The following is a 525,271-nucleotide window of genomic DNA, read 5'->3' as shown; positions in this document are numbered from 1 at the left end:
ATTAGCTTTTTTCCTACCTTAGAACAATTTTTGATCCTAATGACCAAACTTGGTGGAGGTCTTCAATTTTTATGTTCTGAAAAATACAGTTAGTCACCTCTGTGTACCACGTACTCAACCTTTCTCTTTATGTGAGAGGATCCATATGGAGAAGCAAGAATTGTTGGAAATGTAACTATCTGATCCTTCAAATATAAGGTTAAGTGAGAAAATAGCACTGTCCTCCATCTCTGAGATTCTGACATCTGTGGCACACATGCATGCCCAAGCATTATTGCCTATATTGCCTGTTTCCTACTTTTTTTACTCTATCTTTGTCCAGGGTAAGATCTAACTTGACAGATAGTCCCAGAGGAGGAATTACTGGGTGGAGTGATTGTACTGGCACAGAGGCAAAAGTATGGTTCCTTCCCTCTCCATTCATTCACTTTTTGAATGATCTGAAGTACATACCGATATAGTGGAGCCCTGTATAATCTTGGTTCATTAGATACTGCTCTGCTTATCTCACCTTGAAACTGGTTCTGCCTGCCTTACTTGCATATTAAATGTAGTTTTTTAGATTTGAGTGGAGTAGTAAACAAATGTGAGCACAACTCATTTGTAGTTATGCTTTTGTAACTTTTCTGCTGCCTATGTCCTGGAAGTTTTATATGTCAGTTGTGCGAGAAGCAGGGAGACCAAGTCAGTTTTACTCACTTTCATCTCCTGCTTCATCCAAAATGCACTCCTTGGGACATCCCTGCTTGAGCAGTAGGGTTGGACAAGATGACCTCCGAAGGTCCCTTCCAACCTCAGTCACTGTCTCTGCAGTTCTTCCCCATGTACAATGACAGGAACAGGTAAGAAGACTGAATGCTGCTTTCCCCATGTTGTATGGTTTCTGCCATTCCTTAGTAGCCCAGTGTCTGCAAAAAAGAGCTCATCCTTCAGCTGCACTATTTTTCCTGTGGTTTTAGGGAGCTGCCCTCTCTTTTGTCAGCTATAGCCAGAGAGACTTGCTTATTCTTCTGACCTGCATGTTAGCAAACTTCTGCTTTGACAAATTTCTGTGTTGAAGCTGACAAATACAGAAGGTAACTTTCTCAGCCTGGGAACAGTGGTTCAAGTTAGGGCTGTTCTGGGGTTGGTGAGGTTCACTCTGTGTCAAACTGTATGAGACCATCATTGGATGTTTTATACCATCAGGAAAAATGCAGAAGGGAAGGAGTTTGATCATTATTTGGAGGTATCTCTGCTTGCCTCACCTCTTTGTTTCTCCCCCCACACACCCCCTGGTCTGTGGTGGAGAGTTTTCTAAGCAAAGCAAATTAAAAAGTGTTAAGATCTCTCTTGCGGGAACCACATCGGTCTTCCTGAGCTGGCGGTGATTCTGCGCTAGTAACAACGGATGGTGTCATCCTGCGGGCTCACTGGGGGAGATGCTGAGAGGGTGAACGCAGCCTGCCCCACGCTCTGATGAGGTGGTGCTTGTGGCCGGAGCCTTGGACAGGTGGGGGGGGGTGCAGTCATGAACTCGGTACCTGCTGCCAGGCGTTCCGCTCTTGTGTGAGGTGCCAAACCTGCCTCTCTCTCTTGGAAACTGAGGCTATCTCAATTCCCTAGGCTTATTAGACCTGCCGCTTCTAATTCCTCTGCAGGGCACTGCGGGGATGGCCATGGGGCAGGCCTGGATGGAGCTGTGAGGTAAGTGCAGCTTCAGAAACACATTCACTTCATCACAGGTGGCTCCGAATCTGTCAGACTTCCTGCAAGGGGAAGGAACAAAAAGAATGGGGGCCTTGGTGAGCAAAGTGTGTTGTGCAACTGCTGGGTTCATAGCGCTTTTCCAAATGTCAGGTCTGAGGTGGTTTTATAGAAGGTGATGCTTATTAATGTCTGTTGGAGAGGAGAGTTTGAGTGCTAGGCAGTGATTGTTGACTAACTGCTCTAAACCCAAGGGTCTAGAAATTTTATGATTTGTTGTAATGATGACTTGGAAAGTTCTCACAAAGAAATACAAATGTCAAAGAGCTGCACTAAGCAGGTCTTTGCCGAAAAGTTATTTCACATAGCAAAAAGTCTCCTTTTTTTCCCCTATGAACTCAGAGATGCATATTCATTAATAGAACATAGCGTATTCAGTCCTGCAATAAACAGGAACTGTTCTTCATTTCAGTGACAGTGGCAATTTAAGATGCAGATTCTGCAACATTTAAAATATCACTGGTGGATCTGATGTTTGTTTCAAGGAGGTTTTTCTACCAGTGGCATAAAAAGACTTAGGCAAGGAGTATAAATTACGTGAGAGTCTTTTAGACTCCTTGTGACCAGAGGAACCCCAGATTTCCTCTCTGTTTGAGATAAGCCACGTGCAGGTCCTGCTTCCAAGGAAAGACACTGTTAAATTGCAAAAACCAAATGGTGATTACTGAAGATGTGTTATTTTATGTAGAACTTGACAACCTGTTTGGTAGCTTGGAAAGCCCTTGGATACTAAGATGGAAAGTGTAAGTGCAAAAGTTTGAGTGATTCATTTCAAAGGAAAACAATTGTTCAAAACCCAGTATACATACGGAGATGAGTAAGACTTGAAACTACAGCTCTGAGAAATTATGTGTGTGAAAAGCTTTGGAATAATTAAATATTTGAAAGTATATCCTCACTTGTCTTTCTGCCCCTTTCCCTTTTTTGTTCCGGCATCCCCCCCCCCCGCCCTGTGTTGTTTTCAGCTTCTGGCACAAGCGCTCATTATGCTCACTCAGTCATGTTAAATTTTGGCTCAGAACGATGCACTGCTGCTCAGCCCAGCAGACCCACTACTTCTCACTACATCGAAGTACAAATGAAATGGCAATCTTCAGTCTTCAGATAAAGTTTGCTTATCATTAAATAACAAAATTTAACGAGGATTATAAGGCATAAAGCAGTTTTTATCCCAAATTTTCAGACAGAAGTATTCAACTCAGGAGATCAGGTGGAGAATTTCTGGAGCAGTTTTTACATCCAGCTGCTCTGTGGCAGCTTAGCCTCAATCTCTCGATGTGAGGCAACTTAAGTGATACTTGAAGTGGAGGGCAGGGGGGAATTGGGGGATCTTACCTGTATGGAAGAGTTCCTTTGGAGCAGCAGACAGTGTTCGTAGCAGTATTGTGCTTCTGGCAGTCCAAAGAGATCCAACAGTGTTAGCAGGAAGAAGTTCTAGGTGTTGCAAGATTATAAGGTAGCGCGCACATTGGTACGATAGGAAAAAGCAGACAAGTTTTCTGATGTGCAGCCTTTCTCCAAACATAAAGCACCTAAACCTCTCTCTCCCCAAAACGTTTGTGAAACATAACTGAATGGGACTCTGGTCCATGCAACACTGAGAAAATTTAGTTCAAGACTAGAATGCTGTATAGTATCTAGACGAGCAAAAAACTTTGCTCTTGGTTTTAGGATCAGTATGCGTAATGTGTGAAAATGTCCTGTTTGCATACACTTTTTGCAGATACTTCCCAGTAGCTATTTTCCTCCCTAAAACTTTGTGATTTTATTTTATTTTTAATTGCTGAAAAAAAAGCCTAACAGTGGGCTATTTGAGGTCTATTCCTGTTGAACTGCCCCTGGTATGTTTGTTTTTCTTTCATCATACTTAACTTCTTGCTGAAGTTGAGTCTTAAGAATTTTTCTAACTTCTCTCTCCTAGGAAAGATCTTCATACCCAGCATGGTCAGCTGTCACTGTGACTCTGTAGTTGAATAGAAATAGTTAAAAAGGCTACAGAAAGACATCCGAGTTGAGGTCTGAGCTTCTGTCTCTTTTGTGCCTTTCTTTAAAGAGATATTTTAATGGCAATTCTTCATCATAAACAAGTGAGTATTATATGTGAAATAATAGCGAGGATCCTTCACAAAGCACTTTGAGATTTACGTATAAGAAATGGTTTCATTAACCAAGACAGATTTAATATTCTTGCTGTTCGTTTTCCAAGCTGCGTTGAGATCTTTTGATCCAACTCAGGGACGCCGGATATTTATATGTCACTTTATATTTTAGTTTACAGAAGTAAATAGGATGCTTTGCTTTTACTGTGTCTCAGAAAGCTTTAGGTGTTCGGGTGTATGGAACCTTTAGTTGTTTGGGTATATGGCTCTTCTCTTCAATGTCTCTTACTGTTTTTTCTGCTACGCTCTTCATATGTAGATTTTGTGAAATCTTGTGATGAATTTTAGTTAAATTAATATTGGTCAAGTTCCTTGAGGAACCTTGACTGGAAAGCGCCTGAAATACGTCACAGCTTTTCTGTGAGGTAGCTGGTAGTCACGTGCATTTGGGAGAATTGTTTGTAGAGACACCTTGACTGATATCCCCAGATGAGAGGTGTGTGGATGTGCGAATTCCCATCGTAAGTATTAGTGTTTATTCATGAGATCATGGAAACTATCGGGAAAGTCTTCATTCATTTATTACTTTCTGTTGGTAAGGGGAGACTTGGGGTATGGTGCGGGGCTGGAGAACCCTTGGAGTGTTTAATGAGCAGCTTTATGCATTTATAGAAGAGTTTGACTAAGACTGAAGCCGTCCAGGAGATACAATGGGTTGTTTCTCATTGGATTTTGAAAGAGAATTACTTTGATCATTTCAAAAGCAATGAAGCCTGATGCTCCAGCGCGGAAGGAAAGTGGTAATTTATAGCTACCATTAAGGAAACAAAGACGAAGACTGAGGGAAAGTTTCACTCCGAAGATTTACTAATGTGTATAAACCACCCTTACAACTAGAAGTAGCTTGGTATTTCTCGCAGAACAAAACAGAAGAGAAAAGGCAGCGAAATGGCGATGGGAGGGAGGGGCGGAAAAGAATACAGCCCGCTTTCGCTTGCACCCTGAAAGGTCAAACGGCATTTAGGAGGTTATAATTCCAGCGAGTAACGGCTAGGCCACTTTTACCTGCCACAGGAAGGACAGCTGTGAGAAATCCCTGGCTGGGAAAGGAGGTGGGCCGGGGCTGGCGGTGCGCCATGTGCGGGTTCTGGTCCGGCCTTCGGACGGGGACTTCACGCGCCGCGGTGGGGTGCAATTACTGGGTGAAAACGGTAGCGCTGTATTTCTGAAGGAACGCGAGGAAGGCTGGCGCGGGTTTGTCTGTGCCTGGGCCGTGACAGGATGCAGGCGCAGAGGGTCTTTGCTCGGGCTTGTCTCTGCTGGAAAGAGGCCGTTTCGCGGGCCGCTCCAGAAAGGGGAGCCCCGGTTCAAATACACTTGCCGCTGGCAGCCACCCTCTGCGTGTGAGGTATTTTCTGTACCGTCAGGAAGCACCGGCTCTGCGGGACACCTGTGTTTGGGGTGCCGTGCAGGTGCTGGACCGCCAGTGCCGCGGGTGGGTGCGCTGGCGCGGTCCCTGGAGGGTTTTCACGTGGGATGGGGCGGTTCGCGGGCGGGGGGTGCGGGTGGGTGGGTGTGCGGGTGGGTGTGCGCTCGCCGCCTGCGGGTGCCGCCGGGCGGCCCGCGGGGGGGCAGCGGGGCGGGCAGGGGAGGCCCGGGCAGGGGAGGCCCGCCCAGCCCCCGCCGCCCCGCGCCCGCCGTCGGTGCGAGGCGGGCCGGCCGCCCGCAGACGCCTCCCTCCGCCGCCGCCGCCGCCTCCTCCCGCCCGGCGGCGGCAGCAGCAGCGGCAGCGGCGGCAGCAGCAGCAGCGCAGCCGCCGCCGCCGCAGCGCCATCGATGGGGTCCGGCGGCCGCCGCGGGGCGGCGGGGGCGCGGGCGCTGCCGCTGCTGCTCCTGCTGCTGCCCGCGCCGGGCGCCCCCGCCGCCCTGCCCCTGCCCCTGGCCCTGCCCGGTGAGTGCCGCGCCGCGCCGCCGGCTCGCCTTCAGCCCTGGACAGCGGCTCGTCCCGCGGGGCGCCCGGCCGTGGCGGCGGGGCGGCTGGGTTCCCCCCCACCCCGGGGCGCCGGGCCGGCACCCGGCGGGGTCGGGGGGTGGCGAAGGGAAGGGGAGCCGCGGGCGAGGTGCGGGCGTTGGTGGGGCGAGCGGGGGACCGGCACCGGAGCGGGGCGCCGGAGACTTCCAGGGGCCGGTTTGCAGGCGGTCTCGCCCGGCAGCGGGGCTGACCCCCGAGGGACAGGGCGCCCGGTTAACGTCTCGCCTTTGCCGAAGGAGCGGGGAAGTAAACTCTGCGTCTGTCGCGGCTTAATCTGCCGTTGGTCGCCGAGGAATAAACCCGGTAACTCTTCCCGCAGCCTCCTCCGCGCCCGCCTTGCTGCCAAGTTTAAGGCTGCGATGTTTGCTCGCAGCCTCCCTCCTCCGGGGTCTCTCTTCAGCTCAGGCTGCTGTCACTACACGAGGAAATCTTGCTCCCTGCGCCTAGTGATTTTTTTCTAGCCCTCTTTTCCGCGCTTCTCTACGCGTTAACGCTTGGGGCTTTTGCTGCTGGTCCGCCCCGCGTGCTGCGGGCCACAGAGGATTGGCGTAAAAATAAACCAGCAGAACGGCCGTCGTGCCGCTGGCGTGAGATCTAGTTGACGTCTCTGCGCGCCGTGGCCTTGAGAGAAGCCCCCTCCTTGGTGCGCGTCTCCTGGGACCCCCTTGCCGGGCCAGGCGTCCCCCCGCCGCCGCCCTGGCCCGGGCGGGCAAGGGCAGAGCTCGCCGGGCGGGGGGCACGCAGCCGCCGGGCCCGGCTAACGCTTCTCTCTGCCCGCTGCCTGTCCTTCCCTAGCCGTCGTTTCCTCCTGCCCCATCTGCCTGAATCCCACTCGCTGGAGGCCCCTCAGCAATTCCCCGCACCCCACCTTGCGTGACTCGCTCCCTCAGTTCGCTGCTCCCGCTGGTTTTTAACGGCTTGACTTTTCTGCTTTGAGAGGCAGCAGATTCTGCCGCTCTCTCCGGCCGTTTTCCACCTTCCCCTTGCTTTCTGGAGGTAGTATCGGAGCAGCCCATCGCTGTTACCGGTTCTGTGTGCACCTGAGAGCTGGGAGAGCACTGCTGCTGGAGCACTGGCTCTTTGCCTTGTTTCCCCACTGCCAGACACCATTAGGAGTTAAAACTACGTGAATACTTTCTGAAGCTGGTAACTGCTGCAGTACCTCCAGGCATATTTTGTGATTGGGGGAAAAAAAAAAAAAAAGGAAAAAGAGATGAATGCTATAATTGTAAATGGGAGTGGTGCTGGCTGAAATTCCCCGTTAGACAGGGATCCCCACTATGAAAAGTGGCTGACTATTTAAGTAGTCACTTTCTGCTGATAGTCCTGCAATTCATCCTGTTATTTTAGGAGTCGCTTCTTGTACCTATGTGGGGTGCTGCTTCTGCAACTCTTCCTTTTAGCCAGTTGCTGGAAATCTTCCTGTTTCTGCATTTGAATTTTCTTCTGCTGTATGAAAAACTTCTGCTGATGTCTTCTGCTGCCCATAACTTTTCTTCCTCTTCTTCTGTCTACGCTTCGTCTCCAGGACTTCCTCCTGTTGGTGTTTCCCTTTCTCCTCATTTCCTCTGATCTGAAGTTTCCACCTGGATATTTTGCTTCAGTATGCTGTGCTTTGTGATGGCTGGCCAGGTGATTTGGCAATGCTGCTCACCAGATACTATTCTTGTGTTAAAAAAATTGGCTTTATTTATAAATTATACATCTGTTCAATGGTAAGTGTGTCTTTGAATGCGTTGGTGGTGACTTTGGAAGTACATTTCTGTAAACTGCCCTTGTTAGTTTAAAAATCATTTGGCCTCCTGAGGGTGATGTCATGAATGTCATCAAGAACTCTTTCAATAGTTGTTTTTTGTTAAGCAGAAAGATTAACAGCCTCTAATGAACGTCTGTAAAACTGTCAGCTAAATCTGACGGAGGATCTAGCCCGTAATGGATTATTTTGGATGTATTTATAAGTGGGTACAGAAGCTTAACACAAGCGTATCTGAATTGCATACAAATACATCTATATGCAGGTAGAGCATTATACAAATTTAAGTTCAGATGTGGTCTCTGCATGTTTCTGTCCTGACTCTCAAATACATGTAATGTGCACACATGCACCACAAACAGGCATTCAGCCTTACATCATCTCATCAGTGATGTGTACAGGAGACATGCCCTGTTCTCCACCTGCTGACGTCCCTTCTGAATCTTGTCTTTTCACAGATGTGGATGAATGCGCCCTGGGGCTCGATGACTGCCACCCAGATGCTATTTGTCAAAACACCCCGAAGCTGTACAAGTGCATGTGCAAAGTGGGTTACACTGGCGAAGGGAAGAAATGTGAAGGTAAAGTGATGGAAGCACTATGCTCTGCCTGTGTCAGCATGAAGTATTTCTAAGAAGACAGAGCCATTAAAAATAATTACTTAAAATATGGAGGATGATTTTAAATCAAAATAGTCATTGTTTCTTCACCTGATTTACTCTTCGTTTACAAAATCAAAGGCAAACAGATTGCATGGCTTTTCACCTACTAATATCACTTGGTTTAATAATTAGTTTGTTGTTTATCCAGCAGCCTTAAAAACTATAAGGTAAAGCTACATGGGAATTTCGGGGCATTTTGTCACCCTTTAGAAACATTCAACAAATAATGTGTGAAGTAGTCAATTTGCAAGACAATGATGATTTCGGACAGCAGTTGCTGGTCACGTTTACACAGTCGCATCTCTGACTGTCTATAACACCCAAGTAAGCATCCGTCATGTTGACTTTTGCTTTATTCCTTAGACATTGATGAATGTGATAATGACTTCAATGGGGGCTGCGTCCACGAGTGTTTCAACATTCCAGGAAATTACCGCTGCACTTGCTACGACGGCTTTATGTTGGCTCATGATGGCCACAACTGCCTGGGTAAGAAGAGTGTTCATGAACATTGTTAGTGGTGATGCTAACATAACCATTTAACTGCATCCAGGGGAAATGCATGGCGATCTATTGGGCTGAATCAGCTCAGCTAGAGAAGAATGTTACCTATGGGACTAAGGATTACCAGGTACTGATGCACCATCCCGGTGTGGCTCTTTCCTCCCCTGTAAATGCGGAGGATAATTGTGCTACATTTCTAAGTTAAGTGCTTTGGGTTAAAATGTGTGAAGTGCCATCTATTGTTACGCTAAATGAGTTTATGTAAAAGAACACGTGCTATCCTAGTCTTTTCTGTTCCCAAGTTAGTTTAGGATCAGTTCTCAGGTGTGTTTCCAGGCTTAGAAATCTTTCCTCTCATACATCTATAACGTGTGGGATTCTCACTCTTACTGTGTCTGAGTACTTCCTGACCTGCAAGCTGTTCGGAAAGGACAATTAGGAGTGTGCAGTAGCTGTATATGATAAGAGGCCACTGAAGCACAGAGGGACTAAGCCAAATGCTTGGCGTTTCCCTGGGTGGTTCTTGTGAAGCAAAGTATGCAACTCTGGAAACGTGTTCAATCCTGGCAACGGTCCCCTGAGCCTGCATCCACACACTCTCTCTCGCCCTCTTTTTCTTTGTTTAAGACCTTGGTAGTTTCCTGCTTTTTGTGCGCCAGCAGGTGAAAACCTTTAAAAATGGGTAACGAGACCCTGTGGTTTTACCGTGATAGTATTCTTCAGCACGCGGTGCAGCAGCGTACAGAAGGGCGTGAGCTGGCAGCCTGTTGGCAGTGTGGTATGCTGCCAGTGTTATTTCCCTGGGACGGAGCCTCGCGGTGATGAAGCTGTCCTGCTTCCAGGACCCACGCTGGGTACCCTGGATGGCTCTGCCCTGCGCTGTGGTACCTGTCCCATTTACTTCTTCAGAGACGGCTCAGTTTTTCTCTTCTGCTGCACTGAGTGTGGATGTGCCCGGGCAGGCTTCCATGCCCACGTCAGTCAGAGGGAAACTTGCTCTCGCAGCATAATTTTAAGATTGTAGTTAGCTTGGCCAGGGGTATTTCCCACTGGCGTATGGCATATCAGGTGGGGGATCAGACCACCCCTAGGCTGTATCTTCTGCTGGGACAGATCAGAAAAGCTCTGGAGTCTCCCGTGGAATTGTGTTGGGTTTTACTTGTTGGGAGCCTGGTGCCTGCCCACAGGTTAACTTTACTACAGTGTAAGTGGATGAGAAGATGACGTCACTAAGTTCCAAGTATTTCACTCAAGAAAGTAGAGAGGGAAGCAAAATATCTGCTGATGCTTTAGAATAATAGGAAGGCCATCTTATTTTTCTCTAGTACCTTTGTGTAAACACAGTGGAGTTCAGTTGAGGTTACCGTGAAGGGCTGAATGTGAACGAACGCATTGCCTCTTACAGTGCCACCAAAGGGTGTATTCTCTTTGTATCCAGTAGCCCCTCTAGAGCATACTTCAGCTGACTTGTTTGTGATCGGTAAGACCTAGACATAACTTAGACCAAAATTTACCACCTGCTGTGTTACTGGGAAGCTGCTCAGTATTGCATGACAGACTTTTTAAAATAAAATAAAATGTCATTGACATACAATGAAGTTTTTACCCCTGACCTGCCAGTTTTGAGATGTGATGTAAACGTTAAATAAATATTTTGGCATGCAGCAAATTGGATCACATCTTCTCTTAATCTGTTTGTTTACTTTATTCACGCCAGGGTTGCCCTCCTCTCACCCTTGTTTTTGAAGATCTCGGCTGTGTGCCTGGGTTTAAGCCAAATAGACAATTACTTGTTGGAAAGAGATGATTTTTTTGAAAGCTTTCCAAGGTCTGTAAGACAGAAACATCTGCTGGAGTTCAAATCTGTAGTACTAAAGACTCATGGTGGCTGTTTATTCATGATTGTTTGCACATTCACATCGCTGTAGAACTCTAAAATACTCAGCTTCTCTGTGATGGAGATATGTCAGCCGCTCTTTTTGCTACAGCAGGTCACATTCTTTTGCATCCAATTGGCTTACTCATTGCCTTCAGTAGAAATTAAATCTGTTGTAATACTGTGTTATGCTTCTTACTAAAAGCCTTTCTCTTTTTCCTTTTTTAGAAGACAGCTGTTTTATGCCAGAAATGCTACAATGTTAAATTAAAAACACTGTACTATTAGCACAGGAACAATGAACAGAACGGGGAGCAAACGTGATGTTCCATACGAATTTGCAAATGAGACCAGTGCTTTGCCTCAGCAACATTTTGTCCTGCTTTTTAAGGGACTGAGCATTTTTACTTCCTGTTCAAATTGGCATTTCTGAAAATTAGGGGAGGAAAATTCTTTGCTGGTAGTGGTTACAAAAACCAGTGCTTATGAAGGGGTAAAACTGCAGAGAATTGGAGGTTGGGGTGAGCATCCTGTTGTTCAGAGGCTTAGCTGAAGTTTTTCTACTCTTTGTTTCTCTTGGTTATCTTGCAAGCAGAGCCTTTCTATATTCTGTGGTATTGTTAAAGCTCTGAATATTGCAAAATCAACATTAAAAGTATTTCCAGAAATTCTGCTCTTGTCCTTGACTGCAGTCAGGTGACACAGCAGCAACCTTGATGGTAAGTGGTGATGACCAGATCAAATGTAATGTGTGAATTCTAGCTAGAGTGACAGTAAGGAGCAGGGGATAGGTTTTAAGCTACATTTATTTTGAGGTTTGTATTTTTCTTGTTCCACTGTTGCTTCAGAATGGGGAGCTTTCTGGAAAAACACCGTTTGTAGCTTGGAAGGGTTTGGAGCCAAAGTTGCATCCCACTGAGCAAGAGAGAGCCATGTATGGATGCTCAACCTAAATGTAAACGTGCCGGGCTGCTGAGTGGTAGTACTCTCCAGCTGCACTGCGAGGCAGAGTACGTTCACGTAGGTGGAGTGTGGAGCCCTGCTTCTGGCTCCACCGAGGCTACTCTGCCTTAGTTGTAACCAGTAACTCTGGTTAGCTGGCCAGCATTTCTTGGGAGCCCTGTGACTGATCGGGCAAACTGCGAACAGGGTAAGAGCAGCAGCAAAAATACACTTTCCCAAGGGTGGCAGCACAATAACAACAACAACAGGCTAGCCTGGTGTGTCTAAGCTGCCTGGATGGTTATGTGCTGAGTAGATGGATGTCTGTACCGCATATTGAGCGGCTGCTGCCAATATGAGTGTATTGGTGCTAGTACAAAGCTGATATCTCTCTTTCCTCCTCTCTTTCTCTCTCTTTCAGATACAGATGAATGCATGTTCAACAACGGTGGTTGCCAGCATGTTTGTGTCAACACTGTGGGGAGCTATGAATGTCGCTGTAAGGAAGGGTTCTTTCTAAGCGATAACCAGCATACGTGCATCCACCGCTCAGAAGGTACTGGCTGCTTCCCTCCAGGCACCAAGCAGGATTTTTTGACAGAAGCTAACTGCAAAATCTCTAAAGCAGCTTCAAAAGTATTTTTAGGTTGAGTTTTTCGAAGCTGTGAAGGGTCTTGAAGTCCTCACTCGTTTTAAAAGGAGCCGTGTGTCAGAATCTTCTAAGTGACTTTGAAGACTCTTTACATCCCTTCTGCCCCTTTGATCCCACCAGTATCTCTGCAGTGTTGTGCTTGTTAAAGGCTGTACTGCTGTTCTCCCAGGGTACTTTATGCTCTGTTGTGCAGCTAAGCTGTGTCCTGATCCAGGGAACGGCAACAAATTGAAGGACAGTGAGTTCTGGCCGTTTCCATCGGCTTTAGTTACAAGGCAATACCTGCATTACCTTCGGGTACCTTTTAGATTCCCCGTACAGTGTTTAGGTTTCAGCTAAGAGATTTATTGTTTGTCAGCCCCAAAGGTATTCAAATCACATTCTTTGTTTTGAGTGAAACCTTTATGAAGCGACCTTTGAGAGATCAGAGAGCCTTGGGTGTCCAATTAGACATCGGATTGAACAAAATTATTTTGGGTGCCCTTAGGGAATACTTTAAAGTGGTTGCTTAGATCAGGGAGTTGTCCATTGAACTGTACAGTGAATATCTTACTAAGTAGTATTTAAAGCTGCAAAGCTTTCTTTAATCTATGGCTTATCGTTGGCATGACTATAAGAGGAATCTGAGCATGAATAAACAAATCTCCCTTTAAAAATCCCCATAGTGAAGAGATCAACATTTATGGCCAGCCACAGATGAGTGCGCTGAGGTGGCTGCCATCTGATGTAGCTGAATTGATCTTTTGTTTGAATTAAGAATTTGTATTCTCAGCTTCTCTGGTACTGGGCTTGGTCTCACGGGGGTCTGCTGATGCATGGTGATTTCTCAGGCCATTGCTCAGCTTGCCACTGCAGGAGCTGAGCTGGGAGTGGGGACAAGCAGGAAGGCTGCAGCAGTGGGGCAAGGCATTTCCCTTCATGTTGCCTTGCAGGCAGTGATGTGCGTTTGTGTGTGCGCGTGGATGATGAATCTAAGGATGAAAATCAGTTGCTGGAACTCCTTGTCTTGGCCGATGCCAAGGGAGGAAAAACTTCCAAATCTTTTTATTCTTCCTTGCTGCTACTTGAGTACCTTCTACTCTCCTGAACTAACAGCAGCAGCATTTCCTGTCATTAATATTTGTTCCCAGAATTGTACCTTTGGAATTCTACCTCTGTTCTCTTATTTTTTTAAGACACAGTTAGTTTCTTTTAACCTTTTGGCAAAAAAGGCCTTTTTTCCATAATACCGAATTTCCACTTAATGTAGTCTTCTTTTTTTCATTGAAAAAGAAAAGCAAGAGGAAAAAAAGATGCATTCTTTCCTAAAAACTACTAAATAAAAAAGTATTTTTATGGAAACCAGTCTTAAGAAAAAAAACCCCTTACTGGTTTTGCCTGAAATGCTTTTTTTCTTCATACTAAAATACAGAAGTGTTTGTTTTCTTTTCTTTAAAAGCCATTTTTTTCAGGTTATCATCCTGTGACTCTTTCCCTCCTGTCTCCCCCCATTACTGTGAAGAAGTGCTCCATGGGATTCCCCACTTTTTTTTTTTTTTTTTTTTTTTTCCCTTGGGTGGGCAGGTCTGTTGTAAGCCAAATCTCATTGCTTTATCTTTCCCCTCACTTTGTTCTCAGCTTTTCTGTTCATCACTAGGTCTTCTGTGCTCTGCCTTGTGTATGCATCTCTCAGTGTATATACTTTATTAGTTCTCTTTTGAGACCTCGCAGCGTTGATTGAAACAGCATTTGGCACCTACTGCCTAGACCATCTATTCAGTTTTGCTGCTTATCTGTAATACAAGGGAGTATTTCTTTCCCTGACTGCCAGCCCGGTTAAGAGGGTGCATACATTAATGCTTGAGAGACCTTCCTAGTGGTCTGCAATACTGGCCTTTACATACACAGAAAAAGAGTGAACTGAAGTTGAGAAAGGAGGAATAGAGAGGCTTGGGGCTGTTGTATTCCTCCTGATGACCAGTGTAACAGGGGAGCCGAAGAGTCATCTGCCCTTCCAAGTTTACCTGCAATAATCCTCTGGGTTCCCTGTCACCTACTGTGACATGGGACTCAAGGTCACGTAGCTATTAGGGGAGAGTTTGATAATTGAAGTTGATGTTTCATCTGATGTGACTGTGTTGGTCTGAAGCACAGGGGTGCTCCGAGTGGCTTGATGGTTCTGCCTAGCCCCTGCTTAAACTACAGGAACTCAGAGTGTTGTGGGAAGTTGTGCACAATCCAATTTTTTTCCCTGGCTGTCTGCTCTGAATGAGCTCTTCTTCATCTATATGTGGGAGAATGGATTTACTTTGGAAGGCTGCTACAGTAGCTGGCAGGGCAGCTATGCACATGTAGCTTATTTCTGTGTTTAACTTGTTTCATATTAGAGAATACAAAAATTTGAAGGAAAACAGAGTTTTTCATGAGTACATCTTGTGGTTGCTATTGCTATGGATGACAAATCTTGCTACTCTCCCTTGTGGTGTTTCACAGTCGCAGCTATCTACTGGTTGGGCTGAATCAATGGCAGCGAATTGGACCTGCAAGATGAAAGCCACATTTGAAATCACTGTGTGGACTGAGAGCTCGTACACAGGGGACCATCTCAGCTGTTGCTCTTAGAGTCCTTCTGACTGTGGAGAACAGTGATAACTAGAAAGCTTTTTGGAAAAAGTTGCCTTAACACAAGGATGTAGGAAGCATGTAAAAAGACTAAAGCGTTCCTGGGACGTCCTGTCCTGTTCTGCTGGTTGTGCTGATGCTCCTCACCATTTGGCTATTAGAGGATGCCTCTGAGAATCTCTGGTAGTTCTTTGTACAATTGCATCCTCTGCCTCTGTCCTACTGAGCACCCATTTGAATGTGCCTTAAATGGAGCCTTAAAGTTCTTAGCAGGTTGGTGTTGATGTCCCTCATCTTCTGTGTAAAAAAGACAAAGATTTAGACACAGATCATACATGCAAGAGATTAATTTAACGTGACCTGGTAGGGAAATAGCATGCTGGCTTTTTGCCTGTATCCTGCCAGTGACAAGAGTGCTCAGATCTCACTGAAGTTTGCTGGGTAACTTCAGGAAGGTCCAGTCATCAGGAAGGACTCATGTGGCTTGGGGTCCACTAGGCCAGGCAAGCACTGGATTCCGCTCTCTTGGCTGTGAGTGTGGCCATGGAGAGACTCATCCATCCCAAGACACTTGTGTGCCAGTAAGGCAGGGTCTCCTGCAAGAGAAATTGCGCGTCTGGGAAGCATGTGGTGGGATTTGACCAATATTTGTTTGGGGTTTGGTTCTCGACCACAATCTGCCATTGCAACAGCTCTGGAACAATGTGTCTTGGGAGACTTTGTGTCCATGAAGGAGTTTGCAGTCACACAGCATTTATGGTTTTACAGACATGTCTTTAATACAACCTTATAAAATGGGGCTGAGTAGAAATCTTCTACCACCTTTGGAAACAAGCAGCAGCCTCACAGTAAATGCTAGAATGTGTGGATGTATGTATCTTCTATGAAATGCTGGCTCTTGGGTCAGCTAGATTTTGGTGGGTTTGGTCATGTACCTTGTTACACAATGGGTACTTTGTTATTAAAATGTGCCCTGGTTTGGGAAGTGCAGTTTTAGCTTACTGTGGAGACCTGATTGAATTCTGCTCGCTTAGAACAGAGCAATCCCAACCTGAGCATTTAAACCATTTGTCTGATGTCAGTGAACTTTACCAAAGTACTTGCTTGAACAGCTTCCCCTTTGGTAGCTCAATAGAGACAAAAGAATAACTTTGTTAAGAAACTAAGCTGCTAATTCTCTTAATGCTTTCTAACACCTCTGAGCTAACAGACCAAATCATATTGCATGCTTAAGAACAGAAAAGTCACAAAAACACAAGAGTTAATAGGCTAATTTGTGGCCTCATAGGTTGTCTCCTTCCTTGACTGACAGCACAAGAATGGATGACAGCTTTCATGGGGGCTCCTTGGGCTGTGTCTGTGTGCTGCTGGATTTGAAGTGTCATTGTCTTGTTAGACTTCTACAGAGTCCTCACTGTGGGAAAGGAATCAAAAAGCCAGTAGAGCAGAATAATCTAGGCTCTGTAATATCCATTCTTTTGTTGCTTAAAGCTCTCTTGATAGAGAAAGGATACTGTGGCTTGTGCTTCAGGTGGTGAGAATAGTCGTGTGCAGAGCAAGGACCTAACTGAAGTATAGTGGAATAATGGTGACGAGCTGACCTCTGCTTGCCAATACAGTGTTTTTGTTTCAGTTAGTAATAAGGCTGCAAAAAGGGCTGTGTAAGTTTAAAAAATATATAGGGTGTGGAATTGTTCACACAATCCCTTTCTAGCAGCATGGTCACCCTTTTCATTCTCTGATTGTGCATCTGCTCAACTCAGTAGAAGTTCACTTCAGGTAATGTGGGATAAGACCTTGCAGCCAAAGTATGCTCCACTTGCTCTTCTCAAATGAAGTGTTCTCACCAAAAAGAAAGAGCATCTTGGTGTAACATATCTTAGAAAAGCCAAATGCACCAAGGCAGAGAATTTGATGGCAAAGGTGTGTTCTCTGTATACCTGAGGAGAGCATTCATTTGTCTTCTCTCCCTATTTTGTAGCTCTGTATAAGACTTCAGCAAAAATCTGTGGTGTATTGTTAGACTATTCTTTTAATTTGGTCTAATCATCCCATTTGATAACTCAGCCAGCTGCTGTGTAGTTTTAAGTTGTGTGTGTACAAATTGCGTCACTGTCTTGCCAATGGCAAAGGCATTGATTTAGCTGAACCATGGGGCAAGGTGAAAGAAGTTTTTACAATAATTCTAGGAACAATTCCTCCCTGTTTAATTGAACTTTTTGCAAAGGCCAGACAAGATACTCTGGCAGTCATTGAGTGCTAGTGCATGAACAGCTTGTAACTGTCAGAGACAAAAATGAGAGGATGTTTCTAGGAGGGGCACCAAAAGGAAGAAAGTCACTAGTGTCACATTGCTTTTTCATTTGGTTAAAGCAGGCACTGGCACTAAATTCTGTCCAGCTGGGAAGGTGTGTAGAAATACAGAACTCTGTGATAATCCCCAGTGGGGTTGTTTTGGCAGGTATTTCCTGAAATCAGAAAAAAAAAGAAAACAAAATGGTTAACAAAAAAAGAGAATTGGCATACAGCATACATACAATCTGCATGTCTGCCTGGTCACTGCTTGGTCACTGCTGAGGTAGGTTATGACTTTGGGAATAGGCTTTGTAGGCCAGTAATTGAAATAGGGATGACTTTTGTGACTGTCAGCCTAGGCATTCCTGTGTCTGGTAGCTGCTCTTTTAAGCAGAGAAATAAGAACTTCGTTGTAGGCTTTGATCTTGCCAGGTATCAGCCACCTTGCAATTTTTGTAAAAGAAATGAGGAGGTTTTATAAACACTGGTATAAAGTGAAAGCATTGGATGAGAATGCACATGCTGTACAAATCTAGGGACACTGCTTTTTGACCTTGCAGTCAAAGAACATGAGCACAGAAAAGATCATAGATGGAGAAACCTTGGGGCCATTGACTTTGCAGGATTGGACTTTCTACCTTTCCTGTCTGTAAGCTTATACTTCTTGTCCTAAAACTGTAGAGTCTTCCCAGAAGTAGCAGGCTGTTGTCTCTGTGTGTATTGAACTGACTTTATTTGACTGTTGCCTGCACACAGAGACGCTGAGGATGCTGATGCTCTTGCACTTGTCCTGTTTTGCAGAAGGCATGAGCTGCATGAATAAAGATCATGGCTGTGCCCACATCTGCAGAGAAACGCCCAAAGGAGGAGTTGCCTGTGAATGCCGACCAGGATTTGAACTGTCCAAGAACCAGAGGAGCTGCATTTGTATGCAACATTCTGCATATGCTTATGGTTTCCCAAAGTGAACAAATAGTGTTCTGTTTGCAGTGATATGGGATTTGGTATGTTATAGCTAAACTGGGATGACACGCCTAACTTGTGTGCATTTGAATTAAACTGGAATCAGTGGCTTTGCTGGACACTATCACACCAGTCTATTGGTTGCTGCAGTATCTGTAGTCTGGGAGTCGTGCCATCATTCATAACGGAAAGTTCAGCTCCACAAGAGAGCTCTGCAGGGTTTCAGTCTCAAAAGTTCTTCAGGAAAGGGGAGTGTTAGGAAGGTTGTACTGGATGGTCAAATGGAGTCAAAATTGCACACTGTCTTTCAAAGAGGCTGGAAGTGCTTGTGAGATGTAACCAATATTTTCTTCCTAGTAACATGTAATCATGGAAATGGTGGCTGTCAACATACATGTGATGATGCTGATAATGGGCCTATTTGTGGATGTCACCCCAAGTACATCATGCATGTGGATGGGAAAACCTGCCTGGGTCAGTATACAGTGGAGGGAAGTAGTTTTCTATTGATGACTAGCTCCAGACTGGTGTGGCATTGCTGTGTGTGCATGATTAATGCTCCTCATAAGAGTATGGCTAGAAAATGTCAAGGAATGCAAAACTAAGAAACCTGCTAGTGCATGAGTGAGTTGGTTGGGTCCAGGCAACTTAACGCTTCCCTACATAAGTAGCTACCTAATGCTACTGCAGCCTGTAATTATCACTGGTGCCTCTGACGCACAAGGCCCATCACTAACCAAAGAAGATTCCCTGCCCTCTAGGATATTTTAGGTTCAGTTTCTTGTATAGCATGAGCCAGAGTGTAACGTAAAGCAGTACGTCTGTTAAAAACAGACGTAAAGCAGTATGTCTGTTAAAACCAGAACTCTGAATTCAATTAAAGTACAATTTTTGCAAGGCACTTATCCAGTAAAGAAAACACTTAAGATTTACAAACTCTTCCAGTCTCTGGAAGAGTTTGTTGTCTGTTGATTGAAATCAAATGCTTAGGCATAACTGGCTGGTCCTTGTATTAGTCCATGATAGATGATAACAGTGTGCTTTTAACAGAACAATTCATGACAGTTCAGTTAGTTCTTTTATCTTGTTTCTGTTCACTACATCCATAGCACATCTTCTGTTTTGTTAAGAAAACTGAAGCAAACAACGGAAGCAACAAAAGCAAAGTATTCTCATGGTTTTGACTGAAGGGTCTTCGTGATTTTCATTCTTACTTTCTTTTAAAAAAAAATTATTTCTGCCTAGTCAGTTCCAACTGTCTCTGATAATTCAGCATGCAATCCAGCTGTTTGCATGTGCGTACATACTGGTGTCCTGGTTTCAGCTGAGATATTGTTGATTGTCTTCCTAGTTGCTGGTACAGTGCTATGTTCTGAGTTCAGTATGCGAAGAATGTTGATAACACACTGATGTTTTCAGTTGTTGCTCAGTAGTGTTTAGTCTGAAGTCAAGGGTTTTTCAGCTTCTCGTGCCCAGCCAGTGAGAAAGCTGGAGGGGCACAAGAAGTTGGGATGGGACACAGCCAGGGCAGCTGACCCAAACTGGCCAAAGGGGTATTCCATACCATGGGACGTCATGCCCAGTATATAAACTGGGGGGAGTGGGGGCAGGGAATCGCCGCTCGGGGACTAACTGGGTGCCGGTCAGCGGGTGGTGAGCAATTGCACTGCGCATCATTTGTACATTCCAATCCTTTTATTATTGGTGTTGTCTTTTTATTAGTGTTATCATTATCATTATTAGTTGCTTCTTTTCTGTTCTATTAAACTGTTCATATCTCAACCCACGAGTTTTACTTCTTTTCCCGATTTTCTCCCCCATCCCACTGGGGGGAGGGGGGGAGTGAGTGAGTTGCTGCCTGGTGCTTAGTTTCTGGCTGGGGTTAAATCATGACAATTGGGTATCAGATGAGGCTTCTGGTCAGGGCACCTTTACTCATTTGCTTTTTTTCATGTTCCTTACAGAGAGGGAAGAGGCTGCTGTTGAAATTTCTGAGGGAAACACTACAGCAGGAGCTGACGTGGACAAGAGGGTGAAGCGACGGTTGCTTATGGGTAAAAGTGCTTATCCAAAATAATTTTGATGTTTGCTGAAACCTTTTAAATTGAAGAATTTTTTTTTTTTTTTTATTGTAAACATTATAGCTCTGGGCTGAATTCTGCCTGAGATGCTTCACTCCCTTTTAAGAAAATAATATTATTCCATAATGTATAAGAAACTATGTACATTGTTTATGATGGTCAGTAGGAGGTGTCAGGAACTTGCCCTTGAAGTAGCATATGTTTCCATGGTTCGAATTCATCATGGCAATGCAGTACAATCCCTTCTATGCTACAGTTCTAGCCAAGCGATTGTGGAGGAAGCAGTGTTTTACCTGCTTCTCTTCAATTGAAAGTATAATTCTGCATGGAAGAGAATTGGGCCCAGTGGTGGATTGCATCTAGAAAGACATGTTAGGCTACAAGGCCATCTTACTCTTCCTAGTGGTGTTTGCATCTTGCCCAGAATACCAGCCTCTGAGGGTCTGTTGCTACTGGGAAGGCACTGGCATGAGAAACCATCACTGTGGTCTCAGGGCAGCTGGGTCAGTGGATGTCCGCTTCCCAAAAGCCCTTACTCCAGGTGTCACGGTGATTTACTGTGCTTATTAGCGTTTGCCACAGAAGTGGCATGGAGCATGGAGGCTGGAAAAGGAACTACCAAAAGTATAGGGCTAGCTCTGAGCTCCTGAATCCATATTTAGACATCTACATGAATAGCCTCATTTTCAAAAAAATGACATTTCTGTGGAAAGAGGAGGAAAGAAGAGGCACTCTGTCTTCACATGGAGGTTGGACACAGCCTCCCAATATTGAGTGTGAGATGAAAGACTGGGAGGGAATAAACCAGTAAAGGTCTCAAAACTTGAGAAAAAGTAGCATATGCTTGACGCTGCAGAAAACTAGGAGACAGAGCTAGAAAGAGAGGATTTCAGAAAGCAGACAGAAGATGATCTTAGCAGCTCTCTGAATCAATATGTGCTGGATAAAATTGCATTTGTCCAGCCAGTGAACTGACTGAGGTGGTTAGACTGACTAAAAGACGAATACCGAAGAGTTATTTCTGTTTAGTTGGATGTGAAGAGCTGTATTTTAGGGGTATTCGCTAGAAAGGTTTGGTGAGATTTAGGCATAGTTTGCATAGGAGGGAAGTTAGGGGAACATGAGGTTGAGGTGGCACCTGGGTTACAAGCCTGAAGGAACCCTCAGTGTGGGTGTAATCCACCATGACTGGGAGCACAGGTAGCATGTGAAAGGGTGTTGGGGAGGGATTTAAGAAAACAGGTTTAGAAGTGCTGAGTGTAACCAGGTGTCTGAGCATTTGTGGGAAGTGTCAGAGGATCAGCCAAGATTGAGTGTGGGCATAAGGAAACAGACTGGCAGGAACAGATTCATCATCAAGGAGTGGGGATTTGTGTTTAAGGACAAGAATATCCAGAGACAATATTTTAGTTTGTAGTCTGTGCAAAAAACCTCCACATAGCTGAGGCAGGGATTTTGCCAACACATGTATTTAGTAGTTGAGTAGTTGCGCATGTATACTAGACTAAATTCAACTATGGTTGAATAGCAGTGTGCTTGGAACCGTGCCTTGTATCACGTGGTGTTTCTTGTTACCATTATAATACCCCTGAGCAAACTTCAGCTTTATCTTGTTGGCTAGAAACGTGTGCAGTTAATAATGGCGGCTGTGATCGTACATGTAAAGATACGTCGACTGGAGTTCACTGCAGCTGTCCTGTTGGATTCACACTCCAGTTTGATGGGAAGACATGTAAAGGTAAATTTTATACTCGTGGACATGTTCGTACCAACACCTTACTGTAAGGTATTAATCTCCAAATGAATGTAATTCAGTGTCCAGAGGAAAGCCAGTATGTGTAATCTGACCTAAGAAAGGACTGCAGCCAGGGGTAGACACACAGTTTCCATCGCATCAGGTGCATCACGTGCAGAGAATCTCTGCCTCTCTGCCCTCCTCCTCACCACTTCCACCCCTCCTGCCAAGATGGCTTCATTTTTCACAGATGAGCTTTGGTAGGAGGTAACACAGGTCTGTGGTAAAGTAGAGCTCAGTACTGGAAGAGGTAGGCATGTAGATTCTTACAGGCATACAGTCCAATAGTCTGGTATTCTACCTGCAGTCAGCTGGGTATTAGAGCAGTTTGTAAGTAAATACCAGTGTGTAAACAGGGATGTGTGAGTAGAATTACTTATACAGGTCCAAGCAGCTCTAATGAGAGTACTGGAAAGGAGCAAAGGGACATTTAGGTTGTATATTAGAATATATTTTCCAGTAATTAGATGTTAAGACTGTTCTACTAGGCAAAAATGATGGAATACCCATGCCTGAGTCAATATTAGATAAAGAACTCATTCTAATATTGGCATGAAAAGGACAGGGTAGCTCAGGAAGTCTCCTCTGTCTGAGCTTTCTGTAGGGCTTAGGAAGAGGAAGTGGAGAGAATGTTTAAAAAGCTAAAACCTTAAGAGAGCGTTTAGTCAAAGTGTTTCCAAACAGAACTTGGGGAAATGGTCTTTTTTGAATACATGTACCCAAATGTAACTGACAGCAATATGTTAAATAACATTGTCACGGGGCTGAATGGGCCAGATCATTCTTAAGAGCTGGATCTGATCTTCCTTAAAATTTCTAGTATTCTTGCTCAAGTTTGTTTCTGGGCTTCTCTAACCAATTGGATGTGACTATTTTCTGGATCTGGCAGTGGAAGTATGTTGAATGTACTGTATTTATTTGCTGAAGCACTTTTTTTGTTACAGATATTGATGAATGCCAGTCCAATAATGGAGGCTGTGATCATTTCTGTAAAAACACTGTTGGCAGTTTTGATTGCAGCTGCAGAAAAGGATTTAAATTATTAACAGATGAGAAGTCTTGTCAAGGTATGTGCACTGGAAAGGCAGAGAAGTAGAACAAATCTGCATGGCTTGGACATCTACTACAATGATGAAGTGATAATGGACTCCAGAATAATTTCCATGCCTCAATTTTGTTTTTTTGCTTTCTGAAACAGCTGTTGACTTAATATAGTTGGCTTGATACTATTGCAGGAGGTATGTTTAACAGCACAGTGAACTATCATCTGGAAGTGACAGAGTTAGCATCATATTGAAAAGCTCTTTATGAGCATAATGTGTCCCCCCCTTCTGTTAATGATCTTAAAATATTTTACAGGGAAAAATAGACAATATCTCTCTGTCCATTTTACTGACTAGTTCACCATTGCAGTGAAATTGTTTTTTCTTAATGGGACATTTCGATGACATGACTTCATTATTTAAAGAAAAAAAGATATAACGTGATCTATGAAATTATAAGCCTGTTGACAGACTGGAATCACTATTCCCTAAAACTTCGTAGAGCATTTGATTTTTAGGATGACATGGACTTCTCCTGTGAGACTTACAAAAATTATTTGCTTTTCTCTAATGGTTTGTACATATAGAGTTAGCAATCCTGTTTAAGCTGTTTAAATACATTAAAATGTAAAGATCAAAATGGTCTGTGGTTTTGGAAAAGCTACAGTATGAAACAATGTAAAGCCAATCAGCCAACTGGGGAGGTGAGTAATTCCATTTCCTAGACAACCAGCTGACATTAATAGTGAATTTCAGAAAGCTGAACTGACCAACAGAAAATAATTTTCACTTGGGGTTTTGGTGCATTCTTACCCTTTTTAAATCGGACAAAGAAGGACAACTATTTATATGGAACAACCTCACTATAAAAACATAACATAAGATTTCCAAGATAGTTTGTGGGTTTTTTAATGGAATCTGTTTATGAATGTATTTTAAAGACTTGTGTCTCCCTTTTGTCCCTGTCACTTCTATTACTTTCCCTAGATTGTTTCAGAAGTTGTTTTTTGAAGCATGCCAAAGCCTAAGAAAAAAGAATGATGTAGTGTGTCAGTGATGTTGATGTGAACTTTTTTGTTTTTTGCAACATTCTTACATGGCATGCATAATGTACTAGCACAGAAGTTTTAGGTGCTTTTGATGGTATAATAAACATTTAGGGCCTCAGAAAGTGATGGAAATTTTACCATTTTACCATTCAATTCACTGAGATCATGATTAGGCTATTATACTAACTGTGCTTTACAAAGAAGATGTGTGCAAAGTGATTGTAATGCCAAGGAAAACTTTCACTGGAGAAAACAGATATCTCAGCAGCTTTTAGAGACAGACATTGAAGTCTAAATATACAGTATCATGGATCCGTGGAAGAATTCACCACATTATTCCAGTCATCTGTCTTCAGGTATATCTTGAAACATGGTGATTTTCAGCAGACTTAAATCAGGCACTGCATATTCATACAGAGTTAAAAATGTGGCCTTCACTTTCATTTATGGGGAAAAAACAAAGGCAATACTTTGTTTTGTAAATCTATTTTTGCAGACCGTATGTAGACTTTTTTTAATGAAATAAGAGTTTTGTCAGCTTTTGTTTTCTCCCGTAGAAGAGAAATACTTTATTTTAACCATAAGTTTTAAAAATGTAGCAGCAGTTTTCATGTTTGCCAAGAAAAAGCTTGTTTGGCAAACTAATTGTTCTTTTGAAAGTTGTCATTTCATTATGTTACATTATTTGCTTTAAAAGAATTTGCTTAGTTTACATACATCTGCACATCTCTGTGTCCAACTTTGTTAGCTCATCAGTGCTCCCTTGTCAGGCTGAGAGATACTGATGTACCCCTTTAAAACTTGCAGACGTTGATGAATGCTCTTTTGAACGGACATGCGACCACACGTGCATCAATCATCCAGGCACCTTCGAGTGTACTTGTAACAAAGGATATGCTCTCTATGGCTTCACACATTGTGGAGGTGAGTTATAAAAAGATGCTACAGGCCATGCTCAGAGTGCTGTTGCCACAGGTCTAATTAGTGTCTGTGCAAGACACAAGCCTATGTATATGCAGTAGGCACATAGAGTAAATTTTACGCTTTGCCATGATAAGGAGACACAGCAAAAGTAGAAACTTATCCTGCTCATTTCTGTCTTTGCTTAAATGATTTTGCCTTCCCGCCCTGCATCCAGAAAGAACCTGTGACTATTAGAACAAACGGATGCGTTTTGCACCTGGATATGAAAGCCATAATTTGATAGAGTTTTCACATGCAGAAGTCTCATTTGACTTCAATGAAAAGTCAGTGGAATATGACTTAAAGAACAGGAAGCTCTGGATGACCTAGAAATACGATTTTGTGGGTTGCCCTTGTGCATATGCCAGATGCTCATGTGATGTAGATTGTAATTTAGCTGATGTAGTACCACTGATTTACGTTAGCCGAGATTAATGCTCTTAAATCTTTTATGTCTTTCCTATAAGAAATGTTCAAGGAAAGAGAGAAAGATGTTCACAGAACCTCAATGTGTGTCAAGTGTGAATATTTGTATGACAAATTCCCCAAATTAACATGAGGAAACATGAATAACTGGACACTGATGGAATTAAACCTGTTTTATATAAGCTGTAGGCAAGACCTTACTGACTCTATATGCTTACTTAGTTCTGAGTAAGACCTATTTATTTCTGAGGCAGGATGAGCACACTTCAACTTGGAGATAACAATTCAGAGATCTCTGTGTGCCTGATCTGTTCTAACCTCTGCCTCTAGAAAGTCTGCAAAGATTACAGGGCTACAACGTCACTGTGTTTTATCCTGATGAACAGGGAAACCTGTCTGAATGGGGAGTAACACTGCTCTACTTGCTAAAATACGTTTGTTCTCATGAATTCCTCTGCATTAGCTCTATTTCTCTTGGCCACTAATGATGGAAAGGAACTGTAATTTTACTGTTGGCTGCTAATTGGCCTCTTCATATCATACCCCTGTGCAGAAGATGTTAATCCTTGTACCATAGTAAATCCTTCATTTACTGGCAATCACAGACTGTGTCAAAGCTGGTAGGGATACTGAGTATACACCTTCTGACCTATATGGAAGAAGTCAATAAGTGCTGGAGATAATAGGTTGCCATTGCATGCAGCATCCTAACAAAAGGTCAATGAAAACAAAAGATTTGGGCTGATTTGGTGGTATCTTAGGCAGCAGTACCAATTTAAGGTGTTCCCTTCTTTCTCCATTATTCCTCTGCTGCTCATTCCTACCCCTGCTGTCTCAGTTCTGTTAGTAGCATGGTTTTCCCCTGAAATCAGCTGGGTTTTGTAATCTGTTTCACAGTGTTTTCTACCAAATTGTTACCTGTCTAGAGGAGGGAACAAATGTTTGGGGAGAGTGGTGACACGAACTTGTTATTACCATTGAGAAAAGTACGTAGAAGTGGCTACCCTCAGTTGCACAAACTTTCTGGGACTTGCAAGAGATTTCTTGATGACAGCTTTCTAGGTTTATGTGTAATTGCCGTAAAGCTACTGGACACAAGTGAAGCAGTCATCAAGGTGGATCTGAGAAGCGGAGACGTAGAACTTTGCATTTCTCTTTGTTGAAATTCATGAGATTCTTGTCGGCCCATTTCTCCAGCCAGTCAAGGTCCTTCTGAATAGTGGCACAACCATCTGGTGCATCAGCTACTCCTCCCAGTTTTGTATCTTCTGCGAACTTGCTGAGGGTGAACTCTTGTCCCATCATCCAGGTTTAATGAAGAGGATAAATAGTACTGGCCCCAGTATTGACCCCTGGGATACACCACTGGTGAATGGTATATACTGCACCCGCATGCAAGTTTGCACCAAAGGCAGTATGTCGTGTTGTCCGTAGTTTCTCCTCCTATTGGCATTTATTGGGTAGGGCAAGGCCCTGCAATTGGATAATTGGCCAAAAGGGACATTGGTGATACAATGGTGTTATTTGCCCACATAGAGTCAAATAGTGTTCCACAGCAGTTTTATCTGTCTGAGCACTTGGAGGATTGATCAGTATGAATCCTGTTCATGTTGTCTGTCTTTATTCCAAATTAGAAATATTAATTAACCAGACATAGTGCAATGCAGACTTGATTTGGTCTCCTTTTCTTTGAGTTAATTCATTATCATATTGCTGAGGCTGGATATTTTGTCGATTATGTGGTTTAAGGAAATACCTAATATCTCCCCTCTGACAACAGTTGATCAATTTTGACATTTATCAAAGGATTTCCATGAAGACAAAACTATTTCAAGGTGGGTTTCCAGAGAGCATTCCTAAAATCTTTTCCAAACCCTACTAAGCAGTATTTGTTTATGTATTTACCTAGTGGAGTTTAGAGTACAGAACTTTGGCAAGAGTAACTTTTAAAAAGTATTTTTACCTTTCCTCTGTAGATATTAATGAATGTAGCGTCAACAATGGTGGTTGCCAACAACTGTGTGTGAACACACTGGGAGACTATGAATGCCTGTGTCACTCTAACTACAAATTACACTGGAATAAAAAGGATTGTGTTGGTAAGGTGCCCAGTAAATACATTTCTGCTCCTGATGTGTCTGATGGCCTTGTGATTATAGTCAAATCTGAAAATCTTGATCTGTCCAGTAAAGTGGTATGAGTCATCGTTCCAGGTATTCCGCTTTACTTTTTATTGAGGCATGATGGTACTGATGTTGAAACTGGTAAAAACAAGCAAAAAAACCAACCCCCAAAACAGGAGATACTTTGAGGGATTTTGATGCTTTCTTTCCTGTGTTTTTATCTAGCTCATTCTTCTGTTTCCTTTTGTTTCTCTGCATGAGAAGTTTTGCTGATGATAGCTTTACCTGAAAGGAAATTACTTAAGTGGTGTGATCTTCCAGTGATTTTATTTTGCTTTGATTTTCTGTCTAAACAGCACATTAATTGCATGGGTGCTCTCAGGTACCAGCTTACCAAAGCAGCTGCATGCTGATTTATTAGTAGGGTGTATGTAGATCTTTTACTTCTGTGAGTATTTGTTTTATCCTATTTAGAGACAAAGGGTCCCTTGCCTGATAATATGTCACCCAAGGTATTGCTGCACTGCATTAAGAGTGGTGGGAGTGATAGATGCTTCTTAAGCTGCTCTTCGGATGTCCAGGTATTTTTTGGTAAGTCAAAACCAACAAAAACAAGCATGTGATTCTGCGGAGAGTGTAAGAGTAGTAAACCTTCTAACTCTCATGGAAGCCCCAAGAAGTAGACAATCAACAGGGACTTCTCCTTTTTCACTATAGAAAATAAAGGGCTATATCCCTGCCAGTGTCCCAGGAAAGCCCCCCTTTCCTTGTCTTTTATAACCACTCTACCCTCAGATTCCCTTCTCATGACAACTGTCTTTTTGAAGCTGGGGAGGACAGGGCAGAATTCTCTGTGCTCCCTGGGCCATTCCTTAATTGGCCCTGAGAGCCGCTGCTGAATGGGGTGAAGGCATTCCAGCCCTGCGTGGGGTCTGAGATTTTGCCCACACGGCCCCTCCACCCCACAGGACACAGCATGCAGGCTCGGCTGGTGCTTATGGGACAGATGCTGCTTTTCTTCCTGAACCCTTTAAACTGCTTAGGAAGAGACAAGCTCTAATGTGGAGTATTTTATGCACAACATTGTTGAAAAAGGTGAAGATGATGATGGCGATCAACAAATTAAAAATGTCTTTTATACTACAGGAGTCTTCAGTCTGTGCACAGTGCCTGTGTCTTTACTGTCTGTCTGTATGGTCTGTCTGTTAGGAACACAAGATGCCTACACCCTCACCTGTGGCAGGTCATCTCAGCTTAAGAAAAAGCAGCAAAATACAAATGCATCCAGCTGGCTGGGTAATCACTAGATTTACTGTTGCATGATTTGACTGACTGATTTCTTTTAATAGATAACTGTGAAGTAAGGGTGTTTCTGTTGACTTTCTATTTTCCCTCTCCATTTTACTCCCTCTGTTTTTTCTTCCTCTTCCTCATGATTGCAGTTTGTGATTACAACAGAAAATTCCCCTTGTACTGCTTCATCAGCATCGCTCAAACTAAGACTTAAAAATAAGGAAAGAGAAAAAGATCAGTAGTGAAATAAACAGCTATGCCAGGAGCGTCATGCCTCTTTTTAGACGTTAAAACTGGACATTGGTGGCAGCATACAGTATGTTTAGGTTGAGCTGTTGGACAGTAAAGTTTAGAAAGTATTTAAAGCTAAACAGATAAGAGGTGCTATTTTATATAGACATAAACTACTTTCTGAACTGGTTTGCAGTATCTCCTTTGATTTCAGCTGACCTTTGTTTCATTTACCCAATAGCAGATCTAGACTTGATCATCATAATCATCATCCTTTTTTTTTTTTTTTTTTTTTTAAATAAAGTCTATCACACTTTGTTCCAATTCCAGTTGTGAACCAGCTTCACAGCAGGAGGAAGCTGGCATCCCTTTAGGTTGTCTGTGATGACTGCTTTTTCACTTTATATCAGCATATTTTTTGATGTCATCGTTATGCTGTGACATTAGGGTTATCTAAATTTTCTGTTCGTTTTTTAAAATAACATGTCATTGTTTCTTCCTGAAGATACTTCAGCCATCAAGATAAGCGTAACCTTTAAATTAAATGAAAGAAAATGTAGTTTGAAAAAGACTGAGATGTTTCAAGAAAGTCTGGAACACATGATGCCAGGTATGAATATAATAATGCAGGTAAGCAGGTTAGAGCCATAGCTGAGGCGTTAAGTGCTTCCCAGATATGAAGTACATCATAAGCAAAGCATAGAGGACTGCAAACTTTCTGCTCTTCATTGACATCATGAATCACACTCCTTCCCAGCCACGATTCTTGCCATAGTTATTTCAGATCACAGGACTTCCCTGTGGCAACCTTACAGTCTTGCTAGGAAAGCTCTTCTCCCTTTTTGTTTGTACCACTGCCAATAAATTCTCAGGGAAATCAACCATTCTTTTCATTCTTTTGATTTCTTCCTTTCCCTTCTCTCTATCCCTTCTTTCTGTTCTTTCCTTTCTCACCTGCTCCTTACTGTCTGATGCCTCAGTGAAGAATCTCCCGGCCTTTTATGCTGCCTCTATTGCGAAAGGGTTATTTCTCTTTTCTCTTGTCTTCCTTTTATACTTCAGCAGCCCCAGATGGACACAGTGAGGGTAGCTCTTCCATCTGTTCTAAGGCAGAAAATGAGGAGGAGTACATTTAAACAAAAAAACAAACAACCAAAAAAAACCCAAAACAGGAGCTGGGGGAAGAAGTCACTATGATGAATCAGCATGTCAGTTTGTCCTTAGAAGAGTGACAGTGAGAAACTACACTAGATGCTCAGAGAAGAGTTATATACTCCAGAACCAAAGCTTATTCTGGGTGTTTTCTTTAAGTAAATCTTATTTCCTCATTGAAACCTTGAAAATGGTCTCCAAATGCCCTGTGTACGCAGCCACTACTTAATTTAAACACCATTATAAGCTAACATGTTTTTCACATGCTTCATATGAGTGCAAAATTTTTTCCCTTGAGTAGCCTGCCTGATGCAGGCAGTGTCGTGCTTTTAAGATGCTTTGCCTAGTGCAAAGGCAGTTCGTTAGAACCTGCTGGCAAAACCCAGGGGAAGTGGGCTGAGCACTGCAGCCAAGCTCTCATCCTCCCAGTGAATCGTGCCTCAGACCTGCTGCAGTACTGGAGTCTCAGCCCGGCAGTACATCTGTAGGTGCACTGGAGTCGTGATTCTGTGTGAGGGTGTACCAGTTGAGAAACTGGCCGAACTGTTTGTTTACTGGCATGTGGAGTTGTTCGTTTGCTCCCCTTTAACTCTTCATGACAACATTATGTGCTGAGCACTAGTGAATGTTCAATAACATAGCTGGCCAAGCTTTTGCTTCCTTTAATTTTGTTCATACAGAGAGACATAATTCAGTAAAGGAGAGCTTCCACTATGTAAACCTAACATGCAGCTCTGGCAAGAAAGTTCATGGAGCCCTCAGTAGACTGACTGCGGCTAGAGAAATTTTTATCACTGCGGACTTTGAGCTTGAAACAAGCCGAAAGGAGGTGACAGGTTGGTTGGAAAATAATCCAAGGTGCGGTTTGAAGCTTCTTGCCGTTTGCTCCTTAATTTCTGTATTTTTCACTTCTATCTGTATGCAAAATATTAATAAAAAGTATCTCCTGTTTTGAAAATGAATTTTACTGCTTCAAAAAGAGTGAGGGATGGGGATAGTTTCAAAGATCAAAGAACTGCCCATAGATTAAAGTCTTGTGGTCTGATTAATTTTCTTCTAGCCTGGTGGTGTTGTCCTTAAGGATTTTAGACTTGTACACAGAAGTTGCTTTCTCACTGATTTGCATTGGTTGGTCTTTTGGATTGGGTGGATTTTTGTGCCTGATCACTTATAGCAGCTTTCACCCTTGATACTTTTCAGACACATGTGATGTGCGCTGTGCTCGGAAAAAGACTGAAAAGAGGTTCCGTAAAACCGTTCGAACCTTACGGAAGACCGTCAGCAGGGACCAGTTCCGCGTTCGTGTCTCTGGCATGGACCACGAAGTGGCCAGAAAGTCTCTCAAGCTATCAGAGCCGCAGCAGGCTTGTGGTGTAGGACAGATGTATGTGGGTAACAGATGTGGTAAGTAAATGTAAATTAGGAACAAACCATCACATGTGTTTTACTGTTTTGCTGAGGCCTGGTGAGCTTGGAGGGATCGTAGGATGCTTGTCCAGGAGAGAGGGGGGCTGCACGTGAAGAAGTAGGGGTTACTGTTTGTGCTACTGAGATGTGATCCTTTATGTATTTATTGTCTGCAATTGCTGTGTTATAGAGTAGAATAAGGGCTCAGTGCGTTGCACTTTGTTACAGTTGATGCACAGCCTGCAGTAAGCTCAAAGGTAGAAAACGTGAGAGTAACATCAGGCACCAGTGGCCTTGACATCACCAGTGTTATTTTTGAGACTACATTTAATATCCAGTGTAACACCCTGTTTCTGAACTTGTGAACATTTCATCTCTTCCTTTTTCCAAAGAAAAGGCTGAGCAGAATTCGATAGAGTTGTGTTCTCTTTGCTGATTAAGCTCTGAGTCCCAGGGAATCTTCATGACAGAGTTATAAATTCATGGAGAATAGGGGTTTTATAGGCCAGTACTGCAAAAAATCTTAATTATCATGGCACCGGAGGGCACCACCATAATGCAGCCCATAATAAATGCTTCCAAAGCACAAAAGTTAAGGAGAGGGGTCAGATGTTATCTTAACAGGGTCCTAACAACCATGACAGCTAATTCAGGCTGCACAGGTTAGGCAGCATGTAGGTGGTTTTGTGAATCAGCAAGCCTTTAAAATGCTTGTCAGATTGAATTAGTACAGTATTCCAGCAGCAACCCATTTGGCCTCTGTCGTGGTTTAACCCCAGCCAGCAACTAAGCACCACACAGCTGCTCAGTCACTCCTCCCCCCTCCCAGTGGGATGGGGAGGAGAATAAAAACCAAACTAGTAAGACTTGTGGGTTGAGATAAAACAGTTTAGTAATTAAAGTAAAATAAAATTAATAACAACAATTTTTAAAAAAGTAGTAATGAAAAGGAATATAACAAAAAAAGAGAGAGAAATAAAAACCAAGAAAAGGCAAGTGATGCACAGTGCAATCGCTCACCACCTGCTGAGTGATGCCTGAGCAGCGATCTGCCCCTCCCGGCCAACTCCCCCCAGTTTACATACTGAGCGTGACGTTCTATGGTATGGGATATCCCTTTGGCTAGGTCGGGTCGGCTGTCCTGGCTGTGCTCCCTCCCAGCTTCTTGTACACCTGCTTGCTGGCAGAGCATGGGAAACTGAAAAATCCTTAACTTATGATAAGTGCTACTTAGCAACAGCTAAAACATCAGTGTGTTATCAACGTTATTCTCACACTAAATCCAAAACACACTGTACCAGTTACTAGGAGGAAAATTAACTCTAGCCCAGCCGAAACCAGGACACCCTCAGAATAGGTTTTCCAATCTAGTTTTGCTAACTCTGGAAAAACTTGGATTCATAAAATAGAAAAATGAATTGGTGTTGTTTAAAACATCTGTGTAAGCAAGCAGACTAGGGAATTACTCAGGTATTCTGTCGGAAAAGCTGTAAGTTTTCTTTTCTCTCTCTCTCTCTTTTTTTTTTTTTTTTTTTTAACATTGTAATGGATCTGAAAAACTTTGGAAAATTCACCAAGATGAGTTTACATGGATGTTTTCAAGCTGTTGTGTTGGATGCTGGAGGAAGGATTAGAAAAACTCTGCCTCGGTCCATTGTACAGAGCACAGTATGGCTTTCAAGCCATTTGTGATTTCATCTGGAAAAAATAGAGTAAGCTAAAGAGCAGGTAGAGAAGGCAATGTGAGTTACAATTAGGAATTGGAACAACAAAGAACCAAAATTTTTTTTAGGTAGCTGCAGAACCAGTTTAATTCCTCATTACAAATGAGAAGCTTACATGGCACTTCTGTGCTAGTTCAGAGAGAAATGGGGCTTTTGGAGAATGCCTGGAAAACTCTTTGGTATGGTGAGCACAAATAGCCTGTCCATGGTTAAAACGGAGACACTGAGCATATGAAGACAAGTGTTTTGAAGAACAACTTGTAAAAGTCAAGCCTCTTCTGTGGCTGAATTGGTGCTGCAGTTTGCTCTGGACATCTTAACAAGTACTCTTGTGAGCAGTGGAACTAGAGAGAGATGATTCCCTGTGGGTCTCGCACCTTACGGTTCAATTTGCTCATGCCTAAAAAGGTACAATCACTGAATGACTCTTCCTTTCTTCCGCTGAAGTATTCAGATTGTATCCTTGTGTAGATTTGCTGTGGTCGAACAGGAGATGGAACTTGCACCACAGCCTTTTACTTGCCTGGATGTTAAGAAGGTCTCTCTCCTCCACTTGCATGTTTCCTGCTTACATTGAATGCACAGAAACTTCGTATCTTTGAAACCTCGCCGCATCCTTTGTCAGATCACTGGGAGTTGGACAGAAAGTTCACTAGTTGCTGAGGGGACATAAAAGTACGCACAGAGGCAGCGTTACGTACGCCTCATTTCCTCAGAACAAGCTGACTGTCCCAGTGTGTATGGTGAAGGCGGCACTGGGCGGTGGCTGCTGCTGCGACCGCCAGTCAGAAGGAGCTAAGAGACAGACTGGGGAGAAGAGAACGGAGTGGGAACAGTGTGGAAGAAGAGGAAGAAACTAGCTCAGGGATGTGCGTGGGAGAGTCAGGGGGTTTTGTCTGGTTTTGGTCTGAGAACTTCTGAACAGGATTGGGGCCCTGCTTATCTAGACATGCTAATGATTCTGGGGAGAAAGTGACTCCATAGCAAGAGATACCAGGACAGCAGATGGATTCAGTGCAGGTGGTGGATCTGGTCTGTGGACAGGCGGAGAACTTTAGCAAAGGGATTTTTCTCAGGCTGACCAGAGGAGCAGGAAGCAGTGAGGCAACAGAGTCAGTCTAGGGACTTACAAGTCTCCTGTCTTGCAGATAGTGGGTGAAGTGCAGGTTCAGTTCATTGTTTTCAAATACATTTTTTAAAACAAAATACTTGGAGTATGGCTAGGTTAGATACAGTTTTATTGATTCAGACAGTCTTGTGCTGGTCCCCTTCCTGTGGTAGGCTTCTGGCACAGCACTGTCTGAAACATAAGCTGTATCTGAGCAGTGTAAGAGGGAAAGTCCAGCTCCTGCTCTGACAGCTTTTGTCTTCGGTAACTTGCCTGCAATTGCAGGAGTAAGCTAAACTTCGTTTAGTTTCACGCTTTTGGTGAGGTAGTACTTTTTCTGATTTTCCTGTCTTAATTCCTGCTGTCTGCAGCGGGCCACAGCACAGAATAAAAGCTCCAGAAAGGCACCAGGAACAGATTCGACGTGAGAATTCACTGCTGATTCTGAGGGGTAGTGTATTTTATTTCAAGTTTGCTGTTTAACATGCAGTTCTGTTTGGGATTTTCTGATGCTTTAGAGGTTCAAGTGTTGCATTTGTCTACCTTGTTATGTGCAACCTCTGTATCAATAAGTAAGCGTATTTAGCATTGGCTCACATTGATTAATTCCATGAAGTCCTGTGAATGGCTTCCAAGGAGCAACCAGCAGTAGATCTCTACTAATGTATATCACAGGAAGTACATATAGCAAAATGGAACCTTCATCAACCTTCCCAGAGAACTGGATTCTCACAGCAGGAGTGTGATCTTTCCACACTGAAGTAAATCTTACGGTAAAAAACATGCATATTTGAATGACAGTGCTTCAAGACTGGATGAACCATCTGAGGATGCTGGAAATGCTACATGCTGCTTTGAGAGGAGAAGATTTGTCTTGGGGAGAATGCAGTTTCATTCACTAACCTGGCTACAAGTATTTATTCTCCAGTATGAACTAGACTTTAGGCAGGTTTAACAGCCGAAGACCAACTCTAAATACTAGCAATTTCTTATCAGAAACTGATTTACCAGAAACCTCCGCACTGAAAGAGAAGTAGTTGATATCTGTTGGGACCCTTTTGCCCTCAGGCACTTTCCACTGAGGGAGAAACAACAAACATTTTAGCTGCTTTTCCTTTGCTTAAAACTCTGTCATACCTTGATCACATCCCATGGAGTTGAAAGTACCCCTTGCCTGTTCCATTTGGTAATTTTTGTGTTGGATGAATGAATACTTTAAGAGATGGAAGGAGGCAATGAAAAGTACCATTCCCTGAAATTGCTGTGTAAAAGGACATGTGAGTGTGCCCTTGCTGCATGGTAGTTGCAAGTGGATTCATCCAAAGAGCTGTCACTTCAGAGAACAACAAGCATGAGCAGCACTGGTATAGGCACTGCTCTGATGTAAATGCTGAGCAGCTTTATCTTGTGTGGGAGGTGTTGATGCATTTCATTGCTCAGCATTCAGCAGTTTTGTCCCCTTAGTTAGGAGGATGCAAATAAAATATTAACATTTCATACAAACTTATGAACCACATCGCAAAGTTCAGATGTGGTATGATACTGGCATTATAGAAGTACAAGGGAGCTATTTAAAGAGAAAAGCAAAGTGCTGCCTGCCTTTGCAGTTTTTACAATTAATAGTTGTGTTACACAACAGAGAACTGTATGTTGCTTTTTTTTTTTTTACAATTTTATAAAAATCTGACAAGAAGAAATGAATTATCAAACGGGAGAAAGGGTGCTATTTTTATGCTAACCTGCTTGTTCTGACAATCGTAGATTTAAGACATAAATCCTTGAGGTGCGTAACCATCTCATGTGACCTAAACGCGTGAACCACTAAACCACAATAACTTGAAGGATGCCGCTTCAGAATCAATTTGCATCTGTTGTTGGTGATTTTCCTTATAAAGTCAAGGCATCATTCTTAAGAAAATGGTGAATTGGTGGATCATGACCTCCTTTATGAGGTTCACCTTCTCAGCTACTGAGATACTACAGCATTTGTCTATAGGAGCAAATGCTCAAAGGCTAACATGTTGAAAAGAGGTGAAGAGCCTTTAAATGTCTTTGTAACTGTTAATCCTGGTTCCCCGTGGGCCCCTCTCTTCCCCCCTCCCCCCCCTTTTCTTCTGTGTTTTTGCATTAGAAAAGCTTTCACATATTTTTTTTTTTTCTTTAAAACAGCTGCATGAGTCTCAAGACCAGGTTTTTAATGGGTATTGAAGACAAACAAAGACAGTGACTGCAGAAATGAAGTCTACTAAAGGCAATTGGTTCTTTTGTTCATTTGGAGAAAAACAATCAGGTTTCTGAAAAAAGAGCAAAGCCAGCCAGTGGAATTCTGATTTAATGTCATTATTTGCGAATGTTCAGATCTTGTTTCAACTGGGTATTTTCCATGTGTCAGGTGGGACCATGCAGTTTCTAGCTTCGTGAAATGAAGCTCATAAACTTTTTTGGTTTCATTTAAACAAATGACAGGAAAAGTTTGAACTCTTAGAGGTGTTTCTTGGTTTTTTTGTTGTTTTTGTTTGGGTTTTTTTGTTTTGTGTTTTGGTTTTTTTTTTTTGGGAGAGTTCAATTGTGTCATCCTAATTTCATACACCATCCTATGGATTTCCATAGGATGATTTCTGTGTTGACATAATGTCCCTATAATTAATGTTACCATAATTGAACCTAACACCAAGTCTGTTTGTTATGCTAAATTTGGCCCTGGTGAGTGCTGTGAGCTTCTAAACAGGCTTTCCCCATTACCCCTGCTCTGTGCTCTAGTGGGGTTAGATGAGTGGTCTGTGTTTGGAACATTTCAAGTGGAAGATGGGGAGGAACTGGGAGCAGTTTACAGGGAATATGTTTGTGGATCGAATTGCCTGGACACTTGTACCACTTTGAAAAGCTTGGTTTGATGCAGTCGTGAAGAAGCTGATATATGTAAGAGCTTGAGGCATTAAAGCTTGGGCATCACTTGGAGTAATTTTAATATTTGCTTTGAATAATGAGTATTTGTTAGACTGTAAATAGCTAAATCTGTATCTGGATGTATTAACCTCTTTTCTCATATGCACATAGGATCTGTTAAGACTTGAAGTGTTTGATCTGTCTCAGAAGTCATAGTGGGGGAAAGATAGGGTATGCGTTTTTCTAGGCAGTGCAATATTTACAACTTAATTTTCCCAGTCTCTGTATTTTACATACTTTATAAACTTAATCCAGAGTTGCTTGCTTTTTTCAACTCTCATTGTTTTCAGATCGAGCATGGGTGCTTAACACCCTTGAGAATAAGGCCCATTATTGCACGTAGTAACATCAGGTATGACTACGTGTGGAGTACCCTCGTAGGCCTATCCATCTAAGCATAGTCTCTCCAGTTCCAGGAAGCATGCCACGTATGCTGCTTCGTAAACCAGTGACGTCGGTTGTAAAAGCAGCTAGTGTTCCCCTCGCCCACTCTGTCTTGCAAGGCCACTGCACGGGCGGGGGCTCTGGTAACGATGTGAAGTGATTTCTGAGCGGAGTGGCCAGCTAGGGTGGTGGTGTCCTGTGAACCCAAACCCCATGGGCACACAGAACAAGCCCATTGCTCGTCCAGTTGGAATCCTCTGTCAGCCTGGGTTGTCTCCAGCAAGATGCTGTTGCCCAAACAGATATTTTTAAGCAGTAAAAAAATCTCTCCCCGAGCTAGTTCACAACTGTAACCACCACACCCTACACAGGATTTTTCAGCTGGTTTTGCACACCCTATTACAGTGGTGGTAGCTAGTTGGACTGTTTTTTACAGTTTTCCTTCTCTTGTTGCCACCTGTTAGGAAAATCAAAATGAAATACTTGAATTGATTGGTTCAGATCAAATGGAAGAGTTTCGTTTTGCCCCAGGTTGATTTTACACAGTTCCTGCCTTTCACTGTCTCAGCCCTGTGTTTCTTCTGTGGGCACTGTCACCGGCAGAGCCTACCGTCTTGCTGACCTGGCACAGCGCATCCCTGGGGCGGCCAGCGCAAGTGGAAGGAAGACGGGGGAAAAGGGGCCTGAAGCAGTTGGAGCGTAGCTCCAGTGCAGCTTCATGGACCTCAGATTAACACTGAGCAAAGCTGAAACAAAACGTCAGCCTTCTTTCAGTACACAGAAACTGCCAGATTGCAGAAGTCCTGACAGTTGATCAGCTCTAATACTGGTGTAAACGTAGTCTTTGTATCACCTTGCACTTTATCTAGTAGTCTAGCTGCTGACCACTTAATTAGGCTTTGAACGCACAGGCACAAAATGTTAGTGACTTAGTATTTTTTTTCTTGTTGTTAGTTAGCTGAAGTGTGGGAAGGTACTATGATGGGGAGTGAGAAAGTTGTGGTTTATGCCCTAATAAAACTTAACAGGATGAGGAAGGACAAATAACTTGTGACTCTTGTCCCCGTCCTCAGAATCCTGGAAACCAAAAATTAGCTGGAGCTCACAGTGTGTCTCAATGTGGAGGCAAGGCACAGAAACAGACCATCTGATGCTTCTGCCCCATCTTTCTCTTGCTCTCAGAATTAAGTCGTGCAGTGTGTCTAAGAATGCCCATGTTGAGGATCTCAGTGATGTCTGAGGAGATCTGTTTTAAGTTTACCTCCTCAATGCAAATTTTCAAAAATTAAGCACTTTGCTAAATAATCCTGGAAGATTTAGATTAACTCAGTTTTATTCCATAGGGAGATCTACAGTTTTACAACATGTGGTTTTAAGGCAGGTAAGGTGCAGATGATAAAGTTGTCAAGAGAGATCTGATGGGATAAGGTCTCAAATGTAACATTTCCATGTAAGTGGTGGGTTTGATTCCTGCCTGGGACAGGTTTCCTTTGAGCTCTGTTAGCTGACCTACTGTTATGCTGGACTCTCAGCAAGTTCAGGAAACCTGAAGTACAGATTTAAGGTTGAATTTGTATGGTTTTACATGTGTCAATGTAAAGTAGCATTCTGTTCAAAACAAAAACAAAACAAAGACACATACACCCCCCCCCAGTGCAAAAAAAAAAAAAAAACCAAACCACCCCAAACTTGGCATGTGATTAAAATGAAGGGAGCAAGACAGGTTAAGGGGAGATAGCAGAGAGCAGATAGTCTCTAGTGAGGCCACTCAGAGCATTCATTTCTCATAGAGCCATAGAGTTTTTTGAGGGAAGGAGATTTGCACTGGTCTTTCCATTACTTCTGGGGTTCTGAAGTCAGTAGCCACTTCTCAAAATCACATTTACTAACCTCGATTGTCTTTCCTTGTCACGGAATTGTAAATAGTGTGTTTTCCTTACCTTATTAGGAGTGCTGCAATGAAAGCTGTAATTCAGTCATGTTTGTTGAGTTGCACAAAGAGTACAGAGATGAGTGTTCTGTAGGAATGTTTATAAAATGAAGAAAGGCTTGAAAAGCGTGGGAGCAAATGAACGTGTGTCCTTATGGAGCAGAAGTGATGTGTGGTGGAAAAAGCTAGAACCAAGAGCTAAGACTGCCTCACTAGCTTTCATTGATAAGCTACAGAGCATTGCTTAACCTGCTGTATTTTATTTTTAAGCTAAGGAGGAACACTCACTATTCCACTCAGTGCATCAGCCATAAACAAAACTCTTCATCATTGATCATGACCGGTAGTTAATGCCCTGCTTGTTGTTAGTCATATATCCTGAAATGAAGCCAAGGCCAATTTAACTTCCTAACAAAACAGCTATTCACCGAGTGATTTATTGGAGCTATAAACTAAAACTAACAGTTTATTATCGTAACAGGTCTTTAAAAGGACAGAATTTTTCAGCGTAGCTGAACAACTGCAACAGTGTTTTGTGCCTTTCCGGAGCAGGGTAATTATTAAATACTGGCACTGAAGCCAGTTCTTTTGTGAAAAGATAGAAAAGCAGAATTTTTCAAAGATACCCAGAAATATTGCTGGGCTTCTTAGATAATATTGAGGTGTGTGTTTAAGTAAGATCAGTCGGATTGAGTTAGTGCTATCTATGCACCGTACAGAACACAGCGATCCAGTGCACAGATAATGATTATCCAAGATCCAGCATCAGAGGAATGGCAAGAATATTTCTGCTTTAAAAGTGTGAGGCACACATAATGTTTAGTTTAGTGAATTTGTACAATTAGTTGTTGCACTTGAGGTTTTCACGCAAGTCAGTAACACCACTGGTTATGAAGTATGAATATTCAATAATATTAAGATTAAAATACTTACAGAAATCTGGAAGTACATTTTTGGCAGCTTAGGTTCAGTACTAAATTATTTCATTTAGGAGGAATCCAAGAGTTCTTTAGCTAGAAAGAGGAGATAATCACTACGTAATCGCACTGTGCAGATTAACAGAGAGTATTGGACAGGCCTAGTGTCCAGTGTAGCCTTGCAACAAAGTGTGAAATCCATTCCAGGTCACAGAAGAGCTCCCTAGCACCAGAGGTTATCAGTGTCTGTTTCAGTTTTACAGGGTACATTGCATGTATTAAGTACTATCTGTTGCTAGCATTCAGTTTGAAACCCTGGCTCCCACTTGCCAAATAAAGAGGAGAGCAGTTTCACCATTGGGGTTTCAGGTCCCGTGCAGGCTCGCTAACATACCTTTACCTGTAATGTACAGGTTGAAGCAAGTGTGTTCTTCCTCTTCTAGATCAGTGCTCACCAGGTGAATATTCTCCTGATGGCTTCAAACCCTGTCTGCCATGTCCCCTTGGAACATACCAGCCTGAAGCTGGGAGAGTATCCTGCTTTCCCTGCGGAGGAGGTCTAACCACGAGACATAGCAGTGCATCCTTGTTTCAGGACTGTGAGACCAAAGGTAAAGTCAAGATTTATTTGATGAACTGCATTGCTTCGGGGCAAAAGTAACTGCTGCTGCTACAAGTGGGGCATTCAAAGAAGGGTCATTCTGCTTTCAAGGATCTCTCCTTCCAGGGTTCTCATAGTTGGCTGGCCTGGCCTGGCTGCAGGGAAACTCAATAAAGCCTCGATTCTTTTTATAACTGATTTCCCACAAGACTTGAGAAGGGGTTGGGAGATACGTGAAAGTTGGTCAGTGAAGTTGTTGATCTGTGAAGAGTCATATAAAGGAACAGCAGGGAGAAAAAGAGCCTCGGGAAAAAAAATCAAGACCAGTATGCCTTATTGACATTTTGGGTTTGAGCACAGCAGCAACATGAAAATGTGAGGGAGGGAATTGCAGTCCTGGAGGGGATAAGTAAGAAAATGGTTTCTTCATGTTCGTAATGAGAAACCGGCTTGGGTGCCTTGGGATATACCTAAAAAGCTAGCATTCAGCTTAACCCTGCAGTACCTCAGACAGCCCTCTAAATTTGATCACAGTGGAGCTGACATGCAATCAGCTCCCAAGGTTTTTCTCACAGGAGTGAAAATCGGGTAGGGATCATATCTTTAACAATGAAGGAATTTCGTTAGCATCTTAGTTATCTAAAATGTAAAAAGCTGAAAGACAGCTATGAAGTTGTCTTTGAAAATGCTGATAAAAATGTGACCATGGAGAGAGATGAAATGCTAATCAGTATAATGATTTGCTCAATGTCTTAAAGCATGGGTAAAAGAACATCACTTATATCCAAATCGCGTGAAGAAAAATTGTTAATAGAAAATCTACTGCCGTAGAGTAGAAATAAGGGTTAGAAATAAGGTCCCGATGCAAACATTTGGGTAGTGGTTTGGATTAAGAGATCTTTCTAGTGTCAGTTAAGATATGTTTACTATTGAGAATTGCAACATAATAGAAGAATTTTGCACTATGGTTGAAGAATTAATATTACTGGTAATACTGTGATAGGTAATAGATTTCTTCAGTGAAGAATCACTGAATCCACAAATGCTGTTGTTTCATACTTAATTTCACAAAGTTAAAGCACTAAAAACCCACGTTAAAAACCTTGGATCAAGATAAGAGGAACTGATTTCTGTTTTATTTAACATAAACAAAAACAGGTCTATAAATGAGGTTCAGTTTTCAAATTAGAGTAGAGATTAAAGGAATTTTTTGTGTTAACTGGAATGAAGAGCTCAGGGATTTGCGTGTGGAAGAGGCCACACGAGACATGGAATCACAGATGCAAAAACTATTTGGAACTTGTATCTGAAGCATTTGGATTGGGGGGTGGAGCATTTAGGGAAGGACTCCAGGCTGAACTAACTTACAAAGTTCAACAAGACTGAAGTTATTTGGGAGTAAGCAGAACTTAAAAGGTATAGAAAAAAGGGACAATGCAGCACAGAAAACTGCATTTGAAAGGCAAGGAAGTAAATTATTTTGATGTTGAGCTGAGAGAGGTAAACTTGCCAAATGAGGTGTAAGGAATAGAAAAAGATTTTACTTTAATTTTTTTTTAGTTCCACAAAGAAAAAGGGCAAGTTAAACAAAGCAAGGTGGTGATGTGTTAAGAGCAAAGATAATATATGGCTGATGGTCTAGACTGCTTTCTGTCAGGTTTCAGTACAGATGATGATGGGTATAGATGCAGAATAGCTAAGCAAAATCAAATGAAAAGAAGCATGTTAGAGATGTAAGCAAAGGTGTTTGGGGTCCTGTATTCTCAGATTGCAATGAGAGAAGAAAATCTTCGTGTCTGCATGCAGGGAACTAGAAAAAAAGTTGCAAGTCTGCTAGAAAGGATTTTCCCCCTATGTCTGGCTATCTTATGTCTAAAACTTCCATAAAATCTGTTATGTTTATGAAAGAGTTTGTATGTCAGAATGGGGTCTTGCTTTGGTGATGCATGGAGGTAATCTCAGCGAGCCCTGTGAGGGCTATAGCTTATGTGTCTAGCTAACATGATGATTTGCATGATGTAATGAAATAAAGTAGCAGCGGATCTGGTGGAGGTGGCTGTACCCTGAGTCATTGCCTGCTGTTGCAAGGCAATGTGTGATCATGAGAGAAGGCAGTATACCAGTTTAGTCACTAATATTGATGCAATGTGCCAGCTGTGGAGGGCCAAAGTCTTTCCCTTCTGCTTGTGGTGAGCTGATCACAGAGGTATACCTAGGATGCATCAGCAGTGCTCATGCTGCTGGGCATAAGCTGGCAAGAAAGGAAGGTTTAATTAGTATTTCCACATACAGTTAATCTTACAAGTCAAATCTCAGTGGCTAGACCATCTGTAACACACTGTTCTGCTTGATATCCTGCTTACAAAATCATGGTGGTTATACTCATTCCCTCCTATCTTTTATTACTGCTTCCACACAGAACTGCTCTATAGTGTTGCGTTTGGGACTTTTGAACTTGCACAGTGACCTGATAAACTAAAATCTGTTCAATTACCTCTGCTTTATTATCCTCATAGTTTATGAATATGGCATTTCAGTTATTGAAACTATACTAGGTCTTATGAAAATGCATAAATGCATAAAATAGCATTCTAATGTGCTACTGCCACTTTTTTAACAATGCTGCTTATTTAATTACTCTCTAGTTCAGTGTTCACCTGGCCATTTTTATAATACCACAACTCATCGGTGTATTCGCTGCACAGTTGGGACATACCAGCCTGAGTTTGGACAAAATTACTGCATTTCATGCCCTGGAAACACCACTACTGATTTTGATGGGTCAACAAATATAACACAGTGCAAAAGTAAGTATAGCAGGATAGTTTTGATGATATCTTACAAATAAAAAGACGGGGTCATTAATATTCAGAGTGGCCCTAAGGGCAAAATTTAGCTTTGCTCCAGGAAGCCTGGGGAGAAGGCAGTGGTGTTGCTTCTCTTTTGCTGCCTGCCTGCGTCTCATCCCATATGGCTTACTGAGGTGCATGAGAGACCATTTCTGCAGACTGGTTCCATCATTCTTGTTAAGGTAAGCGATGGTTGTGTCTTGCCAGTTGGTGCTGGGTCACTCTGGCTCTTGCTATTAAATCTTTTCTCCCATGATATAGCAGACAGAGTTTGTGTTCTCGGCACTCTGATTTCTTTCCCTTCTATTAAAAGGAATGGAAGTTGGCTCACAAAACTGAATAGCTCTAGTAACCATTTCTTCTTAATAACAACCTTTTAAAGAGGCAATAACAAAAGGAGCCACTGTTCTAGATTATGGTAGCTGTAGTGTGGGAAGCTGAGGGTAAATTAAAGAGGGAAAACAGAGGGCAGAGAGACGACTCCTCAGAAGAACTTCTGGAGACACTTCTGTACACACAGGCATATTTACACGTACATACATAGAAATATGTTTCTGGGAACTTGTGGCCCCACAGAGTTGGGGAGCATTGGCAAAGCATCTTTCACTGGGGTTTGCCCTCTCTTACTGCCAGCAGTGCTAATCTGTGCGGAGAAAGGGCCTGCTATACTCCCTATTTTGTGCTGCTGCAGGCACAGTGCCTGAGCAGAGCACCTCAGACTCCAGTTAGACTTCAGCTGATACTTCTGTAAAAACGTTCTGTCTGGTACAAGCAAGTGGAGTATCCTTACTTTACCATTTCTATATCCTCTTACAACTGCCTTGCTGCTTGGCTGTGGCTTGGTCAATAGCACCTGCTGTGTTAACAGGGACTAGTCTGTATTTTTATGTCTCAACATTGATTAAAACATAAAGGCAGAAACAGGCAGCAGTGTGAAGTGAAGCTGGCAAAGAGAGCTTGTAGCTACATCAGATGCAAACAGAAAAGTTTGTGTGTCTGTCACCCGTGTACTATTTCTGACAGTGACTGTAGAGAGAGCTGTAGGATGACCTCACTAGTCTTGCATACCCTATTGCTTTTTCAGATAGGCAGTGTGGAGGTGAACTGGGAGATTACACTGGATATATTGAATCACCAAACTATCCTGGGGACTATCCTGCAAACACTGAGTGCACTTGGAATATTAACCCACCGCCAAAGCGCCGTATTCTCATTGTGGTTCCAGAAATATTTCTACCAATAGAAGATGAGTGTGGAGACTACCTGGTGATGCGAAAAAGCTGTAAGTCTGAAGTATCTACTGAGGCATATGGTATCTATCTCAGTGTGCAACACAGGCTTCTCACATGCATTGCTGTTTACATAAACTACATGTAGCCTGGCTGGCCTCTACTTAAGAGTAGAAATTTCTTTAAATGACAAATTGAGAAATCCTATTTGGTAATGCTGCTCCATAGGTTCAGGTGAAACAAGTGTGCAAGGCTATGATGTGACAGTGAACTCTGAGAGAAATATTGTTAAGAAGGGCTGGATGGTTCAAACTAACTAGTCATGAATTATGCTAAGCAATTCTAGCCTGTGTTAGGAAAGAGGAGATGGTTGCTAGTCCCTACAGGTGCCTGATGGGTGATTAAACAGCTTCAGTTTCTAGTATAGGCACATCCTTCAGAGGAGACTGTTTTTTAGGAGACTGTTTTTTAGGAAAAGCAAAAATATTCCTTGAACAAGAAGTCACTCATTGATGGCCTGCCATCCACTGATGGCCTGCCACATTTTGAGGAGTTTTCTTAACACCAGCAAGCATTTCTTGTCATGGTAGTTTAGCCTATTTTCTAATTGTTCATTAGTATAAAGCATTGTCAGATAACTGCCTATTGTGTGTTTCTTTGAAAGCTTCTTCCAACTCAGTGACCACCTATGAAACCTGTCAAACCTACGAACGCCCTATAGCTTTCACTTCTAGGTCTAAGAAGTTGTGGATCCAGTTCAAGTCAAATGAAGGGAACAGTGCCAAAGGATTCCAAGTTCCTTATGTAACGTATGATGGTAAGCGGTGTGAGCAGCTGAGCCTATGTGGACTAGCGCAGCTGCAGCAGTGCCGAACTCCTTGTGGGCTCCTTGACCCTGCTAAGCAGCTGGGTAACCCAGCGCTCTCAGCAGTATCATTATGAGACTACTTCCAGTAGCTGTTTTCATTTAAAGCTAGTTTAAGGAATTCTGCATTGCACTGCATTCTTAAGTGCCACCGTATTGCCAGTCTTTCACAAACCTAAACAAAGAGCTGGAATTCTGGGCTCTGACCTGCAAAATGCAGACGTAAGAGCCAGAATCCGGGTTTCATTCATTTTTATGCCTTCCCAGTTCTGGGTTGCTTCAGGTGGCAGCAGAATGCCCCCTGTTAGGAACTGGGCAGAGCCTAAGTGCCTCTGATTTATCATGTTGCTGCTACCATCTGTAATCTAATACCAGATAGCAAAAAATCTATATTGAAAAGTAGCTTGAGGAGCAAGAGTTTCACCCTCTCCTTGTCAGTCACCAGGAGTGAAACTGGAGCTGAGGCTTTGCTCTTCAGCATAAGTGATGTGAAAATAATGTGGCACGTTTCTGTTCATTGTGAAGGAGTCATCCTCACTGTGGTCTGCAGAGTTTCGTCAACAGTGGATAATTAATTTTTCAGGGGACACTCTCCTTATGATGCATTTCAAGTTTTGATTGACTGGGGGTTTGCCTTTTAAGAAGGCTTCCTCTTACCTCTTTTTTGTCCTCCTTACTGTAGAAAGAAGTCAGTAACATGTTGTGGGTATTTACAGATAAATTTCTGCAGTGCAGTTGGTTTGGAGCAGGCTACTTGGTTACAGTATGCACTACGATCCTAGATGCATTATGATTTCTTTTGCTTTTGACAAATTGATGCTGAGCAGCTCAGCAGAGTACACTGTTTTCATAATAAACAGTATTTGTGGTTTCTTTACAGAAGAGAATTTGGAATATTTTCTGACTGCTAATATGAGGGCCAAGTACCACTGGTTCTTTTGGGGGTAGGGCGTACATGTGTAACCAAGGGAGGTATTGAGTATGTAAGTGAAGTGAACCTGCAAATTACTCTCTTGTGCATTCCCCATAGAGGATTACCAAGAACTAATAGAAGACATTGTTCGGGATGGTAGACTTTATGCATCTGAAAATCATCAAGAAATACTTAAGGTATATTCCTTCCACTGAACATGTTGGGTTTGATTGAAAATGACACTATTTTGTGCCAGTGAGGTTGCCTCCTGCTCTGCATCAGATCTGTTCCTTGGTGTACTAGATACATGCTAGTTCAGGGAAGTGGGATGAATCAGCACATCCTGATTGTGCGGAGCAATGGATGTGAGACCCTTTGCCCAGGGGATTAAAGGTGGATCAGACCTACTAGGGAAATCTATGGTGAAGATAGCTCCTCAAGCCTCGTGTAGGCTGTGCTGGAAGGAATCAGTGGAGCAAACTGAGGGACATGGGATTTAATCTCTTGGAGAAGCACTTGGTGCTGCTACTTGTAGCCTGTAGATTAGCAAGGCCTTTTCTTCCTTAGCCGAAAAAAAATCTCTGTGTGGATTTCACTTCTCTGACCTTGGTTAGGGGACAGTTGCATGGGCAAGTTAAGTGGATGTCATCCCAAGTAAACCTTTCTTTTGCTGGATATCAGATCCAGTGTTTGGGTTTTTTGTGTTTTGTTTTGGTGGGTTTTTTCATTTGCTGTTCTTGGAAGTATGAGGAGAGGAGAAATCATGGTGCCGCTAATGATAAATGTGAAAGTCCAGTGACTTCCCTGGGGCCTGAATGTCAGCCTTGCTCCACCAGTTTCTGAGCCCCTGAAACATTAGTACTTGAAAAGTAAAATGCCCATAATCTTTTCTGAGTTAATCAGTCATTAAGCTTTGGTAATACTGACCCTAACTCCTCTTTGGAATTACTGTAGAATCTGCTTTCCTTTTTCTAGGACAAGAAACTGATAAAAGCATTGTTTGACGTGTTGGCGCATCCACAGAACTACTTCAAGTACACAGCCCAAGAGTCAAGAGAGATGTTCCCAAGATCCTTCATTCGGCTGCTGCGCTCTAAAGTTTCCAGATTTTTGAGGCCTTACAAATAGTTGGCACTGTACTTAAAAAACTAACCAGCCCTGGGCATGCACAGAGGGGTTGTGGTAGGTGGGGCTGCTTTCTGTGTTTTACACACTGGCAGAGAAACTCCAGGGAAGCTCGCCAGCTCTGTTCTTGGCAGAGTTTGGCTTTCTCAGCTAATATAAATATTTTGGTGAACAGAATTGTGATTCCTTTCCAGATAATACCTTTTGGGTACCAAGGATGCTTCATAGGTCTCTGAATTAGAGACTGCCCATAATTTCTGTAACTGAATGGTGCCAAGCAGAAGTTTGTAGAGATCTGCCCTGTTGCTTCATCAGTAACTCTGAAAACTAATGAGGACAGACAGGCTAAGTAGTGTGGTTTGGGATGAGCTCTGGGCTGCCATTAATGCATGTTACCTCAACAAAGCTGGGTTCATGTTTGGTCTCGCTGAAAATGAGAACAAGATTGATGTCTCTCTTAACTTTTGCTACACAGGAGGTTCAGAGCTAAGATTTAAGTAGTTTTAGTCCAAACCAGTGAGTCCAAGAGTTGCACAAGGTCTAATTTTTCTCTGAACTGTATGCTGTGTGAGGCATATGGAGGAATAAGCAAAGGGTTGAATATTAGCTTGAATGCTCTGGGTCTGGATCACACTGTGTTCATGCTGATGACCTATTGGTTTAAATGGAGTGATACCAGGGCACCACAGTAATGGAAAACAGACTCTGACCCACTGGACACTTCTGGTTTTGGCCGGCTGCAAATGTTACAACAGAACAGATTCTTTGCTAAATCCCAGTGTGCTCTCTGTGCATAGGCCTGAGACAGCATGAGGCATTGGCTTCTCCAAGTAGTGTAAAATTCTGTCCTCTGAGCACCTGCACTTCAACACACAAGTCCTGTTTTAAATGCAGGCTTTGCATAGATTATGCTCTTGTACATCACTGTTTAAACCTGTATAAGGTTCTTATATGAGCCTGAATCCTTGTATTCCTTATGTTGTCTGAGCACCTTGCAGTGACCTTGTTGAGCAGAGAAGGGCTGCTTTCCCTGTCTTGCTGGAGAGTAGATGTACAAGGATATTTCTCAACCAGACTGTGCCTGCAAAAGTCATCTATGGCAAAATGCTGTTCAAGATGCTGAAACTCTGTGTCCTTTTCCTCTGGTCGTGTTTCTTATGTGAGAGAGGGCTATTCTGAAAGGGCCCGTAGGGAGAACTACGTTGATCAAAATGTTGTCTCAGTGCTTTTCTGTCCACACTTACATTACATCGCTGTCCTCTGGCCACGCAAACCGTTTCCTCAGCGTAACGTACCTTCTGGGCCTTCTGTCTTGGAAGGGAGATGGCCACAGTCCCGCTCCTTTGGAGATGGACTTACGACCTCTATCTTTCGGTCACTGGCCATGCCGAGCGGTGCAGTGGGTGCCAAACTTCCTCAGTATCCCCCCTTAGGAAAGGTACTGAAATTTCGCAGTGTAGCCAGGACAAATGCTGCCTTTCCTAGGGCGTGGAGTCAGATCTCCCTGGGTTTCATTGCACTGGTATGTGGTATTTAACGGTTGTATGGGAGTAATACCACATCCACAGTGTGACAGAGGAAACCCTCCTCATCAAGAGCCAGGGTCTAAATCTCTTCCCTACGCTGTTAGGAGCAAATAAACACTACCAAACGCAGCCTGGCTGAAGTGTCGCGCCATGGCAGCCCCGCTCTGCGGCACGGCCGGCAGCGCAGCCTGTCGCGTGGTGAGGACGTGTCTCGGCCATGGTGGGACGGAAGGGGCGGCGGCGGCCTTAGGCCACAGCTGGGGAGCAGAGCCTCTGGGGATGGGGTGGTGTGACGCCGTGTTCCTCTTGCTGCTGCCCTGAAGGAATTGCCGCGGTCTGGGCGGAGGAGGGGAATGGCTTGTGTTGCTGCCAAGAGGGAGAGCTGTGTCCTAGCTGGCTGCGCTGGGGCTCCTGCTCCAGCTCAAGAGCTGCTCCTGGGTTTCTGTGGCAGGGCGGTGAGCACCCGTTCCCGGGACGGGGCTGCCGGGCCTGCGGCAAAGGGGAGCGCGCAGGCATGGGGGAGACGGGGGGAGGCCGGGGGTGAATTAGCAGAGCGGAGGGGCAGGAACCCAGGAGATCGTGCGTTCCTGGTTGGTGCGCTTCATCCCGAACGGGGTCCCCGCTGCCTTTGTGGGGAGGGAGGACGGGGGTTATCTGGAAGAAGGTATGAGGCAGCGTGATCGGTGAGAGGAATGGCTAAGGGATGCCCAAGCAAGAGGAAGGGTGGTGAGAAAGGCTTGCTGTGTCTGTGGTGAAGTGTACTGTTGTGGTGAGATCCCAGGAAGGTATTTCAAGATAGTTTCCCTCTGGCTGCACATCCCAAGCCGCTCTACTGTTCCTGGCTTCCCATGCCAGATGCAGCGTGTCAGTGAGTCGCAGTGACCCACCAGCCATCTCTGTGGGGCAGTGGAGCACTGGGGAGCAATGGGGGAGATGCTGCAGTTCTGCTCCGAGTGCATGGGTGAGTTAGAGGCCTGCTGGTGGGGCACTGGGAGGAGAGGACCGTGCTGTGCCAGCTTCTGGGCTAGGCCCGGCAGAGTGGCTTTGCTGTGGTCTGTGCGCTCTCTGCCAAGGGAAGCAAGCCAGTTCTTGCTGTACTCCCTCCCAAGAAGGCTACGGATCTCAACATTTCTGTTTCACATTGCTGAGTGACACACAAATCGGAGCGGTTGGTTTCAGCAAGGGTTCAAGAAAACAAAAGTTGTGAAACATCCAAATATTTTTAACTGGTGAAATTGGGCTTTCTTGCTCTGTGCATGAGTTTGCGCGTGAGTTACTGACTTGAGCTCTGGGTTCGTTGCACTGCACCTCATGTTGTAGGCATGCTGTTCTAGCTCTGCACGGCTGCTCTGGGACCGGCGTCTCGCCTTCGGTCTGTACAGTGGATCTCAACTTTGCTTCCCCCACGTGCCCAGGCCCTGTTCATTGTTGTCTCTGGAAGGAGAGGAGTGTTATCAGTGTGGTGTATGGTCCGAGGCTGAAGAGAAAAATCTGCCCTTCCTTGAAGAAGAATCCTTTTTGCTCCACAGCCCTGTTTGTTTTCTACATAAAAAGTAAATGACTCTGAAGCACTTCTGTCACCCTTGATCTAACATTATTATGAATCAAAATTTCCTCTTTTACTATAGATCCTGTGTGTGCAGTGAAAAGTGAAGAGGGGATTTTTGCCATCTTAAATACTGGGAGAAGTGATAACTGTTGCAGAATGTTGTACACTTGGCATTGTATCTTCATAGTGATGGTAGTGGCTCAGTAGAAATTTTAATTTCTACTTTGTGGTTGTAGACTGATGTTATTTTTTGACAACAAATGATTCAAAGAATGTTTAACCTTATAAAGCAGGATTTAACTTTTGAAATAATGGTTAGCGTTAACTGGATGACTTAACGTCACCTACATGAGATAAGCATAAGGATCTTTTTCATGATTGTAAATTAATGTAAAATGTTTCAGACTGTTACTCTTAATAAGAGAAATAAACCAATGAACTTTTAGTTGCATGAAAACCTTGGGTAATATTTTTAGTTGTCTTTGCTGTGCTAAATAATAGTTTTGTGACAAAATTAATGGTTGAGTAGCGAGTTATCGCACATCAGATAGACTTTATCCTGGGAACATCTGCTTACTGTAGCATTCTGTTTCATGTAATATATTATTGGCCTGCATCTGTACCCATAAAGATATACCCACAATTCTTCATATATTTAGTGGTGCACATATTTCTGGCTAGTATAATACCAGAATTACCCTGGTATCAATTCTAATAATTATACTAAAAATGTCTCCTGTATGACCAGCTGGAGTCAATTGCCCTGTTGTAACCAGCTGTATGAAGACAGAATAAACTACTTTAAGTACTTTAACTCCATCGTATTTTATTACTTTGTAGATTAATCTTAATTTTTTTCTAAAAAAATTTTTAAAAGCCCCAAATCCCCTTGTTTAAACTTAAAAATAGTAATAAAAACCCCCCAAAAAAAACAACAAGGTGAAAAGCTGTGTTAAGACACAAGTCCCCAGAATATTTTTAAAATTACACCGGTTTCATCAGAGCTTTTCATCCACTGACTTAATTTCTTAGAAATAAAAAACAGACTTGTATTAAACTGAATGTAGCCATCCAGGTTCATTTGGTGCAGTTTTAGAAGATACAGCTGTATAAGTCAGCTGTTAGCTGTAGAAAGCTGACATTGGTTTATATGGAAAAGACAGCAAAGCAAATGACATACAAGAATATAGAGGTCATGGAAAAGTATGATGACTACAGGCTAATCACAACAGAAAACTGTTATTCAGATATTCTTCCTGATATTGTGAATGCTGCCACCTGCTAGATTGCAGTGATGGATGCAGGAGCGCTCAGATACCCTCCAGGACACGGAATGTCAATATGAACTATCTTGTGAAATCCCAGAACAGTAGGAGCTGAAATTCTGGCTGAGACCTTTGGGTGTTTATGTAACAGAAATAAGTAATAGCGGAATATAGAGTGCAAGACTTGAAGCTTATTTAAATCCAAGGAATCAGAAGAGGTCTGATGTGGGTAAGCAGGAAGGAATGGTATTATGATAATCCTTGGAAACAGAATGCAAGGATAGTGGTCCGCAAATATTTCTGAATTAAAAAAACTTAAATGCAAATGCTTATTCTGTTATGTGTATAGATGACATCCTGTAAATGCAATAGATGCTGAATGTAAAACCTGTCCCAACTAAACTGTACATACACTCCCTGTCTTTCTTTTAATGCTGCTCCTTGCAGACTGTGTTTGTGCAAGGCTGCTGCTGAAGGAGACAAGTACTTCTTAAAGAGCTTGAGCCACATGCAGGGCTGGTACAAGTAGGTTTGTTTCTAGGCATCCCTGGAACCAACCTGTCCTGCAAGATATCTTGCTACTGCCCATTTAGTTTGAACAATTCTTTTGCTCATAGGCAGATTTTCACTCTCTGTTGTGGAGCTCTGCTTTCCACACTGTGTATTCTGCTGTCACTGTAGAACACGTGTGAGCAGTGATGCAAATATAGCACTTGTGGGGAAAACATAAGGAGTTAGAGTATTCAAGGGACAGATTCCACTCTCAGAAGGTAAGTTCATCTAGTTTCTCTCCAAGTCAGTGCAAATTATGTATGACTTTCTGTACATTGCTCTTTTAAACTACCTTATTAAACCACTTTAAGTGTTAAAAAAAGAAAAAAAAGAATCTTTCTCTGTTTAAATATATGCTATTGCTCTGATTAAACAAATTTTGAAGAGTAATAAAGTTTTTTGAAGTCCGTGAAGTAAAGCCTGTTTAGTACACAATGAAAAAAATGTCAGAAAAGATGACCTTGAAATTTTTTTCCTTATTGAACATGTCTATAAGTATAGAATTCATTAAGGAAACTCCCTCATGCTTGCTAGCTGCTAAACTTGGTCTGATGTAACCGAAGCCTGATTTTTTTCACTGGAAAGTTTATTCAATAGGCAGTGTAGACTTACAAACCTGGATATTAATCATGTGCCATGAAATTTCCTGTGATGATTCTAGGGATCAGGAAATAAGGGGTTCATAGTTTTAAGGAGAGAAAAAGTTGCATTGGAAGTTGAAATATTCTGAAGTGGTCACTTGAGACGCAATTTGTTGTTTAGTAGTTCTTAGTTCAAGTGTTTCATGTTATACCAAGAACACTACGAACATCCGTGAAAACACTTAACGTACAGACCAAGTTTATGCTCGACTGGGTTTAGAGGAAGCTTCATCTTCTGTGCCTGAATGTGGTTTTTGTGCATTCTTTCCCGCTTGCTGTGCGAGAAGAAATGGAACAAAATACTAAGCATGGACAGGAGCCTTGATATGAGTTGGATGGAGAACCTCTATCTGGAAATAAGTTCAGGAGATGGAGAAGTGTGGAGGTATGTTAACTACACACATATATGTATGTGTGTGTGTCTGTATGTATTTGACTATAAGATAGCCTTGTGTGCAATGGCTGTCATGAAAGGAGAATGCAAAAAATACGGTTCTTGAGCAGAAAAAAATGAGTGAAATTTTTAAAAAGCAGCGAGCTGACCCAGGATGTAAACTTGGGAGGAGTGAGATGCCGGGCAGGGTGGGCGCAGCGGGGTCTACGTGTGGGTGCCTGGTGGGGCGCAGCACTTGCTGGAGGCACTGCCTCTGGTTGCCTCTGTGCCTGCCCAGGCCTCCCCTCACCCTTTTCGGGGGCAGCCACCTGCAGCACAACGACGAGGGGCTTTGCTTCCTGCAGCCCTCCTGGGCCTCCGATGCTCTGCCCTGGCAGCGGGCCGCTGCCTTGGGGTGACCCGGGGGCCCTGCATGAGCACGGGCAGGGCTGGCTGGCCTGGAGGGGCTCCGCGGGGGCCCTGAGCTCGGTGCAGGGCACGTATGCCAGCTGCGGGCATAGCCAAACGTGTGCCTGGGCAAAGATGAGGAAAGGAAGTCTCCGAAGCTGCAAGCCTTAGAAGTGTGTAAAAGGGTGGGTAGGGCAGGGAGCAGACAGCACAGGGCTAGGACAACATGGGGCACTTGAGGCTGGCCGGCGTTACAGGTCAGAAAAGACGCTGGCTCGTTGTTGGTGTGCTGGCAGCCCTCAGGGGCTGCTGTAGGACCTGCAAGGCTGGGCATATGTGATTTGCAGTTTTCTGTGTTCATCTACGTGCCCCCAAAACAGTAGGAAAGAGTTGGGGTTAAGCAAAAGAGCAGATGAGGCTTCAAACACACTTCACGTTTGCATTTGGAGGTACCAAAAGTCCTTTAGTTGTGCACTATTTGCTGTCCGCGTGGTGCAGCGGGGAGCCACGGAGTTTGCTCTGGATTTAGAGGCAGAGGTTAGGAGTTGCTTGTCACTGCATTAGCACTAGCATCTGCCTCAGACCCTCTTTGTGACCAGGCTCTGTAGCTACACAGGTCCTGTCACCAGTTGGAAGACTTGTTGCAAAATGCCAGCTCAGCTGGCTTCTGGAGGTGCTGCCTGGAGTAAAACCCAGCCATGGACAGCAGCTTAGGGTAGGAGAGATCATGATTATTCTGGGGTTTAATGTGGAATTTAAGCAAGCACTCCAGAAAACTGGGAATTCAGCATCTCTTTGTCCAGCAGACAAGCCTGTCTGTGACACAACCCTGCTCATGAATTTGGGTGGCCCCCAGTTTGCTGTTAGTGATGTGGTGCTGGTGTGAGGGGCTGTGTGGAGAAGCTGAGAGGTACCAGTTATTAAAAACAGGACTGGCAGAAAAGTGCTCAGGGGGCCTGTCTGGCTTGCACAGCATAACTATTGCTCCCAGGCTCCTGTAGGTGCTAATTCTCTCAGCAAACTTACAAAAATAAAACCCTGAAAAGGCTCATCCATGCTGAGAACAGCAACTTCATTCAGTGGAAGAAGGAAGCTTAGCTCTAGGAACTGAACGCTTAACACTGCAGGCATTGCTGTCTTCCTCGGCTAGTCCAGAAAGCCCCTCAGCCAGTGCCTGTGGCGTGAGATGGATGCAGCAGTGCTGAAATAAGCACATTACAAATACCTGTCCCAGCTCTGAACAGGACACGCATCCAACTTGACATTTGCTCTTGGAGGGGATAACAAAGGCCCATAGCTCTCTGTCCCAGCAGGATGTGTTTCCAGTAATGCAGTAATGGAGAAGTAAAGTGTGATGCAGAAGCTGGTCTGGCTTAGGGATGCTGTGGACACGTGCCCCGGCACACCTTCATATAAGATGCTAGAGCCTCAACCCTTCCTCAGTCCCTTCTCAGGGTCCATTCTCGCCTGGCATACTGGGGAGGGGCTCACGGAGACGTTTGAGGATTTGGGGAGCTGTGATAATGAGGCATAGGTTGTGGTGGCCTGCATGAAGCTGCTGGTCCTGGGGGTGTTGGCAGACCGCAGCTGCCCGTGTTCCCTGCCCCGTTTGTGCTGGCTGTGCCACGGGGCTCAGGGCTGTGCCAAGGCAGCAGGGTACCAGCCGCAGGGCTCCCCACGAGAGGGCAGCATGTGGCCCTGAGAAAGGAAAAAAAGCTGTTAAAACCCACGCTGACAAAGAGCGGTAGGTTTGCGTTAGGTCTTCTGTAGCAGGAGGCCTAAAACAGTCTGCTGAAACTTGGAGGCTTTGTTAACACGACAGCTCACGGTGTGCTTCTGTCTTCCCGCACAGATGTGTGAATGTACCGAGAAAAATCATCTCGCTGTCTTGGGCTGGCTTCAGCAGCTTTGGTGAATTGTGAAGGAGTATTTCCCGGTCCACTGACAACTCTCTGCAGGACACATGCACCAAAGAGTGAAATGTTCTTCTGGGTAGCTGTAACAGGAGCTCCAGGCAGCTTTTCTGACGGCATTGACACCCTTGGCCAAAATACACAGTTCGGATTTTCATTGTTTAGCAGCTCTTGGTCGCAACCACTGGCTCCGATCAATCTTTTTGAAGAAGAGGGAGTGATTTTGTAAATGCCCTTATATTTTTGCATTACTCTGCATTTACAAAATGCAAATATGGGGCTAGAAAGACCCATGCTGCTGGGCAAGATATTCGTACCTCTTCAGTTTGATGGGAGGAGACCCTCTTCTGAACCAAATTCTGACCATCGGTCAAGCCATTCCCCCTTCTTTTTCAAATTCCTAGCGAGGAAATTTGTGGGTTGCAAGTTGTGGATTTCCAGGCAGAGTAAACCTCAAAGGAAGCTGGAGGAAATGGGCTGTGAATGCATAACTTCAGTTGCTGTTATTTACTTCTGAGAACAGTGAGTGATTCTAGCACTCTGCCTGACCCCATCCCTCTTGTGACTAAGTTCTTACAGATGTCAGTAATGGACTTTGAACATTTGTCTTTGGAAATAAAATCGTGTGTATAATCAGCTACTGATTTCCTCCATCATTTCAGGGGAGGTTGCTCAGCTCAATCACAGCTTGACTCCTATCAGTGGTTGGACAGATGATCTTGAGGTAAATTATACCCAAGGTAGGGCAGAAACACCTCAAAGCACAGGTAATCAATAGCACCTTGTGTCTCATCATTCATAGCCGCAGTGCACATGTTCCCACTCTCCTGGGGCAGCTGGCTTCCTTTTCAGGCATAGTGCGAGCTAAAGTATCTTTCAGTTGACTAGACTTGAAGGTGGAGATATTTAACCAAACCACAACATGGCAAACACAACCTCTGTGTTAGGAGAGTTACATTGAAGTACTGTTGACGATTCTGTGCGTTAGCAAACATTAGCACTGAGTATCCAGTAACGTGTCCCACTAAATCTTAGCCGTTATGAGTTGCTGCAGTTTTGCATGTGGCGTGTGGAGGGGGATACAATGGTAGCTCACTTATACTTGCAGCACTTGAGAGTGTTGGAGTCTTGGCTTCGTAAAATAAACATAAGAGCTCCACAGAGGTGAGAGATCCTGTATTTGACTAACACTGTGGTGACCTCCTCTCTAATGTTGATGTAAATCATATTTTTATCTTAAATGGATACTGTAAAATATCTTAGGTTCAGATTTTGGTTTATCTTATATTTAGATACATTCCATGAACTCAGGATTTGAATGCTTTAAGTTCCATGTTTTGGTTTTGTTTTTTTTTTTTTTTGAACTTAAAGCATTCAAATCCTGAGTTCATTGAATATTGGTCTGTTGGGAAACCAGAGCAATTCCAGACTTGATAAAGAACCTATACAAAACAACCTACCCCCTCTTCCTCTCCTCTGAAGGAGGGGTGCAAAGCTGTCTTAGATCCGAGCTCCATAAGAAGGTGGAAATGTTTGTCGAATGAAATCCCTCTATGAATACTCCTTTAACGGGTAGAGGCAGAAGAGGTTCACAGTCAGTCTTTTAAAAAGTATAGTAAGAATGTTGTTCCTTGGTGAATCCCACATTGGCACGAGTTGAAGTAAGCACCTGTTCTCAGGGCTTTTGCAGAAGAGCTGGGAAATTCCAATTCTGTTCAACTCACTTGCTTACTTCATCACTAGAGATACTCTGTCATTTTTGTCACCATCACCTGGTAAACTGGGTATGCTACACAGAAACTTTTCAAAAGGCAATACTGTTTCAGAGTTGACCTGTACTAGTCCTGCTCCAGAAACAAAGTGATCTTTTTTTTTTTTTTTTGCTTAGCCTTAAATTATATTCTGAGATTTATGTTCTCTGGGAGGTAAATTTCACAGAGCTTGCCTGCGGAGTTCCCCCCCCCCTCACCCTAAGTACTGCTATTCAGGAGTCGTACCACTCCAAAGCATCTGGAATGAGAAATGCCTTTGCAGTGGATTTATACTTGGGCAGAGGAAAGTTCTCTACCTAGAAAGTGAGAAAAAGCAGAAAGCTTTTAAAAGGTTTGCATGACTCCTTGTAGGACTAAGAGTTCCCCCCTGTGGCAGGGAGCTTTCAAATACCTGTGCTTCACTGTGCCTGGACACTTCAGTGCCAGCTCTAAACTTGTCACCCAGAGACAAGAGATTTAAAAGATCCCTTCTGCTGTATCAGCTGCCATACTTTTCTTACCTTGTTCCTGCTTAGGCCTTCTTTGTTTACTGTCATCCCCAGTTTAAGTTTCAGCAATGACTTCGGTCCTGTCATTGTGTGGTGACGGCAGAGCACTGAGGCTGTGGCCTCACACGCTTCCATAGTGCAACATCTTTTATCCTGGAGCCAGCATGCATTTCACACTGGTGAAGACACAGGGTTATGGGGAAGATAACCCTGGACATAACCACCTCGGCTAACAGGAAGCAAGGCACTTTTTAGATCCCAGTGGAAAATGAAGGTGATGTGGTCTTCTGACCCAGTGTGGGCACCTACCCATTGTGCCAGTTGTTTCTGAGAATAATTTATTAGTTTGCAAAGAATGTAGCAGGGAGAAAATGACAACCTATTGTTCCCTGTTTGCAGCAATTGATGGGTAAATATTTAAAATTTCTTGCTGCCAAGTTAGGATCAGGTTAGTAAACCACTTCCCTGACTGTAGCTAGGCATGGATGTCATTCTGGGCGTCATGTATCCCCACTGCATCTCCACTAATGTTCAAGGTGTTGACTCAAGGTAAAATTTTGCCAGCTGCTTTATGATTAATTAGCCACACAGATCTAAAAGCAAACACAGATCTCCTAAGTTTCCCAGGGTAATATATACATTAAGCACTGAAAAAGCTTCGCTTCAGTACTGCTGCTCTGACAAATATCCCATGCAATTTTGTGTGCATACTGATATTTTGTGTACTAGAGTGACTTTTCACCATGCTGGGAAGGAGGAATTTTGTCCAGAGAGCCATCTGCTTGTATTCCCCATTCAGCAAAGCATTTAAGCAGGTACTGAAGTTCGTTGGTGGATAGAAATGGATTGCTGTTTTGGAGTATTTAGACGAAGAATGGACTCCTTTGTGTCCACAAAACACTGAAAGATTGCTAGCTGCTATCATAAGTGGGGCTTTGTAATGGGTGCTGTGCAGAGCCTTTGTCCCTTAGGCTGAAGAAAGTGAGAAAATTGCTGATGGGGCAAGGAAAATATGTGGGAGGTGAAAACAATGGCGTATCTCTGTTGGAGCAAATTCAGTGCTGTTCTTGCTCTTGCAATGGCTGTTTATCGATGTCTTAGATACTCTGCTTTTTAGGTGTCATTAGTCCAATGGCTAATGACAGTGAAAGCATCTCGCAGCTCCCTTGATGTGGGGAGTCCATAACTCCTTTGTTAGGGACAGCTGTGAACTCTTTCAAGAAGTCAACAGGAGCAGACTCAGCAAAATTACACAGCAGCCTTGTGGGGAGGTTGCTGTTCAGCCCAGCATGCCCCTTAGGTACCATCTGAAGCTCTGTTTTTTACAGTTTGTTGTCAAGCTCTGCTTTGTCCAGGTGCTCTGAGCTTGGTCTGCGAAGAGACTCTGAATCTAGCTATTGCACGACATCTTCCATTGACTCTGCCATGAGCCAGGGCACCCCAACCACACTGCCTGATTGTAAATGTGATCTTTTTCGTTGCAGAACCCCGCTGCGAGCCTTTGTCTCCTGGGTCTCCCTGCCGTCTTCTACCCCTCAGAGCCAGCCCCGTGCCTTTCGGGGAGCAACAACAGGCTCCCTGTTATTTCTTAGCAGTTCCTGCTGGACTGACATAGGACCCGATGTGAAGAAGAGCAGCGCCCTCTTCCTCCTGCCTTTCAGAGCTCAGAAATCTTGAGCAGCAGCAGCAGCATTCCTGCCGCTCCTTGGTCTCTGGGTGTCAGGCTTCTGGAAAGTTAGAAAAGGAGTGAGAAAATTGTGTTTGTGTAGTGTGAAATGACTCGTGATGGTTTAGCCTTAACAAGATCCCTCCTATATCTTTAATGACCTGAATCTAAAATTTACGGCGTGGAATGCCCCAGCAGCAGAGGAAGCCTTCAGCACACAAGCTGCCTTTTGCAGGACAGCAGGGGAGGTGAGATCCCTCGAGGTTTGGGAAGTCTGAATGATGTAGTTATGGTTGGCACTTTGAATATATGTGTAGCTTACTTCAAAATCAATATTTGCAGTTCCACTCTAGCATACATGTGGGAGGGTGAGAACTAGTATGTATTAATGTTTCTTAAAATTAATAAATTTGAAAATTTTATTCTGGAATAATCTTATTATTGCACAAAATAAACAGAGGTTAGCATGGATACATACCGGGGAGAAACATCACCTGCCCTCTATGTACACCATTTCCTACCCACCTGCCCAGTTGAGTTCCTGAAGAAAGCCATGCAAAGGACATTTTGGGAGAGAAAGAGGTATGAATTTGTCTTTTTGTTTGAGAGGAAAGTTTCCTGGTGTCTTCAGCTCCATGGAAAGCTCTGAAATACCCAGTGGCCATGTCCGCGCTTGCGTGTGCAGCTGGTTTCATAGCAGCAACACCTTCTGAGTTGCACTCGGATCTTGTCTTGGAGGAAATCAGCTAGTGATGCCAGGGGCATGATCAGCCCCTTTTTCCCCCACCTGTGAGCAGGAGTGGTGCACAGCAGCCACTGTTACCTCCGTTAAGGGCTGTGGTTGTTCCTGCTGCTTCTATGATGTTGGAGGTCAGGGGAGGCCAGGCTTTCTGTCCCCCACGCCAGCCCCCATGCGTATCGTCCTCTTATTCCCTCCCCAGTGCTTGGCAAGTCACCTGCCAGCTTCTCCCCTTCCCCTTGGTACCCTGTCCCAAATCCCCCTCCTGCCCCTTTGCCGGCACATGGAACCTGCAGCTTCTTCCCTGGCTCATGTGGGAACTGGAAGGGGCTCAGCCCGTTTTCCCAGTGCAGCACAGTTACCAGCACGGCTTTGCAAGCTCCAGAGGCAGGACCTGTTCTTATGCTCCGTCAGCCACAAATAGCTCCCAGCCAGGAGTTGGCTGTCACTGAGGTACGTGGTAGAAGGAAGTGTACCATTTGTTTCCCTGACCTGTGCTTTTATTTTTTTTAGAAGTGTGTTTCAGCCTCTTTCAAACAGGAAAACTAAAGGTAAGGGAGCTCTTGCAAGACTCGCCATTTTAATCTCTTGGTTTGAAACGACCAGTTTTTGTGTCCTGAAACCATGGTCCCCTTGTTGTCTCTGTATATGAAGAGAACTAGACAGATAAATTCAGTTCAGTCTCCTATGAGAAGCTGCACAATGTCCGATTCCTCTCCTAGCGTCACCAGTGCCCCTGCTCCGTGCCTGCTGCCACCAGCTCACGCACCGGACAGAACGTGCACAGGGGAAAGGAGGTTGGAGTTGCACCCAGGTTAAATAGGGAGAGCTGCCCTGGGAATAGCTGTCTCCGTGAAGTGCTCGTGCTTGTGATGGGGCCTGTATCCCAGCCCGGTCCTTTCTCTCGGTCAGCACTGGAAACATTGACAGTGGGTGTGGAGTAACTGTATGAAATGGGCCACGTCTCTCTGGAATCTCAATCTGATTCTACCTTTGTATGTTATAGGATTTCTCCAGCGCTATCTGTAGTCTTTGTCTTGCTACAAATGATGATTAAGAAGCTCACTAAATCCTTCTGGATTTTTGTATCCAACCTTTTTAGAAAAAGACTGTTTTCTAGTCTCCAAATTATTCCAGTTATTTGCCTGAGTATGCTGGAGCTGAACCTTATATCCTACGCTGATGGACAGAATAACTTATTTTTCTACATCAATGATTGTGGTTTTGTTTTCTTGAGATCTTAACAGTCTTCCCTCTGGAAACTCTTTCTCTAAAGTTTTCTCTTTGCGCTGGGGTAAATTATTCTTTGTGGGACTCTTGCCTGCTGCTGCCTCTCTTTCTGTCAAATTATACCGCTCTGTCCTTTCTTCTGAGTTTTCTGGGGTGTCTCTGAATCTCTTCAGGATATGGCAACCACTAACAAATCACTTCTTTTTAAGGAAAGATGAGAAATCAAAGAAAAGAAAAAAATAAAAAGGACCGACCCACTTCCTGCTTTGCCTGCCGCTGCTTTCCTTTTCATGGTGAGAAGGTGAAATGGGGGTGTGAACAAAACTCCGCAGCTCTTCTTTCCTTACACTGATTAAGCTGCAGGTGTGACTGGGTACTAAGCCAGTACAAATCAGCTGTAAATGGGGGTATAAAATTGCTGGGATTCAGCTCAGTTTACATCACGTGTAAAGCAAATTGTGTTTGCAGGCAGGACCTGTGTCGCTTCGTCTTCCATGTAGTGTGGCTAACGAGCTTCCGAGCGCTGCGTGTCCTCTTCCCTCCCTCCAAGGGCGTCTGTGATGCTGTTCGGCGCTGCCTTCCCCCGGCCCCAGCTGTGATGGCAAAGGGCACGTTGGCAAGGCCGGGGAGAGCACCGTTTCCCTCTGTTTTCTCTTTGCAGTGACTTTGGAAACTGAGGAGAAAAGCCCCCCTGTCCTCGGCTTTGCTGGACCAACGGATGCCCTGGGCGCAGGGCAGAGCCCGCGTCAAACGTGCGGTGGCTTTGCTTGTAGCCGCCAGGGCCATCTGCCTCCGGTCTCCAGCACGTGCTGCCTGCCGTCTGTCCGTCCGTGCTGCCTGCCGTCCGTCCGTGCTGCCAGCAATGGGCATCTCAGCTTTCTAGCAGAGCCAGCCTGTCCTGGAGGGCAGGGCCACTTCTCCCAGGCCGGAGGGGTTTTCTCGACCGCAAGCCTTGCGAAGCCTCTTTTCGACATTGGCCTTGATGTGATACTGTGCAGAGAAACGCGTGTGCTGCTCTGGAGTCAGGAAGGAGCAAGAAAGGCGGTTTTGTCACTCAGGGCTTTTCTCGGGTGAGGGGCAATGGTCATGCACAGACCTGTCCCCAGTGAGCGGATGGGAATTTTTCTGAAATGTGCCCCTATTTAGACACACCACACGGGGCAGGGGAGCAATACCCCTGGCTAATCCGTTGCAAACAAATGACCAACTCAGAAGTCAACCACCAGGTTCGAAGTATCCAAACTGAGCCCCTATTTCAGTGTGGATCTTGAGTAATTTGAGCAGATGATTTACTGCTCCTCCCACTTTCCTCTTTCCCAGGATTAAAAAATCAAGAGGGGAATTAGGACCTTTTTCTCATTTGTAATTCTTGAGCACTGGGCAGATTTTCTTCTGATCTGTTGGCACAAGGAGCACTTATAACTTAGAGCAGAAGTGAAATTGTAGGGCTCAGACAAAATGCTTGTTTGCTGAATTAAAACGCAGGCTGCAGTCTTGGAGCTGTAGCGTGAGGGGGGCTTTTCATGCTCCACCTGCTCTTGCAGCTTTGCTCTTCTTGCTGTAAGCCAGAGCTGACCCGGCATTTACTAGTACGCCAGGCAGACTGCCACTCCTCCGCAGAGCTTTTATATTAAAGATTGTCTCCTGGTTTCAGTGGCAGTCCTTCTGCTTTCTTCTGTGCCTCCTTGCCTTTGGGAGAATGTGGATGTAGTCATACGTCTTTATTTAATCAGCTGGGTAAGTGCCAAATAGCTCCCAAGGTGAAAAATAAGGTGCTTTTATCCTCTTGGGCATGTTTGCCTGTAGCGGAACAATGGTCCTGTCGTGTAATGAGCCGAGTCAGCGTGGGGAGAAAAAATTATATCCCCCTTCAGACTGTCAGCCCTGTTATCCTTCTGCACACCGACACGTTCACCGAGTTCGGGCTGGCTCACGCGTAATGGCCTTTATGTGAGGCTGTGAAATAATGGGTTTGGGTTTTATTGTATTTTGCACTCTCATCTGATTTTTTTTTTTTTTTTCCTCCCCCCTCTCTCCCAGGTCAGATGGGGAGGGTCTGAACATATATAGTCTGGCCGTGGCTGCAGAGCTCAGATGTATAAGTTTACCCACAAAGCGTTGCCGCTTTGGCATCACTGCAGCAGCTGGCATCAGCCCTGCTCAGCGTCAGCACCACTCCCCATGCGAGGAGCCGGGGCTGCGGGGTGCTGGTGGTGCGGGCACTGCTGTCAGCGACCCTCCTGAAAAGGGGCTGCTGTCAGCCTTCAGAGCCCTCATGTCAGCGAAGCTTTACGTTTAAAAAGTGCCAAGATAAAGAAATAGATGGTTGGTTCTGCGCTGTTGGGGCTGGCCTCATTGCGTGGGTCAAGGTGAGAGGACAGGGCTGGCTGCAGCTCACGGCTGCTGGGGGCCGGATCCTGCCCGGCCTCTTCCCCGCTCAGGGCTCCGCAGCAGCCCGCAGGGGAGGGAGGAAGGAGAAACTGTGGTGCTGTGGTTTAAAGCGACTCTGCCTGCTTGGCATTTTCATTGTTTTCATTTATTTTTTCACTGTATCTCAGTTGCTGCAAGAGGAATGTCTTTCCTTGACTGCTTTCAGGGGAACCCCTCTTTTTCCTCTCTCTCCTGCACATTACTTTGGGTCTCTTTCCGAAGTATTTTTCCCTTGCCTTCCCTGTCCCTTTCCTGTCAGAGACAGGAGTGTTTCCCTGAAAGTGGCCAAAGGCTGATGGTGTCTTGGTGGGTGGAAAGTGTGAGTCCAGGCTGCGTTGGTGGGGGAGAACAAAGTGGGCTCAGGACCCCGGCTCCTCCCGAAGGTTAGGAGTGCCCTGGAAGTCAGGCTTGGCGTAAATCCTGGGCTAAGCTCTGCTTTTCTTGTGCTTTATCTAGCGCATCAAAGGTCTCTGTTAGTTTAACAAGAACCAAACCCATGTAGGGTGTTTCCAGAGTCGTACTGTCTCTCTAAGGCAGAATTGTTTTCTCCTGCACCTATTCCTTGCAACAAATTACTTGGAAAGCGGAAGGTTCAGGCGAGTGCCTGCTGCCCCAGCTGTGCTGCTGGAAGTGTGTGGGCCCCTCTCGGGGGGGGGGGGGGGGGGGGGGGGGGGGGGAAGTGTTTCTTTCTGGTGAGACATGATATATCACTTAAAAACTCACTGTTGTAGTGAAAGGAACGCACATGCGCTGTGAGTCCTGTTAAGAAAATCCCTTTCCCTATTATTTCAGTCTTTATAGTTGGAAGTGTGTTAAGTTTGTTAATATGTATTAGTTCACATTATACACTGTAATGTAATGAGATAGTGGAATTCTACGGGATGCTTTGGTATTGTTCATGCCTAAGTAAAACAAGCTAAAGTACAGCCTGGTGCCAGAAATAAGGACTTTGCTTCTTGGAAGCCTAGAGCTGCCCATGAAGGATAAAGGATACCCCTGGGCAACCAAGATAATGTCAGCATCCTCACCCTCTAACATGTCTTTGAAACCCTCCCAGCGTCATTGGGCATCAGAGATAAGTAACTATAGCAAGACTAACTCCAGTGATGTCTGGATCAATGGGCAAGGAGCAAGAATGCTGCAAAACTATAGCTGCTTTGCAAAGTTTTACTCCACTTAGTAATCAGTTATGTAGATGCTAGTGCTTAGTCACATCGTGCTGTACCTGAACGTTTGACAGGTATAGGAACCCTGTGTAAAACCACATTTGGGGTGCCCCAATTTGGCTGGGACAATTTTTGTGACAGTCCTTACCCTTCCTGGGGACTTCAGTAGGCAGCGATGATGCAGATCGGTGCCTGCAATGCTTCAGTGAGGCCAGTGGCATCCCAAGCCTGCCCTAACCCTGCTGGCCCCAGGCATAATGTAGCAAACCCCAACGTGGCCAGCTGCGCGGTCCCTGCAGGGCTGCGTCACCCCAGCCCTGTGGGGCAGTGGCACCCAGGACCACAGGGGTGCTGAGCAGCCGTCACCTGCCATGACACTTCGGACTCCCTATCCAGGCCAAAAAAGCTGTGCCTGCAGAGGTTGGCTGGGAGGTACGCTGGCTCCTGGGGCTGTTCGCAGCTCTCGAAGCCCCCCAGCAGCCTCACGGGCAGAAAAGAGCACCGGAGCACCATGCTCCAGCGCTCTCTTTTCTGCCCGTGAGGCTGCTGGGGGGCTTCGAGAGCTGCTGGATGCCTGCAGCTAATCTCGCTTTCAGGAGAGGCAGCGAGGAGGAACGGTGCCGATTTATTCCCTTAGACCGAGCCTGAGCTCACTCGCCGTTGTTTGTGCAACGTATTGCAACGTGCCCAACCCCTCCTTTACTCGTCGGTGCTGGCTGGAGTACCTGCCGGTCTCCAAACGTCACCAGGCTCCGGTTATAAAGCGCAGGCGATAGAGTGTTTCTCTGGCTCCATCTCTCAGAGAGGCACATCTTTGAGAAGCGAGCCGTACGTGGTTGGAAAGATGTTTTATTCGGGTATCCTGACAGAGCCGAGTAGAAAAGAAGTGGAGATAAGGGAAGCTGCATCTCTCCACCAGCAGAGGAGGATGAAGCAGGCGGTTCAGTTTATTCACAAGGATTCTGCAGATCTCCTCCCTCTGGATGGGCTGAAGAAGCTGGGGACTTCAAAAGATACTGTAAGGCTTTATTGTGTTTACTGGAAGGAGACTTAAGAAGCTGGTAGGGCACTGTCTATTGTTTTTCTTCGTGATGTTTTTCTGTTAGGAGAAGTTGGTTGCTCGTGGAAATGGATTTAAAAAATGAGGCTTTTGTATGTAAAAGGAAGGGAGTAGAAATATGATGCTAGTTATCACCAGGGTTGCTTTTTGCTAGTAGGTGCTTTCAGATGCCTGGCACTCAGATCTAAAAGCTTTGAATTTTTTTTTACATTTGCATGAAAATGGGATATTGTTTTCAGTACAAAAATCCTCTCTGAATCAGAGTAAATCAAAATGGCTTCATATAATACAGACATATATACACATATGTTTGTCTGTGATGCATACATGCGCACTAGATATAATCATAAAAGATTCGGTAAAGTGCAGTCACTAGTACTTCAAAATACAAAACTGCCAAGATTACACTTTGATAAAGGCTTATGCATATTTTTTTTTTTAAATGAAGATATATAATTCCAGGTCTTAAATATTTACATATGCAATGATCCATGTGATCCTGTAGCTGACATACACTATTCTTCATCATTTCCAGGGGCTGGAGAGCATTTCTAAATACTAATGTGCACAAATGTTTGAGCTTTCTCTAAAAGGAAATGATACTTAAATGTAATACCAAAAGTTCTGATGTAAGGAGCAAAATCTAGAAAATACATCCTACTGAGGAAAGCTCCTTTACTTTTTTTTTGCCCAATTGTTGCAAAATTCATGCACCTTGTAACACAATATTTGCTTTTTTCAGTCTTTGATACAGGTACATTGAAAAGTGAATCTTTTTATTTTTAGTGGGGTAGTTTTGTTCTGTTACAGCCTTCCTGCTCAGCTGGGTTAGGCTCGGCTCTGCCTGGCTGAGGTAAGTGGAATGAGTTGGCTGTTCTCTGCAGTGCACATGGAGGTGATTTTTTTGTCATCCCAAATGTTTTGCAGTTGTAGGGAGTGAAGCTCCTGCCCAGGGAAAGGCTCGGAAGGAGCTTTCCTGGTGACCATTGAACGGCAGCTCTCCATCAGGGAGCTACAACGTGCCTTTCAGAGCGTGATGGTGGTGTTATTACTATTATCTGCAGAGTCTAAATAACATGTCATGGCTCAGCGACCCACATTTTGCGGGACTGAGACCCTGATGACAGGGGTTTCTGCTCTGCCCAGATGAGAGAGGCAACAGGTAGCAGGACCCGGGGGCACCGAGCACTGAAGTCCTCGTCGCCGCAGCGGCGAGGACCAGGTTTGGCCCCGGCGCCGGGGGCAGAGCGTGGGGCTTCTTGCCACAGCCCTGGTCACAGAAACATCACCCGAGGTTTTCTCCCTGCTCCTGAGCCTGCGCCGGCTGAGCCGTGGCTGCAGCATCACCCCTGCTGCACCCGCAGCCCCTGAGAGGAGGGTCTGCGTGCGGGGGCTCTCCCCAGGGATGCGCCGAAGCCCTGGGGAGGTCCGCAGCTCCTGATCCTCTCCAAGCACAACAAGGAGGAGCGGCGCGGCAGAGGCGCGCTGCCCGCCCCAGCTACCTACCCTGGCTGTGGTGGGTCTCTGGCCGGGGACGGGGTGAGAACCGAGCTGGTATGGGCCACCCCACCGCAAAACCACCCTGTCCCCACACCACAGCGAGGGGTGATGGCACAGTGGGCACACGTGGCCAGGGCTCACCTTGGCCACAGCCTCCTGCCCCGTGGGACGTATGGGGAGTCCCCAAAGCGACAGCACTGGCACGTGCCCAGGCTCGTTCCCACAGCCTCAGCGAAGATGCTGTGAATTTCAGAGTTGTTGCGGTGGGTCGTGTTGCGGCGAAGCAATGCTGCCAGCACCGCCGCGCTCACACCGCACACGGCCGGGACTGCAGTGAGCATCGCTTCAAGAGGACCCACCGTGTCTCCCCGGTGCCGTGGCTGCCTGGATGTCACAGGAATTGTCCCCAGGAGGAGCGGGGGATCATGCGTCTCTGAGACTAGAGAAGCACCAAGAGCCTCTGAAATGTGGGACTCCGCTTTGTCACGGCCCCAGACTGAAAGGTCCAGGTCCAGAGGGGTTGAGCTGCACGGTCAGGAGGCCCAGGGCATCAGGGGTCTTTGCCCAGGGCATCAGGGGTCTTTGCCCAGGGCGTTTGCATGCCTTTCTTGTGAATAACTGCACACCTCCTAACAATGCAGCACATTTTCGTGTCTAAAGCTGCGCAACAGCTGTGGTGACGTGGGTGGAAGGGCTTTTGACGTGACTGGCATTATTAATGCAGGGTTTCCCACGGGGGTTTTCCAGCGGCCTTGGCAGGAGAAGAGAGGAGGTAACAGCTCCCCAGAGACGGGGACAGGTGGTGAGGAGAGACCCTCTCTGTCAGGGTGACAGCTGGGAGCGACCACTCCAATTTTGGGGAGAAATCCCTTTCCTTTTGGCCGCAGTGCAGGGGGTGCTGCGCACGGCGAGGCGGCAGCAGGTCCCCGGGGCGGGTGTGCTGGCATCCCCCAGCTTGTGTGCCATCGCTCGGCTCCTGAAGCCTCTCTCCTGGTGATGTCCCTTATAGCCAGGTTTGATAACTACTTGTTGTAATTACCTATGTTAAGCCTCCAGTATTTTTCAGTGTATTATTCTGGGTTGGACCGAACTCTTCCAGCTCCTCACTCCCTTTACATAATCCACTTTGTTTGCCTAGTAGAAGACCAAACTATAGCATAGCATACATTGGATTTGGCAAACGTAGGGCTGGATGTACAGAGCAGAAATGGTTTTGGTTTGATGCCTCACTATTAGCCTGCTCTCCGTAGCCCAGAAAATTGGCACGAGATGGTCGTTAGCTGGGATTTGGGCTGGGATTTGGTCACACGGTAACAGTGACCCCCTGCCTGACTTGGGCAGGGCGTGCTGGCCGTTGGCAGCTCCTCCTCGTGCTCTGACACCTTGTCCTCGCCCCGAGAGCCAACAGACCAGTTTGGAGGGACTTTGCCTGAAACAGTCCCGCATCACTTTATAAGGTGGGAAACAAAGTTATAAAGAGTAACAAACAACAACAACAAAAAAGCATTTCCCTCTCCCAAAATGCCCTCAGAGCCTCCGCTGGGTGCCTGGGTCCTCAGCGCAGCTCTGGGTGTCCCCATGGCCCTGTCCCCTGCTCCCGTAGCTGGTACAACATTGCAGTTAATTTCAGTGCTTTCAGTTTTCCCTGCTTTCCCACTGTGCACTCCGTAGAGTTTGTTGTCTTGGTTAAAATGCAAAAAACTTTGGTGTCACGTGTACTGCCTCGGTCAGAGACCTGGCCGCTGCCTGGGCACCCAGGGGGCACAGGAGAGCAGGGGGCATCTCTTGTCCCACCTCATCCCCTGCGAGAGGGGCTGACAGCACGTGAGCACAGGCTGCTGGTAGAAGAGGTGGATTTGGATGAAGGATGGGAAGAAGAGAGAGAAATTGGTTATTTCTTGGGACAAGCTCCATGGGTGTGTTAAAACTCCTCTCTTCTACTGTCTGGGTACAGAAGAGAGGGCAAACCTCCTGAGGTTTGGGGGAGGAGCTGGCGTCTTCCCTGACTTTCATCTCCACTTGAGTGAAACTGTTGTTGATGGGTTTTGTTATCCCTAGATCTAGAAGGCAAAACTGTGGGAAACCTGCCAAAGAGATGGATACTGCAAGCTGCAGCGATGTACTTTGTTATAAATTAGAGAGGAACAAAACTGGACAGAATTATTTGTGGTTTTGACAGACAGTGGTAAATAAGTTCAGCAATAGCTGGCATCTCCACTCACTTCTTTTAGGTTTCTACTGTGGATTTTTTAGGGGATTATAGGTTTTTGCAAAGTCTCAGGGATAGAAAGGGAGATACCTTATGAAAAAAATCCTGGTTTGTGTTTATGTTGTGCTGAATGATACTAGGAAGTAACTTTTTTTTTTTTTTTGTACTTACACAGCAGTATGTAACATTTTATTTTTTTATAAAACTTTCAACAGTTTTGTGTGATGCATAGAAAGACGGTACCAAATAATCTGAGTTACTTCAAACACCGGTCCTGGCTGCATGGCCAGGCTGTGCTGGAGGGAGAACGTGGCTGCCTTCCCCATCGCTGTCACGGGGAGGTTTTCCTCCTCTCCCTCCCAGACATGGTCTGCTTGCAGTTTTCCAGCAAAATGTGCATTTGCAAATGTCCCCTGGCACATTAGCTGTTTACCAAGTACGTATCCATCACTTGAGTCATCTCCATGACTAACATCCCTCACTCTGTTGCACACGAGAGTCAAGGGAAATACAAGTTAAAGGAAACTAATTAATACCCTGGGACAGGATGGTGCTGCAGGGAACCTTTTCAGCCCCCTCTTGCTAGATTATTTCTGTATGGGAGCACAACATAAGCAATATTTGTCCCCTCGAAGGCAGGATTCGCTGCAGCTTTCAGAAGAGCAAGCGTCAACAAGACAGTCCTGTTTGTGGTGGTAACTCATGGTGGCTGAGGAGTGCTGGATTTTTTTCCTTTTGGTGGTGGATCCCATATAGGATTCATAAAACCAGGGCCTGAGAAAACCCATATATGTAACTGGTTAATGATCCACAGGAGAACTAGTAGTTAAAAGAAATTTAGGTTTAAATCAAAGGTAGACGACAGTTAAAATAGCAGTGATGAGTGTGCTGGTGACTTGTTCTTCTCCAGCCTATTCTTTCAAAAGTATTTGGCAACATGACTGAGGGCAGGCAGATCAGAAGAGCACCCAGACTGTCCTGGATGACACCATTCAGAAATTTCTCTCGGTCCTAGCTGAGCAGGGCTGGGCATGAGGAGGTGACCACTGTGTGACAGGCTGTATTCTGGCCAGCTGGGAACTTCACCCATCCTCTTCTCCAGCTCCCTATCCCCTCGTTTGGTTTTTTTTGTGATGTGAAGAATTAGTCCTCCAGATGTGTGCCTGAGTTGCAGGCAAACAAAGGGTAAGAAGGACGTGCCATGCACTGTCAGCAAACCCTGGCTTGCATTTTTGCTCAGATGAGGAGCCTCGGAGGTGCTGACCGTGCTGACTGTGCACCTATGGCTTCTGCCTCATGTAAGGCAGCCCTCGCTTCCAAACTGATTTGCTCGTGTCTTAGCACAGGGTCCATTACTAGTGGAGCCAGTCTGCCCGCCTTTAATCTAGGTAAGTGATACTGGTTTCTGCTGTTCAGTCTCACTGGGAAGACAGTGGTCACCACAGCAGTGCTGGAGCTTTGTTATGTTTTGTGTGTGAAGGAGACAGCACAATGTCGGATCTGATTTCTCCCGCTCACTGGAAGCGTGGCTATGTTATCGCCTTTACACAGGACATGCTCTCTAGCGTGCTGGTCAGACATAGCACCTGCAACCAAAAATGGTCATGGAATTTTATCTCCTTTCAAGTCGCAGGTTGTATGCAGAAGTAAGAACAGTAAAGAGTGGGGAAAAAGGAGATTACGTGTCCTGATGACCACCTGATCTCATCAGTCAGGTCCAGTTTAACTGCCTGCGCTATGCCTACAGCAGGATCTGAAGCACTAACGTGGTTGCAGTTATTTTAGGATGATGCCAAGTTGCATTAGCCTTTTGCAAGTGCTGTTATTTAACATGCCACACAGATTATTTTAAAGATGAGGCGCTGCGCACGAGGGTGCGCACTGGCCAACTCAGGGAACCATGGCCCGAGGTTTTCGAAGTTATACTGATGCCATTGAAATTCCCTCGGGATGAGGAGATTTACTGGTTTATATGGCTCTGCAGACACACAGGCATATTTAATATGAATGCAAAAATTCAGGAATAAGCCAGTAAGAAGGTCTCACTGTGGACAAATTAAAATCAGAAGGAAAGGGCAGTAATGGGGGGGAGATTAGCCGGGCAGAGAAATGAGCAGATAATCAAGCAGAGTCATTTCACCTCCAGCAGAGTATGTGCATCCATCCATGACGAACATTAAACATAAAAAGGCTTTGGGGAAAGCAGTTGGAGATTTTGAGAGGCAACATGCTTCTCGCAGAGCAAATGGAAATGACAGAGAAAGAGAGAAGCCGCCATACGAAGCATTGGGTGTTCCAGGGAGAATACCCACCTACCTCAGATGATCTTACCTCTTCCCCTCCTCTCCTTTCCCTTCCGCAGCATGGCACCCAGGACTGGTCCCATTTACTCACCCTTAGCAGCTAAATACAAATGTGGAGGGAAGAGAGATGCAGGGCAATTTCAGAACAAATTCTGGTCTAAAGGCCAGCCCAGGTCTGACAATAGACACCAGCTGTAGCTCTCTTCTTGCAGTTGTGCCTTGTTCACTTGCACCCGTAAAAGCCAATGCACAGACACCCAAATCAGCTGCTTAAATTCTGGGTTGATTCACACAAAAAGCATCACCACAGGTGGAGGCTGGACATGGGTATTTCCTATGCCAGCAATGCCAGTGCTCAATGAAAGCATCTGTGTTCATTCAGTAAGCCCATACACCTTTTTCATAGTTAGGTGGTGCGTGTAATTGGAAAGGTAATTTGTTACCTCTTAACTTTTCACATCCCTGCAGAATTCCTGATATCCTTATCAGCAGATGAAGGCAATGATGGCTGAAACACCAGCTTGGAAAAGGCCGACTTGTTTTGATTTCTATATGAGATCAGATCTTGAACTTGAGTTTGGAAAAAGAAAGGTATCCCCTCCAAATTCTGGTTAATATTTTGAAAGGATTATTCTCTTGCCGATACAAAGTAGTTCTCTTTAGTCAAAGCCAGGTAAGGCAGAGCTGGCAGAAGAGCAAATAGATGTAGGCTAGGAAGAGTGCATGTAGTCTGGGAATCAGGGAGAGTGAGACTTTAGGGCATCCCTCCCACAAGAGAAGTGCTGGCCCACGGGCACCACAAGCAGGCTGGCATTGCAGGTCACTTCGTGGCTTTCCTGACTTCACCCTGCTCTTCTGTGTGTGTGTTTTTTCTTAAAGCAACCACATAATATCCTGCAGAAGCGCCTGATGGAGACAAATTTATCAAAACTACGAAGCAGCCGAGGCAGTTGGACTCCGAAGAGTGATATCTCAGCGCAGACCAATAAGCTGACTCAAACAAAACTGGGCATCTCAGTGAAAACGGAGGACGAGGAGCTCATAGTGGTGAGCTGCCAGGTAATAGTCCCTCCCCAGCCTTCTGAGTTTTTTTCCCCCAAATTTTATTTCTGACAGCCTCAAGCTGTGCTCTTGTTCTCCATGTTTCCCGATAAGGATTGCACTCCACTGGGGCTGTCACAGCTGTGGGGATGCTGTGCCTCTGCAGCTCAGGGCTGCTGTGGCATGGACACCTACCCCGGTATCACAGAGAAAACTGGTCTGGTGGATGTCTTCTCTTGGACATCAGGGCAGAGGGAGCAGCCAGGCTGGGGCAGCATGCTGACACACTGGGGAGTAATTATCCATGGCGAATCCCTGTGCTCACAGCCCTTCCCCAAATGCTGGAATGTGCCCAGAGAAGGGCAACCAAGTTGGTGAGGGGCCTGGAGCACAAGTCTTATGAGGAGCGGCTGAGGGACCTGGGGCTGTTTAGTCTGGAGAAGAGGAGGCTGAGGGGAGACCTGATCGCTCTCTGTAACTGCCTGAAGGGGGGTTGTAGTGAGGTGGGTGCTGGTCTCTTCTGTCAGGTGGCTGGAGATAGGACGAGAGGAAATGGCCTCAAGTTGCAGCAAGGGAGATTTAGGTTAGATATTAGGAAAAATTTCTTTACTGAGAGGGTTGTCACACATTGGAATAGGCTGCCCAGGGAAGTGGTGGAGTCACCATCCCTGGAGGTATTCGAAAAGTGAGTAGATGGGGTACTCCAGAACATGGTTTAGTGGGCATGGATGATGGTTGGACTCGATGATCTTGAAGGTCTTTTCCAACCTAAATGATTCTATGATTCTAAATGCCATCCCTCTTTTCTTTCCCCAAGAGTAATTTCACATTTCTCCTCCTTACCCCCACGCTTTTTTATATTTCCAGCTCTCCACAATATCCTGGCTGCCTGGGGCTGCCCCTTCGGCTTTCTGCAGGGGCAAATGCTGCTGGGAAGGGCTCAGGACCCAACACCATGTTGTTTAGTAGCACCACCTTATTCAAACAGCAGCTCAAGAGCCAACTCTTGGGTGCCTGGGGTGGATGAGGTGATACCCTGCAGGCACTGGCTGTGCGGTGCAGTGGGGATGGGCTGGCACGAGGAGGTGTTGGTATTTTGGCAGGGACTGGTGTGTGCAGAGCAGAGACCCTGGACACCCTGTGCTCATTCTGCATCCCACGCATCGTCTCCTGTCTCTGCTTGCTCTTGCAGTGTGCGGGGAAGGAGCTGAAGGCCGTGGTGGACACTGGCTCGCAGCACAACCTCATGTCGTCCGCCTGCTTGGACAGGCTAGGGTAAATATCCAGCCGGATTTCTGTTTTGTGGGAACTTGTGGCACCTGGCAGCACAGGCAGTGTTCCTGGGGCTGGGGCTTCACTGGTGCCAGAGATGGCCGTTCTGGAAGGGAGTGCTCTGGGCTGTGCCTGGGCAAGCCCCTGACCCTCCTGTTACAACCAAATCCTGGCTTATTCTTAAATGTCCTTGCAGGCAGCTGAAATAGAAAGCCACTTATACCAACCTACTCACCTCTGAGTAAATCCCTTCGGAGGGTTGGATAAATTTGTATTTTTTTTCAGTGCCTGCCTGTTGTCACTCAGTGCCTCGTGAAACAGCTGAACCCCCTCCCTGGCCTTCTGCATCCCCGGGGCAGGCGTGGGGCTGGGACAGCGCAGCCCAGTCCCCGGGGCAGGGACCTGCCTGCGGGCCACGATCCCGCTGGCGGCTGCGGCACTGCTGGCCCCAGCACCGGTGTAAAGCAGCTGTGCGGTTGTGTACATGCACGTGCTCGAAATTTGGTGTCTGATACTACTCCCAATAACAAATTTCTCCCAGTTGGAGGGAAAGGAAATGTATTTATGTAGCGTTAGAGAGCTGCCAGCCATTTGCAGCAAAACTCCCGCTGATCTCCGAGGAGCAGGATCAGGCATCAGCTCACAGCGTACCAAGGAGATTTTGGCACTTTATTCCTATGGAGTCATTGCTTTTTAACACCAACTTGCAGTGATTGCGCAAAAACCAATTGCAGTTGCTCCCTGAGCGTTACCGCATGGCCCTGAATGAATGGTGCCTGTTTTCTGACCAGACAGTAATGACTTCTTTGCGCAACAGTGTTTAGTGCCTGGAAGGTGGCTGCGCTTACTACAAACTTGTCACCAACTGTGGAGCTGCTCAGCCTAGCTTACGGATGATAACAGTCCGTTTGGAGGGGCCTCATCTTGCAAGATGCTGTATTGGCCGCTCAACACATCTGAGTTGCACAGCGATGCTCTGTGACAGTTCACCTGCTCTCTGTGTTACTCACGCGTGTCCCGTGCAGTTTTTGCAGAACCAGTCTGCTTCAGGAGTCCCACCCTTCAAAGCGCACTTAAGAAATAGGTTAGAGCCAGTTTCTGCTCTCGGGTTATGGGGATTCCCTCCTGATTTGAGCAAGACCACTTTCGTAGCCATCGGCCGGACAGCTGCAGTTAAAAGGCCCGCGTCCTTCCCCAGCGTTGTGCAGCAGCAATGAGCGAGCTTTGGCTCCTGCGAGGTGGGAGCCCACGGGCACCGGGGTGTGCAAGAGCCACGTTGCGTGCGCAGGCAGACAGCGTGGCCGGAGTGACGCCCCGTCCCGCGTGCGCTGCCAGCTGAGGTCTGCAGCAGGCAGGACTGCCTTGCAGGCAGCTTCCTGCAGCTCCTTTGCTGTTTGCGGGGACAGAAGCTAAAGCCAGATTAACAAAGCGGGTTAAAACCAGGGCTTTGATGTCTGGCTCGCTCTGCCGTCGCTGTGGTAGGTCCTGTGTGACAAGAGGCGCCGCTCCAGGACGTTTTACTTCAAAGCAGTCCCGCCCGCGTGCCAACGAAAAAACACGAGTTTTGTTTAAATCCAGCTCTGGAAAGCAGCAGGGAAGAGGCGTGCTGGGCGATTTTGCTCCTGTTCCTGCCAGGGCAGGAGGGGCCCCGCAGTGTGCTTTGCCGGGTGCTGCTGCCTGCAGTTGAGGCTCAGCGGCTCTGGGGACGGGCCCTGCTGCTGAGGTCTCTGGGCGCTCAGCGCTTAAAAGCAGCGTGTGTGTGCCTGAGGCACAGGCTCAATTCCTCCCTTCGTTTTTTAAAAATCTTTTTGCATCTTGTCACGGTGCCGTTCGAGCTCTTCCTCTGAGCAAAGCGGTAGGGTTAGCTCGCAGGTTGCCACAGCATAAGAAATCCCCTGCGGAGGGGCAGGTGCAGCTGTTAGGTGAGCAGCTCTGGTCACCGCACACTGCTGGGGACTTTCCACTTTCAAACCCAGCTCCAAGATGTGTCACAGCATCGTGCATCAGTGGTTCTCACCGCGCTGCAGTTTCCTGGCCGGCTCTCAGCCCACGGGCTATCTGTCCGTCCTCGGGTCAGTCCCAGCTGTGACGAAGCTCTTCCTTGAAGGTGGCTTGACTCTGTCCCTCCCCCGCAGCCTCTGCAGCCCTGGTCACACCTGGGAAAACCGTCTGGGTCAGCAGATGCTGGAGCGAGGAGCCATCTCCAGCTGTATCTCCGCTCTGTTCAGGTCCTGGCTCCAGCACCGCGGCCTGTGCCCTGCGCTGGGATCAAATGGGGGGAAACAAAGACCACAGCCAAAGACCACGTGTCTTCCCTTGAGTGGATAGAGAAGCCACTGGAGTTGACTGCACCCAAAAAGCCACTCCAACCTGTCTCGGACCAGAGTAAAGCCAGCTCCAGGGCAAGGAGGGCATAAACTTCTTCTTGATACGTTCCCACTGCTTTTTAAGGCCGGTCCCTAAGGGAATAGCCAGAGGGGATCCAGCTCCTTCTCTCTGCTACCTCTCCTGGTCATTGTACCTGTGCTAAATGGCATGGGCAATCCCCACCGCAGCCCAGGGCCTCTGCCTTTGAGGGGGGCTGGTCCCCCCGGACGCATGGACAGACACACACACGCACTGCTGCAATGCAGCTCAGCAGAAAGGTACCTCAAATAGCCTAAAAGTAATACAGCTTTTATCCGAGGGAGGGATCACCACCTCAAACTGCCTTGCCATTAGGTTCTTGTTCAGTTTAAAAGAGAAACTGAAGCTAAATAATTAATCAGTGTTGTCAGACTTGTTCATGGGGCATAGATAGAAAAAACAATTGTACCTGAGATATCCCTGACATCCTTTTTTCCTTTTCTCGGGCTGAATGTGATTGATCTGTCCCCATTTCCTCTGAATAAACTCAGCAGCAGCACCTGCTAACAACCATGGGTCGGGCGCGCTGCCCCAGCTGTGAGGGACGGGCACGCGGTGTCGGTGGCTCTGCTGGTGGGAGCTGGAGCAGAGTATCCCCGCCTTACACCCACGCTGCATTAGAAGCAATTTTAGATCAGCAGCTTCCCCAAGTCTTGAGGAAATGTAGGAATGAAGATTCCTCAGCTAAACAGCAAAATCCAGTAAGGAGCTCTGCTTGGGGCAAGGGCTGACGTGGCCCCAGGGCTGTGTCGTGGGTCATGCTATGGTCTGACATGGGTGTAGGCTGCTGGCTGTACGCAGAGCATCACAGAAAACCTGCCAAGAAAGTAGCTTTCCAATAAAGGTGTGGTAATATGAGCAAGCGAAGAGCACTTCAGGTGTAAGTACCCTCTGAACGCCATTTGCTCCTTGCCGGAGCAGCTGAACCATGGCCGTTTCATGTCAGAAGTGTTTTCGATGCGCAGGTTAAAGGAGCATCTCAAAGCACTCCCTGTCGAGGAGGAGATGGTTTCATTGCTGTACAAGGTGAAGGCAATCGGCCAGATTGAGTGTCTCACCCTCACAGTGGGAGCAGTCCCCGTGGAGTGTGCTGCCCTCGTCGTGGGTGAGTGTGTGTGTGTGTGTGTGTGTGTGTGTAAAAATGAAGCTTCAAAAACATGTTAAAATTAAAATAGAAATACTACTTTTCTGCAGCAAAAGTCTCTTTTTGGTCCTTCGGAGGGAGGGAGGGAGGAGGATGTGTTCAGCAGGGCTGTGCTGGCGGCCCCAGGCTCATGCTCTGCCGTGCCGATGGAGCAACCACCGTGTCTCCCTGCAGGCGCGTCCGCCTGCCCTCGTCTGATCAGGTTTCCCTCCGGAGTAACTCAGTCCCGTTGTAAACAGGGTTTTATTTAGCAGAGCAGCCATGAAGGAAGGATGGCGTTACTGACAAAAAGCACGGGAGAACATTTTGAATGTATAAATCTGAACGTTCCTATTTTTCAGAAGACAATGAGAAACCCTTCTCCTTTGGGCTGCAGACGCTGAAATCTCTGAAGGTAGGGGGGTTTCCAACAGGGCTTTTACCTATGCTGGGGGAGCGGGGACCACTATGAATTGCAGTTTTCCCTCTTACCTAAAGGCATTTATTCTCTACAGTGTGTCATAAACATGGAGAAGCACCACCTCGTTCTGGGGAAGACGGAGAGGGAAGAAATCCCATTTGTGGGCAGTGGCAGCGCTGCGGTGGGCGAGCAGTAAGCTGGCTGGGGAGGTGAGCTGCATCTGCACCACTGAGCCTGATGGCAGTGCCCCCCGGCACGGTCACATAGGAGCCCCCAGTAGCCCATTGAGCTTTGAAACAGAGTCCCTGGCTTTTTCAGAAGCGTTTTTCAGCTTTTGCTGCTTTTTTTCCAGTAAGCGTTGTACGGCAAAGGGGGTGCCTGAAAAGACACACACAGGGAAAGACCTCAGGAAATGTACTTTCTGGAGGTCACTAGGAAGACTCCTTGAGTGCCGCTTTGAGAGTGTTCCCAAACAAATCTTTTTCTGGAAAATATTTACGAAGCAAGGCAAATAAACCCACATGAATGTTTTGCAAAGCGCAGGAGAGAGAGATCCTGCCTGGAGATAAGTCTTGCCACTTCTCCCTGCATTGCCCCGGCTGCCCTCCTGCCACCTGCTCCTGATGTCCCGGACTTTTTCAGCCTTATCGTCCTATAGAAAGAGAAATCTGTGCTGTCTGCTCTGGTACCTCCTAAACGTGTGTGGCTTGTGATGGCTGGCTCTGCAGGCAGGCAGGCAGGCAGCAGGCAGGGCAATCCCCCTCCTTCCAGACACTGCGTGGGGCTCTTCCTCGCTGAGCACTGCGAAAAAGAGATGTATCGCTGGCTCCTGCCTCTGGCTTATGAAACCGGCAGGCACCAGGTGCCTGAGAGAGGGATTTGCACTTACGTGCCTCTCCGGCTTCGCAGGCAGCGCTTGTGGTTGCTCAGCGATGAGCGCTGTGGACGCAGCCATCTAAAAAATGTTTGGGCGCTGCATAAGAAAGCGTCTTTGGCGAATGATGTAGGGCAAGCACCTTCTTTAGCTGCCTGTCGTGACCAGCCGCAGTCATTTTGGACGTCCTGCAGCCCCTGTGCAGCTTGAGCAGGCTGTGCTGGGCACCGCTGAGCTCGAGGAGCCTGGGCGGCAGCGGAGAAGGAGCAGACCCTCCTCAGCTCGTTGTATTCGTGCTCCTTGGGGAGTACGTGAGGGATGTACGCGCTAGTGCGGGGAATCAGGACGAGAGCGCGTGTGCACCCGCCGCGTGCCGGCCAGCAGCCGGCCATGGGTGCTGCCCGTGTGCGAGCCCCGGGACCACCTGGTACAGCCCCGCGGGGAGGGCACGCTGCAGCGCGAGGCACAGCGTGGTTTTCCCCGTCTCCTCTGAAATAGGGATGCGAGAGGCGTAGTGTAGTTCTGTTGCCACTGCAGTGATGAATTATTTCTTGGTACTGCATTCAAGGTGAAATTTTGCTGCCTTTTTTTTTTTTTTTTTTCATGAAAGACGCCCATTTTATTGAACGTCTTTTCCTTCCTGTTTCAGCAGTTCGGCGGCATAAAGAGAAATTGAAACACCGTCCCCACACAAGAGCTTGACATCAAAGAAATCCTGTGCAGCTGTTCCAGATGAAACAGCAGCTTGCTGCTTTGAAAACATTTATACTAGGCTACAGCTTGAGTAGAGCTAAATGAAATCCTGTTCAGTAGCCAGTAATTTAGAGATATTGTCATGTTTATCTATGGGTTTTGAGAAACAAACGTGTGCTTATTTTCTGGACTTTTCTATATAGTGTCCTCTTTATTACAAACAGTTGGGAAAACCTTATGAACTTCTTCTGATGAGAAAAATACTTTTTATAGTGGCCTCGTATGAGTAATTGTATTTAGCTGTGACTAGAGGCTATCAGAATGAAATTTTTATTAATGATTTTTCCAGGGGTTAAGCATTTATATTCACTTAATTGATATTGCCACATACAAATGGCCATTACCAGGAAGTTACTCCGAGTAAAATAACAATGCTAATACCACCTAGGAATTATAGCTCATCCTGTTAGCATAGTATTGTTGCCATGTAATTAGGGATACAACTGCTGGCTTGATGAGAAAGAGCAATTACAGAATTATTAATGGGTTATAGGCTTCTCTGCAGTGCTGTGGCAGAGGCGCAGAAATAGGGTTTGGGAGGGCTTCTGGGGTGATCTCCCGCAGCTCCCAGCTCGCCGTGGGGTTGGTGCCGGCACAGGGGCAGCCCATTGCGGCGCTGCCTTGCTGGGGCACGAAACCCCCCGAGGAGGGATCCTCCGGGCAGGTCTCAGCTGCCTTCCTGGTGGGAGTAGTCAGGAAAATCAATCGTTGTATTGAGCCAAAAAGCAACAAACAAGCACAAAAGGATGTTGTTCGGAAAGCAGCAGATGCAGAGCCTCATTGGTATACCAGGAACCAAAGGGCCCCAACGTGCCCTTGGTTCTCCCCTGCTGCCAGGACTGGTGCCTCCGCCCGCCCGCCCAGCACCCAGCCTGAAGCACCAGCAGCAACTGGGCTACGCGCTGGTGCGAGTTACCGACTTCGCTTGGACTTTAGTATTGCTGCGAGAAATGCCATATTTTTTATATCTATTTACAAATTGCTTGGGATCTTAAGTATGACACTAACCTTGATCACACTCAGGGCAGGTGGGAGTTTTCACCAGGACAGACATTTCATTCAGCGTTACTGTCCCGTCGCAGCAGGGTTGCTACTTCACATGCTGCTTGCTTGCAGACCAGAACAAATGTACGGTATTGCCTGGGGGAGCCTGGCCTCATACAAAAGCAGCTTTCTAGATTTTTAAAAGCTAATGGGAATTAATTACTGTCATCTGCTGAAGAGGCATCTTTAAAATTCAGAATAATATCTTTGTGATGTTGTGCATCTGCCGATGGCCAGTCCTGCTGCAGCCGGATCCGCGAGGGCTAGCTGCGTGCCGCAGGAGCGGGAGTGCGGCTCCGGCAGCTCTTCCTTAGCAAAAGCCCTTTGGCCGCGGGCAGGCGCAGGCTGCAGCGCGGCGCAGCTGGGCTGCGGGGTCTCCGACGGGATCCAAGCAGCTGCTCATGCACTTAAGCCTCCCCGCAGACATGAATGCACCGCTCGCCCAGGCATCGCGTGGTGCGTAGCATCAGCCGCGAGCACCGACATCGTCGCTGGCATTTCCACTTAGGAAATGTGTTGACAGTCCTGGGCGAGGACCAGTAACTCTTGTCATCTCGTGGCCACCGGCTCAGGTCTGGACCCTGTCCCGTGAGCCAGGCTCCTGCCAGCTTTGGCCAGTCTGTGCACAGTAACGCTATCTCATGCCTGCCGTGGCATCTAAGCTGGAGCTTTATCTCCCGCAGTGGGTTTGAACCACTTTTCAATATTGGGTATGACTAGCAAATCTGAACTATCCGTATTTTGAATTATTTTCTATTTTGGTGATAAGTCTCAGTGTTTTCTCTACATACAGTATTTTATATAACGCAGCTCTCTCTATATATATATTTACAGGGTTAGGCTGCCCAGGGCAGTCCCACTGCTATGTTGTAGAAATATTTCACTAAATGTGAAATATATTTGATTATTTTATATGCTGTGAGTTTGGTATTTTGGTACTTCTTTCTTTCTGTGCTTATTACTGTGCTAAATGTCAAATTAAATCTAAATAAAGTTACATTGTTATTGCTGTTTATTTGCTTGTATTCTGGATGTGCTGTTTATTTGTTTTCAGTGCACTTCTCTGTTGAGAATAGGAGTTCACTTCACTCTTTACCCTGGTGGGGCTCCGCAGTGCTTTTGTGCTTCGGTTGGGAATTGCTATCGGACTGTACAGAGAGCGGCAGTGGAGACGCGCTAACCAGGCAGGCTAGATGGCACGCAGCACTTGTGGTAAAATGTGAGCGTTTGAAATGCCAGCCTTTTGTTGCCATGTATCTCTCTCCCAAAGGGGGTGTGAGATCCTTCTTGTGCTGCTTCGAGTTTTACCCTTTGGAAAGCTGAGCTCGTTTCTGCTGTGTTTGGCTAGCTCGCTGGGGCAATGCCAGCCAGTGTAAGGGAATATAAAGGCGATTTTGTAAACTTAATGAAGCTAGGAAAAGAAAGTGGTCAGAGCAAAAGACAGGTAAGGCATGCATGCAATAGCTATGTGACCGCAAACAGAAGAGCAGAAGCCCGAGATCAGGGCCTTCCCCAAAGCTTTGAATGTGGGTTTAGGGGCTTGCTGTCTCTGCCCAGGTGGGCTTTAGGCTTAAAGCATCTCTATCTTACCGATGAGAAATTATCCTTTACCCACTCAAAGTCCCACAGCAAAAACCTTTGGTGGAGCAGCAATACTCCAAGCCCAGTAAAAGTGGCTCTCAGCGCCTGGCTGCCTTTCTCCGAGTGTCGAAAGAAATCAGACTCCAGCAGTAAAGTGGAGAAAAAATGAGGAGGATAAACGTACAGGCAAAAATAACGTCTTGCGCTTCCTGGAGCTGCTACGAGTTTCTAGACTTACTCAGACTATTCCTGACGCTAGAGAGCAGAGTCCTAGCACACGCAAATGAAAAATCAATGGGGAAAATTTCATCCCTTCTGCACAGAGCGGGTCTAGCCCTGGTGCTGGTGGCCCTTCAGAGGTGGCTCCTGTGAGCAAGATGCTCTATAAAACAGGACAGCTGCTATAGGAGACAGGCGCTCGCCTCGGTCCAGAGGGATTATAGACTATGGGAAGTAACATCAGATCTCTGTATCTACACGAGCACTTGCATGGCCACAGAAGTAAATAGTAAAGCAGCCGAGTATTGCAGACCAGCTCAGCAAGTCCTGGGTGCCTGCTCCTGCTTACCTCCAGCACAGTCGTGCGTCTATGCACCTTTGGCAACCTCTCCCTGACATGGGTTTGCAGGAAGCCCGGGCACGGCCCTGCAAGCAGGGGACCTGCTGCCTCTTGGCAGGTGGCTGGGGGCAGAGAGGAGGGCAATGCCTGAAATGATCTGGGAAGAGAAGGACTTGGGAGATAAAAAGGCAGCTGCGAGCAGATGTTATGAGAAGCCCCTGGGGTGGCAGAGGGTTTTGTTGAATGATTTATGCCCCAGCTGGTGAATGCCGTCATGCTGCAAACAAGCATCTCGCAGGTGAGGACAAGCACAACCCCCCCAAGCAGCCTAAGGGAAAGTGAGCCAGCTGCTCCTTGGCCAAAGGGCTCCCCAGCACTATCGCTTGTGCTCATGTAGTCAGCAAAGCGTGGCGGGACAAAACACCTTCGCCCCCTCCAATGTCTCATCTTTATTTTGGTCACGGCAAAAGTGGAGATGAAGCACGCAAAGATGTTGACATGAGCCTTAGCTGGTCCATTGCAGCACTTCAAAAGGTGGTGGAATGTGCAGGATCTTGATGCCTGGGGTCCTGCAATTAAGATGGCCCACGTGATTAAGACATTGACGCTTGCTGAAAACTTTAGAGATCTGGACAGCTGGTGGAGAGTGGCTGTCGGGTTCCCAGTTCATGTCTATATTTCATTGTAAGTGATGCACCCGAGGCCACGCAGGCAGGCAGCAGCAGAGGAGGAGCACCCCAGGCCTATGGAGAGGGGCTCTCCTCGTGACCCCACCACCTTCCTCTCCACATTAGTCCAAGCAGCTGTGGAGCCGACCGTCCAGTTTAACTCTTTCTGGGCTGGCCACTCTGCAGCAGCACTTGCTGCTGATCTGAGTGGAAAGTCAGAGGACATTGCCAGGAGTAGCCCTACAGCAGCATTATTCACACACATTTTGTATCCTGCTGAGAGCCACCAACGTTTTTTTCATCGCCTCTGCCAGCAGAGCAGCTGATTAGACAAGACCTGCTGGGGCATCCCTCCACAGCTATCTGCAGGGTAATCTGTTATCTAATAGTTCTCTAGGGAGGTCCTTTTTATGGGCTTTTCTATTGCTGTTTTGCTGATGATAATGTGATGCTCAACATGTTGTGAAAACAAATCTGATTTGTATGTCTCAGAAGCAAATAACTAGATGACTTATTTCGATATAAACGTGTTTTAGGGCTGTACGTTGCTTGGTTTGTTTTATGGGGCAAACATCAGTTGAGGTCTGTATTGCTTTATCACCTGCTCGCTTACTAGATGGAGGTGAGATATTGGGTTTCCATCAATTGAAAGTCTGCTCCTTTTCATAAGCTGAGTTTTCTCTTTTTTCTCTTTTTCATGGGCTGTGCACTGCTGGGGCTAGCTCAGCCATGTGCTGGTCGTCTCCTCCTCCTCCTCTGTTAACAACCACATCGCTGATGAAAGGCTACAGACTCTGGAGATGACGCTGTACGTATTGGTGACATTTCACTGAAGCTGGCATCGCTGAAAAGGCGATTGATTTAACGATTTCGATACTAGAGTGGCGCTGCCACCACTTCCCCATGATGAGACTTCATCACTCTCAAAGTGGGTGTGAAGACAGTCAACAACCTAAAAATACTGGGAGTTCAGGAATAACAGGAAGCCTTGGCAGCAGGAGAACTAGCTGGGGGGACGCTGCAGGGACTTTCTCTCTTTCATTTTTTGAATGCCGCAGGATCGATGCCTGGAGCTTATGAGAGAGCGATCGGCACACTGGCTGCCCCCGCTGTGAGATGTGGTTGGACTCTCCAGAAAAGCATCTCAGCTCGCACAAGGGGAAGAGGTGCAAAGCTACGTGCTTATTAAATGTAAAACCGCCCAGTATCCTAGAAACAGGTGGTGTATCTGCAGAAGGTGGGGAGCTCTTAATGCCACTTCAGCCCTGCGTGCCTCGCCTCTGCTGTCCACGTGTGTCCCCCCGGGCAGCGGCAGGGCCAGCACCGATTTACTGCTCACCTCCTTTCACCTCTTTCTCAAAGACCAGGAAAAACAACCTCCTCCCTGCAGTGGACATGCAGACACTGCTACTGCAGGTGAGGAAACCGCTACCACGCCGAGGTGCCTTGCAGGGGTTCACCGCCTGCGGGGCTGGCACAGCCTGCACCGGCCCCGTGCCCGCGCCGTGGTGCCCGGCAGCGCTGCGCTGCTGTTTGGTCCTGGCTTGGCCGGGCTGGCCCGTGCTGCAGCCGCAGGGACCGCGCTGGGGCACAGCGGGCTGCAGCTGCAGTGTCCCCACGCTCTTGCTGGGCAGCAGCCCCACGGGTGACGTGGGGGGTGCGGAAACCCGGTGCCCTAGCTTGGTGGCAGAAGAAAGGCAGCGGGTGCTCCTCCCAAGGGATGAAGCCCTAAGAGAGGGCTGCCAGAAAGACTGGGGCGAGAGACCTGCAGCCAGCCAGCTAAAAACTCTCTCTGCTGTAAGGAAATGGTAGGTAGGTCTAAGTACTGCTGTCACCTGCAACCCTGGGGTGCACAGCTGGCCACCGCGTTTTCCAGATGTTGCCAGCTGGGGAGAATCTCAATGTCAGTGCAGGCAAAGGCAGCGTTGAAAAATACTGCTTAAGGGAAAGAGCAATATTGAGCCCTGTGTTCTCAATGAGAAAAACAATATATTTTAAAGTGTTGCTATAAATCCCAGTCCTCTGTTCCTCCACAAACAGATCAGATGAAACAAGGTGAGTGATCAGGCACTCGATAGCTGCAAAACACACTGAGTCACGGAGAACAAGGGCAAACAGGCTCCATCTGAGAAACTGCAACACCAGACAGTGCTGGCTATTAATTTGGAAAGAAAAATGTAATTGGGGGTTAATCATTGGTCTTCCCTGGAGTACAAATCCAAAAAACACTTTGAAATCCCTGAGTGGAGGACAAAGCCCAGCACGAGTGCATTGCATCCCAGTGACTTGGTTTTATCCAGGCCAGTAGAGACCAGGACACACGAAAAATGATCAAGATTTTGCCACTAGCCTTTTTGGGTGCTGGCAGAGAAGGAGAAAACCCATAATTGGGCAAAACGTGACTTGGAGCTGGCGTAACAGGGGAACAGGGTCTCAACAGTGCAGATGTCTGAGAACCCAGTGAAGTGGGTTTGCTGTGAGTGATGCCCTGGGAAGGGCTGCTTGGCCTTCTGGCTTGGCATGTTTAGGGGGGAAATCTATGGATTTTAAGCTCCTTCTACTTACAGAGAGCTCCTCTGCTGAAAGCACGATGATGCTTCTTGGTTTAGGTTTCAGTGACATTTTTCGGATTGACTTTTCAGGCTAACAGAAGGGGAAAATGGGCTTTTGTTTCTCCAGAAGGAGACGACAGTGTATTTTTAAAAACAAATTATGTATGAGGGCTAATTAACTTGGCATTTACAGCTTAGCATTCTCCTAGATAAATTTGCTCCAACTGAGACCGCATTTTATTGTAAGAAAGCTTCTGCATAGCATCTCTTTCCTCCTGCTGCTTCGTATGCTGTGATATTAAGGTCACGAGCTATCTTCCAATGTCCTGTTCAGTGCCTTCCAATTAAGTAATGAGTAAAGCGAAGATCCCAGGTACGGTTTAGCTGTGAAGGCTGACACATCTCTCCGTGGGGCTCCTTATGGTCCTGGTCAATGTTTTAACAGCTAGAAAGAGCATAGTGGGACAGGATCCTAGAGAAGCTTACTACAGAGCAATGATTTAACCAGTGGAGACACTTGTTTTTGCTCACCATAGAGATGAGCTCTGAAAAGGTCATACTAATGAGGGGAAGGAGACTATGTAGGTGAGGAATTTATCTCCTCATCCGGTGCTAAGGCCGTGCCAAATAATTTGCTCTCTAAGCATGCTGTGGTTATGGTTAGCAGGCCGGGGGGACGGACAGCCCGGATGCATGGGCAGGATGGGGCAGGCACAAAAACTCTTGTCCTTGCTGCCGCAGGCCCCCCCAGGCCCCTGCCATGGTGCGCAGGACATCCTCATCAGCAACCTGTCCCACCACAGGAGCTCCAAAATCCTCTTTGCTTGTGTTGTGCGTGTCCTTCAGGGCTACATGGCACATCAGGGCAGCGCTCGCTCCACTCAGTAGGGAGGTGCAGCTGCAGAGAGAAAGCCCAAGCTTGTTTCGACAAGGGGTGGTGACTATATGTTGACATTATTTGGGTGTTTTTTAACTCTCAGCAAAGTCCTCCCTCTCCTGCCAAGACTATTTTCCATCCCAGGGAGCATCCCCTGCCCCGAGGAGAGCATCCAACAGTGCGTTACTGGGAATTCATGCATTACCTAAGTAGTTACCGTAAAGAAGGGAAAACGAGTTCACCTGTACCTATCCAGAGAGCAACTGAGCACAGTGGCAGCTGAAAAAAAACTACCTGGAGAAAGTGCTAACGTAATGAATCACCATAGTCTGTATGAAGGGGGAGTTAATAGGACGTTCTCATTCAAAAATTGTATTAGAAGATGCTGATGGCAACGAGCCCACATCAGTTGCTCTCCCTGCACTTCCACTCTCTGCCATCCCAAATTGAGTTAAGATCATCCAGATGCACCTCTTATTGCTTTAGGAGAAAAATATGGCATATTTTTTCCTGAGGGTCACGGGTAACTAACAGGCCAGGCACAGCAAAGGTAAAGGCCCATCCTCAGCGGTGCGAACTGCCACGGTTGCAGTGAGATCAGTGGGCTATCCCCAGGGCCCAGCTTTGGGACAGAAAGTCTCAGGACCGCTTGACAGGATGAAGGGATAAAATGCACCAGCCATAAGACTGGTTTGCGGGAGGGCTGCAGGTCTGCACGACTACATGCTCATGTGCAAACGGAAACCGTGAACTTCTTTCACTCTTAGATTGTCTTCTCTTAATTCTTAAGCCTGAATTGACACATCTTCAAATAACAAGGTCAGTTATTCACTTTCCCCACTATTCCCATAATACCAAACTATAAACATAAGTGGTGGTGGTTGGTAAGCAAACAAATGAACCCAAAGACACATACACAAAACTCAAACAAAACATTCAGTTGTTGTAAAGCCCAGAAGCTCTAATCAGGGCTCCAGTATATTAAACACGATACAAACAGAATGGACTCAGCATCCAGCTTTTGAGGCTGGCGAGTTAAAATTAGGGCAACTTGGCTAGTGAAGAAGACAGGCCGGATGGCAAAAGGAAGGACATGAGGTTTTATTAGGAGTAATTGTGTGCTAAAATAATCCATAAGAGACTGGTGTTAATAACCAACTGTCCCCACAGCCCTCCCACATGGAATGTGCTACCTACCTGAAAACCTACCACAGTTGCATTTAGGTGGGTATAGAAGAAGCCTCCCAGGGAGCACTGCTCAGAGTGGACTGCCTCCAGGTAAGTCCCACTCTACAGGAAGAAAAATAAGGCTATGTATTTAGTAGAATCACCTGCATGTGTTTATTGACCTCCCCAGAGAGCATGGCTGCTTGGCACCACTAAACCACAGGCTGTCTTTCAAAAAAAGCCACCCTCCTCTGTTTGAAAAAGGCTCCAAATTTTGATGTTTTTCTTGATGCAGCGAAGCTCCTTTCTGCCCTTGAGCTGAGAGAAGCAGGTGCTTTTGTCAGGCAGAGGACAACCAGAAGCACATCTCAGAAGCACATGATGTACTGGGCTCTCTGGAGACTGCTAATGAAGTTTGATTAATTTTCATTATCAGTGTGAGCAATCTTTGGGCTCTCTCTGCATTTGTCTTATTTAGAGTTGTCTTTTCTTTCTTCTTAGTTAAATGGCAGCTTCTACAGACAGTGATCTAATTGTTCCTCAGCACCTGCTTGAAGCCCTCCAAGTTAAGGATGGACATTGTGTAATTTGCAGTACACGTGATTTGGTCTTTAAGGCTCAGATCAAATCAAATGGAATAGCAGATTAGCCAGTAATTGAAGGAAGCGGAAGGTAATATGCAAGCTGATGCTGGGGTCACAGAAATGCTTGGGCTGGACAACACTGAATAATAGACCAAATGAAAATATGCACGTTGCGGTCACCACACAGCAGGACGAACAGCCTTTCAGCAGATACCCTGAGCTCGTAACATACAAACCACTTTCTGTCTAGCAGGGCAATGAGCTTTTGCAGTGGATTTTATACCGAGTCTTTGCAGTGCTATAAAACTCAGATGCAGCAGCCAGGTCACAATGGGTTCAGTTGCTGCTGGTGGGGCAAATGCCCGGGATGGGTTATGTGCTGTCACCCATGGGCCTGTCACCATCCTCCGATGTGGCGCGGGGAGCACCTCGTGCCCAGCCCTGAGGGTGGACCCGGCTCCTGAGTCAGGGTCATGCAAGCCTTTCGCGTCACACACAGAGGCGGGAGGCGAGGGATGCTCAGAGGACTGCGGTCGAAGGAAGGGTGCATAGGGGCCGGCTCACTGACGCAGCCACGATGCCCTCTTACAGGCACTCGCCGCTCCAGGGCATCAGAGGTGGTAAGTCAGCCCGTTGCTCACCCCTCAGAAAACCCGTCTTTGGTGTGGCCATGGCCGTGCCAGGACAGAGCACTTGCCAGCGCCCAGGGCTGTTCACATGCCAGGAAGGGGATAACTTTGTCAGCATTCAGCTGCAAGTTCCTCTCAGTCGGGCAGGCTTGGAGAAGCCCCTTTGTGGGCTCCAGCCCTTCAGTGGGTCCCAGTAAAGATCCCAGCCCTTTCTTGGTTATCAAGCCTAATTTTGATTCCCTCCTATCTGGATGACAACATGCACTCGTTGAGGCAAATACTGAGCACCTGGAGTGGTACAGCCAAAGCCACAGACTGAGCTCTTGGTCTATACATAAAAAGCAAAACAAACTTAGAATCTGTACTGGAAAAAATGTTTTAAAATATTTTTAACTTAAAAAAAAAAAGAATACCATCCTCCAACTCACTATAGCACTGCACTGGACTGGCAGGCAGGAAAACTTAGCTCACTTTCCTCCACTGCCACCCAGCTTCAATGCCCTGAACTCATCTTTGTGCTCCACATTTCTCATTTATACAGCCCAAAGCATCAGCTCCAAAGACTTCTGCCTGGGGAGCTGCTGGCTTTACCAATCTGTATTTGGCCCTCATGAAGGCCTCGCTCTTGGGGCACCCCCAGGAGGCACACAGCTTTTGGAGGATAGGCAGGACGAGGCTCGCCCCCAACAAAAGCAGATCTTCTTCTTCACAATAATTAGTCTGAGCAACTCCTTGCCTTCTACTACATGAAATCAGGAGTTACTTGAAGTGCCGTTGTATTTTAATGCACTTCAGCATACATGGAGAATCAGGCGCACTGTACCCAGCACCAATGCAAATGAATACAGTCCCTGGAGCAAAACCAAAAGTCATTCCTGATTACATTACCAAGCAGCAGTGAGCAGTGTAAAATGGCAAACCAAACTCAGCCATCCTCCCGCTGTTTGGGTGGTGGAGAGCTTAATATTCTCTGCTCTGACAATCAAAACATCGCTATTTCAAATAGACCTTTTTTTCCTTGTAAAACACTTTTTGCTAATTGAAGGAAGAGGCGTTGTCTGGGGTTGAAAGTTGCAGCCTGGGCACGGCTGCCAGATATGATGAGGCAGTCAGAGGGAAGCTCGCAGGGAGCTGCTTTGCAGGGTGTTGTCATGGGAACAGAGCAAGTAGGGCATCCACCGACTCGCGTCTTCCACGCAAACTCTGGCAATGCGGTGGCATAAAATCAATGCCGTTCAGCAGCACTAGGAGAGCCAGCTATTAGGTTGTCTCTAGTAGAAATTTAATCTAAATGAAAAGCAAAGGCCAGAACCTCCCTTTGTGTGAAAGTGGTGTCACTCCTTCTGATCTGAATGGAGCAAGACTTTACGCCAGCCGAGTTAGCATCTAGGCACAGATGTCAGAGCAAAAGGACTGACATTAAAAATATCTGGTGGAACCACAATTTCTTCTAAGAACCCTCTGAAATAAGGTGATGTTAGAAAGCAGTTACCGAGGGCCTTGTTTACTTAGGTGACTTTGCTTGATTTTCACTGTTTGTGCACATTTTAACAGCCTATGAATTTGGCATCCATAATGATTAATGGCAGAAGACAAAGGGTTGAGCCCAGTGCATATGTCACCATGGGCTACAAGCTAAGAATACAAAATACTGCCATAGTGTCAATACTTGTGGTCATCTGAAGCATCTGACTCCCTTTTCACATTGCTGTCTTTGAATGCAACTTACCTCCTCTGTGCAAGTCTACAGATGTGGAATTATTAGAATTTTCTTTATGTTTGTAAGAAATACCTTGTGTGATATTATGGTTGCTAGGAATAAGCAATGGATAAGAATGGCTTCCTGGATAAAGAATACGGAGATTCCTGCTCTTGCAGTTATAAGGGATGATGTATCTAAAAAAAAAAAGAATATTGTTAATGTTACACTGCAGAGACCAGTGAAAGTAGAATCAAATGCAATCGGTGAGCCAAGACCTGAGAAAGGTTGAAAATGCTAACTGACAAAAAGGCTAAAAGAGCAAAACTCAATTCATTGCCTCCAAGCTTTCACTTTGTCTTGCCCAGGTCTGCTGACAAAGTAAAGAGCTCCTAATTAAAACAGGCATCTGCAGTGTAACCACATTGCTGCTGCTGACCCAGGCCAGCAAGATGCTGAGTGTATGCTCCTCATTTCCTATTGACACTGAAGTGTGAATGAGGGGCCCACATCCATCCAGGGCTCGCTTGATGTGTGCTTTGGAAAGCAACCAAAATAGCAGGCAGGGGAAGAAAACGGAGCCAACACATGGAGGGGTTCCCAGTTTACTTGTTGAGGTTATTGATTAAAGCCCCTCTGCTTAGCAACAAGTTTGAGAAAAGTAATGACAAACTTTACCACAAAAAGGCCCATAGTTGTATCGTAATCATGGTCTTGCCTTGCCTTGCCTTTAACATAGCTCTCACTGGCTATGATGTTTCTATGCAGGTCGCAGCAAAGACTGGAATGAAATGGCTGGCACTGGGTAGAGCATGTTCTGGATTCATAGTCACTTTACACTTAGTGCTGATCCCTTTGAATATAAAAGAGGGAGCACAGATTTATTAGAGTAATCCCAGTGGATTACTCTGTATGGGGAAGAAACTGTGGTTCCTTTTTGGGCATGGTTGCCTCCATGCAAACATGCCTCTAGGAAAAGCTCTCCTGGGGAGAAGAAGAGGGGGTACAAGACAAAGCATGTGGAGCAGCACCAACCTTGTCTCTCCCATGGGCAATGCACGCAGGATGCCCAAGGTCCTGCTGGCTCAGCCCTGGTGGAGGCTATTAATAAATTTTGGATTAAATAAACAAATGCAGAAGCTGTTCTTCATGCTGCAAGGGTTGAAGTCAGAGTTGTGGACTTACAGATCATGGTTAACCAGCTGAAGCCCCCTTCTTATCTACAAGCTGCTGTTCCTTGTATTTTCAGCCTGTCTCCTTTGCTGAAGGAAGGGACATGCACCAGGAATTACATTGATAAGAGTATGACATATGTCACTAATTGAAACCATACGCAGAACACAGCATGCTCCCCATGTATGTGGTATGGGGAGTCAGCTGGTACTAACAAAATGCTCCAGCGTGCGAGAGTACCGACTGACCTTGCATTAGCAGAGAGGGACCTTGAACTCTTATGCCAGCAGAAAAGTCGAGAGTGGATTCACTGAGACAGAAAGATAAAATAAATGCAGAGCTTTTTCAGCACTTCCCTCCATTTGCTTCATATCATAAATATCAATACAGATATAGAAATACAGAGGTAGACAGTTTGTCTAGCTTGTCCTTTCCATATGCATATATTTCTGTTGTGGAACGCTTTACATAACTTCTAACAGCAGATTGCAAAATAATGCCTCCGTTATGGAAGGAAGCCACCAGCCACTACATTGCATTACTGTAATGTAATGGGTCTCTGAGATTAACTATATTTAGAGAGCTTGCTTTTATTGTAAACTTTATGCCCCATCCACTCCGCTGGCATCGATTTCTCTTTGTATTCTCCAAAGACCTCGAGGTCAGAATACCAGCTAGACCTGAACAGAGCTACTGGGATTTTGGCCCAAAACAGAAACTCATGAGACAAAACTGCACTGTTTATTTTAAGGGATACAGTACCAGTGACAGAACGTATTCAAACAGATGCTGATGACCAATCTGCTGAAAGGTGAATTTCTCATTAGCCTAGAGAAACTGACATTGTAATTAATTGCTTCCCACACTTGTTTGCTAAGTAAATGTTGCTATAATAATAAGTGCTGCCATCATTTTAATTTTTTACCTGAACATAGGGAATAGACAAAAGAGAATCTGTATTTACTTTGTTTTTCTTTTTGTGCAAATGTCACATTGCTTTCATGATGGCAATGACTGCAGAAGTGCTGATTCAATCACTTATTTACATAATCCCTTCAGATTTTTCTTTTATATCATTGTTGATAATGAAAAGATTTTTCTCAGCTGAGAAAGGAAGGGAAGCAGGCAAGTTCTGAATGTGAATAGGCTGAACTGACATAAAAAGATGGTAATTTGCATTAGTAAGAAATAATCATAATGCAGATGATCAAAATTATGGTAAATACTGTCTGCCCTGCTTGCCCTGAGGCACTTCCACCCTGTGACAGCGAATGCCCATTCAGCTGCAGAGTGCAAAGCAACCCTACAGAAATTGTTTGACACAGCACAGTAGAGTCCAATGTTATTACCACTTAGTGCATAAAGTTATTTTGCAGGGAAAAGGCTTTAAAATACTCTTATTTGCATGTGAATCAGTACAGCACAGTAAGGAGGAGCAGAGACACGGCTTAGTGCACTGTTGGCTACAGAGATGATGCAACTTTGAGAAGGCTCCTGCAACAAGACAGAAGAAGCAGAAGCCCACTCTGCATGTACAGTGCCTGGAAATATGAAGCTCTTTATAAGCTATTTTTATAAGATGACTGAGCAGAAAAGATACGCCCCTGGAGTGGCTCCCTCCCCCCACCTCGCAACACCTAGGGATGCACCACTTGTGCTGTGCCTTCATTGCACAGTCTTGCCTTTTGCTCCCGAAAGCCCTGCTCAGGCTGTGCTCCAATGGCCCAGGGGGATTTGCTGTGCCCCACGGCTCACCCCCTCTGTGCCCAGGGTGGGACCAGGATTTGACCCTCCCCAGAGTCTCAGAAACAGAGCCTTTGAATGATCAAAGGGACTGCCAGCAGCTCTCGGGGGGACTAGCTGGGTGAGTATTGATGATGGAGACAAATATGACAGCAGCTATAGAATTGTAAAAAGCTCACGTCTAATTCAACACTGTGCACGGATAGCAAAGTGCAAGGTTTAGGTTAGAGAGGCCAACGCATAGCTGCAACTTTTGAAGCAAATCTTGTTATTAAAGCACATTCTATGTTATTTTAAAAAAGCAAAATAGATGTGAGAGCTTAGCTCCATTAACCTGAAGAGGGTTGGTCCAGTAAGGACTGAGTTAGCAGCGCAGGGAGCAGCCTGCATGCCGCTAAAGCTCAGAATCCACAGATAAACCTTCGAGAGCTCTCTTGAAGATGAAACTCATCTTCAGCCCTTCTGGAAGATTAGATAGCTGAAGAGCAGTTTTGTTCAGGGCAATTGTTTAATCAACTTTTTTGTTAACATCACCTTTTCTTTACATTTTTAAACTATTTTTTTTTAAACTGTAGTTTAACAGTATTGCTTCTGATACTCGTGTGCTGACAAACAATTTAAAAAAAACCCTGAAAAAAATCTAAATGTTAAGATAAAAACTTCCAGTACTTTTTTCTTAACAATTCATCCAGCAGTTTCGCTTACTAAATCACTGCTTAACTGTTTTCTAGGGGAAGAAAGGACTCATCTTCTAGAGGAAGTAATCTTTACCACTTGCAGCACGAAAAGCCTGTGGCTTACAGGCTCCCGTTTCCTTTTTTTGGTGTCCCCGGATTTGAAGAAGCTCCAACACGGGGCTTGAAGGTCCCAAAGGCCGTTCCAGTCATCTAAAAAAAAAGTGCATTTACTACCTGTGTATTAGAACTCTTTGAGTGTGTTAGAAAAATTAGTCTCTCAGATTACCTATTAGCAATCTTTTCCTACACTGAGGTGTTCCAAATGCAGTGATGCCTCTGAAACTGCACATTATTTACTTCAGCTCAAAACTCAATCCATGTTTTTCTAACGATTCAGCATGTTTTTCAACTCAGCAGTTGATTCGCCCATTGCAGACTACGAGGGTGGGTGGTGAGGAAGACACAGAGCCACCTTCACGCTTCAAAACACTTTCATTGCAGATACAGTCATTAAACAGACAAATTGTTTGGCTAAGGCTGAAACCCGATGTACGCTCATTACACTCCGCGGGTGATTTTCCCTGAATTTTAAATAAAGGTGTTTTGTGTTTCCATAGTAACTCAAGCTCCTTTACGGAGATGCCTAGTGCACCGTTAGTATTGCACAACTCACCGTATTAAAACAAAGGGTAATAGCACAACCGGAAAGCGTACTGTATCTAAAGGATTATTTTAGTTCCTATTGAATTACAGCTACTTACTAGGGGCTGGGGAAGGAGAGAGGGAACAGAGCAGAGCTTTTGACAACGCACAGTGTCGCTACTTAGCAGTTCAGGCTAGAAAAGGGGTATGAGGAAGCCACAAGGCACAAAAAAGAGGAGCGGGAATAAACGGGCTGGGTCCCGCAGCCCGCTGTTCCTCCGTGAAGCGTGTCAGACAAGCTGAAACGAGCCCGAGCGGTTTCCCCGGCTGCGGTCGAGCCCTTGCTCGGCACCGGCGGCCGGGCCAGGGCCAGGGCCGGGCTGGACCCGGCCCCGGCAGCACCGGCGGGGCTCGGCGGCTCCCACCCGGCTCGGGGGCGCTTGGGAACCCCTGCCCGGCCTGCAGGGACCGCGGCCGGACACGCGGCCTCTCCCCAGCCCGGACCGCCCTCCGAAGGACGGCGAACGCCGCTCCCGGGGGGGCGCCGGGACCCCCCCGCTACAAACAGGGAGCGGTGCTGGAGTTCAGCGGCGTTTTCTCAGAGACACCCCCGTCCGTCCCTCTAGCTGCCTATGGGATGTACCAAGAGGTACGTAAATTGCCGCCGTAGGCTCAGTTATGGAAAACCTGGGCTGCCCGCAACGCGGCCGCCTCACTTCGAGCGCTGCTTGCCGCCAGTTTTAATCCGTTTCAGTACTTCTGCGTTTTTCTGCGGAAAACCCGCCCCCAAAGGCTCCGCTATTCGTCGGCCTCCGCAGGCCGGCTCCCCCGCTTTCTCCCGTGCGCTCCCGGTCCCGTTACGGCTCGGGGGGGGCCGCCGGCACCCGCCGGAGGAGCCGTTCGAGCCGTGGGGGCAGGCGGGTAACGCGCACACCGGGCCCGCCCGCGCCCCGCCCCGCCCCGCGGGGGTCGGGCCGAAGTGCCGGTGCGGCGGCAGCGCAGGCCTGCCGCCCGCCGCGGCCCTGCGCCTGGCGGGGGAGCGGATCCCGCGGGGGCGCCGATCCCGCGGGGGCGCCGGCCCCGGCCCGCCCGCACGGCCACGCCCTCTCGGCCCGGAACCGCTCGGCGGCGCCGCGGTTCCCGCGGGGGACACCGTCGCGGCCGGACGGGCGCCTCACGTGAGGCCGGCGGAAGGCGGAAGTGATGGCGGCGGGCGCTGGGGGGCCGGCGGCGCGGCGGCGATAAGCGGTCGGGGCCCGACATGGCGGCCCGCTGCGGGGGCTGGGCGCGCCTCTGCTCGCTGCTGGCGCTGGCCGCTTTGGCGGGGCTGGGCGCCGAGGCCAAGGTGAGCGGGGCGGGGGGGAACGGGTCACGGCGGCGCTCCCCGGCCCCTTCCCGGCAGCGGGGCCCTCGCCTCCTCCGCCCCGCCGGTCGCTCGGTGCCCCCCGCCGCCCCGGCCTGCTTTAGGGGGAGGCCGCGGCCGGTGGTTTCGGCCGGGTACTGCCCCGCGGTCTCCGGGAGCGGGCGGCGGCTCCCGTGGGGCAGCCGGGAGGAGCGGGGGGGGGAGCGCTTGGGCCCGGAGTCGCCGGAGTCTGCGGCGGCCTCCCGTTCGGAGCGGTTTACGTGGTTTTGACGCGGTGCCCGGGGACGCTGTCGGGCGAGAGTGGACGCGACAGCCCCGTGTTCGCTGCGAAGGCCTTGCTGGAGGGAAGCCGCCGTTGGGGGGTGGGGTGGGTGCGCTTGGGGTCGGGGTCTTCGGCGCGGTGCCCGGCTTTCTGAGCCAGCTCTTCTCGGTGGTCCTGCGGGGCTCTGCCGGCTCCCGCTGCCGGCCTGACCGGGGCTGAGTGCTCGCAGGCGCTCTGCTGTCGCTCCGTCCCGGTTAACGTTTGGGACTGTAACCTTAGCGTCTCTGTGACCGGCTGAGAACATCGTGTCTCCTGGTAGTAAAAGTCCTTCCTGTTGTCAAAGTGTCTGAATCGTCTCCCTTTTAATGATAATCAGCTATTTGACTTTTCTAGGGCGAGACCAGAAGTGACTTGGTATATTGTGTGGTCAAGATTTTCCAGCTGACCTATACCCACTTAGTGTTAATCTGACCTGACTGCTCAGTGTAGAAGTTTATTACCAATACTTCTTAAGACGTTCTTTTATAATTTTACAATTTAGAAATTGCCTCTAACTTCAGATAAGCCATGTTTATCCTCTGTCTCTTATTATTTGCTCAAATAAGTTACTCTGATTTGGGTTTGAGAATGCTTCCACCGGTAACCCCTTGCTGACCATCTCTGTTCTCTCCATAGGGTTTTCAGTTCTTGTGCAATTTGGGAAAGGAAGGAATTATCCTATTTTAATATACCACACAAAGTGATCTTTTTATGAAAATCCAATTTCCCCAGTAGTGGTCTAAGTGTTAATTTTTGGTGCTACTTCTTTCTCACTGTCCATAACAGTTCGTTTTCCTCACTTCTATCTGCAGTGCCTCTTGTTGGTTATGCAAATTTTAACTTGTTTCTCTAAAACTGGCTTTTACAAGTTTCTGTCATTTTTCACATTTACTTTGCCTTCGTTTGGAATTCCAGTTTTGTACTTTTTTTGTATCTTTTTTTTCTCTACCTTACAATATCCTGGTGCTGTTTAAGAGAAGAGGACCATAGGTTGTACTAGTCCCTGTAATAGTTTTCCTTACAGAATCGTTTCTGTTGTGGTCAGGGAGGACAGAGTTACCCATAGAGGTTTCTTTGCCAGCTTCCATTTGGGGTTAATAATTTTTCATCATTTTAAGCTCATTACTATGTCTGTGTTATACAGTTGTCCTCAAATTGAATAGTTGAGTATACCAACATCAATAACTTCTGAATGTGTGTTATTTCTTAAAAAGAAAAGTGAGCTTAAACTCCAGATTTTTTTCATGAAGAATGTGCTTGCTATCTAAAATAATAGTGTTACTTGACAAATGGCTCTGCTTGCTTATTAATTTTGAAAGGTTGTCCTTAAACTTGAAGGAAGCGCTGAGTAAGACTATGCAAAGATACTTGGAAGTAGTTTGTGTTAAATATTTCATGTATTATGTGAAGAGTGCTTTCTGTATCCGGCTATGGTTACTGATGATAATTTGTCCTAAGCATGTTGTTTACTTTACAGAATTCTGAGGATGTCCGATGTAAATGCATCTGCCCTCCTTACAAAGACCATTCGGGCCATATTTACAACAAAAATGTTTCACAGAAAGACTGGTGAGTGTGTGTGGCATAAAAAGTTATAATGAGTCTTACTAGTTAAAGACTCGTTCCACAGTGATTGTATGTGAGTCTCCTATGGTGATGCCAGGAGAAATTACATCCCTTGCATAACTTACTGGAACTTTTCTTTTAAAAGTATTCCAGAATTCAGCTCTAGCAAGGGACAGGGCTTGAAATTCATAGTTTTTGCTCTGTATTCTGTTTTGGTTTGCTTGCTTGCATGTTTATTTATTTATTTATTTAGACTTGGAAGTAGTAGAAGGGAAGAGGGTGTTGTAATTTGAATTCAGTGATTTGAAATGATGTAAAGGCAAGGGAGCACAGCCATGGAACTAGGACTCGGGACTGTTGTCTCCTCTTTCTCTGCTCTTGAAACCCATAATATCATTTAGAGACTATTGTTTCTGGAGATAATCTGTTCCTCAGAACTGCAGCCAGAGAGGGAGAAAAAAATGGATTTTTTTTTTTTCAGTGGGTACTGCTTAGCCTGTGCCTTACTGGCAGACAAGACCCTGTTTCCCTTTAAATCAATATTGGTACTGATTGAAGGAAAAATTATCTTTAAAAGCTTGACTAATTTTATGGTGACAGATACTGGTGCATACAGAATCTCAAAAATCTATTTTCCTATCTTAAATCTCATTTTGTTGAGAGCGTTTCTTAAGTGACCATCTGGGAACATTTTATGACTCTGATCTTCTGTTTGAGATGTCGTCTTGCAACTTCTAAAAGACCTGATTGCTGGTTTATGTACAATAAAATAGACAAGTTTAGTGCCATACTTTGGCTTCTGCATCAGTGCAAGTGGCTTGTTATTGAATAGAACTGTGATGTACACCATCCTTTAGGTATTTAGATCAGTTACTCATGAGACAAGAGCCAGATCAATTTTTAGTGTCTTTATGAATTATGTACAGTATAATGACCACTTACTGCAGGCTTGTCTGGACATAAAACGAAAATTTAATTCTTAATGTTGAACCTGTACGGTGTGTCATGATACTCTTATTTAGATGTTTCAGTTCTTTGTCCTGGGTTTGGCTGGGATAGAGTTAATTTTCACAAGAAGCTGGGAGGGTGCACAGCCAGGACAGTTGACCTGAACTAGCCGAGGAGATAATCGATACCATATGACCTCATGCTCAGTATATAACTGGGGGAGTTGGCCAGGGGGGAGGAGGGATCACAGCTTGGGAATGGGCTGAGCATTGGGTTCCAGATGGTGAGCAATTACATTGTGCATCACTCGCTTTATACATTCTTTTATTAGCACTATTGTTATTATGACTTCTCTCCTTGTGTTGTCCTGTTAAACTGTCCTTATCTTAGCCCCTGAGGTTTCACCTTTTTCTTCCGATTCTCCTTGCCATCCTACCTGGCGGGGAGGAGTGAGCAAGTGGCTTTGTGGTGCTTAGTTGCCAGCTGGGCTTAAACCGTGGCATCTTTCACTTGTAGTGGTCTGTTGTCTGGCTTCAGACTGGCAAACAGCACGCTATGCTAACGTCAATATGGGCTGGGGTGCTTTGACACCAATTAGAGCATTCACCCTTCTGGACTCAGGTCAGGCAGGCAATCCCATCCTGATGGACAATGCGCTAGGCAAGCATAGTGATGCCTGAGCCGAAGCACCTACAGGGTTAAATAACCCACTTGGAAAGTGTTGGTATTTTGTACTTTGGAAGTATTGGCGTACAGAGGCCGACTGCAGTGGTAGTCATGGATGTGGAGGGAGGGAGGGAGGACACCCTGTCTACAAGCTGAATGAACTGGAAATCTGTGCAGAAGCTGCCCTTCTGACTAGCCTAGCTTGCCTTGGAAGAACTGCTTCCTTGGTGCTGTTGCTGTGGGCACAAGGGAGAAGGTGGTAATGTAGAGGCAGTTGAGTGGGAAAATTGTTTAGAAAAGGATCAGTCTTTTCTACATTTTCCTCTAAAGTTCCCATGGAATCGCAGTCCAAGGAAACATATCATCAGAATTCTAAGGTTCTGATAGATTTTACACTTCCTAGCAACTTGAAACACTGAACTGGAGAGAAAAAAAGAGTGCTGATGTTAATATTTGATATATTCATAGTAACAGACTTACTACTGTACTTAAGCTACATACAAGCTTTCTGCTATACTTCTCCAGCATATTGATGCAAGCTTTCAATCATATGAACAGAAATTGTGTAGATTATAACTTGCCTGTATTTTTTTTTTTATAGCTTGAATGCTGCACTCCTCTACAGAGGAGAATGTAATTCTACTTTCAAATAAATGAAACAAATAAGCCTTCCACTCCCCTCCAGAGGATGTGACTTGACACTCAATAGTTTTAGTTACGAAGAAGAAATACAAAGAAAACAGAAGAGATGAGTTGGTGTCTGGCCATGTGTTTGCAGTGTTGTAGTCTAGCCCAGTAGAGTGTTGAATCCTAGGCTGCTGCTGTCACTTCAGGCATTTTGTTTCATTACCTGCTTCTGACTGTGCTAACATTGAGTTAACCTGGATAAAGGCGAAACATGATTTTTGTTGTGTCAGTGCTCTGTAGGGACCCTGGGGTTTGAATTCTGAACATCCCACCTGAGTCAGCAAAAAGACCAAAATTACATAAGTTACTGGTGGAAGCAGTTGTCTCATGGTAGCTGGATTTTAGTGCTGTGGTATAGAGTGCCCCTAAGATTGTCAACCACGCTTTTTGGCATGGGACTGACTTACATTTTGTAATCCTTTTAAGTCAAATTATGCTTTTGCATCTGAGTCCAGTGCTGCAAACTGAATGCTATTTGTTCACTATCTTGTTGCCTAGAGAAACAACTGGTCTGACTTCTTTTTTTTCTTTAATGCCTGTAACTTGTGATGGCAAGAAAAAAGAACTTCTGTTCATGAACACCAAAGAGAGGTTAATCTCCCATCAGATAGTGGAAGGATAGAAAAAGGCTCTTTTGAGTACGATGAAAAAAGAAGTGTATAGCTAGAATTTACTTTTGTCCACAATGTCAGTGTCAGATGGTGCATTTGTGTTGGGATTCAAGTCCTTGGACTTGTTATGCTAACAGCTTTAATACTTTCACTGAAAAATGAAAACGTTCTATTGAGTTAGAAAGGCCTTAAAACTTGTTTAGCAGCTTGTCAATAGCTGAATTTCTTGTTTAAGTAAAATAATTGTAGAGTATTGATTTATGTTGTTTTTTTTTTTTTTTTTTAAATCTTGGATACCAATAATTTAGAACAGCTGAACTTAAGCAAAGGTGGCTTCTCAGCTCATGCAGCTGGGGTCTGCATGCATAGTGGAACATGTAAGCTAAAACCAGCTCAGAACTGACTGAGCAGTTTCTGTTTTTCTTCAGTGATTGTCTTCATGTGGTTGAGCCTATGCCTGTCCCTGGACCTGATGTAGAAGCATACTGTTTACGTTGTGAATGCAAATATGAAGAGAGAAGCTCTGTCACAATTAAGGTATACAATGTAATTCTGTTGGCATGTATTAAATACTTCAACTGATGAGTAAGTATGTCTGTTTTCTTTTAGGGCAATACTCTTTTTAAAGGGGAAATTTTTTTTCATGATATGTGTTCACAGTTTATCTTGAGTAGTAACAATAAGATCAAACAATAGCTGAAGAAGAGGGCTTGAGATCCTTTATTGAAGATCTCCACTTTTGACATTAAGCTGTACACCTTGTTGAAATTCTGAGCGTTCTAGGGCATTTTGTCAAGCTTTGGACTTTACGTTTTTGTTATTGTTTTAGAGGGCCTCTCATTATTCAGCTGTCTTACTTGCTTACTAAAAATTTTCTTTGTATGTTGGCAAGCTAAAAAGAGCAAAATTGTCCATGCTTGCTCTAAAAGATGATTTCTGTATTCTTCACATTCTTATCCTGTTGGAGCCATTGAGCCCTAGGCTGGGATGAATAGATCGTGCAATGCATCCTTTCTTCTTTTATAACACAGACTCCTTTTTTTGGTCTTCTAGAAGTTTGGTATTTCTTTTTGCCGTCCCATTTTTCTTAGTGACTGTTTGAATACAAATCTATGCTAGAGAATGGAGACGATGCAGGAACCCCCAAATTTTGTCATTCCAGTTTAATGGCCAAACTGAACAGTTGTCTTGGTTGAGTGAGATTTGTAACACCAAGTTGTTTTAAGAGGGATAGCATAAGATTTTTAGCAAAGCCTCACGAAGAGAAACTCTAAGCTAACATCTGTCTGGCCCAAACCCTTTTAATACCAGGTTGTGGTTTGGTGTTTTTATTCTGTTCGTGGGTTTTAAGTCAGCTGGTGACACTACCAAAGATTGACAGGCTCATCACAAACTTTGCATGTGCTCTTCTTTTGGTCCTTGCTGCCTGCCAAGACATTGTGGGTAGTAATGTCACAATTCTGGTATAAACTGTGCTTGCATTGTGTAGGTTACAATCATCATATACCTGTCTATTTTGGGCCTACTTCTTCTGTACATGGTGTACCTTACACTGGTGGAACCTATACTGAAGAGACGTCTCTTTGGACATTCACAGCTCATACAAAGTGATGAAGACATTGGGGTGAGTTCACCAGAGTGCTTGTGTGCTTCAGTTAACCTAAAGATTGGGATGGTTGGTTGTTCAATAACTATTTGGGATGAGCAGCTTTTTTTGCCAGGCAGTGTGAATGCTTTTCTTGAAGGGAGAGGAAAGTAAAGCTGTGAATGACTTCTGTGAAGCCACTCTTTCATTTTTTGCTGGGCTACAAAGTAGTAGGATGAGGACTGCTTCAGTTATTCCAGCTCTAGACACGGTTTATTTTCTCGGAGAAGAAACAAAGTAGGAATGGAGGTACACATATATAGGAGGTACAGCTTCTTAAGTGTTAATGGTCCATACAGTCTTACTAGTGACCACATTTATGCAGATTGTTTACTGCTTAGATTTCTGTCTGCAAAAAGGAAGTAGAGGGGTTGCATCTTCTATTGCTCCAATTTGAATTTGTTGCTGCTAAAAGTTCAAGAAGAAATTATTAGAATTAAGTAAAATAGTGATTGATTCTGAAATAATTTCTGAGTATTACAGCTAGAAACCAGAATGTGATAGTATATTCCAATGGATCAGAACAGCCTTTTTTGGGAGGAAAAGGGGAGTAGTCCATTAGTGACTTGGTTTGCTGTCATTACTGGCCTTCCCAATCTCCAACAGTGTTTTTGACTTCTAATAAAATGTGTCTTCGGTACCATTACAGGAAGGGAATGTAAGACCTTATAAAACCTTGTATTGGAAAGAGCGAGACACTTTAGTACCTAATGAGTGTGGATAAGGAGTACTGGTTGGTGGGAGTAAGTCATCTGTGTATTGAAGGAGGACTTAGAATAGTATAAAAATACGGACTATGGCTCTGCATCTGATGAATCTGTGTGCATCTGAACTGATGAATCTGCATGCCTGGGAGAAGTATCGCCATAAAGTAATGTGGGGAAAGTTTGCTAAAGTAGCAGCTGGATTGGTGGTAAAGTGTCAGTGTTGAACCACACAAACTGATAAAACAATTCTGAAATCTCAGCATCAATGTGCTTTCTGTATTGAGCCCTCAAGCAGTGCTGCTTTTACCGATAAAGTATGCTTCAGGTGTGGCATAACCTTAGAAAGAATTTCTGAAACCAAACCCAGAGTATGAAACAGGAGGATTGCCATCTGCTTAACCTAAGCATTTCAGCAGACATGAGCACTTTATTACTGTTGAAGTAAATGAGAGCTAGTAAAAAAGATTTACAACATGAATGTCTTACAATAGAATCGTTAAGAATATATTCACCATTCCTTCAAATAAATAGGAGGTTAATAGGAAGAAATAAAGAAGTTTGTTCTTGGTGAAACAAAATTATGATGGCAACACTTTTAAAATCTGTTTAAAAGCCCTGTAGTTCTGACTGCCTGTTGCTTCAGTGGATTCTTAGATCTCAAAGTATCAAAAGTGGTAAATGCTATGCTCTGTTATGCTCTGTATGTGCAGATTTTAATGTGACTTACACTCAGTTTCTCCAGGTTTTTTTTGGTGTGACAACTGTCATTGCTAGTAAACTGAGGAAAAGCATATTCTTTAGTTCTACTGGTTTTTTTTCATCAATAGTGGCCACATCAGCCACCTTGACTTAAAAAGGTGTTTCTGTTCTGCAGGGGCGTGTATTAAGTATTCAAAATCAAGCATTTTCTTAGATAATACTTTTTGAGTTGTGCATTCTTTATTTACCTTGACTTCACAACAAAAATATGTGATCGTTACCCAAGTTTGAGTTAACATTGTCTGGAATGAAGGTTCTTCAGACAGAGGTATACTATTGCTATTGTGTCCCACTGTTTCTGCACTTCCTCGTGTATTACACCGAGTCATATTCCAAATGTCTTTGTATTGACATCTTAAGACTTTGCCAGTCAGTTCTAGGAGGCTATTGGTGAGTGGTTTTCTTGTTTTGTTTTGTTTTTGAAAGGAGGGATTTGAATGACCCTTGTTCTGTCTACATTCTTATAGCAAATGGGGCAGTTTCCTACTTGAATTAAATGAACTTGTGCTGTATGCTCTACCTTAGACAAATTATATTTATTTTATACCTTATATAAATTATATAAACTCAAATCCGGGTTAGAATCTTCTGATTGTAGGTGGAAGAAGTGAAATAAGTCCCATGGCAGAGCTCAATTTAACTGTGGAATGAATTTACCTTAAATTCTGGATCCATCTTAACCAATTTCATGTTTTGCTGTAACTGTTACTGTGACCCTTACTTGTGCTTGTAGAGTCACTAGTGCTTATATCTGCAGTAGTGCTTGGAACAAAATGCATTTTAGGTCATTGCTTAGTTCATGTTGCTCCTTTCCCATTTATGTTCCTTCTGTGACAGTGAACATGAAATTATTTAAGGTGTCTCATGGCTTATCCCCATCCTTGCCTTCCCTCTTGCAAGTTCTTGAGGTATCGATCCTTGTCGCAGTTTGGAAATAACCATATGCATTGATTTTGTTGCTGAATTTCAAGCCAGTATGTTCTTTCTTGTTGCCCATTGATGGCAGTGACAAGTCATGAATGTAAGCTGCTTCTATAGACCTCTTTCCTCTTAAATTCTTTTTTCCCCATGTTGTCTGCATAGAAATTGGCAGTAGCTGACCTTTGAGCTGAGATTGTTGTTTATCAGGAAAGCCAGTACCATCTAGCTTGTCCTGCGCTGTCCCTTCCAGCATATATTTTATGGTAGAAATGTGTTGCTGGTGTGATTTTGTTACCCTCTGAATTAAGTGATTTGTCACCTGTTAACTTTCCATTCTAGGTATATCCAACTGCATAATTCTTTATAGTGAGATTATAGCTGTTTGGGTCAGAGATTGTCTCTTGTTTGCTATTAGCATATTTCTTAGCCTAATGAGGCTCACGTGTGGCTTTGGGACTTGTAGGCATCCCTACACTGGGTATCATTAATGATAGTCTCTGTACTACTAAGAATTATTGTTGAGCTACTCTACACAGTCATGTCACAAATAAGGTATCCATTAATATAAATGTCTTCAAAAGTGTTCTGGGGGCAACAGAAAGGGAACATGAAGTGTAGACATGCAAAAATATAGTTATTTAATACAGGACATAATTATGGTTTTTTTCATTATGCATTGTATATACGATGCTTTCTGCCATAGCTCTAGCAACATGACTTTGTCCAAAACAGTTTGATAGCCAAATAGGAAGTTCAGTTCCAACTCTTACTGTTTATAATTTGGTTATATTTACTAGACAAAAATAAAGCTTTGCAGGTACTGTTAGAAAACAGAGTAAATATTAAACAAGCACTCAGTTATTGTTGAGCTCTGTCACTTAAACAGCTGTATTGACAGTTTGCTTTTAGACAGCTCAGTACAATAGGTTTAGTTTGGTAAACATCAGAGTATGTTGGCTTTATATAGAAGCTGGGTGTGAACATCCTGAACTGCCTGATGGTAAATGGCCATGAGCTGGCAGAGAACTGGCTCTTTAATTCAGTTTTAAAGTGAAGTGCATTCATGACAATAACAGGAGGCTCCCAGTGCCTGGTTCTGTTCTAGGCTTCTGTCCCATCAGCTGCTAATGGATGCAAGACTGTGGTTCTGATCTTACAGCTCACCATGATGTCTCTGGGCAGCAGATAATTGTTTGACAGTACAATGAAGTTTGGTCTATTTGGGAAACCTGTGGAAGTTACTTTGAATGAGAAACTGAAGTACAGTTCTAACTATTCAAAAAGTTGCTTGGTCATAATTCTGACCAGCTCATTGAAACAGCTTGTTTACCTTAAAACCCGCGCCCCCCCCCCCCCCCCCCCCAACCCCCACATCCTTTGGAATGTAATAACAAAGACTACTGTAATTGCTTGGTGGAGTTGAGATCTAACTAATGATTTTTGGCATTCCAGGATCACCAGCCTTTTGCAAATGCACATGATGTGCTGGCTCGTTCTCGGAGCCGCGCCAATGTATTGAACAAAGTGGAGTATGCGCAGCAGCGTTGGAAGTTACAGGTCCAAGAGCAACGCAAATCTGTCTTTGACCGTCATGTTGTGCTGAGTTAATTGTGTCTCAGTAAAATAACTCCAGGGAAGTGAAGTGGACTAATTGAAAGAGCTGACTTGCGTCTTCCTGATCCTGCCAATTCAGAAGGGTTTTCTTGAATGGTTTGTTATTGATTTAAAAAAAATAAAGAAAAAATTATTTGAACTTTGAAGGAATGTACTGGAGTGGAAGCAACTTAAAAAGGTTAGTTATAACCAAAAGCTAAAATCTTTACGTTTTCGAATGGCTTTTACTAACAAAACTGAAAAGAAAACAAACTCTAAGATATCTTGGGTTGCCACTGTGGTACCTTATTTACAGTTGTGACTTTATGGTGGTTTTTAACTATATATTTCTCTCTACTATTTATGTGGTTAAAAAGTACCTGGGAACACAGTAATTACAACTCACTAATCACTTTATGTAAAGACCTTTTGTAAATATACTTGGATTTTCTGCTGACTAATGCTAGGTACTGGAAATCTAAATCATGCAGTGTAGTTTCATGTCGGGGAATGAAATCCTGATTGACTGTATTCATCATTTGGTTTCTTGCACTCGTACTTCCAAGATGCTTGTATGTCAAGTGATGTTTGCAGATTTAAGGCAAAGCTTAAATGGACACTGACTCTTTGAGCTGCATACTTAAAGTACTGTGATGTAGATAACTCAAATGCAGTGCATATCAAGAAGGTGTTGGCATTTTGTTCTATTTTGCTTTAATAGCTTAATATATTGTATGTGTATGATATCTCTTAAAAAAATCTTTTTCCCTTTCTCTTCATGGGTAAAGTCTCAGGAGTTAGTATATGATGAAATATTTATTATAAAAATCTTTCTGCATTTGTCTGGATTGATGGTGTAAGGCACATACTTTCTCTAGCACCTGTCATCTTGGGAGTTAGGTGTATTTTTTTATCTGTGATTCTGTACTCATCTCTCTTAAGAGGTATACAGTTGCTAGATGACTAACTTTCGTATATTGCCTTTGGAATGTAACAATTAAAGATAAAACTGATTTTTGAAACATGGATTTGCATTATCTGTATATCATCATTTTTCTCCCTCATTACCCTGCATTGTGAATTCCATCTATGAAAGCACTTCTGTGAAAATGCTTCACAGTAGAAACATGCACTTGTTCAGTGCTTAGAGAAAGGAAAGAAAGGCTAACCAAATTGCTAATTGAAAAAAGGTTTTTAATCCCTGACTCAAATTTAGCTATGCATATGTAGTTACATTATTGTCTTACACAGTTTTCATTTCCAACGTGGAAGGAAATGGTACATGGAACAGTGCTATATGTTGCTGGGTGCAGTTTTGGCTTGCTTAGTCCACAGCCTGGGGGACAGAGTACTGTGGGAAATAAACTGTACCTGGACGCATAGCTCTGCCACATCAGGAGTGTAAACATAGTTGCCCCATAACAACATTTGCACTGACTGCAGCTCTTCTGCAGATACGGAGCAGTCAGTCCTGTAGTCTTCCAAAAACTGAGTTAATCTGGAGGGAATTATAATGGGTGGCTAATTGGTGGAGGCACAGGAGTCTTTCTTTAAATTAAAAAAAAAAAAAAAAAATTCAGACTTGGGTTCAGTTATGGTGTTCAACATCCCACCCTGATGAGTCAATAACTGGTTATGACAGTGATGTACCTAGGGTCCCCTAAAGAAAAATACTGTAACTTTTTTGTTGAATACATACTTGTCTACCAGTTCTAGTAGATCTTCTACCTCTTGACTGCCTTTCTGATGGGGCCTGAGGCTTGCATGGGAAGGAGGATGCAGAAAACAGCATTGTTGTGGCCCCATGCAAGGGCAGCAGAAGCAGAACGCTTTCTTTGATGGCTGACAGTCCCAGGAAGACAAGACCGGGTGTACGTAGCTCTCTTGGTAGTAGATCAAGTGTTTCTAATCTTACAGTATCTTCTGAAAGTTTTAAGCTAAACTGGTTTGGTTTTGGATTTTTTTGTGTGGTTTTACTTTGATCAATAGAAAGGCCAAATAGTGAGATAATCTAAAGTGTCAAGGTAATGGTAGAATGTGGGAGTTTTGAAGTTAGGTGTCGTATTTCCTTGCACCTGTACAATTGGACAGCTATATATTGAAATATGTAGCATCTATATACCTATATATATTTGATTATACAGACTGATTGCTCCATACTGTTGTTTCTAAGTTTAAGCAAAACTGCAAAACATTTGTCTTGCTACTGATTGCTCACTGTTTTGAAATCTTGTCTACCTCCATAAATGCTTTATTAGAAACCTTTTATATGGTGTTATACTTCTTAACACTAAGGGAATTTCCCAAAATTGCAAGTATAATGAAGATTATATTTGAGGGTATTAAGCTAACTAATGTGTGTCCTTGCCTCTAATCTGGAGACAAATCCATCACAAGTTTCTTCTAAATAAGTGCTGAATTTCTGTGTTTAAAATGAAGCTATGAAAATCAGTTTGCTTCTGCCTTGATGGTAAATATTTAACTAAATTCTAGCTAATTGCTATATTTAGACATTAAAGTATGAAATGCCAATAAATGAAAATACTGCTTTAGTAAACTGTAACAGCATCCATACAGGAAGTAAACCAAGTACATTCCTGATTACTTTTTCAGGCAATCTGGTTGTGTTCAATACAGTTTTAAAATTTCTAGCCCTTAATGCCAAGTTTTGTTGCCATCATAGCTGTGGTGTGGGTGGAAAAGCCAAACCAGAAATGAGCAGATCTAACTGTAAGCTACTTTGCATGTTGTCAGTTAACTATAAATTGCAGCAGTCATTGACTCAGCGGAACAAGCTACATAATTCAGGTAAGAGACTTGCGTATTGCTGTATCTAGCAACAGATCTTCACTGAATATTAGTGGTTTTGTAAATTAGTTCTACCAGCTATTCATTAACAGTGCTTCTGTAGCTTTTTAATGAATTGTATTTAATATAATCTCTTATTAAATAAGGTTTAAGAAAAATGGAACATTAATTTCTTTTTTTAATATCATTCAGATATTTTCAGGTATTATTCATCAGTCTTAAAATAGCACGTCTTGTTTCCTTGGATTTTACTTTCATCTGAAGATTGGTGAGTCTAGTCTAAAAGGAAAACTATCCTAACACTTCCATTTTGAACTTCGTGCAGGTAGTAACACAGCAGATAACTGTTTTATGTAATGCTGTTATGCAGCAGAAGTGTCAGTACTAAGCAACAAATATGGCAAGTATCTCTTCTTGAGGGGTTGTGTTGGTTTTGGTTTCTTGCTCTATAGTGATGTTTTGCTATAAAATTGTTTTGCTATATAAGAGACTTTGTTCCTCGGACAATGTTTTAAAGTTGTTAGTAGTAGAAAGTTTTTAGACAATAACCTAACCTGTTTAAGTAGAAAAGGGACAGGTGACTGTCTACTAGTTTAATTTTATGAGTGTATATATTCACCTCTGATTTTTCTGCGTGTATATTAATGTAAAATGGATGTGTGTTCATGCTTTCAGCCTACCTACAGAAGTACCTGTTCAAGATGCATGTGACTTTCTCTGTTGTCTAACAGTGTGCTCTAAAAGAATTCTTAACTCGTAGGATTTCTGTTGTGAGATCTATGTGCATTACAAAAAGAGACGGCGCTGAATACAGAGGCATTTTGATAGAATATGTTGTGAGGATAGGTCCATACTGAGTAAAAATTCTTTCCGTATTAAACGTGGCAGGTATGAATTCATTAGAAAACATCAAAATATCCCCATATCCTTGTGAAGGATTAAGGGGATCCCCTTTATGTTATGGAACCGTGGTCAGAACATTGGCAGCTTTGCGAGGTTTTTGCAAGTTTGGAATCTAGATGTTTATAGTAACCTAGTTTAATGTTCAGGTGTGTTTTCCTTTTTAGAGGGTGCAATAACCTAAGTGTTTTAGACAGCAATATATAGATGTGGAAGTGGATGGTGAGTAAGAACGTTTTTTGATAGATTCTGTGTAGGCAAGTATTGCTTGCAATCTTTGAGGGTGGATCACAGTAGTTCTTTAGAAATTAACTAGTTATTTAAAATTTATTTTTGAGTAGCTATTAGGTAACAATCATTACAGTTATGCTGATATTTAGCTGTTTGAATAATGATATTGGGAAGGCTCTATAATGTGGCTTCCTGTAAAACACTGCAAGATTATCTTTCTAGTAAATATATAGGGGTGATTTGAGTAGTTACGCCTGCTGTAATGCTGCCCTGAAGAGAGGGTATGTGGTTTTAGTAGGCCAGTCTGAGTTACAGGTTTCTAGCAGTGCCCCAAAGGCTGTGTGCAGTCCCTTCTTAGTAAAACACTTTAAAATTGGAACAATATTATTAGGACATGCATTTTTTCCTTTCCTAAATTGATTATTTCATAATCCTCTGTCAGTAGGACTGTATTTAGTATTTCATATCTGTGTTTAATCTGCAGGTGAGTGCAGAAGGAGCATGAGGACCCAAGGAAATGTTAGGTTTAGCAGAAATTCATCCTTTAAATTTCTTGTAAACCTTTTTATGTAGAATGGATGTAATACCTGACAGACATAAAATTAAGATTGAGATCCATTCCCTGCACAGGTTTTCCATCTAATTAAGATACTATAGCAGATGAGATATCAAATGAATAGAGAAAAAATAATTAATCTTGGAAGGCTTTTTGGTATGGATAGGGAGTCTGCTACAGGAATTGTAGATTTTTTTTTTTCCTTTTTTTTTTTTTTTTTTTTTTTCCCCAGGGAGGGGAAGGGGGTGGAGAGAATGCCTCAGATGTTGGCCTGCTTTGTTTAGTCTCTGTAGAGATGTAAGTTTTGGTGGATTTGGAGCAAGCTAGACCTATGTGGAGTACATAAAGGTAGATTATCTTCATTTCTAAAGCTGAGGTGAAAGGAAACTGCTGTTTCCTTTAGGAAGCTTTAGTGGCTTTATTTTCTTAAAATCTGTTGTGAATTATTTTAATCAGCGTTGCTGACTTGCACTTTCTTGTATTTTCAAATGGGACATTGTCTGCTCTATGCAATGATCTTCCAACACCATTCTGAAATGTCACAAATGCATTAAATATCTCTTCTGGAAAATGCTAGTAGTGCCAAGCGTTGGTAAGTCCAGGTGAGTTTTTTTTTCTACTGTTCAGTACAAGTTGTTTAAACTTATGTAATTATGCATTTCCAGGTTAAATGCAGAATCTGATGGATGGCAAAAGCTACTGTAACCTCATGGACAAGTTATCCATCTGTACTGAGACTCAGCGCATACAGCTGGCTAAGCCTTTCTGTGCCGACCCAGTGGTCATGTTTCATGTGTACCCAGAAACACCAAACCAGGTCACTTGCTCTGAAGATTTGTCATCCCTTCCTTTCATGTCTGAGCATCTCATTGCAGAGAACTTCTACAGTGAGCCCTGCATGTTTCCCTACCAAATGCCCCATTCCAATTACTGCAGAAGTGAGTACTCCTATGGACCAGCTTTCATCAGAAAGAGGAATGAGAGGGAAAGACAGAGGGTTAAATGTGTCAATGAAGGCTATGCTAAACTGAGGCATCACCTACCTAAGGAATACTTGGAGAAACGCCTCAGCAAAGTAGAGACACTCCGTGCTGCAATAAAATACATTAGCTACCTACAGTCTGTTCTGTACAATGATTCTGTGGTGGCAGAAAAAAATGTCATGGAGCTAGGCCAAACACCTAAAGCAATTAACAAACAAAACCAGTTTCTGAAGACAATCTAAACTGTTTCAAACCAAGCAAAAGGTATCCCGTCTGGGAACCTAGTAGCCACTATATTATTAATGATGTGCATGTTCCTGGCACATCTTAGGAGCAGATCATAGCACGCGTCACTATCATCCCACAGAAAAGAATCCTAATTTTGCAGATAGTAACTACACTTAGATATGAAATAGGCAACTGGGGAAATATCATCTGAGTGGCTTTAGTTAATTCATGGAAATCAGAAAACATTTCTAAAATTGTCACCAAACAAAAAATGTAATACCTATACGTGTAAAGTAATTGTATGTATCATCACAACCTGCATGCTTTAAAATAAATTCTTTCCACTGATGGGACTGAGATTCCTCTCATTTTCTGTAATGTTACTGGTTTAGTCTTACATGCACTTTCTTAAAAGATTTTTGGTCTAATTGCCAGTGTTTCTCTTAAAAGGCCTTTTAAAAGTTTCCCAGGAATGTTGTTAGATGCCAACAGAAAGGATAACTTGGTTTAAAAGGGGGAAAATAAAAAGAGGAGGGTAGCAGCTCTCTGAAGCACGGTTACTAAACATAGGAAAAGCATATGTCTTGCAAGTGCTGTTCCATCCTTTTCTGATTAATGAATATTTTAATCCCTTTAAAAACTGTTGACTTAGCCTAATTTCTGTTGAAAATTGGATTCATCTTCAGCTGTTGGTGCCCTTAAAAATTACTAGGACTGCTCACACATCACACAGTCTAAAGAGAGTTGGCAAGGTCATAGCCTTGGGGGGAAAAAAAAAAGAAATCCTGTGACAGATATTTTTCAGGACTTTCACTGGTAATGGTTGAGGTGTGGTGTGGTCTTCCCTGACCTCCCAGTCTGTTCCTCTGTACTATTGATGGTTTCAACGAAGTGGTATAGAATAGATTTATGTGAAGGTGGTGAAGAGAGCTTAGCTCGTAACTGGCAGAGTGTTCTTGACATTTGCTGTATGTAAGGGAATTGTATTTTTGATATGAAACAACAGTTCTGCTGACAGCATGAGAGTGGTAGTATGTGGGTGCAGCAGAATGGACAGAAAATGGTTACAGACTTCCGAAGTGCTGTATCCTTGTCCCTACTTGCAATCATCCCCTCTGTTACCTTGTTTTTATAGCAGTGAATTGAAAAATGCCTACAAAATGCAGTTAAGTATTTCCCCCCCCCAAAAAAAAAAAAAAAAAAGGAAAGAAAGAAAAAGAGTTAACATTTGTTAAGGAGAAAATGAAGATTAGGAGTCACAGCAGAGATTACCAGGCAGATTTCTGCATTGTATTCTGGCATGTTTTTGATATGTACTTTGCAAGAAGAGGATACAATTAATTATTTTTCTCTTTTACTGTGAAAAGGGAAAGTTTGTAAAGTGATTCGATCTCAGTTGGTCTCGGCTTCAACATTTCTTACCGCATTTCAAATTGATCTATGTGTCACACCGTGTGGTGGTGGGCTTTGTTTTCTAAATCTGAACTGTAGCTTTGTATGATGCTATTTTTTGTCCTGCAATAGTAGGCAGAAAGCCTAGAGGACACTGTGCCCTCTTATAATTCCTTCTCTGCCCCTGCAGTCTTTCAGTGCAATATCTAGATCAATGGGGAGTTAAAAATTGAGTGGACACGTGGCAGACAAATGCTCCTCTCTAGTCACATTGCACTGGTATTTAACCGGTAAGGTCAGGATGTCCTATCCTGGTAGTAACAACTGTGGCAACTTCCGTAGCAACTAGGAAACACTGGCAGCAAATGGCTTCCCGTGTCAAACAGCTAAAAGGGCAAGATTTCTGCATTGAGACTAAATCCAAATTGACCAGAGGTAGTGTTATCAATAGCTGGTAAGTTTGAAACACTGCTGTGTCAAAGTACTTGGGAGTTATCCAGGAAAAAAAAGAAACAAAACCCAAACAAACCTGAGGGTTGCGCAATTGCCTTTGTCAGTGCCCCATTTTATACCAAAATAGGGGACCTGGCTCTCAGCAGTAACAGCGCTGAATGGGATTAAAATGTGCTTTAATGTAGAACTGATGCATTTCTTTGCAAAGTACTACTGATTCCATCTTGGTTTGGTTTATAATAGGGGAGTTTATGTAGTTGTGAAACAAGTGAATATGTTGTGTTGATTTGCTGACTTAAAGATGCATTTTGCAGCAGTTAATCCACTCTTCTTGCTGGGTTTGGTGTGCTGGTTTTCTGAAATTATGTATGTCTGGGAGTCCTCGTAAAAAGTACTCCCAGATCGTATCTCTCAGATAAGAGACAAAATAACATTTAAACATAATATGAGCGCTTAAACTGTATTTTGTAAAGTAAATTAGGCACTGAAAATTTATATGTTGTTGAATTCCCATGCAAATTTTACCCTAAGCATGCTAAACACTTCTAACCAATATTTTAAAAAAAGGGGCATGGAAGCTTGTCTACTACATCTTGTCAGACTACCAGAGATAGCATCGCATCATCAATCTTACGTGACAGCCTCTGAATAGTTATCACTTGTCAAATCTGAGCATTTCATTCCTTCTCATGGCAAGCCATAATCCTGCTGTTATAAAACATGACAGGACAGCTGAAAGATCAAAATATGTCGTCTTAATACATCACTATAAATAAAACAAGTAACAGGCAACTGTAACATCACGTTCAAAAACTGTCACATTTACTCAGCTTGTCAACTTCAGCTGTAGTTTCTGTCTCAGCTTGTAGAATAGAGATAGTTTGGCTGGGACTGTGCACAAGAAAGATTTAAAAGAGAGCGTAGGTATAAGAAAAGGGGGCTGGATGTTACAGCGGGAAACAAAAGTGGGAAGGAGATGAAAGCTATTGCTTTCCTGGGGATTTTCACAGCATTTCTAGTTTCCTTGGGTGTTTCTGTCCCTCTACCAGGTTGGGATTTGGGTGACTGAAGATCACAGAAGTCAGTGATGTGGGTTCATCTGACCAAATGCCAGTCTGGATATTTTGAGTTCATTCTTTTTAAATAAAAATAAACAACTAATAAAAGCTACTGAGTTCTTGATGTACACTGGAAAGCAGTTGCTTGTGTTGGAAAATACCAGTACATTGTCTCTTTTCTACCAGCAGATCATGACTGAGTCCCGCAGTTAGCTCCTTTTGCAAGAATGGCTTGTTCGGGAGGGTTCTTGCCTACGGGTCACAGGTACTGCAGTGCGATGCCAGCTCTGGACAAGTTCTCGTGCTGCAGTGTCGTACCTACTGTCAACCCCTGCTGCAGGAGCTCTTTTGTAGTGCATCCCACCCACATCGCTGAGCTCCTCACCCCCCAGAGGTAAAATCAAGTTCTTGTTTGAGTCTGTGATTTGTTCTTTTTCGTGATACCTAATAGGATAAAACAGGCTGGTGTGTCAGATTAATAAATTAGCAGCTGGAAGATCATTTGAGCTTTCTTCTCCCCTGCACTGGCAGTTTTTTAGATTGTATTAACTAAAGTGATTGCTACCCTGGAGATTATGAAAAGCAAAGCCTGAGTAAACCTCCTATCAAACATTCCTCTAATATTTGGATAAATAAAAGCATCTTGCGTTAGCAGCCATCTTCTGTGAAATGTTTCTAATGCTTTGTGACAGGGCATTATTTTTCCTGTTTTGAACTTGAACCTGTCATCAACCAGCAGCTTTGTTGTTTACTTTTCTACTTTTCTTTTCCCTGAATGCCCCAGTGTAAACCGTCAGCTACAGCGCTCTCGAGCGCACTTGTGCTGTGCTCTGTGCTGGAGGTGGATCCGTTCTCCTGATCTGAAGGTTGTGGTGGCTTGCCGTGTAAACACCAAAGGGGCTAGTGTGGCTAGTGCTGGCCCAGGATTCCAGCGTACTCCTGCCTTACTTCCTCTAAACCCCAAACCAAGAAATCTGGGTAAAAGCAGGCACTGATGTTTTGGTGGGGGTTTTTTGGTTTTTGTTTGTTTGTTTGTTTGTTTCCAAGAGCAAGGAATTGTCCCTGCACAGGCAAGTTTTCTGTTTCTCCCCACATGCTTTGGCCTGTGGGAGTGCTACAAAATGAGGTGGAGTGATCCAGTTCTTAAATCTTACAGGATTTTTTTTTCCATGACCTACAGAAGCTGTTTCTCCCAGTGCTGACCCATTTTCTTTTTTTCAAGGTGCCAATGGATTAGCGACTGCCTCCCCTCCCCTGGCCCAGCATGGAAGAAGCTGAGCACATTGGGGAGATCAGTGAGCTTAGACAGCAATGTCCCTGTGCTGGTGAGAGGGGAAAAAGATGGATTTTATTACCGTGGTACAGTAAAAGAAGAGATAGAGGTGAGTGACAGTTGCTGTGTGGAAGTCATGGGTATGGGTAATAGGATGGGTGTCCAGTCCACCAGCAGTCCTCATGCACCATCTGAGTTTAGTGTAGCAGTTTTGATTTCAGCTGGTGCATGAATTAGAAATCACCAGGACAGCTGATGCTCGTGGTTATGTCGATTCATAAAGCTCCCGACGTGCCTGATTCCAGGCTGTCCTCGCCTCCTGCTGCCTGGCATACTGGCTGAGCCTCTTGCATGCAGCACAGCCTCAGGCACCAATAAAGTAATAATGATCAGATCCTTGCTCTGCTCAGCCTCCTTTACTGAGCTCATTTCTAGGAGTGAGCAGATGTGTTTTGGGGATCCTCATCTTGTGCAGAAGATGGGTGCCCCCCAAACTCCCAGTTCCCGGCGAGAGCAGTGGTGTTGCGCACCTTGCAAGAGCAGGCCCTCTGCTTCTGCTGGCGCTGGGCATTGAGCCAGGCTCAGGCAGCGTGAGTGGTGCTGTGAGCAGTGTACCGGCTGCTGTTGTGTGTAGACACATAACCATCAATAGCACAGGAAAAGCATTAGTGTTTTATGTACACACTTCCAGCTTGAGTCAGCTACAGACCAGTGGCTCGGTGTCTTTTCAGAAATGTTAGTGAAAGCTTTAATTCATTAGTTTGTTAGCACTTCAAACTTAGCAGAAAAAAGAGCCTATTCTTTCTCAAGAACAGGGAAGTACCTTATTTCGTTGTTGATGAAAAGCCTCTTGACAGGCCTTAATTTAAAAGAAAACAAAAATTCCTAACAACCCCCCCAAGAAGCAGTGTTAGTGTGGTATGTAATGAGGAAGGACTTGGGCATGACTGAAGAACAGGTCTGAATGGCTTCAGTGTCCCTTGTTATCTGGTGCACATGGCGTGGTTTGTGAAATCCAGTTGCAGTCTATCTGTAGCTTTTTCTCTTGGGGAAGAAAATACAGGTCCTAGCAGCAGTGAATCCGTACATATGGTTCACTCAGCCTGCTTTCTGGTGAGCCTCACGCAGGTTTTGCTGGCTGTCTCAATGCCAGATGAAGACCGCACACTATTTAGTTACTGTTCAGGCTTGCATGGAGTTTTGACCTAGCCACACAGCCACAGAATGGCCTCCTGGTGAAGGTTGTATGACCTGACACATTACGGACTGCTTTTCAGAGGAACTGTTATTTTGTTCCTGGTAACAGAGTGAAAGAGGCACGTTCCTGGTAGAGTTTGCCAAACCACATGTGTCACGTGGAAGGCATCCAGTGTGTGTGCAAAGAACAGCAAAGGATGACATCCTGGAATACGTGAACAGAATGAAGCACTCCTTACTCCCTGGAGACAAAGTGCTGGCACCCTGGGAGCCAGATATGGCCAGATATGGCCCAGGAACTGTCCTCACGGGCATTGAGACGAGAGACCCCTTAAGAGGTAAGAAAGATGCTGCCGCCTTCTTCCTCGCCTTGCTCTGGAACATGAATGAGACTATCAGGATAAACGCTTGTTGCGGTGCTACTGCCAGAGAAACACCAGTGCACAGACTATAGTTTAGCATTGCTTAAAGCTTGCAGGAGCTGATAGGACTTGCTGATTGTCGTGGTTTAACCCCAGCCAGCAGCTACGCACCATGCAGCTGCTTGCTTGCTCGCTCCCCCCATCCCAGTGGGATGGGGGAGAGAATTGGGGGAAAAAATAAAACTTGTGGGTTGAGATAAGAATGGTTTAATAGAACAGAAAGGAAGAAAATAATAATGATAACAATAATAAAATGACAATAATAATAATAAAAAAAGAATTGGAATATACAAAACAAGTGATGCACAATGCGGTTGCTTACCACATGCTGACCGATGCCCCGTTAGTCCCTGAGCAGTGATCCACCCCCCTAGCCAACTCCCCCCAGTTTATATACTGGGCATGATATCACGTGGTATGGAATGTCCCTTTGGCCAGTTTGGGTCAGCTGCCCTGGCTGTGTCCCTTCCCAGCTTCTTGAGCCCCTTCAGCCTTCTTGCTGGCTGGGCATGAGAAGCTGAAAAATCCTTGACTTTAGACTAAACACTACTTAGCAACAACTGAAAACATCAGTGTGTTATCAATGTTATTCTCATACTAAACCCAAACTATAACATTATACCAGCTACTAGAAAGAAAATTAACTTTATCCCAGCCAAAACCAGGACACTGATGGATATCTGCATGTAACCTCACCAGTCTGACCCTAAGGAAGTTGTGACCCATAAAAATGTCATGTTCAGTGTCTGCGGCTATGCTGTTTCCTGTCTGCTCGGACAAGGCTGTGTCTGCCATGTGAAAGATGATGGCCTTTTCATGAAGGATACAAGTGAGGCAGCTCTCAGGAAGCATCCATCTGTGCTTGAATGCTCACATTTGTACCAAATGGTACATCTGGGGGTGATTTTATCACCCAAACATAGGAGATTTCAACAGCTCATTCATTTTTCCCATGTCTGACAGTCAAGCTCCACTGACTTATCAAAATACTATTCTGAGACCATTACTGCTAACTTTGGCAGTAACAACAAAAGTTACTCAGTCAACGTTTTCTTGTTCATCTGATGACAAATTGGGAGGAAAGATGCTCCCAGGCCTGTTGTCACACTGATGGTGCCCTAGCTGCCCACTCCACCCTCCGTGACATGAAGGTGAGGTGTTACAGAGAGGGGTGATTGTTGATCCTACCGCTTGACAGGAGTAGAAAGTGCATAAAGCTGCAAAGCGTGATCTGTCTATGTGCACTGCCCAGGCAGGCCAGCTGCTTATGGCTGCTTACCTTTTCTCTCAACAGCCTCAGAAGATGAAGAAATTACGGTCCATTTCTGGAACGACAAGGAAGTGAAACTCCCGCGAGGTGTGGCTCTGTGGATCCCTCCTAGCCTGTGGGAGAGGATTGTAGAGATGATCCACATGCCCTTCGCCAGCAGGGTGAAGCCCAAACAAAGTCCGGACGCTAACTCTTGTATTTTTTCCTGCGGTTCCAAAACAGCCCTGGTTCCTGTTTGTGCTGTACGTAGCCTTGCCAAGCACTGCTTGCTCTGCTCACCCTCCTGGCCACATTTCCACTATCACTGTGATGGTATATGCTGTTCTTCAGCATATGTAAGGTGCATCTGCTGCTGCCATCCCCATGTTGATGCCTGGTGGCCTCTTCCATCCAGGTCTCTGGTCTTTCAGAATGAAACTGAAAAGGCGGAGTCCAGCAGTGAGCCCTTTCCATGCCTTCTAGAACTGAAAGGCCCCAAACAAGAAGCAGCAGCAGCTGTGGCAGTGTCTTCCCCCTGTGTTGATGCAGAGTGGGACCTGGAGGCGTCCCCCACTGAGAGTACTGTGGTGCACGGTGCTGTTAACACAGACTCCAGCTGTCTTGAGAAGCCCAGGCTAAAGGATTCTGCAAGACCCGAGTGGAAATACTGGAAAAGAAGCCACCACAAGTCCCATCCCAGTAATTCAGGTACCTTTTAACACCCTCAAAGGGAAGCAGCAGCCAGAGGGAAAAAAATATGTTCTGGGCCCCCCTTCATCTGGGCAGTCACCTCTCCTGTAGTTTATTGATATAAATATTACAAATTTGCATATCAGTCTCTGATACAATACTTCCCCCTCCCCAGCGTTTCTGCTGCTTCATCTTTCAAGCTAGCTCTTCTTTTGGCAGCTCCATCCAATGCAAAACTACCAGAATAAGGAATTTCATTTGGAAATGTAGATATCCCTCTCTGAGATTGTTCCCCATCATTCTCCTACGCTTTTTATGATGCTAGCATCTTCATTAACCTTCGTAGCTAGTCCATGCAGAATAACCTGAAAGAATTCCTTTCAGGCTTAAAGTGCATTTTCCTTTCTTCTGAAATGAATGTTTTTCCATTTCACTTCTGGTTTCATTCTTAGATACAATTTTACTTCTTCCCAGGACTTGGCAGTCGCAGCAGCACATGTACAGAGGGCAAGATGGAATCCAAAGCCATCTCCGTTGGGAACATGTCCCACGTTGCCCCAACTTATCGGAGTGCAATGTTTGAAACCATCGAGCAGTCTCCCAGAGGGCAGCTCACAATGAAAGAAATCTTAAGAGACCAATATTTCAAGCTGTCATTTGGGGTAAGGTAATCTATATTAATACTGTATTTATGTAAGCATGGGGTTTGTCTGAATGGAAGAAATATTCTTGTTAATGGTCTGGAAGTTGGCTAGAAAAATACATCATTTCTAACTTAAGTGCTTGCTAAGGCCATCCACCAGTTTTGTGATAGGCAGGAAACTTCTCCACTAATTCAAACAAAACAAAAATCCCAAAATCCTAAGGAAGGGCTGAAGCTACTTGGTAAAGTGGAAAAGATTATGCCAGTAACTGTGTGAGCATTCAGTAATGCAGATTTCAATTCAGAAACTTGCCAAATGCCCATTGACATCAACCCAATGAAGTCCTGTGGAGGTAGGGACCTACATGAGTGGCCCTGGAAGTGGACAGATGTGACTGTCAGCAGCAATGAAACACAAGAAAAGATTCAATCTGGAAAGGTGCTGGACCCTGCCAGTCAAACTGTGATAGTCATAATCTCTATCTCTGAAAGATACAAGCAGATTTTTTAGTAAACAGTCTTTACTGAGTATCTTTTACTCCCTCACAAGAAGCAAGCAGTTTAAACAGCAGATCCTTACCCTTAAGCTAGGGGATACAGAGTAAGCAAACTGTGTCACAGCTAGGAACAAAGACAACACCCTGATTTTTAGGCCTGGTTTCTGTTGGCCATGGTCTCCTCCTGCTTTAGAAAAACTTGGGGGGTGGGGGTGGGAATCCAAACATGAATGCCAAAAAAAGCAAGCACAATGTATTGGGTTTGTGTGGCAAGGTTTTGGTAGTGGGGGGACTACAGGGATGGCTTCTGTGAGAAGCTGCTAGAAGCTTCCCCTGTGTCCGACAAAGCCAATGCCAGCCGGCTCCAAGATGGACCTGCTGCTGGCCAAGGCCGAGCCCATCAGCGACGGTGGTAGTGCCTCTGGGAGAACAGATTTAAGAAAGGGGGGGAAAAACTGCAGCTGGAGAGAGGAGTGAGAACAGGTAAGAGAAACAACTCTGCAGACCCCCAGGTCAGTGAAGAAGGAGGGGGAGGAGATGCTCCCGGCGCTGGAGCAGAGATTCCCCTGCAGCCCACATGGAAGACCCCGGTGAGGCAGGCTGTCCCCCTGCAGCCCAGGGAGGTCCACGGTGGAGCAGATCTCCACCTGCAGCCCAGGGAGGTCCACGGTGGAGCAGATATCCACCTGCAGCCCAGGGAGGACCCCATGCCAGAGCAGGTGGGTGCCCGAAGGAGGCTGTGACCCCGTGGGAAGCCCGCACGGGAGCAGGCTCCTGGCAGGACCCATGGAGAGAGGAGCCCAGGCTGGAGCAGGTTTTCTGGCAGGACTTGTGACCCCACGGGGGACCCACGCTGGAGCAGTCTGTGCCTGAAGGACTGCAGCCTGTGGAAGGGACCCACGCTGGAGCAGTTCATGAAGAACTGCAGCCCGTGGGAAGGACCCACATTGGAGAAGTTCGTGGAGGACTGTCTCCCGTGGGAGGGACCCCACACTGGAGCAGGGGAAGAGTGTGAGGAGTCCTGCCCCTCAGGGGAAAGGAGCGGCAGAGACAACGTGTGATGAACTGACCGCAACCCCCATTCCCTGTCCCCCTGTGCCACTGAGGGGAAGGGGGTAGAGAATTTGGGGGTAAAGTTAAGCCTGGAAAGAAGGGAGGAGTCCAGGGAAAGCATTTTAAAATTTGGTTTTACTTCTCATTGTCCTACTCTGATTTGACTGGTAATAAATTAATTTCCCCAAGTCAAGTCTGTTTTGCCTGTGACGGTAATTGGTTGGGTGATCTCTCCCTGTCCTTATCTTGACCCACGAGCTTTTAATTGTATTTTCTCTCCGCTGTCCAGCTGAGGAGGGGAATGATAGAGTGGCTTTGGTGGGCACCTGGTGTTCAGCCAGGGTCAACCCACCACACAGAAAAGAGGAAGAAAAAAGCCTGCAGGAAGAAGGGGAACATGAAAGAGAATGGCAGGATGAACAGAAACACTGCTCTGCACAAGAGCGTCAGGGGTACAATAAATAAATTATATATTGGAAATCAAACATTAGCTCCTTTGTACCTTCATGCTCTTGCTACTGTGAGCTTACTGCAGGGTAAAACTTTGAATGTGCTAAACTTGCATGATTTTCTTTAGGAGAAGATGAATCTGTTAATGACATGTCTTGGTGAACAGAGAATATACTGGAATATATCTTGTACTCTCACAATTATATGCATTAATTTTAAGCAGATGCCTACTGACTTATTAACTATACGGTTCCTACTTTATTATTTAAATAATCATAATTACACACCTTTGTAATTGCCTTCCTAGGAATTTTTAGGCCAGTATGGAGCTCCAAGCAGACATGCGCTATGTTAGCAAGTGTCACAGCTATGCCCTGAAGTGACATGCTTTGCCTTTTGGTAAAACTAAAAAAAACCCCCAAAACCCAGAGTGGTTTCATTCTAGCCCTAAACTGGCATCATGAATCACAGTAGTGGATGCAATGTGTTAATACAGAGTATGATGACATACTTTTATTCCTGTGAAATGGCCCTTGGTGTTTTTAAACCCAGAATATACATTGCCACTCCTTCAGACTGCAGAGAAGCAGTTTTATCATATAATGCAGACTGCATCAGAAATAACTTGAAACAAACAAGTGAAGCTAGAGAGCAGGCTTCCCAGAGGTGCTCTCTGTGGAGCTAATGTTCTCCCACTGTAGTCACCAAAAATTCTCCTAACTTCTAAAGGAGCAAAGTTTTTGGTCAAAGCCTAACAGCTGCTGAAAATCCTTTGGTCTTGTACACTTCTGTGTTTCAGCAGTAAAATTTGTACTAGCACAGAAATGATACCATTATTAAAGCTATGTGAGGCAGAGGTACCTATCTTACAGCCAGGAAAGCAGCAGTTACAAAGACACTGATGCTTTTTTTTAGGTTAGACTTCCAAGGGATTTGTTTTCTGTCCTCCAGGAAGAAGGTTTTGCAGCATCAGAAAAACAAAGATATAAAACAGCAAGGAAGAAGACAGAGTCGGATGATAACTGTAAAGTGACTTGCACAGAAGGCAACAAACTTGACGATACAGACCATGTCAGAAGAGGACAGACAAAAAAAACAACGAAGAGCTCACTTGCAACAAAGGAGAGGGAGAGACACGATCAACACAGAATTCAATAAATGGACAACTGATGAAGTTCAGGAGCTGAAATTTCAGGTAAACTGCTTAGACTGTATCAGTGTTACGTTTATTAAGCAAATCAAATTCTGATTTGGGTACTGTCTCTGTAGAATATCTTATGGATAACTGTATGATTTTAATAACTGAGAAACACTGTTTCTACACACATTGAATTTCAGCATCCTCATTCTTTACTCCAAGGTGTTGTATCAAATTCCTAATTATTTGGACTTGACTTTACAATTCTGGAGAGATCAGGTAATCTAGTGCGAGCATTAAAAGCCTGAACAGATGCACAGCAAGGCTCTACAAACCTCCAGTTTGTCTACAGTTCTCTTGAGTCAGCCAGAGGAATTTAGCATAGCAATTTCTTTTTGTAGAAAGCCAGAAGGAATGGAGAAACAATACAAGCTGACAGCTGAAAATATTTCAGGATTAAAGCAGAAGAGAAAGTAGCCAGAGGGTAAGGGACCTGCTACTGTAGATAGAAACAACAACGTGCTTAGAGATCCAGCATTCAACTCACTGAATTTTGTATTCCCATGAAAATTAACTGAAACCTTAATCCCATCAGCTACAAAAAGATTAGAGATATATATAGGTCATGTCACTAATTCTAACTGTGGATGGAATCTGATCCTTTGGGAGAGTTAAGCATCCATGGAGTCTCATTAATAGGACTGCTCATGTTTGGAGTGTATGAACTTGGCCAAAAGCTGCAGTGTGCAGTTGCTCAGCAGTACTTTTCCCTTGCATGAAACAGCAAACAATTCAGGGTAACCTACAGCCTATGGAAGAAGGCAGCTAACTGGTGTTTAGTCTAGGTAAGAGCCTGCAAAGAGACAGTACTTGAAGTATCAATAGTTTATGTGCCTATACTGAACATCTGACACACACTCAAGCACCTTCCTGAGTTGGGGTCCTAGATAGATAGTGAATTTCATTTGCATTTTATTTCTTTATCAGAATAATAAAAGTACAGATAGGAGAGATGCATTGTGAGCCAAATGCTTTAAAATCAGTGCCAGCCCACAGAAGCTAATGTACATCCATATTCATACCACACGATCATGCTGTCTGTGCTCAAGAATGTGACATGGACACTCTGTCTGAGGATAATAAAAAAGAAGCTGTCATCACAAAGACTAAATTATGTCTTTTATTCCACTGATTGTATCTTAATTGTTTAAAGCATAAGAACCTGGAACTGGAGTCACATAATTGGATTTAAGGCACACAATGTACAAATATTTATAAAATCAGTGTACAAAGTGGGCTGCATATAACTGCATTAAGTAGAAAACAAATATACAGGCCATAAAAATGGAGTCCCAAAGAGGATACTATTAAAGTGCTAACAAGAAAAAGATATACATAGTTCATGACATGCATTAAAACAGCCTTGTATTTTATTCCTGTGATTGCCGAGAAATAACAAACTTCATAGAACAAAAGTTAAATCATAACTTTGTCCTGCGTTGACATCCACCACATGGGTTTGCTGCACCATGTCCTCTGAGGTTGCTGTGACAGAATAGGTGCCAGGAGAAACTTCAATGTAGATGTCTTCGGAAGCTTGTCTGGTCTTTAGAGGGGGGAAAAAAAGTTTCATTACTGTTTAGTCATCTTAGATTTCCCACAAAAATAAAAACTTTGAATTTGGGTAAAACCCCCTACATTTCAGCTACTATATAAACGTACTAAGATTTTTTCAAAATATACAGGCAGCATGGACAAAACTGTAAAATGTTTCTGTCAGTACAAAAATGAGCAAGTGCCGTACTCAAAGTATTTCATCTAATGTTTCAATCAATGGAAATAATCAACATGCTGTAATCTCTGCTTCACAAAACTGAAAGTTACCAACCTAAATGGTTTTGAACATACACCTGGAAAACATCCATACAACAATGGTGCTCCCACTGACTTGTACTGTGGTATAGATTCCATGTTTCTCATCTTTTGTGGCTCAGAAGTTCCTGAAATTGATTTGGTGAGGTGCTAGGCTTTGAAAAATAAAGTTTCCTTCTCCTTGAGGAACAGGAGTCTTCAGAGAGACTGTATGAGGGCCAAACATACATAACTGGCTAAGCAACTGCCAAGTGCCTTGCTGCCTGCCTTTCCTCAGCACGGGGAATGCGTCAGGAGCACAAATGAGGTGAGACTGGAGAAGTGCTGCATTATTGTTGCTGATGCAATTCACAAGAGCCGAAAGATTAATCACAGTGTTTGACATTCTGTATCAGTCCAAAATATAAAGTAGACTCTTAACTGGTTATATGCCAGAATGCCAAAATCTGGTTTGCAATTAATTGTGCAAGTCTCTGTATGCTCATTCTACTGCCCACCTATATGTACATTAGGACTGTGAATGCACCACTGGTTAATCTTCTGTGCCATCATGAAGTCTCCACATCTGATCACCAATTTTAACCAGCTTGATGATAAAGAAATGCTATACCTCGATTTAAGAACAAAGTATTCTATAAACTTACGTGTTGCTCGCAAGTTTGAGCTTGACTGAGTGCTACAGAGGCTTCCGTCCTCTGGAAAGAAGAAGATATGTTTTCTAATGATACAACACAAAAGGCAAATTCAGCCCCTGAGAGAGGGGATGCTTTATGTCCTTGAAATTTTCCCCTCCACAAAAGGACTGATGTGACACTGATTGGTGCCACCAGGAGCTATTCTGCCTCCTCCCCTGCCCCCCAACAGAAGGCTCAGATCAGTCCAGGTGTTCATATGCCCATGATGTTAAACCACATACATTACTGTAAGCGTCACAGACACTAGATGGATACCAAGTGTCCCATGGCAAAGGAAGGAATAACCTTTAATCAAAACCAAAACCACCTACTTACCTCTTCTTGGGAGGACTCTAGCTCTCTTTGCCCTGCTTGCCTGCTGTGGTATCTGCAGATGTGTTTGATTTCATGCTCTTTGCATCTACAGGCTGCCATGAAGCTATAGTACTTCTGGACAACAATAGAAACAGACAATATTATGTGGAGAAGCATCAAAGCCATGGTCACAACTACTGCAGATTTACAATTAAAAGTGAAACTGACCTTCTATATTAATTGGCTGGTGTGTTCTCACGTGAGGATGAAAACAATGCCTGGATGTCCACAGGACATCTGCCTTCTGGTATAAAACTGTTAGCCCTGATTGTAGATGCCTGTCTCCCGACACAATACATAGGGACTCCCTGACACCTCAGAACTAAATTAATGAAAATATCAGAAGGAACGCTCTGGAAACATCTAACTGATCAGGCTCCTTGAGAAAAGCTCTGGTAGAAAAAGGCATAGTTTATAGGTCCTGAACAGGATGTATATGCAAGCCAGGTGCTTTGCAACCTAGCCAGTGAAGACTGGTTCTGCAGGGCATGTGCAGGAGCAGTGCTCTAAAAGCAGAACACGTTAATACTGAAAAATGAGTTGGTGAAGAAGCTAAAGTGTCTTCAAGGCTGGTATGAGGAGCACAGCGGTTTCGAGAATTGTATTTAAGTCCGCAGCAGCCCTTTTCTGGCTCCACAGTAAAGGTACCTGAATCTTCCCCACTGCAAATTAAATATTTGAGTATAGCTCTGCTGCCATCTGTTGTCACCTCTCAGGGTTACCTTTTTGATCACAGGGACCAAAAAGTTCCAAAATACCTATTTTATTTCACTTCCATTTTCCTTGTCTCTGACTGTCAAGACTAAACTTAACAAAAATAAGGCCAGTAGCAATTCTTATTTCCAAATCTACTGCTGTGTTTTATTCCTTGAGGTTATGCACACATCAACAGATTTGGTTGCTTGTATTGTGGTTTACTGTGGAGCTACGTCCCCAAATACATCAAATACTCTGACTTTATTGCGTAACGCTTCACTGAGCATTTCTGTATCACGGGAGGTGAGCTGGATTCTTTTACGTGATGTCACAGAGCAAAGAAATGAAAACAAACTTTTGGGGTAAGAAATGTGGGTAAACTTTGGTCCCTTAGTAACTCTAAGCAACTCATCCTAAATCACAGTTTTAATCGTTTGCAGTCAAGTGCCTAAATGGTTATGTTGGGCTGTGGATTTTTATTTGCACTTTGTAAACTTTATTCATGAACTTGTGGGTCTGAGAATTCCCCCCACCCCACCCTTTTATGACTCTTCTTGTCTACAGAAGATGACTGAAGCAGTACTGTCTCAGCTGATGCATAAATATGGAAGTCATCCACTGCTTGCTCCAACTCTGATACTCCTAACAGGGAATAGGATGAGTCTCTATACACTGTTATATTTTTGTTTCGTGTTGTGTAAAACTATTCCGAGTTGTTTTAGTATGTAGTGCTTTGAAATGATAAAGGAGTTGTTTAAGAACTAATCATCTGGTCTGTGTTGAACTACTGTTTTCTCTAATTTAATTGAAGACTTAGCCTCTGTTATTAACTCTGTGGACAATAAGCTCCCTGCTGCATTATGCTAACAGATCCCAAAGGGCATAGACAACGTAAACTGTGATGGAGTTTTCAAAGACTTCAACGCAGTAGTTGGGCTGCAGGGCTGTGTTCACAAGGATGAGCTGGCAGAGACAGGCTCCTGGTCTGTCTACCCAGAAAAGTAATGACACGCAGCAGTCAGAGCCAACATGAAAGCAGTGGAGCTGTGCATCTGTATGCCATACCTCTCACTTTCTGCTTATCACAAATAAAGATACAGTGCTGCTCAGAACTGAGCCCACACTCCTTATCCAGTAGCAACATCCCAAATCAAGTTTGCTTAAATGATACTGGGGAGGTTAACTCTACATTCAGAGCGAACGCGTGACACAAAGCAATCTCTTTGCTCAAGATTCAACCTTTCCCTTACTTCCGCCACCCAGAACACACTGACTCCATCAGCTAGCATGAGTGGTTCGTGCTGGCATGATGAAAACAAAGGGTTACTCTGTTGACAAGCCACTCCGCAGAAGCGCAGAAGTAACCTGGCAGCAGCGGAAACAACTCTGTACATTGTGAGGCGCCACAAGCCTGCGCAGTGGCTGACACAATGTAATTTGTGATGCGGTCCCACATTTCTATCTCTCTAACCACATTGCCTTTCTACCAAGAAGCAGAGAAACCCTCTGCTAAAACGTGTACCGGTCTAGTAGTACTGTCTAGGAAAAATGCTGATGGATAGTGGTGTTTATCAACCAAGGTGGTACCAGCTGGCCAGGATAACGCTGGTGAAACCTACCCTGTAACCTACCACATGATGGCGAACGCCCCAAATTTCTTAATCTAGGCCAGCACCGCAGGCTCGCTGGCTAAGCTCTTGCCATGCAGTGAGCAAAACTGAAGTCTAATTTTTGCAGTTTTAGCAAAAGTAGCGCAAACAGGCCTCTGCCGGGCACATCATAAACGTTCCCCTTTGCACGGGTCTGGGGGTGAAACCTCACCTCGCATTCCTTTGTGGCTTGGTTCATCAAGTTCACAATTGAAGCGAATGCTGCACTGAGACGTTCTGAATCTTCTTCCTGCAATTAAAGACATTTTTTGTAAGTCATAACGTGGCGCTCGATGCTTAGGGGTAGAAAGTGTCCGGTGACTGAACAGCAGAACACTCGCTAGTGCCGGAGGCCGTCTCCGGGGTGAAGCAGTCGCGTGTGGCCCGCCGCCGCGGTGCTTCAGTTTTAAGGCAGCGCGCACGCCGGCCTCCCGAGGCCCGCAACGCGCACCAGGAGCACCGAGGCACTCGCTTCCCCCGGGGGTCACCGGATGGAGCGACCGCCCCACTCCGCCGTCCGGCGAAGCACCGGCCATTTCTCTGTCGGTGCCCTCGACCCTTTCGCACCGGCTTTGACTAGGGAAAACGCAGGGGGAAGCCACCAAGCGTGAAACGGTTCCACGGCTTTTAAAACGCCTCTAGCTCGTCAAAGCACGCCTAAGGCTCGCTCCCACGCACAGGTACGTACACGCACGCACGCCCTAGGCCCCCGCAGGACGCGAGCCGTCCTGCCACCGTTTACGGACGCAGCTCCTCGGCGCTTCTTATTTATCTCGCCGCCTTCCCGCCGGCGCGGCCGCCCCCGCCCCGCCGCCCCGCAGCACTGACCGGGGCCGAGGCCGGGAGCCGTCCCGCCGGCCGCCGCCTCCGCCGCCGCGCCCGCTCCAGCACGTCGCGCGCCAGCCCCGCCGTCCGCCCCGCGCGCGCCCCCTCCATCCCGCCGCCGCCGCCGCCGCGCGCCGTCACAGTGCGCACGCGCCCCCGCACCGCCCACTCCCCCCTCACCCTCCCGCTGCCGTCAGGGGGCGCCACCGCCCCGCCGGTGCTGCGCTGCCCCGCCCCGCCCCGCCCCGCCCCGCCCCGCCGCGCGGGTGAGTGCCGCCCCCGCCCCCGCCCCGCCCCCTCCCGGTGTCGGCGGGGCAGATCTCGCCGGGCGCCCGGTGCCGCCGACAGGTCGGGGATGTCTGTTTTCCCCTCACGCCACCAGCCCTGCCGGGCCCGCGCCGTGCCCTGCCCTGCCCTGCCCTGAGGTAAAGGCGCCGCCCCGGGCGGGGGAGGGGCGTCCGGACAGGCTTCCCGTGAGCTTCCCCCCGCGGCGCCGCTCCTGGTGGCGGCGAGTCTGTGAGGCGACCGGGTGGTGCCCCGCGGCTGTCCCCGCCGGGCGACAGCGGACAAGAGCCGAGAGAGGCTGGAGGGTGCCGAGCCGCGGCTCGCGGGCCGGTGCTGGCGCGCCCGGGGGGCTTCACCTCATGGACTCTCTGGTGGAAAGTGGTACTCCCTGGTTTGTTTGGGTTTTTTAAACTTGTGAGGTACAAAATAATAATTACAGTAGGTACTGATGGTTGGCTGAGTGAAACAGGTATTGGTAAGAGGGCAGAGCGCCTGCAAACTGCCGCTGCGCCTGCTCTCCGAAAGAAAGCCCTTTCACTTTGGTTGGTAAAAAGAAAGCACAAAGTGGTTTGGCCCGCTGCGAGGAAGATTTGCCGAACGAGCAAATCTGCTCCCTGGAAGCTGCTTCTGGCCCAGGAGGGTTTTCCAGCAGGGCAGCGCATACGCATGAGGCCTTTGTCAGCCCCGCAGCGTGTGTGTGAGGAGCTACCAAACGGGCTTGGAAAGAGACTGCGGCTACATGTAAATTAGAGCCACTCTGTGGCTTTGCTAACCTCGCTTGCACTGAGGTGACAGTAGGAAGGGCAAAATAAGCACAGAAACTTTCTTTAAGTGCAGTATGGCCAAGGTTAACAAGTAGGCCCTGATTTTTCAAGTCCTTCATTCTTGTTTGTGGAGCTTTGCTAGCTGTAATCTGTTTGGCAAACAAGACAAATAGTCCTCTCCTAGTTTACATTTTATTATCATCTTCCAGTTGCTTAATCAGAGCGGCAGCCAACTCCTGTAATAAACAAGCCCTTCACAGGCTGCTTGTTCATTAAAACACATTAAAGGCCCCAATTTACTGTTCAAATATAACTTAACTTTAGGTTGGGTCTCTTGTACTCAAAGGAAAATTTAGGCAGTTGCTGGGGTGCTTGAGGTCTGGGGGACTGAATGCAACCTAAGTGGGGGAGAAAAATAGTACTTGATAAAAAAACAGTGTTAGCATGTTTCAGATGTTTGTTTGATGTCCTGGAGAAGCAGCCAGAATAGACTGCTTCCTGCTTAACTTGAGCATCTATCTTTGAGCATCATTCCTTCTTATCATTGGTCTCCTGGAGAGGTGGATGTGTTTGCTATCTTGCTGCACTTGTGAAATATACTTGAAAAGGCCCTCCTATGTCGTTTTCATAACAGGGAAAGAAAATTGTATTCATTTGATATTTCTGCCAGGTACTTGTAGCAGTAGCTTGTTGTTCAGGAGGTAAATTATTCCTTGCGTGTTGAAATTTAAACTGCCACCATTTTTTGATGTTCGGTGACACAGTGCTCCTTTTGCAGCTGAGTAAATACATCTGTCCCAAGAAGGCTGACAGCTGAAATAGCTTTTGCTTTGAAACGCACATTCATATCAGAATCCAGATGAGAGTTACCCTTATTTCCTGTACATTCACTCTTTTGAAATATAATGGAGGTTTGTGAGATCGCTGGACATTTACACCAGATTTCCTTGTCATGTGGGATAATGGATCAGGGTGTCTCAAGACAATATATCTTATTTTGTTGATGAGGTGGTGAAAGCCAAGAATAGTTTGTCCTGAGTACTCGGCTCTGGGTTCAGAGAAGTATCCTTGTGTAGGAAAGCTCATAAGCAGTTGCCTAACGCTGAGCACCATTTCGGTTCCATTTCAGTCAATGAAAAGAAAGTAAACATGTGCTTAAAGTTCAAGAAATGCATAGTGCTGGAATTTGTATTTCCAGTTGCAGAATACACGTGTCGCTCTTCTCGCTATTTTTCTTCTGTTCCTATTATCATTTGGTTAATATATTGTGAAGTGACTTGTTTTATAAATGCTTACATAACACTTCAAGATTTAGGTGCAGTCTTTGTATTTTGCAGTACTCATGGTTCTGCTAAGAGCTAGTATCCTGCCTCTTTTGTATGGTTTTTATATCAAACGACTTGTGCGGGTTCCTCATCGGTTACGGCCGCAGAAGCACGGGGACAGGCGCGCCGGGGAGCTGGCCCCTGCGATGCTGTTCGTGGCCTGCGTGGAGTATGCCTGCCTTGTCGCTTGCGCCACGCAGAGCCCTGCCGTGCGGAGGGACCCTGGCCGCGGCGTGCCTCCGAGCGGGGCACCGGGGGCTCCACTCCCCCGGGAGCAGAGCGTGACAAAATCGCTGTCGGTAGCTGGTCCCAGTAGGCTGGATTTGAACCGAGGGAGCCGGAATGAAGTTCGGAGGCATGCCGCTGCCTCCCTCTCCCCCACTCTTTCGCCACAGGTACTGTTACTCCGAAGCTACCCCGGGGAGCTTGGAAAGCGCGGCCGCCCCGCGTCCCGCCGCCCCGGGCGCTCGCCCATCCCCGGCGCTCTGATTGAAACCATCTGCTCGGCGCCCGAGCGCAGGAAGCGCGCCGCTCGCTCTCCTCCTTCCTTCCTTTCTTCCCCGCAAGCGGCTCCGCGCGGAGAGGAGCCCAGCCCTCGTAGTGTTTTAAATAAAAAAACCAGCGGTGTCGCTCCTCCGGGGTAGAGGGAGGAGGAAGATTGTCAGACGGGGGGCTCAGTTCTCCCCTCCTCCTCCTCTGCCCATCGCATCTCCCCGCGGACCGGCCGGTCCTGCCCGGCCCCGGCAGGCTGCTTCCCTCCCTCCTTCCCTCCCGCCTGGCCAGGACACGGGTCTGGGGCCGTTTGGGGGGGCGGCGCCCACCCCTCCGCGGGGCCGGGGCCGAGCGCTGCCGGCGGGAGCGGTGGCTCGGCCGCCCGGGTCTGCCCGGCCGCCGCGGGGCTGCAGCCCGGGCCGGGCTGCGCTGGGGGAGCAGGTTTCTTTGTTGGCTGCCGGGTGACTGGTTCCCATTAATCTCCCGCACTGGCCGTGGCCGTCTCCACTTCCTGCCTTTGCATACTTCTCTCTCCCTCGATCTCAGTCCCTTCCCTCCCCCTTCCCTCCCCCCTTTCTTTCTCTCCCTCTTCCCAGCTTCTCCAAAAAAGCTACAACCGCCCGGGCTGCGGGACGGGGGCTGCAGGCGTCCGGCGGAGGGAGCGCATCCCTGCGCGGCTCGGTAAGGGCCGGGGAGCCGCGCTGCCGGGTCGGTGGTCGCCTCTGGGGACCCGGGCAGGGGAGCGGGGCTGGGGAGGGGGGAGAAACGATCGATCGTGCCCCGGCTCGCCGTCCCTGCGAGCCGGCCGCCTCCCGGGAGCGGGGCGGGCCGGGGATGCGGGGGCTCCCCGGGCCCTGAGGCTCCCCGGACCGCGGAGCCCCCGCGGCAACGGAGCCGGCGGTGGCCGTGCCGGTGCGGGCCGGCCCCGCGATCCTTGCGGGGGTCCCTGCCCTGCCCGGGGGGAGCGCGGATGGGCGCGGGTTCCTTGCGCACGGGCGGAGCGGGGAGTCGGTGCTCCCGCGCTGGTGCGCCCCGTGCCACCGCCGTGCCTCGCGGGACGTTTCTTCTCGCGTGGGTGGCGAGGGCAGAGGCACCCCGGAGGGACAGAGCCCAGGAGACCACCTCGGTTAACTATAACCGGGCTGCAGAGCCATCCCGCCGTGCGTGGGGCTCTGGTCTGGAGAGGGATGGGGAGCTGTGGCACTTCTTTTCCCTTCCACTGCCCACTCGAGTCGTCTATCCAGCCGGCTGTAATGTTTGCATGCGTGTTGAAAAGAGTAGAGGAGCCACCTGGACTCCGGCGGAAGACTTTAGGATCCCAAGACGCATTTAGCTGAAGAGCTAAGGGAGCTGCTTCAGCAGTTCACTTGGTGGGAAAATCAGATGTACTGCTCTTGGCTTGGTACCAAGCGTTTGCTTTACTAAGGAGCAGCGGGTCACCGCAATCAAAGAGTAGCGGCTACATATGAGAGAGCCTTCTTATGTTTACTTCAGTTTTATCACTGAAATGTACTTTGAATTTTAGTAGTCAAGCTAAATGAAGCCGGATGCATAGTATTACTGCATGGAGTATGTCAATAGTAGTGTTTTCTACACCCTTGTTTTACTGTTGCACTGACTTTGGGGAATAGGTTTTCTTTAATTTTTTGTTCTGAGTAGTAAGTCTTTAACTTCAGCCAGATATTGAATAATCCAGTAAAAACCACCTGTAGTGATCAAAACTTGTGAAAGATAAGGATGAAACTGTTCATTGTAGTCTGATTTCTGATGATGCAGGGTAGGATGAATTGAAGTGAGGATGATTTGCCTTTAAGACTTGATAATGTTTTGTTTATACATGATTAATAGATAATCAGTAGATGAAAATATTCCATATAGTGGAAGGGTAAGTTAACAGAGCAAAGGTAGGAGTAGCTTGCATTTAAGGTGAGATTTGAGAAAATCATGCATGTTTAGGAATTTCAAAATTTAACTTTCATTTTGATGATCAGGTTATGCAGGTGGCATAGTGGAAATCTGTTACCATGTTGGTGGGTGAGTAAGATTTATGGCTTTGACCATTTGTTTCCCTCTTGCTTCAACATTAGTTATTTAAAGGAAAACTGCAACACATTTAAGCAATTATGATTACTTTATCAAGTTACCTAAGAATATAGCCGAGCACCTTTTAAAGCTAGCTACAGTCTATATACATTGTTAAGAGCAACTAGACTGACAGGGAACTGCCATCTTGCTTCTGGGGTGGAACCACTTTCCTCTGAGAGTATGGAGGGGTGAGGAGCGGGGCTCCTTGGGAAGGGGTGATAGGGTGGGCGGTGCTGGGCCTCACTGGGGCACGGAGAGTGTCCTGCTCCTAAAAGTATATAGCATGTGTTCTTTCGTGTGCAGAAATAAGAGAGTCCTGGCTGGCCTGGCTTTCTTTTGCTCCCTTCAGGGTGCTAAACTCCACCAGCCAGCTTGCTCAGTGTAGTCACTGCCCTTCCTGGTGCTGGGGAGGAGAGGCGCCTTTTGTCCTCTCCTACCCTTACAGTGCATTCATGCTGTGGCTGCCAGAATTTGCTCCAAGGAGCTCAGGACCAAGCATTGCTGTTTCCCTTTAAGCAAGTGACTTTTAACGTATGCTGTAGCTCTTTAAGGAGTGTGTGACCCCTTATTATTGGTGACCCTGTAAACCATTGTGTAATCTGTTGACTGTAATGTACCATGCCAATTTATTCTTGGTTGAGAAGTCTTGCCAAGGACTTGATGGAATAGCATGATTTTATCCACTTTATTGTTTTCATTGTGTTTCATAAACATCTAAGACCCTCTGGGAAGAATCACTGGGGTGGCTGGGCCTCCTTTTTTTAATTGCTGGTTAAATAAATGTTGCCAGCTTAAAAAAAATAAAGTGGTATGCAAGATCTCAGAATGCCTGGAACTGCTAGGCACTCATGTTTAGGAAGCAGGACTATTTTTAGTGTAGGGGCATTTAAAGAAATGATACTAGCCCCTTGTGAAGAGGTCACTGTGAAGTGTGCTGAAGAGCCTGCTTTTAACTGGAGAGCAAACCCAAGTTTCCCACAGTTGAGTAAAGCTAAAGAACCAGATTTGTACTTTTCCCACTTAACTAAAGAGGGAGAGGATGGACATTTTGTTAGTTTACAGTAGTGGGAGTGAGGAGGCCCAAATTCTTATCATACAAAAAAAAAAAAAAAAAAAAAAAAAAAATCCTGGTCTTGGTGACATGCTTGCCTTTCTGATTCCCTCCAGTGAGTGTCTGCAATGGAGACGTAGGACTAAAAGGCATTTAACACTTTCTGAGAAGAGCTGGGAACTGGCAGCTGAGAATACAGTGTATCCCTTGGGATCTGTGTGCGGGGGAGGTCTCAGCTCTCTTGAATGGATCCCTGACTGCCATCCTTACCTATAGCTAAAAAAACTGGCATAAAACTTAAAAAAACCCCCAAAGCCATGGGTGTTGAGAACTCAAGGTGATTTGGTATCCTAAATCAATTCTGAATATGTGACTGAGGTTGCTAAATAAATTACTTTGCATCCAGAGAAGACTTTCCTCAACTCATCTGCCCGGAAGATAGAAGTACTTGCTTTTGATGGCTTAAGAGAATGTGGTTTAGGTCAAAGTTACCACTGGTGCTAGATCCATCATGTCGTCTATGGGGTCTTGAGTAATCTAGATATGGTTAATGTAACCTAGACTCTTGCAGGGCAGAGGACCAACATTTGGACTGATCACACTTTCAAAATATACCAAATGATAGCTGAGTCAAGTTGAGTTTTGGTGTAAACTTCACTGATGTCTTGTTTAACATAAGTTCAGTTTAGATTACAAATTACTTCCCCACCCCCAACGCTGAGTGCCATGTGTGTTAGTTTTGTCTCTATGCTGTAAAGTGTGTGCAACTGTTGCTTTTCAGACTTTTTGGTCTGCAGTTGGGATTTAGTTGGCAGTACAGATAGAGGCAAGTTTGGGGAACCAAATCCAAATATTTACATTCTCAATTTGGTCTACTCCTTGTGCTTGTAAACACTCATAGTCATATTGAACTTTGGTGAGGTTATATGTGGCTTTGCCAAGCCTTGGAGAGTCACACCCTACAAGATCTGAAATTCCCCTTTTTGGGAATAGTTTTGGATATGTTTTTCAGGTGTATGTACAGCTGAGAGTTAGTACTGGTCACTCTTACCCCTAATCCAACCACAAAATCTTTTCCTGTATCTTGCTTCTTTTTCATGTAGAAATGCCTTATGCTGGTGAGATGTGTCAAGTTAAATGTCACGGAAGAGAAGTCCTGCCCACCTATGAGGTGCTGCACAGACTCTGGAAATCCTGGTCTCCTGTGCTGCTCTAGAGCTCTGCCTTGGTAGAGAGGGGCCATGGTGAAGATCCTCCTCCCTTTGTAGCTACTGTTTTCCTGGTCCTTGCTGTTCGGGTGTGCAGAAATAAAGTTTGAGGACTGATTTGAACAATGGGTATGCTTGCTCATGGAGTTTCAGATTTAAGTCCTCTTTTCATTCATACAGGCTTTGAACAGCTGTCAGATTTTGTTAAAAAGTTTTTATTCACTAGGGACTGAGCCTGAAAGATTTATTCTCCATTAGCAGTTGAACTTTCTGAAGTCTATCTTACTACAAACTGTAGCAATAGGGACCAGCTAGTACATTAACAATTTATGGCCAAACCAGCCTTCTGTTTGGGTATGCCTTTCTATTTGGGTCTGTTGCTGTTAACCAGAGTTTGAAATTAGATATGATAGTTTAGTTGCAGAGAACTGGAGATGATAGATTGAGGTGATTGAGTTAAAATGAGTTACAATAAGAGTTCCTACTTATTAGTTGAGGTCTGTAACTTTGTATTCTTAGCCAACCTAGTCTGGAAGAAGACTGCATTAGCTTAATCCACAGTGAACATGTTTAGAGTAACCTAATTTGTTCTCTATCTGGAGTGTATACCCAGATAGAACTGTTTAGGTAAACAAATGCTACAATTCATATAGCCAGTGCTTTTGATATGTTCTGCTGTAAGCTTCTGACCTTGGAGATGTGTTTGTTAGGTTGAGAAACATAGGACAAGAGTAGGTGTTCATTTTTAATGCCACCTTTCACTATTCTTTGAAGATAAGCTTGTTTGTGCTGTATCTGTATGATGAAAACCTGTCAGCTGCTGCAGTGTAGCTGAGACTTCAGTGAATTTGTGCAAATGGAGAAATCCTTAAGGACACACTGAAAGCACAGTGAGTTTCTGTCGGAAATGCAGCCTGTGTGTGTTCACACACAGAGGAATGGGATGTAATATCAGTTTAAGTGTATATGTCTCCTAATTTCTCTTTAAAATGAAGATGTAAAAATGATTTATGAACATTTAGTGTTAGCGCTGGTGCCAATGCAGGAAACCAGGTCTTTGAGTTGAAACATTTAACATTGTTCCCTAACTCCCACGTTATTAAAAACAGTAGTTGTGTGAAGTTTTAGTGCTATTATTCATTTCATCATTTTGACAGGGTTGTCACACTGAATTACTGGTTTGCATTTTTTCCCCTTAAGAAAAAGATTGGTTGTCTTCATGGGACATCCAGTCACAATCATAGGGGACAGATGCTAACTGGCTAGCATTGTGCAAAGCGCCCTGCTCAGCCTGCTATTCCAAGTACTAGGGCAGAGATCAAAGTACTTTAGGAGAGCTGCCCCGGAAGATCTTGCAACCCTTCTTCAGGGAGGAGCAGATGTTCCAGACACGGACTCTGTTCATTGTTCTGAGAAGTCCTTCAAGTCAGGAGATGGATCTGTCTCTTGACATTTTTGCTTTCAACATTGTTAACTTCTTTGAGGGAGTACAAATAGTTTTTGCAAGACAGGGTGGAATGAATGAGGAGCTCTAATGATTTTGATCATTTGTCCTGGTGGAAACTCTTATCACTCAAGGTCACTGGAAAGGGCCTGAAGTCATGTTTCTTTCTGCATGGGCACAGTGTGCTAAAGAAAAATGGGGCATATTGACTTGCTGTGTGTGAAAGTGCTTCTCATTTTTGCTACAGGGTTATAATGATTGGAGTTTCCAGTTTGCCTCATCTCTTAATCCCAGCTCTAGGCTGACAAGATTCTATTAGCCACTGTTGTTCAAATGAGGTTTATTAACCAGGAATATTGTTTTGAAGATATGGCAGATCAGCAAAGTGCAAAAGCTTACCAAATCTCCTGTGTGATGGCAGAGTCTTATTATTTCCACTGTTAAGTTGCAAATTGGGCAGCAGTTCCACACCACAGCTTGTGTTTTACTGCCTGCTATATCCCTGCTATATTGTTAACTTTAGTCTTTTAGCAGAACATCCCCCATGCCACTCAAACTGTGTAAGAAATGGCTGACTTGAAAGAGAGGTGAGATCGGAGTAGGAAAGAACAGAAAGGGATCAGAAAGAAAAGGCCTAAAATAATCTGAACCTCCCTATAGGCCTTTTGTAAATTTACTTAACAATCTCCAAAACTGTTAAAATAGCATTCAGTACTTGTCAGTACAATTCATGCACCTTTAGGTTTATATGCATATTTCTCTCTTGGTGTTTTATGGATGTATCCATCACCATTTCTCCTGTGGAAACAAGTAAATATCCTGAATTATTCAACTGTAATGCAAGAAAAACCAAGGGCAAGCACTAGGAGCTCATGCTGTCTCCTTCTTGGCACCTGTCTTATCTGAAAGCCCATGTGACACTCATGGGTGTTCCTGACCTTTAATGGCACAACCTTGATTGTCTGTTTCTGGTATTAACAAACCTCAGGATATCTTCTAAGCCTCCCTCCTTGCTTTCACAGGAGTTGTGCTTCAGCTCTGCCCTCACCAGTGCCAGGGGTTGGTGCTGAGGGTTTTCCTGCTGATTGGCTCAATGCTTTATTATCTTCTGAACCAACATCTTGAACAGGACTCTCGGAGGCTTTTGCTGTTGTAGTTGCAGAGCAGCCAGCAGAGGAACTGGTCTTTCTCTCCAGAGATGTCCTTGGGCCTGGGAAGTAAAGGGCGATATTGCCAGGTGGCAGAGCTATCTTCTCATCCTTCCAAGGTGAGTTGGGGATAATCTTCATTGGCCTGCCCTGCTTTTCCTGTGGCTACGTAACTTGGACAACACAGGTAACTCCCTAGAAAAATTAAATTCAAAAGAATCAAGGGCCCTCAGACTCTTGCCATTTTACATGCAAGTAAAGCTTCAACTAAACCCCTGTGCTTTGGGGAAACTCACCTGTTAGCTCCCAGGAAAACATTTGTCATTCTTTTCTCTTTGGCTTTTCTTAGTGTGTTTCTTTTCTTTCTCCTTTTAGCCCTTGAGCCTCCCTCAAAGCACTCTCAGCCCAGCAGCTGGGCTTTAATGAACTGTATGTGTCATACCCTATAGTTGTGGTGCCACTGCGTCCAGGCTGTAAATGGATGTGAGACTGTTGTGGTTTAACCCCAGCTGGCAACTAAGCACCACACAGCTGCTCGCTCACTCCCTGCTGGTGGGATGGTGTAGAGAATTGGAAGGGTAAGAGTCAGAAAACTCGTGGGTTGAGATAAAGACAGTTTAATAGGTAAAGCAAAAGCTGTGCATGCAAGCAAAGCAAGGAATTCATTCACTACTTCCCATCGGCAGGCCGGTGTTCAGCCACCTCCAGGAAAGCAGGGCTCCATCATGAATAACGGTTACTTGGGAAGACAAAATGCCTTCACTCCGAATGCCCCCCCCCCCCCTTCCTCCTTCTTCCCCCAGCTTTATATGCTGAGCATGATGTTATATGGTCTAGGATATCCCCTTGGTCAGTTGGGGTCAGCTGTCCTGGCTGTGTCCCCTCCCAACTTCTTGTGCACCCCCTGCCTACTTGCTGGTGGGGTGAGAAGCAGAAAAGGCCTCGGCTCTGTGTAAGCACTGCTCAGCAGTAAGGAAAACACCTGTGTTATCAACACTGTTTTCAGCACGAATCCAAAACATAACCCCATACCAGCTACTATGAAGAAAATTAACTCTATCCCAGCCAAAACCAGAACAGAGACCTAGATTTTGTGTGTACCACTTAACTGTGGCTTGGGGTTCATTAGGCCCTAGAAAGGGGATAAATGGTGACGGAGAGATCTTCATTTGCCTGCGAGTATCGAGGCTTCTTATCTGTCTTTGACAGTCCATGATAGCAGCTATCTGAGCTGCAAGAAGTCAGCTGGTGACATATTCCTCTGCTTTGCCATTTCTTCTGGTGCTCAGATTTGTATTTAGTGGAACACCAAGAGAGATGTCAGATTGTGCTTTGCACTCTAAAACCAGTATCACATAAGATTTGTTTGAGATTTAGCTTTAATTCTGGCTTTGTTTGCCCTTGAATTCTCTCCCTGCAAGACAGTTATCTCTGAGTTGGAGAAACTAATGGAGAAGTTGATGAATGTGCAGCTAAGATGATGTCTCCCAAATGAAACAGTGAGAGAGCCATCAAGTTTTCAGTGGCAAACACATGTTTCAGAGAGAGAGTAACAGTGGAGGGTAAAAAGTTATGAGAAAAATACACTATTTGTTTATCCATCTACCTCCATGAGATTGTACCTGGAGGGGACGCTCCAGGATACATGGCTGAAGGGAAATGATTGTCTTATCTTTTCAGTTGAGTGGATTGTTGTATATTGTGATATTTCTGGCAACTGAAAAACTGAAGAGGTTAATACCTACCATGAAAGCACAGCTTTTAAGAAAGATGAGAGAATTTACTTTCTGCGCTGGGTGAAGCCAACTTCTCTTTTGAAGATTAATGGTTCAATCCGTTATAATTATTTTTAGTGGAGAGCATAATTATGCACAGAGAGTATAAGATGAACCAACTGTAATTTTTGACATACTAGTATCAATCCAGAACTACTGTGGATAGACTGATGTGATAGAGGAAAGAATCTGGCCTATTAAGTTTGGAGAGATAGTAGAACTTTTTGCCCTGTAGAAGAGTATCTGAGCTACTGGGCTGGAGGTATGCTCTGGAAGCAGAATAATTAAGTTCACTGGCATATTCATGTAAGAAATTAAAATATGTAATTAATTTTGAGGGACACACATATTCGTGAGCCCATGGATAATGGAAAAAGCAGCAGGAATCCAGTCCTGGATAGCGTAGTACTTTGTCTTGGACTGAAACTTCCTTTTCCCTTTCCCCTATGCTTTGCAGCAGAACAGGTTGGCAACCGCATCTGCTTGTCCAGCCCAGGCAAACATGTAGTCGGAAGGTTAGCTGGGGCGGACACCACACAAAACAGCATCATTTGGACCAGGTGAACTATCCCAGCATATAGGCAGTGTCTACTCAGCTCTTCCTCACCTGGCACTTTTTTTCTGGCTGTGGCTTTTCAAATTGTTTCTGAATCCAGCTCTTTGCCCCTGCCCCCCCGCCCCAGTTAAGCAAAGAGTAAAAGGCAAGTACATGTCAGCTGTTTTGAAAGAAAGTTTTTTGTGGAGGCTTAGCATGGCCCTGAATGTTGGATAGTCAGAGAGTCAGAGTCAGAGAGACTTTTTGATTCAAGACTCATTCACATAAATTAGATATATGGGGGGGGGGGTGTGTTGTGTTTTTGTTGTTTGTTTGTTTGTTTTCCTTCAGTATACAACAAAGGGACTTAACCTCCATAACTTCTACAAACTGGATGCAGGAATCCTATACCTGGGGCTAATGGAGATAATGTTATTTTAATCTCTAGGCTTTATCATGTGGATCTTAAAAATCAGAATGATGAGAGCTTCTGAATCAAATTAGGATTAGTGGTTTCTGGAGTAGGGCAAATGACAATAAAAACCAGGAGCTGAATTCAGACAATGGCAGAAAGATGATGAGATGTTGCAGCAGTGTAGCATCTTTCATTTGTAAATCTAAAAACACTTAACAAAATGTGAATGAATGAAAGACTGCATATAACTTTGGTAGATGAAGGAAGCATCAATACTGATGAGAACGTTCAAGAAGGTAATCCTGGGAACAGATAAAACCTTTTCTCTCCATTTTCAGTTTAAGTCTTAGGAAAATCAGAAATATAATTTTGAGGCAAAATGTTTTCTTTCATCTTGAACTGTAAATAAATACCCGGAGTAGTGCATTTGAGATGACAATACTGCTGCTGCCCTTCAGTGTTTCAAAAGGCTTTTTTTCAACTAGAAGGTGATTTTAAGTGAAGTTACTTAATTTCAAAATTTGTGTGATTAGGTGGTGAGACTAGCAGGATAGTTTAGGCTTTTAATACTGTGTTTCTTAACTACTTAATCTCAAATATTTATTAATGGACTAACGTATATAGAGAGATACGCTGTTAATCCATTTTTTTTTTCCTTGAAAAGCATGAGTTCTTCTGTATCTACTGTTTGATTTTTGAGACTTAGCCATAACCATTATTTCTGGTTACAAGGTGGCAGTTATTTTGTATCTACTCCCCCCCCACCCCCCCTTATAAATCTATGCCAAGAGGCAAAGATACACTCTTGTACATCAATGTGCAGTCCAGGTTTACATCTTATGTAGAGTATATTTAAATTACTATCTTTTGAATAGTTATGATATCCATACCATTTCACAAATATTCCAAGCAGCATTTTCTGTATGCTGATTAAATTGGCTGTAACACCCTTTTTATTGATGTAAACAGAGGTTAGTTTGATACACAAATTAGCACAGCAGATGTTTCAGTTATCCCTAAACATTTTGACCAGGGAGTGGAGGAGACAAAGACCCTTTCTGCCTTCACAATTTCCTATCTTTATTTATGGGTTCTCAGCTCTCTACAAAGCCTTAACCAGGCTAGATTCAAATAGAATAAAAAATGCTCTGGCCTTTTGTACAACTATGCTGAGTGTCACTTATGAGAGTTAGATGCTCATTTTCCATTAAAGTCAGTTTGAACCAGATACAAAAATCCTCAGTGTGGCTTTGGCCTAATTGTTTAACAATAAAACATCCACATGTTCTTCGTAGAGGGAACTCAGGAACTTCACAGTAGGAATGTGATTAAGTATTGCAAGCAAGTCAGCAACTTATTGTTTCAGTGTTTTCCTTGTATTAAAGATACTTATACATGTCTGTATATATCTCTACTGAAACAGAAAAGTACCTCTTTCTTAAAACAATTTTACCCCAAAATATCTGCTTTACTTTTGTTTTCAAACTCAGAAGAAAACAGCTTTGCTCTGTAACATCAGTGGTTTTGTACTCTTATCCCTTTGATTTTTATCCACTCTGGGAATAATTGCCCATAAAGAAAAGCACGGTGTTCTTTATCCAAAAGAGAATAATTTCTTTTTCAGAAGCAACTACTGCTAAGTACAATGTCTATAGAAAGACGTAAACACAGGTAAAGAGATACTAGCTTGCAAATCTCTTGTCCTGTTCCCTGCTTTGTTGTTCACTTGCTCAGAGGTCCTCTAAGTCATTCCGTTATCTGCAACCTCAGTTTCTCTGTGCCTCTGTAAAGCGGTAACTGGTATCTCTCCATGTATTCCTGAGATCTGCATGTTAAAGAAGCAAAAGTTACCACTAGATGTTCGTATTAAGCTATTTGTTATGACATGTACCTTTGAAGTTTGTTGCATTTCTTTCCTAACCTGGAAAAGGTGTGATGGGCTGAACTTGCACTCTGAAGAGTGATGCCAGTTACTGTAAAGTTTCAGTGAGCAGAAGACTGAGCCTGAGAAGTGTATGTGACTTGGGGAGCTCTGAACTTAGGAAGGCAGTACCTTGTGTTTGTTCTGCACTGACACCTCTAGCCAAGCAAAGAAAAGGTGTTGACATTGGAAGGAGCTGCAGCTATGCTCCTTTGCCAAATATGAGGTGAAGCCCTGAAGGGAAGGAATAGCAATGATGAATGACCCAGTAAACAGTATTCAAGACTACTCCCTTGAAGTAGCTGGACCCTCCAGGGCACCTGAAAATTCACCAGCTCTCAGCTGGGCAGTCTTGTTAGAGGCTCAAAGCATATAGGTTTTATAGGCCTGTTAAAGCAGGACTGTGCAAGGGCACTGTTATGTTATTTTTTGTGATGCAGAAGCAGTTCTGACTTTCCTTTTTCTCATCACATTTCCCATTGTCCAGTAATTGTAGCATCTATCAGGTTACACTTTCATTTAAACAGAATAATACAAATATATTATACAGTTAAACATGCTACATAAATACCTTATTTTTCTGCTTTATTAACTGTGTAACAAATCTGTTTGGCAGCCACCTAATAGGAAATGGTGTATAGGTCTCTCTTGCACATTTACTGGGCTCTAAAGTTTTCAGGTTCAGGTTAAATTGGGTTTTAGATAACACTTTCTCTGAAAAACTTGTCAAATAATCTTATTTCTTTCTCAGTCCCTTGGATTCTGTAGGAACTCTGTTAGTTTTTTATACCTGCTGCCTGTTTGAATTGCTAGGGCAACCTGAGTGCCCTGAAGTAAACCTTGCTGCAACTTTTCCAAAATACTTTTTTGTACAGGGTAAATGGATTGCACTTGGGTCTTTTTTTTTTTTTTTTTTTTTTTTTTTTTAAGCTACGTGGACAAAATACAGAAGGGGGAGAATAAGCAGGTAACAGAAGCCTTATTTACATCCTCAACTGTACTTTGGTTTCCACAGTGTTTTTTTAGTTATGCTTGGTACCACAGCTGCAAGTTTTTCCCCTGTTCCCTCTGTTGTGGAGGGAATGCAGGCTGGCTAAGTGAGCTGCTCTCTTTTCCTCCCCCGGTAATTTTTCTGGTCCTTTTCTACATTCATGTAGATGTTTCCACAGAGCTTGGATGATGAGCTGAGTTGGCTGATCTTTCATGACAGCAGTTTATTGTATTTACCAAAAGTTTCAGTACCATAATAGATTTGTTGCTACTCTGGAAACTCTTTCCCTTCCTTGTAAGCTGATTGTGGGAGACAGAAGGAGAGACCAGGCTGGGTGGCAATTTCTGCCTCGGGGGAAGAAGGAACACTAAGGGACAGAAAGTGGTTTCAACTCACGTATAGTGAGACCGAATAGCGGTGATTTTAGTATACTTGCCACTTGTTTTCCTCAGAGCTGTTCTCTGGCCTGAGGGAATCACTCCTGTAAAGTCTCCTTGGTTTAGGCAGTTTGTGACCTGCCCCCTGGCCCCACAGCTGCTCCGTCCTCAGGCAGTTTGGGCATGTCTTTACACCGGGCCAAATGCCAATTGCATATTTGGGACTGAAACGCCATCTGGTTTTTTTGAGCCAGAAAAGAAATTCCTGAAAATGTGTCTGTCTCTTTTGTAAATGATGTTGTTCAAAGTAGGGGAAATAGAAGTTTAAACCTTGAACCATATAAATACTTGAGTTATCTCAGCAAAATGCAAGTGCATTAAAGTGCATGCAAACAGCATGATGCTGTGTTTCTTAGAAGAGGATAGTGAAGTAATGGAAAAAAAACTCCCAACAAGGTGAAAATAAAGTTAGATGTTCCCAGTGGTTTTGTTTCCCTTTTGGAAACCTGATCCATTGATTGTTTTCTGTACTGTGCTTAGTAGCAACAGCAAGTGAATTGAAAAGCAGGGACAAACATACATTCTTCCATGGCTGATCCTTAGCAAGATGAGGGTTATATGTCCTTCTCTAAGGCTGAGTGATACCCAGTTGTTGTCCACCTGGGAGTGCAGTTGTAAGAAAACCAACGCCTTTAATACATTGGTTTTCTGCTCCATTTGTCTAGAAAGCAGCTCCTGGGGGATCACTCCACTGAGGAGCATGCTCCTGGTTGGAATTTGCAACGACAACCTACAATGTTCTTCCTTACTGTCAGGCTGAATCTCAGTCTTTTTTGCAATGATGTTTGAAGGACTGATTAAGAAAAGTAGCCTGCATCCCACTCCCCTGCTTCTCAGAGTATTTCTTACTCCACTTAATGTAAAAGGGTGAAAAGAATCCCAGTATGATAATGTTTTACCCTTGCTTAAAGAAGAATGTAAATTTTTCAGCAGGATTGGAAGCAGCGTGGAATCTGCCTTTGAATTAGGACTAGTGGGTTTGGCAAAGCAAGGCATGTGATGCGAAACTAGTTTTTGCAAGGTCCTCTAAGACTTTCTGACTAAACAGTTTCTCATGAGCTAAACAGTACTGGGAAAGGCTCAGTATGCGGGTAGGAGACCTCCCAACAGCATGTTTGCTTCTGTGATTCAGTGTATGGCATCTGTCCCCTGAGCAGAGAAGACATGTATCATATCAGTGGTCCAGGAGGGAGCTGAGGGCACATGTTTTCAAATGAGATGTGGATCAGGTGCTGGACTTAAAGTGACTTAACACTTGTGCTTGTCTGCCTGAGGAGTTATTACATCTCTTAGATTTAAACAATTGTTCTACGAACTCTGAGCTCACAAGAATGTAATAATGATTGCCCTGCAACATTAAAGTGTCATCTAAAGATAACACAAGGTCAGCCCACCAACACTATTAAACAATCATAAACAGTACAGATTAAGTTAGCCAGTAAATCAAACCAGGAAAAAACCTCCCTTCTACCCTTACCAACCCCTACAGAGACTTGTTTTTGACTCCTCCTTGGAAGATTACCAAATTTAGAAATATGGGGTATTTCTGACCAATTTGGCATCAAGCACAGGGTGCTATTTAAATTCTGGTTTGGTTAACTGCACTTTTGCCTCCACAAACTTCCCCTCTTGCTCTAAATGGATACAATAATATTTTTTCCTTTGTGCCCTCTATACTTCTGTGGCTTTGTACTGTTAAATGAACAGCTGTATTTCAGCAGTAGATGAAGCAATTTGTGTGAGTGCCCACTTTTCACTATTTATTTTTCAAAGGTGTTGGAAGGTTTTTAAATGCTTTGAAATTCTTCCTTGAGGAATATCATATGACTTGGAGCAGTGTCTGAGTCAATGAAGGCATAAAGATGTTTCTTGTATGTATTTTGAAGTTTTCAGGTCATATTTGTGCAAGTGATAATACCTAGCTCCAATGCAGTGCTTTTCATTGCAATTCTCCAAAGTGCTTTGCAAAGCTAATCATAGCCATTACTAAAGCTAATTGAAAGTTTTTGATTAAATGAAGCATGATTAAAATACGTTATTTTGGTGGTGCTGAACACTTTGTGGAATTAAGCTGATGCTAAGAGAGCTTCCTAAGGAGCCAGAGTGGGCTAGAGGCCTAACTGAAATGGAAACAAACCCAGCAACTGCTTTTTATGGGAAAATGGAAGTATTGGCACAACTAACTTATTGTGCAACACAAGTTTTTTTTTGTTTCATTCAAACAGTAGATAAAAGCAAAGAATGAAACTGTGAATATTGTAATGTCCTTGAATGACTTTAGCCAGTATCTCAATTTTGTAGATCAAGAAATCAAAGCAGAGGGAACTAAAATTACTTGCGTGACTGGAGTTGCCTAATAAGCCAAAGATGGAACTGGGGTTTTGAGTCCTCTGGCCACAGAGTTGCATCTCTGATACTTCACCATAGTTTAACAAGGTACTTGCTATACCACTTTTGCATAAGAACTATTATTTTCTTCCAGAAATTAAACTTACAGTTCCAAGCAAAGTGAAGTGTGTAGATAAATAATAACAGTGAATTTCTCCTGTTCAAAGAAAAAGGAAGATAGGTCCACCTTTAGCTTTAAATGCTTACACTGTAAATGAGAACAAAACATTAACTGTTTCACTGCATATATATTGCAACACTTCTGACTTTCTCGGATTATAATAGGAGTTTAGGAACAGAGGTGGAACTGGAATTAATTTCCTCAGATTATAAAAAATAAAATGGATACCTGCTATTTCTCAGTATCTCTAAAAATGTACCTGTTATAACACTACAGAATAGATGTCAGGAAAATACTAAAATATACCTGTGGCAGGATGGATTTCATGTTGAAGTTTTTGAAAGTAACTGATCCAGCCAAGATCTCTATCTTCTTTTAGGTCATTCTAAAAGACAAGTCTTACTCTGCATCGCTTTGCTGTTTATGAAGTGAAAACAAGGTACTGCTTTCAAGTCAGAAAAGGCCTTCCTCTAACAAATGGCAGAAATTCAATGCCCCATTTATTGTCTTGACATTTTGTTTTATCGTTCCAGTTTGCAGAGCAGTCTCTGGAGGTTTCTAAAGTATGCATGAATAAGAGAGAGAAATGCACTCCTATTTTCTTCTGGGAGCATTGGGGATGTTAGCATGGAGACAGGCCTGGCTGTCTATCTAAACCCATGTGTCTCATTCCTACTGGCATTGGCAGGAATCCAGGTGGTATAGTACCCTCCTACCTCATCCTCTACCATCATCTTTTCCTTGCAGTACCCTTCTACCATCATCTTTTCCTTGCAGTTTGTCTCTATACCTATGTTCATCGTCCATGCCATGCTGTTTGCTAACAAGTTTGGTCTCCTCACATGTATTTTCCATTGGCTGACTTATTACCTTTATTCATATTCCAGTGTTGTCTACAAGCACCAGTTAGTGATTAAAGTCAGTTTTCTTGGTCTTTCTACATGCATAAACTGTGTGTAAGCAATAACAAAAGTCCCTTTTTGATTGGAAAAAGGCAGATATAAGAAGTGGACAGGAAGAGGAGAAATACATGTTAACCTTCATCCATTTATTGGTAGTGTACTAAAAAGTGGTAAAATATGTCACCCTCTAAAATTTCTCAAAGGTTGTGGGCTAACTGGGCTCTAAGCAGGTTTATGCAGCATTGGCCTTGAAAAATTATGTATGGGAATCTTCATTGCCTATGGGAGAGAAGTTATGTTTATATCCCAGAATATAAATGAGATGCTAACTTGAATAGCTTTGTAGCATGGAATGTCTCTCCTTCATAGCTTTACATAGTTCAGCGCTTCCCTTTCTTCATGTCCTCATGCCCGAAGAATGCAGACAAATAGCTGAAAAAGGTTTGTCTCTAGTGCTGTTAGGTCATTAAGGTTCTTGGCCAAAAAATATCCCTGACCTCCCTGGTCAGAGGAAACTGCATCAACAGCAATAGCTTTAATGAGATTATAGCTAGCATGTCTCAAATGTTGTGTATGAGGCCTAAGGGTGCCTAAGGGGATAGAGCAACCTGCTGTAACTCTTGTTCTCATCCTTAAGCATGTGTCTAGTGAAAACCTTCATGCTTCATTTCATGCAAGGATAATGCCTGCAGAAGATAGACAGAGGCATTCTTCCTGTGTCTGTGTTTTTGTAAAACTTCAGGACATTGCCCATCAAAATCCTGAGAACAGAGGGTCCGTTGGCCTCTCCAGCTGAAGAAGTTCAGCTCTTTGAAGGAGCTAGGTATCAGTTATGGAAGTGTGTAATTGACACTGAATTGATTGTACCACAAGTTTTTGCCTTTCAAATTTCAGGGCAAACTACTTCAAACGAATCCATCACGTGGACATGAAGCATTTTCATTTTTCTGTCTGGGAGCAATCAGCACAGCTTTCTGCTGTACAGCTAATGCCTCCAGCAAATTTTCTTTGAACTGGAGCCGCCCTGTGGCCTTGCAGCATGAATGAAACTTTGACAGGTGTGATCTGAGAGAGACTGTTTACTGCAGACACTGGAAATGTTGTCAGGCTGTCATCAGGGGAGCACCTGAAAAGCTAATACTTGATCAAGGAGAAGCATCAAGAGCCAAATCCCAGGATCTTGAGTTCCAGCCAGCAAATCAGAATTCTACAGGAAGCAATAGAAAAATTTTGTGGAATATTCTGTATTCTGCCTGAATTACAGCAGGCTGTTTCTATATTTCTGAATATAATCAAATACCCTAAATCACGTAAGTTGTTTGCAAAGAGGTTCATAAGAAAATAGTGGTGGCATATGCCTTATCTTTCAGTCTTCCTTGTAGTGGATGCTCCTTGTCCTTCACAATTCTCACTGATCTTTTGGAGTTGTCTCTGCAATTATAACTCACTGTGGTCTGTGCCCAGTCATGTTTTAACCTTGGGACCCAAAGCTTCTAACATTGGATTTGATGGCAAGAGAGCTCTAGGGGAACAACTTTAGGGTTCTTAAAAATTCTTCTGTTTCTGTTTTCTTGTTTGTAACACTCCCCTTTGTATACAGACCTCTTCCAAACTGCTCCAGTTTGATTATTATTTTAAATTTTTTCTCCCTTGTGTTTTCTGTCATCTTTCTTTTTGCCTTTGGCTTCGCACTCCTCTGAAAAATATTTTTATTCTGTCTTCACATCCTCCCATTTCAATTGCCTCATGCACCTCCACTAGCTTTTCTTGTGTTATTTGTACTGTGAGTTGTTGGATTTATTTTTTTTAAAAATTGTATCAAGAAAGTACTTGAATCTTACTGCTTCATTAGAAAAGCTCACAGTAAAACACTTGATCCTGTTTCCATATGGAAGGTGGAATACACTGACTATGTGTAAACTGAGCCCTCATTAGAGAGAATCCTCTTCCATTGTCCCTCTGAGGAACCTGAGAAGAGTAATTGAAGAACAAGTATGTTAAATCTAAATCAATGTGCAACTCGCATTTGTTATTTGAGAGTATAGTGCTTCAACCTTTTCCGATAAAGAACCCCATATATGGGGAGCTGACATAATCTTCCTCAAATGGTTAATGATTAGTTTCAGGTAAAGTTTATTTTCTTACAGTTGTTGTTGTTCCTAGTCCCAACCTTTTCTGTGTTGTGAACCTTGTGGGAAGGTTTGCTGGTGTGATAGGGCCATGCTAATTTCACCACATCTGAAAACCTAATGATTTAAACTTCTGGATTCAGTTCCAAATGGCCTAAGCTCTCATAAGGCTTATGTTCATTGCTGAACATTGTTTTACTTATTTTCTTTATTACGTTAAAGACCTTTTGAATGTGGTCACCATTACGTACAAGTATCTGCAGAACTGAGTATCCTTTGGCAAAACCGAGTTTCGGTTCTTTGAGCAAGTGTGTAGTGTTGAAATGGAGCAATGCAGACTGATGTTAGAGCCCTAAAGGTGTCCTCATGGAGAGAACATACAGGATCCCCTCCTGGAAACCTGGACTACCTGTGAGATTCCAAGAGCGCCCATGCTAGCCCACTTTCGCCCTTTATTATTGTCTCTTATATTGTCTTCACACAGAATGTGAGCGTGTCTTTTGTAGGCACGTGGACCAGAATGGCCACCAAAGGCTTGAGAGGCCAGTGTTGGTGAGCAAAGCCCCCTCTATATCTTCTGGGGAGGAAAAAAACCCTCTACAATCTCCCCCCCCCCCCCCCCCCCCCAAAACCCAAAAACCGCCCCCAAAACACGATATGTAGGCAGTGACACTGCAAGAGCTTTTGCATGGCTATTTACAGAGACAACACTTCTCTGAAAGAAAAAAAAAAAAAAAAAATCCATGGTATACTTTACGTATATGCTTTGGCAAGAAAATATAAATTGTCCAGATTTACCAAGGAACAGTAAAACTCCCTGGTTTCTCATGAAACCATTGTGTGTAATGACATGTAATACCTAAACACAGCATTTGAGCTGAAGTCTGTTGAAATAAGGGACTGCCATTGTAATGGTTTGAGTAAGTAGACTTTGGGTAAAGCTCTTGGGAAACAGCAATGTTGCCTGAGACTTGGAGTATAGTTTGTTTTCTTTTAATGAACAAGGCTTTCTCCATGGCTTTTCTTTTTGAAAAGCAGTGTTTGCTATGCAGGATATGAATCACTGCAGATGGACTGGTTCACTGTTTTTAAAGGTGTTGCCACTTTACTTGACTAAAAGTAAAACTTTGCCAGTAGCCAGGTGATGGCTGAGATTGTCACAGGCCTAACATATTTAATGACATAAATCTATGTTTTTTAGCGGAGGGATATTCTAATTAAAAGGTAGAGTTTAGATTCTGCACGTGCACACTACTGCTAAGCATAGGAAAAGTAGTGAGGTTAGCAGTCATGTGCTTTGCTAAGAGGTATGGACTTCACTGACTTTTGTGGACATCCCTATCTGAATTGGAAAAGAGGAAGGAAGACTGACTTTGGGATAAGTTTTTTGTTTGTTTTTTTTTTTTTTTTTTTTTTTTTAATTTCTTCTTGAAATACAACTTGAATCAAATGAAATGTATTTTTTTAAAAATTTGAAATTAATCTCCAGCTAAACTTCAAAGTACAACTTTTGTTTTGAAATGAAATCTCAATACACTTCATTTTAGAAAATGTTGCAGAAAAAACATGTCCTTAATTATTTACAGGCAAAATATTTCAGCATGGATTTTGTACCACCAAATCTTACTTTTTTGACGAGCAAAATGTTTAAAGCAATTCAACTTGCTTGAATATTCTTGTCCATTTTAGCAGTCATAGAAACATCCAGATCATTTACTCCCAATCTCTTCTAGATCCTGGTGGCATAGCAATTTTTAAGGCAATCTCTGCTTTCTGAAAATTGAAACAAACAAACAGTGCAGATAGCTTATTTAGAAAGCAGAGAGCTGTATGTAAAATAGTACTTCCCCCAAAACAAAATTATCTATATCCAGAAACTGTATCTTGGTTTTCTGGTGGCATATAGTATAGGAAACCACTATAAAGGTGCCTATGCAGTTTATACCATTTAAAAAAAACCAGATTTGAAACTCGCATGTGTAATTTCTCTGTTGATCATATGCCCCATTTCTGGCTTGTGTTAGTTTTGCACAACACTGTTCCACTCTGCAGAACCTGCAATAACTTCTGAAAGTTCATACAGTGCACCTGATTATTGGTGTCTTTCTTCAGCAGAAATCAGCTCTCTGGATTTCTCTGCCTTTACCTATGAACAGGAAAGAAATACAAAGATTTTTTTGTTTTGTTTGAAAGGATGGTGTGTAAAGAGGATTGAATCTCCAAAACCAAAAATAAAACAGCTCCAGAACCAGACTCCACTTTTCTGCCAGTGCCTCCAGCCTGTGCTCCCAACAGGCAAAGTAATGCGAGGCCAGAGTGTTCACAAGGATTGCTGTGTATCCTGAGGAAACCTCTCTGTAGTAGTTCTAGCTGTGCTGTGGGTCTTCAAAGAAGCTCCCTGCCACACTGCATTTGGTGAAAAAGGCAGAAGTTTTTGGTAATTTGTTCCCCTGGGGACAGCAAACTTAAAATAAGTTTTTGTTTTTACCCTCAGGTTAGCTAGGAAAGTCTGCATAGCTGAGAACCTTGCTCAGTGTGAATAATTGAATTTACCCATCAGCCCTTTTTGTAAGCAGGAAATTGTATGTTTCTGTGATGCAGTATTTCTGTTCGAAGGAAAGATGCTAGCTTGCAGAAGTGCCTTTCCTGTTCACTAGATCTGATTGTGTAAGCAGGGATGTTTTGAACTCTGGCTGAATCAGCTCGGTATCTTACCCTGGAATTAATCACCAGGAAAACCAGTGACCCAGCTCCCCAAAGCTGCTCTGATACAGCATAGCTGCTGCTTTTTAGCTTCTCCATGGGTCAAAAGCAAGGTGCTGAATGCCTCCTGAAAAGATGTTCTGATACCTCTCCTTCCTCTAAAATTCACCTTTAATGCTAGCCCCCCTGGCTATCCTGTGATGCTTGTCCTAATCATGCTTCAGGGTCCATTAAGTCAGGGAGGATGATCAGCAAATGGAAACAGAGCATGGTGTGTTTGGTACTGTCAGAGAGCAGAGAGCAAGGGCTGTCCCATGAGGAAGGATGAGCCAGAAGCTGAGGGTGACCACAGCACAGGCAGGACAGTGCTTTCACCGACCATGGCACAGTCTCACAGCACCTGAGTGGGACCAGGTTGGTGACAGTGACAGGTTTCACTGGCAGCCCAGTGATCACTGGGCAGATGCAAAGGGAAGAGCCGGGACCAAGTTCAATCCAGGCAGCAAGTCAGGCCCAGCAAGGACAGGGCTGGGGGTGGGCGAATCTGCAGCATGGCTTAGCCCAAGCTTGAACCAGGCTTCTTGTCCCTTGGGCAGTGGCTGTGTGGGTGCAGGTCCCAGGTCAGGCTGGTCAGGGCATTTAAGGGCTGTGGGTGGACTCGGAGCCCTGACAGCTACTCGGATGTGGCCCAGATGCTGATGTGCTGATGGCATGTGTTATTTACTATGTAAGGAGTCCTTCTGGGCTCTGTGAGACAGCACAGTGAATAAAGTGCTACTGAGTATGACTAAGGAACAGTAGGGCTTCCTTTCTGGAGGCCAAATTGTGAGTTATGAGTGTACCCCAAACCAAAGCAAGGGAGAGTTCAACGTTTCACTTGCAGAGGGGCGGACTGAAAAATCAGTTGAGTCTTGATGGGCTGGAGCTGCTGTCTCCTGACTGTTGGTGTCCTCTGCAGTCCCAGGGTAAAGTTCTCTGCAGCTGGGGTGGGTGATCCACTCCCTTCCTCCCTCCTACGGTGTTCCAGGACTGCCAGCGCTCTCCACTGTCTCTTCTCACTTGAGTGGGAAAAGATATGCTGAGTTAGCAGAAGCCAGTGTCTCCTCTGTGCATCTTGTAAAGGCACAGGCGGGCAGGGAAGGGCATTGTGCGTCTTTACCTGAGCAGCTGTTCCAGCTAGTCCTTGTGATAACACTTCACACGTGCTTAAGGTTGAACTGTAAACTCCTCTGCCAGCATATTGTTGCCTGCTGAGGAATGGGGACCGCTCCTCTCTGGAGATCCTTACTAGTGCAGGTTAGGCATATTCTGCCCTGCAACATCTTTCATTTAAAGCTCTCCAGCCATTGCTTCTGTCTGTCAAGATAAAAGAAAGCTTTCCATTAAGGTAGCCTCCCTCTGTCCTGCCTTCTGTCCTGCCCTGTTTTGGAGAATGTGTGGGATGATTCCCAAAGGTCCCACAAGACTGTCCTTGGGTGATGGCACTGGTGAACTTTGTTGAACCAAATACAGTGAAGTGAAAAGCACAGTGTTGTATTTGTATTTTTATGGTATCCTGCTGTCTTACCCTTTGTGCGCTAGTTACATTTACGTATGCCAAAGAGAGGGACATTTTTGTGTTAATGAAGGGTTTGGGTGAATATAAATTTTGGAAAAGGGGAGAAAAAGAGTGTTTTCCCTGAATCTGTTTCTTTAGGACCAGTTGACATTCTGCCTACACACTAAAGGACCATAAAAATAAATGGGGTTCAGTGTATGGTTTGGTTTTGAATTTTTAATAGAGCTGCTGAAAAGCCCAGGTGCAGAATCCATGTGGATGAGAAAGCTGGGGAGGGAGAAGTGTTAATCTACTGAGCCAAGCATGACCCCTTAGGCGGCCTTTCCACTCTCCGATACCAGCTTCAACCCTGGCTTCGTTGGCGTGTGGCGAATTCCCAGGGGCTGGTATTTCCAAGCAACACGAGCTCAGAAAACAGTACCTCTCCTCCAGTTTTCTCTTGTTGGGTGTTGTATATGCGGTGCTCGTGAGCTGTCCTGGCAGGAAGGGCTTAGGGTGTGGTGAAATCAGGTTTCTGCTGTGGGGAAGTTACCTGCCTGCCCCACAGCAGTGCAGTGGTGCCTCAGGTGTCAACAGCCCTAGAAAGGTCCTCTTGAGCAGTCAGAGCCAATGCCTTGCTATTGGGAGGTGGGCATATCCCTTTTAAATGATGCAGCAAGTACCGTTTTGACCCTGTAGTTCTGGTCGTTGGAAAGCTGTTTCAGTACTTTCCTAGTCCAGTGGTTAGAAACGTTTTTCTAATTTCCAGCATAGAAATTTCTGGCCAGTTTCTGTCTAATTTGTCCTCAAGTAAATGAGAAGAAAATGAACGCTGAGTGCAGTGAATGAGGTCTGCCTTGAGAGCTTGTGGAAAAAGCTGGCTGAGCAGGTCACTCTCCTGGTCTTGCAACAGTAGCCTGGTGACTCTACACTTGCCTGAAAATATTCAGTGCAGTTCTGATGTCCTTTAAAATGAAGGAATGAGGCTCTGGTCCCAAGCTTGGAGAAGCCTGTGGAAAGGCCCGTGTTGACTTCAGTGGTCTTGAGAATTAAGCCTCACAAGGTTTGCATAGAGCCAGTGCCAGATGCATCTCCCACCCACAGTTCAGGCAATGAACATGTGTGCACAAGGCTGGTGCAATTATGAGAGAGTTCAAAGGGAGCTATGCATCCAACGAGAAATATCTATAGGCTGATCTGTGCCTCAGCAATATACTTCCACACAGCTGCCATCTGTAGCGTGGGGCCTCTCCAGAGAAGGGAACATCAGATACACTCTGGTCCCCCAGGATTATGAGTTGTACACACATGTTCCCTGGTGACTGGGATGAAGTTACTGCATGTGGGGTTCCTGGTGTTTATTTTGTGAAAGTCCTGATCAGGTTGTTTAGGCCAGGAGTACACAGCACCTTGCTTGCCTGCAGTTTGATCTGGAAGAAAAGGTCTTTGGTAGCATGTGTTTTTGTAGTCAACACGGATATTTTTGGGAGTGAAGCTGAAGTGTAGGCAGCACATTATGATTCATGTGGAAACAGTAATTGCAGGAATGGCTACAAAGAGGGTTACAAGCAGAGCTAGTGAATGGGAAGATGATGTTCTCAAACACCATAACCTGTTGAGAAAAGCCTGATGTGCAGATGAGTATGCTGATACTTGCTCCAACAAGATACCAGAAAGTTTTGATGATGTGAAACCTTGTGCCCTGGGTTGGTGGATCCCATCTAAGTTGTTCTTGTTTTTCATCTCCAGAAGTGCCATTTTGGGGATATGAATTCCTCTGATTTCTCAAACACAGCAGGTATGGGGCAGGGAAGAGTTGACCTTCTATAGGTAGGACGTGGTGTCAGAACATGGGTTTGTCACATCCTGAATCTCTGTCTCCCCAGGGAGACTACAGCTGTGTCACCCCCCCCCCCAACGTAGTGGCAGCACCCTGTAAGAAGTAGTTGTCAGCTTTCACACAGGGAGGGAAAGCTATCATTGAAACTACAAATCATCATCAAATGTGTCTCATTTGTGTCATTAAATGTAGCATTGCAGACATTTGGGTCAGGGTGTGCTGGTCTGGCCTTCCAGTATTCAAATTCTAGTCTGGTTGATTTCTTTCCACTCTTTATGCATCCTGTAAGGGCTGCCATGGTGTAGTCCACATGCTGCTGTGTTTTGCTGGCAAGTGAAGCAGTTCTTGTTTGCTCTGTATACAATCACAGTGACTAAGGACATTTAAAGTGAGAGCTAGAAGTGTTTTGTCACAGTGTGATTATGTGGGAGATGGTGGGTCATAAATGCAAAGAAAAAACTAACAAACTTTTCTTTCTTACTCTTGTCAACTCTACCAATTTTAATGTGGGATTTTTTTTTAAATATTAGTTTGGTTTTTTCTTCTTTTAAGGCCCAGGTTCCTGGAGTTCAGTGATTATAAGAAATCTTGACCCTCACTGGCTTTTATAGGTACTTGGGGAAAGCTTGGAAACATGAGTCCCAAAGGCTTGAAATCTGTAAAGCTAATAGGAGTTCAACGTTTATTTATACCTAAAACTTTGTGATTTGTTTAGGTCATCCCACAGCATCTCAGGGACTTGTTTCAAGGCATTGAAGTACTTAAACACAGTAGTACGAGTTTCTTTTTATTCTCACTGTCCACATGCTGGTACAGTGTCAGAGGGAGAGCAGGAGATGAAACTGTGACTCAGCCTGTCTCCCAGCGAGCTGATAGGCATGACAGGAGAAAATTGCATCTACCTGGAGTGATGAAGCAATTGCATTCACTGAATGGAAAGGAACTGGCACCTTGTCTTGGGGCAGGGGTGAAGTGTTATCTTTCATTATCCTTAACATGGATGAGTATCTACAAGGGATGGTCAAACCACACCTTTGTGTAACCGTTATTATTTACAGCACAGTTACTTTCCTACTGATGTCACTGGAAATATATTTAATATTGCTACCACCTCTTAGCATGGCCAAAGATCTTGCCAGAAGAGAACCTGGTAGTCCAGAATTCCAGCCCTGTGTAAATAAACAAATATTTCAGTAAATCCCTGAGGATGGAAGCTGGGAGCCGTAGCATGACAAGCAAACCCATCAAAAATGGATTTTTTTTTTGTTTGTTTTGCATTTGATTTTAATAACAGTCAAAAATTTCCAAGCAGGAGGATTTCACATACGGTATGCAATTTGTTTAAAGAATACTTTCTCTAGAAGGAGAGGAAAAAAAAAAAAACCCAGGAGAAAAGGAATAACTTTTCAGAGAGAATCTCTTACTGCTTTTGTCTGCCATTTAAAATGAGGTGCTAACTCATAAGCTGGAAGCTTTCTCCTGCATCAGGACAATACAGCTTTATGACCATGCTTTCCACTTTGCTCCTGTTCCAGTGACTGCACTGAGGTCTGCAATGAAGGTGAGCAGGGGTGTTTGACCAGGGCTGTTTGCTACCCAGGCACTCCCCTGCTTTAATGCCTGTTTTTCAGAGCAGAGCTTTGCAGGAAATCAGATGTGATTGTACATTGAGTCTTTTTTTTCTGCCCGCCACCCAGATGAGGCTAGTCTAATTTGCTTCCAAGGTTTTTAATTGGGAACAAAGTGTTTTGAGGTTTCATTTTCAGACCCTTGAAGGTTTGATTGGTCCTTGGCACCTTTCAATGCCTATCCAGTTTTATTTGGTAGAATGCAAACAGGTTGAAAGCATTGAACTGTTTAAAAAAAAAAAAAAAAAAGTTAAAAAAATAATCCCCCCCACCCCCTGCCCCAAAAAACCCTTCCAGGATTTGAAGTTTCATAGAAACTTGCCTGTTGATTCAGACGGTAAAGTGTGCAGGAAGAAGGTCTTTGCATCAATGATAACCAAGTGAGTGGGGTGTAGCTAGTCACTCTGCTGTGTGGTTTTTGGGCAGCCTGTTATTTCACTGCATTGTTACAGCTTTAAAACTGGGCAGATTACCAGGGTGCTGTCTATTATTTAAATGGCTGTATGCTCTGGGTCAGCTTTGGAGCCCAGTGGCTGGTATGGTGTTTGCGTTTTTGTGGACACATTAATGACAGGAACAATCTTTTGCCTCCAAGTGTCTGTGGATAGAGTTTCTTATCAGTCATTTCAGCACCTGATTAGCAGGTGCAAACAGGTACTTGGGTATATAAAAACTTGGCTAATTGTAGGCATGAACTGTGACTTCAAAACTAGTTACTACGCACTTAACGAAGCAGCCTCTATTTGGTAGGTGCTGTACCTTTGTAGAGAGCTGGCATGGTTTACCTTGCATTACCTTAAGGTTACAAGGTTAACCTTGTATTGCCTAATATGTGTTTGTTTTATTTAAAAAAACTTTTACAGGGCATTAATTGTTTCATCAATGGTCACAGTCTGCAGGTAGTAGTCACAGCTTTATGGGCAACAGAAGAGCATTAGTCAACTACAAACTGTAACAATCTGGTTTATTAATAACTACACCTTTATGATAACCCATGAATTAGGCAAGCAAGTGTTGTAATCCTGCACTGAGGCACTGAGATTTTGATGTAACGTTGGGTAGGTCGGTGGTATCATGTTAAAATTGAAACTTAGGGTTTGGAAGGTCTTATTCTGCCCGCACTCTCACCAGAAGGCAATAGACTGCACCTGTACGGATGTGATGTGCACTTGTGGGTGGGCAGCGCAAGTTGGGTGAGAATGGGGATGGCAGTGCCTGGCTCCCAGCTCTGAGCTTGCCTCCAGGTGACCTTTCTTTCTAACTGAGGATTGCAGAATCTTTTTCTTCTGATATCTACCACTCAATGATTTTGAGGAAAAGGGGCAGCAGATCAGAACAGTTAAAATAAGCTAAATATAACATTGCTGGGAATCAGAATGGCTTTACTTTGCCAGAGAAGAGTCATGCTTCACATGTGAATGATCTTCCTTTGACCTAAAGTTAAACCATGAGTTCAGGGAACAACCATTTATAGAATTGGTTAGGTCTGTAATTCGCTGTCTGAATAACAGGATGGTCTGAAAGAGAAAACAAAGATCCTTACTTCTCAGCAAAGATGCAGAATAAAGACTATCAAATTCTCTTGGGTTTTCTTGTTGTTACTGGTGTTTTTTGGTTTTGTTTTGTTTTTTTTTTTCTTTCTTTCTTTTTGTTTTTTTTCTTGTGGAGCAGAATTTGTGGAGTTTCAGAAATACTTTTAGTCAGTGTAAACCATTTCCTATTGTGGCTGGCAGCTGCTCTCTCAGTGTTTGCAGATGAGGGGCACAGCAACACTCCTTAAGAAACAATTGCTTGTGAAGAACAGATGAGTCTGAGGTTCTGGTTAAGAGAGAACGCACCCCCATAAATTACTGCATTATTATATATCAAGAATACTTTTGTAGTCTGTCATTGGAGCAACCATTGAGTGGGATTCTGCATCCCACACTTGAAAATGGTCCCAGCTCAGCCAAATACTTGAGCATGTGCTAGACAGCCAAGCATTGACTTCAGCAGCTTGCCTAAGGGCTGACTCAGGTTTCATGCTGGTCTGGAAGGCTGCTGTATTTCTCACAACTGTTCATGTACAGTGAATGCTCCGGTGAGAGTGGACAGTGATATCTGCATGCTTCCTGTGCTTGTGAAATACAGTGATCATTCCTCCTCCCTAGCAGTGCTAAACTCTCTCTTTTGCAACGCGAAGAAAAAACTTATTATGTGGCTGGGTCACTGGGGAGGTGTGTGTGTGTGTGGGTGACATCCACTGATGCGGCGGTGTTGATCTGGAATGAGTTGGCCCAGATTCACATTTGCTCTAAGTTTACCAGTTGTGTTGTTGTGTGCATGGCGCAGGGACAAAGTTGACATGGAGCAAGAAAGTTATGCTCACTAGCGTAGCTGCCTCCCGTTAAGCAAGGAGAGCCAAATCAAAAGATAGAAGATGATTATTCAGGATTGAATAACGCTCTTGATTTTCCACGCCACCTTCTGAGGCTTGTAACATGTGACTAGTCCAAAGCCTGCTGGGCAGTCTGCTGCAGGGCTGATATGCCTTAGTCACGATGTCTCACCCTGAATGGGCTGGGATGTGGTATTACTGTGCTGGGTATGGATATTGTCATAGCCTCCCCCCCCCCCCCCGCCATATTGTTTTATAGTCTTTTTTTAAGAGGAAAAGCACTAAATCAGCCTCAACATGTCTGACCAACTGACATCCCAGAAAGTTGTGAAGGGTAGGAAGCTGGTGATGGTTGGGGTCCATGCAGCTGTAGGGTAGGAGGCTGAGTGCAACCTATTGAGCATAGCTATGCTGACTCAGGTTTTCATACAGATTGCTGGGAGATCAGAATCACCATGCGTGTTTGTTCCTTCTGTATTGATTCAGCGTGCTGAAGTGGAGACAGTTCAATACAGAGGTAAGAAAGAGAAAAAACAAGGGCTGACAAACATTTTGCCACTTTTGGCAGAAATAAATGTACAGTATAAACAAGTTCGCCGAGCCGTACAGTCCTGCCTTTGTGTTTTGTAAGTGCACATGATTTACTGCAGAAATCAGTTTGGCGTAACATAGCTGTGCAGATTCAGCAGGACCTACCATTATCTTGTCATGTTTTTTACCAAATTAACTTTTACAAGGCAGCAATTCAAAAACATGAAAGAGAAATATGCTGAACAACCCACCCTTTCTTGTGCCCCCCCATCCAGTGTGTGCTGGCAAATCTGCCACAGCTGCACCCACGGACGTGGTGGTGCTCGACTCCCTTGCTTGTAGGCTTTGGGCATTCTGCGTGTGTGAGCTGGTGTGGGTCTTGATTTTATTATTGTGCTCTCAAACTCTCAAATTGCTGACTTTTCAGCTAAGTATGGCAGTTCAGACATGGCTTTCTGTCATGTTTCACTTTACAGACTTAATAGGATTTCATTGGTACAGCAAGAGTAACAAATGCACTGTTAGCAAAATTTTGCAAATCTTACTCCTTTTCAGCTTTGCTCACCCACAGCCTGCAGTCTCAGACAGACAAAGAAAAATGGCCAGAAAGCAGCTAGGTTCCTGGGCTTGCCCTGACTAGCATTGCCTTTCACTGCCTCTGAAGGCAGAGTATTGAGCTACAGGCACTGCTGGTCTGACCCAGAAGGGCCTTTTCTGTGTTTTTAAAGTATGTCTCTATTCCAGTGTCAGCACTGAAGTAGCCATGGATACAGTATTTCTGCATTCTCAGATGTTTGGCAAATGTGCCTGGATTTTTGTTTATTTTTAAGGGGTTAATTTAAAATGTGTAAAACTTTCCTACCTTCTGGGAATTCAGGACATTCAGCCCATGTATGCCTCAGCAAATGGCTTCTATTTAATAACATCTTTGTACATTACCATTGAGAGATGGCTATCTCGGAGAGCTAAGCTGTGGATGTGCCCAAGGGTGAAAAAAGAACAAAAAAGTAAGACTGAGGGGAGATGGGAGAAGGAAAATTCTTTTTTTGTGCAGGTTTTTTTCAGTGGATAATGTGTGTGAAAGGTAGGGGAGGAGATGCTCTGAGGAGTATTCTGAGATTACAAAATAACTTGCTTAGTTAAACAGGGTGGATTGAAATGACAGCCCTACCCATCCTTCTCTCTCCCTCTTCAGCGAACTAAGCAGTGCTCAAGCAGCAGTGTTCATGTGTGGAGCAGAGCTGTGCACAGCTCCTTTTCCTCTTCCCTTGGGTTTTGAGATGAAACTGCAGGGCTAGTGGCGTTTTCTCTCCAGCTCCTGAGATTAGCAACTTCTGTGTGAAGGAAGTTAATTGGCCAATACCACTGCCCACTCCTCGCAGTTTGACAGGTTCTCTGGCACCAGTGTGTGCCTGTGTGTCACCACACTCCATGAACCTGCTCCGCAAACCCTGTCTCAAGCCACCACAGTCATTTTCTTGAAGACGTGACTATTTCCTCAACAGAACTTTCCTCTGTAGAAAGTACTTGTTTCCTTCCCTTTCCCTTTCCCTTTCCCTTTCCCCTGCAGAAACTATTTGACACTCAAAAGACCCATCTGGTTTTGAAGATTAGCCAGGGAGACCAGAGATGGCAGTGAGGGAGACCCATCCTGATGCAGCGGGTTTCAGATCCCCCTGCAGCCTGTCCCTTGTGTACATTTTACTTCCTGTCACAAGTAATGTCTCAGAATCTTTTGAATGGCTCACCCAGTAGAAAAACTCTACTCTGTATTAATGGTTAATGGGTCTTTCTAGCAGATGTAAAAATCCAGTGAAACTTATACAGTTTCTTTGGTTTTAACAGGAACAGATGATTTAATAAGCAGCTATAAATCTCTTGGGAATGTACAGACATAGTCAAACACCACACTTCTGCCAGATTTTTCACTGACTAGACTTATAGCCTATGAGTCATAGTGGTCTGCTCCACTCTCCACCTCAAATGCTTGTTGTTGTTTTGGCTTTTAGAGGTGCTCCGTGCTGCATATGGGGGTTTTTATCACCTTCTCCTGTTAATGGGCTTGCTCTTTTATCCAGGATACAGCATTCAAGCAGTTGACTCTCATTCTCTGTGTGTGCATGACAGCGCATGGCATTTCCTTGCCATTCCCTAGCCCAGCTTGTGATTTTAAAATTGTATAGTGAAAATGTTTCTGAGGATTATATTAATACAGCCTCCTAAATGGGCTTAGTAGTGGGAATCTGCTTAAATTAAAAGAGGTATAGTCAGCTACTTTCTTAATACAGTAATGCATTCCTTCCAGCAGTCTGTGGCCAACTTATGAAGTTTAATAAATTTATTCTAACAGTATTTCTTATAGATTCAGTTATTATCAGCTCTTTAGAGATAAGGAAACCAAGGCAGAAAGCTGTTCCAATTACCTTGGCTCATGCTGAATTGCAGGGGAGGGTTGTATTTCCTAAAGTATCGAAGTGCCATTCCAAATGGATGTAAAATGGCACTGTGTTTTCCAAATGTCTTCTTTTATATTGTGCTGGTCTGCTGGCTTTCCATAAGTGTCTTAGGTGTCGAGGAACTGGGGTTGCAAGCTCCTGATTTATTTTACAGTTGGTTCGCAAGCCATGTGAATTACACTTGGGAGCCACTCTAGAGAAGGTGAGATATTAGAATTGCTAAGATTTGCTCCAGGTCACACCCTGGTAAACCAGAGATGAATCTAGTGATAAAATAGATTCTTTGATAAAAGATAAAATACGAGACTTTGTATGGAATTTTTCACCATTGTGGAGGTTCTTGCAAGACAGGTGCAGTGCAGTTTATTTTGAAAGCAGCTGGATGGAGGGGATTTAAAAAATGGCCCACAACATAGTTGTGTCTGGTTTTTTGTTTGGTTTTTTTTTTTTTAATCTTGCAGTGCAAGTGTCTAATATTTTAGAGTGTGACAAGATACAAAATGTCTAAGAAAAATTGCGCGAAGTTCTGACATTGTCATACACAGGCAGGAAAAATCAGGCTGTAATCTTTCACTGCCTCAGGACTGCATTTGTGTTTGTTGTACTCTGGGCCTGTGTGAATTGTGAGGAATTTTCTTATTCCAGTGGTAGGGATGACGAAGAAACCCTGTTCATGTTTGGCTTTTTTTTTCAGGCTGGAGGGAGTATAAAAAATGCATAGATGTGAAGTAGGTTAAGAAACTGGAAACAGCTTTGGAGGTTGATTAATGTACAGAATTGTATAACGTGATCAAAGATACATATTATTTGAAGTTTATGGTGAGATTGCAATTTACTGCATCATTCCAATAGTTTGCTTCTGATTTCTCAGAGCTTCAGAAAGCCAAACAGGTATTGCGTTACTAGGTGAAGAAAGGTCATATAACTGGATGGTGTCAAAATCAAGAACAACATTTTATTCTTCTGACTCCTTGTTAGGTCCCTCCACACTGTGCAGGAAGCAGAGTAGAGGGTTTCAATCTTAGGCATATGCATAAAAAAAAAAAAAAGCCCTTTCAGCTTTTTCTGGCAAACTGAGTGTTGCTTTATGCTTTCAGTAAGCACGGAGCTCTCAAATTTACTGATGGGACTTTCACACGTCAGGAAATCAGAAAACTGGAGTCGTAATCAGCATGTCTGTTCTTGAATGGGGAATTTTCCCCAAAGCAAGTTGTGATGCATGCTCCTAATGATTTGAATCTTATGGTTCAGACTTTCCATAAGTTGCTTCCAGCATTGTAGGCGCTAACTTGTGTTTGCACTGAACATACACACACCCAACTGCAAGGGTAACAGCCGTAAGTTACATGTCTAAATCTCGGTGTAACTCTGTGTGATTAACTGGGAATGGCCAGTGCCTTTAGAAGTCTGATCCTACTATGATGCTTAGCTGGAGATGTTGGTGCAGCATTCAGTGCTTGTGCTGTTGCAGGCCAGGTTAGAGGTTAGTGAGAAATCAAGACTTTTAGCAGAGCTTTTGCTAGCACTTTTTCACTGGCAGCAAGGTCTTTTGCAAACTTTCTAGTGTGTGGTCTTTGTGCACTAAATGGCTAACAATCAGCCTGTGTTGTGGGATTTCACCATTTTCATAGTATGAACAGCAAGCAGCAGCAGCAGTTCCAGAGAGAGAGTTGTCCATCCCCTTAAAGCAATGTACATAGCAATGGGGAACATCATGTGACTACATGGACCTTATCCAGTGTTTTAAAGAAAAAATATCTATAACAGTGTCCTGGCCTATATAAGCTGTATAGTTTTCCCAGACTTGGAAGAAGAGCACTGGTACTTTCCAAAGTTCCACCCTTTTCAGTTTGATGTAAAAAAAAATGTCGATTCTTGCTTTTCTTTTGTCTCTAAAATGGGAAATACTTTAATTAAAAGAAGAAATAATGCTTTTTCATGGCAAGAGGCAAAATCTTATTTCTGAGCCATCTGTTTTGATGAGAGTAAAGCAGAATGTGTACTTTTTTTTTTTCTTCTTCTTAAATAATAGCCTCTACTGTTAGCGGTGAAGAGGAGACAGGTAGGTGTGTGATTCCCCAGCAGCCTAAAAGGGGGCGTTCAGAGAGTCCTTCCTTGGATGTGGGGCTGTTTTCAGAGGCTTCCCCAAGCCCTGTTTGGAAGGGCGCACAGAATCGAAGGAGGAGGAATGACCTTGCTTTTAAGGCATTCATCTGGAGCTCAGGCGCTGGGAGCTGAATTCTCAGCACTGAGACTGGCTTCCTCTGTGGTCTGCAGTATGTTGCTCAGGGGATGTCTGTGCAGCACAATGGAGCTTCGCACAGAGAGCCCTGGAGCTGACTCCAGGAGGTCTGCATGGCCCTACAGAGCAGTGGGGCACTGTGTGGAGGCATGACCCCCTTCCCCCCCAAAATACAGCTGCACTAGTTTGAGCACTGCCTTGTCCTGTTGGGGCTGTGCTGCTTCCAGTTCTGGAGTTATGATGGTTGTGGCTGATTTGGGCATCTTTGTACCACACTCCACTGCTAAACCCAAGAAGCACTGAGGTACTGAAAAACTAACACAAATTTCACGAAGTGTTTTTGAACTGTCTGCATGGTCTGGTTTTGGCTTTCTTTTGTTTTGCACAAGCTTGTCCTAGTCAGTCCACTGTCACTGACTTTCATTTCCTCCATGGCACCAGAAGGAAAGCTTAATTTCAGCTGTTTCCCATACCCAGATTGTTTTCCAGGAAGAAAAAAAGTTCTGATATCCCTTGGAGTTCAGCTGACCCCAACAGCCGTCCAGGTCCTAACTATGATCTCAGGGGAGGCAGCAGACCCTGGTGCTCAGAACCTGGTCAGTCACACAGTGTTTCTGAGGGGCCACTCATGCACAAAGCCACTTAACTCCTCTTTTCCAAGCAGCCACACAGAAGTGATATTTACTCAGCTTTGTAAAGCACACTGAGGACCATGAATGAAAGAATGAAAGGAGGTGTGCATATTCAAAACAATACTTTATCTGCTCTATCCAAAATAGAGAAGAAAATGGCTTTATTGTCTGTGGCTTGAAAAATCTGCCTGCTGTGATGATTATGACAATATGAAAGACAAACTTGTTATATGCCTAAGAAAACACATGCTGTTGCTGGCTTTGATTTCAATGGGGTGTAGGTGATGAACTAGTGCTGGGCTGGTGCTTGCAGTACCATTCCTCCCCAGAGATGCTAAGCAGGGCTCACAGGCATCCCCTCAGCATGTTAGCAGAAGTTCATAGGGTCTCCAGGCCAACTTGGAGGTTCAAGTCATGACTAAAATAAAGGAAGCCAACTGCAGAAGTCAGCACACAGATAAGTCATTGCTTTTTGTCCAAAGGAACATCGGGCTGACACTTCCTTCTTAGAGTCTCTTGGCTAATAGTCTTTGGAAGATAAGATCTATCCAGTCAGAGGGGGTTGCATAAACTTCCTGTGAACTTTCATAGTTGAGGATCAAAAGGAATCACAAAACATGTTGTCATTATTAATCTATTTATTTATTTATTTATTTAGAAGTTCAAAGAGTGCTATTGGTTGTGATTTTTCTCATGTAAACAAGGTGATATTGTACTGGATGCTCAGCCTTAGGCTCCATCCATATTCTGCTTCAGAAACCACCACTGCATTATTGAATATACCTGTCCTCGTGTCCATTGCTCTGCTGAGACCCTCTTCCCTTTATTGGCTCTGTAGAGCCAATGTAACAATAGAGATGGTTCCCAACAGCATCTTCTTTGTCCCTCTACCTGAATGCGAGTACAGGAAGGGCTACCTTAACAACAACATGAAAAGTGCCTCTTCAGGTGAGGATTTGGCTTAAAGTATCTCTATTCCCATCATTTAATGTGCTCTGAGAAGTGTTCTGCCCCTCTGTTCCCATTAAGTCGAAGCTTTGCAGCACTTGCTCAGATGCACACAAGATTTAGTCTTCTCAGAGTTATATTCTTTTGAGTCCTGCTTGCATTGCAATTCCAGGTGTGAGGGGATCTGTTTTTTAAATTGCCTTCTAGTCCCATGTGTAGCATCTTGTGTCGCAGGATGTGTACTGTGAACGAGGGCAACAGAAACTTGTCCTTTGGCTTTTACTTAAAAAAACCCAGTAGTGAACTAAGACAAATTGAGATATCTCGCATTCATGTAGGGTCAAATCAGAATTCCTGTGGAATTTCAAACAACTCATTGACATCTCTCCTGATATGGCTAGTTCCCAGAGGAAGCCTGCTTGTCTCACTTGCCCCACTTCTTGGGACATAAATCCACTCTTGATGGGGATATATGCAGTAAAAAAAGGTATAGGAAGAGACTAACACCCATAAAGGGCAAAATTTTCTTGTTTTGTCCAGACAGGACAAACAGTCTCCCCCTTGGCGGCTTCCCCCCTCCATCAATTTTGGTCCTACAACTTCCTCTCTTTGCTTTTCAGGCATGCCTGGGATACAGCACAGCCACCCACAGGAAGGGTGTTAGCTGGGGTGCAGATGGGTTGCAGACAGGGCTGGCTCCGGAGAGTTAAGGAGCAGAAGGACTTATTTACATGAGGTTCCCACCTTTTGGTTATCCCTATGGCTTGGCTTGTGCCTTGGCCTGGTGCCATCTGACACAGTTTGCAGCACTGGGATGTTGAGGGCTGGCTGAATTGGCTGCCTGGGCCCAGAGCCAGTTTATATGGCTTGTGTGGCTTTGCACCGCTTTCCTAGCAGCCTGAGCTGTAATATGTGTCTCCTGTCATGAATCAGACTATAGGTATGGATAATTTTCAAAGCAGGCATTTACATGAGTTAATTCCACACTGTTCAGGTTTAAAGTTGTTTTATTAAGGAATTATTCAGCTTATTGCTCAGCAGATTTTCAACCTCAGTAGTAGGTTTAGCATGGGGAGCATGTCCTGGTTATATCACCAAACAGTGTCTTAAAGCTTTAATTGCCAAATAAAACCTCTGTCTGTCTCTCTTTTCTGAAATATACAACATTACTAAAGCACCACTTTGGTAAAATATTGTAGCACATTTGGCATATTTTAAAGTTCTTTTGAAGTCAATGTTTAAGTGCTTTGCTGAATCAGGGCCTAAACCAATAATAGCCACAAAGTTAAGCCACTTTATTTCTAAATGAGTGTTTGCACAGGATTTGAATGTGTGTCAGCTTCTTGTCATGACTGCCCAGGTATAGATACCCTCTTCATTTCTCTGAATCACTTAGCAGCTTTTGCAAATTGCTGTCTTGCACCCAGTTGAGACACCAGGGTCAGACCCAAGTATGGCAGGCTTTCATTTGCAGAATGAGATCAAACTGAAATGGGATATAGAGCTGTAAAGGGATTGGCAACATCTCAAAGAGTGCACAGCTATGATTAGTCATTTCCTATACACATACAGAGTGTGTGTGTGTGTGTGTGTGTGTGTATACACACATACTTTTTTTTTTCTGGGTTAGTTAAATCAGTACAGTGCTTCAAACATGATCCTTGTTGGGCCATTAAAGAGGTCATGGAAATTTTTAATTCTCCTAGAAGAGAGAGTTGTGGAAATACTATGGTTAATGGAGCTGATGCTGAAATGGGGGAAGAAAACAAGATCATAGCTTACTGATCTTAGACCTACATCTGTGCAGTCCCATTGCAACCGGGGGGCTCATATGTTGGGTCAACTCCTTTGCTATTGTTTGCAGGGCTACAGTATACTTTTGCACTACTTACTATGATACAACAATCCTAGCAAAACATGATGCAGTGAGGCAAAAGTGAAATTAATGTGCCACTGAAGTCAATTAAGGTTTTATTCACTTCAGTAGAATGATGCTTTTGCGGTCAGAGGTGTTATCTTGTGGCACTTGCTTTATTGCTGTGCTCTTATGCTGTTGTGTTGGAGTGTTAACAATAAAGGCCAGTGCTGTGGACTATTAATTCAAAGAACTCAATGGTGTCGTGGGACTGCTTCAAAGAGTATGGCGGCTGCTGTCCTGAATGTCATCATCTTGTCCCACCTGGTAGTCACAGAATTCCCTATGCAAAAGTATTGAGTGCTGGGCCTCTAAATAAAGTGCAAAGAGCACAGTTTTTGTAATGCATGCACGCTTTATATTATGAGCTGGTTGGGGCCTTTTCCCTTATTTCCATACCTCTGCAAGTCACTGCCTGGTGATGAGGAAGTACTACTGCCTAGCTCTCTGCCTCTCCCAGTGAGGTCAGCAGGAGCTGCAGGCACTTGCCTTCCTGTGGTACTGGGTTAAAAACATACTGGGACAGGGTACTCAAGCTTCACTTTTTGCTGTTGAGTCTTAATTTTATCGAAGTTCAAACAGGTACATATCCATTGATGTCACTGGAAAGATGGTCAGTAACTGTGGTGTAGAGATGACCTGAGAGGAAGAGAAATAATGTGGTCATCTTCTATGGGAAAGGGGCAGAAGCCCTTCTGCAGGGCAGAAAGTTATTTGTGGAGGGGGAAAAAAATCATAAATCATTTTACAAGACTGTTTTTATGTGGAACTTCATTTTATTTAAAAAATGCAAAGGAAAATGTCACTGAAGTTGGTGCAGTAATTAATCTCTGTTTACACCTACCAGAGATTTGTGCTATTGTTGTGGGCAGCTTAGTCTGTAGCTCATCTCTTGTTTTGTCTTTTTAAATCTCAAAGTTGATGTTGTGTTTTCACCTACTGAAAATGATAAAATTTCGTGAGTCATTTAGGAGCAGATCTGATTTTTGTTTCCTCTGCTGTTGCTGATGATGGCTGCTTGACTTGGAAAGTGTTCAGTAAAGAATCTCAGACCGCGCAGCTTGTGGAGAGAGTGGCTCAGATTTCCCTTTCCAGTCTCAAGGGCAGAGATGCCAGGTATGCCTCAGTGACGACTCTCACACTGCACACTCATCTTTTTCAGTGCATGTCCGCTCCTGCGTGCGTCACGTGGCTTCTGTCTCCTGCGCTTGTGACAGCAGGGCATAGGAAGGAGTGTGTTCAACCAGTCAGAAATGGGAAGTGTATCAGAAGTAAGAAACTAAACATCAGCCATGTGTGAGTAATGGATTGTCTGTCTCCTGCAGGGGATGAGGATACATATTTTAATGCTTTTTGAGCGCAGTGTAGCCATGACACTGTAATTAATATAATATCAGCTGTTCATCATGTCTTCTGTTTATGATCCCAAACTCTGTCCTGATCCTAAATTTTGTTCTGAGGTGTTGATGTGCTCGTAGAAAAGCCAAGTGAGAAAACAGTAAAAGGTGGGAATGGTTCTTGTTTCACTGGGGCCTATCGGAGCAAAATATTTCACTTTTTGGCAAGGAATTGGTTAGGACTGTATTCATGAGGCTTAGAATAGAAATGTGCTTGTCTGGGGTCTTCTGTGGTAGTCACCTGCCCAAGACCAAAGTGTGGGCTGTAGTTCTACTACTGTGATTTGTACCTACATATTTGGGCATGCATAATATATTTTAATGACTTAGTATGTTTTGTTTGGAACTTTAAACTGTAACTGAGTGTATATGTAATGCAATGAGCATTTTCGATTGTTTATAAATGCTAGCTTGCATGCTCCCCTGACATCCTTGCCATATATGCAGATGTGGTCACCTAATGAAGTGCTACAGAGCCTTGTGATAAACTCGAGTGGGATGTGATGCAGACGGTTGGTATATACTCCCATGCTACAGTAATGGGGTCTATAGAAAATTTGAGACTGATCAGCCGTTTCACCTCTCCATTGGTCAATTCCTAGGTTGTTGGGGATTTTTTTGTTTGTTTGTTTGTTTGTTTTCTTTTTTAATTACTTCCATGTCTTTTGAGCATTCCCTTTGCAGTGATGTGGGTAAAACATTCCTTTCTTGGGAGGAGGTACCCGTCTCCCTCTTTCACCAGTTACACTGCTGAAATTGTGCCCACTTGCAGCATGCGATCAGTTTAACTCAGTCATATGCCAAAAGGAAATTCTCAAGACAAAAACATGTCATAATTTTTTGGATTTAGCTCCTATGTTTCTGCTGGGCCTCACTCGTGCATTTTTAGGGGAACTTAGTGTGAACTTGCAAGCTTAGCATGTGGCGCTTTAATGTCTAGAAAAACTATTTCATGTGATGTCATTTCAGCATCTTCTGGATTCTTAAGAGCTGAAGTAGCTGTCTTTATATTCATGTACCTGTGTATAGTCTGCATGTAGTTTTTGGTAACTATAAAATATGCCTCATGTATATGCCTTTGGGTAGTGTTTTTGATAGAAAGAGAGGTTGTTTAAGTGTACAATCTGCTGGGAGCTCTGTCACTCACAAAATATGGAGTTTTCAGAAATAAAGTCAATAATATGCTGCAGTGTAATTTATATTTTGCAATAGCTATATGGAGGGACAGGTGTTCCCATAAGACATCTCCCTGTCTAGGTTTTTTTTAATCCCACCTTCTCTATCATGTTACAAACACAACCAGAAGAGTAATACGTTGGAACTCTTTTATAGCTCCTCGTGTATAAACCTAGCTGTGTTGCTTATGTAACGTCCATAGACATTTTCTTGTGTTCAGCTCCCTAAATAACATATAAAGATGCAGATGCTAATTTTATTTTTTTAATGCAGGGGTGGGATATCATAACAGCACAGTGAAGTGGTTGATAAAGAAACAAGCAATTGATTTCTTACTTAGTATGGCATAGTCAGCTTTGCAATTTTACGCCCACTAGAGGGACTGTTGCTTATAGTACTCATTGCAGAAAGCAGAGTCATGCAGTCCCTTTAGTATCTTTTACAAAGTTTTAAAACTTTGAATGACTGACTACGTTAAATCCTCTAAAGAGTAAGTCTCAAGCTATTTCTCAAAGTGTAAAAACTTTGGGCAAAGTGCTGTTCTTCTGAGTCCAAATACTTTTTACTGAATTTCCTTCCTAAATGTTCTTTTTCTTTATTTTTTTTTAAAAGTATTTTCTGTTCTCTTGATTTATCAGTCCAGGCTTTCCTATATGACATTGCTGGGGATTAATTTAGAATTTTTTTGTCAAGGAAAAAATGTTGTGTGTCTTTATTTATGTTTGGGATAAGTTTGTTTTGCAACCATGGTGCCAGCGAAGATGGTAAATTAATCAGTTCTTGTATTTGCAGACGTCATTGAAATAGGTTTCTCCTTTAACGGGGAGATAGTGAGTTTTGGGTAAAAGGCACATAAACTTATAGTCAGTATGAGAAAATTTCCAAATGTATCTGTTTTTTCTTGTTTAGCTGGGGGATTTTTTCTGTTTGAGTTGCATGTTCCTGACCTGCACATTTTTCTTCTTAATTACAGAAACATGAAAGAATACAGGAAGTCCTGCATGACCACAATGAATACCTGTGCTAACTAAGTCACTGGCTGGGTACTGGGAGAACAGCAAGGTAAGCAGTCAGGCCATGCCAGCAGCATTTCTTGTAATCTGCATGATTGTATTTCAACAAAGCCTTAGTGCTTTCAGATATCAAATTCATAACAAGTCAGGTGAAGACTAATAGCCCGCAGGTTTGAATGCAATAGATTTACTTGTAGTTCAAAGCTTTGGCAAGCAAACACCTCTGTTTTCCTTCCTGGGGGAAAAAACAGTGCAAGATCTGTGGTGAATTTCTTTTTTTAAAAGGCAGTATCTCTAATTTCAACAATCGATTCATGACCAAAGCTCAGCTTCCTGGGCTGACTCTAGGGAGGGCTTGGAGGAGGGGTGGAATGCTTCAAAAACTTAGCTGATGAAAAGGCATGCTGTTTTGTGGATGCCTCCCAGAATTGTTTAAATCTGTGTGTGTGTATGCGCGCGCGTGCGTATGAAAAGAGAGAGAGAGAGAGGGAGAAATCTCCATGACAACTGGCCTGGCCAGTCTGTGTTCTCTGCAATCATTTTAGCTGGAATCAGTGCTGCGAAAGGTCATATGAAGGAGTTGTGGGAAGCACAGCAGGTATTAGACGCTAAACGACTGGTTTTCTGATTGCCTCAGATAATAAGACAGAGTTTTGTCTGAGAAATACAAATCTGAGAATGGAGTGGAAAGGGAGATGCTCCAAATTTCAGGTAACAAAAATCGCCTTTTTAATGTTATTTCCTCCCATTTTAAAGTTTGGTGGGTTTTTTTTCCCCGTGGTGTTTACTCCCAGCCGAGCGTCTGAGCGAGCTTGGATTCCCTGGCTCTGGGGAATGATGTCATGCGGCAACAGTTGGATTCTATTAGCCAGAGAAAGAGGAAACATCTTTTGAAAAAAAAGATACTTTGGCTCTTTGTTGAATCTTGTGCAAAGGCTGCAAGAAGTGTTTAAAAAAAAAAAAGTTTCTAACAAATTAATTCCCAGAAAATGTCATTTAGGACCTAGACAGCACCAAACTTTAAAACCACTGCAACAATTACTCCTATATGCAAGAAAATAATTATGGAAGTGTTACAGAATTCAGAAGACATTTCTTTCTTCTTGGATGCTCCTATATTCATCTTTAATGAGAAAATTAATTGCACCATAATTAAGCAGAGGATTTGGAACCTCCACACACTTGGGATCCTTTAGCAATTGTTTAGAGAATGTGCTGCTAAAGAGTTTCTTCTGGTTTGGGCTCTGTCTCAAACTGCTGCTTATGAATAGATGATGCTGGCAGCATTGTTCTTAATAAGGTTTTCAGTCCTGGACTGTGTTTTTCATAGCTTTAAACAAGCCTTTTTGGGAGAGGGTAGCGGGGGAAGAAAGGAGAAAACAAGTAATTTCAGCAGTTGGAAAGGGTCTTCTTTTCCCCCTTTCCTCAGAGACGTTTGCTAATTGCTGTATTCAACACTCAACATTAGGGTAGCATGCATAGCATTTTAAGCAGAAAAATACCTAATGATTAATGTACAACTGCTGTGTCCTAATGAAAATTCTTAGAAAATTGATATAATCCTACTTCCTCGAACATCACAAAAATACACTGTACTGATAACCATGATGAAAAGATTAGGTCACCCCTATGCTGTTTAAACGCCCTCTAGCAGATGCTTGTTTCTACTTTTATGCTGCTTTGCTCCCTTCTATGCGTTTCAGGCATGATCCAAAGCTTGCTGGAGTCCATGGGAGGTTTCCCGTCAACTTCAAAGGGCTTCAGATCAGCCTCTGCCTGAGAACTTCTCAGTCTCTGTTTCAGTCTTTTGACTGTAGGATCAGGCCACGGGCTCTCACTTTCTTTCTTGAACTTTCCAAACAGAAGGTCTTTTATGTTCCTCCAAACAATGCCAGGCGCTGCTGACTGGCTTCAGCGTGGCTGCTAACACACGCTGGAGATAATGATAATGCTTATTTCCGCTTTCTCCTAAAATCGTCCTAGAGGGGGAAAGTGCAGTGAATGGAAATTGGATCCTTCTATCCCACCTCCCCTTCTCACAAATGGCTGTTGTTTATGAGTGTGTGTGTATGCGCGCAAATTGTTCCTTGATTAAAGGGCAGTATTGGCTGTGATTCAGGGAGGAGTTCCAGGAAGAGTTTAGGGGGAAAACACTGTTATCACTGTGATCCGCCAGCAGAACACTCATGAGGGAGAAGCAGGCTCTCCTGGAGCAGGCAATCTTTCTACAACATGCATACAGAACTGACAGGTGTCATCTGTGAACTGAGGGCTGATCAGCACAGTCTAACACTTTGTGACCCCCTCTTGCCTACCAGCTTTGACCAGCTTGATTCTATAAATAAATTACTGCTGTTACTGAATATCAGTTAATAACCTGGTTAAGAAATCCTTGTGCCATTCTTGACTAGAAATGAAATATCTGTGGAGCTGGCATGCTCATTCGAACCATCCCCCTCCTTAAGAAGGAACATTGTGATGATTACCCAAGTTTAAGGCTCATTTGCGGGAAAATGCTATTAGACCCTGAAATTTCTGAGAAAAAGATTATGATTTTCAAAATCAGAACCACTGCTTTTGAGTGCTTACATTTTACCGCTAGTCAGCTTGAGACTCCTGAGAGATCTCTGCAAGGTGTTGCAAATTGGGCATTCCAAAGGCAACAGTTGCTTTTTGGCATTTATCTGTGGTGCGGTGTGATGCAGTGGGAAGCCTGGTGAGTTCTCTCTCGGTGTTTCTGGCCGAGTGGCATTTCCCTTAATGGTCTGTGTTGTAGTATTTACATGTTACTTTGAAAAGTGATACAAGGCATCATTCCCATAGTCCTTTAATATAACTTCCATATGTCCTAGCATTCTGAATGGTTCCAAATGAAGTTTGCATATGTTATATACTACATATACCTTACCAGTAGGAAATAAATAAAAATAATTAAAAATCAATAAATCATAATATATTTATAACTACACTCACAATACCTTATAGCTGACCTACTATGGTTGGGCATAAATGTAAGCAGCAGCACATCGGCATTGGCATATTGTTTTTTTCATCCATTAAAGATGTAAGCAATTCAAGAAGGCTGCTGCTATACCCAGTAATGCATGTGAAGTTCTTGCAGCAGTCTGTGCAGGAGTAGCGGCCCTGTGCTCAACACAGCTCCAGTGGACAGCACAGCTCCGTAGCCCAGCATTTGCAGCCTGCTGTAGTTGTCGCTTTATAAGTGGATTCATTTCTGTATCTTGAAGGCAGTTCCTTTATGTTCTTGTCCTGATAAATCTCCTCATTGGTCCCATGCATCCACCATGTTTCTGCCAGTGGCTGTATGCCCACGTTCTGTCTGTGGATAGTCAGTTAGTCTGAGTTTTCCAGAGAGATTAATGTGGGTTTTTTGATAGGATTAGTTGTGTCCTTTCTCATTGCACTTAGAAGGAAAGTGAAAGGACATGGTAGAAATACTTTTTTTTTGTTCTCTCTCCCTGACTATCTAATAAGTAATTTTTATTCTGAGTTATGATGTTTTAATTGCTTGTTTTATCTTGCATGAGATCATCTTTTGTGGAACTGCTCATACTCCCTCTATCCATAGGTTGACAGTGTTTGTTTCCCTGTTGTCTTTTGTGGTGAGTTCCAGGTTAATTGCTATGTTGACATATTTGTCTTTATTACTTGGAAATACACCACTTTGTGGATGAGCTGAGGCTATCTAGAAGCCTAGGACTGACTTTGTCTGTATCATTCAATACTTGTTTCTGCTCTTACTCCCTTCTCTAAATAACTCCAGTCCCTTTGATTTTTCTTCTTAGGGAAAGTCTGTGAGACACTGGAAAAACAGTGTAGTTGTCTCAGTTTCTGCTGTTTTCTTTGAAGATCAGGTGATCTTCAAGAGCACCTGGCGTTACAGTTGTGGACAGATGGACCATTAAATTCTTGAACACGAGATCAGTATTCTCCATCTGTAACTTTATGCTCAAAATAGATGGAATTAATTGATTGGAAACAACAGTGCTGCATATTTAGAAGAGCTGCTCATGGAGATGCTCAAACCTTTCCTCATTTTCTGTAAGTTAGTTTCAATTCCAGCAGTATGAACAACTAGTTCTCACAGTCATTTCCTCCCATGTACTGTTTTCTGGTCATGGTGACTGAGTGACTTTCTAAGGTGTAAAATGTGACATGCAAAAGGATTTGTTCTGAGCAGTTCACACTGCATATGAGCGTGGCTACCTTTAATTACAGCAAGAACCTTGAAATGGTTGCGCTGTCATTCTGCTCTGCAGTGCAGGCTATCATTAGTGCTAATCAGTTATCTCTGTTCTGCCTTTGCATCTTTGACCCACTTATTTTGTTGAACTTAACACAGTTGCTAGTGTGACACAAAGCAGACTCTTGGCACAGCCCTGATCACATAGCAGGGAGAGATCTGGCAACTTTCACACAAATCCATTATAATTAAGGCTTCCGGTCTGGGATTTAAACTTCTTCTTTCGTCTTAAAAGCCTGAGAGGCTTTTAAAAATATTTTTCAGGCTGAAAATGAACCTACTGCTGGTAGAGGCAAAGTCCCCTGATGGTACTAGCTGCAGGCAGACCTGGAAGATGCGGGTGCTGCTCTTGTTCCTTCATCAGGCTTTGCAAATGTGCTTCCACTCTGAGTGCTTTTTGAACAGAGCCTCCCAGTTGTTCCTCAGTTTCATGTGACAACAACAGAGTCCCCCAGGCATTTAGAGGAGTGTTGCACAGTTGGCTTTCCTCCAGTGCCAGCTCTTAGTCTGAGTTCAAGCCCCATGTATTAATCCTCTCTGTCCACTTGGAGCCAAGCTGTTGTATGCAAGGGGCTGTTCAAAGGAGTCCCATTTCCCCATCCTGTCAGAGGCAGTGCTCCCCCCTTCAACCTTTTTTTTTCCCCATCCTATTGCAGTTTGATGACAAGGAGATGAATCGGAAGCTAAAACTTCTGCCAATGGCAAGAACGCAATTTGGCATCCCTTCTGCAGCTGGCATCCAAAGGATACAAGCCATCAAATTATCTGTGCTCCTGGTCCAGCTGAGCCTGTTTGTTTATGACCAGAACATCCCTCCCCTCTTTAAAGCATGCTTGAAAGTTAAAAGGCATCACTAAGCATTTACCACATTATGGACATGCTGAGGACAGTTGGACAACTTTGACAGACCTGCTTCCTGCAATGCTATTTCATGCCTTCTTGGTAAAGAGCAAAAATCAATTTGATTGCTGCAGCAGTATGGAAACATTTGTAGCTGCACAATTCACGTTCCCATGTTTCAGGCTCTCACAGGCCCATGCAGACCTTCTAGTATTAGTTTTAAAAGGAGAATAGCTGACAACCAATTAATTTGAACGTCGTATTCCAGAGAGTGCTGTTTTATGACTGAGTTGTCAAAAGTGGCAAGCCAAGAAAGTATTGACTAAAGTTAAAAAGAAAAATCTCTGATGTTGAGCACAATCCTGTTTATCCAAAAGATTTGTAGGGGACAAAATCGTCTTCATACCACTCTACTGTCAACATGTTCAAACCCGTGCTGGGGGAGGTGAGAAGCTGAACAGCTCAGCCTGTTGCGTTCATCCCCTAGCAGTTCTTGGGAGAGTTCCATGGGGGTTTCTTGGCACATTGTCGCAGGGAAGGGGACATATCGCAACTGAGTCTTCAGAAACCTGCCTAAAAAATAATTTCAAGTGACTCCTTCTGGTGTTGGTTTTTGGAGAAGAGTCAAGCTGGTTTCAGAGGGAAGAGTGAAAAAAACCCACTTTTGAACAATGGATGTGCTTTCTGTAATCAGCTGATGCTCTGGATTAGAGCTGCTCCGCTGTGCATCAGACTGGGTTTCACTGTTGTACTGACCCTGCTACACTCCTGCTCAGGGCAGCAGATTGGCTTTTGGGAATGTATGAAGACCTAAGAGCAAACATTGGTTTTTCAGTGCTCTGTTATTAGCAGCAACACATGACAGTAGGTTGCAGGTTGAGTGGTATCACCCTGGGACATGCACAGGCAGCTGTGTGGCCACTCCTTTTGTTTCCTGTGGAAAGCACTGCCCTTGTGTGCCACCTGTAAGCAAGACCCTGCTCCCAGCCTGAGCCGCTGAAGCACAACACTCTTCCTGATCTGAGGCTTTAGTGGAGAAGGAGAGCCAGTCCTGTCCCTGGAGCTGCGTAAGATGGTCCATTTAGGTCTTCTGTCTCCTACAGCAATGAGCCTCTGCCATGATGCTGTAATGACACCTGCTTTCATGGGACTGTTCCCTCTGCCCCGGCTTGGGTTGCTCTGGGGGGTGGGAATCCCAAAAGGTGAGAGCAAAGAGTGGCATGAGGCAAGAAGGCTAAACTGCCCCCCAGTCACTGTGGGCAGGAGAGACTGCGTGTTTTTCAGCGCAGAGAGCTTGTGTCCTTGAGGGTGATTGGGTGATCAGCTGGGCAGGTACACTGTTCCCTTGAGCTAGGCCAGAGCTGCTGTCAAGGCATGGAGGAGGTGGTCCCAAAACACATGCAGAGCTGAAGTCCTTACAGACCCTGCCTGTTGCCATGTCCTGCCTCCACCCTCCTTCTCCTCCTCCTCCTCACTTTAGGGCCCATGGAGACAGGCGAAAGGGTAGCAATGAGAGTGAGGCCTTTTCACTTTCTATCCAGCAGTTGAAGCCAGGTTATGTTTTCAACAGAAGTCTCCCTGGAAATGAGTTTTGTTCAATGTAAAGGTCAGGTGAAGGCAGAAGTTGAACCTTATTGCATTTAGAAATGCTCATGTCCACATGTTTGGAGCTCTTGTGAGTGGTGAGGGGGCCACTATACAAGCTGGTTGTACAGGGGACCCTATCAGCAGGTTATAATCTCTTCTGTGCCAGGCTCAGTGGATAGTATAATATACTGTCAAATCTGGCATTTGCATCAAGATCTGCTTTCCTCTCCTATACAGACATTATCCAGTTTTCTGCTGAGACACATCAAGAGCTAAGGTCCCTGCTGTGTTTTATTTACTATTGGCTGACATGCATGGACAGTAGAAAACAAATGTAAATATGGCTCAGTGCTGTGTACTACAATAGCACAGAATGCTTCCTGGGGATTTATGACCATCTGGAAGAACAGGACATCCAAAAGGCAGCCTGAGGTCATCAGCTGCAGCACCTTGTCAGCAGATCCCAGAGCAGTTCCTGTGCCTGTGGCACTGATGGCTCTGATATGGGTGTACCTACCTGTTCTAAATGGCCAGATCCTCAGGAAGAGGAAGATGAAGCTAGTGGAATTATGCTAAAAGTTTCTATGATTTCTCTGGAAAATCTATGCAGTTTGTGTTCTGGATAGGGCAGACTGATTGCAAAGTGACCATTTATCTGGAGATTTCAGGTGTTGGTCAATGGCTGCTCTGGTCAGGCTGTGTGATGTCCTGAAATTCTGAACAAATCACCACATTCCTCTTTCTCCACCTCAATAAAATTTCCATGTGCAAAATCAGGCTGCATTAGGTGAAGCTCTCTTGTGCATCAGCCTCTTGCAGAGTTGTATCAGGTGTGCAATGTCATTTTGGCAGTTGCATTGTTGGTGAGATGTATGACCTTGCCTACAGTAGCAATGCACGTGGGCTTATTGTATTCTGAGATCTGGCATCACATGTGCCTCTCTCAGTGACAGGAGGGACGCCAAAGTGAACTGCCACTGGTTCTGAGAAGGATGAGCTCCTGCTGCATGTATTGGTGCCAAATGGTATGCTGGCTTATGGAAGTATTAAAATGTTTACTATTTATTAAAAAATTATTTGTCATGAGAAAAGGAGAAACCTGTTGCTTGCAGTGAGGTAACAGTTGGCTACTCCTGAGTCTGAGTAGAAAAGGGAGATGCTAGGAATAAGTTGGAGGAAGAGTGCAGAAAAAAGCTAGCTGATTATCTGTGAAAGAGGAAAGAAAACCTTGTTAAAAGGTAATTATTCTTCTGGATGAGTGGTTGGCTTCCCGCAAGGTGGGCAGAAGAGGAGCAAAGTCAAAACCCAGACTTCTGGCTCAGCATAACACTTATCATTTCAACATTTGCTTACAATCTGATTTAAAAGCAAACCAACCAACCAACCCATCATTGTAGACTGGGAATTGTATAAAATATTTTTTTGGTAACACAGACACATGGTGTTCCCAAACCAAAACAGTCCAGGATACTTGTGGCAGCGGGGGTGATGTTGAGAGCCTGCTAGGCTGTTTCACTGCTGCCCACTACTGAACAGAAGCAGCGAATCTGTTGGCTTGGACAGATTGCCCTTGTGACAGTAGCTCATTAATGGTTGTCACATCAGTTATGTTTCCATGACAGCCTCAGGTCTGACAAATGTGACAAAGCTGTGTTTTATCAGCAAATCCCCTGCTGGCCCTAGTCAGGAAAGCATATGGATAAGAAGACAAAATTATTCTTTCTGCTCTTTGTTACTGACCGATTCTGCTCTTTGTATTTGAACCAGCCAGCTAAGACTAGTTGCATTCCTCTGTAATTTGCAGTACCTCCTGTATGGGGCTGAACCAGTGATGAATTAATACCTTTTTCCATTCGTTAAGTTTTATTCATTGTCTCAGCAACCAAGGAAACTCTGAAAGTCAGACTGAAGTTTTGGGGAATGGAGCAGAAGCACTGGTGTTCTGACTAGTAAAGGGCAGGCTTAAGCACCCTTGAATCAAACTGGCTTTTCTGCAGAAGAGTTACGGAGATTCAGATAGGTGTGTTGGCCACGGTTGAACCTGTGGGATAAGCAGTCAGACTTGTTCTGTTGCAGCTGTTCAAACCCCCCCCCCCCCAACAAAACCAAAAAACGAGCAGGAGCATTTTATTTATGTTCAACTAATATCTCCCTTTGAAATTCCTCATTGAACACTACAAGGTGAAGCAATCTGCAACAGTTCGTTATCTGTAGGTTATCTACTAATATGTTGTATGCCAAATTATAATCATACATAAAATGAGGAAAAAAAGGATAAAATTACAGATGTGCAGAGGTCTTTTCTGTCATGAATGTATCAATCTTGAAATCTAGCAGGATCTGTAATGTAAGTATTCGCCCCTCTTATGCAGGGAATGTAAAAGAAGGGAAATGCTAGTTGGATAAATTAGATAATATGACATAAATAAGAAAATGAGGAGGGCTCCAGAGCTTTGTGAAGTATAACATGATTGCCCTTTCCTGAATAGGATCAGATCTGCTTACAAGCATTCAGTCCACCTCTGCAGGGAATTGCAAACAGGATGCAGCTTTGCTAATATTGGCAGGAATGGGAGGGTTTTTTTAACTGAAGTGATAGACCCCGGATCTCTGTATCAGAAGGTCATGAGGTTGAATGCTGGTGCCACACACCACTCTTGTGCAGTTTAGCTGATAGCTCTGTGTGTACACGTATAATGCATGTATGTATGAATTACTGCTCGCCTCAGCTATCTCTATTAGCAGACTCCAAGTAGTAAAACTCTCACCAGGAACATTTTATCTCTAAACCAGGTAAAATCTTCTGTTTGGGAGACCCTAACTTTGCCCGAGAGAGGTTTCCAAGAGAGTAAAGGCAAACCTACTTAGTTCAAGACTATGTTCTGGGACTTACCATCTCATTTGACTGCAGCAAGCCTGTGCACAGGCAATACTGAGTAACTCCCTGGCTTGGGATTTCCAGTATTATCTCTGAGATAGAGAATGGTGATGCTTCAGCTGCTCACTAGTGCACTGTTGTTTATAGTGCCACAGTTGTGTCATTCCAAACTCGAAGGTGATGACTTTGACTGAAGCACACATAGGCGAATATATTTATTTTAAAACAATGAGTAATAAATCTAATTATTATTTATGCAGTTACTGCTATAAATTAAGTCAATGCTTTTTCAGGCATTGTTGGATATTCTAGACAAAGCTGCCAAGTGAAATGTGAATCCTATTTTATAGCTGGTGTCTGCTAGGCGCAGAGGGGCAAGCTGAATAAAAAGAAATCAGGATATACCTCAGAAAGACAAAATTTGTTATGTACTAATGGCAAATATCTAATCTCCCAATCTCCTTGGGATCAATGGCAGCGAGAGGGAACTGATCATCTTTATGACTGCTCAAGCATAGTCAGCAGGAGAATGAAAGACAAGGGATGGAAATGTGTTTGTTCTCAAAGAATGCCATGTACCTCAGCATAGGTGGGTATTTTGTGAGGGAATGCCTTTTGTTTTACATTTTTAAGCAGAAGCAAATCTCTATTTTGAGAAAGAGGGAAAAGACTTACAATGAAGGCGAAGGCGATGCTTAATGAATGAAGTACTTTTCTGCAAGATTTTAGATTCTGTTGTGTCTGTGGCACTGAAAGTGGAAGAGGAATCATTTGAGGACAGCTGATCAAAAGGAGGTGACAGCCATTTTGTACTGTGTGAATTTTGCTGGTAGCCTGACTGACATAAATATGACTGTTTCCAGAACTTCAGTCAGACTTCAGGGGGGAGCCAGTCACCAGAGCAAGGACAGACCCAGCTGTAGTGAGCCTTTCACGGGGAAACTTTGCTGTGAGCTGAAGGGCAGCTGGTGGCAGGGTGCAGCATTACCAATTGTATTGTGTATCCTTTTTCAAAACTACAGCAAAATGAAACGTTACTTAACTCATGAAGTTTACTGCAAAGTTTTCTTCCTCTCCTAGTAACAATCGGTCCCAGCAAGTTACCTCTTCCATTGCACCTTTCTGAGGTGCAGTGATGGTGTAAGAAACTGTGAAAACATCATAGCAAACTCAGGTTGCCATAATGTTTGAAAAGAAACTACTTAAGTGAGACCAAAATTTTGGTTTTTGTTTGTATAGTGTTCAGTATGCTAAGTCCTAACCTGTGGCTAAGTTCCTCAGGTAGTGGGTGTAATAATAACAACTGGGTTAATAAAAATCAGGCCTGATAAGCATCACTGTTGAATTGAGTAGAATACTGCCTTTTTCTAGCTGTAGCTCTCCAGAAGATACACATATTTTGATTTTGAAGAGCCATTAATTTTTTTTGGTTAAAAGGAAAGGAGAACGAGTCAATGCATATCCATTTGCTCATTACTTTCTCCCAATCTCATCACAAATCTGTGGCTAAGAATGCAGTACTTACAAAATCTCTCCATCCTGTATCTCAATGGGAAGTCTGCATTTCTGTAGTGTTTCTGTAGCCAGCACATTCCTGCAGGCAGTGCAGATGGGAAAGTGGAAAACCAGCTTCTTAAAACTGTGAAAAAGTGCTTTGACTCTTAGCTATCTGCATCCTAGTTTGGAATTTTTATTCTGCCTTTAAAATCTTCCCCCAGAAAAATGAGTTTGAAGCCCAGGCAGTATTCCCATATAAATGACTGAGTCATCTTCCTTGGGAATTGAAGGATCACTGTCGCCTGGAGTTATGGTCTTAAAGACTGAGATGAACAGATACATAGGAATTTGTTGTAAATTTATATTATACCATTCATTATTGTTTCTTTTGAGTGTAGTCATACAGGGAGAAAAGAGATATCATTATTCTGAGACAGGTTTTCTTTGTATTCATGTAGTAGCAGCCAAAACAAAAAATGGTGGGACTCAAAAGGAGTAAGATGGAGAATTAATATTCAGGATGTTGTAATGCTACATCTCTTGGTCCCTGTAGTAACATATTCTACAGTAGCCAGAGAACAGCCTAAATGTGATGACCCAGTTTGGAGGCAAAATCATTCTTCAAATTCACAGGTGCCCTCTAAAGACACACAAGATCATTTTTCTGATGTATTTGAACACTCGGTTGTACAAGGAAATTTTAAATTTGTAAGAAGCAGTTTAAAGTTATATTGAAATAAAAATTAATTTAGTTTGTTGATGGATGTGGCCATTCCACTAAACAGTCAGATACCTGGAAATCTCCTCTAACTGTGCTTTTGGGGTCTGAGGACAATGTTCTCAAAAGCCCTGAGGTCCCACTGACTTCCAGAAATGTTGCAGTCCTGAGTGCTCTGAAAGCAGAACTCAAATCCTGTAAGCACATTTGCAAGGTGTTCCTGTATGCATGCTCTCTATCTTCAAACTGTTTCTAAAGACATTGGTCAAAAAGAAATTGTATTTACTTTTTTCAGATAGAAAAGTTTATTTTCTGGTTGGCAACTATGTAGCCATTTCACTACTGCAAGAAATTTAAACAGTTTGCATTTTCGATCGAAAGAGAAATTGAAACCAAGTTGTCCTTCCGAGCTGTGCAGAAGCTGGGTCAGCAAAGGCAAAGTAGGCAAAAAGTCATGGGGCTTTGAGCAGCATTGCTTCACAGTCATGAAACTGAAGACCAATGAGAAGAAAACAGTAAGAGATGGAAAAAAAAAAAGTGAAGAAAGCAAAAGGGTAAGGGGGGAGCATATGCACCATACAAATTAAGAGGGATGTTCAGTAGAACGACAGCTGAGAGAGATTTTTTCTCTTTCTCCATCATCAAAACCTTCCAATTAATACACTTTTTGAAGCAGTTCATGTTTTACAGTTAATTTTTAAGTTTCCCCTACTTAAATATAGCTAGGTGGATCATATATTTGCAGTTTCATATCTGAGGCTGTATTAATAATCCTAGATATTCAGGTAAAGGTAAATGTGACAAATATCTTTGTGAAGGAGTTAACTTACCCCTAGATTAGGGGCAATAGGTCTGCAATATACACAAACAGCAGATCAGGTCTCCGAAAACTGTGTCTATGAGTAAGTGACTATATAGATTTTTCCTCTCCCTTTCTGCCTAGATAAAAAGGAGTATATCCAAAGGGGCTGTGCAGGGTATTGTATTCAGTTCTCTTCTTTATCTGAAAGCTCTTAATGGGTGGGAAAGAAATTGCCTGCACTTCCAATTGTGGAAAGATGTGAGGACAAATGCCCTGAAGGGTAAGAGGTGTGTAAGGCTGTGAAGAAATAAGGAAAGGAAAGGCTTTAGAAATAATTGAATAATTAGATCTCATTCAAGTGATGATTCATAGAATTTGGTCTTGGCTGTCTTTGGACATAAACTTTGGAAGAAGCAGTAGCCAACAGGTGAATGAAAATGCACCACAGTTCTTTTGGCATATTGCCTTCCAAAACAGATGGTGAAGCTTCTGATGGAGCTATAGCTGCTATGCTAAAAATATTTCTTATCTTAGTCACAGACAAAGCCTCTTAGAGCTGTGTTTAAAAAAGGTACTCTACAGCAACTGTAGTCAAAGCAGGATTCATTTTAAATTGTGATCCATCCTGTAAAACAATTGCCCAGTGTCAGTCAAAGAGTTTGAAGACTTGAAGACCAAGTAAGTAAAATGTAAGAATGCTATGCAAAGGAGACATGATGGTGGTTTTACACTGGGCAAAACACATCCTTTAACTTATCAAATGGAAACCTTTTTGCTGGCATGTGAAAGTTTAGTGAATAGTTAACAAATTAATAAATGTTACTGTAGAAGAATTCTGTCCCTGATGGCTCTCATAATTTCCTTTGACATTCATGTTGAGTCTAGTTTCTACTTCTCCATGTACTGTGGAAATCTGATTTGTGGTGTGGTATGAGCATATCCTGATCAAGTTAGAGATTTCTAGTGCAATAAACATTGAGAGAAAAATGAATATTTAGAAATGACATGCTAAATCACAGATTGGATTGCTGGATCTCATCCTTGGGCTGAAGGACCATGTTACCGATTTTAAAAGGTTTGTGCTTTTTTTTTTTTTTTTTCTTTTCTTTTCTTCCTTTTCCCTTCCCAGAGGTGGAAATTGTGCTAGCCCAGGAGTTGATGGGGGTTTTGTTGTAGTTATTTAAATGACTTTTAGTCTGTGGTATCCTGGCATCGGATGCTTCTCTCATCTTGCTGTATGCAGAGAACCATTGATGAAAATATTGTCAGCTCTGTTGCAATTTTTGGTGTCGTCTTTTTACCAGAGAAATATTTTAAGACACTGTAGAAAACTGGAGACAAATGCTGCAAAAAGCAGTGAGCCTATAGGTTGAAATTGGTCATACTGACCAGTGTTGTTGGATCCCAATTTCCCTTTAATTTGAATATCAGGGGGTAGTGACCTCCTAGAGAGCCTAGGGAGGCTCCTGAGACAGCTCTGCAAATTTAACAGGTGTAAATAACTCTGTACCTTTGTGGTACATCTCAGCTGCAGAATATGCAATGAATGGGAAGCACTGGTTATTTATTTTGGAGTTTTGAAGCTGTCAGGGAGCATTACCGTGGTATTACATAGTAGTAATACAGCCAGCCAGCTGTATAGACAGTCTGCTGGTGAGTTAGAGGCAGAGCTGAAGTAAGTACATTTGAGATCCCTCTTATGCTATTACTAACCAAAGGACCTTTCTGATGCCTTTCCAGATTAAATAGTTGAAGCTGTGTGTACACAGTAGGTCTCCTTTTCTTTTAGTCGTGTGGTACATAACTGGACTTGCTTCTTTGTGTCTCTGGGCAGTTGGATTCTGATGCATTTCCCTTTATGGATGATCCTGGTTGAGAAGTCTGCTAATCTCCATTGGACTTGACAGGGAAGAATATTAGGGACATGGTTTTGAAACTGAAAAGTGCAGCACTATAATAAATGGTGGCTCTCTGGTTGAACATGAGGATAAAATTCATTCCAGACCCTGTGTTCGAATGCAACAGTTTATGAATGGAAGCACAGCCCCTGGATTGTATTTCAGCATTAGTCTCTCGTTTGGAATTGTGCTATTTCCAACATAGACAAGGATAGGTATTTTATAAATTTTCATTCTTCCACTGTTCAGATTGTTCAAATATAAAATCTCTTGTGCTGGAGATGGCTGTGGAGTATATGCCATAGGAAAAGCATTTTGGTTTTGAAAAGAAACAGGTTAGTAACTGTTGTCTGCAGTTTATATATTGAAAATAGCTTTATATTTGGTGGAAGGAGAACTGGATAATGCTCAGAGGTATTACAATTGTATTTCTGCTTTACCTCCATTTCTCACTATCCATGTCTTGTTTTATGGTCATCGCCTCTGCCTCAGCTATGTCACCTGTCAAACAGGGATAACTGCTTGACGGCATCACAGCCATGTGTGTTGCTTACTATCATCTGATACAATCAGATGTTTGGATGAAAGCCACTAGCTGTAGTAAATGTGAATTAGTATTGGTTATATTCATATGGACAAGCTGAAAGACAATAATGTTGTAGTTACCAAAGAAACAAACAAATTAAAAGAAAACATGCTTAAGCAGCATGTATTAGGAAATTAGGAGTCTTGGACTGAAGTCTATAAACTTTCTAGCCCCTGCTGCCGAGAAACAGCAGCTGAGAAATAGATGCTTAAAGATGAAGAAGGAGCCAAAACCTCCTGTCATTTAACATACTGTGGTTTCACCCACTGCTTAAAACCGCTTAGTTTTAAACCTCTCAGATGGATTATGTTATAATGTTGACAGAAACAAAAATGAGATGCAAAAAGAAAAGCTTAGGCAAAAAGTTTGAGGTGTAGTTTTACATCTGTTAACCGGCAACTTAAAAGTTTGTATTTATTATTTCTCACTGTGATATTTGAAGATGCTGAGCTCCTATAACTTTGGCTGAGAAAAGGTAAATGTCTCTCTTCATTCTTGCTCGTTTTGCTAGGTCATAGTTTTAGAGCACAGAAACGTCAGATTTTGTCTTTGGGCTAATAAAAAAATGTTTTCTAAGTAACAGTGTGCAGAGCATTGAATGAAAGCTGAGGCATGGGCAAGATTTTTAAAAGCAGCTGAGTTGCACCGGAGAGAAGTAGAAGGATATGGGTAATAGAAGCAGCTCATTTTGACAAGTTTGCTAATGGTGTCTTTGTGCATATTGGGCAAGCAGAGGTAAATGATCGCTTGCATATTGGACTCGGTTGAAGTATGCTGGCCTACCTCTGCAGAGAATTTCCTGTTTCCCTGTTGTTCTCAAAGGGGTGGTGTTGCCCATCCCAGCAGAAGTCTAGGAGTGAATTGTTTCATCCTGTCTCACCAACTGAATTCAATCTACCTATACTGAAATCAGCTGAGTTAGTCTGCATTTAGTCCAGGGAGCTGGAAATAGACACTGCCTCTTTGATTTTCAGTTAATACTAAAATTATGAGCACAGATTATGGTATTGTTGAGAAAGATTCTTCAGAAAATGGTAATTTATGGTGGTCCATGCATCATCTTTGCAGCAAAATAGAAGAAAAATACTACTAATAACACAGGGCCCACATGTTTATTGATGTCTAGGAATTTCTTCATCTCTTAACTAACAAGAGAGTGTTTTGGTTTTGCTTTGGTTTTACTAATTAATAAGGAGATGTAGGAGCTTTGGTCAAATAGAACACTCAAGCCATCTTTTAAAACATGAATTACTCTCATTTTTAAAATAAATGAGAAGAATTAAAAATGGCTCTGTAACAAGGTTTCTTATTTCAAAGAACAAATTGTGGTAGAGCTATAGCAACTAGTTAGTAGCATGACCTGGGCTGAATTGGACAGGTACCTAAATACAAAGTAGGCCTGGAATTTCCTGAAGTTAGGGACTCTAGAGCCAATCGGTGTCTCAGGAAGGGAGTCCCAGGGAATAGCCACGAAGAAATAGGAAAAGTCTGCAATGGAAGGAGAGAAAAACTCATGGGGAAATAAAGGTGCATTTTTGAGGTCAAGAAGCATAAATACAAAGTGAGGACTGCCAGAGGTGAAGTTGGATTAGACACTGCTAAGGATATTAAAACAAAACAACGTATTTTTTTCCCTCCAAATTTATGAAAACAGAAGTAGGAAAGAGGCATGGGATAGGTGGGATAATTAGCATGAGAAGAATGGTTTAGTGACTAGTGACTGCACAGAATATGCAGAAATTAAACCTATGCTCTGCCTTCATTCCCAAGGGAGTGAAAGGGGATGATGAATATTGTTGACCTGACGGGTAAAATTAGCCGTGGAGGCAAAGAAGAAATACTAGAAGAAAAAGGGACATGAAAAGACCTGGTCCAGCAACAAACCTTTAATGGCAGGACTTCTACCATGTGCTTGGAAATTGCAAATATACTATCTGTGTTGCAGAAGAGGAAAAATGCAGGTCAGTGATTCTGATCATGATAAACCAACTTGGAAGGAAAGGATATGTGGAGTGTCTTGGAGTTTAAAAGTAAAGATAGATTGTGCTGACTAATCTGATAGCTCCCTCTGATAGCTCTATTGCAGAGGCAGAGAAGTGGCAGGTCTGTTCTCTCTGGACTTCTGCTTGATAGCAGAACCACAGTGGAAACCACTAAGTGAAAGAAATTTGGAATCAGTAGAGCAACTGGGAACTGTCTTGGTAAGGACGAAGAGACAAGGCTGGTGTTGAGAGAACAATATCATGTAGGGAGGTTATTAATAAACTGCCATGAGACTGGTTTTGTCCACTATCTTCATTAAAATGTTCATTAAAAGGAATATGCAGTTAAATTTGCTCCTACACAGCTGAGTTGGTGATTTTTCAGACTGAAGTAACTGAAGATGAGGACAAAAACCTGGGTGTGCTAATTAGTGACAAAATGTGGTGAAAATGGCAAACCTAATCTAATATGCATATTTTTGGTGAAGATAAGGAAGGCACAGAGGATGCTCCCTCTGGCATGCTGTGGGTGATTCTGGTCATCCACATTCAAATGGGTGATATTTGACCTGCAGCAAGCACAGAGAATAGCTGTCGGGATGCTCAACATCATGGAGGACCAAAAAATGGACAGAGGAGTGGAGATTTGCAAAAACAAAGGAAATGAAGGCTGGGAGGAGCTTTGATATCTCTCTATAAATTAATTGGGGAAAAGAGGGACAAGAATCAGAGGACAAGCAAACAGCAATTTAGACTGAAAACAATGTTGTCACAAGAACTAGGGACTATCTGAAGTGGCAGAGGAAGCTAAGATTACTGCACTGGCAGATCCTTTGGGTCCCTTATTTTCTATGTAGAAGGGTTACTTACACCTTGCCTTTCAACTGATAATTATGATTTTGAATTTTGCTTGTTTTCAGCTTTAGTTCAGCTTCTCTTAATAGCCTTCACTGGTAAGGAGGTGTTCAGGCAGCAAAGTGGGAAAGGATGTTGCAAGTCTTTTACTGAAGCTTTGAAAATTGTTACACAATTGACATAAATTCGGAGAACCAACATGCTTGTGAATTGTTCTCAAGAATGCTCTCTTAAAACAGAGGGTAGGAATCTGGGTCAAATCCATTTGTTAAGTGGTGTTTTAAAATTCTTTTATTGCCAAAGCATTAGTTATTTGTCCATACATTTCTATTTTTGGTTTCTTAATGGAAGTACCAACGTAATTTTTTTTAAATGGTTTTCTGTCCATAATCTATAACTCGACTATTTTCCAACAGAATTTTTAATCATGGTTTCTTCTGAAACTAGTTCTTGAGGGGTCCACTCACTGTCTGAGAGAGGTGGTGTGGGGTTTTTTGTTGTTTATAGTGCCCAAAGAGAACTTTAGTTTTTACCCCTAACAAACCCCAAGCCCCATGTTTTGCCCGTGTTCTAAGGGATTGCTGGGGACTTTGGTGAGAAGAACAATGGGAAGCAGCTAAGGCTAAAGGTGCTGATGAGCTATCAGAGATCTGTACAGAAAGTAGGAGCTTGTTTTAGATTCAGTCAGTGTAAAATTGTCTCTGTCATCCTTTGGACAATAAACCCGATGAACTGTCTGTCTGCTGTGTCTGTACAAAGCAGGCATGCTGGTGTTTCTACAGCCATGCCTATCTTCATTCATAACATATCCTTAGGAAGACCCTGCCTCACCTCCCCTCCTCCTCATGTCTGTGCAGAACCTTTCATCTCACCACAGCCCTGAACGAAGGCACATAATAAAACAGCACTTGCCAGCTAAGAAAAAGACTCAAATTACTTGGCTGGTCCAAATAGGGCCTTTGGATCCCTTTGTTCAAAGTCAACATTTCTTCTCCCCTCCCCAGTTCCTGGGGTTGTTTTTTTGAGCTTGTAGAACTCACTGGTGCTATTTAATGTAAGCCTTAGAAATAAGATTCAAACTAAAATACAGTGGCCCTTAGCCTTAAGTCCAGACGCTTGAACTCCCTTTGATGCCTAGTGGAAGCAACAGGGGCCCTTAATCATTCAGGCAAAACTGTTAATTTCAGGAATAAATGTACTTCAGGATTCAATGTGTTGGCACAAAGACTATGTTTTGTAAGAACATTACTGTCAAATAGACAGGTGTTGAAACAGTGCACCTTTCCTACTTGCGAACTACTATTGTTCACAGAAAAAACTAATAGAAATGCTGCTTCTAATTTTGAGTTTACTGAGCAAGCAAACTAAAATGCTTGTTTTTTGAGTAAGCTGACTTCACTGAACTTTTGGGCTGACAGCTTTATTGGTAGGGACAATTCTGTAAATTAAAAATCAGGTAGTTCCTGACTCTCTGGGCATGGTGTTTTTCTATAATCCTGGTCATGTGCTTTCCCCATCTTCATGTCTCTGTAGCTGTTGATTTCTGAAACATGAACCTGCAATCTTAAGCTCAATAACTGATTACAGAAGCAAGGTGACTTCTGTGCAGCCCATTTCTAGACAAGAGTATTTCTAATTTAGTCTTTGTTTCTCCTTAGATGGTTGAGTTTCCAGGTGGCTGGATGAATCAGGCAGTAGTAATAACAGAACATGGAGGTTTTGCAGTATGTAGTGCTAGACAAAATAAAATAACAATCAAAGGTTGATAAACTTCTTGGGTTTATGTGAAACAAGCAAAGCTCTTGACTCAATTAGAACTGGGTAAATGCTTTTTACCTTGGTTTACCCTTGACCTTACCACTGAAATTTTCAGACAGATTATGGTGTTAAATCTTCGGTATGATCCATTGACATCAAAGCAATCTTGTTGTCTAACAGCACAATGAATAATGGGGCTTGACTGAAGCAGGATAGCTTTGAAAGAAAAGATTTAGCTGGCAAATAGCTTTTATTTCTTCCATTAGAAAAAGAAAAGTTTTCATTTAAATAGATGTGCTGCTGCTTAGCATGGGTAAAGTAGCTTGCTGACAGTGTTTTGAAAGATTTCTGTAATACTTTTAAAGAGATTACTAAGGTGTTTCCTCGTGGGGAATTCTGGCTCTGTGTTTTCTGTCTGTTTTCATTGGGCATTCCCTTGTGGAGTTACTCTGAAAAGATGCTGTATTGAAAAGGTGCTGTATTGAATGACATACACTTGAAGTCCCCCTCTTGTTTCTTCTAAGAAGTGTGATTCCTTCTTGATACCTGAAAGCCTCATTCTTTGCGGTGGGAGTGAAAAATATCTTTTGAGAAACGTGAAGCTCAGCAGATGTTCCCTCGAAGGTGCCTATGCACGTATACCCTAGGCTGACTGCCTAGCTTAATACTTTTGCATTGAATGAATTGCCTGCTTAAAGCAGATAACATCCAGTTCGTATCAGCTGTGTTGACGGTGATTCACCTTTTCAAAAGCACCTAAATGATTTACACAGTTGCATGCTATTGACTTTCAATGATATTTCAGCTCCTGAGTACACAAACCATTGCTGGGCATGGGAATAAGACTTCTTTAAGTGTTTCTGAGAATTGTATGAAGGTAGTGTTTGGTAGTTGCCTGGAGCAGTGGTGTCTGGTGGAAGTCTGTTTTCTTTCAGCAGGAGAACAGATGCTATGCACCAAGTAAAATGAGCGGGAAGGAGATAAAAACAGGAGCAGTGAGAGGTTGGAAGAAGTAGAAGCCTGGCTCTGCTTCACCTGTAGGCAGATACATGCGCATATGCGTTCCCTTGATGCTGAGCTGCTGTACTTACCTCTGGGATGTTCAGCCCATGCTGTAGTTCCTGCACAGAAGGTCCATTTGGTGCTTTACAAAACTGCCTTTGAATAGTCCCACATGGAGACTGTACTGTTTGTGTCAGCAAGTCAAAGGCTTCTAAGCAGTGTTGTCTTTCCTTTCAGGGACCATCTCTTTCCTTTCGGGGAGCATCTCTACATAGGCACAGGTATATTGTACCTCTCACGTAGCAGTGAAAACAAATGCTGATTCTAGGACTCGTATAGCACCATTAAGTACACAAAATGCAGAAGAAACTACTCTCTTTTCCCTAAAAATTATGTGTGGGGAAAGGATGGACTGATTAATCTCAGCATAGTAAAACAGAAAATGCTGGATACATCATTGTGCATTAAATCTTCTTTAGTTATAGATTTAAGTGTTGTACTGTCATGTAAGAGTGTAGCCAGAGTTAGCATCTGAAAGAACTCGCTGTCAACAGTCTGTTCAGTTTCAGCTACGTTATTCATAAGATTCATTCCTCCCTCCAGCTGTTTCCACAAACTGAAGGACTTTGTTTCAGTTTATAAATGCTATTTCCCCATTGTTCATGCCTACAGCTATTTTCCATGCCCAAGTATCCATCCCCCCAAGAAAAGAAATCCCGACCCTATAAAAGAAGCCATGTGGAATGATCCTTTGAGGAGAAAGTCCAAAATGGTACAATATGGGAGTTGCCATCTGCAAAGCTTCAACAGCTGATATTTCTCTGTTTTGTATCTGTGGCTGGGTGGGGATATTGGGCACAGAGCAGGATATGAGTGGGGTGTGGTTGCATTATCAAAGGGTTCTCATTTTTTGTGTTGGGGCTTCAGTTTTCTCATTAAAACTGGAAGGGCCAAAACTTGCTTCCGTGAGAACTGAATGGAGCAGTTGCTTGATGTTTTGGTGGTACAGCTACTGTATGAGGTGAATTTGTCACTCACAGAAACTCCAACTGTATTGGCTTTTTAATAGGAATACTGGTCAAATGGTTAAGAGAATGCAGACATAATACCTTGAAACTGTGCCATAAAATTAAACTGTGGTTTGAAAAAAAGCCCTCAAACTTCAAACCATCTTCACGCATGTATTTTCTTTAGAGCCCCACCTGGAGTATAGCTGCTGTCAAAATTTGGCTAAAGCGAATTTCATGTTTTTCACACCCTTAGACTTCCTAGGATCAGAAAAAGGATCCTTAGCATGACTCCTGCATCTAGAACATAGGATAAAGAAAACCTGTTGTATATGGATGTCCCACTGTGCATTCTTCCTTCAGGTTAAACAGGAAAAGATTGTTCTGGGGAAAATGAGGTAAGAGTTCAGATTATCACAGATATTGGGCGCACACCAGAAAAGAGATGCAGTTATTCCATCAGGAAACCACAGGAATTTGTGCTCTGTAGGAACCTGTGAATCCTGGTGCATTTATAATACCTACAAATTTCAAGGAAAATTATCAGTTAAAGTGCCTCAGCCCCAAATCATCAGATGAGTAGATAGTCACAAAAGATATTTGAAGTGTATTCATAATCTCATAAATCATTACCTTTTGGAGTTGCAAAAGGCATTTTGTTCTAGCAGGATGAATTCTGCTGTTAGTCAGCTTTTGCCCACTGTGTGCTAGGCACAGGTATGATTCTATCTGTCTCTGTAATACAAATCACCATCCTGGCATCATAAAAAGTTTCACAGGTATTTACCTACCTTTTGGAGGACTAGGACTGAGTTTTGAATGAACTGTGGCCAAGTTTGTGGTATCAGCTGGAAACCACATGGAATTTGGTAATGCAGACTTCATGCCAGACAAAACTGATTCATTTCTGTCTTGAATGTTTCGATTTGTTTGTTAATCAAACCCAGGAAAAAATATATTCACAAGAAGCTGCAACTGAAGAGTTTTCGCTTAATAGATTTTATAAGCCTCAAAGGCCATATTTGTTTTATGATGCTGGAATTTTTAGTAGGAAAGCATTATTTATACTCTGTGTGTATACTTTATTCTAGCTAATTTACTTACTGGAAGACAAGTTTTGTTTGTGAAGTTTATTAACAAATTATGTGTACAGTATTGTGCATATATAATTGTGTATAACTGCACCTATGTATCTGTAATAATTTGTCTGTAGATGCACATTTTCAATTCTCTGCTTATTGGTACAGGAAAGATCAGTGTGCACACAAGTGAACTGAAGGAGGAACAGTGAAGGTGTAGGAGGCAGGAGAAAAGTCTGGGATACCATTTCATTTCTGATATTATCCTTTATGAACACTAGCAAAGGAGTGTCTGAAACTAGAGTTTAGCTGACAACTGCATAAGCAGAAACTATGAAAGCAGAGTAGAATTCAGGTTTGCTCTTTTGCTAGGTGAACTATATGTTATGTTGACCGTAACAAAATCTGTTTTGACATTTTTGTTTGTTGATGAATTGTGTTGGGAGTAGACAGGTGTAATTCTGAGGGTCAGGTTGATGCAGAGTTACTTCTCGATAGTAATCACACTTTAAAAGAGACAGTAAAAATATTCTTGTATAGGGAGCAGATCCAAATTAGACCTCTGCTGCATTCAGCTTAAATCCATAAGAAAAAAGAAAAGGAAGATGATTGCCAGCTTTAGTCCTGGGGTGTACAACGCTACCATTCAAAAGTTTGCTCAAATGTGGACTTCCATGAGATGGGGAAAGTTTGAGTCAAACTTTGCTGTAGGCTCATTCACTTTCGGAGTGAGAGAGCATATGTGTTCAGATAATAGATTTTACACCCTGGCCTTGTCTTGAAGAAGATATTTCCATATGGGTGCTGTACTGAATTTACCCTACTGTATGTGGAATGCTCTCTGCTTGGCAAGAGGCCAAAACATTCCCTGCAAGGGAGAAGGGACTGAAATTGTATCTGATCTGAGTGTTAATCTATGTCCCTCAGGCTTATCCTGTGGCCATTTCTGTGTTGCAAGGGCAATGCTGGATATGCCTTTTCAATGACATCATTGCAAAATCAAATTGCTATTAAATTATATCTCACTCACAGTCTTGAATTGAGTTAAAGTAGGAACATGAGTGCTAAAACTTTGGGTAGAAATGCTGGTGCCAGAGTGACACTCCAAATGCTGTCTGGATAAAATTAATCATTTCACACAAATATTTCAAGTTCTTGTTACATGTTTTAATATTGTTAAACATAAGTGATAGCACATTATGGCACTGTAGCCAATCTGAAAACAAGAAAGGGGACCCTATTCCTGAACGCACTGGCTACTTGTTCTTCCTGGACACATCCAGCTGAATGGAAGGGCATGGGATCATGCTTTCTTCTTGACATATTTTTGAAGCTGTGTACTCTTGTGCCCTTTCTGGCATTATACCTGTTAAGACTTGCAATGCGAGCAGAGGAGTGGGATTTGGGAAGAATGAATCACCCATGCAAGATGCAACCTGGGAGCAGTCTGCACGAGGCTGTGTGACAGGGTCTCAGTTGCAGGGCTCATGGGCGGCAGTGCTTGTTTGACTGTTCCTGTAGGTCTTGGTCCTCTCCAATGAAAGAATGAAACGGTTAAGTCTGTAACACTGCTCTGCATCAGGTTTACTCCTGCTCTGTGGACTGTGAAGAAAGATTGTTCCCTCAGCAGAACTCACCAGTACAGTGGGTCTATTCAAGCCTGCATCTGGGAAGATAGTTAGTGCCTTCGTTTATGAAATTCCTATCATAGAAGTGTAAGTTCTTTGGAACAGCGGCTGGTCTCTTGAGAGGTCTCTAACATGTCATGTACACAGCGGTATGTAAATCATTTTCATAAAAGGAAAGAGGAGAAGCTCTTTCAAATCATCAAATACCATCTCATAGCCTGGAAAGTTTTAGAAGATATGTGATATCATTCACGGTTTGTTTGTGGGTTTGTTTTTGTTTTGCCTCTGTCTAAAACCCCCTCGCCCCCTTTTGCCACTCTGAAGGCAGTGTACATGGGAACAGAGCTAGCGTGTCTGCGGCTGCTGCCCAGCTTCCTTGCTCTGCTGGGAATGGCTGTTGCTCCAGGAAGCCTCAGCAGAACCCTCTGTTGGCAGGAGCCACAGTCCATAGCGGTTAGGTGGCTGCAATTGGCTCCGGTGGGTGGGTGGGTGGGTGTTTCGCTGCCTCCTACTACAAGGAATGCTAAAACAGGTTTAAGTGTTTCCAGTTGTTTCACTGTCTAGTGGTTGGAGGCCTGATGAAAGGAGATTTATAACACTTATGCTTGTGGTAGCTTGTCAAAACTTTCATGCAGATGACAAAGGTCAGTGCTGTGGGAGCTGAACTCTTGAGAAAAGCGCCTCTTCTTCTGACGGCTGTGTACACCTGTGACTGAGCAATAGCTGGGAAGATGCTCTCTACGAATTCACAAACCAGCTTGTAGTAGTAAGGGAAGAAAGCTTATTTACACAGTAGTTATAAAGCCAGTGGATGTAACCGAGGATCATGGTACCATTTCCTTTGCAATAGATTCAGTTCTTCATCATTTTAGCTTATAAAAAGATCCCTTCTAGGAAGAAACAGGTCCTTCTCTATTGGATCTTATTGGTGTTTTTTACATTTGTGAAGGGCAAGTCGTGAAATTCCTTATGTTTCTTCTAATGGCTTTTCAGTGTTGATTCACACTTTCCTTTTTTGTTTTAGTGTGGAAGGGTGAAATTCCAGCAAGGCTGACTTAGTGAAAACTGAATTAGTGTTGATGGCTGGAGAGAAAAGTAACTTGATCTTCTGTCTCCAGCGCTTGAATCAGGAACCGAAATAATTGTTCTAAGACCCTGGTCAAGTTGCCAGAAAATGGAGCAGTGCTTCTGCCAGACAGTCACCGCAGAAGTGCCAGACATTCCTCCCCTCTTTGAGCTTGCGAGTGTGCGTATTTGAGAAGGAAAATACACACAGGCAGCAGGGGACTGAAATGCTTTTCCCTCCGTGGTGCTTGCTGAGTGTGCGCTGCAGTGCTGTGCTGTGGGCAACGCCCGTAGGGGTGTCAAGTGTATGACAGCTGGCAAGCGGTATATGCACAAGGACTCGAGCCCAGGAGTTTTTTCCCTGATTTTCTCTGTTGAGGAGTGGCATTAGTCACTCTATCACAGGGCTTGACAGAGGATATGAGGTAAAGCCACCAGATACGGGACTGAAGGGCACATCACACAGCAAGAGAAGCTAGTTCAGTTCCTTAAGAAGTCGTGGCTCACTGGAAGAGAGGATGCTGTCTGCCAACTACTAAGCCCAGCTGCACTGGTTAATGATTCGTGCTTTTAATTGAAACCATTGTGCACTACTATAGCCCTGCCTTGTGGGAGCTGCTGGTGCAATAAATCTTGATTTTTCCATATTAGAAATCTGTGTTCTTTGGGGATTTTAAAAAGTCTTGGGCTTTTTTGCCCCCCCCTTTTCTGTTGCTATAGCTACTATAATTTTTGTTAACAAAGGCAATAAGAAGTAGTTTGCTGTGCTTAGTTTTTGTTATTGTGATTCTAGTATAGCTGCCAATGTTCTCTCCGTCCTTTCTCCTCTCCCCTCTTTTTTCCCCCTAGAGTCAATTCTCCAAAGAAACTGCAGGAGTCTGGGAACTGCTAGTCTCCTGCAGTCACTACAGGGCTGTCTGCGCGTGGGGGATGAGGATTCTGCCCATGATTTTGGGACTCAAAAACTTGATTTTGGATTTGAGTTTGGGCTTGTGTATTGAATGAGCAGCTACCCAGAGTTTGGACACTTCCCACACTCATGGAGTGGCACCGGTTTTGCAGGACAGCAGGATTTTCTGTCTCTTTCAGTGAAGTCTCACGTCAGGTTACCACAATATCACAGATCCATTTTTCTTGAAGTATCTTTGGGAAAATTCAGAGTATATTCCATGAGGAAAATTTTAGCCATGGAATGAAAACATCCCTGAGCGTGAGGAAAGATAGGCTGTTTTCTCTGGGGGACACAGAGTGCATTCCCACCATAGAGGGGAAGAAGGGGGGCACATTTCTCTTCCCTCCTGATGTTTCTTATTGCCTTTTTTCCTTCTAAAAATCTCTTAACTTCCTTGTTTCCCACCTGTGGTTTTCTGACACAGTATGTTAGCTATCCTTCACCTCACCCTTGTTCTACCAGTCTTCAACTCTTTTGATGTTTGTCTGGTCCTCACCCCTCCTCCCTGTTTCTTCTTTAGTGTGCTTCCTCTGTTTCAGTGGCATGGCTAGGAGGAAGGTTGAGGTTCACTCATTTTGCTGGTACCATACTTCTCTCCCGTGTTTCCTTTCTGTCTGTTTAATCGTCTGAGATGGGAGATGGAGCTTAGGCAGGCAGGGCATGGACTGCACCCTCTCAGTCAGCCTGCTCGCACCCCGCTGTGGTTTATCGTCCTGGGAGCACAGAGGGCTTGGTTTTATTTGTTTTGGCTTAACATGCGTAGATTTTGAAGGAGATGGAGGCAGTAGCCAAGAGGTTCATAAACATGAAGGGAATCTGAATCAGAAAACCACTGTGCACAAAACAGGTGCTCATTGCCCCAAGAGATGCCAGTTTGCAGGAAGGCAGCTGCAGCAGACAGGAGAGGGTGGTTTTGGTGACCGCAGAAGCTGGTGAGAATGGCTTGTCTCTATTACTGATGTGTTTACCATTGGTGATAGCCACATGTCTGGGCCTCACCATGTTTTTGGAGAACTTGGACTTACTAAAGAACATGTCCTCACCGCTTGTGTGTGAGCAAAGTCATAAAGTTACTCTTGGCTCATTGGTAGAGCAGTGATATTTGGAGAGATCAAACTATAGATTTCTGAAGTAGAGTAGGAAAAACACGAGCAGCTCTGGGAAAACGGGCCACTCAACCAGATGCCAGAATGTGGGTGATAGGGTTTACTCTCTGGCACTGAATTTGAGGATCTTATCTCTAAGCAGCTTTCCTAAGACTACAAAAGAAATCCATGTCAGAGCTCAAACACAGCTCAGAGCTCATGCATCCTGCAGATGTTGCTTTAAGTGCAAGAACATAATTTCTAAATGTAAACAGATACCTCTCCTGAACTGTTCTTGCACAAATCCCTAATACAAACAATGGACTTGCTTGCCATCCCATTTGCTGCTGCTAATGCCTGTGTCCAGGGTCACTTCTGGATGTACTTTGGATACAGGGGAGTTAAGATCTTCTCTGTGGCTTTCTACGGATTCCCTGGGTAACTGCCAAGAGCAAAAGAGACAGGCCCAAGGTTGTTCTCATCTCTTTGTACAAGCCAAGATGGTTTTGGCTAATATTTTCTACTTACATCCATGAGGTCTCTAGCCAGTTCCTCATCCTCCCAGGATGCTTTTGTATCATCATATTGAGACAGTCCATCCAAATGAATAGTTGCTTCACTAGAACTGTTAGCATTGGCAGCTTAGGTATCATGGACAGGACTTGCTTCTTGGAGATACTGACTCAGAACAGTAACACAATTACTAGGACATAGTGATCTAAACAGAAGGAGATTCATAGTAACACAATGTATCAGTTCTTGACCTTACTGAGGCACTGGTATCAAAGATCTTCCACTGCTGCTTCAAACTTAAAACAACACTTTGTGACGATGTCAGCTTGCCTTCTGCTTACACTGTTTAATTTCGTTTTTTTTTTTACTGCGTTGTATTAGAAGTCAAAGGACTTTGCGCAGGACAGCATCAGTAGTTGCCATCAGTTACTTCTGCTGAAGACCTCTATTTTTCAGTCCTCCTGGCACTCATGAAGCATCCATTCCACATCCTTCTCCAGATGCTCCTTGCCACCTTCCTCTGAAGTTAGTTTTCTTGGTGACATCTGCATTGGCCAGGAGAGTTGGTTATCCTCAGACTGTCCTTTGCTGAATGCTCCTTGCAGCCTTCTCCGGGAGCAAAACACTGTTTGGATCTCTGTACAAGCTTGGTCCTTAAGTGGTCTCAGATTTTCTTCTACTCCTGTTAGCCTTTTTGCCTGTTCCCTTCTGCTTAGCACTGGGGAAAGGCAGTTACATACACTGGATGCTGATCCAGGGCTTTTGCTTTTTTGCTCTGACTTGAACAATGCAACCACATTGTTTCTCTATTTACAGCCAGGGCCAGCATACTGAAGGTCACCTCATCTCCTAGGAAAGCATGCCTGAACCTGAATACTCAGTGTGGCAAATGACCTAACCTGCCTCACTGGATTTGAGAGTAACATGTTCATCAGTCCTTGTTTTATTTCTCATTTTGCTGCTTTGTTTGCTTTTCCACTAAGACCATTTCCCTTTTTTGCTGCTTACTCTGTCAGGGGAGGAAAGCCAGGATGAGGTCCCTGTTTGTCCCTCTTCCCTCCCTGCCATCAGTGACCACTTACCTGTGTGTGGGTTGGAAGCAAAGTGTCTCCCTGGCCATCCTGGTCTTTCCTCCTCTCTGCTCTCAGGAAGGGCTCTGCAGAAGGAGTCTGAGGCAAACATGCTAAAAGAAGTTTCGTGGCCTTCTGAAAATAGATCAAAATAGTGCAACTGACTGCAGTGGCCAAGCTGGCCATTTAAACCCTTCAATCTCCATGCTTTTCTCAGTGCATTGTTTCCCACATTGTCACAAATAGTCAGTCGCAAAACTAAAGGCCACTTCAAGGGTTTTCAAGCTGTGTGTCAACTTCATTGCTGTCTCTCAGAATATGGGAGAAGAAGCTTAAGGGTCTGTTTGTACAGGCAGTGGGAATCCAAGTTATTAATTTATAGCTCACTGCCTGCTCTGAGATAATTCACTGGTTATATTCGTACTCCTAAGCATGCTCTTATACAAGGTAATTTGGAAAGTGTGTTACCCACCCTAAACATGTACTAAGAACATCTGCATGGAGGGTTCATGTGGAGTATTTAGGATGCTGTAAATTCTCCTCTGTGTACAGGCAAGTTCTGACTTGTTTCTGCTTTATAGAGTACGAATTGAGAAATGAAGATTAAAGTAATTGTCTATTCTGGAAAGTTAATTCAGGTTTAAAGTACAATATAATAGAGATCTTGTTAAGCCATCCTCTGTATGGGTGAGTTTACTTCAGACATTCCTGGGTAGCACAGCTCGCTTCTAGAAAAGATGTCCATACACAGAAGTAGTCAGGAAATAGCTCAACTAGCATAACTCAAGCCATTTACTCAGTGACTCATAAGAAATGTATGGCAAAATGAAGACTGAATCCGTCTCTCAAGTCTCTATGCAGCTGCATTAAGATTCCCCTTCCTCCCATCACGTATTATTAAAACCTTGTACGAGGCATATAACTGCTATTAATTTTGCAGTTTGCACTCTAGTGGTGCTCTGAGCGGGAGCCACATGTGTCTGGCAGGAAGGAAGGGAGGTGGGCTAACAACACTGGACAGCAGCTTGCTCTGTATTATAGCTGTGATGCATGTTTTGCCTCGTATGATGCTCTAATAAATCAAAACCTACAGTAGTTGCAAAGTCAGGGTGCTTCTCAGCTCTTTGGCAGACTTTGTCAGTCAGCCTTGGGGTGAGGAAGGTTCAGTCATCAGTGTCAGCTCGACAAGGAAGTTCCTTTTAAGACTTACTAAGACTTTCAGCTTGGTTTGTTCACTTTGTGTCTCCCCTGCAGCCTGTGCTCCCAGGCAGTCCGTACTAAGCAGTGAACAGTGCTTTGAATTGTATTGTGATGTTTTTAGGGACTGGTGACACCCTGTGGGAAATACCGAAGGACAGTCCATTTTTTCATTTCTCATATTCTTTGTGATGCAAAAAATATTAATGAAAATGAATCTTTGTTCCTTAAAGCTAATCTACTTTCATTCCTTAGCAAAATTATAATCTGTTTTTTGTGTCACAAGAAACACTTCATTATTGTGCAAATGACATTGATGTTGCAATTAGAGGACTATGACTTCATTGAGGAATAAGCAACAGGAGCAGGTGAGCTCCCGAGATGTGAAGAGGTATTTTCATGCAAACATCCCGAGGATGAAGGGAAAGGGCAAAGGAAGAATAATACCGAGGAACTGTGGTATGTTAGGTGCAATTTGTAAAAGTAGGCTGTTTTCATAGCTATGTCTGGTCATCATGGAAATGTTTGTGTTGCAAAGGCCAAAATATATATGCCTCTGATTATTTTGTACTAAGCCTTTATTGCAAAATGTGATTACTGAGGGCTTTCAACAAATCAATGTTCATAAAGTCTATTACAGGGCTTGTTGAGGGGACTTACCAGGTTGTGACTGACACCCAAGTACAGCAGAAGGAGACTTGAAGTCACTTTTCTGTAGTAAAGCCTGATCCAGATCTGAGGTGCATACATATTTTGGTTGCTGAAGCCATGTGAGAGTAATGTGGATACTTTGCATGTAAACCCAAATTTTAGTGTATGAAATCTAAGAGGTTTTGTTACATCAAATGCGTGAGTTTCTGCTGCATTCATGTCAGAGAGAAGGCAACCAAGTCCACTACCACTGTTGGTTATATTAGGAAGTTTGTGCTGGAAGTAAACTTGTCACCCAGCTGTGAAAGCCTAGCAGAGAGACTGTTCATTGACTTGATTGGAAACAGGCTGTCTGTGGATTGTAGGGAGGGAGACTGTGGATGAGACTGTGGTGTTAATACCAGTTAAAATCTGTGCCTTTTGTAGTGTCATAAAGATGAGAAGTTTGACAAACCCTCTTGCTTTGGCTCTGTTATCCACAAACATTGTCAATTGTTCTCAATCGGGAACTTGGATATACGTAGCTGTGTGAATGGCTTGATCCTGTTTTCTCACTTAGAGATTACGCTACAGTGTAATATGGCTCAGGCATGTACACACTGCTGATAGCACAAGGTCTGTTTCTCCAGTCTTTAGGACTAGCCTTGAAGGCAGTTAATTCTCATGTCTTGCAAGAAGCCTGTTCTGTGATCATAGTTAGGCTATCTGTGTGCTGTAAAGACTAAACTTGGCATGAGATAGTTGAATTAATACTTTCTGAATATCTCCATGGAAGTCCTTGCTGAGCAGGTCCTTCAGCTCTTTATGTTAGTTTGTATGGTATTGCATGGCTAAACTTACAGTGGCCCAGCTTAGAGAATAGGTATACCTGATAAAAGCATGTAGTTCTTATAAAAATGTTCTTTGGAGTCTCTACAGAAGCCCTCTCAAGGCAGAAATCTTTAAAGATTTTATTGGACTTTCCAGTTCATTAGAACTGACGTTGTTCCGGGAGGACATAATTATCTGTTTTACTGGAGGGGAATAGGCAAATTGCCACGAAGCTAAGCTGTGACTCTTAAAACAAAAGTTTAGCTATACAACACCTCTTGAAATGTGGGCAAGATTTCCCTAAAGCACTCAGAAAAGCATATTAATGTTTTAAACTAACTTCTCAATGCCTAGAGACATTCTGTTGCAGCTACTGTTAAGAGAAAAATAAGTAGACCAAATCAGTTATTATTAATAATGTATTTCTGGGCGTTTTTCTTTATTACAAGGTACTTTTTCAAAAGCATGAGTTTGTCGTAGCAGCCTGTAGTTCTTCGCTGTAATGCCTTCCTGTTATGTCTCCAGGTCTCTGCCCTATGGGGCAGACAAAAGCAGTAATATTTCCCCATATTTTCCAGGTCCCAGATCAGTGGAATTTCAAGAGGAAAATCATCTACCTTTAAAAGGCTTCAGAACATATGCAGATCTCAAGAATCCAAATTATACCTTATAAATTATATTTATTGCAGTACAGATTGGTTTGGTCTAGGACAGTTAAGTGTAGGTTAATCTTTGCAACATGTAAGACAACAATGACTTTACATGCAGTGAACTGTCACCGACAAACCTCTCTCAAAAATAACCGCAGAAGTCCAGAGCAGAGAAGTCTTATGAACATACTTGTCATCCTTGCTGGATGTACACATTTTCTTTGTAGAAAGGCTCCCTTCTCAAGTCATTAGAAAACCTGCATGTATTCTTCTTTGCCACCTTCCTAACTTCATCTGCTCTGTGCTGCAGCCTGCGTCCCAGCGAACGCCTGAGAGGGCTGGAGCCACGTACACATTGTCTTCTGCTTGTGTGAGTTCAGCATTCATTAGTAAGCAGCGGAATCTAGATTCCTCTTAATTAAGCTGCCAGATAAACAGTGCTAGTGTTCCTGATGCTCAGAAAACCGACTTTGAAGCATTGCAACCTATTCTAAGGACTTTTTATTGGAACTGTATATTTAATGGAAAATATACTTTAGAAATGAGTGCAGAAAATGGAGGGCAATGAATCTGTTTCAAGACTAAGTAGGGAAAAGGACCATATGTGTAAGAAGAGATATTGAGCACGGTATTAAAAACAACAAAAAACCCCAACAAACAAATGAAAACCCATGCATGTCTGTTGAACTGAAGAAATTTCAATTGAAAAGTCCTCTTCTGCTCCCATTATATTAACAGAATGGAAGATGTCATGATTCAAATTATGAAAATGTTTTCTCTGAAACAACTGTTGATCTAAGACATGTATAAGACATCTGAGCCTAGACGTGAATAACTACGCTCAGTGTTATTCACCCTCCACAGAAGGAGAGGAGGGAATAGGTTCTTGCAACATGGTAACTGTTGGATACATTGTGTGTAAGAAAGCAGAAAGTTTTCTTGAGACCTTAGAAGGCTCTCGGATAGTACAAATAAAGCACTCTCGATTGCCTTGACTTTTCAGGTGCTTGCTCCAAGCGTAGCTCTAGCCCCGAACCACTCGGGAATGGGAATGGGCTGAGGAAAAACTTGCACTGTAGTGGGACTGAGAGTGTGTGCTTCCAAAGTGTTGGGATGCTTTAAGAAATAAAGAATAATTTTGAACGGCACTGGGAGGAGCATAGGATTTATACCTCCCCTCCTAACACCTGTTAATGGAATGAAAGATTCAGTAATGCCATAAGGTGCACTAGCACAAAGTGGGATGGTTTTCAGTGCCCCATCTGTCCATAAAAAAGTTCCAGACCACACTTTCATTTTGGAATTGGAAGGAAACCTTTAAGAGCAGGGGAGATCTTCCATAAGGAATATTCTGTCACTGGGGCTTCCTGCAATGATAAAAATCTGTTAGGAAATATCTGCATTGCAGCAGCCATTTTCAGTCAGGATGATGAACCTTGCCTGATACTAGCAGCAGATCCCATGTTGCTATCACACCATTTTTTATATTTGTCTGCCGTCTTTAGTCTTTGATCCTGCCAAATGGTTTGTGGAGGTTTTATAAAAAATGGATGTAATAATGAAGAAGGTCTAGATTCTACCAGCTGGGCTCATTAAATTGCCAATTTGAGAGTTGTCCTAGTGAAATTAGTGAGACCACACCTGGAGTAAAGCACAAATTATGGCTAAATAAGGGTTTCAGAGTAATTCTTTACATTTACAAATAAAACAGAATTCTGCATTTTTAGGCAAAGTAAAGTTAGATGGTCAACTAGGGAATGCAGAATCTGTGTGACACGACTATTTTTGGATTTGTTCTTAACAGCATGTCACAATACTTGAGAGATATTGGTTTTCATTGCTTTGTGAAGAATAATTTGCAAATACTATGATGGAGAATGCTCTCACACAAGCCCAAGGGATGTGATTCTTACCGTACAATGATTCATATAAACTTACAGGGCTGTCAGACTCATTCAAAGGCACTGAAATAACTTGCTACATGACCATAAAATTTAGGATTTTTTTTTTTTCTCTGTCTCTGTTTTTTGTTTTGGGGCTGGGGCTTTTTTTTAGTGTTAAGCCCTTGCTTCCAGGCACCTCTGTAAATTGTTGATTGACTATTTTCCTGCCATGTTCAAGTTATCTAGATTTTCTCTGCATATGCTGAAATGAAACCAGCATCACCTGCAGTAAAATATTAAAGCAAAATAAGCATTAAAGAAAAATTGCACAGAAAAGTCAGTTGTTATCACCATATATACCAGAGTCTCAACCGCATGGGAAGAAACACACTTATGTCACTAAATTTTATATATCATGTGAAAATGTCTTTTAGAACTCAGTTCCTCTTTTGCTGAAAACAAACCAGTTTGGCCTATTTGACATTTAAGGTAGCTTTGAAATGTGAGGTTTAAATAATCACTTTTTAAAATATTGATCACAATGATTTTTATTAAGCTTTGATGTACAAGTATGTGTACTTTTTCTACATCAGATTTTTGGTATGGGAAACGTGGACTTTCAGAAAACAAAAACATAAAAGCACACTATCTTTTTTTATGTGCCCTGTCAGTATCCTATCTTTTTGAGGGTCCCTTCAGCTTATTTTGGTCTTGAACAGAAAAGCAAATCTTGGAAAATGAATATAATGCATGCTAACAGTTGTTGTTTACCTTATGCCACATCTATATCTCCCATTTTTCTCACCTTAATTGCTAATAAGTGATTTAGACAGATTTAACACAGTAGAAGTATTGAACTGGTGAGTGGAAAACATTAAAAAAGCTGCTGGCTACCTGTGGAATGTACGGTCCTAGAAAGCTTGGCCAGCCATCAGTGGGTTTTCTTTCTTGTCCCAAGCAAGCCCTTTCCAATTGGAACAGGCAGTTCATTAACAGTCCCGTTATCCTGATAACATAACACTAACAATAACAACGAGACACTGAAGGAATGTGGGGAGCTTCAGTGTAGAAGAAATGTTACCAACTGGGAAAAAAATCTCTACTTAATCTGGGAAAGTTGATACCCACAAAACAATTGGAGAAGGACAAGTAGACCTGGAGTCTGTGGTCAGCATGATTGACTCTGCTTCTGGAGCTGCAATCTGCAGGAGATTTTCTGGCCTCATTTGTGTTTGGAATAAAGTGGTTTAGAGAACGTCCCCTTCACCACGATGGGTCTGTTAAAACAAGGGGTTTGCGGGTTGTAAGTACCCAGCTAGCTTTTCAGTATCACATTACAGTTGGCTTCTCAAGCTGTATGGACTTACTGTGGGTTTGAGTAAACAAGAAGTTTTGTAATACTCCTTATTTTTGCATTAGCTATCCCATTAATGGTCGTTAAAATTGGTAGTTCTGGTCAGACCCCGGGTAGCAGTGCTGAAAACCATGGTAGATATTTTAGCCTATAAACTAAGCAGCATCTTAGAAACCACCCAGAACACATGCCAGCAGAACCACAGAATCCTTGATAAATAACTCGTGTAGAATCAGGTGGAATAAGTACTGTTCCATTTCTTTCACAAGGGACTCTGCTGGCAGTTTAGAAATCTTATCATGACATGAAAATACATATCTCCCTCATTTTGCAAAATATTTCTCAAGTTATTACAATGACAGAGGAAATTGCCACTAAGAGCCGCGCTCTACACCAGAAAAACATGGGATATAGTCAACAGAGGGGCATGATGATAGAGGTTACCACTTTTGCGTCCTTGGGATTACATCCTGGCCTACATCCATATCATTCTATTCTCCCTTCAGTCACAGCATGACATTCTTTTTAAGATAATGGGATGAAGGCAAAATAAATTGTGGTACTGGGCTGTTTCTTTGCTGGTATGCAGCAACGTTACAGAAGTAAGGCCCATCTTTTGGGCACATAACTGGATATACAGGTTTTTTTACCATGGCTGAAATTAAATTTACAGCTTTTGGGTTGTTACCAAATTTAGGAATTAGTAATGATTCTTTATATTACCTGAGGTCTTAAAAGTGTCCTAAAATAGTTTTACTTAAAGAATCTTGGGGCCAATAGAGAAAATAATTTGTAGATATTTTCATATCACAAGCAGATTTGAAAATTATATTAAACAGATTTGCTATTAAATATATTTCACTATTAGAAAATATTTCCATAATAGAGGTGCCCTTTAAAATTGAGAAAAGTTTATTCATTCCTTGGAATAGCTTTTGTGTGGCTGAAATGCCAAACATAGCTATGGTATTTGCAAGTATCAGCCAGTGCTGTTACTGGGTTTTCCATGTATACTGATGGATGGAAGAACCACACCAAACCTGTGATATTTTGTGAACTCTGTATCAAGCTCTGTTCATCAGACATGTCAGAACCTGAAGCATACACCTAATTCCCATAAGGTATCTCCCTTTATAGCACTGGGCTCTAATAAACTTGGCTGTGGATGTGAAAGGGCAGCAGTAGAGAGGTAAGGTTTAGTTTTCAGGATCATAACTAGACTGATTGCATTTTATAGAATGAAAAGTAGCCCGGAGTTCTGCCTTTACAAAGCATAGTACTTCTAGCAGTCTTGAAGGTTAAAAGTCATTTGGGCTTGTTGAAGCTTAATTAACTTTTCTTCTCACAGATATCCACATTTCTAGCAAGCAGAAATGACCATGACTGCCAACAAGAATGCCACTGTCAACAGCAGAGCTGGAGGGAGTAAAGTGCCTCAGGACACTCTGGATAGGTAAGTGGTGAACTGCAGGCTTTGTAGATTCTGAGAAAGGTTTGTCTGTGTTTGGAACAAAATCTCTGTTCAAAGGTAAGCGACCTCTATTCTGACACAGAGAGAGCTTTGCTGGGCTGAGAAGTTTTTTGTAGGGACTGGAGGAACTGAGGTATGAGAAAAAATCTGCTTCTGGCATATTTCTGTTGAGATATTGCTGCTCGCCAGCAGGTTATGCTGAAAGTGATTGCAAGGAAGGACCTGTATGGAAGGCACCGTGTAGGCCTCAGGAGGTTTGGGCTAAATTTCTTGGCCGTATGACTACATGCCAGTTTTCCTTCATTGCCAATCTCCGGTTTGTGTTTTGTACTGGTTTCTGTCACATTTTCTTTGCTGTATCTGCCTTGACAGACAGTGGGCAGAGACTGCCTCCTTTTGCAGGTCAGGCAGCTAGTGTGAAAGGGCTGCATGTAAAGTACAGGGCTCATCTCTGTTGCTTTGCTTATTTGTCCTCCTTTCTGTAGCATTAAAGTAATTTACAAAGTAGATCAACTTTATCATTCACAGCTAGGGGAGAACTGTAGCCAAGGACACCTTAAGCCTGGCAATTCTAAGGGAATCAGTCTGTTTAGACTAGACCAGAAAACAAAGTGCACTTGCAAATTTGTGCATGTTTACTTGTGGCTAAGAAACACTGTCCTAATAAAGTTCCAGTCCATCAGAAGAAGGCTGTGACATGACTGCATGCAGTGGTGCAGGTGCCTGTAAATAATAAATACCTTTGACTCATTAATTAGTACAATGAAATGGCAAGAAGAGTAGAGTCAGTTACTGCTTCCTTGTTCTTCAGTTTACAGTGATCAAAGGCAGTGTTTTGAGGACAAGAAGTTTTCTTTGGGCAGCTCTGCTTTGGAATATTGCTTTGATATGCAAGTAAACAACTTACCTGCAGCTAACAAGTTCACGTGTCCATGTCAGAAGGAGTCTTGCTCTCAGCCACAGCCTTTACAAAGTAATGCTGACTGATTCAGCCTGTGGCTTCACACAGCACAAGCCCACCAGCTGCTCTCATTCTGGGACTGACAGTTGCAAAACCCTCACTTAACCTGCACTCCCACTAGGGCAGCCTTGGTATGCTTTAACTGGGAAAGTTTAGACAGCCATGGGGTTAAAAAGCCTTTATGAATTAACCGTTTGAACACAGGAGCAAAGCTCTAGACTTTGGATGTCATCTTAGTGAGGTGAGAAGAAAGCCACACAAACCGTGCAGGGTCTTTCTTCAAATGCATGAAAAATCTGTTGACATATCTCTCTGTCCTTGCTGTAGTATTTTGTCCAGCTCTCCAGGGGATTCTTGCATGGGTATATTGTCCTATTCTGTTTTGAGGGGCTGTTCTACACTACCTTACACAATAACATGCCATGTCTTCATTTTTCCTGTGTTTTGGCTCAAAACAAGACTTTAACCCCATTATAAACAGCATAGAGGAGGAACGTGCAAGTAACTTGCACCGACCTTATAGAGTCTCTGTACTGCATTAACAAGTTTATGCTTGGTATTGGACATAGAAACAAGGAGGATGCTCTTTGCCTTACAAGTTCAACAAGTAACTGTAAGGCATTAAGTAAGCTGCAGTAAAATGGGTCTGTGCCCAGAAATGACTGTTGTAGCAGAAAAAAAGCAGTGGAGGTCTTATTTATTTGTTGGACACTTTGGGAGAGGAGCGTGGGTTGTACCAATGTCAATGAAATGCACCAATCACTTTGGGCAGGCCAGGCGGCATCTGTTCTAGCCATACCTGACAGAGGGTACCACACCTGATAAGCTGTACCAGGGTTACTCTTAGCTGACAGCAGTGCAGTATGTGCATAGAAGGTTTATATTGGGAGAACTTTGCTGTTTCAGATACATGAGTAAAGACTGTGATTCAGGTGAGTAGATCACAGAATTACCGTTTGATTTTATCCACTTGAAAAGGAAATGTCAGAGGCAAAAAGTCCCTGTATTGGCAGCTGCCAGGTAGAATAGCTGGCATAGATGGAGAAGTTCAGACAGATAAATTGAGGAGATTTGGCTTTGATCGTAGCAGGGAGCTGTAGGTCAACTTGAAAGTGATGTTGAATACTGGCTTGGTTTGGTATACCTGCCATTGTATTCTGAACGTTTCCAAGCACAAACAATGGAAAAGCGAAAATATAAATTAAATTCTGAGATTTTCAGGAGGGAAGCAATGGAAGACATTTTTTTGAACAGTTATTTCTCTTCTGTTTTTATTTAAAGGAAAACCTCTTTTTAATGACACATCTCTGTTTTGCATTTAAACACTATGGTTTTGTTCTCAGTTTCGGTTGTCTTTCCATATTTCATGCACATATGGCTGCCTCTGCATTGCCTTCTGTATCTAATAACTTATTTCTCTCTTTCAGTTCTCTGCCACACCTACCCACTTATCTACACATATTATTGAATCACAATAATCCCATGCAATTTTCCTGAGTTGGATGAAATGACTTCATCCTGATTACGAAGGGATAGGTTGGCCTACAAGTAGTGGTGAATTAATAATCAAGAGCCTTAGGTAGAACCCTGACCCTAGTCCTGTATCTGCTAGTGACCTCCTTTGTGGCATTGTCACACGCTTCCCATGTCTAAATCTTTCCTTAGGTTGACTTGTCTTTCTTCCTCCTGGTGCTGTTATCCTTTCACTTTTTAAATTGTGCAGTTGACTGAAGACATAGATAACTAACATCCATTCTAGTGTCTTTTATTAGGCGTATTATGCTGTGTTAAACTCAGCAGAAATGGACTCAATATCCTTGTATGCTTCCCAGTTTGTTAGTTTGTGTGTTTGGCATCTCTTCGTACAAAACAGTAAAACCATAAAATAAAGTGGGGCGGGGGGGTGGAGGGAGGGCAGCTAGAGGAATTTCTAGAGAGATATTCATATGTAGATATTAAAACCAGATCCCTAATGATATCTGGCATTGTCAAGTTGTTTGTCATCCTTCCATCAGTGCAGACAGATTGGTGCTGGGAACTTGGGTCTAGACTTTAGCAAACTTTGGACCTACTCTTTCGTTTTAAAGTCTTCCATTCTGAATAGCTTAGAAAGTACTGTGGGATACTAAGTTATTGGATAATAACTGTCAAATAAACTGTCTTTCCTTATCACCACCATCTGTTTTGATTAGAAGTTGTCAGGAAAAGATTTTGTAAGTACAAGTATGGACCTGAAGCTAAGGAAAACCTTTGAGTTGCACTTGCGTGACAAGTGAGGAGATGAATAGGTTGTCATGCACCAGTTCTCCATCCATTATTTTGCCTTATGTAATCTTCTTCACCTGCCTTTCTGAAACCCTGTAAGAGGATGTTACTTGAGTCAGCCATGAGGATTCTTCATTTTAGTGAGACTGTAAATCACCGGAGTAAGTGCTGGCATAATAAAAGTTTAAGGGTTGCAGGATTTATTGCAAACATCTTCAAAGATTCACTTAAACTGAACAGTCATTGTCTCTGTTTAGTATGCGATTTGACTGGAGATTTGGAAATCTGCAAATGTGCTTTCTCTATAATTTGTGGGAGTAGAGTTTCAGTAAGTGCTGATACTGGCATAACACAGATATATTAGTCTCCTGGTGGCTAAGACATCTTTTTAGTGTTACTTTCTTGTCAGTCCTAGTTTTGGTGGGGTTTATAGTTGCAAGACTGTTCGGTTGGACTCAATGATCTCAAAAGTCTTTTCCAACCTAAATTATTCTATGATTCTAAGACGCAAGGTGTGTTTCAGTGATATAGTGTCACCATCTGGTTCAACCTTTTGTGATTCCTTATAGGTGAGAAACAAAGGTCAGTAAACTCTATAGGAGTCTTTCTAATTACTTTGGCTGTGAATCAGACCCTTGTAGATCATGGATTTAAATTTTAATAACAAAAATCTTCAGTGGAAAGGAGGTGCCTACAAGTAAACATCTGTACAACTGCATGCTTTGCAAGCATCAAGATTCTTGTAGTAATTCAGATTCCCTTAGTCCCCACCAGAGTGTGGATCCACTGGCATGAGGAACCACTGCCATTTTTCCACCGGAGTTGTGCTAATGGCAGTTTGGGAAATGAAGGAGAGACAGAGAGCGGAGTGAGGACATTATTTGGGAGGATAACCATGAGTCTCACCTGAGAAACTGCTTGTGGAATTCACAGGTTTCTGCTGTGAGCACAGGAGGGAAAAACCTTTGGATCTGAAGAAAGTGAAGCAATTTAAATAAACATCCGCACTAATGCATTCTTTCTGAAGTTATCTGAAGTTCATTCACCACTTGTTACAAATGGAGATTTTTGTGTGTCTTAGGTGAGATAAAACTGACTGTGCTCTGAATAGGAAAAGTGTAAAAAGATGACGAGGGTCGTCAAAGGTGTGGAACTTTTTCACTACAAGGCAAGAATAAATTGACTGGGACTCTTCATCCTGGAAAGGAAAGTACTGGAGGGGAAGAAGGGGTAATAGAAGTATCTGAAATAATACATGGAACAGAGACCATAAATAGGTGTTTTGGGTTTGTGTGGTGGGGTTTTGGTAGCGGGGGAGGAGCTACAGGGGTGGCTCCTGTGAGAAGCTGCTAGAAGCTTCCCCAGCTTCAAGTCAGACCTGCTGCTGGCCAAGGCTGGCCCAATCAGTGACGGTGGTAGTGCCTCTGGGATAACTTACTTAAGAGGGGAAACCTGCAGCAGAGAGGGGAGTGGGATGTGAGAGGAACACCTATGCAGACACCAAAGTCAGTGAAGAAGGAGGGGGAGGAGGTGTGCAGAGGAGGTGATTCCCCTGCAGCCCATGGTGAGAAGGCAGACTGTCGCCCTGCAGCCCATGGAGGTCCATGGTGGAGCAGATATGCACTTGCAGCCTGGGGAGGTCCCCACGCTGGAGCAGGTGGATGCCCCCGAAGATGGCTGTGACTCCATGGAAAAGCCCGCGCTGAAGCGGTCTGTTCCTGAAGGACTGCAGCCCGTGGAAAGGACCCACGCTGGAGCAGTACGTGAAGAACTGCAGCCCGTGGGAAGGGCTCACACCGGAGAAGTTCATGAACTGTCTCTCATGGAAGGGACCCCACACTGGAGCAGGGGCAGAGTGTGAGGAGTCCTCCCCCTGAGGAGGAAGGAGTGGCAGAGACAACGTGTGATGAACTGACTGCAACCTCCATTCCCCATCCCCCTGTGCCACTGAAGGGGAGGAGGCAGAGAATTTGGGGGTAAAGTTGAGCCTGGGAGGGAGGGAGGAGTGGGGGGAAGGTGTTTTAAGATTTGGTTCTACTTCCCATTATCCTTGTTTTTATTTGATTGGTAGCAAATTAAATTGATTTTGTTTTTTCCCCAAGTTGACTCTGTTTTTTGCCCATGACCATAAATAGTGAGTGATCCCTCCCTGTCCTTGTGTCAACCCATGAGCTTTTCTTTATATTTTCTCCTCCCCATCCCATGGTGGGGGGAAGGAGTAAGTGAGTGGCCTCGTGGTGCTTTGTTGCTGGCTGGGCTTAAACCACGACAATAGGGAAAAAAACTCTTTCCATTTAAGAACTGATATGAATCAAATGAAACTAGAAGACAACAGCTTGAAATTCAGTTGAAAAGAAGGTACTTCTCTGCAGCATGTTTTTAAACTATGGAACTTAGCTGCCACAGGATATTGCAATCAGACAAATTCATGGAAGAAAAATCTACCAAATGCTTTTAGCCACAGAAGCAAAATCTGTGAGTCAACAGACTGTTAAGCTGGTTAACTAGCACTGCCTGCTCATCTTGTTCTTACTCTCTTCTCTAGGCACCTGCTGTCACAGTCAGTGAGAGAGCCTGGACTAGGAATGCTCTTTGGTCCAAGCCAGTGGGGACATTCTAATGTTGTGTGGAGCAAGAGTCAATTACAGGAAGCGAATGTTAGAGAGTTTGCAAAAGGATTGTTATACTTACGACATGAGACTCTCTGGCTTTCGGTGAGCTTCAAGGACACAACTTTAATCCTTCCTTGTGAGTCACTGAGGTGAACGCCAAGGAACAGGAGGTTAGGAAAGCACCTTACGTGTAGCTGAAAGCAACTTCTTAGCAGTTCTGGCAGGAAGGAGCTCTGTGAAATCTTATTAACTCTTCAACAGGAGACAAAGGAGCCCATAGTATGGTTGCAGCTAGTGCGTGACCCTTTTGCATCAAATGGCTACCTGGTTTGATTGCACCATACTTAAGAGGATCAGTGTAACTGAGGAAACCTTAACAGAACAGAAGTCAAAGAAAAGGCATAGTGGTGTTTGTAGCTCTCTCCCCACAATGTGGCTTGCTTTGCCTTAGCAAATGATGTAATATTTTTCTGGAGTCTTTGTGTTTTATGCAGAAACTTTACTTGAATTAATGAATTAATTTATAAAGTATTTCTCCTAATCTTGTGTTTGCTCCAGTGCAAAGGTAAATGTAGAAATGGCACTACCAGCTCTGACTTAAAAATCACCTCAACACTATACTGTATTAAAATGGACCTATAGTTATGTCTATGAGGTCATGCTCTACTTAACAAAATATAGGTTTTGAACTTATAGTCTTAGTCTAACAGAGAAAAGGAGAAAAAAATTCTGAACAAAATAATTATATATTAATGTATCATTATACCTTAAAATTGCAACTTAGCTTGAGATGCTAGGTGCGACAAGCACCAGTCCAGAGCTGAAAAATGTTTAGAGCACGTGTGCCTACATAACTTCTGTAAATCATTTCTAACGTCTTCAGCTCTGGCTAATATGTTGTCTCTTAACTTGGGATCTCAAGGCATTTTTTACACTTAACTTGAGCCTTCTCACCTGCTGCAGTATACTACTGGAGTACAGGAAGTGTTTGTTTTTAGAGGACCCCATTGATTTACAGTTTTTTATCTGAGGGTATTGCATGAAGCATAAGTAATTTCAGAATTTGGAGATACAGACTTCTTCCAATGTATTTGTAAGTAAGTGATAGAATTTCCCTTTACTTCCAACATTTTCTGTGGTGCAGGCTGTGACTTATGAGCCCCACCTTGCAAGCTGGATGCAGAGCTGGAAATAGTAGAGCTGTGCTCCTGCCAGGTGGTGTTGCCCTGATACAGGCAGTTTTGGAATGAGAAACAGAATAATTATTATAAGACACATTTTTACTATAGGATAGGATTTAAAAATAAACTAATTACAATTTTTTTAAAAATATGAGCACTATCCTTCTGCTGTAAGCACAGAATATATCCCTGCAAGCAGGATTACTTAGATGTTGATTAGATGTACTTTCTCGATTAATAGCTTTTAGCTAAATTTCTGTTAATCTGGAAAAAAATTATACACATTAATACCTATTTTTGTAAATGGAATACTTAATGTAGACAAACCTAGGAAGATATTTTGATTAATTAAGCAATATATGCACTTTACAAGACATCTCAGAATAATGTTATTACAGTTATTCTCAATTTCTTGAAAAGCAAGTAATGGTGATTGTCCTCTAATTTCTTACGGAACAGTACAAAGTCTATCCCGTGTAAAGCATGTTTAAAATGTGTGCATACAAGTTTCACAAATCAAGACTTAGGAGTGAGCTTTTGAAAGCTCAAGTGCATTTGTATATCATTTACAGTGAACAAAAATCAAGTTTGTTGCAAAAGTTTTACTAGCATGGTGACTTTAGTAGTATATATAGAGGGACTGCCATGATGAGCTAGAACAAACATCTTTTTAGTTTAATGTCTCTGGGCTTGATCTGGGAAGATAGCCAAAGCAGAAACTGATCCTGGTTCCAGTTGTGCAAAAGGACTATGCATCTGAGGAAAACTATTCTCAGAGGATATGCGTCTGTGGAAAACTACATTCACCAGAATCATGTGAGTTTCAGCACGGATTGGATTTTGTGATGTGGGCTGTCGTCTTTCCACCCAATCTGCACAGGAAAGGTGCCATCCTCAGTGAGTTGGAGCATGTTCTCCAGCTGAGCAATCATGATTTAATGACATGATAAACTGAGGATGCTGATGTCAGTGGGTTGTATAGCAAGGCATTAGAAATTTGTGCTAGCAAAGGATTACATCTGCAAATTGTTGTGAGCACAAAGTTGCAAGTTGTTAAGTTCCTAGCCTAATAACATGCATAAAGCTTCTCCTTTCTAAATACTTTTAGTTGAATCTTTGAATCAAATATACTCTTGCTTGATTAAAACTGAAATCTGACCTCTGGGTTTCATCTTTCTCCTTGCCTGGGAAGAATTGAGCTGGGTACCCACAAACCTCTAAATACAGGCTTTGGTTTTTATCTCCCAGCAGTGTGTGAGGACATTCCTGCTGTCACCGACAATTTGTCAGCCCCATTAGTCTAACATGCACTGATATGTTTGCACTGGCTTTGTGGCTCAGACCTTCTTCAGAATTTAAGTTAACTGGACAGAATTTTAATTGGCAGGAGCTAGCTTACCTCCAGTGAAGGCAATGGAGATGCACCACATAAACCAAATGACTATCTGGACTAACATAACTCTAGAGGTACCTAAGCAGTGTTTCAGCTGAAACTTATAATTCTTTAAATATCAAATAAAATAATGACTTATATTTCCTAACCAAGCAAGCCCATGGGGTAGTGTTTTGTCCAGCTTTATCATGAGTCTGGGATTATTTGCTGTTGTTATTTGTAGGTAAAATCGCTATTGGAAATTCAGAGAGAAGGCTCCTCAGGCTGATGCATTCACTTGCTGCTAGCTAAACCAGAGGCAAGGTCTGGACCTGCTTCTGCAGGGCCTCAGCTTCTGTGTAGCCATCATCAGTCATGTAGAGGGGAGGCCAGATGCTCCCCTTTTGGAACAACAGGTCTTTGCACGTGCTCTGTGCTTGCTTCTTGCCTTTTGGGGTTAGAGATGATGGCAGGAGGTGCGAGACTGTGGAGGACTGATTCACGGTATTAGCAGAGCCAGCAGAGTCCTGGGGCAGTATTCTTGCATTTGACTTCCAGTATCCACCCTGATTCTTTTGTTTGGGAACCTGGTAAATAATCACTGCATTTGCGTAAGCAAACAAAACCTCTCTTGTCTGTTTTAATAGCAGCCATCTTGATGTTTGAGCATGACAGAACACAGCAAAGCTAGGCTGTGTAGGAGAAGTATTGCTTGGGTTGGTTATTAGGAGAAGTATTGTTTTGGGTTGTTTACCTGTCCCCATCATGCACACGTCCATGCTCAGCTACTTCACGTGCACATCAAGGTCCTGTGTTTTATTACTCTGTTTCTCTGATGAAGGCAGAAACAATAAGAGGTTTAAGAAAAATCTTAGTTAAAGGAAGACTTCACATCTGTATTTCAGCCTTAAAAAACTGAGATGTACAATCACTTCCAAAATCAGTCCTAGTCAAGCCAAATTCATTCAGTTTTACAGCAAATATATGTATTTATTTATTTTTAAGTGACATTAATTCTTGGTCCATATTAATAAACCCAACTGAAATACTTTGTTTCCTTTGAAGAAAGGATTATGTAGTTGTGGCCTGGGCAGAGGACTAGAAATATTTTGCCTTAGGAATTGAGACCTCCAGAATTCTTAAATAAAAGAATGTGCAGGTATGTCCAGTGTTGGGGTTAAGCAGTGCCAGTGGCAGTTATTTGTTCTGCTGGCTTGTCATGGGACTGCTCTATTCTCTTTCCCTCGCCACAGTAAATTTTTCATTTCAAAGATGGTCTCATGTCCGGAGAAAAACCTGTCTGTATAGGGAGAAGTGTCTTCAGAGAGGCAATGCCTGTGCAGTACTTTTCACTCATTTAGAGAGATCAGTACATGGATACAACTGTAATGCCTTTTGCTTGCTGTTACTTCATGTGTAACAATATGATTTAAACTTAATTCACATAATTTCAATCCTTCTGCTATTGTAACTCCCCACCCCTAAAAAAAAAGAAAAAACCCAAACCAAACCAGTACCCTTCAGCTCTCTGTTAAAGTGTAGACACTGTGCAAATTTATTGTCAGGTCAATCATTCAGATGCGGTCCAGTCTGCCTACACTGACAAATGAATTATCTCGCGACTAATGCAAAAAACCTGTGTTCACATCTGGGGCTGGATGCCTTGGGGGGCAGATAAGGCAGGATGATGCAGAACAGCTCCCTCGCCATTACTGCAACAGAGCGTGGTGAGGGAAATAACTCTGCATCCACCACGATGGACCCCTGATCCTACTGTAAGAAAAATAGTAATAGTAAGATAAACACAATGTATTTTTTTGTATTTATGTATTTAATGTAAATATAAAGACTATGATATTTATTACATATCCTGAGTTTTCTGAATGGAGATCATTGTGAAGAAAGCAATAACTTGGAAATCAAAGGATGCATCTTCAGCTCCCTTTGTTGCTCTAAAACAATGAGGTTTTAGTCTTATTTGAAACTCTAATGTGTACAATTTCCCCACTAATTATGTGTGATTGTCATTGTCTTAGCACAATTATGATAAGGTATTCTTTCATCTCTTGCTCTCTTTGCTAAGTACGTAGACAGTGTTGCTGCAAGTGACAGAAAAGCTGCTTCTTTCCCTTGTGGACGGCTGCATTTCAATTACCGGTGAAAGGCACTCTGCCTGGGCTCTACAGTTAGTTGCATGGTTTAAAGGAGTCTCCATAAAACATTGATTATAGATAACTGTACTATTCTTCACACTTGGATAAAATTTTCTGTGTCGATGATGTTCCCGTCCATGCTTAATAGAAAGTTTAGTGGGATGTTTGGATGCCAATTCAATTTGTGTTATAATGATACGCCATGGGAAAAAAATGCTGGTGTGTTTGCTGCTGCCTCAGCTGTGCGCTGAAATGCTTACCAAAACAACCAACCAAGAGTGGTGTGTCTCAGTGAATGCCTTTCTCTGGAGGAGACATGCAGGTGTAGATGCAGAAAACAGTGACAGAGAAGGCAGCGGGTATAGAAGTGGTTGATGGTTTTGCACAACTTTAGGAAGATTTGTGCATGGTTTGGCAGGTTAACGGTTGCTGTTTCATGCATATTTGGGTGTACAAGTTCTTGTTTTCAAGGGACTCTGGTGGGGGAGGAGTGAGACCAGCTCGGAAAAGAGAGTGAGCTATGTATGCCTAAAGCAGGGAGCCAAGTCTTCATTTTATATGTTTTAAAATAAAAACTTATTTTGCTCCATCAGTTGTGGGGTAGCCTGGGCTAAAGCAGCTCCCAGTTTTCCCAGTCAGTGCAGCCCTCGGGGACTTTGTTAGAGCACCAAGAGGCCAGTGGTGTGAGTTCAGCTAACGTGCTCTTGACATGTCCTTGCCTCTCCCCGCTGCCTTTGCCAGGCAGCAGATGAGGCAGGGCCAGGACCGCTCGCCTCTGCTGTGGGAGAGCTCCTGGCACCTGAGCGTGGCTTAAGACGACGAGGCACTCTGCACTGGACTGCTGAGATGTATTTTCCTGCCAAAAGTGGTTGCCTACTGCTCAGAAATATTAGTGAGAACCTTTCAAGCTCTTTATGAATTTGTGAAACAAACCCCGTAGAAAGCGTTTGTTACTTTAAAAAGAACCAAGTTTTAATATTTTGACAGGGAGCTTGAGAATAGGAAGAATAGTGGTTCAATAAAATTCTGCTAGGAGTAAGCAATATGCTAAGTTATTGGAGCCAAGATGAGACACTGCTTTTTTTTTTCTTTTTTTTTTTTTTTAAACCATTGAGGTTTAGAAAACAATACAAATAAACTTTAGGCAAACAACTGTGAAAACCAAATAACTGATGTGAAATCTATTAACAAGTATTGTACTCCTTTAAAAGCAGAAATAGCTCTTGAACTATGCAGCTGACAAATTTTCAGCAGATCAGTTTCCAGCAGTGCAAAGTTACATTTGGTTCAGAAAGGAATAGGAGCTGTTATTTACCCTGTGAGGTTGGAGGTGTGTTTGGAACACGGAGCTCTGGCAGCTCTGAACTGGGCCATGGGAGGTGGGAGGGCAGGCACCTACTGTCGTCAGGAGCAGAAACACCAACAGTGGGAACAAGTCAAAGTGCTGATTCAAATGACGCTGAAACTGGGAAGAGCTTGAATACAGGCTTTAACATTATTGCTGTCCTTCATCTGGGTAAGTGGCATCGGTGGGGTGCTGATTTCTGATGGTCTGAGGCATAGTGTTCCCCTCCCTTGCCCTGCGCAGCAGTGACCTCGGGGTGGTGAATCAGAGGGCATACTGAAATCTCTTGAAATCTCTTTAGCAGGGTTGCAGAAATATTCTTGTAAGCACAGTGGTCTAGAGACATAAGAGAAGAATGGTTTGTAAGATGAGGTAACAGCTTCTAATTAGATCAAGAGACAGAATTGAAGAAATGGACCTAATTTTGGATACAGCCTTTGGGCTTCCTCAAACAGTTGATGGTGGGGGGTGGGGAATTTTGCTATTCCATTTCTTTGTTGGCTATTTTGTATTGCTTTAGTTTTAGATGTCCATTCAGGAAGAAGCATTACTTACTTTACATGCACTTGTCAGTCAGGCAAATCACTTTTTCTTAGATGGAAGTTGTGTTAATATATCCCTCCCATTTGCACAGGTTTTTAAGAAGAAAAAAAACCAACCAACTAAAATTTGGTTGCATTTTGCTTCACGCAGCTTCGGATCAAGTTTGCTTTATTATTACTTGGAGGCTGCAGGAATGTACCCTGGCAAATTACTTCCCATTGCAATTTAATTCTCATGGCACTTTGAATGCTTTATGCTTTTATATGCAGCAAATCATACATCATCATTAAAATTGCCTCTTCTATTAAGGTTTATATTTGCTAAAAACACTGGAAACTAACTAAAAAATGAAAAGTAACAAGTCTTTTAAAAAGCAGAGAGTTAATAGTTGAGAGGTTAGACTAAAAGTGACATTTTTAATGCAACTGTTTTCTGTTCCAGTACGAAGATTACTTAGACTAACACTGCAATCTTTATTTGTTTAATCACTATATTTACATTAGTGTACTCAGTAATACTGAGACCTGAACTAAGCTGTTACATATTTTTGCAGAAAATTAGTACAACAGCATGGTTTTGGAAATGTTTCTGATGTCTTTCTAGTGTTTTTACTGCACTGAAATGTAGTGAATAAAAGCAATGAGGAAGATACTTGCTAAAACACATACAAGAGTCCCCATCAGTGCAGTATCGGAAAATCAGAGCAGGAGTCTTATGTGAATTTGTTTTTTGTGTGGTGATAAGAAGTGAGACAGAAGTCCACAGGGGAGATAGCATAGTAGTCATGTGCAAAACATTTTTACATCATAATTCCAATATTTCAATTTTTCTGGAGAAAGTCATTCTTAGGAATGAAAAATCTATTGCCTTCTGGACCAGGAAGATGCTGGCAATCTCACTGAAAAGACCAACAAAGATACAAGTCATGAGCGTTACTAATGATGTTTCATGTTCTGTGAGTATCTGTCCATTAGGAGCTGGTCTAAGACCCTCATCTCTTTACACTTGAGCTGTTGAAAAGCCATCAGTATGGGAGAACAATTTCCGTTCTGTGCCCTAATCAGTCCAGATTTGAATCACTGGTTTAGAAATGAAAGAGTCTGTGTTCTCTTACCGGTCTCCTGCACTGTTTATTTATCCTAAAAAGATATTTTCCACTTGAGCAGAACAGAAAATTAAAAGACATAGCAGAATTTGTAAAGAGTAAGATTGAAAGGAAGATCTGAACATAATGAAATAAAGATAAATGAAAGAATTATTGTGCGTTTCTTCTGTGATTGGAAAAAAAAGCTTGTCCAGAAAGCAAAAGCAAGTGCATTGACATAGCATCCTTACAGACTTTATCCTCTAAATAGCATAATAACTATTCACCAGGTAATATTGTGTACAGAAACTGGGAATTAGCTGAGTGCTTGATTCAGTCTCCACACTGAGCATCACCCTTATATTTGCACTTGAGGAACATTAACAGCAAATGGCCTTTAAAAGCAAGTGAAACCGTAAGCATTTTCCTGCAAGCAGGAAAATAGGAGCTAATGGAAATACACAGGTGCCATCTATATTATTACAATATGTACATGCAAAAATGCCCATAGTCCCTAGGAGACTTTGAGCAAGAGATGTGTCAGTGAGAGCCCTCTAGGAGAGCAACAGGTCTTTATTCTATTGTCGCTGTCAGCACACAGCCAAAGACTTACAAAAGTGTGCCTGTAGACTTCAGCTATGCATAGGGCTTTCGGGTCATCCGTCTTCATCTTTTGCATTAGATGTGGCTTTTTCAAAACTTTTGTCATGATTCACATCACGCACTCTGAGATTCTTTCCATTTTGGCCAGCTCCTGTGTATAGAACTGGCCCTAAAATAAGGACTTAAAATAGGGGTGTGCTACAAGGGATTGTAATAAACATCTACCCGCTGGAGCTGTTCAACAACAGGCAGCAAGGTGCAGGCATCTCATAGGATGAACTTCAGTCTTGAAAGCACAAATAAATATAACAATTGTAAAAGATATGATGTTCCTAATAGTCAAGTATCACTCTTTAAAAAAAAATAAATGTTTATTTATTGAGCCAATTCATAAAATTCTATTATAGTCAATGGGAATGTCAGTTCCTGTGGCAACTTGACTGCTTTTTTGGGGAGCCTAAATATCTTGCAAGTTTGTTATTATCCAGATATGGGAATTTTGTCCAGGGTGCACAAATGTTGCTCTTGAAGCACTCTGTTAAAGCAATATAGAGAAAAGTTAAGTAGGGGGGGGGGAAAGGAAATATTTTATGATTGCCATATTAACAATAAGCTTTAATGCATATGTGTGTTAATATTTTATTATAAGGGAGCTGTGGGAAAATCCTGGAGTAAATCAAAAGGATTAATTTGTTTTCTTCTCTCCTTAACTATAGAAAGAAAATGTTAGGATTGCAGAGGAAGGTAACTTCTTCAGCATAGGCTGTCCACAATACTGTACAGCAAGTACACCTTTATGACAAACGATTAACAGCAGCTAATAGACGGAATTGGTATTTTGCATTTTGGATTCATAGGATAAGCCCATTTTGCATCAGAATTTCTCAGAAGTAATCTTTTTCCAAGTAAAAATGTGACTATTTGAACTGTGAAAACAGAATTCATTGCAGTGGCAGTAGCATAGAAATACTTTGTGTTTCAAATTCTGCTAGCAAAACCTCAGGTCTTTTTTCAGCTACTGCTGGCAGGTAGGTGGACTGCTCGTACAGGGGTTGTCTGTGGATTGGCATGGGGTGGTATTGATGACGTTCAGGTGTGGGTAGTGTTGGTTAATCCTCCTGTTATCACAGTGTAGGTAACTCCAGCTGACTCACCTTTTTTTCTGTGCAGCAGGACACTTAGCCAAGGAAGCAGCTATATGGCTGCGGAGCAGCTGAGGCCGTCAGAGGACTTGTCAGTGCAGACAGTTGAACAAATGCCAGTGATCAGACTGCTCTCACATGAAACCTCTATCCCCTTGATTTGCTGCTGATTTGGAAAACCACTTTACGTCAACATAGGCAGACAGGGGAGATGGCGGATAGCCTGTGTCTGTTTGAAACTGTTGGCAGAGATCTGAAAGCATTTTAATGTGGATTTTTAACCTCTCCCTTTCCTTTCAAACAGTACTGTCACCCATGTGGGCTTCAAGATACATATTGAGTCTGGCAGGCTTGTTCACTGTGTCTGTGTGAGTGTGGTTCGGTACCTGATACAGCTTCTATGATTTCTTTAGCAACAGGCAGCTGGATTGCCTCAGTTCAGAGGTTCAGGAATGAATTGTAAACTGTTGCTCCCTGCAACTTTAAAATAAAAACCCAAACAAACCAAGATTTTTTCCAAGCAATGGGCAACCAGGAGAAAACTTCTGCCTTGCCAGATTTCTCGCACACCTGTCTTTTCAAAGCCAGCATGTCAGATTGCAGACAAAGGCTTTGCTACTGTTAGTTTTGTTAAACATTAATGCCAGTTTCCTCCCTTTAAGCATACAAAGGGACAGAGGTTTGACAAACACACTTGGACCGTGTGTCATTTATTGCTTGACAAGTGAAGCAGGCAGCATTCGGGAAGTGCGGAGGCTACAGCAGGGCATGAGGGACCGTGAGCAGAATTCCTCTGTCTCCATTCTGCATCTTTCCAGGAGGGAAGAGTTTCTGAGTAAGTCTGGGATTTGTAGGCTGAACCGATTGTAGTGATGGATAGTTGTGTGCTTGTCAGAGGCACGAGAGGAGGAAACTAAATGAAGCAGAAGTGAAGAGCATGAAGTGTCATAGTACTGAACTCTTTAATGTCCTTTCGTATAACCAGTTTTGCAGTAGATGGGCTTTCTACTCATAGGCAGGAACTTGACACCAGCCTTCTGCTTACTGAAGATAGTGGTAGGAGTAGCTTTGATTTCCAGAGTTTGCAGCTCTGGTATAGGACAAGGGACTTTGTGGGACTGAAATTCATTTTTACAGACCCTCCCTTCCCCTCCTCCCCCTACCTCTCTTGCTCTCTGACAGAAACTAATTTCTCTGCATGGCTAAATGCATGTTCCTTGTCTAGTCTGATGAGATTCCTTTTTCCCCTCTTTAATTCTTAAAGGTGATTTTTAAGTTATGCAACAGTATTCATACCCAGGCATTCTGCCACTGCTCTCCCCGCCCCCTGCCGCCCCCCCATATGCCCCTGGATGACAGCGTGTATGAGGAATGACACCCTTTTTTCTGGCATACTTAGGGCGCATACTTTGGACATACTACGCTAAATTTAGTTTTATCGTACAGGAAGTGTTAGTCTGTTAGAGAGAGGCAATACTTACTTATACCTAGGCTGAATATGGCTTACAATGACTGTGCTTTTCCAAATGCTGGCCAATTGCTGAGATGGAAACCCGGCCTTAAATGCAGTGCTGCTGGCACACTTTTGTGTGTTGTGTTGATTTTGATGCCTGGTTTCTTTTTTTTTTTTTTTTAATATGTTTTCCAGAAACTTACTTTCTGGGTATGAGACAGCTTGAGGGGTTTTTTTTGCACTGAATAAATAGCAGAAGTCTTATGGGTTTGTGCTTTTCAAGAAAAAAATCAGTATTGCAGGCCAAACTCTGCGAGGCTCTGAGTGATGTAACTTAGAGTCAGAATCTGGACTTCAATATGTTGCTTCAAATATTCATTAGTTGAGAGCCCACAGGTGAGTGCAAGAAGTTTGTTGTTAGCTTTTGTAGTCTTTAGAGAGCAAATATTTTCACAGCTGATGAGCTTATAAACTTTGCTAGTTGCTTTTTCTTGCTGCCTTATACACAGATGTTGGTATTGCCTCATTTACTCCATAACATTTTTATTTTCTTGATGCTTTGCCTGATCCTATCTATGTATCTTCCTGCAGGGACACAAGGTTTATTTTTAGCTCTATCCTGAAAGGAAAGTATGGGTGATAGAAGAAGCATCTACTTGCTTTCAGTTGCTCTAAGTTAAAGTTTAGTTGCCCTAAATTAAGTAAAACTTGCAGTTCCTCATTACTGTGCAGCATTCCTGTTGCATGTCAGTGGTAGTAAAATGTTTTCATCCTCAGGTTTATAATACATGCAAATTCTCTCATAAGATATGAAAAGTAAAAATGTATTGTCCAGCTCCTTATAAAACCTAATAGGCCAACAGAAGAGTGTAAAACTAATTCCACAGTTTTATAAGAAGCCAAGGTCTTGTGAGAATGAAATGTTTATAAAGGATATATAAATCCCCCAGATATTATCCTGATTCCAAATTTAGGCTTGAGATCCCGCAGCTCCTGTAGGTGTGGTGATGAAATGTGGTCTGGGAGGCCCATTTCAGCTGGTTGAGTAATGTACACGTTTATGTTACCCTTGATCACAGTGAAGAAAGTGATGGGGAGTGTCTTTGCCTGACCTAACTCTGCTCCTGTTGACAGTTATGGTCAGTAAAAAGCAGAGAGAAGCCAATGTCTGAATCTTTTGGAAAGTTTCCTTTAGACCATGTTTTTGAATAGTGGTGTGTGCAGTGCTTGAGCACTGGCTGATGGCTCTTTTGTTAATATTCAGTGACACTGAATTAGGGCCAGATGTAGCCTTTGGTCAAGTTAAAATTGGCCTTGTCTGGACTCTTAGGTAAATAAGTATGATAGCAACAAGCATTGCAAGTCATAGCTTGGCTTTTTTTTTTTTTTTTCCTTTTCTTTTTTTTCCTTTTTCTTTTTCAGTTTATGTGTGTCTGCCAACAGATTGGGGAATAAATAGATCAAAGATTTTTTCAAAGCTGTGTTCAACTAAAAAAAAAAAACCCAACAACTCTTGCCTGGCAAAGTCTTTCATATGACACAGTTGTGGGTATGCCCAACATATTTCCTCATTTTCCTTTCTTGTTTAGCTAAACAAAGTAGAGTGAAGCATACAGTAACCAGTCAGATATAGTAACCTAATATAATTTTCAGTGCAAATGTTATTTAGACTGAAACTTTGTTTTTCATAAGTGTGCATTTGCACCAGGTCAATGCTTTAAATCTTCCTATAACAACAGGTTTTGCATCAGTTTGTATCTTTAGCAACTTCTCTGTAGTAACTCTTGATTTGCTGACATAAGCCAGAAGAAAATCAAACCCTGATTCACAGATATTTAAAGAAAGTGAATGAAAAAGGGCCATCAGTGAAACTGAAAGTAAATTCCCTCTTAAATTCAAGCAAAGTATTCAATTTCTTCTTAAACTGTACAAATCTATGCATACTGTAACGTGTACCAAAGATCATGTTTGTCTGTCATAGCTGGAATTTATTTTGAATTCTATAAGGTCAGAGCCGCTGAAGAAAATAACGATGATAAGAGAGGCCAGGGTTGTAAACCTTCAAAACTTTCCTCCTTCAGAGGCAGGGTGCAGCCTCCAAAGATGAGACACGTTGTATACTCAATTAACATGTACAGGGTAGACTCTTAATGTGTGTTTTATGTTATTTCAGCCGTAGTTATGTTCCTTTGCTCCTCTCACCATAGCGTCCATAAAACATAGAGTGTATTGGTGAATGTCAGGCAGCACAGATGCGGTCTGTTGTATAGGTTTGGATGGGTTGTATGTGATGGTATGAGGGATGTCAGCTCACAACTTACAGGTCAGTATAAGTCATGGCAGGCAGTGGCACTTTCTGAAATGCTGTTTGTACCCTCAATCTGTCCTGATACCAAAACTGTGCTGCAAGACTGTACTAGCTGTTTCTTCTGAACATACAAAGCATGTATTTCTGTTATTTGACAAAGCAGCAAGTATCCATGTGTTTCCTTCCCTCTCCCTTGATTGGGCTCCATGAGCCATGTTTCACTTATCAACTGGTTCTTCTCTTTTCTGCCTTTTCAGGTGCTGAAAAAAATCCTGCATCTAATTTTGTTCTTGCAGTTGTTCACATAAAAGTCATGTGTTATAAGAGAGAGCACTAGTGCTCCCCTCTACAAAGTCTGTTATGAATGTTGGACTTATTCTAAAAAAACAAAAAAGTTTAACTTTTGTTAGGAATACTGTTTTGGCCATCTTCAAGGGTTGCAATGAATGTCAACATATGGGTGAGAGACAGACAACTGTCAGGGTGCATTTGCATAACTAAGTGACTGGGAAGTTCACAGAGGAAGGTAATACCCTTTATCATGTTGGAAAAATAGTCCAGGTTTTAGGCACAGGCATCTTTGGAGATCTAGGCAGGTGGAAATCCACTCTTCTAAGGAACAAAAGACAGAGGATAAAACTTATGAAATGAAGCTAAATATGAAGAACAAGGGCATATTTCTCTGGTCTTATTATTATAAGAGTAATACAGTAACAAAAAAAAAGTTGTCAGACTGCTTCATCCATATTATAGAAACATGTACAAAAAGTGCCCTTCAGAGGAAAAATAAACTTTCTTAGTGTCATGTAACTCAGAGCGTGCTGATTGTATGCTATTGCTTCAGCTTTTTTCTTGCAGAGGAGAAGTTTGCGGAAAGTTGAACTGAGTTGCTGCAGTTGACTTGACGACAGGATGGCACCCAGTTACTGGTCAGAGATGAGACCCCGCAGAGGCCTGAGCACCCTTTACACAGAGTTTAAAATCAGAATTACTCCTTCTTTTCCCCTGCCTCAGATAGTCCGTATTACTTGTGAACTACTTTCACAATACATGAGCTTCAAATGCATAGCAGTAAGACAGGGTTGGGTTGGATAGGCTGTATTCAGACAGGGCTGATGTTGAGGTGGTTGTTGATTCACAGAGATAATGCAGAAGCTTCTATTCTGCTGGGATTTTAAATTTTTTTTAATTTTAATTTTATTTTATTTTTTATTTTTAGTTTATTTTAATGTTTATTTGATTTTATTTCCTTTGCAGTGCAGTAACTCCAGAAGCAGCACAGACGTTTTCAGATCTTTTCAATCACTTTGGTGTTATCCTGTTGTGACACACTGTATTTTCTCCAGATGTCTCAGGCCTCAAACTTGCTGTATTGTGATAATAGTAGTTGAAATGATGACAGAAATTAAGAATGCCTGTTTCATAGCAGACAGATGGATAATGGCTTTCAGCTTTATGACCTGCTCTTCTAGGATGCTTTCTCACTGTGTTTAAATAAACTACTTTACAAACCCAGAAAACTGGAAAAAGCAAATCTCTACAGAAAGACCTCACTGGACATTGGCAACACATTGGGGACCAGAGCTAAGCTGGTGGGTCTGGAAGGAAAATGCGGATACTTGTAGGAGAAACAAAGAATAGATTTTGTATTTATTTTGTAGGCAACTTCTCTGAGTGGATGAGATTGAGAATGATTGTTAAAGATGGGATGGAGTCCTGAGTTCCCATTCTTTTTCTGTCCCTATTAGATATTTATTCTTATGTCTATCTGATGAGGTTTTGCATGACCTAAATGTTGATTTATATGTAAAGTAGGGAAAGCAGGCTTGGCTGTATTCTGGATCAGTGTGCAGCCAGGAATCATGACTTTTGGCTTCCAGTTCAGTTCTTTTCCCTTTGGGTATAGAGTATTTCAGTAAAGTATACAGTGACCTCATAAGGTTTTCTTACATTTCAGAGCACAAAAGGGATGAGCCTATTTTACAACAGCTTTTCCAAACCAGAATTCCAGACTTGGAGGTTGCCAAACCGAGAACGGCCTCAGATATGTTAAAAACAAAACATCACAATTTATAGAAATAATTTTTAACCCTTCCCAAATTGTGTGCATATAAGTGTAGAAAACTTGCAAAGCTGTAGCAGAATTAGTTCCACAGAAGTTATTGCTTTGAGATTCCAGGGCAGATAAACAAGCATGTTGAAAAATCACCTGTGCTTTGAAAAAGCAAAGCTGAGAGCTTCCATGTGCACCGGGATTTTGAACAGTCATGTTTAGACATGCTGGTAAAGAACAAGTTTCAAGGACTAGCAGTTCTTAAATAGACAAATAAGAGCTTATGCATTCTGCCTGATTTAAGAAAATGCTATCATTTGCTGTGTTGCCATCCTCTTTCCAACAAACACCCAAGATCTTAAGAAAGCAGGTGAGACTTAAACATGCTGAACTGTTTCCAGAACATAATAAAAATAAGTAATAGTGGAAATATCTACTGCATAAATTATTATTCAGAACATGTTATGGGAAGAGAGTAACTGTGAGGGAGGCTTCCATTTGTCAACTTTGAATCATATGATTTTTTTGAGGAGAAAATGAGAGATGGTCCTATGAAACCAGTGCACTGTACTTCAGTGGAAAAGAGAGAATGACTCTCTCTGATATTTCAGTTCTTGCTTTTGATTTTTTTCTGTGTGCAGTCAGCTTCTGATCACTGTGACAGAAGGTACAGCACAAGCTAGTCAATCTTCTGTGCTTTGCATAGTCATTTGTATCTGGGCAGAGGGGGTGAAAAAGGCTTAAACGTGGCATTGTTTAAAAACCATCCTGCACTTGCTTTGTAACAGAGCAGAAGACTGCCATAAATCTAGAGCGGCAGGGAATCTAGCCCTCTCAGTCTAGATAATTTCACAATTTCCTGTTATCTTCTTCACCCTTAGAAATTTCTTGGCAAAGGCATGTACCTAGTGCACGTTGATTGATCACATTTTATTTTACAGTCATTTGCCATTGTGCGATTTTCTTGCTGTCTTTACAAATCCAGTCTAATTCAAGTATTGAGGACCTGACTCAATAGCTCTGATTTATTTGCCCCTTTTTTTGTACAGTCATAGACCATAGTTGCCCCTTTGCTTAATTTATTTTAGCAGAATGACGCCTGAATTTCACTGGTGTAAATCAGACATTTTGCTTCTAAGCTGTAAAGACACAGTTCAGCTGCAGTCAGCTGCATTTCTGTGTACTTCTCTTCATGAGCCGACTGTAAAGACCCAGAGCTCTGGAGGGGTTTTATATGCAGGAATTCACCACAGCGCTCTCGCGAACATGTCCCACAATTGTTATTAACTCAGTACTTCTTGAAATCTTTTTTTTGTTTCCTAGTGGCCTATCATTTTGTAACTAGTTCTGATATGGTCTCAATATTTATTTAAAGGGAAAGTATCAAAATTCCTCGGGGAAAAAAAATTCAGAAGTACAAACAGAAAATAGAAAAAGAATTGGTGTTTCTATTTTTGTTCTGTCTTTAAACATTTCGTGGTATTCATCCACTTTGATTTTATTGCCTCATTCTCTCTAAATGTTGGGACTTTTCCATCACTAGCACATGTTCACAAGAGTGAGCCTATTTCAAACAGTCTTATAATGCAAATTCACTTTTCAGTTTGGAAAGTATTTTCTGTCTTGTTTTTGTCACAATCCCAAAGTCAACAATAAAGGGAGGAGATTATCTGGAATGCAAATTTTCAGGGATTTTGAGCCATACTCCTGGTGAGAGCTCAAAAATCCTAAAGGGTCTGGTGGAAGAGGGGTTGTTCTGTTGCCACTTACCTCACTTTCCTTTCCAAGCGAGAGGCAAGATATGACAAGTTGTACTACCTGCTTCACTACTAAGTTGAATCAGCTAAAAAACCACCTTACTACTGTGTGCCCAGCACTGAGTGCGAAAAGTTCACCTCCTTTACTCGCCATAAGCTCTTATTTAGATATAAGATAATCAAATATCTTCTGTAGTTATCTACTTGAGTTGTGTAGAAAATTACAATACTGTATGCTATGCCAGAGAGCAGAATATATCATAATAGAAAGGTTTACTGCCAAACAAAATTGGATTTAAATTCAGTAGTGCAGGAGGTCCCTTTTGTCTAGTCTTAATGTTCCCATAATCCCTAGTTAACAACAAGTGACAATAACATTGATTTTAAAGGCCTTTTCTACTCCTGGTACAAGTAATACAATGAAAGAATCAATTCATCTTCTTTGATGTAGTATACAAGGCAGTTATCCAAGCCTAGATGCTCATTTATATTTGAAAAGAAAATGTCAAAACTCAAAGTATCATCAATACATGGGATCCTCTTGGGCCATCTCAGCTAAGCAACAAAGCCATTTCAGACCTTGTATTTTGGTGATGGTTGTATGTTTGACCCTTATGCTAACCACCTAGCAACCCAGTTAGACCAGTCTGACTACCTGCATTTGTCCTCTGAGCATTCCCTGTTGCTGCCTCACAGTAATGCCTTGCTGAGTGCTTTGCAGCGATCACTGTTAATGCCTTTCTGTCCCCACTGGTAAGGACGTAGCTACGGGTGAGGAAATGAAAGGAAATGGCAGTGTCACAAGCAAATTATGCTGAATCTTTGCTTCTCTGTCCAATGGTTTGTTTCATAACTCATCTCAAAATGCAACCAAACCACTAACTGGTAGTGTTTGATAGCTAAAAGTGGACTTCTCACAGCTCTTTGAAGGAAAGCGTAGAGGAAATTATTCCTAGTTCTTGTATAGAGAGAGGAAGAGGGAATTTTTTGGGAAGTGTCCCTCGACATTGCTTCAATCAAAATCATTAAGGTTTTTTGGCCTTCTTCAAATTACTCTGCTTTTTTGCACCTGAAGAGGCATGACTGGAAGATTGCTGTATTGCAGTAGTGTGCTCAGTTTTTGTTTGTGCAAAAGTATCGATTCGTACCAGGAGCTTTCACAGGCATGTGTCAGACAGAGGCAGAAGAGTGCTTTTCTGTTTATTTGCTGGGTGATTTCCTGGCAGCAGTGCCCTTAAGGTGGAGTGAAACTGTACTAGTTACAAGGAGCTGTCAGTACTGAGCCTTTTCAAAAGTGCTTGTTTTGTCCAGGTCACAGAAGTAATGACATAGAAACACTGGTTCTAATTTGAGCTTCTGTTGGTCTGTACACATTTTCTCTCCTCTGCCTACTATGTCAAATCAAGTGGAAGTTCAATGGAAATGAATACCATAGAAAGCCATTACATCTATTCTCAGTAGTAGTGCATCAAAACGTGCACGGTGCACTTGGTTCCAGTTGACACGTGAGCAGGGTGTGCCTCCTTCTCACTTTGCCTTGCTCTGGGAAGGATGGATTCCAATGTTCACACTCATGGTGGCTGGCATGAAGTAGGAGTTGCACCTTACCCAAGTGAACTTTCTGTGCGGCTGAACCACTCACACTGTTACAGTCTGACCGTACAAGGCTCTGCTTTTGGGTGGACATCATCTTGCCTCTCGCTCAGTTAAAAAAATGTGCATCCTCATTTTTGTTTCTGCATCCTGAATTATGGGTAGAAGTCAGGTCTGAACCCATAATATGATCCATTTTTAGTCTGACTACAAAAATGCAAGTACAGCTTTTTTATGTGGTGAGAAGTTAAACTTGCATGGGAGAAAATACCGTTTTGAAAATCCGAGATTCCAATAAGTTATATCCTGTTCTCCGAGTTGCTTATTTCGCTTGCTTTTCAACTACTTGGAGGCTTATACTGGTTGAAGATCTGGACATAGATAAGCTCATCTGGGCACACAATAAAATCCACAGGATTTAGGGGTTTTTCAACTTTCAGTTATAAAGATAATTTCAGTTTTTCATCCTGAAGTCTGAACACATCCATTTTGTTTCCTTAGTAGCCAAAAAGGCTAACAAGATGCCAGAAAGGTGTGGTCTTTACTATTCTTTCCAATGAAGTGTTAGCAATGGATATCTGAATTAGTGCTTCAGATGATCATTTTTGTGCAATCTTTTGCTTGGGAGAGGTTCTTTATTTAAAGAAATGAAGACAATCATTAATCATAAAATATTATTAATTTGTAGTGTTGTATGAAATAATTTGGAAGTTGGTAGATGAGCATTTCCTAGCATTCTCTCTTACAAATTTCTGGAGAATTTTGGAGTTACATCCTCAATTACCTGAAATCAGGGCAGCTTTAGTGTCTGTATTAAAAGTGAGTTTTGCTGCTCTTGCAAGGAGAAATTTCTGTTGGTTTTTTTTTCAGATCTCTTTAAATATTGGCTAGAGCAACAAGAAGTCTCTAGTCTTGTGTGGCAGGCCAAATCTGCTCAATATACAAACTAACATGCTTATGGTCACAGCCGATTCTGATGTTGTTATTGTTATTCTGAAACAGGGTAGGTTGTCCTGATGAAATGGCACAATGCCCTGAGAAAAATCAGGGATAAGCAGAAAACCTGAATAAAATGCTAAGAAAGCAATATTTTTCTAGCAAAAGTGGAGAGGAAGTCCTGAGGAATAAAAACAGCGCTGTGTGACTTTGTGTGAGCTCACCAAACATCAGTGTTACTGTGAAATGATGGGATGTCATCAACAGGAGCCTGGAAAGACCCAGTACCTTTTTGTCAACATATTTCTTGCTCTTTTTTCAGTAAATGAGCTCCTGAGCATGAGCATGTTGAAATGGGAAATTCCCTGGATCAGAGAGCCAAAACCTGTCTTATTATTCTGTAAGTGTTGGTTTAAGCAGGGCAGACGGGATTTGCAAAACTGAAAGATTGCTGAGCAGCTTCTGCCAACTTGTCTTTCCTCAGCACAGGATGATCTGTGGAGTCACTCCTGACACTTCAGGAGAGCTAAAACAGCTCTGTGGAGTCTGAGCTGCTTAGCTCAGAGGTCAGAGCAGGGCAGTGGGAGTTAGGAGTCCTGTAACTCTTTCAAGGCAAGTCACTTAACCACCTTCCAGTCACCTTTAATCCCTGGTTTGAAATGCAATTTAATATTGTTATTAGTGTTTTATAAAAAGCATGTGGATCATGGATGCAAACTCCCCAATGAAGGCACATTCTTCTTACTCACCGTACTTTGATTTCCAAAAGATGTATAAAGCCATCTCTTTGGCCACCATTCTGGCTGCCTCCTGTTGTTGAAAGCTATCTCATGAAGTTGTAGGAGATATCTGCACTCATTTCTCCTCTTTTCTGGAGATGATGTTTGGCAATGGAAGCAGGCAGGAGCTTGTACTGATTTTGTATTGCCCTTCTCCAGAGTGGTCTCCAGGAATAAAATTCTTCCTCTTCTACACACAGCCAAGTGGTAGCACCCATGTTTTGCAGGTAGGAGAAGATTTGTGTCTTGTCCAAAATCAGAGACTTTCTGACCTTTGGGTCAGATACTGGGTGAGGGCTCAGCCATTTATGGCACCAAGAACCAGCCCTTCTCCACCACCATACATTTTTAGTACAAGTCAGCCTTGCTAGAGGCCTCACAAAGAGGGCAGGAATTCAGTTTTTTCATCTTTTGCTTTGTGATGAGTAGGGTGCAAATTGTCTCAAAGCAATGTGGCAAGTGATTCTGTTCTCTTCTTGGTGCAGATGAGATACAGCTCCACTGTCATGCACAGGTGTTCATTGAAACTGGTGAAAGGAGATGCATGGTGATAGTAGCCTTTACTAGAGAAAACAATATGAATACATACATTGGTCCATGGAAATCATATCTTTATTTGAGCGCAGGCCTGGAGAATTCCAGTTTTTGTAAATTAAAAGTTTTTTCTATGTTTGGGTAAGAAAAAGAGAAACTGGAGAGAAGAGACTGCATCAGAAGTTAAAGATCAATTGTATATCGAGTTAAAAATCCTACAGAGTGTGACTGGTATTATCAGTTTTCTCCTACTGCGGGTAATTCTGCTGATTTCTCAGGGAACAAATCACAGCAGCAAAGCTAAGCATGGTCTAGAGGGCTGGAAACCACCTCTCAGATTCTGTCTGCTCCCCTCGCTGTGCAGCAATGAGTCCCACCAGGAAGGTAGTTTCAGGTCTGTGACCTGTTTACAAGACATTGTGGGCTGCTTGGCAGGTGATTTGCCTTTGAGACTGCAATTCACTGCTGACTTGCCAGTGGTTTGAGAGCTGTGCACCTAAGGCTGCATGTTGGAAGAATACCCTTATCAGACAGGGAATCGGAGCAACTTATTCCAATGTTTTGTGAAATGCTGATATTCTCAAAGAAATGTCATTGCCCAGAAAGAAGGTGCTCTTCAAGTGAACTTGTTAAGAAACCTAAACTTGATTCCATAATCTTTATTTATGCTGTTTATGCATAATATTTTGAAAGTGTATGTAATGATATGCTTTGTAAGGTGCTACATGTATCATTGTGTACGTAGAAAACATCAATAAAAACATTTTGCTTTACAATCTTTGTATGGAAGATAGCAAGTTAATTAATTATTTGTCTCTGTCCAATAATACTAGTTTTAAAGTCTGTGGAACTATTGCGCCTTCAAGAGAATATTCTTCTAATGGAAGTATGTTTCTTGGGGAAGGACCATTTTATTATCTACTGATCAGCTTTTGGACTTTTTTTTTTTTTTTTCATTCTGTTATTTGTCTCTGTCATTTAGAGAACATATGCCTGAAGCCATATGGACAAAGCTTTGTTTCTCTTTGTTGTTGAATTAGTACTATAGTTTCTCTCTGGATTACTTGAATTTACAGTACAATGCAATGTAAAAGAGAATATTTTTCTTAATGGTGGTACACCAAGTACTTAACAGCATACACCTCCAAAGGGCCTGTTGCTTTGCAGCCCCAGTCTTGCACAGTGGAAGTGAGTGGGAGTTTTGTAACTGAATTCAGGGGTTTCAAGATCGAGCCTTAAGTGCAGTTACCTTACCGAGGACCCGGGATTTTAAAGAATGGCTCATATCTCTATGAGGAAATGTTTTGCAGCTTCTGCAGGTTATGCAAACCATGCTTTTCCCCTTTTCCTCCTCTCCTGATGAGTCAACAAACCTTTTCCTGGCAGTGGAAACAACTGAAAAGATGTATCTTAGCGTGTAAGGAGATGAGGGACTATGTCTACGGTATTTTCTATATAGCGAATCAAAGGCGGAGAGAGGATATTCAGCAAGTCCTTCACCTCAGCTGTCCCATTACTGACTTTACCCTAGTCATTTTGTATTTTATTCTTGCTGTTGTCAATACAGATTACCATTTAGGATCTAATAAGTAAGATTTAACATGTAAAGCATTCTGCATGGCCTCCTTGCAGGGTCTGTCCCTATCCCCTAGGTGAATCCTGACAGTGGATTTAGCCAACATGCAGCTTCAAAGGCTGCAGTGGAGGCTGTAGTCTTTATATGTAAAATACACTTCCACCGGGTGATACCTGTTTCATTGAGATAAATGTCAGTGCAGCTCTGGAGCAGGCCTGCATGACATACAGGAATTAGGAGAACACGGTCTCAAGTCTAAGCTAAAAAAGTCTTAAGAATGATATAAAATTTTGACCTTGTGGTATTAAACTGAAGAGATTGAGGTGAGACAGACAGAAATAATGAAGAATCAGGGCACCTCACCAAGTCTGAGGAGGCTGATTTAGGTTGCATCTTCAGGCACTGTAAAGGTATGTAGGCCAAGGTAATTCTAGGTAATTCACTACAAACTCTATCCTGCAACAACCAGCCAAACCCACTCACCATCTGTCACCTGCTTTTGATCTGAGATCTCTTAAGACACCTGTCTGAAGTTGTATAGAACAGCAGGAAAAGTAACTCCTAGGATGAAAAGAGTGTATTCTGACATGCATCCTTTCTGTCCTGAACTGAGGAAGCTTTAAGCAGTTGTTGCAGTATTTGCCATTATCTTTGGCATGAGGTCTCTCTTTTCCTATGGGCACATTTATTTTTCAAAACAATGAAGAAACAGAAGTCACCAAGCAGTGCAACTTCTGTGCTAAAAAGGCTTGATTATCACAGGACTCTGAAAAAGAGATAAGTTCCCTTTTGGGATAATTTGATCATTGTCCTTTTCTGACCAGAACTTTTCTCTTTTGTGATACTTCTGAGTTTTTCTTGCAAAGTATCCACTGTAGGAAACCGGGATGAAATCTAATAATTTGATCTGGGGATGTGTTTGAAGGAGAAGAAAATATCTCCTGTGTCAAAGTAAATTTTTCAGAAATTGCCCCAGTGCTCTGGATTTTTTGATTAATGCACAGAACTTGACGCCTGTGCCTGTAGGTATTGGCTGGCTGTTAGGGAGAAAACTGTATAGCAGCAGGGTTCTTCTGAAGCTTTTCTCCCCTTGCTGTAGCGGAGACATCTGCTCCCGTGATTTCTTTTGGTCAAATAGTTCTTTCATTTGGATTTTATGTGTACAGGACAGTTTATAAAAAAACAACTTGTCCACAATCTTCACAACACAGAAACTTAACTGCATGTGCAAGGCATTACTTTTGGGTCTTTCCTCTTCTTTCCATACTGTTTGGAACAGAAAGGTTGCTAGGGCAAAATGTTAAAGGAGTCATGATTATTTCTGCTATGGTTTGTATGTATGTATTGTGGCAGTGCAGTAAACCCCCTTTTATGACATGGCTTTTGGCTTAATTTTGTTATTGCTGTCTCATAGGTGATAAGCCACCTGATTAATGTGTTGTTTAATTTCCTTTTGTCTTTTTGTTCCTAGAAGTCTTTGCAACAATGTACAAAACCCCAGTAACAACAGCTGATCTTGCAAACCATGGCAAAAATTTGTTCTGAGGGTTTTTTCCAGGGTAATACTGAGACATTAATGTGTTTTTTCAGTCTGTAATATTCTTTCGATAAGAAATTACTTCTGTTTGATAAGGAGAATTTAATCTGTTGGCCACAACATCAGACCAAAGACAAAACAGGTCTTCCTTTTGCTGTTTTATTTAATTTACTCTATACATTGGGGATTTGAAATGCTGTGGCTAAAATACTGCAGCATCTGACCACGGCGCTACTTTGCTTCAGATGTTATGAATTAAAAACTGGCATCTTTTTAAACTGGTTTGCAACCAGTGAGTAAACTGTGCTCCTTGTTTGTCAGTCTTTCCCATTTTTGTTGCAGTGGGCATCTTCTCTCTGACAGTTCCCTTTTCCTGCAGAGGAACTCCTTAATCTGGGAGGCCAGGGAACTATTCTGTTGGAGGTGGTAGGTGCACTGAAGGCAGTGGTTTGCTATGAGAATCTCAGCTGTCTTTAAACTCGGGAAACTTGGAAAAGCTGGGGGTCAAACAGAGGTGAGAAAACTGGCTTTGGACGTGCTGAACGCCCTGCTCATCAGCTCATCACTGACATCAGTTAATTGCTGCCACCGCCCCACCCCCTGACTCTGTGGCTGAATGGTATTTGGTGTCTTAGTGATGCTTTGGGGTAGTTTTGCAGTGTGGAGACATCCTCTGCTTTACCGGCAGCCAGAAGAAATTTGGCAAATAAGTCTAGTTTCCCCAAGGCTTGATTTTTTATTTCTTTCTGCTTCTAGGTGTCAGTCAGTCTCTCCACCGCCTCTTTTGTCCCCGCGAAGAAGCCCAGCCTACCCCCTCAGCGATAGTGAGGACTCTTGCCGCTCTACTCGGCTCACCAAAGTCTCCAACTCCAGGCTGCGCCTCAAGGACTGGAGCAGCCGCACGTCTACGCTGCGAAGCACCTCCACGAGCCCGTCAGACACCGACTCCCCGAGCCACCCTCTCAAAGCCATCAGTGTGGGAGCTTTGGATAAAAGGCTGTCCGTGTTCAAGGCTGACGACCAAAAGGAGAGTCCAAAGGAGTCTCAAGATGGGAACGCAATAGGGAGCCATCCGCTTGCCCGGAGCACTCTGTCCTTGGGCACTGCCACCAATTTGAGGAACCTCTCCCTCAGCCGGGCAAGCGTCCGCTCCCAGGCTCTGGACATCAGGCAGAAGATCACAGAATGGGAGTGCCGCCGGGAGCCCTTCCCCAGAATGAGTGCATGTGTGGACAAGAGGGATGCTGGGGAGAGGTCGGGCAGTGAGAGCTGCCCCAGCGTGCTGACCTCTCCCTGCAGTGACAAGACGTTTGATTTCAAAGGGCTCAGAAGAATGAGCCGAACATTTTCTGAGTGCTCTTACCCGGAAACGGAGGAGGAGGAACTGCTGGACAGGGATTCCTGCCATCGGTTCGAAAAGAGATCAGGCAGGAGTGACCCTTCTTCTGCCGCTTTCCTCAAGGGTCACATGAGGAAAGAGTCCTCTGCCGTGCTTAACAGAATACAGAAGATCGAGCAGGCACTGAAAGAGCAGCCTGGCAGAGGCCTCCCTCAGTTACCAAGTAGCTGTTACAGTGTTGACAAAGGGAGGAAAAAGTCTGTGACGCTGAGTACTGTGGAGGGACTGGGTGAAGGCCTAAGTGATAGCAAAGGGGGGAGTGTTAGTTTGGGGAGTGAACCAGAAACACCTACTGAGGCTGAGAAAAGCAGTAAGACAAAACAGGGGGTTACTGCAAACTCGGCTGGCCCTAAACTGCTCCTCGAAAGCCCAGCTAACACTGCGGTGAATCCTGTCCCCAAGCCCAAACGCACCTTTGAATATGAAGCAGACAAAACCCACAAAAGTAAACCAAGCAATGGCCTACCTCCATCTCCTACACCTGCTGCTCCTCCTCCTCTCCCATCCACTCCTGCACCTCCTGTGACCAGAAGGCAGAAGAAAGAGTCGCGCTTTCATAGAAAATCCCAGAATAGGTAAAATTGAAGGAAATGTCTTGTGCTCGATCTTCAAACAAATAAATGTGCTGTATTTTTTTAGTAACACTATTTTAAATTCTCCCTCTAATGCAATGCTTTTGACCTGAGAAATGCTAGGAATTGTGTGCAAGACAAGTATTTTTCTGCTGGACTGTGCTGATGGGGTGCACTGGTACAATACCTTTACATGGCTACAGTTTTGGAATTCTCTAACCTGCATTCCTCAATCCCTGGGAAAGGCTCTAGGTCACATGTGCTAAAGGTTATCTCGTTCATTTTGGCACAAATGCCCTTACTTGAGATTTTTAATGGAGCATGATTTCATTATCCTCCTGTAGCGGGACCATAGCTGATCTGTCATAGTCCTGTCTGCCTGTTCACTGCAAAACATACCCGCAGAGGCTTTGTGTTTCCAAAGCTTGTTACCACAGCAGTCCTGTCAGTTTTACGCAATGTTGGTGATTTTATTTAATTTGGTGCTTAGAAATGTTTTCCTAAGTTACTACCAATGGCTGTAGAGTATTAATGCTGAGAAAACTATGTTTTAGCACAGAAAGGCCTTTATATCCTTCCCAAGCTAATGATGAGCAGCGTATATGGCTACATTTCCCCAGCAGTCTGGAGTTTGGCTTGTTTTAGCTACATGATTCCCCTTGACTTTTTGGAAATGGTAAAACTCATTCTGCTCACCACTTAGAAAATTGTAGGCATAGTTGTTGATAAGCATTCAAAGTATGGCATTTTTAACAAGTTCACCTATCTGTGCACATGTATGATACACATACACTTTTGGTATTTAGTGATGAGCTTTGCAAGTAACTGCTAAACAGCATCTCAAATGCACACTATCATTTCAGTATCTGGTGCTTGATGTTGGCTCAATTAATTAAAAGTTTATGTCAGCACAACCTGACCTGAAGTACACTGAGGCAGGAAAAGGAGAAGAGGAGCCTTCAGATTCCGCTGTTTACTTTCAAGAGACACCTGCTTCTGAAATGGATCAGATAGCTCTGCTGATGTGCACTGTTCCTCTGAGAGAGGCGGCGGGGTGGGGGTGTGTGTGTGAAATGTGGAAAGCAGTGATTACCAGTGCTTATCTTTGAGTTCTGGCAATAATCTCAGAGGAAGTAAATCTAGATTTTAACAAGAATTTGTGAAATAAAGCTGACTTCATTTTGTTCAGCACAGCATTTCCAATGTACAGAAGACAATAATTTTTAAATGTTCTGCTATAAATGACAGCCTTTATTGGAAAATTAAGATGGCAAGTGGTAAAATGGTCTCTGGGGTGGGTGACAGAGAGGAATGAATAACAGGAGATAATTCTTGCACAGAATCACTGTGTGACCTGTGGCTAAGTGATCAAAGTCAGTCTCTGAGCGCACACTCACACTGAGTTTGAGACCATACAAGTCCTCTAAGAACCACAGTATTTTGTTACAATGAGTTTGTGAGATGAAGTTTTGAAACTTCTTTCAAGAAGAGATACAGTTCATGCTTGCACCTGCTGTTCTGCGGGTTCAGTCTCCTGTCACAGGGAAGTTGGACAACAGCACAGTTCAGCAATGGAGCCTCAGTCCTGGGTGGAGCTAGTAGGTATGAGCCCAAAAAAAGAGGAATATTTATCAATTGAGATAATCAATTATTTGTGATTAGTGGAGTATGAGTTGTAGGATTTACAGTGTTATCATGTGTACCTGATGATTCTTGCAAATCAGTTTGACATTGTACAGGTAGGTTTCCGTTTGCCTGGAACAGTTTTAACCTGCTGTAGTTTAATGATTTCTCTGGACTTACCTCTGATTAATGATGATCTAAGCAAGTTTAAATCAACCTCCTAAAATTACAGGTTTGCTGGCTGACTTCAAGGCTGGGTGGAAATCCTTTATGAAATCTTAACTTTATTGTCTTTGTTGTTGTCCTTCCTTTAGTTACAGTAAGGAGAATTCCAGCATTTACAAAGCGCTTGAGACCATACCAGTAATCTAAGAATGACAGCCGTTTTTTAATATTAGTAATTGAAATCTCAGTCTCTCAACTCTTCTCTTTTTGAGGACAGACATAATTCATTAACTCTACAGCTTGTAGCTGTGTGTTTCAGATTGAACATACGTGTGGTTTGCACTCACTGGAATGTCATGAGAACGGACTGTGAATATTTATTCTTCTAATATTTTAGTTGAAACCACTGGTTTTCTTTGTGGTGGCTAATTCAACATTATAATAAAATGGAGAAAGTCTCTCGTGTTTGCCTGCTAGCATAGAGCCAGTCTGTATTCAGAGGACCTGGTGCCTATGGTAGCTTCTACACTTTAGATTGATATGAGCTGGCTGTTCCCTGGTGGTTGGAGATCCTCTGGCACAGACACAGCACAGTACAGGAGTGTCACAGGATAGGCTCAGGACACACGGACCACAGCTGAGTGCCAGTCCACAAAACCATTCCCACAGTCCTATGCAGTGTCACTGCATCGTAGCGTTTCCTTGAAATCTTTGAGAGTTGGGTATTGAACTACTTTAGAAAGTCTCGTTTCATACACAGGTATGTCTTCAGTGCCTAAGCATCTTTTATAACTGCCAGTAGGTATGGAGGAGCAGATGTCTGGATCTGAAATGCACATCTTGTTTCTGCCACTATCCCGATGTGCGTAACAGGGACCTGACTATTCTTAAGATTACAGAAAGGAGGGAGAGGGGGCTCCTAAGCCTGCCCCAGACCCATAAGTCTGCTCCAGCAGACAAATACGAAATGCTCTTGTCAAATGCAGTGTCTGTATGATAGTCACCGTAGTGCCTGTAGGCATACTCTTGAGCCAATTAACAGACTGAAGTATGTCTCATGAGACTCTGCCACTGCCATACGGATACGCTGTCAACATATGTTTCACTCCAGCTGGGGAGAAGAGGAAAGGGTGTTGACGGCAGGGTGATTTACCGTTAATCTAGTTTGGGTATCAATGAGTGAAGTTCCGGCATCAGCACAGCCTCTGCAAGCCTTACAACACCCCAGGATTTACACTTCTGAGCCCAATTTTCATACCATTTCATCCTCAGCCCTCAATCAATCAAACAAATGCTAGCCTTCATACAGCTGGCAATGCAATCCATGCACCTCCCAGCTTCAGTGTAGGTGTGGCCTCAGGCAACAAGTGCTGGGCAAACTGGAGAATGGGGAGGACTTGGGCTCCAGTTCACCCAGAGCTGCTCGGCAGCACTGGGACAGGTGTGCGTGAGAGGCGGTGAATTGCCTCTCCTTCGAGTACCTGGGTAGGAGACAAGTTATATAGGTTCATCTGACCCAGTTGCCCCTCACCTTTCTGCCAGAAAGCCTGAACCTTCAGGCCCCCAGCCATCAGCCTGAGCTGCTCGTCTATCCCAGAGAGCCTTAACTTCCTCCATGCTTTGTCCTTTGCTGCCAGTGCTTGACGCAGGGTGTGCAAGGGAAATGGCTGACTTTCACACGAGTCTGCCTTTGGCATTTGTACACTGACCTTTATGTGGGAACATATCTGGAGGTTCAAGACATGTGAGTGTTTTCAAACTAAGGGCTATGTCTCCCAGAGCAACCGGTGGAGGAATGCTTTCCAGAGAAATGTCATTTTCTTGAGGAGAGATGGCCACATATTTCTGGGGCCCCTGGCAAGAGCAAAGCAATTTCTAATCTGAGGACTCTGCTGCTAACTTACTCTGTAACCTTTGAAAAATAGCACATGCTTTCTTGGTATTTTCTCCCTGTCTGCATAATGGGGATAACAATACTTCCAGCCTCATAGAAGTATCATGGATTGCTATACTAAAGACTGCTGTGAGTACAGGACTTGAGGTCCTCTGAAAGTTAGTCCTTAAAGCATGATGTGTAATTTTTTTTTTTGTCATTTTACATATATTTCTTAGCAAACAATGCTCAGCTAAGCTTTTGAGTCATTTTGCATTCTAGTTGCTAATTACTTATTGTTTTAAACTTCAGAAAATCCTTTGAGTTTGAGGATGCGTCAAGTCTGCAATCCCTGTACCCTCCCTCCCCAACTGAAAATGGGACTGAGAGCCAGCATAAATTTGGATCCAAGAGCACTTTAGAAGAAAATGCCTATGAAGACATTGTAGGTAAGAACCTGTTGCAGTACGTGGGCTCACAGCGGGATGTTGAGCAGTTGTGGTCAGACTGTGTATTGTTCAACATGTGCCCTGTGGAAGAACATTCAGTGCTGTCAGTAAAGAGAGATTAAACGGAAGGTAAATGAGTTTGATGCATCAGTGCAAACATAACTGTCAGTCTGCATGCAAGAGGTTTTGATTCCTTTGGAGTTCATCGGGTGGTATTGGAAACAGACTGTTTGGTCAGCTTTTTGCCATGCTTTTCAAGAACCGAATCATTCTTTTTATCAAGGCCTTGGCTTGAAGCCTTGAGTGGTGTAAAAATGTAAAGAACTGAACTCAAGATAGTGTTTACAGAACTATCCAACAGCAAGATTAACCTCACAGGCCTTGTGTGGTCAGCCTGGGATGTTCAGGACTCCTGTGTGAACTGCCCCAAAGCAGTTGTTTGTAGCACCATTCCTGGTCTCCCCTCAGTCCCAGTTGCTGGTTAAAGAAAAATTAATTTCCTTTAGCTATACAGCCATCAGGAATGTGTGACAAAAATGCTGTTTTGATTAAGCTTCACAAGAAAAACATGTTTCTTTTGGTCTTACAAGGAAATGTATGGCCTATGCATACATTCTTTTAACATCAAAAAAGTTGTTATAATTACCGAAAATTGGGCAGCCCTTCAGAGCACAGATTTTCCACACAAGCGATGAATATCTGCATTGTTTTTAACTCTTTCAGTGTTGTATTATTACAACAGATACAAAGGGTGCTTCATTTTACTTTGGACAATGAATCTTTATCTACTGAAAACTGGAGGGCTACCAAGATAGTCAGGGGCCCTAGAGCATATGTCCTCTGAAGAGACACTGAGAAGCTCGGCTTGTTTAGTCTGGTAAAAACAGGACCAAAGGCACTCTAATAATGCTTACAAATGTTTGAAGGGCAAACAAAGATGACAGAACAAAACTATTCTTGGTCATATCCGTTGATACAGCAAGGAGCAGTGGCCACAAATTGTAGCTTGGGGCTTTTTGTCCTTATGCCCAAATTCTGTCTCTGGCTTGTCAGCCTCAGTGAAAACAGAAATTTACTCTTTCCATTTTCAGCTATACTCTCCCTTTATACCATTCAGAAAAATGCTTTCAGAACACACAAAAATGCTGCTGTTCAGTGTCTGTTAATAAAAGCGAGAGCTTATGTACATACTAGAAAGTTTTTTCTGTGGAGAGCATCCTTATATGATCATCAGCCTTTGCCATGAACAGTCAGACCACCGTTCAATTCACACTTCAAAAAGTATTGTACATTAATTACAGTTCTTATCTTTGCTCAGGACCTGTCAACATGCTGCCAGATGTTAGGTGGTAATGCTTCTTTTCCTTGCTTTGGTTTGTTAAATATCAAAATAAAATGTGCAGGACTGGTAAGAAGCTTTCTTCAAATGAGAAGAAATCTTGCTTTCAGTAAAACAAAATCATAATGGGCTCTTCCAACTCAGGGGAACTATAAGCCAGCTCCCTGCAGATTATAATTTGGGCATTTTGGCAGGGCAGTGGGAAGAGAATGCAAAATTTCAGATCTGTGGACAAACACAGAACTTCATTGTTTTGTACTGCTTTTTAACAACCTCTTTCCAAAACACCTCATTCAATACAGGCAGTGCAGGGGGAATACCAAAGCAGTATAATTCTTATAAACTGTCAAGCATGATTAAAGACAAGCCAAAGTAGTTTGATCTCTGGCTTTAAAGAAACTATCGTAGTTTTGTGTATCACATCTGCATAATTTATACCAGTAGTGCTAGACCCCAATCTCTAAGTGGTACTTTTGTACTCATGCAGACCAGGTGTCTGTAAGACTGAGTTTATTTTATAGATTTACATCTGCTTCAAAGCTATAAAGGACTCTGTCACTGCTGCTTTGGGTTTTCTTTGCAAACATTTTTCCTAAAAGGTGGTAGTGGGTTTTTTGTCTATACTTGGTTGAACGTCCTGCCTCCCTAAAAGTTTGTAGGTAGTTACAACATTGTTACTGTAGTAATAAACTCAATAAAGTCCCCTCCCACCCTACCCCCTGTAGAATTAAAACTGTTAATGCAAGTAAGTGTTAAAACACAAGACAAAAGGCTGTAAATCTTGAGCAATGCTCTAAGCACTCTACTGTGAGACAGAATCATAAAAAAAATTCAGGTTGGAAGGGAGTCCAGAGTCAGCTGGTCCAACCTCTGCTCAGAGCAGGGCTAGTTTCGAAGTTAGATCAGGTTGCTCAGGGCTACGTCTCGTTGAGTTTTCAAAATATCTTAGGAGGGTGGTTCCACTGCCTCTCTGTGCAGCCTGGTCCACTGCTTAACCTCCCCTGTGAAGAATTTTTTCTTGATATCACTGTGAAGGAGTTTTTCTTTCTATCCAGTCAGAATTCTCCTTGTTGCTGTTTGTGACCATTGTCTTTCATCCTTTCACCATGCACCTCCAAGAAGCGTCTGGCTCCATCTTTTCCATAACCCCTTCTAGGTAGTGGAAGACAGCAGTTACGTCCCCCCCATGCCGGACTTCTCTAGGCTAAACACTCCAAGTTTTCTCAGCCTTTTCTCATTTATGTTGTGTGCTCCAGCCCCCAACCATCTTAGTAGCCTTGCTCTAGACTATCTCCAGTCTGTTGATGTCTCTCTGATACTGTGACCACTCCAGATGCAGCCTTGGAAGGGCCAAATAGAGGGAAATTACCACTTCCCGTGGCTTACTGGCCACACTCTTGCTAATGCAGGCCAAGGTGTGGTTGACCTTCCTTGCCACAGGCACACACTGCTGCCTTATGTTCGGTTTGTTGCCCGCTGGGACCCCAAGCCCGTTTTTTTTGCAGAGTTCCTCCCTAGCCAGTCAGCCCTGGCATGTACTGTTGCAGGGTTATTCTGACCCACGTGTGGGACTGTATTTGTTGTTCCTAAACTTCCCAAAGTTCCTGTCAGCCGTTACTTCAGCTTGTTGTGGTCCCCCAAGACAGCAGCCCAGCTCTCCTCTCTGTCACTGCATCCCCCAGCCTGGTGCCCCTCAGCAGGACATTTCTCCCTCGCTGGAAAGCAGAGGAGAGCTGTGGATAAGTTGTGAATTATCTGTCAGAGACTATCTTCTAAAAAGCATATTTAATGTTAGATATCTACAAAATACTGTGTTGGGGTACTGAGTGCTCTCACCCAGACTAGTACAACGATCAAAATACAGCTTCTAAACACCTAAATGCTAGGACTAGAGTCATTGATTTTGAGGCTACTACATGACATCATCTGATGTGCATGCACACTAAACCTTTGTCTTTCTCCTGGTGCCCTTACACTGTTTCCTTCTTTAATGACCAGGACACTGATGAACTGCTATGGCTAGTTCATGTTATTTTGAAAGCTGACTTTAAAAAAAAAAAAAAAAAAGCTTTAAGGTACACTAAACCCCAAAATTGTTGTGCTTTGAAATCCAGTGACATCATGAACCAGACGCTTTGTTTATTTTTGTAATATTTTTGTACACTTTAATAGATGAAATATCTGCATGTTAAGTTTGAGACAGATCTTGGATTGGAACATAACGATCCATTCTGCATTAGTCAAGAAGCAGTTGTATAAAGGGGTACACATTCCTAATATTAATCAGAGCTGTATTCCATGTGCAAGGGACCATGTGGACTTCATTCATCTCCTGTACTAGCACTCACAGGAATGTGGCAGTCATAGTAAACTTAACATTGTTTTGCTTCTTGTGGTTTTGAATGAGTCTTTAATCAGACCAAAATTGATGTGGCTTTATGAATCCAGTTGGGGAAACCATGCTCGGCTTTGTGTGAATTCAAGAAACTATCATAGTATTAAGAGATGTCTGAGACGGTTGCTTCTGCTATGTTTGTGGACAACAGTATTTCCTGTCATATGTACCATATGGTTTCAGTTTTCCAGTCTGTTCCCCTAAATGCAGTTGAGATATTTGAATATTGTTATTTACCCTCTGGTGTCTCTGAGGCATTTTTCACTTGACATCTAGAAGAAAGCACTTGTTATCATCACCAAAAGCTGAATGCATAAAGTGAAGGCAAGGTTAAGGGCACAATATTAAGCTTACCTTGAGAAAATCTAGTAAAACCATTTAAATTGTAGCTTGTGTTTGTAAGAGAAATTGCATTCACAGTTTAGAAATTAAATATAGTGGAAGAAATCTTTGACAAGGAAAGCCTTCTTACTCTGTTTGTAACTCCTTAGAGTGCTGGACACCGTAGAACAGGTGGAGAGTTCCTCTCAGAGGACACTACGTAAATGTGTAGGAGACACATTGCTCAGTTCAGTTGTGCATGTTGCATCATAGTTTGAGAATGTTTAATTTGATGTCGCACAACTCCATCTGCCCTGTCCAAGCAAGAACCATTTGCTTTTATAGCTGCCTGGCCTTCATTTAAAACATTTTTTTTTTCCCAAGAAGAATGAAAGTGATTAAAATGCTTTTCCTCCCTGATGATCTGTGACTAACGGGATTTCTTGCTTTTCTGCTGTTTTTGACGTCATAGGTGGACTATTCAGCACATAGCCCAGGTGCATGAGTACCAGATTATTCATCTTCTGACAGGTTTAGTATCTTACTGCTGGTGTAATAAGAAGAGCAGTTTGTATAAGAATGGGTTTATTTATTTCAGCTACATATATTAGTGCAGAGAGGTCTTGCCCCAGTAAGGTTCCCATTCTGTCTGACTGGCTCACATGCAAGACTGGTGCCTGCTCACTAAATTGCAATGGTCCAAAGCACTCTTAGAACTCTGTTAATTAACATGAAAGAAAACACTAATGAATTACCCTCTTTTAGAATCCCCAGCTGGTATTAGGCTGTGCTTTTCTCTGGGACAAGACTGGCTTGACTTTGTGGCCGGAGCTCTTTTGAGTGCTCATCGTGCTGGGTTGCAGCGGACAAACCCATGCTCTGTCCGGCTTGGCCACATCCCAAAATTGGCCTGGCAGTTTGGAGTGACACTAGCCCTTCCTCTGTGTCAGTTGACAGGCCTCCTGCTGTGCCTTTTCCCAGTTCATAGTTCTGCTGGAATTGCTCCAGGGCTGAAATAGATCTTTTAGTTTAGTCCTTTCCATCAAATTCCTGTAAGGAGGAACGTAAGTGTCTGCTACTGCCCTGGGGAAGTTTTGGTGTTTCACTGGCAGCAGAGTCCTTAGGAGCACAAAGTCTGGGGGCACCAGCACATGCCAGTTACGTACAGCCAGGCCTGGTCTCTGTCAGAAGTTAGGTGGCATGCCAAAGGCACAATAGGTATCAGTGCCAAAACTTGTGTTAGAGCTACTTGGTGGCAGGTCCTGGTGCTGTGTAGATCACTAGGCCATGTGTCTCTCCTTTAACCTTGCGGTTGATAGAGTCAGCAGTATGGGGCTCCTTCATTAAATGCAGGTATTTTTTCAACTGACATTTTAGGATATACTGTAGAACATGGAGCCCATCAAATACTCCCTGGCTGAGGAAGTGCTCTTCTCAAGGAGACTCCAGCAGCTGGAATGGGAACCTGGGCAGATGGGTTAGCTGTTAAAGAGGGACAGACAACCTGGGCAAGAGGAAGGATAGTCAAATGTGTATGGTTCAGGCAAGCAGCACAAATTCCTGTGAAAAAATCTTTTCTCCAGGCAATGCCACAGTTATTATGCAAAGTTAAAAGTTGAAATGTTTTTATTTTAAAGCTGGGATTTAGCAGTTGAGTTCCGGTTCTAAAAGAGCACAGGCCTTTGGATCTGGGGTTTTCATAGTGTCCATGGTTGTAGAAGCCTGTGGCTGTAGAGGCTGGCTTGAAAACTTGCTTTGGAACTCAGTTCCGTCTTCTCCTTTCTCCCTGTCCCCACATCACAGTTTCCCTGTGGTCCATTGAGGAGACCAGAGTCAGTCACACGTTCTTGATGGGGATACAGACTTCTTCGCAGCTCAGAAATAAATGTTCAGAGGCAGAGCTTGGGTTCAGGCCCGTCTCTGGTTGTATTTAAGTTTGTTGAGAAGTAATTGATGAAGCCAGTCAGGATGCTTTTCTGGAGTCTGTGAAGCTCTCAGTCAGCAGAGTCAGATCATTTCAGATTGGCTTTAAATAAAAGGTGTTAGTTAAATTGTGTGGGAAATCCATCCGGGGTGGGAAAAGCAAGAAAAGGAGGCAAACAGCAGAACTGAGACAGTTGAAGGAGAAGCAGTTGCTGACAGCTACTGTGTCTGCTTTGACAGCTAGAGCTGAAGCAGTCTAGCAAGTAAAGCAATGCTCCAACAAATATTGCTGTGTGCTGTCTAAAACCAGGATGAATTTCTGAATGGGATCTTGCTGGTAGACTCCCATTGGGAGCGTCCTACAATCCATGGTCCCAGGGGCAGCTGGCCCTCCTGGGGAGGGTTTCTTATGCACCCTTCTGCTCTCTGGACCTGTTCAGTGTCACGTTTAGAGTTTTTGAGCCCTTTCAATAGCTGGATACTTCTCTTGACAAATATTTTTTGCACCTTGAGTGGAGTTAGACTGATGGTAGCAACTTAATCACTGTGCTTCTGGAAGTATTGACCTTGTTACAATTGACACCCAAGTGAAACAGTGTAGTTATACACAATTGTTTAGCTGTTTTCCTCTGTCAATTTGAGTATCTCACTTCATTTTGGGGAGAATCAGCTTCTTGTTTACTTCTGCACTATAACAGGACAACTAGTTCTGGGTTTGCATGGGATTTCTTCACAGTCAGAGAGAGTCAAGTGAAAAATAAATCAATATAAAGCCCCAAACCTGTCAGATTGATACCAGGCCTAGAAAAGTTTCTTTTTTTTTTGGGGGGGGGGGGGGGGGGGAAGTAAAATCATATCAACATAAGTCTTGTATACAGGTTTCAGGTAATCACTCAGGAAGCAAAATGTCTGTCTTTTGGTGTAGCCGTCTCTCCTTGAAATTTTGAGGGCCAGTTGGTGGTTGTACTTGGGTGAATACAGTCTTTTCCAGAGAGATGAGAATAGATGAATCTGGGTCTCTGAGCTATTTCCCAATATGTCAGAACTCATAAGAGAGGAGATGGAGCAATATGTCTCAAATCAGCATTATTAAGTGGAGTGTCAGGGCAGCCTAACCCAGGTGGGTGCCTGAGCAGTTAAAATAGGCAGGTGTGGACCTACAACCAAGATCCTGAGTGTGGAGGGAATGTCGATGGCTTAACCTTCCCTGTGGAGTCCAGAACAGCATGTTACTCCTTTTATCCCTCCTGCTAAGTCAACTCATCTCTCTTAAACCGATTAGTTGTTTTGAATTCTCGTGTAAATTGGACATAGTGCATGTCATGTAACAAATGGGATGATTTAGCTGTTTTACTGAATCCACCACTGTGTGTGCCAAAAGCTGCAGAAATGATGACTGAGGTCCTGTTGGAAGATGTTCCAGCTTGACATTGCTTTCAAATGAGAACACTTGCAAAGTTCTTCCAGTAAATGTGGAAGAAGGTTAAAAAGCCAGCGAGCTGATCTTTCCAGTAAAATCCGATCATCACATGCCACATTATTGCCTGTCATGCTTTCGTATCACATTGTTGTCTGTCATATTATCATCTTGCATCAAAAGGGTTGTACAAATCTGGGAGGAACTGGAATTGCTGGGCTGCTGTGAAGCTGAAGCAAACTTGGAGAGATTGCACCTTTGCCACCAGTGCTGTGCTAGTTGCTTCTCTGAAAACATTTTGGGTTTTAGTCAGACCCTTACCAGGATGTCTCTGGATAGTTGTTACACAGACAGAGCTAGGATTGATACAAAATGATGGTGCAGGCAGTGATCAGGGAAACGTATGTTCCTGTCTTCTTCCACACCCCCAGTCTGCCTCTCACAGTCTAAAGCATGTGAGTTTTTGGAAAGTGTAACAGTGGCAATTTTAATAATAGACACTTTAGGGTAACGGCAGCCAGAGCACATTAAATCAAACAGTATCCATATGGGCCTGTCAAAGAAAGGCCAAATACTCTAGCTGTCTGATCCTATTGATGATCAGCCTGCTGCTTTGTTGCTACATTGGGATATGTGGATTTCAGTTATTTTTAATAATCATGGTTTATTTAGATCCCTATTTTTCTCTGTGGAGTCTGTCTCACAGCTGTACCATCCACTGCAGTTTCTTTCGACAATCTCTGTCAACTTTATTGCCTGGTTTTCTAGTCAATGCTGCAGGTTAGTAAAACAGAGACAAAAACAACCACGAGGCTGCTCTCCCAAATCCCAGTTTAAATTCAGAGAGCGTATTGAAGTCAGCAGGGTTAAACCTCTGTGAAGTGCAAGCAGTTTAGGCATGCTGATGCTGTACTGTGCTAACAGTTGCTCATCGGATGTTTTCATGCACATGATTTTGGGTTGAGGGTTAAATGGATGATTTTGGGGGGCAAAATTCTTATTCATTTATCAGCCATGCTAATTCTTCTCTACCTGGTGCTTCATTATGATTACAACTCTAAGCTCTTGCAGTCCCTGCAGAGATAGCAGAGAGCTGAAAGTATCTGCAGTGTTTCTTCTGCTTATTGCAAGGCAAAGCAAAGCTGGACAAGTTCAGTAAGCACAGGCTGTTGCCTACAAACTCCATGGATCAGGACTCAAAAGGCTGATGGCATTTTAGACTTCTCACTCTGCATGTTGCAGGTGTTCTACTACTTTTCGGAGAACATGGTACTGAGCTGATACACTGGGTGGTAGGATTATAAGCAAGTAATGGTCTGTAACTTAGTACTGTTCAGCAAGAGCTTTTCAATGCAGCTATAATGTGTCTTAGCTGTAACGTGATATTGAAATAGTTCTTCTTTCTACAGATTCCTGGGGTAAATTCCTCAGCTGAGAAGCACAGTTGCAGCTTCTCTGATGTTGAAAGAGCTCATCTATATACTGAAGATCTAAACTCAGATACTTTATGAGAGTGTGGAGATTTTGTGGTTTTCATCCATTTGATCTGAACATGCTCGTAAACATCCCAGTGGCTGAGTTTTCCTCCAGCACTGGCAGTGTGAATATGCATTTGTGTAATTTTATGAATAAAATGAATGAGTAATTCATATGCAGAATGCACCTGGATTCTCACCATTGAGCAGTTCTTTGGACTGAGACACTGGGGAGCTGTAAGTCTGCACAGCGCATGAATCCTGTGCTGTTCCCTCATGCAGTGCTTGCACTCAGAGGTTCATTCCCATTGCTTCCTCTTCAACAGCAGCAAAAGCAGAATTCCCCAACCACCCTTCTCTGCTTGCTTTTTCCTTGCCCAGTTGTATTTTATCTTAATGTTCTGCAAGGGCTTGTGCGCACCAAATGTGTGTGAGCTGGATGAATTGGGCTATATCTACAACTGAACAGAGGTCATGGGCAGAGGGCCAAAAAGGTGGTTCAAGGATCTGTAGATGCCACCAGGGGGATTGTGTGTGGAAAGGAGTTGATGTTGCACCTTGTGTCTGTTGTTACAGAAACACTGCAAAAGTTTGAGGGGATAGGTGCCACAAGCATCAGAGGTTCTTACAGGCTGCTCACTTGGGTATTTCTACTTGTCTGTTATTCAGTCCTGATTCTGCCTATCTGGGTGTCTTTTCCTGCCCATTTATTGCCACTATTTCCAGCTCCTTGCCTCTGGAGGTACGTGCTGCTTTTTCCCAAGTCTGTCCTGGGATGGCAGCTGAAGCTTTCATCTTCCAGTTCATTATAATGTAAAATATATTAATTGCCCTATATTTTGTGCACGTGCTCTAGTATGCAGGAAATACACACTTTGTCATTTGTGAGGTGCTAACTCTGTCTAACTCAGCCACACAGCTCAGGGGTCTGGGCTTTCTATGTAGCCGGCAGGGAAGGTGGTAGGCTCCTAGCTTGGGCACTCAGCATCACCCTCTGGAGACAGTATCTCCCCTGCAAACATTGGCTCCTAATTTAGGCACCCAAGTTAACACAAATTGATGAGCCCTTTCCCTTACTGTATACCTGCTGATATTCTTGCTTCCTGGCAGTGTAAAAGGCAGGAGTTATAATCAGCATTCAGTGAATCACTTCATTCCTCTGATAATTATTTCTCCCATCTAGAAAGAAATGATGCATTTCCCTCCTTTCTGCCATTTATAGAGAAGTGTCTGCCTGCATTTTTTTTCCCCCAGCCTTACTTTTCACTCCTTTCTCAGCACCAGACAAGCTTGCTGAGTCTGCCTCTGCTTCCCATTTGCCACGTGTGAGAGGCTGAGCAGAGGAACATTGTGTGCCGCCTCAGGACTCGGTGGGGCTGACTCGCAGAGCATCACGGAGTGAGGAATTGCAACTGCTGGAGGAAACTCATCAATGCTTAAGCTCAAAGCACTGCATTCCTCAGGACTTTTCTAAAGATCACTGGTTATTTTATCTTTTTTTTTTTTTTTTTTCCCCTTTCCCCTGTGGACCAATCATTAAATTGCCTCTGGGATCTTCTGGACATAAATGTCGTGTAGATAAGTGTCCCGTGTTAACTCAGCAGTTCGGTACGTAGAATTCAAGAGAATGGGAAACTTGAAAAAAAATGCTTATAAAGGGAACTGATCTGGAAGCAGGGATGGTGATTAGAGACAGTATTTGCCAAAGGCTTGCTATTTTGTGTGACCATATCCATTCTGGGGGTCTGATTCAGCTTGCTTTGAAGTCAGTGATAGTCTGCTGTTGTCTTGTGCGGCAGTTGGATCAGCCTCATTAACACAAGCCTGGCCTCTGTACTGCATAATGTTTCTCCTTTTGGCTTCCAATAGAGACATCCATATGGAAGGAACAAGGACTTTTCCTTGCTCTTTCATTGTAAATGTGTTTTTCTTTTGCAGCAAATCCAAATGAATGCAAAAGCACTGCAGCTTGCAGATTGTGAACATTCCTTGCCTGGATCTTGGGACTAGAGAAGTGATGGTATTGAGGAGAAATGCAGAGATCAAAGCTGCAAACCTCAGAGCCAGCCTAGCTATATGGAAGCTTTCCTCCGTTTTGTGCTGTAGGAACAGTAGCAACCACCACTGCAGCCCTTTCCCAGAGCCTCACTCCAGTGTGGGACCTACACCTGCTGGTGGCCATGAGTTCCCAGGTCTTTCTCCCATGGAAGGGAGTCACAGTGCAGAGCGATAGGGTTAAATGCTGCTCTAAGGCAGTTCAGGGTACCCTCACACAACTTTTTAGCTTGCTGGCCAGCTTGGGTTTCTTGTCACTTGTCCTTCCTACTCTTGGCACCCAGTAACCAGTTCGTCTGGGCGGCCTAGTGCTCTTTTTGCATATCTGGTCTTTTGGTCTCATCCACCAGAGAGAGCTTATGTAGTAAAAAATGGTGGTCATCTTAAGGTTTGAAAATTACTGAAGAGCTAGACAAATAAATTCTTTTAGTTCACTGGCTGAACTAAATACTGGGTTCAAATGCCAAATCAGCAAAACCAGATGGTTTTGGATTGATCAGACTATTTCATTATCATAGATTTGGTGGGGAAGTTTATTCTTTTAAAAAAAAAAAAAAAAAAAAAAAAGATGAGGCATATTTGGTCTCAAGGCATTATTACAAAATGAAAAAAACCCCAAACCCTGAAATAATTTGATTTTTAAGCAAATGAGAAAAATAAAAGAAACAAGTGTTCTTGAACAGCAAGCCAATCATCTGAAGAAACTCTCACAGCTGTAGGGAAAGGGTTAAAATCCCTGTGGTGTCTCCACTGACCTCCACATTACACTGAAAAGGAATTTGGCCCGAGCTTTCTTTTGGTAGAGAATCTGTGTCAGAAAAGCAGCCTCTGCTCATGGTTCCTTGCTCCTCCCTCTCCTCTCATCCAAGACTTTTCTGGGCCTGTTTCTATACTTAATATTTTAGGTCAACATTAGTAATGTTGAGTTTAACTGGGTTCAGGCAATTCTGCTTTACATTGTGTCTTGGAAAGAGAATCACCCTAAAACTTTTAAATGCTTTACGTTTTAAAAAAGGTTTCTTTTCAACTGATGGGCTTGTTTCTTCTCAGGAGTTTGGATACTATGCAGACTAATGTAGTAACATTTGTTTTCACAAGGAAGCATATGTTTAAGCACTGCCTAATGTAGCCGGGTATTTTGAAATCTGTTAATCCATTCTAAAATGCTTGCTTGACCTATACTTGACTTGGGCTTACAAGAAATGTTATTATGCTAGTACAGTCCAATTAGCTGCAAGCAACAGCATTTTGCAAAATTGACCATTTATTGTTGTTATGATTATCATATCTAGAGCTCTAGAGTTTACAAGTAACAGAATTAGTGTGCAATACCTATTTATTTTTCTTCCTGCAGAAGGAATCAATCAATTCCATAGTCCGCCCAGAACATTTGTAGCTTTAAATTTTTGTAGGAATATTTGTTGCTTAAGATTTATCCTGTTCATTGCATTAATCAAAAGGTCTTTCTTCTAAGTAACCCATGCACCTGAAGGTGTTCTTTCCATGTGGCATGTGGAACGACTATGATGATAGTGCAGCCTCTAGAATCAGATTCTCTCTGGATGAAATAATAAGCTGTGATTGCCAATTCAAACATTCTTCAAGAGCAGCAGTTATTCAGGCTTTTAATTAAAACAAAGCTAAAACATTCACTCTTGTGCTTATATTTAACTAGAAATCTTAGTACGATGCACTACCAAAGCAAAACTGTATTTTTACTTGTATTGTGAATACTTGAATTTGCTAAGCGAGAGCTCTTATTGCTATAATTGGTGAATCAAGAAGTCTCATGCTTCCAGTCTTAACAATGAAGTAGAAAGCACAAACTACTTCTGGGTTTTTTTTTGTGCAATGAGGAAATGTAGTATTCTGTCTAGAACAAAAAAACCTAGTAGCCAAACGAACTGAGTATTAATCCAGGCCTTGCTCTCATTGAAAACACCTATGCCTTAACTGTCATTTCTGTAAAAGCAGTGAATATTTTCTGTAATAGTGTGAATAATAAACTGTGCTATAGCTTTCGGTCCTCAATTCTTAATTGATACAGTATGTAGTAAAATCTGAATTTCTTATATTTAATAGCTTGTATTGCAATATATATTGTACTAAAACCATGAGTTTTAGAGTAATGTTTAGATATAAAACCAAAAGCATGTTGGTTCAAAAGCTTTGAACCTGCATGTTTCAAGTTTCTGCAAATTCAAGTCTTGAATTTGAGTAGATCACTTTTTTGGTGATGATTTTCTGTGTAAGATGGTTGGAAAATTGGAAGGACCCTGTGTTCGAAAAACTTGAAGTTCTAAACCAGTTGCTGATTATGAACTGTCTGAAGAAATGGATACAAAATGTTCATTTACTAATGGCAGACATTCATCTTCTTGCTGCTTAGTTCAGTGGGAGGTTTAGGGAGTTCAGGAGTTTTCAGAAGATGGTGGGTTATTCCACTGGTCCTTCGGCTGCCGAAGGGTATTTGATCTCACTTAAATCTGGACTATAAATTTTGGTTCTGGTTTTCACATGCTAAAAATTCAAAGATTGCTGTCTGCTTTTTGATGTATTTTTCATTTATGTCATATTTAGCGATTAACTGTTCAAGCTTCTATATATTACTGGCAGGATGAGTTTCCTTCTGGGAGATATTAATTTTACACAAATTGAAATGAATAGCTGCTTAATTAGAAGGTATGATGTGTTTTAAAGAACACTTTGAGGATTCAGTATGGTCAGGGCAGCAATTCTTCCCTCATCTCATGCATTTTCCAATCTTCTCTCTTGGCACTACTGAACTGAAGTGTTTATTCTTTCTTTGTCTTCTCTCAGGGAAAGAGAAAAGTGAAGGTAGCATCAAATAAAAGTTGTCTTATTGTGTGTAAAGGTGGTATGTTGAGAACAGTTACTTACTGCTATTCATTTCACCCTGTGAGTGGCTGCTATAGATCTATAAAATCTACTGATACACTTTAAAGTAGTTATGTGCCTTAGCTTTCATATATCAATAAATTTTCCACAGCTGCGGATGCTCAGAAGCACGTCTTGTGAAATCTTTGCATTTTATTAAAAAAAAAAAGCAGTAAAAAAAACCCCAAAGAAACTTGTCGACCTTGTAGCCAAGTTCTCCTCCAAATACTTCCAGCTGCAGCTAGAGGGATGAGTCATGCTGAAAGCTGAGGAGCTTTTCTAAAAGCCTTTCACTTGGTTCACATGATTTTTATTTTTTTTAACTTTACATTCCTGTCTGTTTTTCTTTTCTTAACCCCCCCCCCCCAAACCAAAACAAAACCAAAAATGTGAAGGCGAGTCACCCAAGGAAAACCCATACGAGGATGTGGAGCTGAAAGGCCGTCACGCGGGCCGAAAATCCCATCAGCTCTCGGAGAATTCCCTAGATTCTTTGCACAGGATGTGGACGCCGCAGGACAGGAAATACACATCACCTCCCCAGGTAACGGCGTCGGTCTTTCTGTGCTTGAAGCTTATTTAAAACTTTTGCAAGAAAATCCGTCATGGCACAGGAAGAAGAGCAGCTATACCAAATGAGAAAGGGTATCTGGAAAAAGAGTGCTATCAAATGCATAAATCGTTGCAGGGAATGCTCTTGGCAGCTGTAGCTCAGCTTCTCAGCGCTGTGCTGCAGAAGCTGATGGCTCTTTGTGCTGACTATGGCCTGATGAGTTTAAGCAGAATCCTTCCATCGGTTGTTTGTGAGCTGAATCTGGCCCTAAATTATTTGTATGGCTGCACCTCTTTGTGAATTGCCTCTGTGTTTGCTGCTGGGCTTTTAGCAGGGACGGGAGGGAAAAAGTCAGCTGCTTCATCTTGCCCATGTATTGTTACATGAGGCCTATAGAGACTTTGCTAATGTGAAATATGTAGTGTGGCATGTTTTATTGAAAAATGGAGAATGCCAAGTATGCCCCCCCAATAAATAAATTAATAATAAAATAATCAGAAAAACCTGACTGTCTGCATTTAACAAGGCTGTATAAGTTGTGTTTACAGCATAAAGTAAAAGACCAGGAACTTTGCAGACTTTCCATTTTGTGGTAAATTTTCCAAAGCAGTCTGTTTTTTGTGAATGCTATGAAATGCCATGTTGCTTTGTTGTTTATGGGATCATTGTGTTCATAAGGAAAAATATAAATTTCATCATATACTTAATTTTGAGATTCAAAACGCATTTTAAAGGACCTTTGTTTTGCACTGAATCAACAGAAAATTTGCAGTTGAACAAAAGATCACAACAATTTAAGTTTTTGTCTTGTAAAGAGACCTAGAACAAAACTGAATATATTTTCTTTTGCTTATTTTGTGTGCATGTAAGCATCACAGTCCAAGAGACAAAAGAACAGTCCAAGAGACAAAAGAAGTATCACCAGGATTCTTAGTGTGCACCTAACATATAATTTTTAAAACAGCAGTGTTTTCAGCAAAGCTACTGAAAAGGGAACAAGTGGAAAGTAGTAATTAGGCAGACCAAGGAGAAACAGAAACTGCAGCCATGAAGATAAGCTCTTAGTGAGATACATACTATGCATAACAGGCTGTGTGTGTGTTAACAGGAATTGTGCAGCATCTAGACACTCCAACAGGGTGTACCATTAGGGTAGGAACCATATAGGTCCATAGTAAGATACTGTCCATTGTTCTCTGTTTTACACAGGGTCATCAAAGAATATACAGATTAATATACTTCTGTAAAGTTGCTCAGTAAATAAGTACTCTCTGGTATCTTTGCAACAGGGCTATCTATTCTAGTAGCTTCTTTTTGAAATGCTGCCAGGAGTTTCCTGCCAGGAGTCAGTCCTGCCTTAATTGCACTGTCATCGTGCTGATATATAAAGCAAAGAGACACTAAGAACAGGTCAACTATGGGCCTGGGTAATTCTTCAATGACCAGAAATAGAAAAGTCTCAATTTCCTGAAGAATGGCAGCTTCGGCGATGATTTATCACCCAGTTTTTCCAGCATAGCAACATAGCTGGATTAGCAGCATGACTTTTTAGTCATGGATGATGATAAACAAGATGGCAGAGATCAGAAGGTCAGCAGGCTTTCAACAATCATCTCCAAAAAGAATTCCTTTCATGAAAGTATAGACTGGTGCATATTTTCCTGGTATGCTAACCTGTGGTAAGCAGAGACCTCAGAAACACTGGCTTGTGGTCATCTTGAATTCCACTGTGTCTTCTCCTTTCCCATTCATTACTTTCAGTTTTTGAAGTCATCAGATATAAAAAGAGTGTTTTAATGATGACATTGTATTTGTGATGCAAAACCCACACATACAGACACACCTATGCTTAATCCCAGACAGCATGGCACTGTAATAGGTAAGTCCTCCAAGTAGAACAAATGGGACATTTATTACTGCAGGTTTACAGCTTGTAATACTGCTAATAGAATATTAGCAAATGCCAACTGACAGCTGTTTGACGTAATAGTACTTTTTTCTAGACATGCTGGTTAAGCTTCTTACATTGTTTCTGTTTGGGAGGAGAAGGCAGGGACCCGGCCTTCCCAGCCTGCCAATTAACCTTCCTGAGAGCTGGGCAGAGCTGCTCGAAGGACTGCTCCAAAACAGCCCCAGTTTTTTAAAGATAGCTGTTACTTGGTGCTTAATCCTGTCAGAGAGATTTTCGCTTCCCCTGCAGTGATAACAGTTTCATGTTTTAAAGGGAATTCTTTGTAAATGCAGGACAAAGCTGTAGCCGCCGTCTGCACATTGGCAGATCTTAAAACATCTTAACACCATGGAAATACAGCAAGCTTGATTTTCTGTGTTCTTTCTCTAGGCTAAAATAGCAACTTCAATGTAATTGCTCTTGATTTTCACCACTGTAACTGAAAGAGACTGATCAGGCCCATCGGGTCAGTGTTCTGATGTCAGCCAAGCCTTTAAGTTTGAAGGCTCGTAAAGTCGATGTGATGTGGGAGCACGGAAATGCACTAAAGCCAAAAGTACCATTGTTTTCTTTGAACTTTGAAGTCTTAGCTATTGACCCCTGTCTCTTCGTTTTGACCTTAAACCCTCTCTTCGCACATATCCCGCAGAGCAATGGCTCACCTGGTATGATGTCCTTGTGTAGCCACCACTCACTCACAAAGAGCTGCTTCTGCACTAAGTGTTGCTGAGGAGGGGAAGAGCTCAAGCTGTTCTTGTTCCTGCAGCTACCTTCGAAGCCCAGCAGCCAGTCCCTGCGCATCGGGAACTGGTCAGAAAGGAAGAGCCACCGCTTACCACGGCTGCCCAAGCGGCACAGCCACGATGACATGCTGCTGCTGGCTCAGCTTGGCATTCCCTCCTCCCCTTCCAGCCTCAATGAGGACAGCCTGAGTACCACAAGTGAGCTGCTGTCTACACGGCGGGCCAGGAGGATCCCAAAGGTACTGGCAGGGTGATCAGGCTTACGCAGAGGATAGGTCACCTGTCTGCAAGAGCTTGCAAATTTCTATCCAGCCTTTAGCGATCACCGAAAGCTTTTTGTATCCTAAAGGAAAATTGAGATCAAAACAGAAACAGTAACTCTAAGGAGCCAAGACATACTCCTTTTTTACATCCAGCTGTACTGTGAAAATCCCTTCCCTGAAGTGGTTAACTCTGACTCTGCCCCGGTCCAAGAGTAGCAAACATCTGATTGCCATCTTTGCAGAGTTGATTTTAAGCCAGTTCTGTTTTCCACACTTTTCTTTAAGCTCTGTGGGCCAGAGCATTGTTGTGTACCTAACTTTATGATTTTGAATGGGTGATGGTCAAGCAATTTTTATTTATAACATGCAGCAGCATCTGAAGTGGTATTTTTTTTCCTATCACTTGTTTACTGGTCTCTGGAAAATAACTATTATCGGCCTAATAGGTTTCCCTTCATTTACTCACAACATACCCCATCCTGATAACCCTGCTGTCTTGATGGATTTGAAGTAAAAATTAATTTTCCATTTTTCAAGAAGTTTTCCAATTCAAAATGGGATGTGAAAAAAATACAAGCCGCCAAACAACAATGAAAAAACCCAACAAACCTTTTCTAGTACAATAGCAACAGAGGAGGGGAGAACTGCCAATATATTTATTTTTGGCTTGTGAACAAAGTTGATTTTTACTGTGTATTCAGCTCTTTCCTGTTCTTATTAGAGAGCATATTTTAAAGTACATGGCTGTAAATACTGTGAGTAGAGGGAGATTTTTATGTTCCTGTCAATTAGTCTGAAATTCTGTCTAAGCTGGAAACAAGCAAAAAGGAGGAAATTAGTCCTATGTCCTTAATATTTACTATATTTTTACTTTCTTGGAATATACTATTTTACTGCACAAATGAGCATACATCTGTGAAGGAAGTTACAGAGTAACTTACAGAGTAGCTTACTACTTGGTTTTGAGTAAAACTTGAAAAGTTTGGCTGTTAGTTTTGTACCCAACTTTTTTTTTTTTTTTTTGGTGGATTTAAGGGACAGACATTCTCCTTTTCAGCATATGAATGTTCATAGTTTTATCATAAATTTTGTGATAATTTCCGGTTTTGACCACTCTAGCTCCTAGCATCACATATTACTGGAGAATCTTAGGTTTTTATTTATTGAGAAAATGTTAGTTATTAGAGGGAAAAACTCGAACCTGAGAAACTCCTGTTCTGTACCACCCCCAGTGATGCTTTGTGAAGCATTATCCAAATGCTTTAAACATCTGGGCTTTCCTCACCACAGTGCAGGTATTTTACCCCTGGTAAAGCAGCTGAAGCAGACAAAGCGCCAAGCAGCACAGCAAGGGGAGTGAAAAATCCCAGCAAGGCCCCTCACTCCTGGTTCCTGATGCCTTGTTTAGTGCTTACGTGCAGGAATTTTTAGGCCAGCGCATGCGCTGGAGCCAGGCAGGATTTCATCCTGCTGCCTCTGCCGTGGTGCTGTGCAGATTCCCAGTGGGCAGAGCCAGGCACACAGCCGCAAGCAGAGAAGTTCAGCTGAGCCTTGCGGGTGGGTTGCACATGGCTCAGTCAGCATGTAGAGGCAAAATCCCTAATACTGCTTCAAGTGGGAGAACAAGCAACGATTTTAACACTTCAAACTATTTGTTCTGGGCCAGACCCTCTTCCTTTGCTGAAGAGGTTGCATGAGTTTTTGTTCCAGTCTGTGCTCTGTTACTGACTTTCTACTGTGTCTATGGTGAATTAGTTCTCTCACTGAGTTTATTTCTTTCTGCAAGCTGAGGTAAAACAGCTTTGTAAATTGTATTATAGTTCTATGAGTAAAGCTGCTATGGAATGAAATATACTATTCCTTACTCGTAAAATCATTATGAAGATTAATTGCTACGTATTTATGACTCTCCAGAAGTTACAATATTCTATTTAATTATGAATTCTCTAAACACAAGTTATCTCATTAATATTTTCCATCATCTCAGGTTTTTTTGGATAGAGAGTTATTATCTGCATTAGCCCTACCGAAGGAAGTCATAAAGATGATTACCAGGAGTTAAAATTCTGGCTAGACCTGGTTAAAGCCAGCACGAATAGCTAACTTCAAAATACTTTTGTAGAAAAGGATAAGATTAGAGAAAGTAGATATAGAACCTCTGAAGTAAGGTAAGTAAGGCATGAGTTGGAAGGGTAAGGGAGGAGAACTCCATATATGCCAGATCCTCAGCTGATACGATATAGCTTCAGAGCAGCTGGTTCACTCTGTACCTGAAAAGGCTTTAAAAAGTTAGAGCCATCTCCTTCTGTGCTTATTTGAACACACTAAAATCTCAGTTCAGAGAGGTACTAACACACAACACACATGTTACTCATATGCAAAATAAGAATATGTTCTTAAGGCCCATGAGAGTTTGGCAAAGTTGGATATTGCTAATGGATCACTGAGACAATGCAAGTGAAGAGAGAAAAAATAGTATAGAGACAGAGAAATGAGGTGGTAGAGGATAACAGCTACCTCTGAATCCTCAGGCTCATTGTGCTCTTATTGCAAGTGTCTATGAGATTTCTGCAAATGGGATTTAGGTTTCTGAGTGATTTAATTGTTTTTTAAAATACGTCCATAGGTAAAGGAGTGAGATTCAAACAAATGGGGCTCAAAATACGAGAGATTAAGAAATGCACTTTGAAATAGTAAAGGCTTTGGGGGGTTCAGCTGGGCTTTCATGTGCGGTCAAATTCTTTGTTTGGATAGTTTATTTAAAAGTCTCCTGGCAGAAAAGTGTTTGGTCTTACTGATTCCTCATTTTCTTATTTTGCAGCTTGTCCAAAGAATCAATTCCATCTACAGTGCAAAAAGAGGAAAAAAACGACTGAAGAAACTTTCTATGTCCAATATTGAGACAGCATCCCTACGAGGTATTGCCCAAGCATCACAGTTCAGTGAATCCATTTGGATGTTACAGGATTAACAGATTCCCTTCTTTCCTTCACATCTACCCCAGGCTCTACTTTGTTTAGAACTTTCTTCTACAAACGATGATAACTTTCAGTCTGTAAGAGAAAATGGGGATGAGCTCAAAATAAACAAGATTCTCAGCATTGTCTATCCGATTAATCCCATGATCAGCTAGACTTATCCAGCTTCTTCTTTAGTTCACTTTTTGAGTAATTTGCATCTGTAAGTTTTGTCCAAAATTCACAGTTTTGACCTTGTAATTCATTCATGCTTTTTCCTGGCATGTGAATGCTACTCATACTGCGCTTCAGGCTGCTTCTGGAAAAGCAGAGGCCAAAAAGAAATTCAGGCCATGTCTGTAATAGGAGTTTGATAGAGCTTTAATGTGAGTACACCTCAGAAATACGTCTTGTCATAAGGTTACTTCTGCACGTTACTCTCACTCAGTTTGGTGAGTTCTGGTAATTGAACATGTTGCCCACACAGACAAAGCTCATAAGGCTTACTTTGACTTTTCAAGTGCTGCATAATTTTTTTTCAAAAAAATTAAAATCTGAAAAAGAAGTAGAAGGGTCAAAATCCATTTTCCAAATGGCACATTCACCCCTGTAGCCTAGCATGGATGGGGGTTCAGTGCAACCAGTTGCTGTAATGGAGAATGAATTTTCACCTTCATCAAAACGAAGCTCTTATTCTCAAGCAAAATTGAAACTTAATCCAAGGAAAACACAATCTAAGGAGTGATTCAAACTGTTTATCTGAAGATATTTTAAAACTGAGGAGAAAGCATGCGTGGATCACAAAGCTCAGTGTGAGATATGATTTTTCCCAGTTTCACCAGTAAACCAAGTTTATGTTTGCTTTGGTTTTGCGTTAACTGATCCCTTTATCTCCTCTGCAGATGAGAACAGTGAGAGTGAGAGTGACTCAGATGACAGGTTTAAAGGTAAGGGATCAGCCTTCAATAACTTCTAGTCAGCCACTGTCGCAGACCTTATCAACGTACATTCTGCTGCTGCTGCACGTTGCTCCTGTCCATGGCCTATATTTTCCTTCCTGAACTATGCTAACTCCATTACTGCAGAGCTCACAAAGTTTCCAACACAGGAGCATGAATGTGGAAAGCAAGGACAAAATGAGCTGTGAGGATCTAACAAGGATTTGGCAACTGTGTCGTATAATGAAGAACAGGACCTTTGATAGATTTGCTTTGTCAGCCACTTCACAGATGCTGATGTTTTCCAGACTGACTACTGGGTGCAAACTTAGAGGGATGAGATTGGATAAATATGCTCTCTTCTTATTCATACACTGCTTTAAGTGTTTACTGCTAGCTGCTGTTGGAGGCAAGATTATGGGTCTTATCCAGCGTAGTGGTTCTTGTACTCTTTTATAGGTCTGCAGTCTCCAAATTGTAGAAATTCCTTTATCAGTGCACAGCACCTGCACAAACTCTGCTTGAGCCAGGCCAGTAAATTAGTCCCTCATTTTCAAGAGCCCTGATACACAGAGAGAACTATAAAAAAGTTGAAGGCAGCAACAACAGATTTTATTACTAAAAACCTATCACGTTGTTAGTAAGTGAGGGGAAAAAAACCCAAGAGTGCAGAGCTGTGGTTATAAGATAAGGGGCAAGCGTTTGTGTCTACCTGCTGCAGATGTCACCTGCATACTGTTCATGCAGGAAAACTTGATGGAAAAAATTGTCTTAGGGAAAAAGATTTGTTCCAGATAGGTGGTGATAAGACCACCCAAAACAGGCTGTATGCAACATTGCACAGTCACGTGTGGAAAAAGACTCATTGCTCCTTTGTAGACAGGTACCAACGCAAAAGCACTTTCAGTTCTGTTTCTCTTTGTGTCAAAAAACGTGGGGGTTGCTTTTGCTCACAGCCCATGAAAGAAGACAGAAAGGGCCTGGCCTCTCTCTTGTTATTGGGAGGATATTCTGATTTCACTGGAAACTGGGAAGATTTTTCCCCACTGTTGTGGAACGGAGGATCTTCATTCTGATGGCTCCCTAACTTTCTGCTCCTATATGATGTTATATTTACATTGGTGCTCTCAGGGCATCCTGAGCCTAAGATCCAGTTGTCATGTGTAGCATGATAGGATTCACTGGGTTCCCATCTGTGGGGGTGGGCTCTTTGGTTTCTCCTCTTGCAAATATCAAGCACTGGCCAGCAGTGTGGGGCTATCTCAACACAGGACAAGGCAGGTTATTTCTTGGGATTTAGCTTCCCTAGTTGTGCGGTGACACCACACCCCAAGTGCTTTATCAAAATAATTTTTAATTTTTCTGTTGTTGAACCAGTTGTATGATGGCTGGTCATCAAGGGGTTTCCCTTTCTTTCTGTCAATTAATTACTGCTGTGATAAAGTGCTTGTGACATCTTATTTCCCTACCACAAGGGACAGACTGTCTTTTGCAAACTGTGGGCAGTGTCAGTGAATATGGCCTTAAGGGATTGACATGTGCTGCTAATAATTCATTTGCCATTGCACAGAGATCCTGGTGTGAAGAGGTGGGGAAGAGCATGCAGGAAGCTGATTTTACTTAGCTGTTTTCACTTGTTGGTCTACTAGAACTGGTAATGATGTTGCTGACTAGTTCGCCATAGACATCTAGCGACAAGTCACTGAATCAAGGCGTATCTTTGAATCAGGACTGCATGTGGCCATGAAGCTAAGACTGCCCCTCAATCCAATTGGCACAAGCAAAGCAATCCCACAGGAGGCAATTTGCACCTCTCCTTTCCTTCTCCCTTCCCTGGAGATCATTCCATGGCTTGTATGGACTATGCCTGTGCTGTAGAGAAGGAGAAAATACACCTTACCAATGGTTCTTAGCATAAAGCTGTGCTATGTAGGCACAGGTCAGAGAACCGTTTTTTGCCAATGTAAACCAGGTCCAAGTGAGGCCTGAGATGTGTCACCCTGGAGGCCCTAGTGCATCTGCACACCCACATAAAGGCTTACGATCTAGTCTTATGTGTGAAGAAAAAGCAGACCTTTGGCAGAGTAGCACTTATGAACTGCAAATTATTTCAGTGACTTAGTGTTGCATCACAAGTACTTGGAGAGAGTTTTGATTTATGTGTGCAATTAGTTAGGGAGACTACAGTATGAAGGTTTGCTTTTGAAAGGAGAACATGCTTGGAATAATACGCTGGCAAATTGAAACTCCTTTGTGAATGGCTGTGGTTTATGTGTACACATTATGGTCCTAGGTAATGATCTGTCTCTTTCTTTTTGTTCTTTTGGGTTTTTGTTTGTTTTTGTTTTGGTTTTTTTTTTTTTTTTAATGTTAGCTCATACCCAGCGTCTAGTACACATCCAGTCCATGCTGAAGAGGGCACCAAGTTATCGAACCCTGGAGCTGGAGCTGATTGAATGGCAGGAACGGGAGTTATTTGAGTATTTTGTGGTAGTGTCACTGAAAAAGAAGCCCTCTAAAAACACTTACCTCCCAGAAGTGACCTATCAGTTTCCCAAGGTAAAAGAAAAATTCTTATGTACAGTTCATTCTAAGATCAATAAAGTGAATAAGTGGGAAAATTGATAGAAATCTATTTTTTAAATGGAGTTAATCATTCAGCTTTCATAATTGTTCCAAAATGATCTGTTACAAAGCGAAGGGCATAGAGAAGGTGACTGAAAGCTTTCCCTGTTTACAAATTTATCTTTTCCAGTGCTGGAAAGTTTAGCCTGATGGTAGGTGCTTTGAAGACTGTGTTTAAATTCAGTTTCTAAATATTTCATTTTTAACTCATTTTGGCTATATTAGGATTTGTTCCAAAACTCACTGAAGTCAATGGAAAAACTTTTGCTGATCTATGGCATTTCTCTTGTGCTTTTGCAGCAGAAAGGAATTTGAGTTAGGACTGTGTTTTAAGTGGCCATTGTGCAACAAGGGAGTTTCGGACAATTAAAAAAAAAACAGCAGTGATTATTTCTATTGTACTAGCATCAATAAGCCTGTCCTTGGGTCATGCCTCACTCTGCAAAGCACAAATAAAGAACAAGCTGATGAGCCCTTGCTCTTCAGAACTCATTAGTAACCCCCCCTCCTGAGAGGTGCTGTGAAGCTGGCACTAACAGTAACTGACTGAACCTCATTTTTCTCCCCTGCAGCTAGAAAGACCAACCAAGCAAATGCGTGAAGCGGAGGAGCGTCTCAAGGCTATCCCTCAGTTCTGCTTTCCTGATGCCAAGGACTGGCTCCCTGTCTCTGAATACAACAGGTAAACCCTCTGGTGCTCCTCTGCTGCACAATGCTGATGGAGTGCATCTGGAGCAGCCACAGGCTTGCTGATGCCCAATTAAGGAAGTAGCAGTTTGAGTCTTGGCCACTTCGGGCTCAAGCAGCTGTATTTAATTTTTTCTTTTAAGTTCTGTATTATTTTTCTTCCCTATTCTGCCTGCCTCACAGGCCCGTGTGGCTGAGGGGAAGAGGTTTGAAGGTTCCTCTCAGTGCTAAACCCGAAAGCATAAATGGAAGTATTTAAAATAAATTTTAAAAAGGACGGGACCCTGCCCTAGTCATTTACCCCAGAATGCTTGTCTAACATTGCAGGACTCCTCTTCATTTGGCTCAAAGCAATGTTGTTCTGAGAATTTTTTTGGAGCCGAGCTCTATGCCAGCAGAGGAGCACTATTTTCCTTCTCTCGGAGATGAATGACTACAGGAGAAGGGCAAGGGAAGGGAGAGCCAAGTTTGCATTTTCTTTTTCATTCAAAAGAAACCTCAAAAAATGTATGGTTTTTTTTCCCTGCATTGATGTGTCAGAACCTGTTGATCTGAAGGTGTAGAAGTAGTAGAATAAGCAGAAGGGATAGAATCATAGAATGGTTTGGGTTGGAAGGGACTTCTAAAGGTCATCTAGTCCAACCCCTCTGCAATGAGCAGGGACATTTTCGACTAGATCAGGTTGCTCAGAGCCCCGTCCGACCTGACCTGGAATGTTTCCAGGGATGGGGCACCTGCAGCCTCTCTGGGCAACCTGTTCCAGTGTTTCACCACCCTCATCATAAAACATTTCTTCCTTATATCTAGTCTGAATCTACCCTCTTTCAGTTTAAAACCGTTACCCCCTGTCCTATCACTACAGGCCCTACTGAAATGTCTGTCCCCATCTTTCTTAGAAGCCACCTTTAAGTACTGGAAGGCTGCAATAAGGTCTCCCCGGAGCCTTCTCTTCTCCAGGCTGAACAACCCCAACTCTCTCAGCCTGTCCTCATAGGTGTTCCAGCCCTCTGATCTTTTTTGTGGCCCCTCTCTGGACTTGCTCCCACAGGTCCACGTCTTTCTTTTGCTGAGGACTCCAGAGCTGGATGCAATACTCCGGGTGGGGTGTCCCCATATTCTCCTGGGATGTGAGATGGCTTTTTAAGATGCATGGTCTGAGATGTGTGTAAATGAAGTAAGACCTGTTCAGAGTGTGTCTAGAGGGACTTTCAACGATGACAAGGAACTAGCATTCACCTGCAGGAATTACTGTAGCCAAGAATATGTATAGAAATTTTTATTGGCTTATGTATGGCATATGCAACATAAACATGTTATATTCTGTGTTGCTTGGCTGTATTATTCACTGTGTGGAAGCACCTAGATAGTGAGTTATTGAAAACACTGAAGGAGAAGCAGACAACTGTGTGGGCAACATTGGTATGAGAATCACACAGCCCTGCCCACACAGCATTTTACCTCTTCTGCTGCCGCTCGCCTAGACAGACCTTTCATAAGCTCATGTTTGTGAAACAAGATATCCCTCCCATATACAGCTATAATCATATAAAACCTGACATTCCAGCACAAAGAAAAAGTGTTTTATATAATGCCACTTAAAACTTGCAAAGCGGTCAGGAATGTTTCTCTGTCCAGGCACAAATTCACAGATCCATCCCTTTACCTGTGCTGTAATTATAGCCTTAAACTGTTGGTTTACTTCTCTGTCACAAATGGTACTTACTCTAGACAGGGATATAAAATGAGCTGGATTTTGGAAATCTGTGTTGTTTCTGGATTAGAAAATAATTTCTCTACTCTTAGGGAATATCTAAGGTTCTCCCTTTAAGAACAAAGCACAGTCCAAAGACAGGATCAAACTAAAAGGTGAGGGAGATAAAGCATTTGAATACTGCCCTCAAAATTTGATTCATGTGTTCCTTCTGCAATACAAAGGGACTGCCATATCACTGAAATTCGGCACCCATCTCTTCTTATAATAAGATAGCTAGGTTGTCCACAACTGTGCAGGTATTTTTGTTCTACTGTTTATGGAATTTGTCCACATAGTATGTCCAGATGATGAGCAGAGGGAGAGAAGACCCTCCAGTAGGTAGAATCTCTCACTGGATAAGACAGTATCCCTTTCTAAATGATCTACCTCGTAGCTATGCTGTAGTTCTGATCGTAAGATCTGGGCAATTTATTTTCTTCTAGTGAGACCTTCTCTTTTATGCTGACTGGGGAAGATGGGAGCCGGCGGTTTGGTTATTGCAGGAGGCTGTTGGTAAGTACATCACCTTCACCTCAAAATGCAGAATTCTGTTAAACAATATCTCAAAACTATAGTCTGAATTTTGAGGGTGTCTTTCATGGTTTTAAAAGAAAGCTGAGTTACTCTGAAATTTTGGAAATATAAGGAGCTCAAGTAAAATAAGAATTTTTAATGGCTGTCTCAAATAGATCACAAGTCTTGTAGGAAATTCATAAGAATGTGGAAAGTTTCTTCTGTGAGCACTTTTAAAATTCTTTGATTCACATGCTTTCAAGCAGAATCAGAAATACTACAACATTTCAAACAAAGGCAAATGTGGTATTTCTAAACATTTGTGAGTAGCATTTATCTCTTGGACAGCTGCTTACATCTCCAAAGTATTCTGCCAGCACTGCCTAATCAGTCTGCAGCAGCTCCGTGATGTAGGTAAAGAAGCCACCCTGTCAAGTAGGAGGGCAACAATGGTGGAGAGCACACCACCATCACCATTTGCTCAGGACCATGCAATAAGCTGATGCCACTGCTGGGAAGTCTAGGTTCTCAGGCTCCTTTTCAGTCCTCGTGACCAGGGGTGGTCAACTGATGGTGCAGGGACCTGACAGCCTACCAAACAGTTTTGTCTCATCACCTGGAAAATCACTGGTCACCTGATAAATTGAGAGCTTGGCAGTGTGTGTGTGTGTGTGTGTGTGTGTGTGTGTGTGTGTGTGTGTTGGGGGACAGGGAGCAGGGGGGAGGAAACTGCACAAAGGCTTCTGAAGTGTATTAAGGCAGGTGAAGCACAGTGCAAACAGGGATTTTGCTGTCCATCCTGCAGACCTGACTGGATGGCAGCAAAGCATAAAGCAGTTGGTTGCTCCTGCACTAGCTTGTGACTAGGTGGGGAGCCATGGCTCCTGTGCTGTTCACATGACAGTTGTCTACACTTGGTTGGAAAGTTTATATGGATATTGGATGCTGCAGGAGCCTTCTGCGTACTCTCTGTTCAAAATGAATATCTGCAGCAGCATTGCAAACTTGTAAATAGGTACCCCCTATCTAAGAGAAAGGGACACTGGCACTTTCCCCTTCCTTCCCTCTCTGGCATGATTTCCCATCTTTCCAAGCAGGGAGCACCTGCCTTCAGTAGCTTTCAGTGGCTTCCAGTAAGCAGACAGAGCAACTCGATGTCATTAGAACAGCACACTCCATCCTGCATGCTGCCTGTGCCTGACCCTGCTCTTACCCGGCTGTTTTCCTATGGCAAAGCTCCTTGTCGTGCAGACAGCAGATGCTTTGCCTGGGACGTATTGCTGTGTGTGGTTCCTCTATTTGTAAGAAGTTTCGTTTAAACTAACATAACAGAAAACTTGTTTATCAGTTCTGTGGGCGGTATTTGCCATAGGTAGCATCACAGAGACTTGCTTACTCTGTATAACACAGTGTGTAAGTGTGGGCCACAACAAGGTTTATATGTGGAAAGGAAATGTCAATGAAGGCTTGTGTTGCAGTAAATGTAGGGCTGGTCAGGGGGTGATTCAGAGATAAACAAGCGGAGCACCTAGAAGGTATCCTTTCTGGTGTAAACAACCATAATAAGATGTAGGGCAGCAGTAAAATTCAATTACTTTTTTATGTGTTGTCATTTAAAAGGATAATAATATATTTGGAAAAAAATAACAAAACCTCAGAAAATGTTGGCTAGAATTAAATTATGGAATGTTTTCACTCTACCAGGTAAAGGTGGTTTAAGACTTTTGTGTTTCTGGGAATGTTAGCAAATTTGGAATCATGCACAGAGCTTACATTTGTGAAATGCAAAACAGTTGATCCTGGACCAGGCTGAGACTGAAATTATCAGCCACAATAAAAAAGACGTATGCGCAGGAATGTCGAATTAATTTGTCAATGAAGGATTAACATAGGCTTTTTTTACTCACTTAAGGTTCAGTGAAATCCACCTTACATTAAAGGCAGCATAAAAATAGAATACTGACTTTCAGCTGGTGCAGAAGATAGGTTAGCATAGTAGGAAATACCAGGAACAGAATTAAATCAATACTACACACTTTTATATAAATGGTCTTTTGATACAGCATTGGAGATTGTTTTTATCCTCCATTGACTATGGCAAAAATCAATCAACCAGATAGCAAAAAATAATTTAAAAAAGGGGAAAGTACTGTCTTGCCAAATTTATCTAATAATTATAAAGCCAGTTATAAAGCTGATCTGCTGCTGCCCTGGGAGATCACAATTCAGGATGTTTCATCTGGTTCCAAAACCTCACATGCAGAAGCTGACATGTCTCATCTCACTGGTACAGCCTACCCAGCAGAGGAAAGTGGAGTGATACCAACATAGCTTGTCCTTTTCTGGGGCAAATTCTGCCGTGCCTTCTGAGAGCAAAACTGGTACGGTCTGGGGCTTAGAAAGAAAGAGGATTTTGGAAGCTGCAGAGAAACATCTCGGCATTTTTCTGTCTGGGGAAATGGCAAAAGTAGCAGAGATCTACTGTTATTTGAATCCTTCAACCTCTTTCTGTCCTGCTGGGAGAAATGGTGGAATTGGGGTTGTTACCTGAAGTTCCTTCTCCATAGGGTTCAGCTGTGCTCACAAAGTGTAACAATTTCTTGTCCCCTGCAAATGTCTGTGCATGGGTGGAACAGCCTGACTGATGTGTACCTCACTGTGGTATTTCTACTTACAGGCACGTGCATACTTTCTTATCTTATATATGCAAATACAGAGTTTGTACAGGCAACAAGGAGCACGTAAATTCTGCAGGCACTGTTTATATGCCAGAGGCTTGGGGTCTAAAGCAGATTTTTATATTTGAGTGTCCAATTTCCTGAGCAGTTTCTGAAAGCTTCAGTTAGGGTGGCTCTGATGTCCAGGAGTGCACAGCATCTCCTCTGATTAGTCCCATTCCCGACCTACAAGTTCTGTCAAATGTAGCAACCGTAACTTGGGACCTACATGCGGGTTTTGGCAAACATTACGTAAGAGAAGGGTGGGGCCATACTGTGTGATATAGAACCATAAGAAAACCCTAAAATCATTATAAACTGCTCTGCTTCAAGACAAGCCAACTGCTGTGAGGCTAATTCCTTAGAAAAGATTCCCCAGCTGTCCTGGCGAGGGATGCTCTTGTAATACCCCGTGAGAGGTGTCTCACGCCTTCTAGAGCATTTGGCAGTCCTCGGCAGCGGGCTTCGTGGCTGGATGGGCCAACCAGCCTGATCCTGTGAGGATGGCTGGCTGTCTCTTCTGCAGAGGCTGGTGTTCCGATTCATTTGTCTATGAAACAATTACTTCTTGTCAGCCTTGTTCTCCTTTGGCATGTTGTGATATGAACAAACTGCTACACTTTTTCTTTTCTGCCTTCAGATTCTTTCAGGCCCTTTTTTGGGGGGGTGTGTGCTAAAACCCTGCCAAAACTACCTCACGGGATACAGTGACAATTACGTTCTGTTTGTACTACAAATCCTGTACAGTATCCCTTTTAAATGTATTTATATTGTTTTGTTTCATTTTGGAACAGGATTAGAATGGAATGTAACCTATTGTACCACAGCAAACAATCTGCACTTCCATAGATAGCATGAAGTTTTCCAGTTACATCTTGATACCTCCAAGGCAATTGTGTAACAGCTTTCCTAGTGACTTGATGTGAGAAGTATGCATCTTCACATAAAAGGAAATGGGCCAATATATAGTAGAGATATTAACTCTCACTTCTATGACATTTTACTGCAAATAAGACATTTTTATTTAATAACAGATTAACTTTCTTTTCCATGCTAATTAATCCATCAACTTGCTAGGCTCTTTTCTAGAGCTGTTCTTGGGCTGTGGCTCTGTGATATGCACATGTCAGCAGCAGAGATGATTTGAGAAGTTCCTGCTGACGGCTTAGCCTCACCTGACTGGTCATGTCCCTCTCCATTACAATGCCCCTGGTGCTATGGGGCAGCAACCTGGGTAGTGGCAGAAGGGAGAGCGGGAGCACAGGAACAGTGGGAGCACACGGTGGAGAAGGAACAGGGGTGAAGCTGCTGTAACATGAATCTGAGTGTACCTTGTAAAATACAGATTTTTAATTTGGTTTAGTGTAAAACTTCATTTTACTAATTGCCTTGACTTAATATGTTAAAAAATTGCTTTCTAAAGGGTGTGACTGAAATCTCAGCTCTTCTTTATCTGTCCAAGTCTGTAGGCTTGTGCCCAGTAAGAGCACAGTGTATATACAAGGATCACAGTGGTGAAAGCAGGGACCTTCTCAGTGAGTTTCTGCTGACAGAGCCTCAGCTGCAAGACCCACCAGTATGTGAAAATCTGCAAAACTTTCCTTACTGGGAGGCCATGAATGGTCTCTGGAGCCCAGAAAAAGGGTGTAGACAGCCAGAGAGACACCCGGCCTGTATCCTTTGGGAGATGCTTGGATCCAGTGCAGCTCCTCGGCAGCCTGGGTTGTCAGTGGCCTTACGGCTGGGATCCACAGCCATGCCAGGCCCTGTCCCCAGGGATAGTCATGGCATGTAAGCTGCTGTTTTGTGGGATCTTCACAAGCATCTTGGGCTTTACTGCCATGGGTGTTGCTGCGGATGCTGACTGGTGCCACTTCTAGCTAGTGGTGCAATACTGGAGTATAACATACTGCATCCTCAAAACAATGAAAGTCCTGCAGTTTGTTGCCACAGCTGGCAGCTGGTTCATGGGAATGGTAGGAGACATAGGGCAGACATCTGAGAAGACCCAGTTCTCAGAGCGGAAAGCCTGACAATGTCAGGATTTCTTGGCTGGTAACTTTGTACTGGCAGAAATAAGATGAAAACTTGCAGGGTCTGTTTCACCCTATCCTACCTCTTTCTTCCCTCTCACTTAAGAAATGGTCCTCCAGCACTTTTCTAGGCTAAGATGAGCCAGCCCCAGGAGTCAGTGGAGGAGTGGATGCCTGAACATGAAGTGTGTACATTAAAACATGAAAAGGAGTCGTTAGGTGGGACTAGTTCATCCTGCATTTGCTGGGGCAGGAGAAGGGAATTTGTTACACTGTGAAAGCAACTTTTGTGGGATGCAGACTAATGTTTATGGAACTGAAAAAAGCTCACTGGAAAACCTTTTCTTCTTGCCTTCTTCCCTCCATCTTGCCCTCCCCCAAGCACCTTCGATAGCCCAGTACACATTGGGTGCCCTGGAATTGAAGTTCATGTTTCACATATAACAAGAAGACTTTATACAAGCTTTTGGATTTAAAACACCAACAGTTTTCTCATGGTCTGAATTTGGATTGGCCCTAACAAGGAATCAAGAGCTGCCACAGAAGCTGGCTTGTGACTGATGTATTCACTTTAGACTCCCAACATTGGAAGTGTTCTGATTCCTGGCACCATTAAGGAACATCTCTGTTTCTGGATATGTTGGCTTGCTGGTGAGACTAGGGCTTGTGTGGCCATGAGGATGTGATTGCATTAGGCTTAAGAGAGTGATGATCTGATCTGATCTGACACAATAACCTGATTTCTGCAAACCTACTTTTCAGTCTCTGTATTTGTAGGTTTGTCATTGTTTAAATTAAGCCAGCAACAGAATAGCAGACTTCCCAAGAAGAAGCCTTGCTGGGTTTTCAGTATGCCTCTCTCTTTCTGAAACTGCCAAGCCTTATCTAGTATATGCAGAAAAATGTTCATGGGAGGCATCTCCTCTACCTTCTTGATGTCATCCATTCAAGCTATGCACCCATCAGCTTGTGTGTGGCTCTAATATAACTGAGCAGGAGAAATGTGCTGGGAGGTTATTCAGGAATACCCTGTTTCCCTGTTTAAGCTTTGGATTGAATCTGTATCTTTCATTGTTCCAAGATCAAGACAGTCCTAGACCCAGGTAGGATTAAAATAGTGTTCTTTTCACTCTCCTGCAGAAGGGAATAAACATTACACAATATGTGTGTCAAAATGGCATTTGCATTGTCATTTAAATATTTTTATGTACTATCTCTGTTATATGATCATTGCTTTAATGACAGCTAATTACAATTGAAGCATCTACAGTTCTGGTCTCAAAGGGAGCCCAGGGTGTTAGAGGCTTGTGCATAGCTAATGCATGTGCTTTGCAAAGGCTGCTTCCTTCAGACAACTCAGCTGCTGCTGTGCGTTTGTGATGGTCCTTTTTCACCTGGCCTTGGCGCAGCCCTTACTGCTTCCTCCAGTTTTCCTAATAATGCTCTCTGGGAATTATTTAGAAGATCTCAGGCAAGATGTCCTGTTTCATTTTGGGGAGGAAGCAACACACCCTTTCTGGAGTCTTCAGGTTGATGCTAGTCTGTTTCTTGCTGCACTCCTGCTTCTTTCAGATGGAAGGTAGGACTATGGTGCACGTTTCTCATTCTTGCTGTTTAGTAGGTGTGTTTTTGCTGCCTTTCCTCTCCACACAGTGTATCTTCAGGTAGATGGGTGAGGCTGGGAGGAGAAGTGCAGGAGGAAAAATGTTTTGTTTGGTCTTCTCTACTTTGATTCCTCTGATGTCAACATGCTGGGACTAGCATTCCCCAGGTATTTCTGGGGCTGCGAAACTGGGAGTTTTCCTGACACTCCACAGACTCCCTGGTATCTTGAGAAGCCCAAACCACTGAGTTATGTGTCTGAATGGCTGGCGAGTATGCACACTGCAGGGACAGCCTGCCTTGTTTTGAAAGCAGGTGCATGCAGTGTGTGAGACTCTCAGTGCTATGCCAGTCTGGGAGGAGATATCAGAAGGCTCTCCTAGATTTCAAGCACATGGGCAGGGAGGTGTGATTTGAAAGAGAAAAATGGCAGGCTTATTTTTTGGAGCAAAAGCCTCCTGTTTCTCCTGCCAAAGCAGGTTTTGGAGTGGGCTTTACTCAGTAAACTTCAGATTAAACTCACTATAAAAAAAGACTGTCCTGAGCCACTTGCAGACCAGCCCTGATGCAGATCTCAGCTCCTCCATCTCGTAGCCAAGTTCTTGTCAGTTTGTGTTCATCCTCTTGGGAAACTGTCTCGTTATCAACAAAACTCATTAGCATTTTCATTCGTGATACTGGACTAAGGCTGAAAATATCCTGGGCTCCATGAAAACAAATCAAAACCAAAACATCATCCCCTCCATCCCTCTTCCGGGAAGAGTGCAGTGGATCAAGGCAGAGTCACTCAGATGCCTCTCAGCTGTGCTCCTTTACCATACAGCTTCCCTGAACTGGACCTAGTCCTTGTGTGGAAGTGTGAGACTTGAAGGACATGACTTGGACATGACTCCAAGGCTTTGTAGCTACCTTGTAGACCACAGCCTGCAACTTGGAAGCACTATCTTCTGGGAAGAGAGTAGGTTAAACCAGTATTGTTGTCCAGACCCAGTGCCCAAGTGTCCCCTAGTGAAGAGAGAGGAGTCCAGGCAGAGAAGGGAGGAGTGTCATGTCCCATTCGATGTTTTTCTGGGAAAGAAGCAAACTGAAGCACAATGAGCAGGGGTTTTAGATCCATCTTTGAGGTGTAAACCGATGGCCGAGAGGGGAGGTTATGTGACAAATTGCCAGTGTTAAAAATTTGAGACATCCTGCCCCTCAGAATGGCTCTGCCTGAGGCTTTTGCTTGCTGCCTCTTACAGATGATATGTATCCATCTGGGAGCCTGTGCTGTTTGCAGGAAAAAGTCTCTGAAATAACAGAAAAGGATGTTCTATACGATGAGTGCAAGGAGGGAAGAATCCCAGCTCTCAGAGACATGTAGCCTTCAAGATGTTTGAAAGCAATGATATTTCATAAAGGAGAATCTTTGAGTAAGCGTTAAGCAGTTATTGTTTCTGGTCTTATAGATGACCCAGGAATGTGATGTTTTTACTGGCACTCAGTGAGACAGCTCTTGCTTGGGAGCTATCCAAGAGTCCTGGCATGGCTTCGGCATTCCTGCAGATTTGACACAATGATTTTAACCAAAATCCCACATGCTTGATATAATCACTCAGTGCCTTTAGAAAGGGTTTTATACCTAATATGGACAAAAAAGGGCTCTGCTTTTTCAGAGATGTGACGTGTAGTGAGCAGGTTTGGATCCAGAAATAGACTCATCTGTATTCACTTAGCTTTGGTATTTTTTTGTGGTCTTTATTATAACAGGCAGGCACCTGCTGACTGTCCAAGTCTAGATTGCAATATTCAGATTTAAAAGGCACAGCTACTCCTCAGTTTCTCTTGATTGACATCTGTGACATGTAAATGTGAAACACACCATGGGGAAGTTAATCACTGTATTAGCAAAGTCTAATGATGAGACAAACATAAAAATACACTGGCCTTCTGTGTGGATACAGAGGAGATGACCAGCCACTTTGGCTAAACGTACAAGTGGGCAGAAGGTGATGGAAACAGTGACTGAGCTCCTTTATCACAGAGTCGTTATTAATGGGGATGATTCTGTCACTGCTGCATATCAATAATGTACAGCTGCGCAAAGAGGCCAAGTGGTTCTTTTACAGCCACTTTTCACTCCATGCAGCACAAGCACAGCTGACTCCACGAGATGGAAGGAAGTAGGCAGCCTTGCCTACTGTCTCAGATCCCACTTTCAGCTTTTTGCTGCTGCGGTACTGGGGTTTGCTAGCGTATCTGCAGCCGTTTTGTGCCGTGATGGACGTAGCTCCTGGACGAGGCAGCGCCACGACTTCCTTGTATTGTATCTTGGGACTACGTGTGACTGCATCTGAAGTCAACAAGCTGCCTTGCTCAGCATTGGTCTGATTCTACTTCTTTTCCAGTAAATAACCTGAATCTAGCCAGTGATTGTACCCTTCCTTCACACACAGTGCTGACGGGCCTTTCCATGCAGTCGTATAGGGAGGGTTGCAGAGTCCAGTATGCTGAGGGAATACATGTCAGTTATGCCAATTTAAACCATTTGCTTCTCTAGGAAATATCTTCAATAGGATGGTTGTAGAGGACAGTCTTTATAGGTTTTGGGTTTGGGTTTTTTTTGGGGGGGGTGCATCATTGATTCATACTTGCTGCTGTTTAAGTTATTTAAGAGTTTCATGTTTCTCATGCATTAATCTGAAGAATTTAATGATTTAGCTCATGCAGCTTGCCTTTGTTTAGGTCTATGAGCTTGCTTTCTGTAAGTTGAGCTCTCTTTGAACATCATGGAGGGAGTGGGGAACTAAAGCCGTCATAACCTCCCTTAGCATTGTAGTTCTCATCTTCCAGCACATGGTCCCAGGGTGGCCCCACAACTCGTGCTGCAGCAGGAGCAGAGGACAATGATAGCGCAGGCATGAGTTACAGTTGTAGTTAAATGTGCTTTTATGGCTGCAAGCTGGAGAGATATTAGAATACAGCTCCAATGTGCTGTGATTTCCAAAGAGGATAAGCACTATTTATGCTTTTTAGTTTACTGTCTTATGGAAGAAATATGATGCTTTCCCAAGAGTAGCTATTTTGATGGAGAAACGGATAGTGAAAGATGTCACATGATGGCCAACTGTGTGATCAGAGGAGTGTATTTCCTTATGACTCCAAATTAATATGTAATTTCAATCTCCTTTTTACTGTTATCAGCCAAGTGGAAAAGGCCCACGCCTACCTGAAGTTTATTGTGTCATCAGCCGGCTGGGGTGCTTTGACTTATTTTCCAAGGTAAGAAGATTTTTTTTTTTTCAATATTGCTTTTTAATTTGATTGTTTACTGAGACACATCTGCAGTGATGAACCAGACGAGAAGAATTTCTTCCTTTGATGGGAGACAACTGTATTTTACAGTTGCTGTTTTGGATATTCCATCCCTATTACTGGGTTCATCAAAGAATGTCTTATTACTTCTGTGACTGAGGCAGAACTTGATTCAAAAAACATCTGGGTGTCTGTATGATCTGGCTGACTGAAGTTTTTTCCATTGTTTTCTAAAGCTGTTCTGTGCTGAGCTGTAATTCTTGGCATCCACAGTTTGAATGATGGGCCAGTACCACTTTTACTCCAATACCCTGTGGAATCATGAGGTTAAGAAAAAAGATTATTTGATAAGTGAATTCTATATGCTTAATTCTATTGACATGGTTTTTTTATCCTAGTAGGGTAGGAAAGCATGGATAATCTTTTAATTGGCCTCCACATTAATGAATCCAAAGCTGCATTGTATGCTGATGTGGTTTATCTAGGTAATACAATTCTTGACACAAGAGTTTCAAGACAATAAGCAGGGCATTGCAGCTAAACTGAGGGATTGAATAGCCGTAGAAATAGTTAACTGCCAGTCAGCTCCAGAGCCACAAGCATTCTTCTTTTGTAAGACAAAAGATTCTTAAAATTAACTATTAATAACATTTCTGATTGATTAACATCTGAAATATCTCTCTAGCTGCCAGTTTAGGGCCTCCTAGTCCTCTGAAAGTGTGCCCTGAAAAATCCAGTGAGCACCTCAGAGTATCATGTAGGATTTGCTGGTGATCTGTGGAGAACAATGATATGTCTAATGTCAAATGGCTGCCTTCCCCTTTTCCAATTTTGATACAGTGTTCATAGAAATGTTATTTTAATTTGCCAGAGATTTTCACTTCAGATATGGGAAATCTCACAGAACTTGCACAGATTTTTTCTTGTTCATTTGTATAGGAATAAAGTTGAAAAGAACATGTAAATCATTGAAGTTAATAAGGATCATAGCATTTATATTGTTCATATGATCTAATAATCATACAGAATGTTATCTTCAAAGCAGGTTTCAAGCTTTTCTAGATAAAACTTTGTTTAACACAAATCTTGTGTGAAGAAATACAATTGAGTTGCAATAGTTAATTGCAATTCTGCTTCTGACGTCTTTCATAAAGGTCTGAAATCAAGGGTTTATAACAGTGTCTCTTAGACATAATATGTATCTAAATACAGATATCTGTGAGAGAAATGGAATGCATTGTTCTGGGAGGATAACACAGCTCACCAAACTTGTGGTATGGAGAGATGTCCTGAGGGTCTTTGTTTGCTTTTATGTTTTTATCTGATTTTCAAAGGAAACCTTGGGAGAGGGGAAAAAAAGGCAAAAAATTAAAAAAAAAAAAAAGTAAGTATCCTCCTTACAACCAAGTATCACTGCAGCTGAGCTATAAAGTCAGACAAGGAAGGTCATTGCAGCAAAACTGCAAATAATCTTTTTTCTCAGTTCAATCTGTAACTTGAAAAAAAAGTGTCTGATCATCTAGCCAAAGTGAACCCAAGGCTGATGGGTGAATGTAATTTCCCTGGCTTCAGCACGGGCTGTTCCCAGGCATTGTGGCAGGCAGGTCATGGCCACATGGGCCTCAAATTCTTGGTCTGCGCAGGAAGGCAGGCTCCCACTCAATTGCATATTGGGCCCTGAATGGGGCTGTAACACACCTGTGCTCTTTTTCAACCACTGGGCTCATGGAGGGGCTGGGCCGCAAAAGGACCCCATCCGCACTGGGGTCTGGCCACAGCAGTACTGTCCTACAGAGGGCTGGTCACCTCCTGAGGGTACCGGCGCCAGGGTGGGAGCAGGGGCTTTGGCAGCACGCGGGGTTGACTCCAGCCCTGGGCTGGATTTAGCACAGCTCTTTAGCACACACTCCAAGCACCGCGTTTGGAAAGGGTTTGGACGAAACAGCTGTTAAATGAAGGAGGAAGAGTTTGAACCTTAGCATCCCTGTTGGTTTTGAAGACAGGTGTGGTGTGGATGGAGACAAAAGTTCTTGAAAAGTGAGACGGTCTCTTTTTCCAGCCTAGTAAGAGGAACCTGGGTTGTCCAGTGAGAGGAAAATGATCATGATGGTGCACTTTGCCAAAATAGTCAAAACGAGGAACAGTTGTCTTTACAGAAAAATGTGAGTGATGAAAGACCACAAGATATTAAACCTTGGATATTGTTTATCAGAAAAGTAAAAGGAGTCCTCTGTTTTAAAGTGTTTATCATCCTGTTTCTGATAGCCTGCATTATTTTCATCTTATTCAAAGCCTTTTATGCTCACAGTTCTAATACCTACTGCTGAGGCAGACTTGAGAACCACAGATGTCTTTACTGCCAGCCAGTTCATTTGGTCATGGTTTCAACAGATGTTTTTGACTATTTTATCTCCTGAGATCTCTGTTCAACTTTTATTCGGTTTAAACGCTCCTTTTAATTTGTGTTGTGAAGGTTGTTGGGACAGGGATATGCCACACACATGGCCCCCAACTCCAGCAACATAAAGCGTTGAATAGTGACTGCAGAAAAGGAGATATGTGTTGGGGACGTTACAACTGCGTGCTGGCAGTGTGCAGGAGCACTAAGGGATGCGGGGCATAGCCTTGGTTCATTACTACTTCCCATTTGGGCAGCTGGCTTTGTTTGGTGAGGATAGTTGTTGTGCTGCAAATTACATCAAGAATGAAATTAGTGTCTTCATTTATGGTTATCTGCCACTTCCATGGACTGGAATGCAAGCTATGTATATAGTGTCAGCCTTGCTTTGGTTAGGTCTTTACTATGTTGCAAGGAGGAAGGGGGAACTATGCACCAGTGAATGCCTCTGTTGGCATTTGGTGTCACTAGCTATCATTGTAAGTCACCAGCTTGTGCTTAAGTATCTTTTAATGTTCTGTTTCAGTGAAAAGCATTTCCAAGAGAAACAAGGGAAAATGCCTGGCTCAGACCCACTAACTCTTGTATGGCTTTTTGCTCTTGAGTGGTGGTTAAAAGATCACCATTTCAGGTCAAACCACTAATTGCTTTGAAGGTTGCTTTCTCATCTTCTTTAGGTTTATCATCTATATGGTCTGTCTAATGTGGGAAAACTTAGCTGTGATCTAATTTATGTTGGCCCATGTGACCAAAGAGAGAAGAAAATAATAGTCCTCTCTATCTGTAAGAAGTTCCATCTGCTTACTTCAAAACTAGATTGCCTGCTCTGTGTCATGTCAAACAGAAAATGACCTTAATGCAGGCACCCAGTGTAAACAGCTGGGCATGCCTCACGAGGCTGCTCGCGGCTGGCTCCAGCTCAGCACAGACTGTGATGTGACTGCTGCCGCCACGGCCAGGACTCCTCCAGGAGCTCTTTCCTGGTGGACCTCTGCTGGTATCAAAGTGTGGCAGGGTTGCTTTTCTTGCTGGTCTGGCTTTTTCCTGCCCTCTCAGTTGAAATGGAAGAGATGCCCAGGGTAAAAGAAAGTGTTTCTCCTTAATACAAACTTCAAGATGTACCACTGAGACGTGATGCTGACCTGGCCTGTGATCGTGGGATTTATCTTGATCCTTCTCTCCTTCAGCTCACCCTGTTGTTCAGGCAAAATCCCAACAATATAGATCCCTTTTGCCATGCTGACTCTTCTTTCTCCTTTCCAGATTTGTTTTTCTTAGTTGTCTCTGTGTTAACTGCATCCACAAACAAGCTCCATTTTGTAACTGGAAAACTTACTTTTAGAGTATGATCGAATCCCATGGGTTTAACAGTAGTGAAGAAACGCATGGCAGAGGAGAATTAAACTTAGATCTGCCACCATGTGTTTAGGCACATGTGGGTCCAAAGATGCTTCAAAAGTGTATGTGGTGCTGACATGTTCTGTCTCTTTCTCTCTTATGTCTTACTAATGGATCAGATCCTGGATGAGGTTGAAAGGAGAAGGGGAATATCTGCTGCCTTGGTTTATCCATTTATGAGGAGTCTGATGGAATCTCCTTTTCCTGCACCTGGAAAGACAATCAAAGTCAAAACCTTTCTGCCTGGAGCTGGAAACGAGGTAAAAAGCAACTGCAAACATTAAAAGGCAAAGCATCCCCCCTCACCACTCCAATATCAAACAGCAAAAGAAAAACAAGAGCAGACATATGGATACTGCAAGGCATGTGAGGTGGCACACCCTCAAAATGAGCAGTGCAGGAGCTGCACCAGTGTTGATATGCTAATGCTAGTTCCCATTGATGATTATAAACCAATTTATTGTTATGTATTTGTTATTTTATGTTTATTAATAAGTTGTGTTTAAAAAAACCCCACAAACAACACAAATGTCCTAGTATGCCTGGCCTAGTGTAGTTAACAGACTACAGTGTTGCTGAGCCTTATCACAGTGATAACAAGCAAGTGTTAAGTTTCCCATGCTGACTGTACTTGAACAGTTCAGCAGCTGGTTGTTATTGCAAACTTCATTCCTGCTGGTCCTGGCCTTGGTGGGAGGAGTGACCAGCAGTATTTAAATGGCTCTTTTTGGCAATAAATACCCTTTAACTGGCCCTCAAAGAAATAGTCTATGTTTGGAAAAGCATGTCATATAAAAGTTTTTGTGCATATGTGCACACACATATAATAGATTTCATTTCCTTTTATTACGGACTCAAGTAGCTGGAAGCCTAGCATTATACAACATACACCTTCCTAGAAAATGGCAATATTGGTGCCTTGCTTAAAAAGTTTTTTGTAACTTGAGGCTTGCTAGCCACTCGCTGTGTCAAATTCTGCTCTCTGTATGTCCTTATGTAGGTTTACAGTAGCTCCACTCAAATGGGCAAGCATATAGAGGAAATACATTACTGCAGATAGGAATAGAATTTGGCCCAGTTAGTGAAAGCAGGAAAAAAATTCCCCTCTAGGGTTATTTTACTCTCCTTAGGGTTAGTTTTACAGTGCTAATACTATTTTTACATTAAATCATATTTTCTCCAAGTGTAATGCCACTGACTTCAGTGGAGTGGGCCTGTAATGTCACTTGGTATGAAATGTAAAGAGTTCCTTGTATAAGTGACTTGCAATGCATGTTTAAATCACAAGTGTTTTCTTCTGGAGAAGCAAGGGAAAACTGGTGTAACAGTGGTAAGATCTGTTAATGCTTTTTTGATGTGAATATATCTGGGAACCACGGATCTGCAACTTCTCTATCCTCTGCTCAAGCTTCTGAACTCTCCCAGAGAAAAACATTGAGGCAATTCCAAACAAACAAACAACTCTCTTCTGGCTGAGCTTTGCTCTCTGTTATGCTAGTACAAACTTGTTATTTAAATGGAATGCACTGGCTTAATTAGGAACAGAATCTTGTCCTTCCATTGTGGCTCCTCTGGCCTAAACAAAGATGATGATTAATTGGGAAGTAGACAGTATATTTCTTTGTGATGAGTAGACTGAAGCAGAAGGCTTTGCCAGGCAACAGAAAACATCCATGGCATTTGTAAAAGCTGCTGTAACTTGCATTGCATCCTACCCCGCGGCAAGATTTTAGTGTTGGAAGTTTTGCAGTAAAACCAGCTCCTCATGATTTGGCACATAAACGTGATCTGAGCTTGCAATCCCAATGCTAAGGAATGGAAGTGGACACCTTTACTGAATAGGAGAAAGAGGTAGGCAGGCAGCATTTCCCGAGGAGGTATTCATGGTACACCATCGCTCCACAATTTGATTCTTACTGCTCTTTGGGGCAACAGCTGAGTGATGGGTATCTAATGCTCTGGCACCATAGTGTTTCTGTATTTCAGGCTTAAAAAAAAAAAGCAAATCTGTACACAAATGCTCTTCTAACAGTGACGTTCTTTTTACAGTCCTGTGTTACTGATCACAAACAATATTACAGCTAAACTGGTATGAACTGGTTTTGTTTCCAGTATCCTGTGATCTTGATCATGTCCTTAAACTGTGTTTGTGAGGAATTTTGTAAGGGCTACTCCAGTTTAAACCCAATACAGTATGCTCGTGGAATGTGGTGTCATGTGCATGAAAACATAAAAGTGGTCTAAAGCAATAAAGTGATGGTGATTTTTGGACATATGGAAAGAAGAAGATATAGATGTGTTCCTGTTAATATATCTTCAGAGATTTCAACACAGCTTCAAGTTGGCCAACTTTTCCCCTTTCCCTTCTGTTTCCTCAGATTCCTCAGTAGTTCATCATTTGCTGTCTTGCACTTCATATTTTTCTCCCTCTGTTACTCTCTTCTTCATGTTATTTTTCCCTCTTCTTTTTTCTGTCCTCTGCCTTCAAGTTCCACATCTGAACATGTCAGTTGCAGAGTAGAAGGAAGATGTAATAAAGGAATCAAGCAAAAGGCATTTGAGAAAAAGAAGGAGAGGGCCTGAGGTCATGGATGAAGTATGAAAATTAGACTTTAGAGGGATGTCACAAGTCACCGTCTAAGACCTTGTCCTGACTCCCCAGTTAAGTATATATATGTACATATCTTTATGACAAAAAAGGTTTTAAACATTATCTAGTGAATTATGCATCATAGAAGAGTGAAAATGGAGTAAATTGGGTTTAAATTTTGCCCGGCCTTGAAGTTCAGTCCCTGGCTCCTATCTAGATGTGAATTTGAATTGCTAGCCAAGTTTATAACAAAATTTACCTTGTGTTTATGGCTGTTTTAACCCCGTAAGCTTCCGGCTCCAGTGTTTCCAGTTTGTTACTTGCTTCATACTGTTGCCTCAGCCAAGCTTTAAATTTCTGACAGGGCGTTCAGAAGGCAGAATTATGCTTCCCTCGGAAATGACAGCAGATTTAATGCGCATAACTGTATTCTGGGAAGAAGAATGACTTGATAGTGAATTGTGTAATTCGCCATTTCGCTGCAGTGCTGTGCCTCCAGCCTCAGTTTGCAAAAGAGGATGGGGGTCGTTCTCTGTGTCCCCTCAACAGGAAAGCGCGGAGCAGAGCTGGAGGGCCTGGGCCGGGGTGCCAGGTGCCCCTGGCGCTGTCAGTCCTGACCAGCGATGCTGACTGATGTTTGTTGGATGTGTTCAGGTCATTGAGCTGCGGCGGCCCATGGACTCGCGCCTGGAACACGTGGACTTTGAATGCCTTTTCAAGTGCCTCAGTGTTCGTCAGATCATCAGGATCTTTGCTTCTCTCCTCTTGGAGCGTCGTGTGATTTTTGTAGCAGATAAGCTCAGGTAAGTGGCAAAGGGACCTGAACCACACGTTCAGGACAGTACTATATCTGGATACAAAAAGCTTTATGAAATGTCCAGAATGGATGTCAGATGTGAGGATCCTCTCACTGTAGGATCTAAATAATTTTTACATCAATGGAAGTTATTTGCATCAGGTGGGGCACACATTCGCTAGTGGTCACTAGCTACAAGCCACTTGTTCTGTCTTACTTACCCATCTGTAAAACGGCGATACAAATACTCACCTGCTTCATAGTCAGCAAATGTTTGCACAGCCTTTTGAAGCAGTAGAGTCCTAGCAATATTTCATTTCAGGTTTTGGAACACAGAACTCATAAACAGTAGCAGAGATTGTCACAGAGGTGCTTCACCTCCCAGCCATGCAGTGCAGCCAGGCAGGGAAGTGGGGTGCTGAGAGTTCACCTGGTTTGCTCCATGCAGTACAGAGAGTTTTTAATGGGGCTGTTTCAAATCCTGCACTACAAAACCCATCCGGTGGGAGTGTTAAGAATGCTATTGTGGTCCATCCCAACTAGTCATAATATTTTGCCTGGTGCTCACATGAACCTGAAAACATTTCCTTTCCGAAGCTCCATCTTGGACTCCTTGCTACATGCTTTCAACATACCTCTTACTTCCCTGCCCTCTGATGGCAATCTCCCCTCCTTGGCTCCTCTGAGGCATGAACTGACCCCAAGATATAAGGAGTGAGAGTGACAGGTCACAACTCCATATGGCCTTTACCAAGGAAATGGGAGCTCTGTGTAGGCTGCACCCCTGCCCCACAGCAAAGAATCATCACTTTTTTAGATGTTTGTGTAATCCATATAGAAAAGCATGGACATTGTAAAGAAGATGTTCTTTGTTGTGGCATGATAAATAATAAAAGATGGCAAATAAAAATAAAGACCATAATTTATGAGACTCAGGAACATCCAGCATCTTTTAAAAGGACAGAAAAGACTGTATGGGTGGTTAAAAACACAGATGGATCTACCCAAACAAACTCTGTTAAACATTTTATCAGCGCCGACCTTCTCTGAATGACCGCCAGAAATAATAGCTGCACTTAGTGGCCGCCAGTGTATATAATAGCAAAAATACTTTGCATAGTAAAAGCTTTACAACCTTTAGGGGAGAATTTCTTAAAGCTGCAGACCCTTCTCAGGTTATAAAGTTACTTCCTTAGCAGTCTTTTTTGTTGTCTAGAACAACAGGAACATTTTATTTCATCCCTTCCCTTGTCAGTAACCCTTAGTTTGAATGAGCATTTGGGATGACTTAATTTCACATAAACTCCTGGCGAGAATTGTGTAGCTAGTCCAGGGTTTCTGCAGTACTTCGGTAGATATGGGAGTGACGCCACGAATATTGGGACAGATGGCTTTTGAAAATACCGCCGGTGTGTTCCTTCTGACTCTTTTTCTACAGCATGCTTAATTACATCGTTCTGTCTGTTTCTATTTTACCGTTCATTTAGCAGAATTAGTGGCACCCACAAGTCTGACTGTAACTCAGAATGACACAGGTCTGCGTTCCTTCAAATGGCACAATGATTTGAGTGGAAAATCACAGAAACGGTACAGAGAAAATGAGGGCTGTGCCGTGCAGCTGCCAACTGCTGCTCTGCTTTGGAATTCCCAGTTACTCCTTTGTAGTATTGTCCTGGCTTGGCAAAGCATCCTGAGCCTTGATCTGTGGACCATGGGCACAGTACTGCAGGGATGACTTGCTGCAGGAGACATCCTCAGCCATGAGGGCTGGGGCAGAAAGCAACCATTCCCTGGAGCGTTTCTCTGGGACAGCTGGCCTTGCCAATGTCATATAATGCTTCTGGGCACTGTTCAGAGAAAAGATGCAACAATTAAACCTACTTTGACAGGCTTAAGGCAGCTTGGCTTGGAAAACAGTCATGTTGCTGATGCTGAGGGCTCATGGTAAGTGAGGATTTCATCAGGCAACCAGGGTTTTATACACATTGCAAGCCTGACTGGAAGCTAGTAGCTCAGGCTTGGCCGTGCAATTACCTTTCTCCTGACAGCTGCCTAGTCCTACAGGCCTCAGAGTAGAGGATAAGAGAGTCCTGCTTACAGGCAAAGTGCTGCTGCTCTCCCTTTTGGCACACACAAATAGGACACCAGGACCAACAGGAACCAAAAATGATAAAGATCCCTTTCAGTAAACACATATCCAAACATTGCGCTTTCCTGCAAAAACTGTTCTCCAGCGAACTGTTGTTTCTGTTGTGAGAGCGAGCCATGGGATCAGGGGCCATTAGCACGCACTTTGAGAAAGGAGAGGATACAGATGGATCCAAGAGGCTTATGAGGTTTTGTGGTTGCTCTTGTAAAAAGGGACAGAACCTTTCTTACAAAACCTTTCATATACTGACAAAACCTTTCATATACTTTAGTATATCCGCATGTACCCTTTATTATATACATATACTTTGTTTTGTTTAAAAAGAGTATGACAAAATCTGATGTGGTAGATAAGGCCCTGGATTAAGACTCGTGAATCCTGAGCTCTCCTTCTGAACCCTCCGACCTGCTGTGTGACACAGGCTGGAAATGTAACTCCTCTTTCTTATCTTTCTTCTGGTCTGGGAACCTAAACGCTCCAGGACAGAGACTGCTTGTTGCTCTGTGTGTGCACGCAGCTCTACTTGATACAGTGTGGCCCCTCTCAACATGGGGATCTAGGAGGTACTGTAAAATAGAAACTAATAATGAGTCCTTTGACAAAGGCCTGGAGAAAGTGACAGTGGATTTAAATTCAATACTTACTGAGGTTTTCATGGTTTAAATGGGGATGAAGTCTAAAATGAAACACTCTGGCTTTGAGCTAATAACTGTCTGTCTTGGAACCTTTGCCTTGTCTGACGTGAATTTTGTTTATGGGCATCACAGCTGAAACTGAAGGAGTTTACCAGTAATGTGGAAAAAAAAAGAAGTGAAATATCTTGCAGGTCCAGTCTGTGGGCCCAAAGAACGAGAGCAGGAAATTAAAAAGATTTTACAAGGGTTTGATTTCTGCATGTACCCACAAAATAGCTTAGAAATAAATGATGTTGAGGTTTAGGCATCAAACAATGAGATGCAATGGAGTTTTGTGGCTGCCTGTTTAACAGGTCTCCAAGCAATAAATGATTTCACACATTATACAGGTTTGGGAAAGTCATGCCTAGTGAAGTGAGATTCATTCAATAAATGGTTAGTTATGGTTCTTATAGTGCCCAGAATGTGAAAATTTATAGTCCTTGATCTTTGCACAGAAGAGGTTGCCATTTTTCAACACAGAAAGTGATGCTACCAGCGATGAGGAAACAATAGTAAAGTTTTGAATGACAGGACTGTGAGGTTGCCTTGGTTAGACATGTGCAGTTAGGTTTGGGGGGGGGTCCCAGTAATTTGCTTATATATTTTTTCTGCTTGAAATTGGGTGAATAAATCCCTGTGGCTATTTGCTCACCTTCAAAAATGAATTTGAACCTGCCAGTGACCTTTCAGTATTTTGCTTTCCATGAACAGTCAAGAAGACAACAGAGAAACAGAGATAACAATAGAGAAATTTGGAAGAATAATAACAACTCGTAAAGAGGTAACTTAAAGCTCCAGTTCCTTAAACATCTGCTGAAAGCACAACTGAGAACCATCTCCAGTTCCATTCCAGTTCCAATCCCTGTCCCAGCTGGGAGCCCCTATTTATGTTCCCGGCATTCTGCCTGTTCACCCCAACTCTGAAGCAATCCCATGACTGCCAGCTGCAAAGGGAGAGCTGCTCTAGTGTAGTCCTCTGAGGTTTGAAAGGCTAGGCAGCAGATGCAAAATCAGTGGGTTCTGGGGCTCGGGGAACATTGGTGTTGCTGCAGGCACAAAGGTAGCAACAGAAAATAAATAGAAAGCAAACACTGGAAGCAAAATATTTGTCTGCTTGTTTTAGTTTTATGCTGGGGAAACAAATCTGTGGACATGTTTGCTGAGGAGGTGATGTGTCCATGCATGTGAGAACAGTCTCTTTGCCTTTTCCCCTAAATGTTTGGGGGGGGGGGGGGGGGGTAAGGAAGGCCTTGGTCATCTCAATGTCCCTTTGTTATAACCCCATTTTTTATAAATAAAAACCACTCTTGCTATAATCCACTATATTGTGAAGGACTCTGAGCATATTTTGCTTACATTTCACACGTGGGTCCAGTCCAATGCCAGTCAGAGTCAGTGCAAGTGTTTGGATGAGGCTTGTCTTTTGTTGTGGATCTAAATCCTAGAATATTTTCAGTGGCCTTTCTGAAGCTTTAGGGGCTGTGAAAGGCTTCTACAGAGTCCCTGCTCTTATAAAAGGCAAAATAACTTTTCATTGTTGTGAATTTTGTTTTTATATGCGATATTTCAGCTACATCTTAGCGAAGCAGGAGCATGGGCCTCAAGAAAAAAAGTCTCTGTTGACAGCAATGGGGTTTATGTTCCTAAACCATACAGGTGAACTTGGAAATGTACACCAAGGCGAAGGTGGGCCAGGCGTTTCTCTAAGTGGCAGTGCCAGCTCAGGAAGTCCTGTCTCCCGCTCCCCTTGTTTGCTCCTGCCCTGCGCCACGCTCTCCCTCACCCAGGAGGCTGTGCCAGCCCAGCCACAGTAGGAATCACTCATTTTGAAGAGGTTCTTCAAACCAGATGAGCCCCTCGGCCAGGTCACACCAGGAGCTCCTGTGCTGTGAGAGGGGCAGAGCAGGGTGCTGGAGCTGGTGGTGGGCAGGAGCATTGGGATGGGCACACTTCAGGATGGTGTTGCCACTGAAAGGTGTCTATCATGCACCATCCTTAGGTGTGAGCCAGCTGAATTTACAATATGTCATGAGACATTGCAAATTTGTGAATAAACCCACAAGTTTTTACCTGCGCGCAAGGGAGATCTGAGGGAACGAGGCTGAGGCGATGTTGGATGACAGCGAACTTCAGTGCAGCTAAAGCTCCTGCATATCAGTGTCTTCCTCCCTTAGGGATGGCCACAGGTGACTTTGTCTTCCCAAGGAGAGTTTTTTTCCCTCCGTGTTTCTCTGCCTCTCTGCCAGCACACATCCCCTGGCCCAACCCAGACCAGCACTCTGCCACCTGGTGTGCTGCAGGCCCTGAACCTCCTCTGCAGCGCTCGCCCCGTGAAGTCAAGAGGTGCTTTTGCACGCACAAGCTAGGCACCTATGAGGTGGGAAGACTTTATCCTATTAAGGATAAAAACCCTTTATCCTGTTAAGGACAAAAACATCCCTACCCCTCCCCAGAGTACTTGGACTGCCAGGAGGGATCTGTCTTCCAACACAACTGTAGAAAGTCCAGGCAGATCCCAGACCTGACCAAAGGTTATGGGCTCCAGACAGAAACACTGACTAATACAGGACAGAAGCATAAATATGTAAATACTGGGGGAAGTCATCCCGCAGGCATGTCCCTGTTAACTTTGTGGAGCAAAAGGGGAGCAGAGTGTACTTGTATTCAAGGGCAAAAGCTTTCGGAACAAACAACGGCATTTCCCTAATCTCACAGACAGAGACAGTTTAGGGCTGTCTGTGTTACGCCCGGGAGGTTCGGGGAGCATTGACACTTGTCCTCATATTTCAATCTGTTGTTTTGGGAGTCGTGAGGCCATGCTAGAAAGCAGCACAGTTAGCAGTTGAGAGGCAGCCTGGTCCCCATCTCTCAGTGCCTACCTAGAAAAACAGTATTAGGGATCCTTTAATCTAGCAGACAAAATCATAGCATGATCTTGTAGCTCAAGTTAAAATAAGCAAGTTTAAATAGGAGATAAGTGGCAGTGTTTTAGTAGTACGAGTAAACTATTGTTCTTCAGCCCTGCAGCAAGGTCAAGTGGAAAAGCAAGAGTAGCTAAACTTTTGGGCAGATTAGTAAAGTGAAAGCTCATTCCCTATTTCCTTATTTTTAATTAACAAAAGTTATATTCTTACAAACTAATGTAATTCTTATAATTCTTACAAACTAATCACAGCAGTGATAGGCCTGACCAGGCTCACCTGCTGCCTGGGAATGCTCCTCTCCAGTAGTCTGTCATATCGTAACACTTGTATAAAATCTGCCAACCTGCAGGTTAAAAGGTGAAAATGCGTGTGTTAGGACAAAGAGAGAGAGTGTGCTCAGTAAACAGACAGTGAGCTTTGGCCAGTAATAAAGATTTCCTTTACTTTCCCCTGTCACAAAAACCTCCCACAAAAAAAAGGTGAGAGAAATTTGACAACAAACACATGCCAGAAACCAGCTTGTGAGGGAGAATTTACTGTTGCCAGTCTCTAACTGGTCTGTACCATTTCTGAGCAGTGGCTACAGCAACACAACTACACAACTATGTCTTCTCTTGGTCACATCTGGCACAGCCCTATATTGAGCTAGAATTCCAGTTCTTTGTCTCAGGGAAAACTTCTTTTAGTTATCAGCTGTGCATTGAAGAAGGAGATAGTTAGAGATGCAAGCTGCTGTACCTGTGGAATGTGTAATAGCTCCCAGATCTTATGTCTAAACCCAGGAGAAGTATGGATGGCCAACATTTCTTCTGGTACTTTTTTATCCAAAGATCTTGAAGTGCTTTCTTAATACTGTCAGGATTATTGTGCTTGTCTCGTCTGACGTGCTGAACATAAGCTAGAATATTTCTTCCACTAGTTTGTGCAGTGGAAGGAATGACCCCTTGTATAATAATCCAATATGTAATCATGCCTAGTAGGCAGAATTTATTCTACAGCAAAAACACCTATTTCTCATGTAAGTAACTAGATTTTCCATTTCCTCCAGTGAGAGCCAGGTCAGCCCTTACTGAAGAGTGATTTAGAGCCCACAGACCACCCCTGCTTTACCTAAGGGACAACAGCTTGCAGCTCCCTTCATCTTTTATAAAAGAAGCATCCTCTAGAGTCTGTCTGAGTCTCTGTTACTTACCCTGCAATCGCTTTCCTTTTGTGACACTTTGGTTTTTCTCAGTCTGCTTGCACTATGAAGCATCGCAAAGTAGAAACATATATACTTAAAAAACCCTTAAACCTTCTGTAACGTATGTGATTATTTGGCCTGATGTTGCTGCAATTTCTTGATATTCTGCTTCTTTCTTTCCTACCAAATATAGCTAGTAATTTTCTTTGAGTAGGATGTTTGTATGCAGCCCAGTCCTGCAAGATGCTGAGTGCCTTGTCTTACAGTCTAAATGCTAGAATTGAAAGTGTTCAATGTGATGTGAAATTGGTGGCTTAAGGTAACTAGCAGAGCTGTCTCTCAAGATTTTTGAGAGAAATTTTGCACTTTATTCCCCCCTCTCAAGAGATACTTACATTTTGTACCACTTGGATTACATTTCTCTGGCACTCGGATTGTGTGATGACTGATGCCAACAAAAATGCTGTATGTGGACAGTAAGAAAATGTGTGTCAGGCAGAAGAGACAGCCTAAGAAACAAAATGACCTTTCTAAGTCTCTGGCTTGTTTCAGATTCTGCAGTCTGAGTGAAAAGCAAATAGTGACATCTTTAATATGCAGTAAACTTTGATGGCATTTTTAATATGCCATGTCACAAGAAGGGTAGAGTTTGTACGATTTTCCTTTTCCTCTTTTCCTCCTGCCCTTTGGCTTTGGCCAACACTCTACAGTGGGAAAACTTCATCATTTTGCCACTTATGATTTGTGCAACAAAATTCTCTCTCCCTTCCCCTTCAACATGAAAGGGAATGGGATAAGAAGACGACCATGTTCTTTGGTAATTCTCATTTGGATTGCTTATTGGCACAATAACCATATGGCAGTAAATTGCAACATTTTCCCAACTCGGCCTCCAGCTCCTCTGCAAGGGGATTTAGACAGATTCCCTCTTTTCAGCTTCTGAATGAGAAGGATTAGGGGGTTGGGATTGTTCTTCTCCTCCTTTGTTACTACCTAGAAAAATTCTTCATCCTACCTTACAGCTGTCATGTTGTTAATAGTGCAATGATTGCCTGCAAATCTGAAACCACCAGGGTGAACATTAACAAGGACTGGTGGGAGCAAAGGTCCCAGTGTGGAAAGAACAAGTAGTTAACACTCTCTGGAGCACCTGGGCCAGAACCACTTTTGTTATGGATTTATGCTGAGAAACTGTCCTGCAGGAAGGGACTGGATAACTCTGTGGGCACTAAGGATAATTTTCTACTTTCAAATGTTGGGTTTTTTTCTTGTAACCACCTGACAAAGCTTGGGCAGGTGGCTGATGTGTCAAAGCAATGACTTTTTGCCAAAAATCCTATTTGCTTGAGCTTTTTGGAAAGTATGGTTGAATGCGAGTTGCTTGAAAAGCCAAATCCTCGTTCTGAAGGGCACTTTGCATGTCTCTTTCTCCGGGGGCTTTCATGTGCCTCTCTTATGCACAAGTATTACGGGAGCAAAAAATAATGTCTTCATTAAAACCACGCTCCCCTTTAATCAACTTTTCTCTGCTTTCTTTTAAATTAAGTACTTCAAAGCTATGCTCTGAGAGAGAGATCTCCAGGCATTGCATTCTCTGGTCTGCAGCTCTCAGCTCCATGTGATGCAACCTTGATCTGTGCCATGAGCCAGGGTTGTCCTTTGCAGGTTATCTGTGGGACCTTAGACTGTCTGCCACTCGGGTTTTTCAGGAAGGTGGGAGCTGCATTCTGAAAACACAGCTCTTAATGAAGTAAAATAATTTACTAATTTGTGTAAAGTTATGATAACTTTTGGAAATTTTGCGTAAAATATCTGTCTTCCAATATTTGGGTGAAAAACAAAAGGAAAGCCTCCTGTATAGTCAAAACGAAACCTGCACTTACTTCTTTGATAATATCCCCTAATGAGTTGTGTAATTATAAAACATTGAAAATGCCCGAGAGCACATCATATTTCAGTCCATCTCTGTTTAGCTAGGAGACATCATCCCAGCAAGGTAGACAGCTACCGCGTGCTGACTGTTCCTGACTTTGCCTCCCGGCTGTACCACAGCATTGTAATGTAGCTGCTCATTCCTTAAGCTGTTGACTGTAACCACTGTGTTTATCATAAAAAATTTTCTACCTGGAATCATCAGTAGCACAGAGGAACTGGTGCTGAGCTGTCTGTAACTTCTTCAGTAGTCACTGGAGTGTGTCCCAAAAGTAACTGCGTCACTGGGTGCCCCACTGATAAGGAATTGCAGCACTGCTTTTGCCAGGCAGGTGAGGCTGTACTGTGATTCCTTTGTGAGCATTTTATAAGCTTGGCCCTTCTCACACTGCATTGTAGAAAGCACCAGATAAGACCTGAAGTGTGACTCATTTCTTGCAAAACAAGGTTTAGGTTTGGCTTGATTTCACAGGGCGGGGGGGGGGGGGGAATAACACCATTTTAGCCATGTGAGGGTTAAGTAGCTACACTCTTTGGGTTGTAAGCATAGTTAAAAAGATTTTGCAAAGGACGATAACTGATAATTGGGCTGATGTGATGTGGAAAATATGCATTTCCTCATCAGTCTGTGCCCCCTTCTCCCTGCCAGTGTTATCGCTGAGGCCTTGCTTGCACTCCACGAGGTATCACAAAGGTCACTTGCAGCGAACATGTCAGCATTCAAATTAGGGGAGCCACTGTGACTTGACTCTGCCTTTCACCCCTGGCAAAAGCACAGTTAGGTTCTCACTTTTGCATCAGGCTGCTGCTTGCCGCGTGGGGGCAAGCCTGGCTCCGGAGGCGAGGAAGCAGTGGATGGATCCTGGGAGGCTGACGGGCACAGTGCGATAGCAGTGCTCCTGGTTTGCTGCAGCAGTCACCCCCTCGGGAAACGTTCGTGTCTTGAATAATATTTTTCCCTTGTCAAGCTCCTGTGCACAGTGAGGGATTTTCATCAGCTTCTGGACTGAGTCGTTAGCTCACTGCTAAGACTGCGTAACATATGTTACAGTCCGTAACAGGCAGGGGAGATCTCTCACTTGTGCTTTAGAGAGCTCTTTACCCAGTTGCAGAGATTGACTGCAGTAGTATTTGTTGTAGTGTGTGTAATCATTATGTAATGTTCAGAACTGGCTGCTGCATTAGCGTGGCCCGAACAGACTTGGCTCACCATGATCTTCACATGAATTATAGGTGTTCCCCTCATGATCACATTTACACTAGGGAATTCCCTATTTTATTTAGACACTAGGAGCAGAGCTTTCTATTGGCAGGTCTCCCCTGACATCAAGAGAAAAAGTAACCTAAAATACGCACACACAGATTTGTCTATATTTCCTGAAAAGAAGGATGTGGGGTATTGATCAGAGATACAGTATTAGCTGCATACTTTAGGCCAACTACTAAGTACCTCATGTCGTGATTCTTAGTTTACCTCTCACTTATGTGTTTGCTTTAAAAGATAAATCACAATACAAAATATTACTCTGGCTTTTACAGCCTAAACTCACTCAATTTTCCATGTAATAGGCACCCACTACTTTGATTTTAAACATCTCACTGATTATTCTAGAGAAAGGTCAAATTTAGTAACAGGAAATTCAAAGTTCAGAACCCTCTTTCGAGTCACGTATGCAACCACTCCATCCTGAACTTCCTGCAGCTACCCGGATTTTCACAGATTTACCTGAAGGTCAGGTGAGGAGAGGTGCCTTGGCAGCAGCAGGCGAGTCCTCCTCCCTGTGTACCCCTACACAGAGGTAGGCCCTTTACAGAAGGATTCTGCCACAGGGAATTCTCAATCCAGGAGGTTGAATCTAATTATTTAATTAAAAATTAAATTACATTATTAAAACTTAATAAATATATTAATAATATATTAAAATTAAATTAAAATTATTTAATAGCTTCAAAAATTACAGTCTCTACTTCAAAACCACCTTATAATGCTTGAAGGATTCTCTGTAGTTTGCTTTACCCCGAAGGGCTTCTAGAAAGGTAAAAAATTATTCAAATTTCAGAAGCTGAAACATGCCTTGCTGATGAGAGGGGCTGACTTTACAGCCATTCAGACAGCACTCTTCCACAGCAGTCAGGGTACTCACGGTTCAAAAGCGGCTATCATGTCTTGTGTGTGTACTTGAGGGCTGATCTGATTAAAATAGAAGTGGAAAAAGAAAAGGTCTTTGAGGCTTCATTTCGGCAAAGTATTTCAGCACAATGAAAGTAAATTAAGGCTGAAACTTGTGCTGAAATACTTTGCTGAATTAAAGCCTAAACCAGTATTTTGCCTGTCCCCTCGTGCTTTGTTTTAATTGCCGAAGCCAGGCATGAACTGACTATAATTCCTGCTGCTCTGTAATTATTAGAAATAATTTTTGTATCAGTGTCCAGATAAATTACTTTATTATTTATTACAAATTCTGGTGTTTGTTTTGATCATAATCTTCTGTCTCTTGCATACAGGTAAATATAACCGTTGTGGAGGAAACTTGTCTTTTCAGTTTGAAAATTATTCCTGGTAGAAACTGTGCTTTTGTGTCTGTCTGCTTATCAGCAGGCTGTGCATAGTGGGGCAAGGGGGAAGCCGTACAGAAGTGGCTGAAGTGTACGAGCGCTGTTATATTTGATTTGCTTCTGTACCACGAGCAGGCTTTGAGCCTCTGTCACACACCTTCAGCTATGCTGGTGTCTGACCTTCCATCCTGCAGCTGCAGTCCCTCTCAGCATCTCTGCTACCGAATGAGGATGGGTAATTGGCATCAGACAGTCTCCCAGTCCTTCCACCTGACTATAGCAGCAGGGAGGAACAAGTTTCACAGGCACCTAATAATTTGGCCGCATGTGCATGACAGAGCTTTATCCATGTTCATATTACATTGTTTTCCCTGGTCCTTGTGCCGTTAGCCCAGCCAGTCACTGTCTTGTCCCTTAGTTTTGCATCCCAGCCTCTTTGCCCTCAGTTCATCTTTCCTTTTCACCTGCTCGCCAGGCTCATTTTGTCGTCCCCCCCCGCCCAGTTCTGCCTCCCAGGTCTTATTTTTACCCCTTTGTATTTAATTCAGCTTCCTCCCTTCCCTTCCTTTCTTTCCTTCTCTTCCGTTCCCTAGGGCTCCCTGCAGGATAAAGGTGATCTTCCTCTCCCATTTCTCTGTGTAGCCCAGGGCTACAGTGGAAAGGAAGGTGCTGCTTAGTGCAAACAATTTATTCTTGCTAAAAAGCTAGAAAAACATGTCATTTCTTTGGTTTGAGTCAAAAGAGAGGAATTGAAGATTTTTTTGCTTTTAAACCTCCTAGAGTGGTAACAGAGAAACAATCAGCAGTAATTTTGCGTAGGAAGAAACACTGTCGTGTCTGACACTTTTACACTGGCTAGAAAACTGGAGAGGTCCTGCGCCATTGTATCAAAGACTTTCTTGAATTCTCATTTTATTCCTCCCTGCCCTATTTGGTGAGTAGTTGGTGGTATCTGGGTTAATGAAACACATGTCCTCACAGCACAGCAGCCCTGGGAGTGAAACACAAGCCATTGATCTGGGGGGCTCTGGGGGCACACAGCCTCAGAAGAAGAGTGCCTGGGGGTCGGGGGTTACTGGGGGTCGGGGGTTACTGGGGGTCGGGGGGGGGTACTGGAGCCGAGCACCCACATTATGGAGCAGGGAGAAAGCGGTAACATCTCCCAGTTGTCAGCCAGATCTTTCAACAACCCGGGGATCCCCGAGGGCTTGCTTTAAAAGCTGACCTCCTGCAGGAATGCTGCAGGAGCCAATTACAACGAGACAGCTGGAGTATGGAGACTGTCGCTTACGATACATTTTCATTTATATCTTGTCGCTGATGCTATTACTTACTCTTATTCACCTGAATAAAAGTACTGCTATTATTTATTCTTATGCACCCAGAGAAACCTTTGTTTTTTCAGAGCTTAGGTGTGTATTGTATCTGGCACAGCACAGTTCTGCTCCAAATTACTGCCTGCACAGTAACAGCAGTGCTACATGCACTCCATCTCCCACCCAAACTGTAGCAGTCTGCTACTATTTTTACTTCCATTTTCTCTTTACTTGATGCTTTTCAAGCTTTCTGCTTTGTCCTTCCCCTCTGCCTCTGCAGTCTGTGTGTGTTGGAGGGGAGATGGGCTGAATCCTTGGCCCTGTACCCTTTCCCCAGAGACTTTTACGGAGTCCTCTGCAAACCTCTCAGACCATTTTATCTTGCAGAGTTGTCGCAGACTTCTCTCTCTCCCTGTCAGAGACTGGAGTTAATCCAGGATCTGGGGAGGCATGAAGGGCGTAGGAGGGAAGTGTCAGGCGTCTGTTTTTGCTACGCAGTTCATCAATGGCACAAGGGTAGGAGCTATGACAGAAAAGCACGGTCGTGGCCTGTGATGAGGCACGTGGGTGTGTAATACCCACCTAAGTCGAGGTACTACACCTGAGAGGGATGGAGCTTCCAGACTCCAGCCTCAAGTGGAGCAGATGAGAAGATGTGGGTCAGGGAGGTAACTTGGTCACAGAGACTTGTGGGCTGGAGCATGTATGCGTTAACACAGCAGATGAAAGAGTTCAGCAAATGTGGACAGAGTAAGATAATTAAATCAGCAGGGAGAAATGAGAAACGTGAAAAGGTTGTGGAAATGTAAACAGAGGCAGTGGAAACACTTCTTTGTGAATTTACATTTTTTGGCTACATTTCTCCATCTGAGGAAGCAGAGGGACCAGATTCTGACAATCGGTCCCAGCCCTGTGCATGGTCTAGAGCATCAGCATAGCACAGAGCTGGCACCAGCCCGGGGTGACGGAGCTGCTGTGAGGCTTGGCCCCGCACGTAAGGGGTAGTCCTCCCTCCTCTCCTGGCTAAGTAAGCTTGTCTGTCCCTTGGGAGAGGAGGAGGAAGGGGAAGGGATATTCTCACCTTCCCCTCCTTCAATGCAAACGCCAAAATGACTGTGGAGGTGCACAGGAGTAGCAAGGTAGGAGCTGGGAGCCCTGCCAGCAAGTAGTTGTCTGTGCTAGAGGCTTAGTCCTAGACTTAGGAGATGCTCAGTGTGTGAGGCTCGCTTGGGTCCGTGAGAAATTGTAGGTGGTAGAGGGGGAAGTGAGAAGGAATATGACTTTTGGCTATTGTTATAGAGAAAAGACAGTTATCAAGTGTATCTGTGGAATATTTCCAATGTAAGTAGTATGTGTAACTGAATATGACTTTAATATTTCATGAGAGTTGGTGACTTCCAGTATGCAATGAGCCATGGTCCTCTGAAACAGACACATCCAGCACTAGCATCTGCATCGGCAGTGCTCTCCGCAGCCAGGGCAGTGTCCATTCACTCTTCAACAGTGGACAATGTGTGTTCCTCAGAATATGGTAATTGTGCTGTGATTAGATATTAATATAGCCTAGACTTGGGGTTATTTGTTGGTTGACCGACCCAGAAATTGATAGCAGACGTCCTCCTATCTAAAGGACCATAAATGTCTTGTTAAGTCACATTAATTTGCTTTTGACATGGGCCTAAACAATGTTCACAAGCAGTCTCCACAATTCAGCTGAGTCACAGTAATGTCTGAAATTCCTGTACCTTGACTCAGTCTGAGCTTTGTGTCTCCACAGCCAAGTACACAACAAGGAAAACTTTCTATGTGTTATCATGAGAAAATGATTTGGAAAAGAAAATAGCCCAGAGGAATATAAATGAACTTTGAGTGGCAAAGAAGCATTGTCATCTTTTGTCTGTAACATGATAAAAGATCTCTTCTTCAAGAGAAATTTGTGATTAAGAATGTCTCAATAAGAGAATATAATCTCATATTAATACTTTCACGGGGAGAAGATCAAACACTGAAAGTTTTTTTAATCTAGTGAGTAAAAGGCATAGGAAGAACCAAAACCTGGGCAAATTCCAAATAATTTTTAACAAGATGATAACCATGGAAAAAAAACTGGAAGGAGAAGTGGTGGACTGCCTGTGTTTTGAAATCAATTGAAACTGGGTGTTTTTCTAGAAATTGTTCACTAATTTTGCTTTAGCAGAGTGCAAATTATTGGGACGAGTACAGGTTAATGGGATGAGTTCAGTGGCGTAGGCTGTTCAGCATGGCTATGTAATAGCCTTACATATCTGTAAGAAAATTCCCTTATCCCATAAAACTTGCAAACACAGTCACTTTTTCACAGTCAATTACTGTTAGTAGACTTATTATGCGTGTACAGTTACATGTGCCTGCAGGACAGCCTGTAGCTGGCAGAGCAGAGAGATGTGCTGGATTTAAGCCCGGGTTTAAGGCTGCCTGTTCCTCGCAGCAGCTCCGCAGAGTCAGAGCATCACAGGCCAGCATCTCCCGGGTGGGATGAGAGCCTGGCGCTAGTGCTGCCAGCATGGGGCAGCGGCACTACCTGTGCGTTGGAGGGAAGAAGGGAGGCACACGCCGGTGCGGTGCCGGGACCCTGGGCACAGCTGGCCCCATGCCGTGGGGGGGGTGGCCGGAGCCCTGGGATCATCATAGCGTGTCTCCCACTTGTGCGTGACTCTGGCAGCACTTCCCCTCTGAAGTATGTGATGGTTTATGCTCCTCGTTAGTGGGTGATTCATGCAATGGTTTGGTTTCTTGTGCCCATGTATAAAATTACCTGCATATGGGTAATATAAGAAGTGTTTTCCAGTAGAATGACAGCTAGAACATTGTGCAGCGTTCCTGTAAAACTGCACAGACCAAATGAAAAAACCCACTCTCAAAAACAGCTCTCTGGATTACCAAAACTGCCCTAGACTATTAAAAGTGAAAATATTTTGAAAATCTCATTTCTTTGAGTATTTTGTTGCTTTACTTTGTGTGCTTCACACACCTTAAAGAAAATAAATCATCTGACCTTACTTCTTACTTCTCATAAACAAGAACAGTGGGACAATGTGTGGGTTGCACATCTTGAAAGGAAAAACTGGAGCGGACTTGGTTTCCCAGGGTAGGGCTTTCTTTTTTTTAATTTACCAGACATGCTTCTTATGAATTATACCCTTTTAAAAGGATCTGAACCGTGTTTTAGAGATTTAAACTGGGGGTTTCCTTACAGCCATCATCTCTGAATTTTACCTTATGGAATGTAAAAACCTCACACTGAAGTGAAAGATGTGTATCCTTCCTAAATATGAACCTTTCCAGCTATGGAAGAGACATAGGCACTTTGTACAAGCAGGAGTTTGGTAACTGGCGCTCCCGCTGCCCTCTGCGTGAGCAGTGTCCGGGAGGGAGGGCAGCAGGTGATTGTGGGGACTGAAAGTTCGGAACGAGCGTTTCATGGGGGTCAGCCTGAGACGTCTCACAGGGAAAGAATTTCAGAGGCTGAGTTTTGAAAACCTGCGTGCAGAGCCTTAAAATGCACAGGCCGAGGTGCTGACAAGGGCGATGGTGTGACCCGCAGGACGCTGGCAGAGCAGAGCGGAGCAGAGCAGGATGCTGCAGCAAGACACCCCCCACCATGGCCGCTCGCCGCATTCAGCCACTGCCTTGCCCCAGCCAGCTCCCAGGAAATCTCTGGAAGAGAAACCAGTGTCCTGGGCCGGAGCCCGAAGCCTCCCCTAGCGTGGGAATAGCACGCATGAGAGGATGCAGGGGCTGATTTACGTCACAGCACTGCGTGTAAAACAACAAGTTACTAAAGGGCATTCTATAGAAAGGAAAAAAATACTAACTGAATATCAGAAGAATGTTTGTCTTCCTGCTTTTAGCTTAACGTGGCTCTTTTTTTAGTTGCTCAGCTAAGATAACTGAATTTGTAGTAGTTGAAAATGCCACAGAGTCATTAAAGTGAGCTTGAGAAAGTGCTGGCGGTCTGTACCATGCTCCACAGCTCTTCTGAAACGTGCCACTATGCTTGCTATGGTAGACACTTGAGACCAAAATATGAGGCAATGGCAGCACCGTGGCCTGCTATAAAAAAAAATAAATTAGAGAAACACAAGAAACCTGTGTCAGGCAACATATGTTACAAAAATGTGCTGTGATTGATAGATCTTAAAGGAAATGTCAAGTAAAACCAACCCAATGGACTATCTGCAGTAAAACACAAGCATTTGCTCTTCCCCGACCTTTTCTCTCTTTGTCCCCTAATTCTCGCTTTTCCCATTCAGCAAACTTAAATGTTAATCACTGACAGGAACGAACAGGTGAAACCTTTCTCCTGGCCTTGGAATAATCCACAACTAAAAATGCTTGCGAGGGTTATTCCAGTGGAGGTCTGATGCCACCTAAAGTCTCCAACAAGGCTTGCAGTAGAAGAAATCAGCATTTCTCCCCAGCATTCTCAAGCAGTAACGGCTCTGAAGTTATTAGTTATTTATAGATCTTTGTGGCGACATTAAGCACAGCAGAAGTCTGCACTGTGAGAAAAATCAGCTCAGTCATGCTAGGCTGGGTAAAAATCCAAATTTCTGTCATCCTCAGCCTGCAAGAAGCAGATGTCGTAACTCAGTCCAAAATCAAAGCTCTGAAATGGAGAGCTTGTCTTTATTTCCCTGATGCTAAAACTAGCTTGGTAATGATGTTCCTTTATTTTTAACATTTGGAAACCATGTGACTGTAAGAGGGTATCAGATTCAGTAGATGGAAGCACAATGCAAGACATTTTCCACAAATGATATCAAGCCTTAATGTTTAGGGGATACCAACGTGTATTTTAGAGTAGGGTAATGAGCAGGGTTAATACCTTTATCACTAGAGTTGGTCAATAAGCCCGTTAAAATGTATTATAATAAAAATACGCTGTTGTCACAAAAACATACAAACTTTGAAAAATGTGGTGCTTTTACTAGATTTCCTTTGGAGTAAGTATTGATTGTTGGGATTTTTTACATCTGATTTAGTAGAGTTTTTCTCTAGGATTTTTTTTTATTTATTTTATTTTTCGTACTCATTTTCCCTTGTTTGTGCATTAGTGCTTGACATAAGAACATCAGTATTATGTGTTTTTACTACTGACATGGTCATAACTGCTAAGAACTGAAGTTGCTTTTGGATTTTAAGCATCATTCCAAGTGGCTGCTATTGAGTGCTGTTGGGAACATTAAATCTCGTCTTCTAGATCAAAGCATCCCCTGACTGCTATAACGAAACAAATAGTTTCTAGGTTTTTACCTTTAGTTTCAAGTCACCTAGAGGCGAGCACGGGAGGAACTACCACACTGCACAGTACAGAAGTGGAAGGGACTGGAAGGGCACCTAGGCCATCTGAAGTCAGAAGTGATAGAAGGGCAGCCCCTTGGGCACTTCCATTTTAACACGCTGAGTTTATCAGCAGGTGACAGGTGTTCTGGAAAAAGAAGAACCTCTGCTAACGTGGTTGTTCCTCTCTCTGCAGCACCCTCTCCAGCTGCTCGCACGCCGTGGTGGCCCTGCTGTACCCCTTCTCCTGGCAGCACACCTTCATTCCTGTTCTGCCCTCATCCATGATTGACATCGTGTGCTGCCCTACTCCCTTCCTGGTGGGACTGCTCTCCAGCTCCCTGCCCAAACTGAAGGAGCTGCCTGTAGAGGAGGTAGGAGCTGGCACCAGAATTCTTTGCCTGGAGTAAAGCTGGCCTCACCCTGGAGAGGGCCTGCCATTCGCACATAAATCCTCACATGTTTAATTTTTAATCTGCCTCTTTGTTTCTTCTCTGCCTAGTTCTCATGGGCAACTGCCTCTTGGTAAAACTGCAGTAGTAGGTTTAGTCTTCTCTTTGTTCCGCCCCTCTTCCCATAGCTGGCACCTTGACAAAGAGAAGTGAATGTTAATCTGGTCAACAAGTAAGTACAGTGTAAATATGCTGATTTGTTCTGATTTTGTTGTACCTGGAACAAGAAGAGGAAGACGTGAAGTGCCATCTGCTATGATACCTATTAATGCTAATGGAAGTTGTACATGAGGCCATAGACAGCACAGAAAATAAAACGTTTAAAGCTTTTTTTTTTTACTTCTAAGACTTTGTTAATACTATATTGGAAATCAAATGAGGGTTGCACTTCATCAGCCTTTCCAGTAAAATACCAAAATACTCAAGGGCACACGCTTCTCTCTTACTCCTATTAGCTTCCTGTTATTTTTCTATGATATTTTCTTTTCTTGTGCTTGCTTTCAAGGCTCTCTGTGCCTCTGGCTCATGTAAATCTCTGCTCTGTTTTCCTCCCACTTTCCTAACATTGCTTTCCTACGTCTTCCCAGCTCCGTCTCTTAGCTTTGCTGCTTCATTATCATTATTATTTCACACCCTTGCCCTTCAGAAGCCCTGCTGCCTCAAATGACACCATTTTCTTTAAACCCCTCTGCAATATTTTTCATCTGCACATTAACAAAAATGATTAGCAATAACTTGCTTAGGTTTAAGAAAAAAAGACCTGCCTAACCCTTTTAGCTTTTGTTTACATATTAACCTAGTATGAGATCTGTTGTGTCTAACTATGTTAAATTAGACTTAAAGCTCTAAAGAAAAACTTCATCTTGTTTTATAAAGCACACAACCTGTTGTTTCACAGTAGGAATTTGATTCATGTTGAGGCTTGGGACCATTCAGATGATCTTTTGCTATTAAAAGGCAGAGGCAGACACAAATGAATGTTTTCTGTCTCTTCAGATATATTTCACTATATTGTTGTCTTCTCTTTAGGCTTTGATGGTTAACCTGGGATCTGATCGATTCATCAGACAGGTAAAGTACGGCTCGAAATGTTGCCATGCAGTCTAGCAAGCTGTTTACTCCTGTAGTATGATTAGGTTTCTTTGATTAGAGATATTTGGCAGGAATTGTGCAGTGGGAAAGAGATTAGGAAAAAAAAAAAGTGCTCATTTTCTCTTTCACCTGCAAATAAGTACTACTCCTCAGGTATGCAAAGGGGATTGAGGCTGTGACTGTCAAAAGAAATAAAGAACTGTATTCACAGTGCAAAGAAAACATCCAAAGATAATAACGTCATGTTAGCAAGAGAACTTACACTGTTGGAGGTGAAAAGGACAAAAATTGCAAAGAAAAGTTTCTAAGTGAGAGAGGAAAGTTGAAGAATAGTTTAATGTGGTAGGAAAAGCAGGAGCCTTGTAAACAGGGAGGTGAAGGATCACCATCTCCTGATAGCAATGTGGCACTAAGTAATTTCAAAAATAACAATCTGCAGGTTAGATGAGTAAATTTTCTTGTATGATTCCCTGGAAGATATGGCCGGTGAATGGTGATTGCAGAGCTAAGATTCTTGTGTCTACCTGCTTTTGCTGAACAAGCATTAAATAAGATGAAGAGAGCAACACGGGGAAAACCCGGAAAACACGTTATACTAGAATATAAGTAAAAACAACTGTCAAGAACCAAAGAAGCTGCCTAGAACTAACTAGAGCAGCTGTGTGTACATGTAGCTAGGCTTTGCATGATGTGTATTTAGTTAAAAACAACTATTTGGACTCTTTGTCATGTAAAGAGCAGATTCCAAGTTTCTGTATATTTACCTTGCTCTTTGGATTATCATTCCTGACTTTAATCTCATTAAGAGTGACAAGAAATTTTTTTTAGAAATGTATGATAGTTGCACATAGATTTTCATTATTTTGTTTATGGAGGCATGACAGTAGCAGATACTACTTTTCAGCTTTTCTTCTAAATTTTAAACCTTGCAAAAGTATTTGCTGTAGTTGCTGCATAGATTAACGTGATCTAAAGATTTTTTTTTTCCTCTGTCAGATGGATGATGAAGACACACTATTACCTAGAAAATTGCAAGCTGCTCTGGAGCAGGCTCTAGAGAGAAAGAATGAACTGATAAATCAGGATTCAGATAGTGATTCAGATGATGGTAAGTTCATTTGGAAACAGGGACTTGTATAAACAAGCAGGTAGGTAGTATTGTGACTTTCCATCCAGGAGAAGGAAAGATGGGACCTTAGTACTCAAATACCTTTTGCAACATCAAAGATAGTCTCTGAACACACGGGGAATGGGACTGATAGTATCAACCCACAGTAATACATTGTCAGCGATCTATTTTAATTTCTTTGTAAATGACATGCACTCCCATGAGTACCTCTAGACCTTTACTCAAACAGAGGCTTGCGGTTAACTTGGCCCTAATTCAATCCAGATAACTATACATGCTTAGGGGTGTGTCTGAGTTCGGAGTTGCTCTTGGCGCTTGGTGTATTCAGGGGAGAGAAGCAGGTACCTCCACAAAATAGTTTCAGTGCAAGAGGGGCTGAGTTGCCTCTGAAGGTTCATATTTCTCTCCAGCAATTATAAAAACAGCCCAGGGTGAATTTAAATGCCTGTGGTTAAAAGGTATGAAACAGGCCCCTTTTCAGTTTTTGAAATTTATTTCTACTCATCTGTGTTACATTTGTAAAACTATTTTAACATCTCAGAAATGATGAAAACCCAAATTCTACAACATACCCTTTTTGATCAGTTCTTGGTAAAGTCTTATTATCCCCAGAGCAAACATTTTAATTCTGAGTCATTCAGAAGCTTCTCAAGAAAACTTACTCGAGTTAAAATATGAGGTATAATTTTGATGATGCACCCACAAAATTTTTAAATTTCTGAGCTGTTTCCTGAGGATTTGTATTTCTCATTGACTCCTGGTTATGAAACACCAATTATGTAGACTGGCTCTCTTGATTATAAAGCTCTTACCCTATCTGATGTATACCCAGGTCTGCAAGGAGCCGGTATAACTCCTTTCAGTTATTAGCATGGCAGCAGTAAACTGCTAGATGATGGTACCCGGCCCTGTGTGAATGACAATGCTGACAGCTCCAGTAGCAGCTGATTTTGGTGTCTTATTGCTGCCTTATTTTGCAGAATGTAACACCCTGAATGGATTAGTGTCTGAGGTTTTTATCCGATTCTTTGTGGAGACAGTTGGCCATTATTCCCTGTTCCTAACCCAGAATGAAAAAGGAGAGCGTGTCTTCCAAAGGGAGGCTTTCCGTAAATCTGTGGCCTCCAAGAGTATCCGCCGCTTCTTGGAAGTTTTCATGGAATCCCAAATGTTTGCTGGCTTCATCCAGGACAGAGAGCTGAGAAAATGCAGGGCAAAAGGTAAGGGTGGTTTTCTCTCCTGGAGCGCGGGTCACCTGTGTTCTGCGCGGGTCCCGTGGTTAGCATCTCTATCTACTGTCAGGGCTGAGCAAGTTCTGCACGGCCGACGCAGCTCCCGAAACGCACCGCCCGCCTCTTGTGGGCCTAGATCGTAGCTATGGCGGTGACAATACAAAGGCTTCAAGCAGAAGAACGTTCCCATCCGAGCGCCTTAAATCACTCAAGGGTGAACTGGGAACGATCCTGCGGAGGGCGCAGCCCAGCCCTGACGGGAAACCACCCCGGAGGCTGTCTGCCAGCGCTGGCGGGCGAAAAACGTGACAGCGTTCGCGAGATAAAGCCCAGCCACGCAGAAGGTCGATTTCTCGCCGGTTGCTGGAGGCAGCCCGCAGAGCCCGCCGGCGCGCTCCCGCCGCGGGGCGGGGCGGGGCGGGGCGGGGCGGGCGCGCCTTGCACTGCAGCGCCCCCTGCGGGAGCTGCGCGGGCGCCGCCGGGCGTCGGGCCCGGCCCCCCGGTGCCCGGGCGGCGCCCGGTGGAGCGGGACGGGACGGGACGGGACGGGACGGAGCTTTGCAGCCGTGACCGCGCCTGGCGCGGGGCGGGGAGCGGGAGGAGGCGGGGCGGGAGCGGGAGCTAAGGCCAGGGTGGGGAGCGGCATGGGAGGACGGAGGCGGGGGGAAAGCTTCCCGGACAGGAAGGCGTGAGATGAGAGAGCGAGCAACTTGGTGCCGGCGGTGCCGCTCCACCGCGGCGCGCACGGCGGCCCGGAGCCGGCACGTCCCGGAGCGGAGAGCGCGGCTGGCGTGAGGGCGGGCGGCCGGGCCGGGCCGGGCGAGGCCCCGCCCGCAGGGGTGCCGCGGGGCCGGCGACGAGCGCGGGCCGCCCCCCCCCCCCCCCCCCCTACCCCGCTCGCCGTGCCTGTCCCGATGCCGCGTGAGACGGGCTAGCCCCTTACCGGCCGTAACTTTTTCCAGCGCCTGAGAGGGAAAGGACTGTAAAAGTAAAAAGTTGGGGGTGCGCAACGGGCCCGGGGGAAGCGGATCCAGCCTGACACAGCTCACCCCGGCTCCCTTTTCTCCCCTCTTCCACAGGTCTCTTCGAGCAGAGGGTTGAACAGTATTTGGAAGAGCTTCCAGACACGGAACAAAGCGGAGTAAACAAGTTTCTGCGAGGCCTTGGTGAGGAAAATCTTTAAAAGTACTTCTGAAATGAATTTCCATGTCTCTGTCTCTCTTTTTTTTTTTTTATTAATTTTAAAAAGCCTTGCCTGAGGGGAAATCTGATAGTCAGGCAGTTTCAATGTGATAGGAAATATGAAAACAATGAAAGCATACTTAAAGCTGACAAAACCAGATTTAATTATGACTCTTGTTAACACTTTAATTTTCACTTGGGGGTGGGGGAACCAAACTGTAATGGAGGAGGAGAAAAGGAAGGCACCTGACCAGTCAGGATTCTCTTAGTTGGCTGTCCCTGCTGGTATGAAGTAGAAGAGTTAGTCTACAGCAATTACATTGCAAATTAGACCCATTTGCAAAGTAACTTTTGATTGCCCTTGGCTTTTCAGTATATACTAGACTGATGGCGTGCTTTCTTTAGGAAACAAAATGAAGTTCCTTCACAAGAAGAACTAACTCCTTTCTGCTGAAATACCGACCCAAAGACTATTTATGACACTGCACGTGAGACATCTGCAGCTTTTCAGAGTTTGATGCGGGAGGACAGCGGAGCAAGCTGACCGCAGCTTTAAGTGATGACCGAAGCTGTTGGGCAGTGTGCCAGATGATGGCTCCTTTATGTATTTGGGTAGAATTTGTACATAATGTGCTGTAAGCTTTTGTAACTGATTTTGTAATGAGCAAGGAAAACTGTGGTAAATATTTGTATATTCCTGAGAATAACAGGTGCTTTTTTTTCTTTAGTATGAATTGAGTTATGCTTGGTGCAAAAATGAATAGCTGATTATGTGCAGCTGACTGTCTCAGCAGAACCACTGACTTCACGGGATGTTTGTGAGAGCTACACTGATGCCTGAATATTGCGGGGATGAATGAACTCGGGTACGTGGGAGAGGTTGTACACACGGGGGCTGCTTTCATGTGGCGGAGTTGGGTTGTGGGGTGTTTTTTTTTTTTTTCCTTCTAATTAATTTTAAAAGAAAGAAATAACAAAGTAACTTGATAATAAGGTACTTGGTTCACAATACAAAAAACTTCCACTTGGTTTGAACTCTGGTCAGTAAACTACTTGTAATCCATTCTGCACTAAGACTGCTAAACCTGAGGAGATCTCAGTTCTTTGACATGCAAGCTGCAATGAGTAGGTACAGTACATCCTTTCCTGATGTATGTATGTATGGTTTCTAATAAACTCTGTAAATACACCTGTTTGTTTATATTCATTGCAAACCTCTGCAGTTTCTGATGTTGAGTAGGTACAAAACCAGTAACTTTCCTGTGATTTTTTTAATGAGTTTGTAATTAAAATATAAAATGGTTATTACGAACATGTCTTTTAGTAGGTTTGCTATTTCATGACATGTAGTTTGGTTTTTCTTCAATGTTTTTCACTAGGGCTGAGACAAGGCATTCTATATCCCTTTTCTGTTAATTTTATCTTAACAGAAGCATCTCCTAAAACTTTTTTTTTTTCTTCGCATGGATTAGCAGCAAATTACATTTTGTCATTGTATCATAGATACTGCTCCTGAACTGTGGTATTTTCAGGTTGGTTTTGTGCTACCTTGGTTAGATGATCAGAGTAGAATACAAGCAGCTTGTAGCAGACAGCCTTTGCCTAAATTTCTGATGAACTGATCACCTACATTTCATGAAAGTCTGCTTTTCTTTTGCATTAATTGCCATCTGTTTAGGTGGTGTTTCCACTTCAGTGGAGGCTCTTCAGCAGGACAGGAATGGTTAGCTTGCCATGGCCTTCTGCACAGCTGTGAATGTTGCCCACAGGTATCACGTTCATCTTTGTCATCAACATAACTCCTGTTGAAATTCTGTAAGGTTTCCCTTAGCCTGAAGAAGAGAATATAAAATACTTGGATATATTTGCAAGTCTGACAGCTAATGAAAATTATCTAAAGCTTCTTACCTTTAAAAAAAACCCAGACAAACTGTATTTTTCTTCATTGGCAGTGTGATTTCTTTAGTTAGATTGGCTTTGAGGCTTGCGCAGTTCCTAACCTGACAGTGGTTCTGGTTTGCTATCAGCCTCATAGAGCAAAATCGAGGGTCATTCACTATAAAAAGGTGAAGTCGTTTCCTTTTTTTCTTACCACCCTCACACTGGTGTATATATAAAGGCTTGTTAAGTGTACGTGAAATGTCTGTAAAATATCAAGTGCTTTTGATTCAATGGAAATGTAATCACAAATGTTAATTTCCGTTAGTTTTACTTTATAATATACTGTAAGTTCCAGAATGACTTCTAGACGTAGTTCTTCGGAGTGGAAGGAGTAACTTCACTTGTACAGGTGGATTCTGGCCATTTTATAAACAACAGCTGCTAGTAAATATATATTCCTCTTAAGAAAACGATGGATAAAACATCATCCTTGGCTGAAGGAAGTGCTGCAGAGAAGAGTTGCTGCAAAGGCAAGAAAAAGCCATGGAATGCCGCGGTGTAAAACCCATCTCCCACACCAAAGCCATTTTTCTCCATCTGCACTTTAAACGTGTATGTAGAAAGCTTTCAAACATTGCATTACCCATCAACATGTCGTTCTAGTTTTTGTAACTTGAGTCAGAGGAGAGTACCGGACAAGGTGAGATCATGTTTCAAAAAAATTTGTAGGTGCCACGTTCATCCTCAAACTATGGCTATATAAAACAATCCTAGTGTCGTGGTTTAACCCCAGCCAGCAACTAAGCACCACGCAGCTGCTCACTCACTTCCCCCTGCCCCCGCCACTGGGATGGGGGAGAAAATCGGGAAAAGAAGTAAAACTCGTGGGTTGAGATAAGAACGGTTTAATAGAACAGAAAAGAAGAAACTAATAATGATAATGATAACACTAATAAAATGACAACAGCAATAATAAAAGGATTGGAATGTACAAATGATGCGCAGTGCAATTGCTCACCACCCGCCGATCGACACCCAGCTAGTGCCTGAGCGGTGATTCCCCCCGCCCCTGCTCCCCCCAGTTCCTATACTGGGCGTGACGTCCCATGGTATGGAATACCCCGTTGGCCAGTTTGGGTCAGCTGCCCTGGCTGTGTCCTGTGCCAACTTCTTGTGCCCCTCCAGCTTTCTCGCTGGCTGGGCATGAGAAGCTGAAAAATCCTTGACTTTAGACTAAACACTACTGAGCAACAACTGCAAACATCAGTGTCATCAACATTCTTCTCATACCGAACTCAAAACACAGCACCGTACCAGCTACTAGGAAGACAATTAACTCTATTCCAGCTGAAACCAGGACACCTAGTGTTGTCTGGAGGTCTGTGTTTGAGAGCATCAGGTGCATGAAAAACAGGGGGTGTATTATTTTCCCTTCTCTATTAGTTGTTAAAACTAACAGTGCTCCTGAGCATGGGCCATTACTAGTGCACCGTTTAACTGAGAAGGAAGTCCTGAAGAAAAACAAATCCAGTACCGAGCCCCAATGCTTCAAACTGCTAAAGGCCTGTTGAAGGTCTTAGGGTATAAAATACATCAAAAACAAGCTTGAGAAACAGTAACACTCTCCAGGAATTGTTACACTTGTGTGGCAGATAGTTGCGTTTAAGTAGACAGTATTTATTTTCCCACTGCCGTCGATGTTTAATAAAGCGACCCAGCTCGCCGCTTTTCCTAAATTCTGCTCAAAACCCTACTTTTGCTACCGGCGGCAGAGGGAAGAGAAAGCGAGCTGTGTCCGTCACTCAGGCGGAGCAGTCCTTAACGCTGCCTGCCTGCTCAGTTCAACCCGCCGGCACGGGCGGCCGCTGCCCGGGACCGCCGTCTTCCCTCCGGAAGGCGCGGGTGACCGCCGAGCCGTGCCGGCGCACGGCGGGAGCGGGGACAGGGCAAGGCACGGCGTTTCGGAAGCCGCCCGAAAGGCCGCCGAAGAGGAACCCGGCTGGTCCCCACCGGCCGCCGGGGCCAGCCCGCTCCTCGTTAAGATGGCGCTGCCCCTCCCCACCCCCTCCCTTCCCCGCCGCTGCCTCCGCCCCGGCGGATCTCGCGAGACTCAGCCCCCGCTCCGGGCGCCTCAGCGAAGCCTCGCGAGAGCTGGGCCCCGCCCGGCCCCGCCGCGCCTTTCCCCGCTCTCGCGAGCGCCGCGCTCTTTCTCTTCCCTCGCGCACGCCGACAAGATGGTGGGTGCCGCCGCCGGGGCTGCGCCGGGCGGGGGGGGGGGGGACCCGCGGCCGCCGCCGCCGCCGCCGCCCCTCGCTCCCGCGGCGGGACGTGGCCGGGGAGTAGCGGGGGGTGGTGGGCAGGCGCTTCTCCGAGCCCGGGGCCTGCTCCGGGCGCGGCGGGGGAGAGCGGTGCGGCGAGGCGAGGCCGACTGGGCCTTCCCTCGGCGGGCCCGGGCCGCCACGGCGCCTGGCTGGGCGGCCGCCGCGGGGACTGCGGCCTCGGAGCAGCGCCGGCCGCGGGGGAGGGCGGGCGGTCGCCCTGCCTCTTGCTGCCCGTTTTGCTGACGGCCGCTCTCCCGCTTTCCCGCAGCCCTCCAGACTAAGGAAGACCCGGAAGCTGAGAGGACACGTTAGCCACGGCCACGGCCGCGTTGGTGAGTGGAGAGGCGGCCGCTGGTGGGCTCAGGCGCCTCAGCGAGCGCGTGCCCGTCGGTGGCTCCCCGGTGCTGCGGGGATGCTGCTGTTCTTCACGGGCCGCACGAAAACGCGACGGTGGGCGCAGGGTCCCGCGCCCGCTGTGGGTAGTGGTGGGCGGTACTGGAGGCTGCTGCGCACCCACAGGCGTGTGGGTGATGCTCGCGCTGTGGGGGCAGATGCCACGGTGATGGGCTGATCAGAGGTCTTGCGCGTTCTTTTCGATTTCACTGGATTTGTAACTTAACCTCAGTAGTGCTCATGCAATAGGTACTGGCTGTGTGTGTGAGATCTTAAGCTTACGGGGCAGCGCTGTGTCCCTTCTAACTCTTTGGCCGTTCCTACCTTTTCTTGTCACCCCACTTCCGCTAGCACAGGTGTCTTGTACTCTGTAAGGTAACCAGAGGTGTGCTATGGTTGGTTTTTTTTCTCCTGTAGGGTTAGTTTTTAGTTGCCTCATCTCACTGAATTGAGGTGAATGCAGAAGAGGGGATAGAGTCAGAATAATTAGCTTGAATTGACACTGAACATACCTCTAAGCTCAGGTATTATGTATAATATTCTTAGCGTAACAAACTTAAATTTTTCTTTTTAGGCAAACACAGGAAACATCCTGGAGGGCGTGGTAATGCTGGTGGTATGCACCATCACAGGATTAACTTTGATAAATAGTAAGCTAACATTTTAAATATATACTGGCAAAATGTATGTTCCTGAAGTAGAAACAACTAACTTGTGTATGTGAATAAAAATTCCTTGCAATCCTTTGTGGTTTTGCCTCTAACATGAAGTGTGGGATTATAGCTCCAGTCAACTCGTGTCCCCATTTACCCCCAAACCAAAGGCCTTTTCACTTAAACCAGGTGTCTTTAAGAGTTCAGTGCAGCATTGAGTGGACTTGACCAAACTTGCCTGTTACAACATGGTCCCTGCTTAATGATGCACACACAAAATGTGATGTAAATTCAAAATGTTATGCTAAATCCAAACTGCATCCTATTTAGGTGCGTACTATAAAGGTAAGGGATGTTGTCTTTACTTATTGCCGAGACTAGAGTCACATCTGGACACTGCCTGTTGTCCTGGTGTGCTAGAGTACTCGGACAGTAACCACTAATCTATATTCACTGGCTGTGACCATTCTTGACTCAGTCAGTCACCAGGTTAGTGACAGGAGCACTGAAACGCCTCAGGCAGTGCAGCCCTCCCTGGATTCACGGAGTTGGGGTTGTCCTGGAAATACAGGGCTGGACCAGACTCACCAAGGGGTGTTGAGTTGTGAGTTCAAGGGAGAACAAACACTTCAAGAGAAAATAATTTTCCCTTGGTTTGGATACTAATGATTATTACACTTAAATACTACACGTGTTAATATGAATAAAAGTATAATTTGACATTTCAATTACTTTGATCAAGAAAGATGCTTGTTGCGGTGTTAATTTGTAGTCCTACTTTTTCAGGATGAATTAAAAACGTGATCTAATGAGGAATGTGTTTCTTTCACAGTCACCCTGGTTACTTTGGAAAAGTAGGCATGAGACACTATCACTTGAAGAGAAACCAAAAGTTCTGTCCTACTGTCAATTTGGATAAACTATGGACACTTGTCAGTGAACAGACAAGGCTCAATTATGCAAAAAACGAGGCTGGACTGGCCCCGGTCATTGATGTTGTGCGCTCGGTAAGTTTGTGCTCATATTCAAACCTGCAATTCCTGGTCACTTTATGTGTAACTTGGCTTTGTGTATCCAAGTAGGAGAATGGCGAACTGCAAATAAGCTACAATGCTTGAATATTTGCGAACTTCTTGGCACAAATATCTTGGCTTATAAGTAGTTACACAGGTACTTACGCTGTTATGTTTTTTCCTGTAAGAATTTTTTCTCATGCTTGTGCGTGATTGTGGACAGGGATTCCCCTTATTTTGGAAGATGGTGAAAGATTACCTGTTTAAAATGTTACTGAAAGCATGTATAAAAACATGGCAGAACTAGTCTCATTTATATAAAGTCAATTCTCTAATATCGAGACTAGAGTCACATCTTAACATGCGTGATTGTCTTGGTGTGCTGTAGTTCTCGGACATAAATGTCTGATCCCTATTCACTGGCTATGATGTCTCGTATCTCAGCCAGCCACCGAATCAGTGACACTAACTAGTCTGCCAAGTGGGTGTGTTCTGTGTCCCAAATTAAGATACCAGTGTTGGCTTGTTAGGCCACTTCTTCTAACAAGCAATGACTTCCAACGGCTGTAGTATTAATGGACCTTGTGCCGTGATTGTCCTTTTAATGTAAAGGACAGGAATGAAATGGGAGGATTCCAGTGGTAGAGAACAGCTGTTGCTGCAAAAGCTTCAGTTGTACACTTAAGACGTGCAGAAGAGTCCTCTGCTCTGTTCAGAAGTACCAGGATGTCCTACAGGTAAAGAGCACTGACCAGAAGTCATTGGGTAGTAGATAGTCTTGGAAGTGCAGCCAACTGCTCTCTCCTTTGGAAAAGCGGGGAAAGATTGGTGACCTCTTTACCAGATGTCACCGTATTTTCTGTATGGAGTATGGGGAAAAAACAGCTTCTAAATTACAGGAAAACTTCAGTTTACAGTTTCCACTTTTTCTCTGAACAAATGCAACTCTACTAGGTCATGCAGGGTATTTTTCTTTCACTCGTACCAATTTTATATTGGAGACAGACACTGAATGAGGTCATGGTGAGCATGGTTTTAACTGGTGCATGCTAAAAGACAGGTCTGAATGTAGGAGTCTGCAAGCTGATCACAAACATTTAATGGGTTTTTTAATCTTTCTAGGGCTACTACAAAGTCCTGGGCAAGGGCAAGCTGCCCAAGCAGCCTGTAATTGTGAAAGCAAAGTTCTTCAGTAGAAGAGCAGAGGAGAAGATCAAAGAAGTTGGTGGTGCCTGTGTGCTTGTGGCATAAAAGCCTTTGGTTTATTCAAATTTTTTGAATAAAGGCAATGTGTAAAATGTGCTAATTTACAGAATTTTCTCTTTTTTTTTTTTTTCCTGACTTGTCCAGACACTGTTCACACTTAAGTCTTGTCTGCTTAGTTATTTCTGGCAGTTTTTGATTAGTGGTTTGACTGTTTCTCACTATCTTTTGAGATTGCCTAGCTACAATGTCCAGCATTTGGCATGTACAAATAGCTCGTCTTTTTGTCTTTATGGGGTAGCAAAATAGATAGGTTCTTCCTGTATTTGTGCTGCACTTTCAATGGGTGATCCTCTTTACAGCTGTCTGTGAAAAGGTGACTTCATGTTCTATTGATGGGGATTTTTGTACCCTAAAATGCCATCTAGGTGAAATCTGTGGGGATTGGCCTTTGGGAATGAGACAGCAAGAGTGTGGACAAAGAAATGCAATGGAACAATGCAAAGTGGGTAGTAGTATACCAAAAATTTCTATGTGAAAGAGACTTAGTGTGGGGAATTGCTATCAATAAGCTTTGTTATCAATAGGCTTTTTTTTGGGGGATAGCGAAACAATTTTTGTCCCATTTCCACTAAGGTGAGGTATGGGAGGGAAGGAACAGGAAATCACTGGGAATAATGTGGGACAGTAGGAAAGAGCTGAAATAGGTGGGAAGAAACAATTCAAGGTCTCTACCTCGTTATTGCCAGACTTGCGTCATGAGAAGCACATCAAGTAGGTTTCTGCAGACACTGAAGTCTGCCTAGTAGGCAGCTTTCTTGCAAGTAATGCCAGCTTCTGAGCAGAATCATGCTGCGTGGTGTGCCTAGTTGCAGCTAACAGCAACTTGTCTCCAACAGAAAAAGTGATCGTTTTTTTTTCTATCAGCATTATGCATAGACATAAGATGTATTTTGAATTTAGTTCAACAGTGTGGTTAAATTCTTCTTTGCTTTTTTGTGATGCTGTTAATGAAAGGTCTTTCTAAATTATGACTCTTGCGTTTGTCCCTCCAGTGCTTTGAAGGCTGCTAAATGGATGACAGCTGCCTAGCTTCTGATCACAGTCAACATTAAAAGTGCAGACCATTTTAATCCATGTGCTTTTTAGAAACTATTGGTGTAATACTCGGAGTACTGAGGTGTTTGCATCCTGTATTCATCAGAACATGAAGCTCATAGTCATCTATAGTTAAGTTGCCTCTTCATTGATAGTATAATGATACGTTTTTCCAATCTCTTAGCTAGACCACAGCTTGTGAACACATTGGATTTATCCTAGAATCACAGAATGGTTTGGGTTGGAAGGGACCATAAAGACCATCTAGTTCCAACCCCCCTGCCATGGGCAGGGACACCTTCCACTAGACCAGGTTGCTCAAAGCCCCATCCAACCTGGCCTTGAACACTTCCAGGGATGGGGCATCCACAACTTCTTTGGACAACCTGTTCCAGTGCCTCACCACTGTCACAGTGAAGGCCTTCCTTACATCTACTCTAAATCTACTCTCTTTCAGTTTAAAGCCATTACCCCTTGTCCTATCACTGCATTTATTTGAGATTAGGCGGACGACTTCCACCACCCACCACAGGACAAAATTGCTGCTGCACGTACCAATTCTGAATTTCACTAATTTGTAGCAATTGTAGCAGCAGCATGGTGTCCTTTTGGTAATTGTGGCAGACTAGCTGGACAGATTGTGTTAGGCTAAAAACTTTAAAAGCTTCTTGTCAGTGTTAGTGGTCTGACAGATGGCAATTCCAAGTTGGTGTGTTTTTAAGGGTTAGTAGCAGCAGTAATGTACTGTACTGAAACTGTTGCTTAATGACTGAACTAATACAGTAACTCTTAATTAACTTTTGCAATTGATACCCTCCTCAAGTAGGATTCACAATTCCTGAAGTTACCGTGTATGGGACAGAAATAGTGCCAGCTAGCTTCAGCCTTCCTTACAGCTAATACAAAACCATGGCACAGCTCTAGAACTGCACGATACAAATTTCTGATGTATTTCGCTTAAAATGACTACATAAAATATTGCTTGCTTAGTTGAAACATCAAAATAGGACTTCAGTTGCCAATGCAAGGCTTGACCCTGCGTGCCAAAGCAGTTACCTTTATCTGATGGTAAAAATCAATTAATTACTTAAAGCTAGTGAGCTAGTTCTTGTTTTAAGTGCCAGACCAAAAGCATATAGACGCTGTCACCTATTTTTTTTTTTTTATGCTCACTGGTACAAGTCTTGAATTATTGCTCATAGTTGCAAATTACCTTCTAGTATGTGATATGATCCTAGTTAATTAACTCCTAACCTAGTGTTTGGTAATAATTAAATTTAGAGGGCTTTTAGGGTAAAGCTGAATGCATCGCTTTGATAAAATCGCTCATCTTTGCCTGTGATACTGCTAATTGTGAAGAACTGTAACTTAAACGAACAGTTTGTAAAATACTGAGGTAAGACAATGTGAACTTCATCTCACTGACTACTGGGACCAGTGTTTCCTAATATGTGATGCTATTTATCCACTGCCAAAGCTAAATCGTTTCAATCCTCAAAGGTAAGTTGTGCAGTACTGCAAAATAAAGAACGTTGTTACTCCCTTATGTCAGTAACCTGATCGGTGACCAGATCACGAAGGCAGTGAAAGGCTTTATTTATGCTGAAGTTCCCTGTGCACACAAGAGGCAAGTGATGCTAGCTCACTAACATACATAGTAGACACCACTCTCAATTCTTTGGTATTTAATGTCTTAATATATTATGTCTTAATTCTTCCATATTTTGTAGTCTTACTTCCAAGTACAAGAAGTTCCTTGTGAGAAGCGTGCAGGCTCCACCGACTGACCTGCTCCCCTGAAGGCCAGCCTGGGTATTTTGTGTGGGGTTTGGGTTTTTTTTGCAGAGCTGAGCCTCCTCCCTGAAGTACCTACCCTGAGGCCGGGACAGGACTTCTTCCTCGGCGCCTTGTGCCGACTCCTGAAATGACCGTCTGGAGGAGTTAGTCAAACTTCGGTTTTGAGGTTGAGCAGTTTACTACCGCGTTACGGCTCCGCGCCGCCATTTTTCCGGCTGACAGCCGGGGCCGGGGCCGCCCCTGCGGCGCGATCCAGCTGCCGGGCACCGCTGGCGCAGCCCTGTCGGGCCTCCGTCGGGCTCCCCAGCAAGCAGGGGCGCCGTGCCGGGGACGGAGGCGCCGGGAGCGGCCGGCCCTGCCGAGCGCGGCGGGGAGCGGCGCCGGGCCGGGCCGGGCCGGGCCGCCCCTCGCCGTGGCAACAGCGTCCGGCACCTGGCGGAGGCCGCTTCCGCTGACGTGGCGCGGCCCCGCTCGGAGCCCGCCCGGTGGGTCCCGCCCCGGCTGCCGCTCGTGGCCGCGCGCGGCGGCCGTTGGGCGCGCGGGGGCGCGCGCCGTCCCCTCGGGCCCGCCAGCGCCCCGCAGTCGTGCCGCCTCGGGGCTCTTCGCGCCGGGGGCGTTTCGCGGGTCTCGGGCAGGCTCTGCTGCCCGCCGGCCCTCCCGCCGTTTCCTGGGGTGACGTACCGGCGGGGAGCGTTTCCGAGGTGTGAGGGGGCTGAGGGGTCCCGCACAAACTGCGCTTACCGGCTTAACAAGAAGCTCCTGTGAGGGCTGATAGGAAACTCCGAGGACGGCTGGCTGTCCACGATGTCCAAATAAAGGATTTTCCTATATAAAAACAGGAGAAATGAGGAAACTAAATGAAGGCCAGCTAACCTCTTATATGTAAAACGTCTTCCTTTTTATTTGCTTGGGGTTTTTGGTTTTTTGGGTTTTTTTTGTTTTGTTTTGTTTTGTTTTTAACTGATAAACATTATGCTTTGGTAGGCGGGGATATTTTTATTTTTATTTGATGTTTTACAAATTCCTGGCAACTTGCATTACTGCTAATGAAGCAGTTATGGGCAAAACTGGTAAAGTTGATGTTATAGCATTTTAAAATGCTGTAACAAGCCTCGTGTAGCAACATCCACATTTAATGGAGGGAAGAAGGTACAATAAAAATCATCTGATTAAATCTGAGAAAAAGGAGCACAGGAAATTGAAAGACTTGCATAGAGAGTTTATCCCTAAAATACAGAAATGATAAAGTTATGAGAGTGTATCATTACAAACTTCTCTTGTATGAAATGTATTAATGCTTTACTGGAAGTTCCAGTCCTGTGATATGTGGATGCTTCTCTTCAGTTTGTGTTGGGGTGGCCATTGCCTTCCCGAGGCCACCACTGATCTCTTGGTCCTGAGGCAGCCCCCCGGCACAATGCTTTTCCTTTGCCCTCATCTGGGCTGACACACCAAAAACCCAGCACTTCTCTTCCCCTTCCAGGTGTGACTCGGCCTGCCAGCTGCCTCCCCAGCTCTCCCCATCTTCATTTCTGTCCTGCGTACTGCCTCATTACCCTTACCGCACATCTCCAAATGCAATTAAGTTTATTTATTTTCTTTGTAATCACTACTGCTGCATTTGGTGTTTCCCACCAGCGTAGCCAAGTCACTGGTAATGTAGCTGCCTGACTGCTGATTTGCATACCTACCTCAGCAGGAAATTCTAAACACTTTTTGTCACTCTCATCCTTCCCCCTCCTACCAAAAAACTTGTACGTAGTTTCATATGTTATGCAAAAAGCATAAATTAAAATGTATGGTAACCTGCTTCTCATTCAGGCACAGATTTGGCCTTTATGGTGATACAGCATTTCCCAGTATTAGGCTTTGTTTGCACTGATTCTCTGTGCAAGGATGCTTTGGTCCTGGGCTGTGGTTTCTCTGTCTAAACAATGTGGTAGTCTAAGACCTCAACTTCCTACTGCAGAAATTACATGTTTTTGCAGGTGCTGGTTTGTCTTCTTAACAACAGTAGTTGCAAGAAACAATAGAGATGGGTTGAGCTGAGAAGCTGTGCTACTCTAATGACATTTGCCTCTGAAATTGTTAATGAAGATGCACTGTAAAAAGTGAGCTCATATAATAAGCACCGATACAATGTCTATTAGTTAAGCCACAGGTGCCATTACCACAGCTCTTTTCTAAAGGGACCTCTAGTTTTGAAATCACAATCGTAAGTTTTAGTGGTGGGTTTGAATTTGTCTAAGTGAATTCAGTAAAGTTGGTGGATAGCTACCTATTTTCATTTGTTCCTAGAATGGGTCTTGGGTATGAAATATGATGCAGACTTTAACATATGGTCCATTTTTTCTAAAATATTTTAAATAGCAATGACTTCAGGATGCAACACTTAAAAAATTCCTGGTTGTGAATTTCTGAGACATTGATAATTCTTTTGCATGGTAGGAAAAAAAAAGAAGACCCACTTACTAACCATTTCCACTGGAATCCGCCCCGAGACAGAATCCCTCAAGAGAATACATAGCCCTAAGATTAGAGCTGCTGCTCTTCTGTGCTGAGGAAATCTGAAGATTGTAGGTGCAAGTTATGTACTGCTGGTAGCAAGGCCACCATGCCAAGGCAATGGGCAACTACTTGGGGGTCTGGCTCCAGGAGGTTCAGTCAGCTGGAAGAGTGATTCCAGGGGAGACAAGACTGTATTTGCTTTGTCATCTCTGATGCAACTTGCAAAAGTTTCCCTTTGCAGGCCGTATCCGATCAACATCTCTCAAAATCTCAGAATCAAGGATAGAACATGAACTGCAAAACTCTCATTTACCTTGGGGAGCTTATGTTGGCAGGAGGAACACTGTCCTGCTTGTGGGAAGCTCAGGTTTGGTCTATAATTTGATCTGTGGTCATCTTAGTTGAAATTTGATTACTGCAAAGTGTATTTTATTAAATTTCTACGAAGAAGATTGGCAGAAGATGCTGTACATTTATCAAGGCAGCTTTCTAACATGCATTGCTGAAATGATGGACGTATGATCAGTTATGCTTATTATTTGCTTTACCTGAAAACTATAAAATATTGAGGTGAAATTGTAAAAGCAGTCAGAGAATATAATCATTTTTTATTGCACAGTTTCAGTGCTTCTAGCAGGAAATGTACAGCGTGTGACAATTCAGCCTGGTAACAGCTTTGTAAGTAGATCAATAGAACAGATTACTTCAGTTTTTACAGAACTTGCAAGTACTATAGAGAGATAGTGGGATCATGGTTTGTAAACCTTAAACCACACTTTCCTGCACAACAATCTGCAAAGATATTCTTTTTTGTAAAGCAGGTACGTGATTTTCAGCTGCAAGGAACTTCCTCTTTCTTCACAAGGACTAAATAAATCTTGTTTCTGAGAATATGCATCCTGCTGTTGCCTTCTAGTTTGCACTTGAGTGATCGAGTGTTTTGTTAAGTGAAGGGGTTGTCATGAGCCATTTTGTGACTCTTCATGTTTTCGATGTCAAACTTCAGCCGACAGAAATGGATACCCTGGATCTGTTGAGGAATTGTTTGGTGTGCAAATGGGACCTGCGGAAGAGAGAGCCCAGAATGCTACCTTGCCTTCATTCCTTCTGTAAGGACTGTCTTCCGGATTTGATTCAAGGATATAGCTGTATTCCCACTGAGTATGAAGTTCTATATGAAGGTAATATTTAAGAATCTCTGGCTTGTGCTCTTTGTATTACAGTATTATAAAAATAGATGGATTGAGAAGTACTTTTTGTAGCCTATTCCTTTACAGCACTATTTTAAAAGAATAAACTAGGAGACTCAAGATTTGTATGAGCAGAGGGTGGATTGGGAACAAGCCTCCTTCATTATGTTTTCCATCCAACAGCAATGTTTTGAAGAGAAATGACACAGGCAACATTAAACATTTTTCAGAATGGGCTAAGTTTCAGTTACCAAGTGTGACATTACGAATATTTTATTCACTTAGCTTAATAATTGAATAAATGCTCCAAGGTAGTTTCTAGGCTACATCTTTATCCAATATTTTGGACATGTTGGACCTTTCTGTGGTACTGGTTGTGGCAATAGTTTTATTCTTCCTTCTGTCCCCCTTCTATGCGCCCCCCTGCCCAACACCAACACAAAAACATCCGTTTCTTTGTTCCTATCAGAGGTCATAAGAATTGTTATTAGAAAATGTGTATTGTGGTGCACTGAAACTCTTCCTTTTATCTCGTAAATGTGGTTTCTCTCTATCTGAACCCTTCTGACTGTAGGATATACTGTAACTCACCCTAACAAGCTGAGTAAACTAGTGAGGATGACAAGCATTTTGTGACTGTGCCTTTTGAAATCCTGAAGTTATTTGTACAGTTTTTGGTAGTGTTGTTAATAGAAAATACATAACTTTTTTGGAATAAGACAGGATTTAGATGACAGAATACAGTCATTTTAACTGAATGAGTCTTAATTGCCATGGGGAAGCATTCCAGACTCATTACTAATTTATAAGAAGAGCAAAGGCATGTAGATCACTTGTATTTTCACAGGCTTTGAACTTTAGATGAATAAGAGGCATCATTTATTATCTCTTCCATAGCAGATTTTAGAAACATGTAGGAAGGGAAGATACCTTCCCTGAGGTGATGGTAATCTGAATTGATGAGATTACATAAACTAGACAGGTTCAGGTTTGAGAACAAATGGAAACAGTGTTAGGAGATCTAGGCTAGCAAAACACAAAAGATAAGGGAAAAGGGAATAACTTAATGGCAAAGGAGAAAGGCTGTTCATGTGTAGAGTACAGACAGAAAAAGATATAAAGGTAGGAGAAGAAGACAAAGAGAGCAAAGCAGTCATTTCAAGTAAATGTGTCCTCAAAATTTTTAATGCCCAGAGTGGGCTTAAAGTCTGAGGGACCTATTTTATAATAAAATGCTGTTGAAATCAACCACACCATTACTTTTTATGTATCCTCATTTGACATCTAAGCCATTCCTCTCTCCTCCTTGTTTCTGTTTGCCAAGTGGAAAAGTGAATTTATACTACTTGGTGATCTTGGATGAAGTGCAGCTAGAAGTTTTCAGGACCTGTTAAAATATTGGATGTTTCTTCAAGCTCCTGAGTGGATTGGGAATTATTTGTCTATAGCAAATTGGAACAAATACTAATTTATTTCTGTATTCTTGAAGTTGCTCTGTTTACTTCCTCATTGTTTTGTAGATAGGGAACTTCTGTGGGAAAGAGCAAGATTAGAGAAAAGAAATAATGAACAGTGATGACCCAGTAAATGAAGTGAGACACCAGGTGCAGAGACTCAGTTAATAGATGAGCAAGGAGAGCAGCAAACCCAAAACATCTGTGTCTCTTATTTAAGTCAATGACTGAAACTGCAACCACCATAGGTCAGCCAGGATAAATTTGTGAAATCTGGTGGCATGACGCTAAACATTGCTTGTCTTATCTGCACTGATTGCTCAGTTATGGGCAGTACAATACCAACTCAATTTTCAGTGTTATCTTTAAGTATGATCATATATAACTGGCAATGATAAACTGTAAATGCAAGTGCTAAACCATTTTAGCTGAGTAAACATGAAATATTGCCTGTAAGAAAAATATGTTCCTTACTTACTATGAATTCTTTAAGCAAAATATAAGAATGGAAAAAGTGAATGTATTTCCAAGTGAAGTCAATCTGACATTTGCTATAAAAGCATGCTTGAATTTGTGGGTTTTGGTATGCTTTATGATAAATAGTACTATACTAACATAAAGCTCTTTTCTAGTTTATTGTTGTTGCATTAAGATTGCTGAGAAGATGGAGGTAAGTGGTCCTGATATTTGATGGAGATTGATGTTGGAAACTTACTTTTATATCTGTATGTGTTTAAGATGACTCAAGAATGAAAGCTCTGAGGTAGGCAGAGCTCTTATGGAAAAGCTGCATACACATCAGCATTTATTCAAAGCTGTGAGAACCGAGAGTTTGGAAGTAATTTGAGTGGAAAAAGAAAATTATCTTTGTGAGTTTGGCTCCTACATATGCTTCTTATATGAAGGGGACTTTAAGATTCTCAGTCTTTCTCTTCTTTTTCTGCAGGCCAGTATCACTTTCCTTTTTTAATTCCTTCTCCTCATGTAACAGAGAATCCACATTCTTCTCCTCTGCAGATCTGCATGTTGTGTGCTTCCAGTCTGTTTAGTGCTTGGGAAGGAATAATTTTAAAGAGAGGGATTGGGTAAGAAAAAGAGAGAGAAAATTCCCCCATCTCCTGAGATGGAACTTTCTCAGATGAGGACTTTCCCAGGCTCCTACCTGTGTGAATTGCCACTCACAGTACAATGTGAAAACATACAAAATTGGTTCTTGGATGCTGCCTTGGCTTGTTGTGTCTGTCTCTTTCACACTGAGTTCTGAATAAATTCAAAACTAGATTCATCCAGGTTCCTGTGCTTATCCCTCCTTTCTGAATTGGAGGTGGGTGCCAAATTACCCTTTATCTGCAAACCTGCCTCTCCATAAGATGTTAAATGATTTACATTGTTTTAGCGCTTTAAATATCACCAACATATTAATTTCAAAAGTAGCTAAATGAGGACCAGTGGAGGTGCATTGTTGTGAGAAGTTAATGTTTTTGCAAGGCTGTCTCACCTCCAGGGTTGGGGGTTCTTTTTGCCCTTAAAAAAAAAATCACAGGTAATCACTGCTCAATCACAGTTTAGACCCCTGAGAACAAGGCAGATCAGGAAAGATGTACTGGAACACCTTGCAGATTTCTGCTAGCTGATATCAAGCCCTGGTATTATTTACATTTTGTGACTGAATTGGGTAATTTGTCTAACCTGTAAGTTACACTTAATGTTTGTAAAATGTGATTAGTAGCTGTCCAGCTTTGTAAATTGCTTTGGGAAGTGGTAGATTTAATTGTACCATGTTTTTGTACTGAAATATTATGTTGAGCTATTTTTCTGAAATTCTATTTTTAAAATGTGTTTTGCCTTTTTGTGCTTTTCTAGGTTGGATAACAAAAATCATGGAAAATGACTGCATAATTTCTATCCACATTCTGTGCATAAGTCAAAAACGGTCCACACTTGCATTATGGTAGCTTCCCACATGCAAGGGAGGGTCTGAGATCACCACTTAAATGCCAGGAAATGTAACAAGGTTATGTATTAGAGAAATACAAACTGATTGGATAAAACAAAGAGAAAACAGACTATTAAAGACTATCATATGACTTTAACTGTTAACACATGTCCACTTGCTGCATTTTATTATTTCCAGCTGAAAATATACAGTTTTCTTTAGCTTGTAAGGTAGGTGCTATATATAACCATGGATCCCTAACTGTGAATTCTTGTTAGTGAGGCACATCCAAAACTCAGCCAAACATTGGTCACACTTGCATTTAACGTGTTCAGCGATATCTTCAGGGGAGTTTATTTCAAGAAAAAGATTGAGATCTAGCACTCCTTTCGCTCTAGGCTCATTTTCAGTATGATGTTTTGGCATAAGAAGTGTGGTGTACTGGCTTAAGGAGACTCCAGGTGTCAACATGGTGCCTTATCTTGTACTAAGTGTGTATGTAAAAAAAAAAAAAAAAAAAGCACATCTACAGAGTTCTTTAAACCATATTTAGGCTTACAGTGGAGTACAGCTTGGCTGCCTTGGTCTTACAGCTCTTATATCTCCAGGGCGCAAATAACCTTGTTTTGATGCAATCATGTAAGGCAAGTGATGCAATGCATCACATCTATTAATTCTGAATGAGAATACCCATTTGCTTTAATTAGATCCACTTAACATCAAATACATGTTTTATTTCTAGAAAGGAAAGTAGAAAGGTAATTCTAAAGAGAGAAACTGTTCATAATGTATATATTTAGTTATCTTAAAATGGATTTAAAGTTAGTCACCCTTCTCACTCTGCTGTTCAGCTGCCAGATCCAAAAGGCAAGTGAAACAATGGGGGGTTTAGTTATATAAATATGAAGGTGTAGAGTGGGAGGCTGTCTTCAGAACTGTTTCCTATAACCTATAATTGGGTCTCCAAGGAAGTGTAAATTATGCCTGCAGCTTGAGCTGTAGCTAATGCTCTCTGAGAATAATTATTCTGATGGTTGTTGGAGGAAAAAGAGCGGAGGAATAGGTGCAACATGTGGACAGCAAGTATAAATGTGGTGTGTATGATAGCTCCACTGTTTGTTTCTTTATGCTAATCAATTCTTATTATAATAATAGGTTAATTATCTGCATTGATTTATTTCTGAGACAACCAGATTGAGGGTTCTTTCTATTTAAACCTGACCAGACTGGAAGACCTTGAAACAAAACTGCCAGCTGTGGCTTTTGATGTTCAAAAGGTCTTTGTACTAAGTTTCCATACATGGTGGAGGGGTTACAGTTTGGACTTTCAGAGATGATTGCTGCAAATTATCCACAGCTCTGTCACTTACAAATTAGATCGCTAAAACATAGGTGGAGTAAAAACTTGAGAGTACTCAGAAATTTTAGTTCGTTCTTTATTTCTGCTTCTACAAAGGAACACTCTGTATGAGGGTCACTACCTTGATGTCCGCTTACTATTCCCTGGGTCCAATGCAGTGTGGCAATTTTCATTAACTTCTCACTGGGATGCAAGAGATCTGACCTGTGGGGAACTAGGGCTTGAACAGTATATGGCAGAACCTTGTTGTTTTCCTGAAAGCTGATTTTGGATATCCCAGGTGTGGAGTTGGTGTATCCAGACGGGTATCTGTGACTACTGGATCCACTGCCTTTGAATTTCCATTTTCCCCAACTCACTGTCTAGTTACTATTGCTGATGGGAGTGTGAGAGCGGAAATAAACACGTGGCTTATGAAAAAAGGCTGCAAACCAATTCAGCAAAGTAAACATCTGCTGCTGAAGCTTTTCAGGGCTCAGAGGTGTGTGTGTAAATGTAACACACACACAGAGAGATCTGTCTGTACGCGTGTCGTTTCTAGTGCTGGTGGCTTTTGTGGCAGTGTTCAGGTGTATTAGCCTACTATGGATGGTAGTTAAAGGAGTAGTGGAGCCCTGGAAGGATGTAGTTGTAGGACCGTTCCTCCACATCCCTCACATGTTGAAACTTCGTGGGAGTCTGTACAAAACAATGTGGTCTTCAGTGATTGTTCAGTACTAGCTGATAACTCAAATACACTGAGAATAGCTTTTATGTGGTTTATCCTGGATATCATTCTGAAATAGGGTTTTGTTCTGCATGTCATGATAAAATGGGGCTTAAATCCAGCATTAGGATCCTTGCTAGCCTTTCTAAACTTGTGGTCATCTCTTTAGCAGTGAAATGTGATGTCATAAATAAGGATTTCAAATGATAAACAGCAGGAGGTAATGAACTTCTAAAAATAATTTATGCAAATGTTCCTACCTCCTTCCTACCAATATAATTTCCATAGAAAAATAGAGCATGTCACCAGCTCTCTTAGCTTTTTGCTAATTTTAGAGGTTTTGATAACAATAATGGACTTCATTTGGGCATCAGGATTGCACCATAGATGAATTTGGCTCCTGATCTCTTAATATGTAAACTGTTGTTTGAAACCTGTAATTCCATGTTGAATTGCTATTTAGATCCAGAAATTGCATCATTCTCATACGTACAAACAGTGAGTCTCTAGGGCTTCTGACTACTCTTCCCTTCACCCACAGTGCTGTAATAATGATATATTTAAATGAGCTGTCTGCAAAGTACAGGTTCTTAAAACAAATTAACAATGTTGTTTAGAGGCAGTGGCAAGGTAGGAAGGCAAGAAAAATATTTAGGGAATGGTCTGCAAAACGTACTGTGGGAGTGAATGACGTTCTAAGACCTGCTGCTACCGGGATCTGGAAAAGCTATTCTCTTTCCTTCTGCACACTTGCTCCAGGTTATTCTGAGGACTGATCCAGGCAAGAAGGGAAGTAGGATGCTGCTATTCGTTCTTACTATGGGATTTTTATTCCACCACTTCAGGAAAAATACAACCAAGGCAAGTTAACAGAGGCCTGAATGATTCTGAGAGGCAAGGGCAAGAAAGAAGGCAAGAGGGGGGAAAAAAAAATGTGCCTTGTAGTGACCCAGTACATCTTTCTGCCCTGCTGATTTGTCAGCATTTCTGGCTGAAGAAGAGGGAGCAGCCCCAGATGGTCTGTGAAAGGTGTAGCGACTTCAATTTGCAGTACAGCAAAGCCTGATTCTGGGGAGCACATGGTGTGTGCCATTCTGCTTAATAACCACCCATTCCCCAACACAAGTGACTTTTGTGTAGCTCTCTAAGTGACTGTTTATCCAAGGGACAGGTAAGGGGTTTCTAGGAAATCGTACCTTACTGGTAGTTTGCACTCTGAGCATGAGCATAGCATAGTGTGCTCGATTTGTATTGTTGAAGTAGCTGCTGCTTGTGGCTACTTGTAAATATGTATGTAAGGTTTGCTTAATTTCAGGGTAATTGCTTCACAAACTATTCTGTAGTGTATTTATTATGCCAAGCTATCATTAGATTCTTTTGGGAATTTATATTGAAAAAGGTTGGGCATTTCCAGGAAGCACAGTTTTTTATTAAATGGAAAAGGAATCAAATAAGAAGGCCAAGTAGTTGAACAAGTATGATCTCCGAAGCTACCACATTCAGGGAATCCCTCTTTTAGCAAGATGCAAATCCATCTCCTGTGCTTTTAATAAAATCTTAAATACAGAATTCAGTATCAGGACAGGCAAGAAGGTGCTTACTGATTAGTCCTCCTATGAGTAGGAGACTACTTCCGATACAATATTGCCATGGTGTCCCCATTATTTTTCCTGTTAACTGTTACGCTCTTTGTTCCGATTTTTTTATTAAGCTGAGGGCTATACATGTCTTATGTTCATCTCAAGGGAGTTTTAGATTTGAAATCATTATAATTCACAGTTACTTGGATATTTAAGACACGCTTTGACATTTACACAATCAAATCTGTACTTGATGGTCTGTAGTGATGAGTCTAATACAAAGTTCTGACCTGTGTGTGTGCGACTCACTCCATGTGTATCTCTGGAACAACATGGATTTCAGTAGCATAACTTGGATCTAAAACCTGGGAAAAAAACTGTCCCATGGCATCTGAGGCATCACTTTTAGATATCCCCTAATTAATCAGCAGTAATGTCATCTACCTCCAAAATCATAGCTGTTCCGTATTTCTTAATACCACTGCATTTCTCAATATATATACAAGGAGGCTTTTGTGCAGAACTGAAATCCATGCGTGATATGTTTTCTTAGGGTAAAAATTATTGAAGTTTTCTTTCAACACATTTAAAAACATTAAAAAGATGGTCTTGCCCATTGTCAAATTAATGCATTCTTTATACAATGTATTTTATACTTCACTGGTTTGTAACAAATTAGCAGAATTTAAGGTTCACATGAACGCCCCTGAGGGCATGAGCATTCCATTAAATATCATTCAATTGGTATAATTTGATTTAACATTCTGCACTAACTGAATACTGCTGGAATGTAATAAAATAGTAACTTCAGTATTAACTTTTTTTACTTTATGTGGTGTGTAGACAGAAGTTGTCCTTGCTATGGCAAAGTCCTGAACACTGCTTTTGTTTCCCAGTAAGCAGCTGTTCCCAGAAATGTTTTGTGTAAGAAGCTGCACTCATCCATATGGAATGTAGATGAAGGAATAACTGTGAGAGTCGTGGATTTCTTACTTCAGAAAGTAACCTGTTTATAATTTCCCCTTTGGTCAATTTGCAGCATATTATGTAGTCTTAGTATGGAGGTTTTTTCTCTGTATTAGCCAGATCAAGAACTGGCACTGCTTGGGTAATGCTGTTACAGGAGTAAGAAACTGGTTCGAAGTCTCAAAAGGCTAGAGGCGATTCCCTGTAAAGTCAGTAGATGGTTTCCTATTGACTGCACTGAGAATTAGAGCATGTCCCATGAGACTTACTTGAGAAGCTGCTTGCAGAGTAGGTGTTTTGCTTCCTAGCTTATCAATCAAAATGTATCTGTGTTTTTATTTCTGCTGCTGTTTTAACTGTGTTGCTTTTTAAGGTGCTCACAGGGAAACTTGAAAACTGTTTCACCACCTAGGAATCAGCACTACAATTCACTGGTGCTTGTAGTATGCACCATTTACAAGGAGTAGGAGGGCACTGTCTGTATAACACATCTTGTCTTAGGTACTGCAGTGCTCCTACTGTTTTTACTTTTCTCTAGAGAACCGAGCTGTTAACAGATATCTAAAAGGCACACACAACCATAATTTGGGAAAGCATGGAGAGGTTTCTCTGTGACTAATATAAAAGCATTCTGTTGTCCTAGGGTGTAAAATATGAAGGTGATTAGCTACAAATATTGTAGGTAAATAAGATACCTTTTCAGCTGCACTCCTTATATTAAGGATGCAAAGTAGAGGAAGAGTTTAAAAGACTTGTCCAGCTTTCTGCCATCATGGGCATCTTTGTCAGGTGAATTTTTACCCTCTTTGTAACTCCTGTCACCAGAACACACTTAAACAAGACTCAAGTTACATGCCCAGAAGATGAGCAAAGTGTTGGCAATTGCTTGCGTTGCCCTTTCCCCTGGGGTGACTTGTAGCTGAGTAGCGCAGGCACCTGTGGATAATGGCTGTTCCTTCTTACATCTACATGAACACTCAGTGCTGTGTGAAATGCACAGTTAAACAAGTGTGAGGTAGACCATAGTCTGCCACTTGGGCACCCAAATCACAGTTCTGTTTTAAATACAACCTCAGAAAATAATAAACAATATACTTTTGCTTTTATAACAAGATTTGGGCTAAAAAAGACCTAAACCTCATGGAAGCTGTTCTTAGTAAGATGTCCTCTTCAAAGGAGATGTAACAGAACTCAAAGTTTCTTCAAAACATTTATGAATGAAAGTGCACCTTTGCAGGCATCTGACTGCATAGTGCTTTTGTCGGAAGTGGTAATGTAGGAAAGGATTGGGGTTTGTATATCTCTGTCAATGTGAAGTGCTGCTGCTAAAATAACAGTAGTCCAGTTCTGCAAATGGGAGACACTCAGGGTTAGAATTGTGCACCTGGCCAGGGACTGCAGGAGCTATGTCCCAAGGGCAGGTAGTACTAAACACCTGGAAAACATGAGTGTCTCTGATAACTATCTAATGCAAAGAGTAACAGACTTCTTAAGATTTAATTAAGGTACAGGCCACTCTCCTTATTAAAAAATACTGTTAGTTAAGGAAAAGAGCACATTGAACACTGTCAGTCCAATAGAAAGTTGTCATTGATCTTGCTTTTAAAATCTTGCTTTAAGTGAGTTTGCATCATTTAGTCATGGAAAATACTGCTGTTAGTTATCATAAACAGATCACTTGGCAAGGTGAGCATAGCACTGAAATTCTGTTCTCAACAGAATGGAAAAACTTAGATAAAAAAAGACTTGATAAGATAGGGTAAAAATAGACTGACATACCACCACCATCTCTAAAGGACTGGATTCACAGTTTACAGAAATATGGTCAGAAACATGCACACTCCTTTTCAAAAAAAAGAAAGAAACAAACAAACAAAAAGCATGACCTTCTAGAAAAATCTAAGTCCTAGGCCAAGAAGTCTAAGGATGGAATAGCAGAGGTACCAAAATGCAGGTATATGGTTATGGACACCTTGAACTGTTAGTTCGCAGCCCAGGCAAATACTAAGATTCATCCCAGTTGCACTCAGTAGTTAATGAAGGTGGAGCCAGATTTTGCTGCTCACACTGCTCACTTTGCTTTGCTTTGCTTTGCTTTAGGGATGATCACGTTTTTCCACCTGTGGATTTGTTGTAATAGATGGTTTGCAATTCTGAGTTCTATTTATGAAACTTTTTTTATCCTTTACCTTTATTCTGACTTGTTGCTTCTGCTAGCAGCATGTTACTCCTCTTTCACTTCACTTGCATAGCATGCTGCACTGTAAAACTAGTAGTAGGCAATGTGTGTTTTATGCTTTGATATACCTCTGGTAATGTAAAGGTGGTCTAGAAGAACTGTAGCAAGTACCAGAAAGCACAAGTAGATCTGTAACAAGGGAATACAGTTTAAAGTGCAGCTCGGTTTTTATCAGAGCTGTAAACCATAATGAATTCAAGGGAATTTGGACATGCAGATAGAATTGATAAATGCTGAAATAAGTCAAGTGAACTGTAGTGTATTTCTAGGGATTTTGTGCTTTGTTTTTCTTTCCTATGTATTGAACTATATCTAGGCACAAGTAACTTATGGCTTGAAGAATGCCTTCATTTCCAGTAACTAAGTGTGTCCGTGTGATGTAAAAAGGCCAGCAATACTGAAGTGGGGTTTATATAATTTCCTGGTTCACATGGCTGGTGTGCATTGTTTTATTTGTGGTGGTTTTGTTTTGTTTTGTTTTAAATTCAGGTATCCTTTCCTGCCCTGTGTGCAAACAGACCTGCTTTGCAAGGGATGTAGTTGAAAATTTCTTTCTTAAGGACTTTGCCACTGGTAATTCAGCTATGGCAAAGGTAAGTGAAAACCACTGAGTTGGGTGCCTTGTGAGTTGTTGAAACACAACCACATGAACACAGTTTGAAAACAGAGCAAACTTCATATTGAAAAACAGACTCTCTTACAGTTTGCTTATGCAACACTGTAATTACTTTACTCCTAGAGATGGACATACTGCCTTTATAGTACTTTTTAAACTTTATTTGAAGAAGGAGATTGACTCTATATACTTAAAATAGAGTCAAGTAAAAAATATTGATACTAGTGGTGTGGGACTGCATCTGTGACAATCAATATATTAGGAAGGTACTGAATGTCTTGGATTCCTCATTGTCCCTTTTCTGCTCTCAACACAAAGTAAACAGAAGCAGAGTATTGGCTGAATGGTTACACCAGGATTACCTATTAGATCCTGTGGGCAATTACCATTTGCTGATTGTCTGTTTTAATGATAAAAAAGGTCATGTCATATTTCAGTTTCCCATTGGGGAATGGATGCAAAGGGTAATTGGAAGGCATAGGATTACTACCTTGGCCTTGTATTGATACTGTACATAGATGGATTTCACTTCTGTTAAATACCCAGTTAACAGGCAGGACTATTCTCACAGTTTTTTAGTTGTTAGTACTTTGGGTCACAAGGAGGGACAGAGAAAGGTGTGTATTTCTGCCTCCTCTGTTACAAAACAGTACTCTATTGTTTACATTAATAAGATTGATTTCAAAATGTGGTAGTATTACCTGTAGCTGGGAGTTAAAACAGGTGAAAACTCATCAAAACTATTCTGTAATCTGCTGACTGCCTTATCCAAAGTGTGATCCAAAGCAAGGGAAGAGTGACAAAGAAGCAGGGATACTGGACTTCACCTTCTGAACCAGCTCCTGGACCTCAGTCTGTCCCTTTTGCACTTTTGGTTCCTAAGTAAACTGGATAGCCACATTGGATATTCAGTTTCAGGGCCTTTGGGTAGAGGAGAACACTTTTTCCATAATGTAGGACAGAAGATATATCTTTCCACTGTTCTTAGCTCCTGTAGGGTCAGCAACAATTTGTAGGTCAGTTCTGTCCCGTGCAGAAGGCTTGAGATGGCTTTAAATTGTGCAAGTGACTTGCCCAGTGACATTGTTGCAAAAGAGCATAAAGGGGATGTATTTCTTCCCTGTCAGCCATTTCTGTGTTTCATTTTCTCCATTGTTGAAAAGAATGTGTAACCTAATTCATGGAGTATTCTGGGGAAATTAAAAAATTAATGCGAGAAAGGTGTGTCGACATCTTCAGGTGTAAGGTGTTTGAAGAGTGCAACATAACTAAGTTTATCTAAACCAAGAAGAGGTGTCTTCATATGCACTCTTCAAAGAGAAGAAAATTCATAAGATATTGCTGAATGTTTAGAATGCCCTTATTATACTGGGATTTCTTAATTACTATGACTCACATCATTTACCTTTCAATGAGATTTCATGTAGAAAGGAAATCAAATGAGAATATCTAATGTCTTCAAAAGCACTAGATTATTTTTTCAAAGCTTCTTTAAAAGAAGGTTTTTCTTTTCTGTAATCCCTTAGGAGTCCTAAGAGCAGTCCAGTAAAGCAGATTTCTCACTGGAGCATAGGAGTACCGTAGAGGGACTCACGAACCTTCCTCATAGTTTTTGGTTTACTTCCTTTTTATTAACAGTCAAGTCATGTATCAGTGAAGCTTGCTTACTGGCTTTTAACCACCAGCCCCCACAACATAAAGCCATAGTTTCACCATCAGTGATATCAAAAGGAGAAGTACCAGCTCATCCAACTGAGACACTGCTGAACTGCCATAATTTTCTTAATTTACCTAATATGTTCAAATGGGAATCTGTCAAGGCTTGTAACAAAGTGTTTGGAAGCAAGATGTTTCTCAGTGTGTGAGATAGTGAAGCATAAATGATAGAATGTGCTACATACCAGCAGCAGGAGTTTCAAAAATATGCAATTCAGAATCTCTTGCCCAGAAGCCCATTTCCACATCATAAATAATGTAACTCTGGGAACACTCTGTGCTCTGCAACTTAGAAGTAATGTTAACACAGTACAGTATCAATATAAGTTCTAGTCAGACTGACAGTTCAACAATTGCAGGTAAACTTGTGATTAAGCAGTTTTGGTTATTGCAGAGAAAGTAGAGCATCCTTCAACTTTTGACCTGTTCCCTCATCTGGCCCTTTGTGGTACATTTTAAATCAGACATTTCTTTTTATATAACAAGCTTTGCTTCCCAGAATAAATACCCTTGCATTTTGGTTATAGAATTTATATTAGGCTTTTTCATTTAAATTATTACATATACCTTTTGGAAAACATTGTTGATAAGCAAATGGCTAAAATAGCAGAATGCTTACACAAGTACTTCCCTGCGTAGACAATCAAACACATTTAAAACTTTGCTTTGTTGTCTTATTGTCAAGAATTGCACAATCTCTTTGAAAAAAGTTGGGAATACTTAGAAACTCTTGAACAATGAGTTGATAAGAGACCTGTTGTGAAATTCCAGCCTCACTGAAGGGAATGGTAAAATTTACATTAATTTCAGCAGAACAAAATTTTTTTTTTTTTCTGAAGTGAATCAGAACTTGACTCACTTGCCTCTCAGAATTTAGGTGGATATAGATGTTCCACTTACTGTTAAAGCCATGATTTAAAACTAAGACGACTAGCAAAGAACAGTGATTGTTCTTCCTTCAGGCTTTCTATTCCCTGAGACACTGCAAAGAGAAACTCTTCTATTAAATTCACCAGGGCTTGCATTAGGGCTTATGTGCTGAGTGTATGCTGCTATATCCTTCTTTTCATGTTTCCCATCAGAATAGTTGGGAAGCAATCGTAACTAAACTGAATTGAAGATAAGCTGATGCCCAATAGAAAGGACACAATAGGAAGTAATTTTGCCATCTATTATTAGTTGCTTGAGTAGCCCTGAGTAGTAGCAATATTCAGGAATTATGCATAAGTACAGTAGATATAGTGTAAACTTGTAGGAAATGTTTGAGTTTGATAAACTGGTGGCAAAGCTTTTATGCTTTGATGATGGTAAAATTACAACGCTATGTTCACCCTGTCCATTAGTATGTATTTGTGGCTACTGTAAGTCAAAAACATTAATATTAGGAGTTTTCAGACAAGGTAGTTTATGCCTAGTGCAAATCCTTTTTAAAAGCAATATCATTATAGCTATCTTGAAATAACTCTTGAGTTCATTCTGGATACCAAAGATCAAATTAGACACGTCATTTATGTGCTGCTTTATTCATTTCCTCTTTAGTGACACTTCCAGACAGCATGGCCTATACAACAAAAGGCATTTCCTAAATTGTAGAAATGATAGTTAATTAAGGTTTCCAGTTCTTCTCATGTTCCTATGTCTTATGTTTCCAGTTCACCATATGTGATACCAATATATAAATTGACCTCATTTCTGGTCAGCTCTTTAGAGAATAGGAACTAAGTTTTTAATTAATAGTATGTGGGTGTCCCCATATTGTTTTCTAAATTGCCTTACCATTGGCATGTTTTATGTATTTTTCTGACAGTTACACTGTATCAGGGTGGTTCATACAATGCTAAAGCAAATAGAGTAAGCTCTAATTTTAAATAAAGCAATGTATATTTAGAGTAGCTCTGCTGAAGTAGCTCTGATTTACATTCATATACATGAAAGCAGAAATGGATTCTAGCGTAAGGATTTTTTGTTTATTAATAAATAATTAGTAATGGACAGAAATTAATGAATGACACTGAAAGGATATGGTAAAATGCTTCTGCATAATGTTGTGATTAGAAAGGAAATGGTAGTTAGACTAAAAAACTTTTTGATGGGCTATGTTTGACTCTAACACTACACATATTTACTTGCCAACCTAGACTAACTTTTCTGAGGTAGAAAATACCTATATCTAGCTATCTAAATATATATATATATATATATATATAAAGTAAGGTGTACACTCATTTGATGTGTTAAAACTATCAGTAATTACTACAACACTAACAAAAAGGGATTATAAAGCACACCACTCATTTTCAAAAGTAACTTTTAATCTAACCCTCCTTAACTGAAATCAGACAAGTCTAATTTCATAGTTTCATAGCTTTTTCAGTTCACAAGAAACAAGTCGTTACGATTATTTCTTGTGACTTCACGCGTAACATGGACCCTAGAATTTTGCTGAATAATTCTTGCATCATGTCATAATTATGCTTGATTTTGCTAGAGCACAGAAAGACAATTTGATTTAAGAGCTTCGAATCTTAATTTTATTCTATTCTCTTTTACACAATAACCAGACTCTTAAAATCAGTTGAATTGCATTAGTCTGAGGAAGAAAAATATTAAGCTTACCAATCCGAATCATAGTCTATTAAAGATAACAGTTTGTATGGCTAATTTTTTATCCTTGTATGTAACTGCACTTTTTGTTCTTAGTGCTGCTCCACATGTAAAGAGAAGAGACCTGCTCACAGTCTCTGTACAAGCTGCAATAAGTGGTTATGCAGCTCATGTACAGAGGAACACAGGCATGGCAAGGAAACTGGAGACCGCTTCCTCTCTGTATCCCTGAAGGGCTGCACAGGTACTGAAGATGCACTTTGAAATTTTGTTTCTTCTCATATCAGTTATTCAGTTGAAAAAGGAGCAGTTGCAGGCTCTGTGCCACAGACGTGGTCTGTGTGATTCAGAAGGCTGTGTGTGTGTGACTCGGAAGCCTGTGTATGTGTCAATGAGAGATTATGTGATTTTTCTGTAACTTTAGGGCCATTGCCACAATCAGCATTCCACAGTATTTGAAAAATTTTGGATATTTGTGTTTCACAGAGACTACCTTTTCCACATGCCTTTTCAGTCTGCGGAATGATGGACTAGGGTTTGGTAGGCTACAACAGCAACAGGCCTTGCCCTTTCAGTATTTCTGTCCTCTTTTGGGTAATTTATTTCAGGAAACTACCATCAAGCAATTCCTGTGCTTATGGACAAAGTGCGGGAGGGAGAGTCACAGAGAGCAAAAGGCTGTGATCACTATAGGATGTTCCTTTTCTAAGCCTGGACTGAAAAACATGGTTCCTGAGTGTGACCACTATATTGCCATCAGCAAGCACAAATGAAGCCCACTGGCACATATGTCTCATCCCTATAAAATGGTGATCCATAGAAAGGATTATCATCTCCTATTACTGCTCATTATTTTCTTTCCTTATATGCCAGAAATCTGCTGAGGAATATGCTAACCTAAACTTACTAAGCAATTTGTAACCTAAAATAAGAGTTTTGCAATTTTATACAATGATTTAAGTTTACACTTTGCTCACATATGAAGTTATTTGTGCTAGAGTTTGTGCTGCACTATCATTCTTCTTCATAAAGAAGATGAAGGACAGAACAAGGAATAAATATAGGTGTAGCCCACTGATTATACTTTTTTTTTTTTGGCTTTAGGATTTTGCTTGTAGAAGCCTATACTTTAGGCTTGCCATAGATGGAGTTCTTTTAAGTCCTGGGTGTTCATATCAAACAGAGTTTGAGGCCCTTGAGACATGATATGCTGTTGCCAAATAGTGTAAACAAACAAAAAAACCTCTGTAAGAATAGTAATAATAAAAAGCACAGAATACATTTAAATGTTTTCTGGCTCTTTTCTAGAGATTAATATAAACTGAAGTCTCCCCAGTCACTCCTCAAATGCCCTGATTGGATGGACAATATGTTTTCTTCTTGAGTTGATGGCAAGATAAGGACTGTGGTTTTGAGGCTCCAACTGTTTATAATTTCATTCCACTTTGAGTAAGATTACCAGCTCATGTTGTTGACAAATAATGTTAAGAAAATATACCTGTGGCTTAGTTGTGGTTTTGTGTGTGCTGTATAAATAAAATGATGCAAACACATAAACTAAAATGCTTTCTCATCTTTTTAGTCCTAAATTCTGTGAGCTGAAAAAAAAATTAACAAGAAGGTTGGTAGTGTATATATAGGCTAGTTAATACAAAAAATGATTGGGAATGTAATCTGTGCTTTTAAAATTATTATTATTTATGTATATATTATTTATTTAGGACATAGATATCCCCTCAGGATATTTCAAAGAAAGCAAATACTAGGATATACTAGAACTCAGGCTGATATTTTATTTTTTATTTTCTGGAAATAAAGCATCCTCTGCTTTCAGGTTCAGCAGCCACCTTCAGTCTGTGTATGGTGCTTCTGAGCAACTGTCAACTTCTTTGTAGGCCCTTGTAACCATTAAGAGACTCTCTATCCCATTTATCTTGCACCCTTAAACTGTTCTGTCTTTTGCCATTTGCTTTACAAGGCCCAGACTTTCTTTTGTCATCTAAAAACCGTAAGATTCCCTGGGTCTGAAATGAAGTAAAGTAGAAAAAACCCCCAACCACCAAACACATTAAATCCTGCCTATTCCTATTCATTTTGATAAACAATTTCTTCCTTGAGTGGCAGAACTAAAGGAGCCTGGCTTCCCTGGGAAACCTTTCTTTCTGCTTCTTCATTCATAATACCCGTGCTCAGTGTAACACATCTGATCACCCCTTGCCACACAGAACCTGCAGCTCTCTGTCACGGTTACCTGTGACATCCACTTACCCTGCACATCCTCCTGCTTCCTTCCTGGGCCATTGACTGCCTGCTGGGTGAGATCCAGCTCACACAGCTGAACAGCTGAGCTGGCTGCCAGGCAGCACCCTTAGCCTGGCGACTCCTGAGGTCATACTGCAGAACAGTGTGCCAAATTAATGTGATTTTTGAGAACTTTACCCCTCATTCAAATTTGTATTTAGAAGTTAAGGGCATGGGGAAGAGCAGGACTAGGCTGGGACAGAAAAATTCCATATTGTATAAGAAGAAAACAATTTTAAAGTAGCCAGACTTCTTTTTCCTACTGACTCATCCTTTGTAAGTCTGAAGTAAAGGCCCACAAAATGAATGCTGCTGGTAGGGGATTCCCTGTGAGGCCGCCTTGGTCTTGGAAAGGGCTCCATTCTTGTTTGGAAACAGCTTTATTTTATTCACTTCCATAGCATTCTGTAACATCTGGTAGCTTGAGGGGGGCAGTTGTGCTAGTTAGATTTCATTGTTGTGTACATGCTTATTGAGAACTGGAATGGGGAGTGGTCTGTGTCACAACTGTTCAGCTGAAAACTGTTACTGAACTCCTACATTGAAAAACAGACCTTATTTTTTAAGCATAAACTCAGATAAACAGCACGCACTGGACATCACTTTGATTCCTCCCCCTGCAAATTTCCCGCTAACGTTTATATGTTGTATGGTTGCTCCAGTGTATTCTTGTTAGCTGAACCACTTCTAGAGGTACTATAAAAAATTCCAGTTCTCTTGTGAGTGCCAGACTATTACTGGTGGTTATGAATATGAAGAGATGCTGAGATGTGGTTCACAGATGGGTTAAACTGCACTACTTGCAGTATTTCAAAGATAATGATTTTTCCTGACAGTTTAAAAAAAAAAAAAAAAAAGCAACCCAAAAGAACCCCGAAAACTCTGGATCTGTGACTGCAAGATCAAGACGTGAAAATGTTGAAATCTGCTTCTGGAATGAATTTGCTGAGCACTGGAGAACTAGGTGCTTGGAACATGGGCCAAAGCTTTACGACAGATTAAGCAACAATCTTGGAGGAATAATCTCTGAAGGACAAACCTTTCACTGCAGGGGTCTGCATTAGCACTAGGAGTAAGTGAACTTTGTTAAGTTTGAAGTTCTGCAGAGCTCTTGAACTGCTTAAAGTCATAAAACCAGAACTTCTTCCTCCCTTAGTCCCAACTTTCTTAAAAGTACATTCAGTATTAGTACAGACTCTTTCCTTCTTAAGTGGAAATCTGTGCTTTGCAACTGAGTAGAAACAATCCTTTTACCAAAACTATGTTAGAAGTAAATGATCTGGTACTGACACACCAACTATTTATAGGCTAGTGTGCAAACGGAATAATTTTCTCTTTGCTATACTGTTCTTTCCTTTCAGTCTCTCAAGGTTGAATACGAACCTGTAAAATCAAAATTTGAGTCACTGTGAATTACGCAAGTTGAGGGAGGACTCTATTAGCCAAGATGAGATTGCTTTTCCAAAGTTGACATCAGCTGGCCAGAGGAACAGAGATTTAAAACTTTCTGTTAATTATTCAAGAGATCCATCTGAGGTAAAGAAAATACAGGCTGTAGAAAATGGTGACTCAACTGATGTTAATTCAGGATTTAGGGCAACTGGACTTTCCCTGTCTGGTCCCAGAAAAAACAGAGTTGTGTCCTTGTTTAGCATCTGATTTGTAAGAATTCAACTTATTTTAAAACTGAAGAGTGTAGCTCTGAGCTGAGTATATAGTAGGTCGAGAATACCACGGCTCAGTGGCAGCCCTCACTGATATGTCAATTGAATCAGGGAATTACTAGTGGCAGAGGCTGTGGATCTGTGTTGTAATTAGGTAACAGTGTTTTTTATCCTTAGTTTGCATTTGAAATCTTCTTGTCTCTTAAATCTGTCACAGTACTAAAAACCCCACTGATTTCTCTGGGATGATTACAATCACCCAAAGGCTAAAGGACCCTTCAGAGAGACAAAAATGGAGAAATCATTATGTAAGATTGTGACTAGTTTTCATTATACTTGGACCTTAAAGACCGCATCTCATTATAAGTTGGAGTTTAATATGGATAATTTGATCCCGAGTTTTCAGAATAACAGCTTGCGTGCTCTGCAGGTGCTGAACACTTAGAGGGGCTTTTCCAACTCATGAAAATTGAGATAGTTATTATGGGCTTTTTGTTTTTCTTTTAAGATACAATATCTGACTCCATAGGGGAGGAAAAGATGATCTTTGACATCCACCTTGGTTATATATTGGTTATACAACCTGCTTGGTTACATATTATTTGCATTGTCAGCTGCAGGTTTTAATGCAAAAGTACATATTTGCAGTACAATGAGAAAAGATTTGCTGTCAAGTTTGTACCTTGTACTTCAGTTTGTACCTTGATAGAAAAAAAAAACAAACATTGGAGTGGGCTAAAAGCACCCTCTGATCCAATTTCCTCTTTTAATAATGCTATCTATTATCATTTGATTCAATAATAATATAAACCAATAAACTTTACTGAAGAATAAAGCATGATACTGTAGTAAATAATTCATAACAATGTAAACTATGTAATGCTGTTACATAAAAATCTTGGCCTAATTTATCTCAAATTATCTTCTTGCACACTATGTTAAGACAGCGGAGGGGAAAGCCAATTGAACTGGAGTAAGTAAATCAACCATCTCAGAAATGTTTAGAGTAGATAGCAATCTAAAAAGTAGGAAATTTGGCATATTTTCTTTAGAGCATGGCATGGATTTTCTCTGTGTTTTCATTCTCTTTGTCACCCATCAGGTTTTCTTAGCCTTTCTACTTCTATATTGTGCATTTTCCAATTTGAAAATAAAGCGACTAAATTAATATAGCTTGCTGTACACTGTGTGTCTATGTTACTGCAACAGTATCACTTCAGAGGCTTGATTCTATAAAGGGCTTTCTTTTGTTACAGGATGAGAGCCTGGTCCCTGCCACAAGTTGTTTTTTTAAAATGTTTAGATAATTAAGTTAGGTTTGGTGGGGGAAAATGGAAACATTTTTCTCATTTTATGTGAACAAGTAATGATATATAAATAAGCAATGTTTCTATTTCATTTAAAGTTTGTATCAATAAGTGTTATCTAACAATGATTGTTTTGTTTAATTTCTCATGTGTTGGTAAAGAGTAATGGGATAGTGTCTTTGTAGGAATATTTTGAGGACTCAGCCATGTGCTTTTCTTGTTGTCCCCGTATATGTCCCTATGTGCTAATAATGTTGATGGTTCTGTGGACAAGGATTTGAACGCTGACCTGCATAAATCTGTCACTGTACTTTAGCATGGCTTGTGCTTTTTGACCATTTTGAGACAATAGTGGTTTTCACCAGTATAATGATGGGTAGTCCTTACACTGGTTAATAAAATAAGGCTCTGGAGTCTGTGTTTTTGGGGATCCAAGAGCTTCCCCCTCCCTGCCTTAACTATTAATGTAGATGTACTTGTGAATGTGTAACTTCAGTGGAAGGGGTTTTGTTTTGGTATGGTTTAGTGGGGTTTTTTTTGCATTCTTTCATTGAAAGTGTTCCTTCTTTCTAAAACAGTTCTGCTGTATGCAGGAAAGAAGGCAAGAATAGATTGTACAGGGGCAACACTTCCACTTTAGATATCCACTGTCCATTCTTACTCTTCATCACATTACTCTTTAGAAAATGCTTTTAAGAACAGGTTTGAGTACCTAATATCAATATCCCCTAGCTGCTGAAGCTTATGTACTGCATTTACAACAAATACAAGTCTGAAAAACAATTCCCCATGTGACTTTTTAAGAACAAAGGATTTCCTTGCTTCTGCTGTGACTTCAGGTTTATTTAATATATTTGCTTTTCTATGTTTTACAATACAGATTTGTTGACCGGTTTGCTGGACCAGGGCATTCAAAGTCATGAGGCAGGTGCCCAGAATTGTGAGAGATATTTAAAACACATGAGAGTTTAGAGGACAATATGAATTTGGTTTGATGACTTGTTTCTGAACCTCTTTGATGTGCTCAGTTTGTAGGATGTATAAGGCCAGGAGAAAAATTATAAATAAACCCCGCTTCATATAATCAGATGGTTCCAGGGTCTGGGTATTTTAAAAATAACATCAAGACTTTCAATAAAATTGTGAGAGTTTGGCAACTCTTTTTCTGACCTATAATAGTAATCCTTGTCAATGACACCATTGCTTTATATTCCTCAGCAACTGAAGATGAAGGAAGCGAGTTTTCCTTATTTTGTCCAGTGCACACTCAAGAGCCCCTCAAGCTGTTTTGTGAGACCTGTGATACCCTTACGTGCCACAGCTGCCTTCTGACAGAGCATAAGGAACACAGGTACCACACTTTGATTCCTTAATCATAATCCTGTGTAAAACTGTAGCTAATTTAGATTTAAGACTGTTCATCTGCATTTCCTGTCAGCTGAAGTTGCAGTCTAGTCCAAACTTAAAAGCCACAGCAAACTCAGTTCAGTTGTCTTACGCTCATGCAGTGTAACACATGGGTTACTGCCCTCACAGAATCACTCACTGCTCTCCACAGTGTGTACCTTCCCATGTCTGCCCAGATACTATGTGTGCATGCATATAGTTCCTCGTGATTGTGCTCAAAGGCACAAGTTGAACTCAGTACTTAGCATGGTTCAAATACTTCTGTTTGTCTTTATCAAAGACATCACGACTGTACAAGACAAGAGTTACCAACGCTTAAGCGTGCTGCTTGCCTGTGGAAGTGTGTGAGCCATGTAAGGAATTGTCTATACACAGTGACACTTTTTGTGAGATAAGCTTGCCTATATGAGGGGTGATAAAGTTTAGCTGTCACAGAGAACATTTGTAGTAGGAAACAAGTAGGGGACCATGTCCAGACAGGTACTAAGGCAGGTGGTCCCCTAAACTTATCAACTGATAAGTTGATTACTTATCAACAGAAAAAAACATGGTGTGAGAATTTCCCCTTCCTTCACAGGTTCAGACATCTTGATGAAGCTTTGCAAAATCAGAGACTTATCCTGGAAAATGTCATAACTAAAGTGGAAGAGAAAAAAAATGGGATTCAGGTTTCAGCTAAACAGATTGAAGACAGGTAATTGCTATGCATTTGTTTTTCATGAAAATGGGTGATCAGTAAAATATTATTTTCACTAAATGAAGATTAACAGAAGTAAATGCAGATGCTATATTTTCTTTTTTTCCTTGGAGGGTAGGAAATAATAGGAAGACTAAAAATATCAAATTCATGTTTAAGTGGTACTGACAAGTCATGGCATTGTAATACATGATTCCGTAGCCCTTATATGGCATGTGACAGCTGAATTCAGAGTTAAGATTTCTTTGTACAATCTGTTTCTGAACTAGAATTTGAAAATACTAGAAATAAAGATTATTTTTAAAATACCACATTTCTTCAAGAAACCTCAAAACAATCTGCAATTCCAGTCAAGACTAGTATAAAAATGAAAATATTTCATTATATAAACTGGATTTTGGCTACTGATTATGTATCTGTCAGCTGTTGGATCTCTCTTCTGCATGAATAAAACAATTTCAAACACCCTGAAAGAGTACAAATCTATTTATACTACTTATACTCTAGTATAAAGTGAATTTTTTTTTTATATGGCTTCTGTGTGTGTTTGTTGACAAAGAACTTTAGACTGTTCTTGGCATGATGTTTGAGAGGGTCAATCAGCATTAGCATGTCACATCCAGAGGATAGTGATCAACAGCTCAATGTCCAGATGGAGACCAGTGACACGTGGTGTCCCCCAGGGGTCCATATTGGGACCAGTACTGTTTAATGTCTTCATCAATAACATAGACAGTGGGATCGAGTGCGCCCTCAGCAAGTTTGCAGATGACTCCAAGCTGAGTGGTGCGGTTGACATGCCTGAGGGATGGGATGCCATTCAGAGGGACCTGGACAAACACAAGAAGTGGGCCCATGTGAACCTCATGAAGTTCAACAAGGCCAAGTACAAGGTCCTGTACCTGGGTTGGGGCAACCCCCCTGTATCAAGGCAGGCTGGGGGATGAAAGGATTGAGAGCTGCCCTGCAGAGAAGGCCTTGGGGGTGCTGGTGGATGAAAAGCTGGATGTGAGCCAGCGATGGACTCTCGCAGCCCAGAAAACTAACTGTATCCTGGGCTGCATCAAAAGAAGCATGGCTAGCAGGTTGAGAGAGGTAATTCTGCCCCTCTGCTTCACTCTGGTGAGACCCCACCTGCAGTACTGCATCCAGCTCTGGAGCCCTCAGCAAAAGAAAGACGTGGACCTGTGGGAGTGGGTCCAGAGGAGGCCCACAAAAATGATCAGAGGGCTGGAACACGTATGAGGACAGGCTGAGAGAGTTGGGGTTGTTCAGCCTGGAGAAGAGAAGGCTCCGGGGAGACCTTATTGCGGCCTTCCAATATTTAGAGGCAGCTTCTAAGAAAGATGGGGACAGACTTTTCAGTAGGGCCTGTAGTGATAGGACAGGGGGTAACGGTTTTAAACTGAAAGAGGGTAGATTCAGACTAGATATAAGGAAGAAATGTTTTATGATGAGGGTGGTGAAACACTGGAACAGGTTGCCCAGAGAGGCTGCAGGTGCCCCATCCCTGGAAACATTCCAGGTCAGGTTGGACAGGACTCTGAGCAACCTGATCTAGTCGAAAATGTCCCTGCTCATTGCAGAGGGGTTGGACTAGTTGACCTTTAAAGGTCCCTTCCAACCCAAACCATGCTATGATTCTATGTCTGAAGAGAAGTGTGGGAGAACTTATGGGAAATAGTACAACTTCCATTGGACTTCTCTGTCAATAGTTAGATCGGTTCTTGTAACAAATAACTACTAAGCTCTGAATAAATGACATACCAGTTGGCTCATCCAAGGATGTGTATCTCTTACCCATAGGTTGCTTGAAGTAAAACATTTATACAAAAAGGTAGAAAATCAAATAAAAATGGCCAAGATGGTTTTGATGAATGAAATCAATAAACGAACAAACATCCTTCTTGAACAACTTGAAGTAAGTAAGGCTAGTTTCTTTGATACCTTGGGAAATTAAACTAAATTAAATTTAATCCCAGTGCCAATGGAAAGAATATAGACTGTGAGAGATATTGTCCCTTTGCTTCTGATTTCAAATATTTCTTTTTTTTTTCCTGCAGTATTTTATGTGGAATCAATGGTTGACAAAGATTCAGGATGATGTGGCAAAATGTTTGCTTATTATGAGTTAACCACATTTTCTAATACAGTTGCAGAGAATATGTGTGCACCTTTTGAGTACTTTCAGAACAAACCAGCTTCTGGTTTTAATATTTAATTTGTAGAAGACCATGAGCAGCACATTTAATATCCTGTTTTGAAAATGATCCTCTGGTCTACTTTCTATAACAGAACCTGCAGTTGTGACTCTTCAGTTTTTCGATGTCCAGTTGAAGTATATATGATTCTATTTTCAAATGTGCTGAGCACAAAACCTGCTATCAGATCTTATTAGAATTTCCACTTCTCAGTTATTCTTGGGTAATTTTAGCAGGTATTGGAAAGACAAGGCACTTGGCACTTGCTGGCTACGTTTGAACTTACATATTTGACTCAAATATGGCTACTCAGCTAAGTAGCTTTACAAAAAAAAGAAACATATGTTCTCATTTTGGTATTATTAAACATTAAGTAAATTCAGTGTTCATGTGTTTTGACAACATTTCAGTGTTTGTCTGAGTTATCTGTAACCATAACTGAACTGTGCATATGCTTGAAGTACATGCACAGTGCTCTGTTGAAGTGCATGTAGGGGGCATCAAATGAAATCAGGAGGTGCCACGTTCAAATCAAACACGGGCAGATAGTTCTTCACATAAATGGTAAATAAGTGTGGAACTCCTTGCTGCAAGATATTGTGCATGGGTTCAAAAGTAGTTAGACAAATTCATAGAAAAATACACTGAGGGTGATAATGTAGTCTCTGTCTTTGTGGTCCCTAAATCACGAATTGCTGGAGACTGGAAGACCATTCTGAGGAAATGCTGCACGCTTCCCCTCTTTTTATATTCTTTGTTGGGTCTCTTCTCTTGCATATTGTAAGAGACAAGAAAGTGGTCCAGGCGCAAATTTGATTCAACTTATACAGCTTCCTTGGGTTACGTTATTCTGTTAAACCAAAGCCAGAATGGTGTAGGTTGTTCGCTCCTGGAGAAGTCACTGTGCTTCCTGAATTCAGACATATCTGTTGACTAGGATTTGCTTTCTTTTTATGATTGGTGGTTTAAAGAGATTCTAAATAACACTGTCACTGCAAATAATGCATAATGTAGTGCCAATGATTGTATGCATTATGTATGTCTGAAGAATGACATCTTCTACTGATTACTATTAACAGAAAATCACCAGTGAAAGGAAGCAGAAATTGGAGCAACAACTGCAAGGTGTTGTGGTTTTAAGCAGACAGGTAGAACATGTGCAGAACTTCATCAGCTGGGCAGTGTGCAGTAAAAACAGCATCCCATTTCTCTTCAGTAAAGAACTGGTAAGAGCAATACTTATTTTCTCAGTAAATTGAAATTGTGCAGTAAGTGTGAGAACTTTTTTAAGGATTTAATGTTTCTCGAATAAAACATTTTTCATGATCTTATAATTGTGAATAAAATCATCATCCTTTGATCTGTTACCAGATTGTATTTCAGATCCAGCGCTTGTTAGAGACAAACTGTAACACAGACATAGGCCCGCCTCTGAAGATCAGATTTACTTGGGATCCCTCCTACTGGACTAAACAACTGTCCAATTTGGGTAAGAAAAATATATTGTTGTTTATTAGGCAGGTGCCCAAAGCTAGACAAGACAGATATAGACAATACAGTACTTTCCCTAAAGTGCTATCCTTTTTTTGTTTTGACTACCAGTTTTGTACCTCTTGTCATGTACTGAAGAAAAGCTAGTGTGGCTGAATTTTCCTGTTTTTCCCTCCGGTTATATCAATTCACCTATTAAGACATCATTATATATAAGTATTACCTTATAAACATTACCTAGAAATACACTCTATAAATATCATGTTTGATGGTCTTACAAAATCACGATGTAAGAACACAACTACTAGTTTAGTGGAAACACTGTGCAGGACTAAACAAATAACTTTTAACTGAATTTACTTAAAATGTGGTGTCACTGGCTATCAAATAGCCTTGACTTTGTCCAATGTATTTGAAATTCAGTTCTGTCCCAGCAAGCAATAGCTCTGTAACTACACCACTGTGACTGTGGCAGTCTGTAAGGAGTACCTTGGGTGAAATGGAGTATCTGCAGTGGGCCTTGTGCTATTATTTCCTTTGCCTTACCCAGGGGCAGATGGGCTCAGTCATGCCTGGGCTTCTCAGATCCTTCAGTATCTTAGTGGCCAAGGGACCTGAGCAGTGCTTGAGACACTTAAAATTAACGGGCACAAAGATGGTTTTAAGACATTGGCTATATAATAATTACAGTGTTATTTATGTAATGAATGTGCATACTGTGCTTACTGTGACTTTGTTTCCCACCAGCTATAAATTTCACAACTGCAGTGAGTTTTTACAGTAAATTCAGTTTGGTGGGCCAATCAATGGTCTAAAAGATTGGTTCTCTTCCCATTTTAAGATATTTAAAATTAGATGGGGTAAAACACTATCAAAAGTATTACAGGCAATAATCTTCTCTTGACTAAAAGCATGGACAAGATCAGTTCATAGGTCACTTCTGTTTCTAGCTTTTATGATTCTCACCTACATAACATCAATCTCTTTTATTTTTGTCACTTTCACCCTGGAAGCAGTCTTTTGTACCTGTGCTTATGGATGACAAGCTATGCTCATACTTTAGTAAAAAATGGAAGTATAAACCATATCCATCAGTTAAAATAAAATAAGTTGAGATCAATTTTTCAAAGCATTTGCTGGTAATTCAACCATGAGTTCCCCTGACATCAGTGGGAGTTTGGTGTGATTTTACATCACTGAAAAATCTTGAAAAATTTGTCTTGAAGGTATGTTGAAGGACTGTTTGCATAGGACATTTGAATATCTTTTATATTTGAAACGAAGACATGGAAATGGCCATCATTCACAGTTTTTATTACGTAAATTTGTCAAGATCATAGGAGGGAGTAAATTTGCTGTTTTTTTCAGGTGGTTTCACTATGGAGGGTGGACAGGTTTCTCACTCAGATGTGCTACTCTGTGGAAATGTGCAAGGATTGCAGACCTCCTCGTATCATGGGCACCATTCACCAGCATCACAGCTGGAGCCTGTGAATAGCCAGCCACATCAGTTTCCACCTGCAGTTCAGTGTCCTACGCCTATGTGTTGCTCACGCTGCCTCAGCACACCTCACGCAAACAAAGCTCAGCCTTCTTACCAAGACATAAACCGCCATCAAAATTTTCAACAACCTCCTGAACTGCATCAGCAGCACTTTCCTCTACAGTATGGCATGCAGCAACGTGACAAAGAGCAAAGGGGTGCCCCCCAGCCTATGAAGCTAACACAGTCTGGGCTGGAACAGCAGTCACGGTCAGAGCCAGAATATGAGTCCGGGAGGATGGGAAAGCACTTACCATCCCAGCAGCTGCAGCAGACTGCACCCCTGGGTTATGCTGTTGTATCACATGAGGCTCAGCAAGTTCGCACAAGCCATCCACAGCCATTCCGCACACAGGCTTCTTTGCAGACATCAACTGTGCAAGTGCAACTTGGTCATCTCCAGAAGATAAAATCTAACCACTTGCAGCAGCCACCACAGCAGCAGCAGCTGCCACCAGCATCGCCACCATTAGGTCAGAATGAGAACACTCACAAACAAGTCATCCAGCAGAGCCTGGACATAATGCACCACCAGTTTGAACTGGAGGAGATGAAAAAGGATCTGGAGCTTCTTCTGCAGGCCCAAGGACAGTCCGGCTTGCAGCTGAACCAAGCTAAGACACCTCAGCATGTTCAACAGACCATAGTTGGTCAAATCAACTACATAGTGAGGCAGCCAGGCCCAGTGCAGCAACAAATCCAAGATGAAGCACAAGTAAGTTCTCTAAAAGTTCTTTCCTATTGCGTTTAGTCAATGTAAGCTCAGAAATGGGAGACACCTTTGAGATTTCATGTATTGGTTGAACTTTCTGTTGTTGTCTATGTTTGTATTCAGCAGAGGCTTCATGCCTCATGCAGATTGGGCCAAAATTTTCTGTAAAGTGCTGCATAAACAACCTGGCTCTCAAAGATCTGAATCTCTAAATAGATGAGGTGAGTAGCAGGTGGGAGAATAAAAGCATCATTGTTCCTCCTTTGTGAATAGGTAACTGGAGGACTGCAGTAGTTTCACTCTCCATTTCAACTCCTTTTTACTGGAAACTTTAAGCCCTGGGTCCTTGGAAAAGATTTCCTTTTGATTCTGAATGATTAGTGAAAAGAGAGTGAAGAACACCTTTTTTTGGTCTGAGAGTTATTTCCCATTCTACTAGTAACTGCTCTTGCTACTGCATCATGTCCTTTAAGATTTTCATCAGTATTCATACATGCTGTTCTGTTACAGTTTTGTCAGCAGCACTAATTTCTCCCCTTTTTTTCTCTGTTGGTAAGAATCCTGCTTTTGAAAAAGGGACAGTGCTTGGTGGTAAACATCCAAACACAAGGCAGATAAGGTGCAGAATAAGGTGGCTTTGAAACCCATTCAAAACAGTGGGGATTGCAGCAGAAAAGTGGCTGGGACTTTCTATTGTGTAAATTCTGTGGAGTTCCCACCTTGAATAGCTCTCAAAATGGCTTACTTGTAGGGGCAGACTGCAGGCTTTTGGAATAGCTGTACATTTCAGCAGCTTTATTGATTTTTTTTTTTTTTAAATTCATTAATGTTTAAGAGAAATCTTTCTCTATTCATTTATCTCTCTACTTAGGGTTACTTTGAACAACTTTGTTGTTTTAGTCTTTCCAGTCTTGTCATATTGTGTATGCCGTGAGTTGATGTGAATTTGTTACCATTTTTCTTTCTGAGATTTTGAAAACACACATCCTTAATTGTGATTTGTAGGTCTGTGAGAGTTCCACTGAACCTGATGCCCAGAAACCTGTAATTCCTCTTGACAAAAGTGATAGTCCCTCCCTGGCACAGTCACTAGATGAAGAAGACAGTGTGAGCGGTCACTCCGCTGAAAGCACATTGCAACAATCAGCTTTCCACCCAGTAAGGAAGGTATAAAGAACTTTTTTTAAAAAAAGTATTTTAAAGGGAAAACGTGATTTGATAATATTGAATATAATATGGCATTGGAATCTGCAATCAGGTTGAAAAAATTAAAATACAGTAAAAGTTGACAAAATGGCTGTCAATCTTGGAAGACAGTCATAGCCTAACCTAGTGTGCATCTCCCAGTAAGATGCCTACACACTGTGCTGTACCCAGGATCAGCAACTGCTCTGTAAGCTCATAGTGTTTAGATCTGGCTGGCATGATTGTTAAGCATGAACTGGTGAATGAATAGAAGACCTATTTCTTCACTGAGTAAATTCTGTCCAGTCCCCATCTCTAGGGATTTAACTGTCAAGACTTGCTAATTACCATATTAGCAGTAGTTAATTTGAAAAAAAAAGTCAGAGATTCTGATGAAATCAGGCCTGAGAATCATCCTTCAAAATAGTTGCCCTGGAAATAACAACACTAATTATTACTGAAGATGTGGTGTCTGAAAAGGGTATAATTCTGTTATACTCCTCCTAGCTCATGTATAAGCAGAAAAATCATAGATTTCTGTATCTCTAGAATATTTCAGCACATAATAGATTCATGCTTTGATCCTTGCACCTACTGGGAGGCCCTAACTATTGAAGAAGCAGCATAAACAAAACCAGGAAGGCTCATCTGTATCAGTAGATCCTTGCTGGCTCTGGATATCACCTGTGCATTTGAGGCAGAGAAGCTGCCTTTTACCTCTCTGTACAGTTTGTTTAACACACTCCAAACAACACTTCATATTCTGGTTGCTCAAATCTGTTTGGTACTTTTGTGCATGACTCATGTTCTGTACCACGTAGAAGAGTTTCATGGATATTTTTTCTTGGAATTTGTGTGCAGAATATTGTGGAAAAACTTGTCTTTCCTTACTAGCCCCAAAAGGAAGTTATTTTATCCTTCTTTATTTAGTATGTAGCTTTGTTGACCCAACATATTTATGATGCAATACCCATTCAGAAAGTTGTTGGAGATCCTTTTGGGAATTATAGAGACACAGAAAGGTAATGATTACTGAGGATCTGGAAGCAGCATGCAAATCAGATTTGGAAGCCACAAAGAGATCTGCAATTGCTAACTTAATCCTGTAGATGTTATGGAATTTCTGGATCAGGCTGATGGTATCACAACATTCTGAGATGATGTTCTTTGGCTCTGAACTTTCACATGTGGAAGCAGACCTCCCTCAACCTCTGATGATAGAGCACAGGACTGAGGAAAGCTGTGCAAATTTTCTAGGATAGGGCTACCTTTACTTTAGGATATGACTGTAAAAATTGAAGATATGTATTTAAGCCCTGAGCAAGACCATGAACCTAAGCACATACTTTTCTTGTAATGCAGACACACCCTCAAAGTTATTTGTGAAAATGAATGATGATGCTAACCAACTAGCTTTCAGAGGCTTTTTCTACATGCATGTTGAAGAAGCTGTCCTTTTTCTTCTGGACCTGTAAAGGAAGGTTACTCCCAACAGCTTAAACAAGAAAAGTCAGAAAGAGGGTAGAAAATGGAAGCACATGTGCAAGAGAGAGCCTGGTGTAGTCTGATGGGAAAAGGAGGAGAAAAAAAGGAGGAAGGGCTGATTCATTGCTGTACAAGTTGAGAAGGAAGCAAGAGGATACTCCTAGAAAAAAAAAAGGAAATTTTTCTAATGGTGCTGAGAAGTGTATGCTCTTGTGCAGAAAGCACAGGTGTGTCTGTTTTTTTACTAGTTTCCTGGTACCTCTGCAAGAAATGAGGACATTCAACAGCTACAGTATCCCCCATCTTTGATTGTATTTATCTCTTGTAATGAGCTGTTTGGGATGAAGCCATAATGTACTGACAGCTCTGGCAGTGGCTAATTAGAAATGATGAAGGGAAGCAGGACAATAAGGAAACCCTTGAAATAGATTCTTCATGAATGCTGTTTAAAGATGTCTGCTTTTGCTGTCAATTAGATTAAATCTACATTTAAATGGGAGATTGGTTCCTATTTAAGAACAAGGGGATGTGTCTATTGATTCTCATCTCTGTTTCACCTGATTAAATATTTTCACGGTCATGTCCAGACAAAAATTTCTGTAGAGGTGTTGTCTATTTATTTTCATATGGCCTGTATTCAGAACATTTAATCTCTCTCAAGTTCTTGGAGGACATGGAAAAAGTGAATGTGATGAAGTCTAAAATACTGCACTTGGAAAATACGTTGGAGAAAATGGCTAGAGAAAGCTTTTGCTACCTGGAGAAAAGATGTATTCTGCCTTTTGGAGAATAATTGGTATTGGACTTCTTGGCCTTGTGTTGCAGTTCTGTTGAACTCTAACAGGGTTCGTTGTGCACAGCATTCCTAGTGGAGTAGGTAATTCTCTGGCTACTGAGATTCTTTCATTAAAGCGAAAGCAGTGTGAACCATGATGTAGAAAAACTCAGAATTAACTGTTTAGTGGTATGTTTGCCAAGATCTGTCAAAAAATAATAGCTTCCATTAGCCCAGTGGTTTCCTTTATTTTGGAGGGGAGCAAGACTTGATTGCTCATGTAATTAAACATCTGTGCATTAATTTTGAAACATGTTTATGGTATGCATTTGATACTATTGGCTGATAACTAGATGAATTGTCTGCATATGGGATCATATTTATGTGTGAAGCAATATAGAGCAGATGCTATTAATAGTTTGGGATCAAAACATTACGCATAAACGGGGAAACCACAAGTACGTTATTCAGATCATCCCAGACAAGTGCTGGTGCAGCCGTTACACCACGGTGTGAGGCACACGTATGCCATGTGAGTGCCTTTGAGTTCAAAGAACGCCTGTTCAAGTTACTCTGATGAGTACTGTTTTCTGTCCCTCATATTTAAAGCTGGTTATTGATAAGGAGAAGTAGAGAAGCAAGGATGAAACATTTTGTGCACTTGTAAAATGTCCTTGTGTGTTAGATTTCACCATCTATCAGGACAATAATTAAATCTAGCTTCAATGAGCAGACAGAATTTTGGCTTTCCAGTCATATAAAGTAAGGTTTATCTAGCTGGTGTTGATCAGAAACATTGGCATCAAGGCTACTGCTGTCTTAAAGTTCAGAGTAATTCCCGTCTGTGCCTACCTGCTCTCTATGTATGTGTATAGTATAGTCTCTAAACATGTAACTTCAGTTATGTGTGGGCTTATTTTCATTCCTTTCACTGTTTTTGGAACATTAATGGTGATATTTTGTCAGCCTTTCTGTCTGCCTGTGTATTCCTCTAACTATTCTTTCTCTGTGAATTGAATTTTTTGTGCAGAATAAATGTTTCTATACTTAGACCGTTGATTGTTTGACATAAGTCAAGTACTGCACTTAGCATAACTTTGGGCTTGATTAGCACCTTTTAAGAATGCAACACTAGAAATGAAAGTTTCCTGTCTATGTACAAAATGGATACAATTTTCTCTTCACGCTCCCCTGTCAGTATACTTCACTCATGTAGCTGGGACCTCTGTTTTGGATCATGGAGTTATTCTGTCTCCATGCCTGCCAAATACCCAGCCTTTCCAGTAAGAACGCCAGCAAGACAGAGGACATATCTCGGAATAACTTTTGTGATACCTGCACTTTTGTTCTGGGGAATCGTGCCAAGCTCTGGTAAACAGATTTTATACAAGCTATTGAATTGCTAAGTTGCAGTGTGAAGGAATGAGTACTCAACTAGATTAACAATTTTGTGGAAAGGGTTACCAACCTTCTGCAATGATACGGTCCTCCTGTTGCTTTTACATAGTATGATATTGAGTTATTAATTTGCGCACAGGACTGGAGAGGTCATCTATTCTGGAGCAGAGGCGAAAATAATAAGATATTTTTGTCCTAATTGTGTTTTCAAGTGTAATAAAGGGCATAAAATTCCTGTTTTGCTTACATGTACCTAATTGTCATTTGTGGCTGTGATGAGCAAGAGGTCTAAAGGCTGTACCTAGCATTTGAAGAAATGTCATAATTACTGTACATCTATAGCACAAATTTGTAGTTTGAGCCTCAGGTACTGCTGCAACAGACATTGGCGTTGTTGCAGGGCCAGCTGGACATCTCTCCTCCTCAGATCCCTAAGTGTACCCCTTTCTCTAGTTAGAAGCAGGGCCTTTCTTCTGTGAGGGAGGATTCCTTGCCTTGTCCAGCTGTTGGCTTGGGTCCTGGGCACTAGACTACTCTGTACCATCCCCACTCATCCGAAAAACCTAACTGGCACTTGTGGTTCTGCCTTCTGGGACACTGATCAGTCGTGAGTAGATTGGACAGCGTTTGTCAAACCCACATTTGGTTATGTTCCTTAGAAAACTTTGAGGGTTTCTTCCCTTGAGCTATTGTTTCACCTTCTGCTTAAAGTAAATCTCTGAATACGTCATGCACTGTATTAGTAAATTATTACTGAACAGCTGTATCTGTTCATGTATAGCTGTAGCCAATAGCAGATGCTTAGGAAAGGGTATAATAAACAGACAAATATAAACTGATCCTTTGATGATACACTATCCCAGCTTCTGAAAAACAGCATGTTGGGGACTTTCCAATATGAAGGTTGTACCCAGACAATTGTGTTTTGCAGCTCTTCATGGACCCCTCCTCTGTGAATTTGTCTAATCCATTTTTGGAGTCCATTTTAATACTATTGGTCTCCTCAGCATTCAGCAGCAACTGAGTTTTGCATAGCATGAGAAGTTCCTCTGTTTCCTTACTTTAAGTCTGTTGCCTGATAATTCAGTAGGCTGCCTTCTAGTTCTTGTGTTAGGAAAACCAGTGAATAATCACTCTATATTCACCACCTTCATAATATCCATATTTTATAGGTCTATATTGAATTTCCTCTCAAACATTTGTTTTTAAAGCTGAAAAGTGATTGCTGGTCTCTCTAGTGTAATTTTTTTTCATGGAAGCCATTCTATACTTTGGCCCTTTATATCTTTGGCCAATTTTCCTATATTTTGTGAGTTTGATAAATCCTTTTTGAGACAGGGTGACCAGAAATAGTAATCAAGGTGTAAGACGTGGAAATTTTGTATAGTGCTATAACACTGATTTTTGTATTGTTCTTCTGATTTGCAGTAAGTCCCAGCTTCTAAGTTCAAGAGCTCTTGTCTGTCTCAAGCACCATAAAGTAGCTGAAATGGGGAAATTCTAGAAAATATTCCATGCCATCCAAGAAGCACTCTTGAGAGCACTCTGAGAGAGGGTTCTGTTTTATTCCAATTATATGCAATGGTGGCATTTCATGCAAGACTAACATAGTGACAGTTCATGGTGGAACCTCTCAACGTCTCCTGGGACTTGATGCATGTGAACTTCTAGGCTCTGACATGCCAGTGCTGCTGTTACTACAGGATTATCAGAGAGAAGAGTTGATCTCAGTCTGCTGTAGGTGGCATTCTTGGGTCTTTTGCCCCAACGCATTTGTCCTAAGCTTTATTATTGACAACTCTTCCATCTCGGTGGCAAGTGCTTAACTGATGATTTTTTGGTGTTTTTTTTTTTGTTTTGTTTTGTTTTTTGTTTTTTTCCCCTTTAAAAGCATGTGAAATTTGTGGGAGAGGGGTTGTGGGGCACAGTACAGGTTTTATTTTTATTAGTATTGCACTGAGCATGTTGTGACTACTTAGCGACTGAAAGTAATAATAATTTAATACCCTACCCTAGGACTTAAAATCTGAACTTGGGACCAGAGTGAGTTTGTTGTTGCTGGTTTTTTTCTAATTACTATTAATTTTAGGGGGATTAGAGGTGAAGGAAGTAATGATAACAGCCTGGACTTCAGGGTGCTGCAAATTCCTAAAGTATCAGACTATTTTTTGACTTTAAAGAATTGAGCTGCTTACAGCACAAATGCGTTCATGCTTAATGCAATTAGATACATTTCCCAGAATGTTAATTTAACAAAACCTTTTCCTTTGACCTGGAAAAAAGGATAAATAAAACATGATGCTGCTTGCTTCATACAATCTCTTCCTCCTTCCGCTTTAAGCAAGCTCCAGTTTATTCAGACAAAATGTTAAGGAAGATTTGGATTCTTTTTCTCATAAAAATGGAAAGGAAATCCTTTAGATTCTATTCTAAAATTGGGAAATATGAATAGGAAGCATGTGTAGACTGTGCTATCAGTGCTGCTGTGTGCGGTGAGTTAAACAACTGGATTGGAGTAGTACATTTGTTTAACCTCCTAGCATAATGAGCTGCCAGGGGGATTGCTCCACTTAATAGCAGCCGTTCATTACTCTGCAACCATTTGCAGCGTGTTATTTCTCTTATAGCAAAGAGAATTGGCGGTTCCTAGTTTTAGCTTTCTTTATCTGTGACACTTAATGTCAACAGCCTTGAGACTTGCCAAAACAATCCTAACAAATCCTAATCCCAGTGTTTCAAGGTAAGTATTTGCTTCTCAGAATTCTTCTGTATTAGTGCTGCATGTTTACACTGCACCTTTTTAAATGCAACAGTGATCAAAGAAATATTTGAACTGAACAATATGTTTATTTTTTGTTCTCTGAAGGCACTTTGCATGTTCTTTCTTCTTACCTTTCACTACCATAGCTATGAAATTTGTGCTTGAAGGCATTTGGGGTGGTGATGCTGCTGCCATTATATTATAAGGACCATCAGACCAAAATTAATTATGAGACAATGAGAATTCCATTTATAATGACACAGATGTAGTTCGATGTGCCAGGCTGTACATTAAAATGTCAAAAGTTTCAAAATTAACCTACAGCTGAAGTCATCCTCTACCCAAGAGCATAATTAATGCTTGTTGTTGTTCAAAGGGTGCAATGTAAAAGTAATAGAGCTTTTATAAAACAGAGATCAATTCTTTAAAGGCATCCCATTTGCAAAAACTAGCTGAACTGTCAAGGGAAAAGAGAAATTTTTGCTAATGGCAAAAGAAATGATTATTTTAGGGAGTGAATTAATAGGCTATTAATGAGCCTTGTTCCCAGTGCATTGTTCACTTCACACTTGACAGCAGTTCCATGGATCAGAATGGAATGTGTCTGTTCTTAACTGTGAGTTTTAATATTTTGCACTGAAAGATCATAATGTTGCTTCATCATTAAAATAACCACAAAATTAACTTTTGCCCCAAGGGAAAGACAGATGGCAGTTTGATGGCCTCATTATTCTTTTTTCTTTTTAACAAGAGTAAGGTTTTATATTGGCTTATATAATCTAAAAAGATCTCTGAAGAAACTGATGCTAGCTAAAAGAGTAAAAAAGATATAGCCATATAATGCAATTGAATTTCACCTTTCTAAAAATTTTAGTTATGACAGTCTTATGCATGTGTCTATTTCTTTTTTTCTGCAGTAGGAGTTGTCCCAGCGACTACTCCCAGTAAGTAAACTTGTCTCACTGAAGCCAGGAGCAATCCTACCATTGTCTTAGTAGGGCTAACATTTTGCCTGCAGTGTATAGAGTTACACACAGTTGGGTCTTCACAGGGTCAGATCTCAATACGTAATAGATGATGGCCCACTCTCGTAACATAAGTAAAGGAAGATGCGTGTAGTGATTAGAAGTGAATAGCCACAAGGTCTCCAGTTAACTCGCTATGCAGCTTTGGGTGGTGTGGCGACCACATGTGTGCCTCAGCATGCCCATTTCCAATGGAGCACAGCATTACGTAGTTCCTATTGACTCAGACAGGAATTTGTGGATACTTTGTGCTTTTGAGAATCTGGCTAAATAAATATCTAACTACCTCACAGGGACTTAATTAGTGCCCACAATGGACTTTGAAATAAGGGGAAAAGGCAAGGCTGATTACAGTCCATCTGTTCAGTTCAAGCACGAATTCTGCTTATTTGTTATATTTTCTGTAAGTGATATGACAACAATTCACATGCTTATTTTGTCATCTGAAAAAGGCTTGTGATAAAGAGAGTGATGGAATGAAAAAGGAAATGTGTACTTGATAGGCCACATTTGTCACTGCGTATGCAGGAACCAGTCAGAAACAAATTATGACAGCAAATGAACATTTTTGATCTTTGTGGACTTCTTTAGGATGTGTGACCATGAAAGCTGGATTCCTTTCTGACCTACATATATTCCTTTGGTTTGAAACCTAAGCATTCTTAGGAATGCTCTATCAGACAGAGTATATGGAAGATTGTGCCTCCAACAATGCATTTCCTCATTTGCTGTGTTCTAGTTTTCAGCTCAAATGTAAGGTAGGAAGAACGTGTTTGACTAGTTCCAGCTGGTTCCAAGAAGCTATTATAGCTCAGACAGCTTAGATTCAGGGACATTCATTTTCCTCAAGAGGAGAAAAATGGCCAATACCCTGGCTGCAGAGACCCAGTACATTCTGGGGTGCCTTCTACATGGAAGGACTGTTTAAAACAGACTTACTAGAGCACTGTGTGGTAGAATGGCACAAACCTTCCCTAGTGCTGCAGAAGAGCTGACCTCTTTCTGTCTCAAATGCAGGCTATTTTGTCTCAACAAATGTAAGTGGTCACTGTTCAGGCAAAGCTCCTACTGTAGCGTCTATTGCAAATTGAGGAAAAGGAAATTAAATTCCATCCTTAGGTGGGAATTAATGTCTGCAGGCAGAGTGTTCTCTTAGCACACAGGTGGTATGCATTGCAAGCAGAGGAATTCAAGACTGACTTCTTTGGCATTATGTACGATTTACACAGGCACAACTGACAGCTCAATCTAGGCTACTGTCTTTACCACTGTTGGATTAAGATGGACAAAGGTATCAAAATCCAAAATGGAGTAACAGTTGAGAAAAATACTAATTAAATCTAGGAAATGGGTTCTGTCTCAGATTCACTTCTAAATCACAGGCCCCTAGCAGAAAAATAGGTACAACAATGAAATTAAACTCTAATTCAGATGCAATCAACACATTTCTTTTGTCTTCATTTATATTATGAGTGCTACTTACTGTATTGTAGTCAAATGAAAAGGATTTATTCAGGCAGTTATCAAGGGTGAAACACCAATGAACTGTGATGAAATAAATGGAAAATTACATATTCAAATGACACAGATCTGCATACTTCTTAAGACTGCTTATATTTGCTTCATATGGATGCTGGAAGAGTCCTGATTTCAGTACAGTCACACATTCCTGGAGTAAGGCAGCTTAAGGAAGTCACCTAGATGGGTGGATGTGCTTTGTTTTGCATGACAGTATTTCTGTGGTTTTGACAGTGACAAATCATGAGACAGTAGAAAATGCATGTTGCTAAAACTATTTCAGAGACTTTGGTAAATACTACTTTTCTTTGGAAACTAGACATGTACATCCTTTCCTTGTTAGTACATGTAAGATGTTTCTGGATTTACACTATGATAGTTAAAGGGCAAATGCCTTAGGTTTTAATGGGACAGACTCACTAACTAGCATAAAGTTTTCAGCATCATTAACAGTAACAATAGGTTCATTCACTTGTGTCAGATCTGAATAGTATTTCTTCTGAATCTTTCTGAATAAAGTGATCTGATGATTTTTGAATAAAATGATAAAATTTCTGATCTGAATCTTATTTCTTCTGCAATAACTTAACAGAAGCTAGTAGGGTTTATATCAAGGATTGATTTAGTACAATATTCTACATGCTTAGGTTTCCCATTCTTTGTAGGGAGTTAAAAATCAGGATCCCTTGGTCTGATCAAAGGAAGATATTTTTTGTAAATCACAGAAGAGTCTCCTTTTCCAGTTTTCAGTTTTAATGGTAGAAACTCTAAAGCTTTTGGAAATGGTATAAGATTATAGTAGATACTTTCAAGACTGCATGACACAACTGGTTGATTATGTATAGCTGAAACAGAGTATCTCATCCAGTATAGAAAGAACAGTAGCATTTTGCTGCTGAAAATCTTATTAACATACTGGGTTTTTTTTCTTTTTTTTTTTCTTTTCGCAGCATTCAGCATCCTTAAACATTGTGGGCTTTTCAGACGGTTTAGAAATGGAATTACCTTCCACAAGGTTATCTAGCTTGGCCGATCCACAGACGCAAGGTGCAGCCGCTGTAACACTTGGCCCGTCCCCAAATGTGCTTTGTGACTGTGACACTCCACCAGAGTCGGTGTCCAGCTATAGCTTGGCGTTGGGCAGAACTCCAAGTGACCTGAACCCTGGGGCTGCCACTGGCCTTGCACCAGGTGATGCACTCCAGGGCAGCACAAAGTGCAAGGTAGGAATCACTAAAACTCCTCTACTGAAAGGGAGTCGGCTTTCATTGATAGTACGTATTATTAGTCAGTCAGTCAAAGGCAGCTATTTCAGTAAGTAAAGTTTTCCTTATCTGGTATTTGAAGACTCATTACAAATTATTTTCTTAAGATGGAAAGAAAGAAAACTATTAATAAAATTTGATTTTTTTTTTTTTTTCCTCCCCTGAAGCTGGAAAATGAAGACTTCAATACTGTAGATCATCCTCTAGAAAACAGCTTGGCTACTGCTGGGCAAGATGTAGTTAATGAATTAACTCTTTCTATGCAAAAAGTGCTGGAAGAACCTATTAATCTTTCAATAAAAAAATCTCAACATTGCACTTCTCCTTCTGAGCTGCTCAGCAACACTTCTTTCCTGCCTGTGAATGCCAGAATGAGACAATTTAGACGCAAAGAAGGTACCAGGCTTTTCATTATTTCATTTAGGTTTTTGGTCTGTCTGTCTTTCTTAACACTGTGCATTGCAAGCATTGCAAAGCAGTATGCTTATTAATGTACTTACATATAAATGTGCTTTTCCAGCAAGCTTCAAATATTATCAGAGTATTTAATCCAATGGAAAATCATGTTTGTTCTCATTTGTGGAGGAAAAACATGGAAATGATATGCCTTGAATTTGTAACATCCTTCATCTATGAACCAGAAATGAGCGTGTCTGTGTGAAGTACCTGGAGTATTAGTTCTCTTAGAAGCAGTCCTGTTAATGAGACCTGCAGTTATGACTATTGAAGAGCTGGTTTGAAGAGTCCAAATTCAATTAAAAAAAAAATTACTTCCGAAATGTAATGTGCCTTCTGCTAAGTCCTTCACATCAGTAGCATAGCAAATTTTTGTTAGGTTAATATATTGCACAGTGTGTGCTTTTTCTTGGCTCTGTCTACTGTGGAACACTCCCTTCAGCCAAGGCCTATTTCTTCAGCCTTAATAGAGAATTAGACCTTACTTAACTCTTTTCATGGGCAAATTGCCAGCATCCTTGTGCTACACTGTAAAGCCTCATTCCTGCAAACTCTAAAAGTCAATGGGAGTATTCATGCAAGCAAGGGATTGCAGGATCAAGCTATTATCCTGTGACTTATGCCAATATTTGGCTGCTTTTCTCTGTAAAAGATGAATTAATATTTCTATCTCTATGCTGTATTCAGAGAATTCTAATTAGTACAAAGGAGGCCTAGCTCAGTGAGCCAAGGAAATGTATTTGTCTTCTCTTAAATGTATTATGCCAAATTGTGACAATTATGCCACAATCATGTGTGTGAGTTGTAAGAATCAGGCACACCCCTAAAAAGCTGTGCCTCAGTGAGGCTTAAGTGTCTCTGAAAGGAGCAGCTTTGTAGTATCTGGTTTGGGCTGTGTGACACTACACACAGAAAGCAGCCCCAACATACAAAATCTCACTATAACAGATGCTACAAATTTGCTCTGTGCAAACCACAGGTCCTGTTGTGCAAGAGGATGGAAAGACTAGAGCGTTGAATTCAATGCTGCTCCCTTTTCACAAGGAAGGATCAGGAGTGAGCAATTCCCATCCTGCTCTCGCTGTTTAAAGGTGTACTGTGAGGGGACACCCAAGGAGATACAGGCACCATATGCAGTGTGCACCAGTGGCAGAGATTAACTCTGTTGCAAAGGCAACCTTGTCTTTGCTAGTGGTCTCAGTAGGACTTACTGGCTTCAGCAGTTGCTGTGCTGCCAAACCCCACTGCTTCTGGTATATATCTCCAATGATGCATCCTTTTCTAAAAGGAAATCTAAACATTTCAGCTTAATTTACAACAAAATACTTCTTATCCTAGCCGCAAGGGATGTGCTAAAAATTGTACATGATTTCATCATTTTCCCTCTTACAGACACTTTTCTTCATATCATGGCTTGTGTAAACACCCCCCGCCCCCCCTTCTCTTTCCTAGACTAAACAAATCTGATGGTTTCAGACTCTCTTCATGGGTCAGGGTTGTGATTTCTTAAACTCACCTCCTTCCTGCTGCGCTATTCTGGGTTCTCTGCAATTAAGGATTGCTGCCCACAGCCAAAGGCAGTGCTGCAGCTGAGGCCTCTGGGGTGCCATGCAGAGCCAGGGTATCAACTTCTTGTGTTTCACATTCCTCACTGCTGGTAATACACTGCAGGACGTCATTCACCTTTTGACTCGCATGTAGTGAATGGTCCACATTAACCCTTAGTTTCTTCTACAGAACAGTTCCCTAGTCAGTTATTTTCCTTTGTGATTACATTCATCTGATCCTTCATAAGCATAATACTTACAGTTACCTCAATTCAGTCTTACTGATTTAGGACATTCTTTTTCTCTGATGTATTAAGATCACTTTTTAATTATAAACCTTCTCCACAGTGTTTGCAACCCCTCTAGTGGTGTTTTTCACAAATTTTATAGGTACTATTATTTCTTGAGCCAAGTTGCTGATGGAAGTGTTGATTAATATTAGGAACCCAGCACCACCAGAACATCCTCTGGTTTGACAGCATGCAATGGGAGCTGCTCCTTCAGCTCAGTGTGCAGTCACCCTTTAGTAATTCTGTCCAGAGCCACGACTGTCACCCTTCACCTGAGCAACAATCACAAGCGAATAACACTTTAGGAGTGATATGAGATGCACTTTTCCTTGTCAGTCTTGATTGTATTGTGTTTCCTGTGGGCTGGGAACAATAGAGTATCTTAGAGGCACATTGCTTTCAAGCTATGGGTTACGTACCATTGACCTGAGCTAGATTTTCTTTAAAAAAACATATTTTCCTGGCACTCATTTATCTCCAGATAGCCATGATATTTGGTTTGTTTTCTTGTTAGTATTGTGTCAAACTAATTCCTGACAAAAGGAGTTACTATGAAATTTGAAAGTGGACTGGTATTTACAAGGGCATCTACTGGGGCATTCATCTCTACCCCATCCCATTTCTCCAAAATTGTTTCGTTACTCTTGTGCCTATTATCAGTCAAGAGCTACAGTTACTTGCATAACAGATAGTTTTGAATTCATATGTTTATATGTTACATACCTTGGAGGATAGAAAGGAATCATATACAGTGTAGCTTTCATCCCCCAGTGACAGATGGGAGACACAGCTTCCTTCCTGTTTTCAAGTAACCAGAATTATCCAAAGGCTGCTTAGCATGGAGCAGGAGACTGCAGAGACTTCATGAGCCTCAGGGGTTCAGACCTTAGTAGGTCTGTTTTTTTCCAAGTGAAGGCTGTATAGCAAAGAGGATTACTTATGTTGTTCCATGTATATGGATGAAAGTGGCTTGGCTCTGTACATATATAATTCCCCGGGAATGTAACCATTTTGACAAAATATTTTGGAAAGGCTCCTCATATTCAGTACAGAAGCTGTGGTTAAAAGCAAAGAGAAAGGCAAAGACTGTAAAAATAGCATACACATTTTCTATACATATAGATTAAATGATTCCATAATTCACTTATTATATCATATTAAACACCAGTCAGAAGTACATGAATATCGAAGTACTTTCTACCCTAATCTGACTCTGATATTATAAATATTTTATTCATTTTCTTATCTTCTGTTCCAGATTCCAATAACTGTGAAAAGGAACATTTTGAAATGGATATGAAAAGCAATCAGGATGTCAGGTAACAGTCTTTTTTTATACAAAAGTACTGGCCATGAAGTTTTATGCATGTATTTAGAAAATTTGTCATACTTAATGATAACAGAAAGCTTAAAAAGAATGCAAGATTCCTTATCAATAATAATTATGAAAGTTGTAAAGTATTCTCTTAAACTTGAAAACAACAATTTAAAAGAAGTGGTGAGTTCATGTATTTCTGTTATTCTGTGTAATTTTCCAGAATGAATAAATATTTGCGAACTTATCTCACTTGAACAATTAGAAACTGTTTAGCCCCAATTAAACCTAAAAAATATAATGGGAACAGGATTAACATTATCGCAACAACCTTATAAAGTTTTGTTTTCAGCTACTGCTGTGATAATATTTTGAAGTAAAGTTGATGAGGTGCTGTGTTCCTGCTTGAAGCCAGCTACACTGAAAAGTATCAAGCATGACTTAAACGGGAATAATTAAAACAAAAATATACAGAGCAGGGCAAAGTTTTAGCACAGAAGTTAGTAATGCATTTACACGTATGATTAATTTAAAGTCATTGCACTCACAATTCTTAAAGAATTGGCATGTGAAAAAACATCCAGATTTTCAGCGTTTAGCCAGCAGAGTCACAGTTACAAAGGGAAAGGAGCACAAACAATAGTGTGTGAAAAATGTTGAAACTCAGTAGGGAGGAGAATTTTGTGGAATATGACTGAATTTAAGCATCTGTCATTTTGATTGTAGAGCTGGCCCTAAGGAGCAGAAGATCCCCTACGTGCGACTGGAACGTCTGAAAATATGTACATCAGAAGCGGGGGAGCTCCCAGTGTTTAAGCTCCAGCCACAGGACAATGAGCAGGAGGGCAATTTCCTCCTGATAACTGAATGTGGGACCCAGTCTTCAAGTATGTCTATAAAGGTGAGTGGAATTTCCACGAGGCTTTACCTGCTTTCTCCCCTTTATTCCACTGGCTTGTACCCACAGTTTCTGGAAGTTATTATACACTAAACAAGTCTGTTGGTTTATTTCACCCTTGGAAACTTCTGTGATGGGTTGAAGTAATAGGGAATGCAGCCTTTAGTTTGCTGTGTAGCTCCCTGATACTTCAATTTCTGAGAAGTCTGTCTCTGGGATTGGATAGCTGTAGTGTTTTTGTAATCTAGCAAACAACCTGGCTCATCTGTCTAGTTACAAATATAGTATAAATAGCTTAAAACTGACCTGAATGCATATTTGAGTGATAGGAACCGATTCCAGAAATCACAGTGTAAAAGATTTTTAAAAGCTTTGTATTCTGTTGCTTCATTGGAGTCTTGAGTGTGAACTTTCCACAGAAGGAAATGGGAATTTCTGTGGGAACAAAAAACTGCACTTTTTTTTGTTTGTTTGTTTTGAGCTGTTCACTGTAAAATTTGCAAATAAGATTGTAAAGTATCCTGTTTCTATCATCTGTGATATGAAATCTGTACAGCTCTCTCACAGTGCTATTACATTGTGGTATGTGGAGGAAATGACTTGACCAAGGTGACCTGGCCAGCCAGTGGCAGGCGTCGAGCTGAGCACGGGCCTGCTGAACTCCAGTGCCCTCTTCAGTAGAGTTCATTGCAGAGAAACCATTTTGTCTGCAGATGACTACTGCTGCTGTATGCTTATATATGAAAATGATGGTTGTGTGATCCCAGATTTTTCTTCCTTCAAGATAAATAAAGATGGTCCACCTGAAGGACTGAAATCCAAAGAGAAGAACTCAGAGGACAGAAAATTTCTCATATCCCAGGCTGCAGGACAGACACAATCTCCTCCTGTAGATAATCTGTCTGTTGATCAGAAGCTCAGCAATGGCATCTCCACCGTGAAAAAACCTGCAGTTACTCAGGAAGTCAATCCAATTGAAAATGAGGATTTCTGTGCTGTGTGTCTTAATGGAGGAGAACTGTTGTGCTGTGATCACTGCCCCAAGGTCTTCCATCTCTCCTGCCATGTTCCAGCCCTGCTCAGCTTTCCAGTGTATGTATGACATTTCGCTAATATGCTCAGTTTCTGCTCACTGCCTTGGGGCAGAATATATCCTCGGGGTTGTATGTCAGCCTTACACAAGGGCAAGGACTGCATCTCTCACTTGCCTTTTTTCTTACTTTTCTTGCAAAGGGGAGAATTGTCTTACACACTAGGAACTAGATGAATTATTAACAAGAACTGTTTCCAGTCATGTATGCCCTTTCTGCAATTAGCTGGCCAGTACAACAAAGGAGGTGGCAGACCTGAGCTTTAAAAACATTCTTACGACACTGGAGAAAACATAAAATCCTAACTCTCGTGTAACAACTGTGGTGTAGACGTCAGCTCTTCTCTGCAAGAACAGTGACTAGCACAAAGAAAGGGCAATCAGTGAGTTCCTATTCAGTGTTCTACCCAGTTTTATGGGAAATTTAGGATTATTGGGGCTTTTGTGGAAATGTTTAGGACATTGGTTTCCCTAAGACATATCTTCTCTAGCAACTTGTCACAGGTGAATTGTACGTGACAAAGAGCCAGAATTAGGTGTGTGTCCACATACCAAACTTCAAAACTGAGGCTGAATGATGTGCATTACCGGTGGTGTGTAATCTAAATTCTGTTACAAATTGTTATCAGGTGGGACCAGAGGCTACTTCATTTGTGCCAAGCCCAAATAACTGTCTCAGCTGAGAAAAATACATTGTCAGATATTAGTTTAGAGATTCTGGTTTGTTCTTTCTGTTCAAAAAGCAGGAATTTCCATCTCTTGGCTATTTATTCTTTTCTCTAATAGCTAAGTCATTATTAAACGTCTAGTTTCAAAACAATGTGAAAACCAGGTTTTCCTTTTAAAATAAACTTCCTAGGCAAAGTTAAATTATAATGAAGTAAATTAATTTCCTTGGGTAAAGTTCTGTAATCATAGTTCTTTAATATACCTTAATCTATAATTATTCAGGCCCTGATGTTGCAGAAGTTGCATCACTGCCTTTATGAAATTCTTCAAGAGGTTTCTGAAAATGGATCTACTGGGAAGGAAACTTATGCCCATGCAGAATTATGTCTTTTTGGTTTGGGGACCTGTGTACTAGCACACATTATGACCTTTTCTGATAATGCTGATTTCTTAGATAAATATGTCAATTATCCTACCAATTGATAATAAATATATCAATTATCAAACAGATCTGGTTTTGTCTTATGATCCAATTGTTGGCTATTTTTCCTTAATTTTTTTTTTAAAAACAGCAGTTGAACCAATGCAGGTGCACACACTGCTGGTACATGATTTCAAACACTTACTATTTTGTCTTTTTCTTTTTTTCTGTGACAGAAAAAGTGCAATGAGTAGAATCTGAAATTATTACACTTCTAAACAGATTCAAATCTCTTGAAGAACATCTAGTACAATGGGCTTCAGATTGCCTGCTATTGTAATACTAGTTAAGGATGAGACTTGTTTCCAAATACAGTGATTTGTGAGAATTGTTATTTGACAAGGTTGCTGTCAAATTTCTGGTTTCTTGTTTGGCAGGGGAGAGTGGGTGTGCACGCTTTGCCGTAATCCAGTGAAGCCAGAGGTAGAATATGACTGTGAGAACACACGCTACAGACAGAGCTATAATGCGCAATATGGCCTTGATGACTTTGACCAGAAGGTGGGAATAACTGTATATTGCACTATTTAGAAAAGGACATATCTCAGCATAAGGCTTTGCCTTTTCATTGGAAAGATGACTGTTTTGACTTGGCTGCCACTTGAATGTTTCAGAGAATAGTAAATACAACAAAAGCATTGTTAGTATTCAGTTACATCATTCCCTTCTATGTAGACATCGCTGTTCAATTTTAAAATGAATGACATATTATAGAAAGATGAAACAGGCAGATCTGGAATTCCTTTCTCCTTTGAACAGGGAAGTCACACTGAGCAGCAGAACAAGCTTCCCTGAGTCAACTTTGCCTGGCTTTCTGCCACTGAATCTTTTTCATTTAAGACTTGGCACCTTCTCAGGCATCTACTTAGGCCAGTTGCAACAACATTTTTGTGATGCAGACACATTTTGACTTTTGGTTGGATTGAAATCATTATATGGTCTTCCTAAGCTTATCTCTTTACATCCCCATTATCAGTTTCCTCTACCAAATCTCCCATGAAAATATGCCTTTTCTTAAAGTCCACTTGGTACTCAGAAGCCATGAGTTCCAAATAAATGTCCTGTGTATGTTGGTGACAGCTAGACAGGGAGGCTAAGTCTGCACAGCTGAGTGCACATGCAGAGTTGGTCCTGCACAAATGAAGCCTAGAATAAGGCATTGATCTAGTGTGGGCACCATGCATAAAGACAACAGCAATGGTTCTTAGATCACTGGGGCCCCTTGGCAAGGCCTATGAGCATAGCAACAGCACTGCTCAGATTCACCCATGCTGTTTCCAGACCTGAGCTACTCTGTCCATAAAGAGCTGGACATAACTTCTTGACATTGATGTGATCCCTGTTTCTACTGGATTGGGTACAACTGGCCAGAAATAGTTGGGATCTTGATTAGGGAGGGTCTATTTAGAAAATTGATTTGATTAGAAATTCCATTGCTTGTGAGCAAACATGGCTTATAATGTTTTTGTAGAGCATTTTTTTGCATCAGTGAAAAAAAGCAAAGATGAGTATAAGTATTTTACAAGTTAATGATGATTAAATGGAACTGTTTTCATACAGTACTACTAACTACATAACTTACATCCATTTGTATGAATGGATAGGAACAGTGTGAAACATTTTCCATTTAACTGTTTCCACACTGTTGCTGCTGTTCTTTTAGTCAAGAGCCAAGGAATAGATCTGGAGTGCAGAAAGGAAATAGTAATAGCAATGAATCCCCAAGAGTTTTCAGGAAAGCTACATGCATACACAAACTTTTACATAATGTTTCTTCTCTTGCATTTCTTGACTATCCTCACTTTCAAAACTATAAAAATGTTATGAGGCAAAAAGTCCCCCAGATTAGAGTGAAGTGTGCCATTTTGCATCAGAAATGCACAGACTATGTGAAAACTCCCCTTGTTGTTAGTTTGATTGATTAACTAAGGGCAAGAATGAAACTCACTTGTTTTGAATTTAAATGTATTTCAAATTTGGCTTCTACAGAAGTGTGAAAAGCTGGTGCTTTCCCTGTTCTGCAGTAGCATGAGCCTCCCATTCCATGAACCCGTCAGCCCCCTGGTAAGTACTGCACATGCATGGGTCAGAGGGAATCCAAAGAATACTCTGGCACACCTCGCAAGTTTCTCCTTTGTCTTCTTGAAAGATATTCATTAGCTTTTTTTTCTGAACAATATTGCTTTGTGGGGAAGGGTGGGTGTTTCCCTCTTGCCAAGTGCTTTGAAGGTGCCAGGTCAGAGGCAGGTGAATGCTGGCCAACGTTCTCAGGCCAGGTTTGGGTGCCAATTTAAGATGCTGGTAGGATACTCAAGGTGTATGAGGGGTTCCAGTGATTAACAAGGTTGACTTGCTGCATACATGGAGGATGTTGCACTGCTGTAAGAGAGGTCCGCTTTAGACATAAAACCGAACTCCCTCTTTTCTGGTGTTTTACACGAAGGTGGTAATGTGACTGTTCAGGGGAAGATGTGGAGACTGCTGTTCCATCCATGTACTCAACATTTTCAATATTAACTGGCTATTTTAAGGAAGATGTAGTTTCATGCCACTGTAACAATAGAACACAATGTGAAATAAGTTGGAGGAGGAAAATGAGAGGGAAAAAAAAAGGTTTTATGTGAAGGAATAGTCCAAACAATAACATAAAAAATATTCCACCTAATAAAGCTTGCGATGAACTTATGGAACACATTACCTAACAAGTAGGTTTTGACCCAGAAAGATTTAAGGAGTGGGATATCCTCGTAGCTGGTGCCCTTTGAAAAAGGCTTTTGTTGAACTTTAAAAAGAGTACATAGTAGCATATTTTTAGTCACTCTTGGCAGACTACTTCCCACAGTATTAGCTGCCAGTATCTCAGCACATTGTTTTTATAACTGCTTGGGGGAAATGTTAGCTAATTGATTATGGTTATTGAATATGGTTAAATGATGACATTTATATCTGGGGATCAACTTTAGAAAGTGCAAATAGCAAAGTAGTCACTGAAGTGTGCTATATTCAAGATTATTCTTGCAAGCAAATATGTTTTTAATCAAACCAAAAAGCACCCAGGAAGATGACGTGCAAGTGTAGGCACCAAAAGACTAGAGCTCTCTTCCTTGATGCAAGGAATCCTCTGCAGTGACTTCTGTCCAAACTTGGATAGAAGTCAACAGAGAGGAATTGTTCTAGTTAAAAAGGTTACATACCTGTGTTTTATTCTTATTGCAGGCTCGGCATTATTATCAGATCATCAAAAGGCCAATGGATTTGTCAATCATACGAAACAAGCTGCAAAAAAAGGACAAGTCCCACTATTCTGCACCTGAGGAACTTGTGACTGACGTGCGTCTCATGTTTTGGAACTGTGCAAAGTTCAATTATGTAGGTTTCTAATATGCATGGGTGGGGGGATGCAAACCAGAGGGTTGCTCTTTCAAGCTGTCACATCGGTCTAACTATTGGTTCCATTGACATCAGATATGGGATTGGGATAAATAGAAGTATTAATCAGTTTTACTTTTTGGAAGTGATATATTTTTTTTTTTAAATGACAGAAATGGAGATATATATGGATCTGAGAACTTGAGATACGTAAGGTTCTAAAATTAAAGAAGGATATCTTAGGAGGCAACTTTTTGGAATGATGCTGAGTTTGCTGTGAGAAGCCAGTCAGAGCCAGCAAAATAGCTAGGGAAAATTCAGGTGCATAGAAATTCCTAAGCAATGATGACTGCTATTCTTTCTAGTTCACTGCACATCTCTTTTTCTTAGAGGTGCAGAAATGTGTTCCTTAATAGCAGCATCTGCTTTTTACTTACATTGTAAATGCAGAGGGACTAATGGGCTGTAGAAAGTGTGCCGGAGACTAATAGAGATGCAGCAGACAGAACCAAGGCGAGACATTAGGGTAGGGTAGTCCTTTGGTTTTGATCCTTGATGATGTCTGTGTGTGGTAACACTGAATGGTTACGTATTCTCTTACAGCCAGATTCAGAGGTTGCTGAGGCTGGACGATGCCTAGATGTATTCTTTGAGGGCAAACTGAAGGAGATTTATCCAGATAGGCATTTTCCTTCAATGCAACAAGAAGACTCTGATTCTGAAGAAGTGGAGAGTCAGAATAGCAAAATGCCTCCCCAAGATTTTCAGTGGCCATCATACGGACAGGACTGCATTCAGCCTAAAAGGAGACGGCGCCATGCTGTAAGATTGCAAAAGCAAAAGCATTTGGTTGCTAAGTGGCCACCCTGCTAATTCTGTTTACAGCTACTGATGGGAAGTTTTGACAGGGCTGTGTGGGAATACTGTCAAGCTTCTATCGCAGAGATGTGATCAGTTCTACAATTTTATGTCAAGATCCTCTGAGTGGAATAAAATGTCAGTTGTGTATAAATGTGTGAGCATGAACAAATGAAGTCTCTCAGGCCACGCAGTTACCTTCCTAGCAGAAAATTCTGTCAAGATTTTTAAAAAGACTAAGTCCTCTAGCTATTCACTGTTTGTTTCCTTTGTACACAGGGAAGTGAAAAAACTAAAAAAATGTTTCAGCCAGCTAACAGCCTTCCTCAGGTATGACCTCCTCAAGATACGAGATTTGCTATGAGGAATCCAGCAGCATAACTGACAGAGTTAAGGTGTGTGGGAGGAAAGCAAAGCACTTGGGCTGTTTATTTAAACTCTCCTAATCTGCTGACCATATGCCTTATTTCTAGATCTTGTGGATAGATAACAGATCCAAAGTGTTTGAATCTGTCAATATTCAATCTGTTAAATCATGTATATGTTTTGCAGTGTTTACACTGAAGTACTAATATTTTGGTGATAGGTAATGATGATTAATAATAAAAGTAACATGCTAATAATATCTAATACTGCAGTACCATTTTATAATCTGTTCAACATGACATCTCTATTTTATAGAGCACAGGTAACCATGTAATAATCTTGCAACCTCAGTGTGAATGTTGGCCACGCTTTGTGGTAAATTCAATGTGTAGTCATAAAAGCCATAATCCTGTTGTCTTATTCAATGATTTTTCTGGGAGTTTGACTGCGCAAGGCCTATGAGATACAGTCTAATGTGATTATCTGATTAGCTGTTTCTTTTGAAGCAAAGCATTTTCGTTAAATCACGAAAGAACACGTGTTAATAGTGCTAATACTAGGGCTCTGTGTGAGCTGTTCCTGAGTGCATACTGGATGCTCTGTTTGCAAGGAATGATTCTTCTGGTATCTAATTCATTCTTTGTAAAGCAGTGTGGGATTTCTTGGGTCTCAAAGGTAGCATTTTTATACAACCCAAGCCAGTTGTTTTTCTTTAAAGAAAAGATATTGGAATTCAGTAAATTAACTATGAAAGGAATTACATGGTTATAGAAGTGCCTATAAAATAACGTCATATATTCCTGATTTTCTCTTTACTTATTTCTTGTAGTTGTGATTACCAACAGTACTAGAAGATGATGATAATGTGCATATGTAGAGACTCAAACAGAATGAAAGGATGTTTAAGCTTTTTTTTTTTTTCCTAAATTCCACAATGTATTGGCAGAACACCACCGAGGGCCAGAAGAACAATTTTAGAGTTCACTAGAACAAAGGGTAGCATGTAATTGTAAAGCCTGAAGGGTGGGATAGATAACAAGACATGACACCTGATCAGAGAGTGATGGTTTGCAAGCTGCTTCCCACCTCTTCCAGAAGCAGGTGAGCCAGATCTTTGGGTGGCCAATGCTTTCTTTGTGTGTGTGAGGGACATCTTGCTCCTTAGAGCCATGCCCAGCAGTGTAAAGCTGGGCTGTGGTCTGGCTTTGAGAGAAGGGCTGTTGTAGATCTCAAACACAGTTACAGATCCCAAACACAGTTACAGTTCATTTTAATTAGGTTCCTGTAAATAAAGATGATATTTTCAGCATAGTTTATATGGGCTATTTGGTCTGGTAACCATGTATGTTATTTTAGATGACACTTTAAAGTAAAGGTTTATATACGAAATAATAAGATGTGAATGTTATATTCTCCTGTCTATGTGACTTACTGTTTGCCATTAACTTGGTAGTGAACTAATGTTTTCTTTTCTTTGAAGAAATTAAAATCTGGATATTATAAGCTGACTGGAAAACTGTGAGATGAAGGGACAGCCTTTACATTTTCTATATGTGAATTCCTATGTGTGTGTTTTCTGTCAAACTCCTGTTCTCAAAACAGTTAAGTGTCTTGGCACAGGGAAAGGAGTGCAGGTTTGTAACTGAATTAATCACCCTTATTTCTGCTACAGTTATCACCTTTTCTCAGTTGGTAATTCCTCCACCAAAGACCTATCTTTTACCATTAATAGCACAAAAATGATATGCTGTATAGCCTTCACCTAGGGGCAAAGGTAGATATGGGAGAGACTATTGACAACTTCCTCTTTTCCTGGAAGGGCAGAGTCAACAAGAGCCTGCTTCTATTTCTTAAAGGCTGTAAGTTTGTTAATGGTACCATTAGCTTTGGAGAACACCCGTTTTAATAAAATTTATCCAGGGTATATTATACCTTTATTAAAAATAGAAGTGTACTAGTTTGTCATCATATATAAGATACCTTTTGGATGTGTGCTGGCAGGACTCTATGACCTTAGCACTCTTAAGGTTAACTTCGTTTTGGATTACTTCTCCAAGACATAGTAACAGTTAAAAAAAATACTTGTAAACATCATGTTATATTGGTAAGCAGAACAAAAACTGAACTCGTACGTATGACTTTGCATACTTTCAAACACAAATCTGTGGGTTAGCAACTTCACAATACATTGCATGTTCTAAGAACATTATCCATCTCAGACATTGCCTTAAAATTGCTGGCTTGTGATGTTTCTGCTGCTGGATGCCACACCACCAGGGCCCGTAAATTGCTGGGGCGTTTACTCTGTTTAAGTCCAATTGCACACTGGTATTGGCACTGACAGGTATGAAATGAAGGTGCGCTCTTCTGAAATCTAACAGCCCACATGACCCAAAAGAGAAGTGATAGGTTATGTAGTTACTTTTTCTTCTATCACACAGCTCATTTCACAATCCAGAATGTGTAGGAAAGGAAGCAAGGAGGAACCCCTGAAGTTTTCCACTGGAAGTAAGTATAGCAGAAACAAATGCCAGAAACACTGTGGAAACCCCAGTGAATGCACTAGGCTCCTGCAAATGCAACCAAGGGCACAATTTTCCTTTTGTCTTTAGTAATGGGTTACATGTAGAATGGGAAAATCCTCTTCATGCTTAAGCAGTTGGAAAAGAGATTAATTACACTTCAGTAACAGGTCTGTTGAAGAGGAAATGACAGCTACAAATTTGACTTTCATTTCCCTACAGACAATTTCAAAGACACGCTTCCAGTATCATTATAGCAGAATGGCGTTAGAGTTATTACAAACAGGTATTTAAAAATTCAGATTATAAAATGACTGCATGTTTATATGTGTAATGTGCTTTGCTGAACAATAAAATATGTGAAATGTATTTTTGCACATCAATCTGAAATTTTTGATCCAAGTACATCTGCTTTCAATTAGTATATGGATTATATAATATCATTTAACACTTAGTAGCTAAGTTGTTGATAACTACCAATGGCAAAGTAGAATGGTTACAAAAGCAGCTATGGTAACACAGGAGATCAGCTTTCTATTTGTACTGGAATTTTCAATACCAAGTAGATATTTTGCCTTTTCATTTTTCAGTTAGTGTAAGTTAGTGAGACCCAAACATGCCATGAACAAGTAACAAAAAGTATAGTTTAAATGTATGTATACATTAAAATGCCAAGGAACATACCACTTACTAGTGAGATGAAAAAACTATTGTAGTGTATATAATCAGAAGGAATCAGAAAAGATATTCTAAAATTGAAAATGCTAGAAATCGAAGAATTGTGGAATAATTAAAAAAAAAAAAAAGAACAAAAAATACGCTGTTGGCCAAAAGTCAAACAGGCACTGCGAGTGTTTTTCTATTGTTACTGGTTCCTCTCAGTTTGGTTTACAGGACTATAAAACTATCAGCAGCGACTTTCTGACCCAGAGGCCTACTGGCTTGAGGGCTAAGGAATCCATCTTTCAGGGTTACAGCTGTGCTGCTCTTCAGACATAATTAAGAGAGAATTTGTAGGTAGAGGTAACTTTTCTATTGTATGAACAGGAAAATGTAGAAAAAACTTCTGGGCATACAATTTCTTCAAGTGTGAAATACAGGCAATAGACTTCAAAGGTAAATACCAGCTGAGTTTCTCTGACTTTAATTAGATATCAACGAGATAATCTGAGAGAAAATAAAGATAGGCAGTGGCTGTGGGCTAAGGTGGTTGCACATCTTTTGAAGCTGTCTTTGTAGATCAGGAGCAAGAAGTCAGAGGTGGAGTGATTATTTGTTGAGAAATGTTACCCCACTGTCTGTTCCTGTCCTCCTTCCATTTTAGTGGGTAGTTATGTGTGTTTTCATGAGAGCACTTAGTATGTTGGAAGTATTTGGTCTACTAAGTAGACTTTTGTAGAAGTTTATATTAGGCTACGTAACAGTAGGAATATGGTATTTGGGTGGCTTTGTTGTGAAAAGTGTTCACTGTGGTGGGAATACTTACTGTGGAGATGAGAAATTGCAATGTTCAAATCTGTTGTCAAATGTCTAGCTCCACTTGCTCCATTTTCATTCCAAATGTCTGAAAAAAGGCTCTTGAAAGATACTTTTCAGATAACTTCTTCCTGCATAGGATGTAATTTGTAACAGATTCCCTGTAAATTCTATCTCACAGTATATTTTCGCTGTAGAAAAGTCCTTTTTAGGTTAAGGAGATAAGACATGCAAGTGTTTTTCCCAGAGCAAATAGGGTAGTGTCTGAAGGTCAGGGAGTATTTTACTGCTTTTAGAGAGTGTTTGAGATGGTTACCAGTTTTATGGAAGTAGCAACACTGATTTATGGTTGTGCTGTGGATGTTAGTTTGTAAGTTACTATTCTTGATCTTGACTGTAGCGCATAGGACAATTATGTCAGTATGGAAGTGTTCCAGAGGCAGTCTGACACTGAGGCAATGCTTATTAAATTTGTCGTGAAAGTCAGTGAGGGAATCCAGGTTTCCAGTACGGATGATAGGGATGTCACTTAGTTATTTTAGGCATAACATAGATGCTATGTTCCTAGATGGTCTGTGCTGAGATGATATATCTGTCCTTTATTCCAACATTCCTCCCTTACCTGATGCACCTGATTGCTTGCCACACTGGAATGACTTTTTGACAACGTTTCTCATTAACAGCCCTGAGTTAACTTTAGATGGGGAAAAAAAAAGTATTTTTATACACTAACATTTGGGCAGGAAATGAAACATACTTTAATATTTTTCCTTGTTTGCTTATTGGGCTGCTCTTGCTTCTGATGAAGTTAGTAAGAGCAGGAATGGTTCTTACATCTCTTTATAAATTCAGTACTTACTCATTATTCCATGATATCCTGCTCAAGGAAAATGTGTTGGTGCTATTTCATTTTTTACAGTAGACTTCCTAAAGTTTCTTGATGTAGTTGCGGGTATGGGACAAACAGGGAAGTCATGAGATGCCTTATGGGAAATTACAGTGAAAACATTGTAAAATATTCAAATCGGAGCTAATGTTTGGATTGCATCTCTGAAACAGTGAGATTTGCTCCTGTGGATAGACGTTATAGACTTAGCTGGTTGCCAGGTCTTGTGCTGACTGCCTGCACCGGGCTGAACTTCTCTCCTGGCTGAATGAACAAACACAGCACCTTAATTATGTTTCAAGTATTGAATTATACTCGTAGAAACTCATAGAACTTAATCTGGTTTTATATTTGGCCCAGCAAATGTCAGCATAGAGCGATCATGAAAAAGCAGCAGAACAGTGCTATTTTCAGACATTGAAAGTAAAACAGATAAACTGTGTTGTAGTAGGAAAGTTAGGGTGTTGGAGTGGTGGGATATTTTATGTAGTCATTTCTGGATTGTACGGTAATTTATAAGTCAGTGTGTTCATTCTGTAAATAATCGCATTTTTGCCATTTACTACACATTTAATGTTTCTTGCAACAGCATTAAAACAGACCTAAATTTAAGTCAAGGAAACAGTTTATGCACATGTCTATACTATATTGCGTAGTCTGTGGTGCATAGTGCAGCGCTTCTGAATTTACAGATCACTGGGCCAAGCTAAGCAGTTCTCTCCTGCAGCCAAAGAGCAAATGGAAAACATCCTTAATCTCCAATAATGAAAATATTAATAAAATAGGATGATAGCTATATAACTATGCAAAAGTTCTGTAAATCAGGGAAATTAAACAAAAACCTTATAGGATATTTTATTCTACGGTATAAATAAAGAAACAATATAGACCTTAGATAAAGTGAAAATCAATTCAAAATTCATCCTTATGTCCCACCCCAAACCCTGTGCTGCATCTTACACATAATTGTAAATACCTCAGGCATCTGCAGTGCAGTATATTAACACATATAAGTAGGCTTCAGTTTATGAGAAATAACATTAAAAAAATTCAGTGCTTTAAGCAAACACTGGACATTCCTCTGTTTCTTTTTCCCTGTGGTCTCTGAGGGCTTTAGAAGCATTGGTAAACTGGCTCTCATCCATGTTTGTGATGTACTTATAAATATTCCCCATTTATAACTGAAAAACAGCATGATAAGCTAACGGAACAAGTGAGCAGCAGAGATGGAAATTGAATATAGCCCTTGGACCTGGTTGCAGGATTATCATCTAGCAGCGTTAAATGAAAGTATTGTGAGACATTTCAGGTTTGGGATGCACAGCTAAAACCATTCATTATGGAGGAAGGGATTTGGCTCTGGCAGCATGCTGCAAATGGTGCTTGAGGTTAGCATCCCCAGTCCTGGAGCCGTACTGAGAATCACACAAACCTTTGCTTACCTACAGGGAAGTTTTATCCCGTGAAGGGGAATGGGGCAATGCTCAATCCACTCCTGCAAACCTGCGACTGCCTTACAGCACAGGAGCAGTTGCAGTGGCCTGGGCAATGCGGATACTTTAATGATAATCTTTGTCTGAGTGAGGTTATCTCAGGGATATTACAAACAGGATAGATTTTCTCCAGGGAATGAACCTCATAAAGGCTCCCCAGAAGTAATATTCCATACCATTCAAGAAAAAGGAAAGTCTTACTCTTTATTTTGTGATCTTTTAAATACCGCAAAAATCTCCGCAGTGCCAGCAGTATTGATTGGCATGAGTCTGCAGGACAAGGAAATCACAGCAATGATCTTTTGAGGTGACAGTCTCACTGCTTGGCTGTAGCTCTTGCATCATGTAAAAAGCTCTTCCCAGACTGCTAGCACTGAGCTATGCTGTGTTGTGTTGCATCATGCCAGCCTGAGCTCTGTGCCATGGGGCCTGTAATCCCCGGGGGCAGGGGAGAGGCAGCCTGCTATGGACACTGCTGGAGAGGTGGGAGAGCGCTGGAGACATTCAGCCCCTGAGCTGGGAAAAGTGTTGCTCCAGCACACCCTTCATCTGCTATCTAGATGACTCATATAGCAGAAAGATATTTAATGGAAGTAGAATACATAATTTCCCTCCTTTCACTGGTCCTAATTAGGAAATACTGTAAATATCTGAGTATATTTATAGCCACAAAACCTGGCCTTCTACTCCTCTGCCTAGAGAAGGGAAGATGCCTGCAGAATTAGTCTGATTCTGCATTTATTGGATTTTACTGCTTCCAAATAATGTATTTTCACTTTAAAAATAAATTTACATTGGTTGCCTCACCTCTTCCCAGCTGTCAGTCCTGTAACGCCCTTCTCATTTTGACTTAAGTTCTCCTGCATTATTAATTCAGTAGTTTGTAATTAAATGATTAGCTAATCAAATTGTTCCCTCAAGATTACCCGTGTAAATGCATTGAAGACTGATTGATTTGACTGAGGTCACTCAGAGGTAGTTTAGCCTTCAAACTCACCGTTATGAAGGATGAGAAACAAAGAGGAACAGATCTCGTGAGGAAAAGGCTCTCTGAGCTGGGGGCAGGGGGACTGTGTCTTTTAACCTTGTACGTGTTTTCTTGTAATTCCTGGGGGGGGAAGGGGCTCTGGAACTAGAGGTCTGAAATCACATGGACATTTGTGTTCGCATTACTTTATCTGACAAAACTGCAGTTCTGATTTAAAAATGCATCATGATAATTAGCTGCTTTTCCTTTGTTTTACACTGTCTCATCATATGGGAACAAAAGGAGAATTGCTTTAAAGGAATTAAAGGTGAGTACACACCAAAGGGTGATACTATGGGGGTGGCGTTGCTGTATTGTTATTGCTGTTTTTGTCAGAGAAGTTCTGTATATAACTCTCCCCACTGAATTGATCAAAACTGCTTCTACAGCTTGTATGAAAAGATAAAATGCTTACACAGTTGTTAAAGGGGTGGGAGGAGATGAAGATAACTTTTTTTTATTTCTCCCTTGGATAGCCTTTGCAACCAAATGGGTGTTTTCTCAGGTACCATTTAGGTACTGGTCACTTCCAGAGGTGGTGGCACAGCCTGGATGGGTCAGTAAACTTTAATGATGCAGCAAAGCTCGGGTTTTCCCAATATTCCCTTTAGACCAACTGGCACAGCGAGGCGACCGACTCCTCTCCGGTAACGGGAGATTGACCACCCTGTGGTAAAGCAATGCCAAGACTTGCAGGCAGGCTGCTAGGCTGACTAGCGTAGCAAGCAGAGTAGGTACTTCTAAAATAAGGCAGTTGGCTCCCTCTGCTGACTTGCAGCGTGATTTTAGTTGTTTTAAGCAACGAGCGCTCTCCTCCTTTAGGTCCCGGAGCTTCCAGTGTCATTGTGCCTTCTGGTTTTAATGCGGTTTCTTTCCCTATGAAGTAGCTACAAAGCTACAAAGCTTTAGCTCAAAATCTGTACAGACTTTTACAAAGATTAATATATGTATTTATAACCGAGAATCAAACTGTAATGTGGCAGCTGAGTATAAGCATTTTAGGTAAGACCTCCATAAAACCATAATTACACCCATCTGTTTCCCTTAGGTATCCAGTAGAAAACAGTTAGTGCTTATATATCTCTTGATAGCTCTCTCTCGATCTAGTACTATGGGGAAAGAGGGGAATTAATTTACCCCTTTATTTTCTTTCTAGAAAAAGATAGTGCTTAAATTCAAATATATGAGAAAACGAAGCTGAAAGTGTTTGTCAAAGGAGCTTTATTTGCATACGGATAGCGTCAAAACAGCAGAGTTTTCCGAAAGTCTCTCTAACCCTTACGTGCCAATTATGGAAAAGACAGAACAGCCACATTTCTAATAAAGCTGTGGCCAGATAAATAGATATTAACAATAAACAAACACGTACTATTTCTTAAAAATATGTACAGTTGCATCAAAGCTGTTGGATAAAGAAAGAGCTTTGTAATAGCTGTAGACTGAATTCTCATTGTGAAGACACACAGATAAGCCTTACTGTTATGGCCTGGCTGTTATGGCCTGGCTGTTATGTAATTATTTGACCAGATTTGCACCTGGGGTAAATTGGTGAACACTTCAGCAGAGGGCTGTGAAATGAAAGGCCAGTTTTGATTGTGGCAGGACTGATGCACTGACTCTGAAATTGATATGTTTCTATAGTCGAAAAAGGAACAGATTTGAGATGCTATTAAAAAAAAAAAAAAAGAAAAAATACTGGAGTAAGAGAACTTGTCTGATTGTGGGATTTTTACCACTTATCGGTAACCATTTTAGGGACATTAGCGTTAGGATATTTGATATTGCACACTTCAAAAGAGGGTCACCTGCAGGAATTTGACAATCTGGGGTCAACCAAGCTACCTACACCTAAGCTCCTCTTGCCTTTTGAAACGTCCTCAAGTGCCGTATCGCTCGGACGTCACTGCGGAGTCTCGGTGATTTTTGAGCTCCTGTGAGGGCGCTCGGGACGTTCCGCAGCCACGCGAAGACGACGCGCGCCGCCTCTCCTGTCGGTGCCTGCCGAGTCCCTCGCGAACGAACCTCCCCGGTGTCGCGCGCGCCCCTCCCGCGGCGCAGGCCGCCGAGGCCGCCTGGCCGGGCGCTCCCGCAGCCGGCGGGCGGGACGCGGTGAGGCGGCGGGACGCGGTGAGGCGGCGGGACTGGCGCGGCCCGGGGGGCTCCTCCGGGCTCGCGGCAGCCTCCCAGGGAGGACCGCGTTAAACCTGCGGCTGCCGCGTCCGCCCGTGCCCCGCGCCGCGCCGGGGCAGTGCTGCCAGCAGGTGGCGCCGAAGCGCCCCGTGACGGAAGGGCGGGTGGCGCTGCGGGCGCGGGCCGAGGCGGTGCCGCGTTCCGGCGCTGCTCGTCCGTGCCCGGCGCGGCGGCGGTTCTTCCCCTCTGAAGGGACCTGCGCTGAGAAATTAGTACCGGTGGAGCGCTTTACGAGATTGGAGAAGTCGGGCTGTCCACAAAAAATTTAGATAAGCGTTTACTGCTGTGTGTCTCTGTCCAAATAATCCTGCCCGAATTTCACCCTTTGTCAGTGACGCCGCCGCTGTTAAGGTCACGTTGTCACTGTCACGGCAATCAGTTAAAGGTACTGGCACGTGATAAGCTTATTATGATCTGTACTGTGAAGGAGGTAAAAATTTCTGTGCATCTGCATAGGGGCTCTTACTAGAATCCCGCTGCTGTACCGTAAAAGACGCCGCTGTACGGCTGCGGTAGCTGCCGCCTCTGGTGCTGCCAGCGACGGGGCGTGAGGGGGTGGTGTGTGGCTGCTGGCGCTTTATCTGCTGTGTATTCAACGCCGTACCTATCTCAGACAAAAATAACTTTCTGCAGGCCCTGAGGAGAGAAGCAGGTATACTCACACATCACAAGATAAATATTTAGATAAATAGCAAGGATATCTAAAGCCATATCTAAAGCTTTCCCATGGACTTTCTGTTAGCACACACTTATGCTGGATTCTGTTCAAAGCACAGCTAAGCAGCGCAGAGGAGTGAGAGCCTTCTAAAATTGCCCTTTCAGATAAAGAAGTTTAGATGTCACATGTCAAACATAATGTGACCTCAGGGGTTTCAACCTAGTCTTTAACAAGCATTTCTCACCCTTGAAAAAACGTCTGGCTTTTGAAACAATGCCTCCTTTCAAGAACTTCAGCTTAATATTATGGCATGTAGGTCAAGATTGTCTTGTACTGACCGAGAGGAGCACAGCAGCTTTCGCAGTGGTTCCTTTCTTCACGTGTGGCTCTTACTTGTACTTGACATTTTGAACTAAAAAATGAAATGCAGCATGAGAAAGTATCATTTTCTGTGTGAGGCTTTGATGCGTTTTGTCTTTCAGCCTCACTGTTGTCGTACTGTCGTAATACTGAATGCTTATTCTCTTATTAACTGATGCCCTTTATTTGACAGGACTATTTACTTTTGTTGGTCTTAAGTTTCCTGGCAAGGTACACAGACAGTTTCAGCTTGAATCTTTCAGTGGAAGGAACACAGAGACAATTCAGTGTGTCTCCTCTGTACAGGCTACCAGTGGAATAAGCAAATGATGGACCTGTACGAGACTGTGAACGAGCCAGGTCAGCTCAACCCAGACACAATGAAGGTAAATTACAGCACAGGCAGGCTGGAAACAACCACCAGAAGGGCTGGAAAAGGTTATATTAAAATCTCTCCGATCCGAATAGAGGGATTACTTCTGGTTATACAAAGAGTCTGCACATTGTATGTGTGCAATTACTTCAGAAAAGCAATCCTTCCCTAATTGACTCAAAAAGGCAGTTAGCCACTCAGACAGCTGGCCAGGGACAATGGGGCAAAACCCCCTGAAAACAGCCCTGCATTAGATTAGATTACATATTTTTGTTATCACCCACCCTGCATGAAGACCTCTTGGTCTTACCCCAGGTGACTGCTGGGTGGCTGTGTGAGCTGGCCCTTGGCCTGCTTTCCTGGGGGTGGGCAAACATGCCAGAAATAATGCACGCACTTGGCAACTGTGGATCAGAACATGAATCTGCAATGTCGGTATCTTAGAGGAGTCTGAGTTGCTCTTGATTCACAAGCCACGGTGGTCAAACAAGCAATTTTTCTTCTGTAGCCGGCATGTTATGTATGACCTCTTCTACTGGAAGTGGCCTTTCTCAGACGTACCTAAGTCACTCACTGTCACCTCGGGCTCCGCTTGCTGCGATGTATTTTTTTCTCGGGCTGAAACTGAAGTAATCTGGAAAGGATGTCTGAAAGGACAAGAGAGAGAGACAGCTTAAGTAACAGGGCTCTTCCCAAACTCTTGGGGATAGCAAATATTGAGAATTTAAATATACTTATAATACATTCCTTTTTTAATTTTTTTTTTTTTTAAGATGCCTTTTTGTCTGGAGTGCCTTGTTTTTCATTAGAGCTTTGAGAAAGTTCTCTTCGCATTGGTACTCCTGGTCACAACTAGCAGTGCCAGTAGGAACAGAACTGGAGGTACTGTGCCCAAGTTAAAGCAAGATTGTAACTGGGGACTCCACCCCGAGGCTCACTACGTACAAGGAAAAATTCAACACCCCTAAAGAAAGGACAGCACAAGTGCTCAAATTTAGTGGGAATGCCATGAAATTTTACTCAAAGCAGGGAAAACCCCAGTTTGCCCCTGAATTGTGACAGGAGCCATTTTCACTTGCTTTCAGATTATTCCAGGGCTGACAAATACATACGCACATCTTTATGTCTAGGAAATTAATAATCTTTCTTCAGGAAAAAAATAGTGACAACTACACCGGCATGCAAGGAATGCATAATAATTTACCTGGAGTAACTGATTAATCTATTACCTTAGTCCTTAAAACCTCAGTTACTAAATGGGCAGATATCTGAGATCTAATATTAAACTTTGGCAATGTGGCTTACCTATTTGAACAATACGGATTTCAAAGGCTTGTTTAATATGGTGATACCAAGAGTTGTGGAGAATGTTTTTAAGCCTGGCTTTTTAAATTTCTTATCTTTAGGACTAATACTTACTGCAGTAAGAGTCAATAGTGGGTTTGGTAGGAGATGCCAGACTTAAAAATATACCAGAAGTCCAGGCAAGGGAAAAAACCCAGACATCTTAAAGATCCTCATTGACTCCATTAGGTTTGACTTGCATTTAGATACCTTTTGAGATTATACACCTGCTTAAGTCCAATAAGTTAATAGAGTAGTTTTCCTTTTTTGCCCTAGCTATTCAGCATTCTCTTTGCTTTGCCGCTTTATTTTTTCCTGTGTTCAGCTAAGACAGTCAAGCTTTAGAACAGTGTACTGCCTGCGCTGAGAGAACCTCACCGAAACCATTGTCGTGCACTGCTTGGCAATGCAGAAATTCGGTTTTTTCCTCCGGCAGCCTTGTAATACCATGTTTGTTTTTCTGCCCTCTGAAATGTGAGCAGGCGTGCATGCCACCTCCCTGGGTTGACCCGGATCCTCCTCACGTACCACAAAGGGAGAGGCCACTGAGGTGAGCCACTTCCACTCAGCACGAGCTGGAACTGAGTACCCTGTGGTACTTGAGGGAGACTGCAGCAACTTCAGATTCGTATTTCATAAAGTATAATGAGCAGAATGAAAGCACTTTTTAAAATAGAACCTTTTTCCTTTGTTTTTTACTGGAAAGTCAAATACATTTCAATCGGGTACTTCAGACATTTATATCTATGAAAGTGAAATGACAATATTTTTGGCATGGAAAAAATATTGGAAAATTCAGAAAGAAAATGTATAGTTACTGCTTGAACATAGCTTGTAAAGTTCTAATCCCCAGAGGTGCTGTCTCTTGAGCTGGGAGTTGGCTGCAGGCAGAAGCATTGCTATGACGTTGTGTACCTGCTGGCTTTACTGTCTCTCCAATGGTGAGTAACTTTGGGGAAACGAGTGTAAATTAGTTGAAGTACGCTTATATGTGATGTTCTTAATAAATGTTATCGTTTCAGAATGGTACTTATATATATTAGAAATACCAATATTTAAGAATATTGGGTTTTTTACTAAGATAAACCTGTCTAGGTCTGAGTTAATCTGATGCCAAGGAGTAAGTTCTTTGTTACGGGCAGGCCAGGCAGTAACTCTTACTGTTCAACTTCTCCCACAGAATTTTATGAACAGACCGGAATTTATAAATACACGGCGCTGAGCCTGGATTCACCTGCAGGATATAGCCCACGGCTACCAAAGAACAACCCCAAATTGCAGTGATAAACGGGACACACTGGCGGGTCAGAGCAGGTGGGTGTGCTTGTTCACAGCACATCTGAGAGGCAGGCGGGACGGGTCCAGCACTGGGCTGGAAACTGGGACAGCCATGGTTCAGCTGCTGCCTGGGCTGGGGTGATGGGGTGTCGCTGGGCAGTAGCAGACCTCTCTGTGGGAGCCTTCAGGGGAGTGCTCTGAATTTCAGCGGTAGGGAGGGGGCAAGCAGCAGCTCCATAGGTTTAAAGAAAACTGCAATAACAGATGTAGGAACAAGTTAAATTTAAAAAAAACCCCCCAAACCCCCACAACTGAGTTAAGGGCACCACAAGCTGTGGCACGTGCGGAGAGCCACGGGGGGTGTGGGGCGCTGGATGTGGGTCTGACTGCTGCCTGTGCAATAGCAATTTCAATGAGCACATCACGGTGCTTTTGCTAATTCTTGAGCAATAACCGGGCCCGCCCCAGGCAGCGCATGCACCTGGTGCTCCTGGTGCTACCGGAGCTCTGACAAACGCCCGGGGCGCAGAGGGTCCCGCAGGGCGCCGTGGGGTGGGGGTGGCCGCGCTTGGCCGGGGTGGGAGAGGGTTTGGGAAGGCGGCTTCTTGGGCACTGGGTGCGGGAGGGCTGAGCCGGAGCTTAGGGTCCGTCTTCGAGGACGGTACGTGCCCAGGGAAATGACCGGGGTTAAAAAGCACTGCAAGACTTAGGATTTTTATTCCCTGTTGTGTCCCCCCCGCCCCCGGAATTAACTGCATCATCCCTTAAATAATTCAAGGAAGAGAGCGTTTTAGTCCTTCTTGTCCAGGTGAGACCTTCTTCATGTCGCCCTCGCATATGCTCATCTGCTAGCCATTAAGTTATTTCATGTTCAGTAGGGCTTAGAAAATGCTCAGGGTGTTTAAAGTATTAGGTGGTTTAAAAAGAACTAGGTAAAAGAAAGTATAACTATTAGGTATAGACAGAATTACAGTAAAAAGTTGTTGAGTGCTTTCCAGGAGGACACACAAGCTCAGACTTGCCTTGATCTATTTCCACCCATGTCTCTTCACAGTCTTTTTTTCTGATTCACTTGGGAAGCTTCCTTATCTGTGCATTGCTCAGTAAGGAGTATGCCATCTGCATATTATTGTAAATTAGAGGATTCATCCATCTACTATCTTAGATGAATATGGCTTTCCTGCAGGAATTTGTTAAATTGTATAAATTTAATTCTCATATCCCTTCTGGAATATTGAACAAAACTCATTTTATGACTGCAGGGTTTGAAAGCAGAAGGGGCAGTAAACTAATATAATTAATCATTGTGTCATTGCTACAGAATAATGGACTAATTCTCTTCCTAATTTCCAGTTACTTATCATTTTAAATCTCACAGGGAAAGCAGCACTGTATAGAAGGCAACAAGGAACAACCAATTAAAAGAAAGTGTTTTGTTTCATCATCTTAAGCAAGTGTAACAGAACTAAGGGAACTCTGTTTGTGACTAGTTGCATTTGTTCTTTGAGTTTTCACACACAGTTAGATATTTCACTGAACTGCTTCACATGGAAAAAATAATGAATTTCCCTGTACTGACATATTTTGTGCATCAAATTTGCATTTTTAAAAAACACTCAAGTACACAGAATAATTGGCTTGAGTTAAAAAGAACAAAGCAGGGCATCTAAAACTCTTAGTTGAGATTTTATTTTTTTTACATCAACTGTGAAAAAATTAGAAATTCCTGCAATTACAAAAATTCAATTGTAATCTGGCACTCTGTCCTAATTCGGGCCACGTAAATGAAATACTTATGTTTTATTTACAAGACTGTTTCGAATATTTATTTCACAGCTGAATTCAACTCTGCTGTTACAGGTTGGGGAGTATATTCTTTACCAGCTGATCGTTTTAAATGTGTCTACTACCTGTCACTAGTTTTGGTGTGACACTGTGGGCTCTACTAAATCTTTGCAGGTTCAAGTTTAGAGTGGCACAATAAAGATGACCAATACCTCTGGTATCTCCCACCGCGATTGGAATTTGGATGCTTTTAGGTCTTTTCTGCTAGAGGCAAGGGGAGAACAAATAGGAATGAAGCACTAGCAAAAGTTAGTTCAGAGATAGCTAAGGAAGGAGCTGGGAAAAAAGCATCACTGCAAAGACTGTCTGGAGCCTGTGAAGATGCAGCTGAGTACTACAGGAGACGAAGGAAAGGCGGAGTGGGAATGCAGGAGGGAATAGGAGGTGCTTGACTGGAATAGAGAAGCAAGATTTGGCACACGTGAGATAAGACTCCATGGGATGGGTAGGACAGAAGGCGAGAGGGCTAGTAATATCTGACAGGAGTGAATAGAGGAGGAAGATAAATTGGTAGTTCCTGTTGCTGTACAGAGTTCAGCATCATTTCTGGCAGCAAGCTGGAAAGCATTTAGAGGCTGAGCTTTCAACTATAAATTCTCATTAAGTAGAGGCCCAGTAACCCTATCTGAAAGGTTAGAAATAAAACAGCAAACAAGGCAGCATTTTTTCCACTGGTTTTCATATAAGTACAGCTAATTGAACCGAACCTAGAGGAAGTACTGACTTGAACCATTGGGGTTTTTTTGGTTTTGTTTTTGTTTTTTTCTTGAACAGGAATTCAGCATAAACTGTTTGTTACTTGGAAGTTTTTTTAATCTGGAACAACTTTAGTTGCTGCGGAACCCAAATTAGAACCTAGACAGATAATTAACATGTTTGACCCTCTACTTAAATGTAATAAATTCAATATCAGTTTTGGGCAATACTGTTTTCTGCATTCCCCAGTTCAATCCCACTTCTCATTTATCCTGCCCAGATTCCTTCCAGCCTCCTGCTTTGAATCAGGTGGTGCTATAGGTTGTAGAAGACCTTCTGGTGTGATGAGTTGGAGAAAATTGGTAGGGTTTGGACTGTGTGAGTAGCATTGCTTAGAGTTCTCTTTTTTGGTATTTCTCTGTTACTGCTTCCATCCTCGTGACGAACTTCACGAAGTGTGCAGAGGAATGACTGTCAGACACTAGGGAGAATATTTCTCCCCATTCTGGTGTACTGCTAAGCCAGCTGTCCTCTGTGCCTAATTGTCAGAGGAGCACTGCTGTGACAAGCCATTTGGAAAAAAAGTAGCAGGGATTGTGTGGGTTTTCATCTAGAACTGACATCAGGTGTTGAAAACATTTAAAGAAAATGCTGGGAAATTCATATAGAAATTGCCATGCAACAGTTCATGCCAGTTATGTTGTTAGTAAACTTAAATGCTGTACAAGCAAGCTTTTTGAGTTTGATTTTTGTTTTACTCTGTCTGGAGAACATGGTGTCAAGTTCCCATTTTTTATTTTAAGAATAGTCTTAAAGACTTGATTGCTCTTTGATCCTAATGTTGTGTTCAAGGTAGTTCAAAGTTATAAGGAGTTATGTATGCTGTATCTTAATGAAATGCTTGTCTGAAATTGTACTGATAGCCTGCTGTGAAAAAATCAATTTGCCATCAGCAAACTGAATGTACTTGATGCTCAATTTAGTTCACCCAACTATTTCATGTTCTTTCCCTATAGTAAGACAAAAGGGTCCTGAGAATTAATTACAGCGTTAGCATCTGCTCATGGCAGCTTAGCTGATATACTTAGTGGAATAAGATAGTTAAGGCAGGAGTGAGATGGAGTGTAAAGTTTTTCCTACTACCATTTCTTATGCAAATATCTTTTAAAGGACAGGCCTCTCTGTTGATTCCTGTACATACTACTCCTTTTTGCAGTAGAGTACGCAGTTGTGTATAAAATTAGCAAATACTGATCGCTTCCAAAGAATTTGTGTTATGTCACCTTTTCATGGTTTGTATTTCTATAAATATTGCTGGCTGCACAGTGGAGTATTGTTTATCTGAACACTGGTAATAACATTTCTTCCTTTAAAGTAAATTCCAAACTTTTGGGGGATCAATAGGTGAATGAGAAGTTTGCTGAGATTACAGGTTCCTGAGATTCCTGATGTTGAATCTTGTATTAGTATAATTCCAACCCGCTGTACCAAGTACACTGTGGAGCAACCCCGAATGCCGGGCAAGCACACTTTGGTGTTGTGCAAAATCTCCTTTGACAGTTTCGTCTTTATTAACATTAAAAGATGCTAGCGTGCTAGCATGCCAATCTAAGCTGAGGTTTTATTGTGCTAAACATAGACTGACCTGCAGCACAAGCCCACAAAATATTGGTAATTTTAGGATTTTAGTATCCTATAATTGTGTATTTTAATGCATATTCAGATAAATAAATCTCACTCACTTGAGCTAGAAGAAGGATCAGGTCCTGTACTTTTTGTCTAGGCTTTTTCTTTTTGCTGAAACATCACAAGGTATAAATTACCTTTCCTGGAATGCCTGAGAAAACACTGCCTCTCAAACCCAAGAGATTTTCATTATTTGTAAGTTCTCTGTATTTTCTGTCATGTTGGATTTGAAATGTGTTCATCCATATCACTGTATTTTGGAGAGGATCATCTTAGATTTCTATCAGATAGTGCCTGAAATTCGGTCTTGCCATGAATGATTGTGATGCCAGTAATGGTAGTAGGGTTAGTCCTGTTTGCATTGGAGAACAATTTCAGTTCACGTAATTATAATAAAAACCCTAAGTTTGGTGAAGTAAGAACAGGTTCATTGTCCTCACTAATTTGAAAGATGAAAATTATGACCAGAACTAGTGGGAATTCTAAGTGTTTTTAATATTTTTTTTTTCATATTTTCTGACAAGCTGCAAGCACAAATGGGAGAATTGTGTTCAGAAAATTTGCATGTGGCCCGTTAGTTGCTTGTGGGTTTTGAATGATATGTCATTATCCAAAGAAATACAATCCAAGCTTTCATTAGATTAAGCTTTTCCTTCTTGAAGACATTTGAATATTCTTTATGATATAATTTGTTAACTTTATTCTTTTCTATATATATACAACATTATCATTAATGCTTCAGCTTTTATATTGGATACAATTCTTAATTTTATGTCCATTAGGTTGCCATATACCAAATGCTTTTAACTTCTTAACTCATAAAAAAATTGTTGAAGCAGAGCCTGGCACTGGCCAGGTGCAGTGATAATTAATACTGAAGTGAAAAGGAAAATATCTAAATCATATATTTCATAAATGAATACTCTTCTAAAACTGTAGTAACATAGTGTGACATTTAATATGCACGCCTGCATATCTTGTTTCTTCTATCAACTAAAATTTTAACGAAAGGTTGAAAGAGTGGATCTTTGTTCCCTTTTGGCCTAGCAATTGAAAAGCATTTCTGTATTTTGTAGATATGCTTTATTAGAACATCACATGGCATGAAATTTGAAATCTATGCATGTATAACAGTTTTTGAAAGAACGTGTGGTTTGCTACTCTTCCAGAGCAAACACATCCTCTAAATAATAACTATTTTGGTAAATACTTTGAATGATTCCAGAGTATGTCTAGAGAAACCCTTGAAAATAAAAGGTGGTCTAAGTGAAATGAAAACACAACTGAACTATCAATAATCCTGGTAATGAAAGAACAGCCTATCTGGACCTCAGAACTGGGCTGTGCATCCCCATCCTTTTCTGTTTGTCAAAAATGCACTGCAATTACACAAATGGGGAGGTAACAAACAGCCTTAAAACTAAAAAATCACTTTTTCTAAAAACTGGTTTAATCATGTGCTCCATCACTAAGTCTGAGAGAAAGTAGAATCTACTAGTTGTGTAGGGAAGTATTACTGAAATTAGCAGTTTACTGAAATCATTGTGCTTTTCTCCCCTCAATTTGAACATATTTAATGGGCAAATGTCATAAATACACAGTTTATAATGGAACAGTCATTTCTGACATTTAAGCTTCTTAAACATTTAACGTATATGGACTATTACCTGTTGTTAGCCAAAATATTTGATCTATTACACACAGAAAATGCTGTTGTCCTTCAGAACACAGACTTTCTTATATTATTGTTTTATCAAAATGACTTAATATCAATATTGAAATGTTTTAGCTATTACCTTTCTTTTCATCATATAAGTAGTTCCCATTGTGTACATGTAGAAAGAGTACGTTGAACTTAAAAAAAAAAAAAATCTTCATAATTTGTTATTCCTTTTAAAAAATTATTTATCATTTTGTATCTACTTAGAAAGGCCATCTTAATTAGGAAAAAAGTCTTATATTTCTTTACAAAAATAAGATGGTTCTTTATTAAAATTGCTGGTGAGAATGTTTGTGATCCCTTTAGATATGAATAGATACTTAGGTGAATTGAAAACTAGTGTTATTTATGACTCTCGAATATAGTTCCAAGCAAGGTATATGTTTTATATGTATTTTAGCAATATTGAGGGGAAGAAAAACCAGAAACATGTTTTATCATTCTAGATTTTTTTTATGACACGTGGTAATTGTTAGCTTGAAAATAGTCAGGATACATTTCCACATAAGCTGTAAGATTTCCAAAACTATTTTTTTCTATGTTAGATTTGGTCCAGGAGGTGTGCAAAATCTTGTGATCTTCATTCCTTGTATTTATGTGAGAAATAATTGTCAGAAAGAAGTACGTTTTTGGAATGCTTCAATAACAAAGAAATGGAAACTTGTATGTAATGTCTTCTGTGGTTTCAATTTCATAAGAAGGGAATCAATTTAGTAAATTTTTCTTTGGTGTGGGAAAAGCATTCCTGATAGCCTAACATTTCGTACAGTTGGGAGGAAAAATTATAAGTTTTGTACGCTGCTTGATTTCTCTAGACATTGAAAAGTTTTCATCTGTAGAAGCAGCATGTTTTGTGTCTAGCATTTTTCATTACAGATGCTAATTAGCAATAGCTAACAAATGATGGTGTTATGCATTATACTCAGAAGAGAATCCAGGAGCTCCAAGAGCAATTGGAACCATCACTGAGCTTGGACGCCTATTCCAAGAAGCTCTCAGCAAAATACCAAATGCACAAATGGTATTGAAACAGCATATAGCTTTGATTAGAGCAATTTATTTATATATGTTTTAAATATGAAAAGTGAAAGAAGTAGAAGTCGTAAGAGAGAATGGTAGGAAGGGAGGTTTTATTTAATAAATAATTTGTTGTTGCAGTAGCACAGGATATTGATTGCTTCCTTTTTCTTGTGGTCCATTATAGTTGATTGTTTTGGTTAATTTAGTTAATTTCTACAACAGACACTCTATTTGTCGTGGGATTTGAAAAATGTTGTCTGAGCTATAGGGTATATTTTAGCATGTGGATTAGATTGTTTTGTGGATTTTTTTGAAGTAAGCATCCTTTGCATGTTGCCTGGAACTGCATGGAATTGAACTTGATGATTCAGATAGTCCCAGGTATAAACTCCCATGAAGGGGTGAAGGGTCATCTTTACCTATGTTTGATGTCAGTAAAATACGGACTATTTTGTTACAAGTATCTCCTATTTAACATATGTCAGAAATGTTTCTGTAGTTTATTTTTCAAACCACATCATTGTCCTGATCGACAACTTACTATACTTCTTTGTTTCTGTGGCCAAAAGATTTTTCTTTCAGCTTTGAAGGGCCTTCATTGCTTGTCTCTCATTAATCTATGATAGCTAGGTACATTGCATTGTAAGACTCACCTTCTTCTATAGTAGTAGAAAGTTTACAAGTCCACCTTAAAATACTTTGGGAATATAACTCATGCATGTAGTTAAAAAAAAAAAAAATTCAGTAGAGGTCCTTCTTTCAAATAACACTGTCTCTGTTGACTGTGGCTGGACACATAGGGCAACTGCACATGTAACAAAAATCTCCTTTCTTCTGTTCTCATACTAGTTCAGCTCATAAATTTGACAGGTGTTAATTTTTTTGATAAATTTTCATCAAGTAATAGATTATAAACTCAGACTAAAGTTATTATTTATGAGGTTGCAGGGCAGCTGCTGATTCTTTCATGCTCCTGTACCTGCTGCCAAAAGACCAACCAAATGGACTTTTCATTTGGTTTTATTTTTTTTGTTTGTTTGCTTGGGTTTTTGCTGCTTTTTGCTGAAACAGTATGTGTTTTCATCTGCTTCCTTATCCAAGGCTGAAAAGTCTTGATTTGAACTTGTCTAATTTCTCACATGTTTTTAGCATGTAAGTGTAGAAAGGTTATAGGTTTTCTCTGAGATGATTTATCTGTTCATCTATTGTTGGCTAAGCCAGAAATTTAGAGGGAAGGTAGGAAATCATATTAGAACAAGTCTCTAATAAACCATCACAACAGGTGCATACAGTTTATTGAAGGCTATTTCATTGCCACAGGCCAATGGCTAAGATAATTAGAGAGGACACTTTTTTCTTGTATATCTCATTTCACTTATACTAGTTTTTTAACTATGGAAACAATTTCATATTCTTTACACAGCAGTCTGTGCAAAATTTCTGAAATAGTTTGTGGTGGTACTGAAAAAGTTTTAGGGGTCTTCAGACTGAAGAAGTTTGGAACAAGTGCGTTAAATTTAATGGTAGAAATTTAATCTTTAAGAAGGAGTATAGAAAGTTGTATTGGATGGGCAAAGTAAAGTAACTGTAAGAATTAACTTTTACTCTTGACATTTCTATTCAGTAAATACGATCTTAGAACAGTGCATATAATTCACATTCCCCTGTTTGTGTTCTTAAATTTTTGATAGATTTCTGGGTTTTATGACTGTTCAAATTGCATGTCAATGGCAGTATAAAAATGAATGACATTTAATTTAGTACCACTGAGTTTTCATTTCAAGAAAGATCTAAGTAAAATGCATGAATGGGATACAGATCCTAGGAATGGTTTTCTGTACCCTTTTTCCCCCTTCCAATCTTTGAAAGCCAATCTTTGAATTTATAGTTGATATTTTGATTTTTTTTTTGCATAAAGTAGTTAGCTTAGCATGTGTTTGTGTGCACAGAACCATGTGTGTTCCTGTGAACTTTTTTATTGAATGTAAAAGAAAATTGGTACCTTCCCAGATCATGATAACAAAATATGGAATTAAGGAATACATATGTTTGATCATGCCAGAAAACCAAACACAAAAGAACAGCAACGAAGAAAAGAGAGCAGGGTTAACATAACTTCTAGGGAGAAAGGCATGTTTCGTTGCTTAGCTTTTTCCTCTTCTTAATATAATTACTTTATTTGTGACCTTGCATTAAAATCTGCCTTACTGTCATCTAAGAAATCTTTGTGTAATTTACAATTAATTTTTAATTAGTGCTACCTTCAGTGCATTTTCACAGACACAGTAAAATCTGTAATTTCTTGTAATTTTATAATTTATTTTAAATACATAATGATATAGCTGTTTACCTATGTAATGTATGTACTAGTATGTAACTTCATGCAATGCAGAATACTTTTTTGGCAGGCACGTATTTAACTGATGTTTGATTTTATTTCATAATCATAAACTTTTATATAACTTTTAAAATCCAGATCTTTGGGTGTAAGTATTGAATGACTGAACTGTTTTGATCAGTATCAGACAGGTCTAAGGCTAGCTTACAGGTTAAGCTAGCTTTATACATGTTTACAGAGTTTTCATTTTTAAAGTTTTAATACTGAGAATGCCAAGTATTAGTATACCCAGTATACACAGAATACCAAGAGATTTTCTGCAGTCATGTCTAAAGCAATTTGTCTTTTATATTTAGTAAGTAAATCGAATTTGGAAAAATGTTGAACTGGATGCCATGACTTGCAAATTGATTCCTATCTCAATGGTAAAATCAGTAAATGTTTGAGCTTGAAGGAAGAAATTTTGATGATTTCTGAATATAAATTCCAACATGTCTTTGTACAGTGGTCTCCACTTTTCATCTGAGGTTACAGTATTTTTATAAAGGATAGGTTGGGCCTATCTTGGCTATTAAAGAAAAAAAAACCATAGAATAAAGATGCCACCTTGTGGGTGAAATAAATGATGCAGTAGACAAGTCAAAATGTTTACCAAATAGATTCTATGCATTTGGGACTCATTGCTAGAATGTGAGCTTGTATTTTCTTAAACATTTACAATTATTTTTGGAGTTTACGTTCAGTAATTTTGTATGAAGTGTCTAAGTAACTGCAGTTGGACCATTCTGGTCTTAAGTGTTGAATGACTGCTAAAAATCACACAATGTAATTTCATTCATGCTCCTAATCACCACATAATTTTGGCATCAAATTCAATTGTTTGTAATGTATTGAAGCGCAATTTTGATGCCATCATCCTAACCTGAGTGGGTAACCAAAATTAACGATTTTGTAGATATTCCCTGTATGAAAACAGAATGGTGATGCATTCAGGTTCCCGTACTGGAATTCTTCTCACTGCATACCTGGATTAACATGTTATATGTATGACTTTGTCTTTCTTAGCTGCACGTGATGGATTTCTTACAGCAGTCCATGAAATACCAGGTGTCTACAGACCTTGGTGCCATGGTTTTGAATCACCTTTGTCTTGGGTAGGTTTATATATAGTGTTCTGCATTTTGAGGACATTATTTCAATGGTTTTTTTCCTCTTTCAGTGGCAATGACCTCTCATAGCTGCTGTATATGGGGAACACAGCTGAGAGGAATGGTATCAATGCTTAAAAAATATGGACCAGCAGACTATGGCTGTGTCAGCTCACTAGAGCTCTCAACTGAAGGCAGTAGTGATGCTTGGTATTCATGCCACAGTCCAGCCGACAGAATCAGAGATTCTCCAAGCAGTTTCAGATAGAAATCTGACTTCTGTTCCTATCATGAAGTATTGTGTAGTGTTCATGTATTCCATTTGTACAGAGAGGGGTCTGTGAAGTGCTTCAGGTGAAAGACTCCAGATATAAAACTTATGTTACTCTTATTCTGGCCATTTTACCCGAATTTACTTGTCCTCTTTATTCTTGCATAGATTCTTGGAGACTCATTCATTTTGGTCTTTTGCTTTGGAAAAGCTATCTTTGCTGTTCAGCCCAGGTTTATTGCACAAGAATCTCATAACAAGCTCTTCAGGATCAGTTAAGCTTATTGTGGCATCCCAAATCTTTGATTTGACACTGGCGTGGGGGACACTTTCCAGTGTTGTTAGAAGTGTTTTAAAAGTACTCCTGTGACTACACACTGCACAACATCTTTTTTTCATAAGTCACGTTGAAGAGCTCAGAATTGTGACCCACACAACTCACAGTTTAAATGTTGTTGCCATGCAGCATCTGCATTTTGTTGCTGGTTGAGGAAGTATGCCTGTGGAAGAGCATCTGAGTTACGCAGATCTCAGATGTGGCAAGAAATAAGCTAATGGGGGTTACCAAGACTGGTGTCAGGTTGTTCTGGAAGCCAGCTGCAAGTCAAAATCCAGTCTCTAGTGGAGTGTCTACCCTGTTTGAGCTCTGGTACTCATCCACCTAGGAAATAGCCCCTTACCTTCACTCTTTGCATTACCTGTCTTGTACTTGTCCACAGGGTTGTTAACTCCTAGGTGTTCAGATTTTCTTTTAATAAGAACACTTTTATTATGGTTTTTGAAGAAGATGATGATCTACAAGCAGAAAAAGGTTTATTTTTGCAAATAGCAAAGATAAGCTACACGTGCAACTGAGAATTTGCATTCATCTGCCTCCAGACAAGTACTTAACCTCCCCATGTGACGGAAAAGGACTTAACTGCAAGGTTCAAGCAAACGATTTATTTGAGCTTCACTTACAGACTTAACACGCCACTATTGCAGGTTTTACAGCTACAATGGAGGAATGCACTATTGCAATTTTTTAAGGCAAGAGTAGTACATTATTACAACCACAAGCGATTCACAGACAACCACAAGCACACACACGTTTAGAAACTTAAAGCATAAACAATATTCACTTATCCCTCCAGGTAAGGGCTTTCAGTCCCAGGGAAGTTACCTCGACCAGGATCCCGATCAAGGAGGGGAAGGGTTTCTTTCACAAGCCAACTGTATAGTTGGAGAAGTGACTCCCCCATTTCCAACCTGAATCTAAGAGTTTTTATCCCCTGACTTGTGGAATGGTGTGTATGACTATGTCTGAGTGGATTATGATATGTGCCTAAATGGATTATGTATATCTGAGTGGAGTTTCCCCTTATCTTTCCTTTGTTGGTCTGTGATTGTTTGAATACACAAGGTTGTCATTTGACACTGAAGCTGAAACCCTCCAGGTTTGGGTTTTTTTTTACCTTGCTTCCTCAGGCAACTGAATAGTGGGTGGATTGAGACTCAGGGCATACTATTTGTTAAGGGATTTCAAGGCTCAGTTTGGGTTTTGGTTCTTTGAATGGCGCAGCCACCGCCCTGTTTAGTTTAGGCTTTATCGGACAACCCAGGGCTGAGCTGTCTACGCGGCTCCCCGTGAGCCGTGTCTGCAGAGAGACAGGGCCTCAAGGCAACCCAAGGCTGGGTCGCTTTTGTAACCCCGCACGAGTCGCCTGCGTGAGCTAGACATGGTGAAACTCATTTGTGAACTGTGAGCCACATAGTTCCACACACGTCTAACCTGGAGAAGGCTGCTCCAGAGTTCCTGCCTTCAGCTTTGCCCCTTCACATGTTCCAACCCGTGCAAAGCAAGACCCAGCCTCTCCCAAAGCATCCGTTTCCATAAAAAGCGGATGTATGTACTGGAAAGCAGCCATGACGCAGTCCAGTTCCTGGTGTGAATTATCAGAGAATCAGGGTTTCACGGTGCACGGTAGGGAGTACTTGCCCCTCAGTTTGGCCACAGTCTCAGTGGCCTCAGTAATCTAATGGCTAAATGAATTTTTATTGCAGTAGTTGGTTTTTTTTTGTGGTTTTCTGTTGTCCAAATTTCAGAGAGATATCCAGAAATATATGCCACAATTCTTTTCGACTTAGTCAAATAAATAAAGTACTCTACATTTCCAGTGGACCATAAAGTAATAGACTTGTGCCAAACAGGTAATAGGTCCCCAGCTTGATGTGTTTATAACCTCAGTGCACAAAGGAAAAAAATCAAGTTCTACATGAACACAGCACGTGATAAAGCGGGGTCTTGTGACAGCACTGCTAATATTTCATGGAGATGACTAGCCAGACATTTCCTGGAAAGAGGCTGCCGTGTTTTGATATTATTTTTCATCTTACAGTCTTCAAATGAGGTCTTATTGGTAGCATTCTTTCAAAGGTTAGGAGATTTTTTTTTTTTCTTTTACCTTTGAGATTTTTTGCTTAAGACTGTACTCCATGTAAAATGTATCATGTGTGGAAACCAGGCTGCTAAGCTCGGTGAGCCTCTAAAGGAAGGGTTAAAAAAATTCCAAGCTCAGTCAGGGGGGAAAAAACAGAAGTTGTTTAAAGCTGCTTTCTTTAGCATGGGTCCAACTAAAACAAATGTAGTACTTGGTCTTTCTGCTTATTTGAAGTATCTATGAGCAACATAGTGTTCCCTTGGCTTTGGATTCAGTTCTTGCTTGTTTGTCTGTAGGTTTCAGGAGGATTATTAATGTAACCTATGTAAATACCTAAGCAGGCTTCTTCTTTTCCATGACTAACTTTGGTTCAGATTAGGCAAAGGCAATTTCTGTCCACTTCCTTTTGTACGGACAACTAGAGTAATGCGGATGGGAGTTCTGCTGTGCAGCTGAGCAAGTCATGGCTGGCAATTACTTTCTCCATGTCTGGCATCTCAGATTATTTTATAAGGGACTGGTTTTACTTCTAGGCAAGAGATGGAGTTAGACCTTCTTTGTTTGGTAGATGGAAAGGTAGCGGAATTCCTGATGCCAGGTCCCAGCTCTGAAATCTGCTACTTGCTCACGTGCTGTCACGGTGAACTGCTGAGCAGGCTGGAGGGGGGGTTGTAGTAGCACAGGCTCTTCCCTGTGCTGAGCAGGGCTCCGACTGTCAGATATGCTGTCTCCAGTCTCTCCTGGGGGCTGAATAGTAGTGTGGTGGCTTTTCTTGGCTGATGTTGACCATAAGAGGTCATGTATTTTAAAAAAAACCAACCACTATTGCAGCACATTAAAAAAAGTTACTAGTCTGAAGATGTTTTAGGCTGTTCTTTGTTATGCTTTAAGTTAACTGGTTTATATACCCTTAGGAAATAATCGATGTCATTAGAATCATCTAAGAAGCCAGGTAAATACTCTGGTAATAACTGTCAGATGCAGCTTTTTTTTATGTGGTTGTGCACATCTTTTAAGCATGCCAAGCTCTGCTTTATAACCCTTTGACCTATTATAACTGTGGTGTTTATGTATATTTAAACAGTAATGTAGTGCAAGAAATTAACATCGTATTTACTCTTCAAAATATACTACTGCAGCTGTCTATTCCTGAAGTCCTGTAAGAGGGCTTTGTTTTGAAAGATTTGTCTTTCCTAGGGCAGCCGAGTATTCTGAACTTAATACTTTGTACCCTGCTCAGAAATTACAGGGTATACGAAACATACTCTGAAATTCATACAAACTTTTAAAACTTATTATGTCTAGGAGAGAAAGATTTAAGATTACTGAGTTTCTGGTTGAAGTACTTCAAGCAGAAATCCATACTCCATTAGGTTTTGTAACATTATGTGACCTTAATTTTCCAGGTATTTTGCCCTTCAAATTGAAGATAGTATTTTAATACTATTTAAGTCTCCTGAAGAGCCTTGTAATATGATAGGCTTAAGTTGTGAAACATTTGAACAAAATGAAAGATAAAAAAGTAATTTAGGATTTTGTATTTTTTTTAATGTATAGCAACATAAAGATACGCATCAAATAATACATTGAAATAGATGATAAAAGGTTTTTTTGGGGTGCATTTATCAGTGAAATTATGTGTACATGCAGTCAGCCATATTTCTTCTATGAAGGTCTTTCTTTACACTTGATTATTTTCAGCAAAGCCATTCTCAGTGCTTTGAACTTAGGAATTTGTCTCTTATGCTGTGGTGTACTTCAAATAAAATTCTACCTGGACAGCAGCTGTAGGATCCCATCTCAGGACATGAAATAGAATTACAGAGCTATACTGACTTGTTGGGGAAAGGGCTGAAGAATTATTTTTCACAAATCTTGTAGAAAAAGATAGGGGAGAAACTTATGTTTCCTTATTAATAAAGGTGATACAGTCTTTCAGTAACGTTAAATACGAGGAAATTAAAATTATCAGCAGCTAGTGTTGCACGTAGCTCCGTAATATGTTAGAACTGGACCTAATAAATTACAGCAATAGCTTCTGATGTTTTACCCTCTATAATGTAATCCTTGAGCAGTCAAATAGCTGTGCAGTACGACAGATGCAAAACACATCACTTTTGAAAAAAGTAGGAACATTATGTAATTGAAGTTTATAGCACTTATGTTGGATGTGCAATTACATATATTCACAGGTATATTTGTACATTTTGTAAGTTTGTATCCTGATGGTTACCCCCTTTTTTTTGGTCTAAAAATCATGTTTTATTCATATACACCAAAAGTGCCAATTGCTAGGTTTTCTGTAACTGTCTATAACACTGATTGTTACTATACTCTGTAACAACTTAGCATAGATTGCCTTATTTAAAGATTTTCATTATTTTGCTGATAAAAACAAAATATTATTTAACAGAATGTCCTTCTTGCAGGCTTGTGCGCTGGTAACTGCCTAACAGATTATATGAATATTACAATGTCAAACAATCACCTGGGGTGTGGGTAGTAATACTGAGACATCTTTCAGTCATAGCTTCAGGTTGGGCGTTCTAGTTAGTACAGGAAGGAGTTGAAAACACAATTCAGCAAGCAAAGATTAATTACATCTTGCTTGTCTGAACTGTTGTTTTCTTGTTCTTGGCTGCCAAACACTGAGATTTTCCCATGTATTTCATTAGTTGTTTCCCAGTCCCTTGGGCTTAGCTGTATATTAGGTATACTTCTCTGATAGTTTCAAATGTCGTGGTCGGTAGTGGCTACTAAATTTGGCCTTACTGGCTGGTCCAGTTTTGGTGGAGTCAGAATCAATTCCTTTTGCTGACAAGACTTCCAGTTCTGATATTTAAGCATTGCAGGCTGCCTTGGCACTTGGCGAGTGTGAACATTCACCCTGTATTCCTGCCAAACTTGGAGAGGGACAACTGTGAGTGCAGAAAGGCAGCCAGAAATCTTGAATCAGAGCTGTGAAAAATTAAGTCCCCTTTTGTCTGTGCTTCTGGACTCTATTTTGCCAAAAACTACCAACTTGACCTCTGCTTTGCTAAATTTTACTAACTAGTAACTGCAAGTAATCTAAAAAAGATTGTTCCAAGTTAACAAAGATTGCATATTCGCTGATTTTTTTTGTTTCAGCTAGAGTCTATTTTACTAACTCAGAGTAATTAGCCGAGCATCCTAGCACTCTGAAATGAACAGAGCAAGGGTTTAGGAAGATTGTGGAAAGGAAATTGCAATCAAAATATGAAAAGGTTAAAAACATAAACAAATTTTCAGTGTTGGTGGAGTTAAGGAAAGATCTTTGTCAGATATCTAGAAGTACTGAGTTCATACCATAACACATTAATTTACTTTATCTGTCAGAATTTTTCTGAGCCAGTATTTTTGTAATCCCATTAGTCTTTATTGAGACAAGCTTCCGTCTGAGCTTGGAAGGATGAATCTTTTCTACATCTTGCCATCACTAAGAACTAAATAAATTTGTGGCCACTGTTTCTGCCATTTGCAGAATCACTTCACGGTCTTATGTCAACTGTAATGGTGGTATCGACAGTCTTGTGATCTCTGGTGGTGTTGCATGGTAAGCACTGTATGGCATTCTTAAGCGAAATGAAACTTTCATGTTCTTCACATTCCAGTCACAGATAAAAATAATTCTGGTAAAACATAGGGCAAGAATGTTTCTGTCTAGCATTTTACAAGTGAAGAACAAAACTTAGTTTTAACTTTGAAGAAATGACATGGTCTTGTCCTTTTAATTGGAAGGAAGGATCCTTTGCCTGTGAAAATTAAATCCTCCACAGTTTGTAGTTGCTTTTCAAACTCGTCAACCTGACAGTGAAATCGTGTAATCTGATAATAGCATGCCTGAGGCTTATTGCAATTTTTTGGGGCAGTGGTATCAGCAGATGATGTGCTTTGTTGATTTTAATCACTTAGGGTTTGATTCTGATCCCACTGACCTGAGTGTAAATGCAGAGTAACATCATCAACTTCACTGGAATTACCATAAACATCTCAGTGTAAATGAAATCTGCATTTATTTCATTGCATTTATGGTTCCACTATAGGATCTTCAGAAGTCTCCAAAGAAAGATAGATATGGATGACTTTTCCCATCTCTTCATGAGAGCTCTCTTATTCAAATAGCATTCATCACTGACCAGTTGTTAAAATTGTCATGTATCTGTCTGTGTGTTTGTACTGACTATTCAAGGTCGTTGTGCTAAATGCACGCAATACTTGACTTTTCATTGTCTTACAGCCAGTTTGAGTTGCTTTAAGATTCCTGCGGCTTGTCACTAGAATTTCTCTTTATTCATGAGCTTTTGCGCTGACTTTATAGTCAGTTTGAAACTGATATGAATATATTTGAGTGTCTGTGGATGGATGCAGTAATTGGACATGTTCTAGAATACTTTTTGATAAGTGGCCATAAATAAAAACTATTGAAATGTAGGATCTAATCCTGCGGTCTTTTTTTCCACCTCTGACACTGTCAATAGGAGATCTGTCTTCATAGCAGGGACTAAGGCGTTAGGCTTGTACAGAACAGTAATGTAGCTTGTTCATGTCGTGGTTTAACCCCAGCCAGCAACTAAGCACCATGCAGCCACTCGCTCACTCCCCCCCACCCAGTGGGATGGGGGAGAGAATCAGGAAAAAAAGAGTAAAACTTGCTGGTTGAGATAAAGACAGTTTAATAGGACAGAAAGGAAGAAAATACTACTACTAATAATACAATAATCATAATAAAAGAATTGGAATATACAAAACAAGCGATGCACAATGCAATTGCTCACCACTCGCCAACTGATGCCCAGTTAGTTCCCGAGCAGTGATCTGCACCCCCCAGGCCAACTTCCCCCAGTTTATATACTGGGCATGACGTCACATGGTATGGAATATCCCTTTGGCCAGTTTGGGTCAGCTGCCCTGGTTGTGCCCCCTTCCCAACTTCTTGTGCCCCTCCACCCTTCTTGCTGGCTGGGCACGAGAAGCTGAAAAATCCTTGACTTAGTCTAAATGCTACTTAGCAACAACTGAAAACATCAGTGTGTTATCAACATTCTTCTCATACTAAACCCAAAACATAACACTATACCAGCTACTAGAAAGAAAATTAACTCTATCTCAGCTGAAACCAGGACAGTTCACAGCAGATTTTATAGCACAGATGTCTTCAGTGGCACAGACATGAATGTTTGCTATTTACTGAAGACTTCCTCTTGTAAGCTAAACTCTCCACAGCAGACCCTTCAGTAGTTTTTGGTATTTTTTTAATGTGATAAGACCAGTTAATTTGATGCTGAGCCTAATGTTCTTTCTTCCTCCTTTATTTTACTGACCAATAAAAATTAATGGGAATGCTGTGCCTGTTTGTTACTTGTGGTTCTCAAAATCCCCCATTTCAGTATTTTAAAAATTTGACTAAAAGGTGCTAACTGATGAAGGTCAGAGATATCTGTGTTAACTGCTGACTGCTACTCGTAACTAGTAACTAAGTAGTAACCAGTTTGTTATCTTTGCTAATAAATCGGTCCACTGTATCTTTTATGCATCCTCAGTGTAATTTAGGGATAATACAGAAATGTTAAACAAAACCAATAGGAAAAGAAAGGAGGAGCATGAAAAAAGTGAGTATGGGCTGTATTTGTATACCAAAAAATACCTGTTTATTGTGACATGGTAATACGTTTTAATTGAACGTCTGTCCTAGATTTGACTAAGCTATGGATGTGGGGAAATAATTATCAATAAGTATTTCTAAAGCCCTGAAACACCGGCATATTTAGAGTTAGATCAACAAAATATTTGAAGCATATTCATGGCCAGTGCTACATCACAGTACTTCTAGGCGTTTAAGTTATGGAGGAGAGCTTAAGATCTCAGTCTGTTGTGTATGGGGAGATATATCTGCCTTAGAGTGGTGGTGTTCTGCAGGAAGGGATGTGGCTTCGGTCCTTTTAGTTCCCAGGGCTACAGCTGCAGGACAGCTCCGAACCATTCCCCTCGAAGAACTGAGGAGATCTTCACCTTCCTCTAACACATGCCCAGATGCAGAGGCATGGCGCACGCAACAGGCGGTCACAATAGAAGAGCTGGTGGAGTCCGTCCTGATCCCTGACGAGCCTAAAACGTCACGCTCTTCAGGGAGAGCACAGGTTGTGCGCTTGGGTCTGCCAGCGATGGGGGGCTTGTCCCCCGCCACGGCCTGCCTGCGCGGCAGCCTGCTGCCTGGGCTCCCCGGGGCGAGAGCTCTCCGACAGGAATGCTTCGGGTGCTCCCCGGGCGGCCATAGCCGAGCAGCCACCAGCGCAGCCTGCACTGGAAACCCCGTTTGGACCGAGACGCAAGATAACTTTTGAGCTGGTTTTTTCCCTGGCACAAGTGGGGCAGCTGAGGGCGCCCGTGAAAGCAGAATTTTAGGCTTGTTCAGACTTCGAGCACCTCCAACACGCGGTAGGGAAGGTCACCCCTACCTTCTGCCTCATTTCCTTTGTGGATCTGACCCTTAGTGGCTGCAGAAGAAAACAAACAGATCGGTCTAGAAGAGAAAGTCTCTAGAAGCGTTTGACCTAAACGATGGCTTTATCGTCGCTTGTACTGCCACGTTATTTTTCTTATTTTGTCACTGAGGGAAGGGGTGATAATGTATCCTAGCACTTCTGGTCTCTGTACAGACAGAAACTGATGCAATTGTTAAAGCTAGACTGTAGTGCTGAGTAGGAAAGACCTGACCGTGCGAGTCTCTAGGAAAGTCTCCACGTGCTTTCTCGGAATTCCTGGCTTGCTTTTTAGGAATTCACCCTCAGCTTTCTAGGCATTTACACTGGACTTTCTAGGAAACCCCACCTTCTGCTTTCTCGGTATACGTCCTCATTGCTTTTCAGGATTATTTCCCCACCTGCTTTCTAGGACCTTTCCCTATGCTGCCCAGTAATTTCCCCCCAATTTCCAGGAAATGCCAATGTGCCTTCTAGAAATTCCCTCTTTTATTTCCAGGAATTTCCCTCTGCTTTCCAGGAATTCTTCCTGTCCGCTTCCTAGGACTATGTGTTTGGGGAATTTTCTTGGTGCTTTCTGAGAAATCTCACCTCCAGGCAGGAATTCTCCACAGGCTTTGTAGATTTGCTCTTTGTCCTTTGTAGGAATTTACCTTGTGTGTTTTAGAAAATTTTCCTTGTGCTTTCTAGGAATTCCCCTCTGCCTTCTAGGAATTTTCTCTGTGCTGTCCAGATGTTTTCTCCTGTAAATTCAGGGAATTTCCCCGCTTTTTTCTAAGACATTTTCTATGTGTTTTGTAGAAACTTTCCACATGTTTTTGAGGAATTACCCCTCTTCTTTCTAGGAATTTATCATGGGCTTTCTTGGAATTCACCTTTCACTTTCTGGGAATTACTTTTTTTTCATTTAAACTGAAGGTAGAAACATACTTCTTGTGAATCGTTATGTATTAATTTATTAACTAATAGGATCAACTATTTTTATAGTTTATATTTGAGGTCTTTTTTGTTGAGGCTTTGCTTTTTGCAAGAGGGTAGGATTAGTTCTAGCCTTCCTTTCTAAAGAATGGTGCACTGTCAGATTTTGGGAAAACCTACAAAACATGAAAAGATATTCACTGCTTTATTAGACCAGTTTGTAGTAAGCTACGTGCAGGCAGAGACCATCGTCTTGCTTTTGTATGTGCACATTGCCAGCTGCAATGAGGTCCTGGCCCTGATTTTGTGTGTTCTAGGTGTTGCTCTTTTATAAGTAAAATTGCAGGAGGAGGCCACAGTATTAATTCGTAGCTCTTGCAGTACTTGGCTTCCTGTACAAATTATTCTTCATGTATTAGTATTTTACAACATTAATTGTGATAAGTGACATTATCTTAATTTAATAGTTAAGGAAAATTGTAGCAGGAGGGTGATGTAACTTCTCAGCTCCCAAAGGAGATGCTACGTCTAAGAGATTTAATTTCTGACTCAGTTTAGAATCATATATGCCAAAAGTAGAAATGAGCAATCAGTAACGCTTACAACCCAGCATTCTGGTTCGTCTTGTTTTTTAATCAAGTTCAGGTATTGCAGATGCTAAAAATCATAGAGGAATTGAAATAAAAGAAGATCTGGGATGTTAGATTCTAATATATGGGCCACATAGCTCCTACCTTTCAACACCAGAAAGTTGAAAGTGGAAATTCCTAGTGTGTGACCATTCTTTATTCACGATGGACACCGTGTCTATTAGTGTATCTGCCTTGACCAGTAACAACTAAATATATCTATGTGCGCTCTCATTCCCTTTGGATTCCTCACCATTTTAACTTTGATCAAAAGCACTTAAAAATACTTCTGGGTTGGGAAGGAAAAATAACTTCAAATTGCTTTTTGATCACATTGTCGATTCACAATGGGAAAGCAAGCAATCTGCAAACATGATAGGGAAGTGTTTCTAGGTGCCTAAAGCTGTCATGTAACATTTGCCTGTTCGTATCACATGCATATTATATTGTCCATGTTTATTAAAACAAAGCAAATATTCATCTGCTCCTCCTGTACGGCTTTTAATTGTATTAAATGGGCATTTGTCATCATTACTTAGAGTGGTTAAGGCAGATAATTCACTGCTGGAGCATTTGAGATTTGGGATATTTATTACCAAACGATATCTAACAACTGTACTCTGTATTCCAGAGTAGTCTCTCTTCTTGCTGTATGCTGGATTCCTCTCAGCCACTCTCATTTTTATCTGTCCATGGGGCTGTCTGCCATGCTATCTGTTCATTCTTTAATTGGTTAATTAAAACTGTTGTTATAGTTTCTAGTTTAAGTGATTAATAAAACCTTTCAAAATAATCTGTTAAGTGCACAGAGACATTGTGGTAGGCTTTGCCTGATGTCCTGCCCTATGGTACTGACACCCATAACGGTCTGAGAAAGGCCACATGACTCTCATAAGGTGATTAAAGTATCAAGAATAGGAAGTCTCAGGCAAAAGCTAATGTAGAATCAGAGTTTTTTTCTTTTTTTACTGTTGGCAGTTGTTTGATTTAAAGCAGCTGTAGGTCCCTCATTTGTTTATTTGTTTATTTATTTTGAACTAGTAGTACTTTCTGGTGGCTAGATGAAGGGTTCGCAAAAGTTTTATGGAAAAATAATTCCTCCTTTTTCTTGCATAGTCTTATTGATGATGTTAAAAATATATATCCTTCAGTTTATTGATTTGTCAACAGAAGACTTTACTCAGTTCAGAATTTTTTAATGCAAAAATTTTTTCCAGAAGCAAAATGTAAAATAAATTCAGGATTTTAGCCTTTTTTTGCGTTTTCAGAATATCTTCAAGAGAACAAAAATATTTCTACGTATCATTAAGCTTATCTCTTCTTTGTGCTAGTTATCGCATATTTTTTTTCCTGGTAAGTTTCAGAGAATCAAAGACTGTAATAGTTTTATCATATTACAGTTAAAAATTTCTTAGATGGTAGGAATAAGAGTACTAATATTGTCAGAGACTTAAATATGGAAATAGGGTATTAATCACATTTCATGTAAATTGCAGAACGTAGGCTATTGAGTGAGATTAGAAGCTATCTCTCATTATAAAAGCACTATATCAGAAAAGAACATTCTCTTAAGTAGTTTTTGCCTGCATGTAAGGATTTTGTACTATTGTTTTCTAATAAGCTATCTGTCATTCAAAAAGAAAAGTCCTAGATCTGGGAAGTGAGGGGATAGGGAGGAACCCAAGGCCTTAAGGATGTTCAAATGACATCTGAGTTTACCTCCGAGGTGCGTCAGAGGTATTGGAGCAGAGGAGATTTTTGCAGAATGCTTACTGAAAATTTGGTCCTTGTTTTCTGCAGAAATGCAGGTTGTACACTCTCGGCTTAAGCCAATGTTTTCCATTTTCTTAAAATCTGGATTCTTTTAGCTCATTTGTGTCTCTCGTTCTCTAAAAAGCCATCGCCCTTGTAGTCTCCATAGGCTGAAGCCCCAAGCTGCATGAGATGAGGGATGTTGCCTTTCACAGTTGGGCAGGACAGCAGCTGCTTCAGTGTGGGGAGCAGGCACTGGCTGAGGGGTGACCACAAGTGTAGGCACTCTGGTCCCTGTCCTGCAGGAGGTGAACCAGTATCAGCAGTCAAAGGTAGTTCTCAGTGCCTCACTCACGCTAGCCATCTGGAATGCAAAACCAACTCTCTTTATAAAAAGTTGGGCATCTTCAACTCAATGGTTTTCCAAGAGTTAAAGGTAGTTAATAGTTCCCTAGTTAATCCCCTAACACTTTCAGGTATTGCCTCTTCTCGGTTCTCTACTGTGGAGGAACTCTAGCCTTCTTGCCTGAAAATGTTTAGATAAGCATGCCTCGTTCAGTGCATTTTAACTCCCTCTGAGTCCTTTTGCATAGCTTCTTTTTTGAGAAACATAGACTTTGTGGAATCGTGTGCAAATAGGTAGCTCTCCAGGGGAACTACAAGAGTACCCAGAAAGACGTGCTTTCATTATCGCTGTCTTGGCCGTACTGCTAAAGTATGTCCTCTCATGGTGCCAGTTAGAAGCAAAAGTTTATTTTTATTTGACACTCCAGATCAACAACTTCCCAGGTTTAATGAAGTATTTTGAGATCCTCTAAAGATGTGTTGTATACCATTTGCTTTGAAGGAAAAATCTATTATAGTTTTGTATTGTCTGGTGGAATTTTTTTTTTTTCCATCCCTGACTGCAATGAGCATTCTATAGATAGACAAGCTGAAGTGTCATTTTTGACCACGTTTTTTCTGGTTTTGCTGTCCAAACCAGTATGCTGTGTTATGCCAATCTGCTTCCTCATCAGTGTGGCAGACAGCTGCAGTTAGAATACAAGGCTTTTGTGTTCCACCAGCCCCCTCATCACTCAGGTTTTATTCCATTTCTTCAAGTAGTGGACATGTTCCTGCCACTCTCTATGCTTTTATTTAATCCGGGCAGAGCCCAGACTGAACAGATGGCTGAAAACAGTGAAGGGAAGACTATAAAATGTACCGCGTCCTCAGCCTCATTTGAACCAAGCAATGTTGTATTTTTTTGCCCCCTTTGCGACAAAGATCACATGTGTTTTGGAGATGCGTTAGCAGAGGCATCCAGCTAAGCGGCCAGTGACAGAGAGGATAAGAAATAGCCCCACCTTTTGAAGGATCCAGCAGGTGTAGAGGAGGTAAGCAAACTGGAATTGGACCTATCTTCCTTTGCTATGTATTTCTGAGGTGTATTTTCAAGAGTAGGTATTTCTTCATATTCTGCTGTTACTAGTGCTCCTTTCTCTGAAGTAAAGCAAGGATTATATTTCCCAATGAATTTTTTAAAGTATTATATTACAGAGTAAAATCTCTTCCACAGAGAATGTTTTTGAACTCTTGTACCTAATGACAACTTGATGTTACTTTCAATGGTCATAGAAGTGCTGGTTTCCAAGAAACTCATGAAAACACAGAGTGGTGGTTACACCAAGTGGGCATGACAGGAATTCCACAGCAGAAGCTTTTCACTGTTTAAAAGGATCCATTCATTCAAAGATGTGTTGAACAAATTAACTTAAAATAGTGACTTTTAAAAAACTTTATTTTTTTTAGAGACATTCAGCATCATTGTTTTACCTCAAGGTAATATAATAAATAGCATGAATTACATAGTGGTTAGTAGTGATATTCATCTGGTGATATCATGCCTTAATTCTTCAGATTGAGTCAATTCATGCAGAAGGTTTGTCTGCACACCCAGTAGATATATTTTCTTACCACTGTATAAACTGCTGAAGAAATGCATGCTCTAAAGGGCTTATTAGTCCTACAAGTAGCCTAACATATGTCAGATTATGCTTATAGGCTTTAAAGTTATAAATTAGTCTAAGGATTTAGGTCTGGGTAACGGTGTAGGGAAAACAATAAAGTTAAAGAAGTAAGTAAAACTTTGTTAAATCCATGTCAGCAATAATCAGGTGATACCCAATTAGTTAATCCATCCCATGGTCAGTGAATACATGCTCAGTCTTTTCTGAATTTGGATTATTTGTTGACTCAACCCCTGAGAAATTGACCTCTGAGGTCACATGCTTTATAGCTCTGTTGAATAGTATTCTGAGTACAACTACTCGATAGAAATACTGGGAATGCACACATTCAGTTGAAGTTAATGAAATTTGCATGTTCATGGTATTTTGAAAATCAAGCTTTTCTTTTAGGAGTCAGAGTTTGCATGTGGTGGGCAATTTTCTGTTTTTCCTACCACCCGCTTGTACCCCTGATGTCTTTCAAATATGGTACTCTTCAACTATATAATAGGGTGTAAATGGTGATACTATACTAATGATAGGATGTGAAAAACTTTAGACAGAAGTTGGATTTGAAGTTGATTGTCTTTAATTTCTCTGTAGTTCACTCTTATTGATGTACAGAGTCTCTTATCATTCCTGCAGTAGTTAACACATTGATGGAGACATATTTATCTTGTATCATAATCCCTTCTTTAATATTGTAGGCTTCAAAATTGTTCAGTTGAAAACTTTAAAAGCTTTCGTTGGAGGAGTTTGTATTAGATGTACATCTGAAAAGAAAACTGAAAAAAGCACTGAAACTGAAATTTCAGACTAAAATCCATGATTTTGGATATTAACATAAATGGGTCCCCTTTCAAGTAGCATTTCTACATGTACGTTTCTTTATATTCATATACATGGGTATAAAGTAACTATCATTCTAAATTAGTCATATCTCGATATACAAACAATTATTTGCTTTTGTGAATTATGTGGAAAATGTGGTTAGTGGGAGGACACACAAAGTCTCAACAAGGAAGTTAGAGATGTCTAGCCATAGATGTTTGTCACTACTGCAAGAGCAGTACCAGATTATATTGGATAGTCACCCTTATTACCCCTAGCAATAGAACATAGCTCCCTAGTTGGCTATTTGGTTGCTGGCATTTAAACAGTATCCACTTTTAGATCTCGCAGAAGGTTTATGAAAATGCATAAGAAAGTTTGATTAAATGACACTCTTTTTATGGGAAACATGCTTGGTTTTTTCAGTATTACATTCAGGGAGTGCCACTTTATTAAGAACAGTTTTTAATATGTAAATTCTCAATTGCAGACAGTTTTTGCAACTCCCAAACCACAGGTGTCATGGAAGGTGGGTTGGTGGTTTTTTTTTGTTTTATTTACCACTAGCATTTATACAGTGACTATCCACTCACTGTCTTGGTATCTGAATTGCTATCAGAGTCATCGTTATCCCAGGCTGACCAGAGAAGTCAGTGGGTATTTGTTCGACAGCGGGTGAGGCAAGCCAAGCATTTCTCTGTGTTTGATTTTCATCCTCTGCAGATTATTCCATCAGCTGCTGCAACTTAAGAATTTGCTTCCCCCTCCCCGTTCCCTTCACAAACTTTGTAGTACCTCTGGCAAAGACAAAGCATCCTACTCAGCAAAACATTTTGGAACCAACATAGTTTCAGATACCTGAGGTAAATATATGAAAAATAAAGGGGAAAATTCCTACGAAACAATGGGGAGACTTCCTACAAAGCACATGGAAAGTTTCCTAGAAAGCACAAGGTAAATTCCTGGAAAGCAGAAGAGAGATTTCCTAGAAAATGGAGGGGATTTCCTGGAAAGCATGAGGGTAGTTCCTGGACAGCAGTGGGGAGGGTTCCTACAAAGTAGAGGTGGGATTTCTTGGTAAGTTTATGAAGAACTTCCTGGAAAGAAGTGAATGGAAAATTTCCTAGAAAGCAAAAGGTGGTCTACACAGTCAAGAGGGCTTTCCTAGAAAGCACATGGGGAAATCTCTGGAAATCACTAGGGGAATGCATAGAAATCAGAGCAGGGGAGTTATTAGAAAGCATTTGGGTGGTGAGAATTCATGGAAAGCAGGTGGGAAACTGGGAAGCCGTAGGGGAATTTCTGAGGAAGCACAAGGTAAATTCCTGGAAAGCAGGGACAGATTTCCTAGAAAACACATGGCGGGGGGAAATACGTGCAGAGCAATGGGGAGATTTCCTGAAAAGCAAAGTGGGAATGCCTAGAAAGTGAAGAGGGTACTCCTGGAAAGCACAGGTGGAATCCTAGAAAGTGGAAGGTAGAAAAAGGAGGAGAGCATGGTGGGGTGTGCAGGGAGAACACTGCAAAGGTAGAAAACACCCAGAGAATTCCTAGAAAGCCAAAGTGGATATTCTAAAAAGCACCCTTGAAATTCCTAGAAAGCTGGGCTGTGAACTCCCAGAAAGCACACAAGCAAGTCTTATAAAGCAAAAGGGGAATTCCCAGAAATCAGATGCAAAGTTATGGGCATGTGGAAAATTTCCTAGAAAGCTGAAGTTAATGCCTAGAAAGCAGAAGGATATTCCTTGAAAGCAGTGGAGTGCATTCCTAGAGAGAATGAGGTAAATTCCTACAAAGCACATTGTGGGGTGGCGATGGGCGCTCCTAGAAAGTGGAAGGGGAATTTCCCAGAAAGCATGTGGGAATTTCATGGAAAATAAAGCGAGGAATTCCTAGATAGCAATAACGGAATTCCAGGCAATGACGGGTGGTGGGGTGAGACCATCGAGATGGGTGAGGTGACTGAGACGGGTTGGGTGGTGGAGTCAGGGGTTCTACCTAACCCTGGTAGGGGTCTGGGTGCCAGTGGCAGAGTCATGGAACGTTTGCTGTGCACACTGAATTGTGGTCAACATGCTCTGTGTACGGGCATTTGCACAGATAAGCAAATTTCTGAACTTTAATTTTATCACAGGTTAGAATTTATAAGTACTTTGTTTCTGAAGTCATGTTTGTACTCATGTTGCTGTTCTAAGTCAAAACTATGCTAGCAATTTCTTTGTAAACTAACCACATTGTTCTTAATATTTCAAAATTGCACCTTACCTGTTACTCCTCTGGGACCGTGATTAGTACGGTGGTATCTCATGGTACTTTGCAAAGCGAAGGAGAAAATTCATACTTAACTCTACAAGTTGCTGGTCTTAAAACTTATGGTAAGCATGCATGAAGACTGAACCATATGCAGTAGAAAAATCTGTAAATATTTTTGTTGAAAAATCAGATTGCTTCTCTGCTATTAAAAAAGTCTTTTAAACATTTGATTGCAAAGTTTAGTTTACTTTAGAGTCATGGAAAATAAATATATTATGTTGAAACTTTTTTAAAGCTGCAGTTATTTTTTTATGATTATCTGTTTCTTCATGAAAGCTATCCTTTTGGAAGGAACCAAGGACAAGGCAGCCGTCGGGTGGCAATTGAAGTAAAACACAGCACTACCGGCAAAAAGTGGTCCATCAAAAAAGTTAACAGGAAAACAGTAAATAGCATGCAGGTGGGTGATTTTCTTTAAAATATTCTTAACTTTCTTATGACCTGATGATTCTTTGTTTCCAATCTCTGTTTGAGCACCAAGATGTCATATTAGATCCAGAATTTCTCTTTTCAGCTATGTAGATGTTTATTCTCATTTTTCAGGTATTATTCTGTGTCCTAGTCATTGCCTCTGTAGCAGAAACTAGAAGCAGCATAAGTTTTTAAAATACTCAGACTTTAATGTCCAGCCATGTAACTTAGGGTTCTTATTCCTTCATGGAAGAATAGTTGAAAAGATGTTTGCACATTAGATTCCAAACTAACCAAATCTGATCAAAGAATATATGCAATTGAAAGGTGGTGCTTTTTTAAGCATTTATTTTAATTTTTAAGAAGCAAGTAAGGTATAAATTAGGAACACAAAGTGTTACGTTCACAAGTCAGTATGAATATAGCGGTACAACTTTATGCCTAAAGTTTTGTGGCTGCATGATGATTCCTGAAACTCACAATTTACCAGGTGAAATTCAGATACATTATTTTATTCCTCTTGATATTCTGGACTTTTCAAACTGCTAAATTGGCAATAATAAATTATTTTAATTTTTTGTTTATTTAACAGGTTAGAAAGATACTGCACTTTGGTCATTGTTAGCACATGGCAGCTGTCGCAATGCTGGGTATGGTTATGTTTAAATGGGATACCCTCACGTAGGGTAGATTGAATTGTTTCATCTCATTGATACCACACCAAAATCTGCCATGTTATTGGTGGGTACTGGGGTGCTTGGTGCTCTGTAAAATAATTTTTTGCTCATTTGGTCTTGTTCATATATTAGTGAGATCATGGGTATTAGCTCCACTGAGCTTGCTGGCTTTAAATGTGAATGATTACATTTTGTTTAACTCTGACATTGCCCTGACATCTTTATTTTGTGTTCATTTTAGATGCTTATTAAACATCACCTAGTCTATTTAAGTAAAGCCTTTTTTATTTTTGTTTCATAGGTGCATGGAGTGTTTGGATAGGTCAGATTTCATTAATTGCTGCACTAGCAATTAAAATTAACAGGAACCATCTCTGTTCCATGGCAACTGGTCATATATCTTCTTTAACAATTTTTTCATTTGACACAAATCTTACAGCTCTTGACCAAAATGTTGTGGAAATATTTATGTTTTATTTTCCTCTAAATTCCTGCTAAGCCACTGTTGCCAGAAATATAAACTAGCTGTTCAACAGAGGACAAAACCAGTTTATGTCAAGGGAAATACCTGACTAAGCCTTCTCTGATAGGCAGAGACAATTACTACAGCCTAAGTTTTAATTTCTTCCTTCTTCCAAATCTCATCTCCGCCCCCCCACCTTTTTTTCCCCCTTTCCTGTTCTATTCAGAAATATTACAATAGTTAAATACAGTTACCATGAAAATTACAGGGTTGTTTCTTCCTGTGCTTGTTTACTGTAGTGCTCTATAAGGAAAGTGGTCCTCTTGTGTGCCCACAGCATTTCTAACAAGGGGAAACATCAGCCTGTAAGCAGTCTTTCCATTTTTTATACTTCTGTTGTTTCAGAAATTGTTATAAAGCCAAAGAATGGTGGAAGTCTTATTTCTGGGGTTAAATTACTACTATTCTGTCTTTAACTTACTGTATTGCTGGTTGGAAAGATGTTATTGCTGAGCTGAACAGAAAAGATCTCAGGACTTTATAATGACAGCACCATATTATAAATATTGCAGTAACACATGTAACATAATACTTGCTCTTAGCTGTAAGTGCAGGTTTTTTTCTCAGGCTATTGAATTGGTCAGAAGCCTCATTTGAGTAATGTATTATAGTTTTCTTTCCTAGTTGCTGAAAAGTTGCATTTTATATTTTTTCAAATGTTGGTGCTTTCTGTGAAAGCCATTGATAATGGATTGAAGGGAAGAGGCTTTAAGCTAAATCCATTCTTAGTCCTTTTTTTGAAATCATACTGGTTTTATACATTTTTTTTAAATGTATATGTTTTGAAAGCTTGAGAGTTTGTTGTAGTGAACACTGGCAATATTTGTAGGAGGTCAATTGTCTTTCACCTTCTGTTCATAAAATACTAAGTGCATTGGGGTTCTAGGTCACCACTGCAGCTGGAGCACTGCTATTAATTATATATATTGTTATTACACTGAAAGAAACTAAACTCAGAAATAACAAAATCATTACATTCTCTATTAATAGTAGGAAATGTATCTTGTAATGGAGCTGTGTGAGGATGGAGGACTTAAATTCTTTGTAGTAAAGGACATTTTAGAGAAAATGAGACAAGGCAATTCATTCAGAGTCCTGCTTCAGCAATAGCATATCTTTACAAAAACGGTAATTATGTTCCTTTGTCTCTTCCATACATTCATTGATTTCAAGCGTTCATATATTTAACAACAGTTACTGATTGCTATTCTTATCTATTATTTATTTCATAGGATAAAAATAGTCCGGTAAAGAAAAAGTAAAATATATGAATGCTTTTTTAGAACTTTATTTTTCTTACAGATGTAATAACTGCTACCATTTTTCTTTTATTTCTCTTTCTGTACCAGCTACTGTAATAACATGTATTATTATTTCCTAACTTGTAACTGCTTTGCATTGTAACATTAACTTAGTTTAGTTGTTAAGTGTATAGTCTATTACAGGAGGTAAAAAGGCAGAAGAGGATTGTTTCTGATACTTCTTAGCAGCATGTGTTGCATTTAGGATTCAGTAAACATCAGCATTTTCGTCTACCACACAGAAGCATTACAATTCTGCACAGTCCACAACAGGGTTAACCTGTCAAGCCAAAAATTTAGAATTGGTAGATGGTGTAAGATTGTGAATAAGTTTTTTACACAGAAATTATTAATCTCTCTGTTACAGCATACTACTTTTAGGAATCCTTCATTTGCCTTTTTTTCCGTAGAGATATGTGGGGTTATGGAATGGTGCCGTGTTCAGAGCCTTGTTTCTTCTGTGTACTCATCGGAAGGGCAAAAACTTCTGCTGGTTTTGGATACGAAAATGAACTGCAGGTATGAAAATATGTGCAAATTTGATAATTATACAGTAAACCCCCTACTTTCTTGTTAGATGATGCCAGGTGATCTACTATTACTAAAGACTGAACCAATATGAACTTTTTCCTTTATTACAGGATTGTGGGGAGGAATGAGATTTGAAAATCTGAAATACTTATATGATTCCCTGGATGAAATGGGAAACATGCTTTTGTTTAGGCTTCCAGTAGTACAGAGTAAAATGCACTGGAACTGCTCAAAGAAATTACTCAATCAAAAGAGTTTAAAACATTTCTGTCAGAATATCTTCACTGCAACTGATAACATTTTATTTCCTACTCTCTCTTGGCAGATATTGTTCACAGTGATCTAAAACTGGAAAACATTTTAGTTAAAAGCAGTGACATCGGTGAAGCAAATGAAATGAAATTAAACATAAAGGTAAGACGACAGTTGTAGCAGTTCTGCTTCAAGAACCTGTTTTAATATCCAGGTATTACTGGGAGACCTGACTTTGATACCTATTAACAGCTTTTGAAATGAGCTACTAAATGGTGTTATTAGGGGGAAAAAAATCATTTTGGAAGCTAAGTGCCATTGCTGAAAAAGGCTTGCTTTTTTTTTTTTTTTTTTTTTTTTCAAATGATGAGCATATTTCTAGGTCAATTTAAAATAAAAATCCTTAAAGTAACCCTACCTTGCTCATCTAGATCTATGTTAGCATAGTCCCAAGCCATTAGTTACAGGAAGCCACCAGGTGCTGTGAGATGTAATTTAATTTTAAATCAGGCATATTGTCAATTTAATGTTAGTAATTTAGGAAAAAAGCCTATTTAGACTGTGCCTTGATTGAAATACAAATATATTATAGGATTCTTTTTATATTAATAAATATTTACTACCTAAACACAATATGCCATAAGTTTACATCTTTTTATTGAAAAAATAGTCTTTGATGCTTAATAAATCGTATACTAGTTATCCATCGCTGATTTGCTGTTTTTAATAGTTACTGTGAAAATGTAGGCATCTTCTAAAATAACATAGTAGAACTGAATTATTGGATCATGAATGTACTATCTTGGGTAGAAAATTCCATGTTGAGAAGCATTTCAGACACTGAAGTGTGGACAACTCAGTAATTTATGGTGGGAGAAATCCAGGGTGCAGAACTCTGTTTGCTATGTTTCTTAGAACCTATGTATTTTGATATATTATTATAGTCATTTTAAGAAGCATAATTTTGGATTTCCCTATATCCTTCAGTTTGGGGCAATTTGTACCTTTCTTCCTGCAAATGTTAGAGCTAGGTAAGACATTGATATAAATCTTCTGGTTTGTCAACAGGTTTTCCATCCTTGGACTCAGTTCACCACTTCCATCAGTAGAAACCATCATGGCCAGCTCTTCTCATTTCATGGCCTTGCTTTATATATCCTTTTGGAACAGCAACTATCACATTCTATCATCTCACCAAGGTGCAAGCATTTTTCCTGGCCTCCATCCTGTGAATGAGAACAGATCTTTCCCCATTTTCCTTGTTCTCCTCATTTTAGAGGAGAGTAACTCCTGAATAACTTTAATGGAAGAAGCGGAAAACAAGGAAGCAAACCCCAAAGCTGGTATGGCTAGTAGCAATAAAAGCGGCTACAGGAAAGGGGAGGTCCATCACACAGCGTGAAATAGATAAACAGCTAAACCCAATATTTTTCTGCTTCAGAGTTTTCAGACTTGAGGCAGCTGATGTTAAATGTGAGGCTAAGGTTCGCACCCTCCTGGTTTTGGCTTTGAGAAATAGTCTTCCCGAATCGTTACGATTTTCTGGTTTGGAGCAGGACATGCAGGGAGAATTATGGGAGAAATCCAGACACAGATTCCTCCTGGTGAACGAACAGAGGTTCTTCCATACGATACACTAGTACATGGCACAGGTGCATACTGGCATGGAGTTTAGATGACATTTTCTTTCTAAGTATTGATAGACCTTCAGTTTCAAGCCACTTGCAGGTATCAGGACATTCCTTCCCAAACTCAGAAATACTGATAACTTCAGATATATGTATTGCCTCACGAGCTTTGAGATAAAAAGTATAAAAATATAATGAAGAAACTGGGTTCTCCACATAACTGTTACACCTGAATAAGGTTTTACTATCAGGATAAAACCCTATCTGTTAAAAAAAAAAAAAAAAAAAAAAAAAATGCTTTCCCACATGAAGGATGAAGTCAAAGCCCCGGGGATGGGTCCTGACTGCTTCCAGTTTTTGCAGCAAAAAAGGTAGAGTTTAAGTATTTTTTAGTAAGGAAAGGTGACCCTCAGAAAGCAAACAATCGGGTTTCCAGTTTGCTTTTTGTGGGTATGTGTAGTATTATGCCTGCATGGAAGATGCTGTGAGTGATTTATTTATTTTTTTCTCTCATTTTGAATATCAGAGTTCCTTATGGTTTTGTCACATGAGAAAGGAAAGGGAAGAAGCAAGTGAGTTTGTAATGACAGCCTATTCTAGGACATCCAAAATGCCTGCAAGGGGGTACTAGAGAATAGGAGCTGCTACCCCCCCCCTCCATTTTTTCCCATATCCTGAAATTCTGAAATACTAAATTTGTGACTAAACCTCACTTATTTCATCATGGTGTACAGCATGACTCTAATATTTTAAGTCAACTTCTCTTACATCCAGGACTTGGATACTGTGCTGCTTATGGTGTGACAATTATTTGAAAGACACAGACTTTTAGCTTTGTCTCCTTACAGGTAACTTTTAGAGGGAACCATAATTTGGCCCCATTTAATTTCACCAATATCTCAAACACTCGGTGCTTAAAGAGGAGGCAGAATGCAATGATCTTATTCTTTTGTAATGTGTTAACCAACGTAAACTTGGTGAAATAGTTTTCCTTCATAGATACCAGTAAAACGAAAAGGAGCAGCTAACTTATTTGGTTTTTGTTTGGTTTTTTTTGTACACCCCCCCCAAACCATCAAATGAAAACAAACCACGACCCCACCATAAAGATTTTTTTTTTTTTTTAGGGTTTGGAGAGGGTGGACACAACAACATCTGTTTCAGGGAATTCCAGGATTATAACTGGACAAGAGGAAAGTTTCTAGATGTGGGTATATTCTCTCTCTTCCTTAATTTGCTTACACTACTTCCATATAGAATAAAATTCATTTGGTTCATCTTAAACCAAATCAAAAGTAATACTCTCTGGTTTTAGTTAAGATTTTTCTAGCCTTCACCTTTTGGTTGAGTGTTGGAGCTGGTGGTGTACTCTGATGTCTGCTTCAGACCAGCAGAACAACAGATAGAAAACTGCCTCCAGGAAGTGAAATTTTCATTTTGCATCCTCTTTTTCTTAAAGACCAGCTTGAGAGACAGTGGAATCCGTATCAGTCTAATGGACAAGCACAAAAGCATTTGTGCAATATAACATGGGGCGCAAATTTTTGCGGGCCAAAGCTGCTGACCCACTGAGTGGCTGGCCCTGAAATGCTGCCCTGAAGGCGGAGGGGGAAGGTCTGCTGCTCAGCTGGGTTTGAGCCATGCCAAAGATCGCCTCTCTCTGGTGGAGACGATGGAGATGCGTTTCCAGCCATTTGTCTTTCCTGCTGCTACATGTCCCCGCAGCTGCGAGGCGGAGTGGATGCACTGAGAGCATGCTGTAACCATCAGCTGAGGAGTTGTCCATGTTCATCTGACAGCCGAGGTTTTCATTTAGGTTCTTAACGAGCAGCACTCTGATTTATCAGCAACTTGGTTTTGTTTATCTTGACCTTCTAACTTCTGTTTCTGTCGCTCCTTGCCCACAGCAATGTAGTGTCTCCACCATCAATTTGCTGTAGTTGGGCTTTCCAACCTGCTTTATTCACAGAGAATGTAAAGTGGTCAGCACGGATTTGCCCTGTGTCCCTGGAGGATACTTAGTTTAGTGTGACTTTCAATGTCAAGGAAAAAAATGTTATATTAAAAAAACACTTAAGTGGTGGAACAAATTGCCCAGCAAAGTAATTACAGGACAAACGTTACTGGTGTTTGGCACAAACTTGCTTATCTTTATGGAAGAATAGAGGAGGAAGAAGCTGAAGATCATTATATGAAACTCTCATTTTTACTGTTTTTTCTGACTTTATCGTTTTGACTCCAAACAGTAAGTTCTGCACTTGACAAAAGCACTAAGAAGTCCATCTTTATCGCTACTTTTAACATTGTATTTTTTTCTACTAGGTGGTTGACTTCACTCTAGCTGTACAAAAACCTGGTGGTAGTGAGAGCATGTTTCAGTCTATCTGTGGGACTCCTATATACATGGGTAAGTTCAGCGCTTTGGTCTTTTCAAGAGCTAAAACTCTCTAGATTCCTTCCAGATCACAAAGAGTCATAGGATCTTTAAGCCCCTTCTTTTTCTTCTTTTCTTTTCTCACAGGAATTGTCGTACTAGCTTAAACTGCTTTTATTTCTAATCTCATATAATTATCTCAGACACCCAAAGCATCAACTTCAGAGAAAGGTGTAGCTGTAACTGATAACAACCTTTTAGTGGGGCTCAGCAGATCTTATGCAACTGCTGTGGAATAAATTGTCCATCATTATAAGAACCTACATTTCATATACATTTTGCATTATATGAATTTAAATGTTTAGTATCTGTTTCTAATGTGTGTCGTGGTTTAACCCCAGCCAGCAACTAAGCACCATGCAGCCACTCACTCCCTGCCCCCCCCCCCGCCCCCGCAGTGGGATGGGGGAGAAAATCAAGAAAAGAAGTAAAACTTGTGGGTTGAGATAAGAACGGTTTAATAGAACAGAAAAGAAGAAACGAATAATGATAATGATAACACTAATAAAATGACAACAGCAATAATGAAAGGATTGGAATGTACAAATGATGCGCAGTGCAATTGCTCACCACCCGCCGACCGGCACCCAGCTAGTGCCCGAGCCGCCATCCCCCGCCCCCACTCCCCCCAGTTCCTATACTGGGCGTGACGTCCCATGGTATGGAATACCCCGTTGGCCAGTTTGGGTCAGCTGCCCTGGCTGTGTCCTGTGCCAACTTCTTGTGCCCCTCCAGCTTTCTCGCTGGCTGGGCATGAGAAGCTGAAAAATCCTTGACTTTAGACTAAACACTACTGAGCAACAACTGAAAACATCAGTGTTATCAACATTCTTCGCATACTGAACTCAAAACACAGCACTGTACCAGCTACTAGGAAGACAATTAGCTCTATCCCAGCTGAAACCAGGACAATGTGTTCATTTTACTAAGTTATAGCTTCTACATAGCAGTGAATTCCACAGATTAATACTGTGTTCACAGTGTGGTGCAACTGTTGGATCCTTGGCAAACCATTCACACTGTCTGTCTCTCTTTCTCTCTCTGTGGTCTGTCAGAGATCAGGCCTTCTCCTGAGGATCTGGAGGGGCCACGTTGCAACAGGTATCGACAGGTATCAGGGCAAGGCAGCTGGCAAAATCCTGGTACTTTCTGGTGTTTTAAACGTGCTTACTACTTGTTATATATGTGAAAAAAAATAGTGAATTTATGTGGCTTCTTCAAACGCTTATCCATACGTACTCTACTCTACATGCCATTCCATTTCTTCTGGCTAGTGGTGTCTAGTAGGAGCAATCCCTTATTGTCTTTATTCATCTAAGATGTCAACACTTACTGTTAAAAATATGTAGACTGGCGGAAGATCTGCAAGGGTCGGCTCTCTCAACTCTTTCTCTGCTGATGGTAGCCAGGTTCCACAGGGGCCTTGTACCTCCAGCCAGAAGTGCATGTCTTCTGAGATTTTTCTGAAGGGAATGATAGAACCATCCTTGACCCAATAGCTGCATAATTTTTTCTCCCCTTCCCCCACCTTCTTGAAATGGGTCTGGGCTTGTTTGGCAGAGTCATCTTTCACTGTTGGCTACAGGCAGAGCAATATGCAGGTTTCATTTCAAGTTTGTGTATTCTGAATTTCAGTTACAATTCACTTTCCTTTTTTGAGTTCTACACTAAGGAAAGGAAGCTAAGGTACATGCCTTGCAAACTCAGATTTTGTCCTACAGAAAAATGTCATCTCTTCAGATATTTGTAGCTTTTGTTGAAAGGGTATGGAATCACCATTTTAATTTGGATGCTACTTCTATCAAACAACATTAGAGATGACCTAAGATCTCCTGGAAATAATTTTATTTCATTGTGCTGTTATTCAGTCAGCCTTCAGAGGTCTTTTGAGGCATATATTTCTGGTAGGTAAGTGGAACAGCTGCATAGGTTATTTACATCCCCTTTTCAGGGACAGGTGATGAGTAGTGCTTTTTTGGTAAGGTTTATTTTGATAGTCATGGTCTTTATTGTCTGCTTCTACTGGTTCAGCGAACTGGAGTGGAGATAAATGGGGCTCTAAAGAAAACAAGCAATGATTTATTTTAAATCAGCTCTGGGGCATGTTTGCCTACACATGTTCTTTCTTTCTCTCGCTATTCTGGAGGTTCAAAACCTCTGAAATTCTTCATGGGTTAAGAACTTGAATAGTATTTAAAGTTGTGCCATCCTTTAAGACAGCCTTGGAAGGTTCATGGATACTTAAAGCCTAGACGAAGTTGACAGGAGACATTTCTGACCAAAGAATCTGAGATCAAGTGCATGTGGTTTTTGCAAATGTGCCACTGGTGGGCAGAGGTAATTGGAGATTCAAAGAGCCGGTTTTAATGCAAGGTAACCAATTCTTTTCAAACTCCCTTCTGCGTAAGAGAGACAGAAGAACTCCATACTTCTCAACTACTCACAGGAAAAGAGGGACAACAGTTGCACACCAGCTGAGGACTGCTGCCAGTCGCTGCTTGGGTCAGCTGACTGAGGGGATGCTCTCACTCCACTTGCTACCCAGTTCCTAAAGGAGACAAGCAGGTCCCTACAGCGAGGACAGACAGCTATTCCCGCTGATTGTACCTCTTCAGAGTGAAAGCAGTGACAAGCCGTGTCATGCAGGGGGTCACTTTATAATCGATGCCTACAGGCTGCATGAAATTAACTCTATGTCTACTACAACAAAAGAAGGTAGGAGTTTGGGAAGATTTTTATCAGATCTTAGATGTTGCTGTAGAGGAGTCTGGGTTCTTGTGTGATGATATTCCTTGATGATGTTGTACTTGTTCATTGTCAGGCCCTTCTTTTCTGCTGTTTTTTTTTCTCTCTGCTTCCCTAGCTCATCAGGTACTCATTACAATCTCTTAGATGATATACAGAACTAATTTCTTCTTATTTTCTCGTAAGCTTTATCACGCCCTCCATGCAGACAACACTCACTTTGCATTTCCATTCTACATGAAGTTGCCTTCAAACTGCCTCAGTCTACTTTATATTATTGCTAAGTTCAGTGCAGCTAACATATTCCGTTGTTACAAGGTCAGCTTTTTCTCTGTTGCTGGGTGTTTTTGAAGCCAACAGTGCTACCTGAATCACAGTACCTTCCTCTGGTTACGTAAAGCTAATTTGTGACTTCCGATGTGCTGCGGAAACTTTTAGGAATCTCCAGCTAAACAATGAGGTTAAATCCTAAACCATTTTTTTCTTAGAAAATTTCCATCCAAGCAATGCGTCTATCCACGTGTATGGCACTGATAATTATTTGATGTTGAAATGGAAGTTGAAAAAAACCATGAAAACAGGTAATTATGACATAGCCTGTCCAAAGGGCATGCTTTTCAGGGTTTTTTCTTTGCCTATTTAGGCAATGAATGCTTTGCGTTCCATAATATAAAGATTTGTACCCCTTCCTGATTTATACTGCATGCTATAATATACTTCACTTCATTATCCAATATAGCATTCATTTTTCAATTCTATGAAGTTCTTTTCCTCAATGGTATATACCAGCAATGCATTTCACAGCTTGCTTATAACAAACTGAAGCAAAAAAGAAATCCTTTTTGGAGGAAGATAATTAGTCCTTCTGACATTTTGATTGATGAAATACTAGTAATATTAAATACTTCTTTAAGCGAGGGGGTTGCATGGGATGAAATTACTTTCTGATTTACTAATCATGACAGAAGCATAGAGTCTCAACACTGGAAGGGACTTTGAGTCATTTGATTTATTTCTGTGTCTAAAGAAAGAAGCAACTATACTTAAGTAATTTCTGATGAATATTTGTGTAAAGTGTACTTGAAGACCTCCAGTAATGGAGACTCCATAATCTTCCCAGGCACTCTATTCTGGTGCTTCATTATCCCCCTAGAAATTTTTCCTCCTGTCTGCCCTGAACCTTCAGTTTCACAATCAGCTTAAACTTATACCTACAGGCCATGATCTAATCACTTTTTTCATTATGAATTTTCAGTTAACTCACCTGCAGCCACATAATTGCTAGAGCTGACCTACGGGAGGTGGTAGGAGCCTATGTGTGGGGCTAAGGAAAAGGGTGGAATTGCACTCCATATTTTCAGACTATTATTTCTCACCCGATCCGTATGAAGAACAGGTAGCCACCTTCCTATTTTCAGCAGTCTGATATCATGCTTCTCCCTTGGTGTCTTGTTCTTTAGACTAAACAAGATGAATTTTCTCAGTCCTGTCCTGCATTTCCTATCTTAGTGATTGACTCGCCATGCTCCATTTGTGCAACCTATTATGTCAATATAGGAGTATCCAAAACTGGGCACAACATCTAGTTGAAGCCTCACCAGTGCTGGGCTGAGGGGAAGGATTGTTTTGTATGTACTGCAGACCTTAGGCTTGCGTATAAAGCACAGGTAACGACTGTCTTTTTGTAACTTATTTAAGGACTCTGAACTCACATAAAAGAACAAGACGTAAGGGCTGGTAATCAGGCCATTGGCCTGTTTTTCACCTGCCTTATTTAAATAGGCTTCTAGCCCAGACAAGGGAAGGAGTGTTGGCCTTGGCCTCCTCAGAAAGGGCAGGTGTGCGCAAAGAGATTTTGTACCGGACTGGCAGTTTTATACTAATCCTGTCTCGCAGAGGCATTGTCCAGTAACACTGGAACTGTTAACTCATGTTCAGCTTGTGGTTCACAACAGTCCAGTTCTTCTTTGTTTGCATCCTGAGCTTGTCTTTCAATATACTTACAGTCACTCCTGGCTTGATGTTGTCTTCAGATTTAATAAGCGTGTTCTCTCTTGGATCATCCATGTCATCAATTATAATGGTATCATGCCTAGGACAGACACCTACAAAACATTCCTTGACACAGCCTTCCACTTGGACAATGAACAAGTTACAACTACTTTCTGAGAAGCAATTGTTATAAGCATGTGTGCATTGTTCCTGTGATATTTTAATGTAGGCAGTATTATGAAAAAAGTTATGTGAAACAGTATCAAAAGCCTTAGTAAAATAGCGATATGTGATATTCAGTGTTCCTCCTCTAACCCCGAAGACTATCAACCTGTGCTTCATGGAGATTTATTCCTGACAGGTGCATAATGGCTGTTACTTACCTCTTTGTTTTCTTCTAGGTGCTTATTATTTCCACTATTTTCCTGGGAATTAAAATTAATGGGTCGCATCTGTAATTCTTTGGTGCCAGCTTTTCCACCCTTTTAAGAATAGATACCATGATTGCCTTTTTCAGTTTTCAAGTATTTTACCTGCCTTCCACTAATAGTTCTTGAACCACTAATAGCTCTGAAAAGTCTTGTCAGTTTTAAAAGTACTCTAGAATGAATTTTATCGGTTAGAGCTGATTTTAAAATTTCCACCCTAAGTACTTGCTAACCTTTTGCTTCTCTGTAAAAAACTGAGGTCTTGCCCCTTTGTCATTGATATTGATTGTGCTATCCACTGCTTGCAGTTGACATTTTGGTTAAGATTGATGTAAGAAGACATTAAATACATTTGCCTTCTGAGCATCATCTATCAATTGCATTCTTGGTTGAATATAATAACAGCCTCCTTATTCATTGTCTTCCTACTACTCATATACTTATAGATTATTTCATTTTTAGTTACGTCCCTCTCTGGTTGCTTCTCATTTTTCCTTTCTGATTTTGCCCCTCAACGCTTATGTTTTCCTTTTGTTCTTATTTCCATCTTTTGTATGCTCCCTTCTTGTGTGTGAGACTTGTGGAAATTTGCAATTTAACCAGACTGGTTTATTAAAAAAAAAAAAAAAGTAACACCAGTTTCCCAATTCAGTTATTTTATTTTGTATAGGATAAGTATATAAAGATATAAACTTATATAAGTTTGTAAGTTTTCCCAGGATGTTAATAGCATGAATTGCTGCTCGTTTAAAATGTTCTCAAAACGATTGATTAAAAATGAGATGACACTGTTGGTTTTGGGCAGTTTGGCAATACTAACAGTAAGAAGTCTTGTTTTACCAGTAAAACAAGTAAAGTTCTTGGCAAGAAGTCTTGTTTTACCAGTTATGGTATAATCAAGCCACTAAGTTAACCATTTTAAGTTCCTTGACATAATAATTAGATATCTGAAGCTTGGTACCTACCTAAAACATAAAACACTGAGATGACAGTTAAACAAGATTTTGATTTGGTGGGACAACACCAAATAAAATAGTCTCTGTGAATCTCCTCTTCTATTGTGTGAAGGTTTTTATCTTCTGTTCCTTATTGGGGCTAAGTATGTCACCTCCATTGATTCTGGAAGTGAAAGCCATAGATCTTGCTGTGAACTCACAACCACATCTCTCGGTTCATATGGTGTCTTGCAGTACTTTAAGTCAGTGTATTATGAATGCTACTTTAATAACTTATTGTGGGGAAAAAGAATACTAAGTTTAATCATACAGCCAATGTCACAATGTCACCACCCCCTTAACAGCTAAGTGATAAAAGTGAGGACACATCAGCATGAATTGTTAAGGTCTGTACATTATTCATTTAAACATCTGCTGTTGGTTCCTCTTTACATATGGGAATAAATTATACCACAACAGCACATTCTTCATTCTTTGTGTTTAAGCATTTAAAAGGTTTTTTTTTTTTTTTTTTCTATTATTAATATTATTTTTTCTGCTTGGTTGGCAGCCCCTGAAGTTATCAGTGCCTATGACTACAGCCAACAGTGTGACATTTGGAGCATAGGTGTCATTATGTACATGCTGTAAGTAGCTTGTAAAAGTAATATAAAATGTACAGACCCATTTATAATACAAGTACTTACAATTTTGCACTGAAATAAAAAATAAAGCTGTGCTAAGCCTTCAAAACAACTGAATTCTTGTAATTGCTTGTATGTAAACATAACAAATTTCTATGCAAAATAAAGTAAAAGATACGGTTTAGTGTTAAAAATTAAGTATTTGATTTATCAACTAATTTGTAATCCTGAAACAACAGACTATTACAGGAATTTGCAGTGAAACACCGTAAAACTAAACTGAGAATTTAGGCCTCTCTTCTGCATATGTTGGCTTGATCTATAGATGAAAACTAAGTTATTGATGTACAGATTATTGTGAAATCCTCAAAGGGTTTGCACAAACAGTGCCGTCAGGGTAAGGGCTTCTCTTCTCCAGCCCTGCCTGTGGTCACTCTGTAACTGAGATGTTCCAGGGCTGCCAGGTCTCCCTCTACAGGTTCTCTCTGTCCTTTGGAAGTTCATTAGTCTGCTGTTAGAGGAAGAAATGAAATTTTACATTTGTAAGAGTACATGCATATTTTTATTGAAGTCTTTCATCGTTTATAACATTTGTCTTAGTTACAAAATAATAATTCCTCTCTGAAAAATCTTATCCTGCCCATACTAGCTAAATAACATAAAAAGGTACGCCAGTAATTAAAAATAAATTGTAGCAAAGCACATAAATTACTGTTCATATGATGCAACTAAAATGTCACATTGTACGCATGGTTTTTGCATGGCTTTTCTCCCCACTTTTCAGTCTTTTTCTTCTCTCATTTGCCCCCAGATGATGCTTTAATGCCAATGTTTTAGAACATTACCACTTGCTGTTTCATTTGTTGTTATTATTTCTGTCCTGTGATTATTTTACCTTTGTTGCATACAGCTGAGTTCTTTTAAAACTTAAGACTTTGTACTTGAGCATGCAGACACAGGCACACAGTTTCATAACCTCCTCTTTTCTCGATTTTCTTTGGTTTTTCTTTCCACTTTGTTTTCGTTCCTCAGTTTCTCTTCTATACAATTAGCTCACTTTTCTTCTTGTGTCAGCATGACGAAGTGTTCATATCTTTATTGCCTTTATTTTTTTTTTATTTCTAAAATCCACACGTACCTTTTATGCTGATACAGAATGAGTTTTATTGTTGTACTTCAAGATATTAATGTTTGCATCACACTACTAGGATTTGCACAACATAATACAATAGAATATATTATAAAATGGTTGGTAGAAATTGGATGGTTTGACTGGCTAATAAGAATCCAGAGCAGTGCCTGCAATCAGCACAATTCACAGCTCAGAACTTGTAAAATTCAGAGCAGTGAACTGTGTTGATTGCAGCCGGAGCTTAGAACTTCTGACCTTCTTCCTTAATTAGCAATATAAATATTTTTTAAAATTAGCATTTTGTAATCACAACAGTGTCAGAACAAAGTAACATTAATTCACCCCTTGTTGTGTTGACTATACAAGAACGAAAATACTGTGTGTGAATTAATAGAATACAATTCACGCTCCTTTTTATTGCTTAATTTGAAAATAGTAATACAAAAGCCGTAAGATCATCTTCTGATTTTAATTCTGGTTTTGCAAATTACTTTTCTTCCCACCCTGAATAATAGCTTGTGCTCCTGGTGCTCCTCTAATGGGCTTAAAGATACTCTTAAGCCATTATTGCTACCATCACAACTTTGACCCTTCTAGGCTACAGCTAATGCCTCCTTGGTAATTTGCTAGCTGCCAGAGCTCTTTTTGCAGTGCAGATGGCATGCTCCATCTTGGTACCAAGGGTATTATTGCCACGAGAGGCGCAGTCTCTACCTATATGGGAGCATAAGCCCTGAGGTGACTCATGAACTCTGTTTTCATGAATGTTAATGCACAGGGTTGCCTCTGCATAATGGGGCAATGCTGGCGTGATGGATTTTTATATGTAATTTAAACTGAGGTGTACTTTATACTTTCCATTTCATTTCTATTTTAACATACCCTAATAGAAGCATGCACAATAGTAACCAACAGAAAGAAAATCCATTAAAATACAGAAGTGTGTCAGCACATTGAAAGAGTAGACTAGCAAGAGTCCTGCTGCCTGTCACACTCGGAGAGCACGGCCCGTATGCTGCTCTCTGATAGGAAAGGGGCAGGGGCTTCTTTTTCCTGTGCAATCTACACTACTGGATTTCTTGCTCATTCTTCCAAGTGTGCTCAGAGACTCTGGCCCTTGCAATAGCTCTCGAAAACCTTTGTGCAATGAAAGAAGTCTAGGATGCCTAATAAATTACTTCCTGCATTGCAGCAATAAGAAACCTACTAAGAAAATGTGGTACTTTTTGCTCCTTTCTAAAGGCACAGAAAATTTCTTCACAGATTTTCAAGGTTCCATGTGATGCGTTTCACCTATTTAACTTGATTTCTTTAGCTGAAGTTTTCTGTTGTCTGTCACTGCCTTAGTCTGGAGAGAATTTAGTCCTATCTGTGCATAACAGAATAACGGGCATTGTCACCAGCCAATACTTACAGTATCGTGTCCTGAAATGAATGCTTTCTTCCCATTTTCTGTTCTTTAAGTTGAGTTCCATGTGGATTTCAGTCCTAAGGGAGATTGGCAAGGAGAATTGGAGGATAAAGGAAAACAGCAATTTTTGTTGAAGACATTTTGAGATTAAAAGTTTGGGGGAAAATGCACTAAAATATTAATTTTATGTTTTACCTTAAAATTAAAAATTAAAGCCATGTGAATGAAACTCCAGAGTATTTTACTTTGATACAAAGTGACAGGCATCCTTCACTAGGATTTGACAATTACATTTTCAGTAGCTACTTCTGTGTTTTGGGAGTAGAACTAAACCCATAATTTGATGCAAATCATTTATTTGATGAAGTTAGCTTCTTTTTTGTTTTAAATGGCCACAAAGAGGTGTATTAATTTTTTGAAAGTATTTGCTATGTAATTTTTGCATGTCAGTTGTGCATGAATAGTATGATGTAAAATCTATTAGAAATTTAATCTGTCTTTATTAGCTTTGATTGAAAACACAGATCACATGATACGGTTTTTCATTCGTTATGTGATTAGTAGAACACGGATCAATATTTACTTTCAAAGTATATTCCCGAATAAACAATTACAGTTGATGTTTCTGGTTAATACTTCTGTTGGCAAACAGTAATAGTCACAGAAACCAAATACAAAGCAAGTTTAAACACTGGGTTTGATATTAACACAATTTTTTTAGGAATGTGGTTGTTTTAGTTTCATATATACTACCTTTTTTAATTGTTACCACATCATTAAGAATACAACTGGCATAAAGGAAGCAGATGATACAGAAAGAGTGAACTGAATTTACAGACATTCAGATACCACATTTACTCAAATATTTTATTCAAAATAACAAGAAATGGATAAAGGGCAAGAATGCAGCCAAGGTATGTTTTTATGAACCTATGTACTCTCAATATGTACACTTATGGGTATGTTTTAAAAATTTTCTGACATTTCTGATATCTTTGCTTTTTTATTATCCTATTTCTACTGATACCTTAGTTTAGGTGAGGCCAAATAAGGCAATTTTGACACTCTGTAGCCAAAGGAGATACAGCATGATACCAGAACAAAAAGTGAAAAATTAAAAATGATGTTTTGTTTTGTCACAGTATTTTCTGCTTTATGTTTTTGTTCTGAAAAACACATCTTTTGTAGCAGTAAAAGGATATTATACACTTCTATATTTTTCAGTGAATCACACTTGCTTTAATTTACTGTTATTCAATGAAGAATAGCACCTTAAGAGTGACAATTGAACATATTTCATAGATAGTAAGAATTCGGAACTGAGTTTATCACATTTTGAACAGTAGTACACTTGACTTCAGGGACACATGCAACCACTGTGTATGATTAAACTGACTTCTTATATAAAATAAGGCTACAGAATAAAACGTATCTAGTAATTCTTATACTGAGTCAATGACCTGTGTTTGATTCAAAACCTGTTTTTTAGAAGGATGGCTGATTGGGACTTAAATGCCTAAATTGAGAGCGGTCTGTTTTGTCTTGTTGGTGTTTCACTTCTTGTGATTGTTATTAACTCAGTGGAGTTTTAGCTCACTAGTCTAAAAACAGTGGGGCGTGAATTAATGATGGTTTTTATTACTGAAATTTAGTGGTTGCTAAGACAAAATTGTTTAATCGAAAATATTACTTTGCCATGAAATCAAAAGTAATGTGAAGCATAAAGTGGTAGTGGTAACCAAAATTTCTGTGGTGGAAATATTGCACATGGTGGCAACAGGTTAGCTTTCAGTAAGTCAAGTGATTTGGATGCGTGAGTTACAGAATAGCAAAATACTACGTTTTCAGTTTAATTTTTTCTAGCTTCTACTTCAGTTGTTGTATCTTGTCAAACCTTTGGCTGCTACTTTAAAAATCCATATAATATCAATTATCTTTTCCTTATGTGGATACCTAGTGACCAAGATTAAATCATATTTTAACCTCATAACCTTTTTCCTTTTAAATCTCTCTGACACACATTTTTCAGAACTTAAGTCACTTTTGTAGAGTTCTGCTGAAGCTTTCCCAGTCCTGCCAACTTTTTGATTTCATAGTGATCCCATAAGACATAGTTTTTGCCTCGCCAGTGAAAAATAGTAGGTATCCATTCACTGACCCTAATTTTCTTACACCTTTTATAACAAACTTAGAAGAAAAGCTTTTTGAACTAATAAGAAAGGGAGACTGATCCACAGAAATGGAAAATCAAAACAAAAGATAACTGAGATGGAATAAACTTACAAGGACAGTGATAAACCCACAAGTAATTACAGATAATATAAACAAAAGGGAACTTGTGTATTAGAAAAATATCATGGAGTGCAACTGTTATTTATTTTATTGAGATATGACAGCAGAATGCATTATTTTGCTGGTAGCAAAAATGTTGAAGTGGTTTCAAGTTCCATATTTTGTGCAGCGTGAAGGTGTATGTGTATTAAATGCACTTGTGTAATACATATTTTGGTCCTTATCAATCTTGTCAAATGCCTGCTCTACAGAATCACAGGAAGTGATCCTCTCGCAAGCCATCCAACCTGAATGTCATCACTTCAGCTGAGGGAAGAAAAAGCAATGTCGTGCTCCAACCCGGCAGAAGCCTTTCCCTCTAGGCAAGCGTATATTGTATATTGAGCCTGGGTCTCCTGCTTCTTCAGCAAGTAGTCTGACCACGAGGCTGCTGCACAAAAAGGTTGTATCTCTGCCAGTTACTGAAAGAAAGCCATGATTTTTTACTGCATTCTGTCGGGAAACTGTCTGGTTTGGCTGTAACTCAGCTCCGAACTGCCCAGCGCTGCCAAGGAAGGGAGGTCTAGTTGCACAAAAAGATCCAGCTCCAGATAGCTGAGAAAATTTAAGATGGGAAAGTGAGAGGCAGCTTTGTTAAGGCAAGAGCTCTAAGTAGATTTCTTCTCAGAATCATTAGGCAACCTTAGGCTTCTCAGTCCTTCGTTGGATCAAATTTTTCAAGTCCTCACATAACTTTGGAAACACCCTTAAGTAATTTGCAGAACAGGAATGCACATATATGCTTTTTGCTGAACTGGGGTTGTAAGTCAGGCATGAGAGGATTTGGACTTTCGGCATTTCGTTTGCTTGTAAAAGTCAATCTACCCCCAAAAGAAACAAATCTCACACGCTGTATGCATAAAAGTTTACATTTAGGTTCTTGCTTTTACTCTTCAAGCATATTCATGTATCTGTAAATTTCACCAAAAATCACAGCAATAACACAGAATTCTAAACCAGAGCTCACCTTCAGTGTGCTCAAAAGCTCTTCCAAGAAAAACAAAAATCAGTAGAGGAGAGGAAAGAAGAAAAAAAGCCAAACCCAACTACTCACTACCTGAAAGGAAACACCACCTTCTGTTAAATCAGACCTAAGAAAAGATGAAATTCTCCTAGTGGGAAGTGAAGAAAATGAGGTAGAGTATTCTTATAGTTAAAATATATCACAATCCGTACGATATATAATATGAGGTAGAAAAAAAAATGGGATAGAGCATATTTTAAAAATCTAGGTTAAAGTAATTGGAAATTACAGTACCAAACAAGTACGTGTGTATCCATAAAAATATTTATTGCAAAATAAGATTTACCCTCTATTTCATGAAAATTATCCTCAGTATATAAGTAATATACTCCTGCAGATTATGCAGAAACAACACATAGTGGTAATATAATCTTTGTGTTTCTTAGAAACTTAAAAATATTCTACCAGCCTGTCATCTTGTTTGCTCTTACTTTTTAGCAGATGTGAAAAGTTAATGTGTCTGGAAAAGTTTTAAGTGGTATAAAGATCAGCATAATCAAAACTAGTAACAGAACTGCATTAATTAGTATTTCTGGTAAATAATTAATTGTCACCCCTTTGCATAGCCCCCGGCCAAAACTATATACGGTCTCAAACTGACAACACATAAACCTCCAGAGGTATCCACTAACTTGAATTGAGCTTGAGGTCATTTGTTTAGCTATAAGTACATGGTAACTTTTAAATTAAAATTTTTATTGTTAAAGTATTGTTCTGGAATATAAAATTGCTGCACCTATGTTTGAAATGCCACTTTTAATCATACAGAATGACTTGTGACTTCATAAATTTTTGGTACAGATGGTAGGGATTTCCTGGTGGGAGACTGTGGTGCCAAATGCATTTAATCCTACGCAGAAGCTCAAGTGTCACATGGCACCAAGGGGTTAATTTTTTTACACGCAGAATTCTCTACATGATAATGCACTTTCATGTTCCCCATCTGGCTATTGTAAAATCACAAAGACTGTGAAAGCACAAGCATGAAGTAGAAACTGGTGTCCTGATTTTCAGTGGTACTGAGTATCTGCGACTCCCACTGAAGTAAGATGGGAGCCACAGGTGCTCAGTAGTTCCAAAACCCAGGACATATTAGGACATCTTAATGAGCATTTGTTAAAGAATTCTGCCTAGTGTCACTTATCACTTTAAGTCCCTGTTTCTTCTCTTTATACTCCTCTTAAAACCTAAGGTTTTTACTAGAAATGGAAAAACATTTAACTACCACTTCAAACACCGCAATACGTAATACATATGTAAACCATGAGCAGCATAGAATGCAAATAAGGCAAGGGGGGCCTTCAGCTGGAACATGCAGATGGAAGATAGAAGGTACAGAACAACAAGGGAGACTCTCCTTCACAGTCTGCCTACTGAGGCTGGGGAAGTCTTTGCCACAAGTAAATTTTTATAGGAGTTTTAAAATATTTGGACGAATTAGTAGAAAAAAGTCAACTGACCTTTATTACCACCACTCTCTTTAGGTTCAGGAAACCCTGGGCAACAAATGACTGAAGGCTGGTACGGTATTCCAGTACTGAATGCTTTTCCTGTTCTTATTCTCTAAGCATCTATCCTTGGCCACCAGTGGTGATGTGAGAAAGACCTTTGATGTTACCTTGTATGACCATTCTGGTGTTCTTAGCTCCTTATACAAAATAAATCATTTATGTAAATGAAACAAAAATGTTAATAAATAAATAAATAATTAGGAAGTGTCGGTACTGAACAGAGACAGGGATGTATTTAGTAGTAAAAGTGCTAAACAGGGCCATCACTAGTCAGGAAAACAGGCATATTAGTTGAAACTATTTTCAAGAAATTCAGCAGAACCGCACTAGGACACTGGGCACCGCACATGCACAGTACTGAGCCCGTGGAGCAAGTTCAACCAAGTACCGTCTGCAAATAGAGCAGTTGCACACCATGTTCACACACAGCAGATCCAAAGCATCTAGTGTTGGAGCTACTGCTCGCAGGCAGGTGGCTGCCAAAGTCTCCTTCAGGACTGGAGACGCAGCAAGCCAAGCCTTAAAAAGGCACTGAAAGTTAGCTCATGTGAACGTAAAGATATTTAAGAGACCAACGTGCCGCATTGCAATTCTACTATAATAGAAAACACTGGCTGGTCACATACAGGAAAGGTTGAAGCATGAAGGCAAGATCATTGTCTGGGGCACTGTCTCATCCAGGAAGTTTTCCCTTACGAAGCAGCTTAAAACTGCCAGGAGTAGATCAGCTGGGGGAACAAGTGGATTCAGTACATTTCCAGAGCTCATTTCTGATGGTATTTATTTCTGACCGAATAACATCTGCAGAAGCTGTAAATAACAGCAGACTTCAGAGCGAGCTCCCTGGCATGAGGGAATTCTGTCATTAGTCTATGGTGGCCATCTTTCAACATTTAGAAACTTTCACACTTGATGAAAAAACCTAAAATATAGTTCTGCATTGAAACTTAAAGGTGTTGCGCATTTACTGTGAAAGTGCAAACGGAAGACAACTAATATGAATTTGCAGATATTTTGTAGTTAAGATAACTAGTCTGCTACTTACTTCTTAAATGAAGAACAGCATTGTAAATTAAAATCTATTGGGCCTGAAATGTTGTATAGCATGGAGAGAAGGAATGGTTTACTATGAACTATAGGAAGGTCTTGTTATATGCAATTATGTTGTCATATGGAATTTAGTCTCAAACTTCACAAATATACATGGTGAAAAGTCATAAAATCACACAGATTGTAATTTTTCATATCTTCAGTTTCATGAAGCAAGGACAGTATGGTACTTATAGTATGGCAGGGCAGAACTGGATGAAAATTGTCTCAATTTTCAGACCATTGTAGAGTTACACGTTTGCTTGTGGCTATTCTTCCCCACACAAGAATGCACGGAAACTTTGAAAAAAAGCTTCTTGTTCAGCTCTACTCACTTAGCAGGAAAGAAGAAAGATATATGCTAGTCCAGAATGGTTCTTTTGTAGATGAAGATGTGAGGCAAAACCAGTGGTCCATTTTGAATAGAGCTAGCTGTTTATCCTCCTGCATACCAGAATATTTTTCAGTGATTCACAGGCATTTCTCTTTCTACATGGCATTGAAGCCAGCTACGAAAGAAATTAGGGTTTGCTATCATCAGTGTTATCTTTAAGTAGCAGATATATATAACAAGTCCCTCTGCTTTAATTTCAACTACAAAATACTGCAACTGTTTCCTCAGACAGGTGAAAGTTCAGTGTTCTCACAATGGTGTCTGCAGCCCAGCCAGGAAGCTGGGAGCTCACAGGTTCCATTTCCAGCACTACAATTCACTTGCCTTCAGAATGGCCAGATTTCCCTGTAGCTCAATATTCTGTTTTTAAATTTTAAAAAAACAAACCTCAACTTTTATTATAGTAACAGCAATGTTGTGAGAATTAATTAAACCTGACCTGAACCCATACTTCCACATTACGTCAAAACATATGGGAAATCAGGTAAAGTCAGTTTGGGTAAGGAACATAGTGTAAAGCTTCTCCTAGTTAACAGGCTTATCAGAAGGGCAAAATGTGTTAATGGATTTGGGAGCTTTGGATAAGGCCCCTACAAGTGTTCTGTTGCTTAGGGTGTGGTTTCTTTAAATTTTCCACCCTACGGGGTTTCACTGAGGCAATACAGCATCTTTATGTACCAAATAAGTAAGAGGTAGAACACAGGGTGAAGAAATGATACCTCCTCAAAACTCACTGTTTTCCACTGGTTAGCAAGTAATTCATTAGCTGTGATTTGGTGAGCAGGATCAACTTTCAGAAGTCGTCTCAATACTTGTTTTGCTAGGAAAAATACCCACAACTCGATACATCTCATTTCTGCCACAACTCGATACATTGCCAACCCAGTGCTTTAATTCAGCAGAGATTATATTACTTACAATGCTATGAAATTAGTTCACAATATCATCTATGTCAATTTATTTTTAAACATCAATTTTGCTTTTCAGAAAATGCATACTACTTAAAAGCAAAAAAAAAGATCAAAACTATTACATTTGTGGAATTCATTGCAATACTGCCAGCATTTATTTTGTGAGAGCATTGTGTACTTACCAGACTCACTAACTGTTTTCCAGACCAGATTTTTAGAGCACTCCTTTTTTAATTGATGGTTGTACTCAAGATTTTTCTGAACTAAATCAAAAGCATTGTCTCTAGCTTTCTTCTGTATAGAAAAATCAAGAAACCAGGCAAGACAGTTGCTCCTTTTTGCCTTGTCCGTGGTTACATTGGTTTAGTTTTTAAACTCTAAGACAGACCTTTCTGTATGCATCAAGGCTTTTCCCTGGTTCTTTCAACTTTCCCCATGGTATCAGAAGCATTTTTAGTATTTCCAGGCATCCTGTTCTTCCATTTACTGTGTACCATACCTAATTTGAAGGTTCTTCTGTTTGCCTCTACAACATTTTAATTGTTTCAGTGGAATGCTTATTGGATTCTGGATGTCTCAAAATGAATCAAGAATTTAACAGTTCTGTTTCCTGCTCTCAGTTTTCTGGCATTACCTAATTCCTCCTCCCCCCCGGTAACTGAATTTTTGTGCCCTAAAATCTGAATCTAAAATACTCCAGGCTAATGTTTTGAACAGCTCTTGAAAATGACCGCTTCAACCTGTCCTTCTCCTTGGTGTTTTTGAATTGGTGTATGTGCCACTGGGATTAACAGAGTAAAGGTGCTCATCAGGCTTGAAACTTTGGGTTAGATGTGTTCATGGAGACAATACTTTGTTGTATTTTCTATAAGTAGTTGGATATCTCTGCATTTTTGCCTTGAATCCTGCTGAGGTTTGCTTCCTAAAAACTGAGCAGAAAAAAAAGTTGAAATGAAAACAAAAGAAACAACATAGTCTTTCAATTAGTAAACCTCCACTCCTTTTACCCGCAGTTGGCACCAGGTGCTAGTGAACTAAACCCAACAGGTGTTCAAATAAGCCAACACAGATAATTAACTTGAATGGTCCTATTTTCTTAAAAACTGTCAGGAAATAAACTCCCTCTTCTCTTTTATATGGTATACAATTATCTGGCACTCTGTAAGGCCTAGATCTTTTAAAAAGGCCTAAACTCAGCCTCTGATTTTGTGGGTGCAATTCACTGCACACTACATATTTAACTACATAATTGTTCATGCAAAAGAGGTAGTTAAAATGTGTGTCATCAGTTATGCCCACAGTTGTCATAATTGCAGAAGTAAATCTGCATCTGCAACAGATGAGGTTGTTTTTTAAAATTGAAACTTACCTTTCTAATGGATATGAGTGGTTTATGCCTTGATCATTTAGCACATACATGTACATAGCTATCTATTTCAAACAAAGGAAATACTTCCTAAATACAAGTCCTCAGGTAAAAGAAAACAAATAGGAGTTTGAAATAAGAATTACTAGTCTAATAAGATGGGGGAAAGAGCTTTAAAAAAACATCTTGTCTATCATCTCTTTCCTCTGTTGGATCCACTGTGTGACTTCAGAAAAAGCCATTATAATTCTATTTTCTGTATTACAGTTTACCAGTCTGTACAGTGCAGATAAAAAACTACTTAGTAACTATATGTCATTAATTAATATTACAAAAAAGTACCCCTGCTGTTAGTCAAGTTCTCTAAGAGCATCAGAAGATTGGTAGTATTACTCCAAAATATTATCCCTTAAAAATAAATAACAGGACAACTCTAGTTTTCTGAGTTGTGGATAAACTTTGCATATAGTATGCACTTGCCTTTCTCTTCAAACTTTCAGATACATAATTGCCAGCCTTACTGAATGGCCAAAGGAGTCAAACCAAAATTATGTCGGATCATTCAGTGTGAGCTGAGAAGACAGAAGCCTGAGCAGTTTAAGGAAAATTGTTCGTTCTGGATGGTTGCACTACCCATTCCGGATTAGGCTAAGTAAAATGGGAGTGTTGTCTAGGCACATTCATTTGCTCGGTAACATAAAGAAATACTGATGGATACAGAAACAGGGAGGAGCAGGGGCAGTGGAAAATCTCAGAGCCATTCTCTAACACTTTGGGTTTTCTTTTTGTTACTTTTGTAGAAAGAGCTAAAATTCCTCTGCAAATTTTTGAGATCCATAGTTGAAGGAGTTCTGGGGAAAAGATCATCTGCTTCCCTCCTGTAATGACAATAGTAGTAGTAGTAATGCTTGCAGGGTTGTACTTGCAAAAGAGATGACTGGCATTTGGAAAACATTTTTTTTTTTTTTTTTTTTTTTTTATCTGGCTGTGGATTAAAGTGCAGGGCTTAAAATAAATAGGGCTATTACTCTGGTGGGTTTTTTTAAATAATAGTTCCTAGATTTGTTGAAGTCAAACTTTAATAAAATTTACTGTTACATCTAGGGTGAAACACAAGTTATCCAGAGATCATGTCTTAACGAAGGAATTAAAGAAGGAATGGAATAATAATCTAGACATTGGTGAGGAATGCAATATACAAGGAGAATCAAGTAACCCTGCTACTACGTGTCAACAGGATGAAACCAGTGAAGCACAAGAAAGCTCTACCAGTAACAATGGTAACATAGAACTTGGTGCAGAAATTGAAATGGAGAATGGGGCAACAAATACTCCACACCAGCAAAACAGGTAAGGTTTACTTTGTTGTAAAATACAGCAAAGTAAATTATTAGAAGAATTGAGAGTGAATTAGGAAATGTTGAGTGTGACCTAGTGCAGAGAAAAAATGCTGATATCTGTTGAAACATTTTAATGTAGCGTAAGAATGGAAATAAATACTAGGATATAAGGTGAACTTACTGGGATACAATGTGTACTCTCCACCGCACAGTTACCATGTAAGTACTGTGTACTGTAAGAAACTGTTTTGACTTAGATACCAAGTCCGTAGCAGCTCATGTCTCCTGTTCATTCTCCTCGGGTGTACAGGGTATGTGTACATGTGGGATGGGAGGATGGTGGCAGAAAAATGTAGGATCTTAAGATAGCAATATTTAGGGGCATTGAAGAGGAATCTTTCACAAGACAGCCAATTTTATTGTACATACACTCTCTAAACAATCTAAGTAGCCATCTTGTGACGCTATGTCCAGAGGTGAAAAAAAAAAAAAGAAAAAAGGGAAATAATTGTTCGTAAACAACAAACATATAAGCCCCCAATTAATACTGAAGTCCAAAGTTTAACATTTAGGATAGTAATTTTATTTCTTCAGATGATTGCCCAAGATACAGGACTTTCTTTCATAGTGCCTCTCTTGATCCTTCAGCTGAAGCAAGGAAAAACCATAATGCAAGTACTAAGGATTTTGCATTAGCTGTGACCTCTAAGGCTCTCAGATTTATCAGTCACATGGTAGCTTGCTGTGCTGCAGTCAGAAAGCATCATTAATATATTGGCTGGTTTCTGCTTTCAAAGAGGCTACTTGGCAAAGAATGAGCTCTTGATATGGAGTAACAATGCGTATTTATTACAGCTGAATATTCTTGTGTGAATTAGAAGTGAGGTGTCGATATGCAAAAAAAAGGATTTAAATATACCTTATATGCCAGAATCAAAGTTCTAGAAATTCTGCTTCATGCCACCCTAACTGGAGATATGGAAACTGCCATCCTTAGTCCCAGGCTCCATGGGCATGAAGGACTTTGTCTGCTGAGCATGCCCAGAAATATCTGGTCTTTGTCTTCAGCCTAGGCCCTTTTGAAGAGCTAGGTCAGGGAGTGTTTCTGGGGCATCATAGGTTTATAAAAAACATTGAAAACTACTCTCTCTCATAAATGGGCCCTGAGGAAGTAGAGGTGGTGTTGGTAGTGCTACTGCTCTTTTTTTATGCTAGCCTAGGCATGGAGTACAAGCTGCAGGAGACTTCAGTTTCCTCTTCTTTCTGAGCATGCTGCCTGCAGGCAGTTCCTGTCTCAGGCAGGACTTTAATTTCTTATCATTTCATTTCTCCTTTCACATCATTCATCACTATCACTCAAAGAACCCTAACACTTCCACAGATAGAGGACAAATGCTGCATTTTGGATTCCACTGTATGGACCATGTATGCACAAATTACTTGTGGTAATGCCTGTGTTGGAATTTGCTTATATTTCACTTCTCTTCCTCCTCCTTTCCTACACAAGATGAGAGACAGGACTTGGCACAAATATTTTAAATAGTGATAGAGGAAAAAAACAACACAGCCTTTCCATACCCAAAGCGCACACTGCTGTATGGAGATGACTGCTCCTGCTACTAAGTTGGCCGTTGATCACCATGCCTAGCAGACTTACACGGGATGCCTCCCCAAGAGGCCTGTTTCCTTCCAAATCAACTAAATAGGAAGTCATAGCAAAACAGACAAACCCCTAGAATGTGAGAAATTACGTACTGCATGAGATCATCTAGCTCAGTACTCTGACAGTGACAACAGGAAATGCTATTTAGGGAGAATATACAAACCTGGCTATTTCCTCCCATGTAGTACCCTGGCATCCAGAATTGTCCTTAGGGTTGTTAGAAGATACATCCCAACATAATCCTTTTAGTATTCATTATGGACCTGTTGTCAATGAATATGTCTGATTGCTTTTTGAATATGCTGATACCATCTGCCTCTGCAGCTCCCCATGGCTGCAAGATCCAGAAATGCACCATCTACCAAGTAAAGAAATTTTTTTTTTTTCTGTTTTACACTGATTGGTTCATCAGATGGCCCTTATTTCTAGAAGTACAGGGTGTGGCGAACAGCTCACATTCATTATTAAGTAAAACCTCAGTCATATACCTCCTCAGTCACCTTCACACGAAACTGGAAAGTCCCACATTTTTTAATCTCTTCTCATATATGGGTGCTCTATCGCTTTGATTATTGCAATTGCCATTCTCTGTACCTTTTCTAACTCCACTATGTCCTTCTTGAGATGTGGAGACCAGAACTGTGTACAATGCTAAAGATGCAGAGGCACCAAGACTTTAGATATTAGGAAAATGGTATGTATTGTCATCTTCTCAATACCATCTCAGCAAGGTCAAATGTATTTGGCTTTCTGGATACCACTGCTTGTCCAGCCATTGGTGCCAGACAGCCCTCAGTGATGGCTCCAAGGTTACTTTCCTGAGTTGTGACTGTAACTGCCAGTTTGAGTTGAGCATCATGTAGACCTGCTTTGAATTATTTTTCCTTAAGTGTATCATTTTACTTCCCCCGCCCCCCCCTTTTTTCTTTTTTCTTCTTCCTTTCTGAAGTCTGTTTCTCTGTGTTCTGCAAAGGAAAAGAAATATGGCTTTGCCCAAGGGTAAATGTGTGCATAGAACATTTCCAGGAGTTTAGCTGTGTAAGAATTTTACTGATGATAAAGATGTTGTCACTTATCTGGACTGCTCTTTTCCCCCAGATAGAGCCATGTTCAGAATTACTTCATTGATGCTAGTTCTCTAGGGCTTTTTTAAGCCTCCAAAGTCTATCAGCTGATTGCTTCAGCCCCTTCAGTCTTGTTTCACAGATTGGAAAGAAAAAAAGTAGCACACGTGTTGTACCAAATGCAACACTTGGAAAGAAGAATATAACCCTCAAGTCTTACGGTGTTGTGAGTACCTTATCAAGTGCCCTTGCTAACATTTTATTGAAAGTTTGTTTAAATGGAGCGATAAAGTAATTAGAGACCAGCTGTTTCATGTTTCCCTGGTAAAATACTATTTTGCATTCCGGTAGGAAACACTATGCAGAGGCACTAGTATTTCCCTTTGAGATGACCAGAGTTTAGACACTTGGGGTTCTAACTGTATATTTAGGAGTGTGATTTTAAGCTTTAAAAATATCAGACTACTTCATCTGTTAGTACTGAATATTATTTGTGTTAGCAGGAGCATTTAGAGAATGATATTTTTGAAAGTCAAGAAATTGTTGTCATCGTACTGAAGCAAAAGGCTTAGTTTTTCAGTAGGTATAAATCATTACAACGAGTATTACTAAAATCACTGGTTCCTATCAATTAAAGATCTGTACCAAGGAATATTCAGCTGTTTTCCTAGCTTTGTCTTGTTTTCTGATGAGATGAATCTTAGAGTAAAAGTTGGACTTCGTCCAGTGGAGACCATTGATCCTATCTTGTATGAATTTTAACTGTGAAACAGACTAGAGAAAGAGAGAGCAAAGAGCATCATTTTTGTGAGAGGTGAAGATACAATTCTTCATCTCTCACTTTTATAATATGAAGATACCATTTTAAATTGTGATTGAATATTGTGATGAATTAATGTCTGTGATTTTGATTTGGAAGCCTAGTTAGCGAAGATTAAAAATCAAGAAAACAGTCGTATACAGTTGTTAAAGCAAGAAAGTTCTGTCTCAAAAAGATTGGATTTAAAATTTAAAGGTAAGAAGCTTGTCTTTATGTACTGTAGGAGATATTATTAATTATCTGTTATAATGCAGCTCTTTTTTTCTGTATGATCTTATTTTTACATATTTTACGATATATAGTACGGTAGAGTTACACTAGAGTAGTGTTTTGTCACTGTTCTGTATTGCACTACTTTGTTCATATCTGTGTTCTTCCCACCATTTTAGTGTGTTTATAAAGTTGTAGTCTTCATTTTTTTTTTTTTTTTTTTTTAAATTGTAGTCCCCTGCAGGTAGGTCCAGTATCTCCAGTATCAAATTCAAAGTGGAATCAGGATTGCCAAGAAAAAGAGAATTGGACAAGTCCTTGGTACCTTCCACCCAGGAACTGGGAAATAAAAGCCTGCTGAAGTCTGCCGTCTCACTCAGAACCAAAAAGTAATCATAGGATATCCATCAACTCTGAACAGCTTAAGAGTAAACAACTATTACTTGTGCCAAAATGAGCAGACTATATAAAGATGGACAAATATATCCTGAAGTGTTTGCCTCTCTACTCTCCTGAACCCTTTAATCAGAAAGCTTTAGCTTTCCTTTAGCACTGAAGAAAATCTAACAGCAGTGTGAACTCCTAACCTGTAAGAGGACATCCACTGATAGTATTTTTGTCAGAGTACAAATTATAGAATTGTCTAAAATGTATGTAATTTATTTGCTCTATACTAATAGGCATCACGCCAGGCAGGCAGTTTGCTTTCACAAATCCATTTTGCTGTGTTTTACTTGCATTTACTTTCTTTACTTTTGTCACAAATATTTAGGGGGAAAAAATGAGGCCAGAATCTGTAATAGGGATTCCTGATAACTGCATGCTTTACATTCTGAGAATATTCTAGGAAATTGCTTATAAATTTGCTTGAGGCATTATAGCACAAGTGCTTCTGTCTATGGAATTTGTTACTGCTATTTTAGGTTGCTGTCAATTGCTTATTTTTAAGCAGAACTTATTTTAAGCTTGAAGAATAGGAAATGTATTTTTAAGTACAATGGAATTGCTATGGTTCTCAGTACTGAATTTCTGGTGTGTTGATTAAATTCTTTAAATAAAACAGGTGTTGGAGTAATGGTCTTTACAAGTTAATTAATCTTCATTTTCAAAAGCATGAGCTACCATTAAGCTTAGGTTTATTACACATATGTGTAAATTACAATGTAATTTACTGTTCCAAAGACAAAGCCATTCTCTAAGGATGGGTCTTTCCAGTAGACTGGCATTGTGGTACATGATGTGAGCAAAATATACACACCCTTGGTTGGTTGAAAACATTTCCGTAAATATACGTACATTCTGTCTTATGGCTTATTCAAGCAATTCTGCTGAGAATATCAGTCTGAGGAGACACCACCTACTTAAATATCTTCTGATCTCCACAATAATCTTGAAATTCGTCTTACAGTCATTACAGCCTTGATTTTATTTAGGTGTGAAGTATTTCTATTACAGGGCCAAAATCTTTCTCTGCACATATGTGAAAACTTGGAGAGATCTTATTTACAGTAAACTGAGTAAGAGCTTTTTGACATCATATAATATTAAAACGGTAATATATCACTCATTCTCACTGAAGAACATAGCTGTCTGTATAATCAGGTACCTTTGGGGGAGTATTAATCTTCTAGTTTCTGTTTTTCAGATCAGATCAAAGTCAAGTCTGTTGAGGAGCTGGACACAAAAGATGTGTTCTAAAAAATGCAGCGAGTGTAAGAAAATCACAGATTTCTATACTTTTCTGACCGAATTCAGTAAGAATTTCACTTTAAGCAGGAAGTTGTCCTTTCTCTTTTTGTTGTGCACTCACACAGTAGCGAAGTCTACTTCACATATGAGCTCTAATAGTCACGCTGTTTTTATTTGATGTGGTTCAAGTCTTTTACAAAGTCCAGACTGCTTTCTGGTTCTCATGACACCAAAATGTTAGGTCAGATTGTGGTCTGAATAACTATCTCCTCGGCTATTAGCTGACACTGCTCATTCTTTTCATTTAGTGAGACAGTCACTTGAAGGGCATGTCTGGACTGATTATTAAAACGGTGGCTGCATCATTAGCCAACCTCACGGCAGTCCTACCTGATCACCCTGGTTGTGTAGTGGTAAACTTCTTCTTTCCCTGACGGGGCACAGTATTGAGGGTGCTGGTATTCTGTTATCAGATGCACTTTTGTTGTAACACAGATAAAATTTTCAGAAGCCCAGCAGACATACTGACATTTTCTACCACCTCTGCTCTTTTGAACCAAGGAAGCCTCAAAATGCACTACTTCACATCAAAGGGTTATGTCATTTTTACAGCACTAGCAGAACACAGTAAGTATAATTTACCTTTAGAGAGTGAGCTATTTACTTGTCATGGGTGCATTCTCCTATGCTAAGGTATTAAAGAATTTCCCAGCTCTGTCGATCTTAAGGTATTTTGGTTAGAGCACACCTTTTGTGGCTGGCTCCTCAACAGCCTTGACTTTGACCTCACCTGTTCTGACTTCATTCTCCTTTCCTCTGCACTCCTGGATTTATTTTGTACGTTGTTCTGTTTTGCCTAGGTATATTTCTGTTTTCACAAATCCTCATGCTTTTTGCCGCAGACCAGATGTAGGCCCTGTGTTGCCCCGTGTAAGTCTCACATATGTCCAGTGTTGTCCTGATATACCAGTGCATTTTGATGGTGTACAGAGGAGGGCTGTGGGGCTCACGTGAAAGAGGGCAGCAGCTTGTCAGATCCATGGCTAGTAACCTGCCTCCTGCCCAAAGCTGAGTTGTGTCAGGGAAAGAAGGCGGTGAGGAATTAGGATACAGACTGGATATATCTCAAAGGCGATGTTGCCAGACCATTTGTGGATGGGATCGGTTGGGAGGTGCCAAGCGGTTGAGCTTGTGTTGGAATTGCAGAGGAGTAGAACATCATCTTCCCAAAGGCTGGAGAAGAAACTTTCATTATGTCTGTGACTCCTAGCGTTAAACCTCTTGTTAAACAAAACAGAGCTCTTACAATAAGCTCCATGCATTTTTCCTTTTTCTTCCTTATCCTCTTTTTTTCTTTATGCCTTTTTTCACTCCTTTTCAATACCTACATTTTCTCTGTTGATTTTTTTTCATTTGTCAAAAGATTTCTTCTTCCACAAATCTCTTTCTTGTTTCTCCTTTTGATGTGGCTTTTCTCTGTGTTTCCCTTTCAACCCTCAGAGCTTAGTTTAGTCTTTTCACTGTATTTGCTACATGGAGGAGCGCTATTGAAAAATTAGAAGTAGATTGCATGGGAATTTCTTATTTCTCCTTTCCCCTAGAGGCCTGTTTCTCTTCCCTCCTATTTCTATGAAGTTTACCATCCTCAAATGCTTCCTTCCTCTACTTCCAAATCATTTTACTCATCTTTCCCTCTCTTGCTCTGTCCTTCCACTTCGTCTTCCCCTTCACTTACTGTTGCTTGATATTTAACTCCTCAGGTAGGGTGAGAATTCGTGGTAGCGTTCAGATTACCATGTTGTGGATAAATACTCTGATCTGTATCTCAGCTTTACTGACAAACACTAACTTTCTGACTGCATCTATACTGGCTTTTTGTTCCATTTTTTTCTATTACACACTCAGTAACAGTAGCTAGGTTGGCAGTATTAAATGTTACAGCCACATTATAACCACAGTCTTGTATAACCCATTACAGATCAGGTCTGTATGACATTGTAATTTAAATAGCGGTTGCTGGCAGCCTATCTCTGCTTGTCCTCTTATTATTACAACCACCAGTAGAGCTGTTCTACTGGGAAATTTGAAGTGTAGACAAAGCTTTAATCAACAGTAATCTGATCCTTTAAAAATGCAACACCAATTCATTTATTTCTCATTTCACATATGAAATTTTAATAGGTACAATCACCCTTAAGGATGTTTCAAATATTAACATTATGCACAATTACAAAACAGAATCTTTTTTCTGTATGAAACTATCAGCATCTTTGAACCAAGTAAGTAGTTTTCTGTGCTGACATCAGGTTTACTATCAATCAGAAACTTATTAACAGCTGTGTTAGCCCTAATTAAGTGCAGAGCAATGGCAGACTTTTTAATTAAGTCTTATTTTCCTAAGAGGAGACTGGTGGGGGTTTTTTTCCCTTCTCTTCTCCACCTCCATCCTTATTTACTGTGTAAAGCCTGCCTTAAAAATAACTGGAACACAAGATGGGGCCATTGACACAGGGCCAAAACACCAGGAAATATTTCCGTTACAGAGTGTCTGTGTGATTATACTCACCATATTTTATTCCATTGGCTTTGTAAAATAATTCCAAATTTTTTAACTTTTCTGCAGTGTTTTTCATTTGGATTTCTTTTTCAGTTCTCTTCTTGTCTGAAGTGTATTTCCTGTATTGTCAGTGTCAGCAGTATTATTGAAATTAATTTTAGTGTACAAATTCATATGGAGAAAGTGGAGATGTGTGACATCATATGCACCAAAAAAAGGTCCTTGTTGTTTGAGTAGACCTCTGGGCATGTACTACAATGTATAAAGTACTTAGTCATTATGAGAAAGAATTGTCCTTGCAGGTAAGTTGAAATTTAAAAGTCTCTACGAGTGTTTGATTTTCTTAGTCCTGAGCAGTGCTGAGTGGTATATGTGTATTCGTGAAGGAGGGAGAGAAGTACCCTTGAAAGTCTCTTGATCTGCACTTTCTACCCAGCACTATTCAAACTGGAGATCTTCTGTAACCATAAACAATTGCTGGATAGTTACTTTGTTCAGAGATAAGCAGTGTGTACATGTAAGAGGGCTGAGTAATCTCTTGTTGCTCTTGACAGAGTATTGTCAAGCATAAATATTTTTATTTACCATTACAAGTATAAAAATGCCTTTACCTGAGCTGTGTTAATTTTATATTTTAATCTGACAGACAAGAAGACTCAAGGCAAATCCTGACCTTGATGTGCTGACAGTTTACCCCAAGGACTCCAATGAAATGGGGACGGTTTACATGGGGTGAGGATCTGTCCCTTACGGTTTAAAGAGAGGGTGAATCATCACATGAGATGAATTTAAGGGTTCAGTTCTCAAACAAAACCTAGAGGTCCTGGGTTTGCTTTTGCACTTTTTAGGCAACAGACTGGTTTCCTTTGAGCAATATGTTCAGCAGGAAGACCTTTACATGTTCCTGGAAAAAAGTGCTCCAAAGGTGCTTTAAGCATTTAAAAAAAAAAAAAAAATAAAAAAGGAGGTGGGGATCAAGGCATCGGCCAGCAAATTTAAAAGGAACGGTAGATCACTGGAGCCTAAAAGCCATAAAAACTCATGGTGTTGCCTAGCTAGCCTTAACACTGTGTGCTCTGGGGAACAGGAATTGTCATTTTCTAAGAGTTTACAGAGCACTTGTTGCAACCTGAGCTGGCTTGAGCCTAAGGCACTGATGTAATGTAAGCACTGAGGTCAGCAAAATCATAGTAACAGTTGTGGTGGCCAGCAATGGCTTTAAAATGCTATGTCTCAATTATGGCAGTAAATCCAAGTCTAGATATAGCAGCTTTTCATTTATGGGCATGTACATATGTCCTAATTGTCTGTAATATAGTATGATGGAAATTAAAAGGGCAACACTCTTTAACTCCTGGTTTGTGAAGCAAACTAGTTAATTTTTTTGCAGCTACACCTATTGCGTGGTTTCTGTATTGCTTCCAGCATGGATTCTGGGTTTGTATATTTAGAAGTTTCTGTTTAGTAATCCATATGTGGTACACTCTCGTTCATTACAGTTGGAGGTGTTAATGAATGACTACTGCTTATATGTTGTCTGGATATTAAAGCTTAATCCATATTTGATTCTAACCCCAGCTTTGTTTCCAAGAAGAAAGCAACTGAGAGAATGCCCAGGCATATTTAAAAAGAGATTAGGTTTTTTATAATGGTTATGGATCATTTTTATACTTATGTTATTTTGAATACATTGGAACTGTATGCTTCAGGAGTGTCCAAGTTTGATTACTTTTGTTCTCTTACTTTAATAAAAAGCAGAATAAGCTTATGAATTTCTTCTGCTTCTGCTCTCTGTCCCTCATCCACTTATATTAGGTTCACATTCATAGTGTAAGAAATGTTTATGTCCTCTGAAGGTTAAATAAAAAAATGCCATTTTACTTCTTTTGATGTCAATAGCAATGATAGGTTAAGGTAGGATCCCTGACATCTGAACAGGATGCTCCAAGGTGCTCTGGACAAGGCAGCTGCTTGCGACCAAATCTGTGCTAGCAGCTGCTGTTTGGTAAGGAGTGCTGGAGTAACCAGTGCGGCGGGAAGGTCTTTCTTGGAAGGAGGACTGGAGTTTGCATGAGAGTATGGCTTTGGTGGACGTGAGTTCAAGGTAGCACCTTCTTCCTGGGTTTGTCCCCTATTAGGTTTAACTGAGGCCTGGGAAGGGACTTTGTAAAACCAGCTAGGACTGTAAGATTCTTGAAGCTTCTGCCCCTTTTCCATCTAGAATACCTGTTTTCCAAAGGTGGAAGTTTGTTGTGGTAACTCCTGGATTGCTAAGACCTCTACAACACACAGCTTGGGCTTCTCTCCTATGTCCAGTGAGGAGTTAGCTGTTGGAGTTACTTTGCTTTTCTGTCCCAGTTAACCATATTAAGGAGCACTATAAATGACGCAGTGTTTATCTGAATAGCTACTGTTTTCTGGCAAAATTTGACTTTAGTGTAGAATTAAGATTTAATTAAAATATGTGCTAAAAGTGAATTTATCTTTCATGTTGACACTGTGAAGAAGTGCAGCATAGCTTATCATGCCTATGCTTACAGTTTGCATGAAAAACAGAAAAGTATTGTGCAAACATTACTGTATCCCAATTCAGAGTCTGCAAATAAAAGATGGTGATTAAATAAACAATTACTCCCTTCCCATAAGTAAGTGGTTTGCTAATTATCTATAAAGATACAAGGATAGGGCAGTCATAATCTAAGTGTGACTGCCTGTTGAAGAATGCATTATGGAGTTGTTGGAGGCTTTCTAGCATTAACTAGGAAATGTTTTGTAAAAGATGGTGCATCACTACATACTATCAAAGAAAAGGAGACTGTGGGATGAGAAGAGCAGGAAGAGAGAACAGCAGCACAAGGGTGACTACTGTTACAGGTATCCAATAAGGAAAGAAGACTGCACTTACCAGAACAAGGAAAGTCAGCAAGAACAAATTTGAAAGAGCTAAAAGGAGTCTCATTTCCCTTTTCTCCCTTTATTTATTCAGTCAATTTAAGTCCTTGCAGAAAGCACCTAGCTGACAGCTCTGTACCTTGTAGTCCTTGGTTTATTCCCGGCATGGTATGCAGTAGACATCTACAGCACCAGTTCCCCCTGTTTGCTCTCCTAACGGGTAATGTAGGCTATACTTTTATTTCCAAGGTGTGTTCAGTCACAGGCCTGTCTGCCCACTTCTGCAGCGGTGTGGGTACAGGCTGGGGTGTCTGGCAGACTCAGAGGCTGGACTAAAATGAGGCAGCTACTGCTCTTACTGCCCCAGCCGTCGCCCCCACCCTTTGGTGGATGTTGCCACCCCTGAGGCAGTGATGTCTAATCCACTCATGAATCAATTATTGAACTGTCGCATTTTTCAGCCAGGCCTATTAAATTAAACTGACATCAGTCTCATCTCACAGAGACATTAGATAGTGATGAATTTCAGGTACTGTTAACCTGGTTTTGAATTGGGCAGCTAGAGACAGACAGATTCATTTTTCATTCCAGCTGCCAGAACCACTGTCACATCCTATCTTGCTGTTGTGGCTTGTTGATCAATGGGTGGCCTTCCTTGCTAACTCCTGAGAAGGGGCAATTTCATAAGGAGAAAGGGAGCATAAGAAAGCCAGAAAGGTCAAAACCTGGGTTTTTCCCATCTTTGTTAGAATTGTGTAGAAGGGAGTGCATATGTAAACAATGAGATTGGCTGGCTGGTTAAAAAAGCTTCACTGGAAGAAAAAGCACAATACCGCCTATATGGACTTAAAAAGGCACTGTGTGGAATTAATGCAATTCAAGTTAGGGGAGTTTACATCTGTGGAAAAATGGAAAAGAAATATTCCATACTGTCAACAGCATTGCTTTATAGCTACAGGTACCTGCAGTACACCTACTGTGTACAAGCCCTGCTTGCTCTTTGCTGTACTTCCATTCAGCGAGTGCACCTGCTAAGGAAGCTATGGAAACCTTTTTACTGCAGCTTGTTAAAAGGCAGAAGGTCCTCAGATTGCTCTGAGCTGAACCTGCGTGCGTTTGGCTTTGTCTGTACTCGTTCCCTTCCTGGATTCTGGTTTTATTGGTAACTGAAATAAAACAAAGAGGTGTTCAAATAGAGGGTGGCTGCTCCTACAGTTTATCCTGTTTTTTCTACCCAGGACTTAGGGGGAATTAGTAAGTGTCTGTGTGCTTCATTTTGACTCCTCATGGCAAGATGGAGCCATGGGAGACCTGTTACATATGACCATGAATGGCCAGAAGGGCAGCACGCTGGCTTGCAAAGTGGGATGCTGACCTGTGTCAGCGCCCTGTAAAACCTGTGTTTGTGAGTGCACTTGCCTTCAAACGCACATCTTTTTCACAGTGAAAAAAAAATTCAACAAGGAAATCCTGGCAGATAGTTCCTGCCTGCTGGAGCTGTGGATTCATTACTATTAATAGAACTCTTAATTGACTACTCTAGAGCAGCTATAAAAATTGATTAGATGCATATGAGGAGAATAAACATGGGTCGGGCTGTAGTGGCACAATGATATGAATTTGATGACCTATTAGGACATTTTTGTGTCTAACAAAGGATTTTTTTAATAAACATTAAACACTTAGCCCAAATTCTGCCCTCCAGCACTTCTGCCTCTAACGAATGTATAATGAAAGCAAGTATTTGATATAGCAAAAGAATCCCATTTTTTTAAATCTCATTCCTGTATATTTTCAAGAGGTTAGGTTACTTAACATGTAAAACATCTATGAATTTTAAGTGAGGCCGATTAGTAAAGCTCTATAGTTGGTCTTTCATCTTAATGTGACCAAGAATGTCCTCTAGCTCACTCTATTTACTAAGAAATTAAAAAATAGCAAATCGCACATCATCGCATGCCATATGTCCATTCCTCTCCTGGGCTCTGCTCTACAGCAATGTTAATTGACTTGCTTAAACCTTCTTCTCCTGAGTTGTGACCACTCCTGATGAAACAATCAACAATGCTGCTGAGCAGAATAGGGAATGAAAAAACAAAGCGTAACACTGAGCCACATTAAGAATACATTTATTTCTGCAAAATGAAGATAAAAATGAAGTACTGACATATAACCTATGCTTTCAAAGGTAGAATCTTCAGTTTTGGGTGCTTGCTTAAAAAGCTGGCTTTTCAGGCTCAGCATTGCCTGAATGTCAGAGACTTTTTAAAGGCACTTTACATTGAAGAAAAAAAATCCTTAATGAGTAGAAAGTGTAGACTGTTATACACATTTTTTCTGTTTTAGTAGACTTTGAATAAGACACACAAAATTGAAAAAAAACCCTCAAGAGCTGTTAAATAAAGACCATATATTCTTCTGTTGGGCAAATGAGTTATTTAATAAATTTGTATGTAAAAGGTAAATTGGATTAGATTACATTGAACAAAAATAGTAAGGACCATAAGCTTGCAGTACATTAATGAACTTAGTTTTTACCTTTTCACTCTAGTCTTCAAAGAACCTACATTAAATCATAAGCTTTGTCTTTTATGCTAATATATAGTATTTAGATGACAATGCATTACCCCAGCTTCACCTGCCATAGCACAGCACTGTGAAATGCTAACGAATGTGCCTGAGTGCAGGAGCCAGCTGAAGCCAGTTGTCACCACAGCCTGTTGTCAGGTGAGGGTGCTGGGAGCTGCCCTGGTTGGCCCGGGTTCCTTGCCCAGCCCATAAAGAGGTGTTAGTGGGGCTCCTATTTTTCTTAGGTCTTCTCCTTGGCTGGGTTTGGTCAACAGAGCTAAGCACAGCTGTGGGAAGGAAAGAGGAAGAGCCCAGAAGAGGAGCAGGAGCCCAGGCTACAGCCCTGGAGGTGCCCACGCTTACCTGGGCAGCTTTAACTCTGCCCCCACCTGCCTGGGGCCCCCAGCAGCTGCTGGGCGCTCAGTGCCCTGCCAGCCAGGGGAGCTCGCCCAAAGGCAATTGTTGAATGTTCCTTCTCATGCTCACCTTTGAGGGTGTCCGTATTGCTGTTTCTCAGTGTGCTTCATCCAAACCTGGTGCTGACTGGGGTTTTCCAGTTTCTCTGCAGCTTTCCTATGTTGCCACCACTGTCAACATTCATGCAGGTTACTTGGTGTAGCAATGTTAGCAGTCTCTGATAGAGGTGTGCTGTCCCTTTTCTGTTTTGAAGACTGCTGAGGCACACTAAAGAGGGAGAGAAAATCTTGCTCTGCATGCCCACTAGTGTTTAGAACCTTTCATGTCCATGTAACTCCTGCTGCTGTAGCACCTGGGCGCACCCACCATGCATACTTGTACTGGCTGATGAAGAAATACTCTCAGCTGAGGGAAAAAACAGTAGAAATGCAACTAACTCTCAACTTTTACCAACCTTTTTTCTTTCTTTTTATCTCAGATAATGTGATTAGGTCAGAATTGCCTGCACTTTCCTTTTTACACAAACTTTTTTTTTTTTAAAACCAAAGTAGTAGGTCTTGTGGATGCAGCAAAAATACTGCAAATATGAAATCTGAAAAGACTCAGAAATGAAAAAGCAAATATAACCAGTATGACTTTATTATCATTAATAGTCTGATCATTTTCTCCAGCAGTTTCATAATTTTTGACCCTTCAAAGCTGGGAGTGCACAAAAATGGAGCACAATTATGGCAGGCTTATTCCAGTTTTCCTTCATAATGTTGTTTATTCAGTGATACTACAAAATAGCTATGAATTTAGAATTTTAATTTTAATAGCCCTTTTTTCTAGGTATGGTCAATCTATCTTTTTATTATGACAAGTTACTTTAAACTACTTAGTATTCAGGATATTTGCAGTTGCAATGAACAAGTTCATTTAAACACCAAATCAATCAGTATTTTCACTAGAGAGAAATGTTTAAGTACCAATTAAGAATGAAAAAGCGATCTACATCCTCTAATACAATATTAATGTGCTGAGAGGAGTGATCCCAACTGCATGAGAAAAAATGCAGTTGTGCATATGCTTGTCTTAAGAAAGGGTTTTCTTCTGTCACTTAGAATAATTTAATGAATAAAAAGTGGTTCTTTTATTACTACTAATGAACGGAAATCCCATCAAATTGTAAGGCACCAACACATGACATTGCTCTTAAACTAAAAGCACAGTAGATTATCCCAGTGATAATGGAGGCTATGAGCACTTTGTACGATGGATGGACTGTACTTGTCCTGCTATGGTATACTGTTACCTTTCAGTAGTGCATAGATCACAGTTAAGAGTTATGCTAGGTGCTTAATTCTGTTATTCTCTGTTGAAATATCAACCTATCTGCTCATAATAAGACAGTTTAAAAAAAAAATTACAGAGGCATAGGGGAGATCATGTCCTTTAGGTTGATCAGGATGTGCAATGATCTGCTGAGGGGAGTGGTGGCAGTCCTGCTGATGCAGTAACTTGGACCCGTGCCGATCGAGCAGTTAGACACATAATGGTGGGAAGGATCTTGCGCTGGTGCTGTGGTCTAGTGGCCGTATTCTTCTCTGGTATCTCCAGTTTGGGTTTTGTTTGCTTTGAGGTAAGGGGAGCGGCACATGAAACAGCCTTGGGGGAGGGCACCCAAGTTTTTTATAGGAATAAGCCTTAGATGGGGGTATCCTGTTTAGCTGGGTATTAGGTTGCACAGAAAAAGGATTTTACAAGCCTTCAGCAACTGGAGGGCCAGGTCAGGAGACATTTACTGAAAAAGAAGGAACTTGTGCTTTAACCAAAAGGGGTTTTATTGACTTGACTTAGATAGCTTTGTTTCAGCTTAACACCTGCTTGGTTCTTTAGCAATTGATCTGCCAGGGATGTTGCTGAACAATAAGGTGACAACCTCACCCTAACAAAATGACATAAAATAAGTTTTCTTTTAAGTTGTGTTTGAACTTGTCTTATCATAAAGGTATTTTCAGAGCATAGGTACCTTGGGGAACAGCTGAAAATGTGAAAAGAAAAAAAAAACAAAAAAAACCCCAAAACCAAAAACCTGAAGTTGAATTGTTGAACTAAAGATTGCCTAGTCTCTCCAAGGATTTCATTAGTGACTTGCCTGTGAAACAGTTTCAGAAGCCTATTTACAACAATTCTGGTTTTCTTATTCTAGTGACTTTCTTGCATTAATTTGTATAAATGCTTTTTTTTCTTGTGATATTTCTGTAAGTGTTATCTAAACATGCAATTTAAAGGACTGTTGGCTTAACTATTTTAAGACAGTATCTTTACAAAATAGATTTTTTTAAATTATTTTTTTAGGATAGCAAAAGATATGTAATCTCATTCTGATTATCGGGGGAAAAAAGTATTTATTATTCATAAACACAGAAGAATTTGTGCATATAAAACTAGAGCCAGTAAAGTTAGCTTGACTTACACAAGTTGGAAATCAATCCAGCTTGTTCTTAAAATACTTGTTTTGTAGTTTTTGCATGGAGAGTCTCTAAGTAAAACAGTTGTCCTGGTTTTGGTGGTTAAACCACGACAAAAGTACAGCTTCTGCTTCCTTGCTGGGCTATAAATAGTTTATAAATTAGTAATTTAGTATGCATTTTTTAATAAATCATCACTTGTCCTGAAATTCAGGATGCTTTGATCTGTGCATGTTTTCACAAATACATAGCACCTTTACAATGACCCCACTGCTAATAGCAAGCTGCATGGAGGGGTTTTCATAAGAATATTCAAAGTTTTTGCTGTTTGGTTGGCAGCAGCCTTGGCTGTATGCCACATCGCTCTCTCCCTGTGCACCACCAAGTGAGTATTGTTGGAGACACCACAAAACCAGGCACAAAGTTACCATGCACAGGATAAAAACACCTTTGTGGGATATTGCCATGATAATTCCAGCCTCACAAGGTAAAGCTATGTATAAAAGATCTCTTCAAAAGAGAATAGGGAATGTAGTAATGGGGGAAGTGAGTGGAGTCGTGTGGGAAAATATTTGTACCAGATGACTCTTTTCCAGCACTGCGAATGTTACATTAAAGAGCTAATGTGTAAGTTAATGCTGCCTGAGGCAGGATTAACTTCTAATGTGTAGGGATTGAGGATTGCTAATGGCCTAGCTAGCATGAAAAACCAGCTTGTGTGGGAAGGTGATTTACTGTACTTGCATCTGTTATCTGGCCATTGCTAGGTTTGTTATGCTGAGCACCTGCCACCAAATTCTCACCACATGTCCAACTCCTGAGCGGGCATGAGGTCTGTTTGGCACAGGATCAGCCAGATCCAAGGCAGGGGCAGAGTTGTGCCACTGGTGGTGCAACTTGTGTACGAGGCCAGATCAACGTGTATAACTAACTGCCTTCCTCATCTCTCTCTTCTCGAGCTGCTGGTGCTGGCACAAAAGAGCTTGTGCTGCTCTCCTGCACCAAACCTGTAGCTGTTGTCAGTCAGTGAATCCCAATGAAGATGACAAAGATTTGCACCCACTGGCTATGTGCTTCTGCTGTGCTGAGGCTTTTAAGTGTGAGAGAAGGTGTGTTCTTGTGTTGATGGAGGGCATCTGTCAGGGTGGTAAACATCATGATGGATGGAGGTAAGAGGATGTCCTCTTCCAGGCCTGGCCCGAGCTCTCAGGTCTCTCCTCTGTTGTGGTGGGGTGGCTGGGGTCCCTCTGGTGTACTGGGTGGAGGCAGATTCCCGTGGGAGCCTGTTCCCTTCTCCAGTTTGGGTGTGAGGAAATGGGCTCACAGCATTGCCTCACACAAGCAGCAAGTTAGATTCAGTGTGGGTGGCAATTCTCTGGGAACACTTGCCGTGGTGTTTTGCATTGCTCATTGGACTCTGCCTTTATAGGGATTTAGTCTTGATTGTATTTCTTCCCCAAATGTGCTCCTGGGCTCTTACTCTGCTCCCAGTTCCTTCTCTAGAGAACCACTCCAGTGTGCTCAGCTGTGCATAGGGCACTACCTCTTCAGCTCCTGGCTGCTTTCTCACCTAAAGTGTTGTGCTTCTCCTGGTGTGGAGGCAGAGCACCTGTATGTATCCCAGCTGCATGAATGACACCTGCCACCCTCCTTTTTAGCAGTAGTTTCTGTTGATTTGTGCTGCTGTTTTGGCAGTTGTGCAGTTAATCCACTTTCTTATTAAAGTGCATGCTGTTTTGATATTGCTATATAACTACCCTCTTAGGATACAATGGAATCTCAAAAATAAAGAGAAATTAAAAGCAAGAGATGGGGTAAAACAAATGTCTTTTCTTTCTTTTATAAACTGTATTAATTGTGGGTCAAAGAGTGTGTGTGTTTGACTCCTCCTGATAGAGGAAGTGCTTGTATAGACTCAGCAGTGTTGTGCTGTTTGGTTTTTTTTTTCTCTAAAAGAATTTTTCCAAACAAGACCTCAACATTTGTACCCAAAAATAGTATTTCAAATGCAGTATCTTTTTCTATATGTCTTCTTTATGTGACTATACTGTCACTCAGCTGTTGCAGAGGCAACAAGATCCATCAGTATCTGCCAGTCAGTCTGAGGGTACCTTTTTGGTTGCCATATTAGAAATTTCTGCCTGTTAGGCAGCTTTCAGGCTGAGTGCAGAACATGGAATATTTCTTTGGTACTAGAGTGCACTAGTTTGCACAATGGCTGTGTGAGGAAGCAGAGGGGATACGTGGCATTGGTGAGAAACAGAGGAATTCCTTTAGCAGCACCAGGCTGTGTTCTCCTCCCAGTTAACATGGATAACTCAAATTAACACTAATGGGTGTTATGCACAAGGGAGAGGATGATCTACCCCGTTGCATGCACTGGGAAGTGCAATTTAAAGCTTTCCTGAGGCATCTTTAAATTAGATTTCTTGGAGCGTCTGTCTTTGAGTTGTCTCACATGCAGAACTCCCACTGACTCAACAGGGCTTGCTGCACACAGATTGATGGTAGGGGATGTCTCCCTTGTATCTTTTCAAGAGGTGTAAAATAGACAGAGGTAAATTGCTCTTATTGGTATGATATACAGATGCTTGCCTGTGTACGTGGTAGTAATTCACTTCAAGGCATGCATGTTACATGAATGCCAAAACACTGGAAAAATAAGCCCATTAAAAAATTGGTAATGAATTTCCTTTCCTTCAATCCAGAAGAACCTACTCTGTGATCTTGATTGCTGACAGGAGTTGAAGGAGGATAGATTGGTCAGATCAGCTGTAAAGACTGCATGTTTAAATGGCTAGCAAGGACATACAGATTTGCTGTGAGAAGAATTACACAAACCAAAACAAAATCTCCAAGGCCATGGGAACTGGGTGACAAAGAGACGTACGCATAAAAAGGTAGATTCTGTAATGGCTACATCAGGTTTTTTTAGCGTCTTCCTCAAAAGCTTTGGGTATTAGCTGTGGTCAGTGATTACAACGTGGGGTTCAGCTGACCTCTGAACTTGACCAGTTCCAATGTTCTGGTTTTATCCAATTGTATTAACCAATGTATTGGTTTTGCTGGCAAGGTTTTGGTAGCGGGGGGGGTTACAGGGGTGGCTTCTGTAAGAAGTTGCTGGAAGTTTCCCCTGTGTTCGAGAGAGAGCCAATACCAGCCGGCTCTAAGATGGACCTGCCGCCGGCCAAGGCCGAGCCAATCAGCGATAGTGGTAACGCCTCTGTGATAACATTTTTAAGAAGGAAAAAAGTTGGGACAGGCAGATTCAGCAGCCGGAGAGAGGAGTGAGAACATGTAAGAGGAACAACCCTGCGGACACCAAGGTCAGTGAAGAAGGAGGGGGAGGAGATGCTCCAGGCGCCGGAGCAGAGATTCCCCTGCGGCCCGTGGTGAAGACCATGGTGAGGCAGGCTGTCCCCCTGCAGTCCATGGAGGTCCACGGTGGAGCAGATATCCACCTGTAGCCCGTGGAGGACCCCACGCCGGAGCAGGTGGGTTTCCCGAAGGAGGCTGTGACACCGTGGGAACCCTGCGCTGGAGCAGGTTCCTGGCAGGACCTGCGGATCTGTGGAGAGAGGAGCCCACGGAGCAGGTTTTCTGGCAGGACTTGTGACCCCGTGGGGGACCCACGCTGGAGCAGTCTGTGCCTGAAGGACTGCACACCGTGGAAAGGACCCATGCTGGAGCAGTTCGTGAAGAACTGCAGCCCGTGGGAAGGGCCCACGTTGGAGAAGTTCGTGGAGGACTGTCTCCCGTGGGTGGGACCCCACGTTGGAGCAGGGAAGAGTGTGATGAGTCTTTCCCCTGAGGAGGATGAAGCGGCAGAAAACAACGTGTGATGAACTGACCGTAAACCCCATCCCCGTCCCCCTGTGCCGCTGGGGGGGTTGGTAGAGAAGCCGGGAGTGAAGTTGTGCCCGTGAAGAAGGGAGGGGTGGAGGGAAGGTGTTCTGAGATTCGGTTTTATTTCTCATTACCCTACTCTGGTTGATTTGTAATAAAGTGAGTTAATTTCCCTAAGTTGAGTCTGTTTTGCCTGTGACGGTAAGTGATGAGTGATATCTCTCCTGTCCTTATCTCGACCCACAAGCTCTTTGTTATATTTTCTCTCCCCTGTCCAGCTGAGGAGGGGGAGTGATAGAACGGCTTTGGTGGGCACCTGGCAATCAGCCAGGGTCAACCCATCACAGTCTTTTTGGTGGAGAATGCGGGCAGTGTGAGGAATTCGAGATAAGGATAGTAACTGAGAGAGGTTACGGGCAAAACATGGACTGAACGCAGCTAGAGAGTTAAGAGCTGCATGACGAGCGGGGAATTTTATTGTTGTAATTGTGGTGAAGGGACGAGGGGTGGATTGTGTGTAAATTGCTCACTTTTTGTCGGTTTTGTGATGATATTATTCTGATTTCGGTGTGGGAATTCTTTTTGTTGATGTGAGTGAAGATTTTGTGTGATGAATGTAGATTTTAATGATAGTTCTTAAAAATGTGATTCACAGAGGCGAGGGGTGGAATGTATTGGTTTTGCTGGCAAGGTTTTGGTAGCGGGGGGGGTTACAGGGGTGGCTTCTGTAAGAAGTTGCTGGAAGTTTCCCCTGTGTTCGAGAGAGAGCCAATACCAGCCGGCTCTAAGACGGACCCGCCGCCGGCCAAGGCCGAGCCAATCAGTGATAGTGGTAACGCCTCTGTGATAACATTTTTAAGAAGGAAAAAAGTTGGGACAGGCAGATTCAGCAGCCGGAGAGAGGAGTGAGAACATGTAAGAGGAACAACCCTGCGGACACCAAGGTCAGTGAAGAAGGAGGGGGAGGAGATGCTCCAGGCGCCGGAGCAGAGATTCCCCTGCGGCCCGTGGTGAAGACCATGGTGAGGCAGGCTGTCCCCCTGCAGTCCATGGAGGTCCACGGTGGAGCAGATATCCACCTGTAGCCCGTGGAGGACCCCACGCCGGAGCAGGTGGGTTTCCCGAAGGAGGCTGTGACACCGTGGGAACCCTGCGCTGGAGCAGGTTCCTGGCAGGACCTGCGGATCTGTGGAGAGAGGAGCCCACGGAGCAGGTTTTCTGGCAGGACTTGTGACCCCGTGGGGGACCCACGCTGGAGCAGTCTGTGCCTGAAGGACTGCACACCGTGGAAAGGACCCATGCTGGAGCAGTTCGTGAAGAACTGCAGCCCGTGGGAAGGGCCCACGTTGGAGAAGTTCGTGGAGGACTGTCTCCCGTGGGTGGGACCCCACGTTGGAGCAGGGAAGAGTGTGATGAGTCTTTCCCCTGAGGAGGATGAAGCGGCAGAAAACAACGTGTGATGAACTGACCGTAAACCCCATCCCCGTCCCCCTGTGCCGCTGGGGGGGTTGGTAGAGAAGCCGGGAGTGAAGTTGTGCCCGTGAAGAAGGGAGGGGTGGAGGGAAGGTGTTCTGAGATTCGGTTTTATTTCTCATTACCCTACTCTGGTTGATTTGTAATAAAGTGAGTTAATTTCCCTAAGTTGAGTCTGTTTTGCCTGTGACGGTAAGTGATGAGTGATATCTCTCCTGTCCTTATCTCGACCCACAAGCTCTTTGTTATATTTTCTCTCCCCTGTCCAGCTGAGGAGGGGGAGTGATAGAACGGCTTTGGTGGGCACCTGGCAATCAGCCAGGGTCAACCCATCACAGAGTCAAAGAGTTGGATGCTTTTAACTCTGTAGAAGATGGACTTGTGTTATCATAGTTACATAGTGTTTGGCCAGATCCCCTGCATTTTGCTTGTTAAATGAAGGAGGCAGTATGTGAACTGTTCTGTTGAAACCAGGTCCTAAATCAAGCTAAGTGGAGGAGAAATAATGTCAGAATAACATCCTCATGTGATGCTGGTGTCTGCAATGACAAACTGCCATTTTACGGTCTTACCTTACTGCTTTTTCCTTTTTTTTTTAAACACAAGGGAAATTTTGAAAGGATATCTTTTTCTTAAACAGCTTTTTGAAACCAGTGGGGGTTAATTAAAAACTAAATTTGGAATCTACAAACACCCAGAAATTATTTACACTGTTGTTAATTTCTTCTTTAATATTCATAACTGTTTTCTGTTAATTAAGAAGAGAGGGAGAACATGAAGAAAGGCTCAGAACAAAAGCAGTCTGCATACAGATAAGGGTCTGAGTTCTCAAGGAACTGGACTAAATGCATACTGCCTGCACTGAGTGAAGAATTTATATGCAGTGATTGTGTATTGCAGCTGAAAAATTGAGTAGACTTATGTATGAATCTTACTACATCAGCATTCGGCGTGATACACTATGGTTGCCACTTCCCTGTTTTCTGGTATTAGACATTCTGCAGTCCTGGAGCAGTTTAATTAGCTCTTAGAAAGTGGAGCTTGTAGTTGGGAAATATTTCTAGCTTTTGAAGTAGTATTATATAAAGCATGTGTAGGAAATAAGGCTGCATAGCTTAGAATAGGATGCTGCATTTTCTTTATATTGAAGAAATCATGAGGCTGCTGCTAATCCTTTCAGAGGTATTGGCCATTATCTTAGCAGCATCTAGAGGCTCTGGTCAAGTTCAGGGTTTCACCATGCAAGGCATTTCACATAAACATACAGACAGCCAATTTCTTGGTGTCACGCAGTATTGGCCAGCAGACATAGGCGCTGTTACCTCTCTGTGTGACTGGCAAGTTGCTTCCTTTTCTCATATGAAGAGGTGTTTGCAGATTCTTCCACAGCCAGGACCTTCACCAGCTTTGTTCTTTTCAGTTTTTAGTAACACTTGTTTAGCTTCATCCCTACAGTATATTTACCTTCAGTCTTGAAACAACCCTCTAGTGTAAATCTCTTATTTGAGCTGTTTTGAATACTGGCCTATTTATGAGTTGGGCTGCTATCTCTAATCAGTCTTACACCACTGCATGCAATTCGTCATCTCTGTAGAATCTGGGTGAGTTATAAATAATGTATTTTAGAATATACTCATGAATAAAAGTACTGTATTGCCCAGTAAGATTTGGGAGCCCTGTGTTACTTGTGAATAGTAGAGCAAAGCTGCTCAATAAATGCTTGGAAACGGAAGGGTTCTATGAATGTTAGTCCATCAGCTTAGTATGGCTTAGCTCACTTGTGTTTCCAAAGGGACAAGAAAAATGATACTACTTTTTATTGGAGGTCAGTTGATACCTGGCTCTATTCCATCCAAACCTATTTGAAAACCCAGTCTTAAATAATTTTTGTAACAGTCTGCTTAAAATGTTCAACTCTGTCAAAAAAGATACAAGAGCAATTCTGTACAGCATAGGTGACCAAACCACATGCTTGTGAACTGCATGTGACTGAGAGAAATGCTTCATTTTCAGAGGCTGGAAGTTTAAATAATCACAAAGAATAAATTGCCTCAAGAAAAGTAAGGGTAAACTAGCTTGAAGAGAAAACACTGCATTCCCCTCTTACTTTTTTTAGATATACTCCCAGCCCCTTGTACTAGTAAATAATATGTTTCATAACACATTTAATGCATTATAATATCTATTGACCTAAATTCAAGGTTAATTGAGATTCTGCATTTTGTGTCCATCAGTAGAAGTAATGGTAAAATAAACAGTGCCTTTCAGCCAGTCAACAGACTTCCTGTTGGATCGTGCTTAGAAGAGACTTTCTCATATATATGTATAAAATGCATAGCACAATATGCTACAATATGCCTGCAATATGAAGAGATGACAAGGTGAGATGAAGCGCCTGGTGCAATGTGCTTAGTGAAAGACAACCTTATTTCATTCCTTTCCCTTTTTCTTCACTTCTGTACCTCAGCAGGCACAGTTTGAAAGACTGTGATTGTGGAAAAAAAAAAAAGTGGTTAGTATCCAGATGAGGCACATGAGAGAAGACTAGAGATAATTAGCACAAGCCAGGATCATTAAAGTTTATGCACCAGGATAATCCAGAGAAAAATGATCTCTTGAAATAATTAATGCAATGTTCTAACTTTGTTAATGATAAAAATTTGCCTTTGTGCTGAGGGCCTGCACACTACTGAAGTTCATTGATGCAGAAGGTTTAAGTTGGACTTGATGCCTGTGTTGATTCTCAGTATAGAGATGAGAGTGAAAGACTGTTTGACCTGAGCTAAGGGTAGATTTCATTTAGAATACTGAATATACCTGTGTCTGATCTGTTCTGCAAGTAGAAAACAGGAAAAAAAAAAAAAATCTAGGCTTTTATGAAGCCCCCTATGTAAAATAACCTGCATGATTGGCATGCCTACACTGATGCTTGCTGTCTTGCAGTGCTACCAAGACGCCCATTTTCATGTTTCAGACTCCCCCATCCCTAGCATCGTGGCAATCTTGTAAGAATGAGCTGTGGGGATAATAGAAAACTGGAAGTAAGGAAACAGCACTTTTAAATGAAAAAGAAATGGATTGTATTTCTTACCTCAGATCAAAGGTAGCAAACGTTTTTTTTCCAAGGGTGGAGAATTGGGAATGGAGCCGAGGGAAGAAACAGAATTAAAAGAGAATCTGAGTTCCCCTGTGCTCCAGGGAGGATGTTGCATGCTCTGAGCTCATTGCATTCAAGACTTTAAGCTGTGACAATAAGGTTAAAGTTGCAGAAAAATTATTTTAGCAAAGATTTATGGAAGAAATGCAGCATATAGAGGAGTCTGGAGATTAGAAGCAGACTTTAGACTCTGGCAGCCTGAACGCAAGTTAGAGACCTGGGTTAGAGATGAGTGAGCTGTATGTACAAATACATGTCTGATCTTTTTGATATGAAAAAGATCACAAATTATATCAGAAAATACAGGATCAACAGTAACAAGAATACCTCAAGGGATATGGGAGTTACAGTAATATCGGAAGACAGCTGGTAATGGGGCAACAGCAGATTCCTCCCCCCCCCCCCTTCCCTTAGGGACAATGATGGAACAGTAATTACTGAGAAAGCCAGCAACCTGCAGAGTGTAGGAGTGTCTTGCTTGTAGTTAGAGATGCTGAAATCTGGCATATATAGGAATCAAAATTTGATCTCTGAACAATTGAATCTGCAGATGGTGGACAGGCAGATGGGGTGAGGAAGGGGGAGAAGAAGGAAATGAACACCATGACAGTGCCTTCCTTGAAGATCTAATACACACTAGTTATGTCCCTTCAAAGGTTCATCTGTTAATGAAACTGCATCTCTCTAACCCAAATTTTATCTAAAATTGAACCCATGAAAAGGAATAGTCCAGGTATAAATGGACGCAGTTGGATCAGTCCACTATGTCACCCAAATAAAGCAGTGTGGCTGCGCTCTTTGATCTCCTCTGTTCTTCCCCCATCTCCTTTACAATATTGTGCTGGTTTAATCAATGATCTCTAACCCTTGATATTGGAATTACAGACAGAATTTGCATGGATTGCTGGTACGAAGATGAAATGGGTTAACTCTGCTATAAGTAATAAGCTGCAATGTAAAAAGGAATAGGCATATATTGTTTGAAGTGACAGTGATTTAAGATGCTTCAAGCCCAGTGTGAGAAACCTGAAAAGGGACTGAGATCTGGGGACTGCTCAGACACTGTAAAAATCAGCCCTCTCAACACTGTCCCAAGGAGGTCACTTAAAAATTAGATTAGGCATCAGTAACCCCATCTGCAAATGGCAGCTGGCTTGTTCTGAAAACACTGCCTCCCAGCAAGACAGTTAAAAGTGAATGCCTGGGAAATAAAGTTTTCCAGTGTGCTGTACATATTTTCTTTCATACTGATTTCTGTGGCTGGAATTTGCTGATGCTTGTCTCTGTCCTTGCCAATATTTCTGTCTCCCTTACAAAAGTAAATGTGGTTTCTTTGGGGATCTTGTTTTGTTATTATCTGTGGCAATGAAATCCAGAGCAGTCTGCCGTGTCAGAGGAAAAGCAAACCTAAAGTCTGAGATTTCGGTGGGAAATTGCCCATTTCCTCTTGTCCTGTAGGTGCTCCTGGAGCTGCTCATCCCAGTATCAGTTACTCTACTTCTCTTAAGAAGACCTTGAAATAGCTTCCTTTCTGCTTTATGCTAATAGAATCCTATGTGACTTTTGTAAGTTGTTATACTGTGTTTATATGTAAGCATGAAATATTCTTTTTGAATAAGAGATGAAACAAGTGGCAATGAAGATGCAATAGAAAACAAAATCCTACACAGCTGAATAAATACTGTCCTTTGCATATTAATGAAGATCTGATGGGATCAGCAGAAGGTACAGTGGTGGAAGAGAAGTGTTTGAGTGTGTCTGTCCAACCCCACTGTAAAAATCTCAGAGGAGATGGGAGTTAAATATATTTAATATAGAACAAAGTTTAAATGCCACAGATTTTAAAAAAATCACAGCTGTTGGTTTTTTGGTTTTGTTTTTTAATGTTTGTTTGTTTTTAAGAGAAATGGAGCAACTGATACTGCTTTTCATTTTGGTGAAATTTTCCAATTTTCATTATGGACAGAAATAATTTAACAAGTACATTTGTCTGTCAAGAGATCACTGCCTGCTTGTGCATGTAGTTGAAATCTACCAACATAATAAAGCTTTTCTGTTTCTAAGTGTTAAAACATTAAGTATTGAGTAGCTTTGAAATGCATGCTTTTTAACTGAGACCTTTCAAGAGGTAAAATTAACTGCACATCAGTATTTAATGCATGAAACCATGATTTACTGTCCTGAGAACTAATTTCGGCTTGCTGCAGATGTAAACTCGCCCTCAATTAATGTGCTGCTGGGCCTGATTCAGAGATGGGTGAAGTCAGCAGGTCTTTCCAATTACTTTTATGGGTATCAGATGAAGTCTTTAATTAATGCATCACTGAGTGCTCAGACTCATTTAAAAAATTCTCATTTCTAGATATAATGCAGATCTTTCAAAATGTCATTGTACTTTAAAGCTGTTCTGCTCTCTTGGATGAGAAGTTATTTACACTTGTGTGAATACATCTGATATATTCCTTCTTTCTTCACACCATAATATGCCTACAGTATGTGTTTTGATATATTATGTGTATCTTTGAATACATAATATATTACCAGATGGTATATGATTAGCAGGGTACACTAAAGTAGAAAGATGTCTTCTGCCCTGGGTACATGTACACAGTCTGGTAGTGTATGTATTTAAAATGAATATTTCAGGATGTATTTTTAGGAGAGAAAATAATCTGTTGATACATGCAAAAGTTCTGTGTATGCAGTAAATGAGCTACCCGGGAAAGTTTCATATCTAACATGCTATGCTACTTGAAGTATTGGAAAACTACCTCTGGCTCATGAGCTTAGCCTGGTGAAATTTTGACTAGAGAAGACTTATTGTTCAGATGCTGTTGGCATGTTTTCAATTCCAGTTCAGATTTAGAATATGGAATACCCAATGTCCATATGACTTTTTTCCAGGTCTCAGCTGTTCTTAATTTACAGAGGAGAAAAAAAAAAAGTTTCTGCCTGCTTGGGTGGGAGCATGTGAAAGCCATTGTTTTCTCTAAACAAGTAAGAAAAATGCCAGCTTTGGGCTTGTAAACAAAGCTCCACTGTCAAGGAAAACTTATGGACGTGTTTCACATTCCTGAAAATTCAACATTTAAATCAGAAGCATTGATACAGCCTTGCCTGAAATCATGTAATTTGCTGTTATAATTAAGGCTGGTGTTGTGAAGAGACCTGAAGTCATGGCCACCTGTTCCTAGCATAGATTTAAGTCATCAGAAATTGAATGCTATGGGCCAAACTTTGAGCAATTAGTAATAAAAATTACATAGTGAAGAGAAATTATAGACATTTCAGAAGTGTACTGTTTATGGGTCGATTCAGTTCTGGAGGTAGTTTTAGGCTGGTAACTGATAGAAAATTCATGTAAGAGCCTTAGCTCATGTAAATCAATAAGGCTTCCTCAATTGTAATGAGCTAATGCCAATTTATACCACCTGAAGAGATATTGCCTAGGTTTACAGTGTAAATATAATTACTATGACATAGATTTGCTTTGGTTCACTGAGCTGGCAACCAGCAAGGTTTACAGTATCGTGTCTTTTTGGTTTTGCTTAAATTGTCTTTCTAGAGGATGGCTGGAGTTAGAACCCAGACCACAGTTTCTCTCCCAATCTGCTGTTTTGACAGTATTAGCATATAAAGTAGATATCATTGCAGAGTGCGGAGCTCGTTCCTACAGGCCCTGTGTACTGCGAGCACGGCAGGGAAGGTCCATTTCAGTGTGTTGTTTGGCACAGCAGGAACCCGCTGACTCCGCAGTACCTGCAGGAGACTCGGTGCTTTTCAGTGGTGGCTGCTGTAAGTGGTTGCAATTAGGTTTTGACATTAACATCCCACCCTGCATCAGGCCGACTGGGAGAGCGGAGCAACTTGCTAGATATGATTGTTTTCCTGGCTCTGCCAGCAGACTTGGTGAGACAGTAGGGTATTGATTTAAAGATGTGAGGCTAGCTTTGCAATCAGATGGGCTAGAAACATTTTTGAAACTAAATATTAAAACGCTGAAGAATACAGTAAGCTCTCTGAATATAAGTTGGGAAATATCTGAGCTTAGGTTGTGGATTCAGACCTGTAAGCTATGAGAAGTGGAGGATGGTTACTGCAATAGAAACAGAGAACGCAAAAGTATCACCTTTGTGTTTTTTTCACTAAGTTACGTATTGTGTAAGTTGAAAGCCATTTCATGTCTTTGGCCGCAAGCTTTCATGGACTCCAAAGTATAATGACAGCACAGGTCTCTCTGCCTGCTTGCAGGCTATCATTTAATTTCCATTACTTTTCTCCTTCTCCATTCATGGTGTGATGTCCCCGCCGACAGCTAATATCAGTAAGAGAATCAATAAAGAATTATTAATAATAATTAAAGCATGGGCAGCACATTATACTGAGTGGGCTTAGTCCCTCCAAGTATAGATTCTGCACTCAGTTTTGCAAGTGCAGCTGAAGAGACTTGGCACTATTTCAGTGATCTCTGGATGTAACTGAGAGCAGGATGTGGCCCCTAGCTCTTGGAGCTATTCTTTTAAATTATTGTTAAAAGCAGGAAATCATGACTTCTTGTTCTAAGTGGTTGAAATGCCACGTAACTTGGGGAAAATTGTGAGGGGAGGAAAAGGGCTGAAGTGAGTCAGTGAGCAAGCTTTTTGTGCTTGGAAAAAAGAGAAACCTGTTTTCAAGTGCTCCTTATGTCACAAATAAGAGTGCAATAGTTTCAAGCTAGCATCTAGCAGTCATTTTCCACAGTATAAATGCACCATAACTTAGCATGATTTCTATGCTCCTGGGAGGCTGTAGACTTAAATAACAAGGGTGGTCCAGGTCACAGCTGAAACACAATTAACCCTGAGATTGAAGAAATACCTTCCCACCTGCAGGAAGGATTCTCATTTTGAATAGCTTTCCATTAGTTTTCCTGTGGGAATGACACAATATTGGCAGTGTTTCTTGAACTAATATGACAGTGCTAGCCAGGGAGCAGTTTAGCTATAGGTCCTTAACACTTCTGTGGTCACTAGGGGTTCTGTGGGCTTTCAGTCAGGGTCTATCTTCTGGCTATTGGGAAAATTTTTTGTCCTTCTGCAGTTGAAGTAATTCCATGTGGCAAAAGAAATGCCATGCCTGTATTTGAGCAAGGGGTGCACTTGTGTGCATCCAAATTGTGATTTTTGTTGTCCATTAATTCCTTGTTCTCCCTCGGGTAGCATGTAAAGCTAATAATGGTTGTGTTTCCAGCTGACCCAAAATATTCAGCTGCGTTTGAAATTCCATAAAACAAATTTATTTGTACTTGAGGAATAACCTGATGGATAAACCATTGAGTAGGAACACTTGTAAGAATCAGAATTTCTGATTATTCAAAGTCATATGGCTAGTGTTAGGAAAACTTTAAGAACTTGAAAATGATCATTTATGGTGGAAAACAATTTAACTGTTGTTTTTTTTAATTTACTGTATAATTTTCAACCATCTGTAACTTGATGTGTATCAGAAAACCGTTTGTCAGCTCCCTGCATTCTCTGAATTGCTTTGCCTCTTTCTCAGGAGTTGGTTGTGTGTTCCCTCTGCTACTGAATTTTTAGATAAACTGGTATATCAAAGCTCTAATCCTGGTTACTACTTAATTACTTAAATGTTCTTTCATTTTTTTTAGTTTTGCATAACTCTTACTTTGCTGCAAACCCACTTCTGCAGAGGGAGATGCAGAATAAAAATGAAACAAACCAGGAAAAATTACTATAAAAGAGACTTGGTTTAGGACAGAACACTTCAGTGAAATTTGGAAGATGTCCTTTAAGTCTTAGGAAGCGCAGGTGCTTCCAGTGTGAGATGATCCTGGAGAGGACTATGTTCCTCTGGAGAAGGGGTTTGTGATAACTGATGGTTCATTTCATAGCTAGTCCTGCAAACTTTCCTATCTGGGGCATGCAACACCAAAAGCCACTGGCTAAAGGAAAAGGCTGACTTTGCTTTGGTGCTTGTGAAATCTTTAGAAGACATGGTCAGTGGACTGAGTCACTGATACATGAGAACAGGACTGCAGAGAATTCAAAGTGCATGTGATACAGAGGTAAAACAGCCTTTTTGAAATCAGGTGTTATGTATCTGCTGGCTGCCTGCCTGCCTCCCCCTGCCTGTGGAGTCTGACCTGTTTGGCTATCAGGGATTGCAACTTGACAAGCGCTACTGTCATGTACAAGGAGATCATGGGCAGTGCTGCCACTGGCTCATGTTATCTTTGTAAAGCATAACCTGGAGGATCCCGTAGAACAAAACAGGACAATATTGAAAGCAGTGAGATGTGGCTGTAGTGATGAGGAAAAAAATGATAGCTGTAAAGCATCACAGAGGCACTCTGGCTCATCAGGTGCTGCATGCTGTCATGTGTGTTTAGGAAGAGATTATTCCTAGTGATCAGTTCCCACTCTAAGTCAGAAAGTGAAAGTACTCAGAAGCATGAAAAAAACATAGAGGATAAATATTTTAATCACATGAAACAGAAAACAGATTACTTAGTTTCCCTAAGGTGTCATGAGAAGGGTATAGAAAATTAGGAACACTTATTTACATTTATAGTGATCCTTGAATGAATATCAAATTTGGCTTTGTTTTGGGAAGTGGGGGAATTCGGACCAGATGATCTTCTAAAGTCCCTTCTGACCTAAATCATTCTTTGATTATCACTTTTGATGAAGCCAAGAGGCAATACATTTTTTTAAAGGATGTTTTGGCCTGTGGACCCCATTGGCATAGCATACTACTGAGTCCATGATGTTAAATAAGAAAAAAGTAGATTAGACATCAGTATAGATGAAAAAAAATCCACAGTTGGGTTGAATGGGATACCTTTCCCTGAGGGCTGGATATTGTCAGGCCAGCACAGCTTGCAAGGCATTGCAAGAAAATTTCCTAATAGGTAAAAAGGAGTTTTCTCTCCTTTCACTAAAGTAGTTAGTGTGGGCCATGGACAGGGATAGCTCATCTGGTTTGTCAGGACATGCTCTATGCAGGGTGAGGTTCAGCTTTCAGTTACAAGAGGATAGTTCTAGTAACTTCAGCATGGGAACTTCTTTGTAAGGCAGTTCGACTTTCAAACAAAATTATTGAAAAAAATCAATGTATTAATTGGCCCTGGATTTAAAACTTGCATTTTGCACTGATACCAGATTTATTATCTGTTGCACAGGTGGAGAGAGGGTCCAATTATTCAGTGTTTACCAAGGTAGCTGTGCTAGGCTGAGGAATGTATGAAAGAAGTAACTAGGGAAATGCTGAAGTCCCTGGCTTGCAGAGGGTACAGCCAACTGTGTTACACTGGTCTGTGACCCCTAGAGTAATGTTACCTCAAATGAAGCCGATGGTTCCCTATTTTATGCAAAGTAGGCCAACAGATTCTTGAAGTGTTAAAAAAACATTCATCTGTTCTTGAGTAAAAGCAGATTAAAAGAAGCTGGTTGGCTGTTTTCTACAATAAAACCCACCAACCTGTCCTTGTCCAGAATTTATTGAAATAACATGCTCACTTCAGTAGTGGGTAATAAGAAGATTATTTTTGAAAAGTAGGAGAAAAAGAATATAAGCCTGAAAACCACTTTTGTTAGTGCTGCAGTATGCATCTGTTGCAAGGTTAATAATAGAGTTATCTCTGTCGACAAAGGAAAGAGCCTGACAACAGAGAAGAAATCCAAATGGGTTTGAGTTCCTTGCATGATTGTTATTTAATTGCCATGTTCAGAAAAGGCTTCAGAGGTTCCCCAAACACTGCTCATCTCCAGATGAGATTTACCAGTGTACCACTCACAAGCTTTCTTTTGAAAAGTCACTTTCTTGTTTTATCATGTTTACAAAAACTGAAGTGAGAGTTAGTTATGAATCTTCTGTTATTTGAGTCGATGGCAGATGCTAGGAAGGCTTTGCTGTGTGATAGAGTTAAACTCTCTGGGACTGATTACAAAGAAATTCCATTAGCAATATTTAAATGCCATCTTTGAAAGGCACTCAATAATATGTGTGTTGGCGCTGATCAAGAATAGTACCTTTTAAAAATGAAAAAGTAATGTGACTGTTAGTTTAACATAAAAATGTCGAACTGTGGGCAGTCTCTTGTCAATTAAAGAATCTGGGCTATTCCTAATGGGAATAAGGATGACAGGGGCGGGGGAAGAAGTGCATACTAAAAATTGCAGATGTGCAGAACTGCTCAGAGATAATTTGTGCTGGCGAATAACACTGTCAGCCAGTTTGGGAGTAATACAGGCAGCTTGATACCCGTTCTTCTTGAGCCACCTTAGTGATTTCTTTTTCTTAGCATCTTCTTTAATAGCTGGCAAGGCTTTACAGCAAGCAGGGCTACGCTAATGGTGTGCTGAGTGGAGGTGGATTTGTCCAGATTAAAGAATGTGCTTTAGCAAGTTCATAAAATGTATTAAAACAGCAAACCTGCTTTGCTGAATAGAGGGATATACCTGTGAGAGGGAAGGAGTATCCTTAAACTTTGGAGGCTAGTGGAGCTGGTGCTTAGACAGGTGTAAAGGGATGAAGATGTGCATCTCCACTACCTGTCAGTTCCTGTTAAGGTTATATCTCAGTATAAATAAAACACCGCAGTCAAGTGTCAACCCTTGCCTCATCTAAAAGTAGCTTCCAAGGAAACAGAAGTCTGGTAGAAGTTTACTTCGAGGGAATGTCATATAACAAGTCTCTTTATTAGCTGGTACATGGGTTTGTTGCTTGCTTTTGGGAGGTCAGTGCCTGTTTGTTTTTTTCTGTAAAATTAACATTATTTCCATTGTGTCATTCACATCCTCCCCCCGCTCCGCCCCCAGCCATCTTTAAACTAGGCTATGTATCTAGTGTTCTCTCTACCTGGGCATGTTTCAAATCTCTTCTCACTGTCTATGTAGTCACTAAGTGTTTGCTCCAAAAATGTCCCACCTAAAATGAGGCCTGTGCAATAGCTGCTGCTGTGATAGTATGTGGATGTACATCAACAGCTGTCTTATGATTTGAATGTAAATTAGAAAGGAAGTGTTAGCATCTCCATTTTGCGAGACAGGAGCTGAATGTTAGAGTGTGATTTGACCAAGGTCATGCAGGTCTGTGGCAGATCTAGAAGTTGAACATCCCAGTCCATTGTGTCAGCCCTGAGACATTCTTTCATTTTAATCTTTATATCTTAATGACAAATTCTGACTTGTTTATCTAATCAATTGCCCAGACTGAAACAGATTCTCTCTTATTTTCCCTGCGGGGTCCTTTCTTTTATTCTTCTTTCATTTTTTCAAATCCCTCTAAATGCTACTTATAAATTGCCCACTGTACTTTTTCTTTTCAACCCAATAGTTGGGATTTTCCTCTTTTGTTAATCTGTTGCTCTTTGCACCTTAATGTCTTGTTTTAATGCCTGTTTTATCCCAACTTCTTAAAAGCATTTCATCCATAGATTTGATGCCTTTTCATGTCAGCTTAATATTTTGTCCTCCCTTGGGGCTACCAGTTGTTGGCTCACAGTTTTTGTCATTGCTAATTGTTATACTTTGTTTTATTGCTGTGTCCTTCTGTTATCCTTTCCCAATACTTTGCTTAAAAGTGCTATATAAATAACTAAAGTATAGTGTAATGCGCCAACTGTAAAGTAAACTAGTGGACAACATTGCTGTGAGGCCAAAACCTGGGGTGCCCTAGAACTATGCTGCAGAAGACTAGCTGAAAGTTGAGCACCGTTTTCTCTTAGCACCACTACTATCAGAATTTGTGTTGTTAATCCCTAATATTGACATTTTTTTACTTGTTCTCTATCACAGAGGATAATTAGAAGATCTGATAGAAAGCAGGTGCAGTAGTTACTTAGATTGCAACACAAAAGGCTTGTCTTGACGTACTCCTAAAAAGAAAACCAAGCCCTAGGGATGCTGACAACCGAATCCAAGAGGGTTTTGAGTGACTATCATTTCAGGTACTTAAGAAAACAGTTGTTTGAGGAAGCTACAGTTGAACTGGATATGGAATGAAGTCACTTTGATCCCATTTCAAGCTCTTGAATCAACTGTCATAAGCAAGTGCCTTACTTTTAACAGGCTATTACTGTGAAGTGCTTGGCTTAACTCTTGCCAAGGGCTGACCAGATTTGTCTCTAAGCCCACCATCAAGGCAGCTTTGGATGGGAGTCCTACAGATGTTGGTATGTTCCTGTAGGCCAGCAGGTGAAGTAAGGATTTCAATAATTGATGGGAATTTTTAGCATTTCTGTTGTGCTTCAGAGGTCAGTGCAGTGTGGTTAGAGCTACCTCTTTCAGAGCAAAAGTAACCAGAATGAAGCAATTGGGCAACATGTTGTATGTGACGGGTTCTAAAAGATCTTTGGCACATCAAGAAATATAATATGCAATTGCAGCACAGATTTGAGCTCAAATGATTAAGGATTGGGGGGGGGGGGGTAGAGAGTTTAGCTCGTTGAATTCAATATAATATCTTACAAACTAATTTGCCCAAACCAGCAGTTTTCCTTTGGTTTTGGTGTTTATAACAACTGACACATCTATTGGAAAGCACTAATTTTTTTTTTTCATCTGGCTAAAAATTGAAAATGCAGAGAATAGAACAAATTACAGGGAAAAATAATTGTTTTGCTATAGTTGCTGGCATACCATATGAATATGCCAGAGGAGATCAAAAAGCTTGTTCTGCTGCAAAAGGCAAGTACTGGTCCAAGAAATATCTATGCAGAAGAACAGTTTGATGTGGAACTGTTTGTGCTTCTGATTTCAAGGTCAAGGAGAGGTGTTCTCAAGTGCAGTTGGAAGGAGAATTGCTGTGCACAAATAGTGCTTTTGTGGAACTCAGGATTTATGATATATCATAGTATTGATATTTTTGATAATGGCTGTGAGGCTGTCCCTCCTGAGGGGTGTCAGTAATGCTACAGTTGTTGATAAGACATGAGAGGGGGCTGTTATAAGATAGCACAGTGTTTTGGAAGGGCACAGAAGAATTGTTAGAGCTGACTTCCCACCGATGGAAAATTGGAGGGAGAGGTGTCCTGAAAGGTCAGCAGTACAAAGAAATGTCCAGAAACTCTGAGAGGGACCCAAACCCATTTCTCAAACTTACCAGCAACAAGTGGTGCTGGGACCTCCAGATGTTGTAGGGGAATTTTAAAACTAGGTACAAGTAATTGGGTTCATAAGAGGCATATGAGCATGTACATTTCCCTAAAAAAGCAGGAGGTGGCATCAGTTTTGCTTCTTTATAGGAGCTGTGAATGTGGATGTTCAAATGCAAATGAAGTTCTCCCAGTGTTTGGAGCTTAGGGCAGATGTTGCAAAGCAGTGAGAGGATGCGGTGTGAGCAGACACAGGGCAGGCAGTGGGTGGTGTACATCTCTGGCAGATTGGACTTCTATCTATCAAAGTGTGGTGGGTTGACCCTGGTTGGATGCTAGTTGCCCATCAAAACTGTTTTATCACTCCCCCCTCAGCTGGACAGAGATAAGGACAGGGAGAGATCACTCACCAATTAGTCATGGGCAAAACAGAGTCAGCTTGGGGAAATTAATTTATTACCAATCAAATCAGAGTAGGATAATGAGAAACAAAACCAAATCTTAAACCACCTTTCCTCCACCCCTCCCTTCTTCCCAGGTTTAACTTTACTCCAGATTTTCTCTACCTCCTCACCCCAGCAGCACAGAGGGATGGGGAATGGGGGTTGTGGTCAGTTCATCACAGGTTGTTCCCCTGCTGCAGTGTGGGGTCCCCCCATGGGAAACAGTGCTCCACAAACTTCTCCAACATGCTTCCCACAGGCTACAGTTCTTCATGAACTGTTCTGGCATGGGTCCCTTCCACGGGGTGCAGTCCTTCAGGCACAGACTGCTCCAGCGTGTGTCCCCCCCGGGGTCACAAGTCCTGCCAGCAAACCTGCTCCAGCCTGCACTCCTCTCTCCATGGGTCCTGCCAGGAGCCTGCTCCAGCGCTGGCTTCCCACGGGGTCACAGCTTCCTTCGGGCATCCACCTGGTCCAGTGTGGGGTCCTCCCTGGGCTGCAGGTGGAGATCTGCTCCACCGTGGACCTCCATGGGCTGCAGGGGGACAGCCTGCCTCACCATGGTCTTCCCCATAAGCTGCAGGGGAATCTCTGCTCTGGTGCCTGGAACACCTTCTCCCCCTCCTTCTGCACTGACCTGGGGGTCTGCAGAGCTCTTTCTCACATGTTCTCACTCCTCTCTCTAGTTGAAGTTGCTGTTGCACAGTTTTTTTCCCCCTTCTTAAATCTGTTATCCCAAAGGCGCTACCACCGTCACTGATGGGCTTGGCCTTGGCCAGTGGTGGGTCCATTTTGGAGCCGGCTGGCATTGGCTCTGTTCATCATAGGGGAAGTTTCTAGCAGCTTCTCACAGAAGCCATCCCTGTAACCCCCCCTGCTACCAAAACTTTGCCACACAAACCCAATACACAAAGTGTAAGATAATTTTGTAACTTTTGCAAACCCTGTGTAATCAGTAATGTAAAAATTTTTCACTTAGTTAAAACTTTGCGCAGCTTTAGGAGAACCAAATGTACCTCATTAATTTGATGTGGGGATGTGTGAGCCTTTAATTAGAGACTCTCTAATAAGAGCAGCAGCGGACTTCCCCTTGTGTAACTGCTGTGGTGGAAACTTGTTCTCCTGAGTTTTAGATGTGTGCATTTTTTTATTATTGCATTTTACCTTCAAAGAGGTAATAAGTGTGTTTATTAAGGTGGTTGTGTTTACCCTTAATGCAATGCATTAAGCATCTATTCATTACAAAGAAGTCTGCTTTAGCAGAGTGTGTGCTTGTAGAAAAACAGAGCTATTGATTAGACTGCTTCTGAGGCACTTTACATTACAGTTGGAGTAGATTTGGTGTGGTGTACTCTGGTTTCTATAAGTGGTATACTATGCATGTGTGTTTTGTCCACTGGATGTTTAATGGTTGCTGTTGGAACTGATTTTCTGTCTTATATGGCATTGGTATTGTTTGAATGGTGGCATTTCCTTCTCCTTTCCATTTGCTCTGTTAATGGTAATAATTAACCAGCTCTCTGCTTTCACTTTTATTAATATATTGATCACTTGAGTATTGTAAATGGGGTCTCAGTATATGTACTTTTGCATGACATGACACTCCCTGTAGCTCTATTTATCCCAAATAGCTTTTAAAAACAAAAAAAGAACCTTGCAGCACAAATGTTCTAAAATTATTTAGGAAAAAAGGGTTCAGAAATCTGGACACCAATATATGACTACAGGGATTTTTGTAGTTCTTTTATCTGTGATGTCGAAAATATATAGAGGCCTGGCTATGGCTTGTGTACATTATAGCTTTCACAGATTGCAGGGAGGGTAGGGTTGAGCAAACTCATTTAGTTTTGTTAATTTTGTTGATATTTTTGAGATAAGGGAAAATATGCTAGAAAACTAGCTTATTGTCTTTTCAATATTTTTTGTTTGTTTGAGGCTTTTGGTTGTAAATTAACTTTGATTTTAATTTTAGGAAGACTTTGGAAAACCTCCATCCGGATATTTTCTTTCTTTTGAGCTCAAAACCCCTAATTTTTCTTGAGGAAGTTGAAACAGTCTTTGTCTTCATTTGGTTTTTTCCCCTTTTGATGCTGTTTTTTTCAGCTCCTAACTCTTCTTTTATCCTATACGCTACCTCAGGTTAAGTGCAAAATAATTTGCAGGTTTCTAATTGGGAGTTTCAATACTTAGACCCCTTGCTTCCACTCTTTTAATCCAATGTTCTCCATGTAATACATGAGAAAGAAACTTGTTTCATGAAAACCGAAGTATTCCCTGTATGGGAAACATTGATTTGCTGCTTTATAACAAATTTAACATTTCTGCTGCATGGTGTGAGTGTTTTCTTTGTTTATTTTGTTTTTTTCTTTGGTTTTTTTTGGGCATGCGTTTGTTTTGTGTTGGGTTTTTTTATAAACAAAAAAGCTCACGTTCTTATCTTTGGAAACCAGGGGAATTTGCGTTCATTTGGGGGATGCTTCTGCTTCCTCTTCCTTCTTGCTTGGAATGCAGCATGAGCAGCACTGGCAAAGCCTGTGCTGTGCACAGCATGGGAAGATATGAGTTAGGTGGGGAAAATCAGAAATATAATATTAATTTCCATACCTAGGAAGCTTATTTCACCTTCCATGTACTGATCTGCAGCAGCAACAACATCAGAGACTGTGGAATGTAAAGGCTATGTCTCTTGTCTTCAAGAGCCTTCACCTCATTTTTGAGACAAGTCTGGGAGATTTTGAGCAGTATCACATCCTACCATAGTGCTTTTAAATTCTTGTCAGCCGTCTTAGGAATGCTAGAGCTGTTGGCAAGTTTGTAAACAAAAAGAAAAATATTAGCCCCTAGCAAGCCTGAAAATAAGAGCTTTGGACAGCTTCCTATGAGTTAGAAAATAAAGGAAAGATTTGAAATTTAAGTAAAGTTTCCTTTCCAATCCCTTATTTGTAAGATGTATGTGGATTTCTGTCCTGGGAACTTACCTGTGTGATTTTATCTTCCCTTGGTATGCCTGAAAAATTGGGTGCAAAGGTTCCGTGCTGCCTTCTCAGCAAGGCGAGTGCCAGTACTTGAATAGCTGCAACTTCACAACTGTTAATGCCGGACTGGGGCTTGTCGCAAAATCAAGTCTGATCATAAGATCAGGGTTGTTCTGCAAAAGCTTTCAAGTTTCTGTTGTCGAAAGCTAAACACTTTTTTTTTTGGTTGTCCGGTGAGTAGGGAAGAATTATTTTTTTTGGAGGACAAGAACATTTTAATTAGCAGAAAAAGTAGATTTCCACTAGAGGTATTGATATGGGTGGATGTTCTTTCTCTTTTCTAAGTAGTTCCTGCTAACTTTTTAGCTGAGGAGCCTAAAACTTCTTTGGTAGAAATTTCAGAGTATAATGAATGGGTACAGTTTTGTCACATGGGTTACTGCCTAGGTTTCAAACAGTGTAATGAAAGAAATAGTGTGCGAGAGGAGTTGGAAAATAAAGCAATGAAAAAACAGAATTAAGGAAATGTAAACCCTGCCTTGCCACTTGCATAACCAGTGCCATATATTGAAGCAGTGGACATGGATGCTACTGCTCAGTAAGCCCAGGTACAGACTCAGTATTTGTTTTTCCCCTTCTGAGATGCATTCTTTAACCATGTAAAATTGCCTACCTTGGACTGAATGTGATGTTAAACCAAACCCTGACTATTTCAGTATGTCTGGGGAAATGTAGTAATTGAAGCAGATTGTAACAATTGAAAATAGCTGTTCCCAGCATTTGTATCCCTGCCATATTTGGGATCTTCATAGTACTAAAGAAAGCTAGTTAACCAAGAAACTAGGTGTACATGAGACTGGATGACAAAAAGTGGTCTTAACCCTGGGATATCTTTTCGATGATTACTATAGATTATTCTTTTCTTCTGTCTCCTGCTCCAGAAATGCTATTTATTAAAAGCGTTTGTTAATGATTCCTTCTCCCCTATCAATCCTGAGCAATAGGGTAATGCCAGACAATTGTGCCAGTGCCATGATGAAGATAGCAGGCATGGCTGTCTCCTCCAAGAAGGTGTGGCCATCTGCTTGGAAAACATCTGGAATCAGGGAATCCCACACAAGTACCTTGCAAGGCTTGCCAGCTTTCTCACCAGGACCCCTTGTCATTCCTGAAATTATTTTATAGCCGCATTCCTCAATTTAACCAACCTGCCACCAGCACAGGGACCAGAACAAGTGGAAAAGTGTTTTCCATACAAATCTTCTTTCCTAAATTGAAAGACCCTTAAGGACTTTGTTTTCCTTTGCTGCATACTCAGGTTCACACCCACCAGTGTTTCTTTTGTAGCAAAACCACGTCACAGACATGCCTGAGTGGCAGGGTGGTGTGTGGAAACCCATTCCTGGGAAGGTACTAAAGCTCAGATTGTCACAGTGCTTATACGTGTGGCTAACCTAATAACATTGAGTGCTTACACACATATTTACTCTAATAACATCAGTTCAAATCCCATTTGTTTGCTTGCTCCGTACTTACATGCTTGGCCAAACTGGGAGCCTTCCTGCAGCTGCTGCTTCTCTCCCGCTCTCTCCCCCAGCGGCCGGTGGCCATTTGGCCAGCTCGGAGTTGCTACTGAAACCTTGGGGTGGTCTCCTTGCTGCTGGTTTCTCTCAGTTTAAAGCTGCTTCTTTCACCATGTGTACCCCCAAGGCCACTGTTTTTCACTCTTTGCTTTGTGGGGGGGAAGCCCAGTTTTTGGGGCTGAGCGGTTGTTTCCTCAGCTGCCTGAGGGGAGCCTGCCCTGGCCACTGCTGGCTCTGGAAGGTTCTGTGGAGAGGCACTGCCTGTTGGTGCCTCACAGAGAGCACATCGCTTATAGCCTGTGACTGACAGTGCTTCTGCAGCCCTTCAAAAAAGGATCAAAAGTGCTGGCAACAGCCCAGTTTTTGAGGGAAAAGTGTGCTTTTTGCTTAAGTGGAGGGTTGGTCTTGGGGCCCTCCCACTGCTGTAAGAGGGGATCTCATGGCAGCGGACTGCAGTAGCAGAGGCTGTCTGCTAACATGGCGGGAATGGAGCGAGGTGACAGGCCAGGCAGGGAGCAGCACCAGGTAAGGGGAAGAGATTGGTTTGGGAACAAAACCCACTGTTCCCTGGCTATGGCCAGGCGGTGATGGAGGTGTTGTGGGGTGCTCGGTTATCCCAGGACTGTGGGGCTGCTGATGGCCAGAAAGGAGAGAAACTTCTTGAGGACAGTCCCACAACAATGCTGTATGCACAGCAAGATGAAAACACTCCGGTTCACTGAACCAGGCTAATACCATGTTGCTACTTATCCTATCCTTGCTAATTCCTAAATTAAGTTTTCTCTTACAGATTTTTGTTTTAAGATTTAAAGATTCTTGCCCCCCCCCCCCCCCCCTTTTTTTTTTCCTTTTGTAATTATGTTTTAAGCCATGGAGCTGCGCGTATCTCCCCCTGGGCTGAGGGGCTCAAGTAAGGCAGCAAGTGCTGCACCACAGGTCAGGGAGCAGGCAAGGGAAAGGCTTCCTCCTGGCAGAATTGTATTTTATTCCACAGGGAGACAACATTTCTTTGCAAAACACTCCTCCTGACTTTAAAATAATACATAATAACTATAAAATTACCAAATGTCAGGTAAACAAAAAGTTATTAAAGATGACCTTATTAGTTCTATCTGCAATTCGCAGAGCGAGGTAATTGTCAAGTCTCACTGTTATTAGGTTGAAATAATAGTTTGGGGACCATCAACATTAAAATTTCATTATGATGGGACAAAAAGGCTCATGTATAATCAATAGTAAGAATCCAATATTATTGACTTGGAATGAATGAAGCATGAACACATTTGTGCAGATATGAACAGTTAGCAATCTTTTGAATAATAAAGAATTAACACTACACAGATAATGTCATTCTGGGAATTGGACTCTAACTCAAATTGGTACTTGTCTCTGTTATAAAGTCGGATTCACATCCCTTGGTAACTTCCATTAAGCTGTTTCTCAAAATACTCTGTGTCTACTATTTTGTATTCCTCTGCTCTGGCTTGTGAGGGAGGTGAGCAAGCAGGTCAGGGTTGTGGTGGAGTGTGCTTTTTTGCTTGCCAGGTTTGGTGATGGTGCTGGGACACTGCATTGGGACACTTAATGCAGTGGGCATGGGTGGGTGGGTGGGAGCAGGTTGGGAGGGTGCTGTTGCTTTCTGCCATCCTGAGCTTGGCAGCAGTGTTTCAATGAGACACTGTGTTGTTGCTTGCATTGCAGGTGCCGAGTTGAAATAGGTAAAGGATGGTGAATGCCAAATGCGGGAGAAGTACAGAGCCTGTGGAGTGTGCTGGTTCCTGGGGACGTGGCCAAAGCCGTGGACATGGTGTATGACATTACCTTGTCCACTGTACACTGTGTGCTGAGACAAGCTGTTCCCAGCATGTTTTTTTGTTGCTGTGGGATATGTCACGTTGGCAGTATCATCTCTCGTTTACCACTGAGGAGGTGGACCCAAAAGGCACTTCAAAAAAAAAACCAAAAACAAACACCCCACCCCAAAACCCACAAGTTATGTGCTAGATCTGATGCATTTAAATGTTTTGCGACCTCACTTTGAGTTTCTGTATACTAAGTGCCTTTGAAAGGTGTTATTTAAGAGTATTTTAACCCTCCTTCCAGACTAACAGCTGCTTTTCAGTGTTATCTTCTGGCTGTGGCTTACCTGCTCCCTCATGCTGTCTCCCAGCTGCTATGATACCCACAGTACTTTTGAATTCAAGTTAGCTGTTGAGGTTAGATGCACTTTTACAGTTTGGGTTGCTCCAAAGGTTTGGGAGAAGGTTTGGGTTGCTCCAAACCTGCCTCCACTATTACAGCAAAGAACCTTGGACATGTAGTGTTACTTTGTGTGTTATGGAGTATTCCTCAGTGCTCCTATTCCCATGTCTTTCAAATTCCCAATCATGGAGCACTACAAGAGATATTCTGGCCTTCTGCTATGAGGCATCCCTGCTCCAGGTATCAGATGTGCGAACATGCCCTCCCTATGCTTGCTAGCCCACCTAGAGAGCACCTAGGAACAGTATCTTCCAGAAACTTGCCCTGTTTTCTCCAGTGGCTTCCTTCTGTAGCATGCCCTATTTCTGAAGGAATTGGGAAAGTTACCCTATGCCTTAAAAAGAAGTAAAGAGATCTTGTGGCTGTGGCATTTGACAGGCTCAAGGAGACTTTCTGGGGAATCTGGGAAGTCATTTATTTTTTTTCAACTATGAAATGGGAACAATAATTTTCCTGGTCAGTGGAGAGGGAATAATTATTTATTACTTGCATTACAATAGCACTAAGGACTGGTTGGGCTAAATGCCCAGAAATTGAAAAAAGTTATTTAAGGAATTAAGTGTATTTTTTTTTTTTTTTTAAAGGCACTGATAATACTTTAGATGGAAGCCCTACAGGGGAATGAGTGGTATATTGCAGTGGCACCTGCTTTAATCCATTAGAATGGGTATAATTATGAAAGAAAGAGTGTGTTATTTCCTTTCAACTTTTACCAAGAGTGCATTTCTTCTTCCCTATACTTAACTTTCAGCTGCTTTTCAGGGGTAAGAAAGGAAAATAATTGAGACAAAGGGCAGTATCCCAGCTGAGCAGCCCATCTGCTGTTGAGAGGGGCATGGAAAGGAAGGAAGGTACCACCAGTAGGGCCTTTAGATTCTGTTCCCTCTGCCTCACTGTTGGGGAAGAGGGAAAAATCAGACGCAATCCTTGGAGAGAGGGATGATTATACTGGCTTATTTCCAGTGTCCCCTTTTCTGACAAGGGGGCTAGAAGAGGGGGAAGTCCTTAAGCTTTCCAGCAATTGAAGGGCAGAGATCCAAACAGTCTTAGAGCATGTGAATATATATTTAATTTGGCTTAGTACCCAAAGCCTGTTTGATCAAGTGATGTGCATGTCTCCTTTTTCATCGCTTGTCTCTGTGAGAGCAGATATAATGGACAACCTGAGATGTCTTCAGTGAGAGAGATTGAGGGGAAATATGCAGAATTATAAGAGGTACTGAAAATTTTTGTCCTGCCAAAGGCATGAGTCACTTTCTTACTTGCTTTTTCTAAACTTTTTTTGTTGCTTTTGTTTTGTTCACCCATGCTGTAAGGCATTGACATTTCCTTTACCTGCCTGAGAGTGAGGAATAAGGAATATGTAGGTGTGTTAAATTTATGAAAGAAGACACAATTTATATGACTTTTGGGGGGCTGAACCTAATTTCTGAAACTGTTCTTCAATTTTTTATTTTTTTTAAAGCAAGAGATGCATGTAGGGCACATAAAAACATTTAAAAATGTTTTACGGAGCACATACCATAAATCAATGAGTAAGTTGTTCAGAACAGCACTAACAATGAATGTAACTGAGCATATATAAATCCAGGGAGGAGGAAACCTTTTTTTCTCCTCTTGTCAAGCCTCCTGCTGATTTATAAAATAGGTGAGGAGCCAGAAAAATCATCAAAGTATGCCCAGGAATTATACAGTAGTTTAAAAATACAATGCTATTGTATTCACAACACAGAGTATTCATCACTGATACAGTCCCATAATTACAATTGTTAAACATAAGTCCCCCAAACCAAATCTGCTACTTTATTAGATTGAATGATCACTGCAGAGTTTGTCTACCTAGAAAAATTCTATTTTTCTCCCACTGAGTTGCATCAACCTGTTTTCCTTTCAGTGCTAAAACTAATTTCAAGTAATCCATTTCAAAGCTGACTTCTTAGCATAACTAAGTTTTCAGTTAAATTGTAATTTTAAACCCCAAGTCTTTCAAATTATTTTTCATATCTAAAACTAGGAAACATGCATGCTATAAAACTTTCAGATCTTGTCTTCTGCTGCTTCTGGGTGTCTGCTTCCCTGCTGTGCTGCTTGATCCCTGTTGACTTCTGTGTGACTGTTTCCATTTGTATGCAAAAGTTCTTGTACCATTATCAAGAACAGGTAGTACCTGGGAAGACACTTACATACTTGAATTCTTTTCATGGGCAAAATATTTCAGTTCTGCCTTTCTTGTAATGTATTTCTGAAACTTTGAGGTGAATGATAAAGGTATAGTGCCTGCTATAAAAAGTAACATTTCAAGTAAAAGCATTTCCTTATAGGTCATAATTGTTTTTAAGTAGTATTTATAAGGACTAAATGCAGTGCGATTTACAATAGTTTAAACCAACCATGAGAATACTTCATGCTCATAAACGACATTTCACTTCTAAACTGTTATGAATATCCAAGAGACAATGAATTTGCACACATACATTTTAAAACCTGGATTTTCCTTCCTTTTTTGTGTGCATAGAAACTTCTTCCTTGCTGAATTGCTACCTCATGTCTCTGGCCTTGTTTTTATTGCTGTAGCATACCTGCCCCCAAATAATTGCAAGTATAGGCAAGGTCTAATTTTATTCCTCCTTATTCTTACCAGTTGGAAAGCACATAATACTGCTGAAGAGACATAAAGAGAAGTTTCAGTTCTATTAAGGTAAGAGCATGTCTGAACTCTATAGAAGCCCTTTTTGTATGACCCCTCCACTAATGCAGCCCTTTGGATTAGAAAGACGGATTTATTTTTCCTTAGCAATAAAGTAACCTCCTCACAGAACTATTGGTACTGCTATTTCTGCTTCTGGATAGAAGCCAGTATAATGACAGAAACTGTAAGTTGTTACTGTTAGTGGTTTACTTTTATTAGATGAGAGAAATAAGATTACCAGTTCTATGTGGTCTTAGCATCCTTCATATTTAAAACAAATAATGATCTTCCTTACCTGTCTCCCAGCCAAAGTGTCCAAGCTCAGACAAAACCAATCGGATTGTCCAGCTAACTCTTTAAGATGATTCACAGAAATTCTCTCTTTTTATTAAAAAGAGATGGGGCAATTGTATTGATTCAGTTTGAGTCTGTGCAAACAGTTCTGAATGTTTTGTAGTCACTCCAAGTTGGCAAGAGCTGCCATATTTAATGTCCATCAAATGAAGAGGTGTGAGCCATCGAGAAATGAAAGTCTAGTCTTCAAAAACAAATCTGTTCAATTTTTTTTGAGTGCAAAAAGCATCTTAAAAAATTTAACTACTATTTCTTTGTCACTTTTATAGCTCAAAAATGTTAGACAAGTGTTCTTGAACTTCAGAAAAACTTTATGAATTTTACTGAATTTTGAGTGGTGGCAGGAAGATTCTGAAGAGAAATACTGCTCACATCAGCTTCCAAAAGTTTAGGTCCTCATTTAAACTTGTTTCAGTTGTTGATCTTGCAGATGGACTGGAAGAGTCTTGGCAGATATTTTAATTTCTCTGATATTTTAATTTTTTAATTTTCTGCCACTAAAAATTTTGTGAGAAAACTCTTCTCTCACTTGGCTGCTTTCCCTTCTGCTGTCAGAGAAAGCAGGTGATTGAGAGACCTTGACTTTAGGGGGACCTAGATCTGGACTTCAAAAACATGTGGGCTGGAGGGAGGGGAAATTTCAAAGCTGAGTTTTCCAGGGCATGTTGATCACAAATAATCTTGTTAGCCAAGCCGGATGTTTTTTGATACAGGATTGTCTTACCAAAACTGTATAGTATTCTGTAGTAACTTCTCAGAATAGTGGGGTCTCACAAATACTTCAGTTGTTTACATCTTCATTATAATTTAATGAAAAATGATTCTGCCTGTCATAGGTAACTATTTTCCCTGTGATGTTTGAACACTCATTATGGCGTTCATTATATCATGTAATATAAAGAGTTCTTTGTAACTATATTTTGACAAATACACATTTCATATTCATAACACTATAGAAAATAACTTGCCTTTGTTTAACTCTTTAGCTTCTGCCCTGTTTATTTCACTATGCATTATGATTTTACTGTTCTTGAGCAGCCTTCTTTTTAGGGAATGTATGTATGCCACATGTAAAAAGAGTGTGATTTTTGTACCTTCTGTGTGTTTATATTTGTCATATTCACAGATCAGAGCCTTAATTGCTTATGTACTTGACCGAAAGTTAGAAAAAAAAAAAAATCTCAATGGCTGTGTCATCCCAAGTCAGTTTATTTAATAAAGTCTTTGGGTCTTTAATTCCCAATTTATTTTTAACATATCAAAACTTTTAGAATGGAATTAATCTCATTTAATATACCCATCAAGAAGTTATGTGCCAAGGCTAAGCTACCCTCCTGGGTTCTCACTGTGAATATCAAAAAATGCTTCTGGATTCCTTAGAAACCTTACCCCTACTGATTCTCCCCCTGTGCTCACTAAATGATGATGCTTATGTTATTAGACTAGAATAGAACTGTGTGTAGTTCTGGGCCCCACAATTTAAGAAAGATGCTAAGGGACTCGATTGTGTCCAGAGGAGGGCAACAAAGCTGGTGCCAGGGCTGGAAGGCATGTCCTATGAGGAGTGGCTGAGGACTCTGGGTTTGTCTAGTTTGGAGGGAAGGAGGCTGAGGGGCGACCTCATTGTTCTCTACAGCTTCCTGAGGAGGGGATGTGGAGATGGAGGTGGTGAGCTCTTCTTCCTGGTATCCAGTGATAGTATGCATGGGAATAGTTCAAAGCTGTGCCAGGGGAGGTTTGGACTGGACATTAGGAAGCATTTCTTTACTGAGAAAATAGTCAATCACTGGAATAGGCTTCCTAGAGAGGTGGTCAATGTCCCAAGCCTGTCAGTGTTTAAGAAGCATTTGGACAATGCCCTTAATAACATGCTTTAACTTTTGAACCACCCTGAATTGGTCAGGCATTTGGAGTAGATGATCATTGTAGGTCCCTTCCAACTGAAATAGTCTATTCTAAAAGAAGCTAAAAGGGACGTCCAAAAGAAATAAATCCTTGCGCGTAGCCTGGATGCCACTCAATGTATTACTGGAAGCACAGTGCTGATGCATAGCGTCTGTGTGGAAAGGCTTGAGAAAGGATAAAAAGTGCTTATGGTAGCTAAACATTAGGACAAGAAAGGTTGCTAGTAGCAAAAAATTGTCCTTTTAAAAATTGAAGTTGAGTCCAAATGAAGAAAATAGAAAATATTGTAAGTTATGGTGAACTTCAAAATAGAATGAGGTAAAAAAAAAGACCTTAAGCTGATGTGTGCTCCAAACATTAGAAGAGGAATGTACGCTGATGACACAAAGCTGTTCAGAGTGGTATGGGCAAGAGCTGAGTACAAGGAATTGAGTAAGACCTTATGAGACTGACTGGGCAATGAAATGGCATGTGATATATAGTAGATGAGGTACATAGGGGAAAATAATCCATTTCACACTTAAAATAGTAGGCTCTGAGATGATTTTCTTCCTTCAGGAGAAGGATTGGTTTGTCTTGTTTTGTGGAGGGATCACCATGTTTTTAGTAGTGTCTGGAAGTCTTTGCTGGAATGTCTGAGCACTCAAGGGTCATGTCTTTTTTTTTTTTTTTCTTTCCCCCTCCTTTGCTGGTGAAAGAAAGGAAAATATCAGTTTTGAGAACCTCTCGTTGGTTTTGTTTGGTTTTTGTTGTCTCTTTGTATCTACTTAGTTCCTCAGGAAATAGATTTCTCTTCTTTGCATATAAATTCTATTCAAGCAAGCCAGTGTGAATGGAGTTTGTGTTTTAAGCAAGAAAGGTTCCCCTTGACTGAGATGTCATATGGAATCAGCTGAAGCTACCTTACCTGGTGTTTAGCCATCTCTGGAGATTGCTGGACAGCAAAGGGTGTATTCTGTATTTAATCCCTTGAGCACAAGGATAGATAAAAGCATTTATCAGCAGAATCCCTTAAATCCTTATAAAAGAAGAGGTGAAATTATTTAAGTTCCCTCTAGTATTCAGTGTTGTTTGTCAGCATTTTCTGCTCATCCAGATCCATTGAACTGTTTTGTGACTGGTGAGGATTTACATTGTGGTTTTCCCCCATTTATTTTGCAGGAAAACATTCTTATGGTTTCTCCACTTTGAGGTTTTATGCTTGTCATTTTGCTTTTGCTGATTTGCCTTCCACTCTGCAGATCATTCATGAATGGGGCTTTTAGGACTGATATCTCTGTGCTGACAATGAGTGAGCAGTTCTTGTGTTCAATACCCTGTGTTTGGTTTTGAAATCTCTTTGTTCTCATAGAACCAACTGTTTCACTCAGCTCTGTCCATTAACAGTAGACCACATTGTGTCATATTTATTTAAAAAACCATGGGAATATTGTTAACCAAAGTAGCAAAATTGGAATACATTCAATCCAAAGAGATTTTTCCCCTCTGCATTCAAGGCATCAAAATTATTCTTCCATCAAAACATAACAATTGTTATGAATGATATCATAATACTGTGAACTGCTTAAGAGCTTCCACTTTAAAACTGTAATGGGCCATGCAGACAGAAGGGGAAAAAAAGGCTAAAAGCATAAATTGAAGATAATCAATGTGAATAGACCTTACCCATTGTGGAGTTTGAATAGGATAAGCACACATTATCTGGCATAATTGGTTCATGTGATTTTTCTAATTGAAAAGAAGAAGTAATTAGAGCCTAATTGAAGCAGAGTAACACAATGTCTGTCAGCATTTCTCCTTCTACCACACATTATTACCTGTCATCTTTTACTTTAGTGGGAGTGAAAAAATGAGGGGAAGAAAAACTGGTATAAAACCTTTTGAGTTTACCTAGCCAAAGCAAAGGTATAGATAAAAGACACTAAATAAAAGCAAATAGGGCTGAGATTAACTGTGTACTCATGGGTGCTTCCAAACTAGGACTATTCAGTTTGCCTAATTAAGAAATGAATTGTGTGTTGTAAAATGATGTTATAAATTCAGTCTCATTAAATCTTAGGAAGAAAAATATTCAAAACATTTGATTTGACTCAGGGCTTTGTCCTTTCTGCTTTACACTTCTAAGTGATGAATTTTGCAGTTTTTGGTGGAAAAAAAACAATTGCTATTTTTAGCAAAATGGTGGAGAACACCTTTGCAGCACACACTACTGATTTTTTTTTTTTTTTTTTTTTTATGGAACAATTCTATTCCAAAAACTGTCATGAGAAGACCGATTGCTGCCAGTGCAGAAAAGAGATTGTACTTGGAAGTTGTCTGGGAGATGCTTTAAATAAAAAGACAGAAGATGTTGCAGGATATTCTCCATCTCTTGGGAACAGAAATATGTTTTAGGGCTTTTTATTTCCTGGGGGAGAGGAAGGAGCCTGGGTGATGGAGTAGTTATCTCTCTCTACACACAAAAGTTTGGGTGTAACTTGAAAACAAGTTTTTTTGAGACAACATACAGTTATTCTTATTAAGGATAGGTGATATCTTAATGTAATAAGAGGCTACATTAAGCAAAGATGGAAGAATATTTTTGGTAAAGTTGTAACTCATCTCCACCTACCTTGTTACTATCATGTATTTAGTGTTGTGTCATTGCCAGTGGAGCAGAATAGTGAAAATTAAAGATCAATCACCTTCATGCTGCAAGGCCTGTCAGGTTTCTTGTTGGTCATCCTGATATTGGTTATTAACTCATACTGTTAATAAAAGAAATTGCATCCTGGTATCCTTTCAGTGCATTTGTAGCAGCTGCTATCACTTGTCTCCAGTGTTGGATTCTAAAACATTGGGGTATGATGTCACTGGGAAGATTTCTGAACCAAAAAACGTTATAATCCTGACTTCTTTCCTTGCCATGTGTAGTAATACCTGTCACTAGTGCAAAGAGAATGTTATCATGTTTCCTTCCTCTTATCTGTAGAAGAAAAAAACCCCATCTGTTTTGGAAACAGTAACTCAGTCTTTACTACCTACAATGTGCTTGATTTGTTGGTATATTATAAACATGCTATCAGTCTTTAACCTAAGTATCTGAATTGATACTGGATAGTGGCTAAGTCAAGTGTTTAAAATGGCCACAGGCAGCCTGGCTTTGATTCCTGTGTAGTAGTCTTCAAAGTGTGATAAACTCTTATTAGTATTCTGCTGCAATGAATTGCACAGATCTGAGGTCCTTTGACAGTATATAATGTCCCAGGTCTTCAAACAAGAGCCACTCTCTGTTCTGATGTTGAGCTGCTCTGAAAGTCATTAATACCTTGTGCTGGTGGAAGTGGCAGCTGTTTCTATTTTCTTTGTCTGTTTTCTAACACTGAACTGTTTTCTGTAGGGTGTTTCCTAAGTTCTCAGAGGGTATTCTTTTTCTGAAATGTGCTTTTCCTTTGCAGAGGAAAAAGGAAACAGTGAGGGTGGGAGACTGGGACGGTCTGGTAAGCAGAAGCTGTACTTTCTAGATCTGAAAACCTTTTGCTGGAAGCAGTGAGAACAGCACTGAGAGACAAACTGGTTAACTATGACTACAGCAAAGCAGCCAATTGTAGCCAGCAAATTGAGGAAGGCTCACTTGGGCATAAACTAGGGCAAATACAGAACAGCTAGAGACCAGCAAGGCAGAGGGATTGCTAAAAGGATTTTTTAAGCTTTTGTATTCTGAAGGGCCTAAATCTAATTTAATCAAAATTGAATTGAAAGGAAACTTGTTTTCATCCTGGTGCTGTTTGAGATTCAAATAAGACATTTCACAGTATAACTGTCACTGTTTGGTGAAACCACGCTATCCTGCATTGATGCCGGGTAGGGTTGTACCACCCAGCATGAAGTGAAATTTTGAGGACAGTGGGAAACAGTGGAGGAAAGAGTCTGAGTAGCAAAAATGGGTAAAGCTATGCAGGCTTATATGCAACTCAAGAATGTACAGAATGGGATAGTTTTGCTTGGAGCTAGGCAGGCAAATAAAACTGAATGACTTATGCAAAAAAGAAATGAAAGTGCTCTCTTTTTTTGCTTTAAAAAATGCTGGGAAATAACTGTATTTCTTGATGAAATCTGAGGCAGTTCCTAGCTCTGCTTGTGCCCTTAAAGAAATAATTTTGATGGAAAGGCTTTGTGGAGTCCCTTTTGTTTTTAGTCTCTGTGCTTGCAACTTGCCACACAGCTGCCTAATGTGTCCTGGAAAGCTTAGAAAGACATTGGCCATAGACATTGTCCTCAGTTTAGTGCTTTCTGTAAGTTATTTTAATGGTGTTACTGACATTAAAACAAAAATCATGGGCAATGAAGGAGAATAAGAGTCTGCTAATGCGTAAAAAGTTAGAGCTGGATAAATTTACTATACCTGAGGCTTTGCCTGCCAAATTACTTAGGCCAAGCAAGACGCATTCATTTGGGAAAGCTGACTTTTTTTGGTTTCCTTGTGTTGGAATTTGGTTCACTTCCTGTGAGAGGAAAGATTTAAACTAGGCTCTCTAAAGTCTTGGCCAAACTTTGAGTTTAACTTTGGAACTGAAACTTCAAGAGATTTGTGGCCCATAGTATTTCTTTCACAACATGGCAGTGATGGAAGGCTCTGGATGCTATCACTGCTACCTTCTTGTTTTTCACATGTATTCACTTTCCTATTTTGTGTTGTGACATTGTAGGTAGAATCTGTTACCCTCCCATCTGCTGTTGACCACCACTGGGGCCAGGCTCATTTCTGAATGTCATTTACTATTCTGAAATACATGCTTAGCAGTGAATCTGTAAAAATGATTTGCTACATCATGTTGCTTTTTTATAGAGGTGAGAAAGAATTACATTTTTTTAAATAAAACACTTTGTCTAAAGTGAGTATTAAAATAGTAATGCTTTCAGATGCTGGCACTGTCAAAGATGCATCCATTCCATTTACCAGTCCTTTAACATGAGGGCTTCTTTCTCCTGTCTCTCAAGTAAATGTGGTGCACTTTGTCTGCATGGAATAAAAATTGAATGTAATGACATGCTTTGCACAATCTGATGAACACAAAGGAATTAAATCTGTCACCTGGCTAGGTGTATAGTCCCAGGGTGAGAAGCTCTAACACTGAGCCAAACACCTGACTCTTGCATCACCTCCTTTTTGCTCTGATGTAAGGCATATGTTAGCAGGTGAGTGTTGGACACTGTCTTCCCAACCTGATCAACAAACACATCTTGCCAGCTGGTATCAATTAGTCCTCTTCCTTCCTGCCCCCCACAACTGTCTATGTAGGGCACAGATGTTCCCTGAGGAGTTGCAACCATCTCTCTGACAACCAGTACGCACGAGAAGCATGGATGGCAGAAGCATAGGCTGTACAGGCTTACTGGGTGCCCTGCTGGCTTACTGCTTACCCTAAGATTGCATTAAGCCTGTTCTGTGTCTTCCCTTCTGTTGATTAAATTAGCTTGACTAAGCCTAGCACATATGACTATACACTCCTGTCATATATCCTGGCTGATTGCAATGTCAATATGTGTGTAGTTAAACTCCCTTTTGCTTTGCTTAAGCAGTGTGAAACTTTGACTGAGTTCTATCTTTAATAGCTCTACAATTTATGTTCATTGACAATGGATGCAAAATAAAATGAAATTCAGATTGTAGTGAACAGCCTCTCTCAATCTCTGTGTTTAATTAAATTGTTCTCTTCAGGAACACTAAATATGAAAAACTTCTTAGCAGAAGAGACAAGGCTACCAATGTATTATGTAGGTTGTGCATGCTGAAGGTGAGGTTCTGATCTTTGTATATATTCTTTTTGTTTGACAATACATCTTAGCAAGGTGTTATCACCGATGCGTTCAGTTCTCCTTGACATGTATTGTGCTGATGTTTGAATGTGTACTTACTTTAAATGCTTCTTTGCCTTGTTGGCCTTAAGTGTGGGTGGAAATATGTAAAGATCAAATGGATATTGTTGGTGCATCATCTGAATGCTCTTTGTCTAATTCTTCCAAAGCCTGCAAGAAACACTGTTGAGGACGTTATTGTGGACAAGTAATCTCAAACGAAGTCAAAGGCCAAGCTCTTTTTATTTTTCAATACACTGAGCCTCATTCATTCGGAAATTGATGGAAAAATTAAATTAAATATTTGCATGTACTGTAGATTGATGGGGGTCATATTTCCAGCTTGCTTTATGATTACTTACAATGCAGACTTCCTTACAAAGCCGATAAATACTGTAGGTAATATTACTTAGGGCAGGTGTGGTAAGGATAGTTGTTTGCATGTGCCCATAATATTTAAGTTGTATTTTTTCAGTGTAGAAACGCCAAGTGCCAAACCTGGGCCCTAGGAGTACCCTTTTGCCCCACATACAGCTGCATGAAAAGACAGTCTCCATTCCGGCTAAGGAAGGTTGGAGGCGTTTTGTGCTTACTCAATTCCAAGTTATTACAGTTTGACCCTGTTTATTTTGTTAATAATTAAAAGGGGAGAGGGTGAGAGAATCTCATAACAATTGGATTGTAAAGATCTCCTTTATGAGTCTTCCCCATCCGCTTCTCTCAGTGCAAAAAATTGAGAGGAATTAAAATAAGCAAACTGGAGGAAAACACAAAAAACCCAACAGTAGTGTTGTTTCTTTGTATCACCAAAGTGGGGGGGCGGGGGGGGGGGAGGGCGTGGCATGGTATGGGCAGAGAATGAACAAGCAAACTTATATCCTGATCTTTTTCCACTGATTAACTGAGGACTCCTAACTTATCAGGCTTTTTAATAGTCAAGAACATCAAATAGGGAAAACGAGGAAGTCTTGACAAAGAATGCTCTGCAATGAGACTGACATTACATCAGTAATGCATCCTTTTGTGAGCTTGAGAATGATTAACTTTGGTAATATTGCATATTGTTTGTCTCGTACTACTTAGTCATAATATGCCAAAATAAGAGTACTATTTCTAAATATCCTGGGGTTTTTGAGGCTCAGGTTAGACCTTTAAGACTACAATTTAAGCCTAACCTCTAATGTGCCTCTGTAAATTACAGTGAGGTACAATCACATATTTAGCCATCTGTGGGTGATAGATTGTGCCAGCAAATAATTGCATGTGCAAAAAATGAAAGCCAGTGTTTGAAAACCTAGCGCTCTCATTCTGAAGTAATTTTCCATTTGTGATATATAATAGTATAGTAGCAAGTTAAAGTGTGTGCTAACAATTACTTGGACAAAGCATCTCAGTTTTGCTGAAGGTACCAATGTTGAAGAACCACAAAATAGTGATGTGAGGGAGAAGGAGGAAAATGCTGAGCTTGGTCACTTCTCAGCAAAGAGACTACTCAATGCAAAATAGAATTTAAAGTAAACGTGTTTACCTGTGTAAACATGTTCAATGTGTTAAAAACATCTGAGGGAAAAATGTTTAGGAGTGATAAACCAAAGCTGGGAATATGTATTAGAGCAGTTTTGCAGCAGTCCTGTCTAGAAAAAGAGTTAAGATTTTTTTTTAGGAAGAAAAACAAAAACAAAAACAAAAAAACCCCAAAACAACCTTAAAAACATCAGCCCACTATATGGCTACAGTACAACTAAGGCAAACGGATGCCAGCAGGCATTACATGAATAGAACAATAGAAAGATTCAAAGATGTTTGTATGCAAGGTACAGGTTGGAACTCATCTAGAACCCTGCTGTGCAGGAAAACTATTAGAAAAGATTTCTAAAAATGGCTAGTGAGGAAGAAACCCCCAAAGATGCTGGTCAGGTCCAATATCTGGTTATTAGTAATATTATTAAAATAAAAAGTAGCTCTCAAATAGGATTAATTTCTAGTATTTGTCTACCTATGTTTAATTTTGGCTTCTCCACACTAGGACTTTTGCCTTTGAAGACATTTGTTACTAAAATTTGTTCCTTATTTATGTACTGACAGACTGCGATCACAACTTACATCTTAACGTTCTCTTGTTCAGGTGCAGATTCAGCTGTACATTAGTGATGGTGGAGTATCTTCCAAATTTTCATTATTCTTGAGGCTTTCTCATCTCTAATTAATCGTGTTTCTGGACTGTGGATATTAAAATTAAAGTCTGTATTCCAATACTAATTACCCTAATGCCTAACTAAGGGAAATAAAACTTCTTGATTCCATCTTGCTATTTTCTTTTTTCAAGCGTTTGAGGATCAGATTAGCCCTTTGGCAACAACATTGTTTAGGATCCATACTCAGCTGACTATTGACAACGACTCTGAAGCCCTAGTCACAATTTGTCCCCCACAGCAGAGAAGCCCACAGCCTGTACATCCACACGCTGTTTCCATATTAATAACTTTAATAGTGACATAAAAATATGCTCACTGGGGAGCAGGTTGTTCAGATTCTCTGCAGCTCCACTATTAATTAGCGGTAAAGATTTCAGCACTAGGTAATATGAAGTGAGATGGTGGAGACCTTAAACTGTCCTGGTTTTGGCTGGGATAGTTACTAGGAAGAAAACAATATACTTAATAATATACCATTAATATACTTAATATAACTTCCTAGAGTTATAGGAAGAAAATTAACTCTACCCCAGCTGAAACAAGGACAACTGTAAAAGGTGAAATTTTCTGTGCACTAAGTCAAGGTGATAATACATTGCCTCTGTGCCAGTAACTACCTAATTAGTATGCATAGTTACTGCTAATGACTCCCCTTCTCCATTTCAGGCCTATTCAGCAGCCATACTGGTGCCTCAACACTGTGAGGGAACTTTCAAACTGAATATCCCATCAGCAAACACCTCTGAACCATCTGTTTCATAAATGAAAGAATGAAATCTTGCTTAAGAAATAAGATAACACAATATTATAGGTAATGTTATGCAAATTGACTTAAGCCTCTATAGCCAGTACTCCAAGCTGCATCCGCTCCGAAGGATTTCCTGGTTGCTCTTCCCAATGGTGAAGCAGATGCTTCTTGTGAATGTGTTTCCCTTGTTTTTTTGTGAGGTGGCGCCTCAGCTTTAAAAAGCAAAATGAGGATGATAAACAGCTGTGCCCCAAACTTCACATGTGTAGGAGGCATTAGTAAGATACTTATTGGTTCTTATGAAATGTTTCACACCCTGACTGACTGCTGTTTTTACTGTAACTTGTCTCCTGTACCCCTTGTCTTGAAAGTCTTTAAAGATGGAGGCTAAAGACTTTCCTGGAAGGTCATGTGTCTTTCTGCAGTGATGAACTGCAAAAAATAAACTGCAGAAGACTGCAAGTTCAGGAATAGGTGTGATTGAATGTGTTTGGACTGTTTTGTGTCAACTTTATCTCTCTCCCTCCCTGTCTATATATGATAGGCTTCCAACCCCACAGAGGGCCATGTTTCTAGTTGGCCTGTAAAAACCATTGAGCAACACAGACTAAAAGCAGCTGGAGATCTGAGCTCCTTGATAGTTAGCCCATGCCTTTTGTGAGATTTGACTGTAATAGTGACTCAAATAAGAATGCAAGAGTCTATTGCCTTTGTAGTCTCTGTGGATATGAAGTCTTGTTGCAGAACTCTCCTGCAAGGAGACATACCTTACACCCTTCGTGTCCTGAATTAAATTATCAGGTATATCTTTCTAGGAAAATGGAACAGGAATTGGCCAAAATCTTTTCCCAAGGTCTTTGTTCCTGCTATGAGGTTGTATTAGCAGAACCACTTTGGTACTGCTTTTAAAATGTGACAATTTTCATGGGTAACTGGGAAGTTGGACAGAACTGCCTCTGAACCTATCCTCAGTTTGTGTTATTTTATTATGTAATCATACAAGCTAGATGATTAAAGGCGATATGTGTTGTTTGCTATTTCATATTTGGCGGTGGCTCATAACAAATATTGCATAGCTTGAAAATACAGTTTTATGGGTTTGTTATTTCCAGAAAGTGTCAAAACTTGCATCTCAGAAGTCCAGCCTCTGTAATAATAGATGCCTTTATAAAAATAGGAAGAACTTTGTATAATGTTTCAGAAACCTAAAAAGGCTGAGGGGACTGATAAAGCATAGAGGGTATACTCATAAGGTATATAACTAGTCAGTTACAAAACGGACAAAGTCAAACAAGAATGTATCAGTAATCACAAATTCTAAAAAGCCAAGGAAAAATTGGGTTTAGATATGTTAAGGAAGAATCAAAGTCAGTGCATTTGGATTTAATGCACTTTGTTTAATTGCTCCCAACATGCTGAAAAGCTAGAATAAAATATGTAGCTATTGCTAGTATTCTTGGGCCTTTTCCAGAAACAAGTCTAGGCAGCACTGATCTTTAGTCTCCTTTAGAAGAATATAACCCTGGAGTCAATTACTCAAAACTTAGATTTAAACTAATGTGGAAGAGAACAAAATGTGTGTCCCAATGTGAGCCAAATGATACTTAAAAGGAGTCTAAATTTGGTAAAGTCATGCTGTCTTTCATCTCCTGCATTATTAGCATTACGATCATAAGGATTTCTCGTATGCTATATGCTATCAGAAAATTACAGCTGCTATACTTTTGCTGGACCTGGCATTAATTTATCACTATTTAACTTACCCGTATCTACAGCTGGCTCTGAATCTGGCCATTCTATGGTGGTGTTATTTTTTTTAAAATAGACCAAAAAAAACCCCAAACCCCTGTTTCCCACTTACTAATTTTAAGTCTCAGATTCCCTTTCTCTGTTTCCGTGTTACTGACTGGAGTTTTTCAAATCACTGGAGCTTCTTCCTCCATCTTGATCACTTCATTGACTTGAAATACAGAAGAGCTAGTGATCTTTTTTTCCCTTTGACTCATAGGTGAAGGCTCTGGGGACAACTGAGGATATTATGCTGGCAGCTTAATACAGGTCCATCAGTAAGACTTGGTATTGATAGTATGCATGGAATGAATCTATTATAAAGTCAAAGAATAGCATTTATGAAAATACAGCATTTAAAGCAATATTTTGCCTTAGCATCAACCAAGAAATATATTCATGTAGAGCGACATAACATTCAGTGGAGTGGAAAATAGTTTATGTAAAATTGTCCTCCCTATGAAATTGTATCAATACACAGAAAAAAAGAGATTTTTAAAGGTAAGAAGCAAAGCTGTTCTGTTGCTTCATGAAAAGGCTTTTACATGTGATAAAAATTAGTTTAGACAGCTAAGCAAAAAAAGCTAATTCATGGGAATTACCAAAGAAAACAAGTCATAGGCACTGTGAAGAGAGGTTACATTACGGTCAGGACCTCATAAATGATCATGACAGAAAATCGTATGCTCTTTTTGTCTGACCTGCATGAAATATCCATGTCTGCCCTAACTCATAAATGATACTAGGTCTGTAGTCTGACTCATTCATAAACCAGTCTTTGGTAATCCTCTGATGGATGGTCATGATTTCCAGTGCTGAGAAGATATTAAGTCTAGTACTTTGGGTGTTCCTCATGCAGATAATCTCTTCCCACAGAAACAAGGGAGTGTAACAAGACAAAACCCTTCAGTGAACAGGTTTGATTCCTGCCCAAATCTTCCAGGCCCTGGGGATCTGTGGAAGGCCAGAGATGTGTATTTCAAGCCTGAGTTCTCACTGTTCTTCTCCAATGCTGTTGGAGTTGTGGCTCTGAGGTTCTCATCAGCTGCTGCCATTGCTCTTCAAGGAAATATAAAAGGCAGTACAGAGTAGTTAATACAGCCTCAGGCTTAGGCTGTGTGGTTGTCAGCTCTATTCACTTGCTTTTCCCCTTTTGACTGGGCCTACAGCCAGATCCCCAGACTTTCATCTTTAAAGAAATGGTGCTGGAAGGGCATGGATGCAAGTGAAAAGGATTATGCATTCAATTACTTTTAGCTAGATGGTTTCTGTGAACCACAAAATCCTTTCCAAAGGGATGGAGAGAAAGGTGGGTGTGGGTTTTTTGTTTGGTTGGTTTTTTAAATGCCTTTTAATATCAAAGATCATTGCCTTATATCTGTAATTATAATGCAGTGGTCTCCAAAGAGATTTTACCTTAAAAAAAAAAAAAAAATTATACCTTTACCTTTCTAGCTGTTAAAATACAGTTGTCTACTACAAAAGCTAAACTGTCAGGAAGTTCTGAGTTCTAGTACTATGCAGTTTGCATGCCCTGTTTTTTACTGGCCTTTACTGTGAGTAGGAAATGCTGGTTAGCTTAGCAGAGCCAGCTTTGCAAAGCTTAGCACAGAACCCTGTGATTTTATACGAAATATATTGTTAATCTGTTTCTGGGTTTAAAAACAAAACCAAAAAACTCTTTGAACCTGAAACCTACAGAAACTGTTTTTTCCTATTGTATCAACCATATTAATTAGAGGGTGTTCTAATGATGTCTTAGCTATTTCATTCTAAATCTTTCTTTGTTGCATGAACTTTTACATGTATTCTGTTATTACATAACTTTGTCAGATATTTGATCTATGGCTTCTTTGAGTTATGCAAGCACAAAGTCCGAACTATTCCTCAATAGAGTTAATGCTCTGATATTCTTGGGAGGGTATATTAAGCTCCAGAACCGTGTCTCACATGGCATTTTCTTTATTTGACCAATATGTGGGAAATCAGAGGAGCTCAGTCTGAGTTTAGGTAAATTACCTGTCTACCTGAGAATATCTTCAGTGGCTGCCTTTAATTTCAGTGGCTTTCTCTGAACTTTGTAGCTTCTTATACCATCCAATAGAGGAGACTTACCTGTGCAGGCATCTAATGTCTGGGGTAAATGTGAAAAATGCTTGAAGGATCAGCAATAAGTCTTGCTAAAACAGTGGATATGCTACATGGAGCTGACAAATGCTATCTTAGTTTTTGGTGGAGAAAGTGTGCTCAGTGAAACTATGAATTTTTGTATTTTGAATTCTGCAATCCTGATACAGGGAAGTTATTCTCCTTGAACTGATCTCTGGGTGCATTTGATAACAGGGCTTATAGGTGGCTGCCACACTACATTAAAGTGATTTTTCTATTCAGGTAGTGGTAAAGTCTTTTAACACCTGGACGTATCACCATTCCAAACCAAGCACTGCAGCAATCAGGACTGAATGATTCAGGAATCAGCCTTTGTTTTAATTTGAGGCAATAACATCACTTTAAACAGAGATTTATAATACTTCCTTAAATATTGCACACCAAGTATTCTGATCCAAGAAATACTTTGTAAAAAGGTAATCATTCTTTACTAGCAGCTTAAGAAAAGGGATGGGAAAGTGGACTCATTGTCTGTGCCGACATGGCACCAACTTTCATGTCAGAAATACTATTGTAACTTAAAATCTGCTTCCAGTGAATGGACATTCTTTGCGTGCTGCTCCTAGATAGGTCCATATAGTGCAAAGTAATTTTTTTTTCCTAGGGATTGAATAGGTTTTTTATATATAATTTCCTTCTTTCCATGTACTTTGTGGATCTGACATTATTAAATTAATGCTACCTTCTTTGTACCTAACAGTGCAAATAAAATGCAAAATTCCCTCTTCCCGCTTGTTCTTGTCAGTATGGTCAACTGCAAGTAATGGCTAGGTTATATACAGACAGCTTATATTGTCTTTCACTTAAAAGATCTCAAGCCAAAGGCAACTTTAATGAAGCATATGTGCCAGTGAATAGAGAAAGGTTTTTTTGGTTGTTTGGTTGGTTTTTTTCTTTGTGGGTTTTTTTGTTTGTTTTGGTTTCAGAGTTTTTTAAATAGTTAAGAGGGAAGCCAAATTGCTTGGACAGTCAGAGGAAGATGAGGAGGCACAGGTAAAAATAGGGACACCACAGTCTTTTTTTTTTTATTTTATTTTTTTTCCCTTGGGGAAATAAGAGGAAGAGGGCTGCTAACACCCTTAAAAAATGACAAGATGGGATTGGGTTGAGATATTTAGAGTGAACATGATACAGCCATCCTTGGGAGCAGAAGCTATGATGTTGCACAAATCAAGGTGTCTCTGCAAATTGGTTAAATGAAATTTTCTGTAGAAGGGAAAGTGGGGAACAGAATCAGATCAGTAGCAGTGCAGGATCTGACTTTTCAGAGCTGCTCAGCACTCTGAGTTTGTACCAGTCCCACAGAATCACTTCCTCCATCTGGTAGTTGGAGCACATTAGAACAGTTTCTTGTTCTCCATTATTTACAAAACCACAGATTAATTAAGATGACTGTTAGGAAGCTGCTTAGTGATGAGGAGACTGAGGGTTTGGTATCCCTGTGTGATACTCGAAAATAGTTTGGGGAGTTACAAAACAATGTTGGGGAAAAAGCCTGGTCATACAGAAAAATTGCTATTTACAGGATAAGTCCTCAATGTATAAAAAGTTGTCCCCAGAGAGAAAGCCAAGACTGATTCACTCTTGCTTTAACCTTCTGTGCTGAAAGCAAACAAGCTTAAGGTACAAACAGATTGGGAATTAATTGGTGTAATTAACATTTTGTGATTATAATGACTTCTAATCAATACTTTATGCAGATAGCTGTATTGATGTGTTGAACAAAGGGTGCTAGGTGTATTTGGATGGGGGAGGACACTTTAAAGCCCTAATGAAATTCAAACCTTTCAGCTCAGGTAAAGTCCTGACCACATCTTTTTCAAGGTAAAAAGAAGATCCTTTAGTGACCTATTTAATTAAAATGGCTCTGATGCAGCTGCTGACTGAACTTCATAAAATGGGGTGACTGGAGGATGAAGCACATTCCCCTGCTGACAGTTCCCTCTGTTAAACCACTGTGTTTCATCAGGTTAACAAAGCAAAACAGAGAAACCAACCTGATCTGAGCTCACAGCACTGAGACCCTTTCCAGTGGCAGGAGTAGCCTGGGATGTGGTTCAGATGTCAAAGAAGCAAATGGGATATCAAGAAGCTTTCAAGGCTGGGAGGAAAGGGTTAGAAGCCTCTTTTTAGATGAGTGAATGGAGTCTGACTTCTTTCTCTGTCTCTGGAAATCACCTTCAAATTGTTCCTCAGTTCTTTTTCTTTCTGAAGTCGTATTTAGAATGGGCAGGTTAGTGATCAGAAAAGGTTAGATAGGAGCTGCCAGTTTTCCCACACTCCAACCTTCAACTTCATATGGTAAATGGTACTTCTAGCAAACCTTATTTGCCAGTCATTCCAGATTTTTCCTCTTTCAAATGAAAATTAGAGATCAGGCAGCGTAGACATGCAATCACTGCTAAACTTAACTTAAATACTTCCTGAATCATCTATTTAGGCATATGATGGAATAAAATGTCTTTTGATTTGAGTCTTGATGTTCAAAAGTAGCAGGAGTGGGTTTGGAAAAGTGGTTTGTAAATCTTCAGGCATAAGGAGGCCTCAAATATCATGGAATTAGTCCTTTGCAACTGGAGATCAGCATGCATTTATGGTTGGACTCCATGATCTTAAGGGTCTTTTCCAACCTAAATGATTCTATGAAATATATTCCAGGCCTTCAGTTTGGGTACTGATGGATATCTTCTCACAGTGGACAGGAGATGATGAGTGACAGGCCTTCCCTTTCTGTCATTATTACAAGAAAAAAAAAAAAGACAAGTAGAGTGTGGATAGGGATTGTGCAGGCAATCTGCAAACTGTGACAAGTCAGGATTGACAGATGTTGGAAATACTATGTTGTGAAGACTGTATAATTGCCTTTTGTGATAACCTTACACTTGACCAACACTTTTCAAAAAAGAAAACAGTGACAAAGTAAATGAACAAGGACTTTGCATATACAGTGTTGATCTTGTTTATAGAGACAGAATAAAAATGCTTTTATTGTGGTTTTTGTATTCTCAAAGGAAAAGCCACCTCGGTGCTTTACTGCTAGGAATGCTTAAAGGGTTGCTGGAGTTTGTCATTAATATGATGTTAGTTTTGTATAACTTGCAAGCCTTTTCACGAGTCATAATGAAGCATTAAACTTTTCAAGACAGCCTGATAAGCAAACTCCCTTAGTCCTCAAAGAGGAGGCAGTTCCTGCCAGGTATTGGCCAAAAATAGCTGTTGGGATTTCACCCAGTAAGCGTGTGTCTCATCAGCATTCTGCAGTGCTGCCAAAGTTTGCTATAGCATGAAGGAGAAAGAAACAAAGAAACATAAGGAGAAGGGGGGGGGGGGGGGGGGGGGAAGGAACCTAATGAGAAGAAAAATTGCTTTTTAGCTGTTCATTGGAACTATTTTGGTTTCCCTGTGAACCTGAACAGCATCTTAGGTGATAATGTGGGGAAGTTAGCGTTTTTGGCACCTGAGTAGGAAACATTCACAGTTTGGGGACTCTGAAGGGATGGATGCAAAGAGCCAGTTTAAGTGCTTTGCTGAACAGTGGTAGAATGGAGTTTTTGTACATTCCCAGTGTCTTCCTGAATTGGGACCTTAGTCTGGCTCCAGTGGTAAAACTGCAGAAAACAAATCATGGGTCTTAGACTTGAACTGCCATGGACCATGGTCCCTTATTAATGAAGGTCTCACTCTTCGTATGTACATAAATGTCTGTTTAACTGCCCTGGAAGTATAAAGGGACCTTGAAGTGGCTGTAAATGCCACATGGTAGAAGAATTTCTTCTTAAATGACAATCAAACAATAGGTAGTTGTTTGTATAGGGTTTTTTTTAGCATAGCGGAGCATAGAGTGCAGTTACCCAGAGACAAGAGACATTCAAAGGAAATTTAAGAGTCCTGCTTGGGTCTACCTTCATCTGCTATTGCTTTCACTATGTCACTTGGAATAGCAGATAGTGACTCTGCCTCTGAAGAGTTCCTCTCTTGTTTGCAACTGATGGTGCTTTTGCCATTCTGATGGGGCTGACAGACTCTGTTGAAGTCAATGTGCTAAACTTCAATCATAAGAAAGATGCCAAGGTGAGTGTCACACCTCTTAAAGATGTAAAGCTGAGAAGTTCAGAAAGTCACTTAGCAGGACATGGGTGGCAGCCGCACTGCCATTCTCTTTTTCCTAGAGAAGCAATCCCTGTGATTTTTTCCTCTGTGTAGATATGGCCTTTTCTATGCACCTGTCCTCTCATATCTTGTCTCCTGCCAATAAATTTTGAATTAAGTGGTTAGGACCACCAGCACGGTGATCTCAAAATATTAAGTTATTAGATATTTCATGAAATCAGACATTGATAGTGCCCTAACATATACACATGCTGCTGTGCAACCCTCATCACACACTAAAGAGTCCTTGTAGCCAAGAGTCCTTATGAACCATAGGAGAAATTCGTTTGGCACATGATCTACTAGCTGCGCAGGATACAAGCGTTTGGGAACTTTATTTGACCTCCTGCTTCCAGAACAGCTTGTCTGGAGACAGGGGAAGTGTTGTGCTGCTTATTATAGGTAGAATAAATTAATTTTCTGACTTCCCAGTGTTATAAAGGTCCTTCATAGCTGTATCTATGATGTTTGCTATCATACTGTACCCTTGCCTCATGGTAATAAAAGTTCTAAATTTCTGTCTGCCCTTACGGTACAAGAAGGATTTGACTAATAGGAAAACTTGTAGGCTATAAAGTATGCATGCAAAAATTTGGTTGCACAAGGGGCTGCTCTTCTTCCTCAGCATAGCATAAATTGTCAGGAAAGATGGGATCCAAGTGAAGGCTCTGATGTTTCAGCTTTGTTGAAAGGAAAGCACAAAAAGCCAAAAAGCCTTTTCTGGGGATGCCTTTGATTTGGCTAAGGAAGTGGAGACTGCTCTGTATCTACCTGAATTCTACTTCTGAAAAAGATGAGATAAAATATTTCTACCCTTTGTATCTGTAAAAGGTACAAAACTGAAATCTAAGGAGTCCCTATAGACTTCAGGAGTATTCATCAGTCCATTTACTGGCTTAGCCTCTTATTTGCTTTCAGACTTCTTTTGTATTTGGCTGAAATAAGTGGCTTAAAATCAAAATACTTTAAATACTCCATCTCAGTAACTTGCTGCATGCATCTTGTGTGCTACTTACCTTCCAGAGGATTATAGCCATATGAAGGCAGACTTGTTTCTGCTGGCTTGTGTCATGAAAGATCTTTACTTTGTGTAACACTTTTGACTACTGACAAGTGACATTTGTTTCTGGCATGCCTCCTGCTTTACTTTTACTGTAGAAGAATGTAGTAAGTGTTCTGTAAACAATTCTGGAAGGCAGGACTAGGAGTGGGGCTTCAAAGCCACTTCGGTACTTTTGATGTCTTTAAAACAATGTTGCTTGGTTCATACTTATTTCTGCAACAATGATCTGTGCTATTGTCAGAGCCACACTAGAAATAATAGCCACATTAATAGCATCAACACCTTTTCAAATCAATTAATCCCTTTGAATTCTCTTGAGGGGAGAGAAGAAGGAGGGGAAGAACAGCAAACCCCAAAATAACCCTTTGAGAAGAATTAGCTTGAGACCATAAGATAAATTAAAAGAGAAACCTGACAAACTGTACTAGGCAAGTACAAACATACAGTATTTTGCAGTCTATAGAGAGTTGTCAGGCTGGAACATGGTGCTTATGGTGCAGAAGCTGGGATTGTGAGTGTATATTTAGCAGAGAGAATAGGTGGTTTCTCGTGACCTGGCACAGGGTTCATAGAAGCAAACCAAAGCTGTTGGCCAGAACAAGGTGTTTTATAGAGATTACGCATGCATGTGCTCTGTGAACCGTTGTCTCACCAAGCTGTAGAGATGAGGGGGGCCACGAGGCATTGCAATGGAGACAAACATGCAGGAGAAATGGCATTTGGGAATCCTAAAGGCTGATCTGGCTTCTAGATTCCTTGTAACTTGTAACCAGGCAAATCTTTATTTCTGCTTTTTTGTTCCTTGGCCTTGCATTGGAATAATTGTTGTGAAGTCTTCATGGTTCACTTTGTTCCGCTGTAGGGTCTTTTATTTGCCTTTAGGTGAGCTCTGGGAAATAATTGAGATTAAACCACTTTTATCCCGCTGTAAGCCGGTGCCTCCATTTATCTCTAAGAATTCCTCCTTGCACCTGTCTGCCAATACTGGCTACAGCTGGACTGAATGCATTTTTCCTTTCCTTCTTTTCTGAGTGAGGATGAGTACAGGCATTTGACTGAGCTGGTGCAATACTTGGTGGGAGTCCTGTTGCTGTGGTATTCTCCTCCTGCCTCTGCCTGTGTTCGTTGCCTATCCTGTCTCAATCTGATGTTTAAAAAACTTGGGCCCAGTCCTCTCTCCTCAAATTAAGAGTAGTCAGTGCACTTTGAAGAGACTTCAGTGACCTGAAGAAGAGATTTTAAGGCTGGGGTTTGTTTACACCTCATGTGCTATAAAATGAAGTCAGGCAGTTAAGGCAAAATTTAGGACTTTCTAAATGTTTGCCACTTTGGCTATGTAATGAAGACACATGTTAGTCTGTTTCATTAGCTAAGGGTGTGTGAGACAGTTGTCTTCACAATGCTCCATCTCCACTGGAAAAGATGCTTTGAAATGATGATTTATACTTGAAGCTTTCCATGGGATTGTGTCCATTGCCTTGTTCTACAGTCACAATTAAAGCTTTGAAATAGCTTAAAAAAAAAAAAAAAAAAAAGACAGACAATACATTTTTTTTTTCCTTCTCCTTAAGTGGTTAGTAAATTGTCATGTGCTTTTCTTTTTGTGACAAATATATGAACAGATCATAGATGATTAAATAGTAAGGTCTCCTTCAGAGAAAGAGAAGAACATTTATATGGTGGACTGTTTAGAAATGGGTATCTTCTGATCGTTAATGAAATCAGACAATGCAAATCAAGTAAAAATGAATTAGAGCTGATGCCTGGCAGACTAGTTGTTTACAAGATTCTTTTGTGTGCTCTAATGTGTGAGGTATTTTGCCAAGACTTTCTAAATGATGAAATGATACTGCAATTAGAATTAAAACTGGCAGAGATGTTTGTTAAAATTCTGCTATTTGTTCTTCAAAACATAATCAATTAAAAAAGGGCCTTTGAAAATAATGAGAAAAAATGAGAAGTCAGGAAGTAGCCAAATAATTACTTGGCTGCTTTTGTTTAAAGAAACCGGAAAGTTCTTCCCAGTCACAATTAAAAATTAAATTACACAAATTATGTCCTCTGTCCTGCAAGTTCATGGGGTGTATGCGTCTGCAAGAGAGAAAAAGCTGTAAAACTGCCTACTTGTCTGCAGGAGAGAAGCCAATAAAGGTCATGTTTAACCTTCCCTATAACCAAAATCAACATGTTCTGAATGAATGATTAAAGAAACCCCATTTACTGTTCTAAGCTATCACCAAGCAACACCCTTTGAGCTAGGTGATGATTCTAAAACTAATCATATTCCCAATTATATGCTTATAAATATTATTAACAAATTATTGATTTGTATAGCCTGAGCATACAAAGCATCAACCTGGATTAATGTTTTACTATTCCAGGGATTATATGAATAGAATGAAAAAGGCAGACTATAGTAAATATTACAGTCTGAAAAGAGAACTATGATATCTCAGTTAAGTATAGCAAAACTCTGAAAGAAACAAGGAGGCTGAAGAGAATATAGATGGGTGGTTGTGTTTGGTCTGTGTTGTTGGGTTTTTTTTTCTGTGTGTGATTGGATACTGAGGTCCACCTGGTACATCACTGCGTGCTTCCAGATCATACAGCTTCATTTAGGGATTGAGCAGCCTAGCTGTCAGTAGTGGATTTTTGACATGTCCTGCTCAAGAAGTCCTCACAAGCTTTTCTGAGAAAAATGGGTACTCATTTTCTGGGAAACCTACAGGTTTTAGTAATTAGACTGGAATTTCATGTCAAGTTTTTGAAAGAAAACAAACAAGCAAGCCTCCCCTGCACCCCCAACCTAATTCCTACGCTTAGACACCAACAATGGGAGAAAATTCAAGTAACTTTGGAAAACCAGACTTGAACCAAATTGTCTATTGTAAAAATGGCAGTCTAGAGCATTTTAAGATGAGGTCTCTAAAAGCTCTTTAATTTCATTGCCACTAAACTTATATGCGAAGCTTTTGAGGCTAGGAGGGTTGGCAACAAGAGATATTATTCCATTCACCTAGGGTAATGGTAATTAAATGTACAGTGAAAGCCTTTACAAGATTCTGCCAAAATTTCTGAAATTCTATTGAGCCAAACTCATGCCTAGTGCAACTCCATCTGTGTCAGTGGTCCTGCTACATCTAAGCACAGAGAGATGATAAGTCATGAGGAAATGTGTATTTCAAAGGAAACAGAGGGCAAATGGGTTATTGTAGTACAAATATGAATCAAGTTTCTAAAATTATGCTTGGCAAAAGACAGTATTTTTCATATCTTTCCCAGCTGGTTAAAATTTAACTGAATGATTTTAGTTTCAGGAGACAGTGTACAGGGTTTGGTCAGAACTGGTGTAGGGAGGGGAAACCTTTCATAAAGAATTGCTAACAAATGGGATTCAACACTCAAGAGGCTCAGATGGCCTATTAATTCTGGTTCTGGCTTTCCTCCAAAACAACTGTGCTTCTCTTAATTCATGGCTAATTTCTATCAGAGATACCAAGAGACCATTTCTTTTTTCGACAGGAAGCATCCACATTGCTTAAATGGATTCATGCGAGGGGCTTTAGTGAACAGACATTGATTGGCTCGTCTCTGGGGCCTGGCAAAGGCCTGACGGGTACTGGTTTGACATAGGCAGCAAATGAAATACGACCTCCTGTAAACAGGCCTGAGCTTTTGGGCCTTTGTGGAATCCGGTAGCTAAGGACCTTTTCAATCCCTTTTAATTAATGAAGTGATTTGACTTGACTGAGATTACACTTACAATAATGAATTAAAAAGTAATAAAAAGAAATCTCTTAACAAATATGCAACAGGGAACAAGGACCAAATTCAGTATGTATCTGATCCCCATTGTATATCTTATATCTGTATGCACTTCAGATCGGTGATTTTAAAAGGGAGGCTTTTATTTTCCAAGCACTGACATCTGCATACTTCATATTTTCAAGTGCTTTTGTATAGAAGATTAAAATTACGATGATCTCATATGCCTAGATGACTAGTTTAGTCCTTTCTTATCTCTGTTGTGCTAAATCTCTCTATTCCTCAGGATTCTTGACATCTTATCCTAGCCACTTTTGTGCTGTATTATCTCCTCTGGCATGGCATGTTTTTAGCTGCTTTTTGCTGGATACCAGTGAGCAATGGTCATTCCATATATTTTGTAATGGGAATGCAGTCATCCAGCGTTACTTCTGATGGGCACATAGTAAGCAGGGATCTATGCTCAGCCCAGTTTAAATTATTCCCCTCTGTATTATGGCTGAAATCACTCTCGCTTTCCCCCCTGCCCCCTTACGTTGTACTTTAAGGTGACATGCAGTAGAAATGATCCTAAATTTACTTAAAGTACAGTCACATTCTGACTCTGGGTACACTATAATTTTGGAGATGTAACTCACTGTCACTAGCTTTTCTTCCAGTCTGTCTTGAGTTCAGGTGTGATGTAAGTTGGTGCAAGTCTAGAAAAGCTCCACAGTAATAGTTAGGGACCATTCTGATCCAAGGAAAGAACCATGGCGAGCTTAAACTTCTCCCTGATGTTATGTTTCAAGGTGTCAGAAGTGTCTTGCTTGCTAGCTGAGAGGGTGCTTCACTTAAACTCCTGATTTAAATGCTCAAACCAATGCAGTTGCTGAAATTGAAGGAAAATATGGGTTGATGGAATAAATGGACCAAAGCCTCTGTGTTCTTGGCTAAAATTGTGACGTCTAGGGGCTTCCAAAAGTATCAAGTATGTTTAAGTGCACAGATAAGGTTAACTATGCAAAACTGTGGATGAAACTTCCATACCAAGCGTTACATTTGCCCACGGTGTGCTTAGTCATGGATGCTCAAAGTACTGTGTGTGAGCATACAGCAGTGAAATGCAACATGCAGGGGTGTCTTAGACACTTCCACACACTCATGATTTCCACTGTTCAGGAACTGCAAGATCATTGTAGTCATCAATTTGCTTTATTATATTATAGCATGTGCTTAACTTTTCTGTTAATTCAGTTTCTTTCCCTTTATCACAACAAATTGTCGTCTTCTGCTACAGCATAGATTTATTCTATTTGCCGGAACCTGAAACTTCTCTTTCACATATTGGCCATGGAAGCAGCTCTTTTTTCTGCTGTAAAAAAGAAATGCCATCAGTGTAAGATGGAAGCAGAAAACTTACAGTTGTTTGTCAGATTTGTAAAAAATATTTCATCATTTGACAGACTAGAGCTAAAGAGGAGATGTCATAACGGCATTGTGTATGATCCACTGGGAGCTCATTAAAAAGCAGTTACACTTAGATACTATTAGGTTTTTAGGATGAGAAGCCTCTTAACACGTAGAAGAGGAGGATTTAGAGTGGTAAACAATAAGCAGTTGTGTAGCAGTTGGTTTGATAACAAAGCATAGTTTTCTGTTAAAACTTCAGTTTTCAGCTTTTACAACTTGGTTAAGATGCCACTTAATTACACAAATTTGTAAGAAACATCTTCTTAATTGCTAAGGTAGTGGGAGAATTCACAGGGAGGTGGTTATCGTCTACTTTAATTTGTTCTCTACTGCTTAAAAGCAAGTGACCTAAAATTAAAAACCCCTCCTGCTCTCCTGAGAAGTCTTATTGCAGATTTAAGCTTGGAACTGCCATCATTTTAAATGTATGTGTAGACTTTTAGACTAATTTGAAATTGGGAGTCATCAATGAATGAACAGCTGCACTTAATAAATGTGATTTTACTGGCCAGGGATACTTTCTGATACTCTGGAAGAAGAATTAATCCATGGGTTATAAAGATTGAAAAAAACCTCCATTCTGTAGGTTTAATTATATTTTCTTCTGAAACTTACTTTCAGTACTTTTAAGCTAACACCACCCATTTGGCAAGTAATCTCAGCGAAGATTTATTAACTCTTTTTATTTTCATCATTATTCTACAGTCGCTATTGTAGTTCAGAACTTGAATTACTGCACGCAAGTGTGCAACAAATCCCGATCGCTCCTGCGTTGCAGCGTGTATTTTTGAGGGTGGCCCTCCACGTCCTTTGCTGAGCGAGTTAGCTGCCGGGCCGTGTCCAGGCTCGACCGGGGACGGGTCCCACGCACTCTGCCTGCCCGGGGGGCTCGAAGGACCGCCTGAAACCCGCAGCTGAAATTCCTCTTGAGCTACACTTGCGGAGGAAGAGCCTGCCCCCAACCCACCGCAGCGTGACGCTGCCGAAACGTGTGTACCCCGACGGGAGGTCCGACGTGCAGGGGCACTCGGAGCGGCCCCCCGGGCCGGGGGCCGGGGCCGGGGCCGGGCGGTGCGGCGGGGCCGGGGCCGGGGCCGGGGCCGGCCGGCGGCCGGGAGGGGCCGGCGGCGGCGCGGCAGCAGGTGGCAGCACCGCACCGGGGATGGGGAGCCGCCGAGCGGCGCCGGACTGCCCCGCAGGTAGGGACCGGGCACCTCGCCTGGCGTCGCCCGGCGTGGAAAGATGGAAATGATCGCAGGCCCGCGTCTGAAGTTTCAGCTTGGACGTGCGCCTCGGAGAGATGCCGCTGCTGAGGGTGGTTTGAGCTGTCTCGTTCGGGCGGAAAGCCCGCGATGCAGGAAAGGAAGGCAAACGAGAAAATGCATTGATGGCTCAGCAACTTAGAAACACTGTGTCAGGTGGCCTAAGGTGCTGCTTACAGCTAAAGCAGCTACTGAGTCGGTAGGTGATTGAAAGAAAAAAAAAAATCACCAAAGATAAACCTCTGTGGGAGATGGCAAGTTGACTTGAGCATGGGAAGATGGAAGCTGCACATAAGTTACAAATAATCACACATGTGCACCCATCTACATTTGCATATGGTCGTGGTAACTCAGTTCAGTTATCTAAATATCCTGGTGCCGTGACTTTCCTATAAAGTAGATACGTATTCATTTTCTATAGGTGAGTCTGCTGGATTTGGGTTGTAGAAACAGCTTGAATTAACTTGAAAAATATACTTGAGAACAGAGGAACAAGCCAAACTGGTAGAATAGAAAGGATACAGAGATACCAGGAAGGAGGGGAAAGAAATGGGAGATGTGTTTATTTGGCAAAGTGTAAGAGGGCATTATGGTTGGGTGCCCACCAGAGGAAGGTAGTGATAGCAAGAAGTTGTTTTAAACTTTAAATATAATCAAGTGGAAATTGGAGAAATTATACTAAGGAAGGGGAAGGTATGTGAGTGAGACTATCCTCAAGTACATTATCAATAGCATTTTAGACAATCTCAATTTGAGGAAATGACGGTTTAAATCTAAAATAGTGTAGAAAAAGAGATTCAGGAATGACAAAATAGGTGAGTAAAAACTGTTTTCTCTTCCAAGACTTGGGAGCAATGGGAGGAAGAGGGCTGGAAGGCAGGAACAAAACTTTATGGAATATAGTAAATACTTTGGTATAACAGAAAGGAAAGCCTGGAGATTATATGGAAAGGAAAGTTGAAGGATTATGCCGAGAATGAGGAAAGGACCAAGAGACAACCGAAATCTCTTTCAGGAGAACTGGAAGAGGGGCAGGAAGAATTGGAGAGGGCCACCCTCAAATTTAAAGTATACTCCATCCTTATCAGAGTACGCTAGCAGGTGAATTGTAGAGAGCCCAGAGAACCTGACAGAGTTTGGCATTTGGAAATTGAGATCTGTGTTGGAAATGTGTTTTATTTTCTAACGTGGAAACTTTCTAAAGTGGGCTCTGTGACCCATTTGCCTTCAGTTTCCCTTAAATCAACTCTTTGGGTGTAACTAGTTCAATATTTTATCTGAGATTTATTGATGAGATTTGTGCTGTGCTGCCATATTCCAGTTCCAATGTGCACTACGTTTCCTGGCAGTACTCATTTCTATGATCCCTCCAACGTCCTATGAGAAGGTGATGACAATATTTCATGAGTTTTCCTTCATGTATCTAATAGTGCTTGTGACAGTAGTAAGCATCCTTATTCTCACTGCATAAACAGACTCTCTGTGCCAAGAATGAAAGAGACTCATGAAAGATAGGCCCATTTAGTCACTATTCAGCATGACAGCCTGGATGTACAGTAATCACACCTTGAAGTTTTCTGACATGGTTATTTGCCAGAAGGTACACCTAAGGAAAGATGTCAATACTATCTACACTCAATTTTAAAAGCCTGCTCCTCTTCACTGATGAAGGCAGCTTGCTGGGCTGTGTAGGCAGTGATCTGACCTGGCACATCCATTTTTTGTGACTTCTGTGGCTTTTGATTATGTACGTTTGCTTTTTACGATAAAGCAGATGATTTAAAAATTAAAAAGAAATAACACTTCAGAAAAGCATTATTTCAGGAAACTGTATATCATCCTAAATGCACTACTAGGTTACAGTGTTTAATGCAGCACTTACCTGTGGCAATATTTATATTAAGATGCATCTTCCCTGCCTTGTGCCATGCGATCATCTCTCAGCACATTGCCCTCTAGTATTGTCTAAATAAATACAAGAAGAGTCAGCTATAGAAACTGAGTTATTTTTACTATTTCCATGTAATAACTGTGAGCCCTGCAGGCCTAGTGCTGGCAAAACACCATAGATTTGTCATTTAGAAGCAGAGATTTCTGTATAATTTCCCAAATAGAATTTTGGTCCCCTCTGCTGCACTGAATTTGTTATTGTCCCATGTTTTTCCTGGTGTTTCTAATGAGCTGTTAATGAGCTGCTAACTATGTATGTAAATTAAATGGGGTTAGACATTGAAAGGTTATCAAGAAATAAAATGCCATATAATATTTCAAAGTATTATAAAATAAATTAGTATCTTTAGTTCTGCTGGCACAAACTTGATATTTAATAACCTATAGCCGCAGTTCTTCTAAATGATGTTAATTTAAGACATTTTCAATCTGTGCCCTGAGTGACATAGCAAACAAGTTCTTTCATTCACCCTTCATTACTAAGATATGTCTATAGCGTATGAGTGGGTTGCTGTGTGCCTCAACTGAATGATCAAGTTATTAAAGACAGTTCAAGACCAGTGGAGCTTACTGTAAATATTTTTGTTACAATTTAATACGGCAGGTAAGAATGTGGCAATGGTGAATGGTGAGTGCTTTGGCTATGGTGAACTTTTAGAAACTATGGTACTGGCAGCTCCAGTTATCTTGCTTGTCAGTTGTGGTTATGTTTTAGCACCACAATAACAAAGCATTGTGGAGCAGGCTTTACACAACACGAGGGTGCTGTGGTGAAACTGCTTACTGCAGGCCTCCATCACTTTTGCAAGGAAGGGACAGCATGGCCTTTCCTTTAATGTCACAGCAGACTGATCTTGAAGAGCTGGTGAGGCACAGCGTTGGAGGTTCACTGAGGAAACCAAGATATGTTGTGTAAATATTAATATTTCTATTAGATGTATTGGTATCACAGGAAAAGGAGCTCCTTGTTCTCTCTCAGTGCTGACCCCAGCGGTCACTACTGAGAGCTCAAAGGGCCTCCTCACCTGTGGAATGCTGACCTTCTCCATACATCAGACTAGACTGGACAAGCATTAGCTGAGCTGAACAACCCATGCTTTAATGCAGTTTTCAACTGGACCTTGTGGTATATACAAGGCTACTATGGAGCAACCAGGCATCAGCTCAGGACTGTGCTGCTCTCAGCGTGGTAGGTATAAAAGCAGTCCAGACTAATTTTTAGTTTGGGCAATTAGGAAGCTGGGGAACACTTCCAAAGTGAAAAATCTAGGATTCTGCATAGCAAGATGTAACTTAGTCATTTGTTTGACAAGTGTAGTTTAACTTAAATAATTTACAATAATACTTCAGAGTATGCTAGCAAGTGTTCTGCAGTATGTTTTGTGAAATTAATGAGGCTGTGGTAATACGAGACCTCACTACCACACTCTGCCATTAAATGTTTGCTGAGAAGTAGGACAGGGCACAGTTCTTTACGGTGGCTGACTCGTTGAGAAGTCTGGTTAGTCTACTAGGAATCTGCATTATTCTGCCAGACTTCAATGTAACTGGGTATTTGCTGTCTCATGTTGAATACTATAAAGTTATGCACAAAATGTTT

The 525,271-nt window shown here is 41.8% G+C and overlaps 10 protein-coding genes and 2 non-coding genes across 23 annotated transcripts; 11 read left to right on the top strand and 1 right to left on the bottom strand.

Annotated features, from left to right (window-relative positions):
* Positions 1-5,666: 5,666 nt before the first annotated feature.
* SCUBE2 (signal peptide, CUB domain and EGF like domain containing 2) lies at positions 5,667-52,168 on the top strand. Of its 2 annotated transcripts, XM_030039649.1 has the most exons (23): positions 5,773-5,796; positions 7,406-7,592; positions 8,089-8,211; positions 8,656-8,781; positions 12,036-12,170; positions 17,964-18,089; positions 18,483-18,599; positions 20,090-20,179; positions 21,828-21,944; positions 22,946-23,068; positions 24,901-25,017; positions 27,459-27,581; positions 28,080-28,196; positions 28,815-28,901; positions 29,635-29,739; positions 30,962-31,117; positions 31,482-31,685; positions 41,141-41,308; positions 43,944-44,105; positions 45,232-45,429; positions 46,041-46,193; positions 47,272-47,351; positions 48,130-52,168. In XM_030039649.1, the coding sequence occupies exons 3-23, from the start codon at positions 8,169-8,171 to the stop codon at positions 48,280-48,282; spliced, it is 2,700 nt and encodes an 899-aa protein (XP_029895509.1). In that variant the 5' UTR covers positions 5,773-5,796; positions 7,406-7,592; positions 8,089-8,168; the 3' UTR covers positions 48,283-52,168. The 2 variants fall into 2 exon arrangements, with proteins under 2 accessions (XP_029895510.1, XP_029895509.1); XM_030039650.1 differs by lacking the exon at positions 7,406-7,592 and having other exon boundaries at positions 5,667-5,796.
* Positions 52,169-66,526: 14,358 nt separating this feature from the next.
* NRIP3 (nuclear receptor interacting protein 3) lies at positions 66,527-83,018 on the top strand. 2 transcript variants are annotated; one of them, XM_030039664.2, is made up of 7 exons: positions 66,527-67,015; positions 73,949-74,128; positions 75,303-75,385; positions 78,754-78,893; positions 79,274-79,326; positions 79,427-79,541; positions 80,859-83,018. In XM_030039664.2, the coding sequence occupies exons 1-6, from the start codon at positions 66,842-66,844 to the stop codon at positions 79,526-79,528; spliced, it is 732 nt and encodes a 243-aa protein (XP_029895524.1). In that variant the 5' UTR covers positions 66,527-66,841; the 3' UTR covers positions 79,529-79,541; positions 80,859-83,018. The 2 variants fall into 2 exon arrangements, with proteins under 2 accessions (XP_029895524.1, XP_029895523.1); XM_030039663.2 differs by having other exon boundaries at positions 80,856-83,018.
* A 14,685-nt stretch (positions 83,019-97,703) lies between these two features.
* On the top strand, positions 97,704-109,347 carry TMEM9B (TMEM9 domain family member B). The gene is made up of 5 exons (XM_030039884.2): positions 97,704-97,899; positions 99,696-99,787; positions 103,125-103,233; positions 104,186-104,320; positions 108,181-109,347. The coding sequence occupies exons 1-5, from the start codon at positions 97,816-97,818 to the stop codon at positions 108,334-108,336; spliced, it is 576 nt and encodes a 191-aa protein (XP_029895744.1). The 5' UTR covers positions 97,704-97,815; the 3' UTR covers positions 108,337-109,347.
* Positions 109,348-109,469: 122 nt separating this feature from the next.
* ASCL3 (achaete-scute family bHLH transcription factor 3) lies at positions 109,470-114,375 on the top strand. Of its 3 annotated transcripts, XM_030039886.2 has the most exons (3): positions 109,470-111,129; positions 111,322-111,397; positions 113,482-114,375. In XM_030039886.2, the coding sequence occupies exon 3, from the start codon at positions 113,487-113,489 to the stop codon at positions 114,039-114,041; it is 555 nt and encodes a 184-aa protein (XP_029895746.1). In that variant the 5' UTR covers positions 109,470-111,129; positions 111,322-111,397; positions 113,482-113,486; the 3' UTR covers positions 114,042-114,375. The 3 variants fall into 3 exon arrangements, with proteins under 3 accessions (XP_029895746.1, XP_029895745.1, XP_040984887.1); XM_030039885.2 differs by having other exon boundaries at positions 109,470-111,529; XM_041128953.1 differs by having other exon boundaries at positions 109,470-113,164.
* C16H11orf16 (chromosome 16 C11orf16 homolog) lies at positions 113,666-129,924 on the top strand. 3 transcript variants are annotated; one of them, XR_005934064.1, is made up of 9 exons: positions 113,666-113,754; positions 117,117-117,324; positions 118,153-118,312; positions 119,510-119,738; positions 121,117-121,779; positions 122,236-122,423; positions 124,244-124,406; positions 125,356-125,599; positions 128,516-129,924. XR_005934064.1 is itself a non-coding variant. In XM_030039882.2 (8 exons), exons 2-7 carry the CDS (start codon positions 117,158-117,160, stop codon positions 125,560-125,562), a joined length of 1,614 nt encoding a protein of 537 aa, XP_029895742.1. In that variant the 5' UTR covers positions 113,666-113,754; positions 117,117-117,157; the 3' UTR covers positions 125,563-125,599; positions 128,516-129,924. The 3 variants fall into 3 exon arrangements, 1 of the variants encoding a protein (XP_029895742.1); XR_005934063.1 differs by having other exon boundaries at positions 124,244-125,599; XM_030039882.2 differs by lacking the exon at positions 124,244-124,406.
* On the bottom strand, positions 126,700-131,781 carry AKIP1 (A-kinase interacting protein 1). The gene is made up of 5 exons (XM_030039887.2): positions 131,637-131,781; positions 130,981-131,058; positions 128,425-128,538; positions 128,059-128,109; positions 126,700-127,148 (listed from the first exon to the last, which is right to left on the bottom strand). Exons 1-5 carry the CDS (start codon positions 131,742-131,744, stop codon positions 127,005-127,007), a joined length of 495 nt encoding a protein of 164 aa, XP_029895747.1. The 5' UTR covers positions 131,745-131,781; the 3' UTR covers positions 126,700-127,004.
* A 2,505-nt stretch (positions 131,782-134,286) lies between these two features.
* On the top strand, positions 134,287-316,363 carry DENND2B (DENN domain containing 2B). Of its 5 annotated transcripts, none has more exons than XM_030039877.2 (21): positions 134,287-134,402; positions 175,405-175,493; positions 212,404-212,508; positions 243,070-244,287; positions 248,258-248,394; positions 262,613-262,761; positions 265,488-265,703; positions 268,549-268,645; positions 269,587-269,631; positions 271,997-272,181; positions 272,820-272,929; positions 275,131-275,200; positions 284,736-284,813; positions 288,762-288,902; positions 291,887-292,035; positions 310,284-310,461; positions 311,569-311,610; positions 312,628-312,739; positions 313,741-313,980; positions 315,072-315,158; positions 315,580-316,363. In XM_030039877.2, the coding sequence occupies exons 3-21, from the start codon at positions 212,429-212,431 to the stop codon at positions 315,612-315,614; spliced, it is 3,369 nt and encodes a 1,122-aa protein (XP_029895737.1). In that variant the 5' UTR covers positions 134,287-134,402; positions 175,405-175,493; positions 212,404-212,428; the 3' UTR covers positions 315,615-316,363. The 5 variants fall into 5 exon arrangements, with proteins under 5 accessions (XP_029895737.1, XP_029895734.1, XP_029895740.1 ...); XM_030039874.2 differs by lacking the exon at positions 134,287-134,402 and adding an exon at positions 134,744-135,180; XM_030039878.2 differs by lacking the exon at positions 134,287-134,402 and adding an exon at positions 174,902-174,921.
* Positions 316,364-319,162: 2,799 nt separating this feature from the next.
* RPL27A (ribosomal protein L27a) lies at positions 319,163-322,741 on the top strand. Its single transcript, XM_030039883.2, has 5 exons — positions 319,163-319,292; positions 319,645-319,708; positions 320,344-320,419; positions 321,255-321,429; positions 322,558-322,741. Exons 1-5 carry the CDS (start codon positions 319,290-319,292, stop codon positions 322,684-322,686), a joined length of 447 nt encoding a protein of 148 aa, XP_029895743.1. The 5' UTR covers positions 319,163-319,289; the 3' UTR covers positions 322,687-322,741.
* LOC115352240 lies at positions 320,793-320,924 on the top strand. Its single transcript, XR_003927041.1, has one exon. It is a non-coding gene; the product is annotated as a small nucleolar RNA SNORA3/SNORA45 family (small nucleolar RNA).
* Positions 321,772-321,903, top strand: LOC115352241. The gene has a single exon (XR_003927042.1). It is a non-coding gene; the product is annotated as a small nucleolar RNA SNORA3/SNORA45 family (small nucleolar RNA).
* A 6,131-nt stretch (positions 322,742-328,872) lies between the features above and the next one.
* Positions 328,873-382,813, top strand: TRIM66 (tripartite motif containing 66). Its single transcript, XM_041129390.1, has 20 exons — positions 328,873-329,222; positions 339,962-340,065; positions 344,505-344,652; positions 350,899-351,031; positions 351,665-351,781; positions 353,591-353,705; positions 355,065-355,211; positions 355,357-355,474; positions 356,845-357,734; positions 358,737-358,898; positions 368,829-369,101; positions 369,311-369,539; positions 372,695-372,755; positions 373,478-373,652; positions 374,434-374,741; positions 376,267-376,390; positions 377,879-377,953; positions 379,106-379,258; positions 379,862-380,080; positions 380,396-382,813. Exons 1-20 carry the CDS (start codon positions 329,003-329,005, stop codon positions 380,450-380,452), a joined length of 3,828 nt encoding a protein of 1,275 aa, XP_040985324.1. The 5' UTR covers positions 328,873-329,002; the 3' UTR covers positions 380,453-382,813.
* Positions 382,814-418,068: 35,255 nt separating this feature from the next.
* STK33 (serine/threonine kinase 33) lies at positions 418,069-453,925 on the top strand. 2 transcript variants are annotated; one of them, XM_041129416.1, is made up of 10 exons: positions 418,069-418,411; positions 422,444-422,567; positions 425,490-425,598; positions 425,936-426,024; positions 426,931-427,061; positions 428,618-428,697; positions 429,813-429,897; positions 436,596-436,671; positions 448,942-449,187; positions 453,169-453,925. In XM_041129416.1, the coding sequence occupies exons 5-10, from the start codon at positions 426,980-426,982 to the stop codon at positions 453,293-453,295; spliced, it is 696 nt and encodes a 231-aa protein (XP_040985350.1). In that variant the 5' UTR covers positions 418,069-418,411; positions 422,444-422,567; positions 425,490-425,598; positions 425,936-426,024; positions 426,931-426,979; the 3' UTR covers positions 453,296-453,925. The 2 variants fall into 2 exon arrangements, 1 of the variants encoding a protein (XP_040985350.1); XR_005934164.1 differs by lacking the exons at positions 426,931-427,061; positions 428,618-428,697; positions 448,942-449,187; positions 453,169-453,925 and adding an exon at positions 441,755-442,437.
* The last annotated feature ends 71,346 nt before the right edge of the window (positions 453,926-525,271 follow it).

Source organism: Aquila chrysaetos, chromosome 16 (genome assembly GCF_900496995.4).
Source record: "Aquila chrysaetos chrysaetos chromosome 16, bAquChr1.4, whole genome shotgun sequence".
In the NCBI taxonomy this organism is placed as follows: domain Eukaryota; kingdom Metazoa; phylum Chordata; class Aves; order Accipitriformes; family Accipitridae; genus Aquila; species Aquila chrysaetos.
Note: the sequence above shows the minus strand (reverse complement) of the source record. Positions and strands in the feature narration are given on the sequence as shown.

What these genes read in the sequence shown, in the direction of transcription:
- C16H11orf16 (XM_030039882.2), top strand. Translation starts at nt 117,158, where the DNA reads ATGGCTTGTTCGGGAGGGTTCTTGCCTACGGGTCACAGGTACTGCAGT. An exon ending in GACGAGAGACCCCTTAAGAG is followed by an intron (nt 119,739 to 121,116) that starts GTAAGAAAGATG and finishes TTCTCTCAACAG; the next exon opens with CCTCAGAAGATGAAGAAATT. An exon ending in GTCCCATCCCAGTAATTCAG is followed by an intron (nt 121,780 to 122,235) that starts GTACCTTTTAAC and finishes ACTTCTTCCCAG; the next exon opens with GACTTGGCAGTCGCAGCAGC.
- SCUBE2 (XM_030039650.1), top strand. Translation starts at nt 5,682, where the DNA reads ATGGGGTCCGGCGGCCGCCGCGGGGCGGCGGGGGCGCGGGCGCTGCCG. An exon ending in GTATGTGGGTAACAGATGTG is followed by an intron (nt 31,686 to 41,140) that starts GTAAGTAAATGT and finishes TTCCTCTTCTAG; the next exon opens with ATCAGTGCTCACCAGGTGAA. An exon ending in TCAGGACTGTGAGACCAAAG is followed by an intron (nt 41,309 to 43,943) that starts GTAAAGTCAAGA and finishes ATTACTCTCTAG; the next exon opens with TTCAGTGTTCACCTGGCCAT.
- RPL27A (XM_030039883.2), top strand. An exon ending in CCACGGCCACGGCCGCGTTG is followed by an intron (nt 319,709 to 320,343) that starts GTGAGTGGAGAG and finishes TTTTCTTTTTAG; the next exon opens with GCAAACACAGGAAACATCCT. An exon ending in TCATTGATGTTGTGCGCTCG is followed by an intron (nt 321,430 to 322,557) that starts GTAAGTTTGTGC and finishes TAATCTTTCTAG; the next exon opens with GGCTACTACAAAGTCCTGGG.
- AKIP1 (XM_030039887.2), bottom strand. Translation starts at nt 131,744, where the DNA reads ATGGAGGGGGCGCGCGCGGGGCGGACGGCGGGGCTGGCGCGCGACGTG. An exon ending in GGCTCCCGGCCTCGGCCCCG is followed by an intron (nt 131,059 to 131,636) that starts GTCAGTGCTGCG and finishes CTTTAATTGCAG; the next exon opens with GAAGAAGATTCAGAACGTCT. An exon ending in CTCAAACTTGCGAGCAACAC is followed by an intron (nt 127,149 to 128,058) that starts GTAAGTTTATAG and finishes CCCCCTCTAAAG; the next exon opens with ACCAGACAAGCTTCCGAAGA.
- TMEM9B (XM_030039884.2), top strand. Translation starts at nt 97,816, where the DNA reads ATGGCGGCCCGCTGCGGGGGCTGGGCGCGCCTCTGCTCGCTGCTGGCG. An exon ending in GGCTGGGCGCCGAGGCCAAG is followed by an intron (nt 97,900 to 99,695) that starts GTGAGCGGGGCG and finishes TTTACTTTACAG; the next exon opens with AATTCTGAGGATGTCCGATG. An exon ending in AAAGTGATGAAGACATTGGG is followed by an intron (nt 104,321 to 108,180) that starts GTGAGTTCACCA and finishes TTGGCATTCCAG; the next exon opens with GATCACCAGCCTTTTGCAAA.
- ASCL3 (XM_030039886.2), top strand. Translation starts at nt 113,487, where the DNA reads ATGCAGAATCTGATGGATGGCAAAAGCTACTGTAACCTCATGGACAAG.
- TRIM66 (XM_041129390.1), top strand. Translation starts at nt 329,003, where the DNA reads ATGAGCCATTTTGTGACTCTTCATGTTTTCGATGTCAAACTTCAGCCG. An exon ending in AAATCCAAGATGAAGCACAA is followed by an intron (nt 357,735 to 358,736) that starts GTAAGTTCTCTA and finishes TGTGATTTGTAG; the next exon opens with GTCTGTGAGAGTTCCACTGA. An exon ending in AAAGGAGACGGCGCCATGCT is followed by an intron (nt 380,081 to 380,395) that starts GTAAGATTGCAA and finishes CTTTGTACACAG; the next exon opens with GGAAGTGAAAAAACTAAAAA.
- NRIP3 (XM_030039664.2), top strand. Translation starts at nt 66,842, where the DNA reads ATGTTTTATTCGGGTATCCTGACAGAGCCGAGTAGAAAAGAAGTGGAG. An exon ending in TCATAGTGGTGAGCTGCCAG is followed by an intron (nt 74,129 to 75,302) that starts GTAATAGTCCCT and finishes TTGCTCTTGCAG; the next exon opens with TGTGCGGGGAAGGAGCTGAA. An exon ending in GCCTGCTTGGACAGGCTAGG is followed by an intron (nt 75,386 to 78,753) that starts GTAAATATCCAG and finishes TTCGATGCGCAG; the next exon opens with GTTAAAGGAGCATCTCAAAG.
- STK33 (XM_041129416.1), top strand. Translation starts at nt 426,980, where the DNA reads ATGGCCAGCTCTTCTCATTTCATGGCCTTGCTTTATATATCCTTTTGG. An exon ending in CATTCTATCATCTCACCAAG is followed by an intron (nt 427,062 to 428,617) that starts GTGCAAGCATTT and finishes TTTTTTTTTTAG; the next exon opens with GGTTTGGAGAGGGTGGACAC. An exon ending in CAAGAGGAAAGTTTCTAGAT is followed by an intron (nt 428,698 to 429,812) that starts GTGGGTATATTC and finishes TTTTTCTACTAG; the next exon opens with GTGGTTGACTTCACTCTAGC.
- DENND2B (XM_030039877.2), top strand. Translation starts at nt 212,429, where the DNA reads ATGACCATGACTGCCAACAAGAATGCCACTGTCAACAGCAGAGCTGGA. An exon ending in CTGATCGATTCATCAGACAG is followed by an intron (nt 311,611 to 312,627) that starts GTAAAGTACGGC and finishes TTCCTCTGTCAG; the next exon opens with ATGGATGATGAAGACACACT. An exon ending in AGATAGTGATTCAGATGATG is followed by an intron (nt 312,740 to 313,740) that starts GTAAGTTCATTT and finishes CTTATTTTGCAG; the next exon opens with AATGTAACACCCTGAATGGA.